The sequence below is a fragment of the Molothrus aeneus genome, chromosome 3 (assembly GCF_037042795.1).
Source record: "Molothrus aeneus isolate 106 chromosome 3, BPBGC_Maene_1.0, whole genome shotgun sequence".
Classification (NCBI taxonomy): domain Eukaryota; kingdom Metazoa; phylum Chordata; class Aves; order Passeriformes; family Icteridae; genus Molothrus; species Molothrus aeneus.
Window position 1 is genome coordinate 18945913 of NC_089648.1, and position 576716 is coordinate 19522628.

At 38.6% G+C, this 576716-nt stretch overlaps 2 protein-coding genes and 1 long non-coding RNA gene across 12 annotated transcripts in view; 2 read left to right on the forward strand and 1 right to left on the reverse strand.

The window, feature by feature from the left end:
* Nucleotides 1–8290: 8290 nt before the first annotated feature.
* Nucleotides 8291–13200, reverse strand: LOC136554452 (uncharacterized). 2 transcript variants are annotated; one of them, XR_010783334.1, is made up of 2 exons: nt 13098–13200; nt 8291–8517 (listed from the first exon to the last, which is right to left on the reverse strand). It is a non-coding gene; the product is annotated as an uncharacterized lncRNA (long non-coding RNA). The 2 variants fall into 2 exon arrangements; XR_010783333.1 differs by lacking the exon at nt 13098–13200 and adding an exon at nt 11721–12768.
* On the forward strand, nt 12847–384066 carry ESRRG (estrogen related receptor gamma). 9 transcript variants are annotated; one of them, XM_066546420.1, is made up of 9 exons: nt 13486–13562; nt 46694–46739; nt 46985–47019; nt 260875–261290; nt 273065–273181; nt 331184–331294; nt 335994–336155; nt 368943–369212; nt 380336–384066. In XM_066546420.1, exons 4-9 carry the CDS (start codon nt 260888–260890, stop codon nt 380578–380580), a joined length of 1308 nt encoding a protein of 435 aa, XP_066402517.1. In that variant the 5' UTR covers nt 13486–13562; nt 46694–46739; nt 46985–47019; nt 260875–260887; the 3' UTR covers nt 380581–384066. The 9 variants fall into 9 exon arrangements, with proteins under 9 accessions (XP_066402518.1, XP_066402514.1, XP_066402517.1 ...); XM_066546419.1 differs by lacking the exon at nt 46985–47019 and adding an exon at nt 157406–157464; XM_066546418.1 differs by lacking the exons at nt 46694–46739; nt 46985–47019 and adding an exon at nt 157406–157464 and having other exon boundaries at nt 13506–13562.
* Nucleotides 384067–410794: 26728 nt separating this feature from the next.
* USH2A (usherin) overlaps nt 410795–576716 on the forward strand; it is a 375341-nt gene continuing 209419 nt past the window's right edge. Inside the window, exons 1-32 of the mRNA XM_066546427.1 lie at nt 410795–410849; nt 411339–412018; nt 417197–417362; nt 442058–442193; nt 443381–443444; nt 445729–446023; nt 447282–447466; nt 450569–450790; nt 452083–452176; nt 459138–459333; nt 460104–460234; nt 469845–470040; nt 473293–473934; nt 479326–479509; nt 484613–484776; nt 488722–488880; nt 492728–493222; nt 494650–494922; nt 497167–497324; nt 498577–498721; nt 508605–508835; nt 539606–539736; nt 545496–545622; nt 546003–546104; nt 547402–547590; nt 548103–548233; nt 554141–554414; nt 557395–557598; nt 557723–557803; nt 560126–560311; nt 571969–572082; nt 574386–574547. Coding sequence (XP_066402524.1) covers nt 411534–412018; nt 417197–417362; nt 442058–442193; nt 443381–443444; nt 445729–446023; nt 447282–447466; nt 450569–450790; nt 452083–452176; nt 459138–459333; nt 460104–460234; nt 469845–470040; nt 473293–473934; nt 479326–479509; nt 484613–484776; nt 488722–488880; nt 492728–493222; nt 494650–494922; nt 497167–497324; nt 498577–498721; nt 508605–508835; nt 539606–539736; nt 545496–545622; nt 546003–546104; nt 547402–547590; nt 548103–548233; nt 554141–554414; nt 557395–557598; nt 557723–557803; nt 560126–560311; nt 571969–572082; nt 574386–574547 — 6322 coding nt within the window. The 5' untranslated portion in view covers nt 410795–410849; nt 411339–411533. The remainder of the gene's footprint in view (nt 410850–411338; nt 412019–417196; nt 417363–442057; nt 442194–443380; nt 443445–445728; nt 446024–447281; nt 447467–450568; nt 450791–452082; nt 452177–459137; nt 459334–460103; nt 460235–469844; nt 470041–473292; nt 473935–479325; nt 479510–484612; nt 484777–488721; nt 488881–492727; nt 493223–494649; nt 494923–497166; nt 497325–498576; nt 498722–508604; nt 508836–539605; nt 539737–545495; nt 545623–546002; nt 546105–547401; nt 547591–548102; nt 548234–554140; nt 554415–557394; nt 557599–557722; nt 557804–560125; nt 560312–571968; nt 572083–574385; nt 574548–576716) is intronic.

Here is a 576716-nt window from a genome sequence, read left to right on the forward strand (position 1 = left end):
AAATGAGGGGAACATCACCATTATTTTTGGTTTTACTTTCCTTGCATTTGTTAATATATGTAGGGCAATTCCAAACAGCACCAGTGCAAAGGAATGTGGCATAAAATCAGAATAAGGAGGAGATTAAAAATGAGCACTCTCTGCTTTGTAATGGATACTTCTAGGCATAGGTGTGAATGAATACTGATTCATTTATACAGTTCTTAAATGGAAAAGCCTCAAGTTTACAAGAAAGGTAAACAGCATGTCATGCTGCATTTAGCAGATGTTGGCTTGCTAGGAAAATTGAGAGAATGGTCCCCTTGACATCCCTGCAGAGAATTACATATTTCTAGAAAGGAAAGGAGAGCACATTACTGTAAGAATTTTGTTGAGAATAGATCATTAGGAACTTTAACATTGTATTTATTTTCTTTTATTTGCTTATCTCAGCCTTAGCAAAACTAAATTTTTTTTCCTGTAAATGCCTGTGTTTAATTCTGTTGATATATACCTAAAAAAATTAGAAGAGCTTACCGGATAATGCAAATCTCAGGTTTTCAAATGTTACAAGTGCCTTATGTGCTTACTATATATGTAAAATTACCTCTAACCATAGTAAATATTAGTTCATTTTGGCTAAGATTCAGTTGCTGAATAAATAGCATTTAGATTTTTTCTTTTTTCTTACTGCTATGTCATGCATGGAGAGAGCTGGAGCTCATTTCATCATATAGGACAGGAGTACAATTAGGATGTTGACTGAACATTTGCAGAAAATACTGGAGATAATGGCATGTTTCCATCTAAGTATTTCAACTGTTTCAAAGTTTGTCATTCTTAATAAATAGAGTAGTAATAATAAACTTAGAAACTACTCCCCCACTTTTATATTCTGTCACAAAAGACTTCTTATTCAAAGCACAAAAATAAATATTTCTCCATATTTTCTTACTGACTCATGACCCTGAAGTACAGCACTGGCAAAATACAGACAATCCCTTCCCTCAAAATATTTGCAAGAATTGTGTGTTATTGTTCATGTGTGGGACTTTGAAAACACAGCAGTAATGTGTGACTCTGGCTCTAAACACAGAGGGAGAAAAGATGATAAATCAGTATCAGTTCATTCTAAGTAACTGATTAAGATAAAGACTTTGATCTGTTTTCACTGCAGTTAACACTGAAACTCTTGACTTTGAATCGCTTCCTCTTACTGTTTGGGTTGTGGAAATGCTCAGAAATCCCAGCCAGCACTTTGGTTTTCTTGTACAGGAATACACAGAACTGACATAATCTTCTTTGTTGAAAGCTGTTGTTCCAGGCCTTAATTTCTTGAACTATTTCTACTTAGTACTTTCCTATTTTTCATCATGCAGTGGGAAGTTTGCTCTCCTTCCTATCCCCTGAAATAGTTACCATGTCTGTGAGTGGCATCTTTTGTGTATTGTGTTTAACTATTTCAAACCTTCATTCAAATAAGCACTAAAAATAATTTTTTTCCCATTCATATCAAATACAAATTCTTACATTGATGCCAGTCTTGGGAAGCTGCCAATGAACTGTTGCTGCTAAGTTTAACATCCATTTATGATGGCTGTTAAAATGGGTGAGGATCTTGCATGTTTTCTTCCAGTTAGGAGAATTTTCAAGTAGAACTGAGCTATGTAATTCCATGCAGATGCTTATCACTCAGTGCTTTCTGAACAAATTAAATCACTATTTAATATATTTTTTACCGTATTCTTTCATATTTTTGTATTCACACAAGAAGAGCAAGATATCTGCAATAGGCTTGCAATTTATAATTTAAAATAGTTCTTTAAATGAGGAATTAAAATAGCACAGATCTCTGAACTATAAATCAGAATTTTTTTTTCTCTTTCTAACTTGAATTTTCTCTGAATAATTTTCTTCCCTCCTCCCTCCATATTCATCTCGCCTACTTGAAAAATGTTGGAAGTAGTATGCATTAGAGTAGGATACAGGGTAGCAACTCCTCCTTTTTCAAAAGACACTTGGAGTTCTTTATAACATGTCTTTGTAGAAAGTGTTTAATACTTTTAGGCTGATTGAATCTTTTACATATGTCAGAAAAAAATACTGTAGTCCAGTGATGGTTTCCAGTGGCACCTGGATATCAAAAGATTTTGCAGCTGCACACATACATGAACTGCTGCTGACATCAGGTGCTGCTTGGGCAGGTGGTGTATTCAGGTGCAAAAAAAAAAAGGAATTCACACTTCTAAATTCAGTGATACCAACTACTCTTAAACACTGAGTAGAGAAATTTGTCCTTTTTGTTTTTCTTTTTCCAATCTGTAATAACATCTTGCAGTGGAGTAAGTGTGATATATAAATGTAGATATCTATGACAGATACAGATGTGTGTGTGTATATATGTCACATTACAGCCACGGAAAAATTTACTCAAGGGGACAAACTTGCTTTAAAGGAAGTGCCACATAAAAGAGGAACTTTATGTATCCAACGTTATCTGTCTTGGTAGAAGAAAGAAATTACTGAAAATGTAGCATCTAACCTTCCTTAAGCATAAGTGCATTTATGTAAGAAAGGATCACCTGTAGTAGACCCATGTAAGTGAGAGTGACTATAATGACTGGATTATATCTCAGTTCCTTTACTGATTACCTGGCAAATAATTTTTCATCAATATTTAAAAATAAAAATTCTTTAAGAGGGAAAACACAATAAATTCAACCATAGAATGAGTGCTGGGGTCTGAAGTTTTTTTGATAGTTTGTTAGGCAGCAAGTAGCATTCATAGGAAAATATTCAAAGTGGAGGGGAACAACAGACACTATGTTGAGACTGGCACAGATCTTTCCTGATCTAACACAAAATGCAGAACAAATCATTTGTCCCTGGAGTTCTGGGATCTTTCAAATCACATTGAAGCTAATTCTTATCTCTGAGGCTGGCATCACATCCATTCATCACACTGAAATCACTGAGATTCATGTTCCACAGTCTGGGACTTCTGCAATCTTTAATAATTTTTGAGCGGCTTATTTTGATATTATTAGTTTTAAATGGTTAGGCAGAAAAAGACATGGTAAACCTGTGATTCATTGTACACTTGACATTTAAGAGGTGAACTTGTTCTGTTCATCCAAGGGGCACCAAAGACATAATCCTGACTTTCATATAAGGGAACTGAGGCACAGAGAGAGAAATTACTCTCAGAAGCCCAAGTTCCCAATGATATGTTGGTGATCATTTTAGGAATACAGAGCAGGTTGCATATACCTTCTACACACATGCTGTAGCCTCATAAAGTGTGTTCATTTCACGGTGCCTTCACAAACTCCCAAAATCTTGTTGCAATGATTTCCTCTAGAGCTTTCATTTAGTGTCAACCCTTCATTCATCAAATGTCTATAAAGCCTGTACCTTGTGGTCACCTGTATGAGGATTGAAAGACATGTTAATCTTTCCAGTACCCAAAGAACTTCTTGACTGTTAACTCCTGTATTTCTAAGTGCAAGAGCAGAAATATGTGAAATCAGATGGAATTACTCTTGCATAGCACTTCTTGGACTGAGGGCAGGGGGATGAAAACTAGCATCCCATTTTGTACATGCTCACAGCAGCACAAAAGATGAGGCAGAAAACCTGAGCTGTAGTGGAAAATAGTGAAGGGCCATTTCTATTAAACTTGTACCTAAAGAGTTGTTCTGAGCAATGGCAACTACTGCTGGAATAGAGGAAACTGTTTATGGATGTTAACTCTGAGTGGTCTTGTAACTTAGACAGAAATGTGATATCCCATCTGCACAGGTAGAAGTGTGAAGCAGCAGTCTCATAACAACTGAACATTACTACACCAATCTCTCAAAAATCATTGCTCATACAAAAAAGTTAAAAAGAAAAAATAAATTGGTTCATGAAAAACTATGTTTCCTACCATATATCTGGCTAGTAGTAAGTAAGGTTAGGAATATGTTTTTACATTAACAGCCATTAAAATGGCTGTTGATCGTGGCCATGTTTTTCCTTTTTCTGTAGTCTTAACTGAGCACCCGTGTCCCAAGTGTTCAGAGCAGGGGCACAGAGACTTAGCTGTGCATGCAAGACTGGTAAGTGTAACACAGGTTCTTGGGAAGGCTCCATAAGGACTTGGAAGGCGTGTTTGTGAGCCAGTGCCTCTACTTCTCAGCAGCAATCTAGTGGCAAAACATTATGGCGGAGTTTCTAAACCAGTGAAATTGTTCTAGAGCAATGAACTGTACCATAGTATCCAATAGTACAGTCCAGAAATTTGATCTTAGGAAAATCACCTTTGGAGAAATAAGTGAGTAGAAGGAAATAATGGACACAGCTAAACTCTGGGTACAGTATATAAAAAATGGTGTTAGGAAAAAATGGTTTGGTATCAGTCAGTAATGTGAGTCTCCCTAATGCTTCTTTTAATTCTCCTGTAACTGAATCATGTTTTCTGTACTCTGTGTAGCAGACTGGTGGACACAGTAACATATTCAATACCAGGCTGAACACTTTCTGCCAAATAAGAGGCACGTTTGGCCATCTCATGGGAGAGGGTAAATGGGGACACAGGATCTTTGCAAGGGAAGCAGTTCCCCAATGTTACCTTCTCTGTGCCTCCCCCTGCAGAATCCCATTCAGAGGATGAGCTCCAGCTTGGCAGCCTGGCTTCTAAGTGCTGCCACACCTGGCTGGGTACCAGGTCCCTCCTCCCCTGCCTGCTTTTTGCTGTGCAAAAAGGCACTGCCAGGTGGCTATAGCTGTCCTCTTTTCTTCTTTCCTTTTGGCTGGAGCTGAGATCTGACCAGGGGGGTAACATGGGGAAGGCTGAACCCTTCCATGACCTGTTTGGGGCTATAATTGCATAGCCCAAAATTGAAAAGACAGTTGTCTGTCGTGGCTCACCAATGCTTTTGGTGAAAATGCTTGACATTCTATCATCCAACTACAGAGCAGATTAAATGACTGGCACTATTTTGAAGCATCTTTTATTTTCTAGTTTGCTATCAACAATTAGATACATACAGATTTTGGGACTACCCATTATATTCCTTTCTGAATCTTCTAAGAAGACAAAAACAAGACCAAAATTATCCCTTCTTTATTAAAGGCATTAAAAAACCCCATCCTGACAATCACAACCCCAAAACCTATTGGATTATGTATTTTTATAGAAATTGATAAATTGGTACGTATTGCCTTAGGTATGACAAAGTTCCTAAAGCTTTTTAAACTTAATGTTTGTAAGCTATTAACAAACCATGATTCAGTAATGCAGTGGAAATAGCATAGCTAAAAAGGAAGTAACTTTCCTCCTTGGCAGAATTATTGTTACCTTGTGTGTAGGAAAAGCCTTCATAGCTGGCTGCCTTTACTGCAATCACTGGTGCACTTTTTTTCTCCAGGATATCCCATTGTTTGCCACTCTCCTTCCTCAATCATTTTTGTCATGCTTTTGGATGCAGGAACTTTTTCCGGTTAAATGTTTTGTGCAGCACCTAACAAATTTACCATTCCACCCTGGATAATGCTGTAAATACCTAATGAGAACACATCTCTGGCAGTGTAAATCTGGTGCAGTTACCCTGTTTTTTGAAGCCATTGCTCTGCACTGACACTTGGTTGGGTCTGACAGCCGCAGGTCTCTTGCTCTCCCTTTTGAGAGAAGGACCTACTATTTTGGGAGTTATTTCTGCCAAAATCTGAGACCTGTAATCCTACTAACATCAGAAGGAGAGGAGAACATGCAGCTCTTGGCAGCAGCAAGCCCCACTAATTTCTGCACTGCCCAGAAATTAACTTCAAGAGTCTCAAAATTGTCATTAAAATTCAATTGTTTCCTTCACATTTAGACATCCGCCCATGGAAAAACACCCATTGTGTAACTTCTCTCCCTCTCCCTGGAGGATGGGAAGGGAGCCCTAATGGTGGCTGAAAAGACAGAGGCAAGCAAATGAGCTTACCTTGCTGCCCTAAAGTTAAGCAGTAATCCAAATGGCACCAACACTGAAATACCCAATAATTTGGATGTAGAATTTCATTGCTAAAGATTTCACACTGGTTGTGCTGCTGTCCTGGTTATATAAACAGCTACAACTTTCTTTTTTATTTTCTTGGTTTTTTCCCCCCCTCTGTATAATATGACTAAAATGCCATGGAAAAATGCAACTTCTCAATTTTTTAATTTGAAATTGAAGATTGGATTCTCAGCTGGTGTAAATTGGTATGCCTCCACCGGGCTTTCACTGGTTGCATATCTTGTTTCTTGTCTGTGGCTCTGACCAGGTAATTACCAAATAAGACCATACCATAACATTCACGTAATGAAATTCAGGGATCTGACTGAGGTTAGGCAGCTAAATATAAGTAAATGCCTTGGTCTGTGGAATAAGATCTTTTCACTTTTCTCATAGTTTTCCATCATGAACAACTGGATTAAAACTGGTGTTCCCTCCTTCTCATCGGCCTCTTGGCCATCTGCTGAGGCCTGCTGGTGTAAGAGGAAGAATGAGTTCAGTATCACATTTCACTCAGGGGTCTAGAAATGAGCATCCTTAATGCACACCAAATGAGCTAAATTACAGGGGAGTGTTTCCAGCAGGCATTCCAGGGCTGTGAATACAGCCTGGGAACCCATGGGCCAGCATGCTTTGTCACCCCAGCTGATGCTTAGAGAGGCCTCCCTATATGCTCCTGTACACCATTTTCTACCTGTATCTATCCCATCTTTGCAAGCACAGCTCTTTGTGTGTGCCTGGGGATGTACTGACGCATTCTGAAAAGTCAGAAGACTCACTGAACTCTTAAAGCTGGATAATGTCAATGGGCTTCAAGCAGGGTCTAGAGGCAGTTGAGGTCCTTCCATCCAAAATTATTTAAGACCCAATATTGACCTATCCATCTTTTAACTTAACGTGCCAGGTGAAGCCGTGCAACCTCAGGGAAGATAATGAATACAAACAGTGTTGGGGTTCCATAATGGAGTGTCTTGGATGCTTTCTTCTCTACTGCAATAATATCAGTTCCTCTGTCATTATATAAAAAAGAGCACTTGGAGAATTCAAGTTCAGGGATGAAGGGTTTTGTGTTTGCTCTTCTTCAGTCTATAAACTATTCTATGCATAGGCTGCTTCCACTCTCCTTTTGAAGATGTACCATCAGTATTTAAGGTTATTCAGACAAGAGAAGGGAAGCAGCAGAGAGCATGACTGTAGCCTCCTGTGAAAACATTGAATTATGTGGGGTAATCCTGGATTTCTGGCTTCCAGGACTCCTTTAGCACTTACACATTAAGAATAAAATACATTAATGGGCTTTTGAGAATTCCTGAGATATGGCCTTAATCATAGATAGAACTTATCTGCCATTAAACATAATACCTTCCTGACAGCCACTTCCTGCAACCTTTGGCATTGAGATCTGTTTGGAAAAGCAAGAGGCATTCTGGAAATCTTGTAGTGAGTACCTGCAGCCCCAGGAGTGGGGCCCATCACGTACACTTTCCCCAGTGTGCTGCCTGTCCCTTGCACATGCAGCATGGCTGCTTTAGTGCAGACTGTTAATCGCTTGTTGGTTTAATATTTGTGCAGTGTGTCAAAGGGGAAAGGGCTTAAATTCTGTTTGCATTTTAAATAACTGTCTTGGCAGTTGCACAATCCACAGTGTTTATGTTTTTATGGAATGCACCATTTGTGACTGTTGTTTTAAGAAGTGCAGATATTAAACATGGCCAAGCAGGTTCTACAGTGGGCCTGGCCTGCACTGGCTGTCAAGGGCATTTGGAGAGGTGCCACTTAGCACTGCACAGTTTGCCTGCCATGGATTGGCATATTATAACTTGGTGATGGCAGTTTGGCAACTTTTATCTCTATCAAGCAAGCCAAATTCTGATCTTTTTACTTAGAGCTAGTTCAAATTCCTCTGATACTAGACTCAACTCTTTTAAGAAGCCAGATGGGAGAAACTAAGAGGTGACCTTATTCTGAGTAGACTTGGATCTCACATTAGTTGAGGGCCCCACCCTGAATCCTGATCTCTGATAAATTAACTTTTTAATGTTTCATTTAATGTTTCATTACTGACTTTGGCACAAGCCAAATGTCTACGCAGATATTTATGTTCCAACAGACAAATGCAAGCTCATTTTTTTCTTCTAAGTATGTTATGTTTTACAGACATGAGTAACTCATGTGGGATCTTTCCCACAGAGTAAAACCAATGTAAATTCGCATGACTCAGGGATTTGTTTCAATGCTCATGTATAAGCTCTCATTAGAAATGATTATGCTTGAAGATCAAAAGAAAGTACACTCACTTGTATTAATGTTTAATGCATAATTCACATTGTTAGAACAAAAAACAAAACAGTCGGTGGTTGTTACGACAAATATCAAACATTGGCACTACTAACCAACTCCCAGAGAGGATCCTTCATTGCCTGGCATTGGCTGAGCGCTGAGATTTCCTCTTGCGTGTGCTGTGCCAATCGTCTTGGGGATTTAGGACACCTTCCCCTCTGGATGAGTAATGCCCCTGTAATGACAGGAGTGGGGGAGAGCCTGGATACCCCAGCACTGCAGATGGATCTAACACTCAGAGGTCTCTCAGTGGGAGCAGAGTGCACAATAATCCAATTCATTTTTTTATTCAAGCATTTCAGATCAGGCATACTCCTATAAAACTCTCATTGCCTTCAACCTGAGTTTAATACCAGGCTTAATATTTGAGCCTTAATATCAAGACCTATGGTCCAAGTCATTCAGCACCACAGAATTTAAGCACTTGATTTCTTGTTTATGTTTGTCCATGTTTACCTTCTTCAGTCAATGCTTATTTTGTTACCAGAATTATTCTTAATTAAATAAACAGGTTTGGCATAAGGGAGTTGTAGATGAAATCCATTCCCTATATCCTTAACCAAGACAAGCACGGGAGGGCAAAGCCATGCTTGTAATCACAAAATGAGAATCCTGTGGGCATCCTTGCCTGTTACACAGAGTAGCTGGGACTACTTTATCTGTGTAAGGGAAGACTCCAGGTTACCCTCTGTAATGTGTGACACATTGCAGTCCTTGACACAAAGTAGAAGTTGGATTTTTTCATCTTCATAGCTTTTAATGGCTATTCCTATGTCAATGTTTAAAGGGTCAGCAGTTTGTATCATTTGGCTTTTATATTTATGCTTCTTTTAAAAAATTGGCTTGTTTACTACCAGAGTTTACATAATTTCTACCTCATCTAGTTTTTTTTTTGGTTCCATCCCCTCCCCCCTGCCTTCTCCTTTGACAAAAGCAAACCAACAAACAGTCTTAAGTTTAAAGTTTAGGAGGCTTCATTCACATTAGAGAGTCACCTCCCTTCCATGGATGTCTGTGGCATGGAATGACGCTGAATGACATTTGACAAACTTTGCACTTGGCACAAGGTCACAAAACACCTTATACATTCTCATTATCAGTTCAGTCACTTTCCTGTATTGCCAGTGATGCAATACACCGGATTCAGAGCAGAGGCAGAGAGCCTGCCTGGGTTTTAGGTAGTTGCTCCCTGATTCAGACCTCTGTAAGCAAACTATAAATTAGCTCTCCATTCTTAAGGTGCCTCCTGAAGGCCCTCTTGTTCTGCAAACCCTTCTGTGTGAGTCTGTGAGGTTCCTCATTCAGGAACTAATATTGCTGAGTCAGACTGGGTGCTATTGCTATGAATGGAATGCAGTCAAATGGATCGTGGATGTCTCAGAGGGCAGAGTAGAGCTTTGGTGTTTGTTTACCTTTTGTTTGGAACAACCCATTCAAAATATTTATGATTGAGAAGCTGGTATTTCTTCCAGTAAAGAACCTTTTCTCCTCTTTAGGGCAGTTGAGAACGTATTTAGAGTATATACTGGTTAAATTGTTTATTTTTAGTGGAGTGCACAAGGCATTGCTATCTTGAAACTGATCATAAATACATTTCTGTTGTGGGGATTTCGTTGAAGAAGAAAAACCTGTAATGAATTAAATATGCTTCATGAGAGAAGAAGTAGGTCAAATGTTTGGCTAAATTAACCTCATGTTATACAAAATGACTAAATTCTGTTGTTTTCACCTGTGGGACTCTGGACTCGTCTACACACAAAGTTATTTCAAGACACTTATTAGGTACACTGCAGTAATTATGTTCGACTAAACCCATGTGTAGACAACTCCTGCGCCAGCATAAGAATTCAGTTTCTTGAATTACCTTAATCCACTTTGAAAGTGGATTAAGTGAAACCAGGAAACAACTCGGTCATTCCAGAATGAATAAACTGAACACAGTTCTGCTTTACATTCACATCCAACCTTATTCCAGCATAATTTTCCTGGGCTGAGAGGTTCTTAGGATATATCTACATGGCAAATTAATATGTGATTACAGACACACCAACTCCTCCTTTACTCTCACTGGCATGAGTAACAGCAGTAATGAAAGATGGTAGCACAGACTCCAGTACAGCCTATTAACTGGAGCATATATATGCAGCTGGTTGTGAACAGCCTCTGCTGAAATCCACCTGAGTGCACCTTCACTTCAGACTCAACTCACACCCCTTAGACTGACACAGGGGCTGGGAATACCTCTCTGCATCTCAGGTGTGTAGGCACACCAAAAACTGCATGTGTGATAGCACTGCACATCAGAGCTAAATGGGAACCAGGTGAATTTCACTTCAGTGGTTAATCATGCTGGAGAAGCAGCATGGCTCGCACATTTTTAATATACACACCTCTGAAAACCAAATAAAGCGTCAGCTGTGTGACTGCAGAAGCCAAATTAAATGTGCTGTAGACAAGCACAACTCAGATGATTTCACTAGGGCTGGATTTGGCTTCATAGTTGAGATCTTGCTTATTTGGCTGATACTTGTTTTGTTACCTATCTGCTCATTTATTTTAATGAAATTAATGCATTTTAATGTTCCTTTAAGTGCATTCCAAAAATAGCAATTTGATTAACTCATGTGCTTTTAAAAGTGTGACAATCACAATGAAAAATCTCTGTAAGCTGAGGTAGGGTGCAATTTTAAGTAGCATCTTGGGTAGCTATGCCATACCCTTCACCCCTTCAAACAAATTCCTAACATCAATCAAAAGAGCTTCACTTAAAAATGAATGGCGAAACACAGACAAAAATCAAGCTGTACACACTGCTTTTCAAGTCTACCAAAAACATGTATCAGTAATATGCTCTGCTGAGACAGTAAAGACAGGTAAGAATTTAGACTAAAAGCAGTTCAAAATGATTCCAGAACAGAAACGTGTAGCAAACTTGTCTTTCTAGCCAAGCCAGAAAGCATCCTGAGTAGCTTGGGTTTAAAAAGAAAAAAACCTACAACCCAGTGCTTTCAATTTCAGGCTTCTGAAAATGACACTTGGACTGTAGGATATTCCAAGAATGATTTCTTTCTTCCCCAACTCTTTTCCCAGCTGCAGTAGGTGATCCCACCATAGCTGCTGCTGAGGGCACTGAGCCCAGCAGCAGGAAAGGTTTACACTAACTTCTCCCCAACTTTATCGCCTTATAAAAACTGTAATTGCAAAACCTGAGTAGTAACAATATTAAGCAAAGGCAATTTTCCCTTTTGTTTGTATTTAAATGAGGAAAATTAAAGTATTAATGCTAATATTAAGGCTGAACAGAGGCAGTTGCAAAAAAATAATTTAGTTTCAGCCCTGCTACATGATTCCCTTCACAGACTCTGCTGCGCTAGTTACCTGTGCATTGATGATGTTGTAACTTGCTGTCATTATAATAGATGGTGTGAAAAGCAACACAGAAGAGGGAAACTTGTCTCAGGGCTCTGCTGGGACGCTCTGCGGTCACAGAGTAGGTGGTGTGGTGGTGCTGCAGCAGTTTGGGATGCAATGTGTGGGTAACAACTGGTTTTTAGATGAGGAGGCAGTTAAACTCAGGCTGCCACGGATAGTTCAAACGAGGCCTAGTTCTAGGAATACTTTTACAGGCTAGTTAAGTCTCACACGTGAAAATGCCCTCGGAATTTAGTGGGAGCGTTCATGGAGATTTGCAGGATCGGGCTTTGCGAAGCACACGAAGCCAGGGCAGCGGATGCGTGTGGCCGCTGCCATGGCCGGGCACAGCGCTGCCAGCCTGCTCGGCGCTCACAGCGGCCCCGGGGCTGCCGCAGGCCCGGCTGGCCCTGATCTTAACGCGAATCCTCCCGCTTTGGGGAGCAGCTGCTCGGCTGCCCCAGCAGCGGAGGTGGGGAGCGATGGCTCGGGCTCCCCTCACCGAGCCGCGCCAGGCTCTGCGCCAGCCCTTGGGTCTCCTCGGCGGCGACGCCATTGCGCAGCCGGCTGCCCCGGTGAGGCCCGGGCTGCCCTGCCCGCAGCCCCCCCGGGCACCCCGGCTCCCGGCGGGGCCGTGGGGCGCTGTGCGCCGGGGGCTCCCGCACCTTCCCCTGCAGAGCCTTGCAGGGGATTGGGGGGAGCGCGGCGCCGGGCCTGCACGGCAGCTGCGGTGCGGCATCCTCGCTCCTCGCCCGGCCTCCTCTGGCATTCCTTTTCTTTCTTTTTTCCTTTTTTTTAATTTACTGATTTTGTGTGTGTGCGGTGCCCGTTGCCCCGCCCCCGCCGGCCCTCGGCACATGGCCTGCTGGCGGCCGGTGGCGCGTGTGTCCCCGCGTCCCCTGGGCGAGGTGTCCCGTCCGCCGCCCGCATCCCAGCCGTGGGCGGCCGGCACCTTCTCTCTCTCCCCATCCCCCCTTTTCGGCAGTCGCCTTTTTTTTTTTTTTTTTTTTTTGTTGTTCTTGTTGGGTGGGTGTTTTTTTTTTTTTTTTTTTTTTTTTTGTGGTTTTGTTTGTGTTTTTTCCAGGTGGGACGTGGCGGTGACCGGCGAGGCTCGCCCGGCACTGAATGTCACCCTGAAGGTAAAATGAAAGACACGGAGATGAACGCATGCCTGCGCCCCGCGCCGCCGCTCCCCCGCGCCCGCCGGCGAGCGGCCGCCACCATCGCGGGGCGGCAGCCCCCGCCGCGCCCCGGATTTCCTGTCCCGGCTTTTCGTTACTGCGCCTTAAAAAACCAAAAAAATTAAAAAAAAAAAATCCGCATGCGAAAGAAACGTGCACGTACCCGGTAACGAGCCCAGGAAAAACCCGGCCGCTTCCCCCTGCTCCTGCCAAGTTATCATTGGGAACACAGGCAGGCGCCGTGACGTCCCGGGTCAGGCCGAGTGCGGACCGGCGCTACCAAGGCGGCAGGGAGGCGCGGGGACGCTGCCGGGGCCGGGGCCGCGGGGACCGGGGCCGCCGCCGCCCGCCCGCCGCCGCTGTCCGCCCGCCGGGCCGTGCCCGCCGCCGCCGCTGCCCCCCGCGCCCCCCGCGCCGCCGCCGCGGCGCCGCTCGGCCTCCCGCCCGCCGCTGGCTCCCCCCTCGCCGGCGGAGGTCGCGGGAGCCCAGTTAAAGGAGGCGTGTGTAAAGATTTTGCAATGTCCCTGCATGGTGTTGTAGACTTTCCTAGCAAAGAAACCGGCTTCGGCTTCTTTAAAATCCCCGACGACTCACCTGATTAACCTGCCTGCGGTTCTGAGCTGACCAGGTAAAGCGAGTCCCCGCACCCCGCACCCCCCCGCACCCCCGCCAGCTGACATTGCATGGGGGGCATGTTTGTGCTTGGAGATGAGCCGCTGCCAGGAGCGCTCTGCCCCCCCACCCCCCCGCCCCATTCCACCTTCAGCCCTTGCCAATTGCACTTGCTCAGAGTCATTCACCCCCAAAAAATCCTGCTTTGGAAAAAGCGGCACGGCAGCACCGGCCACCCGGGGTTCAGTGGCTCTCGCCTCTCGGACAATTATTTAGAATTACTGGCCCTGGTGAATATGGGGGGGGGGGAGGTGGGGGGGGGGAAGGGAAGGAGAATGATTTTTTGGCTGCTGACAGATCTGCCCTGCAGGTTTTGTGTGTGTGTGTGTGTGTGTCCCCTCCCGCCCAGGGTCAGGAGTGCCGGGAAAGTGACGAGGCTTTAGCCGAGCAAGAGTTTAGGGCCGGGGTCCCGGGGTGGCTGCGAGCGGAGCCGGGGCACCGGACTCTGCCAGCCGGTGCCGGGGCGCGCTGCTGGGTGGCTGTGGCGCGGCTGCCCATGCCGCCCTGCCCCCCGGCCGTGCCCTCACGGCAGCCCCGAAGTGTCCCGGCCGCGGCGCGGGGCGAGGCCGGCGGGGGGGCCCCTCCTCGTCCCCGTCCCCTTCCCTCCCCCGCCGCTCGCTCCTTCCTGGAACACTTGTGCGGGAGCGGAGCAGGCCCGGGGGAGCCGTGCCCGCCGGGCGGGGGTCAGGGCGCTGCGCTGCCGGGCGGGAGCGGCGGCGTGGCCGCCCCACGCGGGACGCGCTCCGTGCCGGGTGTCGGGACCCGCGGGCGGACGCGCGCACACAAAGGCGGCGGGGCCGCGCCGTGCCGGGATCAGGAGGGGCGAAGGAAAGTGTGCAAAGTCCACGGACTGCCCGCTCCTCCTGGCACTTGGCTCTCCCAACGCCGGCCGTGGGGGAGAGGGGGCATTTGGGGGGGCGGCTGCCTGTGGGGTCTGAGTGTGACCTGGCGGTGAAGAATTTTTTTCACTTTTGTGGTTTTTTTGAAAATGAATTTTATTTTTATTTTCCCCTGGTCATTAATGCCATGAAGGCATGACTGGTCTGGAGGTACATTTTGAAGTGCTGCAGGGGATGCACTCCGTCTACTCGTTCTAGTTAATATGTTTTTCGTGATCCCGGAAAAGAGAGGACTGCATTTAAGAGATGACTAAATAATGGGGGAGGCAAGTAAAAATGAGTAGAATATAAAGGAGACTAAAATGAAGGTGAATAGTAGTGTGGGAAGGCAGGCACTGAGCAGCTTGGGTTTCTCTCCTGTAATTCTCTCCTTCCCTTGTATTGTCCCACTGCACCCCTATCCCTGGAATCCTGTCTTTTGATACTATTAAGGGTATTCTAACAGTAAGCATAGCACAACAGAAAAGCAGATTACAACCCCCCCTGTCTCCCCCCCGCCCCCCTGCACTTCAACCTATCAGTGTCTGTGAATGGGAGGGAAATCCAAGTGCCCTTTGTAAAAACCCACCAAAGTTTTAGGCATTTATTAGCTACCCTGTTTAAAATACAACATACAAAACTTGCTTGATACATTTCATTGTTACTCCCCTGTTTTATTTCAGAGGACAAAATGTTCTGGTGTAGCATGCCTACCCTCACTTTGAGAATGGGAGTAGTTTACAATATAACCTACATTAGATTATACATGGTGCGTGCATTGCATTTCCACTGAAAATAGTCAAAGACTTAAAATGACAAAGCGACTCATATGGTTATGATCTTCCTTGTCTTGGGAGCATCAGGGTAGCTGGGGTTCAGCGTGCTGGAAAGGGGGGCTCCGTGGTGTGAGGTGTTTCATGTCAGTACAGGAATATGGCAAGTCTCCTTTTAGAGGACTTTAAAAATGTGCCAGGGGCAGGAGAAGGTAAGCACGACATTCAGTGTGCTCATTATCAAAATAAGGAAAACAAATCAATTGCATTAACTGTCTGTGCAGTATCACAGTTATTCCACAGTATTTTGTCAGAAATTAAAAGGTTACCACTAGAGTACTATATCCATATCTCCAGCCTGGCACCACTTATTACTGCAATGGTATTTCAATATTAAGTGATCTTAGAGATATTTCGTCTTTCATTTTGAATCCCGAATTTGAATCGGCATTAGGATGTCAGGGCTGTGAGATAAGGTATAACAAACTAAGTAGACAGCTGAAGGGCTCCTGGTGAAGGTGTTGCTGAGAAGGATATCTTGGGCCGTTCGCAGTAACCTTGTTTACAGGGACATTTCAATTGCAACCTGAATTTCAGCGAGAGGCTGCCTGGACTAATGCCTGCGTGTCTGAAGCCCATCACGAGTGTCTTTTGCACTCTAAACCTTCTCTCTGCCTTCCTTGCGTAATCGTAAAAACTTTTTTGGAAGGTTAGGATGATTTTCTGATATGAAAATTAAGATGTTTTCCTAAGAGGAACACTGCTCTTTGAACTCATTTACTTTAGCAACAAAGTATTCATGAGGTTTGATTTTTTTTTTTTTTTTTGGTTCTCTGATGTGGCAGGATCAGTAGTTGCACCAGTCTTTTTAACTTCACGAATATGGCTTTGATTTATTATATTTTAGCCTCGGTGGTTTCAAACGTATTTTGCAGCACATGAAGTCGGTTCAAGTCAGAATGTGAAAAAGAGGCATATAGTAGCAAGGAACATTTTTGTAGTGATCTGCTAATTTTTTGTTTTCTTTTCCTAAAGCTGTTCCAGGAAAATCACGTGAATTTAGCGAGTGGGTGCTAAATGCCAGCAGCCACACTGATGAAGAAAAATGCTGTTGAAATACTTTGGAATAATAAATAGGATATGTAATGGTCAACCACAAGATAAACATTTTACACGGTGTTTTTATGGCTCTAAATTGGCTGCATTGTAAACCAAGCTCGCTACTCTATTAAGTCATCAGAGTTTTCAATTATTTAAGATTTTCAGTCAGGCCATCTAATACAGTCTTCATCATCCCCATCAGAAAATTATGCATACGGTTTTAATTCCTTGTTGTTGCTATGTGAAGGCTTTGTTGTGGATGGGGGTTTAATTTTGTCTTACAAGGACAAATATTACAAAGCCCGCATACAGGAAAAAAAAGATATGGAAATAGCTCCAGTCCTACGAAATGGGGATAGTTATGGCACTGAAATGTACCTAATACAATTTGAGATCCACTCACTAAGAAACCTTGACAGTATCTGCCTTGCAGGTACCGTGCATTTGGAAATACTATATCTCCATTTAAATGCAGATCTTCAGTTTTCTCCAGGGGGCAGTTGGCGAATCTTTCGATTGAACCACTGGTACTAGAAAAACTAACTGAAGATTTACCCATGAACAAGATACCCTTTCAAGTCTGCTTTTTTGAAATAATGATTATAAAATTTCCTAATATTGCAATTTTATATTGATTTTGAATGCCTTTTCAGAAGTCACAAAGAAGGAATAGTGCCTTTTACTCAAGGTAGGCCAATGTCTGCATGCTTGTTTAGCAATCCTAACAGAAATAACTGCTACAAATAACTTCTTTGTTTTTACATGGATATTGTGTTTGCATGTGAGTTTTGTGAAATGGACAGAGCAGTCTCACTTTGATTTTGACCTAGATTCCTCCTGATTATTCCAATACAGCTAGTACCTGCTTATTTCCCACTGTGAAAATAGGAGAACAACTGTTGATGCTATCTCGCTGGGACTGCATGTGTGGTAGGCGCGCATGTCCAGTCCTCTCCCCCCCTCCTCCTCCTTGGCTTCCTTAGTAATGGATAAAATAGCACTGGGGGCCAAAGAGGGTGCAAGCCTGTATTTCCCCTCCTGTGAATTTTCATTCTTTGAGGGTTTGAGTCAAAGAAAATAGGAGAAGAAATAAAGAGTAGAATTTCCATCTCCCTATTTGGCATGCAAATTTTGCACACTTACAGGGATGAACAGGGCCATAAAATAAGTCACACATCCACCTTATACCATAATTGCTGGAAATTCAGTGTTAGCAGGTGCCAATCCTCCTTAGAGGGGCTTGTACCATCTAGTTTCTAGTCCAGTTTTCTATATTAGTTGTCAGCTCTTTAGTTTGAACAGTGTAACCCGAGGATTGAATTAAATGCCCAGGACACAGGGAGTGGCAGCTCGCTGTTTGGGATGCAGGCAGCACAAACTACCTGAAGCAGGGCAGGCAGTAGGTCCTGATCTTTTCTGTGCTGGGGGTGGTCTATGTGCTCTATGCATTCCTGGCTGCTCCTGTCTTCCCACCGCGGGCAAGAGTGCTGCCTGGGGATGCTGCTCTTGTCCCTCTGCCAGAGCCATGAGACTGTGGAAATACCATCCATATTACGCTTACCTGGTAATGGCATATAACCCACTGGCCTCAATACCCCAGAGAAAATGTGCACTTCAGCCACTGTGTGGAGTTCAGGCAGATCTGCACAGTGCAATCTTACATGCACCAGCATTAATGGTGGAGCTCCCATTCAGCTTAATTGATATTCCTATAAACATCCGCAGGTTTCTGTTTCTAGTGGAGGCTACAGCTGGGTGGACTTCTTAAAGGAATGTTTTGCATATTGAGATTGAAAGGGAAGTTGAGCCTGATACATTAACTTATCATCTGTGTCATTCTCTTGACATCATTTGGATTACTACAAGCATAAATGACAAGCAGATTAGGTGCAAGATCTTCACACACACATCCGTTTTTAGCATGTTGATCAGTGGAGATGTTACTTCTCTGAAAACCTTGTTCTAAGTCAAGTCCAGACAAGCACAAACCTGTGCATGCATATACAAGTGGAGCAAGGCCTATCCTTTACAATACATTTTTTTCCTTTAATATCTAGGCAAGATCTCTTACTATAACTTGACCATTAGGGGAAAGAAAATGGAACTTTTCTCAAACAGCTTTTCTGTTGGGGAATCTAGTGGCAGTTGCTTTGAAGCATGTGTAATTGATTATCATACATTTATTTTAAAAAGAAGACATAACAAGGAATCTAACATGATGTTTTGGAATATATCTTCTCCCCACAATGTTCTTGAGGGAAATGTAAGGTTGCAGGCATCATTTCATGCCCTGTATGTTTTTGAACATAAATCAAAGAAATTGTTGGAGAGTTATAGATGTTCATAGCAACTGTAGCTATAATAAACACATGCAGTATATGTTTTCCAAGCTATTTTGTATGGGTGAAAAGCTGAAACTGGCGTTTTGTATGAACAATTCAACTTAATCACTGAAAATTTATTTCCTAGTTAGGGTGGTTTACCAGTGTAGCATGAAGTTTTACACCTTCGTTTAAGTTCATCTGGTTATGAAGGCTCAGTTAAGATTGGAAAAGAATTTAAATTGGATCTAGATACCTTGAATGAATTATTCCCAACATCAAATTTATTGTGATGCCTCCATGGTGATATTTATGTCTATATTATCACTTACACTAGTTTCAATGCATGCTGGATATTTTAGAGAGCAAATAAAAGATAAGAACAGTGTGAAAACCCAAACAATTTTAATTATACTCATAACAAAAAAAAATGAGCATATTTAATGCAATGGGACAGAGAATCCTGAATGACTGAGTAGTGCAGAGCATCTAATGAGAAGAGCAAGTAGCTTAGGCATACACAATTCCCAGTGTTTGTATTAGTTTTGGTTTAAAGTCTTGATGATGAAAAGGAAAAAGTGACTATTATGGAGGAGTTTCAATGAGAAGAATTTAGCCACTCATTTTGTGATGAATGCAGAAGGTGTTCCATATGTTGATTAGGATCCATGTGCATTTAAAAGTTAAAAAGAAAATCCTGTAGTCACAGTTATTATGCATAGATAGACGGAGGAAAGGACACATTCGGGACCTGTGCAGGAATCAGACAGGTCTAGATGAACAGTGTCAGACTTAATATTTAAGCAAAGTCCTAAGTGTCTGAATAAAATAGGTAGGATATGTTTCTTGGAGTGTCTGTGTACTGTTGGAGTCTGAGACTGATAATTAAAACTGATACTGCTTATTGAAAATCTTGAGACTAGCTGAAAGGTGTGACTTGAGAAGTGTCATTATGCTTCTACTGGACTTCTGTTTTATCACAGTTACCTTCAGTTGTTCCTCTTTAATTACAAGAGCCAGAAATCTCTTTTTAAATGAGAAAGCTTGTCTCTTATTACTTGACTGCTGGAAACAAGGTTTTAAAATCTAAAACAAATATGCGTATGAAAACTGAGAATTTGCTCAGGTTTAGTCATTTGTAGTATTATCTGTAAGTGTCTTCTTGATGATATGTTTGAATTTTAAGGCTGTCATGAATTAAAGAAGCTTTCTAAATTGTTACAAGTGACAGACGTCAGGAAGACAGGGCATGGCCCATCTTGGACACCTGTATGTTGGACACCTTTAGAGGACCAGGCAGTGGGGTTGGCTTCCAAGGGCCACCCTTTCTACTGGGGATGGGAGGGATGGAGACCTAGAGCTTCTGACATCACATAAGCTCAGGGTCAGCCTCCCCTTCAGCTCCCCATCCTCCTTGAACATATTTTACGGTCCTGCCTTAGTAGCCAGACTACTTTACCTTGCCCTCTGAAGGTTGGAAAATAGGCTTTGAATTGTTACTGTTCTCCTTGCTGGATACAATGCTGTGAAAACAAAATTCAATGAGAAAAATCAGAAGTGAGAAAAAAGGGAAGTCAGGGTGCTGCAGGTTGAGGTGTATCTGGGAAGGCTGGGAGGAGAAGGATTTTGCAATTCCAGTTTGTCCCATGTTCAGGACCTGTGTATACTTTTCCAAAAGAAGGTAGCTGAAGGAGCTGTGTCCCTGGATCTGTATTGACCCAGCTGTGGCAAGGGGGCACAGTTATAAGGAGAGGTAAAGAGGAGTGGAGTCAAACCCGGAGTGGATGTCCTCCAGCCTTGGCAAGTGGGTCTGTGTTGATATGGTCATATTACTGCTCATGCAGCATTCAGAAGTCTCAGCTCTTCTTTGCTGACGGTTGGGTATTTAGAGGCTGTTGAGGAGGAAACTTCATTCACTGAAATTCCTGTTTCCACTGGGATTTTAATTTTTTTTACTTATCTTAAATTAGTTCCTTGAGTTTCACCTGGCAAAAAGAACTTGTTTTACTCTGCGCCGAATTTCCAATAGGAAAAAAACCCCCTTTTGCTATGCTAGAGTCGAAAGAGACCAGGTGGACAAGTGCTGTGAGTGAGTTTTGTGCAGTGTGGGCAGCAGGCTGGGCACTGGAGCACAGAGAGCAAGTGGTTCAAGGTCACTCGTGGCCCTTCCTATGGCACATCTGGGAGCAGGATGCACAGCTGTGAGCTTTAGTCCTTACTCTTCTCAAGCATGCAATCCCTTTCTCACAGCTTGAGCAAGAGAGGGACAGGAGCTGTGCTTTTGCAACATGCATTAAATGTGGTGGTGTCAGTTTAGGCAGGGAAAGGTGAGGTTACGTGTCGGAGGTGACGCAGGCAGACAGTGAGCCCTGCCTCATAGCCAAGATTTTGAGTTGCTGCCTTGCAGTGTCCCTTGAGGGAAAAGAGCAAAATTAAACCTGCTGATGCCACCACACACTTTCATTTCTCTGGTGTGACACAGACCAGGGGTGGACAGGATTCTTCTCCCAAAGGAGAGAGACAAATCTGGGAGAAATGCATGTTGAATCAATATGGTACCCTCCTGTAAATGGTGCCTACTTTTAACAAAAATTATTTTGGATGTTTCACTGATCAGATTTTGCTTCTTCTTACCTTTTTTTTAATTTGTATGGAGGTGAGGACATGATCTATGAATGTCTCATAAAATTGATCCACAAGCCCTTACACTTGTTTGTGCTTGTGAATGAGTGTGTGCACACGTGTGCAACGTGCATACACAGACTTGGATGTTGTGTATGCACAGGATCTCAATTATTTTGCTGTTTGAATCACAGAGCATGTTGTCTTGATGTACTGTCACTTTTGGTTTCTGCCCTTTGGAATAAAGTTCAAAATATTAAAGAAATAACACGCAATACACTAGTAGCTAGAATAGTCATAGTGCCTGAGGGGAAAAAAGGGTGGTGATTAATCAGTTTCACAAATGCCCAGCAAAAAACCTCAACTCCTCCTAACCAAACCCTGCAATGGTGCACTTTTAAAAGAGATTCTTCTAAATTTTGTTTCTGAGATTTTTCTGGTATCCTGGAGAGAGAAATGGGTCCTGTTTGGGAAGCAGCATGCAAGCTCTACGATCATGCTCTGACTGAGTGCCGGGGGAATGTGTGGTCCCAGTTGCTCTTTGGAGAATCACCCTGGGCTAAATGGTGAAACAGCTACATCTGAATTAATTATTGATAATTCTTTAACATCGAATGTGAGGATGTGTTTGGAGTATTGCCTCCCAGTTAAGAGTTGAAATAGTTGTAGTAGATGTATTCTTTTTAAGTGTTGCTTTTCTGGTCTTACCAGTTTGCTTGGACAGCAGTAAGAGCTGCAGAAGCTGGTGCAGGTTCTGCCCATCCCTGGTTTGGTTCTGGAGGGCCAATTCAGGAGCTAAGGGTCCACTAACAGATATTTGAAGCCACACTGAAGCTTTGGTCAGGATACCAAATTTTGCAGAATTTGGGATATTGTGCTCCATGATTTTAGTCCAACAGGGACCAGGCTAGATCTGACCCTAGATAAAATACTAAATGAAAAGAACAAGCCACCTTCCACTCCCCAAATCTTTTGCTTTGTCCTCTGAATCAGGAAAAAAAAACACTGAGCAGTGCGTGACTGATACAGGACAGGCTCAGGATTAATTTAGGATAAACAGGATGCCTGTTGCACTTAATTTAGAAATTCTAAGGCAGAAAATGCTTTTGAGTGCAGCTAACCGCTTCTCATCTGCAAATGCCACAATCAAGACAAAGCAAAAGATACTGTGGCGAATTCTGCAGTTCACAGTCCTGACACAGTCAGAACCTCCTATTACAGTGAGGGAGACTTCTGCTTGTATCACGGCTGCCTGGGATGCAGGATTTCAGAGTGCATTGTTAAAAATAATGCAGCAAATATTCCATTTCAAAAGTCCTGCAGGACATGCAGCAAATGCCGGTGGTTTGAACTGGGTGAAGTTGTCAAGGGTTGCTTTGCTCTCCAGAGCCTGGCAGTAGCTCCACTGAAATGTGATGCCATTGGTTTTCAGCAAAGGTTTCTTTCTGCAGGGCTGCAAACAGAGATCAGCTGCTACTGTGTATACACAACTAGGGAGCAAATCAAGCCGCACATTTAAGCAGCCTTTTTAACCCCGAGACTTTCCAAGATTTCTTCTTCACGCAGGAAGTTTCCTTTATATTGTCAGCAGTAGCACTTTGCTCATGTAATGAGATCAGAGCTAGGATCACTGCTGCACAGTAGAAAGACTTCCTTAAGACATTTGTCCTTGAAACTGCACCAAACTCTTGGAAGAACCCAGAACCTGTAAGTATGTATGATATAGGCAACAATAGCACGGTGCAAAGCTGCAATCAACCATTATACAATATCCGATTAGCAGAGCAGGAGGGATTTCTTTTTTCGGATGTTATGTTACATTCATTTTCAATTTGTTCTAAGGAAACAAATCAATTCGGGCTTCTGATACAGTGACTTTGCAGTAGATGAGCTGGTAGTAATATGTTTGATTTAACTATTTGTTGCTGTCATGTAGCTTGTGGGACAGATATTGTAGCCATCAAACTGTAAAGAACTTTTTTTATGTTTTTAGGCATTTTTAAAGGATTTGGGGGTCCATCTTGCAAATAAGTTTCTGCTTTGCTCTTTGATTTTGGCAACCCCACCCTACGCCAAACTATAAATAACAAGGCAAACAGAATTAGTCCGTATTGTTTTTAGGTAGCAATAAAATATATTTGTTTGCAGGCTTAATTTAGTCGTTAGCAATGTTGCTCTGTTTGGGGTGTTTTTCGTCTTAATTGGATTCTACTCAAGGCTGTCTATTTTGTGTTTTACTATCTTGTCTGTGTCTGTTTAAGTTACTTTGACGGGACTGCAGTCTGGTTAAACCTGTATTTAAGCACTATTTATATTCTGAGCACATTTCTGGTGAAATAAGTGTTTGAGATTTTTATTTTTTTTAAACCCTTGAACAGTATAGTTGTATTAGCAGTGAGCGCCAGAGGAGGCACAACATGGATGAATGTCAGACATAGACCTCATAATCCAAGTCTTCCCTGTACTAAGTCTGACCCAAACGTGTCCACTTTGGCAACTGCAACTAATAAATGCCTTGAGCTCCCTTTCAATAAATTTTTCATACACAGCAATACTTCTGCTTATCAGATTAATTTCTCCCAGGTTAGCCTGATTGATAGCTGGACTGTGATTTCTTAAGAGCTTTCTCCATGAAACCCCACTGAAGAGCTGCATTCCATTTAACCAGTGAATGTAAAAACTGGTAACCATGGATTCAGCCACCACTAACTGTCGAGAGCAATGACTTGTTGTAAACAATACAAATGAGCCAGGATAGCAGAAGCAACCAGACATGAAATTATTTTAATAGAAATTACGGTAAAGGTCATGTGATACTGTATTGGCTTGAATTCAGTGTTAAAGGGAAAGTATTTTGGTTTTTCAGGTTTGATTTAAATGCACATCTCCACTGGCTTCACCTTTGTGTAAGACCTCCAGAAGGGCAAATGAAACAGTTCTTTGGAAAATCCTCTGCTTAATTGTACATTGTGACTTAGGCCCTGATCCTGAAAGTGTAGGAATAGCTACAGTATGTGAATAATCAGTGGGATTATTCCATATTAAAAATTAAGTATGTTTGTAGAATTCTGACCTTTTAAGATAAGTTATTAAGAAAGAAATATATTCTAAGGAAATAATAACCTGTCACTAAAGGTAAATAATGGAAATGCAGGTTTTACTGATGGTGTGTGGTTTGACTGGAGATCTTGGTTTGCTTGTTTCAATAATATGAAAATAAGTTATATTTATCCCTTTGTTTTTAAGTGTTATGACTTTAATTTCTCATCCAATGTGCCTCAAATCCTTTTCCTAATTTATAGCCTCTCTTATGGAAAACTGGTAAACCATGGTGTCAGCTATTATAATATAGCATGACAATAGGCACATGCAGATCGCATGAGCAGTCGTGTGTCTTGTCTCAGGAATTTCCATCCCTACAAAATCTTTGCTGACTCCCAGCTGTCACATGGCTGTCACTCACAAATTCTGACCATAACCAAATCCTCCTTGCCTGGGCATGCGCTCACCAAACCTCTACCCATAGACACAGGCACCAATGTCCCTGCTTAAGCACTTTCTCTGCATAAATGTCTCTCCTCCAAACCTGCTGCATTCCACTATTGTTTTTCCCTTAATTTTTTTCCTGGGTGCTGCTTCCTTGATCTGCCTGTCCTTTGTAAGGAGGAACCTGGAATAGGAATAATAGTCAATAAGAAATGCAAGCAAAATTAACTTTGTGCGTTATTTAATATCACATTTCGAATTGGTGTGAATTTAAATTCACAACTTTCATGGCCCCCTAAACTTCTTCAAGAAAATTAACCCTTACTGGTCTCTAGGCAGAATGCTGTCCCCTTGCAGTGTACTGGCTTACTGTTTTGTGCATTTGTGTTTTGGGACATTTATATTATTTGGAAAACTTATATTGTGAGAGTCCTAGGCTGGAACTTTGGTTATTGTTATTTTTCTAGGTTATTTCTATATTTCATAGGTGTCACATACATCTCTGTTGTTTTACCAGTAATTTTGATTTATATATTTTTCAACCAGAAGTATTTCAGACAATTCTCATCAGTCTCTTACAGCTGACCAGTCTCAGCCAAGCACGAGTTGCCACTAAAATGCATAGATAGATGCAGGAGAAATCCTGCTCTCCCTATTTTTCTGAGCTGCCTTGCCAGACCAAGGGGGCAATTGCTTCTGTGAGTTGGGAGGGTGAGATTTAGTTTACACATAGATTAACAGCAGGCAAAAATAGACTGACTTCTATTGAAAAGACATACTTTTGAGAATTAAAGGGAAACCATTTACACAGGAATATTTGGGGGGGAAGAATGCCAAATTGCAACATATTTTCTGTTGTTTGACTTTGTCCATCTTAAGGGTATTGGTGTCCTCCTGTATAGCAGACTTGTCAGTATATTAACGTTTTACTCAAAGGGAGGAGGTGGCTGGACAGGAAAGATACCACCTTGACTTTGCGTCTTTATCCTGGAAAGAATCGAGAACTGAAAGTAAAATGCAGGTGAAAGCACAGTGAGGCTCCAGACCAATATCCAAGTAAATCAGGGAAACCACACTGACCTCCTTACCATGAGCTGATTACAAAGCATCAAAAATTCCTTCAGCTCTTGAAAACCAGGTGGGGCTTTATCAGTCTTTGAGCCTTCCAGAGGAAACCATGTTTCAGGGGAGGGGGTAATGCAGTGTTCAGGAAGGAAGGAGTGCACTATGACTCCATGGACTTCAGTGGCATGGGAGAATGGGCAGTTTTCCTCTGATTAAAGTATCTTTGGCACCTTTACAATCTGTGACATACGTGCTTATTCTACTCTCCTGTATTTTGCATTGAATACTGATTTTGTAATGCAAAATTTGCAGGATTTAGCGAGTGAGCTGCCAGAACTCTTTGCCCATCTGCAGATGATAGGAAGAACTGGGAAGCATGTCTCTTTCTTTCTCCCATGGTTTATAAAGGTCAGGTGCTGGTTGATGGGCAGCTGCAGGAGAATTTTCATTTGAAGCAGAGCTCTGGGAAGATGTATTTGAATCCCCAAAATGGAGACCTCAGTGTTTTAGCCATAGAGGAATCTTAGTGATTGAAATCAGTTAAATGTTGCAGTGCATACCTGGAATCAAAAATATTTACCATGAAAATAATTAGTAATAATTAATGATATCTATTTTGTAATAACAGTAATATAGAATAGTGACATTAAGTTGTATTTTATTGTTGTTATTCTATTTACTTTTATGCCAAGATTACTTTTATCAATAAGATATTTTGTGTATGAAAATATCACATTTGCAGTCCTTTCAACTAAATTCAAGGGGGATTAAGTACAGGCACCTTTAAAAAAATTAAAAATGGATTTGTGATATAGAGATACAAGATGTAGGGAGTGTGGGGTAAACTGTTATCCATATCCACTCACACTTTACTTCATAGTCGAGCCAACCAACAGCACTGCAGGTAAGTGAGAAATAAATTGGTAACTTTTGCCAGATGGATTCCTGGCTATTAGAAACTGGACTGAAACTACTTAATTCCATGGAGCATGGTAAACTAGTTGGTCACTGAATAACAGAATGATGTTCTTTGAATTATTAACCCTTTGTAAACATTACAGTGTTTTATAAATTTCTGCTCCTTTCTGGTTGTGCCTCTTAGCTTGTGTGAGTAAGAGAGGTGTTTTTTTGAGGACTTCTGTAGTCATTTTGTCTTTTGAACATTTCCAAATGTGCTTCCTCCCACAAGCTATTGAAGACCCATGATTTATGGGTTGTAATGTTTTCCAGGTCAGCATAACTGTCATAGGGTCTAAAGGCAGGACTGTGATCTCTATCAGCTGCATTAACTTTCCATTAACTTTACGTGACTAGAACGTGTCTTTGATTATTCTGCATTATTCCTTTGTACAAAATAAGGTCATTCTCTGTGTAGTTTAGTTTTAACAGAACCAGACTGTCACTGACCATCAGCTTTTGCATGCATAGACTCTCTTCTTCCTGGCAAGGCTTTAGGCCCAGATCCACAAAAGGATTAGATGCCTTAAGTGGGACTTAAGTGGGATTTAGGCATTGAAAGCCCAAACTGAGATCCTCAATATCCCCACTGAACTGCCACCTAACCTTAGAAGTTGCCTAACCTGTGTGAGTGCCTATGTTTTCAATATCCAGCTTTCCCAGGTGGCCAGAGATCTTCTTTGGATGTTCTCAAGCACTTCCATCCTGACAAGGTTGAGCCTCTCTGCTCCCATTTTTCCCCTCCCATCCCAGCGGACTTGAGAAAGTGCAAACTCTTGTTGCAAAATGGTGGATTTCTGTGTGTGATATCTCTCACTTTATCCAGCTGTGTCCTTGAAGGAAAGGACCTTCCAGTAGGTTTCTTTTAGGAGAGCCTGGGAACCTTGAAAAAGGTACCCAAACGAAAAAATTTGACTATCACTGCTTAAAAATGGAGCTCCTAGAGATGAAGCAGGGCTGCAGATGAGTGTGGCCTTGGCCTTCTGCTGGCAGCATTGGATTGTGCTTGCTCAGCAATGGCTGGTTCTGAGTTGGGTGGCACAGGAGGCACAGGAGGCACAGGAGTGACTAGCAGGGCTGAGGGCTCCATGGCACAGGAACAGCACCTGAAAAGTGGGTACTGGGATGTGGACTTAGCATTGTTTCCAGAGGTTTTCTTGGAGAATCCAGGCCCTGGTGTTTTGTAACAGCAGTATTTGGAGGAAGAGCTCTTTTCTGCAAGAAGTCACTTAGGGTTTCACCTGAGTATGATACATGGTGGATATTTTGTTTTTTGAAAGCTGGGCTTATTGGGGTGTTCCATGTGCACACCCAGATATAATAACCACTTTTTGTAGGGCTTCAGTCTGAAGCATTTCTGGAGCTGTGGCAGGATTGATAGCTGTCTCGCTCTGCAGAGGCCAAAGCAAATGTCTTGTTAGTAGCAGAGTAAGTGGTCCTGTGCCATCACTTATTTCTCAGCTGTACTCGTGACATTTCATGTGTTCTCAGCCATGTCTGTTGTTTGTTTAAATCCTGCTAGTTCCTTGATTTATCAGTTTTCTGTAGACTTTTGTTCGACTAGTCCCAAATGCTATCCTATTTCAAATAGATGCATCCTTATCAGCAAATAGTCTTTCATCAATGGCTTTAACTCTTTCACATAACTCTGCATATGTCCACTTTGACCTTCTCTTCTTTAAAATACTGATTTTTTTTTTTAAATGGGTACGGTATTTATGAAATCTCTTAGATTTTCTCCCAAATCATTCTGTCTTTTTGTGACAAAGTATCTTTTATCCACATAATTAGATAGAAATATTTTTCTTTTTCTCTTATCTTATTTTTTTTTCCCTCAGAGGGAGAATTCTTCTCAGGAAATCCCTAGTTTATTAGTTTGTTAAAGATAGCCAGACTGTGTGCAATCTTAATATTATTTCTTGCTGCCTTTGATTTATGGACCTGTGTACAGTGCTGAAAACAGAAATACAGAATGTAGAACATATTTGTATAGAAGTATAGCCTAGAAATTATAAAAGCACAAAAAAAGATATAGTTTTTGTGCTAAAAGTAAATTTAGAAACTGCAATCATGAAAAGCCTATATACAGTGAATAAACTTAACATGTAATGACAAGTGCAGTGTATGTTCCTTAAAATCCTAGAAGTGTTTATATACAGATAGGTAAGATTTGTATGACTGTCTATAATGACACCTTAATAGCTAAGGATATTATTAATGTATTTTTAAAACTGATACAGGGAGCTCTGTTATTTTAATGGAGAGTATATGTTGTAAATTAACCCATAACTTTCAACCTTCTCACTTTGTGTTTTCAGAATGGCATGCTTGAATTATTATACATTTATTTTAGCATTTTAGTGCACCCAAACATTGTGAGCATTAGTTCATCATACATCATGAACGTATGACTATTGTATGGAACCAATTTTAGGTATAGGAAGTTCAGCAAGTATTGTGCCTTGGTGGTTGCCAGATCACTTGCATGCTTGCTAAATCCTATGCACAGTGCTTCCGTTTGCTGGGTTACTCACTGAGCTTTTAATAGTCAACTTAATTTTAGTTAAGGTTCAGTTTAGTAACTCTTGCAATTAGTGGAAAATATTGCCAGCATTCATCTGGTAAAGCATATTACTTATGAAAGGCACACTCGGGGTATGTGCAGAGGTAAAAGATAACAGATCGATTCTGGTGGATCCCATCATGACTGGCCTTTAAGGGTAAATTACAGAACATTTTAATCATTGGGGTAACTTTGCAAAAAATGGAATCTCTGGTTTGCATGTAGGAGGACATTTGGTCTCTCTTGCTCACCGCTGCTTCCCAACACCAACAGTGGTTCCGTGAGTGGGGTCCCTGGCTGCCTGCCCGTGTCAGGCCTCGGGCTTCACATCAGTGCCCCTGAGGTGCTGCTCCTGAGATGGGCTTGGAGCCCTCAGAAGAGTAAGGGTTCCTATTTTATGGCAAGCTTTTGAGCCCCCTCTTGCCTTTTTGCTTTTCCTTTCTGAAAACCACTGAGCTGTCAGAGGCAAGTCTGCTGCTTGACTCTTCTAAGTCAGTTTGATGGGTTGTTTAATGGGTACAGGTAGAGGACTCCGGGTGAGATTTTTCTGCCCTCATATAAAATGAAGATATGATTTCAGCCAGCCTTTTAGTGTCCTGAGAAATGAAATACTGGGGACAATAACCCAAGTAACTAAGAAATAACTTGGAAATAAAGGCAAAGGCGCAACAACCAAATGCAGCAAGAGAGTGTTTTTTCTTTTTTGCCAAATGAATAGGTTAAAACGGATGCATTTGTCTGATGTTACTGGAAAACGAAAGCCATGTGTTCCCACAGGATGGACACTACAAGGACAGTTCCAGCAGTGCCCTGCCCTGTCAATGGTGCTCATGTCTGATCTGGGATTTCTCAGATCCATACATACCCAAAATGCAAGTCTCTGACAGAATAAGTAGAAATTGTATTACAGAGGAGGCACAAGGGCAGATGCTGTCTTTCTCATAATTGTGTCTCTTGCTCAGAAGTTAATGCCTGCTACTTTTGAGTGGAGAGAAATTCAGGAATGCATATCCCGATCCACTCTATTGGGCTCCAGTCACGATCAAGTCACTGTCTTGTGACTTGTATTGTGTGTGCAGGGTCCCATCCCAGTTAGAAATACACTGATTTCAATAAAGGTAATGATTTTTTTTGCCTTAGAAACCTAGGGTAGAAAAGTGGAGACTGCTGATAGGCCCCCTATAGAGTTGGGTGAAGAAGAGACAGCAGAGAACTCTGATTTGTAGAAGGATATAGGTAAGTGAAGATCTTTGCATATGGAATCACCCCCCAGCTGTATGGAAAAGCATACAAGATAATGTCTTGGCTTCACTGAGATCAGTGGGAATCAGTCTGGATATCACTGCAGGTTCTGCACACTCAAGTGCTGCTCTTGCCAGTGACAGAAACCCCAGCAGAATCCTCACCATCGTGTTAGGTTTGATCTTTATAGGAAAGGTATCACTGCTGGTAATATTGTGGAGTAAAAATTACTGCCAAGTACAGGGAGTTTAAAGCTTTCTGTTTTATATTTTGACCCTGTTGTTCTGAGGGATACCAGTATAAGAAATTGAAACATCCTTGGGGCTTTTTGTGAAGGAGGCCAAGAATGTTGCCCCCATTTTTTTCCAGTTACAGGAAACTGGGGATCAAGGGTTTGGATGCTAATCACAAGAGGCCTTGAAAAAGGAAAAAAGAGCAATACCTACCTTAGAAGAATATTTGTTTGTTTGTAAAGTTACGTGAACTTCTTGGCAGAAGAAGTTCCAGGCGGTTATTCCTCGGTGACAGGAGTCTGTATTTAGGCTTCTGTTAGTCTCCTTTATTTATAACAAAACCTTTGAATATCATTTCCAAGATGTTCAGCTATCAGAAATGAAGTGATAATGAGGACAGAGGGTAGGTCATGAGTCTGCAAATAAGTGTGAGATGGTGAGCTTAACCTACCAGGTGAAAGAAAAGTCAGTATATTAACTGCATGAACACTTCAAAGCATGCACCTAGTGCTGCACTAACTTAATTATCCCTGCTATAGATATGTTTAACAAACATATCTATAGCCCAGATCCTGTTACTTCTCAGTGGGAAATATCAGGAGGCTTCTATTTGGTTGCCAGTTGACCGAATCCTTCCTTCTACTTTCTTGCAATAGTCTTTTCAAGGACTTTGCCTACCTCTTTGCTGATCTGATGAACAGAAACTTACTTCTCTTTCTGTTTAATAGTGGAAAATATTGTAAGATAGAGAATGATGCAGACTGATGGGATGGGTGCAAAATTATTTTTAAGCAAGTCTGATGAGTATTTAATCCTACTTTAATCAAATACTGCTTGAACCAACCAAAAATAAGCTTTTATCACCCATGCTGAATCAACCGTATTCTCGTGTCAGCACTATTTCTCAGCAAGCATCTTGCTTCCTCTGTGTAATAGTACAGGGTGTTTTTGAGCATTCTGGTGTTGTCAACTTTCTCCACAAACAGTGTGATGTGAAATGTAAAGAGACAGGAGTACCCCTGATCTTCCATCACACAGAAATGCAAGCCAGTGCCCTGTTCTTTGACACTAAAACATGCCCTGCTGTTGGCAAGCTGTGGGATTTAATAGGCAAAGACCATGGGGAACTTTTCAGCTTTTTAGTCTTTCTGCCTCTGTTAAGTCTGTTACACAGGGAGGTACAGTTTTTAAACGTGGTCATTTTTAATTCCTGTCCCTGGAGTCTGGCTGACAGATTGGGAGTGCGGAGGACGGGAGTGGGCTGAAAAGACAAGCTGGAAACACAGGATGTATACATACATTAAAATGGAGCAAAACAAAAATAAGCTAACTTAGGTGAACACAGATGGGATCTGTTTCAGGGCCACTCTTAACACCTGTTTTAAATGGCCTTGGTGAAAATCATTAGCTTAAAAAGATGCTATTTATGTCTTCCCTGAACTGAGTTTACACAAACACCAATGGTTCTAATCGGAGAGAGTGGGGATCAAATTTTGGTTTTTTTTTTTCTCTTCTTTGGCTTTTTTTTTTTTTTTTTTGATCTGAACAATAGTATTTTCCCTGCAAACCTTAAAAAAACCCAACCAAATAAAAAAATTTTGACAAGTATTTGTTTTGATACACCGTTTATATTAGCTATGGCCCTTGATCAGAAGCCCATAGGCATTGATGTATGCAAAATATAAGTTGATCAACAAATATTTTCAAATCTGACATCAATTCTCAGCCTTTTCAGGTGTTACTGTTGATTCCCACTTTTGTAGCAAAGACCAGAACTTGTTGACAGAAGCTTTCTGATTTGAGAGTGAAGGCTAACATAGGAATGTTTTATCAACTGACTTCACTCTTCATGCTGATTTTGACAGGTCATGCTGAAAGTAAGACTTCCAGCTTTCCAAGTATTTCTGCTCCATGTTGGCATTTGAATTTTGTTATGAAACATTCCTGTGATAATTTCTGCAAGCTTGTCTCTTTTGGAGGAAGGCATTGACTTTTCCCGATTTCTACAAAACTCTTCATGGTTTTATCTTTGTTTCCTCTGTCATAATTTTTTTTTTCTTGATAATTGTTAAGCCTACTTCTTTCTTATTTCAAGGTTTTGAAAATAGAAATTTATAGCTTGGTTATTGACTACATTCCTACTGTAACTGAAAGGAGGACTGCATCTTGCCTGAAGTATTACTTGCCCAGGTAGTAGTAGCTTGAGTAACATTGGTGCATGGCATATTGTTACTTTTATACACAGAATGTCTGTAACAATGTATTAAAAGCAATCAGTGCATAGGGAATTAAGGAAAAATTGTTCCTTTAATGCACACTCGCATCTCTCCATGCCAGCTGCAAGAGAATTGTGCTCATACTTGGAGGTGGTGATGCACTCTAATGGAAAGAGCAAATGCCTAGGACTAGCTTGCTACTGGCTCTTCCCAATCTGCACACCTTTGTAAAGTATTTTGAGATTTCTGGATGATAGAAAGAGCTAAATATTATTTAATCCTGCTTAGTTAGTTAGTAGGCTTTAGTCTGTATTATTTTTGGTTTGTGTATTACATGAATAGAGTGTGAAACTGCTAGGAGAATCTTTTGTTCTTGGATACTGCACTTCCCTTTGGTCTCTCTTTTTCTGGCTTCATTTTATTGGGTGTTAAAGAATACAGAGCAAAAGTAAAGAATACAGAGCAAAGAATATTTGAGCAATGAGGAGGTGCATAAATAGCAAACATATTGAACTGTGAACAAAAACTGGTTTTTTGGATGCCTCTGGAAGAGCAATGACCCTCTTGCTGTGTTACTTGGGGAGGTGACAGGTGCATGCTGTCCCGTGATTGTCCACATAGCTGGTACTTCTTCAGTGTCCAGCAATGTGCTCCCTATCCTGCTTTGCTAAAAGGCCACTTATCTAGCAGTGACAGGAGATCAAAGGGTAGCTTCAGAGCCCCATAGATGACAGATGTGTATTTATGGCTTTAATAGTTTATGTGCAGCTCAAAATCATAACCTATAGGACAGCACTTCCAAACTTCCACCATCATAGTCTGCTGTGCATTGTCATGGCGGCAGCAGACCTCTTTTCTATCTGGACTGTGCACAGAAGACCTGTACAGCAACTCAGGCAGCACGGGCTGCCCAAATACTCAGTTTGCCCTTCCCTCTGGGATGAGGGCAGCAGGCTGGATTTTTCCATATCGACATGTAATAGCTCACTTAGTACAAGAAACATGCAATGTAGCTGGAGAACCTTGCTCTGAGTAATCATCTGTAACTGCAAGTGAAGATTTCTAAAAGCAGATCAGTAATCTGGAAAAATTGTATGTATTTTGTTAAAGGAAGTCTCTGAGCCCCAAATAGATGGATGTTGGGAAGAGTAGTCTGGGGAATTGTTCCTATACCTCTACTCCATGACCTTCACTAAGCATCTGCTGTTTGCCATGGGCCCAGACAAGCCAATCAGCCTAAGTGGCCCTTTGGTTTCACCTGCTGGGGCCATTCTAGGTGCAGCAGGGCACAGATGACCGTGAATATATCTGTGTGTGTATGTGCAGGGATGGCTGAGTGGACATTCACTGGGGAGTATACAGCAGTGGGCACATAACTGCAGCACACCATCATTCCTTTTCTGATACTTAGTCTTATTTTCATGCTTTTTTTGCAATGCTCTTGACTACTTAAAGACCAGCATATTCAACAAGCTTATTTACCCCTTGTTCTTTGTGTGTCTCCTGTAGTGAGAATCACCTAAACTCCTACAATTCTAGCCCTGTGTTTGCAATTCAGTGTGTATGGTTACCAGAACGCCACGGACTTCTTATACTACTATAATTGTTATTGTTCTTATTTTGTTTAATTTACTTATTGGTTAAGAAGCTGTAAAAATAAGGCCAGACAAGACAAAAAGAGATGGTCGAAAACTGATGCTAAATAGTCTCTTACCACATCAGAAATGGAGATGGGACCCTTGCAGAGTAGTTTTTAATGTCTTACAGAGGGGGGTGGGGTGACACTTCCCTTTGGTGTGGAATGTGAACGTTGGCTTTGTGAATGGCAGAGTATGATGTTATCCTGTGGCACAGTGATTTCACCTGCTGATTTTTAAGGGACTGTCCCACCTCTGAAGGCTAGGGGCTTCTGTAAAATATCATTTAGATAATTCAAACCCATGCTTGTCTCCAAAATATCCTTGTCTAGAATTTCTACAAAGTCTATAGAGGCTTGATGCATGAAGAATTATTTTTTTATCAAGCACCTGCTTTCTTTGTCTAGCTCAGTTATGCAGCAAGGTTGTTTTTATAGTACTAAGAAGTGAGCAATATATTCCATATGCCACCAAGCTTTGTAAAGAATCCTGCTGATGACAATTTCACAGCTGCTGAGAAATAGGCCAAGCCTTCCCTATAAAGTGACAGTAAGGAAAAGAATATCTATTCCATTAGTATTGGCCATGCATCCTACCCAACTTTTTCCCTCTTGAAGGAAAATGTTAGCCCTTCCGAACTATGGAACAACAGATGGTGACAGAAACCAATTTCTACTGCAAAGCCGTTTGGTCAGGAAGTATCAAAAAATGTTTTGGAGTTGTAGAAATGAATTCTTGGCTGCAGGGCTACCAGCAGCCTACTAGAAATGAGACATGAAGCAACTGCTTAACAAATGCGAGAGCCTGCTTGTCCCTGAGAGAAATGGCTTTGGTCAAACATTTTGGAAATTAAGAACTTTATATGCGTAGGATCTGGACTTCAGAAGTGTTTGGAGTATTATAGATGTTATACAGATTAGGTTCTTAATTTCTGGTCACTGGTTGCTTGACCAGCTACCAAGAAAGTAGCCTTCAAAATATGCAGAATGACCTCCAGCGGAGACAAGCTTAATATAGCTCCTCCTGGCCTAGTCAGGTGGAACCTTCCCTTTTGGCTCAGCCGATTTGCTGCCCACAGACCATGAAAGTCCCAGGGATCTGGTAACATACAGACACAAAATTAATGCAGAAACAGCACAGGCCACTCTACTCATGGCTTGTGTTTAGTAGGTTGTGTGTGTCTGCAAGTTGCTGGATACAGCAGGTTCCTTTGGCGATTCCTGTACGTGACCAAATGCATCTCCTTGGAGAACAGTTTGAGAAGGAGAATTTGCTTATTTTTTGGAATTGCACCATAGTTGTAAGTCTGTGCCATTAACTCTCTGAAACAATCAGCAACATGTTTTTTCCCTCAGAATTTCCGTAGTGAGTCTTAGCTGCTCCTATAGAAAATGGCTTGAGAGAACTCCCCATACAAATCCCCATATCAGAACATAAATGATAGAAGCTGAGCCATCTTGTTTTATCTGTTCTGTTACAAACATATACCAAATTGTCATAATGTCATGTCACCAGCAACACAGAGCAGATGGAAGTATCGTTCCACATATTGACTCGTGTTACTCTGATAAAAGGAGTTTGTTTCTCTCCTTCTGTCAAGCCTGCTAGCCTCTGGCAAAGGACACAGGCCTCAGCGAGGAGAACTTGACCAATAATGTTCAAGTGACCGTCTGATTAAAATACACTATCATTGGCCAGTGTAGTTAGCCTGCACCAACAACTGTTTGGAGTAGCCACTTCTATTTCTTATATCTGTGTAAGGCAAATTAAACCAGGTAGTGTTGTTCCGGGTTGAGGAGATGTTGGGGAATTAACCCTTGAGTAAGCAGATACTTGGATTTTATAAGGATCCATTCAAGGCCCTAATATTAGGCCCTCTGGAGACCAAGCTCAATAAAGCAAGTGCCAGGTCCCTGAACTGTCCATTATTATAAAAAAGTGACAACTCCCTGAACATGGGTTGCGAATGCTGTGTGTTAGCTACCAAAAATATGATTTGCAAAACGCCAGGAAAATCCTGACAGATAAAATAACTACAGTTGTGCCGTGAGCATCTGAAAAGCAGATATCTTCTGTATTTCTGTTTGTGGTGAGTGGTATTTGACTTGATGAGAGCACTGTTCTCAGATTGAAAATACATGAAGCTGAAGTCAAAAGAGAGTCAGTGTAATCATTAACTGACTCACCTTCTAGATGTGACAAGTAATGAACCATTTTAAACTTGCCTGGAGCTTTCTTTGGGACAATACCCACAGGGGAAACCCTCTTTCGCTCAAGTGAAGCATTATCAAATGGGCCCTCTATTTTCCCCAAATGCCAGCTCTTTTCTGTCTTGTCTCTAACCACCTGAGGACATATAACTGCTGATCTCAGCATCCCAGCCAACATTTGCATCTCGGGGCTTGAGTACAGGATAGTAAAATCCCCAACACAGCCATTTTTACAAAAATTGCATATGCTTTTTGTTTGTTTCTTCTTTTCTCATTAGCCTGCTCCCACAATGGGGAAGTGTTTTAACTGCCCGTGCTGGGATTTCATGTTAGCAAACCTTTAACCAGCATTTGGCTCTTTCCACTTTCTTACTTTGATTTGGATGACTGCCTGAAGCACCTGCTAATGGCCTGAAGCGTTGGAGCCGAAATTTGCAGTTTGTGTCCCACGCTCTCTCTGTTTTGTTACCTGCCTTCTGGAGCACCTGCTCCGTGGTCTGGGCTCAAAAGCCTGCTTTCTGCCTGCTGACAGCAGCACTCCTCACAGCTCTGCCTCCTCTCAGCTTTGTCCAGCACTTTGTCCTGCTCTCTGTAGCCCCTGCTTCAGCTTTGCCCAGGTCTTCAGGGTAACATCAGCATGTCCTGCGTGTTCCAGTGCTTAAGAGAAGAATGGTGTTCCCCTGGTACTTGGGAACAAAGGTGATGCCCAAGTAAATTGATGATTGTGGCCATCCTAAAACATTTACCATGGCATTCACCAGCAGAGTTTTTGAGTTTTTAAAGTAGGTTTTATAGGGAAATTGTGAACTAGGCCAGCTAGCTGAAATCATCTTGTAGGTCAGCAGAGGTCAGAAGCCACCTGGCAATTCAGTGTTCAGGAAACACAGAAAAAAATGTGCCCACTTAATAGAGAGGGACCAAAAGAAACTCAAAATATCTGAGGAACACATCTCTTTTCTCCTGCTCCCACTGCCTTTTGAGGATCTGCATGCTTTTCCATGAGGTTGCTCCTTATGCCTACACATAGGGAAGGCTGTAAGAAGTAGCTCTTTAGGCTGTGTGAGAAAATTCTCCTCCTTGTCAAGGGGCAAAGCTAATGGAGGATTTCAGGGGTAACAACTTCCAGCAGGGAATTTTCTTTCCAGTCTGCCTTGGGAAGCATTCATTTTTTCCCCAAGAGTCTTGGTCTGTGCCAAGGGTATTGTTTACATGGACCTTCCTTTTCCAAAAAGGTGGTTTTGTTTCTGGTGGTGTTAGAAGGATGCTGTTAACAGCTACAGAAGAACTCAAATATTGGCTTCCTGCTGGTCCCCTTGCTGGCAGGGTCATCCTGTTCCCCAGTGAGCTGCATTCCTTAACAAAGCCACACTGTGACCCCACCCACCTTCCACATTGGTGCTGTGTGGGGCTTTCCCCAGGAACCACCTCCCTGAGTGCCTGGGCTGCACACTGAGGCTTGTTCATACCAGAGACATCTGCTCTTGCAGAACTGGGCAGGGCAAGGATTGATTTTTTTTTTTTCCTTCTTGCTTTCCTTCGGTTCCCTCAAAATAACCCTAATTAATTTTGTGGAGAGTTTAGTGTGCTCCCATCATGGGATTGCTCTTTGTGCAGATCTCTTGCATGCTATATTTAGGTATGGTTTTTGGAACACCATGTGACCTGAATCAGATAACTTCTGAACTACTAATCATGTCTTTGACACTGACTCCCTCTGTGGCTTTGGGGCATTTTACGGTTGTTTCCCTACATAGAGAATGAAAACAGATATACTCATCTGCCTCGTAAGAGCATATGCCAGGGTTAACAAGTATTTAAGACATTGGTTTAAAGTAAATTTGATTTTATTATTTCTACTGTAATCTTAGTTTTATTGTTTCTTAGATGTTTACCATTCTAAAATGATCTGTTACCATCTTAATTTCCTTAATGGATGCCCCTATTTCACCATTTTAAATGAAATTAGTTTCTTCTGTGTTGTAGATGAAAATAGGGCAGAAAGAAAAAAGCTAAATGCCCTCATTTCCTGCCCCACACAAATTTTCTTCCTATATTTACTAGTTGGTCGATCCATGGAGATGAAAAGCTCAAAACATTGACCTGAACTATTTCCCCTTGTGCTAGCTACATCCCTTTTTTAACATGGGAAGTTAGTTATCGGCTTGGTTTTTCTACTGATTTTTTGAGTTGTGCAGCCTGACTTGTATCCTGTCCTCTTGCACTCCTCGAGGCCCCTCCAGCCCTAGAGGAAGCGGAGCTCCCTTTAGCTCCACATGCTGCATGGCTGGGGTTTGGAGCCTATGGTCCATGTCAAGGCATCATCTCTTGTTGTTCGTGTCCATAATTGCTGCTTTTTGTGTCTTGGGTGCTTCTGCAGGGAGCTGGAGTACTGGGATTTCTTCTGGCTTCACCTTTTTTTTTGCCATAACCCTTTAAGACCTTTTCATAGGCAAACGGATCAAAAGATCTGTTTGGCCTTTCAGTGATAGGAAAGGAGCTCAGTTTGACCAGGTAGCTAGTCAGATAAAGAAGAGGAGAAATTATGGCAATGCTTCCCATCCTTTAGGAAGTAGTTAACAGAAGGGAAGAGGATTCTTTCTTAAGTAAAATTTATTGTCTAATTATAAATAGTAGCTCCTCCCCCCTTTCTTAATTCCTTCAGAATTAAATCCTTTGCCCAAGTGTTTATTCTTTCCCTCCTACAATGGCAGTAAAAAGGAAAATAATACATAAACTAAAAATTCAGCTTTGAGAAAAAGGCTGATAATGAAATATCTGCCAAAGACTCTGCAATATGTGTCTGTCAGAGAAAAAAAGCAAACATTCTTATATTTGAATCTCTGAAATGTAACTGCACCAGACTAGTTGGGGAAAATTTGTTTGAAGATGTATTACGTTCCACGATCAAATGGAAAAAATGGCACCTGTCATCATATTTAGAAAACAGCTGGGTAACATGGCAAAGTGCCATAGTCTCTTTTCACATGGCCTTTATGCTGAAACCATCCAAGCTCCATTCTCAGCAACTGGAGAAACCCTGTGCCTTTAAATGGTTACAGAAACATCTACTTAGGGGCCAGCTCTTATTGCAGCAAAGCCTGCTTCTGATGCTTCTAATTAGCAGTTAATGGATTATACTTTACTTTTATAACCAACCCAGCAGGCACTCTTCTATAGTATTTTTTGGCTATTTTTGGTAGAAGATATATGCAATTGCGCTGCTCTTCATGCTTTCATTTTGAGCATGCAGAAAATATTATAAATAAAGCACTATCTGAGATTAATTTACCACTCAAATGCTTAAAGTCCGATTATGCATTTACTAAATTCCTTATGCATTTTCTAATTTCCTATTTTCTTTCATCTAATATCTTAGAAAACTGTAATGGGTTAATTGCCCTACCTGATCTAGACTTTGATGCAGAATCTCCTAAATACATACTTATTGTTAATTAAAATATTTATATACCCAGTGAAAAGTGTGGTTTTTTAGACTTGCAAACACAGCTCCAATATGTATTCGTTTAGGAAAAAAGCATTTTTCTAAGTGAGTCCAGTGCGGGTACATTCAGAAGTTTAGATGTGCTTGTAGAAACTAATGATTTTTATCCTTGCTTGGAATTAAAATAGCAATGAGGTTAGTAGCATTAAAGATTTGCAATGCTACATGTGTGTGTGTGCCATACACATGTGGGTATATATGTGTATATATTGCATGTGCACAATATCCATAGTATGTGTACCAACTTGGGCATGTGGATATAAATCTATGTTTAATAAAGAAGTAAATTTCATAGGTTTTGGTTGGAAGTTTATACTCCCTCAGGGAATTATTTTGATGTCAGTTTGTAGCAGGAAACCTAGTTTGCTGAGTCTCTCTTAGAGCCTGCTCTGTTCACTAAGGCCACGCTTCCAGTAGGACAAGGTCTAACATTGGTTAAACTGGAACAGGAGAGGGAGCTCTCACAGCACAGGCCAGGAATGGGGAGGATGAGGTACCCAAGACTAGGAAAAGAGGGGTAGAGGGCACCAACTGCAGGTGAGATGCACCATCACTCTATTCCTAATTACTGTGGTCCCTTCACCAAAGTGGTTTCTCCATCCCTTACTTATGTCAGAAAAAAAAAAAAAAAAAAAAAAGAAAGGAATTGGCTTAAAAAGACAGGGAATGGCTTAAGAGAGAAGCTACAGGTTAGTTGATGAGAAGCTCAATAAAACCCATCAATGTGCCCTTGCATCTGAGAAAGCCAACCATATCCTGGCTACAGCAGGAGCAGCATGGCGAGCAGGTTGAGGGAGGGGATTTTCCCCCTCTTCTTTGCTCTGGTGAGACCCTACCTGGAGTGCTGTGTCCAGCTATGGAGTCCCCAGCATGGGAGGAATGTAGACCCATTGGAATGAGTCTGGAGGAAGCCACAAGGATGCTCAGAGGGCTGGAGCACTTCTCCTCTGCAGAGAGAAGTTGGGGTTGTTCAGCCTGGAGAAGTGAAGGCCCTGAGGAGATTTTATAATCTCCAGTACCTAAAGGTGACATGTAAGAATGAATGGGGACACACTATTTAGCAGGGTGTAATGATAGGACAAGCGAGGATGGCTTTGAACTGACAGAGGGCAGGTTTAGATGAGAAATTAGGGAGAAATTTCTACTGTGAGGATGGTGAGACACTGGAACAGGTTGCCAAGAGAAACTGGGTGCTTCAGCCCTGGCAGTTTTCAGGGCTGGGTTGGATGGTGCTTAGAGCAACCTGGTGTAGTGGAAGCTGTCCCTGCCCATCAGCACTAGATAACCATTAAGGTCCCTTCCAACCCGACCGATTCCATTATTTTATGGTATTATGACTTGCAGCAAAGGAAGTGCCACCTGCAGGACTCCTGCTTTGAAAGCACTGCACGTGCTGGGTACATGATTGTACAGTACTGAACTGGTATGGTCATGTTTGTTGAATGCAGTGAATTTCAAAAGGCTCTCCAGAAAAATATTATTTTTACGCTATTATTTTTACAGAGCAAAGGCTAAAAAGAAAAGGAAGGGAAAGAAAAGGAAAGGTTGGATAGTGGTTATTATGTGAAATAGCTCCCTGACTGTGATGAGACATGGGCAACTTACTTTCCATCCTGGTTCTTGAGGAGGATGGATTTGGGCTTTTCCTCTGTCTTGTAACATTCCCAGAGGAGTAGGAGGAGGAGGCTGGCTGTGCAGGGGACGAAGAGCTGTTGTTTCCCTGCCCCTTGCAGTGTCTGTGTGTGCTGTAGGTGGGGAACAGAGGGATTTCTGCTGGGTAGGGCCAGTCCCACCTTGTTCCTGGAGCAGGTCCTTACTGTTTAATCCACGTTCCTTTCCATTTTCTTCAGGACAGTGCAACAGGAGACTACCCTCTTCTTGAATCAAGGCCATAGTTGAGCCTCTCTGCAATTGTTTCATGTTTGCTCACTTGTATCTTTTTTCACCTTAAAAGAGCTCCCTCTCCCCTTAGCTTGGCTTTCTCCCTAAACCCCTGCAAAGGTAAAGTCCATCTTCGTGCCTGCACTATCTTGTCATAGTGCACTGTAAATGGTGTATGAGAGCTGCAGGATTTGCCTTTTCTCAGCCTCTGTCTGAAGTGTTGGCCAAAGCACGTGGCTCCTTAGAGCTGCATTTCTGACCTCTGTGTCAGAGTAGTGAAGACAGGTCTGAGACACCTCAAGTTCAGTGGCAGCCAAGATCTCCATCATCCAGAGCTCTGGGATTGCCCCTCCGAGTTTCCTCTCTCAGCAGTTTTGTGCCAGGCAAGCCGAGCTTTGCAGTAGTTGAGGTTATTGAGGAGAACTTCATCCAAAAGAGTAAGGCTCCCTCAAGCAGAGTTTGGTTTGAGTTCTCAGAAGGTCAGCGTGGGAAGCTCCCCATAAAAGCTGAACTTTGATGTTGTCAGCCAAGACAGATTCAGAAGATTTGGGAACATTTCTTTTCCCTCTTTATAATTATGTGAAACGCGGGAGACCTGTGAATAGGGTATTTTTAGATTGTACTTTCACATATACAGTATCATAGTATGACAGCAAATTAAAATTCTTATCAAATCCTTTTTTTTTTTAAAGAAATGTAACTCATAGTGGAAAGTTTGATAAAGAGCAGTGTGCTGCTTGGCACAGAAATTCTGCTCTTGTTACTAAATGAAACATCACTGGTTGCTCTCATTTAGATGAACACTTTTGGAAGTTCTTTTTTTTTAAGGCTAGTGGATTGGACTTCTAATTTTAACTCCTATGGTTTATAATTAGAAACATTTCCAAACTTGTTTACAAACACCTGCACTTGACAGTATGTGTCTGCAATTTTAGAAGGACTCACTTGTCACTTCCAGTGGGGGTTGAGAGGGCATCTGAGTTCTTTGTGTTTGTACAGTTAGTTTCAGGACACTGGAACAAAAGTGCATTTTAAAAAATAAGAGTATGAGAATGTGATGTTTTGTGAGGGGGTTGCATGCACCTAATTAGCAAACAGGTGTTATTGAGTAGTTGTGGGTTATTTCAAAGTCAGTGGGATTGATTGTTAGTGGTCATTTGGAGCAAGATCTGAACTGGCACCCAAAGGAGAAATTCCAAGAAGTAATTTTTGCAGTTGAGCCTCCCTATTGGAAAAGATGCTTTACAGGTTTTCTGTTTTTATCTATACTTAAGGCATATTACTTTCTTGCCAGCTGTCCTTAAGAAGTTATTCAGAAAGAGTATTAAATGACTTTTGAAAAAATGATTGCATTGTTATTTCATATGAATTTGGAAGTGAATTGCTGAGTGTACAGTGAATGGTGGAGCATGGCTCCCCTTGCTCCTGAGTGGGATGTGTAAGTTAAACAAGTCTGTATTGAACTTGTTTGCAGTGTGGTGAGTATCGTGCTATGTTACTAACTGGTCAAGTGTATCATCACATTAGAAATGATCAAAATAATTTACCAAAATAAAAAAAAATCCTTTTGGCACCTTACATCTGACTTTTAGCTGCATCACATAGGTTAACAGTGTTGCTTATCAATTTCTAGTGTAATGAGAAAGGTTATTGTTGCTAAAAATTGATGCTGCATGGGAGGGTGTCAGGAAGAACCCTCCAAATATACTTCAAGGGTACATCTGAACCAGAAGTAGTCAAAGCAGACTTAAGCAGTAGTGGCATAAGGTGTCCTATTGATTGCCTAATGCTCATGTTGTTCCTAATTAGTATGAAAAACTCTGGTTAATTAGACCAGCCTGTTTGGCTGTTGTGTCCTCTACCAGGAACCATGGTCTTAGAGAAACTCCAGTACAGAAGAGAATAAAGAAGTCACAAAGCAGAATGATTTTCACTTTTTGCTGTTTTGGTGTCCATAAAAGCATGGACCTGGATCCATTTGAGGAATCCACATTGATGTCAAAGGATCATGTCCTCAGAGGCACTTACTCTATCAATTTCACTGAGAGTGGCTGTAAGTGGAGTTAGGCACTGGAATACCTTCGTGTATGCTTGTTCTTTGAAAGCAAACCTGCAGTGTGCAGCCTGTATGTTGTGCTTGACCCCTTTGCAGGGCACACAGCATCACTCACTGGGGGGCTCTTCCAAAGCAATTGCTCAAAAGTAAACAAACAGATAATTATATAAAGCTTTTGGAGTATGATGCACAGGTCTGACGAATTAGCTTTTGCCTTTTGTGAACCACTGTACCTCATATCTGTGTTTTTGAATTCCTTTGAGAAGTACAGTTTTAACAAGCATTCACTTTCTGTAGCAAACAGGCTTTAAAAATTTTTTTACTTTTGAAACAAGTAGGCTAGCTAAAATTATGATGTTACTTAGATACTGCACAGCATAATTTCTTAGCTGCAATTAATAAATTGTGTTGTAACCATATTAGGCTGTTACCATGTTTGAAAATAACTTCAAACACAGCTTTCAAGCTCTGGTGTTGTCAGGGTCCCAGTTCATCAGAGTTAGAAATATGCGACATTTTAGAAATGGCTCATGATTCAAATATGACCAGAGAAATTAGACTTAAGTGGAATTTAATGCAACTTCTTGCTTAACTAGAAATTTCTCTTTTTACAGTGAATTCTATCTGGAAATAGCACTTTCATAACTGATGTACTGAGAGAAATGCCAGTGTTTTCAGTTTTCCTCTATTTCAGTTTGCTCATGTCTGTTCTATGCCCACTTTCTTAAGTGTTAATATGTTTCCAAAAAGTTACAGAGGGCTTGAAGGAAAGATCTATGCAAGTGTATAAGGATCCAATGATCCAGCAATGCCTTGAAAATGGGCAAAAGCCTCTTTGATATTAGATGTCTTGACAGACCATGAAGTTAGTGAGAAGATTTCTCAGATGTACCGATAAGTAAAAAAAGACCTCTATGGAATATTTGTAGAGTTATCTAACCTTCATGGGCCTGACCAGTTCTTCAGTGTGAATGTTTGGTGTACATGTGAAGTGATTTGTTCTCAGGATAACCTGCCTGATTCCTATAGGGAAACTGCACAGAAAAGTCTTTCTTTGAGTGCATTTAAAATTATACAATCTTCTTCAGGAAATGGTAATTAAAGTAAATACAGGAGTCATGAATGGAAAGAAAATGGGCTTCAGAGTTCTGCTTGATTCTTCTTGTAAAAAATAATTCTTACTTCAGGTAAAATTATTGCTCCTCACTAAGGATCCCATGGTATGACTGAGTACTTTGAGCCATAGCATGCACGGTATACCAGAATGATCTAAGAATTGAATTAATATCCTGGTAACTGGGCTTATGAAGGTATGTCAAATACAATCACAGACCACAGGAGAGGACTGTTGAGAAGGCAGTATCTGGTTATGGTTAGAAATCAGCTGTGGATATAAGGGGACAGCTTGTGAATTGCCAGAGGGAGTTAATGTAGGTTCCCAGCTCATGAAGTCCCAGCATTGCAGTTATGCTTGCATCCCCAGGGCTGGAACACATTGCAAATCCCTGAGATGCAAATTCTTTGCCTGCATCTCCCATGGTACATAGCTGTAAACCGGTCTTTGAAAGTCCATAAATAGGTATAAAACATGCATTTTCCATAGAAGTAATGACCTTAAAGAGGGACTGTGAGTATTGCAATGGCCTATTGCAAATTATCTGTAACTTAAATTTTTGCTTTTATTTTTTATTCCTGGTACGCATGTTTTATGTGAGCAGCTTTTTCATGTTTCTTCAGTAATTCAGTGCCATAAAAGTATGTGGGTTTTCTTCTTAAAGAAACTGTTATGTGCCAGTTGTACCTGAGCTGAAGGGTTACCCAAGAGCAAATGTGTATGAAGTGAAACTGCTCCAGGATAACCTGTCTTGGTTTAGGGGAGAGTTAATGATAAATTTATTTTCGTGACCTGTCCACCAAATATTTGTACACTAATTAGGTCCTATTTTGAGGGCAGAGCATGTGAGCTTGTAAGGAACCCCTTGTACAGGGTGGGAAGGGCAAGAGGATTTTTGTCCCTAGTACATGTCCCCCACCTTTTTTATGTGGCATCACCTAAATATGTGCACTATTTCTAAGTAGCATGTGAATCCTGGGGCTCCTATGGAGGCATTTCTTAAATTGGCTCACGGGAATAGCTGTAGCCAGCTCAGGTGTTCAAGTGTAGAGCGTTGGGGTAGAAACTGAACTGAGTCAAGGCATAATCATGGTTTTAACTTTATATAATGTCTTTTGCAATATAGTAGAAAATGACCCTTATGACTCGTGGCAGGACCTGTTGTATAAGTAACCCAGCCATGGTGCTGGTTGGTATCTTGCTTTTCACTTGAACCTCTCTGCGATGCAGGTCTTGGAGGAGTGAGTGCCTGGTGCAGTCTCTGCCTGACTCCTTGGTAAGTCATTTAAGTTCATCTTTCTGTACAGTCACTTTCCAAACTGCTCAGCAAAAATAAGGAAATTTTTCATAGAGTGCTTTAAAAGAGAGCTGCTAATCAATTTTTCTTATTATTTTATGCCCTGTGATTTTTACACCACCCCCACCAGCTGGTTAATCATGCAAAAGCTGAACACTTCATTAGCCAGAACATGTTTGCCCATGGGCATTTCTGTAGTAAATTAGTTCTTTCTATTTATACAGGTAAGTCATGGCCAAAAGTCTTTAAGGTGCCAAAGGTAAGGGTTCGAATTAATTCTTTTTCTGAGGTTTCAAAAGAACTAGGTTTAACTTTGTGTGCTATTGATTTGAAATTACTTCTGAAGTAAAGATAGTGTGGGAAAAAGAGCATTGTCAGGCTGTTTAGAGATGCATTGTGCCTTTCTGGATCTCAAATTTGGGCTTTGTAGTACAGGGTGCCTTAAAAAAAAACCTAAAAAAGCCAAAAGCACATACATGCACTCACACACACACAAATATATAAATATATATATATATATATACACACACATGCATACATATTTATGTATATGCATAGTATCTTCATGCAGAGACTCTGCTTCTTTGAGTGGCATGTGGCATATTGACCTGTGTTTTTCATTTCTTACTCTGTGCCTTTTACACTATTAATTGAAAATATGTGGTTTGCAGATGCTTTTTTGCCTCAAATCAAATAGTGCCCTCTGAAAGCCTAGTTTAGCTTGACAATGAATTTAGCTTTCAGGCTTTGGCCATTGCAATATTGTTTGAATGCCACCATTTCCTGCAATCAATGTAATTTTATATCTACTTGGAATAGAAAGTCAAGATGGTGATTGCCTTAATTTAACTCAGTGTTGTATTCATTAAGGAGCTGATCCCAAATTCCTTTCAGATCAAAGTCTGTCTTGATTTCAGTGGAACCTTTCGGCGCACAAGGTGTGCGGTAGCCTTCTGAAATATTGTCATTGTGACTAGTGAATAAAAACTAAATGTGTTGCTAAATTTAGGCTATTGCTCATGTCAGCTTCCTTTTCTAAATGACGGTAAGTGCATTCCATAAATAGTATGCCTCTTATGTTGTCATATCTCTTTGGCTTGCTTTGCAGTATTTTACAGGATATTTGCAAATGAATTTTGTATTCAGTAGGCAGGGGATGAAAATAACACTACTCATTGGGACTCCATTAACCCGCAGCTAATGAGGAACCATTTGGAGGGCTGGATGAGTGTAATTCAGATTAGCCTGCATGCCAGGCTGCTCTGCTCCTGCTCAGGCTCTGCCTGTGCCACGCTCCCTGTGCTGCGCTCCGGATGGACGGAGTGCGGAGCAGCGTGGCTCTGACACTGCTTTTGGCCAGTTAAGTTTTCTGTTCTTCGGTTCCCCTTTTGGAAGGTAGGAGAGGAGTGTGTGTATGTGTGTGTGTGTGTGTGTGTGTGCGTGCGCGCATAGATAGGTGACAGTGATCTTGACCTCCATGGTCAGGTGTTTTGGGATGTAATGAAATACTCCTCAAACACTCCACTCGTGCTCTCTGGTTGATAGCATTGTTACTTGTAGAAAAGGGTACTACATGGTGACAGTAAAGGTGGTCCAGACTGGCCCTTAATTAATTTTATTTTCGAAATCTATATTAGTGACTGTCATGAGGGCACCTGGGCACTTCACATCAATAAAAGAATCAATTTAAAAATGTGTAGACCAGAACTCTGTGTTCGCTAACAAAACTCCTGTTCCCAGTTGCGACTAAAGGTCAGTCCAAGGCTGGCCAAGCGGGCAGGACTCGCATTCCTGCGCCTTGGCACCTGCCAGACGCGGCTCTGGCCGAACACCAGCAGCAGCAGCAGCTCCCGATGCCCGCGGCCCCTGCGGAGACCAGCTCGCTGGTGACCGGTGACTTGGTATCCTCTGCATGTCTCAAGCTGGTTTCCAGGCTGAAGGAAAAGGTGGGGAAAGACCAAGCCCAGTTAAAAATGTGACTTTGGCAGTTGCTGGCACTCCACTGAAGTGCAGGCAACAGAGACTTGGTGGAGCTGTGCTGCTGGAATAGAGGGTGGAAAAACGAGACCTTCTTCTGGAGAACAGGGTAGAGATCTCTAAACTGAAAAAACTTTATAGACGACATATGTTACATTATGCAAGCTTAGCAAATTCTCTAGGAATATAATGCTTCCCTGTGTTTTCTTAACTTGTGTTAATATTTTATGATACCTGTGCATTAAGGGCCAGTTGCTACAATGTTTAAGTGAGTTTGGGCTGCTAAATTGCTTTTGTGGACTTTTAAAAAAACACTATTGGTTACTGCTAATTAGCTAAATTCCCAATCTCACTTAACAAACTGATGATTTAAAATAAGATTTTTTTCTGTTTTTCATGTATTAAGTGAGCATGTGTAATTAAATTAAATGTTGATGCAAAGCTGCATTTTACTTATTTCTATTAAGACATTTGAAAGAATAATCCCACTTCAATACATATCTAATTGTGCAAGCAGCACTGAAACTAGGAGTTCCTGGACACTGGTGTAATTTTTTTGAATGTGAAATGATAATATATTTTCATGTCTTGAAATCCAATTGAACTTGAGCTGAGCTTAAAAATCCAAGATCTGATTCGGGAGAATTCAGTCCCATCTGGCTGGTGGGTAGCAGGTGTGCAGTGTGTGTTTGAGGGAGGGAGGTGATTGCAGGGAGTGAAACATTTCTCTTTTCCTCTAAAGCTTTAATTCCAGTTTAATGCTGTGGTCTGAAGCTCTCTGCAGTTTAAGTTCTTCTGTAATTACCTACATCTATTGTTGGTCTCCATTTCTAGACAACATAATGGTGATGGTGAATGGCAGAAGCAAGTAAATGTCCAGCATTATGAAGAAATATGGTTTCTAATTCTCAAAGTTTGGATTTATTTTCTGTTACACCCAAGTCCCTTGTATGGGAGAGTGTGTTTTTACAAATTGATACAGACGTGATCTTGAAGACCAAATGAGAAAGGTTTCATTGCAGTGTTCAGGATCAAGGTCTTTTGAGTATTTTTATGTGTTCCCACAGCAGCATAGAGAATGCTTTTGTTGTGTATATTTTTATAAAGAAAAAAACCCCATCTTATGTAATTTTTGTTTTCATCCCATAATAGACAGGTTCTACATTTTTTATTACTGCGGTTGTAATGAAGGAGGCTTTTTTCGTCTTTAAAAGTATTTTAGCAATCTGTTGAATACTTTTTACCTCTTAACCTTAAGAAACTTCTCCCAGCCTTTCTAATTTTCTTCTTTCTCTTTCCCTTTCTTCATCTTTTGATCAGATACTGCCAGTGAACCCCCGCCTCTGCCTGGGAGCTTTTTGCTTGGGAGGTTCAAGAATCTGCTCTTCCTTGATTTTTGTCACTAGCTATCAAGTCAGCTCCCTTTCACACTCCTATCAACTCTCCCTCTTCCAACTTTTAAATATTTCCTCTTCTTTTTATTAGTCTTCACTGCTATAGAACTTTGTGCTGAGGAGTCTTCCAGCACATGAGTTTTTAATGGGAGTTTGGCATGCAAAAGCACTTCTTACTTTGCAAAATAAGTAAGCAAACATACTTCTTTTACAGTTTTTGAGTTCACATTACTACAGTAGATGACACTTTTGCTGCTGTATTTCACAGGTTTTTTTCATGGTGAAGTGACTTAATTTCTAACATAGAGTGGAGCTGGTGCTGTGTTGCCAAGGGAAGTCCATCTGGTTTGACAGACGAAATGATAAACATTTCTCTGGACATCCCTGTAAAGTTCTCCCTTTTGTTTGTTTGCTTTATGAAGTTAAATGGAAGAGGTCACCCCCTTTGACAGAGCAGATTCTTTTTTCGAGCAATCGGGCTTTGCAAGAAAACATTTTTTATTAAGCAAGTCATCCATACCACACCGTAGGCTGTTTGAGTGTAACAGTATGTTACAGTCTGCAAAGTTAATGCAGTTAATATTCAACTGAACTTTTGGGGGGTTGCTAATCCCTTAGGCAGGCTTAGCAGAAAGGGCAAACATATTTATAGCACTTTGAATCAGACTGCAGTGAACAAGTAAGAGTATGTGTTATACCATGCAAATGTTACACAATTTCAGGAAAGCTCAGTGCACTATCATCTTCTAATAGTGTTTAAGTTGATTAAATATCTTGTCTGTAAGCAACAGAGTTGTTGGTTCAGTGGACAATAGGTCTGTTAAAATGAAACTCATTGAAAGGTCTTGAGATTGTTGTTCTGGTTGTAAGTTTTGAAGGTTCTGAAGAGATTTATGGGCTGTCTAATTAGGAGCTAACTGTATTCTTTAAGCTCTGTCATTTGTATTATTCCCTAATAGGATTTAATTGGACTTTGTCACATATCTGGCTATGACTGAGTGTGTGTGGGGTTGTCAGCAGCCTCTTCCATGTAGACCTCGGTCTCTTACTATCTTTGTAGAAGTGAAAAGATCATTCCTGAGAGATCTTTGCTTCAGAAGTGTGACATGGAAGTGTGACACTGGACAGAGCTTGCTTTGGTTAGAGCCGTGGGCACCCCAGGCAAAAAGAACAAGAGTCAAGTCACAAGTTGCAGGCCGTTCATGGAAAAGCTGAAGTGCTCGGTCTGAGAATGTCGAGCAGTGAGGGCCACATCTCTGTGAGACAGAAAATCTCCACATTTATGCCATGGACAAAACTTGAATTGAGTGCAAAGTTACATAGAAAAGCACAAAAAGGGTCCTGTAGTGTTGCCATCCCATCAGGAGCCAGAGAAAGAGGAATTATGATCTTGGATTTTACACACAATTTGATTGTGTAGAGTTTTTAGGCAAGTAAAAGAGATCTGCTGTTTGGCAGTCAACAAAAAATAATTTGTACTTAAAAAAAAATTATTTTATTTTCAAAGAGATGAATGCAGTTGCTAACAGCTTTAATCTATATGATAAATTTTTAAGATCAATTTCTGGTACCCTATCAATGCAGAATACAGGCCTGACAAAGTGTCCATTCTATTCTAATTAAGATTTTTAATATGTTTTACCTTTTGGCTATTTTTCCATTTGGCTCTTTTTCCATTTTTTCTAGATATTAACTATTGGAAAGAGATATTAACTAGATATTAACTATTGGAACATGGAACCTGACTTTAAAGGGGGCTCAGGTGCCTGAATTTATACATGCACTCAATTTACTTATTGATTTGCCACCTTACCCGTACCCATTCCTTTCCTTTTTCTTTGCTCTTTGTGAAGCATACTGGCCAGTCATAGTACTTCAGGAAAATGTCCAACAAAATAATTAATATGTCAGAATTATTGGAAAAATGGCAATATGTTGCTAAAGATTTTCAAATCTATTTGTTATATTTTCAGTTAAAAATAGCATGACTGAGTACCAGAGCAAGTTAGAATTTTGTATTGGAGTTATTTATATCTGAAGTACCTGAAAATAACTAGTTTATTATGTACAAAATTTGAAATTCCAGAATATATTAAAACATTAGCTCAAAGGTCAAAAGCCTCTCCCAAGGAAGGCAGGAAATGAGAAGGGAATTTGGGCTAATCAGGTTTGTTCTGTAATGGTTGCACAGGGCTGATGTGGCTGACACCGTTTGTGGCTTCCTTTGGTTGCCCATCCTGAATGTCCCTAGCTCATCATTGGATGAACTTCCATGCAAATCCTAGCAGCATTCAACCTTAAGCCTTGACCTCTATAACACGATCTTGTAGCGTTTCTGTCATTGTACTGAGCAGTAAGTGCAGGGGTCCATTGCACAGAGTGTCCTGGTGGTGGAGGTCTGCTGAATGTGAGCTGCACATCCTGCAGCCACCTAGGAGCTTAGAAATGGATTAAACAATCTGCAGTTTTATGTGGAAACAGAGTTAACAGTCTGGTGATGTTAACTTTGTTAAAAGGTAGGGGTGTGTGTGTGTGTGTGTTACTGTGCTGAACTCTATACATTTATGAGCTCTTTTTATAGTACCGTTCCCAGCAGCATTCCCAGGAGCAGTCCAGGTCCAATCAGGACTGGTATGCCATTGTGAGAGGTGTTGTTTTAATTCATGTGTGAATGTGGAGTGGTTGCTGCCCTGAGGATATTACAGTGAAATTACAAACAGGATGAAGAATTGGAGGAGGTGTGGAGGAAAAGGAGGGCCACTGCAGCAAGGTGCACTTGTCTGGTCAGGGTTGTGGTATGTACAGCCTGATACCAAGTGATGGGCATTTCATTTATTTATAAGTCTGCTGCCTTCAAAACAATTAGCCTCTTTGTCTTTTGTTTGTATCTTAGTTATTTAAGACAAAATGAAGAGAGTACGAAATCAATCGTTCCCAAGATCCTCCTGCTCTGTCTCTAGCAATGACCAACCCCAGGCACCTCAAGTACAGTTTTAAGAGCCTCACAATGGGCAGACTTGGGATAATCTTCTCTCTACACGTTCTCATCCTAATCTTTCATTATTAGGGATTAATTTAAGCTTTGAAGCATGAGGTTTAAAAAAAAATATTCTGTTTGTTGTTCCCCCTCCTCCACTGTCAACCTTGTTTAAAATATGAAATACCCTCCCAAGCCTGTCATCTGAGCTGTTTTCAGGGTAATCCTACCTGCTCCTTGGTGTGTTAGCCAAACCTGTAGCTTGAGAGCTGCCATGGTGGTTTTGCTTCCTGTGGTGCCAGAAGGCACTGGTAGATCCTTTTCCCCAGGGAGGTGGGTGAAGGCAGAAGCATGTTGAGCCGTTATGGCCTGGGTGTTCCCATGTCACCATATGTCAAAGCTGTGATGCTGCAGCTGGATCTCTCTCCTTTCTTTTAATATTTTAGTGGCTAATTTGCAGTAAAGCAGAATAGGAAATAACCATAAATAAATCTGGGAACCTTTGTATTAATTTCTTTTGCTAGCTGTGTACATATGAGCAGCTTGCTATTTGCATATGTGAATCTTGTCATAACAATTTCGGGAAGTGATTTGTTAATAATCAAGTTCTCAGAACAGCTCTAAATCAGGAATTGATGTAGGTCTGGATAAAGCAAGCCTTCCGCCTGCCTGTTTTGTGGAGCATTTTTGGCAAGTTTCAAGCTAGTGTGAAAACTAGCCATCAGAATAAAATTTAGGACAGCTGGGATGCTTTGCAGTGAAGACTTTTGGCTCCACAGTTCAAATAATCACAATAGCAGCTCAATTTAGCCTTTGGCTGGGTAGGTTTGGCAGGGCACAATGAAAAATAATTATTTCATGGCCTGCTTATTTGTCCCTTAACAAATAAACTCTCTGACCTATGCAGGCTTATGTAAATATGCTGCCGTATGTGGGGTTGTAGAACACTGTCATGTCCCCATTTGGAAATATGTTTTATTTGCCCTCGTGTTACAAACTTTTTTTAGAGTTCTGTTTTGGAAGCAAAGAAAGGGATAGGATATATCAGATACTGAAGCCCAGACAGCCAGGCACAGAGTCGAAAAAGCCATCTAACAGTCTTTTTTTCTGAAAACACATCCATTAGTATGCAGTGTTTTCACTGCTGTAATAATAAGAGCAATCATGATACGAGCAAGTCCGTCTCTTCGCAGCCTTCCCACGCGGGATGGAGAATGACAGCTCCTAAAGCATTTGGATATTTGCCTGAATGTGTGCTGCTTAGCTAACAGCAGTTCAACTTGCTCTCCATCTTATGGCTTCCTGGATATCCTTCTCAATTTTTTTAGTGACAGCTTAAAATGTGAGATGTGGAGGGGGGAGATAAAAGCTTTAGTGAAAGGCTTTTTGTGTGTGTATTTAAGGGGAAGTTTTACTACACTTGATGATGGAGGGATGTGCCACACTATTTTCTGTTCCCACCATTTTAGTATTTGCACTTTCTGTTGTAGTGGCAGCAGCTAATTCATAACAGTGTCTTTTCTGCTTCCCCCTCTGGAGAGGGGAGAATACACAGAAGAGCATGTATCAATGGTTTTGTCTCCTAGCACCACCATTTTGGTTGTGCAGCAGTAAAAGAAAGCCTTTTTTCCAAAGAGCTGAAAGATCTCTCTAGAACATCTGCTGTTGCACACTTGTGCACAGACACGCGCACACTTGCACAGGCTCTTGCCGAGGTGGCTACAATCTGATTTTAATAGTGGCACTCCTTCTCAAAGTGTCATTTAAAAAAACATCAGCAGTCATGTCATGCATCGGGATGAATTTCTAAATGTAAATGAGATTCTCTCAGTAATTTATTTACATTTGTTTTCAGCACAACAAATGAGACATCACGTAGCTTCATAATTTCCCATGACCGAGTCACCAGCATGAGGTGTGTAATTTACTCTGATTTAAGATGCTTATCTAGAGGTTCTTGCAACAATACCTGGTGGGCTTTTTTATACTACTTTTTGCTGGCTTTTAACCCATCTACTTCACCTCCTTCTCTGTATTTTCAATTAAAAAGAAGTATTAATGTGTCTGCTTCTTCCTTTTTCAGTAGAGCTGAGAGGGATGGCTTTGTTGCCTTTGTTTAGGATATTATTTTGCCTACCATCTCCTTCTCATTTGGTAAAATCATTGAGGGTTTCCAGAATGTGTCTCCATTTACATTATGATGATGTGGAAAAAGGAAAGCAGTGCTAATTGTGGACATTTCTAATGGCAGAATGTTTGTCCAGAAATGAAACAGTGCAGTGGGAAGCATCCTGCAGTCGTTTGTTCTCCCCTCTTCTCAGCTGAAATACTAAATCTTAGATGTGTTCATGGCTCTAATACTGACTTTAGGTTTCTGATCTGCCTGTAGCTGAAATGATACTTTACTTGAGATGGGATGTGAATGCCAGTTTTCAAATTATGTGGACACAGTCATGTACTACAAAACTCATTTATTTTAAGCCTGTAGTTGAACCATTTAGATGTCTAACTACTTGCTTAAGTATTTCAGGTAGGTAGATGATTAAAGGTGCAATGTACCATGCATACAATTTTGTACCTCTTATCTTGCAGACCTGGTTACGGCTTGAGTAAAAATCAGGGCAATGGCTTTTGCTGTTTTACAGGTTATCAGCACAGGAGAACTGAGATACTTTGGTGAAAGTTACTGATAAGTCCAAAAGTGGTACAAAATGCTGTAGTTTGGGATGTTACAGTGCAAAAATATTGTACATCTTCATGGAGATCTGCAGGATTAACACTGTGTGGGTGATCTTTTCCTCTCAGGGAAGAAGCATGACATTTCTTTGTGTTAATTCCCAATGCAAAAATCAGTATCTTCCTTTAAAATGAATAAGAATATTCAAAAAAATAATAGATTTGGACTGGTTTTTAATGTGCATTGTACATACTAGGTCCCAGTTGATTTAATTTTGGCCTGCTGGCCATTTCCTTAACATTGCATGGGTCTAGCACCAAATTATGCTGATGGCCTGTCTATCACCAAATTATTTACAGAACTGCAGTTAAATTATAGAAGTCTTCCAGACAAGCAGTGCTCTGGGCAAATTATTTCATCAAAGTTATTTTCCATGGTATACTTAAGCAAAAGCTTACAGGAGCAACATTAATCTTTTTTTGGTATGTGATTATGCAGACGTGGTAACAGCCCTTTTTTAGAAATAGCTTCCTACCTGGGAAAACAGAAGGAAACCATGATATGAAAATTAGTTCTTTCTGTGCTATCCTTGGTTTGAAGCAAACGTTTTATGTCAGGGAAACACAGGACTGGGGCCAGCAGTAGGATGGCCATTTCTGCACACTGTCAGTTGCTTCCAGGTCTTGGGGAATTTTCTTTCTGTAGACTTTTAACTGCACACGTCTCTGAATTTGTAATTCAGATACTGCAGAAGCAGATCAGCTGGGTTTACTAGTTCTCCATCACATTGAGGCCCAGTGGTCATTGCCCAGTTTTCCAGAGAAGAACATTTGTGGATCTGAAGGCAGTATGGGCATTTTCTGCATTACCCCCATCTAGCAAGATCTGAGCTGCTGTATGATTATGAAACATACGAAGAGAATATGAATCCTAAAAGGAGCCCTAACTCCCTATTGTAATTGGCATCCTTTCAGACTCTGTTCCAGAGTTTAGAAATATAGTCGGGGTAGAACATCTATATTTGGGTTTATATGTAATGGTCATGCCTACTGGTTCACTTGGAAAAATGTTGGCATGGATCACTATTTAAGGACCTTGGGTGCAGCACTTATGTTTAGCTCAGTGTTTTTTATCACTGCATATTTTTTTAGTATTCCATGTTGCTGTGTTTGCTCCGTGAGACAAGAATGCCTTCCCAGTCTCTGTGTGGCTGTGCGCTTTTTGGTGAGCAAGTATAGAAATTCAGGTTTTAAACTGACTCCCATGAATAAATTCCTCTGGGAAAACAGGTGCTAAAAATCTGTGTTTTTCAGACCTTTCTCTGCCCACGTACTTAGGGTAAGACTGAGCCATGTGTAGATGGCAGGCTGGAATGGGACCTCCGTGCTCAGGGCCCAGATGTGGAAAACCTTACGTGTGTGAGGATGGCAGACTCAGGAACTTTAGCACGAGAGCTAAAGGTTTTTGCAAGCTGAAGACCTGATTTAACTTGATTTCTCTCTGGTGTTGGGTGGTGGCTGCTGTTATGTGGAGCCACACCTGGGGAGCCCCCCTTGGCTCACCCAGGGGGAGTCAGAGGCAGCTGGGTATAATAACTGGGGTTTCATGGTGTTGTTAGAGGATTTTTTTGGTTTATTGTTTTTTTGATTGGCAGGATGTGAATATATGTGAAAGCTGGATCTCCTTTACTTGTGATCCTCAGCAGATGCAAGTCTGATTAAGGGTCCCCTTAATTTAGAAATGCTTGTAAAGACAGGAAGGTACTTAAAGCCGGCTTTGTCAACAAAATGGAGGAACTGTGCTCTTGGGGCCCATTAACAGCAGTGCCAAGATGGCCACTGCTGCACAAATACTGGGAATTAAGTTTCTACAAAACCCTAGAAGCTCCAAATTGTATATCTCACCAGTTCTTTACTCCCCCAGTTATAATCCATATCTCACTTATTGCTAGAGTCAACAGTCTAATGGTAACAAAAAATACAACCTTTCATCATCTATTGATTTTCAGTCTTTAAAAACTGACAATAAGCTATTTTTTGTCCAATTTCTCAATAAATAGGAACATTTATTGGTTTTTCAGTTTTGTTGTATTACATTAGAATATATTTTACTGCACATAGTGGGTAATGTAGCATCAGGAGAGATGTTTAAATTCAGCAAGTAACTTTTGAAACTGCATAGCTCAACTGAGATATGTAAACAAATTTGTAATACTAGTTTAATTTAGATTACAATGCAGAATACTCATCCTGGAGCTCATTTTTCTATTTATTCCATTATGATCCTCAAACTAATGGAAGAGAATTGTCATAAAAAATAATTACAGTAAAGGTGAACATCTACTTTCTTCTCATTAAAAATAATTACTGTAAAGGTGAACATCTACTTTCTTCTCTATCTGAGGAAGAGGGAGGAATTTTGAGGTATATTAAGCACCATGATATTGGGGTTTATTTCCTAGAAATCCACCAATGACAGTGTTGTATAGGTTGGGCAAGTAATAAATTCTGTCTGTGTGGTACTGTGTCAAACGACACAGCACAAACATCATCTTTCTCAGTGACCTCAGTTACCTTCTCTCCTCTTGAAAAAGGAGACAAATTATGATGTGATTTAGCTGTGGCAGAATTTGGGATATAGATCCTGAGTTGCCTCCCCACTGCCACCTGCCTTCACAGCACAAGATCACCTGGTAGGACTTTTTCCTTTCCAGAACCTCTCAGGAGACGCTGAAGATCAACAGTAGCCTCTTGCTTACTCTTGTGGTGATGAATGGCAATTTGATGTATTTTCATCTCTGCTATAAAACCAGTTTAAGCTTTTTTTTTCTTTCTTTTTTTTTTTTTATTAAGAAGCAGGTATTTTCTCTTCCGGTGACATTCAGTCCTACAGCCACAGGCAGTAAGCTCTTAGATGTTTCCATTCTGGCACCCAAAGCCCTGAGGTGGAGGTTCCTCTGCTGAGGTGAGGATGTACGAAACAATCCTCTACTTTGAACCAGCTGTGCCACCAGTACTGGCCTTTGCTCACCCAAGGGGTTCTCTGGCTTCAAGGCTACCAATGTGAACAGGCAGGCTTCCTTAGCAGGCTTCTCAGGTGAAAACATTCACTTAGATGGTGAAACCTTTTCCTGAAAACTCTGAACAGGGAGACAGTTCTGGCCTATGTTTCATAACCCTTTCCCAGTAAGCAAAGAGGGAACCATTTGGGCAAAACACTTCCTTTTGGGTGTCTTGGGTGTGATTCTGTGAGGCACAGGCCCTTTCTCATAAGCTGCTGTGGATCTTAAGTCATCTCTGTCTTACAGGATCTGATGTACAAGGAGTTAATAGATATCCAGTGACCAAAGCCATTTATATTTCTCTTTATATACAGAAGTGAAGTGGAGCATGTAAAATTGGAAAGCAGAACCAAACCTGAAATTCTCTAACTTTATGACTAGTGTGTGTGTTATTTTCCCATGATCTTTAATTACATTCTGTTCTGGAGGGGGAATGCTAATCTGGTGCACCAACTGGGGGAAAAACAAACTGTTTTACAGCGGGAGTCTAGATGACAGCACACAGCAAATGCAAAATCTGACATTCATATGAAAGTGGGCTAAGCAAGACCATAGAAGAGAGGCAAAATGACTGCAGGAAGAGGAATGCAAGTGGTTTAAGGAAATCATGGTTTCTCTATTTATTGAAATAGCACAGCCGACCTTTGAGGTGGTGCTGATACAATGTAGATTTTGTAGAGCAGCACCAAGAGAGATGGCTGTCATAAAGGGAATGTGTGATTGGATTCAGGTTCATGAGAAGCTAGGTTTAGAAGAGTATTGCCCTTCCCTCTTTGAACTTATAATATAGTGAGGCATGTCTCATTGCACTGAATGGAAAGACACTATTTTCAGGACTGCTGTTGCTGTGCTTGCTAATGAATTTCCAAGGGGTGTTTGAGCCTTGGATATTGACTGTAGAGATGCTTGCAGTCAGTTGGAAGAGATGTGACTGAACATGAAGCTTAGTTCTCTGTGCATACAATCCTGCTCTCTGTGATTTTCCCTCAAGTTGTAAATTCAATATCACTCTGCAATCATAAATAATTTGTAGAAGTCCAGCTGTGACTTAAGGCTTCTCTACAAACAGTATCCAGGGTGAAAAGTCACGTGATACCCTTTTTCTTCTTTCACTGGCTAAAATAGCCTTTAATAAACTATTCCCACTTCCAGTCCAAACATTAAAACCAACAAACTGGTTGGGTGCAGCATAAATGCTCTCTGCCCTATTTCTTGGTCCTGATGTCTTCTTCATCTGCTTGGGATGGGAGCTGGGTCACAGCATGCTGATGTGCTCTCCTGCACTAGGGGGGATGAGCTTCTGTGCAGAAGTAAATGTCTTTGCTAAACAGCTTGGCTTAGCAGCACTGTACACTTAGTATTTATTTGAGTAAGGGATGAACAGGCTGTTTAAAAACAACATTCCCAGGGTTGTTCTAGTGTTGTGTTTGAAAGGCAATGGACAGTCTGGCTTAAAGGTATCCTTTGTAAATAAAGGTTTAGGAACAGGTCTTACCTTGAGTCTTTCCCCTCGTGTTCATTACCCTACTATTCAAATGTCAGTGGATTATTTTGGCTTGTTGGATAGCATGTTCATTATTCTCTGGGAGGAGAACCTGGGGAAGCTATGATGTGTGTCAGTTTAACACCTTTGAGTGGTGTGTGAGGGCATCTCTCCTGCTCCCCAGCACTGATAACCCATGAATAATCATGGAGCCAACAGGGCAGTATGTCTTATACCTCTCAGGATCAGCTGTGACTGGCGTGGATCCCTGGGGTGAGGTCAAGGATGAAATGAACTCTTGTGTGCTTGGATGTGTTGATTATGAGCAGATCATCACTCAACACCCATGTTATCACATTCTGGGCAGTTTACCTCTACCCCCAGGAACAGTTGTAGCAGTGAGCTTTAATCTGCATTCCAATTTTAAATTTAGCTTCTGTGTGAACCCCTAGAAAAAAAAGTTAAATTGTGCTTTGAAATAGAAAAAAGTCAAAGGTGGAATGAGAGGGTATAGAATAATCAAGATGCTTTTTTTTCTCTTTGGTAAATGCTAGGAAGGAACAGGAACATAATGTGACTCCTCTCCTCTTGTTCATTGTTTGTTCAACCAGCCTGTTACATACACAGTGGTCCCAACACCTTCAAGCATTTCCTACCAGCTCTGTCACTCAGAAGCCAAACTTCACTCCTTTACCTTTTAGCAGTGCTGTGGCTCAGGGCATTCCCTTGGGACATCCTCTGCACTTGCTACTTCTTATCACTCTCAGCTGGAGAAAGCACACTGCACTTGCCATCCAAGCCCAATGGCACCCTTAAGCCTTATAAAGGCCACTTGACATCATTTACATTTCTCATTAGCCTTCTAAAGGAGTTTCTCAAAAAGTGCAATGGCTTTCCTAGCTTTTGAACTCCTTTGGAAGACTGTAATAATTTTGTACCACTAGTCTATGAGTAGCCTATAATTGTTATGCAAAACATTGCCCAAACATAACATAACTAATTGCACAATTAAGATTGCTTTCTCCTCATCATCCCATTCATCATACTCCTCATTCACACCTATAGTCAGCATCTGGCATTAACAAAGGCTCTATTTGTCACATTAATACATTCCTTTTGTAGTGAAAATGCCTTTTGTATATCTCTTTGATACTTAAGGGTCCTGCTAGCTTGTTCAGTAAGCCTGAAAACAGTGACTAGAAAGCTTTGTAGGGTACATCCCTTTTTCAGATGTTTAATAGGAATGTAATGCAGTGGTACTCCAGGATACAAACAGCAACTCTGAGAGCTCAGAAAAGGAACCTGATACCACTCTGCAAAAGACCCCCCCCTTTCCTTAACAACATTGAGGTAAGTAATACAGTGTTTTGCTATTTTTAAAAATCTGAGGGAAATAATGCAGAATAGCTTTTCTTCACAGCGGACATTTCAAGGTCATCAGTCCTGTTAGTCTGACGTAAGGCGCATAATCAGTTCTTTCTGAGAGTCCACACCAGAACCAAGCAAACCAAACCAACTTGGAAAGTGCAGGAGGTTGCAGGGTAAAGTCCAAGAATATCTGCGAATCAAAATGCAAGAAATGTCCCGGTACCTTTACCAGTCAGACCTACATGGAAGGCTGTGCTTGAGGGGGGTGAGGGTCTGTTTGCCATTCACATAAGGACAGGGTGGGAGCATCTTTGATTGGAAGCCTAGGAGGTCTGCAGCACCATAATTCTTCTTAGGAAAAGGAAATGATGTAAGTTTCTACTTCTGGAATCTCTCCCCACTACTCTATAAATTTAAAGAAATAAAACACAAACAGAAAATTGATTTTTGAATGACGGTGAATTATTGTCATTAGAGGAACTGCAGTTTTGTGTCAAGGGAAAAAAAGCTCAGTGTACTATATGCTACAGTGTACTATATGCTACTTTCTGAAGCATTACTTAATGTACCAGTCATTGCTGGGAACATGGAGTCCTTTTAATGCTAGTCAGGTAATATGTCATTCTCTCTGTAGAAACTCTGCAGCAGAGACATGAGTTATATACTGATGTAGTTATCAGAAGATCATGTGGTAGCACTAATGTGAGTCACTACAGTGGAGTTTGCCCCGTTTGAAATTTTTACATAATTAAAATGAGTCATTGTCCAAATTCTGCCAAAGTGCAGATGTCTTTAATTTAACATATGCAGTTCAACTTGCATATGCCTTCCATAGGTGAACATCTTTTCATTTGTGCACTACCCTGGGTTAGCTCTGGTCTGGGAGATGCTCTCCTTTGCCATTCAATGTGCAGTGCTCCCACTGCAATCCATAGCAGCTTCAGAAACAGTATCTGGAACACCCAGACCTCAAATAGTCCTCTCCACTTTGTTTTGTATTCTGCTGGTAATTCTTTAAATACACATAGGTAGATCAAAGCAAGTGTGGTTTTGTTTCTGTTATAACGAAGGAGATGGCCCAGATTTTCTGGTGAAATACGTTCCATTGCCTTCTGTGCCTTGTGTCTCTGGAGCAAGGCAAAAAACCAGGGAGAGGATCAAAAAGGTAAGGAAGGTTTCTTTAAGAGAAAGCAAGCTGGACATGCTTTCATAGATATTGAACTTTTAAAATTATGCACTTGAAGATGGTGGATGACTTAGTACTCAGGGGGAGTTAAATCAGGTTGTTTTAGCAGAGAACAAGACTACCCTCCATGCAGCTGGCTGAATCACCAATGTTTCTGAGGATTTCGCAAATAATTTGGGTTCTGTGCTGTGAAGATGACTAGTCTGAGTCATTTGGCTGAAAGGGGAGTACCTTTTCTTTCTTTCCCCCTTTCCCTCTTCTCTTTCTCTCTTTCTTTCTGTCTTATTTTTTTCTTCCCCTCACACTCTTTCTGAGCTGCAAATCTAGTTTTTCTCCATCTAATGCTGAAATACAACAAAAATGTGGTTAACCATCACATCCAGATGAAGTTTGTAGTTTTGCTGGGCAGAGAAGGAAAGAACAGGCTTATTTAGAAATGTTGAGAAATTTTCTGATTAATTAATGAGAGATAGAGAAAATGACTAAGGCTGGTCTGCTAATTTCTGAGTCACTGAGTAAATGCTATTTTTTCTTATTTGCCAATCCCTCAGTAGGGACATTAAATAATGTTTACTACTGTAAATTCTTTCCCAGGAAGGGAAGGAGGTTATGATACAGGAGAAACTTGTATATTTGATTTAAAAAGTCAACTCTTCCCTCTGCAAAAGGACTGCAGCCTTATGCAAGAGGGCATCATGCATACTGGTCCATCCATCCAGAGAGTAGCCAGCCAAAGGGCCATAAGTTGCAAGCACCTTCTGAGAGTCCTGAAAGCTACCCTAGTAATTTATTGATGATGGAGATGAAAAACAAAATCTTCCTGTAGTGTCCCTCCCCACACTGTGAGTTAATACTGCCAGCAAAGCAAGAAAAGTTCCCACACCTTCACCTTCACTTACTGCAGAGAAGGGGTTATGCAGGTAAGCAGTCCTGTGTGCCAGGTAAATAAACAGTCAGACTCAGGAACATGTGATTTTTGACACCCTCAGAGCCTTCTCCCTATTCCTGTTATATTTAAGTGTTCTGTCTTCGGTGGTTTGTGATCCCTAAGTTTGTTCTTAACTTTTTCCCCCCAGTAAAATTTTTTATGGAAAAAAATGAAGCTACATGGATGTGCCAGAATAGTGAAGCACAGTGTCCTAAATGATGTAACTCAGGTTTTGGGAGCAGGATAATTGCAGTAGTGTGATGCTTCTTTTAGAATAATTAGTCTTGCTGAGAACCAGGGTATAAAAGCCTGTGCAGAGCACAGTAATGAGGCAGTTACACCATTTCCAGTATTTGTGTGCCCCTGCATTGCACTGCAGATCAGAGCAGGCGTGCCCACAGTGATGGTCAAGGAATGATTTCATCTTTGTAGCCCTGTGCCAGGACTGTGATACAAAATACGTGGGATTCATTCTAAAGGAAAGCAGCGCTCATCTTCCATACTAAACCAGGGGGCCTTTGAGATCATTAAGAATAATATTCACAAAGGAGAGGTTTATGTTTCTGTTCATGGAGCCAAAGTCTGTTCTCATGCCCTGTTACTGCCTGGCACTTGCCCATCCAGGAATGAAATCTACTTCAGCTGTGTGCACTTGCAGATATTGGGATTTCAATTTCAAAGTACAAACAATTCTAATATTAAAAACACTATTTCCCCAGTGGGAATATGGGTTGTATGAGCTTTTTGACTTTTCTGTTTCATCTTTGGATTGTATATGATATCACCTTTAGATCTCTCTATCAGTTTAGGGGGTTTTTTTATTAGCACCACAGTGGACAAAATGTCAGTAGAAGTTAAAGTGGAAAGAGTCCTCAGAGAGATAAAGGTTGTCTTCCACTTTTTACTATATGGTTGACTCTGCTGCCCTTTTCTGTTGGGGTTTAGTCTGCTGGGACGCTTCTTTGCTTAAGTTAAATTTACTTATCTGTTATATAAATAACGGATAGCCTTGGCCATTAGGTAAATCTACTGATGGAGGGAAAAGGGATTTTCTAGAGTGCCTGTGTGCATTTCTGAGGCATGGAGTTCAAAAACATCTGATAAGGTAACCTTCAGCTGGTTTTCTGCAATGACTTTTGTCAATGAGCCTTAAAAGCATTGATATTTTCAAGCATTATAGCTGAAGAGTACTGCAATGTCCTTGAACTACCCACCAGCCAAGGAATGACATCTCCAAACTCAGCTGGTGAATTCCCATGTACTGTCATATTTATGACTTACTTTTTTCTTTCTGTCTGGGGCATCCAGCTAGAATTACCAGGACCTTGGCTCTACCCAGTATGCAACACTAGACTGGTACCACTCTCAGGTGCTGCCTGGATTTGCTGTTGCCCTCAGAATATTTGCTCCTATATTGTACAGTGAGGATAATCCTTTGTTTAATTTTTTTTTTAACATTTTGAAAGGAAAATAGGGGTCTCATTCAGGTCTTTCCATTTTTGCATGATAGTACAGTTGAACAACGTGTACATGTGTTAATTAAACATCCTGTCTTATCACTGTTTTGGTAAGTGTCCTGTAAATTTAATCACTACGACACCTCTGTACACATTGCAATCCTTTTAAAGATCTAGAGAAAAATCCTGGTGGATTATTCAAAGCACTAAATCACACAGAATTACAGTAGTTATTAGAAGCATTAAAACCTCTGATAAGAAGCTTTATCATGCATTTTTTGGGAAGCTTAATCTTTATCAGAGATGACTGCAAATAGAAGGGAACAGTAAAAAAACTTGATAACAGTTTATTTTACAGTACATCAATCATCAGGTACTGTAATTACAGTATAGTTATATATTTATTGCATAGTAACTACAGTTTATTAGTTTTCTTGCTTTTCTGTTATTGCAATTACCTGCAAGACCTGAGCCAACAAGGGGCTTTATTGTATTTCTATTTCCATTAAATATGTTTACACACACATACAGACATATTTACATATATGTGTGACTACTTCAGAGGAGTTGAACCTGTTTACATGAAGGAAGAACAGGCAGTGGACATGCTAAAGATCTCTTCCACATGTACATTTATTTAGATGTAGAACTATAAATGAAGGGGATCAGATTTTAACTGTGGTTATATTTAGCTATCTATTTTTTCTCCTCTTTTTGGCGCTGGAAAAGTTTTGGTATTCTTAATCACTAAGATAAACCTCTCAGTTGCAGACCTACTCAGTGTGTGGGTGTTTATATTATAGCTGTACATTATTTACCTCTGTACATCCACCTCTGAATATAGATTAGATTAAGTCTCTGTTAATTGTGCTTGGGCTGTGTATGCATGCCCGTGTTTATGTATTTCCAGGAGTAACCCTGAAATGTTCTGTCATTTTGGCGTGTAGACTAAGTGAAGATAGCCAATTAGGTGTGACTTCTAATTTAGTGCTGTTTACAATGTTAAGGGTTCTAGTTAATTTAAGTGTTACTTTGAAGCTGGCAGAAGAAATGTTCAGAACTTTTCTTGGTGAGAAGTGATGAAGGTGTAATACAAAATGCAGCCCCTGGGTGTTATGGAGTGACTTGTGCTCCTCATGCCTTTGGCAGGGGCACAGCCATACCTCTAAGCACAGATTTGGGCAGCACAGCCCAAATAAGCTATAGAGGATTTGGTGAAAGTCCAAAGCAAAAGCAATGAGGGTGATAAGAGAGTGAGGAAATGTGACCTGTCAGGAAATACTGAAGATACTGGGGGTGCTTGGCCAGAAAAAGAGATCTCTGAGGGACAACATGGCAAAGGGTAGTAAGAATACAAAAGGCTGTGGGAAAAGAAGGCCGCTAAAATTCTCCTTGGTGAGAAATGGGAGGGCATGGGATGTAATTGGTTCAACAGGACCAAATAAAATTCACATCAGGTATTAGCAATGACCTTCTAAAGCAGATACAATTTGGGATGTTGTGGAATTTCTTCTGTTGGAAATTTTTCGGAAACAGGCATAAATGGTCCAGCCTGGAGGCACACAGGGGGACAAAAGGCATCAAGACATCTTAACAACACTCCTAGCCCAGTTTTCTGTGCCTTGAACAATCTGTTTAAGAATCATGGTTGTGAAAAGGTGGTGTGTTCCCAGTTTGCTTGCCAGTGGATCAAAAGAAAAACAGGTGAATTGCTCATCTGAAATAAAACTTCTATCCAGTAAAAAGCCTTGGAAAGAATCAGCACCCACATGTGTCTGGTAAACTACTGAAACTTTATTTCTATTAAGATTTGAGGGGAGATACTGCACTGGCTGAAGTTGATGGCTAAAACTTCCCCTGGCAGAAGTGGAACCAATGATAATTTATACCATAAAATCACTGTTTTGCTGATTGTTTTAGACTAGTGATTGCACATGACAGGCATAGTTTATACTGCTTAATAAGAAACTAGACAGTAAGATGGACTTAAAGTCTAGTAGCAAGTGTCAATATATACTTAAACTACTCTTATTTTCCTTTTCCCATCCTTTTGATGGAGCAAAATTTCAGGTAATATATTTACTATACAGTACTTGTTGATTGGGGGACTCTATGTTTACTTTTCATGTGAAATAACACAGAATTTTTTTTCCTAGTGTGGTACAACTCTGAGATAACAGTATAACTTTTATTGTTGTTCTGATTTTTTTCTAGAACAAATTTTGGGTTTATTTCTGTATTGCCTGGCATTGGTGGTAAATAGGGAGAGGCAATGTCCCAGTGTGAGAATGGTTTGCTTGCTCTACCAAAAATTCTTCCTGCAGAAGATGATGGTACTGGTATGTTGGACTGGGTTTGTACAATTAAGTACAGAGGTACAGATAATTGTGTGGGTCTTTTCTCCTTGTTTTTTGAACATATGACTGATGAATAAGTACTGAATTTCCAACTTTCTACGGGTATTACAAGATGTCCATGCCCTTGGCCACATAGAAAGTAAGTACATTGCATTAAGCAATACTGTTAAATTTCCAAATGCTTTCCCTGTAGGAAATGCTTCAAACTGAGATTTTTGAAAATAATCAGAACATCCTTTTATCCACCATCCACGAGGTGATCCTCATGGACCCTAGCCCATCTTGCTTCCAATGGTGTGCAAAATGCTAGGATGAGGAGTTACATGGAAAGGGAGGTGTGATTTGGAGGTTGTTGGTTCCTTTGCAGGTATTTAACAGGAAACATGAGTAGAAAGATGCTGAGGCTGCTGTTTATGGCTGAGGCCGCTTGCATACAGTCCACTGAGTGTGTTTACAGTATTCATAGTACTGCTGAGGGGTTTTGTCTCCATTTCAGAGAGAAAGGGGTCTCCAGTGATTTTCTGAACACAGCGAACAAAGGACTTCCGAAATTTCTTTTTAGACTTGTGCTATTTCTAATGCTAAGAATACAGTGTTTGAAAATTTTGTTTTATTTTAGTAAACAGTCTTTCTACAGAGGCACATTTGAGAGGAAAGAATACGATTATTTAAAGGAGGGGAATTAATTGTGTCACTTCTATAGGCATTAGGCAAATTGCCTCACTTATAGTTAAGAGGTAGCATGGGAGTATTTAAGTATAGGGTACCTGCAATGCACTTTATGATAGTCTTAGCTTATGACCTTATATCATTTTATTTCTCTATTAAAGCAAGACATTCCTCATGGAGACTGTGATTGTGCACAGTGCTGTAGTTAGCACCTCATGTCCTGATGGCTGTGATAAAACAGGGAAGGGGATGTGGAGTACTTGATAAGTTTGTATGGGAATCCAAGAAATAAAAGGTGATATCTGATATGTGGTTGGGTGGGAGATGTGTAAATGAGATGTGAAAATGTCTAACTCATAATTACATGCTATGTGTTTTACCCATAAACCTGTTTTAAATGGGTACAGCAGATGCCACAGTTAAGAGAGTGACTTAAAAAGTCATTATGGGCCACCCAGAAATAGTAGACCGAGTCCCTGACTCCAGAGGTAGTAAAGAGCTCACAGGTCAGTCCAGTGAGGATGCTCAGCATTTATGTGTGAGTTTGGCATTTCACAGAGGGGTGCTCAGATCTTGAGGAACAGACTGTGCTGACTTGGAGCATCCCCCTGCCTTGGAGAGAAGGGAGAGTGACTGATGAAAGATACTGTTTCTGAGTTTTATTTTACATGAAACAAGTTTTCACTTGGAAAAAGTGAAAGGAGGAACAAAAGAATGCCTTTGGATGCAAGCAGCGCTGGGTGTTTTCTGCATGAGAACAAATGCTGACCCTGATGGTGAGTGCTCCCTGTAGCCTGACACTGTGGCTATTGCTGCTCAGGGACTTAGGCAGAGGTAGTTCATGGCTCCTGGTAGGTTTTGGGCACACTGAATGTTACATTGTCCACTCCTTTGCAGAGGGATAAATAGAGTTGTGAGGAGAGATGAAGCTCTAATGTTATGTGGATTTTCAAGTCAGAATTGAAAAACATACTGTGTGTAGACATTTGCAGGGTTGGGGAGCAGCCGGATTCTCAAGCTTACTGCACAGGGCTCTGAATTCAGTAATTAAATTACTGTTGAAAGCTTAGATACTGTAATGCTTACAGTCCAAATGTCTTGCTCTTAAATAAGGAAATGGTACTTCTGGGTTTTTATTGTTTGTTTGTTTTTTGGTGTTTTTTTCCCCAATTGCTTCAGTGGGAAATACTATGAATTTGGAATAATTGCCATAGAAGGTAATAACTTTAATTATGACCCCTAGAACAACATATAATCTGTTGACTGAGAAGTGGGTGATACTTGGTGTGTATCAATTATCAAATCTTAAAGCATCAAGACACACTTGTAAAGTGTTTCCTACCACTCTCTGTATGCCAAACATATTACAGTTGCACTTTGAGCTGAGTGTACAATGTAGCTGGAGAAACATCAGGGAGGATCTTAAAAGGGCCTGTAATGTTCACAAATAAATAGCAAAAAAAAAAAGGAACACAGCTGAAATATTCCTATGTGTGATTAAAAATGTATACCTCCATTTGTTTTTCTTCATGCAGCCAAGTTATATTAAAAGGAATATACCTGCTCAGGCACCCAGAGTTCCTTCCAGGAAGGTCAGCTCCCAGAAATTAAATGGAAAAATAAATGAGGTAAGAGCAATGCTGAGAAAAAAAAAAAAAAGTGAACTTTATAGCAAAAAGACAGAAGTAAGATCTCAACATAGGAGTTTTTTTTGCATTGCGGGACTGAATGAGCAGTAAGTTCTTAAGTTACCACAGCAGAGGAAATCATCTAAATGCATAGATAGATTAAAAAATCTTTCATTTTCTCCTCTCAGTGGTAGCTGTTCTGTGGTTTGTGTCGTTATGACTGTGTACAAGCATTGTTTGCACAAAAATCACATTATTCTCCCACGACTGACGTAGCCAGTGATGTAAATGTGCCTGCTCAGGACCTGTTCCTCAGGGAGGCAGGGCACGCAGGGCTCTCGGAGCACCTCGTGCTGCTCAGCAGCTCCTGGTGCAGGATTTTGGGACAGCTGCCTTCATGTTGAGCTCTCTGAGCTCCTTCAGCAGAAACGAGAGTTGGTACTCAAGCAGAAAGGACCTTGTTTGAGAGCTGCAGTGCAGGGTAAATCTCCCTTTTCCTTTAGCAAAGCATTGTATACTCTCTGTTCTGAAAAGAGGTACACTTCTGTGGGTCGTACTCAGGAGGCTGGCTGGCAGGATGCAGGATACAGGAACAGATTAACCCTATCACTGCATTTAGCAGCAACATTAATATCTTCTCAGGCAGCACTTACAACGTATGAATGTTTGTTTTGGGTTTTTAAAGTGATATTAAACTACCTTCAAGGTATGTCTCTTCCACTCTTCCAAAATCCACTGCAGACAGAGAGAAGGGATGGTCTGACAGGAGCTGGCGGCAGCAGGAAGGGCTGACGGCATGCTCTCCACCAGCAATGAGGGCTGCTCTGAGTTAAGACATCAGGGAAGGATTTTGTCCAGGAAAATAATGAAAGCACTGACAGGGTGAGACCATATGCAGAAAGGGAAAACTTATTTCCTTAAGAGGCACTATCGTGCTTTGTTAAAGGAGCATTGTAAGGAAACAAATAGGATTTTTAAAAACTGCTTCTCACAGAAGCAATAGAAAAGGAACTTCTCATAGGAAAGGATGGTAACTGAATTATTTTTGTGATATAAAAGCATTCCAGTGTTGTGCTTGCAGCCTGTGAAGAAGAAAGAAAGAAAGAAAGAAAGAAAGAAAGAAAGAAAGAAAGAAAGAAAGAAAGAAAGAAAGAAAGAAAGAAAGAAAGAAAGAAAGAAAGAAAGAAAGAAAGAAAGAAAGAAAGAAAGAAAGAAAGAAAGAAAGAAAGAAAGAAAGAAAGAAAGAAAGAAAGAAAGAGAAAGTGAAACTAACTGAGAACACCTGAAAGCGCTTCACTGTATAGGCTGAGAGCAATGAGAGATTAACAAAATAATTAAATCAGTTAACAGTGCATTAGATAACTTCAGAAGTGTTTACTTTAACAAGGGAAATATTTGTTCTTGTGTGGGTGAATGCAGCATTTATTTTCATCAGTTTTAGTCTGCTTTGCTTCTAATGGCAGTGAGTTTTCAGCAGAGGAGACAACAACTGGTTGTTACATGTGTAGCTGGACATTTTTAGCAGATCTAAGTACAAAGGCATTGGAGCAGAATGTATCCTGTAGTTCTGCATTTAATTTCTAACTTTTAATTGTTTTCTGGTTCTGAGCAAAGGTTCTGCATTCAGTCTTCTGCCAAGCATAGATGACATTAAAGCCAGACTGTGCATTATGCCTCTGGACTAGGGGATGCAGATTTGCTACTTAAATATTTGGGGTTTTTTTCTCTGCCAACTGTTTTGTTCTATCTATTGTGCAGCTGTTGTTCCAATGATCTGAATAATCTGAATAATCTTCTTCCTTCAAGCAGCTCTTAAGTATCCATGTTTTCATGAGGAAATGTGTAATTCATTCCATCCCATAGTCCAGTAGTGGAACAGAGCATGGGGAATGGGAGGTGATCTGGGACACTGGGGGAAGACAACAGCATAGCACTCATGCAAGAGGGACAGGGAAAGCCCTGAACCAGGGTTGAGTTTGGCCCATGTGTTGTCTTCTGAGAGACAGTGGGGTCTGGGAAGAGAATCTACCCAGCAGCATGTGCCACAGAGGTGCTGTCCCCAGGATGTCCTTCTATGCCACATGTAGCCATGAGGAGCAGAAGTCACCAGCAGCTTCCCACAGTCGTGGCCATCCCCTCAGTAACCTTTGGTGACTGTCACAGTTTACCATGACACAGGTAAAGATCATATGGCCCTGGGTTTTCATTTGTGTGGTTGAGATTCATTTGACTGAAGGAGATGTGATTTTGAGATGAAATGGCAGAAGTGGAGGTATGTGATATCAAATGGTATAAATTGGATCCCATTTGGGACTCTTGCATTGTGTTAGTGCCCAGGGATGACTTAGGCTGTAACACTCCTTAGCAAAGTGGGAAGAGAAGTGTGTGATTCTCACTTTGGAGGCAAATACTTTCCTCAGTGTCCATGTGCCAGCTGCATCGACTCAGAACACTGTAAGGAGCTCCATTAAGTTCTATTGGGTCCATAATCTGCACATTAAGAAAAATTTACATGATAGATGGAGCTGTTAAAGTCTAATTGGGTAATCAAAAATTAGTTAATGTGCCAAAATATGTATTTAGCTGATAAACTCTAATGGTTCCAAAGGGTTCTAGTATTAATAGAAGGCATGCTTGCACGCTAAGGAGTTGAGAGTAAGATATTGCTCTTGTAACACGCATTTCAAATAAAGATCCCAAAGCACTTGACAGATATTAAATCACTTATTGATTTGATTTTTCCAAAATATGTCCATCCAAGGCTCTGGGGGAATATATGTTAACAATAATGTCAAAATTGCACATAAGTAATAAATTATAATTTCCCCCACTTCCCAACTCTATCAAGTGCAATAATCACTCCTGCCCTTAAACCCAGTTAAAACCTCTCTAGGCTGGGTCTTCCTTAATTGGACCATATTAGGTTCCTGTGATATACTGTATCCACTTGAGTGACAAATGGGTTGAAATGAATGGGTTTGAAAAGAGTTAAAGGTAAAGTGGCAGAGTCAGTAGAAGAACATGTCATTGCTGGTTACTTCTACTTAACTCTGCAGAGTAACCAGCAGAGCATTTGTGTATTCACGGAGCCAGAAGGACGTTCCAGCATTCTGCAAATAGCTTCCTTACCTATTCGTTCAAATTTCATTCTCTTTTACGTGGAGGACATGAATAAGAATTTTAAAATAACTCTTCTGCTTAATCTTTCCAAAGTGTCCTAATGTATTATTAATAGCATGCCACTCCCACATTATAATGGCATGTGGTTCAGTGTTTGTACAGCATCTAGTGTAATAAGAACCTCATCCAAGAGACTTTTGTAGGCTCTTCTACAGTTCAAACAGATAATGACAGCTTTATTTTAATATGGAATAAGGTTATCCTTGTTTTATGAAGGAAATTGAGGCAGAAAGATAACACCTGTCATAGAAATAGAACTAGACTGCAGGCTCAGATGTTTCTTTGCTGCTCTGTCTGCTAGACCACAGCACAGAGGCATTCCTAAAGTTGCACCTGTTAAACACAATTTATGGTTTGTTTGATGTATAATGGGCCTTTATTTCTATATGGGATTTATAACAGTAACTATCTTGAGAGTATCAGACCTATTGTGCTCTAAAAAAGCCTCCAGACACTTAAAAGTGCCAGACAGCCAAAGTCCCTTCTGTTCAACTAGGCACACCTTTGAGGAGGGAAAAAGAACATGTCCAAGAAGATTCAAGCCTTGCGTAACCTAATCCTATCTCCATACCACGTAAATATTTAAAGAGAAAATGCAACAACCACATTGTTGAATTTCCTACTTTGGATGAGTGTCACATTTTTAATGACAGTTGAATAGTTTTGTATTTTATTTATGTGGTATCATTTGTTTGCTGGGGAATATGAATTGAATGGTTTCCTTGCCTCTGAATTTGAAATTGTATTTTCCCCAATATCATTAGTTGAAGGATGTTACCACATAAATAAATAAATAAGCCAAGTGTTGTGATTGTTTGCTGTCTAATATACATAGATCCAAAAGTATACTGAAATGCTGTTTGAAACAGATGAGTCAATGCCACATTTTCTGACATCTGCCTAGAATGAGAGAAAAAAACCCAACCCCTCACAGAGAGGGAAAACCTAGAAACAGTCACTCGGCTTTTTGGGAGAGCTCTGGCCTCAGATAGGAGCTAAAAGGAAAAAAAAAAAAAAAGGTGTGGAATAATGAATTCATCAAGCTGAAAATGCACAGGCCAATGGAGCGCTTAGATTTCAATAGGAGGCAAATGGAAAGAGAGCCCCCATTACTGTTGAGATGCAGCGACACGGCTGCACTAATCGCTTGGTCATGCTTGGGAGACACTAAGTCATCATGGGCCATGACATGAGGAGAACAGGCGCCAGGGTTTGTTGTAAGAAAAAATTGTTTATTTAACATCCACAACCAGCATCATCCCTCTCCTTTACCTTGCATCCCCATGCCCAGATCCATCCCTCTCTGCCAGGGAAGTGCATGCCAGGCAGCACGGCTGGGCTGCCACGGAGCAGGCCTGGGCAGCTGAGAATAAGAAGGGAATGGTTTTCGTAGGGTGTGACCACAGAACTGTCCTGCAGTGGGAATTAATGTCTCACCAAACTTGTCACCCCTTTAAACAGAATTTATAGTATTTCCTAGCTTCAAAATTCATATAAGTGCTGAGATTACTTTTATGTGAGATATGTCCTCTCTCTTAAAAAAACCCCAAAAGCTCCTTGGTTGTTATTTGGACAACTGGCTATTTCTGTTTGAACAAAAGGAAGGATGCTGAACCAAGTGATGTTGGGCTGAGAAAATAATAGTTTCTGGGGAACGGTTGTGTTAATACTGAGGAGAGCCTCCTCAGAGGCCAGTCTTTCAAGGCAGGTAAGCTTTGGCACAGTTGTGCTCCTTGAATAACGCAGTGCTTTAAAGGAACGCAGTGTTGGTGCAGGAGCTTGCGGGTTCTGGGCTCTATTCTTGGCTCTAGCCACAGACTTCCTATGTGCCAAGGAACAAGTCTTTTAGACAGTGCTGCTTTTTTTTCCCTGCTTTTTCCCCCCCTTTTTTAGTAAGAATTTCCTAGCATTTTAAATCTGTGGGGAATTAAATGGAACGGACATCTAGATTCACTTCCCCCCCTCCCTCAGTAATAGATGAAATGGAGAGGATATAGAAACATGTTTAAAAGATCAAATCAATGCACTTATTTTTTAAGCAGAAACTAAAGGGAACAAGCTGTTGGTTTCTTTAAAAAATACACAACTGCTTTTTTTCCCCAGCCTCCCTCTGAGATAAATCAAAATCAGTCTTTGAAAGATTAATTGAGGAGTCCATATCTCACAAAAATGTAGGCAATGACTGCAAAAAAAGAGTACAGTGTTGACTAATAAAACTGTCTAGCTACACAAACCTTTAAAATGAAGAAATTGCCCATCTACATATTTTTCTGCTACATATCTTAATTAGCTCCGCAAAAACCACTGCCTACTTCCACTTTCCCATTAATTAGTCCCATGCTACTGTGAAGTGAGCGCTGAAAAAATGGCCATTCTTACTTCTTTGTGTAACAACACAGGACATTACCTTCATTCAGACCAGAGGGGAAGGGCAGACACTCTATGAGAGCAGAGCTGTCTGGTAACATTCCTGAATTAATTTACAGATTTGCATTATATCTGTAAAAGAGAGAATTTAATGTCCTGAATGCACATCCATACATTTTCACACAAAATTAGTTAATCTAGAGTACTGAACTGTGATCTGCTCTAGGGTGTTTCTCCACGATAAAACTAATATTAGGGAAAGAAAGAGACTAGGAGACCAGAAGTTAATTAAAAATAAAAAAATTAAAAACCACATGTATTTAAGGCAGAAATAAAGACTGAGAATTCTTTGTTTTCTTCCTCTTTTGGTGGTCCTAAAGGAGAAATAATAATGAAGAAAGAAACACTAAGTTGAGCTTAGAGTTGAGCTTCAGCCTATTCTTGAAGAAAACCCCCCAAAATTCCTTGAGTTAAAAATGAATCTGGATAGCTATAACAGATTCATCTACAAAATTACCATTGCTCCTCTGGTCCTTACTCAGAGAAGCTCTATTTTTGATAAGGCATATGTGTGAGTTTGTTAACTGAACCCATAATTAATGGACTTCTAAGACTGAGAGGCCCAAATGGCTTAAAATTGCAATATCTTGAGGGTGATGATCTGTGAAAGCAGTGGTTTACAAAGGGGATCACTCGTGCTCATGGCCTTTCTGAGGGGCCAGGTAACAAATGTAGTTTGGTTATTCTCCAGTCAGGTGAAAACTGTCTAATCTGGTGTCAAAAATTCTGTTATTAGTGGCTTTAGTTTTATTCTTTGCAAACCATCAAATTGTGGGAATTGAGCTGAAACTGATGGACTCATCTACTACCTTAGAGTTTTCCAGGAGACCACAGGCCACCTTGTGAGGCAGTCTGCAGTCAGAACAGAGCACTTTGGAGGGTCTGGAAATGTAGGAATTTATGGCACAGCATGGAAGTGCAGGTAGGTAACCCCGGCAGTACCCGCCCTCCAGAAAAATGTGATCCTGCACAGTTCTGAATTTCCTCAAGTTCAACATTAAGATATTGGTTATTCAGCATCTCTAGTGAATTAAAGTTCAGCCTCAGGATTTATCTGTTGTTTCATCTTGATGAGACAGAAATGATTGAGTTTAGGCCAGGCATAGCTAATTGATCTTAATACAGATGAAGCCTGTATATCATCTTCAAGTAAAGATCATGTTTCTCATCATGGTATCTGAGAGTCTTTAACTCTCTATCATGAGAACTTGCAGTTCCTCACTTAAAAAAGAATAATTAGAGAATTCAATATGCCACTTTTATCTGATTTTAAAGAAGCATGTAAGCTCTTCACCATAGTTTGTTGAACTTATTTTATGTAAGACTAAAGTTGGGTAAAGAGATAGGTCATTCAAAGAAGACTATGTGGCATAGTATGAAGGTTGTTTTTCAGGTTCATAAAGTGATCTGATTTCATTTTGAGTTCCCAATTGATGTTTGTTTTTATTTAAAATGTCTGTAAGGGTAAATGTTCAGAATGTACTATCCAAGATAATAGCATTAACTGGCATGGCTGCAAAATCAATAATAGTAACAAAAATATACCTCTACTGATTAAGAGTGACATAAAATAAATTTGTTAACTGAAATGGATGTAGTCAACAGTTTAAACACGTGTCTTAAATACTGTAATGCAATTCATAGTTCTTATTTTAACTTTTAGTAAATTTTTTAAAAGAACCTTTGAAAATATGTATTGCATTTCTCTCCTTATAAAAAGACAAGCCAATCTGAGATAGAAGAGCATTTCATTTCTTCTAATAGAGCTCCCACCTGAAAAATAAACTTGATAACAAAACTGTAGTGTACTTCATCTAGAGAAAGTAATTTAAGTTGGTAATTCATAAACTGTAGACTAGCTTTGAAGGACAGGTCTTTGTCATCAGGCTTCATGAGAAACAGCAGAGCAGAAATAAAAATAGATCATTGACCAAAAATATCCTTTTCCAGCTGGGTCATTTAAAGAACTGTCCTTTTTTTTTTAGACATAAATACAGCTGATTCCAAAACTACCCCAGAAAGGGGTCTAACTCTAGAGGTCAAATACTCTGGAGGGTTTTGTTGCTGCTTGCTTGCTTTGGATTTTTTTTTTTTTTTTTTTTTTTTTTTTAGAGCAGGAATTGTTATGGGGAGAAAGAAGTGTGATTTGCAAAAATGTAAAACCTGGGGTAGGATCTTTGAGTCAGGTATACAAGCATACATCCACCCTGTGACCAGGGCCCAGGGCCTGTCACTTTCAAACGCAGTAGATGCAGCTTCTTGAAGTCTTCTCTGCACTGACTCATGGGTTTTGGATTTGGCACATAAATCCAGTTGTGTGGGCCACATATGCATTAACTTACTAAAGCTAATTATTAGTGTCTGTCACATGTGAAAGAGCTGAATGGGAACACCTTGGGCACTGAACATAGCATCATCATAAAGACACAGGCCAACAATATGGCAAGCTGATTTTTACCTCATTTTCAGGGGAAAATGAAGAGACTTAGCCATTCATTTAGAAGTTTTCGAGCTGTTTGGAGATACTGAAGTTGGGGTGAGATTCTTATATATCAGGGGGATTTATATCTATACAGTTGAAAGTCATGGAGATGCTCTGTTTTTGTAAATTTATTTTCTATTTTCCATTTAGCTGTGAGGATAAGACAGGTAAGAAGTACAATGACCCCATGTGAGTAGAGAGGGCACTGAGGAAGTGATTTTTGCTGTGCAAGGCCAGGAGGTCGGCTGGAGTTGAGCTCTGAGGGTGCTGTGCAGGCACACATCGCACAATGTCCTTGTGTCTCAGCATGCCAGAAAAAGGCTGAGGAGCAGAAGAATGGGCAGCATGCTCAGTCGCAGACCTGCAGCAGGAGTCCACCAGCCACCCCTTGAATGTGAGTGGCAAAAAGCAGAGGCTGCAGGAGAGGATCCCCATGGATGTGCACGTGACATGTGCAGATGTGAATCTCTGAACAAGGCACCTACGCTTGCCACAGATTCAGGGGGCTTTGCTCCATCCCAGGGAAGCCTAACAAGAGCTGACTAAAGTCATGCACTGCAGCACAAACACTCTGACATTTGGGGAAGTCAATTCTTCAACTTCTGTGAACAGCTTTTGCTCCAGTGGGGGCTATTTTTTTGTGCCAGCTACTTGTTCTGGCTTCCAGATTAAATGAAAGTTTGGCAAAACTTTGCTTTGTGTCCCCTTCATGCATTTCATGAAGTGGCATTTCACAGGAAAGACACATCTGGAAGATTACTACAGATGCTTCAGATGTATGTAAAATATTTAATCATTCTGTCTCTTAAAATTATTTTAACACATAGGCACAGCTTGGAGCACAGATATAAAACTGAGTATTGACAAGAGACAAAAAATTATGAAGATTCTAGTTCAGGACTATCAGAGATAATGATACCTAAACACCTTAACCTCAAACTCATTAGTCTCACATATCTCAATCAATATGGATTCTCTCAGAAATCAATTTTCAGCAGCAAATATGATTGTTAAATAATTCACAAGTTACAGGCCTTCAGGCAAGAAGAGGTTAGAGAAGCAGAAGGAAGTGGTGATCTTGACCTGAGATGTGATTTCAATTAAACGAGGAGAGCATCTGTAAAACACAGTTTTATGTTCAAGGTGTCAAACTGTTTAAAGAAAAGAGGATTACAGATGTAAATTGGAGTCTAAAGTATTTAAAACACATTCTTATTTTTCATGCATTAGCAGAAAGAATTGATCAGCAAGGAATGTACCATTTTTAGGTATCCCAGCCAGTACTACTGGCATAATTCTTTTGTTTATTTGCTTTTGCTTTCCACCAGTCTTTATTTCACAGCTAATTTATTATGCAGTCTCAGTGAAAGGCAGAAGTGGTAAAAAACTTCAGGAGATTCTCTCAGATCTTTGAATATTTCTGACCAAAGGCATAGGAATTTGTGCTTATTATAAATTTTACTTTCCCATGTCTGATTGGTTCCATACCCATGTTTTCATATTTACTATTAGGTGAATGACAATTCTTAACAAAAACATTATTTTAGGGATGGAAAGGTCAGCTTGGTGGGATGGTACTACCACTTCAGCACTTTTCTCAGGGCCTTATCATGACTACTGCAGCCCATGGAAAGATTTGTATTGATCTGCTGAATCTTGGATCTGACTCTAATTATGCTTGTGTAAATTTGGAGTTACATCACTGAAGTTAATGGTATAATAACTATATTAGATTAATTCAAATATTCATATTCAGGCGCTGAATTAGTCTGATTTGTAGTTTAGTTGTGATGTCCATAGAAGCAAGTTGTAGTTTTAACACAATTTAGAAATCATAATTTAATTAAAAATATTTACTAACCTAATTATTTCTAAACCAGACATCTCTTTGAAGTAATTATAATGATACATTTTAATCTGACGTTATCTGTATTCTGCCAGGGATTTTTCAATTGGCATAATTTGGATAAATATCAAGCACTCCAAATGCATTTGAATTCAGCCCAGGTCAATAATGGTATTACTGTCTGAAGGCCCTCGATGGGTTTAGTCAGATGAGCTGGTGAGCTTATTCCAGTTTTGACAGCACTTAGATGCTCTGATGTCAGATACCAGCATCACAATTCAAGTGGGTGGAAGAATTGCTGTAAAAAGGTACCTTTAGGGAGGCACACCTGAGGCTTTTGTATAAAAACCAAAATTCATTCCTAGCCTTTGAAGTGATCTGAGCTAAGGTTGGGGGTTACCATGCATGACACAAAACTTCAATCCCACACATGTTTTTATTTTCTTTCCAAAGCACCCCACCCTTCATGGTTGGCTGTCAGCCTTTCACCTGCACAAAGTTTCAGTTACATCAAAACTAAAGAGAAGGAGAAGGAAAAAAAAAAATCCCAACAATGAACCTTTCCCTCCAGATCTTAGAAATGGTGCATAAGTTCACCATCTCTAAGATTGTTCAAAAATGAAAAAACATTACTTTTTAAATTTGTTCCACGGTCTCTTAATTTTTTTTCAACCCCTTTCTCTGTTAGCAGATGCATGAAAGAGTAAAGGGCTCTGGTTTTCTCTGCTGTGGATAATGAGTGAATTGTGGGCAGAAGTGAAACACAGCTCCTGAGAAGAGGGACAACACTAAGATCATAGAGATAGTTTTGTTATGTAGTGATGGGAGTGAGGCTCGATCCCCTTTTCTGTGTCAGATTACTGTGAAAACAGTAAATTTGTGTTCATGAATAGGGTCATGGTCTGAGCTCTTGTCTAGGAAAGTAAAAGAGGGATCAGGAGGAGTGTTGGTGTTTATTGCTATGGAATTACAGCCAACCACCTAAAAGGGATTTCAGTAAAAAGTGGGCTAAAGTGAAGTGGAAAAGGTAGAACATATCCTAATGTTACTCTTCATTTCTGTGTTGTGGTTTCGTGTTGAATGAACTTTGTTTTTAAAAATATATTTTGCAATGTGATTAGTGGTGAATGTCAGTGAAATTTATTGTCCTGTTAAAATCCTATTGGGTCTTTGTTTATGAAATGTATTTTCCTGCATTTGAGGTTTAGGGAGGCTTGATAATGAGGCTGTGAAGATTCATGGCCCCTTTTCTGCAGCTTAATTTAGGCTCTATATCAAATATGTAAAAGAACATTATATCTTCCTGCAGCCTCTGTGTGTGATACATTTTGTATTATTTCCCTGCCAATGTTATTTCTTTTACAAATGCAGAGATGGAAAATGGTGACAAACTGACAAGCTTTGCTTTCTGTTATTTTCTGGGCTAGGAAGAGTAAATCTGAAAGCTGCTGTGGTTATAAGTTTTATTAAGGTAAGACATGTGCCATGGTCACATGTTCACTGAAGATTGCATTATTCTTGATTTAAAGAGTTAGTGGACAGCCAGCAGTGCAGTTTGGAGGGCAGTTCCAGAGTCCTACTGTCTCTGCTGCCAGCTGAGACCTTCCCCCTTGCAGGGTAGGACACCTGAAGATAAACGTCCCCGTTGGAGAGCGGCATGGTGCCCCCAGCCATATGGCAGTGCCCTGGCAGCGAGCTTTATTTAGCTGTGGAGCTGTAGCTGAGGGATACTCTCGTCCTTGACTGTAATGAGCTTGGGAGGATGGTGATTACAGTGGAAAGGTGTGACTTAGGTTTCTAGAGAGCTGGTCCGATCTCCTCCTCGTTTTGCTGGTTCTCCGTGCTGCCATCTGTCAGTGCAGAGAGGTTTGGGCATAGCAGGGTTGGTCTCCAGGTGGTTTTGATCTGTTGCTCTAATGTAACACATCTCTTCCAGGGAGGTGTTGCTGTACCTGATTTAGGGAAACACCATATATTGATCTGTTCCATAATTTAGGAGGATCTTTGGTGGATGTTTTCCTTGTACAGTGGATCCTGCCCAAGATCCAGGTTCACCAGGGGTGGTACGTAGGTGTCTCTGGACACAATGGCTACCAGTTCTTCAAATAACCTTTTTCCTAACTTGGTCAAATGACTGCCTCTGGCCACACGCAGGAGAAGGAGTTCTGAGGGATGGATATATAAGAAGAGTAGGGCAAGATGTTTCCATCTGTTACAAGTTCATCCTTAAGCACAAGGGAAGGGCATTGTTTCCTGCACATGTCAGTGTAATTGAAATTAGAACCCTGCCCCAGCAGACTGTAAAGAAACTGATAAAGATCAATTCTGTTACCAAAAACTGAAATACCACAAATTGACCTCCTCCTGCTTACACAATAGAAACTCTGAGTAATCCCACTGAAGTGGGGAGTGACATATGTAAAATTCTTGTTCTCTGATCAAGCCTCAGAGCCTTTGCAAGTGAAAGCTTTCATTTGCTGGCATCTTTTGGATTGATAGGAGCAGTTAGGGAATGAATCCATCAACTCCCTCTCTGAGATCTCCAGAAGCAGCATGTCCCTGGTTTGAATTGTTCCGAGTTGTGCTTTGAATCCTGCCTCTGCTATGTTTGAGATCCTGTTTAGCCAGGAAAAAGTCCAAATCTTTAAGGCCAAGCTTTCCTTTTAGCTGTGTCCTGGGATGTCAAGAGAACAAAGCTCTGTTAATTGTTCCTCATTCAGGATGCGTAGCATGGCATTATAATACTCAAACAATATTCATTAGGCAAAACAATTGCAATAATTATCTTACAAAAAGTCAGGCAGGGTAATTTCTTTTAAAATTAGGATAATCTCCAGAGGAGATTCTGCTCCAGTTTTGTTTTTGTTTGTTTATTTTTGGATGAATGGTTTTAAATAGAAATTAGGTGTCAATGACCTCTGGGTTCAATTGAATTAAGACATTTAAATGAAGTCTAAGCAATATTGGTATTTTTCTGGGCGGTAGAAAATGGTGTATAGGAAACATACTGCAAATTTTGTAATGAAGCAATGGCCAAAAATCAGATGGTAGAGTGCTTTTAAGCATTTCAGTAAGGCCGTTGAAATTTGGAAAATGAGATCTTACCATCCTCCAGATTTTGATGATTTCTAACATGACTGGGTTTTTTTCGTTCATCTGTGGGGACTCATACAGGGCATGAAAAGCAGCAAAAGCATAGCTCCTCCTCCTTAATTTCTTTTGCTTCTCACTTCTAATGTCATTCCCAACTATTAGCTAATCATGTACCTGGGTCTTATTATACATGATCAGCACAGAAGAAGGACATGCCAGTGGCTAAGTATTTAAAAAAATCATTTTTACTGGACAGCGTGATAATTATCCTTCAAAAATCAGGAGCATTTCTAGCAAGCCAAGGTTCTCCTTCTTTGGATTCAGTACAGTAGTTTCCAGAAGACACCAATAGTACTATGAGATTAATTCAATACTGGGATGCAGCTCCATTGATCTTTCTGATGTCATTGCCTTAAATTATTATAGGATACAACTGAAAAACAGATCTGGAATGTATATGAACAAGAGCATGATCCAGGAGTATTTCTCCTCATTCTGGCTTATTAGACCAAATCTTTGCTTTGAGAAATCCAACTTTATTTCAGTTTTCAAAAGATGGAATTTCATTTTTTAATTTTAAATGTGAAGGGGGTGGGTTGTAGCAAGAAGATTGATCACTGACAGAGAAGGCTAGGAGCTGATCTGATCATATACTCTTGTATTCAAATTCATGAATAATTTTCACTTGTATGAATTGCCCATTGGAGTCCGTAGCACTTCTTATGTGAGACAGGATCACTCATGCAAATAAAGGTTTACAGAATGAGGATCTAGGTTGTGTTACTACAGGGTCATTTCCTGATACAGTCTTGCCCTTTTTACTTCTTATTCACTAATTTTATGGGTTCTATTCTTCTGGCAGAAGAGGTAGTTGCATCATTAGTAATGGAGCTTATTATTCTGTTTAATATTTGAATTATGTCTGAAAAAGCTTGAAGGTGTATCCATTTCTTTAGGAGCATTAATATTAAAAGATGCTACAGTCTTTGAGTTATACTATGTATAATTTTGAAATAATTTTGGCATTTTTCCCCTCTGGCAACTGAAGCCTTTAACCTTACAGGACTCTAATTTATAGTGGCACCACAGTCTTTTCAAAGGCAACATTATTATGTGACTGATACTGAAATGGTACAGTCAAAAATAAGCAGAAAGTAATTAAGGAAGAAAATTATTACAGTAGGGCAGACCTGACTTTACACATTCTGCCTGCTTTACTTGAACAAGGAGTCCCATTGCATCTCATTCAGATGTCCAGCAGTAGCATAAACCCAGGAAAAAGCTCCCATGAAGTCACCATTGTAACCAAGGCTGGAATCTGAGACAGAATTATGCATGTGTATGTAGAGGGAGGAAGAGATTGTACAAAATATTCATTTAATTTGAATATGTATAGGAAGTGAAAGAAAGTGTTGGGCCAAATCCTGCTCTCATTTACATTAATGCAGCCCCACAACGTCTGCTGAGGCTAGAATTTGATCTGACATTAGCACAAACTAACTTTTACATTTGCCAGATTCTTATTTGCTCACAGCGTGTGGCCAGCCAAAAATAGAAATAAATCAAATGTGTTTCTAGGAAGATTCCAGCAACCCTTTGAAACTTTCCTTCTTTGCATTACAAGAAAAGAAGGGGTAGAAAAAAGGGGAGAGGATGGAGGGTTACATAAATGAGAGCAGGTGCGGTCGTGCAGAAGTAACTATTCAGCATATGTAAGTGCAGTTGGAAAATCATTGTCTTGCAGAGAATACTTGAAATTGGTCCCTAATGGCCTTGGTTTTTGTCATATGGTCTTGATTATCAGGCTAAAATTGCATTGCCGATGCCTTTAGTGTGAACGAGATGGATGAATAATTATTACGTGCGCTGAATACCTCTCTGCGAGGAGGAACCAGGACATCCCCTGGTCACCACAGCTACCATTTCACCCTGCTGTCAAGAAAACTGCAAGTGGCCAATTCATCACTTCCTTATTGTTCTTAAAATATATGTTTATAGTAATAAGTGCTCATACCTGCACAAAGAATGGGCAATGCAAAACCCCAGCGTTGCAAGGAATAGCTGCGAGACCAGTTATATGTGGGACTTGGGGTGTGCAAGCCCTAAGTGCCTTATCCTGCTTGTAAAGACCTTGCTTTATCTTTGTGTTTGTGCAAATCTCTGTCACTATATTAAGGAGCAAAATGAATTTCTAGTAAATAAAACAAGCATGTACAAGATACCCCAAATTAGTTTTGGCATCTGTTCAGAAATTAGTTGACATCTTTTTCCTTTTTAGCTGTTAAAAAATGGGCTCTCGTGCTCCCTTACTTCCCTCTCCCTACCTTTGTCTCCATTACCAGTTACTAACACAATAACAGAAGTGGTCATAATGAGGTTAACAGGAATCTTACTGCTAGCACTGACTCTGTGGTATTGAAAAGATCACTGAACTCCCCACTGGTCCCTTCACAGAAAGGGAGATGTGATGATGATAAGGTTCAGAACAACTCCAAGATCCAAGAGCAGGGCTACATTGCTTGGTCATCACCTGGATATTTGCATTAGCTCATGGCTGGGTGTGACTGCTGCTCACTATCTGTGCAATCCTTTCAATACTGGCATTTAGTTGTGTGATCCACTGGCTCCTAAATGGTGCAGGTTGAGCCACAAATAGAGCACAACAACCTCTGCTTCCTCTTGGCATCTGATCAGAAGGATTGCATGTGTGCAGGGTACAAGTGTTTCAGGACAAGATTTCCGGTGTCTGCAGGTTTTTCTAATTAATTGTGTGTTGCCATTTGCCATTAAAACCCTAATGAAGTGCCTAAAAACAGTTTTGATTAAATAATCAGACAATCACCCCAACTATTCAAATCTACTGATTATCTCCTACCAGTTGTTTCAGCAGTGACTATCTATTATGGACCTAAAAAAAATATGTGCAGGTTACAATTGAAGAAAAGAAAGAAAAAGGTAATAAAAAAATCACATTTAAGAGAATGGATTTTAACCATGGTTTAGTATCTTCTATCAAATTCTCCAAATACTCGTCTTGCATGACTAAATTAATCATTGCGAAACATTTCCCTTGAACTTACATGTTCTTTTATACCTGTACTACAGATGTCTGTACTCAAGTGTGCTGCATCCCTGCACTCACAAAAATGTGTAGTTAACTCAAGATAAATATGATCCAATGATCTGGATGATGACTGATCAAATTAATATCTGAACTAAACCTGAAGAGAAGACTGAAATGAAGCACCAACTGCTAGTCTCAATTTTCAGTTTTCTCTCATTAGCTATCCCTGGTTGTCTAGTCCAAGGTAAGGTGGATTGCTTGTTCCCTAGAGTACTAAAAATACCTGAGGAAAAGTCAAGTGACCTGCCTGAAGTAAGTGCCAGAGCAAAATGTGAGGATTAGGACTTCAGCCAAGCTGCTGTGTGACCCATGCACACTTGCAGCAAACTTTGGGTAGCAGCCTGCCCCCCTTGTCTTTCTAAACCCAAAATAACAGGCATTGCTCAAGTGGAACTGAACCCCTGACTAACCAAATCACTTGAAGGAAAATCTGATGGTGAAAACCAGATGTTCTGATTTTTTTGGAGATGTTGTCTACCCACTTAGGTGGGATGCAAGCAGTCTGAATCTCCTCCATAGCACCTCATTGATTTCTGTTGGTATTGATTTGCTTTGGAGCAGCCTCTGGCTTTTTTGAAGTACCATTTTAAATGGCTTAATCTGTTCAGATAGTAGACATCAGGCTTAATCCGGGACTGTGATGGATTTTTTTTGAGATGGGAGATTTTGGCTCTCACAAAGGTCTCAGACTCCTTCTGTTTCATGCAGTGATGCAAAAGGTCATGCATTCCATAGTGTTGTCCCCTGCAATCACTGAGCTGCTGCAGGGTGTTGCCAGAGGTCACAGCTATGAGGGTGTCAGGAGTTCCTGGCTGTCCACACATGTGACTTCCTGAACAGGCTGTGGTAAATTCAAACTGCGCCTCTTGGTAAAAATTACTGGAGCCATCCTGCTATGAATTCCAACCATAGACATCAAGGGTATTATTATGTCAAAGGATGCTATTGATATTAAAAAAAAAAAAAGAAGACATAACAAACAACATAAAAAACCTAGATGCTAAAATTTGGTAGTTTATCATGTCTCAGGGTTTTCTTTTAACTTTCTTCTCTAATTGAAAAAGCTAAATTGATTGAAGCATTTGAGCCCTGATTTAGCTTTTAAAAAAAGAAGCAGAATCTAAAAATGGCTCAGTGAAGCAACTGAAATGCTATCACAAGCTCTTGAGATCGATAAGCTAGGGGAAAAAAAGGAAGAAAAGTTTTTGAGTGACAGTGTAAAAATGGGAAATTTAAATACATCTATATCATTGCATTTTGCTCCATTGTGGATTGCATAAAATACACTTTGGCAGTGTGTTTTCATGCAATCTAGAAGCTGATCTGTTAGTAACACTGAATTTGTGTTTATGTTCCAAATTGTAAACTACATTTATAGCAATATTTCTGTATTAAGTTATTAATGCCATAAGTGCTACCTAAGCTTAACTTTACCAATATAACTCAAAATGTAGTTTATAGCACTATAAATAGTAACACTGATATTGACACTTACAGCAGCATCTAACTCCCTGGAAAGCTGTTTCTGATGCTAAATGAAAATGCAGGGAGCTGACAGTGTATTTATACATACCAGGCAGTACAAATAGTACTTTGTAGTTCTCATTGTTGAAATTCCTTGTGCTAAAGTGTATTTAAATATTTAGTGGCATTGCCAAATTTTCCCATTTAAAAAAACCCAATGTTTGCATGTATATCAGATACATATTATTACTATTGATAATAATGCTAACCTCATGAATAAAAATATTAAACAACAGGCATAATGGCTGTTACCTGTAGTTGGAGACTGATCATTCATTATGGTCTTTCACTTTGTTCCTTGCCTGGTTTTTTGGAGTCTTTTGGGTTTTTACTAGAGGTCTTCTCGTGTCTCTGAAACATCTGGAAATTACAACCACAGCTGTTGACTTCCCCAAACCCTCCTTTAATTGAAGGGTCTGTGATAGGGAGCCATTCAATGGCTTCACCTCTCCTCCTGAAGCACACATGGCAAGCTGCAGCATGCAGAACTTCCCTTGTTCCCTTGTTTAAAGAAAGAAGGAGCAAGTGGGGGTCATCAATTCATCAAAATTCTGATTTTTGAGTGTTCTGAAAGTAATAAAAATAAATCCATTTTTCCCCATACTTTTAATTTAGAATAACATCTGACAGGTTAGATAATTTAAGAAGTTTTTAGATGACTTTTGCATTTTAGGCATCAGCTCAAAGTTCTCACTCTGGACCTTAGAAACACAAATCCAATTCCTTTTTCTTTCTTGGAGGTCTTGAGTTCTATTCTCAAGAGAAAACCCGATGCACTGTGTGTCTGAAAAGGAAAATTTCTGAAGATGGCATATAACACTCTATCCAACATGCAACTGCTAAAAAAAGTATCTGCTGAAATGCAAAATTAATTATTCTCTGTCTTTTGCGCTGACATTTTTACTTGCAGTTTGTGGCATAAAAGGGTTTATGTAATTTTTGGCTACATTACACATGCTGAATATGACAAGGATGATGTTTTGTGGTTTAGAGTTCTAGGTTTTATTCTCAGCACTCCTAGAGAATCACTGTTCAAGCATGGATGAGTGTATTTACTGTCTTGTTTTCCTCATTTCTAAATTAGCTGTGATTGTTTCCTTTGATGATACCTTACATAAGCATTATGTATTTTGGATTAGTGTGGGCCTCATGAGAGGTGCTTCAAAGTATAAACTATTTTATCTGAGGTGGATATGTTTATTATGTGCATGATGTGAATGTGTACTTATGAATATATTTTGTGTTAGAAGCATTATATGCATTACAAGTTTATCTAGGTTTATAATGCATTTATACTACAGTAAAGAACACCAAATGAAATTCCTTTATTCGGATGTTAAGTACCATGCCATAGTATTCCTTTTTAAAAGGGTATTTTGTCCACTTTAACAGATGTTTAAGGTACTCACTTACGTGAACCAAGTTACACCCTCATAGAATATTTAGTACTTGTGTCAAACTGATGTTAGGATTTTCTCATATGAGTTTTGGTCCTTGGCATATTTATTCACTGGAGATGAGTAAGTATTGATGGGTATGAATGTCCCATGTTGACCTGAGGTGTATAGATCCCCTGAGATTAAGAAATATGAGAGGATTCACTCTCTGTAGACCTCCTGAAGTTCCTGCACTTGACGTTTAAAATCTTCTGCTCTGGTGAGAGCATGTTTTTATCTGGTGAACAACAGGTATAATTCAGAGGGGATGTTTATGTCAATAGGATAGTGAGGGTGAACATGAGTGAACCAGCACAAAGATCTGGAAATATCTATTAAGTCAGGATTGGTTGATTTTGGGTTTTTTATCCAATGCTGTGGTTGTGCCCAAATCCTCAAAACCTCACTCAATCCTAACCAGTTCACTGGCTTATTTTAAAGGAGTGGTAAATGACTGTTCAGTTTCATCAATTGTGATTCCTCTCAATACATCTACTTAAGAGATTGGCAGCTGCTGTTGTAAAGAGAGGTTTGAGCAAATGTTCCCTTTTTTTCAGTCCAGATGAAAATACTAGTGAAGAGCTCAGTTTCATAATTTTTCATAGATTCTAGCTGTTGATATCTGGGGTTCTTCTTCAGATTTTTATATTCTGAAATTAAATTCTCAGTTTGGTCCACCAGAGCCCATTTTTGGTGTCTTATTTCTGATGTGAGCTGTGGCCTTCTCAAGCTTTTCCCTGAGAAGGTGACTGTAGAATGGGTGGAAGAATTTTTTCTATTTTGGACACCAGTCAGTAAATGTTAAGCCTTGTTGGAAGAGTACGTTACAGTAAATGGGAAGATGGTTTGCAGTTTTGTAGTTCTGTGCCTTTGTCTGCTCAAGAAATAAGAGATTAGTGTTTTAAACCACACTCTGAGAATATACCCTGATTTTAGAGTATTGCACTTCTTTGCATTTCATTTAAAATACCTTCTAAAACCATTCATACAGTATTCATGAAACATCCTAACAAATACTCTCACCACAAGAACTTTCAAAAAAGTTAGGAATATGCTGTTCGGATTATCTAGGGTTTCTTTTTAAAATTTCCCCCCCTCCCCCTTTGTTCTTTATTTCTCCATTTAATTAGATGCCTTATCCTCCCTTCCCTCAGAATACTTTGCTTTTATTCTGTCACAATTTGTGACTTACTGGCTAATTTGAACTGTAGTTTTCTTTACAGTTAAAAAACCACCCCCATATATTTAGATTTGTGACTGTGATTAATGTATGGAAGATAAGATGATACAAAACGACCAAAGCAAGAGAAAAGGACTGGTTCCTGTATGTATGGCAATTGTGTCACAGCTCTCTTACTTATTCATCTGAATGATGGATAAATGGCAAAACTCCCATTGATTTCAGGGGGAGCAGAAGTTAACTCAAAATGAACAGCTTTCCTGCACGTCTAATATTCTGAGGACTCAGGTGCTAATTTGCGAAGAAAAATCAACACAGATGGGAAAAGTTATGGCGTGTGGAAGAATAGCTGGTTGAAATGCAGATCCACACAGTAAGGGCCTAATCTGCTTGATGCCACATACTGACTTCTGTAAAAGTCAGGGGCCTTGCAGGAATCCAAGCTAAATGCTAGTAAAAAGTCTAGACAGAGGCTAGAGAGAACCCCTCACTGGTGTGAAATTGTGTGCACATACAACCTTTCACATACAGTTCATACATATGTTTTCCTCAGAATAAAACGTTAATAAAAGGAAAATGGCATCCAGGAAGACAAAGCATCCAAGGCAACCCATCTGCAATCTTGTCATATGATAGACTTGGACAAACCTAAAGCTGCCCATACAACTGCTCAAGAAGTATGCCAAGGGAGCAGATGCTACCTCTGCAAGGATATTTTCCAAAGTTTGGCATTCAGGATCTTGTGGTTACCATCCAGAGAGGAAGAGGTGAGGACGAGAAGTGGAATGATGTTGCCTTGGCACCTCCTGGTGTCAGCTTTCTCATTCACTTGAGTTAGGTCTTTGCAGTTCTTACTTTCTTCTTCTGCCTAAGTAAGGCATCTGAGGTTAAAAAGGAAAGCTGCTATGTATGAAAGCAGAACACTGTGAAACTTGATACTACCCTTAAAATATTTATTCAAAGGCAAATTCATGAATGTATTTAGATTTATGATGCATAATTATGTTTGGGTTAGTGAAAGGCCAACAGAGATCCTGGATGAATCTGTGAGATCAGAAGCCAGTGGGGATTTTATGAACTCAAGTGGTTGGAATAGATTGTTACAGTTTTTAGAGAGCAGCCTGAAAGCAATGCCTTTGGAGAAGAGCAGGTCCTAGAGCACCTTTGTTCCCTCAGAAGGCTGGGGCATCCCCACAGGGGATGGCATCGGTGCTGGGTGAGCCAGTGTCGGTGCAGTGGGTTCCATGTCTGAGGAACAAGGAACTGCTTTTGTGTAGACTCTTGCTCACCAGCAAGACCAGGCCATTCACAGTGAGCCACTGCAGCCTGTGCTGAGGCTGCTGTGGAACACAGTGTGGGAAATGGGGAGAAGCAGGGGCTGCTGTGGTGCCACTGCTAGCACCCAGCGAGACAAGCTGGGCTTAGTGCTCTGCCCAGTGGTTAGCACCACCCCCTGCTAATTGTAGATATTTTCCTTTAAAAAAAAATCCTCTACAGAACTGCTTAAGTATTTCTCATTGTTTTCATTCTCCCTCATTACTAATTGTAAAAGGGTAACGTGACCGCCAGCAGTCCTGTATTCAGGTTCTCAGCCTCTTTGGTGCATTGCTTGCAGCCCAGAATGCCAACTGCATCCTGGGCTGCATCCAGGGCAGCGTGGCTGGCAGGGCAAGGGTGAGGATTCTGCCCCACTTGTAGTACTGCATTCAGCTCTGGGGTCCTCAACATAGGAAAGAGATGGACCTGCTGGAGTGAATCCAGAGAAGAGCCACAAAAATGATCAGGGATCTGGAGCACCTCTCCTGTGAGGACAAGATGAGAGAGTTGTGGTTGTTCAGGCTGGAGAAGAGGAAACTCCAGGGAGATCTTACAGCACATTTCAGTACTAAAGGGGGCCTTTAAGAAAGACAGACAAGCCTTCTGGCAGGGTGTGGTGTGATAGGACAAGGAGTAATGGCTTAAAACTAAAAGAGGGTCCATTTAGATGAGATACAAAGAATAAAGTTTTTGCAATCTGGGCAGTAAAAAACTGGAACGAGTTGCCTAGAGAGGTGGTAGATGCCCCCTCCCTGAAAACATTCAAGGTCAGATTGGATGGGGCTGTGAGCAACTTGATCTGGTTGAAGATGTCCCTGCTCATTGCAGAGGGGTTGGACTTGATGACTTTTAAATGTCCCTTCCAACCCAAACTAATTTATGAGTCTATAATTTGTGATCCACATTATGGTGACATGAAACCATATGTGTGAAAAGGTCCCTCTCTGAGTGGATCTGAGGAAACACAAACATATCTGGCCAGTAATGGTCCCTGTTTCCAAAGGTTTATAGTTTCTCTCGGGCTCATGCTGATAAATAATGTTCCAGTGATTTCTTTGACATGAGAAAATACTCCTTGAGACCATGTTACAGTCCTTATCAAACTTACTTGTCTTTTGGACTAAGCACAGTTTTAAAGCACACCCTACCAGCAGAGGAACTAGTAAGTGACGACCTTTGTTTTGTTTTGGGGTTGGAGCAGGGGGAGAAGGAGCCAGCCTAAAACCTGATTCCCGAGGCTCATCCCTGCCAAACCGTGCCCGCCCTGCACTCTCCCTGTGCTGGGGGGAGTGCCAGAACCTTGGCTCCAGCTCTTCCAAGGGGAAGAGGGGCAAGCAAGGGTGCCTCAGCTGGGGCCCCCAGCTGCTGGTGACCACCCTGGGCCTCGGGGAAGGAGCCCCAGCCCCGAGAGGAGGCTGAGCCTCTCCGTCCCGCTGCGATCACGCGCAAGAGAGCTCCGTGTTTTCCTAAAGCGGCATTTGCCCTTTCCAGCTGCTGGACGCCACAAAAGGTCACCCAGAATGATCTAAATGCATCGTTTCCCTGGTGTGAAGGATGAAGCAGGGAGCCTTTGAATGAAGGCAGTGCTTTTTTGTTTTGTTTTTGTCCTGCAAGTGTTCCCTTTGCTGTTACAGTTCCTGCAGCCGAGTGCTGTCACTTGGGTTGGAATCAGCCTCCGCTCGCTTTCTGTCTGTGCCGCAGCCTCCGGCATGGCCAGACTCCTGCTTGCAGCCCTGGGGGACTCTCTCAGGTGTGAACTCTGAGTCTGACCAGGTGCAGGCCCAGGGACCGAGACCTTGGTCTCCACACGTTCCTGGAGCGTTGCAGAAACCCCAGCCAACATGTGCCAAGGAGGAGGTTTTGTACTGGTTTGGGCAGGGTGTGTTCAACTGGGGGCTAGCAGTGTCCTGAGCAGAAAACCACTGGAACCAAATCTCATTTGCTAGGATTGAAATATAGCAACTAAGGCAGATCATCCTGTCTCATTGTTTTTATGTGTCCCTGAGTCTAAAGTCATTTTTAAAATGTGAGTGATGCAATTTCTTGCATCTTTCATTTAATATGCTGCTTGGTAAACAGTGTTTTAGATTAGTATATTTGTAATTTAAATGAAGACAATACATCAAGTCAAGTCAGAAAAGAAGGAAGAAGTTTAAGGAATGATTGATGCCTCTTTCAGTGTTATGCCCTCTTGAAAAAGAAAAAAGAAAGCATAAGGAGAGGGGAGAGGTGAGATTATTGAGGATCTATTGGGGTAAGGGAGAAAGACAGAAACTGTTGTTCATGGGCAGAAATACACTATTTTTAAAAGCACAGTCAGCTCTGATAGCTGAATCTGTTTTCTTCAAGCGCACTAATAAATTCTGCCTAATTCATTTTTTATTCTCTCTTGGGGTCTGCTTGCAGATTTGCCTCAACAAAGGAAGCATCATGTTACTTCTTTTAAATAATTGATGGCTCTTGGTCCAAACCAGCTTGAAGGAAATTCAAAAATAGGTACTGATTGAGTAAATACCCTGCCTCCCCCTCTGCTCCCCCCGCCCCCATCCCTTATTTATTTTTGCAGCCTGGGTGACTGGCAGTTGCCGATGATGTCATTTGGGTACACCCAGCACTTAGCAGCTCTGATTTCATTTATGTATTTATTTATATTTAAGAAAAGGAGAAGCTGTTAATTGTAAACTGTCTGATGGAGCTAAGAGCTCTTAATAAATCATCAGCAACCTTGTGCCATGACAACCAGGGACGGACCTTAACAATTTGAGGTTGGAATTGGTACCAAGAGAGGCACTGGGGAGACTTGGGTGTATCCCACTCCTCTTCACTAGGGATGTCCTCTTCTCAGGGCACCCCTGGGGCAGTGTTTTCCACAGTGGTGGTTGTTTGCAGGTTTTGGCATGCCATCTCTGAGAGTAGTGTTGTTTCCACGGAATAAGTAGTTTTTCTGGACAGCATGGATTTGCCAAAGCTCTGTGATGTCATCTATAAAGATACACCCTTTATAATTTACCTTTTAAATTATTCAAAAATCATTGTGGTCCAAATTAACAACGAGAAAACTCAGCAATATTTTTCTCCTTTTTTTGTCTTGGCTTTGAGAGGCAGGATGTTCTTACACCAAATATTGCTGCAGTAAAAACATTTTTGGTGTAAAATATTGCACAGGAGAAAACAGTGGCAGAGTTTACATCTACTGAGTTTTGCATTCATATTCTGGTTTGCAGTCCACATGGCTTCATGCCTCCCCAGTTTTGATAGCAGTGAGTTAAAAGACTGAAGAAAAGTTTCAGAAGGTGGCTTCTGTGTGAAATTGTTATCCTTCTTAGGTTTTCTTTGTGAGGTATGTCCATGTTTCATAATGTTAATTATGCAACATTGAATAAGTGATGTTCAACTGTAAAAGGGACTGATAGAAAAAAAAAATAGGGAACTTTAATTTTTTTTTTCCAAGCAGGCAAGTCCTCCTGCAGGTCACATCTCGATAGAATATCTTTGTGCATGAAACCAGCACTCACCTAGTAAATAACATAAGGTCTTCTTGACCTTGCAGCCTTATGTGGGCACGCATGCCATTCAGCTAAACTACTCTAGTGTCCAATACCTTGGAGAAATTGCCAAGTATTTCCTCTATTGCCATGCTTGTCACCCACGCTGGCCCGGCGTTCCTCGCTGCCCGCTCCCGGCGCTCCGGCCGCGGAGCAGTTTGAGCGCCCACAGCCATCACGGGATCAGGCAGGGCCTTCCCAGCTGGAGGAGCAGAGCACCATCAGGGCCATGTCCACATGAGTAGGTGCAGATGGACCAGAGCGGACTGGACGTGGCTCGGCTCTGGTCTGGAAGCCATGGTGCTGCTTAGTGCAATGCTGTCATCAGGCAAATACCCTTATTGTCTCTTATTAGTAGTGTTAGATCTGGAAGCTCCAGTATGAAGATTGATCTGTCAGGAATGTGCCATGTATTTTGCATATTTATTGTTCTCCCTCCTGTAAAGTGAGTAAAGTAAGCATTGTAAAGTAAGCATGGCAGATAATCTGATTTACAGAGAAAGCTCTCTTTGAGAAACAGAGTGATGGAGACAGGTCTGTGTATTTCTCCTCTTCCCCTCCAGAAATGAACCTCTGGGGTGTGTATTTAGGGAAACCAGAGCATATGAGGGGGCAACAAGGAGATGGGAGATCAGTATTTCTGCAGTGTTAAAATCAAGGCAGAAAGAAGGCAATGCAAGAATGAAACTTGAAACAATAGCATCCAAAAATGCCTTCCAGAGTGAGGCATACAATTGCATATTTGGATATCTACAAAGTGCCCTGTTCTCTGAGTAGTTCCTCTGAACAGTGTGGTGCACAATGAGGTGTAGGGTCTTTTTCAAGTGGTCATGAGTGCTTACACATTTTTATCTAAGTGCCTGCAGTATTTGGAAACTTCTGTGTGGTGCAAAGTTTGCAACTAGGATTTAGAGATGTTCCAGTTGTCTCTTTATCTGCCAAAAGAACAGGTTAAGAATTACTTTGGTGATGGGAAAAGCTTAAAACCAGCACTAGCTCACTTTGGGTGTTAATACAATCTTTAGCCATAGAGGGAAATCTAAGCCTTGCTGAAGGCACAGCATACCAAGGTATATCTAACCGTGTGTGCTTGCCTCTGTTGCCTGGGAGCCTTGATTTAATGCAATGGCCAGGAAAATGGACCTCATATTTTGGGTTTTTTTTCTTTTGGATTTGGATCCTGACTCATATCATCTACATGTGTAAAGCTGGCAATTTACTGATTTATCAATGCAAAAACACTTAGTTGGAAAAAATAGGGAAAACTTGTGATAAAAACATTGTGCTTTGAAATATCAGCTGCATCAGAGGATATGAGTGGGTTATTGGTGTAATAGGGACCCTTCTATCTGTGAACATAATGCCATATAAAAAATACCATGAGCCAAATTAGTAGCCAGTTTCTGATAGCTGAACTCTCCAGTTCTAAATGCTACTGCAAGCATTCTGTTTAGGAAGGGAAGCTAAAAGCCTCTCAAGGGTACATTGAAAATGCTGATCCTGAATGTATAAATGGACACATTTTAATCCTTAAGTTATTAATTATTTCTCATTATTAATTGTAATTATTTTATTACTACTCCAGACCCTTGGGTCAAATTGCACACTGAAGTTGGTAAGAAATTTGATGAAGAATCTCTTGATTTGGTATGTTATCATTTTTATATTGGCTATTGGACATTATCAGTTGCATTAAAGAGACCAACAGCTATCATGCCATCAAATTACAGGATATATTTGGGTTGCAGGCATAACTCCATTTCTTTCAGTGTCATCAGATATAACTGTAAATTTAATGCACAAAGGGAAGGGGAAATAATCCCTTCACCCACAAAGACATAAATTAAATGTTACCCCACACTAAAAAATGTAACCTTAAATGAACCTTACGTTATGGAAAATTCAGTGCATATATTCAGTGCATATGCTCTGTGCAAGGGGATGGCAAGTACTTTCAGACTAGTCTGAGTTATTGAGGATTTTCTAGTGGGAAAGCTGGGTACCCACCCCTCCCTCTGGCCAGCTCTACTTCCCAATGCCTCTCTCCCCTCAAGTAACCAGAAGAATCTTTTTCTTCTGAACATACAGCTTGTAATATACATAAAAGCAGAGTTTGCTTTGATCCTGACAGCAAAACGTTTATTTTTAAACTGGAACTGGGCTGTTGTCCAGCAATGCTCTTTCCTTTGCATCATGCCCTGCGTTTCAGCTCTGCAGCCTGCCTGGGTGCAGCTGGACCTGCTGCAAGAGGGACCTGGTGTGATGGGTCCTGCTGAGCTCGCTCCCTCCCTCTCCCCTCATTCCTCCTTCTCCTCTCGTTTTGAAATTCAAATTGAATGCAATTTTCAGCTCATTTGAGCCAGAATATACTCTTGCTGAGCTTCAGTGGCTCTTAAATTCAAACTCGAAGGAGAAAACAGATATCATCTGTCACCGAGGGTGTGAAAGGGTGTCCTCCCCACATTTTATTCATGGGAGACAGGGCTTCACTGACTAATTCCAGTCTTTCTGACTAATCACTCACTGGCAAACTAATCAGCTAATCGATGTGACTGGTTTCTTGTAGTTTGGTCTATTTTTTCAGGGTTTTTTTATTTTTATTTCTCCAACCTATTTAGTATTTATATTTAAAGTCCTAGAAGTGCCCTAGCTAAAATGCCTGTGTCTGCATTGGACTGTACCTGTTTCTGGTCTCATTGTCCCCATCATGGACTAGTCCCTTTGAAGAACTACAGAAGAAAATGCCCCAAATTGGACAAACAGCAAAGCAGAGGTGAGGGATGAAAGACTTTCAAAAGGAGCTTAAAAATTAGGAGCGAAGGGAGCTAAATCAATAGGTGTTGTTATGTCAGCAGGTTTAGGACCATGTATATGTACAGGGTACATACCACAGCTACTTATTCTATAAAACCTGTTTCATATTAACACATGTGGCAATATCTTGTGAGTCACCTGGTAGGAGTCCTGCTTAAAAGTAGAGAAGAAATACAACTCACTGGTTTTTTCCTTACTGCTTTTTTTTTTTCTAGTAATTTTTTTGAAATAGAGAAAGACTTGGAAAGAAGTCCAGCTCCTGCTTTTATTGTACTCCTTTACAAACTTCTCTTTCATTTGGTGAAAATAGCATTGGTTTGGAGATTGGCAACTACCTTCAAAGGGAAATGTTGCAAGAAACAGCAATTTGGTAGGTGTAAGGGTGAAACTAAAGTACAATCTGTGCTAGTAGAGAAAATAGGTTGCTTAATCTAACAGCATGATAGCATTTTAATGCTGCTCTGAGCAACATCAGCTTGCCACTGGCAAAAATCCACAACCTGAATTTTTGTTGTAACAAAATCTACATGCCATAAAGGACGTCATAAATAGATGGGACATCTGCAAATGGCGAGAACATATTAAAGTCAGACTGGAAAGAATATCAAACACCATGCTGGTCCCTTAATTGTTTTATATGTTCTAAAGCCTTGATATATTACTAAACTGGCTTAAGCTTGGAAATTGCTGTTCTGGAGCTTTCTTGGTGCCTGTTCCTTGTTCCTTATGCTGGGCAAGGGTTGGTGTACAGTCAGGGCCCAATCCTGCAAACAGTTTTGTGTTTGGTGTGCTAACATCACCCAAACTGAAATGAAACTCTGGGGCAATATGCAGTTATCCCTCTGGTCACCTTATGAACTTCAGTTTAGTGTGTGGTAATTCCTAAAAAATAAAAAAAGAAACCCTTTTTGCTGTGGGCTGACCAAAGCAGAGACTGTGCCTGTGCAGTCGGCTGGCTGCTTCAGGACAGGTGCCTTGCACCGAGGCCAGTGTGCTGTTATGGCAGAACTTGGGTATTTCATATTGGAGAGGCACTGGCAAAAAGCAGGGCTGAGGAAAGAGGGCACTCTTGGCATGTGATCAGAGAAGCCCAAGCTCACCTTTGGGTCTGGGCCCCTTCACGACACGATCCGGCTCGCAGTGGAGTGAGCTCAGAGAGGTGATAGACACACGGCTGCCAGGGTAGCAGCAATTGATTTCCACTGGTCTTTGTGGTCATAAATGTTAGCCCTGATGCATTTACAGTTACTGAAGCAGGGGATTCTGGAATATTTTTATAATTAGGCAATTAAATTCAGGTTAAGCCCTGTTTCAGGCACCTCAGTGCTTCTCTGAATCTTCCCCTTTGTCTCCAGTGGCTCTGTTAGACATTGACACTGACCTGCAAAGCTGGTACTACAAGTCCTTATAAAGAAATCTGATATTCCTATGGAAGTTATGATGATGTATGTAAATCAGCTGCCATATCCACACTGTCACCTCTTCAGCTGAAAAAGAAGGGCAAATCATTTCGTTGGTAGCTGCTGAAACCGTCAGCTGCACTGTCATTAATACTCTCCCCTCTTTCCTGGAAACTCAATATGTCAGCTACCTGATGTACCCTTCCTCTTCCAAGAATACATCTCTCCATTCCTTCAAATTCTTCTTAAGCTGGGACCTCCCATCTGCCAGTTTATTGTTCTTCTGGCCCATTAGTTTTTCCTCCCGTTCTTTTTCCATAGCCTCATGTGTTTTTTATAGAATTTTATCATGTGCTAATAACCAGAGTATCTGAGCTCTGTCCACGAGTGTATAAAGTGATGTGTTCAACTGCTGTGATGCCTTTTGTTTTATCCCTCCTCTTTCTTTGGGGAAAACAGTGTGGAGCAAGGCATTAGGTTTTGAATGTTTGTATTGCTGTTAAATACACCTACACCATCATGACTCCCATCACCTTCTGCCTTTAAGGCATCCCCTGGACTGTCCTGTTTGGACTTTGGTGCTGCATCTGTTCCTCAGGGAGCTGCCCAGATTTCTTTTGCTGCTCTCTGAGAAGAAAGTGTCCATGTGGTGTTAATTCTCTGAAGCAGGTGTTTCCAGACCCTGTCTCTAGATGCCATTGGTGAACTCCCTTGTTCTACACTCCCTACTCTGTCTTGCTGCTTAACCCCCATGGTCCCAGAGATCTTCTATAATTAATCTTACAGGGGCCACGTGGCAGCTGAAGCATTTACCCACAAACTTCATGTTGGGATTTGTATAATAGAAAGTATTTTGCTTTGCAGAAATACCAGAGCCATAGTAATCCAGGTGATAAAAGAAGTGCCTGCCTCCTTGCTTGGGTAGCTCTCCTGAATCTCACCCCTCCCTGGTCTACCTTCCAGCCCACAGCCATCTCTCTTGGTTTGTTCTTGGGCCATACGAAGTTTTCCACTCCAGAAATAAGCAAAACTGACTGTTGTCAACAGACATTGGCATCAATGGGATTTTTACCTAAGTTTCTGCAGATCACCTTTTTGTTGTAGCAGAGGTTCCCATACAACTGCTTAAAAGTCACAGTTGCACCTGTAAATTTTCCACATGACTAAGCTCTTGTGCACCTCAGGAATGCTATTAGAGATTTCCACATAAGAAATGACTGGATTGCAAGTCACAAAACTAAAATTGTTGTCCCATCCTATAAAAAACTCGTTGGTGTGTCTGTGTGGGTAATGCCTATATAGGTGTGTATCTACAGAAAGAGTTGTGGTTGGTGATATTTCCTCAATAGGAGATTACTTGCTGCTGTTCAGAGGTCATTGAGTGACCTGTAAGTTCTGCTTGATTAAAACATGCTCAGTGGAGATCACAGTTTCAGATTAATAAACAAATGCTAACCAAACCAGGCGTGTTTGTGGTATTGAACCTATAATCAAGTTTTTGCATTTTAATTTTGTATCTACTTTTAAGAATATGTATATTAATCCTTCTGATTGGTTCTTTATCATTCTCTGTACCTTAAAAAAAATTCTTTCTTTATAGTGCTTTAAGAAATTTAGTAGTGTAGGATCAGAACTCTTCTCTTTGAAATTATCTTTAAAACTGCTATTGACTTTAACAGGATTAGTGGTCATGTTAGGGAGCCTGAGAAAGTGGTCTCACAGCTCACACAGTGTCTGATTCCTAAATAACAAACCTCATCAAGTCAACTATTTCCGAGTCACGTTTTGTTCCATCCTGGCACAAGCCAGACTGGGACAACAAATTGTATCACCAAAGAGGCATGACATGAGCCGTGCGTGTATTTTCAGCAGCCTTTGTATTGCCATGGCAACAATAGTTTTAATTATGGAGAGCCAAAACAGTAAGTTGTATATCAGATGGGGCTCAGTTTTCCCTGTGGACAGAACTCTGATTAGCCACTGGAGAAAAGCTTTGTATCTTGGTTTTCCTTCTAGTCTGGATTTTATTCTCCGCTTCAGCAGCCGGCTTGTTGTGTTCAGCATGTGAACTTGGAGAGGCTGCAGGCAGCTGGAGGACAGTGGCACTGAGGGAGATGAAGTGACCCTCCTGTCTCAGGGGCAGCCTGGCACCCTGCTGGTTTGGGTGTTTAGGAATGGCTCTCTCACTAAAGGACTGCTCTCGGCTTCCCTCTAAACCACTGGAGATCTGCGGATTTGGAAAGGGCTGGTGTGAAGTGATGTCTAATAATCAGCCTTGACAATGCTCAAGATTGTGCTTAGGGGGACAAACAAGGACTCCACTTCAGCAGTACACATGAAAATTTGCAAAGCAAATCCACATCTACATCCAGCTGTGGGAAATAAATACGTCTGCATGGTAGGATGCAGTGAGGGTCAGGAGTGGTTTTTTTCACAGTGGCAAGGGTGTTGTTTGAGTCACTTCTCCAAAGGGGGGTTTAAGGGTAAGTGACCAAAAGTGTCTATGTCAGTCAGTAAATTCATAACAAGAGAGGAGAAACTTCATTGATGTAAATCAGTGTATATATATATATATCAATTATGTGGCCTTCTAATGCACTGATTTCCTATTTTGTTTGAATGCTGGCCCTTGGTGGCTATGGTAAGGCTTCTTCTGGGTTTGTGAACTTCCTGGCACCGTTTGAAGAGTAGTGAGGTTGGAGAAGAGATGGAGCCCCGTAACTTTTGTGTGGTTTTATTCTGATCCTCTATGATTCTGAGTGTATGTCTTCATGATCATGGGTCTGAGGCGCTGTCATCAGGAGATCATGGCCAGAGACATGATATCACAAAGAATGAGAATGGCAAGATCACTCTGTTAACTAGAAATTCAGTTATTCAAATGTGGTTCCAGGATGCAGAGGGCTCAGCAAGCATGTAGGCTAATATTTAGACTTGCTGAACCTGTAATCTCACTCCTTACAGTGTTACAACAGCTTTTTTTTTTACAACACACAACCCTGAGCAAGTAATTAACTGATGATTTTATTGTTGATTCACTTGTACTTCTTGAAATGTAAGAAGTCCTGCCTCTAAGATTTTCATTTTGGAATTTGAGATCATAAATTAAGCCCTCTTATGAAAGAAAATAAGAAGTTTGCTGTTGTTTTTAATAAGATTTTACGGTAAGTATGGCAACAGCAAGCCTGTCAGTCCCAGCTTTACTGCACGTGTGTAGCTCTGTGCTTTGAGACCCTTGAAATATCTGGTTTTAGGACATCAGCAGGGGGCTAATGAAAAGGCTTTGTTGATTTTAACGAATTGCAAGCCACTGTAGCCAAAATAAATATAATCTGCTTTTTGGATTAGTTGTCACACATGATTTTACCTACTAACAGTGATTAAAGAACCCTGGTGGACCAGAAGCATAGCTACTCTCTGGTGACTCTTGCTAAAATAGCAATAAACAGAAGTAAATAAAGTGTTAGGGCATTAGTTATCTTTAATAAACACTGACACTGCATATAATGTTTGGGAGGAGGCTTCAAAAACCTCCGTTGAGTACAGACAGCAGTGTCACTCTTTCTAGCATAGAAAGCATTGATCATTTTAGATGTCTGGAAATTATGGCATGGCCAAGCTGTGTTCTTGTACCCCTGGGCTGCTGTCCCTCCTTGAGAGGTGCCAACCCGACTGCACACCTCATGGAGGCCTTCATCACCCAGCCATTTTCATCCAGCAGCAGACACCAGAACCAAAGTTGAAAATATCCCAAACTAGAGGTATTATGACAGGAAGATGAAGGGAGTGTTAATTCCTTGTGTAATTCTGCAACCCCTGAACTGCTGTAATTCCATCCTGTTAATGGACAGAGGGCTGGTGCTGGTCTCTCTCTTACCTTCATCTGTTTAAGCTGATGAACAGAATTACTTGCCCCTGCTGACATCTTTTATCCCTGATATTTTCCCAGTAATCAAGGGTGGGTGTGTTTCCTGATCCCCTTCACATTTGTTGTGAGAGGCAACAATTACACTTGATGGTACTGTACTATTCCTTTGGACTCATTGTTGCTTTTAATCAGTGGAGAGAAGAAACAAAACAAACAAAAATATGTTCCTTCTTCCAAGAGGGAATTATTGCTGCAGTACTGAATGTTGGGAATGATTTTAGGTTCTTTTGTAGGGGGGATAGCACCTTCCTGAGAGTGGCAGAGAATTGAGAAATTTCCCAAAAGCAACAAAGAAATTTAGGGCTTTGGAATTAAAAGATTAATAAAAAAAAAGGGGGGGGGGGATAGCAAAACATTAGATATATTAATTTAAGGAAAATCCTACCAAAATAGGGAAAGGGTGTGAGGTTTCTAATGAGTCTTCAACTTGTATTCATCTGTTCCGAATTGTACACCCCTGGAAGGCACATGGTGCTTTTCTATGAGGATTTTATCTTTTATATGACAGCTACAAAACTTCAAACTCTTCAAGTAAACATCCTCAGGCTTTTTAAGAATTGTATAACTCCTTTTTGATGTATGGAGTTAGATTCTTGTGTGGTGTTTTTGGTGAAGTCATCCAGCAGTTACAACGCACTTCTGGCTTCACAGTCTACGGAAAAAATGCTTTGATACCGTGCTTGGGAAGGGAGTACGACCCACCAAGGACCCATCCTTCTCCTGGCTGGCAGTCATTAGGAGTTTGGAGACTTGCCCGATGGTGTAATTCAAGTCTTGACTGCATCTCTTATTGGTTAAAAATAGGAGCCAACTCCAGCTCATCAGTTTTTGCTAAGAAACTATTGATTGTGATTAGCAAGCTTAAAAATAATTACCTTGTGCGTTCATTGCTATCTTTGGACATACTCTCATATTCCTACTGTTATAGAAAGTATTGAGCAGCACAATAGGACGATTTGATGACTAAGGTGTTACACTGAGTGGGCGGCAGAAGGGTATTGAGCACGTCTTAATTGTTCCATCTCCTGGGCATGGAACAAACACACAACACCTACACAGGGGAGAAAAAACACTGGCCTTGCTGGAAAACACAAAGTGAGCTATCCCTCATGCCCTTGTTCCCATAGGGGAAGGTGTATCCAGTTTTTCCCAGTTGCAGTCATCACTTTCACCACGTCTTTGGCAGAAGCCACAAGCCCACCCAGCAGCACAGGGGTAAAACAGAGGTTTGCTTAGCACCTGGGGAAGGAAGGGATGAATTTCACCTGGGTTTTAACACCTACTTTAAAAGCCTGGTGGTGCTGATTCATAGCTGGCTGCAGCTGACCCTGAATGACTGACTTGGTTAATGATAACTGAAAGCCTGTCTGCCTCTGGAAAGTGTTGTTCTGTAGCAGGGACAGTTTCAGCAAGCAGATGAATTTTAGTTACTTACAGCCCTGTGTACTCAAGTGAACCAGTATCCACTTCAGTCTGCTCAGGCCTGGGCCACCTGCTGAGGTGAGAAGAGCTCCCTATACCTGTCAGACTCCTAATGCAGGTCAGTAGCCACTTCAGGGGGCCACCTTCTCCAGGCTTTAACTCTTGAAAAACTGATTTCTTGCTGTGTTGTTCCTCTCTGCTGAGAGAGTCAAGGAAGAATAGTTTCTCTATTTGAGTTTGGTATCAGAAGTTGGGTGGTCAGACTGCTGTATCTGTGTGTATACATATATGTATGTGTATTTTTTATGCCTATAGGACTGCTTTGCCCTGTTCTTTAGGTTTCATATCACCTATGAATGTCTCAGGAATTTCAAATCCATACCAGTCTGTGATGCCCAGTCTGAGTTTGCATTTTCAATTTCTATTTCTCCTGAAGGTTTTCTGTTGTGTTGTTTGGTGTGTACCAGGTTTGCCCTTAGTGGGCACCTTGCAGGTGCATGGCAGATAATGTGGGTTAGAATGTCAATTATGGGGTCTTTTGCAACCAGGGCTGCTTGCTGCAGGGCTGTGCCTATGAAATGTGGTCTTGTTGCACAACCAGCTAGTGATGTGTGGGGCAGGGTGCAAGCTCTTCAGGCCAGCTGTAAGTCACTGAAACTGAGCGTGTTTGCATGTCCAGGAGAGGGATTTATTCCAGCTTTTTGTGTGTTAGTGACAGCTTTTGAAATTCAGAGCTAGAATTTGCCCACGGGGAGGGAGGAAAAATCACTTGGTGAAGTATTTCCTGGTGCAACGGTCTTCAGGTCAGCACAGGCGGGAGAGGTGAGTGCTGGGTCACACCAGAGTGACTTCCTCATGTGGATTTTTGGGTTTTGTGATTTATGTGGCTTCAAGAACATAAAAAGAATGAATCACAAGGCTTTGGTACAGTAGCAAGGGAAATTGTGGGCATGTTTGCTCTGGTGTGTGTCAGAGGAGGAGATGCAGATGGACTGCAGCTGCAGCTCTGGGAAAGCAGGGCTGGAGCAGGAGCCCTGAGGGCTGGCTGAGGAGCTGGGAACCTGGTGGGGAAGGTGCAGCTCTTTTCCTCTCGCTGCTCTGCCAGGGATGGCACAACAGCCCCGAGGAAGGTCTGGGCTGCATGGACAGAGAACAGGTGATGGTTTGGGGAAAAAGCTTCACTGACAGGAGTTTCTGACAGCAGCTTTATGCACTCAAGGTATTGTCATATGCTTTTTAAGACTTTCTAAGTGACTCTGTGTACTGCAGTAATTTCTCTATAAATATCTGTGTAAGCTCTCAATAGACTCATACATGTAAGCTATGTATTCCAAACAATTTGCTTCAAAAATATTTGGCCTGACTGAGAAAAATATTGTTGGAAGAGCTATTTCTTTCCCCTGCTGTGTTTAAAGGGGCTTAGACTTAGTCCTTAAATTCAGCATCCTTTATTAGCATGATTCCAGGATTCTCAAGGATTTATATAAGAGCTTGAAACATTTAAAATGTTTGTCACATTTGAAACCAAATGCTACAACTTTAAAATGTGATCTCTTGGGCTGTACCAGAGCTAGAAGTGAAGGTTGTATTGCTTTTCTGTGGTTTGAGTACCTTCTCCTTCACCCAGGAGACTGCAACGTATTTTTTAGTGTCTGGCTGTCTCAGATACTTACGTGGCTGCAGCTACTGCAGTTTCTGAATGTTTCACAACACTTTGGGGAGAATATTATTACCTTACACATATCACTGGCTCATGAATACTGAGTGCCACAGATGAACTTTGACAAGGTGTTTGGTACCTTCTTTTTGGAAAGAAGGGCATGGTTTTAGAGCAAGTTTACTAACGTATAATGAGCAACTGCAGATTTTACACATCAGCAGGGGATGCTGGGCTGAAGCCCATAAGGTCTGGGCCCTGGAGAAGCTGAGCTGGTCACAAGTCCCCCATTTACTTATTTGCCACGTGAATATAACTGTTATACAGCCTATTGGCTATACAAGCAACTTGTGATCTTACACAGTTATATTTAACACTTTTCTTGTCAGAAGCAGTGAGAAACTTCTGCTTGTATGTAAGCTGATGGCTTCGAGTCAACTACAGCTGCTAGCCTGGCAATAATTTGAATTGTTGCAAACACATGGAAAGAGTAAAATAGAAGATACAGGGAAAAGAAAATAATCATCACCAGGGACGTTTCTTTAGAATAATTTTATTAAAAGTTCATGTTTAAAGTGATGTAATCCTTTTCATTCTCTGTATTTAATTGTCCTTCTGAAGCTTGGCATAGCTATTCTGATGTGCAGCAAAAATATTACATCAAAGGTGAAGATTTGAATCCTGGCTGAAAAATAAAACAGAGCAGGGGGGAGAACCCCCAAATGACTAAGAGTTCTTGAAAGTAAAATATGAAAGAAAATAATAATTTCTCTCCCCTGACAAATAGTTCAAAAAGTAGCCAACAGTTTGGATCTGGTATGTCACATTGCATACAAATGAAGAAACTGTCACCATCAGTTTCCTTTGAAACCTTTTGATCTTATCTTCTGTAGTAAAGGGCATGTGACTTGATCAGGGCTTCTCTTCTCTGATACATAGTCAGAGTCCTGATCTACTGAAATATCTGTGACAGGCTTCTTCACTCAGCTGATATTTCTTTTTTTCCCTTTCCCTTCAGTCTTTGTCTGGAGCAGATGTGATTTACCCTTCCCTCTCCATCCAGGAAAGCATGTTTCCTAATTTGGCAATTTCCAGTTAATCCTGTATATTATGTCTTAGTCAGAAGTAGTCTTACACCTTTCTTTCCACTTGCCAGGCTGGCTTGTTTTTCTAGTAAGAACAGGAAAGTGGAATTATGATCTTTTGTAAGGACACATTAGATACTCAGTTCTTCTGAAAAGTCATGGGATATGTGTTCTGGCAATTAATAAAGGATTGGTTCATTGCAGAATACCTTTGAATGGAGGACTTGAATATGCATAGTCAGTAGTGTCAGGGGACAGCAGTGAAAGGAAAAGCTTTCTAAAGACCTTTAAAACTTAACAAGCACAGTTTTTGTAAGGTATTTGTATTTTTAATGCAAGCTATAATAGCTAATGTGCTTTTCTTGATAAATGTTTTGGTCCAGAACTAGTGAAGTCAAGGAAAATTTTTCCAAAGGACTAAACTTTGCTACTCTGGCAATTGATGGCAAAGCTATTTTTTACTTCTCTGTGGTGACACTGCTCTATGAGGGAGAGTTGAAATAAGAACTAAGCCCCAAGAGGTCTTGCTGGGCTCCTCTTTGCAGGGTAAAGGCCAGAACAAAACATCCTTGGGTCCACGTGTTGTCACTGCTGGGCCTTGCTGCCCAGTTCCTGGTGTAGGGCACCCTTCTTGGTGGTGGTCACAGGGTGGTTTCTGCCCATGCTGGGACCCCAGGAACAAGTTTGCAAAATTTGCAGCAGAGACAGAAAATTTGGGTGTTTTATTTTTCTTTTTTTTTCTTTTTCCCCCTGTGGAAAATAAGCAGTGATTGAGATGTCCAGGAATTCTTTCTACCCAAACTTGCTCATTAGAAAAAATGCTGGAGCTGCTGAGTTGAAAGCAGTGTTTAAGTGGGTGAAGGTTACTGGGCAGTGTTTGCACAGGAGGTCAGGCTGGGTGATCTGGCTAAGCCTGCAGCCAGCTCCACCCTGGAGCATGAGGTGCAGCCTTGCAAATGGGGAGTTCTCAAAGAGAAACCAAAAGATTTCCAAGCTCGTAGGAGCAACTGTGGGCTGCTTGCTGGCTGGAGCAGGCTCTGCTTCATTTGGTTTTCTGCTCAGCTTCTTTTGTCGGCGTGTCCCTGTTAGGAGTGAGGAGCTGAGAGAGACTGGAAGCAAGGCTGCAGCGTGCCAGCTCGTCTGGGAGGTGCAGCTGGGTAAAGTGCAGCAGGAAATCCTTTGCAGGGCTGGTACTGAGAGCTCTTTCAGAGGGCGATTTTGCTCCCCGGTGGTTTTAATGCCACACAGAGATGTGTTTGCATGGTGAGTGTCCCCCTGCCTGCTGAGGTGGCTTGTGTCACTGTCCCTCAGAGCTGGGAAAAGCTGACTATTGGGCTGCTTGTACAGAAAGGTCCCTTTTGGAGTGTTTGTGTAAAAATCTGGGAGAACCAAAATATGTGGGACTGGTCCAGCAGCATGTTCTCTTGTTGCTGAAGTCCTTAGTCAGATCTTAGTTCCTGGTTTAGCAGAGTAGGAGAGCATGTCAGGACATCTTGCTGGGCCCCAAATATGTGCTAAGGAGGGTTTGCTTCTGGGCTAGCAGGGAAAGCTAGCAAAGCTAACTTGACTTTTTCATCTGAAGAATTTGGCTCTTCTCATGTCTGGGCTTTTTCCTCTTCTGTTCTGTTGTCTGTTGTGTGATGAGTAAGACCTGGTATTCAGGAGTGGTGCCTGAAGAGCAATGGGTTTAGTTGCTGAGTGGAGCTGAAGGTCCTAACAGTTGGGGTCTTGGAATGCAAATAGCATCCAAAAATGGTTTTGCCTTTTATCCATTAACACAAACACAGGTTAGATGTTTTAACTATCAACATGGGTGAAAAATCAGTCTTCCTGATGTTCCACAGGACTACCAGTTCAGTATATTCTGGATGCTTCAGCTCTGGATTGTGAAAGGCCAGGGACAGAAGCACCAGGACGTTGCTTCCCTCTGTAGATTTTTGCAGCCTCTCCAGCATCCTTTATCTGGGATAGGCAGCACCTCATTGGCCAGCTGCCAAGCAGGGGGACCTGCTGGTGGTGATGAGGGCTGGAAGGAAACCTCAGATGTGGCTGGAGGTAAACAGGCTGCCACTGAGACCCTTGCTGGTAAGAGAAGGATGGTGGGGACCTGACAGACTCCCTGTTTCCCCATCAAGGAGTGAGGATGTGTGGGAGTGTGATGCTTAGCACTCAGCACAGGGCTTAAGAGATCCAGAAAACCACCCATTTGCTTTCACGGCTTATTCTGCAATCAGCATTATTTCTCAGGAGGAGAGGATTTTACTATGGAACAGAAGGTTGGGGAATGGAGTGTTTGTAAAGGGAAAAGTCATTCTGTTTATGGGCTGGGAGTCAAAGACCTTTTTGGACGTGATCACCTCTATCTGTCTGCTTTGCATACAGGAGGCAAGTTGTTGGACAGTTTAAAACGTTGGCTATTTTATAATAATACTAATAACAATTTAAATATTTTCCCAGCTGTTGGAAGATGCAGTTTTTCTTTGATAGACCATTATGTATGCAAGACCAATTGGTAAACTGCAAAGTACTGTTCTGTAATTATTCTCCCCTGTAGCTTTAATGAGGAGATCTGTGTGCAGTTTGATGGGAGAATATACTCTGCCGACAGCTACATCGAAAATCAAGACAGGTGTAATCTGCTTACTGTAGTCTGTGAATCCTCACCATGTGGCTATGTTATCTCTAGTGCATGTTTATAGAAAGATGCTTGTAAAAGGATTTAATTTAATGGAATAATGGTAACTGACACTATGAAAATGAAGGGGCTCAAATAATATGGTGAGCGGAGTGGTATAAACACTAAAGTAGATGATTAAAGAATCGGTGTACTATGTCATTTAGTTATGTGAAAGGAAATGCAAATCAAGCCATGGTATGGACTAAAAGAAAGCATTCTCTGTTACTAACCCAGTCTTAGAACAGACTTGGGGGTGCATGTGGCAATATCTGGTCAGTTTTGCAGATGTGCATGGCTGTCACTAAAGCTCTGCACAGCCCCATTTCCAGGACCCAAGTCTGAAGAGCAGGATATCTTTTAGAAGGCAGATACTCTGCTGAGCTGTAGCCAAGAGCTGAGGCTTTCTCTCAGATGGAAGAGTAGTTGTGTGATGAAAGGACAAGTTCAAGCTTTATTGAGGAATCTACTCTGTGGTGGGGAAGCTTTGAGACTCTCACATGTGCTGGGTCTCTGTTTCCTTACCTGCACAGTAACGATAACAATAAACTATTACTAGAAAAGCAGCCCAAATAGTAACTTACTATTTTGAAGCCCATTGCAAACAAAAGCAAAAAGGAACATCTCCTTGCTAGCAGCAGTTACACAGGGTGGTTCATTTGGAAAGATGAAATTACTTAGGCAGAACTGTGAATCTAGCTCTTCTTTTCAGAGGCTGAAAGCAATGATACCCGGTCACTCTCTGTGGGTGTGATTTATTAGTTATCAGTCATTCTTAATCACTGGATACTGACACATATCTAACACACTGGAGAGTTTAATATCAGAAAGAATACTTACTATGATTTTTCTCAGCAGTCCATTTTCAAGTGCTGGGGGAGATAATGTGGTGCCAGCACTTTCGTATTGTGTTTCAGATCCTGTGTGACTGTCCTTGAACATGGAGGGTGAGTGCACAGAGGGTGACAAAAAGTTGTTAGTAAGAGCTGTGCTAAGTGTGGCCATCCTCCCATCCTCCTCACAGAATTGTTTGAAAGCCTTTGGCTTGTAGAATTCACATGTGTCATGACACATAGGGTGGTTTTTTTATTGTTTAATCTTTTTTGTGGTAAGGCAAATGAATCTGATGTGTTATTCATACTGAGGATAGTCAAAGTGCATGATTGGACATACTATGCACATTCTGCATCAAGCAGAATGTGTTTAAAAATACTGAGAAGCTCTTCTGCTGGAGAAGGATGGGGATTGGATGGAGTTGGGCATTGCTGTTCATTATTCTTATTATGCTAATCTTGCTCAGATTTTTGAGTCTGGTGATTGCACTGATAAAGGAGCAGCCTTGATTTCTGCACATATGTTATAGTTACTTGCAAAACTGGGCTCACAGATTGCTCTGAAGCTTTTACTGTTCCTGCAGAACATTTTGGTAGTTCCAGCAGTTTGATCACAAATGCAGCATCTCTCTCCTAATGCTGTGCAGGTTGATAAAACAGTTGCCGAGCTGGAGTCCCTAAAGAAATTATTAATTATCTGGTTAATGTGCATCAGGCTGTGGGAGTGTGAGATTAATCACCAGTGCTGGGATGAGTTGCTGAAGTGGATTTTGGTTTTTCGTCTCCTGTCACTCGGTAATGGCTTTTCCTTCCTTCATCATCAGGTGAACAGGTGCAGAGGTGCTGTATTTTCATTTTCCTGTAGTCGGGAACAGCCGGTGACCAGGAAATGCCTCTTCCTCAGTCCTGCTGCATGAGCAGTTTACAACATGGAGAGCTACCTGCTTTGGGTGTTCCAGCTGCAGGAGATGCTCCTACAGCACAGGACTGACCTGAGCCTTTGCAGATAAACGCATTCAAACACATGTGCCTGGGGAGGAATGCCAGGGAGGAGTGTTGGGCTGAGCTGGGTCTGGCTCTCCCCAGGCCTCAAAGGGGTTGACTTTTATATTTGGAAGTGGAATTGCAACTTGACTCCTATTTTGAGTGTATTTATATTACCTGGAATTTTTCAGTAAATGAACATTGAGCATGTCTCCTTTGTTTAATGTAAGAAAAGAAAAATGTGCTCATTTATTGCAAAGATACAGAAGAAGGTGGTTGTAACTCAGTCTTTAGTTGTACTGTCCTTAAAGCCAGTGGGTCGCATTAATATTCAGATACAGGAGAAGGAGTTGGAGTCCTTTCCAGTGGTGGTGGATCAGGGCATTGAGGTGTGACACTGCAAGCACTTGTCCTGCCCAGTTAACCATCAGCAGCTGCCTCAGAAATGGTTCGGTGGGGTCCTAATGTTCTTCCAAAGCTCCCTACTGCTTTACACACACTTGCACCACACACTGTACTGGTGGGTAAAAAAAAAAAAAGAAAGAAATAATTTGTCTTTTAAATCTGACAGTTGTGTTGCCGTGTTAGTCTTGTACACAAAGACATTAACAGCTCTGCCCCAAGGTGTTTCATTTTAGTGACTACTCATGGGGAGAGAATGGAAGGTGAGATGGAAGGAGCTATACACCTAAAGCAGAGTTTGTCTAGACTATGAAATGTCTCCAGTTAAGAAAAGAAGAAGCTGTAGACAGCACTACAACAATCATTCTGCTAATATGTGCTGAGGAACAGAAATGGAGTTTGAACCTCTCTCTATTTATAATATCTAGGCATTTGGATTGCTTCCACTTCTAACCACGAGTATTGCTTCTCCCTGAGGAAGTCCTGTGAATAACCACAGCCAATGAAACTGAGTTGCCCAGCACTTGAGATTGAAGACCTGTTTTGAACCTTCTGCTTAACTATGTTATAACAAGTGTTTGGGTTTCTTTTTTTGTTGGTTGGTTGTTTTTTTGTGTGTGTGAATATGTAGGTATTGGCCCTAATCAGCTTATGGGGTTTGTTTCGTCTTGGCTAAACCAGTGGTGGTTTTTGTCCCTGGTGAAGTGAAAAGTTTAGATTACAAGTGCATCTCTGCCTGCTTGAAGTGGTAAGGTATTTGAGATTGCATTGCACTCATCCATTCTTGAGTTTTGCTCTCCTTATTGTACTCTCCCAATTCCCTCTTCAGCTAAAGATGTTGTTACCTTGGGAGGGGAAGAGATAGGTGTGCAGTTTTCAGAGAATTTGCCTTTTATAATAGCTGTGTGCTCCACTCTGGAGTCCCTGAACAGCCCATGATGGCATAAACATCCATTTGTTTGATAAGCTATGGTATGACTTCACATTAAACGTAGATGACCCATTTGTGTTTGAAACCCCCTAACCAGCAAGTCAGCATGGCAGCAATGGGGCTTTAAATGTTCAGCAGTCTTCAGGGCTTCAGGCTGAGTATTTGCACTGGAGTTGTTTGGGTTTCTGCTCCTTGCAGAGCTTCCTGAGCGTGTTGTGATAACTAAAATCAAGTTTACTTTGTTAAGCTCAGCAGTTCCCAGAACTGAAGAGATAACAGGGGGAAAATAAGACCTTTAGGAGACAAGAAGTAAATTTCTGTCTGTATGGGGATGCAGGTCCCTGTCTTTGTATGACTTTTTGATTATGATGTGCCCATTTATTTAGGCATGGTTGTGTGCCCATGCGTGCAGGGTTACTTGCCCACAATGATGTACAAATGCAAAAGGAATGTAAAACTTGGGAAATGTATCAAGCATAAAGGCAGTAACTTGTCAGCATCTTCTGTAGCTCTGGATCTCTGGTGCTTAGAAGTAAGTGAAATAGCAGATTTTCAGATGAGTAAATTGTGCAAATTCATGCCTAATTTACACGTATGATCACCTTGACTGCTTGTACAAATCAGGTAATTGTGCATGCAAATAGCTAATTAACAAAACTAGCTGATCTGCTGATGCAGTCTCAGGATCTGTAAGTGTATACTAGCCATGCAGTTATCATATATCTACAAACCAGTTGTATGAAGAAAATCTAAGCCCTCATTATTTAGCAGCTGTGACGAGTTGCTTATTTTTTAGTATCAATGGTTTTGGGGTGGAAGTGTCTGATGGGGATCACAACAGTTATTGAATTTGGGATCTAAAGTCACTGAGGTTTAGTAGAAAAATTTCACTTCAAAGTAGAAAGTCAGTGTTGCTGCTGATGCATATTCCCAGTGCTGCAGCCCATGGCAGACTAGCTGGTCTGATGGCATGAAGTGCCCTTCCCGTATAAGTTGTTCCATTGTTTGGCCCTATGGCTTCATAAAAATACCTGTGAACCAAGCTTGCTAAATGCCTACTAATTATTATTCTTAAATACATAAAGTATTATTCATTTTAAAGCTGCCTGCCTCCTTCCACCTTGGTAGAAAAGAATTTACTCAAAAAAGGTTTAAAGGGCAAGTCTCCTGGTTTTATTTGTCTTAGTCTCTTCCTTAGCATATTTGTCTGCTAGGGGAAAATACCCAGGCAAGTTTAAACATGCAAATTGTCCAAGTTTTGCAACTGCATCTGTGGACACCAAATATGAGTGCAGGGAATTCAGAAGTGTTTCTCCCATCTCTGTTTCTGTTACTATTATAGCTGTTATGGGGTGGACAGACAGCCTTTGTCATAGTAATTATTTATAATTTCAAACCAAACATAAGTCAGTTCCTACAAATAATTTAACATTCCTACAAATAATTTAACATCAAGATTTGAGGCTTTACATTGAGCGTGCACAAAAGTAACAGCAAAATCTTCTGAAGGCAGGTATTTCTTGAACTATCTCTTTAAAAATGTCTCCTAGTTATAAAATAGAAAAATAAAAACCTGTGCATTATATTTGTGACCTATGCAGGACCTCATTTGCTCTCTGAATTTCCTTTCTTAGAGGTGTGGTTTTGTTTAAAACAAAGATGAAATATGCCATTGGCACATAATGGACCAGGATTCAAATCCTAGCAAAAGTTTTGTGTCCAAGACCACAGCACTGTATATCTTTCACAGTTCTCTCATGGATGTTTGTGGTCTGTAGCATTTTCCTTAGTGGGGGACTTCAAAAGGAGCACCTTGTTATGTTCTCAAGAGTAACACTAATTTTCTTAAAACCTGCTCTGTGAAGGGAATTAATGTGGCTGGAATATGTCTTTAGAAAAACTGCTATGAAATATTTTACTGTCATCTAGATGGGCTCCAGACAAAGAACCAGGGGACTTCAGAGTAAAACACAGTGTGCAAAAAACCAGCCTGTTTCTGGTAGAGCCACATCCATCTAGTGGTAGTTGGGTGCAGAGTCAGAAGAGTGCCAGCCCTGGTGTGGTCACCATGTCTCTCCTCTGAGGGTCAGTCTGCTTCTAAGCTTGTACAGAGGAAACTGTCAAACACAGGCAGAAAGTCTACTTCAAAGATAATTTTTTTTGAAAAGCAAAGTAGTGGAGACTTCCACGTTTTTTGTCTGCAAACAACACTGAAGAAGTTTAAAACCCATAGATGATAGCCTCCTTTATCAAGCTGTGTACTGGTGGGAATTAACACAGACCCCCTTTCAAAAAAAAAGTCAAAGCAAAGCCAAAAAACACTAAATCCCAAGCAAATATCACCACCACCCCACCCCAAGAAAAATACCAAAATCCAGAGAAAAAGTTTCCAAACCACCCAACCAAATGAAGTTAAGATTTGAATACTAGTTAGCGTTCTGATACCTGAGAGCACACGCAGCCCACGGCTTGCTCTTATCAGCTTGTGTGTCCCAGCCCTGGGAACAGGAGACAAGGCCTTGCTGGAGTGTGCATAGCCTCCTTCCCCCCTTCCCGTGCGTGCTTTGCAACTTAAAGATGCAAAATTCCTTGACTGACAAATGATGATTAGTGAGGAGCTGAGGCCTATCTGCTGTGAAAGGGAGCTGGGGAGGATGACTTTATTCCTGGTGGTGTCAAGTCTCTCACCTTGCTGCCCTTTAAAGGAACAGTGGCAACTGTTCCTTTAATTTTATTTACAAATTTGTTTCAACAAAAGCAATAGGTTTTATGACTTTTATAACTTATTATTTCTCAATTAATCCTAAAATGTAAAAAAATAGCTGGCTGTAAAAATATTTTCTCTCATCTATCAGCCAAGTTTTCCTATTGACTGTACTGGTGACCTGGAATTGAAAACTAATGGGAAATGAGAAGAAAGGAACAATAACAATAAGCAGGGTGGTTTTAAATGCCAAGCATAATGAGACTTAGGGAGTAACAGAACTGAAATAAACTGAAAATAAGAAGAGCTATGTTGGGAGAGTGTAAATCCTCCTTTATGTTGGGAGAGTGTAAATCCTTCTTTCTCTAGGAAGCAGAACTGCTTGCAGAACTTGGGCTGAGGGCTGTAACATCTCAAGTGTCCCACAGATCTGTGGTGTTTTTCCTTCTTGGATCTGGCTGTGAGCTGGCTGTACAGTGCCAGACAGAAAATGAAGAAGCCATTTACTGAACTGTTTAGAATTGAGAAGGGCAGAAGAGATACTTGACTATGGTGATGATGTTTATGCTTTTGGTTGGTTGAAATCCTGTTAACATCCATTAATACAGGCTTAAAGCCTTCTCCGAAACTTTTGGAATTACCTGTCTTTCTGTTATTTTAAGAGACAGTTGTTTTTCTTTGGATCATTGATACCCTATTGAATTCAGTGGGAGAACTTGTACGTGTGATGGGATAAAGTTTCCAATCCCTGTTTTACTTCTTTAGGGACTAAAGGAGAAGGCAGGCTTTAGGTGATCTTTTTAAAGATCCTTTTAAAGAAAGGATGCATGTGCCAAGTGGTGAGGTGGCATTGTACAAGTTCATATTATTTTTTCTCCAGTTACTCATAGGCACTAAAAAAATGGCACTGAAAATGCAGTGCGGATGCAAGTGCCAAATTGCTGCCATATGCAGATGAATTATCTCCTTGCCCTTTCCTGTCAAAGGCCTTAGTGCCAGCCAGTGACAGGGCTGATTGCCTTTGCCTGATCAAGGGACATTTGAGGGAACAGCTGATGGCTGAACTTCTCTAAAATGGAATTGATGTGTGTAGTGGAGGAACCTGTACTAAGAGTTGGTACCTACATTTTATCTAGAAATATGTGCCCACGGTCCTCGTTCCCTCTAGCCTTCATTTCACCAGCCTGCTTGGAATCTCTCACGTTGCAAGGTCTGCAAAGCATCATCACCATTATCTCCAGGTGATCAGAAAAATTATATTCCCTTCAGGCAAAAGATGGCCTCTCCCTGGATAGTTGCACCTTTGTTTTGCAGCCCAGAGCCATTTGGTGTCCCTGGATCTGCAGACAGTAGCACCTAGGCTAATCTCTATTGTACTGTGTGTAGGAGTGTTGGCTCCAGCAGAGCAAGTCTCTGTGAGCATGATTGTGCTGGCTTCCAGGCAGTTTGTAATCCTAGGTGTTTATCTTTCAACTTCTTTGTGGCTAGGCCTTGCTTGGGTATTTTTATTGAAGTCCCGTGACAAAAGTATGACAAGTGGTTTTGTGCCTCTAGCACAATGGAGCTCTGCAATAACAGTGCCAACACTTTACCCCCAAAAGGATCTTCAAGTGGAGTCACAGACAGTTATTCAATGAATTTAAGTGACTGTTCCTCTCGGTCATTTCAGGGGTTTTTGGTTCTATCAATTGAAATCTGTCAAAATGCAGTGCTCTACAGCCAGTGCAGAGCAAGTCTGTGTTCCAGGCAGGATTTTCTTGTGGGATAGTCTGAAATGGTTGGGTGGACTTTTCCCCAACTTCCCAGTCACATGTCTGGGATAAATGTGACTTTCCAAAGGTTAGCTCTCATGCCAGTGGCACAAACAAGGACCTGTGCATCTGTTTCCTGAGCCCTTACTCTTTTGTCCCACATTTTCTTTAATGAGGTGGGAGGAAACCCATTTCTACACAGGGCCTAGCACAACTTAGGTAAGCAAGGATCATGTGAATTGTCAAGTGAGAGCTTCTGCTGGTGCTGCACAGAGGGATAAATTGGTTGAGAACTTTGTGGGCTGCTTCACTAAAGACAAATAACCGTGTGAAATTTGATTTGCAGAGAAATTTTCTTCCTAGGAGAATGCAGAACCTCAGCATAAGTAAATCTGCAAGCTAATGATGTAAAAATAGCTTGGATAATAAAAATCTGGTAAATAGAGGTATGGTAGCAATTGGGATGTATGGGAGAGACAGGCTAAACTGATCTGACTTTATTATGAGGAATTTATTCTTTCACAGAGCTCCCCTGGTTTAACTCAGTCAGTGCTGTGTCACTTTTAGCTGAAGCAGAATACTTTTTGTAGAATTCTAAAGTCATCTTCCTGAAAAACAACGCAAAAAACTGTTCAGCTGCAAACTTGAGCTCACTCAGAATAATCCAAATTTGTTTTGAAGGACTTCAGGGATGTATTTCCTTCTGAAGATTCCCATTCTTCTGTATTTTCTTTGCCAAGTGAGTAATTAGTTGCTCCTTGATTATTGCTTATCACTTTATACTTTCTCATGGAGACAGCAAGGGACTGTGAGGCTGTTAATAGCTATGCTCAGATCACCTTTCCTTCTCAAGCATGGTTTTATTAGCTTAAAAATAACAGTGGGAGTGAAATGCTTTTAAGTTCTTGTATTTATTGGGTTTTTTTACTGGAATCCTGAGTGCTTTCCAGTGACCACCAGAAGTGCACAGTCTCATTTTTCTTCCCTTGAGTCACTACACCCCAACACCGTTGATCAACAGCATCGGGCACAAGAGCTTGACCTAGGCAGTCTTAATGTGGGATGAAGAAGAGACTTGAAAATTTTCTTTCATCCTTTCACATGTTCCTAAACATGGCAACAAGCGTGGCTCTGCAACAGATGCAATTCTTTCTAGGTCTCTAGGTAACATTTGAACCTGTGTAATGTTCGCAGCACAGCACCGTAAGTAATATTCCAGGAAATGCGCTGCCGCTTGTTAAAAAGGATAGGACTCCAGAGATGCCTTTAAATATGCCTGTAAAGTGAGAGGTGCCAAGAGAAAGATAATATGGCTGATTATAGTTATTTACCTTACATTTTCATTCGCCCTTAACTGGGTGTAATTTAGGGGCATGAAATCTCTTATTGGAAGTGTATTTGCATTAAACAGCTCTAAGCAACCATGAAAGTGCAGAAGCTGAAAAATTGACAGACTGGGTTTCTAGAATCCCAAAGTAGCATTTTTTTAATAGGCATACAAACAAATCAAATAAACATGTTTTGCTTCAACGATTTAAAGAATATGGTCTTTGGAGTAATTTGTCTCCCCCCTTTTTTTTTTTTATCCTATAATTTCTAACCTCTTCACTGCCTATCTCTAGTTTGCAGCTCCTCCTAACAATCTGCAGCAATTTCCAACCCAGCTGTTGTGGTTGCTGTGCATTGTGCCTTTGTTGAGCTTTCCCTGAGCTATCAAATCATGCTATAAAGGGGATTACCTGGCTAGTGATGTTGTTTTTGAGGTCTGCACTTTTTAACAAATAATTGCTTCACAGTGGCTCTTCCTTACGTCCTGCTGCCAAAAAAAAAATGAAGAAAAAAAAAAGAGCCCTCTGGAAATCAAACTTTACAGTTGGATGGAATCAAGTCTTGCTAGTAAGCACCTTTGGTTGGCTTTGTAAAAACCCCTTTGCTTCCTTTGCAAGTAATCATAACCAAGTTGAAATCAATCAAAGAGTAGCTGATCTTTTCAATCAGTTGGTGTATTTGTAGCAAGACTTGGATGTTCGTGCGTGCTTTTAGAAAAAGACAAACATGTTTTTGCTCTACTGTGTTGGCATGTGCTAAGCTTGAGAAATTTATAATCCAGCTGTGTGCTGTTAAACAGGTATGATCTTTCACCTCTACCCCCAGCAGCAGGTCAGTCTTTTTATGGCCACTGCCTCTCCCACAAGGCAGTTTATTTAACTGATGTTTGTGAAATGTTGTGATCTTCACATGAATGGAGTTATTGAAGTGAAAAGCATTAGCAATATTTATTTCAGCAGGTTGCGGAATTAATGACTGAGGAAGGAAAACTGGTAAAACTTGCTTTTTATATGCACAATAGAGTCTTTAAGAAATGTAATTAGTGTGTAAGAATGCAGATGTGTCTGAATTTATGTTACAGTACATATGCTCTGTCAGAAGTTTTCTAACAAATATATATGCTATTGAAATATATCTATAGCATTCATTTTTTAGTATCTTTTGAGTGTTAAGTAAAAGCTAGTGTCTGTCTTGCTGTGCTCAATGCAAAAGATATATTTACTGTACTTGAGTGTCTTCAATTTTGGTTCTTGTTTTGCAAACACAGTACATTTTAATTAAGGCTTGTCACTTGAGATCTAATGAATACATTTACTGTAATGTCTCCATTTTCAGGAGGTGAATTTGACTTAGAAATTGTCTCTGTCACAGAAGGCCTGATAGTATCAGTTTAAAGATTTCTTTCTTTCCTGGGGAAGAGCAGTTTGTGTCATTCACCCAGCTCTCACTTAGGCTGTGCTTGCCTAAAAGGTTGCAGAATGATGTTTATTGCAACATACAGACAAGGAAAGTCTCTAAAGACAAGCATGGACATTTACCCCAGACAAGCTTATGTACCTACATAAGATTGTCCTATTTTTTTCCACTCCCCCCCGCCTTTTTTCTTTGACACAGTTTCAGAGGTGGTTTATTGATTATATTTGGAAAGATTAAGAAACTTCTCTCTGCAGTCATGCTTCCGTTGGCATATGAGAGGACTTTGATCAAACAAACAATGAATTGTCCAATACACACAGTAAAAAAAAGGGAAAAAAACTCCTACAAGAGCTGGTTTCAACTGCCCTTTTACCTGTGCCTGTTTCTACACTGGTGGGTGAGGACCATGCAGGAGGTGGGTTGTTGTCCTTATGTGTCTCCAACTCATGTTATGGTTGATGTTAAAATTCCTGCTCTTAATGTCAAGTCTAAACCATAAGTACTTTTACTGTCATGCAAATGCCATTTTATGTTCTGCTTTTATACATGAATGTATCAAAAAGTGAATTTGGAATCTTCAAGAGAAAGAGAAATGAAGTAAAGCCCCATATTTTTTTTGTTTTCACTGTTACTGTTTTTAAAAGAGAACAGTTTTTTCAGCTAGGTAAGTCAAAATTGTGTTACTGTCTCCTGGTGTAGTGTTCTGGAGAAAAGGCTGTATCTCCCAACCTTCTTCAGCCTCTTCTATGTCACCATGTCCAAAGTGTGTTACACCAACTTTGTTAGAAAAGGCTGAGGTTTGCATGAAGGAAGAGCCCAGTGCAGTGCTGAGTTAAAAGGGAGATGCTTGGGGGACCCCACAAGACACAGGGGTGCCCAAAAGAGCAGCCACATCATCATCCTTGGATGTCCTGGTTAGTGACTTATTTGGCAGATAATGTGTGATTCACCTGTGGTGATCCAAGGCAAACATTTGGGAGGTGCTGTTGCATGCATCTCCTCGGCGTGTGAGGAATTGCATCACGGTGAGGGCAAAGCCCAGATTTTCAAACAGACCTAGGCACTGTGCACTGGGGTCCTCATCCAGGGTCCTGCTGGAGCTCTGAGACAGCAAGAGGACCGAGGCTGCCTCACCCAAATCATGCCACAGGACTCATACATCCTTCCCTCTGGCAGCCTATCCCTGCCACAGGGATGGCATGAGCAGGCTGGTGACCAGGATGCTCTGCCCTCTGGCTGCCTCTGCAGAGGGGCAGGGAGTTAGGTGCTGCAAAGGGCCCTGAATGGGCCACCTGTGAGGTGGCAGGTTATGCTGGTGACAAATGCATGCCACTGATGGGTATGTGCTTTTCTGACCTGCTTTAATTTTCTAGCTGGACCTTTAATTGCCAGGGAGAGGTATAGACAAATGCAATAAAAAATCCAAACAAATCAGAGCTATAGCAAGGCTCTACAAGGAAATACGTTTTAGAAAGACTTTTTTTTCCCTAATTAATCGGGATTTTGTTGTCAGGCTAAAACAGACTAAAAATAAACAGCTGTATAGTACTTCATTAAGCTGCCTGCTTGGAGTGATTTTCCCATTGATTAGTCTCAGGGCTAATGCTGGTTCATTCCTCATTTCATTGCTAATTAACATCAGCTCTGCTCCTGACCACTTGACCGCACTTTCTCTATGAACATGTGCTGGTTTGGCAAGTAATAACTGCTCCCTCCCTCTTAAAAGGGAGAGTTAAGGTACAAAATAGCTATCAAGAGTAGATCTGTGCCTCTACTGTAAGGAGAGCAAACTGTAAAACCGTGTCGGCCCGTACGAAGGGTAATAAACGGAGTTTACAGAGCGCAGGAGTTTGATTGAGGAACTATGTAAATACAGATGATGAGCTCAGGCTGCTGTATGAATTGACAGGCTTGGCTCATCTCCTGTCAGTTGAGTTGATTCAGGCTCTTCTGGGATGCTCGTGGTGTAGATTACCTGACCCAGGGGCTTAGGGCTGCTGGGTGGGAGCAGGAGGGCAGCTTTGGATGGGCAGCACTTACTTTGCCCAGTTTCCTTAATGTTCTCAGAGGTTGAATAATGAAGTACATTGGCAGTGGATACAGAAGGAGCAGGAAACAACACCATGGTTATAGCTTTGTCAGGCTGCTTCCATGCAAGAGGAATATAGATGAAAACAGGGGAAGTGAAATACTAGAATTGGCATGGATGCCCTCTGAGGAAATATCTAACAACTTTAATGAAATTAGCAGCCTCTGTTCTGGGTGAAAAGGTCAATTTTTCCATAAAATCCAAGTAAACTGGCATTTTGGAAAACATCTACTAAACTTGGCACAGAATAAATAATGTTATCCCAAAGTCTTGGTTCAATTCCAGATAATAGCTTTTTCTTTTAATTGAATTGGATATTGCATTTCATTTTCAGAAAGTCTTTTTTTTTTATTCCTTCATTTTGAAGCTTTCATATCTCAGAACTAATCAGAAACTCAGCCTTATACAAATCTATCAATCAGAAACAGTCAGTGAAGAGAGAGCTTGCCTGAGTGATAATCCTTTTCTACCTACTTTTGAGCAGAATCCTAATTCACTTGTTCATCAATTATATATTTTATATATTTCCACCATTAATTTAATGGATTTAGGGGCTCAGTCTTGCAAACACGTGTGCATGTGAGTAACTTTATTCATACAAGCAGGTGCTCATGTGAGTAAAATTAACCATGTGAGATATTTGTAGGATCAAGCTTTGCAGTAGATATATATCCAGACACATAGTAGGTATATATCCATTGGATTCCTAACTTCCCTTCATTGATCTATAGTAACAAGAAGCATTTCTTGTTTAAATGAGTCAAAAACCCTCAAAATATTAGTAACTTCACTAGATATGGTAAAAAAGAAGTTATTCCTATGTTTAAGAACATAACCACTTTGGGCCAGGAAGCACTGCCTCCTAATTAAGTGCTGCATGGTTGGTTACATCAGATAACCTTCATGGGTAGTTCTGGAATTGACTGGAGCAGAGGCAGAAGTATAGGAAGTCCCATGTTATTGTCAGCTGACTATATATAGAGCTAAAACATATTGTGCTGCAGATCTTGTTGGGTTGGAAAATGCAAATGGAATTTTGATTCCTGTTCCTGATACATGCAGCACCTCTTCTTTCTAAAATGATGCCTCTGTTTTTAACTTTTCTCATGTTACTTTCATTTCCGGTCCTGGTCAGATGCAAAGAAAAATCTCAGCAAACAAATATTTGTATTAATAATAAATAAGCCCAAGAAAAATATTTCCTTGAATGTTCTTTAACTGTAAGGAGTCTGGTTTGAAGGAGTGACTTGGTTGGTAGCTTCCTTGTGGTAGGTTGGGACTTAGCTTCTTTTGCTTACCTTAATTTTTTGCTCTCCCGTGGAGAGGTATTGAGAAATGGTAAAACACTTAATTCATTGCTGGCATAAAAGTGACCCCAAAGTTGTTTTCTTTCCTCACACTTCTGTAGTGAAATAAGCATATCCATATACTTTGGCATCCATGCATTAGGAGCAAGCAGAGTTCTTCTGCCGGCAGTGTCCAAGACGCTTGCTGGTGGTCCTGTGTCAGGGGGAGCATTCTGGGCAGCCTCACTGGCTGCATTTTGGGGTAACACAGCCCCTAGGCCACAGGGACAAGCTCTGGAGCCCTTTTCCAGGCTTGGAGGGGACACCAGCAGTGATGGAGAGAAAAGCAGGCAGGTGAGCCAAGCAGCATGGGCAGGACTGGCTTGGAGGCTGTGCAGGGTGCCCTGGGGTATTGCGGGTTTAGCTAAAGCAGTACATCTGTGGATGGCTCCTTACCCCTTAACAGAGACTTAAATAATGAAGGTTGGGTGTTTTCTGTTTTTGTACTTTGCCTTTTTATTCAAAGAATGCAAAAGGAGGGAACTAAGCTTTAAAAACCATTACGAGAGTGACATGCTTGAAATAAGATCTTAGAGAAGGCTAACTTGGATGACAGACTTTGTGATCCTCAGCAGTGGGACTATTTAAGATGTAAACCTTTTGATAAAGTTACCCTTTCTGGCAACTTGTTACCCTCACTATTTAAAAAGAAAATTAATCTTTGAGTTTTCAGAGTTAAAAGATACTGTGAGGGCCTCCAGTCATATGAGCTGTAAGTTGGCGTAATGTATTAAATAAGATTCAGTAGCTTCTTGTGTCACTACAGGCTAGAATTTGGTGAATAAAGTACGATTAATAGCTCTTACAAACCTCTGGATGGACACCCAAAGGAGAGGAATAATACAGTTGCAGTATTACAAGTCAGCAACATATTAAACATTTTTTTTTTCCTTAGGAAAGGATTTCCTGTAGAGGTCCTGAAGAAAAATAAGTTTCATTAGTTGAGCATTGAGCAGAGATAGAGCAACAGGATTGATTGTAATAAGCCTCTCCTTTTTACTGAAATCCATTACTTTCTGAGCTATTAAGTGATGAAAGGGATTAAGAGAATAAAAAAAAATAAGCAGGACTGTATTCGTAAATCTAATAAAGTTGATAACGGTAGAGCATTTTGTGAAATTTGCATGTGAATTTATAACATCCTAATCCATCGGCAGGCAGCGTTGCGCTGCAGAGGGAAGGGGGTGCACTGTGCATACAGGATAAAAATGCAAGCACAGAATTTCTGGCCAAGAAGCTTTTTTTTTTTTCCCTTGCTTTTTTTTTCCCCCCCATATGGATATCCATATGTTTTTATCACAGATTCCATACTTTCAGTGCCAGGATCCATATGTTTAGCTTTTTCTCAAATAAAAGACTATAAAATCATTCTTCATTATCTCTTTCTTCCTAGCTGGTGTTTTTGTAGACATAACCAAATGTGATGCTAGATGGTTGAGGCATACCCAGATAGGCTGCAGTTGGATCTCATCAGAGGTATTTAAAACCACTACCTAGGGAGTTCAAGGGCTGGATTATCTTCTGAGTGTAATGCCCCTTGACAGTACTTGAACATTGTAGGGGGTGCTATCATCTGATTGCAAAGTCCTGGCAGGGCTCTTCCCCTATAAAAGAGAAGCTCCTTTGGGACCAGCAATGAGAATTTTCCTCCTTTTTATTTTATTTAATTCTCAACCTGCACCTCTGCCTCTGTGCTTCTGCTGAGGGGTGTGTGGTACAGGGAGATGACATGACAGGGCTTTATTTCACTTCTGCCTTTTCTGCTTGCCCAAGGCCTGCAGTTGTAGAATAGCAGCAGAATTTAGAAGTGCTGATATAGGGAATTTGGGGTTGGCGTAAGGATGGTGTGTATCACCATCTCCTTGACACGACCCAGTCTGCTCTGTGCCAAGCAGATATCACTCACTGAGAATTGTGCCTAATAAGGTTTTATTTCTCCTTTTCTTTTTTTTTTTTCCCCCTTTTGATGGAAATGTTAATAGAATGCTTTGTAAATATGTAAAACACAATTCAGTGTCCATGGTTAGACCTTGGAATAGGTATCAAGTAACCTTCAGGGGTAAAATCTGCATGTTGGCTTTGCAGTCAGATCCCATCTTCACTTGGACTTTCAGTCCTTCTTTGCTGGGACAGCATGTGGCAGAAAAGCAGCTGTGGTGTGTGCATTTCCATCTCTTGGGAGTTTGATTGCCTGCCAGCAGGTTCTGACTGTCCTATGGCTGTGGTATTTAATGTGCAGAAGGGGTAAGGAATACCCTGTAATTTTGAAAAGGAGAAAATTAGGGTAGTCATAATTACAAGCATTACAGTGCAGTTTCAAAATAAAGCCATCAGTGTGGGTATTTTATTAGTTCCTGCCTCTAGCCCCTGAAACATAACCCTGAGGTAGGCTTAGAGTTATGCTTTATCCTCTGCATTCCTGACAATAATAGAAATTATTGTGAAAGGTTAATAACCATTGTGCATTGGAGTTGTGGAAGAAGGTGATAGAAAGAAGAGGTGACTTCCTTCTCCAAATAAACCAAGCAGTAGCATCCTGGCTTTAGAGAGGAGGCAATCAGTGCCCTAAGAACTCTACAGCAGCTGCAATTTGGCTGGAATCATTATATTAATTTTCAGGCCAACCTGACTCTCATCAGAGACAAAAGTGAAACTTACTGCTGATATCATTCAAAGCAGACATGACTCCTGATAGGATCTTTAGAGAAACTGTAGAAAAATTTAACCTTTCTTCTGAGATTTTCTTGTGAAAATATTTAAGCTTGACTTTGGCTTGCATTTCTATAGAACTAACCCATCATTTTTCAATGGTGCCTTTCCTTCCCAGAATTGTGGTGGCTCTGGTGAGACTGGTGGCTGGTTTGTAGGGAGTTGCCTCGTGGGTCTTGATTGGCAGTGCAGAGAGCCACTGTTCTCCTTTCAGAAACTATTCTCTTGTAAAATTGCTGTGCTTTTTTTTTTTTCCTTTTCACTTCACTCAGCATTTGAATGCCAGATTGAGCTTATTTTAAGATTCCTCGGGGCAGTGGCACTGCATTCCTTCCACTCCGCTATTCCTTACCACATTACCTCACTGCATCAGCACTCGTATCTCCTGCTGATGGCATCCAGTTTCCATTCCATTCACAGCAGCCAAGGATCATATCTCTGATCCACTTAGAAACACAATGATCTCTACCCCTGAGAATGCAAACGCTTTCTCAGTCAAATCTATTGATCTTCAGGACTCTATTTCTGGCTTTCCATTCACTCACTCCACGATTGGGATGCTGCATATTCATTCTGGGCAAAGAGTTAACTTGGCTACTAGGAACTCAGTGAAAAACACTTCTGCAGAATCCAAAGATAGACATGATCTCTTATATATTATTATGTCTGTACAAATACTGCACTTCTTAACTGGGCAAAACAAAAAACCTCCCAGCTGGCACAGTGACAATGACAGACCTGCTCGTGCCATCATATTCTTATCCCAAGCCAGCTCACTGAACGTGCTAATGTTGAGATGGGCAAGCACATGCTGAGTTCTGCAAGGGAGGAGGTAATCACAAAGGGTCTCCAGGCTAGAGAGGGATTTGCAGTCTAAAAGGAAAAGATGAGACCAACAAGCAAGGACATTGAGTATGAAGAGGGACCTAGTTTGACAAACAAGCAAAATGAGTGAAAGCACTTTAAAGAAAAATATTTTTATGAAGAGCATTGCTGTCAGGGAACTTGGCCCTTCAGGGTTTGACTCTGGCCTCTCTCAGAAGTATGGTTATGAAGAAAAGCACAGATATGTGGGGTGAGTATTCAGCATCTCCTTACAGATTATGTACTGAAACAGGCCTCTCCTGGAGGTGAGCGCAGTGTGTGCTTCAGATGGGCCTCAGGAAGCCCACTTCTTCCATCACCAACAGCACAGGCTAGAGAACAAATATATCTGCAAATAGACCTAACTTTGACTTTGTTGGTGTTCAGGTGTTCACTATCACCCCTGAATAGGATTTTGCTTCTTAAAAGATGGTATTTTTAAGGATTTTCAGGTATTGCTCACCATTGACCTTCAACCCATATTTAAAAGAAATCTAGGCACCATGATGTTGAGTGAGCTATGCCTGAGTTAATTTAATTATCTAGACTTTAGGACTTTAGGACTTTAGACAATCTTGAAAATATTACCTGTAATTGGTATCTTCTGGGTTCCAGCTGAGTGCCCTGTTTTCTCTACTTGTACATGACAAATGAATCCACTTTTTCTGTGTGGGATTTTTTGGGGTTTTGTTTTGTTTTTTTTTTTTTTTTGGTGATTTGGTTTTTTGGGGGTTTTTTTGGCTGTTGGGTTTTTTTTTTGGTTTTTTTTTTTTTGGGTTTTTTTTGGTTTTTTTTGGTTTTTTTTTGTTTTTTGTTTTTTTGTTTTTTTGGTTTTTTGGGTTTTTTTAATACAGATATTAGGTTACTGCTTAGTCTAAGAGAAGACTTTCATTATTCAACACTTTTACTGCCGGGGGCACAGCAGCTAACCTGGTTTGGTCTTGATTGTGTCACTCTAGCTAAAGCTGTTTCCCACAACTCATGGTGCTCAGACTAAAAACTGACAATATATAGCTAAGTCAGGCAGGAATGGAAAGGGTCCCAGGTGAAATAATTATGGGGTTGATTATTGTGATTATGTATGATTATAACCCTTCTTAGTATATCACTAAGAGTACTGAGATGTGAGAGAATTTGACTTGTGAAGGAGTAATAAAATTTAACACAGAAACTTACTCTGAACCTAGATATTGGCTCCTGATGTGCAGGAACTGATTCACCATTGTTGGTAGTGAACTGCTTTACTTCACTTTTTCCTCTACCCACCAGAGTTTTCTCCTCTTCTTTTGTGAGCTTTGCCTACAAAGCTGGGTAATAACTAGTGCACTTCCTTGTAGCTTGCCCATTTCTTCTCACTGTTCAGCTTGTTTGTCAGTATATCTAAATTTCAGCTGAGGGAGGGGTAGGATATTTTTATTTCTCATAATCAAAAAACACAGGAATAATAGTATAAAAATATGAACACTGAAATTAATATGTAATGTGAAATAATATCCTTGTCTGGACATTTCATTGCCTTTACAGGAAGATTTTTATTTAATATTCTAAAACTCCAGTGACATAACAGTACATGGATGATCTGTCCCTGCTTACAGACATGAAATAGGTCTGCATGCATACATATTTGCAAGGGAGACCTTCCTCTCTCTTCATCTTTCCAGCAGGTACAAACCATTGATTGTCTTTGATTCCTCCAGAAACTGGGGGAGTAAGCAGGCATTTAGTAGGAAAAGCTGAGAGCTGCTTGCCCAAGGCTTTGATGAATCCAGTCCTCTTGACCCTAAATCCTGTACCTTAGCTGCCTTCTTCTAGAAAATGATACAGATTGTAATTCTTTGGCATGAAATAAGAAAGACCAATTGCTTTGGACATTTTTTTACTTTGTTTTTCAGTTCTTTCTCCTAGTACACTGTTTGCTAAATACTTTTCCCTCTGGAAGAAAAGAATGTTGAACTTGTTTCCATCTCCATCCCTTATCTCCACCTACATGTCTGTGCACGAGGCACCCCTAGGTCTTGCTAGAAAAGAGTGTCTTCACTAGACGGTTATCATGATGTGCTCACCAACAAAAACACTTCTGTACCACTTTGGGCAGTAGATTTAGAAGATTTCAAGTCTCCCTCTTCTTGCCCTTTCCCAGTTCCAAATAAGGAACTTCAGAGGGCAAATGTGCCACTGCTGGTAGACATGAAGCTACTGTTGTATTGTGGGGTTTTGGTTTGTTTTTTTGCCAGCTACTTGACATTGTTTTACAGCTGGACTGTGCAGCTATTTCTAAAAGGCTAAGCTAATTCTGTTGTCCTTTTTTATCAAGGAAATTCTTGAGAAACCACAATAAAGCAGCTGTAACCCTGGCGATGCTTACAACTGTGGCCAAAAATAGAAATCAGTGCTTCATGCGTTTTCTTAATGAGGGTATAGGGGATTTTTTTCAGTGTGGTCCTTGACATCTCGCCAAGTTAGGGCTGGCTTTAAATGTTTACTGCAAGCTTTATAAATAGCCCTGGATAGAGGGGGCATTTCTTTTCCCAGTATCTTGCTCCCTCTCAGGGCTGGGGCTGCTGGGGGCAGCTGTGCTCTTGGGGCACGGCTGAGTGTCTGCAGTGAGCCCTTTAGGCCACAGTTGCCAAATACTTTGCAGGAGGTGCCGATCACCTTGGGTTCCTCTTTGCTCAGAGGGGGAAGCTCAGCATCTTGCAGAATTAGGTCTGTAAGCTGTTGTTATTAATAACTGCCTTCATGGTCGTTTTGCTTACAGACAGGATTTATTTGGCTTTTGACTATCAGTGAAAGTGTCCCTATAACTGGATTTTTATGCTCTCTCTGTGCAAATAGAAAACCATGGTTTGTTTGCCAACCCAAATAAGAATTTACAAATGTGGGGGTTTTTTTCCTGTGGTGCATAACATGGCTAGTAAATGGGTATGAAATGGCTGGATGCAGGGATTTTGTAATGTTCTCACAGGCAGAAGAGAGAAAGATGAGAAAAGATGAATTAAAACTTGGGGAAAGTTCAGTCAACAAACTAAGAAGTGCAGACATACTGATTTATAAAGAGACTATAACTTTTAAACATGTACTTTCAATCTGAAGGACCGCAGTAGGGATTTAAAATATGACTATTTAATTTTTTAAAATTACATAAATTAAGTGAACAGCCCATTAATGGGATGCCATCAGGATCACATGGCCAATTCAGTTCAAGTTATATTATCTTGCTGGCCGGATTTGAATAAGAATTAAGAAATTACTATTCAAAGTAGTATGGGACATTGATCCTCATTCACAATGAAATTTGTCACCATAACTACCTGGAATTCCACTGCTTTCACAGAGGTATTCCACTGAATCTTCTTTATGGAGCAACTAGAAGGGAATTGTATTAGTCCGTGGAAAAAAGCCGCTAATTAGTTGTTCGGCCTTCAGTAAGTCCTGTCTTGCAGAGGGTTTGGGGATAAGCAGCAGGATGTGTCTAATGAATGGGAAGCGAGATCCAACAGACACCGAGCTCCTCCAGCTGGTCCATCCCTTGGCTGAAGGTCCATCTCATGGATTATTTACCTGCCCCAGTTGAGAGCACCTTGCCTCTTATTCGCAACTGGTGCTTCATATTTGAACTTGGCAAATCGAAGCGTGTGGTTGAGTTAACCACGCTGAGGGATGTCCTCTGTGGATGAATTGTTCCAAGTGCAGTATCTTCCAGAGTCTCTGTTAACAACAAAATTCACCATTTCATGCAGCCGTCTAGTTCCTTTTCACGATTTTGGAACCCCATTTGAAAACAACTAAAATACTATCTTAGTTCAGTGCTACACTGTGTTAAGAATAGGTAAAGAGTAAAACAAAAAGCTGCTACAAATGGTCAAGCAACTTGTGCTACACTTTAAACAAACAAAGTCAGCATTATTAATGTCAACTGCACTGTTTAATTTATAAATATTAATTTTGCTTTTTTTTTCTTGACTTCACTGCAGTGCATTTCAAGTCTAATTTCTGTGATAATTAAAATGGGAAGATGAGAATCTTTGCACTACTTTTTTTCTTGCTCCAGTTTAATTCCATTGACTTGTTGCTAATTTACACTGGCATAAATGTGAGACTACTGGGCTCAGCAATTCAGCATGTTGAGATCAAAACCTTTTAAAACCTTTCACTGACAGAGAACACTTGAAATGGCAGATGCTGAGTATTTGCATTGTTAATGGCTTTAAAAATGTGATAGTTGTATATAAATACTAGAAGAGAAGTTATACATCCACACATCAACTGAAATTAGCATTCTGAAATTTGCAGTCCACCAAAACAATGGCAGTAGATGGTCATGAATATTTGTGTTGCTCACTGTTACCTGAAGATTCGTAGTCTGGAACCTGCATCTGATGCAGCACAGATGTGTTTCCTTGCAAGTACTTCAAGTCTTTTCTGTACCTGGGATCTCCTAAGGTCACAAATTACAATCATAGGCACTTTTCCCCCATTTTGCTTATAATGAGTTTGTACAACAGTCCATTTTAAATCATCACAAACAAAACATGAAGAGTATCTGTGTAGTGAAGTTAAGCAATCTACCACTCACTGATGGTTACCTATATTGGTAGGTGAGAAATAAAACTGCACTTTTTTTTCTGTTTTTTTACCATTCTGTAGCATTCTCGTATACCTCTTCACTTGCCAGCATCTTACTAGAAACATAACGGGAAAGGGACTTCTCATAGGTTTTACAGCTGTGGCTAAAAGCAGAAGAGCCCAATAGGAAAGATTAGGCTAGTAAGATTTGAAGTCACATTTGCAGTCCCAGTTGAATCAGAGACACTTGTGGAGAGGCAGCTGGTGATGATCTGAATTTGACCAAAATTCTAAACATTTGATTTAGCTCATGTACTGATATTGGTTTTGATGACCCTTTTTTTTTCAAAACACAATATTGAACTTAATTTTAGAATATTACTTGGTATCAGTTTAATTTTTTGACATTACATTTCAAGCCAGCAGCAGGTAGTAGATGAGGATGCCAGTGGGGCTGTGCTCTGCTTTCTTCAGACGAGAGGGAGAAAGGAAATTTGTATACTGAAAATTCAGAGTTTCCTGGTGTAGCATAAACAGCCAAAGATTTAAAAAAACAAACTTACATTACTCATCTCTTTTAAAATCACTTAAGCTGTAAACATGAGGTTGAATGTTACTCAATGAGGGTCTGCAGTACAGTGAATTTCCAAATCTCATGTTTGCCATACACTGGTGTTGTTATATGACTTCAGTGATGGGATGCTGGTTTGGGAAACCAGGTGAAAATTCTCAGGAAAGAAGCAAATCAAGGATGATAATGGCCACAAGATACAAGTATTTTTTGTGTGACTGTAAACGTTAACTGAAAAAACTTAAATGCCTCCTGAGCTGGTCATCTGAAAGCAGCCCAAGTTGTTTCGGAGGTTTTGGGGTTTTTTTTAAGGTTTTACTTAAGGATGTCCAAGTATTATAGTGTGCAGTGGGGTAGTAACTAGAAACTTCTGTCCCTTTTGTTCTAAGCAAAAAGTTGGTATGTATCAAAATGAGTTTCTGCCAAATACCAAAGGAGTTTCTACCAAGTAGTGACTTAGCTGAGACTGATTTTTCAAAGGAGTTTTTTTTTTAAATCCCTATAGTTTGCTCCTCTGTTGTTTCTTTAAAGATTTCAGTTTTCACTGGAATTTGAGTGGTCTCAACCTGTCTGTGGAGTTTTGCTCATCTGGCCAAAGAAAAGAAACTCAGGGTTTTGTGTGTCTAATGGCAATAAACCAGCAAAATTTGGAGCTGTTTGTTACAGGGTCAACAAAATCCATTTTACTTTAAAAATAGAAACACCTAAAACTAAAGTAGTAAAAAAAAAACCAGCCAAAAAGAGGACAAATTACTTGAGGCAGATGTGTGTTGAGAGATTATACAAACAAGTTATTTAAAAGATGGCTGGCAAGCCATCTACCTATGGGTCAGACCATTTGTTAATGGTATTCTCTTTACCGGCCTCTCATTTTAGCTTTGCCTGTCTAAGGGAAATGAGGCTATATGACACCAGGATGGAAAACTTGCATAGTCCCCCAGTTTACAAGTTTTCTGTTGCTTATGGGTCAAGGGAATATTTGCCCTCAAAATGAGTACTTAAGCAAGTTGTGTGGTTTTGGGTATTTTTGTTTTGCTTTTGTGGTTTTGGGGTTTTTAAAATTCCTTTGAAAACACAGAGGCACAATTTGTGTGTAAGACTCATGTTCATACAATGGCCATTTGATCAGAGACCCTGTTGCAGTGCTGTTCTTTGAAAATGTGTTGTAAGTGGCTCTAGTTTTTTTATTTTCCATTTACTGCCAACCTGTGTTGGATCACATAGCTCTAGAGAAAAAAAAAAACAAACACAACCTATATTTTAATTCAGACTTTGCTTGGCATTTAAACCTCTTCTGTTTTGACTTTCAGTTTGAGGCAGTCCTTAGACATGTGCTTAGACTGAGCTTGGTCAGGTGGATGCACAAGGCTGTGCTCATCTTCAAAGCTCAGCACAAGCTGAGGCAAGTGTTGCCTGAACTCATCTGAACTCATAGGGCTCTCTTGCAATGGTTTTGGCTGGGAGGGAATCTGTGCCACAGGGATCCTTGACCCTCCTTCCCAACTTGGGTCTCATTTGCTTAGTTGTGGAAGATTTGCTGCTGGGCCCCACTTTGCTGCCCAGTGAAGCTGTGGCAGGGCTCACTGGTGGTGGGTGGGGTGTCACTGCAGGGGGAAGGAAGGGCCTGTAATGAAAGAGAGACGGTGCCTTTCCTCTGCTGGGGCCGCATTAATGCGGCAGTGTGGCCCCAGCTGTTCTTTTTAAACAGCTTTATTTGTATTTTTTTTCCTCCCGTGGAGCAAGCTGCCCAGATTTGCAGTTTATAAAACTGGGACAGCCTAGCAGGGGATAGGGCTGTCTATGCACCATCTTCAGGGGATAATAATATCTGTCAGGGAATGGCTGTGATGACAATTGCAGAGAAAGGTGAATTGCTGTGTGCATGTGCCCACGCAGTAAACAGTTCCCTTAAAGAGAGAAGGAAGGGGAAGCCTCCCAAACTGGGTGCTGCCTTGTGCTGAGCTCTGGACAATGTGCTCCTGTAAACTCTTCACCTCAGTATTGTTTACAGAGAAGGAGAGCTGCAAGAATTGGTTTAAATAAATAAACAGCACTCACAAGGATCCTTTCAAGCTCCAGGTTTGCAGCTAGAAGTAAAATATTGTGGATAACAAAAAGAAATTGCTCTCCTGTGAGCTGTGTTTTTCTTCTTGCGCTGTGGCTCTCTCTTTGTACCAGGCACCCAAGCGTGACTCCTCCCATTTCTTCATTTCTTCTGTCCCTGCTGGTCCCACAGAGCTGGGGTTAGTTGATGCTGGGGGCACACTTCAGGGGCTGCCTGTTTGGATGTGGCTCTTCCCAAGGGAGTGGATTAATGGGGTGAAGTGAGAGAGGGCAGAGCTGTGGTACTGTGGGTGTTTGAGGGTTTGTTAATGTAGCTGTTGGATGGGCAGTGACTGCTGTACAAAGCCTTCTGCTGGTTTGTACCCTCACCAGGGGTTTTCAGAGGGAAAGACTTTTTTTCCCCTGGATATTTTTAAGTGATGTATAGGAAAATTTAAAAACAAAAAAAAACCAACCACAATTTGAAACAATCTTTGTTCCTTGTGTTCTGTTGAGGCCTTGGGGGCAAAGGAGAGCAAACAGCACCGAGCCTGTTCAGCTGTGTGAGTGCAAGTGTGTTTAGAAACCCACAGGTTCAACATAACCCTATTTACTTGTTGCTCACAGGATGGCTGATGCTCTGTTCCCCTACCTGCTTTGCAGTGTTCCCACGGGCATTCAAAGTAAGAATTGCAAACTTGTGCAGATAGAAAGGAAGACTGGATTGCCTGGGGAAGACTATAACAGCATGGCTGTCAGTTTTTCACATTTCCCCAGTCTTTAAAATTGTGAGTTTGGCCCTGTGTCTTTCTTCTGCAGAAGTGGTGTATGCACGTGTGCATCATACATATGTGTGTGTACATGTATACTTCTCTGGCAGCCACCCAGACCTGAATACTTGGCTTTCAAAGTGCTTTCCAGTCTCTGAACTGAAGCAGAGATACCTAATATTATTATTGTATTTGGTCACTATTACTGGGTACTACCACATATCCCTGGTGCTCTTACAAACCAAGCCATTTGGATTTTTCCATCACAATTGATGTTTTAAATAGTCAATACAGAAAAATTTCAGCTGTGGTATAGCTTGGAGAGTGTCACTAGGAGTTAGATGATGTTAATCAGTATGTTTAAACAAATCTTTGAAAGAAAATGGGAGAGGCACAAGAAATTAGAGAGTCAGAAATACATTTTTCTTTTAATATAGTGCTAGGACCAAATTTAAATGAGGAAAAACTGGGACTGTAAGTCATGTTTTACAGAAGACACTGAACTGATAAAAGCAGGAGGAAGATTGTATTTGTTAAAAGCCTTTGGTATCTTGAAAGTGATATTACATCATTCCATTTCTCAGCTTTCACTCTTGTCTAAACAATTTAAAGACAAAAACGAGACCATCTATTTTGTGTATACATGTGATTATCTATTTAGCCATACACATCAGAGTGTGCACATCTGTATATACTCCATAGGGCTGCTTCTAGAATGCTTCTCAGTGATTTTTTTTTCCCCCTCAACTCCTGGATTTCAGTGTTTTACCCCCTACTTTAAAAAAACCAAGAGATTAAGCAGGACCCATTATTTTGACATCAAATGCAAGCCCTAAACCGTTGCTAGGATACAGGATGTGGCACTACAATATTGCTGTGGTGTAGGGTTATATTGTCTTAAGTGTGGGGAGCAGGCCATATTATAAATCTCAGTGAGTTGATAGAAGAGATAAAAATTGCTGCTCTTACTCTGTAATTAAAAGGAAGGGAATGTGTACAGAACAATTTGGTCATATACTCCTTTTTTATTTGGACAGTAAGTGAAGCACTATCAATAAGCAATTTCATTACAGTCTGTATGGGTTTTGTCTACTTTCATTTTCTATCTGCATTAATTTAGAGTAACTCTTTGGGTTTGTTATTGATTGACACCAGTGTAGGCAATGCTAAAATTCATTCTTGATGTCAGACCTGTTAATTTTCTGCCTTTATTTTTCTTTTGTGAACAAAGTAATAGAAACTTAGCTTCTGATTTCAGCAGTATTAATTCAGGTCTGGTTTCTTACACTTTCTGTGGGACTCAAATTAGCTGCAAAGTTGGAATGTTGTGGGCAAAATAAAGTGTTTTTGTTGTAGACTTGAGGGGATCATATAATTGTTTAGGATGTCACATCTAAACTGGCTCAGACATCGTGTCTAAGTGAGCCAAATCTAGTGCCTGTGTGACCATGCAAAAGAGAAGCGGATGTTTTTATTACTTGTGATTTGTTTTGTCTTTTTAGGATGGGAAAAAAACCAAAGACAAACCACAAATATACAAAAAGCCCCCCATGCCTCTCCAAATGCAGCAAAACAAGGATTCCTTTCTTTTTTCTTTTAAGTGCAAGTGAGTTGTGTTGAGGAATGGCAGTGGTTGATATGCAGCCCCTGCATGCAGTTAGCACTCACAGAGCAGCTGGCTGATGCAGAGTGAAAGCCTGCACTCTGCTGTAGAGCTGGAGTCTCTATCACTGAGGAGAAATAAAGACCTCCACCTGCACGGGTGGCACTCGGGGGCAGCTGCAGGTGGAATGTGAACACAGCCACCTCCTGGACAGGTTGTCCACTAAGTGCACGGGGTGCCAGATAAGCACAGCAGCCTCCTCACCCATGAAAATTAGGGATTTTTGTAGGTGAGGATGCTGCCAGTGACTTGTGGCTTCCTCACTACTGGAGACAGATCATAGGCTGTGCTCCATGGGTCTCAACCCAGATACAAGAAGACCTTTCAATGCACTTAATGCAAGTCTGTTTTTCCTTATCACAAATGCCAAGCTAGGGGACGTGACAGCTGATACCTCAGAAAAGTTAAGTTGGGGGTGGACGAATTGTAAATGTGTTTGTTGGGGCCAAAATAACATATTTGAATAGAGCACAGGTGTGGGCCAAACTAATGCTAGGAAAGAGGTTATTGCCTTCTCAGAGGTTACTGCCTTCTAGAGAGGTAATGTGAGCTTTCCCACTCTTGAAATGGGTGCAGTGAGTGAAGCTGCTGGGGGTGGTGAGACTGTGATGAGACCAGTGGTCAAAGCAGAGGGCAGGACTAGCTCAGAGCAGCAGAGCTGCTTCCATCAGGTTTCACTGTCCTTGTTCCTGCAGCCACTGAGGTGCATCCTCTTTGTGAAGCACAACAGGCGTAAGAGGCAAGGACCACGTGCTCCATGCTTCTGTAGCCCAACCTGCCTGTTAATGGCTGATGCTATTCCATAGCCAGCAAATATCCAACCCCTGACTGATAGAGAGCAGATTAGCAATTATTTTGGGGTCATTTTAGTCGAACAATTAAATACCTCCATACTTATTTAATCACACCTGTGTAAATATCAAATTAATTCTTGTGAAATCTCTTTTAAGATGTTAGCTTTGTCTTCCCAATTTTATGCATAAAGACACGTAGGTTCACACCTTGGCTAACAGACATCTGAAAAATCAGATTTTGGTGTCAGGGGCCTACTAATTCTCTGTTTTCAGGACACTGATTTTGAAGTCCAATTGTGAACTTAACCAAAATGAAGTTAGAGGTGCAATAATAGAAGTGGAAAACAGTCCACATGTTTTGGCTAAAAAGCCTTCTCCAAGGTCAAAAAGAGAACCAGTAGCAGAGCCAGGAATAGAACTGTTATCTCCCAGGCCTTTTTCTTTTGCTTCTGTCCCAAAAGACACTATGAAGGGTACAATATCCATTTGACAAATTGCACAGTTATGTGATGAATTGCATTTTTAATGCTCATTTTATGGCCTCTTTTGGCCACTTTCTACTAATCTGTCTTTCCTGGGGTATGTTCTTAACACTCCACAGCTCTCAGTGGCTATTAGACAACAACACAAAAATGTTCTTCTCTCCCAAAAGTGGAATTTACCGCAACTTCTCTGGTCTGAAGCAGAGGCCTTGAAATATCCCACCCTGCTCAGGTGACAGGTTTAAGGCCTGATTGCCTTCAGCCTAAGGGGGTAGGAATTAAGATATGTGCGGCAAAAGGGAGATGGGAATTGCTAGTTTCTCCTCAAAAATATAAATTCCTTCTCCTTCGGCATGCTTATAAGGTCTGGTATTGTTTATACATAGATTTTTTTTCGTAAGATTTGTATCTTTCAGCCAAAGTGTTGCCTCTCATTACTCCTGTCAAATCTGTAGCAATCAGCGGGTTACCAATTGCTTCTTAACTTCATGTATATAACGTTCCTACATATATGCATGCACACACTGAGCTACCAGGAACATGAATATTCAGAATATAAAATGGCTATTTACTGTGATTTTAGCTTCTTGGATTTCTTGAGGTAAATATGAATGTACTGTGTAGCAGAATAAAGTGACCAGACTGGGGCCCAACTTGCTGGGCCATGTATGGGCTTATGCAAAGGAAGAGCCTCAATCAGGACAGCTGGTGAACAAAAACCAAGTGGTTACCTTTATTCTAAATTAACACTGTGAATGCACCTAATTTGCAGTAAACCTGATGACCCTTTTTGCTCTCCATCTTTCTCCCTAGAAGATTGGGAGAAATAAACTTGTTACCACATCAGCTTTATCCTCTTGCCTTTGGCATTTTATATTGTGTTTCAGAAAACATGAACCATGAAAAAAAAATCATGTTGATTTTTAAATATGAAACTATGTGGACAATATTATTGCATTTCTTGAAATGTGTCCAGAATTCAAACCTGGAGGCAGTAGACGTTTGAGAGTGAAATTGGCCCCAGCCAGTTAATAAATTCTGAGCAGAGATGCATAAATCAGTGAGAGTATTTCAAACTTTTTTTTTTTTTCCAAAGGGTGGGCATGGGAGAGGGAAATGTCTTTGGAGAATTGTTTTCTATCAGTTCAGAAAATAGAGAAAAGAATTCAGCAATACCCAGTGCTGGTTAGCAGATTGTCATTTTTGGGTTTGATGTTCCTGGGTTTAATTGTCTTTCATGTGAACAATGGCAGGAGCTCTCTAGTGTGCCATGCGAGCATGATAAAAGGGGGCCGTTCTTGCATAGCAATGCCTTTTTTTTATTATTAGCGTAAAAAATTAGCAAGCTGGAAGTCGTTAGAAGGAGTTCCATTGGCATTAATTGTAATGCAGCCTGAATTTGTTTGCAGACCAGTGCGGCAAGACAATAGCAGCAGGGGAAAAAAGCAATATTAATAGCCTTTTACTTATTGTATCATTTTAGTGAGCCTTAATAAGGTGTCTGCTGTCAACTGGAATTTATTAAAATAAAAAAAAGACATGGTAGTTGATGTATTGCAGTAAGTATGGATGAGAGCTCAACTTGATTAATGTATGAGTTGGCTTTTTAAGGCATTTTAAAAAGGCTTCTTAACTGGGTCTTAAGAGACTGGCACAAGCCCACTGTAAACTACCTCATTGCAGTTGGAAAACAGCCTGACAGCTGCTGATGTCTCCTGTGGCTTTGCTTTTTTTTCTGATCAGAGAAAACTGAAGTAATATAGTCCTCGTCAATAATTGCAGTGCTTAAAAATCTTATAAAGGGATTTCTATTCTTCCCTCTGGAGATAACTTTTCAAAGGTTAAATTAGTTTTACTTGTGTGTACTTCAAATATCTCGGCTCCCAATAAGGATCAAGTTTTGTTTTAAATAAACTGCTCGTTTGTGTGCTGCATTGGATTAGCACCTTGCTGAATACCCTCTCTTTCAGCATGAGATGGACACTACAAAGCATTTGTTTTAAGTCGAGCTGGAGTCTCCCAAAAACCATCAAAATATTGACTCACTTGGGCTAGTTCAGTTCAGAGAGGGGCCCTGTCTTTTGTTATTCTTAGTGGTGAACACCTGAATTTATCAGCTTTGCTGTGCAATCTCACTACTCAACTTTTAGTGGAGGGAAATGGGAATTAGAGACCCAGCTATCTTTTTGACTTCGGTGTGATTTCAAGAACGTGTCAGCCTAAAATATTCCGTGTAGGTGGTTCTCACCCTGCCAAAATGCCAAAGCATGTGTGATAACGGGAAGACCCTAACATATGAGGAGGCTGGTTTATTTGGATTATGAGGAAACAGTTTTGTGGAAGTATGGCTTGTAAAACAATAGTATTTCTGTAACTAGACGTTGTCTTTTTCCTTCACCTACCTGTCCTGTCCTGGATCAAAACCCCAAGTGTTTGACAGGCTGCATAGACTGGTCACTTGTGCTTGCCTTGTGTTGCATTTGTATTTGCCAGGTAGTCTGTGGACATGCAGACAAATGCCTTGTGAAGAGCAGATGGAGGTGTCCCCTAAAGAAATTGTTCAGTTAGTCTGAATTAATATGTTTCATACTTTCAGCTGGGGTCACCATGAGCATAAGGTGAAGTGACCGTGTCTAGTTCTGTTAAACATTTCCAGATTTGTGTCCTAAGATAAACTGGCTAGATTAATCAAGGTTCTTCTTTCCATACCGTTGTCTCCATAAGTGCTGCAAATGTCATCCAAGTAGATATCAAAGTCAAAGGGAGGGAAACAGACTCTTAATTTGTTACAGTTCCATGTTGTCCTTCCTGATAGTTCTGGGCCTTTCCCAGAGGAAGTGCTCATGGTTCATTAAGGATGTAAGCTTTATTAGGATAGACGTCATCAGGTTCAAGTGTTAGGAAAAGTCGCTGCTTGTTAACAAAGGCCGTGGCCTTGGATAATGCAACTGTTCTCCTTACTGAGGGCTGTAAGCCAGTGTGGGTGATACTGTTCTCCTTGTATTTTTTTTTTATTTTTAAAAACATCCCGATCCTGCTTGGAGATCTTGTGTGATGCAATTCTCCTTTTCCAAAGGCTAAAAAGGAGAGCTCAAGTCCTCTATTTTCAGTAAATTCAATCACTCACCAGAGAAAAAATCTACCTGAAATTATTTCAGAAATCTGTGTGTAACTTACAGTCAATTAACCCACAGTCTACCATATTATAACAAATATTATTTACTTTAAGATTTCTTCTTTGGGTTTCAAATAGAAGAAGTGCAGCAGCACAACATATGCACTGGCAAGATTTTTTTGCCTTTTCCTTTCTGGCAGGATTGCTATTAAATGAAATTATTATATGGCTCATATAAATATGAGTTTCAGTTTCTTTTTACATTAGAAGTGTGAACTTCTACTTCTGTCTGTGCAGGCTCTCTTCTGTATGGGAGATGGAACTGTGGTGTGATATTTCCTGATGCTTTTTCCTGTCACCTTTATTTTATCCAACAGCACTTCCTTCTCCAGTAGCTGTTAGGTAAAACTTTTCTTTCTTCTGTTCTGTGTCAGCAGCTGAGAAGAAACTTGAATGAATTGATAATGATGCAGCATTGCATTAATTGCAATTCTCACTCCTCCTTTAGCCCATTGGCCACTCATGCTTTCTTGTTCAAAGCAACATTCCAGTAGCTCTAATATGGCATTGAGGATAATATTTAAATATAGGCATCTTAGATATTTACTCTTCTGTTTACACCTGTGGCAGATACTGCAGTGGTCCAACATATCTGCGATTTGTGGAAAAACCCCCTGCTGTCCCAATGATTTCCTTATTTAGCCTAACTCACAGTTTACATAATAATTCACTCCAAGGTATGATTCACCTCAAGTCATTTTCTCCTCATCTCCTCCTCACCTTCATTTTTAGGCATGGACTGTTTGAAATCTGTTCCTGAATATACCCAAAGGTTGCAAGCACTTGAAAGCTAAGTGTGGATTCTGATCAAAATTTTACAAATGGTTTCCATTTTATTAAGGAGTCAGATTGAAGACCATTAATAAAATGGAAACTCTGCAGCTTAATCTAACCTTGATATATTTTCAGCCTAATGCATCTGCTTATAGCCCTGTCACTGCTGGATCTGAGCACTGAGAGCATTGTTGAATACATTTTCATACCTTTGCATTTTTTCCCCCCCATCCCAAGATAGGCCAATTCTCCACTGTTCAGGCATCTTTCTCTCTCCCCCTGACTCTGGCTGTGATTAGAAGAGCAGTGCCAGCCTTTATTTGATACTCTGCTGCTAGGTGTATAGTTTGTTTAGTGGAAGAGGAGTGCTGCAGAAGGGACATTGAGCTTGTGGCAGATGTTGGAGGTGTGCAAGACCAGGTGCCACACTCCTTAGCTACCTGCACAGAAACTTGTGCTACTGAGCAACTCCACAGGGCAGCCCCTGTCCAAACAGCCAGCAGTGGTGGGGTGACCAAGCAGGATTCTGCAGACCTGACATTCATTTCACAGAATTCATGTTGCCCACCACCTTTTGCCTCTGCTGAAGCTTCTGCTTTACCATGATATTGATGTGGGGCCTTGTGTGTGCTGGTGGCTTTGCTTCCTCCCACCCAAAAATTCAGCGTTCTCAGTTGATGAACAGAGGTGACCTCAACTTCTTGGGCTTCAGGTCAGCTGCAAATCTGAATGAATGGAATTATCACTGAATTGTGAGTCATCCCTGAGTGATAATTACCACACAACTACAAGATATTGATTCAGTGTTTGGGGGTGATGGCAAACTTGCTTGCACTTGCAGTTTTTGAGATGTATGCCTGAAAATGCCCCATTTCCTCTTTTGCTTAGGTACCCTTTCAAAGCCTGGTGCAAAGTCCTTTCAGTGGCACTGAAAGAGGACTCGTCTCTCACCGCATCAGAGCACAAATCTCAGATTCCCTCTCCTGAAAGTGGCCTCTAGTTATTACACGAGTAAAATAGAGACACTCTCTGCCAGACGTACACGGAGACTAGGTGTCTGTGCTGACACATCAATACAAAGAACTGTTATCAGAGGAAAATTTCTCCTTCTAAACCAGGGCTTAAACTAATATGAATGGACATATAAAGGCCCCAGTGGGTGACCTTTCTTCACATGAGAATATGTCTGCTCAGGGATTTCTTAGTTCATGTTAATTGATTGCCTGATGGGATTGATTAACTAATTGATTCACTGTGGTTTGTGATTTAGCACAAAGATTGGCCTAGGGTAATCTTCAAAAGTTTTCAATATGGAAAAGATATTTGGAAAAATCTGGCAGCGGCAATGAATCTGAGCTCAGCTCTGGTATCCTGTGTTGGGTGAACCCCATCACTGAGGGTGTAATACTTGGCATGAGGGATGCTGTATAGGCTGGGTTTGGAGCAAAGCAAGCAGAGGAGAGGAGCAAATTTACAGCATCTTTGTTAATCTGTTTTCATTTCATATACTCCTGCTTCAAGTGCTTGTTAATAATTGCAGTAGGTGAAGTACCCATCCTCTCTCTTATGCTGCTGCAGGCAGAGGGCATACTGACAGGGTGTGTGCTTAAAACCATTGTTCTTTCCCGTTTTTCTGCAAGAATGGGCTCCTAAGCATTATTCTCTGTGTGCTTCTTCTCCCCCCTCACTACCTTGTGTGGATACTCACAGAGTTTTTACCATGGAGGTGCAGGGAGAAGCAGGAAAATCCTCTCAGGAGAGCAGCCTTGCAGCAGAGAGTACCCCCCGTGCTGTGGTTCACACGTGCCTCTGCCTCCTGGTGAAAAGTGCCCTTTTCTGTGAGGCACCAGAACCTAAATTCAGGTCTGTTGGATAATTTTAAGAGCACGGTCCCAAGCACCTGGTGGCTGCAGTTGGAATGGTGTTCCTCTTGCTTATATAAACTTGTTTCAAAGAAATCGTGCTGTAGACACACAGTGAGGGCGCAACAGACTTTCTGTTCGTGCTCTGGGTATTTCTTGGTGCTTGGGAGACTTGGGAAAAAAATAAATATATATATTTCCTATTAACCTGTTTTGAAAATAGTCTTCCCATATCAAAGTGTGTTTAAAAAGCAGATTGCATTTGATAGCAGTAGCTAAAATGCAGTAAGAAGCAGCCTTTTGATCTGTTGCAAATAAACTCTTCTGCAGATAAATACGTTACAAGTGTATTTTTGTTCATTTGCTATCAAATTCAATAACAACCAGTGGAATTGAGTTCAGCCAAAATGGGTTCATATCAGACTTTGAATACATACTTTTAAATATTAAAAGATAATGATTTGTATGGCATTGTTATATAATGCATTTCTTGTCTTCTCTTGTGTGCATGTGACAAATTCCAGTCGATAAGCCCAGGACTCTGGAGTCAGTTGTCTGGCTAGTTATTAAGATTAAGATAAGTGCTGAGAAGGGAAAGATACAGCACATTGTACTGCCCTGCTGGGACGGGGCCACCTCGGATTCCAAGTGTAAGCAATGCATTAATTCTCCCTGGCTTATTTCAAACCCGAGGTGTACACTGTAAATATTTGGGAAATATGATGGAAAGAGTGAGGAAAGACTTTTCTTTTTTTTATCCATTAAATGTTATTACTAAAAAGTGAACCTTACCTCCCCCTTGGGTCCTAATTATTATGCATCTGTAAAAACCCAAGACCAATTTTTGTTAATTGCTTATGAAAAGGAACTTTTTTCTCCTTACCCAAGCCGTAAAAATGCAGACAGACATTTGGACAGCGTTATCACAAGTCACTTCATGCTGGATATGCCACAGCAATAACAACATAATTAATGCTCGCACAGCAGAGCTCAATTAGGGTCTGGGGAGGAGACGGGGGTGGGGGGGGCAATAGGACTGGAAGGTCTGAACTGAAGAATGCTGAAGCTAATGTAAAGTTTCCTTATTGCTTCAGTAAACTTTGAATCGGCTCCAGGATGAGTGCTGGTGAGATCAGGGCTTTCTGAGCGTGTTGGAGCTGTTTTTGCTGGTGTCTCTGCAGGGGAGCCCTCAGGATATCACTGTGCCTCTGCCAAAGGGGGAGAGGGAGAAAGTTTTCTGTTATTCCAAAATATTAATGAGATAGTAAAAACAAGACAAATTTCCTGAAGTTCTGTTGTTATTTCTCACTAACTTAAACACAAGCTTTGCTACAAATTGGTCGTCAATGCCTTCAAGGCAGTAAAGTTTAACTTGTCTGTAAGATGGCTGGGAGGAGTGACAGAAAGCAGTAATTTAGAAAGTGTATTGAAGCTGTGTGCAGTGTAATGTAGACCACCGGGTAGCAATTAATTTTTGTTAATGAATTTAAAACTAGATGTATGGAAGTGGTTATATGAAATGTATATGCTGCTAAACAGCTAACTAGTCCTTGGGGTCTGCATTGTCATTATCTGTATGTAAATCATTTCAGCCAGCACCATCTAATGAGTCAAAAGCTGCTCTGAAACTGTAGCTGAGATTTGCAAGACACTTTTTGAAAAACCTTATGCCCTGCTTCAACGTGTGGCCCTTACAATGAAACCATGCCTGCCCTCTGATTAAGTGTGTCTTATGTGGAGACAGTTTATAGGTTTTATTGTGTTTCAGAGGGATTATTTCTAAACTCTTGAAATATCCCATGTTAATGGAGATGGGAAATTAAGGAACATTCAAAACCATTTAAGAGAAAGAAGGAGCGCAACTGAAAGGTCCCCAGTGACTCCTCCTAAATCTTATGGTTCTTATGTGGTGAGAAATAGATTTAAAAATAAAATAAAATAGTTAACTGCAAAAGACTATCTGACTAAACCATACAAACTGCTTTTTCTTGGGCATCAGAAACTTCTGTTATTGAATTAGAAGCTGTCTTTTTCCCTCATATGCCTGTTAAATCATTGTGCTTCCTTAGCTCCCCTAAGGTATATGCTACGATTTCCTCTTAACCAGCAATGAAGATAAATAGCTCCTGTATCTTTGCTGTTTACAGTTATCTTAAGCAAAACCAAAATTAAAGCAGAATCACTGCAGCATCACAGTTTCTTTACAGAGTCTTGAGTATAAAACAAAAAGTTGGAATACCTCAGAAAGGATATATAATACATGAGAATTAAATAAGCATGTGTATGTAGATTTACAACTACTCACTAATAAGACCTCAAAAAAGTAATTAAACCAATATCTGAGCCTGATGTGCTGTAACCAGATAAATGAAATGTACAGAGCAGACTGGAATATTTGGAATTCCATGCTCTGTGTCTCACCTCTTTTTTCACAGCATGGGCATTATATCATGGTTGTGTACATTCCAGTTAGCTGCGAGTGAGAAATCACCGCCGAGGTCGCTGAAATGTCAGTGCCACAGTGCTGAGGACAGAAATGAATGGAGTTCCCCGTTAAAGCTCTAATTATCAAAACCCAGATGATCCAATAGAAAAATGCTTGTGTCCTATATACTCTGTACTGTGGTCTAACAGAGACACTGCCTGGCTGAAAAGTCATACAAACAAACCTGTGCCATAACCTATTTCAGATTTTTAAACACTGACTGAATTTAGTCTCTGGCACACAAATACAGCTTTATGCTGTGTATTCTCTCAATACTCTTGAAAGCAGCTACGTGGTTTTTAAGCTCTTTAACTGAACCCTGTATGGTCTGAAATACCCAGGTAGTTAGCATTCCTGCCAGTTTGATATGATGGAGACCTTTACTTGAACTGACCTCAGAAGGAATAGAAGACTAATTGAGGCAGCCTTAGTTCTAGCTCTCTAGAGGTGCAAAACTGCAAATGGTATCTGGTGCATGCATAAGAAGGTTTACATAGTGGAAGAGGGATATAGGAAGGAAAAAACAGACTTTTCTTTCTCCATGTCTCAGCAGCCTATTTCCCCTTACCCCTGAAGCTTCAAGAAAAAAATTTCCCATCTTAATGTCATAGTATGGTAAAATAATAAACAAAATAAAAGATTTAAAAAAAAAAGAAAGTGCAACCAAACAATCCAGAAGGTGAAATTAGGACAGTATTTGGGTGCTTCAGGTCTGTAATTAAAACTATCTAGATAAAAAACAGATATTCTGCCTCAGATTTATGCTCTGAGAATAAGAAGAAAAAGGCTGAAAGTGAAACACAGCAAAAGAAATCAGTAATTCTGATGTATTCAACTCGCCCATCAGAAGAAATGGCATTAATTCAGGTACCCAATTACTGTAATGTGGTTCAGAGCACCTCAATAGGTGTTTCAATCTCAAGCCAGGACTAACATTTGTAATCCTTTAAATGCACTTAAGAAATTGATGTTACAGCCCCACAATCTGTTAGGGGCCTTGCTTCCTGGCTGATTGCAAAGTATCCCACCATTAATTGGATCATCAGAATGTGATCCGCGTTCTGGTCCCCGGATTATGTAAGACTGACTTTGCTCTGACGCGCTGAACCAGAGGCTTCTTTTGCTGGATATTTTGACCCTTAATGTAGATAAGTGGTATTTTTCATCAATCTTAGCTTGCATTAAAAAAGGGAAATGTCAGTTCAATGTGGGGCGTTTAACTTAATTCAACATCTTTTAATTTAATACCTTGGAAAAGTTAGTCCGTCTCCGACCTGCTGGAGACTCTGCTGATGGAATGGTTTGTGGAGCAGGGCTGGAGGCACGTCATTCCTGCTCCATAACACAGTCAGGTCCCAAAACTGTGTGTACTTCATCCCTATATGAAAGGGAAAAGTAGAAAAAACCCAAAACCCAAAAAGCCCCAAACCAGAACAACAACAACACCCTCCCTCAAAATGGTAACCTGGCCATGCTTTCTTAGTAATGCGTTTCCTCAGCTCCTTTGGACTGTTCCCTAATGACTGCTCTACATGCCTGAGGGAAAGAGGCAAGAAAAATTTAATTCAGTGTTTACTACCCTGGGTTTTTTTTCTTGATTATTTTTTAAACTTTTTTTATTTTTTGAATCAGAGTGCTTTGATTAATTGGCTCAATATTCTTAATGTGCTTTTGTGCTGCAATAAAGGCTGGTCTGAAAATCCTCTACATAGACTAAACCTAAAATCCTGTTGAAAATAATGGGACATTTTTTTCTAATAAAAGGAGGCTTTATGTAAAAAGAAAAATATTAGCAGCATAGGAACAGGACATGTCATAACACTTTTTTTCCTCTTTCTTTTTTTTCATGTTCTGCATCATAAAAGCCCTCCTAGTGCTTCTTTCCCTGATATTGAGTGCATTTATCCCAGTGGTACAGACAGAAGTTCAAAGGCGACTGCAAGGTTGCCTTTTTTTTTTCCCCCCAATGAAAATAGTAAGTATTGCAGTTTTCTGAGCATTGCAGCAGGCATCAGACTGATCTGAGTCTTACCATGGCTTTGGGGAAGCCATTATGGTTATGGTGTCTCCTGGGCTTGTGATTGTTAGGAGTGAAAATGTTGAGGTGAAGAGAATAACATCAGGTATCATGACCACGGCTTGATGTTTCTCATGGAATTAATGTTTAATATTCTTGGGTATGTCAACGATTTCAGTAAAATTCGTATTCAGTATTCACTACCTACATAATTATATGTATAGATATGTGTGTGTCTGTTAAAAATCACAGGTGGAATCTGACATTTTTGGTGTCTCAGAGAAAGAGCAACCTCTTTTCCTCTGTGTCACATGAGGCAGAAGCTCATGGGCATGGTTTGCAGCCAAAGCTGTCTGACTCAGGTCTCCATTCTTTTGTTTTCTGTCAAGATCTCAGTCTCATTTTTCCAGCTCTCTCCTGTCCCACTTCTTTTGCAAGGCCTTCAAATTTAGTGCTATACTGTGGGCACATAGTTCTGAGGCGCAGCAGTGATGAGGAGGTGGTTGGGCTTCATGTTTCATTGTCATCTTCTAGTAGGCTGTGGAGACATTTTCTGAGAGGTCTTTAGAACTTTACAGGTTGAGGGGAAAAAAAAAGCTTTTGAGGCAACACATTTGTTTTGTGAGAAATATTTGATCCCAAGGAAAAGCAGATGTAAGAATGTGGCTCATGAATTTCCTCCACTGTCCTGTTGGCTAGGACCAGTTCAAAGTCTGCCATGTAGGGAAAAAAAAGGTAAAAATTTTGAGGCAGAGTTTAAATGTGAGATTTGGGACACTCTTGTTAGACATCTCATCCATATGGTTTCTGGAGTTTAGGATGACACCCTGTGAGTTTCCTTAGCATGGCAGAGAACACATCTCTCCATCCACACTACTTAGGTTTTGTAAATTGGCAGAATACCTAGATTAGCCTTCTCACTGGCTTCAGAGACAGTAAATACAGATATGTGAAAAGCCTTTTGGTGGGAGATGCTTTTGTGATTTTAAACACAGGAAGAGAACTGGTCTGGCATTTGGAGTGAGATGAGTTGTAAACATTAATTGTGAATTGGGCAGGAGGAGGCAGTTTCTGGTGCTGCTTTGGGGATTTGGATACCTGTTGCTGTTACTCATACAAGGTATGTGGCTCATACATAAGTGCCTGACCTTGCTTGCTTTTTCCCCCCTCATTTTTTTTCTCACTCCTTTTTTCCTGATATGAACTGAATAGGAAGGCAGATAGATCCAGTTCTGGTCAGCCTAGTTGGCGCTGGAGGTGATATGGTGCTACACCAGGACAGGGTCACCTTTAGGTTTAGGCTCCTGGCTGGAGCACAAGAAATAAGTGTGTTCCCAGCAGCTCTCTGGCTGGTCCCTTTGAGCTGCAGTGTGTCTTGGTCATGGTGGTCTTCTCTCATTCACTTGGTGCATTGTTCCTGATGCAGGAGGATCTCACCTGGAACAATAGATACCCCTGAACTGTAAATAAGAGCCCTGGATAGAGATTCCTATAAGCAGGTAACCAGCTTTCAAAAACATAATATTCTTCTGTCAAGCATGTTTCATGCTACAGTGTTTGGATCTGTGTTCTCCTTTAGAACTGCCCCCATGGAAGAAGTATGGGAGTTCCTCCTGCAATATCATTGCTACACTAACATGTGAAGAGAAGTATGAGGATATATACTTTAATATATTATCCATGAGGGAATTCCACTGTTTAAGCTTAAATATTTTAGTGGGCAATATTGAATATTTGGCCATGTTCAGTCTTGGCATACATAGAATCACCTTTCCTGAAGTGAGTGAAGCTCTTTCTACTTCTGCCAGACCTAAGGTTGGAGACTTCCAGTCTCATAACTCAGCTTGTTCAACACCAATACAAAGCTCTTTTATGAGGAGAGAAATATAAAGCAATATACGCAAGTCTGTAATTACTTTGGCCACAGAACAAACATATTGTTTCTTCCTGCTTGGACGGGCCTAACCTTCTGCAGGGAGAGTAGGATCTGTGATACCTCTGGTATTGATAGCATTCCTACAGCAACTGCATTTTCCAGCAAGCTTTGTACTAGCATAAGACACTTCTGGTTTATTCCATTGTGTGGAGGGGAAGGGAAACTGTTTGTAGCTCGTGGCAATGCCTTCCTGGGCAATTGATTTTAAACAGTGTATCTCAGGGTGTTTTCCTGTATGGAGTTGCACTGGAAGTGCATCACTTCCAGTCTGTTTAATTGGCGTCTTGGGTGACACTTCTTTGCTGCCTTATCCATGGATAGAAAGATGATATACATTTTAGCTTTAAGTACACAACAAGGTTGGAAAGTAAAGTTGAGTTTGCTCTGAAGCAGATATATTGGCTTCCCATGCTTTGAAGACAAATGGAGGCTCATCCATCGCTGCTACACAACTATGCTGGTGCTGTTTCAGGCTGCTTTGGGTTAGGATTTCAGTTTGCCCTTCCTTCCTAATGGGGTCCCTTGGTGGAGTATGCCATCCAAGTGCAGGATGGATGAGATGCCCTAAGGACCTGTATCATGCTTGCCTTTTAAGCAGTTCCTTGCTGAACTGTGAACTGAACTTGTCTTGGAGTGCTGTTTGAGGATGTGAATTCAACTTTGAGAAGAAAAAACTAAACAACCACCACATACACTAGCATATGTCAGCCTGAAAGCACACAGTGTTTGGTGACAGTATTCATATGAATCTAAAATTATTTTCTTGTAATGCCTTCAGTATTTCCCCAGAGCTCCTTTCTTTGTTCCAACTCCCTGTGGAAGAGGCTGAGAAAAATGGCTGGTGTGTTCACTCTGGCCACTGTCAGCACCAGGCTTGCAGCAGAATTAATTCTGTCCTCCCTAATGACCATCAGATACCTCATTGCCAGGGAAGGGGCCCCTCTGTCTGCAGGATCACAGGAAAGGAAGTTTGGTTACGCAGGAAAACACGCTGCAAAGGCTGGAGGGTTCTGCTTGCTTGTGTAGCTGGGTGACAAAGGTTTCTCTCCTGGGTGACACTTACCTGTCCCAGGGTGGGCTGTCTAGGAGCAGTGGCATGCCTGATGCTTGGCGTGTTACTGGTTTTGGTTTTTCTTTGAAAACTTAGCCACATGTTTCCTTCATGTTATGGGGGAAAAGATTTAAAAGAAGGGAGCAGGATGAAACAAACCCATGTCCTGTATCCTTTGTGATTGTTTCCTCCTCCAGGGGTTCTCAGTTCCCTGAATAGACCAAGTGGGTTTCTATACATACAGAATGTTTCTTTGCATTGGGATGCATGCTTTTGTGAGGTTGGACTGCTCTTTAAATTCAGAGTCCACCTTTCACACAGGTCCACCTGCATGCAATGCAAATATCTTTCAAGGCAGTGTTGCTTGATTTCAGCAAATTCAGACCATCTTACACAGTGGTGCAAAATTCATTCCCTGTTTCTATTTCCCAGACTGACACATGCTCTGAACTTTACCTGTGCAGTTAGTTGGATGCTGTTGGCAAAAATGTAGGAGAAAAGTATCCTAGAAGGGAGCACTAATCAGCAGATTCTACTGTGTTGTGAGCAGTAGCTCACATGTACTAGGGTGTGAAGCTGAGCACATCCCTTTTAAATGGTTGGTTTTGGTTTTAGTGTTGAGCCCAGCTGTTCCTTGAAACACTCTGTACAGTACAGTAATTTAGAGTGTAATGATCTCGTATAAGGAGGCAGATGTGAATCACAGGTGAACTACTTCTGAATGATGGCAAGGGTGTGAGCACTCCCCCTGCCCTTGTCTTTCCCCTCCCAGTCTCCTAGATTTATTTTCTCGTCTCCCAGATTTATTTTCTCATCTCCCACTGCTTTTTTGCAACACAGGTGGATGCATTCCAGTATGAGTCTGATGAGCCTGCTGTGTGCTGGTTGATCTGGTTCTCATGGTTGATTTTGTCTTTTTTCACTTTGTGTACCCTAAGAAACATATACTGCCTCAAGTAGCTTTGAATATACCAATAATTGTATGTCATAGTGAGAAGCAAAACAGAGAACATGTCTTCACCCAAGATTTGGAAGTGGTAGGAAATGACCTCTTACCCCTCTTTTGCTTTTTAGATCTTTAAGCCCTAAGCCACCCTAAATCTACAGTCCCCCTATAAAAAGCTGCATTTTAAAAGGCTTTTGGAGGCTTGCTGACCTTGCAACCTACTTTGTAAGGAGTCTGCACCCACAGCTATTAAACAAAATTAATTTCAGCACTTTTAAATTGTTAATCTTGCAAAAGACAACTTGCTTGCTCTCCAGTGATCCCACAGGTCATCATTCTGTGAGCTGCAAGCCATCACCAGGGTTCATGGCTCTCAACATCGTGAGAATGCTTGTGGTCTCCCAATTGCCTTACAAAATTAATTCCTCTGTCCTCCACATTTCCTCCCCAGCAGCTCTTTGAGATCTGGGCTCTTTGTGAGCTGGTTGTGTGTAGCAGCTATTCATGAGTAGCCACACCACAGATTATTCCCATACTGAAGTTATTCTCTCCTATCTCAGTTGCTTCTCAACTCATGGGAATGAACTTGGGGCAGCAGGACATGAATTCAGGTAGGAAATGACAGGTCTTGTCTTCAGGGTGTTAGCGTTCCTATTGAAAGGGAACTTAAGAGCTGCCTTTCAGTAGGAACGCTAACACCCTGAAGTCTCTTAAGTTACATTTCCCCATATCCATGGGGCAGATGCTTTACCAGGTGTTAATTTATTTTGAATCTTCTTAAGTGTATTTGTTCTTCCTGGCCATGAAACTTGGAAATGTTGCCTTTTTTCCTCCAGGTGGGATGCGTGTGAATGCACTGGGGGTGGGGGAGAAAGTGCATGCTGTATCTGCTATTATCATGCCTGGTTGTCCCTGCTCCTTCCACCTCTTTTGTCTCTGCCACTCAAGCCAATTTCAGCCATCCGCCGACTCTCATTTGGGATAATAGCCTCTCTTTTTACTGTTGTCTTGTCATGTTTGATTCGGCAGCACAAGGGTTTTAAATTAGCCAAAACGTTTGCATGCTGGGCTTACTCCGCTGCCACTACCAGTTGTAGAGCCACTAAACCACTTGATGCTGAAATTGATGATTGCTCGGAAGGAGTAAGAAATTGTTGGTGGCTACCGGGAAGATTCATTCACGCCGAGCCCCTTTTAAGAAACCTGGGGGGGAGGGAGAGAGAGAGATTTCCTTCAGTTTCCTGCTGCCTGGCTGGTGGTTGCATTGTGCTTGTGCCAGGTTCCCGCTGAGTGATTACAGCCTTGCTAGGTTGCGTAGTTCCTGTGATTTCAACATAAAAACAGAAGAAGAAAAATATAGAGGGAAGGGAAAGGGGGAGGGATGAAGCTCCAAAGACTTGTAGTTCAATTCAGAAACATAGAATTGTGGTGTTTTAACTCACTGCCCGCCTTGTTGTTGTTGTTATTGTCTAATTTATTTCCCCTGGCTGAAAGCTGTTAGAAGTTACTTGTTAGAAGTTTTATTCTGTAGAAAAACTACTGCATTGGCCTGCCTTTGTTGGTGATACTAAACCACAGCTGGGCTGTAAGCAGTTTTTAATATTCTCTGGATTAAAAATGATCCATCAACAATGGGATCAGGGATCACCAAGAAAACTATACAAACCGCCTAATAATACCTCCACATGCCTCCCTAATGCCTTTTACTTGTTTACGTTCATGTTTAAAGACATGAGGGGACAGAAGTTATAAGGGAAAAGAAGATGCGAGTGCTTGAGAAGCCATAAAGAGAAAATAAATGTCAGATTAAATGTGGACAACTAGAGTGGTATGATGGATATAATTTTATTTCAGAACTACATACAATCACGCATGCAATGTGAAAGAATCTTTTATTTCTGTTGAGTGGATTTCTGTTTGAAGGAGTATTTTGTTAATTTAGTTTATTTTTCATATTCCACCACTAACTCCAGTGATGACAGGTAGTTAAATGGTCAGAAAGGTCAGTAAGAGATTCATGTATAATGACTCAGGGTTTCCAAGTCCAAAGACAAACACTATCTATCAGAAAATAGTAACAATTGTTAATTTAAAACAAAACAACCATCCAGACCCTCTATTAGCCATATATGCAAGTTCCCAGACAGTTAGAAACATGGCTTCAGATATATAATTCATTATACAGTGCCACAAGTAAGACCCTAAATAAACACCTGGGAATATGATTGCATAGCATCCAAGCCAAGAAAGATGTTCTCATTGTATCTAATGTTGCCAACATTATTGTTACTAATATTCTAGCACTTTTTTCCTGATTACTAAGCCACATGTTCTCTTGCAAAATAAAACCTTTTTCTGCCAAAAGGAAGAAAAAGAATCTTGTAGATTTGAAGGTGTTGGCATCCAACTTTATTTCTCTTGCATGTAATAAATCATGAAGAAATCATATAAATTACTCAAGCTCTAAAAATACAAATCTAACTAAGAGGCCAAATCTCTGGGGCCCAGCAGTGGTGTGCTGTTGTGCAAGCCCAGCTCTAAGGGCTTCTGTCCATGCCAATTAGCAGTAGATTGGAAAGCCAGGCGACCATGATGGGTTTAGTCCTGTTATCTAACTGCTGCACTGTTCAGAATTGCTGATTTTCCTGCAAAATCATGACAGATGTATTACAGGAAAATATATTGGCTGAGTAGCTAGTGAGAGAGTTAATGCAAGGGATAATAAGTAGCTAAGGCTACGTCCTCCAGCAGACTTTGATGTGGTTTGATAATATATGGGATGGGTCAATCTGCCCTATTAGCAAATGTAGCCAGTTTATGCTCTACATACAAACTAGAGATTTGATAAAGCACTAAATTAGTTTTCACAAGGTATTAGATGTTAGATACTTAATGGGATCATCATGCTTTTGCTACACTTGGTTAGGATGTGTTCTGTAGCAGAAGCATGCGGCAGCATGACATTTCACCAGGAAAGGAAGCATGTCTTGTGACTGAATCACGAGTCTGGGAATTGGAACGTCCAGGCATTGCTTGGCTTCTGAATTACTGTCTCCCTGACTTGCAGGAAGGTTTCTCTTTTCACATCTGTAGAATGGAACTGCATTCTTCCCTTTCCTCTTTGCCTCTTTGCAAAGCCAGCACTGCTTTTAAAATGTTTTGGTTTTTTTTCATCCTTGGGAGCAAGTAATCATAAATCTGTGATGCTTCAGTTATATGAGACTAATCCTGTCCCACTCAGTAGGTGCTGGGAAAGTCCCTAGACTCGATATCAGTGAATTTACAGGTTCAAGCAAATCTGGATAAGAAACTTTAGCAGATTGTGAAAGGAGAAGCTGAGGGTTTAGGTGTACTTCTGCATTTCCTCTGTGCCAGTGGTCAACTAGTAATTTAAAATGTAGCTAAGACCAATAGTTTAGTGAAGCCAATAGCATTGTTATAGTCTAAAATCTGTTGGCAAGATAGGTCATGTGGGTACGAATCTGCATACCTGTACCCATTCTAGCAGCGGGAAATGTGGGTGAAGAGGTCAGCCATCCTGGAACAGAACCTTCAGAAAACTGTGCTTTAAAACCCATTAAGTGCTTTGTGTTTCTTACATGGATCTAATTTTTTGCTAACGTTATTTTACCCTCTGTTTACAGACAATGTTCTTAAATACATTTGGAATGCATCATTTTACTTTCTCTAACATCTCACTGCATATGCCAGTAACTGATCCTGGATGACCGCTGCCAGGCTTTGCACTTTGAGCACTAGGGAGACATTCCTGCCTTTTTGTGAAATGCGGCAAGAGTGTCATGTATAAAATGATCCTGTTTGAAAGGATAGAAGCTGTATCCCAATATAGATCACAGTGGAAAATGACTCAAAATTACATGACAGCTTCTCCCCATTTACCTTCCTCCCCTCCCTTTCCCTTTCTCAGCCTGTTTCCCAGTTGGGCTGTGGTAAGAAACACATCGTGTATTGTGACATTTTAGTTTACTGTTACTAATAATGCCTTTGCATCTTTCATTAGTGGGTTATTTATAGGATTGCAAAAGGGCATTGGTACCGCTTGGCCTCTGAGGTGGTACTGCCACTGTCCCAAGGACTGAGATGATTTTAAAGGGGGCTGGGTTGCACCCCGGCCTTGGCAGTGGGCTTACCTAGCTCCAGAAGAAGCCTTGGGTTAAAATCCTATGGTTTAAACCTGCTGAGGCCAGTCTGGACTTTAGATGCTTTTATAAACAAGAAGACTTTGCCTCATAACTCCTGCTAAGCCTGCACCTGATGAGCTGCTCAGAGCTGGAGGGCTGTGTTTTCCCTAATAAATTCCTTTTTTTGAACCCACTTGTTAGTCAAGCATTGTGCACACTAACTACAGCGAGGGCCCTGGGCATAAATTACTCTCACGTGACACCGTCTCCGAGCAGCCCCCCAGTTATGGATTACTTTGTTCTCGACTTGACAGGAACATAATTAGAACTGTTGATGAAATCTACCAAATTGTTCCTCCGTGGCCTCAATGGTCAGGAAATTTGGCTGAGTCGTATTTGTCACCGACGTAAAGGCTCTAAACACTTCATATTAACTATGTTATTAATGTGCCCTCTAATCTGTCCGTGAATTGGTAACACTTGGAGGGAGCTTGTGCTCTAATAGCACCTTATGATGAATTCATTGTAATGCTGTTCAAAAGTTTCTGGAGGGTGGGGGAAAAAAAAAAAGAAGAAACCTTAATAAAAAGTGCATATTTCTAGGTTGTTTCTTTTTTCTGTATGTGCTTTTTTATGTTATACAGTTTTGTTTTGTTTTGCTTAACTGGATATTCATTTAGGCTTTACATTGACAGACCCTTTTCTGTTCTATAGGATTTGCTGACATTTGGGCTGTTTCATTGCCAGAGGAGGCTTTGTGTGTCCCAAAGGAAGTGAGTGATCTGGCCATAACAAATCCTGCCAAAATATTTTAACACCGTTACGATTTTCTAATGCAATGCGTAGTGAATGTGACTAGAAAAGGATGGTGAGTCCATGAAGGGGGTTCGCTCCCTCTCCTCCCATTTGTCTGGTGGAACGAGCACGCCGCAGCTGCCGGGGGGTGGGAGGCCACAGCCAGCAGTGGGAGGGGAGTTTGCCTCCTGAAGTGTGTCCCTTCAGGTGCACCAAGGGCTCAGGCTTAATCTTTAAACCAACCTTTCAAATTTTGCTCCTGCTCTTGAACTTTGTAGAGTCCCAGGTCATCAGAGACAGCGTTTTAGTGGTGTTAAAAAATGTATTTTGACTGCTGTAAGTGTTCAGTGAGTTTAAAAGGGGAACGTGTTAGACACTTATGGATGAGAGAAGGGTTAGTGGCTGAAGGCCCTATAAGTTGACAGACTCTTACCTTCAAAATGAAGGGCTATCTTGTACTTCAGAATTGTTCTGAGGAGCTTTAAGGTGGCTCTTAACTATATAAGCAACTCTACTTAAAATGTTAGAACACAAAATTAAGTTCTCACATGTAGTGTTCAGGGGATGAAGACAATTCAGACAACCTAATGTTTAGCTTAGAGCTGTAGGTATGGGAAAGCTAAAATTTATATTCCCAAGCTATTCTCTAGAGCAGCAGGTAAATTAACTGTTGTTTTTATAATACCTTGGTGATTTGTTTCTATTAAATTTAATAACATCCACTCCCCTCTCTCCCCCCATCCCCCCAAAAACCTAACCCAAATATAACTAAAGTTAGTCTTTGGTGAGCAATTTAAAACCCAAAACCAGTAAGCAATTTGAAATGTGCTGACTGCAGAATATCAACCATCATCATGTGTCCAACATGCACCCTATTGGATTACTCTGGCAATTGGCTTCTGCAGCAGGGTAAACTCGTGTCTTTAGTCAATTTTACATTTATATACTTAAAAATAAAGTAGTGTGCACCAGCAAGTTTTACTGAAGGAGTAAAAGCTACAGAGAAATAGAAGAGTTGAGCATGTCCATGGCTTTTGCTCAGGTGGCATAAGTAAAGTCTGGCCTTTTGCTGTTGATGGTGTTTCCCACTTGGACGTTTCTCTGTTTGTTTGTCTTTGAATACCAGATAGGATTGCAAGTTGTCGCACTCATCTCCTGAGCCCTTGTTCAGGTTTTCAGGGCTCACACAAACATTCTGTTCCCTGTGGCCACCATATATAGCATTTCCCAGATCCCAGGGGCAATGATGCTGTCACCAACAGGAGGGAAGTGTTAGCCTGGGAGTTAGGACTTACTTTCAGACTTTATTTTAGGATCTTAATATTCGTAAATGAAATTGGAATCTTAACTCGGCATTTTTCTCATGCAAATCAATCTATTTCTAGTAATGGGCAATTTAAGTATTTTTTTAATATTGTAGTTGCCATCTCGGGAAATCAGGACCAGAACTCAGGATGCTCAAATTAGGTGTTAGTGCATACAGATATTCTGTTGATGAATCTATTATTAGAATGGAATAGTACTTTCCCTGGGTCTGTTTCTTTTCACTGTTTTTGTCTCTTTTTCTCTCTCAGGTCATCTTGCCTAAGTTTATTCTTCCATTCTTTAATTTCACCTCACCATTTGATTATTTTCTACCAAAGCCATGGGCTCTTTAAGGACTTTCTAAATTATTAGATCTTGTTACTTATTTGCAGTGAGTTCAAAACTGAATTGCATCTTCTTTTGTCATAGTCTTGTTTTATTACTGTTCTAAAATGGGACATTATTTGGGGCATTCTTCCCCAAAAGAATTCTTTATGCCATCCTGGCTGTACTTCATCTGTTTTTCTAATATGCATTCGCTACTAAAAATTTTCTATGAGTGAATGAGTATTGTATTATCCTTGAATGTCATTCATTTTCTGGATTTGGGGTTATTTTTGGGGGTTTTTTAAAAGTTTCTGATACAATGATACATTTGTATCTATGTATGTACATCCTGTATGTACAAATCTAATTTGTCACTCAGTAGAACCAAATGCATGAGGGGCAGACCTTAATCCTGATTTCACGTGTTTGAGAATAGGAAGTAAAACTACTTCTGTAGAAACCAAGGCACTTACTCAAGGCAGGGAGGTGAGGAATGGGATTCTAATATCAGAATTGGAATATTAATTTGGTAAAACTGTATGCTCTCACGGTGTCAGCTGTGGGGAGCATATGCTAGGACATGCTTGTGTTCAAAATCAGGTTGCATAGTTAATCATTCCAAGAAATAGACTTATCACTTCATAAACTCTAGCAAAGACTGTTTTCTTTTCCAAACATTTAAATTACTGAGCCGTTTGATGCATTAAAACCCAATTATGACTTGCATGGTATTTCAAAGAGTTTTCAAAACTGTTTCTTTTAGGAACTATGCATAGTCTGAGGTTTTAGCACTGAGTATTTCATATTTTCAGCTGTATCAACTGTAGGGTTTTTTCCTACCAAAACACTGTTTCGAGACTTTTCATAACCAGACTAACTAGCACAAATCCCAAGCAGCCAGTTCCAGAACATGCTGCATGTCCCCTAAAACTGGCAAACTAATATCCCAATGTGGCTATTGAGCTAGAGAATAAAGCTTAAAAATTCTTTATTTCCTTTTTCTAAGAGGGTGAAGACCAGGTTAAAATAAAGGGGTTTTTCTGCCACCTCTTTTCTGTCACATTATGAGAGGAATAAAAATCAAGATATGTTGCAGGATTTTAGGGAATGAGATTTACCTGTTACGGATCAGAAGTACTTATTTTAAACACCACCCTCTTGTTTATAGGGGACAGTTTAGTACTTGAGCTAGACATCAGTTTAAAAAAACACCAAACCATCCAAAACTCCAGAATAATCTTTTGTCTTACTCACTTGGGTGCTGGTTTGTCAGCAGAGAAGTGTATGTGAATCAGATCACACTGATTTGGCCAGGAAATGAGCACTGTGGTTATGTATAATGCAGTAGCTAGGAAGAGCTGTGCTAGAAATATGAAGATATAAAGAATGCGCGTGACAGTGGCACCATGATGAGGCCACTTACCAAAGGCACCCTAGTCCTGAGTATAGAAAGCTATCCCCAGACCTTTTGGGAATTAGTAGGATGGTGTTTGGTAAATGTTATATTCCCAAATTAAGGCTTAGGTACCATGGATATCAGGGAAAACAAAGTTCATAAAATGAAGTAATCCTACTTTAAGGGTCAAACAAGAGAGAGAATGGTTTTCAAAATCAGGAAGCTGCTTTATAAAGACTATTATGGACCCAGGATCCCTGTATAGGATGAAGCAAAGCTGTTGGCTTTAACAAAAAGAATTAAAAGGGGACTAGGCTGTTCCTCACCCCACTCATTCTGTATCTTAGAGCGGAGCTGGAGTTGAGATGGGAGCCTGGTGCTTCTCTTCATGAAGAGATTGTATGAATGAAAGGTTGCAAAGATATTAGAATTTACTAAGTCAAGTCATACTTGTCAGTGACTTTTCTTGCTAGATATTTAAAGTTCAAGTGCTTGTTTGCTTTAGTTAAGTGCTCTGAAGTGCTTTTAAAAGTGTTGGCCCATTTATATAAACAAATTGAGAAACTCTATTGACAGTCTTCCCAGTCAGAGTATGTTACCCAATATTTGAATATCCTTCCATGAGTCCCAAAAAGATTTGCACTAGCAACTTCTAAAACACGTGAGGCTTTGTTAATGGAGCATTGTGTTATTTTATCATAGACATTGCCAGAAATGCAGTTTCTTGGTTGCGCACAGCCATGAGGAGGAAATACAGGGCAGTCAGTAGCTCAGAAACTTATTTATCCAGAACTTAAGTGTGACTTGAGAGGAAGAATGAGCTGGAGGCCTGATTTCCTCTTGGAACAGTTGCAGTAGGGAATTAATACTTATATCTCTCCCACAGTTTTTCCCCCTCCTGCTTAGCTGTGCTAACTCGGGAATCTCTTTTAGTGCTCAGAGTCAGGCAACCAAATTTAAACACATTCTCAAACCATGAGAAAATCCTGTTTGCACACATATGGCCACTCACAGAAAGAAAGGAAACTACCAACACTCTTGGTGAAGGTGAAGGCTGGGATGGTGTTTATGTGCTTCCCCACAATGATCCCTACCTGCAGTGCTGTAGTGCTTCCTTACTCATTGTTCTCCTCAAAACATTGCTCTTCTGGAGTGATGTCCTTTAACCTAATGATACTGTTTGATACTGAAAGCCAAAGCATGTCATAAAATTGTATATTAAAATTTAGCCTCTTTCTGTGGATAAAGAAATGAGCATTATTTGGAGGGATCACTGGGGAGACCTTGTGCAGTAAGATCAGGGCAGTTATCTCCAGAAAAAGTAAACTGAATGCCATCAGCAACTATCCCCCAAAATGCAATGTAATGTGAGCAATAGAGAGTGCAATCTTAAAACTAAACTGCATCCTTCTTAAAAAAAAAAGGAACAACCAGCTTGTCCTAATAATTTTAATCTGCATGTGCAGTCTTTTTGCCTACCTTACATCCTCTTGGCGAGATTAAGGTGGTGTCATAAGCTGGTGAATTTAGAGCTGTTGCTAATTTAAACTGCATTTAATAAAACACAAGTTTGAGATATCTTACAAATCAGTGAATGTGGCATAGTTTGAAGATTGCTTTTGTCAAGTTTGATTAGCTCAAAGAGAAACCTTTTCTAAATATTGGTTGAGAGATTAATCAGACAATGTAAGACCTTGAATTATTCCTCATCACAGGAAAACAACATAATGTATTATCTCATTTGAAGACTGGAAAAATGTAACTTCTGAGGATTTAAAATTTGTGTTTTAAAGATTCTACTCAAGGCAAAACTTCCAGGCTGTTCTTTTTTTAAATTGACTTGTAATTTTTCCATATTATGTTTCACATTCTACAGCATATTCCCATATTTCCCATATTACAAGCTGATAGTACCAACATCATTACATTGAAGGATGTTCTCATTATTGACTTCATTCTCAATTAATTATAAGTTTGTCATGTTTTAATGAGTAGGATTAAACTTTCATATTCCAAATATATGTCCTGCATTGCTTGCTTAGAAGCTTTCTAAAGAATGTGGCTGATCGACTTCTCTGAATCTATACAAGGAAGAAAAATATTCTTTGTCCACATTAAAAAGTGTTTACTGTATTTACAAACACTTGCAGAAAAGGTTTAATAGCTCTCTGCTTTGGAACAAAGTATACAATTTGGGCAAAAGCTGTACTGCTCTTTTCTAGCCTTCCCTGTCACACAAACTGTTGTCTTCACTAAAATAGAAACTCATATAGAGCTCTGTTTTGTCCTGTAAAATAAAGGATGGCAACAGGGAGAGTAGCCCTCATGTATTTCAGACATACCCTAATTTTCACTGGGTGATCTGTATTCTTCTTCAATAAATGCCAGCTTCTTTCTGTGGCCTTTTTTTACTCTCCCCCCAAAATGAGAAGGTACTTTGTACTTTTACTTAATTGCCCTGTCTTACAGAAACGTGGCACATTTGCATCGGAGCTGCTGCCACCTGTGCTTTTCAGATTCGGTCCAGTGCAGCTCTGCAGGGCGTCCGTCAGGCTTTCTCTCCTAACTTCACTGTGCACTATTAGATCCTGCTTGCTAACATAGATCTTGCTTATATTTTCTAGGAGAAGTTTTATGTTCATTTGTCTCTTATTTCCTTGTACAACTTCACACTTTTCTCATTAGTACAGATCAAATAATTTCTTAAGACTGGTTCTTCTTTTGCTTACGTTCCTGCAAAACATACACACAGGATGGGTGTATTCTAGCCCTGTTGTAGTTTCACTTCTGCTGATTTCAGTATGCTTAGGGGTTTTTTTTCCCCCTGTATATCAGTAGTAATTAGATACTTGTAAGCAATAAGCACCAGCAAGTTTGGAGTCTGTGTCAATGTAGATAGGTGTCATAGTAAGGGCAGGTAAGCAGATTCCTCAGCAAAAAGAAAATCTTACATTAAATATGTTTCTACATTGCTTGTTTAGCCTTTGTTGAATTAAAAGTAACCTTGCAATGCGAATAGCAATGTCAACTGATATCACAATCTGGCTAATAACACACGAGCATGATTTCAAGAGGGTTGGACCAGCATGGCCCACACCAGGTAGGAACCCAAAGTCCTGGAAAATGCTGGGCAGCAATCTCCACCCCAGGCCATTTCCCATGAGACCTGTTACTACAAATAGCCTGTGGCTACATTTGGGTATTCAGATTTCTACAGGATGTGGCTGCTCTTTCTCACTTAGCAGATGGCTTTTCATGTACCATCACCTGTCCTCCTTCGCCTCACTAACAGAGTTGTGACAAGAGCTGTCCTGGTGGTTGTGAAAGCTGCTTTCTGCATGTGGCCATCATAATTATCACATGTGAGCACCTTTATTTAGCAAGTCCACACATACATTACTGGTGCAAATGTCTTATGTTTGGGTACATTCATTTTATATCTTTATATCATTCATTTATATCTTCATTTTATGTCACTTAGACTGTGAGTGTGGGGTGGGGATATTTCGCAGCCTAATCAGGGAGTTAAACTGATGCAAAACCTGCTTGGTCTAAGGATCAGACTTGGCATTTCTGTATGACAAGGGATGGATTTCTTCATACTCTCCTGTTTGGAGGAACATCTGTGGATCAGTTGTGCCTTTGCACTGGTTGAAAGTAATTTGGTAATCCCAAGCATGGCAATGGAAGTTTTATACTCCACTTCCACTTCTCCTGTCCTCAAGCACGTTTTGTGCATGGACCATCCTTATCATCAGCATCTGTCTTTTGAGTGATGCTTTACTTGTCTCTAGGTCTCTGTCCCTTTATACAATACCAGATCTAAAATTGCATCTGTCTGGAGGGAAAGGCATGATCTCAAAGAATTAATACTGATTTCAAAATTTTATTGCCAGGAACTAAATGTAATATTGCTTTAAATTAACCAGTAATTATTCAGAGTCATGTAGGAAAGAGTTAAAAATACTAAACAAAAAAAAATCCCTTTTCCAGGCAACTGGACTCCTTCCTTTCAACACAGCTGTTACAGGAGGTTTCAATGGTATGAATAAATGTATTTCTTTTAACACTTTTGTTGTTTAAAATGCTATTGTTTCATCTGAGGTGTGAGGAGATGTGCTAACCTTGTCAATGTGGGTGCAGTAGAGCAGAAATGATAACTGTATATACTTTTTTTTTATCAATATACAGAGTGTGTGTGTGTGTGAGAGAGAGAGAGACAACTTATTTAAATCCTGAATACAGTCAGACCTCATATGCATTGTTAAAAAAAAGCCCTAAAGAATTGCATATGGATTAGGGGGATGAATATTCTATTATTTCAGTCTGTTCTGCTGATCTTCTTATTGTGACTTTGTGCTTCAGAAATCTGCCAGGAATTTGGCTTTGCTGTACTAGACAGTAATTTTAAATGTGTATCAAGCACTTGATAGTGTATGATTTGCGTGCTGTTGCATTCCTATTCCCTAAATTTTCCACCAATTTATTACTTTTTTCATACTGTTTTAATATTTCAGGATGATGAATATATACAGCATCATTAAAAGTAAATAAAAAATGCATGAAATTAAAAAATGGAATATTAGATGTTTCTTTGCTGTAATCCCTAGGTCCAATAGGAATGAAATGTCTCTATTCTGTCAAGTAATCCCTAAACATGATTAGGGACCTTGTAGTTTCCACATAGCCCACATAATATTTGTATCATATAAGCCTATTTATGTAAGGTTTGAGTAAAAGTTGTTATTAGAAGACCTATAAACCTATTCTACAATTCAAAAAGATATGCTTGCCTCTTAATCTCTGTACTTTTATTATTTTGCTGGAGATGGCAATACGCCCTTAATTCATATTTCAGAATTCTGTTGCATCTTTTGGGTACTTATATCATGCATTAACAATCCCAATGAAATGTATTTTTAAGACAGAGGACTGAGTTCAACAGTTCATCTACTCATGCAGCTTCTCCGTAAATCCTTATTGGAAGGGATGTGCACCTCTTTCTAGGTCTCTTCTTTGACATCAGGGTTTAATCTGACCTGGGGGTCTGGAAATGGAGAGATGGTTTTTCTCATTTTGGGGAAGGGAAAGTGGAAAGAGGGAGGGGATTAATTTTCTCTGCTTAAATCCTGTGATAATATATTTTCAGTGATGGAGGTGCTTCTGGCAGCTCCATAGAAAGTTTTAGACATCAGCTTTTGATTTCATGAGCCTATAGCAGAGTTTTCAGGAGAAGTAGCTAGGAAGAAGGAAAATGGGGAAAAGCCTTGAATGACAAAACAATAAGACAGGAGAGACAATGGGCATTCCCAGCTGTTTCTTGTGACACAGTTGTGTTGCAGGTACAATAATCCAACACTTCCTATTCCCTGGCTCAGCTTCTTTCCTGGGCAGCAGAAATACTCATAGTCCCATTTTATGTGTTGTTAGGCTGAATTCATGAATGTGCAGAAGTATTCCAGTTCCATGGTGGCACAAGGAAGATCAATAAATAAATAAGAATAGTAACTTATATACTTCTATGGTTTGAGTAGGCTTTCACAAAGAAAATATTTTTAAATGATACCAGAGGTCAGTTGTGGCAATTCGGTATTTCCCATAAGAAAATTTGAGATTATATTAACCTTGGGCTATCTACTCAGAAAAATCCTGTGGAAATACACCTGTATTACTTTCCACACTGCACTGAAATTTACTTTTATTTCATTTTCGGCAGTTAGGGTGGCATTTGAGCAATAGCCCTATTCTTGTATTTATGAACTAAGAGAAGCAAAACTGTTCACTGCTGAGCCCAGGGATCCTCTTCCAGGAAAACTGAGATCAATAATGGTTATCAAGTCTTCATTTATAGGGAGTGTTAAATGACCACAAAGTCCTGACATTCTTCAGTTAATAGGTTATGCTTAAAACCAGGCTACCTACCCTCTGTCCCCAAGCCCAAGCTACCACAGTCAGAAATTTTGATCTTTGATATGATTTTAAAACGTCACTTTGAGTTGTTACAATTCCCTTTTAGCTGGAGAGACTGTATTACAGCAGTGTCAATAAGTTAGAGGTGAATGATGGTTTCCCTCACCAACCTCCTCCTTCCTGCAAGTAGTAGAAGGTGGGAATGAGATGATGATGCTTGAGGCTCATTTTATCATCCAAATCAGGGATTTACAATTGTTATTGCAATTACGTTTGGATTTTGGTAATCAGCAAAAAGGGAAGTGCCCACCCCAACCAGAACAGAACAGCCCCTGAAAACTGAAAAGCTTTGCACGCTGATGTGTTTTTAGTTGCCTTTATTCCCTCAGTATAAGTGGAAAAGAGGGATTTGGAAAGCAAGAGCTTAATTTAACAAAATAATATTATAATATATCCTTAAAATGAATGAATTATTTGGATACTTAGCAGTATAATGTCTTTGAATAATGCTGGTACTTAAGTTGGAAAAAATTATATTGTCAATGTGCTGTGTTTTCCTCTTATGATATTTTTACCAATTTGGCATTTATGGGAAGCAATATCATTGTTGAGAAGTTTCCAAATTGCTTTTTATAGAAATCCGCAGAAATTAAATCTCGTCCTTGTTATGAAAATGAAGTGATGTCTTGAGACACTGGTATATTAGCACAAATCTGTGGAGACAATAAGCCAAATTCTGCTTGCAGTTATTGTGTGTCCACTTTTAATAGCTTCAGGAAGCTGTGTTAGGTATAGGCTGTTGCACTGTAAATAAGCATCTGCTTAACTACAGTGTTTGAGCAGCACTAAGAGGCAGAGTAACATCCCTGCCCTTTTGCCTGTCCCCTCACACTGTGTGGCTCGGGACATATTGGAAAGAAACACAAAAATGGGTTGGAAGTGAGACCAGTTAATGGAGAGTCCAAGCAAGCCACTCTTTAGAGGGGTGCAGTGCAGAATTATTTAAACTCAGCACCATAATGGGTCTTCGTAGCTGAATTTAAACCACATAATAGTAATAGTGCTGTATGTGGTGTGTTTAAATTCATTGGCAGAATTAAGGCAGGACTAAGGCAAGTGCATGATTGATTTTCACAAATACAATCAAGTCTAAGAGATGGAGATGCAAGATGGATCAAATTTTAAGAGCTGATTTACCTACATCAGATATTTAATGGGATGCTTAATTTGATTGCTTCACCAAAAACTACTCACAGTAGTAAAGCCACTGACTAAATGTCTGTGTAATCAAGGGATCTGTGTGCATCTACATCTTGATTTCCATGTACAAATAACCAGCAATTAATGGTTCAGAATGACTGCAGGGAAAGGTTTAAGGTTCAAAATGGTAACCCTAGGGTTTTGGGGGATCCTTTAGCATTATTCATGATGTTTTTTAGGGGTATAGACAGGCTTGTGCAAGTCCATGTAAACAGAAGATTTTTAACTTGGGTTGCAGAAGGCTCTTCATGGCTACAGCTAGAAGCCATCTCTCTTCAGCAAGGTTGGATGCTTTTAAGAGTGAGATTTAGGCTCTTAATATTAACCCCAGCATATTAGCCTACTCCTGTGTAGCCTAAGTGTCCCATTACCTGGGTTTGTAAATGAAAAATAGTAAAGATCTTTGAACAGAGGGATGACAGCTGTTGCATGTATTTTGTAGCAATCACAAGGCACTGTATACTTTCTTCTTGGGATTTAACACATTTCTGAGTGAAAAGTCAGCAGTCAGTATTAGCACCCTTTTTATTTTTTCTTTTTTAATTTTCATTGTACTGTGTATGCAGTCCATTAGACTATCAGACCAAGAGTCTTGAAAATACTGATACATCCTCATTATTTTTACTGTAGTATTTCTATAGTACTGAGTCATCAATTACGTTTAGTATTTTTATTTCCCATGGCACAGCTACAACAATTGAAATTAAGGATGTTATGCTCACAGTCCTTTTCAGCACTCATTTGAGTTCAGGCAAACTTTGACTGTTTTCTCACAGTAACCTTTACAATGCAACCGATAAACATTATTTTTGTTTTAATGACTCCCAAATAATGTCATATTTAAATGAAATGCAGTTTGCCTCAGCAGGGTTCTTTGAATTTATGAGCATTTTTGTCCCATATCCTACAATAATGTGACAAATATTTGCATTTTTACTGTTTCCTTGAACACTTTTAAACACCCATTTTTAGGAGACTTCAGATTGCTTTTGAACATATTTGAATGCATTTTTAGCTATCACCAAGCTTAAAATAGGAACCCCTTTTTCAGCTTATCTTTATTAAACACCTGTAAAAATCAGTGATATTTCTTTTTTCTTATAAAGCTTTCTCCCTTTAACAAATGCCAGAAATGCTGCACTGTTTGTTCCAGTATGGGCTTCTTTTCTTGGTGGTAATGGGCAATAAATGGCCTGGTAATGTCTCTTCCATACACACAGGCATTTACCTGCCTGAATATCATAAACAGAAACTTTAAATTGTAGTGAAATGCATCTGATCTTTAACTACAATCAATTAATATTAGAAATGCTAGGCAGCTTTTAGAAGATAGCCAGAATTAAGTCTTAGAAATTGATCATTCTGCACAAGTGATCATGCTTACAATAAAACTCTGATTTAAAGAGTAGGTGGCCAGGCATGGCAGTGGCCAATTATTTATATTTTCTTATTGAATATTCACTATCATTTTTTTAAAACCATGGGTTTATTTGTCAGGGGAGGGATTTTTGTGGCATTTGGGGTGTGTCTGTTGTTTGGGGTTTGCTCAGACAGGTGCTTTAGAATACTTTCAGCATCTTTATAATGTAAGTGTGGAGTTAGCAGGTTAATCTTGCTGTACTTGGAGGTAGTTTCACAGAGTTTTTCATGTCTTGGCTGGGTTAAGTTTTCTGGTTTCATGTGCTTTTTTTTTTAAGCATGTATATTGGCTGCTTATTTTTAAAGTAATGTTTTCATGTGTCAGATCAAATTAAAAAGAAATCAATCACATTAATTCATGTATCTTTATACAATCATACCAATAACTCTCTAATGGGAAGGTTTCTGTATTGTTATTCTCCTGCAAAAATAACTTCTGTGTATGGTTTTTAGTCAAAAACCCCAGCCAAATACCCTATAGAGAATTTTGTAAGTGAAAGCAAATAATTTAAATTAAGATTGTGGTTACTCACCAGTCTGCATTTGAGCACTGTGTTAGATGTTGGTTAAAACTAGACTTCCTTAATGGACTACTGAGGGAAGGTGGGAGTGAAAACAAGAAAAAGATGACAGAAGTAAATATGCTCATAAATACAGCAAGGCCGTGTTTGCTTTTGTGTCCTTTGATCAAGCCCAGGAGTTTACTTTCAAAGGACGTCGCGGGATGCTTGGGAAAGGAGCAGCCACCCGGCGTAATTGGAAAGGGGGAAGGTCTGCAGCACGGCGGCTGCTGCTGCTCCTGCCTCTCTGATAAGATTGTAAGAGTTGCCAATATCAGTATTCAGCCTTGTAGCGTGTCAGGGCGCTTTCATGTGAACTGAAGTGAACTGTCTGTACGCGCTCCCTCCCGCGCTCCTTCCCAGCGCTCGGCGCCGCATTGAAGTCAGGGGAGAGGAAAAAAAGATTTGAGGATTGCCCAATTTGTTCTGACATAAAGAGATGTTTAGCTCTGTGAAAGGTGGTGGAGGCAGAGTGCCTGACTGACATTTCAACAGGCTGTCTGCTGGGATTGCTCACTTCATGTCCCTTCATATTCCTGCTGTGTCCTGCGCGAGTGCTCTTGTCTAATCTTCACAGCGAGAGTACCAAGAGTCCCCTGGGCTTCGGTGCTCAATACCTTGTTAGACGGGGCGTACGATGCCACAGCTCCTTCTTTCATGCTTGCTTTTGCTCTAGTGTTTCAGGCTTCTTTCAAGTCCAGTTTTTTTTTTTTTTTAAGTGATTTGCTAAAATAACTGTGTGTATCTCCTAATCGCCTTGGTCTTCTCTCAGCAATGCTAGATTTAGGTGATAAAAATACGTGGAGGGGAAGAGAATAAACAATCCCAGTAAGTTAAAGCTTTAAGCGTCTTTCTGTGCTTTTGTTTTTAAATAAGGGTGCATTGACCTCCTTTGGCCTGTTTAGAAAACAGATGAGAGAAAATACTCGTTGAACAAGCAGTAGGAGGTATAAGATATTGATAATAAAGCTGAGACAGTGCCTGATCTGGAGTGCTGAACTCCATACCAGGGGCTGCAGGGAAGTTTAGTTGTTGAGGGTCTGTGTGCTTTTACAATTCCAAACATGTTGTGATGCATTCTGGCATGCCACATCCTGTTAGATCTCATCGGGGCAACCCATGGAGCCAAATAACACTAAGAACATGACTTAATGAGAGCTAATGCTCACCTCTTATTCCAGGAGCATTATCAGGTACCTTGTTAGCCACAGTTCCTATCTGGATTCAATCCTCCCAAAGCAGAGATGACATTAAAGATACATGTATTATGTTTTGGACAGATAGATACATTCTTTTTCGTTAACTTTCTCAAAATACATTCATTAATGGATGTAGTTTAATCCTTGTTAAGTCATTAAAATTATTCACATACTACACTCATGGTCGTCCTTACATCTTTTCAAAGACACTTCTCTTCCTCAAGTGTATTATTGCTGGTGACAAAAAGCAGATTGGTAGCATACTCATTGCTTCCTGCAGATCTGAGATCCCCATCCTGTGAACCCAAAAACACATTGCATGGATTCCATGGTGCACATGGTTGCCACTGCTCAAGTTTCCCCTCAGTTTCAAGCTCTGATAAACATCTCTTCATCCTCTCTTATCTGGAGGTGCAGTCATGTGTCTCACCAGGCTAGACATTTCCAATGCAAATGCCTATTCCCAGATATACCTTCCAAACTTTTGTGTGTAAAGCTGCACCCTTGTTCCTTCCACGGTGCAAGGACAGAAGCCAGTGGCCGTGGGTAGCTGCATGGTTTCCCTCAGCCAGAGGCATATCTAGTCTCACATTCTCTTTGCTAGGAACGAGCAACAACTTCTTTTCCTGCAACAGACTGAACAGGTGGATATTAAAACTAACTCCTTATCCTTTCTGTAGCACCTACAGCCCAGAAGAGCTGAACTTATATCAGTCCACTGTCACAAACTGAGGGTGTTGTATATGTGCTATGGTGGTCTTGGCAGGCTATTCAGAAGACAAAATTCCAGATCTCTGAAATTAAAATTGCCAGGGAATTACCCAGTGAGGTTTCTGCTGTAGGTGTGGTCCAGGTGATATCAGGAGGTTTTAGAAAAGGTTTGATGGATCTCAGACACACCAGAAAAGGCTTTCACATACACAAGGATCATTTAGAAAAGGGGATACCAAGAAGATAATGCCAGTTGTGCCTATTTTAGTTGGTGGGGTATCCCAAACTCCTGTAGATATTTCAGGGCAGAGAAGCATACTGGCAAAATGTCTTCATCCTTCAGGTTGTGGTCCAACAGTTTGTGGTATGAGTCTAATTTAAACATGTGAGAAATTCAGGAGATGTGTGGGGCCAGGTCGTGTGTAGTGTTACATACATTTAGTGGTTTACTGCGCTGAATGCTGAGCAAGGGCTGTGTGCTCCCAGTAGGAAGGAAGCCAGGGCACGTGAGATGTGCACAGGTACAGACAGACAAATGCCTGTTGGTGTGTGTGCTTACAGGCTTGTTTCCTTCCTATTTGCTTTTGTGTGCATGTATCATTATGTAATATTTCACCTATATCTCATTAATTTAATTGTTTTATGAAATTTGTACTTGCCTGTGCAAGCATAGCAGGGAAGCCCATGCATAACTGAGGTTGATTGTTTTCAAACAACTGATTATAGAATTTACCATCAATTTAACAGAAGTTGTGTTTATTTAAAAATTGACTTAAAAGACAGTAAATGACTTGATGACTCATTAAATCAATTTAAAAATTGACTTAAAGTGCTGTAAGTGACTCATTATGTTAAGCTATAGAAAGACACCCAATAAAAATAAGAAAAAAAAGAAACCTGGCAGGAAGTTGTACTTTCATATCCTGATTTATTTTTGTTCGGAATAAAATGGTCTGATTACCAAAAGTGGTTGCAAGGACATCTACATAACTATTATGAAATACTCAGGTAGTAAAAAGCACTGACATTAAGCAAGGGCCAAGTGTCACTGAAATACTTCCCTGATTTTTGTATCAATAAATGAAGTTTAGAATAATGCTTTGGCTGGGAGATACTGAGTTGCATACCAGGATGCTATTAAGTTCCTAATATTGAGTAACTGTTCTATATGTCTCAGATTTGTTGAACATAATGTCTATATGTTAAACAGTTTTCTATGGTATTTAAAAATTGACATTTCAAAGAGTGTAATAGCATAATGAAATGTAAACTGAAAACAGGAATGAGTTAATTAGACTAATGATCCCTTGACTCCTTTATTAGCCAGCTCTTTAGAATTTGGGATTAGCTTTGTTTTCTCTGCTGAATAAAGACAGGAAGGATGATGTTGATTCTAGTAAATGACAGCACCAGAAGAAATTAGTGTTTTCCTGTGCGTTATAGGTTTCATCATCTGAGATAAAAATTTAGCCTTCCTGCATGCATACCTTATTTCATTGCACTTGGAGTTTCACTCCCATTGAAAGAGAAATCAGGAAAATAATTTAGGAATGCCTACTGATTTCATATCACAGTTTTAAGGGTGATCCACTCTATATGATTTCAGGACTTGAAACTTTAACACTCCTTGTGCAAACCTGGAGTAGACTGGGTTTGAATTTAAATGAAGTCTTCAGAAGAGGCCAGCTTGACAACTTTTTGATCTAGGTTTTGAACATTTAATTTCTCCTCTCTATATGAGAGTGATTTGCACGTCTCTATTGCTTTTAAGGGCTATCAAAAAGCATGAGAATTATCTCTATAGTGGTTCAAACCAAGCATGCACAGAGAAACAAAATCGTTTTTACGACAAATAGGAGGATTCGTAAGTCAGCAGCTGCTAGTGAAACAACATCATTAAAACTTCCAGCAATTCCAGACCTTGCTCTCGGGACTCGCTCAGGCCAAGCAAAACCTTAAATAAAGTGCTGAATTATAGGCAGGAAAAAGAAAAGCAGAATTTAAATTGGTAGGAATTAGCGATGATTCACTAAGCTAATTTCTGCCCTCCGTTTCCCTTGTGTGATGGCGCATGGAGCAGCGCTGGGATGAGGGAGGGCAGAGTGGGAGCTGCTGACAGCCAGCTTTTAAGTTTGGATTCTTTCTGGTAGATCTTTATCCTGAAAAGTAATGAGCTCCTCAGCTCCCCACTGAAACCTATAGGTATAGAGGGCACCCAGCACCTTGCAGGATCAGATCTGTAACGAATGCCTGAGGAATACAAAATTTATCACACAAATGAGGCGACAGAGAGGAGGTGGCAACAGCTGAGTTATGAAGCCTTTTACTTACAGGCAGGGCTCGTTTGCTATCCTGCATGCCGTTGTTAAGCGTTCTGGGAGCACCACACTGAAGCAGAAGTAATAATGCCACTTGTTTATAGTTCAGTGTTTCCAGCTTTCTGGAGGGCGCTTTTGGAGGAGTGTGGTGGGATGGCAATCAGCACACTCGGGTATCACTGCTCCTCTTCTCCTTTATGGAAAGGAGCATCTGGAACCCATCTCATGCCTATTAGTTGTCCCCTAGGTGCTGCTCGGTGGCTCTTTGGTGTGAGGCTCCCTGGGTGCTCGATTTTGGCCTGTCCTGTGCAGGGTTTGCAGAGCCGAGCGCTGCTCGCAGTCCATCACTGCATCTGACCTTGCGGCTCGCTATTAATTTGAAGTAGTGGAATTAAAATTTTCCATTCTTTTGCATTGTCATGCCTCACTTTGATAAGCACAAAGAAATGTAAATAAAAAAGACCTATTTCACAACCCTAGCTACAACCTTTTTGTTTTATGACAAAAGACAGTTAATTAGCATACTAGCAGTAAGCAGCCTTCCCAAACTTGTGCTAATTATGTATTCTGTTGACCGTGACTCCAGTCATAAGGTAATTGGCTTGCAGCAACATGACATTTCAAATCATCTCTTGAAATTACATCAAAAAGCCAGCCTGTTTTGTTTTGATAGGGGAACAATCAATTTGATAAGTGGTAACACAGCTCATTGTTTCACATTAATTAGACTAATTGCAGCATGTTAGCCTCTGAAATAGACAGAACTTGGAGAAGACAAAGGCTGTGGCCTTTAGCATGCAGTGCATGTGGTGGTTCCACTTGCTTGCACATACTGTAGGCAGAAAACAGAGTTGTTAGGATTCAGCCTTGCGGGAGGCTGGGTGTTAACAGTGGTTTGATGTGTTATGCCTAATCCACTGGCTTTCAATTATAAGATCCACGTTCAAAAAGTCCCAGAGAGAGGAAAGGGGGAAGAAAAAAAAAAAAAAGCCATTTCAATACTAATGGTGACAAAAAGTTTTTGGTGATCTTTTATTTTGTGTCTCCTGAAAGACAGAGCAGAGATCTGGCCACAAAATCTCTTCTATGTTGTGGCATTGAGGGACATGATTTAGTAGTGAACTTGGTACTGCTGGGTTTATGTTGGACTTGATCTTCCAGTCTAAATGATGCTATGATTCTATGTTTATGGACTAAAAGACCTTTCTTTGAGGAGCCTTTACTTTTGTTCTTGTCTTTGCTGCCTGTTCCCACTAATGTTTTATTTCTTAGGATACCTCAGTTGGGCTATTTTTATTTTCACTTTTATATTTACTTAAGAATAATGTATGGGGGGAAAAATAATGCATAGTGGATGGATTACTGAAAACAGATAGTAGAGATGCATAACCCACCCACGCATTCTAATTTAGAGCATCTTTGCCTGCTGTTGAGATTACCAATTGTACTTAGCTCTGTGATGATTTTTATGATCAAGCTATGTCATCTGTAGATTGACATGACCAAATGAATTTTGCTTGTGACCTAATTGAAATGTAAACCAAAGTTTTAAGAGATGAAAAGTTTAAGGGGTTATCTCAGTCCACAGGCTAAGCTAACTTCATTGCTGCCCACAGCTTGGTACAGTGGTTCTTGCATGTCAAGCCCAACATCAGGCCACTGGATATGTTAAGATGTTTTCTTTGACCAGTACATTGCTAGTATGTTTGGTAAACAGGGTAATAGTCAGGAACTTTTCAAAGACTGAAAAGCATCAGAGACTGGATTCCAAAACAGTGTGCATACTGATGAAACCATATGCCTGAGACCAACTCTGCCTTTTTCTTCTATAGTTCTGTAGTCCACCTGTACCATCAGAGTGTTTTGCCTTTTGTAATTACCTCCATTACACAAAATCTTCCATCACTTGAAAAAAAAGGTAGATTAAAACCAAACAAAAACAAAAAAAGTGAGAGATTGGGGGACAATTCCTAATCATTGAATTGCTTACATGAAAGCTGTAGTTCTTCAATTACTCTCTATGGAAGACATTATTTTATTTTTTTTGAAGTGAGGTGAGGAAATTTAGGTAAGTCTGGATATACAGACTTCGTTTACACATCTTTGTTTCTGTTACTTCCTCTCACACACATGCCCCAGTAATTGACTGGTTAGACAGTAAAACCTCTGGGGCAGAGATTTTGATAAAGTTGCCTGTAATCTGTGTTCAGAGAAGTGTAATTTAATTTAAATCAAAGACTGTTCTAACAGCTGAACATTCTATTTGCTCATGGAAGCTCTATTTTTATTAGTTTTGCTTATGCTTTATGTTGGCCCCTGAACAAGTGGTCATAAACTCTGTTTTAGGTCCAGCTACCAGTGACTTCATACTACTGATTTATTTCAATCATTTACCGGCAAGAATATATTTTTTAAAATATATTCTAAGCAAATCATGCCTCTCCTTCTCTCTCCTGTGCCTCCCTTTACTTTGCTACTGCTTCAACATTTAAACCATCTTTCACTGAGTTTAAAATTATGCCCAGATTAGTGATGTAACTACCTTAATGTGCTGCACTTACTAAAAAGTCCTGGGCTTGTACAGGAGGTGAATTGGAAAGAAGCAGAAGATTGGAGCCTTTTAGCATTCAGCTTAAGTGCTGGTTCCACTTGCCTGAGCACAAGCTGGAGCTGGTGCTGTTAGGATGCAAGCCTGCACCCTCGCTGTCACTGCTGGTCCCTCTGTAGTCAGGTTCCTGCTTGGAGCAGAGCAAATCTTTGCTCAGTTAAGCGAGCGTCAGTCACTGGCGAGCTTGGCTGCCAGCCCAGGTTTGTTAGACTTTTCTGTGCTGCACCTGAATGAGATATTGCAAAGACATGGCTACCTAAACAGAGCCTAGAAACTGCAGATGTATTAAAAAAAAAAAAAATTAAATTGTCAAGGGGATGACAGAATAATTTTGAGAATATAACTTACACTTCCAGCGCTCGCCTGGGAGGTTTGCAGTAAGGAACCTGCACTGCCTGCTCAGTGACACGTCCTGTGTGATCTTGTTTAAATACCTTTCTCTGTTTTCTTGAAATCCAAGACTAGAAGGTATTGCTGACTTCTGACAGAGAAACAGGGGTATGGGCAAAATGTAGCTTAGCAAGCTAAAACACATTGATACCATCCTGTAAAGGTGCTGAGTTCATTCAAGGGTGCCAAATGACTACTTTTGGCTTATATCAACAGTGGGCATTTAACTGCGTGTAGGATTGTGCTTTTGAATTGCTTGGCTACTATCCAGTCAAACTCAACAGGACCATCTTCAAATGGAAAAGGAATGGTGAGAAATAAAGTTGCAAAGTTTTTGGGTTGCATGAAGGCACAGGCAGTGGGTATTCTGCACAGCAAGTTGAGGAAAATCAGGGACAGGGTAAAAAGAGATAAAATAGGAATAGTTTTTAAATAGGAATTGCTGGCAGAGCTATTAATCACACAAGTCTTTGAGCTGTAAGGATTGCATGAGCGGAGCTAATACGAAAGAAGAGAGATACTTTGCCGATATCCTGAAATAGACTATTAAAAGCAACAAGGAAAATTAAAGGGAGATAATGTCTGAACAGATTAATGACATGTAATGATAATTTTAAAAACCCCAAATATACAGAAAATCCCCAAATCTCTTCAAATATCCAAATCCCCACGTGCGACTGTTTTTTGTATGGGACAGCCTTGTAATAATCAATTTTGCAAGTTGCTGGCCTTGTTATACAGTCTCAGCTCTGAGCTTTGACTCTGATCTCATTTGCACTAGTCAAATAAATCAAACTTTCTGCTGTTTCTCTGGCTGTACACTGCAACAGGGACCAGAATGTGGACTCTGATAGAGTCTGCATGGTTTTAGCAGGAGATTTCGCAGCTCTTCTGAAGCAGGTTTGAAAAGGAAGAGAAAAAAGCATTTGTCATTGGTGTCTAAGGTAGGCTACCACCTGCTTTTTGCAGACTGCCAGACTAAATGGGGACTTGATGCAGGTAGGGGCCTTTTGTCTGAAAAGAGGAATCAAGAATCTGTGAATTTAAGACAGAAACTTGGGACATAACTTGTATTATTCTATTTCTCGTCAAAATCTACATCATCATCTTTGAAACAATGGCACCATTGCAGTCGATTCAGGACAAATTGAACACAGGTTGAGGACTTCGCACAAGGGATTAATCTTTCCCTTACATGGGATGATTTTTTTTTAAAAAGTCCTCTTCTTGCTATTTCTATGACCTTCCACTCCTAATGTCCAATCGTAGCTTAAATTCTGCACTGACCCAGACTTGTGATACAAGCAGGGTTTTCAGTGAAGCTTTCATAAGCTATAAATCAGTGTAAAATTTAGCTCATATTACATTCTCATTGAAAATGGGTTATATGATAATTTATGTTGAGCTGATCATAACTAAGCACCTCATAGTAGTGTCCTTCAAAAAATTTTAATCAAGATTGTCTTTCTCTCTCCACCTCTCTTGGTGCAATTTCAAGAGGTTTATTTGCATGTCAATCCGCACGTGTCACTGGAGTTATTCCACTGAAGCAAGCACAACATCCCGGCTGCGTACGTGTTTTACAGCAGCATAACGTCAGGTGACTCTCTGCATTTATTTCTGATTTGTGCTAGTGGAAGAGTCAGGCCCTTAATTCTGTTAAGCCCTGAAAACAGGGGTATTTCCAAGTGCCTCTCAGATCTGTTTTCCAAGTCTTTTTGTGCTCTGCAGTGACTGTGCAATGAACAGTGTAGGGGGAGAAACTGTGGATCCTATGAAAATCACTGAGCTGGTCCAACCTTTTATTTTAGAATCAGTGTCAAAAGGTGCTTCTAAGTATGTTTGACATTTGCTTTTAGAGGCCTGTTTTCTCTTGAGGTTTTTCCCCTGTTTGTTGTATGGTGAACAGGAAAGGGATTCCAGAGAGGTGTCTTGGGCAGCAAATACCTGGAGAGTCCTCTCCAGAAGCGAATTGCCAAAAGCTCTTTACATCAAGGACCATCTCATTTTACCTATTTATGCAATCTTTAATATGGTGGGGTTGTACAGCAGGGACAATTGCTCCATAATTAGTGGTAATTGACAGTTTCCCACCTAAGTATGTGTAATCAAGACAAACAGGGTGGGGAGAGGTGTGTTGGTAAGAGAGGGTGTGTTGATTTCTCATGCAGGCTTTTTTCTTTTTCATAATTAAAGGCTTATGGTATGAAGTTACAAATGGGTGGACTCCTAGTAGGATCCTAGAAAGGATAAACAAGTTTTAAACAGATTTTGAATGGATGTTGAAGACAAAGACTACGAGCTATGACCAGGGATGTTTGGCTTGAGTAACACAGCAGAACAGAATTTTAGTTAGATAAAGCATTATGCTCACTGCGTGTCAAGTTTGACAGCCAAGTTCTAAGTAGTTTTCATGCCACGGTGAAGCTTTGGATTTGAAGGTAGGAGACTTGGGATTTGTTGAGCAGTGACTGAAGTGAAGGAGCAGGAAAACCGAGGTACAGGAAAACAGTTGGAGAATGGTAGTTGTAGCCACAGCAGGTGAAGTGACTGGGGGAGGCTGGGACAGTGGAAGTAGAGACACTGGTTCTTTGTCAGACATTTTGCAGCTTGCTCTGTATGGAAAAGTGAGGAGATGCTCAGTATATTTGCCCCTAGAGCCTACAAAATCAGTAGTTACTACCAGGCTTCAGATATTTTACGTCTCATAAAATTGATGGAGATATTGCTGCAAACCCCTCCTCCCCTCTCCCAAGCTTTTGCTGTATTTTGTGGTTTTTTGGGGGTTTTTTTGGGGTTTTTTTAGCTTTTCCTTCCTGCCAGTAAACATTAAAAGCTCAGGCTGAGGTATTTTCAAATTTCTTTTCCTTCCCACCAGTTGTTTCTGGCTAAATTCCAGAGAGGGAGAGAAGATGACAGGTTTTCATTGGTCACTTAATTGTGTGTGTCCATTGGTTTTTATGACTTTCAAATTTATATTTTTGTGTGCTTAGGGGCTTTTGTGACAAGGTGCTAATGGGTTCCTGGCTGGGCAAGCACCTGTGTCAGAAAGTGTTTCATTGTGTCCCTTGTTTTTCCACCTCTGACTGCTTTTATTAACTTGCATATATACCTTTATTGCAACCCCCAATGTGTTTTTGGTTTTGGTGGGGGTGGGTGGAGGGATGGTGGTGGGCATATAATCTGCATGTACACAAAGGAAACTATTAATCTCATGTGGAAAAGAACCCTTTAATATAGAGAGAAAATGGGAGTTGGAAAATGAGTTTGTAGATGTGCTTGAGAGACCAGAAGGCTGGAAGATACAGAGACAACTTGAACCACTGACTTGTCCAGGAGTTTTTCTCATATGATCTGAGAAGTTCTGCAGGGTGGGCTGAGGGTAGCTTGTAGGTATCCTGCTGCTGGAAGAGCTCATTTCCCACTGCTAAGCTGCATGAAATGGTTGATAACAGTATCCTACATGGTTTCCTAATAAAGTGCTTCCAAATGAGCACTTGCTGTAGCTGCTCCAGCCTAATGATTGTGAAAGCGAGGAGAAATGGCATCTGTGGCTTTAAAAGAGAAGCAAAGCACCCACAAGGTGATCTCTGCATTAGACTGTAATCTACATTAGGAAGAAGACCTTAAGTCCCCTCAGGATATTGTATTTAAACCTGTGCTTCTGTTGCAGTAATGCAAATTCTGCTTCTGTAAAGAAGATAAGGGCGAGCTTTTTTTTTTTTTTTTTTTGCTTATTTTGCTGATATTTCCTCTAAGATGTTTTATATTGATGACCTGATGCATTTAGGGAGATAAGGTTTGTTCCCCATCTTATTTCTATGCAATAATTCAGCATTTTATTCCAGCTCAAATGTGGAAAAAAATTGTTGCAGAATTTGGCCATTTTAGCACTACAGCTAAATAAATGACTGTTACAGAGTATTCTGGCCCTTGTTCTAAAGAGCTGTCATCACCTCTTTAATGGAAAATTATTAGCCTTTTTTATGCTTCCTGGTTTGCTCTTGCACATGGTTTTGCCCTCTGCTCTTCTCCAAAGGTAAAGACCTGCTGATCAACTTCTAGGTGAGAGCAAAAAAACCAAGGTTTAGCGAGCTTGGGGTTCCCTTAAAATAGATGTAGAGTAGCTTTAGCAATGTATTTAATCAGCAGACCTTCTGAATAGAACAAAGACCTTAACTTGCAAATCTATTGGAGGAGCCATGAACAATAAAGGATCTCTTGAGACCCATAGAGTGTATCCTGGCATGGGTCTTACAGATGGGTATTGTATATTAGTTTATACAGTCATGTTATAACGGAGAGATGGCCAAGAATAGGGGAACAGGATATATGAATGAGATTTTTATGACCCACATGTACATATGAAATGTAGGACAGACTGGATTCAAAAATCAGTTCTGTATTGTGGGACCTGCCTTTAACACTGGAATTGCAGTTTTTTTCTGTTGCATTCCAAAGACAAAAGATTATATGATGCTACAAAAAAATCATTATGTCCAAGCCTCTACAAATTTAAATACATCTGTTGTTTTTCACTCCCTTTCCAGACAGATTAGCAGAAACTATATTGCATGTGTTTGTCCTTTCCAACTGATAGACATCTTTCATAATTTTAACTGATCTATAAACATCTCTCTTAAAAGAAAAATGTCTATTAAAAAACAAATGTGTCTGATTACTGCTGGTCTGGTGATGATGTATGGATGGTTTTGTTTTCTCTGTACAAGGAGGGAGAGAGATGATTTTTCTTGAAATTTTCTGTCTCTATGGTTTTTTGCAGATGATACTTTAGTGGTGGTTGGTTTTTAATTCAGCAGTGTATTATAAAAGCTTGTCTCCTTAGAAGCCTTCCATCTACCCCTGACTAATAACAATGACAGTGCACTGGGAGCTCATTTAACACATGGGCTGGACTGCAAGCTGTGCCCTGCTCCTTTTGCTGGGAAAGCAGCTGCTGAGATGCCTTTTGAGACTCTTTGGGCTGACTGCTCCTCCATCCCAGCACTGCTGTACCTTGCAGCAACTTCAGGGCTACTCTCTGTTTGTAGATGGATATTTATACCTGATACCAACAAATTACAGAAAGAAATCTGTTCTGGTGGTCTCTGTCCAAACCCCAGCACAGTGCTGAGGAAGCAAGGCAGCACTTCTAAGTGAGATGGATATTTGCACTCTTAGTCCTCATTCTCATTGTCCCCACAACCAAATTCACCTTCCAGATATGCTGCTGAGAGAATTTGAGTAATTCAATGTCATTAATTAAGTTATTCTAGCATTACTCCAGTGTAGCTGTGAACAAAATTAAGCCTCCAGTCTGTTCTGGGAAATTAGACAGATCTGGTTTTTTTCTAGGTGGTTTCTAATACATTTCATTGGGAAATTTTTTGATGAATGTCATCTAGTCTTTGGACATTGGGTTAGGATTTGGGGCTTAAACACCCTGACAATTTGTTGTTGGCCAAAAGGAATAAAAGGCTAATTTCTGCACAGAACACTTCAATATTTTTTTTTCCCTGAAGTGTAGAATGCTTTGAAAGTGTCATAAATACATGGATGGAATAGGAGAGTCATTCCTAAGGACCTCAGAGTGCTCCAGCTTATTTACCTAAATGATCTTGGCTTGTTTAGCTCAGTTGTTTGGAGCATGGTGCTAACACCCAGGTTGTGGGTTCCCCCTATGGGCCAGTCACTTTTGAGTTGGGCTAGATGATCCTTGTGGGTCCCTTCTAACTCAGAATATTCTGTGACCTGTGATCTTAAAGCTTAGCCTTGTCATGGTATTTGTTTGTGTTGTAATTGTTGTTGTAATTAGTGTTGTAATTCTCACCGGTAAGCAGTCTGCAAATGAGAGGCAGAGATTCAATTATACTTTTCTTAAACTACATAAAAAAAGAAGTCACCTAGGTGTTGTTCTGCCATGACTTCACAGTTTCTAAGGTTTCAGAAAAACTTTATGGTAAGGCTGATGCAATATTCTTGGCCAAAGAACAGCTTATCTAAGTTCACTGGAAACCTGAAGGGAGGTGAATCCACCAAGGTCAGTGGCACAATTATATAATTTTTGCCTTGCGAATAAACAGATGTTCTATTTCACAAGTATTCACACCTATAGTATTGGACATTAGGTGAAGTATCCCAGCCTGCTGATGCATCTAAAAAAGCTCTGTTGCTGCCAAAGCCAGGGAAAACTTCTAAATTCTGTTGGATGCAGTCATAAATGCTGAATATATGTGACTTTTGTTGATTTTCAATCCTATTTCACTCATGTTGGGAATAGAGGAGTAGACCAGGCTCTTGATTAAAATTGCAGACTTGTCAGTTTTATTTTGGGGATTTTTAAAGGTTTTTGGGTTTTTGTTTTGAATATTAGTGGGGTACTCTGAAATTTTTCTAACACAAGTGAAATTTTAACCACTGGACTTCTGTTGCTTCCTCAAATTAGGACATTAAATGATGTTAAAAATTAAAAATTCCTTCTGTATACAGGAAACAAAACAACTAGTCAGCCAAGCAGCGGGCCTTGAATTGTGCTTGGGACCATTTTTTCGGATACTATTACTGCATATTAATTCATTTTTTCTGCATCAAATTGATATGTCAGATTTTTCTGGTTTCTCCAGGTATTCTACGTGACACTGATGATACAGAAAAAAACTCTATCCCTGTTTTGGTTAGTTATGTGCCCATGTTTGTTTCTCTTACACTGTCAAAACAATGCTGAGTTATTGAAGTTTACCTGGAACTTCAGCATAATGAATTCTTACTGCTTTGAACACCTGAGCTGTTTCCTTGTCTTGCCTATTTCCCTTATTGCCTTTAAATCCTCTCCTCTGCCACTCTCTTCTCAGGTCTGTTTCTCTTTTCTTACATGCCTGTCAGATAAAAAATTCTTCTTCCTTCACAAATACATACCTGACATTAAGTGTGTTAATATTTGCCTGCCAGAGAAATGAGTGGAAGGGTGGAAGAGGATCAGGATAGACAAGAAAGTTTGTGAATGAGCACATTTACCAGTGTGTCTGTCCAGTGTGTCTGTCTTCTAGACTGAACTGTATTGACTGTAATGTTGATCATAACTTGTTGGCAGCACAAAGCATCATTTCAGAGTGCACCTGCCTGGCCTCTTTGGCTGCTGCCTTCCAGTGACAGGGACAGGGTAACAGTAAGAGAATAACAAGAGGTAAGTAAGTGGAGGATCCTTTGCCATGTATGAATGTTTGCTTTTTTTTTATTTCTTTCTCTCAAGATGCAAATGTTAGCTTGACAGTGGTCAAAGAGAAATGTCAAGAAAGGAAATGGAAAAGTTGAGTGTATTTGTTGTGCTGGTATTTCAATCTCTTATACGCCCTGTATTAAAGCCAAAAGAGTTCAAGCCTATTACCTGAAGCCTTTAAGTTGTATAAATAAATGTGAGTATAATCCAGCTCAGAGCCTAACCACACCTGTATGAATATCTTCAGCTATGGTTAAACCACTTCTTACAAGTAAAGCCCCACCCTTTGCATTTTTTGTGGAGGCACTTTGCCTTCCTTTGTGCCTTTGGTCTCCAGTCTCTGTGGTTTTATCTGTAATCACCAACAGCACCTGGACAGTTGTGTGTAAGACCTTCAACTTAATGTTCACAGTGAGCTTCACCAGGCTAAGTGGACACACTATGGTTAATGAAAAGGTTTTCTTAAACCTTAATAAGGCTTAACAACAAATGCAAACTGGGGAATGACCTTTTTTCTTTGCCTTCCTTTGAAAAAATAGGAAAAGCAAGAAGACAGTTTGTTGCACTAGAACTTTTTAGGAAGTATGTCAGGGAGCAGCAGAAGGAAAAAGAAAGTTAGAAGAAAAAATATTAATATCTGATATTCTAGATTCCTTGGTGCAAGGATTATGATAATTTAAAAGATATGTAATTGTCGAAGTCCCAATGAAGTCTGTCTGCTTTTACTAAGGGACTGCTGGAGAGACAGGCAGATTAAGGGACTGTGAATGGTACCCAAGAGTCACTCACTTGTAAAATCAAGAACAAAGAGGAAAATTCCTCACATTCATCTTCTGTTCTGACCCACTTACTGTGTTGTTGCAAACAGATAGAGTGAAATAACCTGAAATGTGGTGTTTAAACCAATTTTCCTAAGGAGAAATGAACCCAACTTAAAGCTGTCCATAGCTAAGTGAATTATTTCCTTTTTTTGACTATGACAGTTATCTTGAAATAGCTCTTTGATGAAATCCCCTCCTCTTTCAAGTCCTTGGAAAAACTCCTACGATGAGATTCATTTCATCTAAGTTTAGACATCTCTAGAGTAAACTTCTATATCTGAGCTCCACAGCTTGGACTCTCTTTATAGCTGGTGGAGAGAAACAGGGCCTTCTAGGGTGCCATTCATCTCCTTTGTTTCACAGGGCTACTTTAGAAGGGAGAAATTCAACACTTCCAGTACCTGCCTCTCTCTCTCTCTCAGCTTTAAAGGGATACTAAACTTTGGCGGCATCACACTCATCTAGTCAGAGGAAACCCACCTGTTGTGACTTAGGAGGGGAATTGGATAGCCACTTTTTTCACTGGCTATATGTAGGAAAGGCTGAGGATTGCAGAATGGCAATATATTTTGGTTATGGTCTCAGCTGCTTTCACACCTCTACCTGTAATCTCAGCATTCTGTTGTGTGAAAATACATTAAACTGTAGAAAATCTGCTGGAGTTACATGCAGGGTGTTTAAGCTTACTCTTAAAGGTATTGCTCTTGTGTACCTACATCATCTTCATTCATTTTCCTAAAACCACAAGTAAATGCTGTGAAACAGACAACTCAGTTATTCACCTCAAAACATTCTGGGAACTCTTTAAGAATCTGTTCAGAGGAATGCTAAAAAATAGTAAGTTAGCCTGGTATCTCTTTACTCCTTGGACAAGTAGTGTTTCCATTCCTAGCTTAAGGTAACAATGAACCTAATGAGAAATAGGCACAGACCATAATGCAGAATGGAAGATTTAGGAAATCATCCATGTGCAATTGCTACATGGAGATCAAGGGTAGTACTGAGAGCTTGTCAAACAGCAGTCAGGATGTAGCAGCTCATCTGTTGAGCTTTATCACAGCATCTTGTGAAACAGGTTTGATCACTTAAAGGTGGGAAATAGTAGTTGGACTTCTTGGGGGGTTTTAAGTGAATAAAAGAGATATGCTGGGTTAATACTGAAAGTGTAGTTTAAGCGCTTTCACTCTTGTGGTGAGGATATCCTTTTTTAGGATACTGTTGCTTAGCAAAGGCTGTCTGTGCAGGGATAGGATGAAATCAAGGCAAAAGCTCTTGTGATTTAAAATGGTCTGGTATGTTCTGACTTGCTATTACAGATGGTGAGGGAATTGGTGACATAACTGCTTAATTCACTGGAATTTCTCCTCTGGGGAGTGGGTATGTAGCAGAGCCCTTTGTTTCCTTGCAGCCCTTGCTGGTCAGGTGTATGAGTTAGAGGCTGATGTTGATCTCTCTGCCCTGGTGGTCACCTGGGCACTGAAGAGCTGAGATCAGAGCTGAAAATGACTGCTTTGGTCAATGGGCCATCTCCTTGCTTTGGTTTCTGTAATTCAGCATAGCTTTGTGTGGCAGTTCTTGTGTGATGACTGACACTCTGGCCTGCTGGTTTCTTAGTTTATTTTTCTGGGCATTAAGAAGTGGAGGTGTGGACTTAAAGGAGCAGTTGTTGTATCTGTTGTATCTGAAAGGTGTGTGTGGAACATTTCATGTCTGTAAGGACCCGATGTGTGGGTGAGAAAGGAAATCGGAGCCTTGAAAAAGTCTTAACAAGACTGAGACTGTGGGAGGAAAGCAGGGGAGAAGTTGGCAAATCGTGAAGGGAGAAAGTATGTTTAAGTTGTCTATAACTCCTTGGAACCTCAGTGGTGGAGAGTTGTTCTGTCCATTTAAATCCAGACTAACATAACCACACCACTGCTACCACTCTTTCCTCACCCCCAAAAACAAAATAAATGGAAAAAAACCCTCAACAAATGATAAACATCCAAAAAAGCTTCATATCTTCCATATGTTTTCAAGGGAGTAAAACTATAATAAAGTAGCTTTTTTTTTTTTCAGATTTGCATAATGAGTTGCCTTTTTGGGGGGTACTTAACTGTAAAATATTTCAGTCTTGTTAAAATCTAAAATTGTGCTTAGCTTTTCTATATGAATGTTTTAGGATTTTCTTAAGGTGAATTGTGTTAGAGCAGTGGAAGACACTAGGTTGGCAGTATCCTGTGTGATACCATTGTGTCCCTTCAGTTCTGTCAGTCTCCCTCTTGCTTTGCCCCCTTTTTCTCCTGGTGAAAACTTCTACTTGATGTTTTGCTTCAGTGGTGTTACTTGGCAGCTTATTTCCTATAATTAACACATCTGTACGTACCTGATCTAAAGGCAAGTGAAGATGAGGGAATGTTTTCCCTTCAGATCAGTGGATTTCAGATATGACCCTCAACAGATGATTTTCAAATGCTGAAATTCACATCTGAATAAAGGGCGTTGTGTGTGTCTGTTTGTAGAAATGCTTTCTTTAGCCTAAGGGATAGCAGTCAATACTGAAAGAGAGATGAAAACTGAATTTTTGTAGAACAGAGATTTCATTTTAACTAAGTATTTTTTCCCTTTATTCTTCTCCTCTCTGTTTGAAAAATATGCTAAATGCCTTGAGTCAGGGAGACATTCTGTGCTGCATTAGAATAGCCCATCAATGTCAGTCGAGACCATTTGGATCATGTCACTTGTCCTAAAGTGTGTAGCTGTTTTTAAAGAAAGAACATGTCATGTTCTGTACAGGGATCTTTAATGCATGAAACTTGTTTGAAGCAATAATAAATCAAGTCCTTGCTGCTAAAACCAGTGTCTGATTTTTCCCTCATGACAATCTCTATCCTTCCATGTGTAAAAACTGAGACAATAGAAAGAATAATTCTGCACCCACAGGTATTGCAAATAACTATGATCACAACTAACTAAATACATAAATCTAGCAAAATAAGGAACTGAGATATAATTGTCCTATGCATTTGCCACAATGTTTAATAATGTACTCTTTTCCTACAGCCATCGTTATAGGAGGTTGCAAGCTGTGTAGAGATATTTTCATTATTCATGCTCTATTGAGTAGGCAGTTCTGAAGACATTTTTCTCACCTCTCCTAAAAAAGTGGAATAATTAAGAGCACGCAGAGTGTTTGAGCCGTATTTGCCTATCATTTTCCACTCTTTTACACAAGTATTAGTTCTATTAGATTCAAGTAGTTACCAGGGATGTAAAGAAAAATTGGTCTTTTGCATTTTTTCTCTTTATTAATTACTGTTTTTGACTGTGCATAGCCATAACTAATACAAGTAAAGGAAATGTAAATGCAAATCCATTTAAATTAATCTGGAGTAGTTAAGAATTGCAGGCTATTTTAGCAGCATAACTTAGTTTCAAAAGCCCTGTGAGAAGATGACAGCAATCTTAGGCCTGGCAAATGTTATTACTGTCTAGAATGAATAGTAGTGTAATCATAATTATGAATGGGTGATGTGAGATCCCCACTTGGACTTCAGCTGGGGTTGAAGTTTAATCAGAGAAAGGATTCAAGGGTTTGATTCTTCTTCACCTTCTAAAATTATTTGCTCTTTCCTCCTCTACAGATTCACTGCCTTTGTAATTGGGCAATAAATTATGAGCATGAAAATGTGGATTTTTTTCCTTTTATGGATAAACAACAAAATCCCCAAAATTCAGTGCAAAGTGATGGGGAGTATCCAAGTGGCAGCACTAAGGGCTGGAGCCCCTGTACTGCTGTAAGGGTGGACTGAGTCCAGAAGCAGATCCTGGCCAGGCACGTCCCAAACTGGATGATGTGTACTGGGATGCTCAGGAAGCCTCATGTCAGTGCCCACTCACTCTTCCATGAGGATATCAACAAAGGTGCCAAGCAGTGCCAGCTGAAATGGTTTGGTTTTTAAATATTCCTGGGCTGCAGTCCACTGGGAACTGCAGAGGGACCAGAAGTGCATTTTTGATAGAACAGGATTTGAACAGGAGGTTGTAATGACTTTGAGTTACATCAAGAAATAACTTGACTTCAGCCAGTGACCTTGAGCTGAAGAACATTAGCCCTTTATCAGCACCTTGAACCGTCATGGCGCTTTGTATGGTTTTGCTTATGTAGATTGGTTTATTTATTTTTTTAATCTGGTGCAACATACTAGAGGTAACCATCAGTTTGTTATAAACCTGAATGCTCTGCTGACCTTTCTCCTTCCAGCCCGAGTGCAGTAGAAACCTGAGGCAGCAATGGCTTGTTTGTTGTTCCACTCACGGGGCTGCTGAGAACTCCCAGTCTCCGGCAGCTCGGCTCCGGAAAGCAGGAGAAGCAGCGTGGAGGCACAACACCCAAACTGTTGTGATTTGTTGCCATGATGACAGTGTCAACTTAACTACAGCTGACAAACAGTTTTTAAATAGAACATTTCAATTCATTATAGTACTCTCCATCTGGTTTTTTTCACCGTCTGCATACATGCAAAACATCTGAGAAATGCTACCACAATGGTTTAGTTTACTTATCTAGCCACTAACATTAATTAGCTGTTGAGAGTGGTAGTTTAGGGAGCAAGTAAAATGATGGAATTCTCCCCTCAGTAAAGGAAACTTTTATTTATTCAACGAAAGATGCCCAGTAGAGTTGTTTCCACATTTAGAGAGCAATTTTCCAATTGATTCGTTTTGAGCGTACGTTCTACATTGTTGGGGATTTCTTTTGCTACTTTGTTACCTCTTGCTTTTCCCACATTTTGCTTCCTTCTCAAAAGCATCTGCCACCTCTATTTCCAGTGTGGAACTGGTAACAGAAGGCGAACACCATTTCATAATTAAATCAGACTGCTGGGGTCAAATTTTAGGGAGTTTTATTCATGGCTTTGCCACTGGCCCACTCTGTGACCTTGAGCAAGTTGCTCATTGCTGTATCTCAGTTTACCTATAGGTAAACTAATATTGACTTCCCTTGAGGGGATATCATGAGGCTTAATTAAGCATCTGCAAAGATCTGTAAGATAGAGGACTAAAAGCTGCCATAGACATTCAAATGATGATGGTGATGATGATTTGTGCCCAATTGCACCACTTCCCACAGACCCACCACCGTAGCTGCTGTGGGGATTAGCTGTCAGGTGAACTACGCATCCATCAATTCATCCATCATTCTACTCCTTGTAGATTGAGCCCAGCTGGCTGGCTTTGCTTATTAGGAGGTTTTAATAAATCAAATCATATTTGCTCTTTTAATTGTATCTTAAAGGGTAGCCTGGCTCTTTGCTTTTAAATTAAAAACTGTGACAATGTGGACATTAGAAGCTGTGCTGCTGCTCTTGTTGATGTAAAACTAGGTTGGAAATATATGTTGAAGGAACCTCATAAATTCTGGCAGAGGGCTTTCTATGGATGCTGAATGTCTCTTTTGCTAAGTTTGGGCACCCTGGTTTGTAAACCCTCTCAGAGCATTGTCCTAGTAATCACAAATTTAAAATTATAACCTAGACATCCACAGGAATCCAGGTGAAAATAGTTGAGAATTGCTGTTTGTTGACAGTAACAGCCATGCCCATTTGGGGGCAGGAAAGAAAAAGGCCCAAATTATGTAAAAGCAGATTAATTAATTATTCAAGGTATACTTTATTGGGATTTTAAATTTTAAATTACACTGGCCAAAAATGCAATGGGAATAACAAGTTGACATGTTTTATTTTTAATCTAGGGCCAAACCTGTATCTTACAAATCTTATTAAAAAGGAGTATATCCACTAAAATATGATGACATGATTTCCTTTAAGTTTCTAAGTCACGTGAAAAGCAAAGGGCCTACATGGAAGTGGCTATTCTTAAGAGATGCCTACACATTGAAATCAGTGTATGTAGCCCAGTTGCCTACGTTGGCCCATTACTAATTTAAAGTAAATTGATCAATATTTCCTTTATTAACGTAACCTGGATGCCAAGTCATATACAAAGTCCTCACTAAGTACTGAAAAGGGTGAGGGTTAAAAACAGCAGGAGTTTCCCATTGATTTTTGGCAAGCTTTTGCCCAGTGTCTTATTACATTTTTGATCATCAGCCTTGGAGTTTTGGAATTTACCTTTCCATCATGTGCAAAACCTGATTCAAGCGTAGATAAAATCAAAAAGGGTCGTTGGCCTCTTTAGCTGTACAGACAAGCTTCACCCTCAAACTTGACTGTTTCTAGAGGAATTGCATAATGATGACAATTTGTTCAAATGGCAAGCAGGAAAATCAACACAGCGTGCGTGGTCAATAATTTCTAACTTCTGAGAGCAGATCAAAGAGGAAGGCAGCAGGGAGGAGGAGTAGCCTTATATAAAAGTGAATAAAAGTGTAAAGGAAAAAGTCTCAGTAACTGAGATAGCGCTACAAAGAGATAACAGAATTCAAAAAGATTTATTTAAAAAAGCAAACAAAGTAGTTAACTGGAGAATTCAACTCCTGGAACATAAACTGAGCACACTAAATGGAGCAGTAATCTGAAGCAATATTTTTGGACATGTTGCTCCCATGTTTGACCTGAAGGCCCCCTTTTACACTGTAAAAGTGTGTGAAAAGCACAGGCAGATTTGAAATCTTTACCACCAAACACTAGTGATAGGAGGAATATGTACTGAAGCTAGGCTTCCCAGCAGAGCATAGCACAGAACCCTGTGGTTCTCAGGGCCAGGAAAAAATGGGAAACACCCAGGGGTGTGAAGGTGTCCTCACTGGTGGCTACTGGGCATGTATCCTGATGAGTGTTGTGGAGGAAGGGCAATATAATGGTATTAGAGCCCCTGTTCTGCTTGTGGTGTGGGGTGCATGGCTGAGCAATGCAGGTTTCTTTAGAAGTAGTAGGGTTTACTATTTTTCTCACCTAGTTATTTAAATTTAAAAATCCCTACAACAACAAAGGAAAAAGGGATATTGCAAATAAGTAGAGCATCTCACATGAAACAGCAATGTATACAGAGCACACAGCCACAAACAGCATCAGTCAAGAGCATTCAAGAAACTGAAAATCAGTGAGAAAGTGTCCCTAAGAGTTTAAGGCAGGTATTGAGGTGGATTGGCAAAGGAGGCAGTGGTTTGGCTGAAGACACTCTGTCAGGAATGGAACAGGCAGAGCACTGAAGGCTATGTGGGCAATGATATACAAGCATAGGAAAGCACAACTATAGTTACAGCCAGGACCCTGCAGTCAAAGAATTTAGGAGGAATTTTGTAACAGTGAAATAAATGACAAAGGTTAGGAATCAAAGCAAAAGAACAGTATAGGGAAAATAATTTTGTGTGTGTGTTAATGTTGGTTTTATAAGCCCCCCCCCCCCCCCCCGCCCAAGACTAATCATAAAATGATATTAATAGTGGGTCTTGAAATATGTGGTTTTTCTGTCATCTGCCTAAATTGGAGGGGACTATTTTGTGTTGAAGTAGCTTGACTTTTCTACTTGAAGAAAATTTTCCTTTTGCTCTCTCCCCCACCTCTTTCTTCTGTTATTTATTTTTTGCTAAACTTCAGCAGTTGTCTGAAGTGACTGTACTCCAGGATCCCACAGCTGGATAAAAAGAACAAAATACAGAAAGATAAGTTCTTAAAATCACTCTGGGCTTTCTTTAATGGTAATCATTAGCCCTGTTCTGAACTCTATTGACAAAATGCTGGGGTAGTCTTGAAAGCTGAGCAAGTGCTCTCTTAAAGGAAGAACTGGTTAATTAGAAGATCTAATACAAGTGACCTAATTCTGCAGCTCAGCGCTAACTTTTCCAGCACACAATAACCTGAAGATTGGAAATGATACCTATTGATTCGTTTAAGTCAACAAGTTGAAATCTTGAGTGGAAAGTTAATTTCTCCTTAGCTATTTAAAATCACCATCTTTACAGGCCACTACTAGGTATTTTTTGCCTGCAATTTGATCAGCAGCTTGGAACTCACGTATTAATATGTACAGGGAGGCACAGACACACGGAGAAGGTATTTAATGGTCAAAGAATGAGGGCACCATGCCTTTATTCATGAGAGGCAGAGCTCAGTGTTACTAAGCCATCTAGTAGCAAGTGCAAATGTCCCTGGCTTTTAAAAAAAAATAAATAGAAATTTACTTTTAATCACTTAAACAGCTGTTGTTGCTCGCTGTTGAGCTGTTGTTGTTATTGCTAAGGGTATGTGAATGGTTTCACCATAAATCAGAGCCTACAAAATGTCACTGCATTTTGGAATCCAAGTATAGTAGGCTCTTTTAAAGGCAATAGTGTTTTCTGTCCCCTCCCCTCAGCTTTAAGTAGCAAAAGTGTGTAAAATATTTTTTTCTGGATTCAGATGAATATTTTAGGCATTTCTTAAGAGGATCCTATAAATTATTCTTCACAAGGATTGGTAAGATTTATGTGTAACATACCAGCATTGTTCTAGTTTCCTTTTTCTGTAGATGAGATGCTGGTAAACTGTGGTTCCTTACAACCTCTAGCTGTAGTATTCCACCTGAATTTCAGGAACAGTTGCAACTGTGTATCTTTAGAAAGGTGTGCTCCAAAGAAGGGTTTTCACATCCCACTTTGGGTGTTCAGTTAGGGCATGTGAATATCCTTCTGGAGGACCTCTCCTCCATGCACTGACTGTGTTTGGATGCCTGCAGGATCTCTGAAACAGAGCTAACCCAGACATCTGTGATATGGCTCCAGAGGGCTTCTCTATCCATAACATCCTGTGGGGTGCAGAGCGCGTACACATCCCGCTCTGGTGCTGGAGAACTCATGCCCTTAACTTCACTGGGTTTCCTGAAAGGGGCTTTGGAGGCAACAGGCCAAAGCTACTTCTTAGTTTCTTGCAGTAATTAGGAATTAAGATTTTGGGGTCTTTTCAAGAGAGGTGTTGGGAATTTGGCTGTAGATCAGATGTTTTCTTCTTTTAGGCTGACTTAACAGTTCCATAGTGCAAAGACTGAGCTATGAAGATCATGGCCAAGGAATAAACTGGTTGTCCTAAAAAACTCAATTATTTTTTCTTTTTTTTCTTTTTCCCTTTTTTAAAATTTTTAATTAGAGTCTTTGATGCTGTTAAATAAGTTAAGTGAGCCTGTTTGAAAGAGATAATTTGTGGGGATCATATATATCAAAGAGAAGAGTTAGCTGAGAAAAGAAGCATTGAAAATGTCCTCAAAATAATTGGCAAAAACTATTTGATACAGGTTTTTAGTCTTGAGGAATTACAGTTATATGAATACAATGTAACTAATGCTCAGTATTGCTATTTCACTACTACTTCATAAGTCGGACATGAATATAACATAGTTTGAATCTTATCTGTGGCGTATGCTGGTGGTGCAGTGTGGGTTCAGGTTGTTCTATCGACTTGATCCCTGGATTGCTGGCTGTATTTTATCCTTGTTCTGTAATGCATGAATTAACAGCCTAGCCTTTTGACTGGAACTGGAATAAGCTGGGGAACAGTGCACTGACTTGTGATGAGAGATGGGATGAAGCTCATCTATGTGGATGTTCCTTCAGTGGGAGGGATTCAGACTACTCTTATTTTCAAGAATTTCCAGTGTGCTGAGTTATAATAACAAAAGGAATTGAAGTAAAAATCCAGTATGCTGATTTGAGTAGAGTGTAGTCACTTGCACAATATGGCAACATTTACCTCTAATCATTTGTAATTCAGCTCCAGTTTGAAGTAACTGAATATGATTTCAGTTGATGGAGTTTTAGGTGTAGGGTTCAGTTCTGTGTAGATAATTCTTCCCTGTGTAATAAATTTCTTCACATCTAGTTGGTAGTATCACAAGAGAAACTGGCAAGAGCATTCTTACACCTTCTCACCTTTGTAAGGCTTTATTTCCTTCCAGGCATGAGTTAAGCCATGTTGATAACCTAATGAAGCTGTTGCATGTCTGTTTTTTTGTTTGGTTTGGTTTTTTGGGTTTTTTTAAATCTGTAAGAATGGGAAAATTGTCAGATGTCAAATCTAGATCAGAGACTGTAGGAAACTTCTAAAGTACTTAATGCATAATAATACATGAAATTCATTGAAGATGAATGCATAGTAATAACAACTGGAATGGAAAAGTTTTGCCACTCTTCTGCCTAAAAATTTTGTTTGCCTAACTGTGCTATAAAATAACTGTATGAACTCATGAAAGAAACCCAGCCATCAATACCAGTGGTTACTTGACAACATCTGCTTACTGCACATCTTCAGTCAAAAGACAGGCTTAGGTACATGAGGAGAGAATAAAGAATAATATGGGAAATACAGTAATGCCATTATGTAAATGATGCTGGTTCATCAAGTGGGTGACACCATCTCAAATAGGGTATTACAGATTTACCAGGAGCTCAGAGTGAGGCAAGAAGAATGATCAGGCACATGAGAAAACTGTCATATGAGGAGAGATTGAAAAGACTGGGATTGCTACCTTCGAGAAGAGATGAATAAAAAAGAACATGATAAGACTCTAAAATTCATTATTTTGCATAGAGAAGGCAGTTTGGGAAGAGTTTTTCTCTCTTTCTCGTGATACAGGGGAACATTACAGAAAGATGGCTGATAAATAATAATTTTTCACCTGATGTGCAATTAGGTAATGGACTTCTTTGCTCTGGGAAGTTGCTAAGGGATTTAATGAGTTTTAGGAAAAGGTCTGGTGATTTATATGAATGAGAATATTCTGTGTTGTTATGATCTATTGAAAAAAAGACTACTAAAAGAGATCTGAAATTATATGCTTTAAATTTGCACTCTTAATTGCTAGGAGACATTGCAAGGACGCTTTCCTGGGGGATGGGTTATCCCAGATCTGCCTAGTGCAGAGGGGTTTTTTTTTCATTTTCTGCTGACACATCACATTCTGCTTATAGTTCTAGATGGAACTAGATTTGAGCCCATGTGGCAATTTCTGTGTTCCTGGTTGTTTCATTGTCAGGCTGGTGATGCCAGCTCAAATTTACAGCCATATCATGTTGTGTATGCTACTTGTGGCATGAACTGTCCTTTTGTTTGGAACTTCTTCAGCATTTACAAGACAGTAGGTCATGGTCTATGAGCACAGTGGTAATACAAACAAGGAATAGTAATTGTCCATGTGATCATTTAGAAAACATTCCCCAACTACAGGAATAAATTACTACTGGTAGTCGCAGTAATGCATCTTCTATAGAATTGTTTATTATTGCAGTTGTCACACTTATATCTCTGTGCAGGAAAGAGCTTGTGGCAGGAGAGAAAACATTTCCCCTTGAAAAACCAGTGTCCAAGTCCACTTTGAAGTCTTCACTCAAATAATGCTTGTTACTTCTGCCTAATCCCAAACTAGCAGCACTTCACACCACAAGACCCGCTTTACAAATCTCGACTCAGCATTTGAGTTAGTCAAGAAAAATGCAGTACCTTTGGCCTTTGGAGACTGTCAGGGACATATCCTTCCTGTGATACTTGTGTAGCAGTTAACCACACTTCTACAGAGTGCCCTAGAGAGAATACCCTCTGTGCCATAGCTGTCCATTCACTGTTCCTCCAGTGATTGCTTGCTGGTTGAAAAGCCGCCTGTAGACTGCATGCACGCACAACTCTGTGCACAACTAACTTTGTGTGTATATACCCACAGATATATGTACCTGAATATATAATTAAGTGCATACACATCTTAAAACTTTTCAGAGGAGATGACCACCTCCTGCTGTTGGAAATTCCTCTAGGGAGCTCAGCACACCTGTGTGCAGTCCCAAAAGGAAGTGCTGAAAAACTTGGCAATCCCACAAGGTTAATAAAGTTCACTGTTGCTTAAATTAGATCAGTGTAATTCACTGCATCTCTAGCGGAAATTAAATTTGTGCTTAAAACTAAAGAGCAAGCTAGCCAGGTTCAGGAGCACATTTGGGATGCAAAATACCTTAGGCCTGTTGCAAGTTGGTTATTATTTCCAGTGCCTTGAACTCTTTAGATGAAAGTACTCTCTGATACAAGAAGTTACTTGTGGTATTATGCATACCATTTGTGATCTGAACTCCTTGTATTTTTATTATTTTGTTTTTATTATTTCTTCTCAACTCTTCCAAGAAAAAAGGAGGAGAAAATCTGGAGAAATCTGTTAAATCCTTATGGCAGACTAATGAGATACTAACCATCAAGCTGCCTCCTTTGTGCAGATATTTATCTGCATTGACAAGCCAGTTTGCTGTACTGCTTTGATTCTCACGAGTACACAAGAGAGAATCAAATGGGGTTGTTAACACAGCCTGTAAGAAGCCATCAAACTTTCCATCTCTCTGACATAAACCTGTGTTTTTGTTGTTTTTCTGCAAACAGTGTATGAGGTTTCTGCTGCATTCAGAAATGGATGTGCAACATGGCTGAAGGATTATTGTTTTTCCCCCTCCCTTGGAAATGACTATGTGGAGCTTTCCATAGATACTTAACATGGAAGAGCAGCTGTGGTTTGTCATCAGATGTCATTATTAAAAAAATAAGAACATTATAGGTTCTAAGTATGGGCAGATTTTTTTGTTAGGGTGCTACTCCCTAGTAGATTGCTCTAGGAAGCTGGAGATGAAGCTACTGTATGCAGACAAATCCATATTGTTGCTGTCTGCATGCTCACTGTGAAACTGCTCTACAGCTATACAGTTTGAAAGCAGAATCTCATGAAAGTAAAATCAGCATAAAAGTCAGGTTTAGACTTCTATATTCATATTTATGAATTTGAAAAACCTCCGCCATGATCTTATCTGGAGCTGTGGTAGCAGTTGACAACAAATGTGCCCTTGAGGAAACTATGTACAGTAATGCAATGGAATTGTGGATATTCCCCCCTAGTACTAGTTGCTTGCATTGATGTTGTTATTAATAACAACAGTGATAATTATTTTTAGAAGCTTGGGTGCCACAGAAGGTTTCTGCTGGCCTGCAACTATTGCTCAGCCAACTGGCTTTGTGTTTGTAATAACTACCATGTGATGGGTTTACCTTTATACTCTGTTAACAATGCAGGGTGACTCTGTTCTCCCACACTGTTAGGTTTATGGGCTGATGAAAATTCAAGGGAATTAAATTTGTTCTTCTGAAGCACTCAGCTTATTTCACTACTGCTGTACAAGCCACATTAGTTTGCATTCATTTCTCAAACAGAGAATCCCCAGTTTTCCCCATTAAGTTTTTCTATAGACTCGTGAGCATTCAGTCTTTTTTAACAAACTAGAAGTAAAATTTCCTCTTGTCCCTTTTCATTATCATGATGAAAAAGTTCAGTTTTTTTGCCATTACAATTACTCTGTTCAGGCTTTTGAGGTGGTCAGGTAGAGATGCCTTGGAGCATACTGTGATGTTTGACAAGATTAGGTAAAAGAATTAGGTTTTTTTATTTTCTCAGATAGCAATCTTTACTGTTACCTGAAAAATGTCTTAATAGAAAACTTGACACAGAAGGCTAACTGAGGACTAACAGGCTGAATATGCCACAAAGAAGATGCTTCATAGCAAGTGTAAATGTAGCAGTATAAAAATAAGAAAATATGATAAATCTAATTTTGATTCAACTTATATGTATAAAATTTTAATACCATTTATACACAGCATTTAGGTTTATGAGGTGAATTCTCCAGTCTTTGGACAAAAACTCATTAAATTCAGAGCCTGAAGACTGGACAGTTTAGAATATGCCAAGACTAAGCAGAGAAAGTTTCAGGGGTGTTATAGAGACAAGATTGCAGTCAGGAAGGAGGAACATTTCTATAATACTTATAACAGTATTTCTTATACTAATAACTGGGACTCCTACTGAATAGATTATGGAACTTTCTTTCCTATGGGAATTTCATTCATCGAAGGTGTTTAACTGATTAGGTAAATCAGTTGATTTGCCCAGAGTGCCAATTAAAAGGGTAGACTTAAATTTTCCATGTTTGCAGTACGTGGAAATCAAAGCCAGCCTGATCTTTATGGCAACCCCTTTTACACAGTCCAAGTGTCTACGTTGTTTAAAGGGCTGGTATCTCATTGTTTAAATAGCCTTTTGATAAGTAAAAATATAATAGTGTTGATGATTGCCTTCAGATTTGCCTATCAGGATGGGCTTTCAGGGCTGTAGTCCTGAGTGTTTCTTTCTGCTTTGTACCCATATTGTTAATAAACGAAGCACAGAGGTCTTTGAATTTCCAAAGGGCACAAATGCCCGTGTCTCTGTAAGCCTGAGGTCACATGTTCATGTCTGTGTGGCATTTTGGTCTGGGTCTGTGTTTCTTTTTCAATAGAAGTGGTTGCTGAATGGAACATTTGATCAAGTGTCTTCAAATTAGACTTCTGTAATTCAGATATAATTAAAGTTACTGGTCAGGCAGAGAGGAAGTTGTACAAGTAGAGGGGGAAAAACAGAGGAATGAAATTAGTAAAGTGGGGGGAAGATTTAATATATGGACAAGATAGTAAGAAAAGTAACTAAGAGGAGGAGGAGCAGCAACTGAGAAAATGAAGATGAGAGAAACTGGGAGGTGATTATTTGCAGAGATTATTTTATTTGAAGCTACTAATCCCAGTGCTCTGAGATGTTACTTGTTTGGCAACATAGTGACATTTTTGTTGAGAAGGAAGAGCATGGCATAAGTTTTCCAGGATGGACGCAAGGATTTGTTTTGTTATCCAAATACAAATAAATCTGAAGCTTATGAGGATCATGGAATATTTTATGTTGCTTCTGCTGGGAATTGCCCCTCGGTTCCTTGTTGTAGTTCCCACCTGAACAAGGTCTTCATGGATGTCTTTGCATTGCTGAGAGGGGAGCAACAGCATCACCCTGTTGTTGCCTGCTCAGGTTTTGCTTCCAGCTTCAGCAGCTGGAAACCTGCTGCCCTCCTTTTATGCCTGCTGGGGAAGATGGTTCAGCCTGTGGTGGGAAAGGGACCTGACAGGTGTGTGGGGTTACTCTGCGTGACAGCATTTGACATCTCAAAAACAAGAGGATAGACCTTGTTTCAGATTGGGCTCTAAATAAACTCTGACTTTGGGATCAGGCCTGCAGGATCTGCAGAGAGTTGTTGGTTCAGTTTACTCTTACCAGAACATACTTGTCTTAACCTGCACTGGCCCTTGAAAGTGGAAAATCTGCACTTGATAATTATGACTTTATTTTCACTTGCTCTTTCAATAATTGGGCTTTAAAACTGGGTACAATTTCTTGATTATTAAGTAGGAAATATTAACCTAATACACTGATGCATTAGGAGGTGCATGCACCTTCAAACAGTGACCTTTGCTTTTTTTATAATCTGTAAAGTATGGGGCACACCTGTATCATGGAGAGCAAAAAGTGCCACTGCAACAGGACTCACTCCCCTTGGCTTGTTCACCTATGGGGCAATACAGGACACACACTGCAATATATTTCTGTGAAAATATGGCTTGTGATGTTATATGACTTATAATCAGGAAATACTCAGCATTATGGAGTATTTAGTATTTGTCTTTGAATTGCTATAGACCTGATTCCTTCTGCTGCTCAGAAATAAATCTAATGAAGAGAAGAAGGAAAAATGCTGGGATCAGTGTTGGTGGCTGTTACTAAGAGTAAATAAAAGTACAAGCATTCTTTCAAATGATTCTTATAAACCAAAGATATTTTATCAGCCACCTACTTGTGAACATGCTTCTTTCTCTTTGATAAAAGTACTTTTTTTAAAAGGGATCCATTGATTGACCAGTAAAATATATATTAGAGATTAGGTTTTGTAACTCCACAGAGTTACAAACATTTTTGCCCAAAATTTTGCTGCAGAGAGTTGTTAGCATTTATTTTAATTTCTCAGCAGAGAACAATTGTTTTTCAGAAGAATGTTATTTGGCATTCAAGATTATTTTTGAACACAAGAGGGGATGTATACCTGCCAACATTTCTCCTCTTTGATGAGAGATGTGTAGGAAAGACATAAAGATACCATTTCTACCTCACACTGGAGAGCTTTCTGGAAAGGTGACAGGCTGGAAACACAGTAGCTAGTTTTTCTCCAGAAAAGGGAGGATTTGGAATTGACTGGCTTGCATGTGATGCTGATTTTTTCCTCCCCCTTGTTTTTTTCTTTTTAATTTTCTTTGTGGCCTCTTCCAACCCTCACCCCTCCCAACACGAGATGGCTCTGTGGGATAATAAGCCTGGCCAGTTTGGGATCTGAACACAATCTTACTCGCTCTCATGTTGTTGGCACTTGAACAGGAGTGACAGGCTTTGGTTCCTTTATCAAATAACTCAGTATATCTATTTTTGTAAGCCGTGTCATTGGCTGAAAAATGCAGCTCCCTCTACAATTATGGGGCATGACCGGGAGCAACAGAGGCAGCCGGGCTTCTCTTGGACTCCTACCAGTTAATTGAAATTCTACTCCAGCCAGTTGAGATGGGAAGTGATACGAAGATGTGGAAAAACCTGAGTTGAATTGATTTTCCTTCTCCCTCTTTCCCCCACGTTTGTTTTTTTTTTGTTGTTTTTTTTTTTTTTTTGTTTAATGAGAAAAGAAAAAGACAATTATTTGTGTTTATTAAGGGAACTTAATACAAGTCCTGAGGGACAGACCACAAAAGAGTGGGGGCTTACAGGTATTGCTGGTTTTGGTTTCTTTTGCATTTTTGAAATGAAGAGAGAGAAAAAATTTGCATACTTTCATCATGTTGACAAGTATCTGTAGCTTAGTGTGCTAAATATAACCAAGGAATATCTATATAAACTATATAAGCATTAGTACTGTGCCATTATAGAGGATGTTTTTGGTATACCTGCCCACCAGTGTTTGCCTTACATGACTTTTCCTTACCTCTAAGAATGACGATAGGTAAGCATCAATTCTACTTAGTTTTAATTCTTTCTTGGTGAACAAATACTCAGGATTATTTTGCTGTTGAAGCTTTCGTCTATAGGGCCCAGGGCATCATACACTGGTAACAGCAAGGCCAAAAAATTATTTCAGGCTTACCTTGAGCAGCAAAACTTTTTTTCCGTTGCCCCCATCAGACAAGCACTTGCTATAGGAGATGTCTGTCCTCTTATTCAGCCCAGTCACTTGGATTACATTTTGGTCAAAAGAAACTTTTTTCTTCTTACTTTGCAAGAACACATGTATGTATTTGTTTCAAATTCAGGACTTTGTAATTCATGCCAGACTCAACAGATTTAAGAGAAGTGAGAAGAGAGTTAAAATCTATTGTATACAAGCGCATTAGAGATATTACTTCTTTATTTTCATAAATACCCTTGTAAATGTGTTATAATTTGCCAAAATATGTGAGCTGCCAAAATATGCCCACCCTTGTGTATCAGATAAAGGTGTGGTAGCACTAGAAGGCATATGGGATAAATTTTGTTTTTTTCATGAAGGAATATGATAAGAGGCATTTGGCAGAAACTATTGTGCATTTTTCTTTAGCACTAGGATTGTTTATTGGTTCTTTTTGTGTTGTTGGGTTCTATTGGCTGCTGCTACTATAAATTTGAACCCATGAAGTGATGGCAACCTTTGCTTCTACAAACAGTAATGAAAGTTTAAGGTGATTAATACTCCTTTGACTTGAGCCTTTGTATAAAAACCCGCAATTGTTATAAACACATGTGCCATTATAGGCTTAATCCAGAATGAATGATTTTTCAGCACAATTAGGTAAATCTCCAAGTTATCAGTTCACCTGGCTGATTAAGCTCATTGAAATACCCTTGTGCACTAACTTGGAAATAGTTTGACTTTGCTAATATTGAAAAATAAGCATGAAATGGTATAAGCAATAAATAAATATGCCTTAGGCTTTGGCCACAATTTAAGGAGGAAAAATCTTTGGGAAAAGGCTGGAAGCATGATATTAACTGGGTTTGGTTTGATATTTGGACAAAGAAATCACTGCTCTGAGCTGAGCAGAGAGATAAGCACCCTGACTTGCAGTAGATTAAGAGCCCTGCATTGGTTAGAACAAACCATGTTTGAGACTCTCCCCAAGTGCCGCCACGTTTAGATTTAAGATTAACTGCAGCAGAATGGTGGAGCGGCTGTTTGTTTTATGAAACAATCACTAATGACATTAAACAGACGGTGCCCCTTCCAACACGATTGTTCATTTGCGATAAACTGAGAGAAGCCCACAAGAGATTGGAAAAGAAAACTCTTAAGTGCTTCATTTTCAGGCTCTTACAATGTCCTATTGGAGGTGACAATTAGTGAAAGAGAAGAAGAATCTAGCTCCTAACGCATTTAGAAATTTTCTTTTTTTTTTCATTTTTGGAGGGGAGGGGATTGATGACAACAAAACAAATAATTTGTAAATATTAGCTTTTCTCTATCTTTATACCAAGGAACTGCATGGTAATAATATAATGGCAAGGTTTTCTATGTGGATTTTTTCTAATTCTCTCCCTCCCCTTGCTTCTGTCAGTGTGAAGCCCACACTAAGCATTAACAGTATTAAAAAGAGTGTTATCTATTAGTTCAATTAGACATCAGACATTTACTTTCCAATGTATTTGAAGACTGATTTGATTTGGGTCCAATCATTTAAAAATAAGAGAGCAGAGCTGTGTACAGAGCTGTGTACAGATATCTGTAGCTCTGAAGTCTTAATTGCAAATTCAGATAAGGATTAGAAGGGGCTGTATCTCTGTAGACCAAAGGTATTTGCTAATACCTGAGATATAAAAGTGGTTAAATTCAATATTTACTAATTTAGGATTTCCACTTTGGATTTTGATTAAGCTTTTTGGTTGAAAACCCCATGTTATTAAGCTGTGATGAGGGGAAAAAGCAACTCTTTCATAAGCCTCGCTTTAACGCTTTATTTCAAATAATTTATTTTGGACCTTCTAAAAGCTGCTGCAGTACTTCATGTAGAGGAAGAAAAAAAAACCAACACAGCAAAACAAACAAAAACATTGTCCAAGGCTTGTTGTAGCATTAAGCTTTTGTTTTGTACACAAAGAAATATATTAATAAAAAGTGGTTTTAAATGCTTATTACCGAGATGGTTTGTTTTGAAACACAGGCTTTTTCACAGCAGTTTTTACACTTCATTGTGTACTATGAAAGACACGCTAAGTAGAGGTTGTCAGGTTCCCATCTGAAGTAGACTACTGCTGGGGAATGGAGCCATTTATGATGCCACTCAAGCAGGACTAATCTAGAGTAGATCTCTTATAAATAACCAGCCAACAAAAATACCAAATCATTCTCTCTTTCTGATTGAAGCGGGCAGAATTGCTGTTTTAAAGAGCAGGAGATGCTCCTTATGAAGACATATTGCAAGAATTGGTGAATCCCCTGAATGTAGTTGCCCAGCAAACCTCAGCCTTCTGGAGGAACCAAGGCATCATGTAGACAAGGTTTTTGAGAGTTATGCTTTGTTTTTCAGACTATCATTTGATAGACAGGTGCTCTCTGGTTATGTTTTTGCGTTACTGACTGTTGTAAATCTCTTGTTGTAAAACATCACACTGTATGTATGTTCCAACCTGCTGTAAGTGGTCTCCCTACATGGTGTAAATGCAGATTTATGAACCCTCTCTTCCCCAGGGTTCCTGAGATCCCATCTTCCTAGCAAGGGATGGGCTAAGACTGCCTTTTATGTTTCGGACGTGTTTTGGCAATATGGTGCTCAGCCTTCCAGTCCTTATTTACATGGCTAGTCCTTCTTATGAATAATTGAACTTCTGTATATTGCTTATGAAAAGGAAAAAAGACAAACCATTTCAAATTCATGTCCTCCCATTAAATAGGTTCCTGCTTAAAAGGAAGGATATTTGTAAATTTTGGAGGCTAGAGTGACTTTTCTGTGTTTATGCTTAGGCATCAGAAGTACATAATTAATTTTAAAATAATAATTCTGCATTATTGACATGAAGGACTGGGAGGGTAAGTAGGAGAATACTTCTGGCTCCAAGGATATGCGCAGCAATTCGTTGATTAACTTGCCTCTTGTTTTGAAAACTACCTAATGCTTTAGGGACTCATAAAATCCAGAAGGCACCGATTCAGTACAGTCTGGTAGAGAGTGCAGCCAGCACTGGTGCTGGTGTCACTCACAGTGCACCTTTGCCATGCCAGTATCTACACTCTTGGCTCTTTTGGAGGAAAAACGCTTGATGGGAAGTAATCTCTGAATGAATAACCACCCCTCATGCTGTTAAGTCATAAGTGAGGTTCAGTGTTCACCTGGTTTTAAGACTAGAGCAGTTTTGTCAAGTTTGCTTTGTTTCCATCATCTTGCATTTAGTTTCTTGCAAATTTCAGATGACTGTTAACATAGTTCCTTTTATTAAAAAAAAGACAGAGATCAAATAAGAAGCTGTAGAAAAACTTGAAAGGTGATTGCTAAGAAAATGCAAGGAATGGCATCTAGAATTTTGTACAATAATATTTATAGATAAACCTTTGTTCTGGCTTTGTACTAGATTAAGTATATTAACTCATTCCACAAAGATGACTTAAAGGTCCTGTAAAATCAATATGTGGGTGACATATTAATGTTTTCTAGGACTTTGGATGTTTTCTGGAAGTTGCTAATGTCTAAACAGTTGTGCATATAATTGCAATTTAGATATTTCCTAATGCATCTTCAAGCCATGTTGGTTAGTGTTCCTGGCAGGTCAATAATAAAAAATACCTTTCTGTAATTGTTGTTTGATAAAGGTATTTTCATATTTCATCTGTCTCTAAATTAGTTTTGTGCTGGTATGAGTCCATTGTGACTCTATTGAAGCAAATCTCTTCAAGTCCAAAGTTGGTGATGTAACTAGCAATAACAGTGTAGTCATAAGCATCCATCAAGTAAAACCTGTGGACTAAGAACCAGTAAATTCTCATACCTGTATTGAGGTGCACACACTACTGTCTGATGTGAGGAACAACAGGAAAATAATGCTGATACTGTTACTGAGAAGGCAGACAGGACAATCAGTATTTTGATACAGTGGACAACACCTCGGAGAAAACATAGGGGTGGGATCAAGTAGCAGAGACAAGTTATACCATGTGTCCTTCAAAATATTTGAATCTATGGTTTTGGGATCTAGCAGATTTGTAATAAACTTTCCTTTAAATAACACTTATGACTTAGGGGAAAGAGGTATGCTAGAGCAGGATAGTTTCTGCCCTAGGTAAAGACTCTGAGCAATGACTGCGAGACAGCCAAGTGTGACATCCAGGGTGATGGTAGGGGTAGTGCTCATTGCTGAGCTGCTGAAGGCTGGTCAAGGAAAATAGACAAGTAGCAGTAACTTGAATATTTATGTAATTTTTTTTGGTCTGAGTTTAACATTTGAATAGAACTTCTCTGGTAAAATGGCAACGAGTTGCTCAAAGTGGTTCCTTAAAATAGAGTTCATCAAAGTTCTTGTCTTTATCCTACTTTTCAAGATTTCTCCTTTTTCAGGTACTTTACATATGTATTATCTGTCTGTGTATTTTTATGACTTTTGGCCTACTGCAGTTTTGTTGTATACAAAATGTCTTGGGGTCCATAGCTCTGTCTCTTGTTTATATTTTTAGCATAGAAATAAGCAAGAATTAGTCTGTCTCCAACACCAGAATATGTTCTCTTTTGTGTTGGGCAGCATCACAGATCGTCTTTGTGTCTGGCTGTTACTTGTGTCTGAAGACAGTCAGTAAGATACAATTGAGTGTCGTCAGTATGATAGCACTTAATATAAAATGTTGAATTGGAATGATAATCCCTTATAGCAAGGCTTGTACTTTACCTGTTTGTTTGCAATGTCTCTTATGACTGCCTGAAATAGATGGAGAAATATGCAAAGGCCAGTCTCTTCATTGGCACAAAAAATAAAGATACAAAAGGCAGAATGCTTGTGTTAAGGTCATATTTAAAAAGAAAAAACGAAGAAAAAACAAACAAACCAAACAACACAACCCCCTTTGAAGTTAGGGAATAATCTTTTGACGTCAGAAAACTCCAAGGAGGTTTGCTTGAATAGTGTGTAGGCTTTTGACCTTTGCAGTATAGTCAAATAAAGGACATCTTGTACTTGCATTGACTATTCAGATCTGTGGCTAAAAAGTCTTTAAACGTTCCAGATTGGAAGGTGGCAACTCATTATATTTCAGGCTGTCTTGGGACAGAAATTTGAGTTATTTTCCCTAATCGTAGATGTTTTGCCTTTGTGGTGAAAGTAACTTGAGTCCAGCTTTCAGATTTGAGCCTAGCTATTAACACAGTCTTAATGGTATCTTATTTGACTTGGACAAGATGCTAATATCTGAAGATCTCCTAGAGATCTTGGTAGCTTTGAAAAGCCGATCCCCCTCTTCTAAAATTTAGGAGTCAGAAATGAAGCCACGGAGATTTTGCTGTCTGCAGTGTGAACTTATTTCATTTTTCATTAACAATAAGTGCTGAAATATATCAGAATATTAGTATTTCTTACATTTCTCCATATAAGTTACTCTGAACTAATCACAGTGCATTTACCAATTTTTCACAATATTAGCAACAATCTGTTAGTTGGTATTTAAGTCTCTCTTGCCCAAGTTTCAATCTCCAAGGCTGAGAAATAAATCTGTTTCTTTAAATAGCAATGAGAGACACTAGTAAGCATTTAAAAAAGGTAGACAATGTTCAGCTATTAGTATTACTAACAAAGTATTTATCTTCTTGAGATTTATTCTGAGGGAAAAGGCTGAATTATTTTCTAAGTGGGTGTTCTTAGTGCTTGTAGAGAAAAGGTAGTTTAAGGTGCAGAACCCTTCTAATATATTTGCTCTGCATCTTTTATTGAAAGTACCACTTTCAGCAGCTGCATCTTTCCAGAGCTAAGTGAAACTGCTTAAAATACTTCAGTGGTGTAAGATTGCCTGATAAGCCCTTCTAACCCAGAGCTTTCAGGTGGTGTCCCAGGATCTCCCAGTTACTGATGTCACTCGCCAATATATCTGCATTAGATTGCTGGGAATGCAGGTAACACACGCTAAGCATCCTTCAGCTTCAGCATTTATCAGTGGAATTGCTTTACCTTGAACTATTGTACACAGCTACAGGTAAACAGAGAAGAATGTGGTGAGAAGGCACACAGGAGAAGGATTTATACCAGGAAAAGTTGTGTCTGCTTTGTTCAATGAACAAAAGAAAATAACGCTTTGAAACGCTGTGAGTATTAGCGCGTTATTATCACATCCTACTTTCTGCAGGCAAAAAAAAAAATAAATAGGAAGTTTAAAGGACAAAAAGAACTTTTCTGAGAGACAGAAATCCTCTCTCTACTACCTACGTATTTAGCATAGATGATGTGGTTTGTGTGCTACAAGTACCACGGCTATTTTGTCTGTCTGGCGCGTGATGCGTTTGCCAGATTAGAAACATTAGTGCCCTCTATTGTTCATCAGAGAACTGCAAATATTTTTACAGATTATGATCCTTATTATCGTTCTTGGTATCAAACAGATTTTAACAAAACCCACGCACAGTATAAAGGCATACTTCCTTGATGCTAAGGCATACTTTCTTCAGCTAAACTGCTTCATCAAGAAGAGTGCATTTATTTTTTTTCACTCTATCAACATTCTGCTACAACTTTTTCTGCTTTATGAAATGCAGTAAAATAAATTATAACCCCTACGAGGGGAGAATATCTTGAAATACCTGTAGAAATAGATTTGCTGACAAATTCACTTTTTTCTGTGTGTATTTTTTTAGTAGCAAAGGTATTTTTAATCAAGCCATTCTCAAGTGTCTGAAAGGAAAGTGTTTTGAAATAAATATTGCCTATTTTTCCCTCAAAATTATGTTTTATTTCAAAAAATTGGACTTCTATTATTTTTACAGGCTATCAGAAACATGAGAGTGCAACTTTTCATAAGAACAATAGAAAAATAATATGGCCAAGCTGTGGTTTGTTTTCTTGGGTTTTTCTTTTACTACACTAAAGTGAACTGCAAGAATGACAACTTCATTCAAGCAGATCATTTGGAATTACATTAAACAGCTGCTATTAAACAGCTGACAACAAAGGAGACCATTTTGATCTCGACAGCAGAGAGATTCGAGCAGCATGCTCCCTCAGTGATGCTATGAAGAACACATTGTGCTCTTGTATACCAACACGCAGTGTACTCCCCACTGTGCTTGTTGCCAAACACCGTTTTTTCAAATCACTTTGTATTCAGTCAGGGATCCGGGAAGTCCAAATCCAGCCAGACAAATGCAGAACAGCTTAGTTGAAGCAGCTTTAACAGGTGCCATCAGCACAGACTTGTCGAACCAGAGAGACAAGGCAAACAGCTATGGAGTGGTGGTCAATAGGGTGTGGATTTGCCCCACTGCACATGATGGCACAGGGTACTAAATAGCTTTGTTGGCACAGAGGCTGGTTTGTGGCACTTGGGTAGAGGGGAGGGAATGTGACAAGAAAAATACGTGGTCACTCCTTACGGACAGAGCCTGCTAGACTTTTATGCTCACATTAATTTGTTCTTCTCAGTCGTGCCAGTCTCCGAGTGGACCAGAATAAAATGAGCGTACCTGTAAAGGGATAAATGCAGTGAACGTAGGATTGATTTAAGAGGGTGCTTCCCATGCTTGAGATAGTTGACTGAAGGATGAGGAATAAAATAAGAGTGGAGATAATTGGATGGGTTCTTGTGTTATGCTGTCCTTGTCTGTCAGGGTACAAGAGGCATCCCTTCATTATATCATTGTAATCTGCCATTACTCGTAATATGCCACGTGTGTTGCCCACAGAGCTGTGTTACCCCTTCCCAGTGTGGAGCTGTCCTGCACTTTCAGTGCCTTTTCAGCCATAACCCTGACCCACTCCTGCTGACCTTCTTCTGGAGGTGTGGATTTTTTCTCAGGTGGTGTAACAGTGACAGGAAATAAGTTACAGTACTTAAAGCAATTGGTCATTTTACCATTTTCTTTAAGTAAGGATATTGTATAGTGGTCTCTGAATACAAAGGGACGTAGTTGATCAGTGAACTAGAGTATGTTTTACTGCCTTCTAGCAAAGGAGGGAAAATCCAGCAAATGACTTAGCAAATGTTCAGATTTGAATTTCAGTTTGAAATTTAATATTTACAGTATTGAAGAAATATGAATCTTTAGCCCCCTGAGAAATTTTGCAATGCATTAAACTCAGTTTTTATGTTAGGCCCTTAGTTGTAGTTTTATATCTGTATTTACATCAATAGCTCTTGTCACTTTACAGAAATTATGTGAAAGATGACGTGAAAAGTTGTCAGATGTGGCTCTGCCAGTAACAGAACCATTTTGCAGGCTTGTTTTAAAGAACGCATAAAGTATCAGTAAGGGTGGAAATTATAAGCTTTGTATCAGAAGATGCTTAGCTGGGCCATAAACTGGACACTTTGTCTGTTTTACTGTAAGAAAAATTCTACTTTTACTGTTGCTGTCATACTTATGATGGGTAAAACCAGGAAGGTGGCCTGTACAGAAGTGTTTGGAAATAAATGATTATGAGGAGTGTCTGTCCTCTGTTCTTTGTCACACAGAATAGAAAGCAGTGAATTGTGCTCATGTTGGATATGTGTGCTTCCACTGCAGAAGAAATAGAGTTTAAATCGGACTGTAGTCATGATGAACGGTGTATCTTGAGTTAAAAAATCCTCGTATGGAAACTTTTGTACTGCACTTTATGCAAAATAATTCAAGCTACGTCACATAGGAGTTATCTCAATGGTTAATTCTTCACCTTTGTTTCATGATGTCTCTCAGCTGCATTTGTCTGAAGAACTGTCTTACCTGAAAACCATTGTCATATGTATAATTTGTGATTTCTCATCAAATTAACTCTCTCCTTGCTAAGTTAGATTTTTATGGTGTTTGCATGTTTGTGGAATTGAGTATTGTCTTTAAAAGCAGTGGTTCTTGGCTGGTAACAGGTGAACCCATCCTCTTGGGGCAAGGCTGTGCCTCTTCCCTGCTCAAGGCAGCAGAGGAGGTGGGTGGAGTTTTGCTCTCAGTCTTTGCAGAAAGCCAGCTAGGTACTTCTCATTTACCTTTGACTTCTATTCTGCTGGGCCCGAGATGTCTCTCTTTCTGAGTTGGATTGCATTTAGTGAAACACAAGTCTGTATTGACTTGAAAAGAAAGCATTTACTGAAGTCAAGCATTATTATATGACATTATTAAGTCAAGTATTCACATTTACAGAGGTCTGCCCACATGTTATGTCTGGCCCCATTCAATGTCTTTTACGTTTATTTTTAGCCAATAAGGAAAAAAATATTGTTGAAATGACATAAAAAATCAAGTAGTAAGCAAATAAAAATCTTAAAGAGATCAGGCTGAAAATGTCTAAAGCAGCTTTGTTTCTTCATGTGCTTTTGTATTGGCTTAAAGTAATTTGTCTTTAACTGATACATATTCTTCTCAACATACAGCTCAGTGTTAAGGAGCTGACATTCAATGGCAAGCCACAAGAAGGCTGAAAAGGCAGCATCATGAATAGTGAACTCTCTCTTGGTTTCCTTGACACCTGCATAGTGCATACTGCCAACTATGATAAATGGAGCAGAAATATAGACACTTACTAAAAAGATGGAGCAGAAGTTAAAGGCTGGAGTGAGAGACATAGAAAGATGTATGCTTGATCTCACTTGGAAAGAGAAACAAATGGGTAGGGGAGCAAGTGAAGTTGAATGACATCTTGAAGACAGGAAAGGACTGAGGCTGAAGTGGCAGGAGGCCAGCAAGAAGAGCAGATGGGAGGTGGGACAAGTTTATTACCAAAGAGGCCATTGGATGGTAACAGTGCACATACTGCTAGAGAAACAGATGAGGTGAGCTGATCATTTTTCTGAATTCTATCTGAACGATTTTCCTATTCAAATTCCTCATTTCTTGAACTTGGTATACTTTTTGGGAAACTTCCCTGGCAGATGGAAGAAAACTGTGCCATGTGACGCTCAGAAAAGCAATCATCAGAAAGACAGAGAGCAGGAGGGGGGAGTTGAGCTGTGTTCCAGAATATTTGAACTTGTGATCCAGAATATTTTTGTAAATGGGAAGTATTGTGTTTGTAATTCTAAACGATTGCCCCTGGAAGAGAAAAGTAACGTTAGAGAAGCATATTTTAATAAAGCTGAATTGGCCAGAACAGTTTTTCCCTTACTGCAGGGATTAGAGAAAATGTTGTTAGGCTTGATAGTGGCCACTATTGTCTTACAAATCTTGTGTAAATTGACAGATGAGTGAGTCTGACCTGATGCTGGGAAAAAAAACCCAACAAACCAGCTGACCTTGTAAAAGCCCCAAAGAGCAGAAGAAATGATGTTTTGCCTGCAGGGCTCATTAATTAGTTGAATTTCTCATCTAATCCTTCTGGGTCAGCTGTGTTGCTTAGTCTACTCCAGAAGGGACAGGCTTGTAGAAACCATCCTGACAGGTATCTTCAAGATGCAATACATAGGCATAAACTGTGTATGCATTCAGCAAGGTAAATGCTCCAACTTCTGTCCTTGCATGTTAATGAAGGGGTAGAAGTAAGGGCTTAATTTCATTTGGATAGTTACAGCAAGCCTTTTAGATCATCTTATTTGAGATTAAAATAAACTTTGGACCAATCTGTGGAAAAATGTTTCACTTGGTTTCTGCTCTTTACTCAGCTTCCACCTCTTGCTCCCATCTGTACTAATTGTCGTTTTAATGAATTGACAAAAACAAGTAGTTCCAACAATATAGTAGTGTGTGATAGCTCATAGTATCTCTGACATCACAGTCTAGAAAGGTGTTTTAAAATACTGACATATTAGTAGCAGCTATTTAATTCTGTCCTATGTTTTTTTTTGATCACAGCAAGTATAAGGACTGAATTTTGCTCTGCACTACACCCTATTCCCATGCCTTGTGTGAAGTTTGCTTGTATGCCTGTGCAGTTTAAGGTAAAAGTGATCTGTCACCTTGACAGAGCTTGAGGGATCTGCAGTGCTTTAGGAGGTATGATTCCAGGACAATGCCAGTTTCATGCCTTCTCGGCAATAAAGCCATTCTTGGTGCTAAGGACAATAAAAGTTGGCTGTTCCCTTATGAGCATTTGAAGAGGCAGAATGCAGCACTCCAACCTCTTGCTCCAACTCATGCAAAGGCAACAATCACAGAAGCTTTTGGTGCATCAGTGTTAGTAAAATATAAAACAATGGTCTGCTTTAAGGAACTTTGGGTTTCCTTTGAATCCAAGTAAGTGTTCTGCCTTCCTCACTGTCTCTGTGCTTAACTGCCTTGTTTTTTGGCAATAGTAATATCATTTTGTGCTAACGTGATGATATTCATACCTGTAACTCTTCAAAACTGTGTGAGTGAGAAAAAAATAGAGGATCACTACTCATTGCAACCACTTCTAGGGAGAAATTCAGCATTTGTTCATCAGCAAAGAATAAACTTACCTGGAAGTTCAGGACAATTAAAGTAAAAGGCAGGAGTTTAAAATTCGGTGTGCTATGTAAAATATATACTATTATATACCATAGGATACACTATTTGGGACAAAAGGAGGGACACTCTACCACTTCCCCTTCCATGCTTGCTACCCCGGATTACTTCTGTGTATACAAATAAACATGTGGATAACCCCCTTCACTATGAAGCTTCTTGTACTTGAGATTGAGGCCTTTTTTGTTACCTACACTAAGTATTTGAGAGCAAGAGAGGGACAAGAAGACAGAAACAATGTGTAAGTGCATATATATATATGCTTTACATTTTATATATATATATATATATATATAAAATGTAAAGCCAGACTAAAGCCAAAGTGTCTACAGTACCGTGTGACTGTAATTTTTTTCCTTGCTGTTTAAAGCCCTAGCCTGTATTATAGCTGGCTTAACACAAGTTTGATCTGGAGGTTTTCAGCTTGTCCGGGTTTTTTCGTATCATTTCTAACTTTTAGATCAGACGATATTAATTTTGAAGGAATTAGCCGGAAATTTCCTCGTAGTGCAATGAAATGGCAATGAAATAGCCAGCCTAGCTGCTAAAGATTTTCTAATGAAAACTGGGGTGAGATGAAATTTCCCTGATAAAAGGCTCTATAGGTTTCATCTGTTGTATTAAATACCAGCCTAAAAGGGACGGCGGGAGTCACAAATGGTTGACTAGATATTATCTACTTTTACATTCCAGGGACACTCCTTTGCGCTCCAAACAAAGCCTGAAAATCTAGAGGGTTCGGGCTGTTTTCTTCCTTGAGGCTGGCGAGCTCCTTCAAAGTCTCGATCGCTTTTTCTTGTAATTTATTGTCATTCTCTTAGCCGGCTCCTTTTGGGATGCCGTGCGAGGGTGTCAGGCTGTGGCGTGGCCAGGTGTTCGTGTGACCGCCATCCCCCCCGGGGCCGGGGGATGGGGGGACGCCAGGAGGTGCTGAGTGCTGAATGTTAAGCTCGTTCCTTTGTATGGCTCAGAAAATCTCTGTTGTCCGGAATTGTACAGATAAGGCCAGGCCCATTTGCTTCATTGTCAGGCAATGTAGCTGAATAGAAATGCAAATGTGACATAAGGGGACTGCGCTGGGAAGGCGTTTGCTGTTACCTCCTCTAACAGTGCTCCTGGCTGTTGGAAAATTCCTGCAGAATCCAAGGGGTATGGGGGGGCAGGTGTTTTTCCTTTTTTTTTTTTTTTTTTTTTTGTTTTCTTGGGTTTTTTTTCTTTGGTTGGTTGGGTTTTTTTGGGTTTTTTTTGTTTTGTTTTGTTTTTTTTTTTAGTAATTACCTATAGGTTCTAGGGAAGAGTCTCCTAAAGAAAATGCCTCTCCCTTGTAGATGCTTTTATTTTTATGCAGTGGAACGGCTCGGTTTTAACTCCCTTATCAAGAACTGCATGCACTGCCCAGACTAAATTGGGAGCATCTCCACACTGTTTGACAAATAGATTTTTTGTAAACTGATTTAGCCTTTTCATTGTTTGCATTTCATTATATAGCAGACTTCATGTCACAAAATCGGTATTCATTCAAAATAGAGAATTTAGAGATAGGACTGTAGCCAGATAAAAAAATATTGCACAGCTCAGGTCTATTAACCATAGAATAATAGCAAGTCAGTGATCCAAGGGGTAGTTCTTCTGCAGGGAAGGGCTAACATAACTGAGGTCAGGAGTCAGACCTCAGGACTTCAAATGTGGCTGTCACCAGATTCACAAGTAAATCTACTGGGAAAATGGGGAGAATGAAGGGACCTTGCAGGATAAGGAGAGAGAAAAGCAGCCCAGCTCTTTCATCTGAAATCTGAGGCCTCTCAGTGGATGAAGAATAAAAGTGTGATTTGCTTAAGTGCTTCACTTTATTCAAAAACTCCAAGTTACATCTTCCAAAGCATGATTCAAGGATCTAACTCAATCAGGTTTAGAGAATTTATTTAGAAAAATAACATTAAAAGAGAGCCTATTCTTGTTTTTCTGCCAAATTCATTATTGAATAAAAGACTGTTAGCATTCTGAAAATATGTGTGCTAAATGCAAACAGTGCTAAAGAATGCAGATACGGCCTTTAATAGCACTGGAGAAGTTTATGCTAATACCTTGGGAGCAGATAATCTGAAGTTGGAGTAAACGGGTCAGTAGGAAGACTGAGTTGTAACTTTTCCTTTTGATATTTTGTGTTTTAAAGCCTTTCCAAATTTTTAAGCTTATTGTCTCCTTGACAATAATAGAGAAATTCTTATCTGTCTCTTAACAGTCACATTGTAATGGTTGTATGCAGAAATTGCTTTAGATTTTCTTGCTGTTACAGCTCCCTGGCATTATCCTCCAGCTTATAAACTGCAGCTGCTTTGGACATAGTCCTGGAAGGGTTCAAGGCAGGTAACAGCAAGGGTGTTCCCCAGGATATCTGTATTTCATTGGGTAGTGTTGTTTGAACTCAAGCTCAGATAAATTGTAACCATATTATTCTGGGTTATCTGGTCAGTAAAGATACTGCATTATGGCACTAGTGTTAGATCTGTTTTCTAGATGCACAAAAATGGATGTACTTTCAGGAATTAGGTAATCAGGAACCTGTTATACTCTCTTAAAGCATTGCAGGTAATCAGGAATCTGTTCTGCAGTGCTAACGTATTGAGTGGGGGGTGTGTGCTCCTCAAGCCAACATGCATTTGTTTGAGAAAAGAAAGTAAAATCGGACTGTCAACTGGAAGCTCTGTAAGCTTGGATGGACAAAATTAATAAAGCGGCTTTTAACTAGAATGAAGGATGGAGGCACTCACTTCTGTATGCATGTGTTGGTTCAGTTTACTTTCTTGCCACCTCTTTTTTGTGTGTGAAGATACATAGGTAACCAAGAGCCCATAATATAATACATTTCCATGTTGTTTGTTTAGGTATAGGCACACACACGGACACATACCTGCATTAATTGAACCAAATTGTTTGTGATACAAGTGTCAGAAGTGCAGCAAGTCTAAAGGCTGTATTTTCTGGATCAATTCACACCTTGAGTGACTGCTTTAGCAACGAAATATTGACTGGATCTGCTTAAAAGTCATACTGCTATTTTATTGCTTTATTCAGCATAATCAGGATCAAATAATTATCATTCTTACTTTTCCTTTTTTATCTGTGAAAGAAAGACATTTACGTCATAGGCAAGTTAAACTTGATTTCTGGAAACAGGGGCAGAGCTGGTGGGAGGAATAAACTGCCTAATATGAAAACTGAAGTTTGCATGTTTCTTAAAAAATAAGCTATAAATTCAAATTTGCAAGTAAATTAATAAAGCTGAAAGAGCACGTGCATATTGTTTACACCTTAACTATTATATGTGGAGCTAAAATCTATTGATTTGAGATTGAATAATTGAACAGGGCTAACTGTCTGGTCAATAGAAGTGAAGCTGCTATAGGACAGAAATAGAGTTGATAATAGAAGGCTTCAGCTGCAGGAGGATGTCATTATGATTATATGCTGTCATTTGAACATACATACTAATAGAGCCAGAAAAAAAGGTTTTCATTGTATTAATGTAATGTAACACAGGTATTTTTGTTAAAAGTGTGACTCTTCAGTATTGTATTAATGACATTAATGCTCCCTTAAATGTTAGTGTACAAGTCTACTGGAGATAGCAGGATGCTGCACTTGTGTTGGTGTGCGCTGCCATCTTCTCAGTGGGCATTCTAAACCTCCCACCCACCACTAAGGGGAAAGGAATATAGCAGTGCTCAACAGCATCTCAGTGCACTCCGACACATCAGGCTTGGGCTTTCAGGGGGCTGGAGCTGAAGGGCCTGGGAAAAAAGCAATTGGTGGTGAATTCCACTTTTCTTTCAACTCCTGGAACCACACAGGTTCCAGGAAGGAAGGTTTACCATCTGGAAGCTGTATATCCATGATAACCTGTCTTTTAAGTCTCTTCATCTTATTGGCTGGGAGAAGTACAAGGAGTTCTTAATGTCTTCCTGTGCCCAAAAGTATGTGTTCAAGAAATCATGTAACCTGGAGTCTATATATGCCTCTAGACAACGTGTACATTTTTGAGTGCTCAGTCATTCAGCTGATAGAGGCTTTTAAAAAGGCATGTATACTGAAACAAGAATCAGTGTTCTGTTACTACAGGGAAAGGACAGGGTTCAGTGGCCTTCACGGAAGCCTCTACCTATTTTAGATCTGGGTGTCTAGAGATAAGGGTAGCTATTACTTTATGGGGAGCAAGGATTTGTTTACTCTTGAGCATCTGAACTCAGCCTTTGTTACCAGTGGTTTCAGAGCAGTTAATTTCCCATGGTGAAAGCTCTTTTCACCAGCACAATCAGGTTATCCTGAGCTGAGGACGTTTCACTAGTCTCGTTTGTCTTCAGTATTAATTCTGTGCCAAATTCTTGCTTCCTAGGTCAGTGAAATGTTAGAAGAGAGAGAATCTCACCTCGATCTTGGAGAGAACAATTATAGGCTGCTTTATTATATTGAATTGTTCCTTAACAGTTATGGATAACAGGACAACCATGTTGAAAGTCCCTACTTGACAAACAGACTGGGGGTTTGTGATTTGCAGTACTTAAAATAGATGCTTTCCTGAGGTTGGTTTTTATTGTAGCTAATGTGTGCTTAATTTAGCATTCCTTGCACCTTTAAAAAGTGCAACCCTTTTAATCCATTGTTTTAAAAAGAATGCATTAGATGTCAGAGAACATAAAGACAGCAAGTAGAGATAACCCTGATGTGATAGTTCCAGTCGTCTAGTGTATGGATAAAAGATTTCCAAGGTTTATGTTACTTGGCAGTTCAACATGATCTAGCTGTTTGTTAATCAGAGAACACATGAAGAACAAAGGATGGAGAACAAAAATGTTGAAAAAAAGTTTTGTATAGCTAGAAGATGTACAGTGGGACAAGTAATGGGGGGGTAGGATTGGATAAAGCAGTCATGGAAACAATGAGCCATAAGAGGGCAAAAATTGTTTCACTTTGTTTCTTGTGACTTGAGCTTGTTGGTAAAGGGGATAACATTTTGTATTCAGGCAGAGAGCATGTTCTGTAAATCTCTTCAGTTACCCGTTCCCTGGGTGTCGCAATAGATTAAGTCGCTGTGTGATGATATGACACCGCCATCACTCGTCTTCCTGGGATATTGCTGGAGGCAACAACAAACCTGTGTCTTTGGCACATGTGAAGGAATTTAGTGCTTGAGGGGTTAAATTACACAGGCTCCCCTGTGGATCAGCTTATGCTTGGACAGTAATAATAGCAATAACATTAATAATAAAAATGCCAGAACGAAGGGAGTGGAGGGGGGAGCAGGGGGAGAAAAAGGCAGAAGAGTGATGGAAGAGGGGCTGGGAGTGCCGGGGGTAGGGGCAGGCAGGCTGGAGGGAGCGTTCTGTACCGCAGGTGTCCCGGCTCCACGTCAGATGTCGTAGGAGCCTCTGCGACATGGACATGCACAAATAGACGGCACAAAACCTTTGAGGGTGGTTGGTGGCTCTGTGCGTGTCTGCGCGCTCGCTTCGAGCCATGATATCCTAGGGCAGTGTAACAAGCAATTCATGTCAGCTCAGTAAAGATTATTGGTGTTTTCACTGGGGAAATATTTACGCTCCGTCTTCTTCTTCTATTTTTAGCGTTTTGAGCTTGCAGCCAGGTAGGAGGGCAGGTGGGGGAGTGGGGAGAGACCCATTGAGGGACGTGTCTCATCCCTCAATTAGATGGAGCTAAACCCCTAATCTTGCTTAGGAATAGCTGCTGATACTAAGTTTTCTTCTTTCCCTCTGGTTTAGTGGGATATTACATTTCACTGCAGTATAGGTGATAGAATGGGATGTCAACTGGTATGTTTTGATTCTAATAGAAAGCATAATGCATTTTAAAGAAGGCACTTATACATAGGTGAGGCCTCCAAAAAAAAAAAAAACCAAAAACCACCACCAAAAGGTAATATAAGTGCAGAATAAAGTGTTGGGTTTTTAGGTTTGCCTTTTTCTTTTTTAAATTCCTGGACAGAAAAGCCATCGCAGTAAAAGACAGCAATTTATTGCATTGCTGGGGGGGGGGGGGGAAACCAAAACAAAACAGAAAGCAACAAACAAAAAGAGAAATCTGAATTTGTTCTCTTTCAGATTTGTTGTTTATCATAATAATCCTTCTAGTGAAAGGGGCTAATTTACTCTTTCTATAGGAATATTTTAAGTATGATTATCATAATATCACAGCTGCTGAAAAGGTCTAAAATAGGGCATTGACCTTGAACGTGTTCCTGCGTTTAGTATGTGGTGCTTAACATTCAAGAAACAATACAACTGCAACTCATTTATTAATGTATAATCTCAAAATGTTAACTCTTGCTCTGTAAAAACATGCCACAAGGATTGTAGAAAGCTTGCAGTATCCCATGAAGTACATGTGGTATTTTATCAGTGTAAATATGTATAAGATTTTCAAGATTTCTGCTGGGAATACTCCATAACTAAAGTAAGTTTTCCCTTTGGTACTGCACTAGTTTATGATTTAATTTTTACTGACATTCCACCAGTCATATTATTAGCTTCACAAAATGAAAGTGAAATAATCCTGTATTAATTAAACAGAGCAACTGAATTCCCTCAGTCATCTTATCCTTGGCTGTCTGAGACAGTAATGTACTTCAGTTTCTCTGAAGAAACTTCCACTAAAAAAAGAGCTTGGGGTAATAGTGAGATATCCATATTGAAGTGTGTGCCTGAATTATCTTTAGGGAGGAGACCTTTTTTGGTGGGTGACAGGCAATGTGCATGTAGCTTCCTTCTTCTGGTGTTTTTTTTTTCTTTTTTCTTTTTTTTTCTTTTTTTCCTTTCATTTTGTCAGAAGCTTTGGAAAAGGTGTTTCGTCAAGAGAATATTTATTTATAGCAGTGTGAACAGATTCTATTCTGTACCAGTGAAAGCAGTCATTTCAATACCCATGCCCTTGAAAATAAAACAAGGAGAAAATATGGAGTATTTATTTGAGACCAGATAAATTGAATGTAGTTCAGTAACATGGTAAGGCAATTGCTGTTATTTCACAAAGACATTTTTTAATGTGCTGGGACTGAATGTAGCAACTAAAGCTAAAAGCCTTGCTCCGTGTATTTGTGAACACACTGTGGAAAAGTTCTAAGGAGCATCAGAGATTGTGTTGTGTGAGCTTTTTCCCCTAAGATCAAAACAAAGAGTAATTAATGGTAAATACAGACTGAAGAGGCAGATGGCTTTCAAGTAATAACTTGATAGCATTTGTCCAACTATGTACAAACAGGTGAGCAGAATTTGGAACTTTTGAGGCATTAGTTTTTTTAATTCATTAGCAGCATATCCAGGGGTGCATCGAGTGCCTTCCAATGAGAAGCACAAAAGAGCAGTTGTCAGTGTCAATACTAACATTAATCTCACTGTAGCACTGAGTGAGATCACATCTGAGTTGTGTTTCTTTAAGGAGTGGTTGTGAAAAAAGAGAAGATCACATATTTGTTGACACTTCAGTATTTATTTCAAACTCTTAACAATATGGTATTTTCCAGCTGGACTTGGAATAAGCCTCCATGGTGTATTGCAAATCTTTATCTAAAGTATGCTTATTCCCAAATAAATCCTCGCCAGCTACCAGACTTTCATATTCTTGCAGCTTCCCTGCTGGCTTGAGCTTGTTGCTCCTTTTGGTAAATACACATTTGACACAGTGCACTGTGAGGTTTCTGTGAAGTGCCACTGAACCTCACTTCAGTGGCCTTGAGGTGGGTGTGCTTTAAGAATCTGGCTCGTCTGATGCCTTGAAATGTCTGTAGTATTTAGATGTGAAGATGCTTAAAGATGTACTGTTTGGCACACAGGAAAAATTAGATGCACAGAGAGACATGGAAATGTAGGTGCTGCTCAGCAATGCCCCTTTCCTGGTACAGGTACTCCTGACGATTTTTTCCTTCTCCTCTCTTGATTCCATTACCACTGTTTTGTATAGACTCCTTGTGGTAAGATTTTGCACTGTACATTTTGATAAGTTATTGCAGATGTGTTTGCATGCATGTTCTTATTGTGTATTCCCTGATAAAATACAGTAAACTGGTATCTGGACTGCCTTCTCACCCTCCATCCCCCCCCCCCCCCCACTTCTGGCTACTGCTTTTATTTATTTCTACAGAAGAGCTTAAAATGAAGCTACAGTTAGCCCCAGTTTATTTGCTGCAGTAATCTCTTTGTTATCTTTTTTTTTCCCCACTCTCCCCAAACTGATCTGTAACTGTGAAACCCAAGTTCAAGAATGTAGCTGGAATTCCAGGCCCCAGTCTGGTGGAGGTGACACTTTCAGTCCCTGGGGGAAGAAGCCAACTGCTTTGTTTATCAACATGCAAAGTACAGCACAGTCTTTCTGGTTCTCCAAGAGGCAGCACTGGCAGGGCAGAGAGCTGCTTGCTTGGATGAAAGATGCTTGATAGAAAACTGGTGACGGCTCACAGGGGGAGAGGAAAACTGCGTTATTTGGGGAAGTAGAGGAGGGTGGGGGACAGCAAGCTCACAAGGTAGTGGAAACTATGGGAATGTGAAAACAAGGGCTTACAGGAAGACAGACCATGACAGAAGGAGAGACCATCGTGTTTCAGCCCCTGAATATAAAATCTTGGGAGATAATGAACAAAAGTAGGAATGAAGCTAACCTGTGCTTCCGTAAGTTTCAGAATGGATTAGCTGTCAGATTTTCAGGAGGGTGTATTCCAATGAATGTAATACAGAAAAGTGACCATATCAAATCACACATGTACAGGGAATAATTTATGGCTGATATTTATATAAGAAAAAGACATGTACATGCAAAGATTTAAAAGCATTTTGGAATAAAAAATACTGACAAAATAGATATTTTGGGTATAAATCTATAAACAGACATACTCTTATATACTTATATATCTATACACTGAGATACTTGGTACAAACAATATATTTGTATTTGTATGTTTTGCCCATGTGCACATGTAAATCAGTTTGTAGGAACTGCATTTTGAGTTTATATAGTCATACAGATAACTATACATAAAGACATCCTATTCCAGTTCTGATTTGATTCCAAAATCTACATTATCAAATTGTTACTTAAAGAGGATATTCTTACAGAGTAACACTTAATGCCTCCTGTTTTAAAATTTGGTAAAAATTGATTTTTTTTTTTGTCCCTGATGTTTCTACAGAGTACTTAAATTTTACTCTACATTTCAGAGCTTTTTAATTCACTGCTCACAAGCAAATTTACATCTTAATTACAGAGTTCACATTTAACAATATAGACAGCATAATGCTACTGGTAATTAAGCTTTTACTACCTGCTTTTATACAGTAGTTTGAGCTGTAGTTTTGCTGTCTGAGTTATGATTCCTAAAATTGCAAGTATTTATACCAGGTTTGTAGGAAGCAGGCCCAGTCTTCACATAAGGTAAAATATGGAATGCTGGAATCTCTTTGCTGTAAACATACACAAGCATGTCTATTGAACCTACATATGTTGGGATTTGGTTCTGTTGCTGTATATATTTTTGTAAAATGCTGTGAGAGAGATCTGGAGAGGGCATTTCTGTGAATAGTATTACTGCATTCTGAGGGTTCACACTGATTTGTTTTGATCTAAAAGACTGCCATTTGCATCATGTTAGGGCTCCAGTCACAAAAGATTTTGCACGAGGGTAGCTGCATTCTAAGAAATTATTGTCTTTCCAGTGTCGGTTTGGCTTTTTTCTGAACAGAAACAGCCTGCATCTGTTTTCATTAGTAGGGACAGAAACACTTTGAACCTGGAAAATATGTATGGTGCCTCAGTTGTAAAGGTGGGAGCTTTTGACAAAAAAAATTAATCTCATATTCATTACTGATACTTTCAAAACAGGATATGTGCATGTGTTTCAGGGCAAACAGTGTCTCTAATGTCCCTAAATCTGAGTACATTCTTTTGTGTTGGAACAAGTTTAATCAGGAATCTTTCATATGCCAGAGAACAACTCTAAGCTGGCTATAAGCAGTATTTTGCTGGAACCGGGCTTGGTGATGTTTATGCAGGCATGCCTACAGGGATATGTGTTTATCGCCCCTTTAGTTCAGCAAAACTTACTTTACAAAAAACCCAAGCCCTCAAACACTATAGAGGTCTAGGGACCCTCCCAGATTTACTACTGCAGAGCTGCTCCAGCGCAGCCCTTATCTCATTAAAATGAGGCAGGCTGAGTTGGTCCACTCTAATCCCTGCACACTAACAGAGGAAATTGATCAGTTCTGGATCTTTTCTTTTTCATTTCTAAATATACACATCTAAACATATAAATACTCGTATAGGGGCAGATGCTTTATACATTTATATTTAAATAAACACACGCCCCCCTGTTGTTTAGGAACACGCGTACCTGTATTCGCTCCCAGTTGCATCCATAATGCTAAGGACTGGATTTGTGCTCGTTTTGTTAGGAATGTATTTTTTTTCAACTAAATAGAAAAGGAAACTTTTAATTTTTAAATAGGAAATTATATATCTCTATATTAGATAGTTGTGGAATTTTTAGAAGTTTTTATGTAGAATATCACATATACATAGTCAAATTCCAGCCCGCTCCCCCTCCCCTTTCCCCCCGAAAAGCAACTCGCACGACAATGAAAAGTTGAGTTACCCAGAGGCTTCGGCAGGCCGCGCTTGGCGTTATAATTATTTGTTTTTCCCCGGCGCCGAGCAGTTCCAAAGGTTAGGGAAGCGGCGTTCGGGAGAGCGCGCCGGGAGCCGAGCCCGGCTGCCGCCACAGCCAAACGCCACGGCCGGCAGCGGCGGCGGCGCAAACTTCATCCTCTACCTTTGCGCGCGATCCTTAACCGGGAGCCTGCCAAGGTACCTGCCGAAGTTGGGGCCGGGCGGGAAGGGAAGGAAGGGAAGGCGGGAAGCGGAGCGGGCAGCCTCGGTCGGTCCGGCGGCGCGGGCACGTCCGCGGGCTCTGCCCCGGCCGCCGCCGCCGCCTCAGGCCGCTCCCCCGTCCCCACCCTCTACCTGCCGCGCGCCCCGCGCGCCGGGCCGCCCCGGCGCCCCTGGCGCCTGATTGGCCGCGGCCCCACCAATCGGCCGTCCCCCCAGGCCGGGGGGATGCATATGTACAGCCCTGCTGCATATTCATGAGCTCCGCGCGGGGCTTTAAGTCCTTGATTAGGCGCGCGGGCGAGCTTTTGGTCCCCGCCCGCCGCCGCCGCCGCGCCCGGAGCGCGCCCGTGCCAAGTGCGCGGCGCTCGGCCACGGAAACTTTGCTTTCACCGCGGGGGCGCACGGAGGATGGTCGCCGGGCGCACATGGATTCGGTAGAACTTTGCCTGCCGGAGCCGCTCTCCCTGCACTACGAGGAAGAGTAGGTACCGCTCCCCGCCCCCACCCCACCGCCGCACGCCGCCTGCCCCAAACATGACAGGCGCCTAAGACGCCGCTGCAGGTAACGCTGCGCCGCGGCCGCGGGCGGGAGCCGGCCCGGGGCACTGCGCGGCCGCTGCGCGCCGTGGGGGGGGCCGGGCGGGATGCGCCCGGCGGGAGAGGCGCTGGCGGCGGGCGAGCGCCCGGCCCCGCGGCCGCCCCGGCGCTCGCCGTCTGACAGGTGCGCCGGCGGAGAGGCGGCGGCGGGCGGGAGGGCGCCGGCCGGGAGCGGCCGCCGGCGCGGTGCCCGAAGCAGTGGCGGCCGCCGGTCCGGTGCGGTGCGAGCGCCCTGCCGGGGGGCGCCGCTCCGTACCCGCGGCGGCAGCGGCCGGGGAGGCGGCGTGGGGCACTTGGCGGGGTCCGCGTCGCACGGCGTGTCCCTCCCCGCGGCTGCTGCTCCCTACAAAGGCGGCCGAACACACTTTTTGAGGAGCCGCAGTTCTTGGCTGGCACTTCTCAGATACCTGGCGGAGTGACTCCGGCGGAAAGCCTGGCGCCCAAACAGAACCGGGCGGTCTGGGGCTGAGGAGCGGCTCCTGAACTTGATTTCAGCCCGCAGCCGGGATTAAATATTAGTATATCACGGGAGCTGTCACCGGTTCATTTTTCTTCTTGTCGAGCCACTTACGTCTCTGCCCCGGTGTTAGGCCGGCAGTGACAGACGGGAGCGCCGAGGAGAAGCCCCGGCCGGCAGCCAGCATCGCCCCCGCCGCGGCCGCGGAGAGGCTGCTCCGGAGGTGACAGTGTACTATAGGTGGATGCCCACTAGCTGTCCTTACTGCCTGCACACTGCATGGCTGGTGGTAATTAAGCCAGGCATGAAAAGTGAATTGCCGTGATCGCATGTTAGGGAAATAAGATGGGAAGTAACAAATAGCCTGGCTCGCAGGAATGCAGTTTGGGAAGGGGACGCGGGGAAAACCCACTGTAGTGTTTTGGGGGTAAAGAAAAGCAAATAAACAGACGGTAGGGTGCCCTTTCAGCTATGCCTTACAGGTCAGCGCACTGTATGTATATAGTGTAAGATAGCTTCGTAATGTAAGAATGCAGTTTCCACAGCTTTTACTAACAGTTACAAGTTTTTCATAAAATAGATAAAAAGATGATAAGTTGAGTATTTTATGGTTGTGGGTTATTTTTTTTTTGTGGGTTTTTGGTTTTTTTTTTTTGGTGGATGTTTCAAGGCCCCCACCCCCCCAAAGCAGCTTTCTTGAATTTACCTTCTTACAGCTAATTTGAATGATTAGTTTAGATAAGCCTCTTAGAGTAGATGCATTTAAATGAAATCGGGGCACATGTCTTTTTGGCTGCGGTGCAAGATTCAAACTAATTTTTTTCTTCCTCTGACTCAATCAAAAGTCATCTCAAAACACTCTTAATATATTGTCTGAGTGCAGGGCTGGAGGTATGTGGGATTGAGTGGACACAGAGAAAGAATTAACATTCAGAAACATATCTGCTTCTCCATCTCAATTAATAAACACCAGAGTTTTGCATGTTATTAATATCTGTAATAACTGGGATTTAACTACATACTGTAACATGCATGTGCACATGTAAGCATAAGGACATACATGTAGGAGTTTCTGCAGTTCTTATGGATGAGGGTAGAGAGGATTCGAGCTAGAAATTGTCCGAACATTTTGGGAGTGCGCAGATATCTGTCTGACCATCACTAGGTATGCTTTGATTTTAAGGCAGAGCTTGTTAAAGAATGCAATAACTTAAAGCCAGCTGCAGTCTTAGCTTTTTGCTCTTTCAGCAATAACAATAGCACTAATAATTACTAATAGTTAATAAGCTAACAGATGCAATAAATATATCTGCTCATTTTGACGTATGTGTCAGTTTAATAATTTTAAATGAATCACTGCGTTCATAACGGGAAATCTCCTTCAACCTCTGATTAAAATGTAACATTGACTAAAGGATTATAGAGCGGACTTAATTTTACCGACTGTTTTAACAGTTGTCACAGCTGTTGGAAGAAGGAAAGGCAATTGAAACACTCAAAAAAAGCAGGGGGGGTAGGAAGGGGAGAGAACAGAAGTAGTTTGGTAAATTTAAACACGGCCTCTGAATGCCAAACATAGAAAATTGAGGAAATTTGTAACTCCAGAAAGCTTCTGTGCGCTGCGTATGTTTTGTGGCTCACTGTGTTTCATTCATTTGAGCATGTAGCTGCTTTCCCAGTTTCTCCATTTAAAAGTGTGCAATAATGTTTATATGTGAAACAAATTCATCTGTTCCCGTGCATAGATTTTCATTTTACAACAGAACGGATACAATACTCTGATGACAAGAAATAAAGGTTGCATAGAAGGCCTGTAACATTTAAAAAGTGGACGTAGGTGTCACAGCATGTGAGTACTTCAGTGCAGTGATGGCTGGTGTACATATTTTATATTTTTCTAACCATTTTCATGTTGCAATGTGGGAATGATCTGTGGAGTCACCCTGTGAGTCTGGCCGGGTTGTGTTTGTGTATGGATGAATGTGAGTGTGTGTGTTACTTACATGTACATATATTCGTGTGTTTGCATGTGCACTAGGTGATTATGTGCTAAACATAAAAGAGTTTATGTCAATTTCACTCTTTAAAATATTTTGGCATAGCCTCAAATTGCTGAAGAATTTTTTTAGAAGTGTCTTTCATTCGTAAAGGCAGGAAAGGGGCAGACTGAAGAATGCTTCTTTGTGATGTGGGAAGCAGCACTTGATTCCGCTCTACGGTTTCTCCAGGCTCTGAAGGTCTTTAACCTCGCCCATTTGTCTTATTCGATAGCTTGGTCCAGTTGTTCCTGAGAAATAAAGCCCCAGGCTGGTGTTCTGGTGGGTGCCCCTTGTGTGGGGTGGCACTGAGCCCCTGCCTGGGCTCTCCCAGGGCTCTCCCCTTGGGCAGCAGGCAGGCCTTGGTCCCTTCTTCCTTACCGGTTTCCGGTCATAGGGCTTTGCTTTTTTGGTTCTGCTACACTGCTGGCAAGTTTTTGAATCCTGCAGGAAGTATAAAGGGTTTGTGCTGAAATGCCTACCTGGCAGATTTTCCTTTACTGGGGCTTACCCCTCTTTCAGTGATGGGTGCTCATTTTAATGTGTTTATGGTTGTGCTCTTTTATTTACTGAGCCTGGTGCGTTGCAGCGGTAATTAACCCATGTTATTAGCAAAGCCCTTGTGGATATCCATTAATTCTCTCGAATGGCTGATCATTTTTTCCATACTTTTTTCCCCTGTTTTTTCCTAAGAATCGCTGTCCTTTTTCTGCCAGACCTTAAGCTTTAACATTTCCTACAAATTTCTTTTTAAACTGAGGCAGGTAGAAGGGCATCATCCCCATGGTTCCATAATAAAGAATAACTATTGTCTTAACAAACTGTTTTCAGAGATGCTAATGGGAAGCAAAACAAGTGTGAGAATCTGTAGGGAACAATTTATTTAATTATTATTTTTCAAAACACATGCTTAATGATAAGAAAAGAGATAAGAATTTTCTTAGTCCTTTTTTTTGTGTAGCTGCATTAGCTGTTGTGAATATTTTAATGTTCATATTTTAATCAGATTTCAACTTAGTTAATAGCACTTTGGGCATTTAAAAATATTGAGCCAGCAGAAAAATACTTGGGCTTGCACTGCTGAGAAAAGATAAGGGCCACCTCATTAGCCAACTCTACTTTTGCAATTAATTTCAAATACATGGTGCTATTCATCAAATAGAGAAGGTAACTTGTCTATGATAATATTTAACAATACTTGAAGCCCACTTTGCTTAGAGTAGCTAAAAAGTATGATATGTCTATTCTCACAGATATGTCAGTCCACATGCTATGCTGCTATTTCTGTATGTTACAAAGTTATGATAAAAAAATTGTGGTATAAAAGTATAATATATTCATGAATAAGTGACAAGATTATTCGTTTTACAGAACTGTTTTTGAAGGACTGACCCTGGGCCTGCACGGAGGTTGCTTGCACCTCTGTGGAAGTATAAGTAGAAATTAAAAAAATGCTTATTTAACCTTTCAAGGAAGTATATAAAATAATTACTTTTTTGCTTAGAATAAGTAAAATGTATAAGAGAAGTAGGAAAAAAATATGAAATAAATTCTTGCTCCTATTGAAGCCTGAAGTAGCCTCTGTCTATAAAATAAGCTTTGCTATGAATTCTTTTTCACAGCAAATTCATGGAGGGAAGAAATAATAAAATGTTGATCTGTTACAAGTGCATATAAGCCTCATGCTACCGAGCTCTCTAGAGGAAATCTGTGATTATGCTGGGCCAGTTTGTTCAGTTTTTATCTCTTTTACATCCACTGGCCTTGTATTAAATTGTCATTGTCCTAAAGCACATGAGAGAGAAATGAATTGCATTTCTCGACATGCTCTGACAGTGAAATATTTAGCCTCTCTGTCTCCAATCATACTCATATGTATGTTTGATAGTGCAGGGATGACACCAGCAGTCGCTGCAGCTTGACACTCCACTTATTACCCGTTCTTTTACATTTCGTGTATCGTCTTTTAGGCTCGACTTAGGGACTCATACGTGCACAGCCCTGTCTGTAGCAGCATGTACGTATGTGGTTTTGTTTTGTATATTTGCATTTTGTGTGAAATCTTCTGCCTGTGCACAGCAAGTTTTGTGTTCAAACACGTTTATATCCATGCCTCTGTGTGTGTTCCAGGTGTATAGCGTATTCCTTATGCAGTTTTGGCAATGTACATCTATTGTTGTGTGTTAGCCACAGACATATACACAGTAAGTATATATATATATATATGCAGAGCTATATAACTTCCCTCTGTGCAGTTGCTTGTCAAAAAGCAGCTGCCTTTATGTGGTTTTATGTGGGTTTTTTCTTATCCATGAGAAAAGAGCTGGCCAGCAATGAAAAGTATTTACACCTCATTTTGTAGTAGGTTCTCCATGTAATCTAGCAGGTTTTGTATTGTACTCACAGATTTGCTTTTAAAAGATGCTGTATGTTTGTATAGAATTTTTCTCTTACGAGTAAATGAGAAATCTAATATTTATTCACATTTCTGAAAGTTTTGGCCGTCAAACAGATTTATTTTTTCAGCTAAATATGTCCTTGGACACATAGTTATATTTACATCTAAAGAGTATAATTATTTTTAGGGAGGTAAGCCTCCTGCATGTGGTTGTTGATATACACCATGATGTCCTCAGACAAAAATATAAAATACATATGCGGTTTTAATGCTCCTTAGTCCTCTCCAGAAGTCCTATAGTTGTGGGGTTTTTGTTTTCTTCTTTTGTTATTGTTCTGTTGTCCAGAAGTAAAAATACTATTTTTTACTATTTTAACATTAAAGAAAAATGTTTAACTGAATTTGTATACTGCCATTTCAGATGGTACTGCTTAATTATTCTTTAAAGGACTTGGTATTGCTTTTTCAGTAGCACTTTGGAGAGTAGCTTCTATAGGATATTGCCTTTTGACTTCTGTGTCTTATGAAACAATTTATGTATTTTCGGTGTTACAAAAGCTTTAAATCTCTTGGGTTTGTTTACATAATGCTGGTAATGTTTTCCAATTAATTTGTATTTCCCTCAAATGAAGAAGAGGTTTTCTCTTTGCTGTTCCTTAAGATAACAGGTTTGCATCAAAGGGAATCTTATCTAATTTCCAATTATTTTCCTCTTTTAAGTAGCATAGCTTTTAAATCAGAACATCATTACCCATTTCTTCTAAAATAGAAATAAAATTCATTTTTTCACTTCAGCTTCTTATACTTCCTAGAAAAACGTCTATTAGCAGCCTAATGGAAGTTAGAGCAATAGAAGTACTTTTACAATGTAAAAGACAAGCATATGCTGTTTTTCTGTACCGCTGAATGTCTTATTCTTACCATGGGGTACCAGCCTGAATTCTTATGACATCTAGGTGAAATTTTCTTACTTGGGTCAAAATTATTTACAAGGCAAGGCAAAACAAACAAAAAAAACAGCCACAAAACTTAATATTTTGTGACGCTAATACAGAACCTTAAGTATGAAATTGGAGGCGGATCATCATGCACTGTGGTAAGTTAGTATCGTGGGGTGTATGAAATAGAAGGCCTTTTCCTCAGTGTAATCAAGCCATTTATAATAGCCTTGTACAGAATTGTGCACATTTATTTATATGATAGCCTGCTGCAATATGATTCGTTACCCCTATGCACACAAGAACAGTCGAAATATATCCTTTCGTCATACAATGAAAATTATATTCTCTTATCCTGAGTAAAAACTCTTTGCAGCTTTGAGCTACTGTTTTTATATGGGAGGGCAGATTCTCTTAAAGGGTTGTATTCTGAAACCAAACTTTAAGATACAGTGATTAGAGGTTTTTCAAGTTATTACTCTGTAGCTTCGTGTAGATGTCTCTTAGCACTCTGTGTGTCTTCATGTTGCTGTAAGTGGAAAAAAAAACCCCGCACATCTCCTTTTCATCATTTTGATTGGAACTACATACCATATGTAATGTGTTTTGGCAGCACTTACCTAGCCAAAGAAAACAAATTAATATTAGCCATGCTGAGGGGTGTCAGAAGTATCACAGATGTGTCGATTTAGCTTTGCTCCATCACACACTCTTCCCTTAAACAACTGGTCAAGCTGTCGCAAAATGTAGTGCTGGCTACAGTGAGATTCTAATAGGTGTGATCAGAGATTGATGGCTTTGGCAAGTTAGAATGAGAAGATGATGTGGAGTTGCTGTTGCTTGTTTTGAATGGCCTCGGAAAAAAACCCTAACTCTAAACAAACAAAACAAGAAACAAAAATCTAAAACCGCTAAAAATCTAATTAATAAATTTAAAGCCAGCCATATGTGCCTATACACCCCCTGCCTCCCCAGAGCCAGCTAGATAGGAAACAATTTAAAGTTCTGTAGATGTAGAGATGCTGGTGAGTGAAATGAAAAAGTCATATCTAAAATGAGCTGCTACCTTGTTCCTAAGCATTTCTGAAATTCCTTCCCATATAAAGGTGCCAGGATGGGTGGGGAGGAGGTGACTTGTTTTAAGTCTGTTCTTACCTATGATATTGCTACTCTTTCCCCCTTCTCCTCTGTTTCTGGGTTTACTTCTAGAGCTGTTTTTGGAAGAAACACTTTTTTCAATCTCACACATGAATATTTTTAAAGAAATACAAAACAGAAACATCTAGTAAAGACAGTAGTTAACTAGAAACATGAAATTATACTCTTTTATGTATGCCTTGCAGAGTAATACTGGCAGTTTGTGTAGTTTTCCATATATTGAAAATGTAAGAGAAAGAATCAAGCTGTTTTCTATATATTCTTTATTTACTTTATTTTTTTTTCTATTTTTAAGTTGACCCTAGGATTTGGTTCCTGTCTTTGTGAAGGATGAATGCCAGTGTCATTTTGTGTTTAAGTTGGTATTTTATTACTTATTAGGTGGACTGTGATATAGTCGATTGGCAAGTATTAATGCTAAAATAGTTTTCAGAGGGATTAATTTCAGCAAGTCTGTGAGGATTTCTCCTGCACAATTATTTTTTCACTTCTAAGGGGAAAAAAGGGGAAAAGCATCAAGTTAAAAAAAGGTGCTAAAACTCACCTGCCATCTAAAGTAGATTTAGAGTGCATTCCCAAAGCAAATGCTCATATATTGCTAGCAAAATTATCTTTGAAGAATGGTAAAATTCTTACATCAAAAAGTGGATTTTTTTTTTTTCACCCCTTACCATGGTAGTTTAATGCCCTGTGAATGCAAGTTTTTCTCTACGGAATTATATTCACTTTGCCAGGGAATACTTTCACTGATGGGAATGTTCTCATAGCAGCCACCACCATGGTGGGACAGATGAGATGTTCCCAAGTGGCCACGTCTGCCACCAGCTGCTCCCCTCAGCATTAAAGGGGTGACACTGGGGTTCCCTGTTGCCGAGTGACATCCAGGGACACCCCATCACTCTCCTGGCAGGAGCCGCTCGGGCCCAGTTGGTGCTGGGGAATATGAAGGGCGCAGAGCGGCCCCGGCAGGTGGCTGCCATCGGTGTGAGTGACACCTGTCCCATCAATCACGGGCCTGGTGTCACAGATGGAGAAACAACCATCGGCCGCATTAGCCGGCGCTGCACACTTGGCTTAATTCGGCTCATTGTTCTCCCACACATCTCCAGGATGGCTGTTCTGCACCGGGAGTCCGGGCAGAGGCGCGGGATGGGCTCAGGTGGTGGCACGGGGCTGCCTTTGCTGCTCCATCAGAGGTTCTGGGACAGGCTGTCACTGTGAGGACAGGAGCCTCCACGCAGGGGCTGGAGCTCCAGCTCCCAAGGAAGGCTGTAATTAATCAAAGAGCCAAAACTCAGGATTTCTCCTGGTGTTCCAGAAGTTTTCATTTAGCATTTAGCGAGCTGAGAGCACACTGCTAGGTTAAAGTTTAACTCTTCAAATGCTGCGCTCACCCTGAGGTGAGTACACTGTCACCCTGAGGAGAATGAAGGGGATCCTATGCCTATTTCCTGTGGCAGGTGAAATCTTCAAAGCCATGGATGGCTCTCCTGAAGTAGTCGGTCTGCTATTATTCTTCAGGAGTTAGCACTGAAAATTCAGTCTAAGACACTGAATGAAAAGGAGAGTTACCGAGAGGCTTGTTTGGGGGAGAGTGGGGAAATTTTATTTAATTTTGTTTTGTTTTGTGGTGGTTCTTTGTGCCAGGTGAAAGCTGGATCATGAGAAATCACTGTCTTATTCTGGATAAAACCAGTACTTAAATGCCTTCAGACACTGTAACCATTTTCCTTTCTTTTACTTTTTCACCCTTTGCAAATCAGACGCAGTTCTTGGAGGACAGGAGAACAGAATAAACAAAAAAGCAAATAAATTTTTTTTTTTTCCACTGGTAAGGCCTGTGTCAGATCTGTTTTGAATGCATTTGAAACCTATTGCTTCCATGCTCCTTTCCAAGTAGTACCAGATAAATGCCTGTGAAATATTGAGATAGAAGTGATCATTCTTCACAAAATTTTTCTCATTTTTTCCCTCCCTATGTCCTTTTTGCGTTAAGCATTATGGAGTGACTGTTTTTGTTGTAAGCTAATTCACTGCTGCTGGTTTAGTTATGACTAATGTCAAGCAGAAAACATGTGACGTGCCAGAAACAGGCTACAGTGTGCTGAAGACACAGCTTATGTTTGATTGTGTGTAAATACAGTTAGTTAGTTAGGTTTATCTGATAGCCTGGCAGAAAGAGAGAGGAGCAGTACAAACTGTTTTCAGTAACTGTGCTGTTCATACACCTGATAAGATTGAGAGTGCTTTTGAACTACTGATATGCTTTGAATAAGAAAAGAATAATCACATCCATTGGCACCGGCTTATCAGGAATGAAGTAAAATGCCAGCACTTTTACATTAGCAAAAGTAAATGTTTTAGACACTTTGGGCCTTTTTTCCATTTAAATTAAATAGCAGGGTGCTTTTGAGTGTGCTGTAATGAATGGAAGGATTTATTACCTTGACAAAATTACAGGTGAATGTGTTGAGAGGGGAGTCCTCCGCAACAATAACAGCTCTTTTGATAAGTGGCTACATCTATTCATGCTTTTGGTACAGAAATGCAGCAATTTTATCCTTTCTTGCTTTGTGAAGTGCAGTGGCTAACTTACAATATGCAGTTCTTCATAGTGTAACATACTTGTGCTGTTTATAATGTACTGGCAACACATTTAATATTTGACACGTAACATGGCTGCTCATAAAATCATGCTTGATCATTGAGTCGTGTGTCCGCTGCCTTCAGTTGCTGTGTATTTTCATGTTTGAAAAAGAATGTATTTCAGAGTATTTGCTGGGAAGGCAAGGTATGATTCATCGTTAACTTACCCCAGCAGGCACGAAGCATGCTCAGATGCACTATTATTTTCTCAAAGTTTGCTGATTTGTATTTTTGTACCCTTTTGGTTTTTTTTTAATTCTAGATTCTTTTTCTTTCACATGCCTACAATTAATTCTGGGATATTCAGATTTGACGAATGATAGTGCAAGAGCATATTTGATTGATTTTGGATTATTATTGATTACTGTCAATGAGATCACTGTGACACTTTGAAATCAATGATATGTGATTAAACCAAAGCTCCACTGTTCTATACATTAGGTAGCAGTCGGGAATTTAGGAACCGAATGTTCACAAGCTATAAATTGAGACAATGTTCGGATTTAAATAGCCCTTTGTTTGGCATTTATTCACCAAAATATGTTTCTTAGGAAAGTTAGTTTTCCTGAGTGCAAGCTTTCAGTAAAAGAAAGGTCATTGATTTAAGGTTTATTAAATTTTAGCTAAAAACAACTGGCTCCATTTGGGTGTAAAATAATTTAAGTACTTACTGCAGGCAACCTTCATGCTTTAGAGCTGTTGCTCAAAGGTTTCATTCTTCTATGAAGATGTCAACTGTAAATATAAAAATGCATCACTGAAAATGTAATGGTTTAAAGATTCTAACTGAAATAAAAATTCCTGCCTGGGGAAAGCACTATAATCAAAATAAAGTAGTCTTAACTTTTTTTTTTTTCTCCTGCGGAGGCTGCACTTGAAAAGAGTGCTTCAAGGCAGCAGGTAGCAAGGTTGGTAGGGAATGCCAATTTTTATTTATTTATTTATATTCTCCCCCACAGATGATGATAGTCTATCTTTGGAATCAGCAATACACTTCAGCCACTAATACAGGCGATTTTGTAAGCTGCTGCCACTGCCTCTGAAATGCAGAGGCATTTCAGTATCCTGGCATTTAAGTCAACTTTATAATCTGGCAAAAACCCTACTTGGCAATATTAAAATAGCTTCTGAAGCACTTTTATTTCTGAAAGCTTTTTATGTCTTTTTGTGTCTCTTTAGCATATATTAGATTTCTCAGGAGCAGTGGCCTGGATGTACACTTGATGGATGACGGGGGTGGGGATTCTTCCCCCCTGACTCCCCGCCTTCCCTCCTCCCCCCCATCCTAATTTTAAAAAAAGGTGTAATACTTGTGCATTAGGTAATGCTGGAAGAGGAATACTGCAGATGCAGCTGTTTGACAAAATTAATGTGGGGCTTTTGTACCATTGTTAGGTAAGTTAGGAGAGATTTTCCAAGGGAAGAAGGACAGTCTGCTGCAGAGGTCTTGCTTGCATCTGTTTGAAGAAATCTAGCTTCTACTTATAGTGGACTGTTCAAGACTAAATGGAAAGAATGCCATTCATTTTAGCAGGTTTTGGATCAGTCTCTATAATGGATTTTTAAAAATGAATGATTTGGTAGTATTTTAAAATCAATCAATCAAGAAGTGGAGCCTGTGTCCAAGGACTCACTGCCAGGATGTGACATTTGCACCAGTACAGAGTTGCCTAAGGGAGTGTGACCAGGAAATACTAAGATTACCCCATAATATTTTCTGTGTGAGCTTAAAAGCAGTGTTGGCATTATGCCATATCTTCAGCCTTGGGCTGCCTAAAGAGGAGGTAGAAATCCTTCAGATGGAGATGGTAAGACAAAGTGAGACTGACCCCTTTTTTTTTTTTTTTGGTTTTACATCTGAATTGCAAGAGAGGTTGAAGTGCTGGATTTACATAAAGATTGATTTATCTTGGTTTGTTTCTGGTGATGAATTTTGGGATGTAAAGCTGCAATGTGGAATACATATGTCTGCTTGATACATGTCACCTTTTTATATATATGCTGAAACACCCTGGTGTTCCTATGCAGAATTCAGAAATCACCAAGGGTCATTCAGCATGTCTTTGCCTATGGGATATAAAATAAATTTTAATGGATGGAGAATTACCTTGTCTGGCCTCCAACCAACATTTTATTTATGAAAAGGTTTGTGTAGTGTTTAAGAGATCCAGGAACTTGGCTTTTGGACAGAAAGCATTTTTCTCTTTGTAGAAAGAAATAGGCCAAGGTGGCATAACAGGATAAAGGAGACAGTTTGCTCTCCAAACAATATCTCCAATATTGTTTATGCTTTTTGAGTTGTATAAAGAGTACCATGAAGTGGGTGTGAAAATACCATGTACTGCCCTCCATTTTAGAGACTTTTCTAGTGCAAAACTTTGTTGTAGATAACAGAGCCTTCATCTCAGTCTCTTAGTTGGTAAATATGCACATGATTTCTTGTCCGTGATCTCAATGCACCTTTTGCTTCCACGTGTTCACCAAACAAAAGATTTCTGTTTTCATTTTGCTTCTCTTGAGTTTCTTATTCTCCTTGGCTATAAATGCTTTGTAATTTCAGACCTCTTCCTTAATCCATTTTTGTCTTGGATAAAGCATTCCATTTTCTGTACAAAAGAAGTCATAGGTATGACTTTATGGCCTTTTTTCTTTTTTAATGCTTGTGTGTAGATTAGTGTTGTGATTAAGAAACAAAACCTGATTTCTACAACAGTAACTTCTTGAATTTCATGTGAAAATATGTTGAAGGAAGTTTTGGTTTTGGTTTTTTTTTTTTCGAATCTGCAAAAGCCTGTTCCTGTAAAGGTTCACAAAAGGATGCATTATCAGCATTCAGTACTTCTGTTAGAGCAAAACCTATTATTTCATTAGACACAAAGGAAAAGGTGAATTACACCTACACAGCATATATTTATAAAGGTTGTGTCCATGACATTTGTCTCTAAGATTTGCTGTCTGGAGAAGAACTCCTAGAAAAGCTAGGCATGAGGACTAAATGTAAGCTTGCGCACTTGAACGCTGGTTTTAAATTTGAACAGTTGGGATTAGTGGAGTAAGGAAAAGGAAGCAGGAATGTCAGGTCTTTCTTGCCTTTTACAGTTTTTTCACAGCAGTTGGGTTTTTGTTTCTACATTAGTGATAAGTTTTTTGTTGGAGCTGGTGAGGATTGTCTGGGAGCGGCACAAACCACAACCCATCAGCAGGCTGCTAGTCAGCAGCAGGTGTGAACAACATAAAACAGGATAAATGCTGAACCAGAGTGTGCACTAAAAACAGAACCCCTGTCTTGGTTTTACAAGGGCAGTAAGATTAGAAGCACTCTTGTCGTGTTTACTAAACAGTGTTTAGTGGACTATGTAAATGGCTCTGCTCAGCTGCAAAGAAATAAGTACAAGAATTATTATGCTTTTGAGATTTTTAAAGACACTTTTTCCTCCTTTAAGAGTGCACCTCTGTTACTGTTAAAGGAAAGGGAGAGAGGTAAATGTCAAGGTGTTCAAAGTTAGTGCTTCAAAACTGAAGCGGAGGAATGGGAGGATGGAATGTCAGCCTGCACTGTTTAAACTTTCTTAGTCATTGACATAGAGGAGGAGGTATAGATTTTACTGTCTTTTGGAAATTACACCTTTGCAATTTAGGGTTTAATGTCTGCTTCTTTCTTCTGTACACCTTCCCTTTTAAAAGGCAGCTTTTCCATTCCTTTGTGTTTGCATATTTGGGAGCTGTTAAAACCATGTATTTATTATATCCATTACATTCAACATCAACATCTGCCTTCATTTATGCTCTGTATTATAAGTATTTTTCTCTTTCCCATTATTCTTGGAACAGATTTGAGAAGAGATTGGAATCTATCAAGCTGCATTTACACTATATACATAGTTTCATTTGAAAAATAAGACAACAAAAGACAAGCAAAACAAAAGAAAATTACCAAATCCAAATCCAAAAAACCCTCAGCAAAAAAACTCATAACAAAATTAAAAAATCTCCAGACTCTCAATTCCAAACCCCTCCAGAACCAAAACACTAACCCACAAAAACCACAACTCATTTTTCCTGAACTCGTAAGCATTTTTGTAAGTTTGCAAACTCAGCCTTAGGGAAAATCATCAGATCTGTTTGCAGAGCTCTGAGGAAAATCTGATCCTTTTGAAAATGAACTTCATGGTATTTATATCAAGTCCAGTTTAAGTACAATTATGTCTTCTTTCTTATGATGTACTTATGGGATTGAGATTGACAATTACTTTTCTCATAGAACAGAATAAAGTTTTCTTAATCATTCAGTCTCCTTTCATCACCTTAATTGCTTGCAAGTTGCCAGGTTACAGAGATATATTTACCCATGTGGGATTTTGTTGGGTTTTTTTGGGGTTGTTTTTTTGTTGGCGGTATTTTTTGGTTTTTTTTTGTTTGCTTTGGTTGTTTTTATTCTGAAATGCTTTTATGAACCATAGCTGCTCTTGTAGGGTCCAGCTCATGTCTTCACAGACACCTCTGCAAGTCAGCTCCTTTTGCTTCAGGACATGCCTGTACACCCCTTTAGAGAGGTACAGGTCTGGTTTTTGAGAGGAAACGTTGGGATAGGATGAGAGCTTTGCTTGTGCATGTTGACCACAAGGCAATGGCAAGCATTACCCAAGCAGGAGTTTTGCATTCAGAGCTTAAATCTGAAGAGAATTGAGTAGGTTTGTTTGAGAGCAGAAAATAGCCAAGAATGAATCTATTTTCTAAAATACCTGAAGTAGTTGCTTTACCTTATTAATTAGTGGATTTAAATTCATCATTAAAACCAATTGCTTTAATACCTACTCCATGAAAATATACTGAAAACCTTATGAAAAAAAAGATTTCATTCTTTCTTATTGCATTTCCCTCATACACAGAGTTAAGTACACAGTTTCAGTGCTGAGAATATACATGATTATTTCAACAATGAGTTTTGATAATGAAAATAGAAGGCTTGGGAAATCCTAATTTTCCAATGTATTAATTCATTATCAGTAGTGAAACAAGCTTACCAACATAACATACATTTTGAATCCAAGTGTGGTTCTGGGATTGCTGCTCCAGTAATGTGCGTGTTACTGTTGTGGCAACCTGCTGGTGGCTCAGAGGTTTATTTTTAAGGAGGGTGTTGCTGCATGTTCAGAGTTCTGTTCATCTGTTGTTGTAGAGAAAACAGCTTATATCATTGGGTTGAAATCACGACTTGTGTGATAGCATTTGTAAAGTGCACTGCTTTTACTGGCTCTCTATGATGTTGTAAACTGGTTACTATAGCTCAAAATGCTTTTCTGTACTAGTAGTACATAGTTCACCATTTCCAGAATTTGCTGGTCCCAAAATCTGTTGCATAGTTTTATGAGTTTGCATGTATGATCCCTAGGTTTTTTTATCTTTTAATTTTTTTTTCTGCTCTCCCTTTTTTTTCCCTTTTTTTTTCTCAGAGGTGGTAATATAAAAACTTGAAGTTCTGGATTTTCAGTTAGGACGTATAAGCATACAGAAGTTGTGCTGCTTATCCAAAGTTTATCCTAAGTGCTTAACCTCTTTGGCCTTAGAATCAGTCTGGGTATCCCATGAAAGCAGTCTGTCCCTTGAGGTTTTCTGTAATTCCTGCTTCTGCCAGGTCAGAAATAAATAAGAATAGACTTTTCATAGTGCTGCTATGTCTTCTCCCTGGACCAGATGAAACTAGATGCTGTATTATTATGTTTATTATTATTTGAGTCCCTAATGAGTGTGTTTAAATCCCTGAAGAGATAAGTTCTTGTTTGTTTCAGGTTTCCTTTGCCAGTTTGGACCAGTTCTCATTTACCCATGCAGGTTTATTTACAGTCAGTTTCTTTTTCCAGTTATACCAGCATGCTCAGGGGAAGCAGAATATCACACAGGACATGTCTCAACTTAAACTTTTTCTTTTGCCTTCAACATCATGGAATTGCTTATTCTGATTAAAAGAAAAAAAAAAAAAAAAAACCAAAAAAAACCCCTCCAAAATGATTTTTTGACTCAGTAGTTGAGTGTAATTGCAATTCCATACAATGCACCTGGCTAATACTTAATATCTATATTAAGGAATGTAGAGGCCCCTGTCATGCTACTGTGTTGGGTGTACAGTGTGTAAATACGTTGGTAATTCCTATTCAAGGACTTTGCTGACTATAAATAAAAGAAATTCATGAAAGCTGCAGAAAGGGCATGACATACTTTTCTAATGTGGCAAGTGCACCTATACTCTGAATGTGTGCATATGTAGTTGCATAAAATCTCTGTGTGTGATGTTGTATCTTCAGTTTAAGCATACCAAGAAAGGCTAACAAGGAAGTATGGGCTATTTTATTGTAGATCAGCCGAAATCTCCTGGGTGTTTGAGGGAGAGATGGGTGGTTTCATCTATGTCAGCTCAGGGAAGGTGAAGTTAATGAGGAGGAGGTAGAGGGAAAAGCACTGTGGAAGGAAGACAGACCAAGGAAGAGCACAGGCTGCTGGTGTTTACATAGCACAAGGGGTGGGTAAAGAGGTTGGAGAGACAAATCTGGATAGTACAGGATTGCACAGAGCATCTGACTGACTGCTTACATTTAATGCTTTTTTTGCCATACGTTTTTTTAAAATGGTCCTTTTAATATGCTGTATTAGTTGCCTGCTGACTTGAAAAAGAAAATGAAATTAATTGCTTCTGCTTATTTGGACAGCATACATTTTGTATAAAAAGGGCAACTTCTGTGGTACAATGATACTGGTGCCAGTCAAACTCTGCCAGATGTGTCACCAGATTTCTTTCTTTTTAATTTATATTCTTGCTTAAAGCATGTATTATAATTTTGGGTGTTTTCTTCAGTATGTTTTGCCCAGTGTTCCATAGAGGAAAGCATCAAGTGAAATTGTTAAGTTTGCAGTCAAAGACAGACTTCCTGCCTCAGGTTTTGTTTGCATTTTCCCTAGCAGTGTCAAATATTTTTAATAAACTTAGTAGTTCTATATATTTCTTAAGATAGGTTGAAGACATTCAGTCAAGAAACATGATAGAAACTGAGGCTTTTCACTGTAGATATACTAGGTATTAAGACTTCATCTAAAAACTGTGACCATGTACTAGAAAATATATAGATTTATATATAAAAAAATGAGACCAGTTACATGTGAAATAGTAGATGTATTTGGAAACAGAAGGAGACTCAAAATTTGTTGTGAAGTTGTGAGTTTAAGATCTTGTTAAGATTTTAGGCCTGTTTTGTTTTATATAGAGCACTCAGGGGCTTGCTGGAGACCAGAGATGGACTTTTCTCCTTTAAGGGGAGAGAGAGGGGAAATGTGCCTTACACACTCTTAAGTAAATTACATTTTGGTTAAGAAAGCAAGTAAGCATCTGGTCATTTATTTAACTAGTTCCCACAGTATTGTATGTAAAGGGTTTTTTCCCTGAGCGTGCTGCTTTCTGCTGCACTGATGATAATGTACCTGGAAGGGAGAGGCAGCGCAGGCTGAGGCAGGCAGCGTCAGACAGGGCGGGCTGCCATCTGTCCCACCTGCTGCATTCGTGTGTCCATCTGCTTCCTGCAATAGCTCATTGCGGGCTCCAGCACGGCAACATTCAGCCTGAAAGGGAGGCAGCGTGAATTATTTAGGTAGCTAGTGTAAATAAAGAGAGGGGGAGAGCAGCAAAGGAGGGGAGTTGTGAGGGGGAGAAAGCGCTCTCTTACTCCTAGATGCTTTGGAATGTGTTAATGCATGAGAGCATTTGATTTGCATATAGATTTAGATGTATAGATCATTGTGAAGATTACAAGCCAATGAGTTTTATCTAGATTTAGATAGCTCTCAGCCCGGTTTGCACATAAAATATAGCCAGTTTCAGGAGGAGAATCTTTGGGGACTTTAAACCTAAGTGAGGCTGATGAAATGTAATGCTTTTAGGTATTAATTTAGCAGAAATAAAATATTTCCTTTAAGGGCTTTCTGTGCCCTTTGTTAACCAAGAATTTATAACTGCTTTGCACAGTCAGTGCTTTATACACACTGTGTGGTTTTGATTTGGTTATAGTTACATTTGTAGTCATCTGTACTTTATTCTAAGAGGAAAAGCAGTTGACAAATGCTTTTCCTTTTTCTTATTCTCTCATGTTTATCAGGTGAAGATTAAATCCGGTCATCAAACAAATAATTTTCCAGCTGTCAGTGTATATATATTGTTACTCAGACAAATATATATCTGCTTTTCTGCCTACATAAATATACATAGAACACTTAAATATTTGAAAATAATTTAAATGGAAATTAAAAGAAATGTAAGGAATTATGTAAGAAAGCATAATTTTATAGTCAGTGCGGCCGTAAAAAATAAATAGGTTTATTTTCAAGTTGCTTGCTTGAATTTCAAAATGACCACCAGAAGATGTAGACTATGGTGGATAATTTATTTCTTAAATTGAATTATCTTTATAAAAGAAAAATCACTAGTGCATTGAGCATAAAAGTTCATCTCCATCCTTCTGGTCTAAGCATTTTAATGATAGTCATGCCATGTCAGATTTTTTTTTTTTTTAATGTGTGAAACATTAGTCCAGTGCTGTGTTTTAAAAAAAAGGTTTGGCTTCCTACTTCAGTGTGTTTCCTGATGTCAGATTCTTCTTGCTTTCAAATTTTAAATGTCACACTTCCCTGGGCTAAAGAACAAAACCAGGATCATCTTACGAGGAATCCTTGAAATTGTGGGAGGGTTTTGTGTCATTGTTTTGCCTGGGTTTAGATCTGCAGAAGAAAGGGACACAGCATCTTGAAATCCCAGCAGCCTGGCTACTTCTCTAAGATTTGCATGAAATTCAGCTGCAGCCTTCAAAGGGATTTGAGTGGATTGGATTCTTTAAGGTTAGTCCATGTCAAACCTATTAAGTTCAATTCACATGCAAAACCCTTTTTACGTTTTTTTTTTAAGCCAATAAGGCTCTAACTACTATTAAGGAGACATGGTGTACTCGCAGTAGAGCGTCCATGGTAATGGATCACCCTACTGGCACGTGTAACTAACCAGTAATCCACTTTGTCATCTTCCAAATTAAAAGATCCGGTGTCCTGTATCTTCCTCAGATTGAAGAGGTGTTGTTTGCAAAAGTGGACATCCTGGAGATGGTTTTAAAGTATCTGAGTCAGTTTGCATATCCATCTTATATCTAAAATGTGATTTCCTTCCCCCTGCCATTAAATGAAGATTCATTTAGGCTTTGAAAGCAACATCAACTATGATTCTTAGCTTTCTGGGTCTTTGAGTTCTTACTCTTTCTGTAGAGTTCTTCCACTGTTAAATAATTTTAGGAGTACAGTATATGTGCTGTGGTGAAGGGAGAAAAAATTATGGAAATACTTTATGGCGTATAAAAGGATTAGTGGCTACTTCAGAACTGCAAGGACACAATTTTAAAAAGAACAGGTAAATTTTAAATTTGAAAGCCAATTAAAGAAATTCTGTATATCTCATGGACATTTAGGCTGAAGCATCTAAATGCCTTGCCCACCAGCCAGCTGTGAAAGAAGTACCAAATGAACACGCTGCCTCAGTTAGATATTACCAGAATAAATGGATGTTTGTAGGAATTTTGGTTAAATAAGCAGCACCCAGCATTCTCTGAGGTTGCCTCTCATCCTGGAGCTTTCTACCCTCTGTGAGGTCTGTGAGATTTGCCCTTCATTCTGCAAATGGCTGTGTGTTGTTATGCTTTGGTTTGAACAAAGCAGTTTTTCTAAAATGCTGGCCAGATTCTGTGACCAGGTGAGCTGAATCTTGAAATCAATTGTGTCTTTACAGCATGGAGTCAAATTCATTTGCTTCCACAGTGCCTGCACTGCCAGCTGGATTGTCAGTGATCTGGCAGGATGCTGGATTCAAAGTCCTGATAACCACTCTGCCTGAATTTTGTTCTGTTTAAAAGGTTTAAGTGAGGGGAAAGTAGTGTCTTCTCCCTGTACTTTCTCTTGGCACAGTTTGAATGTCACATTGCGTGCTCAAAGAAAGCACTGCTTTCAGTTTAGAGCAAAATTAGCTGATTGTATGTACTGGTTGAGAACAGGATATCTTCCATTGACTTAGGGTTCCTGGTGCTCCAAGCCTTTTAAAAATATAGTTCTGTTAAACACTGCAAATAAACATTTTTTTCCTGTTCTATGTACATTTCCTGGCAAGGTACTTGAAGGAAGGGGTTAAAGGATAATAAACTCTTTCCAGCTGGCCAGGTTCTTGTGAAACAAATATTTAGATTTTTCCAGTTTAGAAAAGAATAAAATTTAACAAGTACTATAATTAATTGTCTTGTGTTGGCTTTTTTTTTTCCCCCATTTTTGCTGGGTTTTGTTTGCTTGGAGTTTTCATCTGTTTGAAGACCTAAAGTCATTCTGACCTATGTTCAGAATTCTTTCTTGTGTTTCGTGACCTTTGAGAGTAATTTTTTAAAAAAGTACCTAAACCAGGAATGTTTCAGCAGGTAAAAGATTACATACAAGATATGGAATTCTGTATTTGCCTGTAAGTTCATAATTTTTCCTCTAAACATTCTTTACTGACAGCTCACAAGTCATTCAGAGTTGTATAGAGCTTGCATCTTTTAATATTGAGGCCTTGTAATACTAATATGCCTATTTACAGCATTATTAATTATGTAGCAATTCCTAGCATTTATGTTGCTATTTGATTGCATTCCAAAATGCTGCTGTTACCCTGCTTGTGAGTGAGTCATGTTGTTATATGCATTTTTCACATGTTGTTATTTGGGGAGGTGAAGTCAGTATTTTGCTGAGGGAATAAAGGGGGTGAGAAGCCTGTCTTGATGCCTGAATTCCCTTGTCTTTGGCACTCAGAACTTTGTTGCAGAGGATATTGTAGAGATCTCATTGGAGAGTATAATCATGTTGTAAGGATTACGTATCTGTTGTCTTGGTGGAGTGGTTCTTTCAGCAAAAGGATGATTTACTATCATACTGCTTCAGAGTAATGGAATAATGACAAAAATCCTATATTGATTCTACTAACTCCTGCTAAAAAGTAACACATCTGGCTAAATTAAATTTAAATTTTTAACAACTTTAGGTTCTATTAATATAAAGAGAGGTTGTCATCCTTGTTCTTGTTTATACTTGTTGGCAGTCTCTGAATGAAGGTAGATCTGGGAGAGCAGGGCAAAGGGAGAAAGGTTAAATGGCAGAGGAGTTGAATTGCTTTAGTGACAGATTGTCTCCAGAAAGGCATTGAGTTGTTTTAAGGATTAGTTTGGGAAAACTTGAGTTGAATGCACTTCTCTTGTGTGCATATATTGCATTCCTAATGCTGCCAGTCACTTATTTTTCACAAAAAGCAAAATTTACTTTCCAGAATGAGTTTAGAGAGCACAGGGGAAATGTTAAAAAGCCAAGTGAAGAATCATGTCATCAGCTGCAACACTGGTTGGAGTTTTACCTGTGCTATTTTATTGTGAGATTCTTAAAACACTGGAGCAGATTATTAAAACAGTATATATTTTTCTCTTACATTATGATAATAATAACACCAGAGAAATGTTGTAGAAGTTATTATCAGTGATCTAAGGGGAAAAATGTCATTTCTCAGTCAAACCCTTACCAAGTTCTTTATGAATTTCTATGTGTTCCCAGAGGAGATCTCTCATTGCTGGAAGGTAGTTCTTACAGGGAGAATCTTGCATCCTATCAGCGGGTCTGAAGCGTTTTCTGCTGGAAAAGCTGCGCCATATGAGCTGGGAGTGCGGGAGGCTGTGCGCGCAGTCCCTCTTCGGAAAAAACACGCTCAATCTGTTTCAGACGAGTTCCCTGAAAGATGGGTTAAATCAACTGATTGAGCTGATTTTCTCTCTTGAGGTGATATTTTATTTATATGATAAAATGCTTGGAAAGTGATTAATTTGTCAGGGGAACATCTTGTTACTGTAAATTTGCCGAATGTGTAATAAAATTGCCATAACACAGATGGGAAAATGAAGATCTTTTTAAAATGAAATAACTGAGCAGTCTGCCTACATTTTCAGCACTTAAAATTAACTTGGTTAAATTTCTTTGTCATTTTTACCCCTGGAAAAATGTAGGCTGGGGAAGATAAGTGGCAAATGAGTGGTGTGTTTGTGTGTGTTGCAGGTGGAGGATACAGGAACAGGCTCTGTAGTTTTCCTTCTGCATTGGAAGGATCTGATAGATTTGTGGAACTTCTGCCACAGATTGAGTGAATTTTAAAAAATTACAATATACAGGATACTCCTTCCCAGCAGCAGAGAGTTTAAGAATAGGGGACCTTTGTGGGCACAAACCTGAAGTCATTAAGATGTATATAAAATACTGCTTTTGTGCCACTTTGTGCAGGATTGCTTTCGAATGAGAGCTAAATAGTGTAATACCCTTCTTAAGTCTTTTTATTGCAGTCTCATATTGTAGGGAATATAACTCAGATTATCTAGGGGTATACCTGAAAAGGAAGGAATACATTCCCTGGGCCTGCACTGCAGTGTCTAACAAGTGAAAATAGCATTAGTGAAGGAACAGTGCCTTTTATTCATACATTTTACTACTGCCTGTCCATTTGTCCACCAGAATGAGACACTTATCATGCTTCCATGTTTTTCCCTTACAACTTAAAGAATTATGAAAGAAAAATTCAATTTTTTGTGTCCTTGTGTGACAGCTGGAGTGGATACTGTGGTCATTTGGATTAAAAACATATCCATCACCACAAGTTGACAGGTTATTATTATGTCTTCTTTGAATATATGAATTTTATCCCTACATGTTGGAACTGTAAGAATGGGAACTTTTTATATAAATAATTATCCTGGTAGTGATGTACTGCATATGGTTGCCATATTTTTTCACTTTTACAGCATTCTTGGCCTTATCACCCATAACATAAATCTCAGGCTCTCATATTTAATGCAACCTGTAGGATAACCATGCCTGTATAATGTACAGTCAGCCAATCCCACATCATCATTTGGCTATCATTATTTGTTGTCCTATGATGGATGTTTCAGTTGATGTCCCGTTTTGGATTTTACAGAATGATGCAGCCGTCCAGGGATAGATGAGAGTGGCCTCTTTTAGGTGTTTATGCTGATCTCCACAAGCACCCTCAGTTTATTTAGCTTCCAACTATAGGCAGTTAAAGTCTTGAGTATATTGGTGTTATCTTGGTTGCTCATAATTTATTTTTCAGAACACCAGGCTATTCATTCCATAAAGTGATACTAATACAGAGATTTACTGTCAGAGCCTCTACTGTGTTAAGAGCTGGGGAAGAAGTGCAGCAGATTTGGTGGATATTCTAAGCAGATGCTTAGTGAAATGGTTCTTATTCCAGATCTCGGTTCCATCATGGGAAAAAAATCTGATTCCCAATCTGGTAAAATCATCATTTAATGCCATCCTGTTAACTGATCAAGGCTGATCCTTGGTTTGGTGAGAATCCTGAACCTGAGCTGAAACTGGTGAGGCACAAAACTTCTCTGGATGAGATGCATTCTACTTACTTGAATTTGCTGGTGGAATGTCACACTAAATTTGTGGCACAGGCCACAGGCCTTTCTTCAGGCCAATCTTCCTTTCACTGCTTACCCAAGGACAGTCAGCTTAAACAGAACTTCCAGCTGTACTAGAAATAAATATTTGATCTAGACTTAATACTGGTAAAATAAATGAAGCAAATATGTCATTAAAATACAGCTGAAGTTTGCAGCATGCAATGTGGAGTAATTAATGCTGATCTCTTCATGTAAAGCTTTTCTTGGACAAGCCTCTTGCAGACATTTTCCAGAAGAGATGGCCACAGGTGAAGCATGTAATGATTGCAGTGTATTGATACAGGTGCTTTATAATTGCAAGTAGCAACATTCCTGTTGTACATGTTATAATTGAGCAGGTACATATTTATTACTTTAGATGATTTTTCTGGAATATGCTGAATTTCTTTCTTCTTCTCCTTGTGACTCCCACCAAAGAAAAGGCAAAAGTTAAGAGAGTAAAAACAGTGTCAGGACTTTGTGAGAAGCTTATCCTGGCAACTTCTGGAGTCATGCAAACATTTTTAAAGTGAAAGCCTTTGCTTCCTGACCTTTGCTGCAGATACCAGAGGCAAATCTCTGACATGTAAACCAGTGGCATAGATAGATTTGAATTGCACATAGTAATATGTGAAGAACAGGGAACTGTGAAAAGCCAAAGGTTTATTTATTTGTTTGTAAAAATCTGTAATCACACATAAAAATCCAAGATAGACTAGAAAAGACTTAAACTGTATAGGTTTTACTTCTATAAATTCTCTGATTTATCTCAATATGTGATGAATTTGGTCATCAGTACCACACCCAAGTAACATACTAAACCATTTGTTGAGTCTGTTTCTATTTCCAGTGCTTCCAGAATCAAGATATTTCAACAAAGAAAAAGTAGAGTTCAATGGAAGAGATTTTTTTTTCTTACAGTTTTCACTTAAAACTGTTACAGGGCTTCATGGTGTAGAAATAGAAAAGTTGTGTGTTAACAGACAGGGTTCATATCACTCCAATGCTTTAGTTCAAGTAAATAAATAGACTGCTGTGCTCTCCAAGTCCTTGCATGTCAGTGTGGTTTTCTTTGAGTGCAGTAGGTTATGGTAATCCACTTGCATCTTGTGTATCAAGAGTATCAGGACCTTAGACCCTCTGAAATCACAGGCTGGGTTAGGGAATAACACCATTAGCTGGTATAAATTTGCAGAGCTTCAGAATTGCTGGGTCTATTCCCCTGTACCCAAGGTTTTGACCCACAATGAATGGCAGATGTGCTGTATTTGGAACAAATTTGATTTTGTTTTTCTAGCTACTATACCCATTAAAATAACAAACCCAGCACTGTTTATAAGATTACCGAGACAATTTAAACACTTTGAGAATTGAGCAGTGATATGGAGCAGAGAGGAGGAGTCTTCTTCAGAATTCATGCTCATCTTTAGAACTGACATCTCTGTTCATGGCTGTTTCACAGCAGTTAAAAATTTGTTTAGGCAAAGAATAGTACATTTTTTTATGTATTCCTCTTTCATGTAATGAAAACTAGCACTCCCTTTCACATTTTGTAGAAAACAAGATATTCTGATAAATTGTATTTGTGAAGAATTTGGTAAATAGTTTATCAAAGTATTTATTTTCCTGGTATTGTCTGCCTGTTTCATTGCAAATCCTTAAAAAACTCCCCACCCCAATCATAAAACCTTGGGCTATTCACAACTACGCATTGCTCACACATTACCCTGTGTGCTGGCTAGTTCTGTTCTTGCCATAGGCTTTATATTTGGAAAGGCTTCACACAAAGAAATTTAGATTAATTCAACAGAAAAATAAACATTTTAAATTAGGAGTAAGAGGAAATTTAATTAAGATTTCCATTTAGGAAAAAAACCCCTTATATATTTCAAAACAACAAAGGTCCCATTTTGCAGGTGGAAGGCAAGTTCCCTTCTCAGACATAAATATTCAAACTTCCAAAGCATGTTTTAATCAAAGCTTTAGAAAATAAACAAAATGGACTGGATTGGAACTCTCCCAAACCATGACAGGGTTCCTGTGCCCTGATGTTGTTCTGTTGAGCAGTTTTTGCCAACTCTTCACCTTTCTGTGTTCTGTTTTGTGCATCTGTAGGAGTGAGATAGGGGCACTCTCTGGAAATGTATTAAAAATTAGTAAGTTACAGATCATTATTAATAAATAGTACCATAACATTATGATTAACAATATTTGCCTAGGTCCTTTTCCTTGCTTGTGTATTGATTTCAAGTGATCTGGTCAGAGAGCTCTGTGTGGGAACCAGGAAAGCTGAGTCAACCCTGAGGGACTCCCTGTCTGAGGGCACTTAGCCACAGAAAAGGCCTGGTCCCCTATTTCATTTTCAAGTCCTGCAAAAGTGATTGGGATTTTTGTCATCCTAACATAGCTAAAGGTAAGACTGTGGCACTCTAGAAACTGTTTTAAAGTTCTTTCAATTTTTTACCTTTTAGGTTTCCTACAGATATTTTCATCTCATAATTTGAAAGGAATGTTTTCTCCCTCGTAGAATCTTACATCTCACTCCTTTAGTTTCTTTATCAAAAATACAGTTTCAGGCTTTCAATATGAGACCGTGACAAAGTGATTTTATAGCCAGTACTGAAAGTGACTAAACTTGACAACAATTGTATTTTATGACAACCACTGCTTTCATGTCCACAGCCTACTTTCCCATCATCAGCCGTGATTTTTTTTCCTCCTTTTTTTCTCTCCCCTCCTCCCCCCATGACTTTTTTCAAATCTGAGCAATTCTGTATCTCTGCACTGACTGAAAACAAATCCTTTTACCAGGAGTGCATTTTAATGGGCAGCATGCTTTGCTTAAGTCACCAGAACCTAAACTGTATAATATTCAATTTTTTATCAACCCGGGACCAAAGCTTTTTCTTGAGAGCGATGTTCATAAGAGTAGTGGAAGAATTAGTATTACAGAACTAAACCAGATTAGGAGGCAATGTGAATTAGATTTGGTAACAGATGGTGCCGTGGAAATTAAAGGTGCTTTGCGAATGGAAGCGACAGCAGCTTGCCTCTTTTCCTCTCCTGTCTCTCTCTTTCATGCGCTTGATAGACGGGTATAAATCACAACAATCCCGTCTTGACAGCCAATTTCGAGAATTTGATCTGGTTAAAGACATGGCTTTCCTGCTCCACTCACTGAAACTGGCTGCTATTTTATTTTTATACAGCGCCTTGTCATATTTAGGAAAGTGGAATCACCTGCCTCTCTTTAATGAAATTTTCTTTAATTACAGTTTTAGCTCTTTAGTGTTAATTACTTTTCCATTCAGCCTGAGTTCTCGGGCTGTCTCTTAGGGATGTATGTCTCTCCCCCACCCTACCTCCTTGCACTATTCACGCATATGCTTTCATTTTTCTAAAGATGCTTTTCATTGTTGGAAGTTGTTGTCAGATCCATTGTAATTAGATCCTAATTATCAAAATCATCATTATTGTGTAGGAAGAGGAAGCATTGTAAACAACTGTTAAAGTTATAGGATCTTGTTTGACAGTGCAGGAACCTTTCAGGATATACTTGAATAATAAACAAGCATACAAAAAGCCCTGCTGAAAACTCTGGGAAACAAAGATCTGGAGAGCAAACCCTCTCCTTGGAAGGAAAATGTACCCAGGTTCTCTCTCCGTATCTATTCCTCAGAGTCTAATCCCATATTTTTTCAGAAAAGATCAGAATAAAATTACCCTGTTTCAGTTTGCTTATGTAAATTTTCAGCTTTGTTCCTCTCATTCAGGTTCCAGATACAAAAATCACTTTCTTGATGTGTGTCAGGATTGACTTATGGTTGCCTTAATACAATTACTTTTTTGTGTATAAGGCAGCAAGTGTAAGTGAAGGGACTGCTGCTGTGATGCATGGAGATGTGGAGATGCTACTGCCATACACTAAAAGTCCTCAGAGTGAAAGAGAAAAATAATGGACTGTATCTAAAAGAAAAAAAAAAAAAATAAAACCCTCAAACTAGGAGAAGATTCGTAGAGCTGGCAACTAACAGTTGGTAGAAATAAAGCTTCCTACTGGCAGTCAAATCAAATGTAGTAACAACTCAACGACTCCCTGCTGCTTGCTGACAGCATGGTGTAACACACTGGGACAAACATTCACTTAAACACTGATTGCACGAAAACGTCATCTCCCCACGCCTCAAGTGGCTTTTTGGTTGCGTGTGCGAGCGCACATGCGTGTGCAGGGGGTGTTTAAGTCCAGTGGCATGTGTCTGGAGGGCAGCACACCTTGGGAGCCAGCTGAGTGAGGGGGTGGGACAAGGATCTCTTGCTTTATAAGTTCTAGTCCTGAGTCTTCTAAGACGCTCACTCTCTGATACTATTTCTGGTGTGTTCTCTTTAATCGGTTCTCCAATTTAACAGAGCCTGGCGTGCAAATTATAATTCTTGGGCTATAAATCTGCAGAAAATCAGTGAGGGAGCTGGGTGGGGAGACAGGTACACGGTGTGCTCACACCTACACTCTGCCTTTCAGCCATGGAACGAAACTGCTGCCAGAAATTGTAAAAAATGCCATGATGCAAACTTTGACTCTCTCTTGAGACTGAAGGCATTTTTTTGTCTTCTTTTTTCTTTTGGAAAGTGATGAATGACAGCTATGTTTCTCTGATCTGTAGTACTGGCTTTCTGACTGGTGCAAGTAAGTGCTTTTGATGCTGTAATCATTTCAAAATAATCCCTCTTTAGAAAGCCTGTTATGTTCTTGAATGAATCTTTACTTACTTTTGTAGTTTTTTATTTTTATCTCTTGAAGTAGCTGAATGTAGCATTTAATTTTCTTTTGCTCATTCAGCTGATTTCCCTTAATAAAAAGAATCCTCACAATTAATAGCTGACTCCTTCACACTTTACCATGTCCTCTGGGGGCTGGAGACATCAGGTGGATTCCACCTGATACCGCTGAAATACAACCACAAGTAGAATGATGCTCCATCACAGAAAAACACTTCTTAACCAGAGTTTTTGCTGTCTAACAGCATGTGACATGAATTGTTAGTCTGCACTTGGACTAATAAAATCTTACTCTTCCTTATCAGTTTACTGATTTACATATGATGAGGCTTGGCCATCATTCTGATTGTCACATGACAGTCTTTTTTATTGGAACTTTTTGGGCATGGGAATTCTCCTTGTGTGAGTTGGTACAGATCTCAGCTCTCCTCGTGCAACAGAGCTGTCTCTTTTCAGGGATGTTAAGCACTGTAACAACAAAAAAAAGGTATATATAAAATATTAGGCTAAAAGTCAGTAAATGAGAGAAGGTGAGTCTGAGGTATTACAGTGGTAGGATTGTAGCTTTAAACAGCAGCCATGTTCTAGCTGTAAAAATGTTAAAGACACGGGAGAAGAATGTTAAAGACACACTAAAAATGAAGTAGGTATATGAAGTATTCCCCAAGGTTTCAGTTCTGTCAGGACCTTAATATATACACAAAACCCAATAGATTTCCTCTGTGTTTAACCTTTAGGCATTATAGAATGATTTTGATTTGAAGTGCAATCTCCCTGTGTTGCTTTCTCTTCAATATTTGTGTCTTTTTGTTTTAAAGTATTTGAAAACTATATCAATGGGGCATATTGAAAAAGTAACTTTTCCTACTTGAAAAAGACGTGACATCCATGTGTGTAGGCAAGTCTTTTCTGCAGGAAACTTTTTGGTGATGGCCTGCCTAGTAGTAGTACATAACAGCTAATAGGATATTTTCTTCATAAAACACATGCAAAAATTAAGGTCTGTAGTGCAGTTTCTATATGCGCTTTTATTTTTTGCCTTTCAGTTATAGGTTTTGTTTGTTTGTGTCAGTGTGTTGCAGTGACATGTATTGGGTACAGTGGACAACTGTGCCACTGAGGGCTGGCACCTTTTCAGATGTCTGGTGTTTTGGTTCTTGGCTCAAAGGTGTGAGATCTTTGAGTATTATTCCTCATTTTTGTTCTTAAAAGAGTACCTGATGTAAAGAATAATAATTTTTCAGTTTGAAAAGATTTAAATTATGTTGCCTCTAAGTGCTTCAGCTTATAAATTCAGAAGAGTTATGTTATAGTCTGTCAAACCATAGGATCTGTATGCTGCAGAGCCTGTGCATGTCTAAGGATACATTTAATTAAACCAGCATTAGTGCATCTATACAGACTTATTAAAACACTTAGTTTGTCTCAATAATATTGATTAAATAGCAGTAGTTTGTTTAATCTAAGTGTATTTTTGCTATTACTACATTACTTCCAAGTAATCAGGGTAATAGTCATCATCAGTGAAATATCACGTTAGTTATGAAGTAATGTCATAAGAATTGATTTAGACTTGGCAGGAAAGGAAGGCTTTCTGTCATATAGTGCCAAAGCCTGATTTGGACTATTAGAATGAGAGTTTTACACATAATTTCTGTTCGTATAAACAGGGTGTGTTTTATAGGCTTATAGGTTATTCCATACTCCGAGTATCCATTATATCAAGGAACACCTCAGACAGTTAATTATGCAAAACATCATGTAAGTAATTACACAGTATTATTATGCATTTAACAGTTTTATTGATTTGCCAGTTGCTCACTTACAGTATTTAGAGCTATAAACAAGAGATGCTCACCCTCAGTTGAAATAGATCCAAGGAAATGAGCTAAAGATAAATGACACTAGTATGCATTGTTGCATCAGATGTAATCCTTAAAAGTAGGAGCTGTCAACAGTGATAATTTGCAACACATTGGGGTATCTCAGGATCATTTCCCTCTTGTTAACAAAGTTTATCAACCAGGAAGCATGGGGAATCAACTTGAAATAGAATGGGAAGCAATAATAAATATTTATATATGGTGGGTGAGTAGGTTTAAATAATTCCTCCTCATTTTTGGGAGGTCTGTAGTAGTTGCAAGTCAGCCACTTGAACATTTTTCTTTTTTAAAAGCACCACAGAAAACAAAGTGCAGCCTCTCAGATGAGGTGCAGATCTGAAGGGTGTGAGATAATGGTTTGTTTGGCGTATTTTGTTGAGCTAAAAATGAGCACACAGTAATGCAGTCTCGCACTGCTTCGTGTGCAGGAAGTGCTTCAGCAGAGCTTGGATGGATGGCATACAGAGCAATAGCAACTGTTTGGGAAGCTGGATCCTCTGTCAGCAGTCATCCGCTAACCCAGGCCACTGCGGGTAACAACATGATGGCTTCAAGCATTGCTCCTTCTCTTCCGGCTGCTACTGGCTTTGACAGCTGCTCTGGAAGGAGTCACTGGCTTGCTTTGCTTTTCCTTACCAAGGTGAAGTGGGCAAGTTTCAAGACAGCATAAAAGAAAGAAGAAATTGCAAAAAGCAATGAAACATTCAGCATTTCTTAACAACCTCCCACCCCCCAAAAAAACCCCACCAAACCACCACAGCTCTTCTGTTTTGCATTGGGTAGTCCTTACTACATGGTTGTACATGTGTGTTGATTATTAAGGACTTGAGCCTAATTACAGTTTTGTTTGTGCATGCATAGGACAAGATTAGCAATACTTTGTGATTAATAATCTCATCCACTAGGTTAACCAAGCAGGCCTTACCATATTTCTTATTAAAAGAAGAAATCCTTTCTTTTCCTTCCTCCAACTAAGCCTGTGCACCTTAATGCAATGATGATATGTTAGACCCAGCAGTTGTCAAAGCATCGTATTACTGTGATGCCATAATGACACCCTGTCTCTGTAAAGTAGTCATGTTTTCTCAAATCACACGTTGCACCGTTGATTTCTGACATGACACTTCATTCAGTCACTTTCCTTTTCTTTGGCGTCTCCATTCTCTGACAATAGCAGCTGGTGCCCATTTTCCTACTAAGTGATTCACATTTTACCACTTTACTAGAGTGCAATTAGCTGAAGCAGAAAAAAATGCTCAGTGTAAAGCAGCTCGGATGAAATTGTTACTCAGCTCTTTAACAGGACCTGGTGAATGTCTTGAGGTGTTGTCGTGGGTGTCAGTGCGAGAAGCAATGTTTTGGTTTCTTTGCACACAAATGTGGTTTTTCTCTCTGTTACAGTCAGGGAAACCGATTGTGGGAATTCACTGGAACATGCTGACTTTTTTTGTCTGCTGATTTTAGTATAGACCTTAAAAATGATACTGAAAGTAAGCACAGTATTTAGAAGGAAATGTGGTATTTATAGTCAAAGCGAGGATCTGGCTTCCATTCCTGACTGCTGCAGACTTACTGTGTCACTTAGACAAAGAGATTCTTTAATGCATTGGCTGTCACAGTTAAAGTCTGAGGATAGCAAGACCTTTTTGGTAGACATCCATGTGAGAGGAAGGTATTGGAGGAAAATCAGATGGGTGGTACTGTTAGCATGAAAAGTACCTAGGTGTGCATAATAACACCTACCCTGCTGATGCTCCCACATTGTAGCTGTCATTACAAATGTCAACTGCTAACAACCTATTCTGATATTTATGAATGTAGGGCAGTTCTCTCCCCAAGAAAAGAAAATACTTCATGTGCAGGTAGAAGTGGACTTTAGTGTTGGTCTGCAGTAGAAGTGGTCACTTTAATTATTGTAGTTAATTATTACTGCCACAGATACCACCAGTGCAGCTCTGAAGTAGCGAATGATGCTATAAGCAGAACTTTTCCTTCTTGAAAAAAACGTGAAATGTGTTCATGGATTGTGAGGTATTGGCATGTTGTTTTGGCCTCCTTTGGGTATTGGTAATAAGGGAGATAAGGGAAAAGTAAATTTGTGAACTGGTTATATATATAGATGGAATATGAAGAGCTCCTAGTAGCTGGAATGAGGCTTTCTTTCTTAAGGCTATATACTGTAATCAGATGCAGTTAATTTTTGCATTCCACTTGTATATTGATACTGATTTAGCCAGTGTCAGCACTGTCAATATCATTAGTAATGTGGCAGGTAGATGGAAATATGAATGTGATTGCATTAATAAATTCTTAATATATTCAGGCTTTCATAAGCACATAGCATTACAATTTATTCACTATTGTTTAAGGCCATTTTAAAGAAGAAGTTGCCTATTGCAGTGCTCTGTCATTGTATCTTTCTGCCAGCAGATCCTGGCTTCAGGTCTTTCTTAAATGAAGAAGTTTTGAAGTAAATTTAGTGTAGACATGAAGAGTTAATGCTGTATATTGCATATTAGCCATGGCTTGCAGCACCCTATGTATTTTCTCTTGTATTTGACCATGGAAATGCTTCTGGAGTCTGTTGTTGCTTTTCCTGAGGGTACTAAAAGGAAAGTTTACCTGAGATTTCCCACTTGTTAGAAAACTTACTTCAGAACTTACTTCCCACCACAAATGGAACTGCCATTTATTTGACTTAAAATCTAGTAAAGAAAAAAAACAACCCCACCAAGGCTTTAAAACAAATACTGTACGTTTTTATATGACACATGTTATTTCTATTCATAAACCTTAACTAAATTTAGATTTTTATTAATCCAATGTGACCTAAAAATTTTGCATTAACAGCACAATGTGGAATTGGGCTTATTCTCTTTGAATGCAGATAAAGCCATCATCTTGAAAATAGCTCTTTCTGACAAAAAGGTGTTCTTTTGAAATAAAGTCTTATTCACTACATTCCTCTTAGAGTTAATGTGAATTTTAGTGCCTCTAATTTTAGATTGAAGTGAGGTCTAGAATAAAACCCACTGGCTGACAATTGAATTTATAGATAGTTGTGAATATTTCAGGCTTGAATAATAGAGCTGTAGAATTTCAGACACAGAGAGGAAGAGAGAATTAAACTCCAACTGTAGTTTTACACTATAATGCAATGGTGTCTAGGAATTCTTCAGTGTAACGAGCTAAGTAGTAATTAGGAGGGAACTGAGGGAGGGATTTTACAGAGATCTAGCTTAGGCATTATTCCAAATGTTCAGCATGATAATTTGATGGTGGTCACACCTGCCATCCGTTTTAGATGGCTCTTGAATTACTTTTGTTCAGAAGTGGTGCAGGAAGGAAGGAGTGAAAGCCGTAGGTGTCTGTTGCCCACCCACAGCCAGTACCCAGCCTTGTCTGTGTTTCACCTCCTGGGGATTGAGAAAGTTTCTGTTCTCAGAGTCAGGCGCTGTTGTTTTTGCTTTTCCCTGGAATCGTTAATGTTTTAACCGTGTTTATGCTTTGCCAGCGCGCACCGGTCCGCTCTGTACTTGTGAAGCTGGAGCCAAAAGCAGCTCTGCCTTGGTTAGTACCAGAACCTGCTACTTCAGAGCCATCAGCAGGCTGGCTTTAACACAGGCAGCACTGTGATCAGATTTTAGTGCTTGTTAGAACTGAGATGGTATTTTGGTTTAGGCTGCTTGGAGTGGGAGATAGCTGCTCCTGTACTGGCCAAAACAACGTGCAGTTGAGCAGCTAATTAATTACAAATGGGGCTTTTTTTTCAGGAATGGGAAGGGTGACATTTGGGCTCATTTTTGCACAAATTAGATTAAAAAAATTGTCAATGTAAGTTTCATACAAGAATGTGTCATCAAGCTGGTTATGACAGACTATAGGCAGTGACTCCTAGTGCTGTATTTTGAGACTTTACATGTGGAGTCTTGGCAGAAGGGAGGTGAAAAAAGAACAGAGTACATGTTTAGTCAATAAAAAGATCTTAGTGTGTAGAAAAATAATATAAAAAAATCAGTTGGTAAAATGTGGAAGTTAATTGATAATCTTAATTACAGCTGTATAAAATTCAGTGTCAATGCAAGGGGAGAGAGAGACAGAGAGACACCATGTTTTAGTACCCTAATAACTTCTTACTCTAGTCTAAGATTGTAATGTATGTGAGAGCGGTCCAGTAATTATAAGGTAATAAGTGGAGTGGTGGTGTAAGTGCTCTAAATTAAAAGGAATTCGCAGAGCTGCTGTAAGTCAGAGCCGACCCGCTTTCTTTCAAACGTTGACTTGAGAAAAGTGCTTAGCCCAGAGTGCAAGTAGAAAGACAAGAGAGAGCTATCTATTAATTACAGCACTCATTAACAGTGACGGCTACAAGGCAGCAGATGCAGAAGAAAAGGCACACGCTACTGCAGGCTGGCAAGGGGATTTCCCCCCCTCCAGTTCTTGAGGAAAGGACAACACAAGCAGGTGGTCCACTGTAATAAGATATTTTCACGGCTTTAACCTTCCCATTTCCTTGGTTTATTTGCTGACACCAAATAGCTTGCTCCTTCCACCTCCCCAAATAAGCCCTGATTTTATGTTTAGATGGTAACATTTCTGTACATCAATCTGGCTGTTTTCCGAATATGCACATTTGTTATTTTCAATAGAATTTTACAGTAAAAATCACAACAATTGAGAAGTCTAAATGAAATCCTTGGGCACTGATTTTAAGGTGAATCTCATCTTAAACACTTCTCTTTAATGACGGGTCAGGCTCTTATTTCCATTACCCCCATTGGGAAGGAAGCCAACTCTTGATTTATGTCTTTTTTCCATTGGTGAATTTGATTCCAGATATTAAAGTAGAAATTGATGAAAAATTTTTGTTCTTAAATAAAAAGAAGTGGAAAAATGAAGACAAGATCTCAAAAATTACTTCAGAAAATTATGTCAGTCAAATTGTCTGGACTTAACATATTTGCTTTGAAAACACAAATCCATAGCTCCAGGTGGTCCTATAGGATAGTTGATTTTCTGCAGTTAGTGTTTCTAAAGAAATGTTCATAGCTATGATCTGACTTCGACAGCTTGTGAGAGTACTGTCAGGAAAATGCTGGATAGGCCATTTACTACTGTGGTCTCATAATCACAGCTGGAGAAAACGAAGATAATATCTGAATCAGAGCTTTCTAATTATTATTTTTGTCCTTTGTTCATCCCAAAATATGTTAATAGTAAAAAACTTGGGGATGGAAATAGATGAAGTTTTCTCCCCCCAGTCCTCCCTGTAGAAAGCAAAAATTTGTTAGATCAGATACTGTGTAGTTTTATTTCAGATGCTTAGTTCTGAAACTATGAGAACTGAGAAGAAAAAAATTTCACTTTCTGAAAGACAAAACCTATATGTAAAATTTCCTCTAATACATGTTTTAAATCCAAGAATGGAGCACATAAAATGTCAGATCCTATAGAGCTGTAGATATATGGGATAGTGCTGTAGTTATTACTGGTTAGTCTGAGGATAATGGCTGGAAAGTAATTGCAGCCACAGCTGATGAATCATTTCACTTAGATTTTGTGAAAATGGAGTTCAGCTGTAATTATTTGTTAGAGTACCCCGTTGATGTGCTACTTCGTTACTAAATAGCTGTATCTATAATAAAGCAGTATTAATGAAGAAAAAAAGATTGCAAGGGACCTGCTCTTCAGTTCTTGAATCAGATCAATAGATAATGGATATGTGTTTTAGTTAAGTGTCTTGACAAATATTAATTACAGAGCAGAGCATTTATGTGATCAAACTTGAAACTATTTGTTTCTGATAATGGTGGAATTTACAGAAAGAAAGTAGAGATGGAAAAATGAAGACGTTTAATAGCCAGGCCATCTAATAGTAATTATAAAATTTTTTTACTTGGTTGATGACAAAATCAGAATTTAGAGTTGATGTGAAGTTGACACGTAGCCTAGAGGGCAGGTGGAGGGGACAACAGAAGGATTTGGTCTCTTTAAAGTTTTTGTTTACTGCCTGTCTGGAGCTTTGACAAAGCTCTGTCATGCCCTTATGCTGATTACCTTCATGTAGAACAAGAAGTATTGACTAATGAATGAATGATGTGCAGCCCCTAACCCTTCCAGAGCAGCCTTAAAGAGCACTGTCTTTAATACACACATTCTTCTTTCTCTCTCTCCCCTCTGCAGGCTTCTCTGCAGAATGTCAAGCAAAGATCGACACATTGATTCCAGCTGTTCGTCGTACATCAAGACGGAACCGTCGAGCCCCGCCTCTCTGACGGACAGCATCAACCACCACAGCCCCGGTGGCTCCTCCGACGCCAGCGGGAGCTACAGTTCCACCATGAATGGCCATCAGAACGGGCTGGACTCGCCTCCCCTCTACCCCTCGGCCACAGGGCTGGGGGGCAACGGGCCGGTCAGGAAACGGTACGACGACTGCTCCAGTACCATTGCTGAAGACTCACAGACCAAGTGTGAATACATGCTGAACTCGATGCCCAAAAGACTGTGTTTGGTGTGCGGTGACATTGCGTCAGGGTACCACTACGGAGTGGCCTCCTGCGAGGCCTGCAAGGCTTTCTTCAAGAGGACGATTCAAGGTTGGTTATTTGTTAATCTTGCTTTCTTTTGCTCAGAATGAACATGTATGGTCTTGGGCTGAAGCCTGTTAGCACTTCAGACCGTGCCTTTTCATTCTTCGTACTGCTTGGTCCTACAGATGTTGCTCGTGAAGAAGCCCCTTTGGGCTTCTTTGGGAGCTCTGCCTGTCACATGCCATGTTTATTTTGATTCCAAAAAATGGAAAAGCGCTGGAGCTAACCAGTGGATGTTCAGATTTGTTTTCTCTGAGAGTTTGTCTGGATTCCCGTAAATGATTGTTGCAAAGAAAGTGGAGCATTTTCTGAAGGTTGTCATGGACGCCTCTTGAATACGCCCTGTGGCTGGCACACAGGATTGTGCTAGTGTGTTGCTCCTAGATAGACCGCTACTGTACTTAAATTGTCACAGAAATCTAGTTTATATTTGTGAAAGAACCAGTGCATGTGAAATTGGAACAAAAATGCAGTGGTGTAGTGCTTTGTGCATATCAGTGTATTGATAACTGGTCTTTCACCCACTATATACAGTGACCTTAAATGAATTTGTCAAATAACTGTAAGATCACGTTCTAAGGAGAGTAAGTTGGCAGCTTTTGGTCTCTGCTCAGTATTTTTTACTAATCTGCTCTTGATACCTATTACAAATATGCCACATATTTTGGCATAAATTAGTACAAATGGGAAAATTTGCATGACTGCTTTTTCTAGCTTCAGAACCTATGGAGACAAAATAACCTTCTACTTTGATTTAGATATCATCCGTTCAAGTAAAATTGAAGGTGCTTTATTTAAAGAACATGAGGCCAAGCTTGGCCTGTGCAGGAATATAGTGTCACATTAAATTAAACTCAGACTTCAGAGACTAAAATTAGGTTGCTAAGTCCAAATTTAAGCTTCTCAATAAAACCTGCTTGATTTTCATACATGTTGAGCACCTGAAATTCTCAGGAAAGGCAATGCAGTCTGGTTATATAGTTTTCTTTTTAAGAATGAACATAAAGTGAGCTTCAGTTTGTAATTTTATATATCCCAAATTAAAAAAATGTTTGGTCTTAAGTATAGTGCTTCCATATTTAATGTAAAATTAGTAAGGAAATTGATTTATATATTGCTGAGGCAGTGGCCATTTTATTCTTCTCTCTTCCACTTTGCTGCTGGGGAGATTTGAGGCTTTTACCAGCATGAAGACCCCATTTTATGAGGGAAATCCAGACACTCAAAAGAAAGATTATACTTCAGTTGTTCTAATGGAGCTGAGTGTTACACTGTTGGCAACCAGTAAACAAAGATTCTTAATGGTGGCCGGGGTTTATATGTAAAATAAGCACACATACAGAGACAATTTGCTCATTTCAATTCTCTGTATTGGAAAAAGTAAAAAGAGGTAGGTGATTTCACTTGACCTTCAAGAACATTTTCAGAAAAGCTCAGAAAATGTTTCTACTGAAGCAATTTTTATTTTTTGGTTGCTAAACTTCAAGCACCAATTTCAACTAGCAACTCTGTTTTTATAAATGGTCTTTAATTGCTGTGTAATAGCTGTCCTACAGGACTGAATTGATGCGCGATTATTTTAGTTGCATTTTGAGCACCAAAAAAACTGCTACAGAAACAAAACCTGATTGAAGTGTTGACTTCTGGCAGTAATAGGTAACCTGCAATTTTACACCACACCACAGACAGAAAGTTTCTGGGCATGGGAGCACAAGGCAGAGACGTCATCCTCCAGATTAGCAACCTGGACTTGGCCACGCAGCTCAAGTTAGAACTGGCAGCTGTGCAAAAAGTCTCAGTGCGGTTGGAGCACGAGCTGCATCAGCAGGTGACAGTGCTGTGAAGACAAAAAAAAATGCAGCAGGGCAAAACCAAGCATTGAAAAGAAAAGCCATAATGAAGAAACTAAGAATAGGAAGTACATTACCCATCATAATGTCATGGCAGCATCTTTAGCAATGGTCCTGACTAAACTGGCACAAATACTGAGAATTTTCAGGTACCATCCAAAATAATGGAAGCTACTTGGGTGAATCAAACCATGGGTTTTGGTAGGTGACAAAATGTATAAAAGAAAAAAGGTGCTTCCTCATGATTTGAATGGGAAAATTCTACCTTTAGGCTTGCATGAGGAGTAATTCCCCTGAGGTTTTTTGTTCTAATTGATAAAATTTAGTTCCAGTGCTTTGGAGGTCATTCCTCCCTGTACTGTTTCATTTCCTTGTTCATATAATGTTCCTTCTCTCTCTCTCTCTCTGCTTATTTTTAAAATGAGTTTGCTGCTGCATTACTGCAACTAAGAAAACAGGAGAACAGAAACAACAGGCAACAGGCTTTGAAAGACAGAATAGAAAACCAGGTGTCAAATATTGTACCTGTGCATATGTAGGGATATCATGTTTCCGCTCAAAGAATTTCTTACTTTAAATGCTAATAGCTTAATTGTGATGAGTACTTTATTATAGATTCAATGAAAAAGAACATAGGACTTCCCAAACCCTTGTTGATCATTCATCAGTTTACTAAATTAGCTCAGACTTGTAGATCCTCAGTGCTATTCCTTTTGAAATCATGGGCACAACTGCCCTGACTTCAGGGAGAGGAAGGCTGAGCTGATAAAGTCAGATTATGAAGCACATCCTGTGTTCGTGTAAGGCCTGATGTCCTTTCCACTGAGTCAATGGGAATCTTTCCATTCCAGAGGAGTCTCTTGAGGTCTCAGCAGGTGGAGGCCACAGGCAGCTGCCCAGAGAGCCAGCACAGTTATTTGTGCACCACCAGCATCTCACACAAGATAGAAGCCTCACAGGGCACCTAGCAGCTCCTACACAAGGCAAATATCACTCTAATGTAGAGTATACACCCGTTTTTAAGGGTAATGGAGATTGTCATTCCCTTTCCAACTTAGCAGTTTAGTCTAAATAACATCCAGCCTCCTGGAATCAATTCCTGCTTATTTCCTTAAACATTAAGAAATTAAATTAACCCTGTTTTGATGTATAAGAAGGAGTAATTTTGTCATTTTAGAATATATATTTGTTATCATAGCCCAAAAATAGGTTTGCAGTTTTGGTAAAGTGTGCATAATTATGATAAAAATCAATAATATTAGAAAAAATTAGAAACAAGCAATTTCCTCGCTAAAAAAAATGAAAGAGAACGAACACACCAAAAAAGAGCTCAATATATAAAATTGGTGTCTTCTTAGGTCATAGTAGAATGCAGTGATGTTCTGCCCCTTTTGTGAGATATAAGGTATGGAAGAACTGGATGTTCTCTCTGCTCAGCCTAGCACTCACTCAGCTGCAGCTCTCAGTTTGCTTCTGTGATAATTTACATGGTGGCTGATTGCAAGTGTCTCACAGAAATACACACACAGCCAAATCTTCCCAAAATTGGCTTAACATCAGGGATGGTAGAAAATAGCAACAACTAAAAATAGTTACAGGTCTATTGATTTTTAGGGTCTCTTCACAGTTTTTGCTGTGCACTGTATTATCTTGAAAACTCTGAGCTTTCATTAAAAGAAAGAGGAGAAAAAAAAGAATTTTCAGTTGTCAGCTGGGTTCAAAGTCTTGTGTTCAACACAGAGGTCTTGTACTTGCTAGATATTTTGTAGTGAATATTTAATGTAAATATATTTATCATAATTTTGGTCAGTTTTGGTCAGTTATCATATATACTAGTAAGTATACATTTTCATTAATCATATGTAATTACTCAGTGTTCATAACTTAAACATTTCAGCAGGTGGATTGAACTGGTATTCTTGCTTTCAGGAGAGGGCTGAGATGATATGACTTTCAGGTTCAAGACAGATTATTATCCTGTTTTATGTTAGCTTTTATCTCTCTAAACTAATGGCCTGCATCTAGAAGACTTTCATCCTCCCTCGTTCCAAATTGTCCAGACTGCTGTCTTTGGACTCTTTAAACTAGCCTGAAAAGACAATGTGTAAAGCCTGCACATTCCTCATAAGGCTTCTCACAAAAGTCTCAGATCTTACTTATCATTTCCTTCGATATTGTTTGAATTTTCCCCACAAAAGCTAAATATTTTGCATTCAGTAGTCTTTGTTCTTGAATTATTACTTTTTTGGGGTTTTTTGTTTATATGTTTATTTTTTGAGGAAAAACTGTTGCATGAACAGCAGTGAGGCATCAATGTTCTGTGTATACACAGGGTGAGTAAAGCAGTAGTTGGTAAGAAGCCCTGCAGTCAAACCCTCACTGTTTTATCATTTCATCCCTGAGAGTTGCTGCCTGTCCATGTCTCCTAACACAAACAGGGAATACTCTATCCTTGAAATGCTGTTGTCTTCTGCCATCTCATTCTATGCTGCTCAGCTAAGAGCCTTCAGCTCTACAGTTCTGCAGGGATGTTCCCGTTGTCTTCAAAGCCTGCCCAAACTCTCTGTACTTTGTTCAGCTCTCTGGTTACTCAGAGTTGTTTTTAATCCCTCCAATGTTCAGGTTTTTCAGTCCTGTTTAGAGTGTTGACCCATTATTGAGCCAGTTTGAACTGTAAATATGCAAACACTTTACAGTAAATACATTTTTATTTTTCAATCAGGAAGTTTTAATCAAGAAAGGTAGAACTAGGTATGTACATTCAGATAAGGCAACATAAAGTTTGATTTGAAGTTGCATGTGACTGAAGTGGCTTCCAAAGGGTATTTTGCATTTCTGAAAGCTGTCTTCTGTAATACATTTTTGAGGAGGAAATGAAAGAAAATCAAACAAGATTTTATGGCTTTTCAGCTTCTATGCTGATAGCTAAGATTATTGTTGTTTTATAGAAGGGTAGGGTGGAGGCTCCCATCTTGGTGCACTGGCCTGTGGACCTTGGCTCTGGTGCAAAGATGGCAGCCCTCCAGTGAGCTGAGCACTAAATGTCACCTGAATCCATCATTACCTGATCTAATCATTCACCTTCCTTATATAAGTGGAAGTCTGTGCATCAGCACTTCTTTCAAAGAATATTTTAAGCAAGCAGTGATAGATATCTTGCATTTTCCCCAGTTTCTCTGTGCCTGTGGGCCAGCCAGACTAGCAAGCGAGCATTTTTAATTCCTTCCAACACATCTCTTTATCCTGTCATAATGTCATTGTGTAGCTGTAGCAGCTAAACAAGATGAGACAATAAAATATAAACATGGTGAAATCTCAGAACCAGCTTCTCAGAGAGAAGCTTAAAAGTATACAGATTGTTCTATCTTTTTTTACTATCTCTGCTTTCCTTACAACCTTGAAAATTGTAATAAGCATTTAGATGATTTGGGAGTAAGAATGAGCATCCTGATTGGTGCATGGCTATTTTGAACCCCTCAGAAATAATGCAAAAGAGATGTGATTTACAAATAATGCTGGTACACTAGTATGTATCAATGCCATTATAATTAGGTCTGCATCTTGTTTTGTTATAAACATCTCTGAAAGCCTCCAGCCCACTTACAAAGCTCTGTCTTGTTTGAAACCGGAGACATGAGAAATCTCAGCTAGCAAGTGATTTATGTTAATGTTTGTATAACTTTTTAATGACCTTTTTTTTCTGGTGTGAAAATGATTCAGTTTGCAGCTTTACAGACTGAGATACTCTGTGTGCTTATAAACAAACAAAGACAATCCTCCATGCTATCCTAGTAGAATGGATCAAAATTGACCTAGATAAAATACCAGTTGGGACCAAACAGAGATAGTTCAGTCTTTCTGACTTGAACAGCTCTTAAGTGACTACCAGGTAGCAGGGGATCAGTTCCCTCTGTGCCTTCAAAGCATTTGTTCACTTTAAAGGTGACCTAAATGCCCTTCATTTCTTGTGAATAAGTTGAGTACAGGGGGATTCAAAGGTAGTTGGACCGTTACAGATTCAACACCCGCTAATACCAGTCTGATACTGAAAATTATGGTGACTTTTTATGATGCTGGAAACCAATCTACCTAAAGTTAGAGGCTGATATAAGACTGTCATGTAATCAGAGTAGCCAGCATCACCTTTACATTTTTGCTTTAAATCATCATGTTGCTTTCTAAGAATTAAAAAAAAAAAGGCAAGTTCTAAATATGTTTTAGTTCTCTAACACAGTACACTGATTTCTTCAAAGCAATTCAACATAATGACTTCACTAAAAATGTACTTTTAAGCTGTTCATGTCCCTCTGTCAAGCACCATGTTTAAAAACTAGCTGCTATTCCTTAGTTACTTACTCTAACAGAAAAGGCAACATAAGCAAGAGATCAAACATAACCCTTCATACACAGTCCTGTCATCTTGAAAAGATACTTGAGACATTTGGGAGCCAAATTTTTAAATGTTCTGTAACTCTGTGTGTACACTATTGTGTCTGAAGTCACCTGGGTGAAAAGCTGTGAATACAGTCAACTTTATGCTTAATCATCTCCAGATGACCTGTAGCAGAATTCATGGTAGGTCTATAATTCATAGAGCTTTCTTGCAGTATCAGGTGAATCTGTCTGAGGATTTGTCAGGCAAAACTAGATTCGGTTATTTATGTTCAAATCTGGCCTCATTCCAGCCTGACCCTACTCTGAAACCTTACCGATGAGGGTACTTTTACATGTGAAAATATTTACTCAAATTCAGCTAAGTTTTGACTGCAAAATAGAGAGCAGAGTCTGGAAGAACTGAAACTTTAGCCTGAGAGAAAATATTTTTACTTTCCTCAGTTCAGCTTCATTAAGACCTATAAACATGGAAAAGATTTTCAAGTCTGGGACTTGTTTCTCTGTCCTTCTATTCAGTTAGCCTGTTACTCTTGATTTCCAAGAGCTCCTCATTCTCAGATTCTCAAGAGCTATTCTTTTCTGTTCTGGTTGGATTATGTATAAAGGTGTAACCTAACATAGTGAAATTCACTCTCTGTGTTAGCTTAGATTCTCCTGTGTCTCTCTCTCTCTCTCTCTCTCTCTCTCTGAGTTCTCTTTATTAAGTCCCAGAAGCCCTATGGATGTAATCCTGGCTCCTTTCCATTTCTGGAGTTTTGATGCATAGCAATGCACAGGCGAGCAGATGTATTCCTTTGGGTCTGTCACCCAGGAAAAGAGAGCATGAAGGGGTACCTGAGATAAACTTCACTGCAGAAAGACTTAAATCCAGTTAAGCAGTAGTCTCTATGAAGAATGAGAACACTTCAGTTTTGAAATAAAAGCTTTTGAAAGAAAGGTAGTAAGTTAGAAAATGTGAAAGAGAAACTTTGGGAGAAAAATGGAACTTTATTGAACTGAAATGCAGCTTCATGAACAGATTATAGCAGAAAATTATTACATTGAAGGAATGTTGGTTCATTTGGTTTTTTCCTTCTTTTTTCCTTCTGAGCCTACATTCCCACACAGCAAAAGTTTTGGTACTGATATCTTCAGTATTCCTCTTGCTTTTTTAAGTGGCTCATGCCTATTTTTTCCAAACACCTTTTCACCCTGCACTTAAGTCTTCCTCATAGCTTTTACTTGTCCAAAAATTTCCTGAGCATACTTCAATAGCTTGTAGAAATCCTTTTACATCTTGGTGTAATATTGCAGTATGAAAAAGGAAATAAAGCTTCTGCTAGGACTTGATGTCTGTTCTATTTTTGTCAGTATTGGTAGAAGAGAGACCCCTGTTCCAGCCTGTTTCTAGAGCCAGCTTCTCACTTTTAATATCTGGGATGTTCTGAAGATGTGTTGATGACAATAACTTCTACCAAGGCAGGAGGCCCAGTGCTTTCAGTGACCTCCTCTTTGCCGTGGCTCTTGCTTGACCTGCCACTTTTAATGTCACTGTCAATTCTGTGCAAGAAATGGCCAAAATGGTTTTGAGAATCTTGGCTAAATCCACTCAGTTGCCTGACTTGTATAGCCATTGAGTAAGTCCCTGTACCACAAAAATTGTTCCTTCTTCACTGCTCACAGTTCAAGTAACATCCAAACGTCATCTGTGAGGTAAAAAAGAAATGGTACCTTGACGCATTTATCCTGAGCTGTGTGTGATGTGACTGTCTAAAGCATGTAAAATTGGAGAGCTGCGTATCCAGGGTAAGTTTTAGCAGCTCACCTGCTATCTCAGGATCAAATGGCGTCATGTTTTCAGTTTTTCAGCTGCTATTGGTAAGCACAGTGTTTTAGAAGTATTTTCTCATCTTTCGGCTGGGATACTAAAATTTAACAGACCAGTAGAAAAGGAACTAGTTTTAAATAAACATTCCTCAGCACATGAAAAAAGAAAAGGGGCTTAGACTGGTATAAATCCCATTATATTATTCTAGCACAGGGAAATGTGTTTGGGGAGTGAAGATTTGACATATATTTTTATTTTCAAGCGTCACACTAATTTATATTACTCAGCCCTTTAACTGCCAAACTGTAAAAGTCCATTACGCTACTGAAAGGAATAAAAATTATCCCCTGGCACTTTAGGCAGGAGTTTTACATATATGCTGTTATTCTATCAGCCAGCTAGCTGCACGATTCTATTAAGGAGTAAGTGAGAAAATTATATTGCCTGCAAACTAATTCTACAAAAGACTCTGAAATAAGTAATCAGAGCCCAGTTCTTTCTGAAAAGCAGCCAGGAGATATTATAAATCGCTCAATCGCTCTTGTCAGCCCAGTTTAAAGACCCGGAGCTGCCATGTTGATTTTGTTCACTGTGTAACACAACTTCCTCTCCAGCTGTTGACAGGACTGGGGAAACTCAGCTTTTACTATTCCTAGCTGCTCAATTTCAGCCTCTAGCATCTTGAAGTAAGTAAAGAATTGATAGAGATTCCTTCTGGATCTTCCTCTGAAATAAAATGCAGATCTGAGTATCTTGAATGGAAATTCATATCTAGAAGTGAATAAGAAATTATGAAAGCTCTAATGACCTGGAATGTGCAGTAAATTCAGGTTTTTAATGAAAGTAAATCCACAAATACTTGGAGTGCTAGGTAAAATCCCATTTAGTATGATATAGATATCCACTGCATCTACATGTGCTCTGGAGGCAAAGTGTTTGTTCCTTGAACCCTTACTGCAGTGCAGCCCCGTTCTAAAATGCTGGAACCACTTTATGAGGTCAGCTGTGGTCATTGCTAAGATGTGGATCTTTGTTTCTATTCCTGTAATTCTGCTGAGCTCGTTGGAGGAATTCTTTGTAGCATCTTCATCTTCCAAGTTCATTTTACAACACCAAAAATTGAGTGTCCGCTATAAAATACAAGTCATTAAAGAAAAGCAGTTTAAATTGAAAGGAGATTCCCCCTGTAAGCTAAAGTATTGGAATCCAAGTGACTAGAATAATAGCTCCTTATAGCATTCTTTAGGTGTCAAGAATTTGCAGGAAAAGTAAGTTACACTGTGCCTGCTGCAGACTGTTGCATAGTTTGCAAAAATGTGAAATGTCAGGGTATGGATTAGAAGTGTCTGCATAATGAAATGAGCAATCTTGCGTTTATCTTTCTGGTTCTGAATGCTGCTTCTTGGTGTTGGCACCTGTACCTTTGTATCTTGGGATGGGATCTCTTGATACAATGAGACTATTCCACCTGCCCTGGTAGAGAGCTTTGCTTCCTGAAGTTCTCTGTTATAATCTTGATCTTGTTTTTGATCAAGATCGTTTCTGACCTTGTGCAAAGGTATGTTTGTCTTTGATCTTGTGCAAAGCATTTCTGATTCCCTGTTTCTCCTTTTTTTTTTTTAAGATAGGAATGGTAATACATTTATAACTGTAGTGTAATGAAATTCATTAGATACAAATTGTGAAAGATTTGAAGGTCTTCCTGTGTAGTGGTTGTGCCTTTCTAAGAATGCCTTGTTAGAAGGAGAGGATAATGTGAATCCTTTTTTAAGCTTGCCCTTACCATCATTTTCTACCTATCCTTCCAAAAGTGTTATTTCCTAACTTTTCTAATGTGTATTGGAAAGACCTTTTGCAGGAACTGTTGTGCTGAATTCCCTACCCACCATTTCCTTCAGTTTCTGAAATAGCTTTCTCCACAGCAGCTAAGAAAGGGGAAAAGGACTAAACTGCTTTGACTTTTGTCATTAGCATTCAGGCATACCAAGATCAGTTTCACTCACCAGCATTGCTAACTCACTCATGCAGCAATGTCCAGGGGGAAGAAAGCCTGCAAAGGCTTGAAAAGGTTGTGCCAGATGTGCTGGTTGTGTTGGCAGAGTGCACATTTTGCTATGCAGACCTCCTTTATCATAAGTACTTAAGCAATTTTCAATAGATGTAAGTGGTTTAAGTATTACTTCCTGTTGAATTAGCAGTTGCTGAGCATTTGAGTCTTTGTGCAATCCTGCAATCCACTAATGTGATATTTAATGAGGAGACATCAGTCTGGAGAAAGGTAGTCAATATAAATCAGTGTTTACGAAGTGTGATTAACTCTGAAATATTTCATCAATGCTGTGGTCCCAGACAGACTCTATGCTAATTATTAGAACCTGTGCATGTTTCAGGGGACTTTGATGGACCCCAAGTGCAGCAAACATGGAGCAGCAAAATTGCGATTATGCTCGGACTGTCTCTGATGACAATTTATGCATTTGGTGTGATGACCTCTTGCTTCCCAAGAGGGCAATAAACAGAATGCATTTTCATTAAGATACTAATGCACTTTATCACAGGGCGAAGAGGTTAGAAAATAAAGAAATACCTTTAAAGCAAGATGTGACAGACTGATTGGGAAGATACTTTATTTGAAAGTCAGTTTCCCAGTGTAACTTCCAGCTGTTGCCAAGTCTGTCATACTGGATGTAATGTTGGGCTATGGGATGCATGGCTGGGCAGATGAATAAGCTGAGCTGAGCTGTTTTATGAAAAGTGCAGTGGTACCAGGGCAAAAGAGAACAGATGTTCTCGCATTTGGACTTGGATACCCAAAGATGTGATTTAAAAAAAGTAAACTGCTCTTGTATTTTACTCGTTCATTTGCGAGTTCTTATTTTCTGATTTTTGAGGAGAAATAATATGAATTAAGCAGTAGCAACAAAGAAGAAAAGAGGCTGCTTTGCCCATGATGAAAAGGGCTCACATTTAAGGATGGAGCTTGTTGTAGGCCTTAAGAGGGGACCTGGGAGAAGCAGGGGCAAAGGCAAGCATCTCTTTTAGTTTTTGCTATTCTGGCAGCTTGGCAGGAATGATCCTATTCCTGATGCCTCTCAGTACAAGAACTTGGTCAAAAGTATAGAGAGAAGAGATGTCCTGGAGCAGAGATCTGGCCTGGTAGTTGCAGAACATGCAAGATGTGGTGGTAACAGTCCCAATAAGTCCTGCCTTATGCTCTTTGCCAGCTGTAGTGGAAGAAGGGTGAATTCTGTGGTACCTGTTATAGTTGATTATGCAGTAAAGCAGTCCTCCTTCTGAATTCTAGGCAAAGAGAGACTAATGAAATTGGCTAAAAAGGAAAATAAAGAGTGCTCAGAGAAGGAGCCTAAGCCTGTGGCTTGGTACAGAAAATAAATGACAAAATGTCTTTCTTCTCTCAGCAGGAATAACATACATGAAGGATTTTCCTAGGGACCATATTTGGAGTGAGGCACAGACTCACATTACTTATAGTTTTGTATATATTTCTTTCATGTAGATGTCTAGATTTTAAAAAAAGGGTGAAAAACTTCATCTTTTAACTCAGCTATTTATTTTTACTTGAGAGCCGTTTCCTTTCTGTAGCTCTGCTTACTCTTGATATGTTCTAAAATTAAATACAAAGGCAATTGTATGAGTACTTTTGTATATCTGTTGTGTTGGTCAGTCAGTGAATCTGAGCACCTCTTCCCCTGTCTGTTCCACCACAGGTAACATAGAGTACAGCTGCCCAGCAACGAATGAATGTGAAATCACAAAGCGCAGACGCAAGTCCTGCCAAGCCTGCCGCTTCATGAAGTGTCTAAAAGTTGGCATGCTGAAAGAAGGTAAGACTGACCACTTCAATCTGTATCTCTCTGCAAACACTTGCTACAACTGTAGGGCAATCAGGAAAGAAGAGAGACTGGTGAGTGTTCTAATCAGTTATTGCAAAGGCAATTTTCATATATACTTGCTCTTTCTGACATCTGCTTCTAAGCTATCGAATCATGCTTTATCCACACAGAGTTCATCATCTTGTGTAGTACAGCAAAATGTACCTCAGCATTCAATCTCCTTCAGTAAGTAACTGATAGAATAACCATCAGAATTCCCAAAGATTTCTTTCCCCCATGCCTTATCCACTCTGTCCCAGTTCTGGCAGAAAATCAGAACACACACTGTGCCTTCCTTTTATTCAGTTTTCATTCCATCAGGACAAATGGAAAGGGTTACTTCCAATTTAAACAAGTATCGTGTGTGTGTGTGTGTGTGTGTGTGTGTGTGTGTGTGTGTGTGTGTGCGCGCGCACTGAAGTTACTGTAACTACACTGAAGCAAATTTTGGCACACAGAAGAGGAGAATCCACCCTCCTCCCCTTTTTTTTCCTAAAAGTGTCTGAGAACCCTGCCCCTCACTGTAAGTATATATTGAATGTTTTAATTCATCAATTACATTTTGAAGCTATTGAATGCAAGAAAATATACTCAAGAAATGATGCTGTCTTACCTGGAACCTGCTTCATCTATGTGACACAAAGAGGTGATTCCTCAAATCTTGGTTGCCTGCTATGCACTTACATTGTTGTTAATGTATATGCAAGAATACACTTGTAAGTGCATGTATTACACACGTTATTATTTTAGGGCACTGTCACCACCAAGAAAGATGCCATGCACTTCTGAACTAGATAAACATTTGAAATAAAATCAGCATAGTGTTCTCTAAGTATTGTATCCAATAGAGAGTACTTTGTGTTAAGCAACCACTTCAAAACAATCCTGTTCAATTTTGCTTTGTCAGTGCTTGAAAACTCAGCTTTAATAACTGGCTGATTTTTGTAAATGGGTTGGTGGTAATGCAAAACAGGGTAAGTATGCAGCTGTTGGGGTAAAAATCCAAGAAACAACATAAACCAGTGGTGAGATGATGGACAAATTAGGTCTATCACGCACCTACAGACATATTCTTATTGGATTATACTTACTAAGAATAAACCTTGTTCTGTGCAACTGCTTTGGCAGATGCTATGATCCTGTGAGCCAAATCCTGCTGTCCTTAGTCTTACTTGAGCAAAACTCCTGTCAGATTCGATGGAGATTTTGCCTCAGTAAGAGCGGCAGGATTTGACCCTCTCTTCAGTGGTTATGGGAGAGTTCTTACATGCCAAAATCCTCCTATAACTGACCACTAGGAGCAGTCTCTTGAAGGTGAAATTATGATGCTTAGATAAACTGTAATAAGAAAGGGATGACTGGATATGGCACCTTTTGAAAAGGACTGTGCTTCTTAGCATCTTTTCTTAGTAAGTTAAGACCCTGTATCACCAGTTACCTAATATACAGATATATTGAGCAACTTCTTTGAAAATGAAACAGTGCTACCAAGAGCACGTGCAGGTGAATTGATTTAATCCTTTTCCTCTGAATTTTGAGGGCACTATTGTACATGCATTAACATGCATACGTTTTAAAAAATCTAGGCTGTGTGCAGCTTCTGGGACTGCAAGAGGAAGTTGTCTCCTCTGCAAATGAGTAATTATCTCAGCAGATTTGTGTGCAGATTTACTGTTTCTGCATACAATTTTGTTAACTGAGATAATTTAGTTGGATAATATAGATGTACATTGCGAGTAATATTTTTTTGTTTGAATGTTCATCGTCCATGGATTCAAATAATTCACACAAGTTTTCTTAATAAGAATTGCATGAATTTCCTACTCTAAACAAACATGCCTTTTTCTAAATCGCAAAATAACTAATCACTTTGAAAAGACAGTGTTGTTTATCTACCACCTATTTTAACAACCTGCAAGAACATATAAGGGCATTTTATTTTTCCCCCCTTTAGTGGCCACTTTTTAAATCATACTGATTCACAGTACATTTGTAAGACTGTATTTGTAGTAAAGATTTTTTTTTTCTTGTTGGAAGGTAGTTTTGGAGCTGGATGTTGTTATTCTAACCTACAGGAAAGTCTGGAGATGACTTCTTGACTTGGACCACATCCTCTATGTACAAAATTAAGAAAAATAATGTACTGACTTCTTGCATGTGTAAAGTGGTATAAATTTATTGATTAGCATGGACTTAAAATAAGCTGAAATTATTCTTGCTGCATCTCAAGTGTTTCTTTATGTACAGACAAGGATTTCAGTCTCATGCAGCATATCAGAGATCATGCTGCAGTAAATCTATTCAAATGTAAACCTGTTCAATTCAATTACCAGTTTATAATAAAATTTGCTGCTGCAGCCTCCACGTTTGTCACAGCAGTCTCTACATGCTGATGGCACAGCATGCCTGGAAATTGACAGCCTAAATCTATTTACAAAAAAAATTTAGTTGCAGACCTGAAATAAAATCAAGTTTAAGCAGCTTTGAGAGGAGCATCACATTCCTTACAAGAACAGCACATCTGCCAGGGTGCATCTTCTCCAGAAATCTTACCTTGTTTGTGGGGAGTTTTCTTGTGGAAATTTATCCTTAACAAATGGTTTTAAAGTGTAATCCAAAGTGAAACAATTATCAGATATTGTGCTTCCCTTCACATTGGAAAGGACTTTAGTACATTGTCATTTTGTGAATTGTCATATGAATTTCATGGTAGTAATCACAGTGCCTGGAAAAAGATTTTGATTTTAGCTTTGCTTCTAGGGCAGGGTCCAAACACCACTTATAACAAATGTATAGGATAGCTTCCCTTATGACATCTGCATGTTGAATCATTTATGTGACAAGATAATGGTGTTTTTCATCAAGCATCCAGTGTTTCTGTGGGAGACCCAGTGTTAGGGTGGTGGGGCTGTGTTTTGGGGTCAAATCCTGGGAGGTTTCTGGTCACATGAAGTACAAGGTGGATTTCTGGTCACATGAAGTACAAGGTGGAGTAGGCATTTTCGGTACATTTTCTCATGGATCTTGGTGGGGCTTAACCAGCAGCACCTAAATTAAGATTCTTAATAATTTTTAGGATGTGGGCCAGGAGCCAGAGAAGGAATGCTACAGCAATGTCAGGCTGGGCTGGACTGGGATTGAGGCCCTGGCTGCATCTCCTGTTCAGTATCATAAGAAAGTTTGTACAGACTGATCTGGAGGAACACATCATTTTGGTTTAGCCCATAGAGTTTTACTTAAAAAACGCATGTTTGGGTCTGTGGATAGGTTTTGAGGATGTTGTACTTCATACTGTAGCATTCAGCAGAGGCTGATGAGCTTTTAGGCACAGGACAAATACGAGAATGTGGTGTTTTCATTTACTTTTCTAGGTAAGGGTTATTAGCAACAAAGCAGAATACATTGCACTCAAAGAACAAAATTTACCTTTTTCTATATTTAATTTTGTGTCAGTGTTACAAAAAATCAGGTTTTCAAGTATCCCAATTGATTCTTCCACAGAAATGCAGTTTCTTTGACTGTACTTTTATTTTGGTGCATTGTCTCAGATTTATGAGAACAGCTGAAACAACATTAAAGATTCTTGCATAGTCTAAGGAGAAACTTTTCAAATGTAGAGATTTCTTGAAATAATATTGAAATTGCTAAAGGGTGCAGGGAGACATGTACAGCAATTTGCCCTTTTTAAAAATGAACATTTTTAAGACATTCAGTAGTTTTCAGTTCTGTTGGTTTATAATTCAGTTCTGTCTTTAAAGTTTGGCCTTTCAAACTCTTTGGAAGCCAGTGATTATTTTGCTTCAGATGGTAGAATTAAATCTGTGCTCATGTGCAAGGTTGGGTATTTTGGCCATTTCCCTTTTTATACAGCTAGTTGGATGAGAAAAAGGGGTTGATTTTTTTTCTTTTCTAAGAAGAAAAATTGGATGTAAAACTACATAAGATGGTATGGGGAGTCTTGAGTAGCTATTTGATTTTTTTTTCTATTGCTAGGTGATCTGAGTAGAATTCAATATCTAATCTTTAATTAGTACTATTTGCCTATTAATAATATTTGTGGGACTATTTACTAGCATATGCTTGTGGTAGAAGATATTATTCCAAGTTTATTATAGTTTATTATATATAGCTCCAAAGAGCTTCCCATGTGAAATCATTCCAATGGAGGAATTATTCCAAAATAAAATCACTTTTTGTTTCAGATGCAGCATTTGTATAACTGTTTTTACAAGAGGTTATTCCATATGTTTCAGTTTTCTCCATAGAGGCAAAGCCTTATCCTCAGTTTTACCTGCCCCTGTATTGTAGGAAGGTTAAAAACTACAGTTCAGAGGGGAATCTGTTGAGTGGCACTAATGCAGCTTTTAGACCATCTGGAATGCTGTATCCTGTTCTAGCTCTCACAGTTCTGTCCAGTACTAGTTTGTATTTCTTACAGGATTGTTGATACCAAAACATCTCCCATGTATCTCTCATTCTGGTATTTGGGTGTTTTCAGAACGTGTTATGGACTGTGTGCAGTGGCTGATCTGCATTGCTTGTTATTTCAGAAAGTCTAGTTACTAAATGAGTGATACATGGAAAAAAAATGAAAGTTTATATAAACAGTAAAGTATACCAAAATGAAATGGCATGGGTCACTTCATGTAAGTATATTTGTATTTTCCTTAGGAATGGATGGCCTTTACAAATTATCATCAGTCACTTGGTACCCAGTTAGAATAGGCAGAGTAACAAAATTCCAGTTTAATTAGTCCTGCTATTACAAATGAGAAGCCAGATCCTCACCAAGTATTAACAGAGGCTCTTCGAGCTTTGTTAGATTGCTGCTCGTTTGGCAGGTTTGGCAATCTGTGCAATGGGGAAATCAGCAATATACCTTTTTGTGTCTGTGAATCTTCACAGTTGCTTGTACATGAGCCATCATTAAGGCTCTAAAAATGTTCAGAAACTCTCTGAGCTTTTCATCTGGCAGTGCTGACTTGATGTGTAACCCTTCCCATCACAGCAGAGTGGTTTGCAGGTTGTACTTGCCCTGCTCGATGAGTAGCCCTCAACACTTCTCATTCATTACTTTGCTTGGATTTTTTGAGAATTCATCCAGCCCTCAGAGAGACTTCAGCATCCCTAGGGAAATGGTAAGGCAGTAGTTAGAATCTCCTTTGTAAAGAAATCGTGGACTTTAAAGTGTTTTTCTTTAGCTGTGATCTAAATAAAAGCAATTCCTGACAGTTTTAAAAATGCTTGAACATTTTAGATGCTCATGTAATGAACCAGAAGATTATTACACAAGTTGCACTTTTTCTGAACATGCTAAAATTGGCAGTCTCTAAAATATTTTTGCTTCACACTTTGAGAGATTTCATTCATTCAAATATAAGAATACATTTTTAGAAAGAGGTATGTGTATTTTAAAGCATAAATTACTGAGTTTATTATGGAAAGATTACCATATGAACATCTTTGGCTTGTGTTAAGCAGCAGATCGGATTAAATTATCATATTGATCCTTTCTGGCTTTGACAGTCTATGAAAATGAATCCAGTAGAGCAAGGAGAACGGGCAGCTTGAGTTTGGTCTTACGTAAAGAGATGCGTGATATGCAGAGGAGCAGATTAATGGATTCGCTCTCAAAATAATAAATAAAACTAAGCAATCTTCTTTATGACTAAAATTGTGTTATCACCTATGATTTGAGGGTAGTGAAAAAGCCTGCTTAATAGGATTCCTTCTAACAACATCTCTTTTGAAAAGACCTGTGCATCAGACATTGCCAAGGTAAATTTCTCTTACAAGTCTAATACCATTAGTCTGCCAAGACGAAAGCAGAAATTATTGCGGATGAAGTTTTAGTTTCTGCTGCCTTTAGAAATCAGAACAAAGGAAAGGAGAAAGCATTAATGGTATTCAAAGAAAATATTTCTGTACAGGATGACAGTTAATAGAGCAGCAGTGACCTCAGTGATATTTCTTATGCTCTCTATCGTAATATTACACTTAAGGAGCTTCTCCATTAATGCAGCATATTAAACAAACCTCCTGTGTTATAACATCAAGAGATAACATAGCGTGTCTTCTGTTGATGTCTCAGCTCTCTTCTGTGTTTCAATGTATTATGAAGGAGTTTGGTTTCTAGTGCAGATTTTTTTTTAATTGTTTCTTTTCCTCTCCTATTCCTTCCTTTCCTCCTTTCTTCTCTTCCTTCCCCATTCACCCATTCCCCCCCTTTTCTTCCTCCCTTTTATTTCTCCCTTTCCTTCACTTTTATTTCTTCCTTTCCCTTTTCTCTTTCCCCCCTTTCTCTTTGCACTCCCTTTCTTTCTTTCATTCAGTGTGTGCTTGGATTAATATATACTGGGACCTGTTAAATCTCCTTGGAAACAATAGAAGCTAATCTCTAAGTGCTGTTGGTGTTCATAAGTAGGCTTCTTTGCTCCTAACCAAAATGTGACCTGATAGCCCAGTTCACACATTAGAACTGACAGCCCAATTTGTCTGCCCTAAAATGCAGCTCATGACTATCCACTCTCTGTAACTGATGAAGAAGGACAAACTATTCAACTTCAGGTTAGTGTTTATAGTCAGCTCAAGCAACTAGCATTTCTATTCATCCACTAGAAAAATACCCCAGAAAAAGCAAATACTGGGGATGTGGATATTCTTCTCAACACATGAAAACACCTACAGCTCCTACCAAGTGTTGGCCTCCTGAGAAGTTTTCATGGTGCTTGTGTTCCAGTGTTGTGCCATTCTGGTTTGTGTTCTGTCTCTGAGTATTTTGGGGAACAGAACAGATATCCCAGCAGTTCACTGGACTTGCTTTTTAAATAAAATTTCTCTCTTTCTAGATAAAATTTTGTATTACTGTTGTCCCTTTATACAAATGCTTGCCTTCCACAAAAGAGAAGGTATGAAGTGGATGTGGAGAAAGCAGTATTGTTTGTAAGTCTGAGTTTGGGAACTATTTACACTTCGTGGCTTTATGCAGATCTATAAATGGGGAGGTTATTGTGTTAGCATTTGCAAATCTGAGGTCAGAGCTGTTTGCTGGCTCACTCACCAGCAGCTTCCTTGAGATTAGTTGTTAGGTTGGGTCTGTGCACACAATCGTTGCTGCTGAGAATCCCAGTGGCAGCAGTTGTTTGCAGGGTCAGACAGGCAAAGAATACTTTCAACCTAAAGTTACTTTGTACTTCTGTTAATGAGTTTGAACGATTCTGAATAGGATTAAATGTTACTGCAATTTTCTTAGTGCACATACCTCACCTATTACTTACTCAGAACTGGAAGGAGTGGGTTCTGCAGTTTCATGCGTCTACTTAAATTACTATTAAAAATTAATCACTTTGTACTAATATTTTCTCATCATAATCTGTGGTGATTAACTGCATGTCTTCATTTGTCATATTTCTTCTTTTGATCCTAAAAAAAGGAAGCAGCACTTTACTTATTTTCTAGAAAGTATTCCATTGTTTGCAAAATATGTTTGTTGGATTTAGCCCCTGTGAACATTTGCTTATGCACTGGAAGCATAGTGACAGCAATGTAAGTGATTAGGGTAGGTAGAGACAAGTCTGAAGGATGCAGGACTTTTCCCACGTTCTCACAGACAAATAGTTGCCTTTCATTTTTAGTCTCTGCCACCCATAAACACACACATCAAATGTGGCACTGCCCTTTATTGCAGAGTTCTTGAATTCTTGCACATGGGTCCTGCCTTATGTTAAGTAAGTCTCATTTTGCAAAGAGTAACGTTAATGTAATTTGTATTCTTCACTTTTTACTGTTTCTGCTGTGTGGATACTTGCATATCCCCTGCTTGAATGGAATAGGTTTAGAATCTCTGGTAGAGGTGCATTTAAGGGTAGTGCATGTCCTTATCTCTAAAGTGCCACTCTGGAGCCAAACTTTCTGTATTTTACTCCACCTTTGCCTGGGCAATACCCACAGCTCCTCAACAAGACTGTTGCTGTGTAAAATCTTTGTTGAAACAAGAGACTGTATGGTCTCTGTACGGTATGGTAGGATTATTTGGGGTGAAGGGCTGGAATGATGCAGGTGCTGGTAGCTAGAACCCATGTGGCAGATGTACAGGCAGACATCCTGCTGCTGCTTGGGATGGATTGGCACTTAAAAGCTGAGTGGCTGAGGAACTCTCTTGGCCTCTTCACTCAGTCAAAGCCATGAATGTGTTGAGAAGCAAGAAAATTTCCACTTGCAGTTGTTACATCTGATCTCATATAGTGCTATCCCTCAAATATTTCACACTTCTAAATCTCAGCTGTCTTAAAAAAAAAAGGTTAGAATCAACGTGAGTTTTGAGACATAAATGTAACTAAGCCACAGTCTTCTCTCTGAGCAGTCATTGCCCTTTTTTAAGCTGAGGAGTTATTGCAAGTGGTGAGCCTTTGCCAGTTCTACTCACTGAGTCACTGGAATATGAAGTTGGAATATTATTTCATTTGGTGTTTGTAATGTGGCTTTGGTGGTTGAAAGTCAGCAGCCTGAATTCTGAAATAAATGTGATCATCTGCAATGAATTGTCACTTTGTCAGATTTTGCCATGCTTACTAGCTATTCTAATAATAGTTCTCATCTTACCAGCTTTTTCTTTTTTCCCTTTTCTTTCTTTTTTGTTTTCTTTTCTTCAGGTATTTATATGACAGAAAAGGGAAATTATGAGGGGAGTCTGTTGTGCTCACAGTAGTTGCTTAATATAGCTATTAATCTTTATAAATGAAAAAACATAGCTTTATTTTAAACCTCAGTAGGCTTTTATTAGATAAATTATTCTGTAGAAAGTCAAACACAGCTATGTTAAATATCTACACTTACTGAATGATATCAATATTTTCCTTTTGGCTCTTTATTTTTCCAGCAAATTTAATATGTGTATCTATTTTTCTCTTAAGCATCTGGTTTACATCTCAGGATCATCGGGTATAAGATGAGAAGTCAATTTGATTTACAGTTTTAGCGTAGCAGATCCAAAATCAACATTCCATACAACTTGTTTGCATGGTGTCTTACTGCACTCCATGTTAAAACAGTTAATTATTAAAATACTTAATTAAGAAAAATTTAAATACTTTCTAAAAGAAAGTCTGCATGATACTGTCCCTTAATCAGCTTAACTCCAGTCTGTGCCCTTAGTGGCAGAATTGTTGGTGTGCTGTTTACCAGCAAAACTGCTTGACCAGCAAGAGAGAATCTTGGTAACCTGCTGCATGCTGAGCACATACGGATCCTAGGAAAAAACAAGTAGTACAAGATCATCATCATCTTTTGTCTCCTGTTCTTTCCCTCTTCAGCCAAGCATTAGTCCATTAGTACAGTGCTGTTCTTGTCATTTTTATTCAGCAATGTTAAAATCACTTCACCAATGCCCTGTCTCTTTCTAATACTCCTTTCAGTTCTGTGGCTGGGTGACTGAAGATGAGCCACATCTTTTGTTGTGATCTGAATCAATTGACAGATCAGTCTTATTTGTTCAACACTTTATAGCCACATTTTGCTTTCATGACAGTCTGCCAGATAGTGTTTACAGTGGTCTCCAGCATCTGAAGTTCCTGTGCTCTGTCTCATTTTCTTATTTTCTGTAGTTCAATCCAAGCTTTAGAAATGGGCACCTGAGATTTCATTGCATGGTCAGTCTCAGTGGATAACATTTGGGAAGAGTATCTTGTTCTAAGTCACCAGAACTGCATTTCTGGATAGGAAGTGGTATCAGTTATGGTAGGATTACTTGAGAGATGTAAATATACACTAAATACACTTTGGATCCAGACTAAGGCTACCAGCATGTTACTATTGAAGTGTTAAGAGAAGTCTTCCTCTGTACTGACTTCTCAGGTCACAAGCCACTTGCTGGTTTTCCCTGTCAAGCTCTTAATGAAAGCTCTTAAGTTTCCAATTTGAAGACAGAATAGACTGCTAAATGTCAAAATAAAGGAAAATTAATATTTCCCTTAAAAAGCAGCAGTCTGTTTTATAATACCAGTTTAAATGGATTCTTGCTCAAAGATGTATTAGAAAGTTTCTGTTGAGTTATAACTCAGGTGAAGAATTAGGCTGAGATAATAAGGGACTGAATAGAGTCTTCCTTCTCTACAACCCTCAAGAACATCATCCAAAGTCTCTGACTGTATTCAGACAAAAAGAAGTTGGAACAACAGTCTTTGCTGGTCTTCCAGCTGCTGGATGTGCCACATGGCATATTGCTTGAATCCTGCATGAGATGCAGAGGGATGCAGTAATTGGAGAACAAAGCCACAGAGTAGCTAAGATCCTTCTCTTTTCTCTTTTTATCTTCTGTAATTTTCATGACTTTCTATTCATTTTCCTCTTCTAAACCATGATTGTATCAGAAGAATGCTGATGAGAAAATAGTTGCTGTGAGCACATATCCTCCAGGCAGGTTTTTTTCTGGCCAGGTGGGAGAGAAAATAATGAATTTCTTGAGGTTTTTGTTCGTTGACTCACTGTTTCGTGAGGACTAGTCAGGCTGAATGACTGTATTTCCTTCTGGGCATCCTGGTATTGCTGGAGATATCCATCCTGGCAGGATGCATCAGCTCATCTCCAATTAAAATACTTGTTATAGAAGTATTCTTAAACACAGCTGATTAATGAAGTTAAGAAAAACATTTGAATGTAGAGTGTTAAGGCTTCCAACATTGGTGTTCCTCTCTAGGGAGGTGTGTGCAATGAGAAGGCTTTTGAAATGTTAGCAGTCCATCCCATTTTGTTTCCATTTGTTTTCTCTTATTTCCTTTTTTAATGCTGGTTTGCTGAACTAAGTCCTTTCTCCCTCTTCACTGTTTCCTCCCCCTTTATGGAATAGCCCATGACACGTGCCTGTAAAGTGGCTTCTTGGGAATTTGCAAGTCTTTGAATGTGTTATCTGATTAAAGGGATGTATGTGTCTTTAATTCTCGTCTGCAGTTTCACCTCTGACCCCATCTGTTAAAGTGGAAAGGAGCTGAGAGTCAGCAAAGTCCCAGATTCAACCCAGATAACCTACAGTGTGCACATTTGAATGCTTTAACGCCTTGGCTGCCCCTGAAAATTACATACTTAATTAAGGGACAGGTTTCACTGGAAAATGTGGAGGGTCTGATATGAGACAGGTGAATTGTTTATTTTGTTGATATGCTTAGAGGTAGGATAATTAGGTCCTGGCTTTGCCTTTTCTGTTAAAGAAGAAAAAAACATATAGAGGTGTGGTGTAAACGTGTATAAGGTCTTGTTTACACATGTGTATTTTCATTTCTGTATTATTTTAATACACTAATTTCTTGCTTACAGGAGTGAAAAGTAAACCCGCATTTCTACTTCCTTTTTGAAAAGGAAGCTGAATTACCTGGTTGGAAATGATGCTGCAGTTTTGGGTGGGATTTTTAAATATCCCCAAATAAAGCAGTAAAAATAATGTCATTGAAAGATTGAAGTAGATGACATGAGGGCCATTTACATTATATTTTGCTAATATTGTGCTTTTTTGCAGCAACAGTGTAATTGTGGCATTTCCTGTGCTTTACTAATAAATATCATAAGTGATGAGAGTATTCCCACTATGTTTAGACCTGTGGGTGTTTTGATTTTTCCTCTGGTCATTTTCTAGCTTTCAAACACTCTTAAAACTGAACGGATTTTCAGTATCCCAGATCCATCCCTGTTCTCTGAAAGCTAGAGCCAAATTCTTCCCCCACTTACATCTGTTCAACTTCGGTGGTTTCACTTATGCTATGTGGCTGTAACAATGCAGAATTTGTCCTAATCTGCCCTTTCTTTTTCAGTGGAGAGTATGCACATGCAAAGTGAACGTGAACACAGCAAGTTGAAATGCAAATAGAAAAAATGTATGTATTTTGTGTGTGTGTGTGTACACATAGATAAATAGCACACGGATAGGTTTGATAGTATATCTACTGTACATAATATTGTAAATGGTATCTTGCTGTGCTGGAATCCAGGCAATATGAGTTCAGTACTAAAGTGTTCAAGTTGCACCTGAGCTAGCTGGAGCCTGCCAGCCTCTGCAAGCCCACTGAGAGCATCTGTCTCGCCACCACCTTGCTCACGCTGTGTCCTCTGCAGGCTCTCCGATTCTTCCGACTACGAGCATAAATCATCCACCTGTCAGGAGCTCGAGCTGCCTGGATTATGCAATGCCTGCCTTCTTTTGGAGATGGTGTGAGCAGAAGATTGCGGCAAATGCTTTGCATTCATTTTAATTCCGCTCCCGCATCTCTTCAGCTTTAATGAGGGTTCAGGGTGGTGACGAGTCCCTGAGACAATGAAAGTCCTAGAGATCCAAGCGTTCTTTGTACATTTGTATGGCCTAGTTTAGATTTTCTTTTTTTTTTGGCTTTTTTCCCCCCTCCCTTCCCCCCCCACAAGAAATGAATGGCTTGAAAATTGAGGCAGAGAACTGGTACTGCACAAAGCCAGCTGTCCATAGCTCTGCTTTTTGGCCTTGTAATACTTCCCTCCAGCTGAGCAATGAAGAATTTAAAAATCAGTCATGTTTAATGTTGATTGTCCATTTGTGCTGTCTAAAGCTGCATAGTGGCTAGTTGGCTTCACTTTAAAAAAATTGTAATAATCCTTCCTTTGCATTTTATTCAGTTACAGGTGTATTGAATTACATGATCAAGGGTGGCATACCATATTGTATATTCCACATTTAAAACACAGATCCTCTATATTAAGATCTCCTTGTATATAGACTTATACTAATATAGACTTTCAGTAAAATTGTCTTATTTCAGCTTGGTAGACCTGAATTAATCAAATTCCTTATTCACTCATAATTTTCATCGTGAATTATAGACAGAATAAATATTTGTATTTATTCATCTGTGTAAGCAGAAGAAAAGAAAAGAAGGTTGGGAGACAAAAGCAGAGAAGTCCTTTCAAAGACAAATGTTGAAGATAATTTGTAAAGATAATTTGTGCCTTCACACCTGTAGTATCTGTATGCCCTTAACCTCATACAAATCCCACCAGATTCCTGCAGGTATAGCCTTTAGACTGTAGCCTTATGTGATTGTCAACCTTACGTTCTTAGTGGCCTGAAAAACACATGGTGTTAATAGTAAAATACTTAATTTTTATACTATTCAGTAGTTAGCAGGGGAAGTCCCTGTTTAACATCCTAATGCTACAGGTTTGCTGTTTTTCACCCATATTTAAGAAAACAAGCTTCTTCAATACTTTTGAAACACCTTGGGCTTGTGCAGCATGATTTTTCTGCAGCAAGTGTGTCATGAGCTTGTCAACAATTTTTTCAGGGAATATTTTTTATACATTTTGGAGAACACCTGTGATATGTAGACAGTAATAGCCCAATTTTACAATATTAAACCTCAGAGAAAGAGAACAAGAGTTGCTTAGTAAAAGTCACATGTGGTGTTGGTAGCACAGATAGAAGTGAAACTTCTGCTCTGAGGTTAATGTATCTTTCAGCCTGAGACTTCAAAGTCCAGCTGTGTCCACTCCTTTCTCACCCAGTGACTGAAAGAGAGAAAGGTTTATTGCTTGTTCATTTGGGGTTTTACATTTCTCTTTTTAACACTTCCCTTTACATGTGAGCTCCTCAATCAGCTACTGGTGAAAAGAGTCCTAAAAGGCGCAGTGAAATTAAGGGCAGCTTTTGTCAACAGGGAAAGTAAAGTGCTGTGTTTCAGTGTTCCTCTATATTTCCCATTGATATTAACAGAGGATGCTTAGACACATGGAGAGGAATCTGTGTTGCCAAAATATTCGAATTTTTCTCTCGGTGAAAATTTCCCCAGCTGACAGGTAGCAGGAGTGGCAGCTGAATGTGGAATACACAGTGTGTGGAACATGCACTCCTGAGTTGCAGCAGTGCTTGGAAGCTCTGCCTGTGTCTCCATTCTGCTGCCTTGCTCTGAAAGCCAGGGAATTTCATGCAACCTGGTCGTGCTTAACTAGGACCACACAGAGCAAGAGAGGTTTTTTAATAGGCTGTTTGGGGAAGAGTGGAGACCCTAGCGTGTGTAGACTTTGAGATCTTTACTGGGATCCTTATTTGCTTTTGGTTGTAAGCTACCCTTCCATGCCATTCCCTCCCCCCTCCAGTTTTAATTTGATGGAAAGCCAGCAGTACTGCAGTTTTATGCAAGACCTCCAGTGAACTCAAAAAATATTATTTCTCACTTTGTCTTTACAGATAACTTTAAAATTTTACGCGTCAGAACGCAGAATTATCTGAAGACGCAAATGCAGCACAACACTGACAAAATCAGATGAAAAATCTCACTCTTTTAGCTATGAAGAAATTAGATTTATCATCAGAAAAGCATTCTCTTTTCATTTTCTGAAAGGTGCTTTTTGACAGACCCTTTGCAGTGGACGTCATGCTCACAAAACATGCTGTCACAGGGCTATTTGAATATGGTGACAGGCTCATTATCATGTTGAAGACAACTGACAACACTGCAGACTAGAAATGGACAGGCTTGCCAATCAGCTGTTGAAAAGATTGCAGTTGAAATAGAGGTTTTTTTTGTTCTGAGAACAGTAGTACAAATTGACTACATTAATTCTTTTTATTATGGTTGCATACACTGTAGTTAAGGGTCCGTCACTGTTTCCATTATAAATCCCTGTTTTCAGGGGTTTATTAGTAGACCATAAAAATGGTTCCTGATGAAATTTTGCATTAAAAATATATATTACCCTAACAGAACAAAATTTCTGTGGTAACTCTGTGGAGGTGGGAGGGCAGAGAAAGAGGGATTGACTGAGTTTTAGCTGAAAATTGCATAAAGCTGAATGCATTATTATTTTTATAGAATCTTAGATGTCCAAGAGTTTTATAGACAGGTTTGTGCCTCAGGAGTTTACAATTTCAGGATGTGGTGCTGCCAACACTTATTATGGGGTGGGATTTTCCTGGTAGCTTCACTGGAATCAGTAAAGCACCAAACCTGATCTGCTGAAGTAGATATTTGCAGATTCAGCTTGAGTAATCAAACAATCTTGAAAAGTTGTTTTTCCTTTTCTTGGACCTCAAAAATAGTCAGGTTGAGGTTTTTTGTTTTGTTTTAATATTAATCTGGGATGCTAAATGATTAGTTGAGGTTCAGGGACTTTTGCATATATAGTGACAATCCAAGCAAAAGTGATCCCACCAGTATACCCCAGTTATGTGAAGTGAAAAGATTGGTGAATTTAACTGCTTTAATCCAAAGTGGTGGTCCTGGGGTATCTTTTAATAGTGGAATTTCCTAGGTGTTGGAGTTCATGCTGTAGTTTCTGGAGTGCCCTTAACATTTCTGTAGCCATCTGCAGCATCATACTTCTTTGCAAATGCAGGAGTGTCTGTTTTGACAGGTCTGAACAGCTCACAAGGTATCTGCTGTTTAGCTCTGGAAGCAGGGATGTTCCTCTGAGTCCCCTGAGGGCCTGATCTGGCAGGCATTCCCAGAGCACCCCGTCACACCTCAGCACACAGACACCACACACAGCGTCTGCAGTCGCTTTCTCCTGTGCCATCCTGGTGACCCCACTGCGGTGCCTCAGCAGCAGCCAGCTTGTGGAAAGGGAGAGGTGGTGTTTCTGCAGCCAGGATGGTTGCTTTAGTTTTTCCGCACCTTCACTATAACAGTTAGAGAGAATTGTTTCCCAGGAACTGGAATACCTTTTCATTCCTTATACAGAGGAGGGTGTTAAATCTGTGTAAAGGCTCTAAACTTGAAGGAACTGAGGTTTTATTTTTTAAGAGAAGCAATCCCAAGTTTGCTGGAGAAAAGGCATGTTGACCTACCTTCCTGCAGAAATGGAATAGGAAGCTAATAGTCCTGAAAGGAGCAAGGCATTTCCAGGAAGCCTGATGGAAGCACAGGGCTGAAAGTTAGTCATAAATTGTACACATAAACTAGGTGTAGGTGGCAGCAGTATGTGTGTGTTTGCTCATTTATATTCTGCCCTGAGAGCCTGCCCTCCTCCATGCTTTGTACAGGAAGCCTGGATCTCTCTCCAGGTTCCAGCTCCATTTGGTGGGTCAGATGGAAGAAGCTAGGCACTGTGGTGCATAGGAGGTACATATCTTTTTGTGGGAGTTGGTTAAGTATAGCAAGAAATATTGAAATAGAAAAAGTCTACATGTAAACCCCTCAATTATTATTATCCCCCCAAATGAATCTTAAATATATTCACTAAATATTTGGTGTGGGGCTGATCCAGAAAGAAGACAGAGTTTTGCTTAGTGTATTTTGCTGGAAGCTTACAACGAAAAATAATTTTGCTTTGTAGTTCTGTGGCTTCAAACATTTGCAGCCTTAATTGATGCTCATTTGATTACTTGATTCCAAAGCACAATCAATTACCTTAATGCATATCACTGTTCTCACAACTACGGTGATTGCAAAATTGTGAATGTAAAAATGGAAGTCACTTCTGAAAATTAAGTCTGCAATTCTATTTGCGAAGTCAGAACTCTGACTCTCATGAATTACAGCAGCACAGAGCAAAGGTGTGTATTGTCATATTGCCTGAGCTATTATAATATATCAGGTCAATTGTGTGCATACTTAAAATATTTAAAATATTTATGCTTCTCTGTTGAAGTCAGTCATCTGTTTATAGGAGGAAACTTCATGAAGATATAGTAACTAATGCAGGACATTGAACCTAAAAAGTAGTGTTTAGTTGCAAATTTTGTCTTTTCATGAAATCATGGCTCAACAGAAATCAGTGACAAAGTTGCTTTTGATCTGGGGGCAGATGGGTTTTCATGGAGTGAGTAATTCTAGTGATAAATCAGGCGATTGGAATCAAGACTTAATTTCTATTCCAGAACAAGACACTTCTACTTAGTGTGCCTCCAGCAAAAATATAATAGATACAATAATATGGAGCTCACCTCCATGTTGTGAGGCTTATTGAATTAATATTTATGGAACACTTCGAGATTCTTTGATAGAAAGTGCTATATGGCTGCATACTATTACAATAAAGTCCTGAACAGCAAATCAATTTGGAGTTAGTCTTATCTCATCCAGTTATAACTGACTACTGGAGCTGCCTATCTTGTTAGAGAGAAGAAAGAAAAGAAAACTAGAAACAATTATTTGGAAATCCTTAGGCTTAATATTCCAATTAACTTTTGGGTTTTGTGGTTATAGACCCTTTTTTAATGCTTTGCCAGGAGATTCATGACTGAAACCAAGCATAACGTAACTTTTTATGGTTTGGGAGAGTAAATTAATATTTCCTTCCTCCTGTAAATTGCTTCAGAGAGCATACATCCTACACCTTGCCTACCAGACATGTAAACAGCATTATCTTTGAATCACTGGTTCCAGTGCTTCCATGTATGAACAAACACTGTTGATTCATTGATGCAGGGGTTTTTGTTGGCTAAGTATTTTTATATTTGCTTTTGAAAAGAAAACAAATATTCTTACCATTAAAAGCTGCATTGATTTGAAATGAACTATACATAAGGGTGGACTAATTACCTAATTTTTCTTCTCATCAATCAAACTCTCATTACCTTAAACACCCCTTTGAAAAGTTAGCAGAAGACCTGCTCAGCAGTCTTTAAAGAGAGTATTACAAACAGTACTGCACTGATAAAAGCCCACCACAATTTTAAGTGTACTGAAGGGAAATTGGTTGAATAAAACTATTCCTATCATGCAAACAAAGCAGCTTATCAAGTGTGTAACTTCATTTTGCCTATCACCAAGTGCAGGAAGAAAACTCTGAAATCTAGGCTATGAAGCCTGGAGGATATCGATGTTTTAGCAAAACAACACAGGCATGGAATATTCTTTTTCCCCAGGACTGACCTAGTAAATTGTGCAAGCACCAGGAGAAATTTTGCCACCTGTCCCTTATAATCAAGGCCTGTCCCTTACTCAGTCTCATTTCAGTGATATAATTAAATGACACCATTTTCTCATTTATGTTGCTTGAACACGCTGCCAGAATCCTATAGTCTTATCCAGGTACCCAGGAATGTGACTTAATTTCTTTCATCTAAAGCCAAAAAAATAATCATTTGAACATGCTCCCTTGTCCTAATGGCTAGCCCAGAATGGTTTATTAGACTACTATTGTTGCAGCATTCATTGCAAAAATCAATAATCCACTAGATGGAGCAGAATAGAAGTGTAAAAACTGAGTTAAGGTTGGTATTTTAAGAAACAGAATTGAGTATCAAAGGGCCAGAACTCGGACAAAACAGCAGAAAAAACACAACAGTACTATTTTTACTGTGTGTAGTTCTAGTAAATCAACCAGCTTTACAGTCATTCATGGATTAATATTGCAGTTCTCCTTTGTGGTTCTCCGTTCTTCTTTAAAGGATAAAATGAAGATTCATCTCTGCTCTAAAAAAGGTAATGATGAGAAAATTTTTGGGAAAAAACATGTTTCTAGGAAAGAGAAATTATTTTTTTCCTTTCCTAAAGCAGAAGCAGTTTTTTCATTGGTGAAGCAATAAGAAGACAATCATAGAAAGGAATCATAAGATTTTTTTTCCAGAAGTTGGTACTCATTATTTTCTGGATAAACTGAGTTATTAGGCTATTTTGAGTGTGGACTTGGGGTGTTAAATCACATCCTTCTTAAATATAAATGATCCTTACATTAATACTCCCTTCAAAGATCTGCAGGAACATGATGAGAATCATACTAGCAAGTAGATTGATGAAGATGGCAGGCAAGGCTCCAGTTGCAGAGTTCATCCAGTTTCTGTTGCAGGTGTACATTAGGCATGACTTACAGCTTGTTTGTTCTGTCCTGGGCCTCCTGTGAAAAGGGGTGGCCAATTATGCCAATGTGAAGTGGTTGTTTGATGAAAATACATATGGGTATGATGGGTCTTAGTGCTGAAGTTATATATTTTGCAAACAAAAGGAAAGATACAGTCAGTATTTCAGGGAAACAGCTATTGAATTTGGCTTGTGAAATCTGTAAATAGGCTTCATTGTGGCCTAAGCAAGGCTTTGAACCCAAGGTCTCTGGAGATGAAAGCCCCGGGCATTTGCAATGTCTCACCTTCTGCTTTGTGTTTAATAAAAAGCTTTAGATAGGTGCAGATGAGCTTTGTTTGCTTAATACTGATTGCTTTGCCTTCTTCAAAGGAAGATTTGTAGAACTTTGATAAAGTAATTTAAAAGTTGTCCATTTCCATGTTCCTGAATATTTCTGTGTATCTGAAGCTGCACTCTTCAAATTTCAACAGACAGACTTCCCATATAATAAATGTGGAGATAGTACTTTCTTCTTTCTGTTTTTTTGTCTAAATAGGAAGTTGTAACAGTTAAAACCTTCTGATTCTCATCTCTAACTGCCCCCATTGTTTTGGTGTATTATAGCATTGCAATCTGAAGTTTTTGCTTTCTCTAGAGAGGACTCTCACCTGAAATTCTAATTCAAATGATGTAAAGTATTCATGTTACTTCCCATCTTGTACTACTGCACATCACTATGAGCTATTTGCTGGATATCTCCCCATGCTTATTCTCTTTTTGCAATATATTCTTGATTTGTAAAATACTTTGGGATTTGCTGTTGCTTCAAAAATAGCAGGTATTAACATTCATAGTTATGCATACATTTTGGGAAAATATTAGCCCAAACTTCTTGCATTACAGGATATCTTTTCTCTTTCCTCTTCCTTTTCCTCTTAAAACACAAGTTGGTGTTTTGTCCATCCACAGATTATTTTTTTCCTTTATTTCTACCAAGTGTTCACATGCATCTACTTTAAATCAGAACAATATGTATAGAATTAATACCAGTTTTAGTCACAATGGCTGATAATCATTACTTTTTCTTACATCTGTAAGGCTGTTCTGTTTCAGTTTCTTTGAACCGATGCATCATCATGATGGCCCCATGGATTACAGGCCACGAAGGTCTTCATTGACTACATCTTTAGTCAATGCTTCTGTCCTTCTTGTTTCAGTGTTGGCCAGACACTGAGAACCTTGTGAGGTCATGTTGGGAAAGGACCTCCAGATGAGCCAGGAACTGTGCTGGAGAGTTGTCCAAGTACTTTTTAAAAAAAAGTGTCATCTTGGTGCGCACTGGTTGGCGTAGTCTATAAGTAATCTATCTTGATTCAACTACCATTTTCCCTTTTTCTTCCTTTTACCAATATTAGTGCATGAGCCTGAACTCTTCTCTTTAAACTATTCCTCCTTCCCTTTTCTCTCTTCCCAAGGACATCTGTGCCAAAACACTGTTGTTCAGAATGCCCATGGTCTGCTCTCGTGTTACTGCAGTATAGAAAGTGTCCATGCTCAGTGTATCTGAAGAAAAGTAATTTTAATCTTGGTTTTATACCTTCTCTGTTCATCAGTTTTGAAACACACAGAGAGCTAAGACCCACAAGTCTTTCTGGGCGTCACTGGGGAGATGTTTAAGATAGCAATGAAGATCATGGACTGTAGCAGGCTTGGGCCCTAAATAAACCACTGGTTTTGTGAAGGGTGTGGACAGGGCATAAAGCCCTCTCATCCTTCTTTTTCCTATGTTGGGCACAAAGAAAAGATTTTGTCTGTATTGAGAGAAGAGAAAGAGGGAGTCCTTTGTCTAAAGAACAACAAGGCAATAACCAGTCAGTCACTTTTATGCTATTAGTGTGAAATGTTTATTGCTGAACCGTGGTGTCCTACCCATTGTCTGGTGTGTGATAAAGTAGACTGCAGATGGCTTTGTCACATCCAGGCTTGGGAAAGGGCAAGTGAATCTCAGTGAAATTAAGTTGTGTCTTCTCCTGAGTCTGCAGGACAAAGTTGCAAACTGAGTCATAATTGATTATGTAGGGTGAGTTCAGCTCTTTGCAGTGGATGTTTGGTACAATATGTGAAGGATGACATGGAAACTTCAGCACATAGTTGTACATTAGTAGCAGCAGCAGCAAGGAATTCACTGCAGTACAGAAAAGAATCATTCTGGCGTCCTTTGTGTACAAGTGCTCACCAAACAACTTCTGTTGAAGTTAGCCAGATAGGAGGGGGAAGTGGGATCATTTTCCTTGCACAGAGCATCAGGAATGAACAAAAGCAGTCATAGCCAATTAAAAAAAAAAAAAAAAAGCTGTGTGTTAAGCAGTTTTGATTTGTAAGAATACAGACTGGGAACTTGTTTAGGATGTTTCCTTGCAACTAATTGAAGAAATATTTCTTAAATGTTTCTGTTCAGTTCTCAGGAGAGATGTATTTTTTTTCAACAGTTCAAAATTTTGTGAAAGCACAGTTGTAGCCAGTAGTTTAAAAAAAAACAGGGATAGGGATAAGACCCAATAGGAACAATATTAAAAAGATGAAAATAAAAACTTGAGAAGATGGTGAAGCTGAAAGTTCTGATGGGATTGTCCTAATGAAGTGGATACTGTCCTGTTTGGAAAGGTTTTTTGTAAAACTTTGCCATCACACACTGAGTGCTGTAGTGCTGTTCTGTAGGTGTTATGTGTGTGGTTGTGTGAGGTTTATTAGCTCTGCAGCACTTGAAAGTCCTGCTCAGTATTACCTTGTTAGAAGAGAGAAGTTAGTTTTAAATTGCAAAATTTAAGAATAAAAAGTCTTGAATAGAAGCCAGCTTGCTCTCAAAGGGATAGTCTGTTGTAAAAGAGAAGTGTTCAAAAGAAGCATTTCCAGGTAAATATTTGTTTGCATATTAATAGTTATGTGCAAGCAATGAAAGAGGAATTAAAAACCAAATATAGGTGGCAAATAAGCTACCCTGTGCAACACAATTGAGTGTCCTGTGCTCAGAAGAGTGTTTTGCAGAAGTCAGTCTCTGTGAGTGTGTCTAAAAATGGTAATGTTTTCGTAAGCAAGAGTACTTTACCTATTGTATTGTCAATGTATATTGATAAAGCAAACCCTGAGGCTTGATTTCAGTGATGTTTAATGTTAGTCTCACATTAAAAATAATTCTTCTATACTAGAATGTTATGTGATGGCCTAAATAGCATGAAAATGGCAGTAGGTCATCTGCTTTTTCATTTATTGTTCTAATACCCTGACTTGTCCATCAAATGTTAATGGCTATTGTCTTGTGTACAACAAGAACTGTATGCTTGAATTATTTTGGGATGCAATACAATATGTACATTAATTTTTGTATCATGTTTTAACAATATGAGTTTTAGTATTAAAATCACAATAGTAAACTATCAATGTCATTAACCAGCAATATTGATTTACTCTGGAAATTTAGTTATAAATTAGGCCTGATCCATAATCCATTGAACACTTGCTAAAATCTTGAGACTTCTGTGACTGCACCTGATAAATGAGAGAAATTTTCCCACAGTTCTCTTTTGATTAATTTAAATTGCTATGCAATTTTGTTCAAATATGAGTAGTGGCACTTCCACACAAGACTGTCTTTGGATTTTTGTTTTTCTTTTTGTTGAGTTTAATGTCTGGAAGCATAGGCTACTCCAGGAATGTAAGAACTGGAAGTGGAATAGATGTTTCTCTGTTCATTCCACAGCCAGAAGGAATGAGCAGTAAGCTAGCAGTACACTTCACAAAGTAAGTGACAAATATAGGTTCTTCAGGAGGAATTGAAAATACTAGTAACACAACTCAGCACTGAAATAGCATTGATGGTGTTTAAAAAAAGTAAGAGCAAAACCCCTATATTCTAATCGGATGTCATCTCCATGAATTCAATTTCCCCCTTTCACTCGTCCATGTAATGTTTGATAGTAAGGCTTCACCATCCCCACTAGAAGTAAAGGAACTGACTTATGCTTTCCTGAAGTATTTCTGCAGTGATGCACAAGGTGCTGATGGTGCCACTGCTCATGGAAAGCATCATTAGACTGCACAGAATGGGCAGCATTCCCTTCGGTTGCCCACAGTGTGTGTTTGCCCTAGAAGTGTGTTTGTAGAATGCTGCTAAAAACAATTTCACTCCCAGACCATTGGACCTCTCACAGTCTAATTTTGGCCATATATGAGGGTTACTTAAATGCAGAGATAACATTAATCTTTCAGTAGCAACAAGTGCTGGCTGGGGTTAAGACCAGGAGCTTAGCATTCCTGCAATCAAAATGTTGTTGCTGGACATGAGTAATACAGTATGTGATCATTTCTGAACATTAAATCTAACCTGAATTGGCTTCAGCTCTGCTACGTGATACCATGTTGCCTCACATGGCACTGTTCTGCCCCTTTGGTCCTTGAAGATATGGGACAGCAATTAGCAAGTACCTCATTTAATTGGCAGGAGTTCATAGAGTATCAGCCCCCGTGCCCTCATGATGCTTGCGTACATAAGTGTTTCTATTTCAGTAGACAGTAGGCATTTGGATTTTTTTTAAACAATATAACTGCCTGGGCTTAGTGTTACAAATCATGAAACATTTTGTTTATGCATTATAAATAGTGATATCTATTTATAAATCAAAGGCACTGTGTTCTCACTGTATTCCTAGGAGGCCTTTGGTTGTGTTAGCATTACCCACACACGTGCTTCCATTTTGTTGCCCAGGAAGCTAAATAGAAATATATGACTCTTAGCTGGCCTCATTAATGAAACAATAGATACAAGTTGGGTGCAGAATCTGAAGGAGCCACTGAAAAACATAATAAGCAGCGAGGGGAAAAAAGAAACCCCAACAAACTGAACATATTTTAAATTATTAAAAAGTGTTATTCATGGGAAGCAATGCAAGGGAGGTAGAAGGAAAACCCTGAGGTGGTAGAGGATTCCTAAAGGTTGGAGAGCAGTTTATCTTTATACCACATAGTCATATGGGGACAATTTATTCTCATCTTTAAGGAACAGGAAATATTTTAAAGTTAATAATGTTTCTGCCACCTTTCTCTCCCCTCCTATCATGCTTACAGTCAAAGGTGAAAGCCTACCCTGCATCCCCTGTGACTGGTACAGAATCTACATCAGAAGCAAAGAGATGAGGGAAAGAAGAAGAGTGGAATGAGATCAGCTCTGTGGTTTGTGACAGCCTGTAAAACTAGAACAGCCTTTACAAAAACTGGGGCTGAGTAAAAGGCATAAAAAGGCAGTAATCACCTCTAAACATGGACCAGTTGTCAATCCCATGCTATGGTTGCCATTACAATAGAATATCTTGCTGCAAATCAACAGATCATGTTCTAATAGTCGTATGTACTAACAGGACAGAAACATTTGTTGCTGTTTCTTTCAAGCCCCGTGCATGGGATTTATCACTGTGTGACAATCTCTGGACCACTGATCTTGCAGTTTGAAAGAAAGTGCAGATTCCAGTGCAAAGAAGTTGCTGGAATAACTGGTACTGGTGGGTGTTTTGCTGTGCTCCCCCCTTGTTGAAGTCTGGGAAACATCTCTTCAGCTCAGCTGGTACTTTGCTCCTCTGGGTAATGTATTAGCCCTAATACTGAATTTGGAGCAAGTACATCCCCATAGTAGTTAATAGCAAGAAAAATGATGTAGTAAGGTTACTGCTCTGGCTTTCTTGTGTTCTGGCCCTGTTTGTGAGCCCACTGTTTTGGAGGGGTTTTCTGCACAGCCTCTCCCTGCTGGCATGGTAAAGGCAGTGCATGCTCAGCAAGGGCGTGTGCAATTCCCAGCACAGCTGTAGGGATAAGCTACTGCAGACACCTTGGAGGTACTCCTGCCACAGCCGAGCTGCTGACCCAGGGCTCTGCTGTGCTCTCAGTGCTCTGGTTGGGCTGAAGTGCTGTTTGCTGCCCATGTAAATGTGTACATGCCCACTTCCCCCTCCCCGTGTCAGACGCCGCCGAGACCCTGCCTTTAATAGGCAAGGTTAGAAGGATAGAGGTGGCACATGGGCCCAGTCTTCCTTTTTAGAAATCAGTAACAATGGGGTGTTGACAGGCCTTGAAGCCTAGACAGGCTTCAGGGGTCATCACGATAAGGAAGGATTAGTGTATATAATTTGCCAAATATGGCACCAGCCACCAGCTGGGTTTTTCTGCACATTGCAGATTATCTACAGGAGCTTCATGGCTTTCACCTTAGCTGCTGCCTGTGTTTATTAGCAAATGTATTGCTCTTTCCAGTTTAAGGACTATGTGCTAAATAGGGAATGCATGCAAATGAGATGAAAGAAGTTGTGGTTTAAATTTTGACTGAGGACAAAAAAATAGTGTGTGCTGTAGAGTCTTTAAGTATAAATACTTTTCAGTGTACCGTATCTGTTTTTCCCCTAAGATTTTCACTTGAGGGATTTTGTATGCATCTTCATTCTTTGTAAATAAAGCTGTTTCTAACTTAATTCCCTGGAGGATATAGTTATCCTGCCCTAAGATCAATGGTCAACAGAAAATATAAAGAGGCCCTAGATCAGATCTTTGACTGCTTTGTGGTAGATAGCTAAACTGCCCACCTTAAAACGTTAAGAGAACGATAAATGCTGTAAATTCTTGGCTGTGGTGAAGAACTTGTTAACCCCAGAGTTACTGGAATAAGATATGGTCACATTCTAACAGCATTGCTGTGTTGTAAACTGTATTTAGTCCTTAAAAGAAAAGCAAGAACAGAGAGATTTAGTCAATGCTTGCAAGTATTCTCCAAATTAGATTTTTGCTGACTCTGTTAATTTGCAGTTTCAGGTAGAGTTCATACTTTTGATCTTCCAGATTATAGTATGTCAGTTTATGGTAATTTTCCCAAATGCTTAAAAATTAATACACATGCAATGACTTTTTTATTTTTGTTTACTTGAAGGTTTTATTTATTAGTATGCCAGTTTCTTTAAGATGCTGCAGTCCCTTTGTGTCTCCTTCCTCAGTACCTGGATAAACTTGCCCGTAAAACAAAAGACCCAGTGTAAATAAAATTTTGCAAGTCATTCAAGGATGCAACAAAAGACATAATTGACTTTTTGGACCATTTTTAGAACAAACTCTCTCAAGGCCTTTTTTCCCCCTCACAGCAACGCTTCCCACTGCACTAGATCTGACAAGACTGTATGCATTACTTTATTTTGATACTGACATTTAAACAATAAAATAAAGCTATTTAAAACAAATAGTGGTGCTTCAAGTGTCTGAGCTGTCAAGATATCAAATTATATAACTTGGAAAAATCAGAATTCATTGTTAATGGTATGCACTTAACACAAAGAGTTGCTGGAGTACTAACCAGATATATATTCAGCTACCGTGTTGAAGCTAACAGGCTGTATTCCTTTAGATAGAATTGACTATATTCACTTAAATGGACTTGACTCCAGTACAATCACTGTATTCAAATGTCAAAAAAAAGAGAAAGAGGATGTCACGTAGGGTCACAAATTATGTTGGATTTTGACAGATTGTAGCCTTGCTTTACAAGAGCAGTAACATCTCATTTGTCACCGTTTGATCTGTAAGTGCGGGAATGAGAGCGGAAGGCCCTCCATCTCCAGCGCAATTTAATCGCTCTGAGGCCGGGGTGGCAGCTAAAGCCACCTGCCCATGCACTGTACTGCTGATCTGTTTTAATTTAATCGTCCGTCAGCTGGGATGAAAGCATAAATCGTCTCCCTTTGATCTGCAAACGGTGTGGCTCTTTTGTAAAGCCTGGTGCAGAATCAGGGAGACAGTTTGCACATTTAGTACAACATAGACAACATGGACTTGAAAAGCTTGTAATTGATATTTCACTGTAGTAGTAAGGCAAGAAGTTGTTCTTTTTCTAAATTTGTACAAAACAGCACAGGGTTTGTTTGTTGGGTTTTTTTTAAGAAAAGAAGATCATAGAGGAGGTTATTAATTTAATAATGTGTTAATTATTCAAGTTTGAAAAGCCAGCTTTACTCTTAAATAACTTAAAGATCTTTAAAACACTGAAGACCCTTAAGTCACCTAATTTACAAAACATGGGATAGGAAAAATTATTTGGTGATAGCACAATAATTTTGTGAACTGTCAGCTATATACTGGGCATGTTATTTAGTTACATTATTGCATGTAAATGGATAAGGGAAGATCTTTAAATAACAAACAAACAAAAAATCTGCCTTCTCCAGTGGAAAATCTTGCCTTTTGCTGGAATTGTTGGAAGTTTTGTTGAAGGCCAGAATGTAATGTGCACATCAAATATGTTTGGTAGGCCAAATCTTGTTTTGGGACATACACCCTTTCATAGAAATAGCCAACGTGAACACAGCTGAAAGTAAAATGGTAAAATTTGTACAAAATCTTTCTTTGTTGTTTTTTTCAGAGTAGTTACTGAGGGTTAAAAAAGGATTTGTACATTTTTCTTCTCCCTCTCATCCCCTTCTCCCAACCCTTTACAGCTTCCTTTTCCAGGCTTGTGTCTTTCTTAGTTTTTGCACTTGGCCTCTCATATGAGGTACAGTATTCCTGATGTTGATGCTGTACATTTGTACAGCACCTCCCTGAACTCCTTGTCAATCCAAGGTGGTCCTTCCATTTGAAGACTGAAGGTCTTTAAATCTGAAGCAGGACAGCAGTAGAAAGTTCACCACTCAACTGTGAGAATTTAGACTGACCCCTTAAGCTTTGAAATGCACCATCTTTTCTCCCTTTCTTATGAAAGCTTCAGGGACTGTACTTCCGGGTCAAATTCCCATTTGCCAAAATCAAAATTAAAATCTCAAACCCTCCCCAAAATTCATACAAGCATGAAGAGTTGCATATATTCTCTGCACTGACATTTTTCTGATTGGGATTGAAGGTGTGAACTGCCCAGTGAGGTTTATGAATATCTTTCCATTAGTGCTGATACTATACTGTGATTGGGAGAAGGGCTTTTTTTGTCATCATCCATCAAAACTGGGAAGTTCCTTTCCTAATAAAAAACACAGTGTATTTTCTTGACCTCTCAGACAGCAAAGAACACAAACCAAAGTTTGTAAGAATTCCTCCTCTTTGAGTGATTAAACACATTTTATTTACCAATCTTAGCAACGTTTTACCTGAGAAAGATTTCTGTCTCCATTATTTGTTGCAGGATTTTATTATTTGGCAAAAGACTCTGTCTTGGGATAAAGATATATTTTTGCTTTCTCTTGTCAAATTCCAGTCAGCATATGCTGGAATACAAATAGTGAAAAATTGTCTTTGTTCTTCTTTTGCTTTCATTCCTCATGAAAATTTTGTCAGGCTGACAATATAATAAATAATTATGGAGTTGCTGTGGCCCTGGAGTGGGGAAGGACAGAGAACCATGCAGCTGTCTCCCAGTACAGATTCAGCTTATGGAGCAACCAGGCCCTGACTGCTTGAGAGCCCTGGTTTGGTCAAAAACAAATGAACACATTTTCTTGGGGAAAGAAGAAAAAGAACACAGGAAAACCTTATTCTTGTCCTCAAAGTTGATCTCTGAGATTGACCCAGATGCCTGGGTCATAAGCTCACTCAGCAGGGGACCGGGGGGAAGACAAATGGGTCAGACTATTCCTAGCCGTGCTAAGTGACCCCTTCTCATCCTGAGTTTTCTGTTACAACTTGAGGTGGGCAGGAATCCTCCAGTAACACTCAGTGCAGTTCCAAAATTTAAGTGTTAAGAGATTGCTGACAAAGCACACAAAACAGAAAGACTTTTGTGCTTGCAAATACTGCAAATTGTTGTGTCTTCCTCAGTTTCAAAAATATAGCTGGAATGTTGTATGTGTTCAGGCTAGTAACAACATACAGCAAAAGGATATTAATTCGCAAGGTTCAGCATTATTTGCCTAATTTTCTTTATAAAGTCTGTTGGAAAAGAAAGCAGAAATTAAGGCTGGATGAACTATTGTCAGTCCTGATGTTTTGTACCTTCTGACTTCTTTCCTTTGTGGACCAAACCTGGGGATGGCTGTGCAGTGTTTGTAACTGCAAGGGGTTTTAGATAGATAGAATAATGAAGTACATGGATGTGTGCACCCTGCGTAGTGTAAATTATGGTGATAGTTATCTTAAGTCGTGTGTAGGTAATGATAACACAAATAGCAGTAAATGTCATATAGCCTTATACTGAACTATCATCTAATCAGTCCTAGGAAGGTTTATTTAAATGTATTTAAATAAAAGCAATCTAAAGTAGCAAAAGAGGACAAATTAATTTTCATGCTAAATTTTTATCTGAGATAAAATTACTTTGCAAGTCTGAACAGCTTGTTTTCCCTAAAGAGAAAAGATTTATACCAAAATTTAGTCCTCACAATGATGCTTCATGTGCATGGGGCATTGCTCCACTGAATTTTTAATTGAGATGATAAATTAGCTCTTCATTTTTGACTACTGATTAACAAAAGACCTGTTTTCTAATCTCATTGCAGTAACTGGCATAACTGTCACTGAGCTACTGGATACAGGGTGGACTTCATAGTACTTAATCATAACATCCTGAAGGATATTTCCAGCAAGACTGTCTTTTTATTCCAGCTTTGCAAAAGATGATGTCAGTCTAGTTTTGTATCCCCTTCACATGTCCAGTCCTTTCCCCTCTTACTATTTTGGGTGTTTTTTATTAGCTTTTCTATTGGAATTCTGAACTCCATTACGCTGCAGTCAGATAAGTGCAAATACAAACCACACCATGCTGCTATCAATACAGTCCTCTCTTAAAACTCCAGCGCACACAACAAATACAGATAACTCCCTCCTGATAAAGTCCTTGTATCTACTTAGACTAAGTAGTGTAATGAAAGTGAAGGCAAAGACAGTTATGTTTCACAACATATGATAGGTTTTTGGAAAGTACAGTAACAACTAATGAGTTGGGAGAAAATAATTCAAGAGTATTGCAGTTATTTATGGGTTCTCAAGAGTCCATTCATCTGCTTTGCATTTGTGTTATTTGTATTGGTTTTGCCAGAGTATGTCCTTGTGTTCATTCATGCTCTCCATTCTTCTGTGTTGATGTCACTTTTGACAGCAGTCACCAGGAATACCCTCTTGTTGCAAAAAGCAGAAGCAATAGTAGGAGGATGTGGCCGTGATCCCCTGGTAGCAATATGGTGCTAAGGTATAATTAGCACTTCTGCCTTTAGTTATCTTCATGTATTTTGATGTTCTGTTCACAGTTTGAGGTGTATTGCTTATATCCATTTCCATAGTCTTCCTCCCAGTGTGTGTGGCCCAGTGTGTACATGGTGGGGGGTGGTGGCACCATTGTATGCTGAGTTCTGTCTATACACCTGCACACCTAAGTGGGAACACCTGCTCTCTCCTCGTGACACACTTACAGATGTAGCTCTTTGTCTTATTTTATGTAGTATTTGGAAACCTGTTTGGTTCCTCCAGACAGGTATTTATGATTTCTTACCATTAAGGGGAACAGGATTCAATGCCTGCAGTAACTCAATTCTACATATAAAAGGCCAATTGTTTTATAACTGGAAAATGGAGAAACTCTTAACTTCTTTACTCCTTTTTTCACTGGTTTGTAAAGTTGACAGAGACACATTTGCCTGTTCTGTCAGAGATTGTTGTGAATTACACATTCAGGAGGTCTCCATGATCTAAATGGCATTATTAAATATTCACCTTAACTGTACCGACCATGGCAGCCAGAAATTGGTTGTGGGTACAAATAATTTTTCAGCCTGTCTGTTCTTAAGACAAAAGCAATAAAGCAAGCTATTATTTAAATTGATAAAAGATGCAAACACAGCTTCCCTGGGTTTCTAGATTTATAGTAAAAGAATAAATATTTCATTGGTGAGACTAATTAAAGATTGGTCAGAGATTTATCCATGTCTTTTACTTCCAATATCCATCAGACCTGATTAGAGAAAGTAACATTTGTAGTACTGTCTACTAGCTGAAAGAAAAAAAAAAGTTCCATGAAGCCCACTTTACCAGATAATTATTGTTTTATTAGCCTTTGTTTAGTGAGGTGTTAGCAAAGAATTGAAGAAACTGTTTCTGATAAGAAAAAAATGAGTAAGAATTAATTTTTTAAAAACTCAGATCTTTACTGCGGCAAATATTGTATCAGGGGAAAACTGTTAGAAAACTACCATTTTCCTAATTAATTTCCATGTGGGTAATGGATATACACTGAGGAATGGAGATAGATAAAGATCTCAACAATGTAGGCAAAAATAAAGTTAAGACTAATGGTAACATCCTACACCCTTTTTTATAACATCCAATTAAAAAAAAGGACCTAGAAATATATTTTTATAGTGACACCTTCTAAATTAGAAACTTGGAGTTTCCCTTATTTGATCAGAGTTAAAATCTGTCATTCTGATACATTGTCTCCATTGGAGATTGAACTGTTTCTTTCAAGACAAAGCATACAAGTAATTAACATCCTTATGCAGTTAATGTTTGGAGAGTGAGGGAATATTTTTTCCAAATATCCTTTAATTGTCTGTCAAATTGATAAGGCATATTCTGCTGGTTTACCTAACTAGTCTTAATTCTGGTCCTTTCTTTGGCAAATGCTAAATCTGTCAGTCCACTTGACTGCAGGATTTGGCCCAAAAAGTATTGAGGTCAGATAGCTTGGAAAAAAAGCTTCCAGTGGTTTTCTGCCTTGTGTTATGTATCTGGGAACCTTTTGTAGGTCTTTTTCTGTCTCCAATGTAAGGTTTTTTTAATATGAGCTTTAATTGGATTTTTTATTTCAGAATTAATAAAATAAATGCAATGACTGAAGGTATTTGTAGATGTGAGAATGTGTTTTGTTTACAATTTTTTTCTTTTTTCCATATTTGTAAAAATTCTTTAGATTTAATAAGTTCAATACAGTCACAATCTGGTTGATATATTAGAACTTAGTTCTGGAGATTTTTTTCAAAAGACCCGAATAGATAAACGGATCAGTCCTGGAATTTATTTAAAAAGCAATTACTCCTCTCTGTTCCAGGGAAGACAGTTCAGAAGTTATATAAATCCTCTTCTTCTACAAATGGTTTATTCAGAATATAGTTACTTTATACTGTTTTCAATAATGAAAATACTAACTGTTAGTTTAAACCATGTCTTTAGTGACCTCCACAAACTGGGTTCCTGCATGTGTTCACCATAAATTCATATTTAAATTTCAAATGAGCTAAATAAACAGTTTCATTCAGATAAACAGCTGATTTTATTCCTCTCATGTTATATTAATATTAGTATTATGGAGTCTTCTGTACCCTTGCTTTACTTCCTGACTAGCTGATAATTGGGTTGGCAGAGTATACCTGGGGTCATCTTGTTTGGCTTATCTGCACAAGAGAAAGAGTGGCGAATACTAAGGGAAAGCAGCAATAAAATAGTGGAAAAAATGAAAGGAAGATTTAATCTTTGACCAATTTGAAACATATCCTGGAGAATCCATGGAGAAAAAGATAAAGTGTGACTATGAGTAAGTTAACTAAACACATTACAGTGTGTGAGAGCAAATGGAGTTAGTCCATTGTACACGTTTAATTTCCTATTAGTCTCTGGCGTTTACTACTCCAGTCTGAGTTGGGGCATCTGTAAATTCAGTTAAATACAGTGCATTGTCTAAACATATCACAGCTCCAATCAGTCACCCGGGCTGCTGATAAGAAGCCTCTTGTATTATTGAATCTACAATAGGGAGGCTCTGCAGGCACAAAGATAACAGCTAGGTATTTCACTTTAAGTATGAGAAAAAGCCGTGACTCGCCTTTGCTGCTGCAGCTCTGACATTTATTACTACTGCCTGATTTGTTTTATACTACTGATGTGAATTTGGTTTCAAGTGCTTTGTATCTCCTCTTATTCCTAACTTAAGACCTCTATCTGGAAACAGTGAGGAAAAACAAGCAAACCAAAATCAACTTTCAAGATATTGCATAGACAGCAACAACTTGAGCACTTCCTAGTACTTTAAGAATGTCTTGCTGCTTTCATGCCTAAAAGAAGAAACAGAGGCTTCTGCTTGTTCTTGAACCATTTTGTTCCTTTGAATTAAAGGAATTTCAGTGATGTTGCAGGGGAAAGTGCTACTAAAGATTGCTCCTAGCAGAGTTCCTGTTGCTTTAGAAATGAAGCTGCTGAAGAGGAAATGTGAATCTGGCTGTCTTGGTTGGGGATTTAGACTTTTCAAGTGTTTCAGTAGTTCTTTCCTTAGAGTCCTTGAGTTGGAAATAAAATAATAAACAAGTCCTATCAGTAGATGTTGATGCAGATAGAAGTACTCTAGTGACATGCACAGACTGTGTTCGATGCAGAAGGAAACTGTGGGTAAATATGGGATTGATGGTCCAAAGATGACCATCTTTCAGGGTCCTTTATGTTCCTCTCTTTAACAATGTCTTTTTAGTCACAAATTTTTGGCAGACTTCAGGTGTTTATCATAAAGTTTCTTCTGCCCAAATATACACTTGTATGCCTTATTTTCTGTAACATAGGTATGTATTAACAATTGTATATTATTACTGTTAATATATCACTATTAATGCACCAAGGATGTATGTACACACAGCAGGGCTGTGTATAAACTAGAGTATTGGTATGCATCGTATCATAGATAATGGAATATTTATATTCTATTTATTTATCCATAAGCTACATTATATTTAAAAATCAGGAATTCTAATCCTGAAATGTCATGCCAGATCGTTTCCAATTGTTTCTGCCCTCTAGAAAGATGCCTATTTTATACTATTGTTAATATATTTAACTTTTTTAACTAATTGATGCTTTTGTAGGCTTTCTTTCTGGCTTGATAAATTTATATGGAGCCAGACGTAGTTTATTCAGTGACTTTGCAATAGAAAGCTTGTAGCTTCTCAAATATTAATTATTCATTTTCTAAGGCTTTTGTTGTACATAGATGTTGAATTACAGCTGTATTTCTTGATGTAGTTTACATGAGTTTGTTTTGCCTAAGCCTTCAGTTATATCTGTTTTCCTATAGTAAGTTTTATTTCTTCTGCCATCTGAGAGATAACTGCATAGAGTTCAGTTTACTAGTTGATGCTATGGAAGTAAAATTTCTAAAGGATATGCCCCAAAGATAAAATAACCTCATCAAACCCCCCTGCAAGATCCCTAGTAAGCACAAAATCAAAACAAACAAGGGAAACGCGACGATTTGCTTCCATCCTTTGAACCAAGACATTGGAGAATGTTATATAGATGCAGGTTCTGAAGCAAGTTAATGCCCTTGCACTCCTGGGTAAAAAACAGGTCTGATGAAGCATCCAACATCTTGTCTCTTTGGTTGCTCCTAGCAGAGTTCCTGGTAGCAAATACATTCTGGCTCTCTATGGAGCTAAGATTCAGCAAAAATTCAGCCAATTTACGGCTGGTTTTAACTTTTTGTGTGAGCTTACATCCTTTCTGTGGTCCACCAAACACAATCAAAAGGCATTCTTGAGTTGGTCTATATGTTCAGAAATGTCCACTGAAGGGCTTCTGAGGGAATTCCTTGTGGTCAGCCCCTGTAGAGGGGCAGTCACAGTAATACACGTTCTGGAGGACAGAAGGGATGTGCAGGACTTAGTTGTAATGGGAAACAAAAATGATGAAAAGCCTTTTCTTGGGCATTTAAAACATAGTATTTAGTATTGCAGCATTTTCCCCCCTTTGCTTTTAAATTAAACACTTGAAATTATTACAAGATTTTTGTTTTGTACCACGGATTATTTGCAAAGCTGGTGTTCATTCGTGTTTGTAAGCTCACAGAGCTGGGCTTTATTGTTTCTGATACAGTGAGCATCCAAGGTATGGCTAACGTGGCAGGCCAGCACATTGCTCACAGCCTTAAATGTGAGAGTGAGGCTTCGTGCAGCCAAACATAGACACAAGAAGAAGAAAGCAGCTAAAGGAGGTGGCAGGTAGGAAAATTGCAAAGGGGAAAGTGCTACCAGTTGATGATAAAAGCAAAGTCAAGGGTTGCAATTAGGCTGCAAAAAACAGTAAGTGCATTCATGCTAGAATATAAAATTGCTCCCAGGAGACAAAAAAATCGAGCTGTTGCCATGCCTTTAGAAAAACCTCTTAATTTTGTAGAATAAAATGTCAATCACTTCTATCCATGGATACAGCCCCAAGTGCACACCAGGAGTGATAGGCAGGGATCTCTCTAGTGAGATCTGTGGGGAGCAAGGAAAGATTGCACTTACTTTGGTCAAAGGTTGAAATTACCAGGATAAGCTATAGAGGATATTCATTTGGTAAGAATTCACCAAAGCCAAAATTCTGAATGGCCAGAAGAAGAGGGTAGGAGGAATCATGAGTTGAGAGTGATCAGATATGAAATACTCTGATCCAGCAAAGCCAAAGTTGATTAGAACACAGTTTTATGCAAAAGCATAATCATTTCCAACTTCTCAGTGACAATTAGAAGTATTAAAATATATGTTTCCTCACGGTTTTCTTAAATTTAGAAAAGAGAGCTACCAGGACAATTGTAGAGATTGTAGGAGAAATATTTCAGCAAAATGTCATCAGTGTAAATACTCAGTTTTGTAATGGCAGTGCTTGTTTTGGTGTGTTCTCAGCTTAACTGTTGTTATTCATTTAACCTCAGTCTTTGTGTTGGAAGAGACTAGTTGCACTCCAGGTTAATTTGGTGTTGTGTTAAGTGGAAAACTAGGATCAGCAGAGGTTTACCTAATGGAAATGAGCTATTGCAGTTGTTGCCCAGTCCATTTGGAGTCTGTCAACATTGCCAAACCAGCATCCAGATTGGCATACCTCAAAACACTGGCATCATCTGTGCCAGGATTTCATTATCCAACGTGTTACAGGTTGGTTACAAACGTATGAAAGGCTTGTTTGGAAAGCTTGTGAAATATCTGTCTGGAGTGGTCTCCAGTTTCTCCCATCAGGTAACTCCTAAATTTTCACAAACATCTATGTATTTGGCCTTGCTGCTGGACTTGTCCTTGGCTCAGAGCAATAGAATGGGACAGTCTGTTTCCTGAGAGTCAGAAATCCAAGCGACATCTGTGTCACACAGATACTGAGGCTTGATCCACAAAAAGCCCCCTTGTTGCTCTACCACTCCCTTCTGTCTGGTTGCTCCATACAGTTACAAAGGTGACTGTGAAACAACCTCAGTGCGAGTGCCAGACCTCCATTAAAGTCAGCCTGGGAAGCAGAAGGTTTTCCAGTGTCTTCCTTGTCATGGTGAAGTGGAATAGTGTCAGTCTCCATTCTTTGGCCCAGCTCCAGGATGAATGTTATGTGTTGCAATTTTTCATTGAAGATTGCATATGACATCAGTAAATTTGTAATTAAAAGTTAATGTTACTCATTTATCAGTATAAGTGGTGAATACTCTTTACTAGTTGATAAATACCACAACCTGAAAAATACAAGGAATAATCACAATCTTTAAAATAGGCTTTTGTGAGAGCAAAGTTAATTGTAGGGGATACAAGAAAGAAGGAGAAATAAAATGTTGTGTTTCCTTTGGTAAGCAGATCAAGGGCCAAATAGATTGGATCTCTCCTCTGTTAAAAGACAGCATATAGGATCTGAATAGCTGATGTTTCTTCAGGTAATTCAGCTGATTTTTAAAAATTCTTTTTAAAAAGAAGTCCCAAGATCTTTCTCTTCCCTAGTAGAGAACCTCTACCTAGGTATTAGCAGTTTGAGGAAGGTTAAATTGCTGTTTCATAGATTAAGATTTGTTAACAGATGTGGTTATTGGTAACTGTGTGCTTTCCTAATCCCTCTTCAGTATTGGTGCATCTCCAACCCTACCAGTTTAATTAACATTGAAATTCTCATATTATTTTGGTGTACTGATTACATGCAAAGACTAAGTGGAAGTCAGTTTGGTATCCCAAGAGACTTCAGCGTTAACAATGCAGAAAGATTTTTTTTTTTCCATTTCTCCCCCTTCCTGAACTCCAGATAAGCAGTAGGCCCCAGTAAGATTTCATTACTATCACGCACTCTTCATGGTCATCTTTTAATATTTGAAAGGATCATTTGTTAACTGGAAATGGTCAATTTTTTTTTCTTTGGCTTTTGAAATATAATTTTCAATTTTTAATTTGATTCATTTAGATGAAATCATTAATCAGGGTTGAAACTGAGTTAATTTTCTGGAAAATAAATGAGGTTGTTAGAGTGAATGTTATTAAGTGGGCTCTTTGCTCGAAAGGGATAATAGCTGAAAATATGGAAGACTTTGAGAACTATAGCAGTTGAGCGATGAAAAACAGAAAGGGTTTTTTTTCTAGCTTAGTGCAGTAATTTTTTAAAGGAAACTAGGCATATGAGGAAGATTTCAGAACTATCATCATTAAAGTATGCATTACAGAGTAAATAACCTATATATATATATGAATTAAAATCCTACAGAGCCAGGGTATAGATGGTGATTTTAAAAAAATGTTCTTTTTTTACAGAACATTGTGTTCTTTCTAAATCTTAGTATTTACTATTCCAAGCCCTCTTGATTTTTGAGACAGAGAAACATTATTATCAGTAGTTCAGCAGAGTAACAGCCATCCAGGTAGAAAGCAAGCTTTGGTAGACAGGGAGTACAGGCCACTAAAACATTTTTTTCAGTCTGACCCAAATTCAGCTCCTGGCTTTGAGAGGGTTCTGTTTGCTTATTCTCTGGAGTTTGCTGCATGATACAAAGTGATTAAGATAGCCAGCAAAATCTCTTATAAACACAAACCAAAGAACAAGGGATTGGACTAGACAGGCAACATCCTAGAGTTACCATTCCAGCTTACTTCAGGTAACTACAACATTTGTTTTGCATTGTTTCCTAGTGCCATCTACTTTCTGCTAATCTTCTAGTTAAAACCATAGTTTGTTGGTTTGGGTTTTTTTTCTCCCTTAGAAGATAGGGCTGCCTCCTCTGTTCTGATAGGAAAGAACTTCTTCCCTTCAAGTGCTCCAGTCTTTGCTTAAGAGCTATCATAACACTAAGCACTTAGTGGTCCTAGGTCAAAATTTTTTGATGGAATATTACAAGTCTGTTTAGGTCTTTTCCTTAATGCCTATGTGCTCGTTAAGGACCATTGCAAAGTCTCTTACTGCTGGTGATGAGTGATAAAATCTGTATGTGCCTTAGTCAACAAGGTGTTCCCTTGTAGGTGTTTTTTAACTGCCCTGTTCAACAGGATATTAAATGCTGCAGAGGGAAAAAGTAGTACATGCTGCATCAAAAAGAAACTTCTCAAATAGAGAAGGGTGGAAAAGTTTCTGCAGTAGAGCAGAAAGTCACATGGAAGTGAAAATTATTCTGGAATGCTGTTATTTTACTTTTGTGACGTTCCTTTCCCTGATAAGAGAGACAGTAATAATAATCTAACTTGGTTTAAGCTTGAAATAGTCTTCTTTTAAAAATGTAAATAGTCTTCTTTTAAAAATGTAAATGTATGAGTTCACTTTTCCTTTCCCTTTAAAATGGGACAAACACCAGCAAACAAATCTGAATCCTGGAAGAAAGAGAAGTTGAGTTTGTATATCCCCTCTGCTAACAAAGTTGACTACAGAGAGGATAACTGCAGGCTTCTAAATGTCTAAGATAGTATTTGAAAGACAGTTATTTTAAGACTGAGCAGAACAAATGCTGATTTACCATTTCATTTTAGGTTACATCATTGTGATGTAATGAATCACAGTGATGTAACAACTTCAAGTGAACAGAGTATAGCATGTTAAGGTAAGAGAGCATTTGTGTGCTATAAATATTCTTGGGCAGTGCTAACTGGTTTTGAGCTACAGGAAGGAAGTACCTCTCTTCTGGAATAAGAGAAGGTCCTGAAGTCCCTACACATGATTAAGATCAGTCACTTAGCATCAATTAGTCAATTGCAATTAGTTACTACTAATGGGTTTTGTATCTAGCCTTCATTGTATACCCTACCTGCTAATAAGAACAGATTAGTGGCTTCAGCCAGGGAGGCCAGAGGCCCCAGTTCATAAGAATATAATTTATTATTAAGAATAGTAGGTTTATGGTAGTATTATGTAGATGCTGCAAGAGTATGGAGGGGGCTGGCTAAATCTCAGTAACTTAGTTCTTACCTTCAAAGTCAATAAACTGCTGTAAGTTACAGAAGCAAGATCATGCCTATGCTGTGCCAAGAACTTGCTTTTAAATCCATCATGCAAAAGCACCTTCAGGCTTAATTGTCTTGTTTTCAATATGTCGTGTATTTTGGGATGCAGAGGCTATTTCTCTAGGATATATTGACAGAACTTCCTAAAGTCATTCCAGTTTTAAGTTAGGTTTTGAGATGTTCATGTTGAGAATACGTTTGTTGTTTCTGCATGACTTGTAGTGTTGCTTCTTGGTTTGGTTATAATACTGGCTGCTTATCTCACAATTCTGCAAAATGTCCAAAGTCTGTTATGAGCCATGTCAGACACTCAAACTCATAAGTGAGTAAGGCTGGCATAAAAATGTCCCAGCACAGTAACCAAGGCTGTGACTTCTGCAGGACTTTGCTGCATTTGGTACTCATGAATATAAAATAGCTTGTGGTGGGGAAGGCACGAGGGAGCATGAAGCTGGGATGGGCAGGAAGCTGGCAGGCAGTGTCACAGGGCTGGTGTGTAGAGCAGGACCCTCTGGTCAGGCTGAGCATGGAGGGATGCCATGGGTACTAAACAGTGCTCTGCAGCTTGCTTGGAGGCAGCTTCTGACAGGTGGCTTTGCTACTGCCTGTGATTTCAGAAGCGGAGTCTGTGAAGCCAAATCAGACCATTTCCCAACTCCCCTTTTTTTCTTCTATTATGTAGTCCAGCTTTCTGTTTGTTTTCTTTGGTGTTCAGTCCCAGACAGCTTTGTATTTTCTTGTATTGTTTGGTGGTATCTTTGGACACAGCCATTTCTAATCCTTTCTTTCATCAAGAAGTTTCTTAAAGGGAAAGTTACACTGCATTTCTTATTTAGAAATATAATAACAGAGAATCACTTTTATTTTGAATATTCTGCCCTCCAATGATCATTTGCAGTTTCTGGATAACCTTTAGTATTTATCTTAGGATGGTGTTAAAAGAGGCAATTTCATTACATGCTTACTTACCTTGGAAGTCATTCCAGTCGGGAAAGGCTGCTTTGCTTCCCTCTGCTTTGGTATTGACTCTGTTTTCAAACTGTGCCATTACCTCTCTTTAACAATGAGAAACTTGCTATCTAAAACTGCCCCAAACTTAGGAGGGACAGCAGTGAATGGCAGTGTTGACCCTCTGAACGTGAATCTGGAAACAGTAATAGCAGTGGTAATAAGGTTACCACCAGGGTAAACATTGGAAATTGTCTGAAAGAATTACACCATTCAGAGAGCACCCTGAGGGAAATCTCCATATCTAAAACTCTTCAAGAATTTTTGCAAAATGATCTCTCCTTGCTCCCACATATCTTCCTTTTCTGATAAGTTTTAGCTGCAGACACTATATTAGTTGGGTCTTCATCTTGAGCTAAACAAGATGTTGTGCTTCTTCAGTACATTCCTGATGTGGACACACTAGGAATATAAGACCAGCAAATAATTTTTGATCGAATGGATTTTGAGCCAGATGTTAGATGGAAGGAATACCTGTGCCCTGAGCCATTGCTTACTTGGTTCTCCACCTGGCCAGCTACACCTGATACAGAAGCACAGCATTTTAAGAGATGGACAGTTAATCGCTTTTTTCCTAAGGATATATTTTGCATAAGCTTTAAAAAATATAACAGATTTTTGTATCCACTACATAGTAGTAGCTATCTGTTGAAATTAATTTCATCTATTAAATCCAACAACAGAGGAAGTATTTGTTAAAATTTGTTTTTCTTTCATGTCTCTTTATTGTGCATCAAGCAGTGCCAGGAATTGGACATTCACAAAATAGTTAGGATGTCACTGAATGAAACATGTCAATTCAGGTTTGGCCCAAGTCATTCTGTGCACAGATGCAAACATATGCCACTGATTGCAAAGAAAGTTTTAATTTATTTGCTGTTTGGATAAGGAAGCTGAAGCTGTGATTCACATGTTTCTGAACTGAGTGCACTGGGTTGGGATAACCATCTGTCCTGAAAGGGAGATGCTTGGCTCTATGTGCCTACTGATGATAACGTGGGGTTCTGGCTAGCAGTCTTATCGAAGCAGTTGCCAGAGGTTTAATAGTACACAAATAAAAATGAGTTAAAGTGACCATTTTTAAGGGGCTTCTGAAGTTTTTAAAGAAAAAGCAGTGTTTGTGAGTGCAATAGTCCTGCTTCAAGTTCCTCATTTCAAGCTAAGCTTACCAATTTAATTTTAATCCCTTTCAAACGCCTTGGTCATGCTTTGAAGATAGCAAACCGCCCCCTCAAGCTCTGAAGCTGAGCACTGGCCCTTTTTGTTTCCACAAGCCGAAAATAAAGTGTTCACATGAGCTCATTTACAGAGAGTAGAGTTGGCAGCCTTATCAGGAGAGGAGAAAAGAGCTCTGAAGATGAAAAGCTATCGCTGTGACAGAAGTCTTTATTAGGTTGGGCAGTAACGGAGCGTAGTGTACACGGGATAAAGTGGTGGCTACCTAGAGCATTTAGGGAAAGCCAGAAGAGTAATAATGTTCGATGGTGTTCTTAGACTAGCTTCTTTGGTGATCCCTGTGGCCTAGGGATGTTTGGAGTGAAAAAGGGGACTATGTAAACAGAATACTGTCTGTGCAATCTGCAGCCTCTGCTGGTCACAAAAAAGAGCGAGTCAGAAAAAGGAAAAGTAAAGATGAGCCATTATGTACTTTCATAATTAGTCAGCATTCCCTGTTGGGGCAACCCTCTGCTGTAGAGTTTGCTAGGAGACAGATTTTGATTGAAAAGCCCCTTATCCAATTTCACACATATGTCAAATCCCATTTACAACAAATATTTCTGTGTTGAAATTCACGTATTTTAGGACAATATTTTATATGAGACAGATAATATGCAAGTTCAGCTCTATACTGATAATAAAGTTTAAATCCAGTAATCTTCCTCCAGTCATTGACAGCCTATTTGGCTTGTTGTTGTTTTTACTTCAGAATTTTTCTTGTTCATTTGTTAGATTTTCTTCTTCATTAAAGATTGTGTCCTCTTGCTAACCCAGGATTAAAGCCATGGTGACATTTTGTAGGTAGCATTTTCACAGCCTAAACCCATTAGAATCAGTGGAATGTTAGCTAAAAGAAAAAAAGGAATAAGTACTTGATTCTGTGACTCTGATAAATTTCACTGCTGCTGTGAAATTCAAATAAAGACCTGTATTGCTTTTATGGGTATCTCTGTTTCCCAGTAAAAGCAAAAAACCCCTTTACTTGAAGTTTAGAATTGTCTTCTTTAATACCTTTTAACAATAGACCCATTTCTTCATTTAATTAAACCAGTAAAAGTTGTGGCTCAACCATACAGATTGACCGAGGACTGTAATTGATTTGGCTAATTTCTTTTTTTTTAATCACAATTAACAATAAAACACAGTGCATTTTGATGGAGAAGTAACTGAGTAAAAAACAAGGAAAAGAAAGATAAATGGCACTAATACTGCTTGCATTAATTGGGTGGGTATGCTGGATATTATGCTGGAAAAAGTCTGCAATGGGGCTTTTAGTGGCATGGGAGTTGGAGTTGCAGTTTTCTCTGAGTAAGGACTGCAGGCATTTGTTGATCAAGAAAACTGTGTAAAATTGCCAGATCCTAATAACAGATCTTTGAGCAGTGGAACATGGCACTGATCTCTAAGTGTGTCCTCAGGTAAACTGTTCCATAATAAAGAATAAAGTGTGATGGAAAACCTTTCCTTGAATGACAGACTTACCAATTTTTTCCTGGATTGTGTCAAGTTCTCATATTTGAGTGGAAAAAAAGCATCCATATTTATTGGTCCTACCTCCAAATTAAAATTTTAAAGTTTTCAACAGTTGTACATCAAAACTAAAATGGGAGGGAGAACATATCCACAATCCAACTGCCTTTTTATATTGGGTTCTTGCACCTTTACAATAGTTTTGATCCTTCACTGTGCTTACTTTGTTGCTAATCAGTATTTAGTCTGCTTCCTCACATTAATAATGTAAGTTGAAACTAGCACTAAATAACCCACTTTTTTTTTTCATGGTATCTATTGATGAATCAAAAGGACATGAAGGAATTCTTTGTCTCGCCCTAGCTATTCTCAGTGGAGGAATTACTAGTCTAGCCATTGATCTTTGCCATTGGCAGGATTGACTGTGTTGCAGTTGCATGTAATAAGATACATTTTCTGTCTTCATTTCCAAACTGATTTTACACTTAAGAAGTTTTACACTTCTTAAAATCAAATAATATGCATTAACCAATTTTGCCATTGTCCTTTTGTGAATCACCCTCCATTTCAGGATTCATGACATGTGAGAAGTATCTAGAAAGTGTTTGATTATGGCCCAGTTCAGCAGCAATAGTCTGAGATGAGCAGGTAAATCTCTCTCACTGTGAGTAGCTTTGGTTCATGAAACTGCCAGCACAGGCAAAATTCTCCACTGATGCTTCAGACCTCACGTGCATAACAGTTAACCTGCTTGTTTGTTTATTTGTTACTGTTGTGAACTATGTTCATGGTAGAAACTTTTATTTTCAATTCCCTTTTAAAGCTCAGCACGTTGAGCCTCCCTTTCTTATGCACATGCTGCCAAGGAGGATTGTCTCCAGATAAATTATGCCCTCTCTTTCTTAAACAAGATTAAAGAGCTTCTCCGGCTGTTAAGTATCCAGCACTTGAAATCCCACTCTGTTTAGTTCACTGTGGCATTTGCCAACTGTGTGGAGTTTTGATGAGGTTTGGATACCTTAGTGGTACAATGTACAACATGGTTTAAGAAATTTAAATTGTAGGGAGCATTTTTTCATGTTTAGCACAAAGATGAAAATCCATTCCTCAGAACAGAATTGATAGATTGGGACAAATAAAAACAAGCCTATGAAAAGCTTTTTTACTCTGTCTACATATTTATGTAACTATAAGGAGAATTTCCTCATCTTTTAATTAGATTGGTTTGAAAATGAAAAAACCCATGCAGAGGATTTAAAACTTATTTTGATGCTGTTTTGTGGAAATTATTTTGAATAAATAATGGGCTACACTGTTTCAGATGTAGGGAAGATGCCAATCAAAATCACAGAATTCTGGCTCTGAATTTATTTTGAGGTTTAGGATTTTTTTTAAATGGGGAATTAGTTGTCTTTGTTCATCTTTGGAAGTTATACAAAAAATTTACTCTGAATGTAAATAGATTGTCAATATAAATTTTGCAGTGCATTCTCTCCTTAATTTAAAAGTCCGGTTAAAACTGAAATTCTGCTGGGTTGATGGATTTAGGATATATGGCCAAGTTTCCTATTGCTCTAACTGCAAGTTCACCTATTTTCAAGAAATATGTAAATATCGTCACTGAGAGAGCAGTAGTCCCCACAAAAACTGGGCACAAAGTAGAGATGTTTATTACACTTCCACTCTTTGTGGATAGCTGAAAAGAAGATCGCAGCGCAATCTAAAAGGAAAGCCACAGGCTGGAGAGAATAATAAAGAGGTATCAATCCACCACACCACACCATCTCTGACACAATGGCATGACAAGTAGAAAATAACTTAACTCTATAAAATAGGGAAAAGGCAGTAAAAAATGAATTGTGTTACAGTTTCTAAAACCTGCCTCAATTCAAGAAACAAATGCTCCTGAGCAGTGCCAAGGTGTACTATTTTCACATAAATCTCGCATGTCAGCAAATGGGAAACATGTAAAACCCCAAGAAACAGTGTCAGAAAATATCAGATTTGTTAAGACCATTGTGATCACTGATTTAAGAAGGTCCCATCCCAAAGGCCTTCCTCATAGGATCCATCCTCGGTGCCATGTGTTTTGATTTTCTCCAATAAACAATATTCCCAGAAAACGCAGTGATATTTCCTATAAGTGATGCACCATTTTGCTGCATTTAAATATAATTAGAGGTATTTTCTTCAGTGGTCACTTCCTTTCTTTTCTCCAGGTTTAACTAAGTTAAGGCTTCAAGGAGGAACATTTGAATGAGTTCCCTTTGAAAATACAGGCAAGATCTTATTCCTGTTATGTCACTTTAGAGTAATGCACAGAGAAATGTGGTTTCTTGTTCAGATTTATCTGCATGTTTTTGTACCATTCTTCTGAATATATCTAGTGCAGATTAAAATTAGTAGGGAAAAAACTTGAATATCTGAAAATTGATCCAAATTTGACCTCAGGATCAAAATACTTTTTGGAACAAATGAACACATTGCAGAAGGAGGTTCTGATCCAAAGTAAAGGTTCTAAGGTCAAGAAGAGGGAAAGAAGAAAGGAAGAAACAGGTTTGTTTTGTTTAAATTACAGTCATAGGTACAATTTTGGATCCTGAGTAATGTGGAGATGCAGTTATGGGCAGAATCTAAAGGTGGAAAACTGAACCACATAGAGATTTTATTTGCTAACAGCTCTCCAGACCTTCACTTATTATGTATTTATATTCATGGATTTCCCATGTAGGGCAGGATAAGAGAGTAAGAAATTTTGACTCTTAGCTTGTATTAGCCATTAAGCAATGCAATGTCATTGATTTGAGTTACACTGTGCTGTGCAAAGCACACACAGCGTTTAGTGATCATTCTCTGAAGAGTTCCTGCTGGAGAAAGAAAAGTGTACTTACTGTAGGCCATCATGGATCTTGTCATCTCCTTTTCCTTTAAACCTGTGTCTGTCTTCCTGATCACAGAGTGACAACAATGACATTGTTTTCATAAGCAATTCCCAGAACCCAGGGACTGAATTGTACGAATTGTAAACACACTTCCTGGTCAAGTTGCTCAAAACCTGTCCTAGGAAGAGTATTATCTACCTTTGTTCATTTTGAGGGTGCTAGTTATAAATATCTTGAAATACTCCTCTAGGTTTCTGGCCTTGTTTCATTAAGTTATTTTATACATAACCCGTCACCTTTTTACTCAGCAAATTCTGCTCTTGACTCTTAGTGTCTTTTAAATTGGGTGTCACATTCTCTAGGAATGTATAGTGATATGTTTAAAAGAGTGAATGAGTTCAATGTATGTGTTTTAATGGAAGGAAGAGAACTTTGGGACATAAAGCAGAAAACTTTGAAAGGAACACAGCATTTGGTAAAAAATACAAAGTCAACAAAACTCTTTGCTCTTGTCACCCTTAGAAGTAGCTCTGAAGAAATGTGCAGGCTTCAGTAGAGCTGTAATAGATTTGCAATGCATTGAGTGAGAAGGCCTTGGTCTCCTGTTTGGTAAATATTCTTTTCATGGCTCCTAGGAAAACAAAATATGTGTGTGTTTAGCATTGCTTGTGGTGAATATTCCCATTGACATCTGCATTCAGAAGAAGGGTAGGTATGTTTCAATTTAAATAGCCTGTACTTGTCAGGAATTACTGACTTAGAACTATTTTAATTTTTTTTTTCAATTCTGCATCTGTTAAAATTCTATGTAAAAATAATTTATGAGGAAATTTTATGCTTTATTTCCTCTTTTAAATAATACTCATGTAATTATGTCGCCCAATTACTTGTATTAACATACCCTTGTACACTGTATGGGTTTTCTTCATAGCAGTTGCCATTACAATTTAAAGAAAAATATTCTCCTTAGACAAGCTTCTTTTATATAAAGGCATTTTTAACAGGGACAAATTGTTTTTTGTATAAAAGAATATTTTTGTATAAAAGAATTTTATTCTATTTGTATTCTTTTTGTATAAAAGAATAATTCTTGTGACAAAAATTTTTGACCTTTTTTCTCTTTCTTTTTGTTTTGTTCATTTAGGCTGGCTAAAATTACATACATATTCATGTATTTTAATAAGAACAAAGCATTACTCTTGGATATTTTCCATAAATTTGTTCTCATAAGCAATTTGATAGACATCTACTATAAGTGTAATGGGGGAAGTTTACAGTAAATCAGTCTGCCTGGTTTAGAAAACTAGAATTTATTAACCCATTTCCCAAAGGCCCAGTGTTACCTATGAGATTAGAAGAAAATTGTCACTGTTTCTGTTTTAGAGCAGGGGCACTTTATAATAAGACTATATTGTCTAATTGTTTAAAAATTTATTGTGTTTTATTGAAGTGAAATCAATTTACCTCGTACTATTAATTGTTTGTAAGATTAGAGGCAGTCAAAAAGTCTGGGGAATGCTGAGCACATTTGCAGTTCTGTTTTTCAGCTGGGATTTTCTGCATAGGCTCTGATCCATTCCTGTTGCTAACCACGAAAGAGCTGTCAATATGCTGGTTAACCAGTATGCTTCTGCATTGAAAGCTTCCAGCAGTGGTATCAGTGAAGTGGTGCCACTAATAAACCCTCCATTAATTGCTCAAGTAGTACCTGAACAAGGCTCAGAGGCCAGAAGCAGGGTAACCTGTCACTCCAGGGTGTCAGGCAGAATGTCAGGTTGTGAGGCTGGCAGGGTGTGTGAGCTGAGGTATAAATCACTCACACTCAGGGCATGAATGAAGGGCTAAGCATGTTTGGGAGAATACTTAAAATTCTACATGAAGAGTTAGATGATTTTTTTTTCTCATTTATGGCCAGAGAACCTTGTACCTGTTAACTCCCCGTGTGTCGTTTTCTTTTCCATTGCTTTATGAAGAAGAAACACAAATATATACCCTTGTTATAGGAATTGCAAAATAATTATTCTTGTGTTCTTTTCACACTTTAGCTGATAACACCAGTTATTATCTTAATATTTTTGTATATATGTATATACAGTAATATCTCAGTCCCTTTTGTGTTAAGGGAAAAAAGTGAACATTAGAAGATGAACAAAATACTATGCATCTTTTAATCTTGCCATGTTCCCCCACATCTGATATTTTTATATATTTTATATACCTACTCATGTAATTCAGTTGAAGGACTGGAGCCTTCTCTTGTAAAATTTAATAAATTAAAAAATTTATTCCCGGTTTTTCTCCTCGCTTAACCTTAGCATCAGAACTTGATAAATTAATTTTGGTGGTTTTCTGCTCCGTTTCACTTTCAGATTCTCATGTATGCACAATTCTTTGATAGTAGTATTCATGGAAGAGCAGGGGAAATGTTATATACAAAGAAAGGAAAAGGCATAGCTTCCATACTCTGGAACATGTTGGGGCACATCTTTGTACTGTGGATGGGATCATGGTCCTCCACTAAAGGCCATTTGTAAAATCCCTTCCTGGCAAGGCCATTTGGAATGCTTTAATGTGCCATCTACAGAAACCATAATATATGCAGAAGACATATCTCCATTTTTGTTTCCATCTTTAAAAGCAATGCTACAATACTAATAGGAAACAATTCCACCACATTGACATTTTACGTCATTTTCTTTATTTTACTCTGCAGTGTCTCAATTTGATGCCCCTCTAGCCACTACATTTTGAAGTTTTTATTGCTGAACAGTCATTACTTTAACACACTGCAAATAATGAAACAAAAAAACCTTAAATTTTTTGTTCCATGTGAAGATTTTCAGGCAGAAGGAACACTGAACAAGAAGGTGCTGTGATGTGCTATGTCAGTGCCTTCCAGTCCAAACATATTAACCCAGATCATTGGTTTTTTCCCCTACCTAAATAACAGACAAACACTGTACTTTTAAAAATAAGCAGCTGCTCAGACAAATCAGAAAGGAAGTAGAAACCAGGAATTTCAGATATGCCCATCTGAACTATGTACCCATATAAGCCACTGTTGAACTTCACTCTTGTAGCAGCCAGAATTGTAAGAAACAAAGTTGTAGTACATGGACAGGAAGTGCGAAGTACAGAAAAGCCCTATCATTTGCCAAAGACATGTGAAGCTAGTAATATAAAATCTTTATCTTGAGTTAGAATTATCTTGTAGTTGTACTGGAAGATTACTCTGGGAGTCCAAATGAAACCCTGCTGTGTAACTCCTATCTAGTCTTGAAAAACATGTGCAAACAGAATAACAATGCAGAAGGCAAAATGCTCATATTATGGCTGCAGAAAGCCAACAAGTGAGAATATCTGCCACATTTTCCAAGTCAAACCCATATTTTCATATAAAGTGTGTGCATAGGTTTAAAGTACCCCCTTTTTAGCATCAGACTGGTGTATGTACTCATTAAATTACTTAAGATATTTTACATTTCCATTGCAGTCTTCCATATAAGTCAAATTGATATATACTTTAAAACTTACACTTATAAATCATGATAAGATATGATGAATACTCCTAAAAATCTGCTAGCTGCAGACAGAAGCTGAGACATGTTGTAAGGTTCTTGGGCTGTTCTCCCAGTGTGCCCCCTGCTCCAGATCCTGTGGAGCCATAAAATAGCATGCAGAAAGAAGACAGAGAGAAGTTCAGAATTCTGCTGTACCTTTTGAGGAAGCTTGAAGGATCAAGTCTGAAATGGATGCAGTTCCACATACATTACTCTTTAGAAGAATGAAGAAAAAGTAGGGGAGAATTGCACAGTTTCACCAAAACATACAGCTCATAATTACTTAATACAGAAATATGAGAGAGATTGAGGAGATAGGGTTGTAATGGGTGTACTAAGAGAAAAGACAATGTCAGAATGATGCTTTCATGAATAAGCCTCGGAGAAATCCAGAATTCTGTGAGAAAAATACATATTTGCACTGAGGCCAATTTAGGCTCAAGTGGCATTATAAAAGCCATCTGAACTGGAAAGGTAAGTCTCAGTTAATTTACCAGATGAGTGCAATTTGGAAAGTAAATTCTGCTTGTCTTACTCCTGTACAGGTCATCACAGAATGGCTGCTCCTTGAGGAAGACAAGAAAGATTTTGTTCCTAGGAAGGAAAAAAAAAAGTCTAATAATACAGAAAATAACCCCAGAGTTAGGGATCATATTTGTTAGGGTAAAAAACTTAATATTTCAGTGAATTTTACATCTGTTTTAAAGCTCTAGTGTGATGAGCCATCCTTTAGTTTTCTCTGATTCTGTTCCAGCAGAATGAAATCACTTCCTGTAGGTAGAAACCCAAATTCTAAGTGGAATATTTCCTGGTCCCAGTAGAACTGATATTATTTTGTATAACTGTTTCAGCTCATGCTATTAAGAACTTTCTTGTGATTTCTGGATCACAGATTAATTCCAGAATCCCACATACTCTTGAGTCACTAACTGAAATTTTGTGAAACTGCACATTTTTTATCTGAAAAGGGTATTGAGATCTGGTTCATGCTGCTGGTACTTCACAGTCCAATTATTGTAATGCATTTCATTTCAATCTTCCCTTCTGTCTTGAGAGTTGCCAGCAAATGGTCCAGAACTTCAGTTAGACTTCTTTTCTATTAGAGTTGTCACCAGTATAGCTCCTGAATTCTTTATAAGCTCTAGTGATGTGATCTAGAATAAAGGCCTGCTTTTGACCTTCAGGCGTTGGCATGGCCTTACTCAAACTTACTTTTTGACCTTTCTGTCTCCTGATGTTCTGTGCCCTCTCCTTGGATCACCAGCCAAGCTGCCTTTCCCAGGCTGGGCTTGTCACCTTTAAAGTAATGGTTGCAAGTGTATTGATGCAGTAATGACTTTACAGCCCAGCAAGCTCCACTTCATTAAATTGGTTGTAATTTGAACTCTGAAACAAGATAGCATCTTCTGTAATTATATTTAAATAAATTAAGGTTAGAACTGTGGTATTTAGTTAGTGATAGATTGCCTTTATTTATTCTTATACCTTGTCCCAGGACATTGTATGCATAATTTAAAAAATAAGGCATATACTCTCATATAGTATGGTTATGATATATAAGCACATTGACATGAAATTTAATGGTCCAATTAGCAACAGTATTTTCTGTGTTATTCATAAAAGCTGTTGCAGTATTTTACACTGCTTCCTAGTAATTAGTATATTAGTAATCCAGGTGATGGGGAGAGAAGTATTATGTAATGGTAACTGCTTCATTTCAGAAACACCAGGGCTTTATGTATATTCAGCCAAAGTTCTGCATTCCTTTTCCTTTGCAGTTTACAAATATGCACATTTTGCTGCAACGCAGGCTCTTCCTCACTTTGGAAATGGAAAGGAAAAGAAGTGGAAGCTGTATAACCTGTGTTTACTAGCCTAATTTCAGTCTCTTTTAAAAATCATCCTGAGTCTAGCATAATTATACTGAAAATCTGGTAGTACAAAACTTGGAAAAGATCAATTTAGGCACTAGTAATGAAGTGCACAGAGTGTATCTCTTCCAAAAGAGAGACAGATTTTTTTTTTCTAAGTTCTTAAGTGAAGTGTAAGAGATATTCTTTTGTAATATTTGAGAGCTAATCATTGGATAATGGGTGTTGCATGTTTAATGCAACAGTGTAGCTGTCATGTTTTTCTCTTTTTTTATTTGCTTCTTTCTTTCTGCACATTCACCTCTTCTTGAACAGAAATAAAAGGTTCAAGGCTTGTCAGCATCAGTTTATAGATAGCTGTTTAAAAATAATGAGGTATTGGGTATTGTAAGGCTCAGGGCTGTCTTGCCAGACTCATTTATTTCCATTCACCTTTTGTCAGAATTGCAGACAGAAGACATTCAATTAAAACTTGTCACCTGTTGCATGTGACCTAATTTGTATTTGTGACTGTCATAGATTAGGATACATATGGAGCCATTTTAAAATGTAAAGGAACAATAGGATTCTTAAACATTTTATGTCACATTTTCTTCATGTGAACATCTTTGTTTATGGACCATTCTTCAAGGGAAATCACTTGGGCTGAGAAATAATAGAATTTATTTACACAAAGTCTCATTTACATGGGAAAACGAAGGGGATTTTATTAACGTTCTTTTGTGGTTTAGTGCATAAATGGCAGTGCACAAAATTTCAGCGTGTAGATGATTAATGCAAAGTTTGTTCATTAACTTTGTTCATGCAAAGTTAATGTTCCTTTCAAGAGAGGTTGAGTACTGAGCTGTGTAAGTAGTGCATTTATCAGTTCTTTTGTCAAACTGAAAAAAACAAACCATTGGGCTTTAGCCTAAGAGATGTGTTTATCAGTTCCTTTGCAAAAATCCAGCCTATCTCATCCCCTCCTCCCAGGACAAAAATGAAATTTCCAAAATACTGCTTACATTTGGTTGCCTTGAAACTTTGTTTAGTATTAAACATAAGCAAAATCTGAAATATTAGTTTGAAGCATTTGTTTTGCAAAAGCAGTATTATTCTCTTTTTTTTTTCAACCTGAAACAATTCACTAAATATTTTAATTAGCCTGATTATTTGGGGTTTTTTAATAATAAACTGTTTTTTACAAATCGTTGCAGAGGAACAGATAAATTAAACAACTTCTAGTCATAGATGAAGTTAAATATTAAAGTAATAAACATTGTTTTGCTTTTCAGTCAATTATATGGGTCAGTTAATGAACTAATTGTTTTACAGGCACGTCTTGAGAATAGCCAATTTTATCCCACATTAACAAATACTTTTTGGTACCAAATACTTTTTGGTACTAGCTGAATGTAAAGTAGGAGGATGAGTTTTAGACTTCCTATGCTACTCTAAATAATGTGTTTAATTGTGGAGATGGCTATAGGAAGTCAAAACACTGAAGCCTTCCCCTGGTAATTGTTAATTCAGCCATAGATCAGGAAAACTTTAATGTGAGTCATAGCTTCTATCTTCTTTGATGACACACACTTTACATCTCTAGCTGAATTTTTACCTGCATAAGGTATTATCCAAATACTTGTAAAGTGATTGTAGAAGCTCTTTGGCATCTTCGTAATTCAGCACATAAGTGTGCAGATCCAGAAAAAATGATAGCTGATATTATCTTATTTCTTCAGCTGTGTTACTTTTCTGCATGTTTCTACTGTATTGAGAGACGTCTTTCATGGTTTAAAGTATTTTTTCCACTGCAAATCTCTCAGACTGCAGGGTTTATGCACTGGACTCTAACCCCAAATTATAGAGGTTGCTGAAGTGTCTAAAGAGTATCTAGATGATTGTGCATTCTTAAATCTCAATACATTCTGTCTCTGTTTATGGTGGAAAAATCAACTAGTATTTCTGCCTTATGTAAATAAAAGCAAAATGGAGTTTATAATATTCACTGAAGTTTATTCAGCGATCTTAGAAATAATCACAGTAAGCTCAAGTGAACTGGAACACTCTATTAAGGCATTGTCCCAAAGGAGAACCACACTGGAACCTGCCATTAAAATTATATTTGTGCTTTCCAGTTTTGCTGTTAATCTGGGGGTTTTTACCTCTGCTACCGATGTTCCTCTAGAGCTTGGTAAGATGCAGTTACGTGGGTATTCATTTTTACCTGTCTCACTGTTGAAGACAATGCTGGGAATCTTGCAGACATCTGTAGAAAATGGATTGTTAGCCAGTTACATATGTCAAAAAATGAGATAGGAATATTTTTCATACATATCGAATGCTGTGTTAGAGGTGGAGTTTGCCAGGGTGGTGTTGATGTAGAACATACCAGCCTGCCATGAGACTGTTATGTAGGGGAAACAGGAAGGGAGCAGAATGTGAAATTCCTGAGGGAAGTAAAAATGGCACATTTCAGTCTGATTTCAAACCTATTGTTTACTAATTAAGTATTTTTTTTCCTCAAACAAAAAGCTCTGCAATTAAAGGGAGTGAACAATTTCTTACAGGCAAACCTGGTGTTGGTAGGGCTTGATTTGAAGGATTGGGCTAATGCCTTCCAATGTAACTTGTGGGTATAGAGCTCTGTGGAAAGGACAAGAATGTTTGTGGGTCAGGTGAACAAATGAACACTGGCTGCTTGTAGCCAAGGTGAGGAGGAGGAGATGGAGAAGGAAAATAGAGATGGATGATAGAGGAGTAAATAGTGGTGAATGATAAAAGGAGTAAATAATATGCTTTTAATATGGCTTGGATCTCTGTGGGAAATGAGATGACATGGTTATATAGTATTTTCATAGTGAGGACCTGAATTGCAAAGTCAGTAATATACCGAGGTATGGGCAATCCTTTTGGTTATGTAGCATCATCACAGTGGGTGTCTGTCCTGCATGAGGTCTTCAAGGCAGTATGAGGAAAGAACCACAGAATAGGAATAATAATTTACATTTTTTGGCAAGGTAGAAACAGATGAGGAAATGCAAAGAAAATAAGTTCAGGTTTACCTGTGTTGTTTAGATTTAGTAACCTGGTGTGTAGCTCATGTGGCACATCTGCTCTGGCCTTCAGTTGTTTCTGTGCAAGGCTGTGTAGACACGTTTAGTGTAGAGTAAGTGCCCAATGTGATTTTGTTGTGTGTTGTGTAGCATTTGATAGAAATCATGCAAAGATTATTTAAGGAACCAGGAGGCAGACTTTTTTTTAGAAGCTTATATAGTGACTATATAAAAGCATTTATTCCCTGAAGAATAGGTGAATTTCTTATGTTGTATCAGGACATGTAATTTCTTTGTTTTAAAAAGTAGCTATTGCACTGAGTTACACAGTTTCCATCTCTCCCTATATTATAGCTCTACAGCCCAACCCTCAGCTTCTGAGATTTGTAAGTCATGTCTAAATCTCTGACCACCCATCACTCCTGAACTAATGAGTTCATGAGTTGTGCTTGTCCTGAGATATAAAGTGAACTTGTTACACTTTAACATTGAAAGTAACTGCTCTCTTAACTGGTGGCAAGCCTGTTCTTCCTGTTTCTACCCTGTGGTCATCCCTATTTTTCCCATTAGGGCTCTTGGTGTTGTTTCTCTGTTGAAGGCTTTTCAAATGAGCATTAGGAAATGTGAAGAATCACATTGTCTTGTCTGTGGTGGAGCTGTGTTCAGTGACATGAATGTTTTGACCCTGAAGAACTGTAATTGTAATACATATAGTACAGTTCATTGGGAGATATTACATGATTTTTTATGGGTGGAGTGGGTGTCTTTCTTTTTACTTCATGGTTGAGGACTGATTGGGTGAGTGAACTGAGATGTTGAAGATTTTGTGAAGCCACAATGCACAGCAGAGCTGAAGCAGAGGTCTACTTAATTTCTCCAGATATCACAATATCCTCCTTAATAGTCTGAATACAGACTGTGTGGAATTCCAACAGTTATATCTGTGACTGATGTAAAGCTTCTCCTGCCCCAAATGAGGATCTTTGTGGACAAAATTACTTTCATTTCTTCCCTTTGTTATTCTAACAAAGGAGGCATCAGTTGCTACTGTCTTGATAAATAAAACTTCATGTAATAAATTCTCTCATACAAGTTATAGGAGTTACAGAGAAATATGCACGGATATACTTTGGAACCTCTGGATTTCAGTTTGCTACCTGCTAAACTCCAAAGTTTTTGTGGAATATCAGATGGGTATAGCTTGTTAAGCAGTGTCTTGCACTGTGTTTGCTTCTATAAAGACCCTTGGGAAGTAAAATACCACGTAGGGTGTGTTAGATTATCAGAAATTAAATCCAAAGTATCTACTTTCTTAGAGATACAGAAAAATATAGATATAGGATATCTTACAGATAAAGGAAATATTAGGAGCCAAAATGATGATAAACTCTATCAATTTTAATGGATGGGTTATAAAGCTCTAATTTATTGGTGTTACATTATCAAAACTATTTTCACATTAAAATTTGAATTAGTTCCATTATAGACTTAGGTAATTTTAAATTGTGCAATACAATTGCCCTCCAGTTATCTAGAAGTTAGGGTTTTTTAAAAGAAAGCTTTATTTACAGATAAAGCAATGTATATTAGGTGAAGGCATGGATCTAATTAAAATTTTGCTATAGTGACATTTTTCTGTATTTCCTTCCATTGAGTATGTGAATGGCTTGAGTGTGTATCTCATCTAATGCAAAGGAGGTAAAAAAAATTGTTCATCTTGGTAGATTTATATTATTTTAATTTAAGCTTCAGTTCCATTACTTTTTGATTAAACGTACTTATGTCTGATGCTATCCATCTTTTATCACTATGAAATCTGTTCCCAAGCAGAAAGAAGGATGGCATCTGAATTATGCAGAAATCATTTTCTATCTATTTTTCTTCAAATGCTGGGCAGTCTTTTTCATAATCCCACCAATATTGCATGTGGCTTGTTCTAATCCTCTGCCTATTTCTGGATATTCAACTATCAAACCTTGGTCTTCTGCTGTTTGTTTTTAGGGCAATGTATTGTCATGGATGTCATTTGCTTCAGCTGTAGCTCAGACTCCCAATTCAAGTGTGAAGAACACTGAGTTATCATTAGTTCTGAAAGGTTTGAGCTACGAGTTTTTAAAGTGGTGGTCTTGTAGTTCGTGCATTTCTAAGTATAACTTTGAAAAATAAAACCAGAAATAACTATACTCTGTTGATTGAATTAGCAAAAATTTTATCAAACAGCATAGATCACAAATCAGTCACAAGTTACATAGTTAACTACCATAAATAAGATTTCATTCATAGTTATGCACTGACCTCTTGGGGTACGTGGTTCATTTGTGTTACTGTTTAAATCTTGTGATCCCCATAAATGCAACTGGACACACTCAATGAGAAATGTACTTCTTGGGTTTGATGGACTGACATACACAGTCTTCTGCAGTAAGCCAGGTGAAATTTCACTGTTAAGTAGGGGTGATCATTACCTGCTTTCCTGATGAGCAAAAGCTATTGACCACTGTTGGATACAACTCACTGAATTATAGTTGCAGGTGTTTCTTGTGTCCTTAAAGCAAGCATCTCCTTTCTGTGTAAGTAACCCAGGAAATATAAGGGAAAAAAAAGGCAATACGACCTCAACAATAGTTGGAATAGTTGGCCTTTGATTTCTGGCTAGTTGGCAAAACAGTTTTCCTTTACAAAACCCAGTCAATCCTTTTTGGTTTCTGAGAAGGAAAGAGAATTGACAGATGTTTTCTGGGTACTAGTCTGTACTACCTGTGTAGGTTCAGACGCAGCACAAACTCTGTGCTGTGTTCTTCTTGCTGTGCACCTGAACTGTAATTTCCTTGGTGGTAGCTTCCCTTGCTGTCCAGAAGCCAGTTCTTGTGGTATTTTGTGTGGAAGGGAGAGATCAGAGGGATGGGACATAGAAGAGTGGGCCAGAATAATAGCAATAGAAAGTAGACATAGAGGGAGGAGAGCTAAAATAGACAATGAAAAGAAAAGTGAGAATGTGAGTTGCACTTTATTACATCGCTCACAGGAGCCATTGGTACTTAATGTGTCCTTCCATTCTTGTGTCGTTAAATCCGTGTCATCATGGACAGATTTTGCACTTGGTATTACTTGTCCTGTTGTCCTGCATGTGTGCCAAGTTCTTCAACTTCCGTGTTATGTTACTGCTTGGTTTTTGTCACATTCCTCTGGGCTGTCCTGAAATCTGCCTCGGTGACTCAGAAAGAAATAAAAATATTTCCTTGTTTTGTAAGACCTACTGTCTTTGCGCCCTTTCACCTTGTTTCATTTTGTCTATGAAAGCAGCTATAGCTTGTTTCAGGACAGTAAATTTCTATATATCCATACAAACCAGGCAGCAGAACGCTGTATTGAAGGAATGAACAGTATAGAGGTAGAACACAAATGTTAATTCATCATTGATGACATCTGAATGCACAACTGTACAATTTCTTTCAAATCCTCATGAACAATTTCAGTCATTAAGCCACATGTATATTCTTATTTTTCTAGGGACACTTACTTTGTATCCTCTGGCCATGTTAATCCATCTTAATTTGGTTTTGACTATCTAGACTGTATGCAGGGCTCATTGTTTCTAAAGTTCAAATTCTCTGTACTTCTCTGCTCATAATGTTATGCTTCTATATCCATGGTGTTTATTAGAGCCTTGAAATTCTGCTTCTGGCAAAGATGACTTAAGATTAGGCTCTTTCAAATGGAAACTAAACTTGCTAGCTGTTTTTAATAATATGTAAAAATGAATGAATGGTTTTAAATGAACAGGAAATTATGTTGTATACTTAGTCTTGCATGTGTGGAACTCTAAACTGCTTGCAAATACTTGTAATGCTGATTTCCCATACTTTCTAAAATTAATCTTTTGAAATAAACATGCTTTTAATATAAATATTGGAAGGCAGGAAATAGAAGATTGCTACCTGAAAGGCATGCTCATAATGTATTTAATTACATGTTTGCTTGTGTTTCCAAACATAGGTGTGCGCCTAGACCGAGTACGTGGGGGTCGCCAGAAGTACAAGCGCAGAATAGATGCAGAGAACAGCCCATACCTGAACCCTCAGCTAGTTCAGCCAGCAAAAAAGCCATGTGAGTACACCACATGCACAGCATTTCTCTCTCAGTACAGGCTATTGACTCCTAGCCCTGTTTGCTAAGCTCCTTCTGGGTTGAACAAGGGTTTGGTCAGAAAATATTACCATGAAGACTATATTGATTTGGCTGCTAACAGGTTTTGTTTTAAATATGCTCATCTTTCTCAAGTGGAGTTGAACAAAGAGTGTTTTTACAGGTGGAAGTGTATAAAAGCATGGTTTATGCAGTGCAAATTTTACATTTACAGGTTATCTTTATTTTCAGTGGTACATAAAATGGTTCATACTGTGATCATTAGCTCATTGAAGCTTCTACTTTCAGATTTCACAAGAAAGTGATTTTTGTAGTTTTCACTAACTAAATGAGTTTGACTGCTCAACCTCCCAATGAAAATACATTAAGAGCCTCATTAATTTATACCTATAGATTAATACACTACCTAGCATTAGATTAAAACAGCAATATGCCACACTAATAACAAAGCAGAAAGTGGTAGTTTGGGCTCTAGTACTCTCATGGATTTTTTTTTTTTTTTTTGCTTTGTTTTGTTATGTTTTAATAATGTCCTTGATTGTATCTCTCCAGGCTGAAATTAAGAGAGAAAGAGATGATCATCTCACTGCTAAAATACAAGTTCCATCCTCTTTGCGATTAACTAAAAATAGTTAGGGGTTTTGCTTTGCAGCTTATATAAACTCAAGCAGTGACTGTACTAATTCCATGAAGTAAATTTAATAGCATTATAGCTGTAGTGCAAGAGGCTGATGTATTACCCTGCAAAGACACACAGGCTCTGTATCAGGTGTTGTAAACTCTTCCAAATTCAAATGGGAATACGCACATCCAGTTGCTCCTGCTGAGGAGGTTAATTTGCTCCTAACATGGATAAATAAGCCAGTGAAATAAGGAGGGCAAATTCCTTCTTGTCTCCCATTTGCCTCTGCCTCTAAGCCTCTGACAACACACATGTCAGGTATTAGCCCCTCGAAAATACCTGGCTGGATGGAAAATGGAATCTGTTTCTGATGGTGTTCCCCAGTAGGGGACAGTGCTGTGTACAATACGTTTGAGCATATGGGGATCTGGAGAGCAAATAAACAGTCTTTGAACTGTAAGTGAAAGGGCATTTTAGCTGTGTCAAAGAAAAAACAGCCAGTTTTACATAAAATTAAGGCTTAAGTGAACATATGGCATAGTTTCCTTTTGCCTTTCCAAAAAACATTATGCTGATTATATTCCTTCAATTGTCCAATCTGGCATCTTCTACTCAGCCTCCATAAGCTGTCCCACTGTTCTGTAAATACAATCTAGGGCTGTGCTAAGCAGATTTTGCACATTATAATAAAAACTTTCTGATAATACAATAAAATTTAATAAACTCTAATGCTTAATTTCATTAGAGGTTTAGTTTTCCTGGGTGCACAGATTGTCAGTTTTTCATTTACTTGATATTGTCATTGAGTAGAAATGTTGATAGCCTAACATACCAAAAAAAGCCAAGACCAAACAGACAAAAAAACCAATCCAACCCAAAAGCCCCAAGCCCTTAAGATATGAGCAGAGGTTAATGCAGTTGTACTGAAATACAAGAATCTCTGTGTAAACCCAAGATTATTGCAACGTGTGCATTATTACATTACCTATAAGGCTATAACTGCACCAATTTCTGTAAGCTCCAGTTGTCTGAGATAAACTAACCTCCTCATAAATCATTACTCATTATCTGAGTGCCTCCCTCCATTTTTCTTAGCTTGTCCAACTATAAATAATTTTGTCATAAACATTTTTAAAACTTAATTTTCAAATCCTGGCATAAGTGTCCAGACTTGAAACAGTTGAATTGGTTTTGTGTGGAAGTAGCCTGGGAGATTTTCTGGACCCTGACTGATAGTTTGTGTGTAACAAAGGCACAGGAATGAAAATTGGGTTCTATTGATTCTAATTAGGGAAACATTAAATAAGATTTACCTTGAAACAGTGCTCATGGCTATTCAATTTCCTGAGTGATGGAGTTTTCTGAGTACATTCAGAATTTTTCTATGTTCTGTGCTAATGCATGTGCCAATACATGTAGCTTTTTTCCCCTGTAAGGAAAGAGCAGGTGTTTGGAGGATCTTTTCTACATCTACTTCTGATCTCTGTTGTATTTTCTAGCTTCACCATAGAATTTAATGGCATAGATTTCATTGACTGCAGAAATAAAAAGGATTTGAGATTTTGCAAATCCTGAGTCAAAATAGTCAATATTCCTAAATCATCTATGGAATTCCATTGGTGAGGAGCCTCATATGTGAATGAAAGTTTTTCTTTGGCCATTTCTTCTGTTGCAGGGGAAAAAAAACCCAGAACTTGGGGATGAGAGTGCTTCTTCATTCATTTATCATGGTTTAAAAAGCCAAAAAGTAGAAGTCCTCAGCTGCATATTTTTGGATGTTAAGAAACTCTTTATTAATTTATTCTATTTTCCTAATCCATTAAAAATACTGGAATTTGGAAAGAAGTAATGCTGTCTTTTCTGACTTACATGTTTTCTGTGTGAAAGTGAACAGGTTATAAAGAGACTGTTAAAAAAACAAAAACTGCAAAGGCTGTTTGCCAATATAAGTTTAAACTACCATCTGTCATTTGTAAATAAGAATAGAATTCCTCATTAATCAGTTTGATAATCAGTCAACTGTTGAGATCAAAAATTGCATCAGTTGGCATAGTTCCTACAGTTCATATAAAGCATGAATATGTCCCCTTGTAATAAAACAAGCTTGATGTGATGGTTTCCAGTTGGCTCTTGCACTTACTATATGAAGGACTAACATATATCACAACTTCTGACACACAAATTTGGAATAAGGTAAAAATTGTAGAGACAGTAGATCAGAGTCAAGGAGTCTCTGTCACTAAAGAGCAGTAAAGTATCAAGAATCTGAATCAAGTGAGCATTTTATGGAAAAATGTCATGGACTAGTAGGGATCCTTTCTGACACTGATGCCTTAGGTTTTAGCTTTTATATTTCTCAGATTCTTTACTGCTTTAGTGTGTAGTTCTGAGCTTCATATTAAAGGAGAGTGAGCTCTCTTCACAGACTAGGTAGACAAAACAATTCCTTTTCTAGCTTGGGACCAAGGTCAACTGATCCAAATTTCAGGCCCAAGAGCATTAAAAAGAGAGAAAAACAAGGATGAGACTTCATAACCTAAAGCTATAATTGGACAATTAACTCCAATATACTTATGGACCAGAGCTTATAAAAGTGTGAGACCTCAGGACAGGTCAACCATTTCGGGTCTGTCTGGGGTGTAGCCCTGGCTGGGCTCTTATGCTGGCCAAGATCTATCCATTGAGGCCTTCTAATAAATGCCTACTTTATTCTTTAACTCTGCCTAGCCTGTGTTCTAGGTCAGCTTTGACAAGGCATCAGTGCTGCTGGGCAAGTCACATCCCAGTCAGCTTCCATTGCAGGAGAACAGAACCGTGTGGTCTGTCCTGTGACATACATGCACATGGGGAAAATTATACTCATTCTGGCAGCATTCTCTGCACTCAGAAAATACTTGGTGTCTTCTCACAGTGGAATCCCATTTATATCAAGCCTTATAATGTTTTATCTCTCTGAAGGGAACAGATTCATGTAAAATCACTAAAGGGTGTCATTTGGGCTTTAAATTCTGATGGTGCATTTGAGGTCAAAAGATGTACCTACCAGGAAAAGTAAAATGTAAATATATTGGGAAGTATAGTAATGTACCCTGTATTAGGAGGCTTAATGAATTAGTCCTTTTCCCATTTTTCAGTTCTGCCTTCTCATAGTAATAAATCAGGCCCCTGTATAGAGATAAAATATTTCTATTGTGCCTTCACATGGATATAGTACTCATATTATGTTTATCCTACTTACAGAATAGCAACACTGTATTGTAAATCTTGTGGGCTCTTCTCTTTTTTTCTTCTCTGCATTTTCCTATATAACTTAATTGATTATTCCAAATAGATGTCACAAGTCAACTGAATAAAAAAGTAAATATTTAACATGTGAATAAAAATGCTATATAGATAAAAATAAGCAATGTGTGACTATGATAAAGTATCATTCCATGCACAAAACCAGTTTTCTGAGGTAAAGTTTGCATACTTTCATACTTTGCTTAGTTTTACACTCTTTTTTCTCTTTGATTTTAGTGTTTTTTTCCTGTTTAGAAGTAAGAAGGAGATGATTGGTCTGGGTTTGTAGGTAAAGAATGGTAGTTCAGGTCACTGACAGAAGTTACAGGTTTCAGTGATTGACTAATTGCATGTGGTATTTACTCACTCAAAAATACGCTGCCTTTAAGGGGTAGGGTGAGTTGCAGGTAAAAAAATGAAGGCAAAATTTTTCTATTTGAACAGTAGAAAATGTTCTATAATGCATTAATCTTTTCCTATAAAGTTTGTACTCCAGTAATTAACAGGGATCATGTATTTCTATGTTCTATTGAATTTATTATTTAAGAACATACATGTCTGGCTTGGTAAACACTGTTAATGGATCAGATTTGTTTGTGCTGTAACCACTTGTAGGGGGTCATGAAGTTACAGTAAGGTGTAATTAAGTTCAGTGTCTCAAGACAAATTTTTGTGCACTTTGAAATCTGAGCCGTCTGTTTGAAGTGTAGAATGATGCTGCTGGTGATCTTGTAATGTTCTGGACCATTTTTACAGATAACAAGATTGTCTCCCATTTGCTGGTGGCTGAACCAGAGAAGATCTATGCTATGCCTGACCCCACTGTTCCAGACAGTGACATCAAAGCACTTACCACTCTTTGTGACCTGGCAGACAGAGAACTGGTGGTGATCATTGGATGGGCTAAGCATATTCCAGGTACGTACAGGGTTTGTTGCAAATACATAATGTACAGAAATCATCACGTGGCTTATTCTGTGCTGGTAAAAAATACTACTTTTTTCTCTCCTTACAATGCATTAAGTTTTCCTAAGGGTCCAGAATATTCTCACAGAACACAGTTTAGATGGTCATGTGTTTTACCTTGGAAGTAGTAGTGTTGTTGCTATGAGTGTTACTAATGTTAGTAAGTTTCACATGCTACTTAGAGAATTTTTTTTCATGTATTGTTATTATTAAGATAAACTCCCTTTGCTATCCAGAGCATTAGCCTGGCATCAAGGGTCATACAAGTCCTCTCCTCTGTAGTCATCTGATTCAGCAGTATTTGAATATAAGGCTGGCTCCTCTGTTAGGTAAATGCAGCACTACTGACCACAGAAGGTGAAAAAATTCAGTTATATTTTGGCAAGGCACAGAGGAATTGTTCTTTCCATTGACTGATCTAGTGTGAGAACTGAACTGTACCAGCAATTCAGTACAAAGAACTGAATTGTCCCAGAAAATCTCCCCTTACAACTTAGTAAGAGTTGGTCTGCATGGAATGGACTGCAGTCTGCATCACATAAATGCACTGATATTAGAAAAGCTGACTGGCAATCTTATTAGCAAGAAAAATGGGGATCATCAAAAGCAGTTTCTCAGAAGATTAGCAGTTCCTTCAGATAACATTTCAGGTGTATTTTTGCCCCTCCCCAGTGCAGAGATGTTTGTTCTTGCTCGTGAGCTAGCAGACAAACTTACAGAAGTCTCCTGGGTTCTCAGTCTATCACCTTTCACAAAAGTCACACAAAAAAGGTCAGCTTTTTCTCTTGTTTCTTAAGGTATTTTTCTTGTCCAGCTGATGAGTGAGCATGTTGGTGTGTTTTCATCAGCTCATTAGTTTTCTAATTTTGATAGTGGAGCCTTATTAAGCATGAGAGTGGATAACCTTTCATTCCTCAGAGTAATAAGTCATTCTCATTTTAGATGCAATTTTGGGACAACTTAATAGTAGAATAAATAATCCAGTCAGTTGTTTGTTTATCAGAGTTAAAGGTATTTTATTTGTAGTGTCAAAAGAAATTGCAAAGAAATATTCTTGCTGTTTGTTTCTTTTTCTCTTGTTCTTACCAGTTCTTCTGGGTCATCTTGGATAAATATAAACATAATATATACACAAACACAATCAAATAATAATAATAATTTGTACCTTTATGAAGTGCTGTTTTTTTTTTACTTCAGAGGAAGGACAACAGCCTAGAGATTCTAAAATAGTCAGTTGAAATTTAGTCATTCTCTGTGCCACAAACGGTGTATAAACAAGCTCTTGTATCACAAGCAATGTTTTTCTGGTACAGTTAACTTATTTCTGTCTCCTTAAACTAGTTTGTCTTTATGCTTTGAATGCTACAGTAATTTCTTTAATCAAATTGATGGAAGTCCCTTTCCCAGCCCACACTGAAACCAATTTATTGGTCATGATACGCCGGCTATGTTGCTAACAGTCGTAACGAACTGTCAGGCAATATCGCAGTGCAGCTAATTTGAAGTCATTAGGTGTGCAGCGTTCAGGCAACAATTTGTTACAGTGGTTAGGAACACAGCTGACATTTCTGAATGGCTTTGTTCAGAGCAGTTCTAGATGAGCCCAAGCAAATTGTAAACTAATTTAAACATCACTCTATATTATAGGAGCTACTTTGTCTTACACTGGTTGCTAATAAAGCACCCCAAATTAAGTCAGAATGAGTTAAGCAGGTGAGTTTGAGTTTCATCTTTGGAAGATACCTAGATCACCTTAACCAAAATAGAGTAGCTCTCAAAGAAGTCAGTCATGCTCCATAGCAGTTGCAGGGGAACTTTTGTCAGTCTGATTTGTGAATATGCTGTGTAGCTTGGATTTGGCTGGAGCGATGGGAAGAGCAGAGGGATGAGACTGAGCAGCCTTTTAAATCATGGCTTTGGTTAGTGTGGAAAAGTGTGGATGCCATAAACTGGCCCTGAAATTTTAAAATCTGAGCCACTTGAGGAACTTACCTGCCACAAAACAGCATTTTAGTACAAGGTAAGCTCAAGCCACACCTACAGTGGTTAAGCCACCTTAGGTAAGTGCACTTACCTCATTTCATTTACAAATGAGAGTTTAAAAAAAAACTCCAGGCAATAATAACAATCCTTTTATAAGCTGTCAGGTAACAGAGGACAGTGATAAAATCTGTGCTTGTTGCCTGGCATTTGGTCACAAAAATCAAAATGCTAAAGGACAAATACAATGAGCTTTTGTAGCTTGATTTTGAATGTTGGACGGATGAACTTGGACTGGCTATGCTCAGCTGATATCTGGCACGAAACAGTATCTGGAAGAGCCTGCATTGGTGCTGCCTGTTTGCAAAACTAACAAATGTTACTGTAGTCAGAAGCATAACAGGATGGGGAAAAGGATGAATTAGGAAAGGGGTGCAAATTGCATAAAAGTTCACTGTAGCTTGGCAGACTAAGTAAACCCTTGGTGTAAATCTTGTAGAGTCGATTAATTACACCAGTAGTGAATTTGTGCCTAGCACAGCAAAGCAGCAATCAGCAAATCTTTCTTTACTATAGTGATTTCTTAAGGTTCAGTGTAATTAAAGGCCCTTATATATCAGGTGCTTAATAACTAATAAAGATCTCAACTCTAAAGCATTGCAATGTAAAATTTGTCTTCGTGGAGGAAGCCAAAGCAATGTTTTTGCTCTTGTGAAAAAAAGCCTTTTAATAGGATTATCTACAAAAATGTAACAATGCAATATTCATTCTGCCCCAGCCAACCGTTTCCCATTTCAGTCACAGACTAAAAAATGTTTTCAAATTATACAAAGTTCAAGTCCTTTCATAAAATCATTAGTATTTCTGTTGTATTGGAAATATTTCAATAGTTGCTTTTATTGAACAAAAAGTCTATACCATATACAAAAGGAAATATTGAAAGAAAAATATATATGGAAAGCCTTTATCAGTAAATAGAATTAGTCTCTGTGCATTTATAAATCAAATAAATGGAAAGTGTGTTGTTATGAAACATGACCATGTCTTATCTGAAGAAGAAAAAGATCACAATGGCATTAGGAAATGCTTGACTTTAGTTAGAGAGGCGTAAGGGCACAAGAACAGATGATGGTGCCCTAATAGCCCTTTTTAAGAATGACAGGGCCCCGCCATTAGCATCCTTTTATATCCTTGGAAATTGCTCATGCCTCGCTTTTATGGTTCCTATCTGCCTGACTCTTTTTTATTTCTCTTTCAATTTCATCCGCGCTCGGATAAGCGCATGCTAACACAATATGATTGAGCTGTAAAATGGAACGCTGTCGCCTCTAATCTCTTTTATGTAGATATGGAGGTACTTCCACACTCCACTTCATTCTCTCTCCATTGTTGGCCTTTTTAGAATGTGTTGCCGAGTAATGGAGGCTCAGTCAAATATTAGAGCTAGGTTTCACAGGGTGTGATAAGAAGATTATCAGGCCAGCAGTCAGATCTATTGTTGTTCTTTGTGTCAGATTAAAATATTCTGATGTACTGTAACTTCGTTAGTAAAATACTGAAGGTGCTTAGGGAGGGAGGCTGATGCTGCTTCATCTCCTGCCTGATGAGACAAAACTCTTATTAACTGACCCAAATAAACTGTAAATATATTAGGAAGCCTCTGCAAGACATTTTATTTTATTTTAATTTAATTTAATTTTATTTTATTTTATTTTATATATCTATTTTTAAACTTTTATTTTAGCTATCTTTTTAAATAAGGAAACCTTTCTTAATTCAGTATTTTCTGGTAGTTGAGTTTCCCACCCTTCACATTGTATTTTGGGGAATTTCCATTTCATTGGTTGCATTATATTAATTAGGCTTTTGCTGTATAGGGTAGTTTTCTGCTGATACCTACTCACAGTACCAGTATGGTTTAGGCTGGAATTTTGTAACTCTCTCATTGACATTCACCAAAATGTGCAACATTTTTTGTATTAAGTGGAGGCAGCAAACATTAAGCTCTTAAAAATGTGCATAACAGGAAGCTAAAGAAAAAATGTTGTCTACAAAATTTGCATGCATGAAAAAACATCAACCAGACCATAGAAATCAACTTTTTGCACTTAAGATGAAAAATTTGTTTGGAAACAGTAAATCAGACTAATACATCAAAAATAACTAGTTACATTATTTAGTAAAATAAGCCTGCTTGTCTTCAGCTGTTGTCCCTGTTTTCTTAGCAGGAACAGTGTTCAAGGAAGGGAATAGTTAGAAATTGATACTGCCACTGGTGCTAGTATTAAAAAAAAAAAAGGCATGATTTTGATGTAACAAATACAAGGATGTTTTGAATATTTTAGTGTTAATGTTTTATGAAACATTTTTGTTCCAGCATACTCTTTGTGGAGGACAATATTTAAGCTTTCCTTTCCAAAGCAGCTCTCAGGGGTGTAGTTTGACATTATAATATTGAACAAGAACATGATTTGCTGCAGTGTTGTTGTTTCTAAAATACCCTTTTCTCACCATGTGTTTCAGAAATACCACCCCTTGTGTAGGTAAAAGCTGACCACAGTCACTTGTGTGGATTGTTGTTGGGGCAGCCCATAGAGAATCTCAGCTCTGCACGGGGGACAGGTCTTGCCTGTGCTTTATGTCTGAGCTGTGCTGCCTGCCGCTGTAAAATTTGTTTTTTGTGCTCAGCCTTCCCTAGTCCCTTGTGCTGCTAGCTGGATTTAGGGCCATTTCAGACACAGCCCTGCAGCTTCTGAGAGCACCCCATCACAGGGTGCCTGTCCTTCCACAGGCAGCTGGGCATGTAAATGTGGTGCTCGCTGTTCATGTGACATGGAATGGAGGATGAGTTGTGAGGTGCTAAGAGGTTGGCAGGAATAATAACTTGAGCCTCCCGGGGAATCAGGACATCCTGCCCTTTCTCAAAGTGCTAACTGGGACACTTTATCAAAAGCCTTGTATCTGCCCTTCTTTTAACTCCTTCTACAAACATGCTTTAAGTACAGAAACCAGACCTGCTCTTCCTGCGAGGGAGATGTTCTTGAACTCACAACTAGTGTGACATGTGATCTAAGGCAGGCCATTCCCTGGGCCTTGAGGGTAGAGATTTCAGCCAAGAGGTTTCTCAAAAACGAATTACTTCCTTGACCTCTGGCACTGAATTGTACAATATGGGAAATCAGGAATTGGCTGCCAGTTTTATTTTTGAGCATTAGTGTGGATGGACCACCCAGAACTGCCAGGGTTTAGATCACCATGTTGATTCCGGTTTCTCTAAGCAGAATGGGACAGCAGCGTGCCTAAAATGCTAGCAGTTCATCCATCCTGGTATTTGAAGTGCTGGGAATGGTGGCAGTTTTTTAGTTTTTCATATTTTGAAAACAATATCACAGAGAAGGGTTAAGTGATCTTGCAAGGTAGGGAGGAGGAGGAAGGATGATGCATGAATAAACATGTCCACAAGTCTCCCAGCATTTTCAAAACAAAACAAGGGTCTGTGTTGTGGCAAAAGGTGGTAACCAAAGGATCTGTTCAGGTTTTTAAAAATTTCCAACATACCCAGCTGAGATACAGTGTTGGGCTATTCTTGATGAATCTGTTGCTGAAGTCAGCAGGAAAATTTCAGCAGATTTCAGTACAAAAGAATAGGAGGCTTTGTGTGCAACTAGAGATGCACACTCTAAGTGTGTCTGCTAGTTCCAGTTCAGAACTGAGAGAGACAGCACTAGAGAGGTGAGAAGGTTTCTAATAATGCTAGACATAGATGTCCTGGGGTAAAAAAAGCACTTTAGTTTCCAGGTTAGTCACTTCTGGCATTTTTTTACTTGCATTAAATTAACTGAGGGGGGAAAAAATAATCTCAAACATATAAACATCTCATCACCTGCAAATTATACGTAAATATAAAATAAATGTGCAGTAAAACTTAAAAAGGCACTTGAAATTCTTGCTAGTTATGACTTCAAAATCTGTACCTATTCTTGGAAAAGCTTATTTAAGAGTAATCATCACCAAAAGCATAATAAAGTCAAAAAATGGAATTAACACGTAACAGAAGAACTTGGCTTAATTATTATCTTTTAACATTGTGGGGGGTTTTAGGGAAAAAAATCCCTTATTTAAAATGCTCTTCTCTCAAGATCAGAATTAAATAGTGACTTTGTGTCTCTATTAAGTTCACCTTTTATTCCTTTACAAGTACTTGCTTTTTCCTTCTGAGTGACTGTCTCCTTTTCTTGTTTTGTTGTTTTTTTTGTTTTTTTTTTTTTTTTTAAATCAGTCCTCTCCCTCCACCCATGCCCCCAACATTCACACTACACTGTCTGGCTGTTGCACTTTTTTTTTTCCCAGTGTCCCCCTTTATCTGCCTCAACCAATCTCCAAATGAATGCATGTCTATCATGGCCTTAGCTTTGACACTCTGGATATATTGATTAATAGTTGCCCTAAGCTCCTTTTAGCAAATCAAATTTTCACTTTTAGCAAGGATTTCGCCTCTGATTTATTCAGCAAAGTGAAATGCACTAAATTGACTTTGACATTCAGGGAAAATGGCTGAAAAACAAAGAGGGGAGGAAAGAGATATAAATTGTGTGGCAGCTGGAGACTTCAAGCATAAAAGAGGCCGTTTTCTACAGAATATCACTGGTTAATTTGGAAACATGCATTTAAACAGGAGTATAAATTATTTTCTTAAAATTAGATGGTTTTTTAGACTGAGGGTTTGGGATATAGTAAGGTTTACTTAGCAAAATGCAATATATTCAACTCAAATTCATCACTTGCTAATCATGGTGCAAGTGTGGGACCCACTTTTGTTGCCACTAATAATTATTATGTTAAACGAGAGACAAAGAGGTTTCTGAGTAGTTTTATAATGAGGTGCTAAATTGGTAAATATCTTCCTACCATTGCATTATGTTGTTCACTCCTGTGGCCCTTTAAAAATAAGAAATGATTAATAAAAAGAGAGCAAATCAACAGTAATGAATGCCAGTGCTTTTCATTTTCTTTCTGTAAACAAAAATGGCTAGTTTCTGAGTCTTAAATGCAAAAGTACAAAATGATATAGCAGCCATTTGCTATTATTCTTCCAGCAAAATCAAGAGTGTTGTATTACCCTGGGTGTCTTGTAGACTGAGTTAGAGATGTTGCATGACTGAAGTACCAGGAGGCTGAAAATGCCCCCTTTCATACTTGCAAGTGTTTGACTGCACTACTAAATGGAATAAAGGAGAGGGGAAAAGATGGAGAAAAATTATTATTCTCTTCCATGAGCAGATCTGGATGTTTTTGAGAGGGGTGTACAAATATGCAAATTAAAACTGGTTTGGGCTTGTTCTGTGATCAGATTCTACAGCAAAAATTAGAAAGAAATCCAGATGGTAGTTTGCTCAGTTAATCTGTAGAGACAGAGCAGGAGCCTTCGGTGGGATCAGTTGTCATGGGTGTACAAGTCAAATGTGCTGTGCCAGCCTCTGTTGTTCAAGGATCTGGCCCTGAAGGGATAAATCCCCATCAGTAGTCAGTGTACCAGTGGGAGCTGAGAGTTTCCTTTGTCCCCTGTGTGTACTCAGCACCTCAGGACTCGGCAGCACTGTGCAGAATCAAGGTTTAAGCAAGTATTTCCACTCAGGGGACAACAATGCTCACCTTTGTACCCACTTCTTGTGTGACAAACGGGTTTACTAGATTAGGTCTGTGTAAATTGCAGATGACTCAGTAGCAGTTTTCCTTCTTCTAAGCCAACAAGGAATTAATCTTATTACCAGAGGGTAAGAGGTCTAAACGTATCTTAACCTTTTTAATTTTACTGTAATCTCCGCTCTTCTTCTTTTTTTTTTTTTTTTTTGGAAGCAAGCTGGATGTGAGGCTTCAATAATTGCCTTTTGCAAGTGGAACACATCCAGAATACCCATACCCAAGATAGCTGGGGGGCACATTAGATTTTCAGGCATGTGACTATTTCATTGCCACCCCCCATAATTTAGCTTAAGTTTGTTAAAAGACCACTGGTTAAGAGTACACTGTATGAAAGACTGAAACTTCTGAAATAGTCTTTGAGGGGGTGTCATTTCCCAAACTTCCCCAAACTGTACAGTTCATACCTCAAGGGTGGGGTGGCCAGCTTCTTACAAGTACTGCATGGCTGCAAGGCAGGAAGATGCCTTGCTCAGAAATACAGGAAGAAAGTTGGAACAAATCTTGGCATTATTCCTTAAGTGAGGAATTTGCAGAAGAGGCAAATGCAGCAGAACTGAGCCTGTCATTCATGTTCACTAAGTATCACTTCTGTATTTACAGGACTTTTCTCCTCTAGAAAAATAGTTTTTTTTTCAACCAGATCCACTGTTTAAAGAACATCCAAACAAAGAGTGTTTTTTTCAGTTTTAAAATTCTTGAAGGCTTTGTTGGAGATAGGATGATCAATTTTATATTTCATTTAAATTGTCCTCTGAAAGGATCATAGCAGACACTGGGAATGCAGAAGTAAACTTAGAGCAACATAGCCCTCTTATGGTAACTATTTAGGCTCTTTTAAACTAAATATTTGACTTAGTCATCTAACTAAGCCTCCAACAAAAATACATTTACTTTGTTCTGGGTGGGGAAGAAAAGAGCACCTTCTCAGGCCTACATGTTGACACTGTAAATCCAGGATGGGAGGAGGGAGAGGGGAAAGAGCCAGTTGCTTAGATTGGATTTAGAGCAGACAGGTCTCCACCTGTATGACTGGGTCAGAGACACAGGATGGTCTAGTTTCCCAAAGTCGGCTGAGACCAGTTAAATACTGTAATTCTAAGAATGCCTCTACTTTCTCTCTGGATAAGTTCAGCTTCACACCTGCTTAACCTACATTAGAATAGGATTAATTACCTGAATTGCAACACCCCCTTAGCCAGTCAGCACGTTTCTGGCAGGGCACATGGTGACCTGGGTCTGGTTATATATAGTGTATGGATAACAGGGGAGCACCTGGGTTGTAATGGCAGGGCTCAGTCCAACCTGATACAAGAATCAGCAGTTTTTAAAAAATGAGTCTGCAGTAATCACCTTCTGCAGCAGCTGGATCATACAAGGACTTTATGAACTCACGTCTTCCTTGGTAGTAAGCTTTTTTGTTGGGCAATGCTCAATTTATGCACCCACATATAAATATATAGGTGTGTATGTGTGTGCAGAAAGAATCCCAAGAAGCACAGAATCCAAAGAGTGCAGGTACTGAATGCCCCCTTATTTAATTACTTAGATGGAGCAGTTACTTGACTGTAACTTTTGACTTGGTGTTCAGTTTTACTTAAATTCATCATGTCCAAAATTAATATTGCATAGCAGGCAGTATTAAAATATTTTGATGACTCTTCATACAAGAAAACACACAGCCTTCCTTTCATTTGAAAACATGTTCTGGAAAGTTCTCTGAGAATATGTTGGTCTGGCCAAGGTATTTTCCTCACCAAACTCTTGATGCACATATTATAGACAAGTGGAAATTTCACAGCATTTGACCCTTCTCCCCAGTATGTTTTCATCTGCCATGTTGTGCACCATCAGTTTCAATCAGCTGCATTAACAGCTGAGGTGAAATCAAATACTGAAATGAGACACAACTACACTTGCAGAAGGCTCCAAGTTCAGTGGAAGTGGTGCTTGCAGAGTCGAGTCAGCTCTCTTAGCAAGTCCTGACATGTTATGCATGAGAACACTGGAGCAAAGAGTTGTGGTGGGGGTGGAGAAGAGGCGGGGGCAAATCTGCAGTTTTCGTGCATCCAGCTGTTGGAGAGATTAAGGGGGAGCAGTTTAGCAGATAATGACTGCTGCTCATACATTTGTTCAAAGAAGTTGCACTTCTGGCATAAATATATCATGGCACTGGCAGGCTGCAGGGTGTATTTTTAGCCAGAGATTTCTTCTGGCTATGTTTTAGCATCATGCCTGCCCTGCTGAACAGGCATTAGACTCCAAACTTGGTACGATTCAAGCTATATCTGGTAACATATAAAACTTTCTGTGACCCTTGTGTCTCTCATTAATTAACTCTGCTTGCAGTGAGAAGAATTTAAGAGTCCTTCCCCATATCAGTCTCTTGTAGAAAGCCATTCTGCTCTGTGATCCGTCCTTCACTTTACTACTTTGAAGTTTCCCAGAGATAAAGTTAACTGTTGGGTGGATTCAGGAGCAGGTTGCTTAATGTCAGTGAATCTTCAGCTACAGATATAGCATGCAAAATGCATTGTGAATGCCAGATGATCTTCATTCAGTGAGATTATAGGAGTAAATTTTGAAAAGTTTCTTTGTGTTTTGAGTTACTTGAATGTTTTCTGGACTCCATCAATGCTTTGCTGAGTATCTTCAACACAAATTTGGAGTTTGCAGGATTGTGCCTTGCACATCAGTGGTGATGAGTAATTTGCTGTGTTCTGTAATCCTCATACATGAAGCACACCATGGGCTCTGTAATCAAGAGATCACTGGGAGATCACAGGGTGCCCCAGACAGGCAGTGCAGGTAGCACTGGGGACAAGCTGGGCACTGCTGTGCAGGGTTATTCCTGCTTCCTCTGTACCATAAACCTACAGAGGGCAGTGTCTGACAAGAGGCTTAGGTGGGCATTTCAGGAGATAAAGTGAAGGAAACAGGCTGTTGACAAGGAACATTTGCATCTTCATAACCAGCAGCATCATAATCAGCCAGCATCAGTGACAATCATAAAATCTTTCAGAGAGCCTGCTAGGAGGGAGAAAAACTACAGCTAAAACCAGCTTGCAACAGGGTGATGGGAGCACGGGCTGCCATGGGTCTCCTGAGTTCCAGTGCTGCAGCCAACACAGATGAACTCCCATTTGCCATTGATGGCTGCACGGACAAGTGTACTGTCTCCGTGGTAGAAAGTGGTAGCTATTAATATACTGAATGGCAATACTAAACAATTTAGGAGAAGCAGTGAAGTGTGTCCTTTCCAATTAAAAATGCAGTGAGAATTTTAGGTAGGCAAAATGTAATTATTTAATTGGAATTTGACCAGGATGCTTTTCCACTGTTAAAATAAGTATAAATTACATGAGCTATAAAACTTTAAATTATGAAAATATTTTGAGGTCTTTGAGCATGGTAATTGGGGCTATATATTCAACTTTGTTTTTAGCCTGACACTTCATAATGGCTGTTCCCTAAAGCAAGTTTTTTTTACATTATCGAATATCCCTTAGTGAAACAAATTAGCAATCAGTCTGGAAAATATTTAAGTAGTACAATCACATTATTTACACAGGCACTTCCATTGTGCAGCGTTCTCTGTGTTCCCAAATATATGTAGGATCACTTCCTCAGCTGTCAACATTCACGCTCGAACCTCCTTCTTTAGTAAAGCTTTATATGAAAATCCATTTAGGCCAATAGAAAGACTTGCCTTGATTTCACTGCTTTGGATCAATCCCTAAATACGCAGGTCACAATCTGTAACCTGTACGGAGTTCAGAGCTTTATTATTTGCCTTCTGCTTGAATTACCACTTTTGTGTAAATGGTGGGGGACTTTGTGCAATTCCTTGCACAAAGCTTTTTTTTCTTTTAATACTTCTTTTTATTATTATTAACGAGAAAGAGAATCCTACTGTGGAGAATTAGGGTCATTTACTTCAAGCTCAATAAGAGTCTGCTCTTATCTAGAACCATATTTCAGTGCTTACAGGAACATCAGCATCTGGCCAGAGTGATAGAATGTTTGCTGTGACAGAAACCCTGCATTTAGTATTTGGAAAAATTTTAAAACAGCATCCACATACCCCTGGAAATAGGTTCTCTGATGCTGTGGCCACAGTCAGTGATTCCAGTTGCTTGAATCATGTTGTCCAAAATACATTCTCCAATTAGCTTCCTATCAGGTTGAGGAATTTCAGGTATTTATTCCGTAAATTTTTTGCTTGTGACGACTGTTCTCCTGGGGTTCCCTGAATTAGAACCACCTTTTTTTTTTTTTAAATGCAGTTTTTTTCCCCCCTCATTTAGTAAAGGGGATTTTCACAATAGAGTTTTGCTGTTTGGGTTTTTGCTTGCTGCTTTTTAAGAACTGAAGGCACCATGAGTCCTCTCCTGGTACTCCCGTTGACACATTTGTGCAGTGCTGAGGTACAGGCTCCATGTTACATCCATACTTGGCTCGTTATCCTCTTATCAAGCTTTTTGCATCCCTTTGTTTATTTGAGGAGACAGGAAGACTGTGTGAAGGCTGCTTAGTCAGGGATATCAGCGTTGTTGGCAGGGGAGTGATTGCCAGTTGAAAAACAAGGCATTATTGCTCATTTTTTCCCTCTTATTAGTTTGATTACATTTGCAAATCAAATCAATCCATCAGACATGATCAGGCCTCGTCCGCATTTTAAGGAATAGTAATCTCCGTCTAATAAGATGCAAATGTGTCACATCGGTAAGTAACCAATAAATCATCGTCTTGTCTTTGGCAATCATTAAATATCAGAACCAACAGTCAATTTTTAGTATTTTCAATTTGCGATATGCCGCTGGAATATAAAGATAGATGGACGTAATTACACAAACCAAACACTATTTCAGTTCATTCCAGACAGCAAATTTAGTGGAAGGTATAACTGGCTTGTCATCACACTACATTATTCCTGGCGGTTCATGCAAAGTTCACAGACAAGCTTCAAATGGACATTGCTTTCTTTACTCTCCTTAACAACATTCCCACTACCACCACCAAACTTCAATAAATGACTTGAAATGCTGTAGGACATCACTTCCATCAGTGCACAAAAAGACACAGGAAGAGAAACATTGCCCCTTTTCTTAGTTGCAGGCACCTTGTGCACATGTAAGACTGAAGGCCAGAAGTTCCCTAATACCTGCTGCATTCTTTCTCTCTCTTTCTCTTCCTTTGTTTTTAGATGTTTTAATCTGAAATTTCAGTATTTCCTCAGAGTAACTTTTCACAATTTTTTCAAGTTTCCTCAGGTTTAGTAAATACAAAACAAGCAAAGACAGACAGGGAGAAGGATTGGTACACCAGCTTCCCTCCCTCTCTCTTCTCATCCCCATCTTTTAGACGAGTGAAAATTCAAACTGTTTTTCTTTATCCTTTTTTTTAAATTGATTTGGGATTTGGGAAAATTGATTGCCTCATGTGCATCCCAGGCATTAATTGATACATTTATTGTCTGATTTGCAATGTCTTCCTTTCCATTAATGACTCTATTTGTGTACAACAATTTACATGCTTTTCAAGAAAGAAAGAGGCATAAGATTGCACCCTGGCAGCAGGAGTGGCAAAATAAACCAAAGCCTCATCTTAAGCAGCACAGCTTTTATTGACTGATATATTTTTGACTGATTTATTATTGTAGGGTACAGGCCCTAAAATTGCATACCTGCAAGGACACTGCTAATTTCAACAGGAATTTGGGCCTGTTGGAAATGATATTATTGGTCCTTCTTACAGTGATGAGTGACATGAGAGAGAGAGAGAGAGAGAGTGCAAAATACTGTCTCTCTGCTCCGACACAAGCGGCTGTGCGGAAATAAGAAAAGAGGATTTTGTAGGCTTGTGCTGACTTAATGTAGGTCTCAAGCACACCAAAGCCAGACAGTGGGCTTACTGTGCTTGACCTTAAGAAACTTCTTGCCATGAGCTGTGTGCCCTGGGTGGACCTGCTGCTGCAGCATCCTGTTAGTTGTGTTTGTTTCAGCTAACTTGCTTTGGGAAGCTGAACTTCAGGTGCTTTGGAGTGATTTGTGGAGAGATCCTTTAGTCCCCTCTGTGAGAAGATAGTTTTCACAGTAGCAGTTTGATTTGATTTGGTAAATGAATTAAATGGAAATTAGTGAAGAGGCTTTCTAGTGAGCACACCTACTTGCTTTGGGTTCCCCATCATGTTGAGCAAAGGGGTGGGGAGAGTGGTTGTAAAAATATGAACATGTAAATCCTGGGTAGACACTGTGTGTTACTTATTGTTGGTATCAAAACTCATGTTCTTTAATGAGAGGAAATTGCAAAGAAATAGTTGTAAGCTGTAAACAGTGTTGATTCCACATGCCAGAGATCTAAACTTAAACGTACCATCAATTAACAAAAATCTCTTGTTATTTTGAAAAGAAAGATGTTATTACCTATGTATATATATTTTTTTATCCTCAAACTGGTGTCAGTCTCTAGCAGCTTTGTGAATATAAGAGGTTTATGCCAGATCTTAATGAAGCAACTAAGTAATTGTAGCTCTGGTCTCAGCAAAGTTTGAGCTTCCTGGCATTTTACATGAATGTGTTCCTGGATGTTCTGTACCTAAGTTGCTAGACTGGTGCTGCCAAATTGTCTTGCAAGTCTCTCATTTTTGTAGTCTCCAGAGACCAGTGAGGAAAAGCTGCACACAGAGGTAATGTGCCTAAGAAGCTCAGCACCAGAACCTTATGTTCTGTCTAACCATTTTACATACTACCATGGTATGTTTAATTTGCTTCTTCATCAAATCAATAATGGGTCTAATTGAAAAAACTGGCAGAACTACAGTTCTACAGTTCAGCCTGACTACCAGTGTGAGTGTTTTCAGGAAATCAGAGATGTTGCACAACTACACAAGTGACACCTGTGTTAGTGCTGCACCTTTGCTACCAATGTGTACAGAAACAAACATTACTCAGGTGCAGCACCTGTACCAATTGATCACCATGCTATCAGAATTAATCACCTGGTGTTCAGCTCAGAGAATAAAATTTACATCTTAATGTGTGACACTTATTCCACACACATGCACTGCTAAAAATGATACTATTCATTCCTGTTGGAAAGTGTGCATCAATTTTTTGTAGGCCTGGCAGGTCTTGTTCTTAATATTAATTCCCAAATATTTGGGGTTGGTGCTACATCCTTTTGTATACAAACTTATACAGGACTGTGTAATAAAATACATTGTAGTCCTGGAGTTGCATGTCTCATATCCTGGCCTCACTCTCACAAGAAAAAGGGATTTCTGAGGATATTTAGTGCTTTGCAGAAAATAACCCATGTGAGGAAAAATAAATAAGTTTGGCAGAGTACAAGATTGGATGGCCCAGCAATGATGTAGGTGCATTGGCTGACAGTGTGGAGGAGCCTGTGTGAGAACAGAACAAACTCCTACTGACAGGAGTGTTCAGTTATGCAAAGTCTGGTCAGCATCCGTGGGGCTGGCAGAAAGATCCAGGCCAGGTGCACCAACTGCAAGATGAGGATTCCAAAACACTAATTTTAAAAGGAAGAAATGTGGATTTCAAGTTTACATTTTGTATAATTGCAGAGCTAGTGGGGGTTTGAAATATGGCAAAGCCTTAGTCATTAGCATAGGGTAATCACCTTTGCTGTTTAAAGAAAAAGAATAACAATAGAAAAGGTACTGTACATTGACACATGGAAATATAACGGTTTTCAGAGAAATTTTGTGTGGATTTTTTATTATGTGGCTAATTACATATTTACATGTAATGGCACTAGCAGAGCCATTACAGTCCATTGGGTAAATAATATGCATTTTAAAAACCATTTATAAATATGTATTTATTTGATGGACCAGAACGGGTTTTTGAAGTCATTCTCATCCACTGAGTAAATAATATATGGATTGCTTTTAAAAATAAATATGTATTTCTTCAATAGACATTTCAGGCAATTGGGTAAATAATATACATTTTTCATATATTAAAAGAAATACATACAAATGTATAGAAATCTGGCCTTAAATATGTATCTTACTGAGCAAAATGACTCAAAAGGTGTCAGGCTTAGCTTTGAAATTTCTGTTGAGAATTGTCAGTTTGTATCACAGCCCAGAGTTAATTAAATGTATTTTGTGCATTTTCATACAAACAGTATAATATCAATGTCTGTGTACAGTTTTACTTGGTGTTCTTCCTAATGCAATGCCAGACACATTTGTGGGCATTCATTTTGTGGGCATAGTCCTGCATCCACAGAAATACATGGGGAAGAGTGGTCACCTTACTAGGAGCCATTTCAAACTCTCTTGTATTGCTCAGTTTTAGCCAAGAAAAGGTCTACAAAGTATATTCAGCATTTCTTAATGTTGAATATACTTTGTAGTATATGTAGTATATGAAGTATATGAAGTGGATATGAAGGGGATAAAGGGATAAGCTGGCTAAACTACTTAGAAAAGGGGCTTCATGTCTTCTCATACTTTACCCATTAGCAAACAGTGAGCAATAGACCAAAAGATCATGAAGAGGAAGTGTTGAAGTTGAGTTCCATCATTTTCTAAATATTTTAGCCAGTTTATTTCTTCATATATTTCACATATTTTATAGAAGCGTTGAATATACTTTGTAGATCTTTTTGGTTAAAATATTTGTTGTTGTTTTCAGACATTAAATGAATGAAACAGCATAACAGTCCTGTTAATTTATTTATATGTATTGTATCTTTAGTTGACACAGAAAGATTGTGAGAAAGAGAAGGACTTTGTGACTCCAGCAGAATTACAGAGACAGTGGAAGATTTGGGAGGCCAGATTCTTCCTCATATTTTTCCTGTATAAATATACCTCATTCTATACACCTATGCTTCTGACATCACCTATAATACAGTCCTGAAAAGTGCTGATGTTAGTAAGTTAGTTAGCTCTTTGACAGGGGTGTATTTGGCAAGTGCCAGGTATAAATGACTTGTGCCCTGTGCAGTCAGGATAGCTAAGCGGGATTTTGACAGAATAGATGAGAGAATTCTCACCCCTTTCCTTCTCAGATCACTGATAGGGCACTTGACATCCATAAGGGAAGCTACAGTAAATGTCTGGTGACCATAAAGAACGATCAGCAGACATTTGAAAGCAGATGTCTGGGTCAAGGAGAAAGCCAAAGAAACAAGAGATGATCCAGCAGTGTTGGCATGTGAAAATTTTGATTTAGACCTCTGAAATGGTGCATCCTCACAAAACACAACTGTGCTTTCTGTGTAATCTCTAAAATTACTGATGAATGTATCCAAACACCTGGTAGTAGAGCCAGTTTGAGGTATTTGGGCCCATCAGAACACTTGGTGGGTGCAAGAATGTAGAAATAGGGTAAGGATTGCAAAATGAAACCCAACTCTTAAGCTTTTGAGAGCACTGAGAGCTGCATAGTAAAAAAAAAAAAAGTGTAGGTAAATTAGTGTGGACCAATTAAGGACAGGGCATTGCTGGTGGCACTATAAATTGACATACTGGTGCCCAGAAGGAGTAAGAGGGTCTGATAGCAGAAGAATGCAAAGAAAAGGAGGAAGGCTGAAAGCAGCAGTGAGGGAAATGTGGTTACGTGAAGTATCTCTGGGCATACCTAACACTTCTCTGTGAAGCACAAGAGTAGCTGAGATACTCTGGAGTGCTTGCCTGGTCATCATCAGTCATCGCTGTGCTCAGACACAGCTGCTGGAGTATGTCACCATGCTGATCATGAAGGGAGAGAAGGGAGGTGGTGATACCAAGGATCATCTAGGGAAGGGAGTGTGTGCCTTAAAAGATGGGAGACATGGAATAAAATGTGAAGGAGCAGAGGGATAAGATGGCACAACTGCACAAGAAAGAGTTTGTATCTCAGTCACTCTGCAGCCATATTGAATATAATTGTTAAATTCTTTGTATAATTAAAAGAGATAGGAGCATTCATACATTTTGTTGCAAATTGATACGATCTTTTTTGCCAGTGATCTGAATAAGATTGTACTATAGTTTTTAATTTAGCAGATTAAGAAGCACAATTAAAATATCATGAAAAAGATCGTAATCTAAACCTCTGGGGTTTTTTTGCTTATCCCTGCCAAGTTGATAACAAGAGCCGGTGTATGTAACAATTACCTCCACTACTGTGAATTTACTCTAGTTTGTGGGCTGAAGTGTTAATAAATACCTTGCAGTATTCCAGAGGGAGAAGCTTTCCATCTAATTAATAAAACTGGGAAGAATACCCAGGACACTGAACCATATCTTTCTTATTAGTGTTGGCTTCTACAAAGGAGAATCCCTCAATCTCAACACATTAGTAAATGTCATACTCCTGGGCTGCACAGAGACCTCTTCAAAAACTGCTGATTCGCTGTGGAAAAAAAATCGCCACAGACTTCAGAAACAATTCAGCAAGGGAGTACCAAGTGTAGAAAATCAGTGTAAAGCATGGCATGCATTATAGCAGCTACGATTTGTGCCCCATTTGGTGAATATTCAAAGAGGAAACATACAATTATTCCCCCATATCCCTTCCTTTTCTGGTCTGTCCTAATGCTGATACCTTTTTCTGTGTCTGAATGTGGCCTTACTGCAGTGAGGGCTTTTTTGAGACTTTGTTCATGTCTTCTCTAAAGCAGGTTTCCTAAAAACACTCCCTACTCATATGTAAGATACATGCAGCTGAGCTGTTCAATAAAAAACCCAACCCCAAAAATCACTTGAAGAAGGAAAATGTTTTATACCCAATACTGAAAAGAAAGTATTTCCCAAAATATGTAAAGCTAATTACCTTTTCCTTTACAGTAATTTGTATTTGGCAAAAATTACTTACACCTCAGCTAGTTCTGTTTCAAGGTAGTTTGCAACTAAACTGCAAATTGACTTTCTGACATGCAAAAAATTCCTTGTGCTTTATTAAAATCTTACAGTAATCTTAAATTACGGAATATTTATAGGCATTGTCTAACAGACTAGACATTTACCATAGAGGTTAAAACTTCATGCATTTCATTTGTAAAATAAAAAATTGTAAGATGGCATTTATGCATTTTCTCACATTATCATCATTATTTTTATTAGATCAGTGTAGTAAACTGGTATTACTGCCTCAGATAGAAATAGAAATAACTTCTTTGTATTTACTTCCTACTTGAAGTTCTTGCTTTTAAAAATTTGTCCTGCTGTGTATATTTGTAGCTGCTTTTTACTCTACTGATATGAATGATGGGGAGGATAAAAAAAGGTAAAGCCACAGAGTTTATCTGTGAGGTTGATGCTAATTTGGCTAAATGAGTCCACCTGATGGAAAGCAGAGAAGGTAAAAGATCTGCCAGTTTCTTTGTCTACATCCATTCTTCTCAGTTTTCCTACTGCATTTTTAAACACAGGTCTTCACCAAATTCTGGTAAATTTTAAAAGTATTAGAAGGCAATTTAAAGTCCTGTCCAGGAATTATGGCCTGGTGGTGTTTGTATAGTCTAGTATGTAAATGCTGGGTTATTTTCCCCATTAAGAATGTTTATGATGCTTCCACGTGCACTGCAGGAGCCAGATCTGTTCACACCATGTACAGTGGATACTCACCATACGTGCAGTTTCAGTAAAGCATGTTAAAAACAGATACTGGTCCTTAAAGACCATATATCAAGCATCCTCAGCATTATGCCAGAGGAACCTGAATCATGCATTCCCTTGCCTGTCTTCAGGTGCAGCTTTGTTGACCAGTGACCCTTTGTGACTCTGTTCCCTGTTTCAGAAAATACTTCTTTGATCTGACCTGGGTGATGACATTATTATTTTGTCCTTCAGCAAAGACAGTTTTTTATATTAGAAGAAAGAGCGTATTTAATAAGCAAAGAGTACAAGTTAATGAGCAGGTGATCTTTATTCATTTCGGTAGCTTTCGGAATACCCTGGGTTTGCTCAGTACAAATGCATGCGTACACAGGCTTATGCAAACACACACTAATGCATGCACCTGCCTGCTTTTGTGGCTATGATAACACCATGGATCTTCCTTATCCATTATTTTCTTCTTTCCACAGTAGCAGTACAGTAAGAGCTCAGTTGCTGTGATTTTGAAATTCTTACCCTGGGGCACATCTCTTCTGTTCTGAGCTTCACTTCTTAGGAGTAGGTTTGAAACACCTCAAAGAAAGGCAGCCCAAATTCTGAGGCTTCAGTTTTTAGGAAACTGTGAACTGAATGCTATAGGTCATGGACACATAGTCTGCTGCCTTCAGCAGTGATCAGTCTCAGGGGATGGGACATGAACCCCATAGTAGGCAGAAGCCTCAGGAAAACTATTTTGAATTCCTTATGCTTAGAGATTAGATGAAATAAGGAGGAAAAATATCCTTGTCCTCTTAATTTGGATTTGAGTATTAATACCTAGAGCTATTCTGGCTGTCCATGTAAGCATCAGTTCCCTCTCTGAGTTCTTGGCTTCAGTGACATCCTTTGGCAAGAAGTTCTCCAGTCCAGGTACTCTGTGAATGAAGAATTTCCCTTTGTCTTCCATTTTGAATTTCCTGCATTTTACTGTAGTGATGCTTGGTCTGTGTTTTGGAGACAGACAGAATAAGAGCTTTAGAACTACTTTTTATTTCATTATTTTATGTACACTTCTACTGCGTTCTCTTGTACATCACTGTTTTGAGGAAGACAGTTCCTGCTTTCTGAGTCTCTTTTCATAAGAGTTTTTTTAGGTACTGCTTTACTTTCTCTGAACCTCCTCTAAATCTGTCATGTTTTCTTTAGAAAGGGCCAAGCCATTCTGTTAATCTATTTAAAATGAGAGAGTACAGATGGTATTTTTATTTTAACTTTTCTTGCCTTCTGAAGTGCTTTTAGCCTCAACCACGAGCATGGCATCAGCTTCACAACTGACTGTGGGCTACTGGAATGGGTACTAATAGATGCAGTTTCCAAGCTAAAGTTTTCACACTCTTCCCTGGATTCTTTCAGAATTGGTCAGGAGCTGCAGCTCTCCATTTCTTTTCCTCACCTAGAGATCATTTAGTCAGCCTTGTCTCACTCTGGTGGGACTAACACTGCATACTCAGAAGGCCTCTTGTCTTAAATTAAAGAGGACATTGATGGAGGTCAACTCCATAACTAGGACATAAACTGCATTCTGGTGTTGCAGGTACCAAGAGCATGTATAAGCCCCTTGTTTCTTTAACTTGCTCTGAATTTTAGAAGTATTTTCATTTTCAGACTGAAAATAAAATAATGTCGGACAATGTTGCATGAAATTGCATCTCTGGTGCTGCCTCCAGTGAAAGCCTATCATCTAACTTCACCTCTGTGCATCTGCTCATGATAATGCATTTAGAAATCAGGGATGGTTGCTTTTTTCAGTCTCAGAAGCAAGTGACCTGGATTCACTTTTAAAAATACGGTTTGCAAACTTGTTGGCTGGGATTCTTCTTTTTGAGGATAACTTGATTTGTCCACTAAGTCCCCTTTGTCAAATTTAATAGATGGATCAAGTGACCCCTTGACTTCCATATAAAAATTCACAGTTCTTAAAAAATATGTAATTTTGTGGGGGAAGTGTTAAGGGGTTTTGCATCTTTAAGAAACCAAACAAATTCCAAACTGAATAACAGAGTCAGAGAGAGAAGGTTGCCTTTCTGCAAGCCGCCAGCTTTCCCAAGTGTCTCATCCTCTCCCCTCTGTCATCCTGAGGCAATGTGCCTGCATTTGTGTGTAGATTTATAGTTTATCTTTATCTATGGCTTCATCTGTAGGTAGCTATTATAGCCGCCTTGCCTGGATATTGTTTGGGCCTGATAGATCTGTCTGTAGTTCATCAAAGGGGAGCTGAGTGGCTAAAAGCCATTGGGTCCAGCTGAGGATGAAATACGAGCCATCAGCCTTGGTAATGGCTGTAAAATTTCATAATTACACGGCCTTTATTACATTGCATAATGATCCTGAAGCAGTATGGAACAATTAATTAAGATTTTCAACCGTGGCTCTTTCAGAAATTAAAAGGTGCTAGTGGCTGAGAAATGGGGAAGTGTCTTGTCCTAAAAGCATTAGGGATGCTTAAGAAGTACTTCCTGGGTACTTAAAAAAAAAGGAGGGGGGGGGTGGGGAGGAAGAAAAAGAAGTGAAGAAAAAAGACAAGAGAAAGAAGATAACTAGTTAAGCAGCTAATGTCAGAGTAAAATTTTTTGTACTTGACTGCTAATTCTTAATGTCAAAGCTGGATCTAAAATTCCTGCAATAGTCACTGCCATAAAGTTGTTCCTTTTTTTGTTCTGTAAAAATCTTCATGCCTTTTTTCCCCCCCGTTCTGTTCTAGCCATTTGTCACATTTATAGAAGTTGAGCTCTGCACATTATTAAATAAATGCATGCCATGACTCAGGAGGAGGGTCACTTAGCTGTGTATTGGGTGTACTGACCAAGGATTTACTCTTACCCACTTCCTCATGTCTGAGGCCATTGAAATTCTTTTAAGATCTCTGCAGTTTGACAGACATCCCCAATGAAGAGATTTTTTTTCTTTACTGTTTTGATATTTTTCTTCTTTCCTTTTCATCTTGTAAATGCAGCATGTCAGATGTAATATAATATTTTCCATGAGATTGACCTCAGACCTGATCAGAAGTAATTAGATTCCTAAGGTGCTGCAAAGGTGTCTCACGGATTTCTGATGTACATACTGAAAGAAGAAGTGTTTATATATGTGCAGAGAATAGGCAGGGGGAAACAAGAGGCCTGAAGCTGCACGTGTGCACATTACCTGTTGTGATCACCTGCTGGGTACAATTCTGAACACCAGCAAATTGTGACCCAGGTGGGATGTGGAGTACTCACTGTGCCAATGGCAGTAAAAGTGGTGAAGACAGCAAAAATAACACTGGTGATCTCCATGCTCCAAGGCTTTCAGGTGCCTTTCAGAGGAAGGAATCTCCTTTTCACTGTCTTCCTGTCTCCCTCAAAACTATTTTGATTCATGCAAACTCTCAGTGTAACTCCTAGCATTGAATGTTACTGTTTTTAAATTGACCAGTCATCATGTAAGGTCCTATCATTCTAAATATTTGATGAGAAGCTAAGGTCTCTCCAAGGCACCTCTAATCATAAACTTCCTACAGGAAATTTAGAAAGGATTATGTGTTTCAAGGAGGAGCCGGCTGCTTAAAGTAAATTCTCTTGTTGAGTCATTTATTCCCTTAATAGGAATTTTCTGATCTGCTGTCATTCTTGTTCACACACTGGGTGTCACTGCCTCTAAAACACTTGTCATTCTTTAATGGAAACAAAATAGTCATTGCAGTCAGAGCCGCAATGTCATTCCACTACCCCTTGCTGCGTCGGCAATAGTGAAAATGACAGAGCGGCTCTCAGTAGGGGTAATTAAAATGTAAATATTGATATTTTATTATTTGAAATTACTTTCCAGTGCGGCATTTAATATCTCTCCATCTGTGCGGCTCTGTTTAGCGGTCACTTTAGTGCAGCTCTGGGATGCCAAGCGGCGGCTTGATCCCCGTTATGTCAAAATGCTTGTTGCTGCTTAATTTTGATATCTAATTAAGTGGAAAAGTACAGTCCACACTGTAATCCATGGCATCTTAACCAGCTGCTTGGGTATATTTAGAATTAATCTCCACTATGGAATCATCCTAATGTATGCAATTAAGAGTCTGCCGATGGCTAATTAGGTGTATTAGAATCAGGCAGCTTCCTTTTTTTTTTCTTTTCTTTTTTCTGTCTTTTTTTTTTCCCTGTGTGTGGACTGTTGCAGACTTAAGACACATCCTCCAGAGATGATCTTAATGGTACATGCACACTCAACTAAGTAAACTAGAAATTTCACATTCATGTAGGAGAATATGTCTCTCTTCCCCAAACCAGGGAGACTGTAAACATCATTTGAATTTTTTGGCATCTGCAGCACATTAAGAAAATCAACTAACCAGCAGAAAAGTTTTAAAAATTAGGAAGAGGATGGAAGATGTGTAGGACAGTGGTCTGAGATGTTATTTTCCTGCCACAGGGTGAGAGTGGATATTTACCCAAAATTTTGCAACCTGGTGATTTTGCTTTGGCAATGGAAAGAGATTTTAGGTAGCTCAGCACACACAGGGTTAACAGAGATCTGTTGATTGGATCGCAAGCATGGTTGTCTCCGTATGCTAATACATTCCTATATTGGATTCATATTATTCACATGATTGGGGAATTCCTGGAAACCTGACTTTGCCTGATGGAAAGATGGAGGAGCAGGGCTTGCCACAGCTCTCAGGGAGGAAATGACTGGTGGCTTCCCCAGGGGAGCAAAAGGCAAACAGCAGTGACACCCAGCACTCCTGGAGGAAAAGTACTCTCAAAGCAGACCCGGAGAGGTTACAAATAAAAGGCAACACGTATTAAATGCACAAGAAATCCCTCCTTTCTGTGGAAAAAAACCCCAGAAGTGATACTTTACAATCCAGCAAACTTGACTTTGAAGACTAATGTGCTGAAGAAACCTGAGCTCTAAATTTCTTGATATCCCCAGTCAGTATATGCAATTGTTGGGAGGCTGATGCGTACAAAGGTTGAAGCAAGCAGAACCTGAACTAACACTGGTTGTTGTTACTAGTTTAGCAAGCTTCCTCTATCAAGGTTGTACCTTTTTTTCCCTTTTTTTCTTTTTAGTTTTGTTTAGCTGAGTAAAAATTAAAAAGGAGGCAAAAGGGTCAATGTTTTTTGTTTAATTATGTGTGATTGTAGTTTCTTTTCTGCTAGCTGACCTCATTGAAGGATCTAAGTAAGCCATACCACGCACAGGATATGAAGATATTATGCTGGCTATTTTAAGCTGAACTGTATTACTGTTCTCTAGAATGGATTTTGGAAGAAATTCAGCCCTGTTCATTGTACTCTTTATTTTTCATCTATGTTCACTTTACTAATGACTAAGTGTAGTTTTTATTTTTCCACCTGCAAAACTGGCTTTTATTGTACTCATAGTCAAATATATATATCCACAACAGATTGAAAAAGAATTTGGGTGAAATCAATATTTTTATGTTGAAAATATGATTGATGATTTTTTTTTATAAAGGCTCAGTGAAAGAAAAAATCAGGGCTGTAAATACAATCCTGCTCCATTTTCCCCTGTGATTTCAGGAGCACACCATGTCATGACATCCGCCTCTGCTACCTTCAAAAAGGGGACCAAAAAATTTCCATAGTCTAGCCAAACCATAGTTGAAGGTTAAATTTTAAAGAACTAGAAGAATTATCTTTTAAGAAGCAGATCAGATCACATATGTAGTGCATTAAAAAGATCAGCCTCAGGAATCTGCAAGTTCATACTGCTGACCGGGAGGAGACTTACAGTTTCATTGGGCTGTATTGCACTGCTAGCCTGAATTTTAAAACTTTTTCATTGTCCATGTCTTAGAATTGAGAACCTCACTGCAGAGAGGTAATGAACCACGAGTCCTAACTGTCTTACATAGAGGGGAAAAAAAAGGGGTAAAAAAAAGGCAGTTTCCTGGAACACACTTCAGAGCACCTGGTGATAAAACGAAATACAAGTGTTTCATCTTACATCTTTTTAATGTAAGATTGGTGTGAGTTTGTTGTAAAGCTGTTTGAAATTGGGGAAGTTCCAGTGGTAAAATCAGCCCAAAGGGAAAATCAAGTATTCATCTGTTTAACTCTCTTGTCTTATATTTTCCTTTTTCTTGGTGAATACTGAGATAACAAGGTGTGAAATTAAAATTAATGGAAATAAAGAGTACAGTACTTTCAACAATACGTTTCAAAAATGCCATTGTAAAGTACTCCATACATGGAGGTCTTACCAACTCTGTTCTGAAGCAAGGGCAACTTGCTAGGTTTTTTTATCTCTAGTGGTTCACTTCATAATGTTAGCAACTGGTTATATGAAGTCAGGGAGACATCCTCCATCAGTCCCATTTTCCAGCTCCTTTCCATTACTAATACTAAAGAAGCAGCTCATGAGAGCTTGCACTTGAACTAGAAATAAGAAATTTTAAAGTAGCTGCCTGGAAATATTTGGGTGCTTAGAGTGGGATGTCTCTGATTCCAGTACTGAAATCAGTTTGAGCTGTAGTGGGTTACATCTCACTATGTGCATCTGACCCTGGGAAGAAATGACAGCCTCAAATTGCTCCTGTTTAGTGTTATCATGTAAGGTTTCACAGGGTAAAAGACAAACCAGAAATATTCCTAACTGGTATTTAAATTACATTAACACCTTTTTGTACAGCTTGAGTGAAAGGTCACGCTAGACAAGGAGCATCTTCACTGTTTGTAAATGTCTAATTTGCTGCTTTTAAATTGCTGTGAACTTCACTTACTTAGTCCGGCTGAATGAATCCAGTGTTGCAAATACTTCTGACTAGCGAATATTTGCTTAGTGAGAATCCATTGTTCATAATGGATTGAGAGGGACATGCAGTGTGAATGCATTTTTATTGCCATGCCATCTCTCTGCTGTTGTTTCAGTGAGATGAAAGTAGCGTTGTGATAACAGCCCCGGGTTTCTTAGTGCTCTGTGTGGCATTTCCCGTCCTCCTGGTAGGTGTTAGTGAAAAAGTGCTTATCACAGGCATTTTTCCATGTTATAAAATATAAAAAAAAATATGTATATTTTATAAGAACTTGGACAGCAAGAGTTAGGAATGCAAACACACTTTAAGAAAACCCGATGAAAGTGCACAGGCTTTGCTGACAACATCCCAGCGTTGTCCAAATGTATTTTTTTGCTCCCCCCCCTTTTTTTTTTTCTTTTTTTTTTCTTTTCTTTTCTTTTTTTTTTCTTTTTTTTTTTTTTTTAATTGAGGCAGAGTGACTCCTGGGCACCTCTGTGAGTGCAGCCCGAGCTGCCCTCTCCCAGGGCTGCACAGATAACAGATGGCAGTCGCCACTCATCGCGCCGCTCGCGACAGAGCCCTGGTGCTGCCTTTGCAGTGCTCTGCTCTGGTGGCAGGAGGAGAGGGGAGGCTGCACAGCACAGCATCGCCCAGGAAAGGCAGTGCTCTCACTGTGCAAAAGTTACTGGGTGGAATCCATTTCTGAGCTTACCTTTAATTGCAGAACCTCAGTTCCAAGGAATGTGGAAGCTGAACTCAGCAAACAGCATAAATAGAGCCTTTGGTTGTATTTCTGGTCACTTAGAGTCTGTGCTTTTGGAACTTGATTTTTCATTTTCAAGTCTGGGCAAATACCTGTGTTTTTTATTTTGTGCGATGATACCTTTCACGTGAAAATTCTGAGTCAGACTTGAATTTCAGCTGGTTATGGCATCGTGTGCAATTACTAGCCTTTGACCAGGGGCTCCATAAGCAAAGGGGTATGAAAATAAACCCAAACCAAACCTGAAATAATGGATTCACCCTGGCATAATGAGTTGTATCTGTTTCTGTTCCAGCTTTCATGAAATTTCATCCATAATCTGGGAAATATGTTTGGTGATTAGTGAGAGCACTCTCCTTCTGTCTAATGGTTTTCAAAACCACTGAAATGTTTGTGGGTCTTGATACCTATTTTTAGATTACACAGTATTTGAAATGTAATTAAATCAATTTTTTCTTGAATTACTATAATAAAAATGATCTTTTAATTCAGCTCTGTGTGTGAGATTCAGCCCTACATATAGCCTAAAAAAATGAATTAATGCCATCCTCTTGGATTTTTGAGAGAATAATAGCAAAGGGCAGTCAGGCTGTGAAGGTTTCCTTCAGCAAATTCTATGATCATGTCTAGGAAACATTACATTGCCCTAGCAGAAATTTCACTGGTGAAATTTCCCTGGCCTTTGTTTACATCCCTGGAAGGCAGCTGAAGTTGCTGGATGGATCCAAGCGCTTGGCTGAGTATGTGCCAGGGAGGGAGTGGAGGGCAGGCTGACAGCTGTACATCTGAGAGTGCACTGGACACAAATCTGATCTTGGAATGGAGGTTCTTCACATTCTCCTCTGTGCAGGCAGGATAAGCCTGTTGGTTATTTGACCATGAGGCCACACACTCTCTAAATAAAGTAATCCAAGCTAAAATGTGTTTTTTAAAGTGTTTAAAATATCAGTTTGTTCTTTTGACAATGGTGACTATGCATCATTTTTGAAATTAAAAAAAAAAAAAACCTATGCTGGAAACATCAGTACCTATAAAACATTTAGAAGAAGTTAATCTATCAAAATTAAGTGTAAATAATTTAAAAATCCTACTCTTGATATTTCAACTGTGTAAATGTATTGCATCTGTAACACACGAGTGAACATGTCATGAGCAAGTGCAGCTTTGATTATAAAAAATGTAAATGAAGATATTTGAAGTACAAACCTGGGCAAGCAAGAGGAATATTTTAGTCATAAAGTTAACAATCACACAAACAACCGGTAAAATAAATGGGAGGCAATTACCAGAAAAGGCAAGCAACTCCCAGATTTGCCAGCAATTTCATACCTGGTTTGATCAAATGTTCAGATTTCTAAACACATATCAGAGGGGAAGGGAAACTCAGTCCCTGCAAAGTGAAATAAACTCTAGGATTTAAGTCTGAATAGCCTGATTGAGGCATTGCATCAAATGTTTACAGATGAAAAAAATGGTAAGTCCAGCCACTGCCTTTTGTTTTTTTGGCCAGTAGTTCTCGAAGTGCTGTGTGTAAGGCACAGATCTTAGTTCAGCACTTGACCATCTGCAGCTGCTTCACTCTGGCCCCTAGTGAGTTACTGTCCACGAAGTCCATCTTAATGAAGTAGAGGAAAGGGTCTTCAGGAATATAAAAGATTTACCCTGCTTAGCATGGAGCTGTGTGCAATGTGAAATAGAGAGCAAGTGGTGCATGTGCTGTTATTTGAAAAGATCTGTGGTTTAAACAGCCCTGTTGAAAAGGCTGTGAACTGTGCTTGGAGCTGGCTTGGAGTGCTGAGCACTGCAGAGTGCAGTTAGCTCAGTGCCCCTTGTTCCTATAATAAAAATGCTAAGGCCTTTTTACCTATTTATGTCTGTTTCCTTTGAGCTTTGGGTTTACTGGTATGTAAAAGGAAAAAAAAAAACAAGCATATGTTCAGTTGCTCAATCAACCTTTTTTCTCAATCCACACTCAGTGATCTCAGTGACTCATTCCGGCATAATTACAATTTGAGTGTGATACACTGTAGAAAAGTATCTATTTTTAGCAGAAGAAACATTTTAGTCCCTGAAAGGAGGAGAAAGAAAGGAGAGAAAAGGAAGGAAATCTGTAACCAGCAAATCAAGGCTATTGTTAACTGATATTAGGAGACACCCCATAGATTTACAATGCTTGCACTCAGCCACATAAAAACCACAGTGAACAGAATGCCTACCAGGGGTTAAATTCATATGCCTGCGCTGCAGCCTATTTCTGTCAACACTCAGCTCAGGAAATAAACATTTATGCTTTCTGAAATGAAAGTGTATTTTTGAAGACTAGCCGTCAGATATTTTTTGCCCTTCACACTTTCAAATGCTTAGCCTTTTTTGTAAGTTGACTGCAAAGTGCATCAGTTTGCTAGGCAAAAAGAAAAAAAAAATCTTGACAAGTGCCCATGGCATCATTGTCAAGCACACGAGTGTCTAGTGGAAGATGGCAGGAGGGTTGGCACGAAACATGCTTCCTTCAAGCTTCTTACCTCAGGGGTACCTGACTCTTGAGAAGCCTTTCAATCCTTCCAAATGACGTTGTTGCAGACTGTCATCTGGTTTATTTGGAGTGTGCTGTATCGCAGATAAACACGCTGTTTAACTGCAGGTCAAGGTACGGAGTCATCCTGCCAGCAAACGCCTCAGATACATCAGATGGCTCTGACTTGGGCAGAGAGATGGAGAGAGATCAAAGTTGTCACCAGTATGGTGCATGATAAAGGGGGAGAAAGGGGCACAACATTGTATTTTAAAATGTCATTACACAGTTCTGTGTTGAAAGCAGTGACCTGCAAGGCTCTGAAGGATTAAGGACCCACACAATGCATGACAAAGTTCCAGCCCACACCATCATGCAGCATCTGAGGGCGGTTTGGACACAGCTTGGAGATGGGACTGGAGAGATTAAGACTGGTCAGAATGCTGGAAGGGTCCAAGCTGGAGACTTCTTAAAAAATAGTTACAATTTAATATCGAAAATATCCCCTTGTCAGAGAACATGGTTGATCTGGGGGATTCACATAGCAAAACCTCACAGACTCAGGTTTGGCATGAAATAGGTATAACCTTCTCCAAAGAATTAAAAATAAATCTCTGTATATAAATATATAAGCTTGTGTTATCTGTTATTTTAACTGTGACTTGTTGAACATATTAAAGGGCATTGCTGTGGTACAAGAGACATGCTGGATGCTTTCACATTTTATGAAAAAACAAAACAAACCCAGATTAATTACAACTTGATTCAGCTTTACATTCCCATGAGGGATACCTTTAAAAGTTAAAACATGCTTTCACTGAACAGGCTTTCAAGGGAAAGTTACTTCGATCAGGAACAAAATAGTCATGTTGATTTGATTTATTATTGAAGGGTGGAACAGCATGCTTTATATTTGCCAGTTTTCCTATAATGTAAAAAATTTCTTTTGATTTTTTATGTGTCATATAAAAACAACTGGTATATTTACTGCTCCAGAATGCAGATTTTTCAAGAGTGCAGTACAATAAATAATATCAACATCCCATTTTCCCCCCTCACAGGGCATATGTAATTTTCTTTGACTGTGGCACACAATAAATGTTACTGAAACATACTATTTTTTATTTTTTTAAAAAATAAAACCAATGCCAAAGAACCTGTTTGAAAATAGATAAGTGAATAAAAGAAGGAAGTTGGGGGGTTTTCAGGAAAACAAAAGAATACAGAGAGAAATTGTGGGTTAAACTTTTTTAAATCAAAACGGATTTTATTGCTATTTGCTTAATTAAAACTCTCAGAAGTGTGTGAAACATTGTTATACTCGAAAAATTGTTAATTTGTAAATCACAGGGACAAAAGGGCTCCACTGCAACTTTAAAGTTTCTATGCACGTAAATGTCAATAGAGTGCCTTCTCCATCATCAGCACTAAATTCACATTGATGCCTCTTTTCTTCTCTGTATTGATCCTTCCATGAGAACGTAGATTTGTATCTGTTAATTAATGCGTCCTGAAACAGCGTTTGTATTAATCAGGCAGATAAGAAAAATTGGATGCCTGCACCCTCATGACAACCGTAAAAGTGCTGGCCCTGATAAAATCGTGGATGGACCTCAATAAAAAAGTTCCTCCTTCCACTCAATAAACTAATCATCCTGCTTTTAATTATTCGGCAGAAAGATGTGTGGAGATTGGAGAATGTGTAAATCTATTTACTAACAGCAGTGTCTGGGAGGGAGAATGGGGCTGTCACAGGACGGTGCTGCAGGCTACATTCTCTGTCCATCTGCTGCTGCAGAAAAACTGGTTCTTGAAAGCCGGCAAGGAACAGAAATGTTGCAGCTAATTGAAATCCTGAATTCCTCCCTACAACCTTTGAAATTATTATTTCTTCTCCATCTTATTTATTTTAATCACAGATGTGTTATTTTCCACTGTCACATCTTTAAGGCTTTTCTGTTGTCATTGGATCAGGTTTTGTTGTTTTGGTTTTTGTTTGGGTTTTTTTTATTGTTTTTTTTTTTGTTGTTGTTGTTTTTTTTTGTTTTTTAAGGCAGAGAGCTACAGTTCTATCACAGGACTCAAAAGACAGTAAGAGAAAATGAAAACAAATAAGGAGGGAGAGAAAAATGAGAGAGCACATGCAGCCAGTTTTATGTTTCATTTTTTATGGATGCCTGGTGGTTTGGATGTGGGCTTTTCTTTTTTATTGTATTAGTTTTGCTGCTTAGTGCTTATGGAGAAAATCTTGTTTGGAGTAGATGCCTTGCAGATTTGCTAGTTTATGATATATTCTTGCATGACTGTAACTCTTGACTTTAAAAACAGAAAAATGCATTTAAGTGTAATTGAACGCCAAAAAGAATGTTCTTACAGCAGGAACCCTGTCAAAGGACATGTAAGCAACTCCATAAACAACTAAATGAAAGCCTCAGACATGTCTTAAGACCCTTTAAGAAAAGCTTGACTAATCCCCTTTGATGATTTTATTAAGTACTTGTGGTTGATAGTGCCAACTGGAAAACTGCTGCATTTCACCAACAGGCCAGGAAAATCACTTCCTCTCCCATATTGTTTTCTAGCACCTAATGTGATTGAGATTTTAGCAGTTTGATATAATAAATTAACAGGTACTGTAAACAAGAGTCTAAAAGGTAAAGCAGCAAAGATGTTTGCCCTTAGTGATCCTATTAGGAGAGACAGCAGGGAGATGGGGGAAAAAAAACAAGCAAAAGTTAAAGTCATTAAGAGGCATTTAATAAATGTTTGGTTGCCCTCAGAAAAAAGATGGTGTGATTGCTATTCAGTTGGCACTTTGGTGTGCCACCCTGTTATTTCAACAAGTGTAGCAGTGCCAGGAGCCAGAACAGAAGTGATTAGGGTCTTTTCTGAGAAGGGTGGGTGTTCTCTTTTCCCTGAAGTTAAAGTTCAAGAATAATTTTTTTATTTTCAATCCCTACCTTAATTCTATTAAAACATCAAATTTCCCCTTTTAATAAAGCTTTCTATTTTTTCTCATAAATTATCCTTCTTGGATTATGGTAGTTGGTAGTGGTGGATAGAGTAGGGAGATCCCTGTGTCACAGCGTTAGGTTTTTACAACTAAGCACAAGTGTTTCACAACAAAGAAGATATCATACAAATCACAGATTGCCAGTGCAGTACCCCACAAATTAATATGATTTTTACAGAAAGAGCCTGCAAGTTCTTGCTTATTTAAAACTTTTCTTTTGATTAGAAAATGTTGGATTTTATATTGATTTACTTTCCTGTAGTAGGATGGGGAGGAGAACACAAAAGCTGAAGGGAGAATAATAGAATGTGTGCATGCTTTGTCACAATGTGTATAAAAATAAATCAAAAAGAGGATTAGATTTCCAAATGTGCTTAATATTTTTCCTGTATTTTTATTTTTTCATATTCAGGATTCTCCACTTTGTCTCTAGCTGACCAGATGAGCCTTCTGCAGAGTGCTTGGATGGAGATCTTGATTCTCGGTGTTGTATACCGGTCACTTTCTTTTGAGGATGAGCTTGTATATGCTGAAGATTATATTATGGATGAAGACCAGTCCAAACTGGCAGGCCTTCTTGACCTTAACAATGCCATACTGCAGCTGGTAAAGAAATACAAGAGCATGAAGCTGGAGAAAGAAGAGTTTGTCACCCTCAAAGCTATAGCACTTGCTAATTCAGGTTGGCAGAGTGGCATGACAATTGCTACATTTTAAATTTCTTTCTTTCTTTCTCTTTCTTTCTTTCTTTCTTTCTTTCTTTCTTTCTTTCTTTCTTTCTTTCTTTCTTTCTTTCTTTCTTTCTTTCTTTCTTTCTTTCTTTTTCTCTTTCTTTTCTTTCTTTCTTTCTTTCTTTCTTTCTTTCTTTCTTTCTTTCTTTCTTTCTTTCTTTCTTTCTTTCTTTCTTTCTTTCTTTCATTCATTTTCTGTGGGCTGGTTTCAAACAGGATTTTAGAATAAGAAATTGCTAATCAGACTTTAAATCCAAAAGGCAACAAATAAAGCAGTTCAAGCTAAGAACAACTTGCTGGTTCAAAGTAATTGTGCAATATGTTCCTAAGGGAGTGGAGAATATTCCACTGTATTATTTGGAGAGTGTTTTACAGGCAGAGATCCCTTCAAATGAAAATAAGTGTTATTCTCCTAAATCCATTTCATAATGCCGACAAGTCTAATCATTGCAATTAAAGCAAAAGAAAGGATGCTGGAGAATATACTATATATTTTCTCTTTAAAGGGAGGTACTGATTAATTTGATAGACTAAATTCAGAATATGGGAGGAGGGAGGAAATCCATATTGAATCTCACAAGGACCACACCTTACATTACGCATCCTTTGCATTTACGAGAATGCTTCTGCAAAAAATTATTACCTGTGCAGCAAGAGTTAAAAAATTTTAGAAAGAATTTTTTTTTCCTGCATTTGAATTTAAAAGTGCTGAACCAGTGAATACTGTCAGATAAGTAAAAATCGTTTGTGCTTTGTTGTTTTTCTTTTTGTGTCTCCCTAATGCTTTATTGTGGTCTTAAGTTCCTTTTAGCATTTGCATAAAGTTCACGATAGATCCCTCTTTAATGACGTGCCGATCATTAGATACCTGTGTGTCAATAACATGCTCTGATGCTATGTTCCATTGACAGTCACACCGTGCCCCTCCATCTGCTTTTGTTTTGACCCTATCTTTGAACTTTATCTTGGTTGCTGGCCAGTAGTTTTCCCTTTAATTACAAGAAGGAAACTGTCAATAAAATCTGTTAAATGGGATGCAATGAGTGGCTTGAATGGGCGGACGGCTATTTGTTCAAATTCTGCAGCATTCAAGGTATTGACAGTTTGTTTTCTGGGGCCATATGTGACGATCAATCTCAGGCTGGGCTCAGCCGCGCTGAAAAATGAAAAACCAGATTGCTTTTGCTTACTTGTGGATGACGACTTGTGATTTGGCGCGGTCCTAGTGAGATGAGACCTTCTGCCCAAATTGCCCCCCTGAGAGCCGGGACGCGTGACTGTTTTTAGAAATAATTTTTTAATTGATTTTGTAATTAACAGTTCATCTACAATATTGATGCATGAATCCTCAGATTGATAGGAGGGAAATTGTTTTCAACAATGAAGTTGTACTTTCCTATTTATCTTTGTAATGTGATTTAGCACTCTGCATTTTTAATTGGAAATATAATTCAAAAACATGCAAAGCCAAAATGCTTATTAGTTTCTTTGTAAAATATTCTCCACCCCACTAACTCTGCCCTTAATTTTAGAATATTATCTTATTCCAGATTTAACAAAATACTGAAAGGCCTCTCAAAGATCAAAATTATTCCTAATTGAAGATCTATTTATAATTTTTGACCATTGTAAATAGACACTTGAGGATGCTTAGCAGCTCGAGGAAGGTTATTTCTCAAAATTGGTCATGCTTAATGATCAGAGCAAGAAAGTTATCTGCAATTAGGAGTCTAAATGGAGAAGGGCATTTGTATTTATTTAAATTCTGTAATTCAAAGACTGAATTAGAAATACTTCTGCAATTTACTTGACGAAAAGGATGAGGGCTAGCATAGACAGATATGATGTTAAATACCACTCCCACTTCCCCCCCCACCCAAAAAAAAAAAAAAGGAAATATATGCAGTGTTTAAGTAATAATAAAAAATAACTGCTGCCAAAAAAAAGTTTAGTCATACACTGTGCATAGAGTGTATCAAAATCATCTGTAGCTTCATTAACTTCACTGGAAATTACAACCAGGATAATGTCAGAGATAAATACAGTTCAGCATACTAAAATTCAGGGCACATTGAAGTGAAAACCTTTCCTTCCCTCATCTTCAAAGAAATAAAATTGCTGTCTTAAAATGAAGCTGTTGCAAGGAGGAGTTAAAAAGTAGCCCAGACATTCCACTTCCCCTTCAACAGTGTTTCAGATGCTGACATTCCGCATTTCAGCTTCAGGTTGTGCATACAGCAGATACCAAACTTCTACCAGCTGCAGCTACAGTAATTTGTAGGTGTAAAATAGCACCTGCAGAATTACAGCCCATCAGTGGATATCAGGCCCTTAGTGTTTCAGTTTACAAAATTGTTAAAATTTAAATAAAATTTAAGTGGAATTAAATATTTTTTTTTAATAGACAAAAGCAGAATAGCTTATTTTCATGTAATAGGAACTTGGTTAATGAAAATGTAGCTCTATAAAAAAACGAAAATGCCATTAGAAAATCAACCAGTAGCAATTCACATTTTAATATATTTTTATTGCTACTTCTGCTTTCTTCCATTGTTTATTTTTTCAGTTTAAAATTTATTAGCCTTTTTATAGCTGTGGAGAGTATAATAAGAAATCTTGGGTGTTTCAGACATTTTTGCCATATCCACACTGTCTAGAAAGATTCCCAGGTTGGCTCTACTGTAAACAGTTGACAAAGATGGTTTTATAGCTCCGTATCTGTGTTAGTGATTTATGATACAATGTCATACATAGTACTTTCCCTGCTGCTGTTTGGAGGCAGGAAAAAGAAATTGTAGATTGTCTTCATATCGATTGTATTTTGTTTGAATAAATACCACAAGCTTTGTTTTGGCCAAAAAATCTCAGTAGCGTGAGCATTGAAACACACACTTTTCTTTAGGTCTACAGAGCCCATTTGTGCAGTGCTGGATGTGAGATAATCCTGCCATTTGGTCCCTAAAAGGTGGGGAGGAGTAGCAGTTTTTCAGGGAGATTCTCTGACAGCCACTATCAAATATTCCCCATGCAGGGCTGGCAATGCTGCACCAGCTTCCATAAATTTCCAGAAATGCAAGATGTGGCTACATTGTAGATTGTCACTGATTCCAAACTGAGTGCATATAGACTCTGAGAAGTTTAAATACACATATAGGAGCACAGCACTGAAATGTGTAGACATTTCAGTCGTGCGTACGTTAAGTCTGTACAGGCATGACTTCAACAGTTTCATTTAATATGTAAATATGGAATTTATCAGGTTAGATTTGAGCATCTGCATTGATTTGATAGTAATTAACACAGCCTTTACACTTCAGAGAAGTCACTCTTTCCTTGGCATTGTCCTTGTCCTGCCAGTATCACGAGTTCCTCCCTTCTTTCCCTGCCTTCTGTACACAGCAGCCAGGAGGTACCTGGGAGCCGCGGGACGCGCTGCCCCGCGTTCTGCCTCGAACCACCCAAACGAGGCGAGCTGGCACCAATGAGCACTTTGTTTACCCACGCAGAAAATCAACTTTGAATGGTTTCCAAAACATGCATGTACCAATTACTTCCTCATGTGTAAGGGAAGGTGAAATATTTACAAAATATGCTTGAAGTGTAGACAAGTGCAGGCATGCACACGGGAACACTCCAGCATGGAAAAGATGGGCTGCTCATCTCTTCTCTGCTAAGACGTGTTCCCGTGTATTGATTGGGGTAATACTAAGCAGGGAGTCACAGGTGAGCAGCTTTTTGAAATTGCCTAATCAGTAAGGACTAAATTGGGCCTCCAGGCCAAATGTTGCAGATGAGTTTAGGAGTCACAACTGAGACCAGAGTTATAAGAGAAGCTCAGTTCCCATCTAAGACCTAACGCAAGGAACTAGAGTGTCAGAATATGTCAGCACATTTGAAAATCTGATCTCTGTGCATCTGCTTAGTAGGCTGCTGGCATCTTGAAAAACCTGACCCAAATGTGGATGCTAGGCACTTAGAGGTACACTGTTGAAAATTTAATCTTAAATGCTAATACTGGCTGTGTTGCATGTACCACAAGAAGGAGAAGAGGACTTCTGCTCACCCTTACATTTCTGGTCTTTATATTAACTCTCATAAAAAAAAAAAAAATTAAGAGAAAAATCACCCTTTCAGTACAGAAGGCGTGTGAACCAAAAAGTAGCTTGTGCATTTTAGCATAATGAAGTGCAGATCAATACTGGTGCCAGTAAAGTTCCATTATCATCTCATCCTGTTAAAAAATTACTAAGTTCTTATAAGTTTTTTAGCTTTCCAGACACAGTATACTCAGAGTACTAGGCTATCACCATTATATGATATTATCATAATAGAAATTAATTGGTAGAGCCCAGTAAATCACTTACTCCACAGGACATCATCTTTATTCCCAGTGCATTTCATAACATGCTGTATTTCATTTCTAATAATGTGTTTCATGTTGTTTTATATAGTCATCTTGTTAGTGTTTGAATTCATGATTAAGACCTATCTATCTTGACTGGACATAGATATGGATGTATATATACACAGACACACATAGCGGTGTGTTAAGGGTTTGTTACCAGTCTTTATTTTGACAAATATAAATAGCAAGGTCTTAACTCTTTTATGTCGTTTTGTATAGAGAATAGTACACCATAGAAACAAATTTTTAGAAAAGGAAGTCACCACCATAGTCAAAGTTTTCATGTTCCTTGCAAGCAGTTTATTCGTCATATTCCATTTTCTTGTAATCCAATAGATGATACCCACAATTCTTAGGGAAAATAAATAATTCTGTTACCAGTTGCTTAATGCTGGCATTAGGAAATGGCAGCTGAGTTGATCAGTGGTTAATTAATGTTTAATCAGTGGTTAATCACATTTTTTTTCTTTCTTTTTCTCTGGAAGCTGCTCATAGTAACTGAGTAACTTGAACCTATTCCTCACTTTGTTAGGGAATAAGCAGATTGTATTTACATGTTAGAAGCGTGAGAGTCGCAAAGGGCAAGAAACAAGGCCAGACTTAGTTGCCCTCAATGGTAATTGTGGTAATTTCTTATAGTGAATAAAAAGTACTTGGAAGTCTTCATTCAACATTTTCTTTTAGTTGGTGTTTCACCCCCAGCTCTCTCATTTGAGTTCCCTTTTTTCCAGGTTTTGTTAGCCTTATAGTGTAGGATCTTGAGCCAGTTCATAGTGTGCTGTTTGTTCTGCTTTGTGGCAAATACTCCTGTGTTTATTGCCCTCACTACCTCTCCTAGTGGAAAGTAGGTCATTTCAAGAATAAAACAGAAAATGCTGGTTTACTATGTATTAACTTCCTTGTGCCAGTGGTTTTAGTTCACTGCTAATCCAGTTAGCCCCTGAAATAAAGTCCCCATTCTATGAAGTAATTCCTTTTCTTACTATGCCTTCATTTTCTAGTGTGTTTTAAAAACTAATTTGAGGCTTCAGTTTTTATCTCTTCTGAAAAGTAGACCAAACCAGGGCAATCCAGACTAAGGCCTCAGTCACTAAAATCAATCACACAAGCCTTTGTTTTCAGTTTTCACTGCCTGTAATTCCTATGGACAAGGAATTCTTAATTTATTCCTCTTTCATTTTCAGCATCTATTCTGATTGAATTGTCCATTTCCAATAGAATATTCCAGATGTCAGACCATTTTTGCCATATTCTTTTGTCAGGGAAAATACTCTGTTTGCCTCTGTGTTTGTCTCTTAGCCTAACCATGCAGATCCCAGCAAACAGTTCTGCTCAGGAAAAACAGGCAGGTCAAAATGAAGTATACATGTTTAGTCAATACAGGGAAGACCAAAGTAAGTGTCTGGGGTAATTTCAGCTCTGGATGGAAAAAGGACAGGAATTCTTGCTGGATGAGGGAACCAAGAACCTGGTTTGATTTGTAATTGGCCATTTCCATGGGTTGCTTCTATCTTAAGCAGTATGCTTTTTAAAATGTCACTATGTTGTGTTTCTCATAAAAATACACAGAAACACAACGTGGGCAAGCACTTTGTGTCCTCATGCAAATCTGGCACTTGTTTCAGGGGGAGAGGAAGGGATTCTGTAGTTCTGAGAACAATTCACCCATTAATAAACACTGGAGTGGGTTTTGTGGGTTTTTTGGATTAGCAGTACAATCTAGATTAAAAAATCTCTTTTATTTGAGACATAACACAGATTAGGATTTTTTTCATCCTTACAGAAAGCAAAACCATTTTGCTTTTTGTTCTTAATCTTGATACTATCCAGTTCTTCCAGGATCCTACTGCTTTCTAAAGGGATTTCTCCAGAATGAGTTTATGAACTGCTCAGCTGTATGGAATCAGAAACATCACAGCAGTTGCTGTATTTCAAGTATTTACTGGGATCTACCTCTCCAATGTGGTTTACCAGTATCTTAATGTGTGTATTCAGTGCTGCATGCTCCCCGCTGCTTGATTCACTGTCCTATTTTCTTTTTGCTGTCTGAATTTTCTGACATGAAGAAACACTTCACACAAGACCTCTGGTTTTCTTCCACTTCTGAGTGATGTTATATACAAAATATATAGATACCAGCCTTTAACTTTCCTCAAAGCAGGGTTTTGAGAGGTTTGCTTGCTCTTAGGTCAGGTGCTTTCCAATTTTTAGCTAGTTGTCGCCCTTTGTGATGTGTTCTAATTGATTCCTGGGTGGCTGGATGTTTGTTTGCTGCATTTGAGATGATGCTTGAATTTTAAATGAGGTAGATTGTAATCTGAGTTTCTGTCTGGACCTTAAGGTGTTTTTCTTGAATGAGGACTCCAGTTTTCTCCTATTTCTGTGCAATGATCTGATCAATCAACTGCACAGAAGAGGTACAATTCTATTTTCCCAAATTGTAATGGTGAAAGAAGGCATTTGCAAGGATAGAATGAGATTCTCCAAGCAGAGCTCAATGAGTCCATGTCCTCATTTGTTGATCTCACTCTCTCCCATGGCAGCTTTGATGAGGAACAACTTCTTCCTGCCAGGGAAATCCCATGTACTCAGCAGTTGTATCAACAAGTCTTCTGTTTGTCTGTCTTCAGTTTCACCAGCCGGGGATCATGATTTTTGCAGGACATTTGCCATCAAATTCTGCTGTCTTTCAAATGACACTTTGAAATTACTCTGTTTAATTTCATTGTTTACACAGGCACTGGTTTTTAAGTGTATTGCATCTGGCTATAGGTTTCCTCTGGATATTACCTGTGTGGGATGTAATTGTAAATTATTCAGACTGGCTGCAAAGCCACTTAACAAAACCCCCAAACCAGCCCATAAACAAAAAGGTTTTTCATGGCATAGGAAGAACTTTCAAACTCACTTATAGTTAAATTTCATATTTGCTTTGGAGTTCTTTCTTTATTTCTAGACTGTCACGCAAATTGTCTGTGTTTCCTTAAATTATAGTGGTTCTTGATGACATCGCTGAGGATTGGGTTTATTCCAATACATGAGCAGTATTTAGCAATGAGTTAGTCTGCTCTGAATTCATTTCTACTTCTGCCAGTCTGTAGTTACTGAAGAGATTTCTCTCTTTTATTTTTCCTCCTCTTTTCCCCTTGGCTAGTTCAGCATTTTCAACCATTTTCCTTATTTTCAAAGGCTTACACCTGAGGGATTAAGATCTACATTCGTTTAATATCAGGAATAAAGTGGAAGTTCCAGACTGCAAGGCTAAAACTTGAAGAAGGATTTTTTTGTAGAGATTAATATTTTCCTGAGCAATCTGCAAGCTGAATCATGGTCTAATTAAATAGCACAGATTTATTGAGTTTGCATTTAAACATTGGCAGACCCTAGAATGAGTACAGCTGAAATGAGTTTGAATCTTTTCTGTAAATGTGGAGTTAAATTATCATAGTAATTTGATTACATAATTTTTAAATCTTTCAAGCTAAATCACCATTTTAAAAGAACAGTTTGAAGTCTTAATCGCCACTGGAAGTGCCCCTCTCTGTGCTGTTTTTTCTTACCCCATTCCTTGTGACCAAATCTGTTCCCCAGGGCACAGCTTCCTGAACTGCTCCATGAACCACATTTATTTGGGGGAGGCAAGCTGGCTGGGCATGTTCTTTCCAGCTATTAAATTAATTTCAAAGACAGCAACAAATACATTACATGCTTTATTACTATTTCTTCTCCATGTAAATAATTGCCCTGTTTACCAGAGGGATGGTACACAATCACCCCTGCAAGGAGGAGGTAAGAGCCCTAGTGTTTTGATGTTTTCCACACAGTGGAAGAGTTTCAAAGCATCAAATGTAGTAGCTGTGTCAGAGGGCAGGTTTTGATTCCTTTCTGGGGGGTGTTCTCTTATTTTCCCTCCTCACTCATTTTCATTATAAGGAGTATGTAGGGTGTAGATATTCCTAATGCTGCAGGCCAAATTGCTCTCCAAACTGCAGAGTTAAACATCTTAGGCAAGTTTCACCTCTGTGTGAAAAATACATTTAGTCTGGACTCCATCCATCTATTTGCAAACTTAAAATCACTGTTACAAATACTGATTCTGGGCAAAACCAGACCAGTTTTGTAAAAGGTTGAAAACTAATCCTTTATAGTCACATTCTCAAGAAAGACCTGTCCCTTTATGCAACATGGTGTAAAAAAACCCTAAAATGTAATGAGAACAGTCAGTCTTTGACTCATCAAGGATTGGTTGCAGATAAAATGCTCCTATTTGGTTCCCCAGCAAATTGGCCTTGGCACTGTGGATCTGGGGAGAGGAGGAGAAGGTGTGTGTTTTCTGCACAAACAGAAAACACACATGGTTTATGGAAAAATTACTTGGAGTAGCAGATTGTGTGTTCTGTAGCACAGCAGTGAATATCCAAGGATTTGGTAAAGAGTTAGGGAGTAAAGACAAGAGTGTTTTTGGAGATTGCATTCCAAATTAAGCCTGGTGGCTGGGCCCTGTGCTTAAGACATCAGTCACGTCTGTATGTGTGTGTTAGCATGTCTGTATCGATTACATCTGTTTGTAGGACACAGAATTCAGGGCTTTTCTCTTATTGACACAGAATTACTGAATAGAATTACCATATTAGAAAACTATCAAAAATGTATGGATTCAGGGAATGGTCTCACATTAATTAGAACTAAATTTTGCTAGAAGTAATATTTGCCTGTCATCCTTTTCAAAATGTTGTGGCCTTTTTCTATCCCTAAGAGAGAAATTTCTGTGTCTGTGCTTTCAGCACAGTGCACCTTGATGTGCAGCATCACATCCCAGCAGCGTATGTTTTAGCTGCATGCTTCTTAGAGCATGTATTCACTAAGACTCAGAATTATTAAACATGTAAAATTCCCATAGGACTCCATTATGTGTAATTAACAGATAAACTGTCATCAGAATCAATAAAACGTGCTAAATGATCCAAACTTGTATATAATTAAGTGTCTGTTTTAGAGCGGGAGCTGTAACTTTATTTTTTTTTTCCTTTTCAATTTGCACATTTGTTGTGACAATAAGAGCTGGAACATTTTTGTTAACCTGTTACTTACTGGTTTGTGTTTCAGTTTACATGTTTGTATTTGAAAGGAGACAGGTATTTACTATCTGGCCTAATTATCTGAGGAAACAGTTGCATGTCAGCTTTTAGGAAATGAATCTTAGATGCATCTTAATTTTCTGAGTGGAATTCAGATATTTGAAGCACGTGCAAAAGTTGACGCTTAATCATCAACAGGGTAAAACATGAGGCTCTGTCAAATATTGATCCAGAGCATCAGACTGCTGGTTACAGGTCATGGAAACAGTAAGGGAAGTGGATTCTTCACCATCCAGCTCCTCAGTTGTTATGTCTGTGAACAGGGGCTTCATTCCAAACCCAAAAATTAGGATGCAAAGCAGTGTTACACTAAGTAGAGTTTTCAAGGATGAACTTTAATTGTGCTGTGTCCCAGTTTCACCCTGAGCAAAGCTTGCACAGTGTGGCCTGTCCCTGGGGCTTGTACCCCTTTGCAGCAGTTGTATTTTCATGTGGTGCTTTATTGGCTCTGTAAGTCTGTTGACCATCCCAATTTTGGTGGCTGATAGGGGGTGTTTGGTGGCCTCTTTCACCTACAGCTGTTTTTCCTTACTTGCATTCACCTCACTTTGGACCACATCAGGGTTTCTTTGGCATTTATGGGTACATAAAAGTCAGAGAATTAGGGCTGCTCATCCAAAGTAATCTCAACATGGTCCAGTAACTGCATGTTCTCAGGGACATCTTCACTTTCTGTATCTATCCAGTTGAGGGGTTTACAGTTATTTCAGTTAGATATTTTCTCTTTATTTCACACTTCCATTGCTTTAATCTTTTCAGGTCATGTAGCAGTTTAGTTTAGTTCCTGGTGTGTGTTGCGTCTGGACTGTCACTCAATACTTACACCACCAAGGCATCTCACCTGCAAAGGTGCAGGGCAAGGTGTTTGCTTTGAGTCTTTTATAAAAAATGCAAAACCCCAACACTAACAAGATAAACCTCTGTCTGTGGGGGTGGGAGGGAAGGATTATACCTTGTAGGAGATGTTAGCTTCACCAAACAAAAGCTGTTCAGGAACAGGCTAAGTGTAGCCTGTATGTCTGAGTATGCCTGAAGGAGAAAAAATTTGCTAAATCTATCAGGGAATCTCTCCAGACCAGCATTTCCTTTGTTTTGGTGCAGTGGTCCTAATCCCACAGTCAGGATTTCTGAGTACTGATGATGTCCATGGCTTCCAAGTGGGCAGCCTGACACAGAATTTTGCTGCGCTTTTCCACAGTAGGGCATCCTTGCTTTATCCTTGTTTCCACTCCTTCAGCCCCTTGGCACTGTCATTCCTTCAAAGCAGTAACCCTACTGATGGTTTGGGGAGCACCCAGGGTGACTGTTTCATTGTTTGAGGAGGATGAGGAGAAGAATTACTTACCCAAGAGTTAATTGTACGTTTGTAGTTCCTCAGCATTTTAATACACTTTCCTAGAGGTCAATACAGAAATTAATGGGTAATTATCTTCCCTCTTTGTGAAAGAGGATGGGCAGAACCAGTGAAAGTGTTGTTATCAAACTCCTGGCACACCAGACTGAAACCTCCTGTTGCTGCTTTGTTTTGCAGACTCAATGCACATAGAGGATGTTGAGGCAGTGCAGAAACTTCAGGACGTCTTACATGAGGCTCTGCAGGATTACGAGGCCGGGCAGCACATGGAAGATCCTCGGCGTGCAGGCAAGATGTTGATGACTCTCCCGCTTCTGAGGCAAACCTCCACCAAGGCTGTGCAGCATTTCTACAACATCAAACTGGAAGGCAAAGTCCCCATGCACAAACTTTTTTTGGAAATGCTGGAGGCCAAGGTCTGACTAAAGCATCATGGGCTTCCCCATCATGCACGTTTTAAAAAAAAAAAAAAAAAGAAAAAAAAAGGGAAAATAAACAGGATAATAATGGCAAAGAAACTTAGTGTTTAATTAAGGAAAAAATGACTAAATGACTGCACTGATATTTAGCAGCAAGACTGTGAAGCAGCTTTCAACTTTTTCTTCTGTGTCTTTCTGATGCAGTTTTTTCTTTTCCTTTTTCTTTTCTCCCTTTTCCTTTCTGTTCTTTTCCTTTCCTTTTTTCCTTTTCCTCTTTTTTTTTCCTTTGCTGCTGAACTTTTTAAAAGAGGTCTCTAATTGAAGAGAGATGGAAGCCAGGCCTGCCAAAGGATGGAAATCCATAATATGGATGCCAGTGAACTTATTATGAACCATAATGTCCCCAATGACAAAGGAATCAAAGAGAGAAGCACCGTACCTAGCAGTGCAGTACAACACGATGAACTGACTGAATGCAGTATTAGATTTCATAGGAGCAGTCTCTAATTAGACGACTAAAGCGACGATGCATCGGCTGCTTCTTATCATTGCATTTTCCATCTAGATCAGTTACAGCCATTTGATTCCTTAATTGTTTTTTCAAGTCTTCCAGATATTTCTTAGGTTAGCTACGATGTAACTTTTTCAGGGAATAGTTTAAGCTTTATTCATTCATGCAATACTAAAGAGAAAGAAATACTGCATTTTTGTGCTGGCTTGAACAATGATGAACAATAATGAAGGACAAATGAATCCTGAAGGAAGATTTTTTTAAATGTTTTGTTTCTTCTTACTAATGGAGATTTTTTTGTACCAGCTTTACCAGTTTTCAGCCATTTATTAATGTGGGAATTTATCTTACTAAAGCAATAGTTGAAGGGAAGGTGCATATTATCACGGATGCAATTTATGTTGTGTGCCAGTCTGGTCCAAAACATCCAGTTTCTTAACATGAGCTCCAGTTTATAACTAAATGTTCACTGACTCAAAGGATTAGATTACACCTGCAGTATATCCGAGTAGTCTGCCATACAAGTACTCCACGTGGAATACCAATCCGTAACGGTGTTAGGAGACAGCGGCTGCGCAGGGGCGCGGTCCCGCGTGATTTCTAACTGCTTCAGTTGCAAATGAACGAGACACTACTGCCTGTTTGCAAAATTGTAACCTCACACGCAGGAAAACCCTACCAACCAATAGTAGCTTAGAGGCGATGAGGCGAATGCCACCGTTTGCAAAATTAAGAAATCAGAGTAGTAGACTTCTGACCAAATTGAAGAATTTAACACTTCTATACCTTATTTATTGATTTAGATTTTCGTTTGTAAATGGCGATCCTTAACAAGTAGCTAAACCAGTATATGTGCTTTTCAACCAGTATTGTCACAGCATGAAAGTCAGTCAGTTTCAAGACTGTTACGAGGTGTAATCTAATGTGTAAACCGATTAGATGCCCCCAGAAAACTACAGTCGCTAAATAACCAATAAACAATAACCTCCATCAAACGCTATACCAATGTACCAGTGTTAGTAGCTGCTCCCTGTACTATGTGAACATCCTTATTCTATGTACACAGATGTAATTAAAATTGTAATCCTAACAAACAAAAGAAATGTAGTTCAGCTTTTCAATGTTTCATGTTTGCTGTGCTTTTCTGAATTTTTATGTTGCATTCAAAGACTGTTGTCTTGTTCTTCTTGTGGTGTTTGGATTCTTGTGGTGTGTGCTTATAGACACAGGGTAGAATTAGAGACAATATTGGATGTACAATTCCTCAGGAGATTACAGTAGTATATTCTATTCCTTACCGGTAATAAAGTTCTTCCTAGTAATAATTAAGAGATCGAAACTCCAAACAAATACTCGTTATGAACAGATACACACTGAAATCATAATATTTTCAAAACAAGGGATAATTTCTGTAACAGTTTATTATAGAATACCAATGTATAGCTTAGAAATAAAACTTTGAATATTTCAAGATTATAGATAAGTCTAATTTTTAAATGCTGTAAATATAGCTTTTATTCAATCATCTCTCAGATGTTGTTATTAACTCGCTCTGTGTTGTTGCAAAACTTTTTTGGTGCGGACAAGTTTCCAAAACTATTGCTACGTTGTGTGCTTTAAACAAAATAACAATGGGCCAATGCTCTCTCGGCCCTCATGCTAGGAAAAAGAAAAAAAAACTGTGTATCTATCATTAGCTATATGGGACTATATTGTAGATTGTGTTTTCTCAGTAGAGAAGTGACTGTAGTGTGATTCTAGGTAAATCATCATTAGCAATTCATTCAGATGGTCAATAACTTGAAATTTATAGCTGTGATAGGAGTTCAGAAATTGGCACATCCCTTTTGAAAAAATGTCAAAAAAAATAATACAACTCCTGGGAAAAAGGTGCTGATTCTATAAGATTATTTATATATGTAAGAGTGCAAAAAAAAAAAAAAGTTTATTTTCCAGAAAGTTTGTGCAGGGTTTAAGTTGCTACTGTTCAAGTACACTATATATATATAAATATATAATATAAATATTGTTTTTGCTGTATCACATTAAAGAACTTGGGCTTCAGGGTCAAAAGCCAATCAACTAGAAGTATACAAAAAACACACAAAAAATGGAGATGTGTTAAAGGCACACGGTGCAAACTTTAGTTTTCATTTTCCGTAATTTTTTGGAGCTGCAAAAGAACAAGTATCTCAAGACTGTAAAACCATTACCTGAAACTTAGCTAAAAAAACTGCACGGGCTTTATAATATTGTTCATCTTAAACCTTGCTGGAGAAGAGTTCTTTCAAGACCACTTACTTAATGTGAAGTGTTGGGAAAATTTCAAAGGGTGTATGTTTTAGCCATAACAATTTAATTTCTATTTTTGCTTCATTTTTTAATTTTTTCTTATTTAAAGCAATATGATTGTGTAACTCCCAGAAGTTACACATTTGTTTCAATCAGATCAGATTGTTGTATTTATTCCACTATTTTGCATTTAAATGATTACATAAAAAGATATAAAAAATTAAAACTGCTATTTTTCTTATAGAAGAGAAAATGGGTGTTGGTGATTGTATTTTAATTATTTAAGCGTCTCTGTTTACCTGCCTAGGAAAACATTTTACGGCAGTCTTATCGTGCAAAGATCGCAAAAGGACAAAAAAAATTAAACTGCTTATAATAATCCAGGAGTTGCATAATAGCCAGTAGTTAAAAACTGAAAGAAAACAACAAATGAAAACAAACATGTCTATAGCTGTAGATGGGCTTCACATCTGTATAGCAATCAACTGTATATTTTTGTGATGTGTATCATACCGTGTGCTCCAACCAATGTCCATTTGTGTAAATGTATTTATTTTATATTGTATATATTGTTAAATGCAAAAAGGAGATATGATTCTGTAACTCCAATCAGTTCAGATGTGTAACTCAAATTATTATGCCTTTCAGGATGATGGTAGAGCAATATTAAACAAGCTTCCACTTTTGATTGCTTTTATTTTATTTTTTGTGTTGTGGGGTTTTTTTGGTTTTGTTTTCTTTTTTGGAGGAGGAAAACAGAACAATTAGTGTTGCCTTTTGTTACTTCCATTCAAAACGGAGCCAGCGTTTGCACTTCTCCCTTAAAGTATGATATGACTGTAAATAAATGCTATATAAAGCCTTGTCAGAATGAATTCCAGTGTGGTACAAGACATTTTGCATACTCTTAAATATGCAAAATGTCTCATAGCACATTAGAATTCAGGTTGGCAGGCCTTTATATAGCACTTATTTAATCTTAAAGCATCTACACATCAACCTGCATTACTCAAAACTATTGCCTCTCTGTCAATGTCGTAAAAGAAAACTTTCCCACTATTTTAAGATCACATTAATATCATATAGAAGTCGTTTTTTGCTTTCTCCATCAAGAACTGAGTCTATCATAACTGCAGGAGACTCCTTTAATGTGCTCTGAGTAAAAATAAAAAATAAATTAAGAAAAAAACCCTGTATTATTTGATCCAGTGTTGCTGAATGGAAGTGAACAGCCCCCAGAGCAGTGATACAGACTGGTGTGGATGAAGGTCCCCGAAAGCTGTCAGGATCCAGGGGGCAAAGTGGCCATAAATGGGCTCTGGGCCCCATCCCTGTAAGGGGCCGCAGCCCCCTCGCTCAGGCTCAGCCCCTCTGTCCTGTGGACCCTTCTGGAGCCATCACAGAAGTGCTAATGTGTGCTTTTCTTGCTTTTTAGCCTATCTCGGTAGTGTTTTGTCGTGTTCACCAGCGTGTTTCTCACCTTCGCTCCTGCCGTCCTCGGGAGGCTCTGGTTGATGGCACCGGGGCTGCTCGGGGACAGGAGCTGTGTCAGCCTCGGCACCGGGGCAGCACCAGGGGCTCTTTGTGCCTCACAGCCTGCAAGTGCCAGCACACGAGAGGCACCCCTGCCCTGCTGCCAGTGCTCTCTGTGCTTTAGCTCTCTTGGGAGATAGGGGAACTTTTTGTGAGTGAAAGCTGCTGCTTTCGGGGCAATAGGAAGATGAATTCTGCCTGGACTCTGCAAAGATGATCAGAATTGGGCTTTAGTGTTGACACTGCTGTGTACACAGGCATACATCCATATACACAGTGTGCTTGGACAGAGCTGGCTTTCCCCATTTTCTAGTGTTTTCCCCCCTTTTTATTAGTTTCCTGATTTTTAATTATTGCAAAGTTCCCCTTCAAAAGAAAACCTAGTACTGCATCTTGAAACGTGAAAAAAGCAGTGTTACAGATTTTTACATAGGAGGAAAGGAAAGGATTCAAAGGAAAATAATCTGTAAGTGGCACTCCTAGACTTCCTCGACATGTGTTTGACCCTAATCATTGACTAAAGTTTTCATATGCAGTTAAAAATCATGATTTCTGTACCATTTTTCATGAGAGGATCATGAAGCACCATACAAGAGGAATTGAGCATCACAGAAGAAAAAATACAACTCTCAGATGAAGCCTCTTCTAGGTCTCTGTCTCTGCAGAGTTTTTCTGGTTTGTCTTTTCTTTCTTCTGCGTATGCTCTCTCTGCTGTAAAGCCAGGATGGGCACAGAAATCCATTGGAAATGTTTCAGTAGGAATCTGTGGGGAGTTGGCTACGAGCACAAACCTTTCTAAACTACGGAAATAGCTACTTAGTATTTAACGAAATTAAAAGAAGGGCCTGGGGTACTGGCATTCATAGCTCAGACAACACACCCTGCTGTAGCTCTCAACTGCTGCAGCCCCAGCTTGTGGCTACCACAACACCACTTGGCTAAAATAAGATGGCAAATCAAGAGTCTTCCCATTGGGGGTATGGCTCAGTGAAATCAGGTTTTGACTGATGTGCTTTATGTCCTCCTTCCCCTCCCCTACTCCACCTGCCCCCCAGGTAAAAGAAGCCATCCCAGTCCAAGAGTGGGGTTTTGCCTCTGGAGGTGTTTGTTTGACAGCTCCACTGCCCCTCACTGCCTCACTGGCACCCATGCCGTCAGCCAGAGCCATTGGTGTTGATCTGAAAGGAAAACTCCACTCCCTGAGCTGGCAACCTACGTGCTGTGGGGTTTGTGAGGGGCTATAAATTTTCTCTGGAGCTGTGCAGTCAAGTAATGGCCTAACTTGATGTCATTTGGGCTCTTTGGTTGGCTGGAGGGGATGTTTTGACCTTGTGAGTTCACAGAGTGAGAAGGTCTGGCAAACACCAACTAAAAGTGTCCTTGTGTGGTCCCTGCAGCTGATCCTTTTTCAGGAAATGGCAGGAAAATCCTATGCCAGTCAGTGCTATTGCACGTGCAGTTATGTGTGTTTCTTAACAACACCACTGTTGAAATACTAAATGCAGATAAAAAATCAGACCACTAAAACCAAAAGGAAGATTATGAAGGAGAACAGACATGGGAATACTGTCCTTAGACAAGCCCTCATGTTGTACATTTTTAAGTGACCTCTTGCAGCATTGCCCAGTCATACCCTAGTGGGAAAAAAACCCTACCCTAAGCATGAAAACACATGAAATTTTTGTGTGTACAGGCTTCTGCAGGACAAAATGCCTCTTTAAAAAATTTTTAACATTAGCTATCCTGGATCTTGCACCAAACTCAAGAATGGGGCGGCTTCCATCTGTTCTCTACATTTTCTTCTATGGCCTTTGTTAGTTCTCCTTAACAGCTTTCTTCACTCGCACCTTTCCTTCCCTTTGCATTTCATCTCTCTTGTGTAATGTAGGTCTCTGATTTCACATGGCACTTTGCTAATTACTCTATCCCTTGCTATCCAGCCGTAGCTGCCTCACAAGGCAGAATGTGTTTTCTCTTGCAAGGAAAAGCTGATTCCATGTGTCCATACGTTGCCTTTAACATACAGATCACAAACTTCCTCCTTGTGGTTGCTATTGGAGAAGGGGGGTAAAAAACCCCAAGTAACTGTGGAAAAGAATATGGATGCATTTATTTGCTTTTGCCAGTTTTATCCCAAAGTGTTTGTGCTGCCACATCCCGGCCATGCTAATCGTTAGTGTTTCGTTAAGATTAAGGGTCCCTGACTCCTGGTGTTCACATTCCCAAGCTGGCTCCTTACAATCTCCGCTAATATAAAGGAGCAAGTGGCGGTAGATTGATTACATGCAGGCTCTTATTATTAAGCAGAACAGAAAAGAAAGGAATTTCAAAATATAATCCTCCGCTCCCAGGAGTATTTGTCTTGTTCTCCATGAAGTTAAAGGTCTGAAATAATGTGCCCATCAGGAGCTCAATGTTGCATGTCCATGCCAGTTGGTCCAAGGGCTTGTTATGATGGTAATGACCTGCTGAAACGTGAGCTTTGATGGCAACAATACAATTGCTACCAGCTCACCCGCTGGGAGAAATATTTTATTATTGTCAAATGCCCTCCGCAGAGATTTGTTTTGCCTGTTCCTGTTTAAATTAAATTCAGAGCAGAACTGCATTATTATTTCTCTAGAGTATATTTGAAATAAACAACTAGTCTCCAAATTTAGGATTCCTGGTTAGTTTAAATTTTCTTATTAGCAGAAAAATTACAATAGGTGACAACATAGCTGCAGGAATATTATTATGGCAGCCATATGAGAGATTTACACACTGAGAGCATGGCCTAAAAGCACAAAAACTCCCTTCTACTTTACAAATTCCAGCCAAATTAATAATTAACTGAGCCATAAATTCTGCAGCCTTCAAGAATGATGTCAGTGCTCTTCTGTGTCACACTAGAGGAATTTTGTCATAAGACTAAGTGGTGTTCTTTATGAAGAGCATTACTTATATGTAGAAAGTGGCCCAGGAAAACAGCCCTTGCCACTCCATATTACAACAGCTTGGTGAACAAGTGACAGCAGGACTTCAGAGTCATTTACTGCTGCTTTCTCAAGGCAAAACTATCTCCTTACGCCTGTGTGAAACAGAGCAAATTTTGTTCCACATTAAATGGGCCAGATTATCTCTTCCACAAGCTAAAGAGACAACACTAAATCCCAGCTCATGTAATTTCCTTCAAAATTGTTCTGCTCGGGCTGGGTGTTCCCAGGAGCGCCACCAGCAGAATTATCTGGCAATTCAGCTGTACTTAAATTGGCAGATGTTGGAGATTTAAGACAGTCCTGGAGCCTTAGCACAAATCCTCCACTTCTGTGCTGCCTCGTGGCCTCCCCTCCCTCTCCAGCCCATGCCACAGTGGCTGCCCGCTGCCAGCACTGATCCCATGGACTGCCAGGCTGCCAGGCTGTGCCATCCCTGCCTTGTCCAATCCAGCACCCAGAGCTGAGAGGGCAGCAGGAGATGTGCTGTGGGTTTGCATCTCTGCCTGCTTGCAAACAGGCTCTGTAAACTGCCTGTGTTTGGCATTCTAGGGGATCAGTTGTGCACCTGTTGTTTGCCTTTTCCCTGTCTCCCAAGTGCTCATCCTGGTGAAAAGCTGCTCCATCTAAAGGCTGGGTGATTTTTGTGCCCTGCTTTGCTGAGAGAGCATTTCCCAGAGAGGCACTTGAGCAGTGCAGCACAGACATCTGAGCAAGAGCAGGGTGACAGCGGTGAGACAGGGAATGGTGGGAGGGCAGGTTATCTGCCCCACCTCAGGGCATCGATTAGAGGAGCTGGCACACACCTGCAGAGGGAGGAACACTGGCAGGGGAGGGGAGGGCTGCTAGGTACACGTCCCCTGCAGCAGTGCCCCATCACCTGCCCTTCCCAGCTCCCTGACAAGCTGCCAGCCACCCACACCGGCTGTGGGCTGACTGGCACAGAGCAGGGGCTGCTGGAGCCAGACCCACGAGCTGGTGTGGCTGAGGATAGATGTGTTTTGCAAACTTTGCCCAGCTGGGAGTGCGGGGAGCCTGCTGCAGCAGCCCCTCAAAAGGCTTTTTAGAGAGAGAGTTAAAGGGTAAACAGCAAGTGAAAAGGGTTAAAAGAAAAAATATTTTTAAATCACAAGTGCCTTATGAATCGCACTCCTAACACTCTCCAGTTCAATCTACCATGCTCTATCTAATTTCACAGCTTCATTGGGAATGGCCACAAGGTGAGGGACTGGCAGTATGAGGAAGTCAATAAGGGCAGAATTCTCATACCAGGCTGTGAAGGAGTCACAGAAGTGCCAGTGTTACTTGCCAGAGGTTAACTTGGGGTCTACAGGGCCCCTGGGTAGTACTGAATGGAAAACCTCCATATCATCCTCAGTAGTTTCCTTCTTCATTGCAACCCTAATTTAAATTAAAAAAGAAATACCTGGGTCTGAATCTCTATATTCTGACACAGAAGTGTTTCAGTCTTCCCTGGGGTCTGCAAGCCTCCCACCCCTCACATTCTCCAAGTGCACAGGTCTCTCTCTCTAACCACAGCTGACCCTTCACTGAATGTTCTGCCTGTTCCTGTGTAACACAAACACCTTAAAGAATGAGGTGTCTATAGCAGATCGAGGCTGAGCTGTACAGATTAGTCACAGGCATGGAATAACCTCCTCTAGCAGAGGCTGAATCCCAGGTCATGCCTGTGATTTCCACCTCACTTAACTCCCGGCAGGTCGTTCAGCTCTGCTGTGATGAAACCTCAGCATAATCACACAGCCACTTTCTATCATCACAAAATGATAAGAACCCCCTCCCCCAGACCAGCCTTTTCACTCCTTCTTCCCCTCCAGTCTCCTTGTTCTCTCTCTCTCTGCAGGACCATCTCTGTGTTACCAATGCTGGCCCAAAAGATTTAATGTGGAGTGGAGGCAGGGAATGATATTTTCCTTCCAGAAAGGGTGCTTCCCCCATCCTGTGGCTCCCAGCCCTGGGCTCAGGGCTCCAGCCCACATTGTTATTTGTGTTAGGAAGAAATAGCAGCATGAGTAACTTCTATTCCATGGCCCTGCGGATGCCATGGAATAGAAGTTACTCATGTCCCTAAGGTCCCTGTGAGTGGTCCTCAGAGGATACTGCAGATGCTCAAGTTTAGGCTTGAGCCCAGGCCTTGAAAGAATATTGTAGCCTAGTCTCAGCAGATAGATGTTTTTTTCTGTCTGGTTGTCCATGCAGCCTCCAGGAGGCTTCCTTGCAATCAGCTTTCTCTGAAAGTGTTCTTTCTCAAAATGAGTGACACTCTCCCCTCTCCCCACACTGTGCTGTTGTGGTTTAAAGACACTTTTGATTCTCCCCCATTCCCTAGCTGGCTCAGGGTGACTGGCTCAGGGTCAGCCTACCCTAGCAGTCAAATATGAGAGTGAGATCAGCCATATTCTAGAACATCTGGGGCTGATTCCTTTTCTCTGCTCAAGGTACCCTAAAAACCACAGCCTGATCCTTGTCCAAGAGGGGCTGCTTCTGCTGAGTTTAAATGTGCACAGTGCAACACACAGAACTTACAGCAGTGCCAGTGACATGGTCACCCGTGTTTTCCAAGGTGCAGCAATGGGGAGAAGGAATACAAATCTCTATTAGTAAGTTTCTCTCTTGCCCTGGTTTGTGTGAACTTGGGCATCCATTTACTGGCTCTTTTCCATCTGTAGGGTGGAGATATGATCCCATGTCCCACTAAGACTGTGGGAAATTATGAATCAGTCCATGTATATAAACAAAGACTGATTCTGTCCATGTATTCTGCTCCTTACAGATGGATACAAACAAACTGTGATGGGAGGGAATAAGTCATTTCTTGAGCTCAATTCCAGATGTTGTAAGGCAGCAACAAGTGATGCAGACAATTACAGGGATGTACTAGTTTGGCTTTGCATCTCAGAATGGATTGAAATGAGCTAGTTATTCAATTTCTTTCTATGCCTCTTTGTCCTCTCTCATTATTATATCTTATCCTCTGACTACAGCAACAACAAAAAATGTCTTTGATATATTTGCGATTGTGGTATGTTGATGGATTTCGGGCAAATTGCTAAGATGGGCCTTGATAATGCTGTAAGATGTAAACGTGCCTATACTTGCAATATATGAGGTTTTACATGGTTCCTACATTGATTCCCTTGCTCCTTTGTCACCTCGACAGAGACCCACTCACAAGGTGACCATGACAAAAGTCAACAATGGAGAGGGGCACCCCTTCCCCCTCCTTCTCCATACTCCTTTACATTGACCAAATGTCTTTCTAAATGACTTGCTGAGCCAGGCTATTCTTATATCTTACATATAAATGGACTCTGTCTTACAACCAGAAGATTCAGGGGAAAAAAAATTTCAGCTCCCAATGTGAAAAGATTAAGGTCAGTCACTTTACACTGCAAAACCCTTTCACCAGAGCAGCATAACAAAAGGATCCACAAGCCTATCCACATGGTTTATAGCTCCAAGAAAAACAAGAGAGTCTACTACATCCTTTTAGGGCTGTACCACTTCTTTATAAACTCACAACAGAAACAGCTGGGCAGACGAAGGTGATATTGAATAGGAAGCAAAGCTGACTTCTCTCCTTGCTTCCATTAACTTACTGGTATTTGTTTAATGGGAAGAGCACATGTAATCTTGTTCAGTGTGAGAGATTCACAGAAAATGTATCACATTTTGGATCCCATTGGGTCACCCTGCAGCAAATGCAGTGCTACTTGGGATCCAAATCCCCACAATGGGTGGCTCTGAGCCTTTATGCCTCTTTGTTTCATGCATCAGTGTCTAAAAGCAGGCAACAGAAGCTGTGTGGCTCAATACCTGTGCAGCACAACACGCTCCTTGGACTGTGCAGTTTGGAAATGCCATTCATGAAGTCAAATGCTCTTAACAGATGTTTCAGCTTAAAGATAAATTAATTTTATTTGGCACTGTGGCCCAGCCAAATTGCACTTCTTTCAGTAGACTTCACTTTGGCAAAGCGACGAGTATCAGAAAGGACTTACCTAATGCATAAAAAAATCTATTTAAATTTATAGACCATGCCAACAGCAATGGGGATCTGGAGCAGAGTTTGGTTAATATAGATAAACTAATGTTGGCCAGAAGGGGTAGCATACAGCAGTCATCAAGCATGCCCATGGATTTGGAAGAATCTGAAGATGAGAAGGTCGTGTCCATGTTAGAAGAGGGAGGAAAATCTGCAGAAAGGAAAAGAGACCTAAATACAAAAGAAAATGCAGCTGTGGTGGGAGGGAGAGAGAAATATTGACAGAAGAGAGAAACATATGTAGGAATGGAGTATGTACGAGGGAATAAATGCTCAAGTTTGCTTTTTTGTTATGTTCATAACAGCCTACCACTCTTGGAGGGAATTGGAGTCAATGCAGTTATGTTCTAGTGTTATTATCATTAGTAGTAGTATTAAGTCAGTGCAGAATATTAATTGGACTAACAAGGCTAAGCAGGTAGGAGGCAGATACTGGGATACAGAGGTATCTTAACAAAAAATCAGAACACTGCTCTTTGATTTTGTGATACAAACCCTAACCCTAACCCTAACCTAACCAACCCAAACCCTAACCCTAACCCTAGCCCTGCATTTTGTGATACAAAAGCAAAGAACAAAGGGTGGCCTGAGCTGGGCTCCCCTCTGTAAATGATGGGGCTGTCAGGATCTTTGTCACACCTGTGACAGCAGGAGGCCTCCAGGCGCTTTAGCCTAATTTGCCCTCATCTGGTATCGTTTTTAGTGATGCCCCGGGGCAATGCAGTCTGAGGAACAGGAGGTCCCCACTCCTCTGCATTTAAGGGAGAAAGAGAGAAATTGGCTTTTTTTGTTAGGTTGAGTCAGGTACAGTTTAGCCCTTGGGTAGAAGATGTGGGGTGAAACAATGTTTTCTCTGACAGCATCAGAGAGGGATGCTGATGCTATTCAGGAGCTGCTTAAAATCCAGCAGGTTGGTGGTTTGTTTTAACTACAGTTACAAGCCTGGGCAGGTTACCACTGTTTGGACTGAGTGGGCAATGGAGCACTTTATCAGCATGTTCAGTGGAGGTACTTCTGAACTGAAGGGCTTAGAAGGATTGAAAAATCCATGAAAAAAAATGGTGGGTGGGCACAAACAACAGGGATCAGGTTACAAGGTAGCAACTGCTTAATTAAATACATGGGCTGTCCCATAAAGCCAAGAGAGTAAAGCCCTGTCCTGGTCAGTGTGCAAAATGTTTTGTGCATTTGGCAGCTGCTGCTGAAAGGAGTGAAGGCAAGATGTGTGTGTCCATGTTCCACCTTCCATATAGGCAGCTATTTTTGGAAGCTAATTAGCCCTGTTTAGGAGTGGTGTTAATGTATATTTGTGGGACACAGGATTAGCAAGCAGAAGGCCTCAGCTTGTTGGAAATCAATTTTAATATCCCTATGGCTCTGGTAGTGCATCAATATACCATATACATGTCTTCAAGAGGCTTCTCTTTTGCAATTAAATCCCCCTGATTTACTGCAGACATGACACTCAGATTTAAAGAGCTGGGGAGGGGTTTTATTCTCAAGGAAAAAGAGGAAACCAACAACTGTGTTCAGAAATTCCTAATCATAACTGCTTAATTCTCTTACCTTAACAGTTATTATCAGATTGTAAGTATATATTTGTTGCTGAGAAATTGACATTTGGCAGTATTTTTTATTATATTTGACAGTATTTTTGCTGCTTGGACTTTTCTCTGCATTTTACACATGCAGTGTTACTTCAGCTTCTTGGCTTCTCTTCTGAACTCCAGCCCTCAAACTGAAGGGATGAATCTGTGCACTGGGATGAGGCATGGATATTGAGATGGGCACTGAAACCTTTAAAGTAATAATAAAAAAATTACTTCTATATCTGCCTTTTACATAAAGCTTCCTCCTGTTTGCCAAATACATGGAAAGAATAAAACTGCTCTGCTTTATCCAGTGGCCCACAATTTGTCCTGAATTATGGCTGCAGCCCAAGAGAGAGGAGGAAGAGAAACCCGTGTATGGGCAGGGTGGCTTTGGCAGCAGCTGGCAGGAATTCTGCCATTGTTAGGGATTGATTTGTGGGGACAGTGTTTCACTCTAGGTCTCCTAAGACTTGTGTTCACTCTCCTTTCTCCTTTCTTTCAGCCTCCAGCTTCTCTAGAGACTGCAGCATGGGTATTTGCTCCTTTCTGGTGTTGGGTTTTTTTTTTAAATTTCTTCCAAAATGATTTGCAGTAGCTTCTAGCCAGAATACAGGATTTTCTTTGAAAGCACATGACATTTTTACACTGGTTAAATAAAGAAAAATCTTGTGTAAAACATGTTCTACCTAGTGCACATTTAATGTTTTTGTAAGTATTTTAAACTGAAGTAATTTTGCAGCAGTCTTGGGAAACACACCAAACCAGGTACAACTAATCTGCACAGATTAATTTTGTTCTCCAGCCCATGTCTGTGGGTTGGCAATCTTGCCATGCTTATTGATTATCAGACAAGACTACTAATCCCCTTAAGGTCATTAAGTGTACTTAATTAAAGAGCAGTTAGCAAGCTTCTCTTTACCAAGTTAATAGTGGCTGTTAAAAGTGATTTGTACATTACCAATATGGTAGCCATTAATCTAAAAGTCAATTTGTCAGTTATATTTTCCCAAACAAATACATTCAGCCAGTTTTGAAGGTGGCTAGAAAGTGTTCGGCATCTGTTCTTGCAGTTTGTGTAAGGAACAAACTCTGCTTTCTTAAACTCTAAGGCTTAGGCTGCAGCAATTTCCACCTAATCTTGTCTATATCTCACTGTCTTGTTCCGCCTTGAATTGGCAGGGGGAGGAGAGGCTAAAAATCTTGGGAATATGCAGTTCTGGCAAGTTCGACCAAAGGTAGGCAAGATGGAAAAGCTCAAAGTCTTCTCTGACAGAAACCCTGAAGCTCTTTGTCTTTTTGACTGGTAGTTGGCACAGAAGTTTCAGAGAAGCTTGTCATAAAAGAAGGGGCAGGCACTGATATCTTTTCTGTGGTGACCAGTGACAGGACCTGAGGGAACGGATTGAAACTGTTAGGAGGTTTAGGGTGGATATTAGGAAAAGGTTTTTCATCCAGAGAGCAGCTGGGCACTGGAACAGGCTCCCCAGGGCAGTGGTCACAGCACCAAGGCTGACAGAGTGCAAGGAGCCTTTGGTCAATGCTCTCAGGCATGTGGTGTGGCTCTTAGGGTGTCCTGTGCAGGGCCAGGAGTTGGACATAATGGTCTTTGTGGGTCCCTTCCAATTCAGGATACTCTCTGATGCTGTGAAAGTCAAGGAAGAAGGCTGAGGGATCAGTAAGGGTGAGTTAACAGATAAGGAAGACTAATTAGAGACATTGATGATATAGGAGGGAAAGCAAATACAATGCCATAGGAATTTGAATTTCATTGGTCTGTGAATATCAAACTCAATTTTTTCACTACTGTATGGAAACAGAAATACATAAAAGTTTCAATATGATACCTTTCAAGATTAAATGTATAATGAAATACATATTTTCTGGCTCTTAATGCAGTTTGTTTTGAGAGGCATATACAGACCAAACCTTCAATATGGATCTTGCTTCACTACCAGAAACCTCTTGCTACAATGAAAGCAAGCATTCTTTACCAAACCTTAACACATCTGTCATTTTCTCTCTCCTACAAATTTAAATATGTAAATTAAGACTGAAAGCAAATGTATCTTAAAAATTATGACTCCTCATCTGAGCTCCTTTTAGGGTGCAGGGTAGGATGAGCATTGTTCTGGGGCTGGTGATGTAGAGGTGTGGTCATTTACAACAGATAGTGGCTTCTGAGCACACCCATCCCTGCCTCAGGTACCCCTGAACAGTGCTTGGTGGGGCTCTTCTGGAGAATGGTCAGGCAGTAAGGAAAGCAGCTGCTTTCCCTGTTTGACCTGAACAGGCCACTTGGCAAGAGCAGAAAGTTAAGTTCATGGGACTGGAGGAAATCCCAGGGTAGAGAACTCACCTGTAGAGTATTTTAGACTTCAGAAACTTGCAAGGATAAAATGTCAGTCAGAGAAGTATTGTTTTAACCTGTATTAAGGCTCATTTATTTGCCTACAATATTTTATTTTTCTGCTGTATCTGAGATATATATGTATATAAGTCTTTTACAAAGATAGACCCCATGTTGTAACCTTCTTTTCCCATTAAAAATTGGATTCTATACTTGCCAATGGGATAAAATTCTCATTTTGATCTCTATGATGCAAATATATCCATAAGCCAGGATAAAACATTATCTGTCCTGATCACACAGACAGTGTCATTCTGTGATAACACCTGCATTTGAGAATTTCTTTATAATATTTTTTTTTGCTTTACTAATCAAGCCTGTTTAGAAAGTTATCAGGCACCTTGACTTATGGTGAAGGTCTGTCTTTGGCAGAAGTACTGATGTACATATTTTGCCTGTTCCAGTCTATCAGAGGGCTTTTTGTGATGATGTTGGAAATCGGACCTTGTTTAAAAAAAGAAAACAAACAAACCAAAACAACAAAACAAGTGAAACACGCAACAAAACAAAAACAAAAACAAACCCAAACAAAACAACCCCAAACCCACCAAAAAACCTCATCAAATGTACCAAAACAATTTTGCTCTAAGTGAATCAATTCTCCAATTAAATTGAAGGTTTGGCAGCACAAAAAGGTAAGAAAACAAGGGTTGGGCAAAAAATTAAAGAGGGGAGAAAATTGTAGTGGAAGGGAGGAACTGTGATTTTATTATTAGGTTTTTTATTATTTCATGTTGCTACTGGTGCTGAGAAAATGTATATGGGTCTGTTCAGGCAAGGTGGAACAAATTGTGTGAAGCAGTGCAGTGCCCACCTGGGAACAGAAGTTTATTTTCTGTGCTTAACACAAACTTGAGTGCAATCTATATTTTACACTTTGATTAATTCTTTAGGTCAATCAAATTAGAAAACCGCAATAATTATTATTTGTGTGTAACAAAGGAGAGAGGATGCTTTTTAGTTGTGTGGCTGTCTTTTCTTTCTTGCTGCTTTTTTTTTTTTTTTGGCCAAACCAGCATCTTTCCTGAAAAATCGTTTGGTTCCCACTAGGGTGCCAAGGAGAGGTTTTTCACGGCAATGGGCAGGGACAGCAACAGACCTGAGGCTCAGCTGGAGCACCTGTGCAGTCATCTTAATTTTGAAAATGTATATACTGGTAAATGACAGAGCTCCCTCCCCCAAATACATTTAATCTGGAAATTTCCAAGCAGCTTATCTGCTAACAATCTTTTAATATTCTATTTATTTATTTAATATTGTTGCTTGGGCTGCTCATATAATCAGATAAAGGTCATTAAGCCAAATTTATGATTAAATAGGATAAAACTATTTATTCTCTTTACTCAGCCTATTAATGTTATAGCTTATGCTGACTAGATATTTCGATATTTCAAATGAAGTTACTACATTTTTCAAATATCATAATTATATGAAAAAGCTATATTATCCCATTGTGAGGATTACTTTCCACTACCTTATCTGCCATAATGTCAGCACATATTGGCCTTCAGATTTCCTTGTGCTGCTAACTGCAGACATTCCTCTAAGTCTCCCATCTGGTATCTGCGTTAACCTCCACATAGTTTCATTTTGTTATTTTATTCCTTAAGTCATTGTTAAAGATTTAAGGGACTCTGTCAGGCTTTTTCATGTTCACTAGCAAAACAGAGTATCGAGTGTTTTCTCTTTTAATTGCAGCCAAATTGTTTGTGATATGAGACTGTCAGAGTGTAAAGCAATTGCTCCATGATTTCAGAATAAATTAAGGGAAGAGTATTCTTTCAAAACTGTTCACTAAAATGTAATTGACTGCAGCACCTATCTCAAAACTGTGGATCCTTGCAGGCTTCCTGGTTTGGGAAAAACAGATCTTAAGGCCACCCTAAGGCAGTGCCCCTCACATCTCCTTCCCTTGTAAGAGCTCTGTGGTATTTGAGTGGTTTTGAGAGCAAAGCTCCTGTAGTTCAGGCTGCTACTTTTTTTTGCCAACCTTTTTTCTCCTTTCAATTTTCTATGACCTTGTCTTGAGAGAGGTCTAATTAGAAGCTTGTAACAGCCACAGCTAATTTGCTGGGGTTTGTGTAAATGCAGACTGCAAAAGGAAAGCTGAGTTCCTCAGCCAGTCCCTATTGTCACAGGTAGCTGGCCAGTGAACTCCAGTTTCTAAGGCGCTGACAAAAATCTGAACCCATCCATGTGTGGTAGAGTCCTAGAGAAGAAATGATGATGTGACCAGCCCAACACAAATGACACCATCCTAGGCTGGATGCTGAGGCTGAGCCTCATTATGACAGACTAGTGACCACATGGTAGCAGAAAATTTAAAAACGTGGCAGAAAAAGAGAAATTTTACCCATAAAATATTTTATGGTAGTCTATTTGAAAGGTTCCCAAGTAGCTACAAAGCAAGAGCATAGCCTAAATTTCAAAAAAATAATTTATTCACCCTTTTTATCCTGAAATTTTTATAACTAAATTTCCAATTCTTTGTAAGAATTGCTATCTTAGTTCACCTCCAGATTGTCTGCTGTCTTGACTCCCTTCCTATAGAAATTGGACAGTTTTCTCCTCAACGCTGACTCCTGCCTTCCCCTTCATTCCCCAGGTTGTTTAGTTTCCTGTTCTCTCAACAGCTGGTCTCAATTTCATCATCCAAAACTTCATTTCTGTAGGCAATCAGGCAAATGAATTGTCTTCATCCATGTTTAAAACAAATTTATTCTGAATTAGTCTGTGCCCCTTCAGTGTTAATTTTCCATGACTATTATAGTCACTGAGCTTTATGGCATGAACACAAGCAAATATTAAGTTTGAGGGCTTAAATGTTTTTCAGTGAATTTTAAATTGTGAGCTACATCTTCAGCAGTGATCTGAGTCTGTAGGAGTCTTCAAAGCTGAGTGCTAGGGTTTATATGATATGGTGACAACTGTAGCATTGTGTCCTCGTGCCAGTTGAAGAGCTGGCCTGTAACTAGTCAAAATAAGTTGCTTCAAATTATTAATATGAACAACTTGTTAAAAAAAAATTACTTAAATTACTCAGCTATGGAACCAAGGATATTAAATGTAGCTAAGTATCACTTCAGTGTAGCCTGAGATTGGCATAAATGAGATGTTTGCTATTTTCTTCTGGGATAGGGTTTGAAAATTATTTAATACTCATTACGGCAGTAAACATTTAAATGTGAGATGCACTGAAGAATTTTGTAGTTGATTTGGAGAACCTGGGAATCTCATGCATCCATAAAGCTTGAGAACACTTCTGAGATACAAGTGAGATGTACCTCTGACATAGACATTTCATCTGAGGAAGTCAAGATATCAATCTTAGGGAGTCAGTCAGCACCTCAAGGGGTGTCTTGGTTCCTCCTCTGAACTATTCTCCAAAGGAACCTAATTTAAGCAGACCAAATTATTCATCAGAAAAGCCTCACTATCTGCACTCAATACAAAAAAGCATAAAAGCCTATTCATCATGTATTTAAAACTCTTATAACCTTACTCTACCTGCAATCGCTTAGCTGAAGCTTATTTCACAGTTCTTAACATTCTCTCCTGAACAATTAGGGTACTGGTAAATACTGTCAATCTTTTGCTTAATCTTTGAAGCAAAATGGAAAAGGAATGTATGAAGTATTACTTCAGTCTTATGTGTATATTTTAAGAATGTATTATTAGATGATGGAAGTATTTAATTCCTTGTCAACTTGATCTAGTTTGATTTTGTGATGAGGAAATTATCATTGTGTGGTGCTTCTATGAAGGTAAATTCAGCTCAGGATATGTGAGGAGACAGTGTAAGTGTCCAAATAAAACAGTTCCACTGAACAGTTGTCTTTGTCACAGAACTTGTTGGTTTTTTAGAGAGAAGTAAAATGCTAAGAAAACATGGAGTGAGCTACTTTTATAGAGATCAGTACTCCACATCCAGCCTAAAGTATGTTTGCAACCTGTCCATGGATATTTTATTTCTATTTTCATCTGCAATACAGTCAAATAAGTACTCAGTATTTCTGTGGGGTGGGGGGAGGGGGGAGTTTCTATAATAAAAAGCTGGTGTTAAGTCTGACAGCTTCAAGAGGAAGGCTTTCAGCATCTTTCAAGTTCCCTGTCACTGGCTATCCAGCTGCTACTGTGGACCAACATACCAAACCGGTTTCAGATGGTTTTAGTGATGCTCAGTGTTTCATTTGAATTTGTAAAACCATGTCCTATTTATCAGACCAGGAGTGTTCTGCATATACTTTTTATAGCCAGGAGTATTTGGCTTCATGGCTTCATGCGAAACAAACACCCTCGAGTCCCTGCTCCTTGCACTATTTCAGCTCTCTTCTTATGTGCTGCTGTTGGTGCTTTAGTCCAGGCTTCCCTGATGTATCAGTGGATCCACCCTCAGGAGCTTTTCATAGCAGGGAGAAGGATCCCAGCTCTTGATTACAAGAGACTGACAGATTGGTCACGAATGCTGAAAACTAGCAGGCACTTTCTACACTCAGCCTTTACAGAAAATGCTCAAAATAAAAAAGACTTGGAGTTGGGGCATGGAGCAGGGGAAAGGCAAGACACTGTATCTTGTCAACTCCTTTTTTATTCTATTTGCCTACAAGCAGTTTTCATCTCATTTGAATAGGAAAGAGCACTGGCAAGTGGAGGAGACCAAGCCTGCTACTGGAAGAAGATGTGCGTGACAATGCATGGGTTATGTGGAGCAAACATTTCATCCCAGTTCAGTTGTAGTTATCTTCCTTTAAACAGATGCTCAGGAAAGATTACAAATCAACTTTATGGAAGCAAGCTCCACTTTCACATTGCAGAACAGGAATAAGTTTCAAATTGCAGATGTCTGTTTTCTTCCTCTTGTTAATTTCTGGACTTATTTGTGGTTAATATCTTCCTGGAAGTAAAGCCTTGGAAGGCTTTCATTGTTCCACAAATTGAATATGATTCTTGCATAGGGTAAATCATCACAAAACCAACTTAGAAGAAAGGAAGAGAAAAACTATCTAAAATGTCCTAAGAGGGGACCATCTAAAATATCCTAAGAGGGACACTGTCTCCTATAAGTCAGCACACCGTAGGTGGAAAGCATTCTACATCTTGACTCTGGTTTTTGTCATCTGTCATTTGGCCTGGAGCTGAGTCACACTAATTTGAGAAACTGTCAAAAGAGAAAGAATTCATCTCCCAGTTAGACACAGGACTTTACTTTGACACTGAACATTTCAGTTCAACAGTTGAAATGGTAAAACAGTACAGAGAAACAAATCTTAAGCTGGGTAACCTGAGCTATCTTGTTTTGAGTCATGCTGGAGGTCCTGAGTCAATACCCTGGGCTACCTCCAAGCCCCTCAAAAGTTTGAATTAGCTTCAGGGCTTTTCAGACTCCACTTCCATTGTAAGACTGCTCAGCATTTAAACATGTCTTTCTGGATCATGGCTTCCAAATGAACATTTCTTCAGAGCTGTTCTCCTGCAGATACTTATGACAAATTTATGCTCCCCAGCCCTTCTGAGTAAATTTTCTTGCAGATCTTGGTCAGGCTATTCATGTGAGGCTGAAAGATGGGAGATAGTTCTGTAATATTGAATTGTGGAGAGGAAACAAAGAAAAAGGACAGGACTGTTTGTCTCAAATTTTGTTGTTCTTGATACCTAGGCAAAAAATGCCTTATACTGTATATACTGTATATAAGTTGAGAAGGATGGATTTGAACCATGAACTTTCCTTCAATATGCTAAACTATGACATATTGACAAGATATCTCCTTCAGCCTCTGCAGCAGGTTAAGTGCACCTTTCATGAGGCTAAATGCCATTAGAAGTGAAGCTGATGTTCTTTTCATGATGATAGTAAAGTCCCAGGTTTGCTGGGCCTCAGAAATACTACTGCTGTTTCCCATACTTTTATTAATGTGACTAAATATTGATATTTTTGTAGTTCCAAAATACGTTTGTCCTTAAAAAAAAAGAAAAAAAAAGAGAGATAAATATAATGAAATAACTTCAGTTGACTTTACACACTGATTTTAGGTAAAATCAAGTTAGGAAATTGTGCATAGACCCAAGTGGCACAAAGGAATTAAAAGCTGGTGACGAATTTTGATGGTGAGCACTAGATTACTATGGAGATAACTGGACAAATGAGTTAAAAATTAAATAATTCTAAAAATGAATGTAATTTCAACTGTTGAAAGATTTAAAAGTAGATAACAAGTGCCAAAAGGCTGGGTGTACAGTGAAATGCTTGGAAAACAAACTGTGAATTACATATCAGTGATTTGTATTACTCAGTGTATTTTGAGTAAGTTTCAAAAAAGCTTAAGGAAAATCTTTCAGGGTTTGGTTATTTTTTTTGTAAACAACTACTTTGAGGATAATTAGTAGAGATTAATGGAAAAATAATTGCACTCTTTTGGAAATTAATTTCAAGAAAACCAGTGTGTATTCAAAGACTTTCTGGAATCTATTTTAAAGACTGGGAAGTAAATTGCACTTTTAGAATATGCAAATAAGGTGTTTCATTAATAGTCATCTTGGCCCTGAAAACTGGACTGTAATATGAGCCCACTTTCTCATTTACACTGTTATCCTCATGTTATGCTGATATGCTGGTATCTTTAGTGTTACCTGGTAAAATTTGTATTAAAAATTAACATCAAGTGTGTGGATGAATCAGTAATTACTTGTCTCTATCCCAAACATCCAAATGCTGGGAAGGCATAAATACAGATGTTTGCGTGATTTCTGTCAAGGTGTCCTTGAATGAGAGGATTTAAACCTCGACAGTGTTGCTTGGGCCCAAGCCAAGTCATGTGTCCTCATTGGTCTTGAGGCTTTTCCTGTGAATGCAGCTGTCACTCTCCTCTGCAGAGTATCCTAATGGAATGAGACTTCTCTGTCCAGTCCCTGTCTAAGCCTGTGGATGTGTGGCTGAGGCTATAGGAACCCCCAGCTATTTAGCACCCCTCACTTGGGCCTGATAGTTTTTCATTGCTCCAAGACCAACCCTGCAAAAAAAAACCCCAAAACCCCAACCCTCTAAATTATGAGATTTACAAAATTATGTATTAAGCTAAATACCTTGATTAAAAATATATACATATACTTTAAATTATGTGCAAGGGGATCATTGCTTACTACATTTGAGCCTTCTCTATATGCACAGGCTTCATTGTTGTGGCAATATTGAAAAAGCTACATTCTCCAGTCTTCAGCTGTATCAGTAGAAGCATATTGGTGCACATACAGTTTGCTTCCCTTCCCTTAGGAGAACTGGGATATTAGGATTTACGTTTCCTCAGAGATTTTACAATTGGACTATGGCTGTACCAAATTGCTTGCATTTTTTGCATACTCCTGATGAAAATTGCACTGACATTTGAGTATATTCATTAGGAGGGTCATGAAAATGCAATAGTAATGGCACAAAGAAGTTCTGCTTCTCACAGAACAAATGAAACACATTTTCCCATGGTTTTGTCTATTTATTGCTATCCTATTTATCTTACACACACATTCAGTCCCTTTTGTTTTGATTTCTGATGTAGCTGTTAAGATTCTGGTCATCATGTCCAGTGCTTTGTCAAGGCAAGATGTGTAATTACAGGTGGACTGAGTACAGCCAAGAAGAATGTATCATGGCTGAATTCTGCCTCCTTTTCCATCAATTGTATAACTAATTTAGGTATCTTCCTTTGCTTGTAGTTTTTGAATTCTCTGTCTCTTCCCCTTTAAAATTCTGGGAAGGAGAAAGACACCAGGAAGCATGATATCCTAGAAAGTCATGCCTCACTCTACATGGTGGTTCAAAAACTGCCATAAGTCCTGGCCTTAGAAGGAGACTTCAAAGATCAAATAAATACACAACTTGGGATGTGTTTCCTCAAAGCAAATTGAGACCATCTAAAAGCATTTAGAATGGATGACCCTGTTCTTGCCAATATCTTTGTACCCGATTTTGGCACTTGCTTGACTCCTTGGTGAGTGGATTCAATCTGCTAAATCCTCTGGGCGGAGTGGGACTGCCCATTTGGGCAGCAGTCAGCTCTTAGATTCGTTCTGCTGCATCCTCTACCAGCACCCTTTCCCTCTGATTATCCTGACATGCTTCCTATTCTGTGTCCTTGTCTCCCACTGGCATTGCTTATCAAACCTTCTGGATCTACCTTTATTCAACTGGAATGCAGTTAAATCAACCTTTCCTCACAGAGGTGCTCCACTGGCAGTTTTGTGGACAAAAACAAAAGGTCTGTTTCTTCTGCAGTCACTTTTTTTACTGTGGGAGGCTTCTCTGCTTCCTTGTGCTGTCACCCAGCACTTGGAAGGAATTTCTAGTCTTACTTTTTAGAGCATCTTCACCAGCAAAAGATGTAAATCCATAATTCCTTGCTGCAACTATTAGCATGTATTTTCATGCTGTTAATCCAATTTCTATTTTAGTTGATCATATAGGAGACTTACAAAGTGCAGGATCCTACTATCAATTTTCTTTTGCCATGGGATATTAATTACTGACTGCCCTCTCACATTTCACAGGACCGGTCCGTTGGAGCATTTGGCCATCATAGAATACTTCCAATTTTTGGCTTTTAATAGTAGACCTTTTTGCTCATAGCTGAAACTAGATTTACTGCTAAGTTAAGCAGTTTCTTGAACTTCAGAAAAAAGGGTTGGTTTTGACATTTGACAGTTAAACTCAGAAATTTTACTGCACTTGATAATTCTTTGGCAATTTGTTCCTTTCTGCACATGTCATGATACTTCACTAAATTCAGTATCAACCATCTCAATCTGTAGTTAAGGAAACTATGATACAGACATACAGTTATTTATTTCTTAGCTCTGATTAGAACTTGGATTTTCTGACTGCTTTGTTTCTTCTTTGAATAACTTCCCTTAACCTAGCATCTGAATTTTATTGTTTTGTCTTTTTTTTTTTTTTAACTAGCCTAAACTTATCCTGCAATTCTAAAAACCTATGAAATCCCACAACAGTGCATGCCAATGCTCCTCAGAATTTATGGTATTAATTAAGGTTGCACAAAATATCTTAAAGCAATAATGTGCATGCAGTTACAGGAGATGGACTTTTTAAAGATAAGTGGGAATAACGAACACCTCAAAGTTAGGGTGGTGACCGCTGTTAATGTGTTTCACAGGCAGAAGTTTAACAAGCTCAACTCAGTGGTTCTGGGAAACATCTGTCTCTTTGAATGCAACACAGTTTTAAAATTATTCTTGGAAGAAGAAGGGGCCAGGAGCAGAGGACTCACTACTTTAAAGAAAAGAATTAGGCTTCTAAAGGCACAGCATGCCTTTGAAAAATGGCACATAATACAGCAGGGGAAACTTTGGAGGGAAACAGTGAGGATAGAACAGATCTTGCTCTGTATCAGTCTGAAGTGGAGAGAGGACCTGATTTCAGCTGCATGATGTTCCCCAGGGAGCCATGTCCTTCCAGAGATGAGTGAGTAAATGGGTCCTGGTGGCTGGAAATGATTTGAAGAGCTGTTCCTTGAGAAGGCAATCTCACCGTGATGGCACAGGGGAGCTGAAAAGGGTGGGAGAAAGGGAAGGAAACAGGCCATCACCCAACTTGCTTAAGCAGATGGGGAGACAGCAGCAGCTCCTCCTCCCCTGTGTTGCTGCTCATCAAGGATCTCTGGTGAAGCAGGAAGGGTTTAATTGTTCCTCCTGGCATGGGGAGACCTTCAGTGTATCTTTGGTGTAGAGGAAAGGAGGGGACTCTGATTCTGCTCTGGAGATGATGAAGCTCTTGGTTCATCATTCCTGGGTCTGCTAATCCAGCAGCTAAGCAAAGCAGAGCAATAACCAGTTTTTGGCTCTGGAGTGCTTCCTTCAAGTCTCTCCCTCATAGCACACAGAAGAAAGAGAGCCTGTGAGAAGAAAAAGGATTTACCACAAACTTTGGAGAAGTTTAGACTGAGGTAAGTTCAGGTGGAAGCTTTCAGAGGAAAGGGAAAGTGATTAAGAAGAGAGAGGGAAAACCAAAGGTTAGAGTACTTATGAGATGTCTGTACTGTGAAGGAGAGGGAAACATTGAAAAACAGAAGAAATGGGAGGAAAATAAGTATTCTGAGGGCAGAGGATGATAAAAGTTTGAGGGACCTGATGCTTGTTGAAGAGTAAGTCTGAATAGAAAGTGATCAGATCCTTACAGGGGCAAACAGCAGGAGATTTTTGGAGAAGGAGCATGTCCTTGGGAATGATAAATATGACTTACTTTGCTGTAGTGATTTGCAAGAAGCAACAAGTGGTGCTCTGAAATAGATGTGAATTTAGAAGCTGAAGGAGAAGGACATAATTGCAAAGATTTTGACAAAAATACATTATAAAGATAGGTATTTTAAGAATTGTGAAATAGTAGTTTTCAAGAAAAAAACCCCAGAAGCTGAACGTTTATAGGAGGAAATGATTATGCTCATGATGTATGATGCAGCCCTCAACTGAAAGCCAGACTCATTTGTCTTCAGAAAACTGCCTAACTGTTTGATATTTGGACAAATACTAATTTAACTTTCTAACATGTGGAGGAGATTTGGGGTAATTGTTTTGTTTGTTTGGGAATTTTTGATTTGTTTTTTTTTTGTTTGTTTGTTTGTTGAGTTTTTTACAAAGCACAAGACATCTTTGAAAATAAGGAAAAGATCTTTAGAAGAAATGTTACCTTTGGTGAATCTGTCTGCAATATCTCAGGTGTAAGCCTCTTCACAGAAATTTTGGTTGCTGACTTCTAGCATCCATGAAATAGGGGAGTGTAACAGAAGATCTAAAGGAAAAAGAAGAGTAGAGGCAGGGATTTGATTAAGACTCTGGAGAAGGTGTTGATGAAAACAGAGAACTCATTAATTAGGTACAGATAATATATCTAAAGGGTTGCAGAGGATAGATGGAAGAATGAGGGGTTTTTTGTTTTTTTTTTTTTTTAAGAATGGGCTAATCAAAAAGAAATTGTTTCTTGGACATGTCCTGTGCTGGTAACTACCAGGAAAGCATATGATGGCTTGGGGTGTGAGAAGGTGTGGAGGAAATAAAAGATGCTGTGAGGAGAGAAAATGTCAATTATCAGAACCCAAGTGCTCCAGCTGTATGGGATGGCCTTTCCTGCTTGGACAGGTCATTATTACAGCCTATGATGGTCATTAAAAAGAAACTCTGTGGAAAGAAGTCCTTGCAGAGGTTTCCTTCCTATGGATTTACCATGGGGAGATGTACACTGTGGTGCTGTATTTTCATGTGAAGGAAGCCTGTGAAGCTTGTTGCCTAAAAGAGTCTTTTGTTTCTGCCTTTCTAGAAACAAAGAAAGTTTTTGGTGCTAAAATAAGTGGTGTGATGTACTGTACTTCTAAAGCTGTTAAAAGGCTCTTAACAGCTCTATAAAATACTTGCTGCCTCCTCCTGTGCTTTCAGAAAATTTTACTCCAATATTTATTTCACTGGCTTATACAAAATTTCCTCCCCTTTAAAATGTAAGTTGTTAATTATTTCTGGGTTGTCATGATCAACTCCCCTCCAGCTATTAAAATGTACTTGCATTGTAGTTTTATTATTGCTTGCAAAATATTGGAAAAAATAGTTTTGCTAGACAGTTGAATTTGAAATATACATATTGACTCAGCAATGCAAATGGATCTTTTATGTTAATTTCCTGCAAATATTCAAATGGTGAAGTTTTACAAGAAAAAGCACTCATAAAAGCAAGTCGTTATGAATATTCACTGAAAGTGAATCACTTGAGCCTAATCTTTGAAAGTCATGCTGTGTGGGCTGGTTTACATAGGTCACTTCAGACTATAGCAAAAATTGCAGCATTCAACTAGTCAGCACTGCACAAATTGGAGCTAATATCGGTTTTAAGGGGTTTGCAGAACATGATACAAAAGCAAGCTTAGAATACACTGCAAAATTCTGCATTTTTTCAGAACTCTTTATGAACAGAAGACAAGGCAAAATTGATGAATAAACTAAGTGTCAAGACTTTTCCCACCACTAATGAAAATATTTAAAAGCAATTGTGAAGGTGCAGAACACCCATGGTGTTTTAGGAGAGAAATAGATTTCCTGAAATTCTACCTCAGTCATCCCAAGAATTATGATTCTAGGAAATTATTTTAAATTGTAAATTGTCATTGCATTGTGTAAGTATAAAACACACACATACAACTTTGCATTGTTTGTGCACACTAGCTTTGTACAATTGTAGTTTTGAGTAAGTGTATTCCTGTATTCCCTTCATTCTCTTACTTTTCATCCTACCAGAGGATCACTGTTCCAAAGTTAAACACGTTGAAATTTGGCAATGGTTGTATTAAGCTTGCCTTTTATGCAAAGTTAATTAGCCCCTGGAGTTTTACCATCTTCAATAAGATGTTCCACTGAGCATGTGCAAATAGGTAAGTTTGAGGGCTTATACTTGATTTTAGGAAGATGATTTCTCATATAAAAGTTTGCTTCAGAGCATTCAAAATTTAGACATGTGGCCTTCAAATTTTCTAGTCAAGGCACAGGCTGCTGTGTAACAAACCAGGCTGTATGGTTTCTTTTCCTCAGCAACCTGCCCTGACCTCCTAGAGCCTCTGTGTGCCCTGAGACTCTCTGCTATCAGTGGGTTAAGAAAACAACTACTATGGAAAGGTTTTTTTTGGAAAATGCTGTCTGCCATGGACAGGGTGTTGAATCATTAGGATCAGGAGGCCAGTTATGTCATGATTTTCTGGTGCAGGTCAGATTCTCCAATGACACTGAGGTTGCTTAAGGCACCCCAGGGGCTAATGAAAGCTTTCCTTCCTGATGAAATGAACAATGGTAACTAAAAGCTTGAAGCACTCAAATTATGTCACTTTCCTTGTTCCAAAATTCTAATTCTGTTAAATGGGCATAATGTATCTTTCATGAGAATTCATTGCATCATTAATAACAGCATTTTTTTTTTTTGCCTGGTAGGATTCCCTGTTTTTATAAATGTATGTTAAACAACCTTTAAAACGCTCCTGTGAATAGGGTCTGTATTTCCTGCAAAATCACTCTCAGGTTTTTTTGGTTTGTGGTACAGTTTACATTGCATGTCTGTTCTTGGTTGCAAAGGTCTTTCTCATAGTTTAGCCTCCTGCAGGTAGTGTATTGATTATACTCCTGATGAACAGCAATGTAGTGATTCTTCACCTGGGAAATTGTTGGCCTGCAATGTGGTTTTGCAAGGTTTGTATTGCTGTCTTGTGTATTTGGATGAAATATGCAAAAAGAAAAATGGTCATTTCTGCCTGGTATTTTGCAGAATAGAGGGTGTAATATCAGTCAGGGCCACTCTCCCAAACTGAGCACTATTGAAAGATGCTATAGTCTGTCTGGGAGGTGGTGAGGCTGTCAAGTATTAGCAGAATGTAACAGAAAGTGCATTTTGTGATGAATGTATCCTGACTTTCCTTTTGGACATCTGTTAGACCAGCAAGGATTCTTGGAGCAAGCCTGCTGGCTGCTAGAAAGGGATGGGAGTAAGCAAAACTTGATTTTACTTATTGATTTATTTCTTGATTAATATTTCACAACTGCCAAGAAGTACACACAAGCTGGTCTGGTGTCTTTGACTGCTTGGTAAGCTCCTACCTTTGTTAGGTGCATGTTCCATACTCATACCTGTTCCCGTTCTTTGATGTCCTGAGATGGTAGCTAATATCTAGAATTTCATTACCATATTTTCTGCCCTCCCTCCTGTGTGTTCTCTAAGACCTGATTTGTTCTTGATGTTGAAAAACTCTGGTTGTCGCACTGTCAATGGTCCTGTGGTAGCACGTGGTCTGACTGTATTTATCTAGAAATGCTTTATGGGCTGAGCTCTTGCACTGTGCCTCAGACAAATGTTTTCCCCCCGGCCCTTCTGTGGTAAACAAAGTTCTTTACATTTGAATACTTTAGGGCATGTAATTCTGACAACAGAGCTACGATGCTGAATGACTACCAGAACATGAAAACACTGCAAAATGACTGATAACACTTCAGCAGGAATTACTATTTATCTTTTATGACCTTAGGAAAAGGATCTGTATTAAAGCAGAGATGTTCCAGGAATGGTCAAGGAGCTTGTTTGATATGGGATGAAGGGCTTGTTAAAATGCATTAAGAGTTATGACAGAGGATGATTTCTTAGCAGTTGTATATGCTGCCAAAGAATTTTGTCGTTATGTAGCCAGTAAAAGTCCAAATATGCTAAGGTGACAAGTTACTGGAGGCAATAGCAACAAAACTGTAGGGAAATATACCAGCCAGGTTGCAGCTCATGCAACTTCCACAGTACAGATAAAATTTATAGATGCTTCCTATATCCTCAGGGGACGTATTAATTAGTGCTTCTCTGTCCAGAAACACGCGTAAACAACCCTCTGCAGCTCATGCCCAGCTCACCGACGACACCTTTGCAGCTCTTTTGTGCCCGCTGCGCAGAGCGCTACCAAAGGGAGAAACGGGATGCGGGGAAAACGCGCCTGAGGACGCTCCTCCGCTGCACAGTGTGCCTGCGGAAAACGAGCCCAGCGCGGCGGCCCGGTGCTGTGCAGCGGATCGCCGCTGTCCCGGCGCCGCGCTGCCTCCGGCCCGGGCGCGGCGCTGCCGCTTTAACGCGCGGCGGGGCCCGGGGCGGGGAAGGCCGCGGCGTTGCCGGGCGACGGCGGCGTCGCCGCGGGGAGCGCCGGGCTCCGCTGGCCCCGCTGGCTGCGCGCCGCTCCCGGCCGGGCAATAGCGCTAAATCAGCCCTGCCACCGCTGCCCCGGCCCGGGGCGCTCCGGCGCTGGCGCTCGCTGTTAGAAAAAGCTCCACACGGGACAGATGGGGAACGTGGTTTTAATCAGCTTTGCCGAGCGCTGAGAGGAGCAGCCGGCGTGAGGTGGGCGGCGGGGTAAGCACGGGGGGACGGTAGGAACAGCGCTCCTGGCTCCCCGGGGTGTCCCTCGGGAATGGCGCGGTGCGGGGGTGGCAGCTGCCAGGGAGCCGTGCGAGGCCCAGGTAAGCGCCGGGGGGCTGTAGGCGTGAGGTCCGGCCAACTCGCCCGAAACCCTCAGCAGAGACTTTTAGAGGCCCAAGTTGCGTGTCCCGGTTTGCTGCCGTGTCCCGTATTCCTTGCTGTGACACACAAAGCCAGATAACGCGACAGTTCCGGGATAAACTCCGCTCGGCCATGAGCCTGCGCGCCCTCGAACCGGCCTAATCCCATGGCTTGGCTCGGCCCTAGCCGGCAAGGGTGTGCAGGTGGGCCTGCTGGCTGGAGTCTGGACGAAACATTCAAACCCTTGAAATCACTAGCCGGGCATCACCTCTGTTGCTGCAAAAGAGCAGGTTTCTCCTACGGACTGTGTCTGTTTTCTGTGGTTTGCAGATCCCGGCTGTCACCCACGTGTGGTTCGCTGGCCAGAAGACGTAGATGCCCCTTGTGACTGAGTCCTTGCATGGGCGTTTTGAGGATGAAACGCTACATAAACTCTTAAAGCACAGCACCTGAGGACATTGCTACCGACATGGACATCATTATTTATTTACGTTTGCTTTAATCAGGAGGAGCTTTTTTGTAAACATGAATTGCCGGGCTCTTTCCTTGACATGTCGTTTCTTGTTTCATGCTATTGAAACATTAATCTTAACTTATTATGACTCCTTTGTGTTGGTCAGCTCTCAGGGACATTTCCCTAGGCTTGAAAATGTGGGAGCTTTCAAGAATGTGTCAATCGTGCCAACTCAAGCCACTTGTGGGCTGCCAGACCGAAGTACTTTTTGTCATAGCTCAGTAGCTGTTCAAAGTATTATATCCTGCACTCAGAAGTTTTGTGTTCAGGAATGCCCATATAGGTCGTCACCTTCGTCCTACAAACCACTTCTTTCAGAAGGCCTTGGTACCTGTATCACAGAGGACAAGAGGGACTTGCATCCAGGGTTCTCCAGCAATGCTTCCAGTTTTATTTTTCATAATCACAAGGATTGCTTCTCTACTCCCCGTCTTCCAAGGCTTGGAGCTTCATTTACGTTAACTGTATGGTTGAAACCTGAGCAAGAAGGTGTAATGTAAGTAGTATTGAAGGTGTTTACTTTCCTGGTGCTCTTAAAAAAATTGATCATTGTAGTCACAGTCATTATTAGCAAGCTCTTTAAACTTTTAAAAGGTGTGGTGGGAAACTGTGACGTTTACAGAGCCGTATTTAGGTTGGGGTCTTCCCAGATGTCAAGACAATTGGCTTCAGTTTCATGGCATTGACTCAGATGATAGTCCAATGGCTTTCAGTGTTTGGAACTATTCATACATAATGTGCATGTATTTCTCAAAAAGAGAAATTTGTGTTTCCAATTCACATTCCTTCTAAAAACTGCTAGAAAATTACGTGTTCACAGAGTTGTGCTGTCGCTGCTTTCATGATGGAAAAAAAATTATCTAAGATGTTAGGACTTCTCCAACATAAGTTTGTCTTACAAACAAACACGGAAAGCCACCAAAATGTAGGTTTTGGACATATAAAAAAGAGGTCAGAGTGTTCCTGAAGGATCTGGGGAATGTTGCCTGACTGGCAGACTGCGTTGCTGCTTTAACAAATGATTCCACTGTTTAAACTGCCAGTGAAATTTCACTAGGTGCTCACAAAATAGAAGTGGCTAAACATGTTCCCTCTCCTGTTTGCCTACATGTTGCATTTTCAGGAAATACTGCTGTTAGAAGTGACCTTTCAGCTTGACTGGGCCTTACTATAATGAAAAACCTGCTTTTTGAAAAATGTATCCCAGATCCTGCAAAAACAGTTCAGTCATCTATCACAAAATGCAGAGCCTCCTACTCTTTCATACCTTCATTGTGTAGGTCTCTTTAACATAAAGCACAAAGAGTATAGTTTTTTCCTTTGGACAACATGCCACAAGTGATTTTAGAATGTATTCTTAGAAGGTAGCTAATGATCTGCTTTGTTGAGGTGTTCTTGATACTTATTTTGCATGCTGATGTGAAATTGTCACTTTTCTAAGGGTAACAAAGTAATCAGAAAAAAATAGAAATATGTAAAATCATAATCTAAAATTATAGTATGTTTTATGCAGTGGTAATTACCTTAAAAAACTTGACCTAATAGTAGAATTTGTGGTTATGGAGTGGAAATAAATGATATCTGCAGAGCAAAAGGGACTTCTGTGCTGAAGTTAAATAATTTCAGCTGGTGGTATGTGTAAAGGCATCCCTGGAGCTTTGGCCTGTAGTTTTCTATATAATGGTTGAATCTTGAATGTCAGAGAGTCCATTTCTGGTGTGTTCCCATGCCATGAATTCCTGTCCACACACGTGTGGGCTCATTGGAGTCTCCTTCATCAAAGCACATGCCTAACTTGAAGCAGAAGCATCCTGCTAATTTCCAAGCAAGCTGTTGCAGCAATGTGTTGAGTGAGATCTGTGAAAGTCTTTTGTCAGTGGGATAGGCTTTGATGCGTGGAGCCTAAAACAATGAAATGTTATGTCCTTAGTTTCAAATGATTAAGTGCTGTGAAGAAACCAGACTCTATTGATGACTGATAAGCCATGGACTAGTGCAAAAGATTAGCTTCCAATTGCTGCTGTGTTAATAACTACACAGTGTACATATTCCTGTTCAGCGGGTTTTATAGATCACTTTAAAATTTAAATGTTTTTATTCAATTTTTGTAATAGATCACTTCATTCTTATGCTGTGTGAGATTTGCTGCTATTCAACATGTAGGAAAGACAATGGTAAAGCCCAGTCCTGAAAACTGAAGATGGACAGCAGTTATTCCAGTGGTCAGGATGATATGCCACTGTCCAGGTGCTTTTGTTTCACTGGCACAGAAAGAATTGTGTTAATTTTTCTTTTTTCATAAAAGGAATACTGAACTCCAGTTGTGGTGGAACAGTTGTTGCACATGAATAGCCATTGAAGCTTGACTCAGAAGGCGTCTTACAAAAGAGAATAATTACCAGCAGACTAAGATGCTTTCTCTTTTCTTATATTGCTTTAGTGAGTCCTTCAGGTTGGCAGATGAAGTTTGACTTACTGGATGTCCTACATTTTGAAGTCCCTGGTGGGGAATTGTCCCTGTTACATGTCATTTGTGAGACCTTTTAAACCCCATTATCACAGCAGAGGAGCCTCACAGAAGTGGGATGCATTCTAACAAAATCTCTATTTTCCCACAAAGCATTAGGAAGATCAGCCAGAATGAGCTGCTCATTTTGCCAGAAGAATGATTGAAAGTTTAACAAGGTGTTTTTTTTTACTGGCAAAGTGCTCTTACGTCAAGTACAGCATACGCCTGTGTTTTGGACATGCCATACTAATGTGTTTTTGTGCTGAATTTTATATGGTCTGTCTGTGAGAGTGTGTGCTTAGGAAAGAAGCTTGGAGAGTTGCTGTACAGTATCCCATTACATCCTGTGACATTCAGTTAGGCATGTACCCCATGTAAGAGAATAGCAGGATTTTTGTTAGAAGTTACTGTGCTGGCTGAAATGAGAGAGTGATGTGAGGATCCAAGTCTGAAAGCCCTTTAAAGATTGTACATAAGCAGAGACACCAAGAATTTTCTTCATCAGTTTCATATACCAAGTTTTCTATGTGAATCTAGGAGACAGTACACTTTGACACAGAGAGAAGAGTCAGGTCATGTTACAGATTTATTTGAAGCCCTGATGTTCTTCTAAAATGTTTAGTAGAGATATTTGTAGGCATGCTTTTAAGTCACTGCATATTGGAAATATTGAAGAAAAACAAGAGTGAGAAAGCACTGACATTTGTACTCCAGTCTTTAAATTTTCTTTCCCTTTAGGCAGTAAGTGGGCAGAGTTCTTGCCTCTGAGTTGCATTCTAGCCTCATGCTTCCTCTCTTGCTGTGTGTACTCATCAGTTAATATAATTGCCTTCAGTAAGCCTGTGTGTAGCCTGTATGTAAGCATTAGCTCAATGTAGGAAACTGTATGGTGATAGCCCTTCACAATGGAATAGGATAAGAATATGGGTACAAGCTTTGCATATGTGAGTAACCATTACAGACAGCTTATATCAATGTAGTGTGAACTGGAACAAGTTCAGATGCCCAGAAGATACTGGTGGTGTCAAGAAGTGAACTGAGATCTTTTACAAGCAAAAGGATCAGTAGGAATGGCCTGATTGTGAAGTGGGTAGCACATTGATTTTTTTAAACTTTATTTATCTAAGGGACTAAAACCATATGGTACTACTTATTATCTATTCAGATGTTTTATGTTAGGAATTAGACTGAAAGGGGTATCTGGTTTTGAACCAGTGCAGGTGTTCCCATTTGCTCCAGTTATTGTGTGGGCAGCACCAGTGCAGCCATGTTAGATTCTCTAGAATATTTTTCTCTTTGAAAGCTGACTGAGTGGATTTGTGTATTGGCTTTTTTTTCCCTCCAACCCCACCACTGAGATGTATGTAGTCAGGTATTGGCTCTGTGGGACTGCAGGTTACCAGAAGTTGAAGACTTCACAAAGAATAGTGGCTTCTCTCTGTAATCATGGCTGGAATGGAAAATCAAGCTCAGAGTCAGAAGTAATGCCTCTTACTATTTCACCTATGATAGGACTAGTTTGGATTTTTTCTTTTTTCTTTTTCCTTCCCTATCTTCTCTTTTCCCTCTTGATTTTCCTCTTTTACTAGTAAGTCACAATTCACATTTGTTCTTTCAGTTTTCAAAGTGATGCACATCAAGGTCGCTTCCCTTCTTAAAGTCATGACACCTTTGGGGATAAAAACAATGTGGGGATGTTTGTTTTAGATAAGTAAAATAAACAAAACCCTGGATTATCCAATTATTGTTTATCCAGGAACTGGGTAAATCCAGTTCCTAAATATTTTGCTACTTAGCTGAGCCTTCCTTCACATTTATTATCTAACAAAACTAGCATGTTTACAAGCAAACAAAATATTGAAAAGACCAGTGGACAATTTATTAAGAAATGTGGTTTTAGTAAGGTTGGGAAAACAGAAGTCTTCATTTTGCAAGGTGTTTCATTGACAACATTCCAGCAGGCTAGAATAGTAACAGCAGGAATTAATTTTTCCTTGGAATTAGAGGTGAATTAGTGACTAGTGGCAGTATCAAAGAACAGCCTTTTTGATAGTTTTCTTTTATAAATGCAGAGTAGATGAAGACAACAGTAGGTAAGGGTTTTCTGGTTTCGTTTTTTTTTCTCTGAAATATGGGTAAGTAAATACTAATCTCATACAAATTTTATATGCTTCCGTCTTATGACTTAATGCACTAATTTAGTCTGATGTAACTGTTAAAATATTAGATTTTTCATGGGTCAGTACACTGAGAAATGTGTTTTTCAATCAGCTCAAATGGGAAGCATAGAACTTTATAATTTTTTCTTGTATTTATGATTGCTTTAATAAAATATAAACTTTTTACACAAGTATATGGAGCCTGTGCTTTCTCAGGACTCTTGACATCATGGTTATTGGATTGGCAAAAACATTTCAGCAGTTTGAAATGCAAAATAATTTGCTATGCATGGTATTCTCTGTACCTTATATGACATTATTGTATTTGCTATTGATGTGACTTCTTTGTGGGGAAAAATTTCCTAGTAAGTGTCTGGATATCCTCATTGCCTTGCTCTAGTTTCTTAGGTTAAAGAAAGACACTGCAAAGGGGAGAGTGCAGAGTAAGCTGGTGTTATGGCTGCCTTACCTGTGCAGATTGGGTGGAAAGATGGAAGACTTATTAACAAAGCATGTAATTTGTACTGCTTTTTGTGGTTATATTGCATTTGCCTTGTTAGACTAAGGAAAATTAAAGTGCCTCCACGGGATGTACTAAGTTGCACAGCTTTGTATGAAAAGTGTGGCAGAGACTTGCACACTCACTGTGGTTTCTGTCATGGAACCTTCAAGAGAGGAGGCAAACTGGACTTCTCTTTCACCCCCAAATGAGCTGGGGTTGCCAGCACTGAATAAACAAAGCAAAACACAAAAAACAACCAACCAAAACCCCAACACAACCCAAAACCTTCACAGATTGAGACAGAAAATATCTTTGCTAAAGTTCTTTTACACTTAGTACATCTTGTGACTTTCACTGTCACTGAGCATCTTCTCAAGAGCTGTATTTTTAATGTTTATTTTAATACATCCTGGTTAGCATCACTTTACAGGATAGCACCTTGGCAAGGATGTGTATATGTGTGTGCCTCTGACCTTATGTTGTTTTTCTTGGTTATTTCCAAAGGTGTGTGATAGAAAAGGCTGTTGATGGGCAGACTGTGTTCAAACTCACAATCTCTGAGAAAGAGACCATGTTTTATTATCGCACAGTAAATGGTTTGCAGCCACCAATAAAAGTAATGACACTGGGGAGAATTCTTGTGAAGAAATGGATTCATGTTAGTGTGCAGGTAAGTAAAATAAAAACGATTTAATATTTGTTGAAATACAACGTTTGTGTGAGAGTAATATAACTGTATAATTATAAAAGAATAAATTGGGGGATGTAAATGATAACCCTTGAGTCTCATAGGTAAAGATCTTAATTTGAAAGTGCATTTTGCTAATTTAGGACTGGAAAGAAATGCTGTGCCTGTTCTTCTGAACAAGCAGGCTGTACAAAACCGAAAAATCTCACCTTTAAAAACATGAATGTGTGAGGTGAAGAAAACCTTGTATTAATGTTTTAGATACTTATATGTAACATTACTGATTAGTCTTGGGTCTCAGATTATTTCCTATAGAAGGGAATGCCATTCTCATCTATACACGCTAATGTACTTAAGTTATGGAGTTCTGTTCCATTTAATTTTAAAAACTTCCTGCATAAGTAAAAGTGCACATAAGTAAATGTGTGAGTTTGTGCAAGATCAGTCAAGCTAGTAAGTTACAGAGCTATTACCTCTTATTATAGAAATATGATTCAGAATAGTCAGAGCACAATCCCTGTGTTCTAAAAGTCTTCTGTTGACATAACTTTTTAATAAGTGTACAAATATCCACTGAGGATAAAGCAAAATTGAGTTTGTTAAAATTTAAACTGTATGTACAAAAATCAGTAAACAAACACAGAAGAAATTAAAATTCAGTTATTTGCATGTCTTGTAATTCCCAACAGACACCCTAGTAAATTCTATTTGTGAGCCAAGTTCAACTAATAATTATAGAGCACAATTATCAGGTATTGAAATGTTTATCTTTTCCTTCCTTCATTTTCTTTATCCGTTCTATTAAATTTCATTTGGTCTACAGCACAATCAAGAATAGTTTTGCTGCTTTCTTGAAACTTGCTAAAAGGTATTGACTGTGATTTGGATTTTTAGTGCTGATCTTGTCACTTGTAAGAAGTATCTAAGCTGACGTCTTGATTTTTTTGCAGTTTTCTTTTTTCCAGGATAACAGCATGGTAGTGTGAATAAGATTTTGGCTGTTGGATTAAAAGAGTGACCTTAAGGTAGAACTAATGAACTTTACACTTCAAGCACTCCAAGGGTGCTATATTACTGCTGTTGCTGTCAGCCACATTTTGTACCTCAGGAACTGCTAAAGCCTGGCACAGCCAAGTGAAAGTGAAAGGGCTGGTTAAATACACACACAGATCTTGAACTGCATTACAAAGGAATGTGAAGCACCCTGTGGAATTTGGTCCTTTGTTTCTCTGTAGAAAGACGTTCAATTCATAGCAGGAGTAAAGAAATATAGCTTCTGGACCCTTAAAGAAACTGCAGGCTTAATGCCTTTTCAGAGTTTCTGAGCTCGGGTAGAGCCTTCCTGTGCTTGGTGCTATTGTAGGATGCAACTTGCCATTAAAGATGATAGTGGCTGCAGCCTGATCTGGCTGATCTGGCCAGCTCTTGGCCTGGCCATCAAACTTTAGGCAAAGGTTGGTTGGTTGATTTGTTTGTTTGTTTTTTAGCAGGGGGCCAAAAGCATTTTTTCATTTTTTTTTTCCCATAATGGACAATGACAACATGAGCAAGACCATACAAAAGTATGCAAAGTAACTTCCATCTGGAAGTGTCTGTGTCTCATACACCCAGATGCTAGGCAACAGACACCATGACAAAGGAGTGTGAAGTATTGGTTACAGATGTGAAACTGAATTTAGAAAGAGAAAAAACATGGTGGGATGGCAGATATGTTTGGAATTCAGGTGTAAGAGCATATGCCTATTCAGGAATGATAAAAATGAAAGCTAAATGGTGGAATAGCACCAAATAGTAATTAAATGATAAGAGGGAAGGAAAGAAGAAAGGATAGCACAGACTGAAAATAATTTCTTTGGAATAAAATAATTCTAGGGGAAGAGAAGGCTAGTAAATTAATTCTGCTGAGGTAATCTAGGAATTGAAATCCTTGGGTTTGTATTTAGATATGTAATTTGTTAGAGGGAACTACTGCTAAGAACTGTGTCATTGCAGAGACTTATTTTCCAGGCTGGGAAATTTAAGTTCTGCTAACAGGAGCAAGGCCCGAACATTCCTGTGTGTTCTGCTTGAAGAGTTTCTTCATTGAGCAGTTGCTGAAGCAGAAAGTCTGGGGATACCAGCTTTGTTAAGTAATGAGGGCGTTACAGAGGTGTAGGTCTCAAGAATAATGTTGAGCATTCATAACTAGAGTCAGATGAAACAGAAGAAACAGATGAAACAGTTCTTTGGTTCTCTAGGAACACTTTTGGGTTTCAAAGAGAACAAACACATGCAACTACTTTTATGAAACAAGGTAAACTTTGGGGTCCAGACATGGAATGGAAAAAAAGCCTGGAAGTTTTTTAAAATTGATAAAATAGAATTAAGAGAAATTTTTGTCCTTAAAGGAAAAAAAATATGGTTATGTACTGCCCAGGCTTGTCTGTGTGAATAAGTACCCCTGCAGTTAGAGAGGGCAAAGTGTGTGAGAACTGGGGAATGGGGATGCGGATTCACAGAGAATGCTGTATAGGATAGAAATAAAACTAGAAAGTGGTTGATATTAATTAGACTGTCAAATGGTAAAAAATTCTTACAATTTTTTTTTGTGTAAGAAGGCATGACCTGAGTGCAGTCAGAGTGTGCTTGAGATTAAGGATGATTTGAGTAAGACCCTCAGAATAAAAAAATACCTTGGTTCTGTTTTCAGGAGTCACAGAGCAAAACCAATCAGGGTAGCAGAAATTAATGTATGGAAACAAAAGTGATCATAAAGAGTAGAAACATGAATATGCAAGCTGATTGTGTACATGCTGCTGCAGACAGATGGTCTTTGTCCAAAAATTCTGGAAGAACTGGCACACAAAATCCTTTGTCAAAGAGACATTCTATGCAAATGTCAGTCAGAGATGGAGCTATAATGCTTCTGTTTGGGGAAGGTGTCATGTAGATGCCAGCCAGCAGCCAAGCACCTGGGCCCTCCTCACCCCTACTAGTGGAACAGGGGAGACAACAGAAATAGCAAAAGTGAGAAAAACTCATTAAAGAAAGGGACTGGGAGAGGAGCAAATGATATAAAGGCAATCACTCCCCGCCTCCCACAAGCAGACCACTGCCCAACCAATTTCTTAGCAGCAGGCCATCTTGGAAGTAAAATTCCTATCACCTCACATTTCTTCTTCTACCCTAGTTTTTATTGCTGAGCATGAGGCTATAGAGTAAGGAATATCTTTTTGTCCTAGCTGTCCCCCTGCCCAGTTTCTTGGTCCAGCCCTGGCTTACTGCTGAGGTGGGGTGAGAAGTTCAACTGGGAAAAGAGAAGGGCTTGACATTGGGCAAGCTGTCTTTGGCAACAACTAAAATACTGATGTGTTCTGAATGCTGCTTTACCCCTAGATTTGAAACACCGCATTGGGATGTTGTGAAAAAAAAATTACCTCCACCCCAGCCACAGAGGAAGGAAAAAGGATCTTGGTAATGCAGACCTATGTCTTGACGCAGTGGCGTATGAGGATTTAGAAATGATCTTTGAAAAAATAGATAAAGATGTGGAGCTAAATGAAAAAGGGGATAAAATGCAATGTGGATTTCCTATAGATAGCTCATCACTGTCTAGCCTCTTAGCTTTTTTTTTTTTGATGAGAAAGCTGATTTTCAGGCAAAGTAAATGTGTCAGATTTTGTCTATCTGGAGTTGAGTTTAGCATTGATGTGACAACCTATGAGAAGTTGTAGGGTCAAAGGGAATGCTCATGGGAAGGATTGCAATAGATACTGCTCAGAGGAACTTGCTTATAATCCTGGGGAGGGGGCAGGCACAAAACCAATTGAATTATTTGAGAATTAGTCCTTGGACCAGCCTTGTGTTTTATTTTTGTTAATGATCTTGGCAGAAATATTAAGAATTCCTATCATAGCAGCTGGTAATAGACATAATCAGAAAGGGAACAGAAAGATGTTTTACAGGAAGAATGGCATGACCAAAAAGACTGAGGGAAGTGGCTTGAAATAAAATTGCTATTACAAAATGCAAAGTAGTGAACTTGAAACTCCTCTACAAAATTTTCTACTGTTCTAGTTGTTTTCAGTTGATGAGGATCAAGTCTTTCAGGCTTCTGAAAGTTTTAGGTTCCTACTGTGTGTTTGATCTTGATTTAATGATATTTTTTAAGGATATAGTTTTTGGTATATGTTAGCAAAAACTCTGAAGGTACACACTGGAGTAAAAGATATATATAGCCTTAACTTAAAAGAATCTGATATGAACTGAAGTGAAACCTCAGAAAAATTGGCTTCTTAAAATCTTAACTTCTAAAGAATTAAAAAATTGAGCATAATTAAGGTCAATTGTGTACCATATATCTCTGCAAAGTGAAACCAATATCAGATTTATTACACTTACTAACAGCAGCACCATTGTGTATTTTCTTTTTCAGTTTCACTGTTAAAAGTATTTCACTTTCTGTTTGATACTTTAGAATTTATTTAACCAATTAAGAAGAGTGGAGTTAAAACATGAATTTGCAGATACAGATGAGGCTGCTGAAACAGGAGATTCTTTGAGAACATGTCAGATTGATGTTTTTGTTTCATATTTAGTGTCTGAAATTATAAAAATACTCTTTTTGCTAGCCTTTATTTTGCCTGATCATATCTATGTAACTCTGCCATGTTTTGGCAGACTCTAGCACATTAAAAGCTTTGGAAAGTAAGTTTAAAATCTAAATGCAGAGAGGTAACCGTGACTGAATTACTCTCCTGGGAGGAAAATGCTCTTAGAGTGCCTATTGAAATCAGCATTATCATTTCAATACATGTCAAATATGAGTCATTTCCTAGTTTAGGCAAAATTTCTTTATAAATCTTTAAATCTTCCAGTTCTTTCAAGAAAAGGTTAAAGTACTTATGATTTAATGAGACCGCTTTACATCATAACTGTTTGACTATCAAGAGAAAACTTGTCCTTTCCAATTTGTGAAATCCTTTTATTTTCTGCACAAGTTTTTGAATACTTTACAGTTTATTTTATAAGCAAAGAACCTGAGACTTAAAAGCAGGGAGGCAAACATTTATTCTATACACTCCCTATGTATGTCTCACTAAATACAGGGTGTTCTAAACTGTATGGTCCCTAATTTTAATAAGGACATGAGAAAGCAAGAAAGCATTTTGATTTAACAAACTGCTTTGATCTCCTCTTTGAAGTCATCACTTACTATCTATTAAGAGTAGTTTGTCAGGTCCAAGAAGGGAGTGGAGAGTTTGCATTAATTCTGCATTTTGGAGCTTCTTGTCTATTAATTGCAATTGTGTGTTGAAAATATTTGTGAGGATGCAGTCTATCCATATGGCTGGTGCTCTGCTCCTGCCAGACAGTGGAAATAAAACATGCATTACAGTCTGTCATGTATTTGAGTGTGTGTTTAAAGAACTGTTCACAGACACAATGAGCATGGAGCTGCTTCAGCTACTGTTCTGCTACTCTTGTAGGCCATTCAGGTACTGCTGCTGGACATGCAGCCTCTGTGTTCTTTGATATCAGTAAAACTTCTTTGTTTTTTCCTGCATCCAGAGGTCCTACTATGGTTCTTGCCTTTTCTCCTCGTGTTCTGTGGGTATTAGGATGCTGACTGTGTACATTTGAAAGCTCTGCTGTACCTTCAGCTTCTTGAGAAAGCAGCGTATTTCCAAGATGATTGATTCTACTCACACTGTCTCTTAAACTACTTATTTTCTTGCCTGAGTATGAGTTTGAATATATTTGCAGATTTAAATTTGCAGTCTAACAGCTGCCTCGGAACACAAGGCAAGGAACTTTGCCTGGGCTAAGATTTTAATTTCAGAGAACGCCAAAAATACAGGTTTTGTCAATGCCATCTTGATTCCACTTCTGGAAATTGCAAATGTATTCTGTAATTGCAGTTGCAAATACCACTGAAATCTGCCCAGACTGTTATATATGGTAGGAATGGAATTAAATCTTTGTGTGGCCAGTACTGAGAGGAGGTGGTATTGAATGTTTTACAGAAGCTATGCCTTATTTGTCTATAGAGTTTCAAGATTTGAAAAGCATCAATCTTCAATTTGCTTTGCAAGAAGTTTCTTTCCTTATACAAAAATAAATTGCAGCCAATTAAATTGTATTTTTAATAATGAAAACACTCCATTAAGAATGATTTGCCTTCTTATTTTCCCCCCAGTCTCAGAACTTTCTGTCCTGCAGGTCTCAGGTACTTTTGTGTGCCCTTGAATTGCATGGGGAGAAACTATGAGTTTGGAAGTGTCTCCTTGTGTTTTTTATAGTTGTTGATACACTGAACTAAGAGGAGACTTGCTGGGTGCATCCACATTGTCACTTTTGTGTACAGGAAGAGTTCTTGTTGATCCAGGTTTGCCTTCTGTCTATTTTGAGTCTTGTTTTACTATTGAGATGCTTCCATTTGATTCCTTTTTGGAGAGACCAAGCTTGAAGTTGTACCGTGGATTATCACCATTTAGAGCACACTATTTGCAATGTGGGCAGAAGGTCCTCCAGCAGGTAGTTCTTGGCTGCACAGTGTGTGAGCAGAAAACAGGCAACTGATTGCAGCATCTTTGCTGGTAAAGATGGATTGCAAATACTGAACAATTGTCCTTTCTGCTTTATGCTGTGCAAGTTTTTTTATAAATGTTTTCACAAGGTACTTGAAACTTTTTTTGACGAGTCTAAAAACTTCATGAGTACAGCCAAATAGAAGAGCTTTTGTTTTTGTGGGTTTGTGTTTGTTTTTGGGTTTGGTTGTCTGTTTTGGGTGTTTTATTAATTTATTTTTAGAACTAATTTCTACCTTTGGTTTAGGTTTTTGTAGGTTAAAGACAGACTTAAATCAGTAGTATGATCAAGAAATGGAAGGTGAAACTTTCAGGTTGTTCTTTGTGCAACCTCCATTATTTATGTGTGAACTCTGTCTTACATCTTGCATTAACATCTGTGTGTGCAACAAATGGAGGGTGACATAAATTACATGTATAGATCTTGTACAACACAAAATCCATGTGTGCTGGTGGCAGTTCAGAGGGGGAATCTTGTAAGACTTCACATGTATCATTTTCTCCTGGAAGCAAAGAATATTTCCTGGCTCTGAACAACTGATCGGGTTGTGTAGAAATTAGAAGGATCTGGGATGGGAGAGGGAAAGGAACTCCTCTTGTCCATGTGTTTCATTCTAGTGCCTTGGCTCAGTAATGCTCTAATTTTTGCATCATTTAAGGACTCTGTTTGATAGCTGTCTAGAAAGCCTGTCTTGGAGTATAAAAGAAGAGTACATTAATAGGAATAACTTTGTTTTAGATGTATCATTGACTTATTTTCTGAAAATCAGTGGGTTTTGAAGCTTCTTAAGCTGGACTGTCTTGAATAGTCACTAATTGACCTGTTTTTAGTTTAATAGTCTAATTATTTTTCTTTTAATTTACAAATTGGAATATGTATAATTATAGATAAATATAATTATGAATATATATTATATATAAAAATAGATATAATTTATATCTTGGCAATGGACTCTTGTGGCAATGAGTTCCTCATATGGCATTATGGCTGTATGAAATCGTTCTTTATTTTAAATCTGCTGTCTGCCAACTTCTTTTTTTGCTGATTTTTTTTCCCAGTTTCTTTTCATTTATCATTCTTATGCTTTTTGATATTTTGATTATAGAACTTTATCACATGTTAAAATCATTCATAAGTGAGATTTCTCCTTATATTGAAGCCATTGTGCATTTTGTTCATCCTCAGTGATATTTTCAGAAACTTTTGGGGTTAATGGAGAATGCAAGGGATAAAACTCCACTTGTTATCCCAGACACTTTGCACCACAAATTTCTAAACAATAAATTTCTGTGGGCTTTTAAAAAATTTCTTTCCCAATAAAGAATGTTTCTTTCTTGTTCATTAGTGAGGGACACTCTATAGTAACTCTAAGACCACTTGGAGCAGTGACTGTTCAGAATTTAGTGTTATGTTTACATGGACAAGAATATTTTTCTTGTCTGCTACCTTGTGGTCAACAAGACATTTAGTCTGCTACTTTGCTGCCTGTTCCTTAACAATTTTGAGATCCTTTGTACCTTTGAAGTAAGCTTTGATTTCCATTATCTGCATGTATTCACTCCATCTTTTTTTCACCTCACTAACCACTTTTCAAGCTTGTACAAAAAGTTAGGGAGCAGAGATTGTTGGAGTTAGTGATAAACTACTGTCTGTGTGAAATGTGACCATTTAATCTCTTCCAAGTTTTAAAGTTTGAAACCTTTTTGGAAAGCCATTATGTTATATTGGTCAGTTCTTCTTATCCACATGCATCTTTTCTTCAAAGAATTCAAATTGGATCTTGATTTCCTTCCACAAAAGTCATGTTGCCTTTTCTAGTGTACAGTATTAACCCATGTGCTTTTCCAACCAATTCATCCAGTACAGAAGTACAGACTTGATTTCATGGATTCTCAGAAGAAAGAAGAAATGATCCAAGACTTCTTCATGCATCATGTCTATAACTTTAATTTCTGCATTGTTCTTTTCTTTGTGTAGGGTTAATTGAAAATAGGTCAGAGGGGTTTTTTTTGTTTCTGCTTCTTTTCTGATCTTCCATTGAATTTGAAGGTACTTTTTTTTTTTTTTTTTCCACTGAAAAGGGCTGGAATACCAGGTTCTGTAGTATGTTTTAAGACAGCCACCTCAGCTTCTTGATCAAAATTTGAGCTTTCTTTAAGGCATAGCAACACTTTTTAAGTGATATGGTCTGTGTAATTCCTGACATTCAGGTTGAAACATCTTGGGCTTTAGATTTTAAAGACAGATGTGTTTTGTTTTATATATTTTGTCATAATTTACAGTCTATGTGCATGCTTAGTTAGGACAGTTCTAGTTTAGATACTTGATTTTTCTCCCCCAACTTTTCATTTCTTTCTCACCTTGATACTCAAATAAACTGCCTTTATTTGGATATAGGAGCAGCTGACCCTCCTTTGATTCTATCTGTTCTAGAAAAGGGTTTCGATTTGGAATTGACCTAAATCCCTTCTTCCAAGCTCTGTTTGTGTGCAGAGTCATGCAGCCTTGCTTGTCTGACCCTTTGTGATACTGGCAGCATTTCAAAGATTGGCACTGGCTTTTTATCTTCTGCCTCCTGAATAAAAGCCAAAATATTTTCGTCTCAAACCTCTCTTCTCTCCTTTCAGGTGGTGTTTAGGTGTATCCTTGCTATTGACTGATTGTAGATGGCCCATCTATCTTGTGAGGGTCATCCTTGTTGCACTTCTAAGCAAATCATGATGTGGTACTCAGTGGCAGCATACAATAAACCATCAACATTGCTCCAAATCTGACATTTCAGAACTTTAAACTTCTGTTTCTTTACATTGAAATTCTTACCCTTGAAGATTTATCGTCAGTACTCAGAGGTATGTGCCTTTTTCTTTCCAGCTTGATGACCATGTCTCATGTGACTTGAGTGGTTCTTTAAATCAAGGCTGGTCAAAAGAAAAAGTCTGTTGTCTTTCTGAGCTTCTCTGGTTACTGCTTGCTTGTGCCTTATGTATGTACCTCTTGTCTGTAAGTCATGCACATAACAGGTTGCATTGCCACTCTTCTGCTGGACTTCTGAGTGCATTTAATTATGTTTGAAGGGCCTTTATCCTTTTTCTAAAACTGTGTTTATTGACATCCTTCTCTGTGCTGTTCAGTAATCTTTGTGGCTTTTCTTTGCCTTAACTTGAGGCCTGTGCTCTAAAGTGCTCAAGAGATCACTATGAACTTTATAAGTAGTCTCCCCTGGTCATCTCCTGGCCCATCTCTAGCAAAATGTAGTTGAGGGAGCTGATGCATAAACGATTTCATTTAACTTTTTCCAAAAATAAACTACTGACAATAAGCTACCAAAACACTGTCCTCCAAAGTCCCTTTTGGTCTGAGTGGAATTAACAGCACAGTTTGGATCTCTGCAAAGCTTGGCTGCTAAGATGCTTAGTAACTGTGGAAAAAAGCAGTTATTATAAAAAATGAAAATTGAAGCTTACAGTGAATTGCCATCAAAAAGAGTGTTGGAGAGTTAGAGTACAAAGGAGTGGTTGAATGACCATTTCTAAAGGACTTTGTGATGGATGGAAGAAAGCAGGGCACAGAGGAGGAGGGAAAGGCCTGAAGTAAGGTTGTGGGGAAGAATATTAAAAGAATCAAAGACAGACTTTTGTGGCTCCTTGACCATGAAAAGAAGCTAAGCCCTGAAAGAAGAGATGAGACTTTATTTGCAAAAATCCCTTAACTGGATACATGGAACTTTTTGTGGCAAGGCATTCAGAGGGCAGAAATAATTGCTTTCTTCTTATGTAAATCATCCCCCCAAAAAGACAGAGGAATGGATTTTCAACTTTTCAGTCCCAGCAGACCTGTTCAGTTCTGTTTTGTAGAACCAGTGTATTCTTGCATTAAATTTGGGAATTACTGAGGAGTCATAGTACTGAGAGGTGTAAAATGGTGCAAAATCTTCAGATATAATCAGTTTAAAAGACTAGAATTTAATATGCAGCTGATAGTGTCATAAAAGGTTAATAATTGTACATTAGTAACAGTGCCCCTCATTTGTGCGGGTATCTGCTTATTCTTTGACTAGTGAAGCAGAAGACTTTATTCAGAAGGGACATTTCATTTGACATCCACATCTCATCCCTAATTTACATGATTACAAGTAGTTCGTGAAAATTCTGAATCAGTGGTTTTACTATATTTTAAATGGAGGGGGCAGAGAGAAAATATGCATTGTTAGGAGATTATCTAAAATGTACTTTCTGACCTTTTGCTTCAGTTAATTGTGGCAAGTCTGTGTAACTGTTTTAGCTACTAAAAAGCAGCTTGTTGAATCCTTAATACTTGTCTCCTTTCATGTTACTGTAGTGATCATCGAATGTTGGATCTGATTTCTTCTGTGATTTGGGGAAAATAGAATCATTATGCAGCAAGAAAGCAATTGTTCTTCATGCATTTTCAGATCTGGCGACTAGGATCCTCTCTTTTTTTTTTTTTTCTTTGGAACTCATTTACAGCATAGGTGTCACTTGTTAAAGCTTCCCATGTAAAAAGAATAGAGTTTGGTCAATGGTTAAAATAGTAGTTGTAGCAAAGCTTTTTTCTAATTTCCTTCAGTTTCTAACAGAATCTCTATTTGCAGTTTTGCTCTCTTGGCTTCTCTCTGACACTCCCCTGGCCCGATGTGTTCTGTCCTGAGGAATCAGTAACAGATTGATACAGCTCTACTGACCCTGGCAATAAAGGATATTGGTGCAGTGCTGGTTGGGGTAGAAAGTGGAATAGCTGTAATTAACCATTTTAATACTTCTTCATACTAATTAAATGCTTTCAAACTATGGGTCAACAAAAGATTAGGCGAAAATTGCCAATCTATACTTGGAATGATTACTCTGTGCAAAAGAATTGCTAATCTCCGATTCAATGTTGATTCTAAAGCAGTGTCTACTTTTTAAAATACTGATTCTTTAAAAATATAGTCCATTTCAAAAGCTGTCTCTTTTCACATGGATCTTTCTTTGTCTCCAGCCTTGTTTATTAGATAATTGAATGTGGGTTACACCACTCAGTTTTTAATACAGTACTAAAATTACCCCATATGAAAAATGAACAATTTGTATGTTTCTTATGTTGGATCCTTCTGCTTGCTGTCACTTGCATTTTTGCATCTTGAAGTTTTTGTTAATGAAATAGCTCTTAGTTTTTCTTAAGCTTGTAAACTGCCTTATGGATCAGTCTGTGTTCCAGTTGCTTTTTGATTTTGCTGTTTAGGGTCAAATTTATATTAATAAATGACTTAAACTTGAACAGAGTTAATTGTTTCAGGAGCATTTCAGGGTTCCTTTCCCCTTACACCCTCCCCCCCCTTTTTTTAATTTTAAATTTATGTTGTTCTTCAGGGAATTCAAGCTGAACTAGTGGATCTATGCACGACAAGAAAGACTTGGATTGAAGGAAAACCATTTCCCACTGAGAAGGGATTAACATTGTAGGAGATAGTGAAAAAGAAAAGTAAAGGAGGGCAAAGAGAAAAGCTAAATATCTTTTATACAAATGCTAGGAGCATATGTAATAAGACTGCTGAATGGGAGTGACATGTTTTCAAGGATAAGAAAGATATTATTGGAATAAGACAGACAACCAGGAAAATGAAGGGGGATTTAAAATGCCAAGATACACAGTTTCAGTGAAGGGAGAGCTAATATTAAGCTGAAAGAGATGTAACAATATTGCTGAGGGATAATACTCTATCAGCAGTAGGAAACACTCCTGTTCTCACCCCCTCAATTTTAATTTTTTTTGTTTAACTACATTTTTTAAAAACTAAGTTTAGAGGTTTGCATGCAAGCTAAGGACAGTTTAGTGTAGTTGTGATTCTTGGCTGTTGTACCAGACTTGCTGGTGGTCAGAAAAAAAGCCCTGGCCATAAAAGTATTTAAGACAGGCAATGGTCCCTAAGAAAACCAGAACTTTGATTTGAAGAGTGCTGGTGTACTGAAGAGAGGACAGTAAGGAGAGAGATTGTTAGAGATCAGTTATGATATGAACTGTATTAAAACTACAAATGAGAGCATGTTTCTGCTGTTGCTGTAAGATTGCTCTTTATGCTGTTAATGAAGCAGTGGAGAATACTGTCACAGTTATGGAAAAGTTTTAACTGTCAATCTGTATGTGGAGACAAGAAGCAAAATCAAATGATCAAAAATCATGAAATTTGAAATGGTTGTGGGGTGGGGGTTTGGGCTAGATGGAGAAGCAGCCCTAAAGTTATTGATTTTAGCAAAGCGAACTTTGAAGGAAAGTAAAATGCTCCTGGGGTTTTTGCCTGCAATCCTGTGATGAATGGGAAATCCACTCCACACAAGTAGAGAGTACATAGTGTATAAAACACGTAGAGAGGTTGCAATTAAAATTCATCCCAGTTAAGTCAAGAAAAGGAAAGGCCGATATGGGCCTGAGGCAAAAGAAGGAAAGGCAAAGAGACAACTTGCCCCTCCCGACCTTATGCTTTTTCCTTCCCCTTCGCTGTTCTTTACCATTTCTTCTGCTGTCCCTTTATCTTCTCCAGCCCTTCTGTTTTAAGATAGTTCTGTCACTGTAGTCCCCTGATGAGGTTTCTTCCTCAAGTCTCTTGTTTTTTTTCACACTGCATTTCTCAGAGTGTGGGCATAACTGTTCAGAGTGCTCATAACGTGGGCAGGAGTCTTTCTCCCCTCTTCTCCACAAAATCACACTATGCATCCCCTTAAACATGATTGCAAGCTGCATATAGTAGACATTTTTTTTCTTTCCTAACTTCTTTTATCTGTTTGTGAATCTGGGATGATTTCAATTCACTGTGTAGCAAGGGAAGCCCGAGCTGGGAAGGGCAAGCATGGGAGAATATAACAACTGGTATAGATGGTGTGGAAATATGAAAATCTTTAGAAAAAGACACTGTGTTGTGCTGGCAGGATTTCTCTGAGAGACGAGAGTGAAACAAACACAAACGTAGTTGCAAGTGGTATTCCTTTCTTTTGTGTAAAGTTAGGACACAAATTATGTCTGCTTTTGGGATCCTCTGTGCGAGTTGCTTTATTGTTCAATCTCCCACATACATGCATTATCAGACATTTGTTTCAAAGAACAAATGTGAGGAAGAAAGTATATTTAACTTATTCGAGGTCTGAATCTGGGCAGGTGTAAAAGGACATTGCTGAAGCTGAAGGCAATTTGTAGTAGCTGAAGATCTGCCCCTTAACTAATGCAAACAGTTTGAACAAATTTTGATCTCGCATTTTATTTTTAAAAGGTGAACAAAGATTATAATGGCAGAAGCACATTTTGGGGAGAGATTTAATGGGACATTAGTGGGAGATTAAATGGTCTATTTCTGTCAATCTGTACTCTCTCTCTTTTCTTTTTTAAGTTGCAGTGATTTGTTAACTGTAGGAATTGGCAACAGGCAGAGAGGATGACCATGTGGTCTTATAGCATTCAGCTGACGCCCTGTTTCTGAACATGGTATGAGGGATCATAAAGTTTACTTCCATGTGTATTGTGATGATAGTTGCATCTATATTTAAAGCTTTCTGTCACTGAAGCACTCTTGGTGTTGTCAGATGTCTATTGGACTGGATGAGCAGCAACTTCTTGCAATTGAATGTCAATAAGACCAAAGCAATTTTGGTTGATTCATAGCACCAGCTTAAGCATATTCACTTGCACAGATTACATTTGACAGATAGTTACCTTCAGCTGAACTCTGTGGTTAGAATCCTTGGTATATTCTTGACAGTGAGCTTAGAGCTGATGCCTTATGTTTATTTCATATCCTGTTTTTGCCTTCCTAATACTGCATGTGTATGTCTACATTTAAATAAACTTACAGCTGAAGTACTAGTCACTCCACTTGTTATCTCTGGACAGAATGTTGTGATGAGTCAATTTTGGTATTTAAGAAATGGTGTTTTTTTCCCATTTAGACAGTTTTAATTTCAAAAGCTATCTAATGAAAGATTTTATTTTATCGGGAACTTCTGGAAAAGTGTCTGTCAAAGTCTAACAAGAAGAGGATAAGAAAAAGAAGAGGTAGAGGATATGTGAAAAGATGAAAAAGCATTATTCTCTTTGGAATGTTTTTCTGGTATTCTATCAGTTTTCTGGCTGCAGGGAAATATAGTCAGCACAGGTGTTCTTACCCTATTATGTTAGTGAAACTTAAAATTGTCTGGATTCTGCAACAAAATTGTGCACACTGTCATCAAATACTGATGTGTGTTAGCATTCCCTATAAATTTTCCAAAGAAAGGCATCTTTCCTTGTAATTTCTCATAACAGTTCTAAAATAGTCTGGGTTAAAATAGTTTCAATCCTTGATTCAGTTAGTTGATCCTGTTTATGGTGAACTTGCTTGCATTGAAACTTCATTTGGAACATACTGAAGAATCAAAGTTTTGAATTATTTCAAACCATTTCTCTGTGTGGGTTCTTAGTCAGCTTAAGGCACCATCCTGATTTTGAAGTAAAAATCAGTGATTTAACACCAAATGCCTTGTACATATATTGTTTCCACTCACAAATTCAGTTTCTGTTCTTAAAAGCAAGGGTGATTTTCCTATAGAGCTTAAGGAGGTTCTGAATGGGAGATTTTTTAAATTCCGCCTTTCAGTGAATAATAGGATTGCAGCATCCTTGAGTTTTGATATGAATCAACCCAAAATAAAATACTTAAAATAAAATGTTTCTAGTTGCATATTTCAGGTAGACTGATGTGTTCTGGTGAGAGGACAGAATTGACTCTGTAGTTTTGGCAAGAGTTAGATAATGAATCACGTCCTAGAACTATATTGGCAGGTCTTCCTTCTAAAAATGACAGAGTGGTTAGAAGTGAAGGAATTTCCCCTAACCATGGATGGTAACTTAAGCACCTTCTTTTTGAAAATCATCATAATAAAGTCCCAGGCCATGTTGTTACTTATGTTAGTGGTGGCAATGAAAAGCTTTGAGCCCTCTTTGTTTCCTTCCTGTAAAATGCTGTTTGTCCTGAGAACTAAATATGTGCGAAAAACATCACATTGAAACCTCCATAGTAGCCAGGGTTGCACCTTGCCTCTGTCACCTTCTGTTCTTTTCCTTCAGACTTGCAGCTAAGTTGCTTCCAAGGTCTGAAGTACAGAGGCGTGAATTTGGGTTTGCCTGGGGACATGGAGTTCTTACAGCTCAAAAACTATGTTTTTGCCATGTGAAGCTAGTATAGTATTTGAATGTGGAAGGAGAGGAATTTAGAAATGTGAGTAAATAATTTAATAAGAGCAGATAAAATTGATTTTATTTTGTTTATAGCTTTTGCATTTGCTATTGGGCGAACCAACTAAAAATGGACTGAAGATTTGAAATTGTGACAGGATTGTAGCTGGAGCAGCACAAGCTTCACTGGCAAACTCATCAGGCAGTTCTTTTGCTGGTGCAGAAGGTGCCATTTGTCTGTCAAGTGTTATGCAGATAAATTGTCTGAGCTGGGTTGTCCTCTTGGATATTATTCTTTAGTTTCCACAGCCCTCCCTCCCCCAAACCCCTTGTCCCTATTAACATGGTTATTAGTGTCTTTGCTGGTCTGTTTGAGAACAAGTTCATAGACAAATTCCTCCTGACATATCCTTGTTCTCATATGTTTGCTACATAAATTCATTATCTCTTGCCAAGCTTTAGATCTGCCAAGTTCCCTCTGTTGTCTCAATTTTCATTCCAGATAAAAAAAAAAATTAAATGCAAAGCACAAAACACTAAAAATGAACTATTTTTATTGTAAAGGTTGTAAGCTTTATCTCTGAGAGAGGGAAAAATAAAAAAAAAGACCACAGGAGACTTTGACGTATGTAAAACATCTGCCCAAACATCTCTAGCAATAACGCCATCACAGTGATAGTTCTTATTCTTGACTTATCCATTCAGCTAAGGTTTTAAATTTGGGTTAGGCTTCATTTTGTACTTTGTAAGGATGGCTAAGCCATATGGGACTGTAGAAGCAGGCTCTGTACTAGTGCTGGTGAGTAATGTGTGGAGTAGAAGATGGCTAAGAGTGATGTGGTATCCTGACTCATCTGCAGAGGTTAAACTGTGGGAACCTCTTTAGTTTTTGAAGCAGTCATAAGGTGGGTGATAGATTACCTGCAGGGTTGGGAAGAGTAGAGGAGTTTTGGGGTCTTGGGGTCATAGAACCATAGAATATCCTGAGTTGGACCAGACCCACACAGATCATAGAAGTCCAACTCTTGGCCCTGCATAGCACCAGCCCCAAGAGTGCCTGCGAGCATTGCCCAAACACTTCTTGAGCTCTGTCAGGCTTGGCCTGTGACCACTTCCCTGGGCATCCTGTTCCAGAGCCCACCCACCCTCTGGGTGATGAACCTTGTCTGTGTCTGGCCTTCGTCTCCCCTGACACAGCTTCATGCCATTCTCTTGGGCCCTATCTCTGATCACCAGAGAAGAGATCAGTGCCTGCCCCTCTCCTTTCCAGGTTAACCTGATTTGTTCCCTGTTTGTATTAGTGTTTGAGAAAAATAATACTTGGGGGCAAGAATCTGGTCCCACCTGTATTCACTGCATTTATCACATTGTTTGGGGTTTTTGTTGCTGTTGTTTTTTTCTTTTTTGTTTGGTTATTCTTTTTAAAGCTAAATGTAAATATAGTAGACAAAAAAGAGGAAGTAAAAATTAGTCGAATAATGCAAAATGAGAATAAGACAAAAATGAGGGCTAGGGAAGGTTCCTTTAAAATGAATGTTCAAGGTATGTAAATTCTGCAATTTATTCAGTGAGGAAAGGTGTTGAATTGTGGCAGAAAGTTGTCTGCTGTTTCTGATTCATCAATTTAGGGATGCATAGGTGCTCAGATTAATAAAAAAATATATGAAATGCTACAATAAGGTTTTTGGTCACTAGCTCTGCTTAAATGACAGCTGAAAGTAAGCCTGGATTCATGCTAGTGGTTTCATCCTGGTTTTTCCCCCAAAATTCTTTTGCTTAGTCCATATCACTGATCTTTCCTCTTTACAGAAAAATCATTTATGAAATATTAAAGCTGTGTGGAAGCCTTTGTAATTGCAGCTTCAGCAGGATTTGCAATTATGCAAGAAAATACTGAAATACATACCTGTGTGCATCTCCTCTCTTTGATATGCAAAAGCCCTTTACTCTTGCTTTATTAGCTGTTACATTTCTGTTTCTCACCTGCTTTTGCAGAGGAAATACATGAACCCACATGTCCCCCAGTGGTAAATATGCTGTAGATCTTTATATGGGCAGGCAAAAGGAGCATATTGAGACAGGTTGAAGGTGAAAAAGATTTTTATGCTCAAGTTTCTGATTACACCATTATAGTAGCATCACTAATTCCCCTCCTTCCACCTATTGTCTTCTTTCCTCTGTTGTCATCAGTGGCCACTGTTGATTTGTTGACTCTATTAAAGTATTCAAGGAAGCCACAGGCCTGTCATTTTGGTCATAACCTTAATCTGTTTTCTCACCTTGGGAGAAAATGTGTTAATACACTGTCTGTTTCTATAGAATGGACTCATTGAGAAAGTTCCTGACACAAATCTGCAATACATTCAGAAGGAAAAAAAGGTTTTCTGAATCTTGATTAGTTTAACAGATAGCAAGCCATATTTAGCTGGAAATTTTTATAAGAACCACACCAAATTAAGTAACAGTAAGCGATTGTAATGGTACGTTGTGTAGTAATTTTTGAGCTGGGTGAGTTGCAGCTCCTCCTCATTTCTCATAATCTCTGATTCCTTGTTATTTCTGAATGATTAAGCAAATCATTTATGCTAACTTCTGCTTTAATGTACATCTCTGTAAAGCCTGTGTAACTTTATTGATTCTGGAGTTGCTTTAGTTTTTAATACAAGTAAAGGGAGGGGTCATTCCTGCTAGCTTGCTGATTTGGAAAATAAATTGAGCTTCCCCCCCACCTCCCCATTTTTTTCTGCCTTACAGATAAATGGTATAGCTACCTAACTGCTTCTCATAAAACATTTTTAAATTCTTCATATTGTGTATCATCTTCTTTATAATAGTTGTTTCTAGTTCTGAGTAACTGCCTGCTGTGCAAATAGGGCGTATTTTAAGGAAAATGAAAACAGACTTGCGTTTTCTTACAGCTTATTTTCTGTTCTCTTATTTGGGGAGTATTTGGGTATTTTTCTTGTATTTGAGAAACTGACATTGCGTTTTAGTTTGTATTAAGTTTTTAAATTCAACTTGCATTTGCAAACTAGCTAAATTTGCATCTTTAACTTAAAAATTTGCTTTAAAAATTTTTAGTATACAGATAAATGGTTTTTTGAATAATCTTGTTCATGTCAGTTATATATTGTATATCCCTGAACTGCTCCTTTTTAATCTTATTTGAAAACAGTGGTGTCCATTACATGTACTGGAATGTAGTAATTTCCTAGTATTGAGAGATGTGTTTTTGGTCCTTGTTTTATCTGTGTCGGTCAGTCCTGCCCCTCCATCTGAGACTTTGTGTGATGGTCTGAATAGCTGTAAGAGCTGAAGTTGCAGTTGAAGTGGTTGCCATCACTAAGTTGGCTGGAAAACTAAGTAGGCCAAGGTTGGTATCATTTGGCTTAAATGACTGGAAAAGATTTTTTTTTCTATTCCTTTCATTTTTGGTGCCAGAGTTCCCTCTGTTGTGGAACTCCTCATTTATGGCCTGCAAATCTGGGAAGCAATCCTTCTGTTCTAATAATCTGTCTTGCCAGACATTTTGATCTAGTTATTAAAACAAAAGATGATGAAAGGAAATGTTAGGATTAAAATGTATTTTATGGTTGCTAGAAGCTCTTATTAGTAAGGGTAAAAAGAATGTATATTCAACCAGTGGAGAAGATTAATGTTGTCTTGAAATAACTCCCTATAATTTATCTGTAATATTTTAATAAATCTTTCCCATGCCAATAAATATTGGAATAGGAAAGATAACATAAAGGATAAGGTTGTACTAACTGGAAAACAGGTGTCTTTGAAGCCTATACTAATTACAAATGAAAATATTTGGGAATGAGGCTACTGCCTCTGTTGGTTGTGTGTCATTTAGTGCTGTAAAGGCTTTGATCTCTGGTTAGTGATCTTTAGCTCTGCTGTGATACATTTAAGGATTCTTAGGGATTTTTTTTTAATCAACTATAAAGAATTCTTTTCTATGTCTCTCCTTCCTATCTTATTTATTAGAAATCATTTTCCATGAGGTATTTGGGTGGTATTAATATTAGGACCAAGTTGTGATGGAAAAATCTTACTAATGCAAAAAGATCATAGTGTTCACTGAAAAAAGGTTCCATTAACTTCATTTATTTTGGCTGAAATGGTGCAATTCAATTCGACAAGGAAGAAACTAAAATTGTCTCAGTTGCCTTTATATATATGTAAGAGGACATTTTGATGACAGGATGATTAATGCGTGTGAAGAAAAAGCATATGTTGCTTAAGTGGGCCAGCTATCACACATGTACATTGCAAGGTAATAAATGTGGGTGTTATTATGTGACAGCCAAAACTTTGTAGATTGTAGTCTCAGAACTCCCCCAAACTGGCTTTGGCTTCAAAAGGGTCATTGTAGTTCAAAAAAGTGGAGTCAGTATAACTGTGTCTTCTACTTGGTATCAAAATGTCTTCTGCCTCTGTTTTGATAATGAGGAATATTAAGCTTTTTTCTGTTTTTTGAAAAAAACATACTGTTAATTTTTATTGTACTAATACATATTTTTACTCTACCTGTTATACTCTTTACTTGTAACTGTTGGACTGTTTTTTTATTTATATGTTGGTATACCAATATGCATTATACCTATAAATATCAGTACAATACAAGGCTTATATAAAAAAAGAGAAAGAAAGAACCCATGGTATTCTTCAGTCAAGGAGCTTCTGCTTTTTGCCATAGTCCCTTAACCAGTGCAACTGCTCTGGAGTATTTGGTTGTGATGTTTCTTTTTTGCCACACAGATTACTGCAACGTAGTGGAAGTTAGGAGTTCTGTTAGCACTTTATATGTGAAAATACTGGCTTTTGTTTGAATGACAGTTCTGCCTGATCCAAGTGGCAAAATTGATGTTAAAGTTCATTGTTGTGTTTTTGTGGGTAGGATCTGAAGAGCACAGATCTTTAGGTAAGAAAATAAAATTATAATAAATTTCCTGTACCTGTCTCATTAGCAATAACATGGGCACAATCCTGTGCTACATGTTATCTGGAATGACCCTTTCTTGAACAGGGAGGTTGTACCACATGATCCACTGTGGTCCCTTCCAACCTTACCCAATCTGTGATTTTGTGATTCTGCAGTACTGTGACCCATATGGCAGGGAAGCTTTCCTTGCTAGGAAGTGGTTTTATTTGGTATTGCTGTCTCTGATGCACAATTTGTTTGTGCTAGAGAACTATAAGCTTAACTTGGGATGCACTGAAGGAATTTGCCTGTCAGCTCTTTTGGCCCTGTACCTCTCATCTTTGAAACTCTTCCAGGTCATACCAAGAGTGCTATTAGAGGAAAGAGTATTGATATCTTTCACCACCTCAGTTCACCATCAAATGGATTTTCCATTGCTTGGAGTTGGTATTAGGTTCTATGTTGGCAGATGCTGATGTAGTTTCAGAGCAAATGGATCTTAGTAACTAATCCTTGCCACCTCCTTGAGAGGTGATTTGCTGTATCTGACAGATGGGAAAGCACAGGACTGAGAGGTGGTTGCAGAGCTGGGATTAGAGTGCTGATGTCCCAGGCTTCTGGTCCTGTGCTCTGCACAACCACAAAGCCAACCTTTCCTACCCATCTCTTGTTACTCTCTTGGGAAAATTCATATTGAACGTTATTAGTAAGGACAACAATAATCCTGTTGTCCTAGTCTGGAGAGAAAGTCTTCTTTTAGTTCTGTGCTATTGTATGGAATTTAATGCTAATGGTCAGGAGACCTTAAATAACTACATCAAACAGCCCAATTGGTGCCAGCCTTTTCTTATTTAGCGTAGTCTAAACTGACACCAAACTTTGAGACCTCCTCTCCTCCCACTGTGGAGAGCCACTGGGATTTTTTATACCACACATGGTTTCCCTCCTACATTTTCCTCCCATGTCAGATATTCATACCCCCTTTAATAACCAGCAGGGGGATCATTACATTGAGCTACTGCCAAATGCATAATGACTGCTGCCTTTGCCTTACACAGTCACTGCACTACTGATATCCAATTCAGCATTGTAAAGTGCTTAGGGCTACCTTGGGGATGTGCTATATTAAACCCAACTATTCTAAATCCTATTTAATACAAAGAGATTGGTGGTGGGGGAGGGGGGAGGGAGATTTAAAATTGTCATTAGTCACCTATTTTCAACAAGTAAAAATACCTGGTCACTTAGGGCCCAATTCTGTCACTCTTAAGTCATGAATGAACCCCGTGATTTTAGTATGGGGTGCATGGAGGTGAACACTGTGCTTGCCACAGGGGGAGGCAGAATTAGGTCCTATAAAGCTGTGCCCGAGACAGTAAGTTTTCAAGAAGCTGATGGGGGTGAGCGTGCCCATTTCTGAACTCCCCTCAGAAATGTTTTACAGCGGAAACAGGAAAGCGGAAACATGCTTCATATCTGACTAAAAATAAAGGTACTCTTAAACTTGTAAAAGGCAACATTTTTATTTGAATGATATGACAGAGCTGCCACAGGAGTGTTACCTGCTATAAAGAAAGCTTAAGAATTATTACCTTTATTAGACCAGTGACACTGAGCTTTAGCCATACATTTCTAACTTCTGTCCCTCTACAGAGACAATTTTCTTTTCTTAAATAAACTGTCATGCTAGTGTTAATATATTGTTGGCTCCCTCATACTCTGAGAATACTGCTGATATAAAACATGTATATGTTAGATTGGTAATAGTATCTTTAGTGTAGCTGACTAGAACAAATGTGTTTCCCTCATGGCTGTGCTAATGTGATAAAGGAAAATTGGCTGTTCATCAGCTTTTGGCTGGGTAAAGACAGTAGAGATGGAACCACATTCTTTTTTATGCATTAATACCACTGAGAACTTTTCACTAGTTATATTTCATGTGCAGGCATGTTGTGCAAAGATGTTGTAAAACATGAGATAATGCTACAAATAACAAAGTAGAAAAGCCTGTATCTTTTATGATGATAACAGTCAAACACCAAATGACAGTAACAGGCTGTAAAAAATGTGATGCAGAAAAAAATGCAATGTAACCACAATATATACGTATGCTTAGGCCCTTGCAAATAGGGCATCAAATGTTTAGAGGGCTTTGTATTAAAATTAAATAAAGAAATTGTTGTATTTAGGTCATTGATATGTCAACACAAAAGATAATTTAAAATGGAGAGATGTATTTTGAGCGGTGAAACTCATAAGCAATAACTTTTTGAACAAATCTCAAGGCTTAGTAATTATGATAATAGCCTTCAAATTTCCATCAGTGGAAGGGCAATAAATATTCCTGTCTAAATTTGGGAAATATTGACTGAATCTGGAAATGGCAATAAAGCTCAGCATACATGTTTATGTTTGAAAGTACAGTTTAAGGAGGAAAAATTCATTTGTACAATCTCCTGTGAAGCCAAAAGAAAAAAGGCCAAACAAACCCTTCCATCTTATTTCATGTTTTCTTTCTTAAAATGCTGATAGGCTCATGTTGCTCAAGGCACAGATGCTGATCATCTGAGCTCAGATTTATAGATAATTGTGTCCATTTATCTTGGTCTGAAATTTGAAAGATTTTATTGTCAGAGTAGTATTGTGTGTGCTTATATTGTGGTTTTCAAGCTGGTATTTTGTTAACTGGTAAATAAGTTCTGTCTTTCCTTTTTTTGTAACAAATTATTCTGGCTTGTAAACCTTCTGTGTCCTCACATAGGTATTGTTCTTATGGAAGCAGTAATTCCAGGTTTATTTTCTTTTGATTGGCGTGAGTGCTAAAGCACTCTAGTTTTATTTGCCTTGATAGACATGATTCACCAGGCATCTGTACCTGCAAAGTTAAAATAATGCTCTGTTAATTGGCAGCAGCAAAATGGTGTTTCAAAAGTTTAAAGCTATCAAGTTGTCATGTGAAAAATACTTTATGCAAGCTAAACATTGCTAAAACCCAAGTAATTTAAATTTTTTTTGAAAATAAACTTTCTGAAATAAAAATTTTCAATAAGTCCAACTTAGTTTCTATAATTAATTTCATTAATGGGAACCTGACTATAGCCATAATACTTCTGGTTTTCATTTTGTGTGAGCCTGGTTTTTTAAATGAGAGTACTGAATTTCATATAATGTAAGGCTGAAAGGCACTCCCATATTATTAAACTTTTTCTAATTTTGGGTAACCTAAATCTAAGCATTGCTAATGCAAAAAAAACCCCAACTTTGTCAAAGCTCAGCATCTTGTGACTTTGTGGAGCTGGGAGAATGCCATAAAGGATTTCTATGAACGTTAGCTCAGATTTAAAATGAATTGGCAGGAAAGGGAGGACTTGCAGAAAACAGTACCCTGGGGTGCTGGCTGAGTGCATATTCCTAGCCAAGGGTTCCCTGGATGAAAGGGAATTACCCGGTGGGTGTAAAGCAGATGTAGGCAGTTCCTATACCGTTCCCTTCAGCCCTTGTAGAAGGAGCATGCTTGGGTTAGGGAGGCATTTTGGGGGCTGTTGGAGGCCTGTGTTTGATTATCCTGAGCATGGTGTGCAGCCCCTTGAGGCCTGTTTGAAGTGATGTATGAGAAGAGCTGTGACAGCTGTAACATGTGCCCATGGCCCAAAGTGGTGATGGAGCTGTAACCAGCCTTGTACCTTGTGAAACACACCCACTCTCCTTTTCCTTTCTTCCCCTCCATCTCCACCAGATCCTTGTGCTGTAGTTCCTTCTTTGATTTTACCCCTGTAGAAATTTTATACTCTCTGCATCTGAGTGGTGATATGTTAATGAAAAAGAGGTAACTGCTTTCAGTAGGCACCAAAAATAAAGACAGGGAACAAATGGCCTGAGGTAATGTTATCAGTTAATCAGTGATAGACAAAAAAATGTAGAGAAATCAAAATGATTGCATGATAAAGCATGTGTTTGCCCCTTTACGTTGATTCTATAGGTGCATCACAGCCGAATTAGTTTCTTCTTGAATGGTTGGGAAGATGATAACACAGCTTTTGATTCAAGGACTCTTATGGGAACAGTTGCAGATACTGATGCTGATGGTACTCTGCAAATTGGACAAAGCTTCACAGGTAAACCTTGTAGTACTTTAGTGGAATGCACTGGAATAGTCAAAATATACATGATGTGGTTAAAAGAAGTGTGAGTAATTTAAGTTATCTATATGGTGAGAAGTAATACATTACTGCAGAAGAAAATTCCTATTTTTCAATTATCTTTCTCAAAAGATTGGCTTGAAGATAGAATAAATTTTGGTCATCTCCCAACATCTATGGATAGGAATAGATTGATGTTTGGTAGATGATCATAATTTATATGATAGATTTTCCTGAATTCTCTAAAACATGTATGTAAAGTGACTTATTCCACTAATTTCTGCCTGTAGTTTTTCAGGGTAAATATAGGGAATATATATTCTGTTTCAGAATGGAAATTTGCATGGCCACTAGACTACTCTCTCTGCAGAGTCAGGAAGAGAGCTGAAGGTTTCTGGCTGTCTGTGTTCTTCAGTTTTATCAATACTCATGTAAACCATGGCAGAATGAGAATCTTTCAGCCTCTAGTAATGCCTGAAAGTTTTACTCTTCATCTACATCTAGAGTTTTATATGTTCTATATCATGACATGATCATTGAAGAACAGTGGGGGACGTTTGGTTACTTTTCACTAATTCTTGGCTCTGCAGGTGTAAGAACACTAACTATTGCTCTCCAGAAACATGCACAATTTGAAGTTAACTTCTAAAAATATGTCACATAAACAGTTTTATTGTGGCTTTGGGCAAGAAAGTAGTCTATGTCCCATTTCTTAAAGCTTGTATTTGGAAATGTATTTTGTTGTGGTTTTGATTCTGAATTCTGGATAGCTAATAATCATGTAAAAGAAAGGAATATTTTAAAATGCTTTTTATCTTTATTGTATAAATTGATAGGTACAGTTGTACTTACTGTATCTCTTCTCTAATTAGAGGTGGCACATGGACTGGCTCATTACTTCTGTCTAATGAGCCGGTCCCTGTGCCACCTCTCTAATCAGAAAAGAGATAGGTACAAAATGTTCTTATAAAGTTATTATAAATCATTCTTTTTTATCAAAAAAATTAAGTCACTGCCCTCTATAGTTTTGTCCAGGCCCAAGATGGTTTCATTCAGGAGGGGTAATTGTGCAAGAGAGATTTCTGAGTGCTGAATTAAAGGTGCTCTCATGCAGTGCAAAGCTGCCTTCTGCTCAATGGATTATTTATAGTATATTTCCTTAGGTTTAGAGCAATTTGTTGGAAGAATGCAAGATTTTCGATTTTACTCAGTGGCGCTTACAAACAGGTAAAGAACTTTTACTTTTGTAGCAAAATAAGAGAGTGGTGAGAAAGAAGTGTAGATAACAATATGCTTATTTCCCAAAGTGTAGTGCTTTTCAGATGTTTCCTTTAGATAATTGCTTGTGACGATGTAGTTCCCTGAGCCTCATTTCAAAGATTACCTTTAATCTAAAAAATCTTGAGTTAAAATAAATTCAACAACTGAGTGCGTTTTGCTTTTGAACTGTTGCTTAAATAGGCTTGATGTATGTAGTGGTGTATGTAGTGTATATGTAGTGAAACAAAACACTGTAATAAATATGTGCTCTCCTTGTTATTGTTGTCCTTGCTACAACCTGACTTAGTATGTATTCTGCAGAGAGTAGATCCAGTTGCTAGATTTCAATGCTTATAAACTGTCTAGGTGTTACCTACTCATCATAATTCTGTCATAATAGTGTGTGCTGATAAGCTTAGTCCTGGTGGATAAGACTTGCTAAGCTTCCTCCGAGCCGTGTGTAAACTGTAGGGCAAGGAAGGGAGCTACAGGGTCAAAACTGGACCACTCAGATACCAGTCTGATGAGGAGGACAGGCATTCCAAGTGATTGGCATGCTGGCTTTGTGGCGGGAAGGTGGGCTCCCCGTGCTTAGCTGTTGCTTTCCTCTGGTTTCACTTCCCCACAGTATCCATGTCAGGTAGTCTTGGTGCTCGCCTGCCCCATGCACACACCCCTGCCCTGAGGTGCCGCTGTCCCTTGCTTTTCAGATGAAGTTGTCACCATAAGCCACCAATGACTTAGCTCCCTCAGCCCACAGAGCCCTGGACAATTGCTTTGACTTCCTGTGTTCCTGAGGCCAAATTACTGTTGCCACTGCAATTTCTGTTGCCCTCCAGCCTCCCTTCCTAGCACATTACAAAGAGATGTTACCTTTGTTATCCAGCTCATGCTGGATTAATCCAGTCATTTCAGGCTGGCCAGAATTAGTCAGGTCCTATTTGTCTGTGTAGTGCTTCCAGGGAGGCTGCACACAATGACACTCAGAACTGCAGACCTTCAGGCTACTTAATGATAGTCTTTCAATAAGATGGAGAGCAGTTTCCTCAGAGCTCAGCTGTCTGCAGGACATTATGATGAACTGAGCTCGTGTGAATTGGAAGCATTAATGTGAATCTGAATTCCAAGTTTTATGAAAATCACAGTGGTTGTATTTCTCAGAGCAATGCTTGTCAAATCTTTTGAACTACAGTTTAGGTCAGTAAAATGAATAAAGCTTAACAATTGAAAATTAAGGTATTTTACAGACTGTTTTCACCTACTGATGTCTTTCTAGATTTGATTTTATATCCACAAATAGCATGGTGCAAAATGTTTCTCTGGGATAAACTGGGAGGGAAAGTCTTGCCTGCATACCAATTAATTTAGGCTATAGATGTGTAAAAAGTCCTGTAACTCTGGTTCTGTGGAAGCTGTAGTGGCAGCTAGCAAGTATTTATTTGCTTATTAAGCACCCAAAATTATGTTCTTACTGATAAAGTAGGAAAATGGGAAAAGTTACAAGGTTTAAATATAAAAATTCGGTCTCTTCTTGACTCACAAAATCCTTCCTTTGTATCAGTGATAAGCAGATAAAGAACTGTCCATGTCATCCATATATCTGCTTGCTTGCCTGCCTACCTACCTTTGTATTTATTGCAGTTGCTGATGTCAGAGTGGACTGAAGTATGTCAATGATTTGGCGTGACTAGGTTGATTGCAGTTAAAAAAGGGGACATCTTGATAAAAATTAGTTAAAAGTGAAAATACTTCTATCCAGATTTCCCTAGGTACAATATGATATTGTTCAAGCTGGTCTTTTGGGAGGGTTTGAACTTCACAGTGGTTACGGGCAGTATATTGGCACTATGGTGTGTTTAAGAACAGGATCCAGACTGCTGATTGGAGTCAGACATAATGCTGCAATAAAATGTAAAGAGTTTTTCTGCTCGCATCTATTTAGCTTTAGACCTCTCACCAAAGAACTCATTCTCTTGGTGCCTGAAGAACTCCATATGTCTGGAGCAATGAAAGGAGCTCCAGAGTGGTTCTTCACAGATATTTTCTGAAGATGCATACTGCTACCATTGATAATGTAGAGACCTTGGGGGGAGCCTTCACTCCTGAGTGCCCCATTCTTGAGTTTACATCAGGAGTTTAGGGCTTCTACTATGATCTAACCTGAATTTTGTTTAATCTATGAGCCTAGGTGCACAAAGTGACATTTGTTCTTGTTGTCATGTATCTAATACTATTCTCTATGCTGTGACAGAGACATTTTGGAAGTATTCTCTGGAAAATTCCCTCATCTTCATACCCAGTCTGAGTGCCGCTGTCCTGGAAGTCATCCGCGAGTACACCCTTTGATACAGAGGTACTGCATCCCTAATGGTGCAGATGATACCACTAATGACAGGGTGCTGAGGCTGGATGCAGAAGCCCACCCTCTCCACTACATCAATGATAATGACATTGGGACCACTTGGATTTCATCTGTGTTTGCTAATACTGCAGGTCTGGATCGTGGTGTTTCAATCACAATAGATTTACAAAATGGACAGTATCAGGTAATGGGAAGATGCCATTTGCCATTTATTAAAACAAAACTAAGAAAAGATTTTTATAGATATCGCATTGCAATTTTGAGGATATTCAAACCTTATGCTTTAAAATGCTTTAGAGGACCAGGAAGAAAGTTTCTTTTATTGGCATATAACAGTGCAAAAGGCAACAAAATGCATTGTGGTTTTCAGCATTCTCTTTTGATGTGCCTGTTTTAACCAGCAGTAATCTAGAGTGGATATACAAGAGTAGATCCTGTGTGAAGGCACCAGTATTTGGAAACTGATTGTTGTCTCTTAACTGCACTTTTGTAAATTTCAACTTTTATTTTAATTTCTATTAAAACGTAAGCTGCTTGTTTTGTACCTGCTGGTAGTAAACTGACTGCAGACGAATGAAATTTAATGTATCAAATGCACACTGACATATTAGAAGGTGTTTCTGTTTGTAGATGTTCTGGAGGTGATAGATTAGCTTCCCAAGGAATATGAAAGGAGAAAATAAGCAGGTATAGTTATTGAAGAGGCCATATTGCTCCTAACCTTCCACTAGGCTCTTGAAGAATGTCAGGATGTCTTGGAAAGAGGGACATACCAGAAGTGGGGCTGCATTCACAATAGGGAATTCACCAAATTTCTGTATAGTCTTTCTGGCCTATTCTTTTTTAATTAATGGTGAGTAGGGAAAGAATATGATGACAGGCTTTGGCTACATATGTAAACATTAGTCGTTTAGTTAAAAGTGATTTTAAATTAATGTGAAATTCTTGACTTTTGCTGATTTGATACACACACTTCTGCTTAAGCAGCATGCTGAGGGAAGTGTTTGAAACAACACAGGTATTTGATGAGATTCTGAGCTAAAAATATGTAGACAAAAAAAAAAATTACCTGCTGTCAGACAAATAACTTGTTGAATATTTGGTACCACAAAGTTACAACTTTAATTTTTACCAAAATGACACGGCTGTAACAAATCGTACACTTGACTTTGCAGTGCATTTTCAAACGTTCTTTGAGAAAAAGTGAAGTTCTGATGCAGTAGTTCAGTAGTTGTCTGATAGTGTCTGAGAAATCAAAGAGCTTGTTCAACAAAAAAGATTCCCTCTGGCTTTAGGTAGGAATATGTGGGGTGAAATATGGCTGCTTCTGTCTATGAGTGGTAAAGCAGACTGTATAGTTACATTAAGAAAAAGGTTTGAATTCTCATTGTTTTACAGCTTAGCCATTAATATCAGTTCATAAATTTGTTATCTTCTTGTAGGTATTCTATATTATACTGCAGTTCTTTAGCCCACACCCTGAAGCAATAAAAATTGAGAGGAAAAAAAGAGATGATCTAGAATGGGAAGACTGGCAATATTTTGCTAGAAATTGCAGTATTTTTGAAATGGAGAACAATGGATCTCTGGAAAACCCAGATTCTGTCAACTGTCTCCAGATGCATAGGTATGAGTGGGTATTATGTGCATAATACAGATGGTTTGAACAGGTAACATCCTGACACGATTCATTGCTATGTCCCAATGAGATAGAATCTTTTAATTTGGTACACTCATTTATTATGGACTGCTGAATATATCAAAGATCCTAAACATGATCTTTCAACTCAAAATTGCCAAAAAGTTTTCTGTAATTTTTATCATATTTTAATAATTTATGAGTCTGAGTCAATTGATTCCTCTTGTTCTTTTTGAGGTAGAATTTCAAAATGTTACGTGTTAGTGTTTTGATGGCTATTGTCAGTAGAATTTCAGAACACTGAGAGGATAAGTGGAGGAAGGTACTAATATAACATTGTTCTAAACAGGCTAGTGAATATGAAAGTCTACCTTCTGATCTCTGGGAGGGCAGCTTGTTCTGAAGCTTAGGAAAGAGGCCAGACTGAAGTACAAAAGCCAGTTATTCAACCCTGCTAGTGTTATGCAACACATGTAAGAAATGAGTTGAAAATGTTGTCTTGAAGTTTTCTCATCTTTCTAAACAAGAAGCGATATAAAACTGTGGGAAGAGGGGCAAGAGGGATTACTGCCATTTAGAAGTATGTTGCAAGCCCTTTTACTGTCAATTAACATGTGAACATTTAAAGCTTTATAATATATAAAATATACATTTAAAAAACATAGCATATAACGTATATAATAGTTAATATGTTACCTTAGTACACACACATATCCATGTATGTACACACACATATATATAATTGAACTTTTGCCACTGCATGCATTCAACTGCATTATCTCTTGCCTGAGTTCAGATGCCAGTCAGTATTAGACTTGTTTAGTACTTGGCTGGAAATCGGTGAGAAAATACTTTTCCAGGTGCTGTAGGTATTTTGCCTTTCCCCCGCCCCACTTTTGCTACCTTTCTAAGACTTTTCAAGTGTCAGCATCTTTGTCTATTCTCCAGGAGTTCAGTATTCTGTGGAGAGGAGCGTAAGGTCATTTGAGTTACACCACTCTTCTGAAAAGGAATCTGAGCTTTATTGCTGATCTTTGAAGCAGAGGGTAGAGGAGAAGGGAAATATCTTAAGTAAGACAAATGTTTTTGGATAAATAAGTGAGGTGCAATACCTTTTTCAGGCCCAAAATATGAATTTGTATAATTTTAAGAAAGAGCCGAGGAGTTAACATTTATGGAAACAGTCCATATTTTTCTAAGCAGCACAGTTTCTCCCCTTCAATTAAAATGTAAATGATGATAGGAAATGATACAAATGAATAATTTTTGGGTACAGCTGATGTACAGAAAGCTTTAAGTGATAAGACCTATATTGGTGAATATTCTGTGTGCTCAAAGAGGAGCTGCTGTTGAAACAAAGCCCCAGATTTATGTCAGCAGTGTAACAGAGTTCCCTGGAGGATTTTATTGTAAAACAAAACTTCTTTCTCTCTCTTTCTTTCATACCCACAAACTTTTACCTGCCAAGACATGTCCAGATTGTCTGTCCAGGATTTAGACACCAGTGTCCTTGTGTCCTAGTGGCCTATCCTGGATTGCCTGGATTTACATGGAAGACAAACCACCTTGGTTTTGAAATCCTTACTGTAACTTGATGGTTCTTGTTTTGGTGATCACATGCTAGTACTGAATGGACTCTCTTTTGTGTCCTTTAGGAAATGAAAGCGATTAAGGTTTTTGTTTCTCCATCCTGTACCACCTATGTAAGTTAGGAGTTGCTCACTGTCCTTTATCCCCCTATCAGAGGCTTGAATCTTTGCTTAGTCTGAATATTGGCTGCCCCTTATTTTAGAATCTCCTTTGTTTTCCTGAGAAACTGCATGTAGATGCCCTAAAATCTTGATGACCTGCTTATCTAGTTGCCATCAGCCTTACAGTCTTTCTGCTGTTCCCTCTGATGTTTCTATACCAACATGGTATTGTTTATCTGCCATTTGTACCTGTCTAAACATTTCCATTACAGTTTTATATGACATGGAAGAAATATACTTTATTTAGTTTTCTGTGGAGGGAAAGAGAAGGCATAATCACCCAGAGAAACAGATATATTCCACTGAGATTTTTGTGAAGCACTGACCTGGATTAGGAACACGGGAAATTCAAAGATCCTTCACGAAGACAGAAGAGCTTGACTCAGCAGACCTAGCCTAACTAGAAATCTCATCTTTCAAAAACTGACATATTTTCAAGTGACATTTTTTGAGTGTTGCATGTCAGGTGCCAGGTGATTACATGATAATGTAATACCTATTTTTAATGATCCCATGTAGGTGTGCAAATAAGCAGACATTCTTTTCTCTTCCAGAGACTAAACTCTGCTTAGTACATAGACCAACATGACATGATTCATACCAAGTTGTGCACTTTGTATCTACTTGTTTACTCAGTTTCATACCAAGTTGTGCACTTTGTATCTGCTTGTTTACTCAGTTTTACTTGAATTCTCAGGATTGTCCTTCCCCTTCCTGGGCTTAAATATGTGGTTTTACTCTCAATCTTACTGCTTTCCATTACATTTGCTTGTACTTCACTTGCTGGAAGGTAGCATGTGTTTCTAACTCTGCTCACTCAGAGGAGCAGATGATATGGTCCTGTGAGTTTGGAATTCAAAATATAACAATTGTTGCTGTATGTTTTTTTTGTGTTTAGCAGGTGTATTACTAACAATGTAAGCCTATTAATTATTGTGTTAGTCATCTGAATGTTTTCCTTATGTGGTTTGAGCCTACTTCGTGTTTCTCAAGGAAAGTGTGTTAAATCTCTTGAAAATGTGTGCAGGTGACACTGTATCAATCACACTTTAATAATATTTTGAAGTTGCCTGGTAAAGGCTTTATTTTTAATTGGAAATTTTGGGTCTGGAGAAGATCATGGTAGTTTAACAGACAAAACAGACATATAGAGGACATTTCTTTTCCCTGTCTTGAATTCTGGTGACTGGGAATCCACTGACATAAGAATTTTTACTCAGAAAGCATGAAACTACCATTTGCAGTTGAGACCCTCTCTGAGAAACAGTATGTTAGGGGCTAGAATCTGTAAAATATGTAATATTTTGAGTTTAATTTGTTTTCCTCTCTATTTAAACAGCTTTACACCGTATTCCCGTGGTAATCTAACTTTCAGTGTTCTTACCCCGGAACCAAACCACCGACCTGGTTACAATGATTTTTATAATACTCCATCTCTTCAAGAATTTGTAAAAGCTACACAAGTGAGGATTCATCTCCGTGGCCAGTATCACACTAGGGAACCTTGGGTAAATTTTAGGCATAGGTACTATGGAGTTAATGAAGTTACAGTCAGTGGAAGGTGAGTGTTATGTGACTCTTCCCACATCCAGCACTGTCTCTGACTGTTACAGCTCTGCATGGCATATAGGGACCTGCCTAAAATTTGATCAACTTGTTTTGCTTTTACATGTATGATTGAAAAAGGAATTTGGTCTGAAGCAGTGTATCAAGTTGGAAATGACTGGTGTACTGTTTTATAAAACTGTTTGCTCACATTTTATTTTACAATTAATTATACTTATTACACAAATCTGTCAAAAGCAATCCTTTCCTTGGAATTACCAATGCCTCTAAGCAAGGGCTTATGACTGAAATAATGGCTTTTGCTTTATTTCAGTAACTCTTCCAAGCTATAGATTCTGAGACATGGCAATTTTAACAGTCAATGCAGAGCTCTTTCTTTGTTTTAGTTGGAGTTTTCCTTTCAAAATAGGGTAGCTGACTGACTGACAACTTTATTGTATATGATAAGTGGGCTGTCTTGTGAAGGGACTAATTATGCCCTGGAAATAATATGCAAATTTGGCAATGAAATAGTTTCCAAGAAGCATATGGTGCAGATTTGTAAGTATTATTATTCCTGAAATTGTATTGGTAGCTCTCATTTTGAGAGAAAGCACCCTGTTAGAAGTCTTGTTTACTTTAAAATTTCCTATCTTATTAATATATTTTGATTATTGATTTAGATGTATTTATGATAATGCATTTACTAAAACAGCTTTACCTTGGTGATGATGTATCAGTAAAATAATTTCAGCTGTAGTTTACAAAGCTGTGTCATGCCTCCAGAAGCGCATCCTTTCAGGTAGAGTGGTATGGTTATTGACTATTAATTAAGACCCTATACAGATTTTATTTTAGTAAGAATTGGAAATTTTAATGGAGATAAAATGGGTTAAAATTCAAAATTACTCCTGTTGTGGTTAAGATTTCTTGAAAAATGAGAGTCACAGTGGAAGTTTTATTATTGATGAATAATTGTAATTTATTTAATAAAAACTTACATATCAATGTTACATACTGAAATACAGTTTTCATCACATATCATATAAGGCAAGAGTAGCTCTACTACATGCTGGTTTTTACTTTCTTGAAAAGAAATTGTTGATGCTTAAAAATATATTGAATGAAGTAATCTTTTGTAGTTTACTGCACCTAAGAACATTCTCTTTGGTGACATTTATTTGTTCTTAATAAAGAACCAGGCTATGTAATACACAAAATTGACTTTGTGACTGTGACTGTGTAATATGTTTTTGCACAGATGTGTTTTCATGTTCTAACTTTTGACTCCACCTATTGTTCTTTCAGGTGTAATTGCCATGGCCATGCTGATGATTGTGACACAGCTGTGAAACCATACAGGTGCCTATGTGTCAAGGAAAGCTATACAGAAGGAAATAATGTGAGTCTCACCTTTGTCTGTCTGTGCCACTTCTGAACAGCCTCAGCACTGGGATTTCAGTCCTGGGAGAGTGTGTATATGTGTGTTAGTGTAGGCCTGTCCTTCAGAGGGAAACTTTCTGTCGCAGATTTGTATCAATTAAGGAAAAAGATGTATTCCACTCTCCACCCTCACCGAAAGCCATTCCACCACAGACCATCAGGAATGTTGTGTTCAGGGATTTGATTTCTTATTAGAAATGATGTCACTTTCAAACATTAGATGCAATCCTGAGATTAGACTGTGAGCATCTGATAAAGATTGTCTCTGCCTGCTGTAGCAACTAGCAAGAGTAGGGTGAAGGTACTACTCCATGGTAATTTTAGTCTGCTCCTGTGGACTCCAGACCCATTCAATAGGTGGAATCCAGTAAGAAAAATCCTGGAGTTCAGCTTCCAATTTAGTTTCATTTGAAAGGAAACAAAGAGTTCAAGTGGTCGATAATGCAATTGAAAGCACCACAAATGCAAAATTATAATTTTCATTTGTGATTCTAACAGTTTCATAATTCTTGGCCGTGGAAGAACCAAAATGGGTTTGATTACTGTAAGTCATAGTATTCTAGAAAAATATGTGGAGGAGAGCTCAATGGTACCACTTTTCACTTATTTCATGCAGCCTTTGCTTTTCTTGGAAGCTGCTTGCATACAACTTAAGAAAAGCAGAAGTGTGATGTATGAGTAAAAAAAAACTTGCTCAAAGAAAAGATTCCCTAAATTAATTATTTATCTCAAAAGAAAAAAAAGGACAAAAAGTTAAGGTTAAGAAAAAATGAGCTACATCAAGGGAATGAATCCCGCAATCTCACTGAGTGTTAGATTTCCATTGTGAGTACATGATGTACTCCTTGCTACATTTATGCCTTTTGGAAGTAGCCTTTCTAAAAATTAAGAAGGGGTTATGTGGAGTAGCAACAGCAGTAGCAACTGGGAGACTAATCACACATCAAAAAAACCCCAAGCCGTCTGTGCTTGCAGGAACAGAGTGAGGAGAGGTAACCCCAGAGCATTTGATACTGTGCTTATGGTTGTGTGAAAGATTCTTGTAAAATTTCATAGGGGTTCTAAGTTTTCCCATTTCTTAAGCAGAAGTGTAGGATATACAGTCTAAATGGGACTTGAACCAAAATTGCAAGTTTTTAGATGGGTCAAATCGGAAAAAAAAATTCAAGCCGACAGTGTCCCTTTAATTAGAACACACATTGTGAAATGTTACTTTGTAAGGATTAATTATAAATATTTAATAAGATATGGAAGTTCACCAAGCACTCTTGCAAGACTTATGCTACTTTGTGAAAACAAACCAAATACATTTTAATGATGTATCTGCCTTATCAGATATTTCCTGTCAATGGTAATGGGTTGTTCCACTGAATGTCACATCTTTGATTTGGCATATGTGCATTGTAACTATAATTGAAGTGCTTGAATTAACTGTATTAATTCAGAGTACAATAAGGATGTTGTTTAATTATTTTTCTCATTCTTTAATAACCATGTCAGTATCTATTAAATATGAAATAAAATAGCAGTAGTAATAAAATAGAATTAGTATTTGGAAATATATCACTAACTACTTTGAATTTTATCAAAGATTTACATGGAATCCAAACAGCCTAAAGATTTTAATTTCTTTTTTTTTTTTTTTTTTGGTAAGGCTAACACTTAAAAGCAAAACAAAAGTCCATCTTGATTTTTGACTATCACTGGCAATGATAAAACTCTGTCTGATAGATTTACACCTGTTTCTTTGGCTCCCACCGCAGTGAATTAGGAACTGTAAAAATTTATTTATTTATTTATTTATTTATTTATTTTGGTTTAAGTAAGCATTTGGTGAAGCAAATTTCCAAATACAACTTTTTTGGTTGAGAAAAAGAAAATATTTTTAAGAAGAAATAGCACTATCAGCAAGCAGGTTTTTTTTTAACTTAAGTTCTGTATTAGCAGAGTAAGTCAGCACAACTGAGGGGCTATAAGAAAATTATTGGTTTTAGGGTGGGTTTTTTTCAATGTCTTTTACTAGAAATCAGAGATCCTTGAAAAGCTTTTTACATATGGCAGAGTATGTCCTTGTCAGATTTACACTTAATACAGCTAAAATTACTGTCTTCAATTTATCTGCCATATGCATCTGGCTAGCTGTTGGGCAGCAAAGCAATACCAGAAATGAAAAATCTGCGTAAGTATTACAAATAGAAATCTTAGTTTAGGTATTTGCATCACTGTGTTATGAAATCTGACATACCAAATGGATTTTTTTTTTCCTGAGTTCCATTTTGGTGAAGAATGATGGTGAAATATGTTCCTATGAAATCTGAGATGATGGGAAGAAAGGGTTGCTTAAGAATGATTTGTGGATGTTGAGGGGCTAGATTATGAAAAAAGAGGAAATTAATCCTTACAAAGCTTGTCTCTCATTTTCTGAAAAAAATGTTTAGCTTCTTCATTTACAAATTGTTCTCTAAACGCCTTGGCTTCAGCTTTGGAAGATAGCTCTTCCTTTTACAAATGGAAACTGAGGGGCCGAGAGTGGAGTCCAGATTTTGGTAACGTTTGTATGCAAAGATTAGCTTTTAGACTTGAGGAAAAGCATGTTCAAAAGCTGTCACATGACAAGCTGGAAACAGCCCCTGAAAGAACAAGAGAGTCAAGCAAGGTTAGCCTTACATTGCAAACTCAGGGCCTCTTTTAAATCAACTGTATAGAACTTAATAGAGAAAGGTAATGGCAAATATGTAGGAAGAAGTGCAGAAATCATAATAGAAAAGAAAATTTAAAATAAATAAAGCCACTCTGAGAAACGCTTAAGAAGATATGAATGGAAGTGAGAGAATGACTGGATTCAGTAAAGGTTTCAGGTCTTCAGAGTTTTCCATAATGGTTTTAAACATCTGAGGTCTGAAAACTGGATATGGCATATGTTGTTTTATCAAGAATTGAATAAGTAAGATGTTTCAGATTGTTACAGAAGAATCTATGTAAACCTTAGTTAAAGGTCAATCTGTATCATGTTAGATGTTGGAATTAATCATAAATAGTACATGAGGAGCTGTAAATATTAACTACAGTACACTCAATAACAGAGTTCTCACTTGCAGAAACAAGTAAGCCAGCAAAAAATGCAATTTTTGATACATGGAGCTTTGGGACGGAGCCCCATAAGACACCTTTCATTTCTATTTTGTCTTCTTTGGTCCCTTGGAGTCACTTAGTGTTCTAATTTTGGTTCTGTGGTTTGTTTTTTTTTTTTTTCCTTCCCCTAGTAAAACCTGGCTTTTAAGTTTAAAATCTCTTCGATCACTGGGGAGTTGACAAGAGACAGATGTAGTTCATGTATAGTCTTGGTAGATATTCAAATGCTGTAGTGAGGGTGCTGGTGAAAGCCAAGAGGAAATCAAAACTGTCTTTAGAGCATGGCAAAGCTATCTGGAATAGATATTCCCTAGAAGCCATATTTATTTGGCTAAGGAAATGAAATGGAGTGAAAGCATAGTGGATGGATACAGAAGAGGATCTCGTAGGAAGGAAAGAATTGTCTATGATTAATTATCCCATTTCAGTCAACACTTAGAGGGCAGCAAAAATAAACATGGGCGGTATACATAATAGAGCTTTTCAAAGACAAGTCAGCATTTCAAAATGCCTGAGAAGGTGCCATTCTAGCCTCAGTGTCACTTTATCAGATTTTAAAATTGTGTACTTTCGATAATGTGCTTTACAGAAGCATGTGTATAAGTACTATAGGTGTGTATGTACACTGTTTATTGCAACTGAGCTTTCAGAGTGGGCTGTAAACTCCTACATAGGTTACAAAAGGAAAAAAAGGAATTAATTCCACATAAAATCATATATATAAAAGAATGCCACTGAGAGGCAAGCAGCAGGATAGTTAAAAAGTGTTGGAATAAAAGGTTCGAGTTAATCATGACTTATTGCAAGTTTAAAAGTATTTTTACTGTTGCTGTCTGAAGTATTTCTTTGGGTATTTGTTAACTGTTTCTTCAGAGGTACTGTCCACAGAATTCTTAGGGCCTGAAAATGGACTTGGTATATAAAGGCTTAGGCTCAAGTCACTGGTGGTACCATAAGTATGCTTCAAGTGATACATTTTTCCATTTTTGACACTAGTTATATACAGGATTCTCTATTGTAAATTTTAGCATAATGGTTGTTTTTCTTCTTCCAGTATAAATATAAAGAGAGAAAAAACAGTGCTTATAGGAGTGTGCTTTTAAAATTTTAATAATAATTTTAGTAAAAAAACCATCTTGAATGCATTGTTGGAATTCGGTTTTTAATCATAGTTTTAGATGAATGAATTGGGCCAAATTAGGCTTGGTATTTTGGCCACTTGGCTCCATGTTATGTTTTCTCAGAAAACTTTTCACAGATGGTGAGAAGTTCAGATCTATATATAAGAAGGCATGTCTGTTATTTTCCATAAGGAAAACCATATAGTTAAGATGTTTTCTGAAGAGCCTAGGTGTAACTGAGAGTAGGGACATCTGCATGTTTCTGTGTGTTACAGTTACAGAGAAATGTTGGTTTTGTTATGCATTAACATCTTTTGTAAATCTACTGCTAGACCTTGCCACGGGCTTTTTGGAAATGTACTTATTCATTTTCCATGTGGTAGCCAAGAACCAATCCCTAAATCTCTTGATTTGCAATTCTCAACTACTATGTTTGGGGTAAATGCAGAGTTTAGATTTGGTGAATGAAGATCTGAAGATGGCAACATGTACATCATAGTGCAACCAAACATGAAAGTTCAGCCCTGGAGGTCTGGAAGTTAAATGCAATTCTTAACCTAATAAAGGTGTGACAAACAGCAGGGTGATGTGGGGGTACAGTGCCCATTTTTATTGCATGCAGGTGTGACAACTGCTAGAAAAACAAACATTTCACACTCATTGCCAGCTTCTGAATGACTGCTTTTTTGCCAAGGAGGTTGTAGACAGGTCAAGTCAATCTCTTCTCCCAAGTAACAAGTGAAGAACAAGAGGAAAGAATCTCAAATTGGGCTAGAGAAGGTTTAGATTGGATATTATGAAAAATTTCTTCAGTTGAAAGGGTTGCCAGGGATTGGAACAGGCTACCCAGGGAAAGTGATGGAATCACTGTCTCTGGAAATCTTTAAAAGTGTGTAGATGTGGCTTTCAGGGACGTGGTTTAGTGGTGAACCTGGCAGTGTTGGGTTAATAGTTGAACTTGATGATGTTTTCCAAAAGATCCTTTCCAAACCTAGTAATTCTATGATTTTTAAAAGTTTTGTCAAAGTTTTAAAAGTCACACAACAAGAGATGTTTCAAAGAGGCTTCTTGCTATGTAATCAGATGCCATCTTTTTCTCATACTCCTTCGTGCCTGTGTGTCATTTAACAATAGGTGCAAGCACAGGTGTGCATAAGTAACTGATCCAAGATTAAATCTGAAATGAGATGATGAATGCTTTCAGCTGCTGTGTGGCTGGCCATGCACAAATGGAAACTCAGGGCTGGCAGGTTGATAGCTATTCCTGCACTGTTTTCCTTTCAAGGAGGACATATTTCCATAGGCATGCTGGGAGGAGGGAGCTGCATGAGCTGGATAGCTTGGCTGGTAGCTCGTTTCTTTGTTGTGCTTCCCAAGTTGTGCCATGCCTGAATGAACCCTCTTGTCTTGTGTTGCTGGGTGCTGTGTAATGCTGATTTTTCTCAATGAGGGGAGAGAGGGGACATGGATGTAAATGAGGGAAGGACTTGAATAGGTTAGAGATGTGTAACTTGTGAAAAGTTATGATCAAGCTGTTGCCCTTAGTGCGCTTAAAGTGAGATAATCACAATTGGGCACCGATTGCTCTGATAAACAAAGCCCTGAGTTCAAGGTCTCAAGTGAAACCCTGCTAATTTTCATCCTGAAAACTCCTTTTTTCTCTCACTGTGGTGATATTGCATGGTTTTGGTTTGTTTTTAACAGATTAGAAAAAGGTGCAGTTATTATTGCTGTCTTATTGCTTACTTTTTATTTAGTGTATTCAAACGAAATTTCAATAGATAAATTCTTGTGGTTTCATTTTCTCTCCGAAGTGTCTTTTGTTATTGTTTGTGACTGGTCTGCAATTGTTAGACTATCTTAATCTTATGGTTTTTAATTCAGATTGTTTTACACACAAATGATGCTTTCCCAGCACCAGCTGTGAGTGAAACACTTTAGATACTTAATGCAGTTTCCTAGTTTTCAGTGTATAGGTGATATAGACATACTAAAAAGTAACAAATAGTTATAATACTACTTGGAATAACAACCCTAAAGAAAGATGAGCATGCTTCTCAAGATTAAGAAGGAAGTTACCCAAAAAAGAAAATAGGTGCCCAAATATGTAACAGAAGCAACTTTTTTGAAGCATTTAAATTCCTTCTGAAAGACAGAAATTATGATTGCAATATATTTTGTTTCTTTTGTTTCACTCTCAAGGTCAAATAGTAGTAATACAAACTACAGTTATTACAATGTTAGAAACTTCAAGAACACTCATTGTTTAAAATGCATCCAAATGTATGGATTAAGTGAATGTCTTCTGTGCCATAAGCATAGCAAGCACTGTTTTGCATCTTTAAAGGTGTAAGTGAATTGGAATCTCAGGACATGAGCCTGTGTTGAGTACCTAAATTCTTAAAATGTTGTTCTTCTGCTCACTTTCCTTGGTACTCTGTTTTTAAAATTACTTCAAAATGTCAAAATAATAATTAAAATGTTGGGTTTGTTATTTCCCTTTGTGCTTTTTCACTTTTTTTTCCAAGCAAAATATTTTTAACATTTAAATTGGGGAAAACACATAGACAAAAATATGAACATAAAGATTATATTAGTAAACTTGTGAGGTGAAGAAATATTCATGTCTAAGAAGCAGAATTTTCTTTTACTTCTGATTCATTTCAGTGTGATCGCTGTTTGCCACTGTACAATGACAAGCCTTTCCGTCCAGGTGACCAAGTCCATGCCTATAATTGCAAACCATGTCAGTGTTATGGCCATGCAGAAAGCTGCCACTATGACTTAGCAATGGATCCTTTTCCTCAGGAGCACCACCGAGGCGGTGGTGGAGTTTGTGATAACTGTCAGCACAACACAGCTGGTAAGTCAAAGAGAATGGACTGTTTATTTTACAGTTCCTTTTTGACTAAATCTTGAGTCAGCTGAAATTAGTAATGCTCTATGGCTCACAGTCCTATAAATTCTCATGTATATGTATTTTTAAACCATTCAGATAGTGCAATAACAACAGTGGTGTCAACTCTTAAGCCATGGGAAAATACTGTAAAATTTAATCCAATCTTGTATAAAAACTTTCATGCAAAACACATTCAAATAAATAATTAAAATATGTGGTTTCAAGGCTATTCCCATTACATGTGCTAGAGCATTTAAATTCAAAATATAATCTTATTGGACCGGTTTAACAGACAATATCTAAAAAGGTTGTCAAATTTCTCTCTAATATCAGTTTCTTGCTTATTGAATAAATCTCTTTATTCAGTGTTGGTAGTACATTTGAATACTTTAAAAATTCTCTTCTATTTCAGTTTTCTTGGCTTTATCTAGTAAAGATAAAGAAGTTTCAGGTTCAATTTAAAAAAAAAGTATAAGCATTTGCATGGCACAGCTTTTATATAAGTGTGGTATTATATAACAGATGGAAGTTTAATGGAGTAAAACATAGTTTGTAACAGGTTCATTGTTTCATATGCTCTGGATCACTAAATTGGCAGGTAGAGATGAAAGGTGCATTAAAATGGACGTCCTGAAAATTATAGAATTCTCTCAAAGGAATAGTCTTTAATTTTGAATTATACAGCTAATTTTAATGAATTGGAAGCCATAATGCATAACCTTTCTTTCATGCAGGAAGGAACTGTGAGCTGTGCAAGGATTTCCATTACAGACAAGCAGGTGCAGATCTTTCAGTCACTGATGTTTGCAAACCCTGCGACTGTAACGCAACAGGCACCAAAAATAAGAGCCTCCTGTGTGATAATGTAAGTAGCCTTAAGAGAGAAAAAGGAGAAAATGTTTTAATCAGCTGGGTATACAGCCATAAGATTTTACAAAGTATATTCAGATGGTAACTAGTCCATATTAAAAAAAAGCTGAAATCCAGCCTTTTTGAAATGATAATTGACTTACACCAGACATTTGAAAGTTGAGAAAACGGAGAGGAATTTGAGATGTACTGCTGAAGACTTACTCATCTAGATCAACAACAGACATAAAAGGTGTTGTATGAATAGTAGTTTTGGGAGGCTACCTCTGCACTCAGTAATGTTAAAACATCTAGGTTTTGAGTGTTTTTGAAGGTCTTGGTACTGTCTTAAAGTTTCTAAAAGGTTTTGAAAATTCAGGCAATAAGCTGAGCCTGAAATGGAACTAAAATTAAGGTACTTTTCCCTATAATAAGACAAGGATTGATCTCCCTTTTAATTTATGAAGTCCATTAAAAATAAAAGAAACCCACAAAGTGATGCTGAGAAGAGAACACTGTCAGCTATGCTTTTAAAGTCAATGGACCTCATTGTCATGCAAGCTGTCTAGTCCAATAATTAATCTATCTGTAACTTTTAAAACATGCATGTTGGAAAAAAACCCAGGAAAAGTGATTAAAATCTTGAATATATACTAAAGGTATAGTGTGGTTTGTGTTCTATTCACTCGGTTCCTGTCCATTGCCAAAATGTAAATTTTGTTAGGAACAGGTAAGAAATAATTGTTTTGAAATTTATTGTAAAGGTAGATCTTATTCTGTGGATAAATGTGATAGAACTTCTTCAGGTTGTTGCCACTTTTCCTATCTCTTCTTTTTTCCACACTTTTATTTGTAAAGTAATCTCTGGCTTTTTTCATCATATGTCTCTTGTCACTGAATTTTATTTAACAATGAACTCTTGTAGATCCTATTGTATTTTTGTCCTCAGTTACCATCATAGATGTACAGATATGTGCCCAGTTTGGCTCAGTGCACCTCACAGGTGCACTGTGAGGACTCATGCATTTGTACATATTCTGTGTGACATGCAATTACAGCAAAATATGTTTTTTAAAATAGTGTGCTGAATTATAAAGAGAAATTATTTTATAATTTTCAGTCTTCTGAAGTAACACACTCTGCCAGTAACACAGAAGTGGGGAAAAAAAAGCTTGCAAAACACAGGTATCATGTTAGGATTATTTTTCAAGACAGAGGAGGAATGAAAAGAAATGTTAATTTATGTATCCAGGGTTTGTGGTGAAATGTTAACCTAAGTCAGCTTTAACTGTGATTAGAGCAACAATAGTTTACAGAAATCAGTGCTTTATACGTACATATACAAGAATGTTGATGATGCCTGACTATGAAAGTATGAGCGGGGAGATAAAATGGGAAAAGTGGGGGAGACTGTATTGCTCAATAAAGCATCAATTGCTGTAGTAGAAGCAGAGCAGGGAGAAATGATTGAGAGGCATTAAAGAATAGATTAGTAAGGCTGGGGACTAAAGGCTGAAATGAATTACATTAAATAGGAAGGCATCATTGAAGGAAGTGTTTCCAAATTTGATCTGTGGAAGATGGAATCATAAGGAATAAGGACCTTACTCATGAAAATTAATTGTCACATCACATTGATAATTTTCAAGGAAATTTGCCAAAAATGGGGCAGAATACACTTTTACTGCATAAATCATCACTTTCTTCAGATCATCAACATTTTTTTCCTTTTGCAAAGTGCCACTTTAGTCACTAAGTTCCCAGAGGTACAGAGTTCCAAAATTAATCCCTTGAATCACAAAACAGTCTCATCTATTGAATCACACAGAAAGAACATTCACTCATCAAATGAAGTATTATTCAGGCGATAGTTTGCAAGATGTGTAGAAGAGCTGACTGCAACACAGTTGCTCCCATCTCAGTTCTTTGGACTGATCATGAAAACTTTATGCCTCTTCTGTTACCTATGCACTCTGCCATTGGTGAGAAATGAAGGTATAGAGAATTTCTCCCTTGCAGCGTTTCTCACTTATCATACCTCCAAAGATCACGTCCACTTACAGACCCGGGTAGACTTTGTATTTTAAAATAGAGGCTTTGTATTTTAAAGTGCAAACTATCATAGTTAAACTTCAAACTTGTAACTTTATGGCTTATGGTAACCGGTGGAATTTTAGGAGTGGTGTAGCAGTGCACCCACAGGCAGTTAGTTAGGTATTGTTGCCGAGTGAGGTTTTCCTTTGAGACTGGTGAGTACAAGTGAGAATTGCTGCAGCCTGATAAAATTTGTCCACTTCTGTGCTGGTTGTTGATGTTAAGTCATTGTAGAAAAGATGGTTACATTGTCTTTGTGAGCATTTTTCATGAAATATTTCAAACAATCAGAAAATCCAGATGAACTGTTAGTGGTGCTTGAGCCTTAGGAGAGTGAAAGAATTGGCTGCCTTCCTCCTTTCTCCCTAACAATTCACACCTGAGGAAGTTCTACCAGAATACTGCTGACGTGATCATTCTTGTTCTAGTTGGAGATTAATGTTTTCTGGCTCTCATACCAAAATCCTTTACTCATTTTCCTGTACTGCTTTTTACCCAGACTGCTCTACAAATGCTTACGTATTCTATCAGGCATGGCAGCTTGTGGTCCTTTTGTGATTCTGTTATGGTATGTCATATATAATGCTAGGGGAAAAAGTACTCTTCTCCTGGTCATTTCTTTTTAGAGAAACCTGAAAGTGCTGCTATTGCCTTTACCTATTCTTTGGAAGTAACATTCTGGTCTCAGTGAATTTAGTTACCTTTAGTTATCTCACTCAGCTTTTGCTGATTTTTAAAAATTTACCCTTAACATCCAAATAAATATGTATCATGTACTTGTTGTTGTGAGGAAATTGTATTTTACTGCAGAGGATATTGTTCAGAGTTGTAAAGACTTGATTTTCTTCTGTCAAGGTGGCAGCTCTATTGTCTCATCTTACAAGAAAACTCAAAGGCAAGAAAATGAACAAAATGTTACTTAGTGTTTTCTCTGAAGAGTCACATGAAAACATATTCCAGTACTTCTGAGTAACTATCTGAACAGACTTCAGGTTTCACCTTGCTGCACACTCACTAAATACTGTTTTTAAAAAATATTATATATATATATATATGCACAAAATGAAAATAGTATTTCTGTTTCTATTTTCACTTCTGAGTTAATTCTTCTATCTAAAATTAGGATGAGCCTTCCCATCTTCATTTATCTATCTAAATGGATTTCAACTTGTTTATTGTGATTGACAGTAAATAAATAAATGGAATATGTGTTGCAAAGGAAAGAACACAGGTTAAAGTAGTTCATTAAGGGGATTTTAGTCAACAGATTTACCAAAGAGAATAAGGCATGTAAAGAATGCAAATGTGTCAATGAAAAATATTGTGCGTAGTGGAGTCCATAAAAAATCAGGTTATCAAACACTGTGTATTCTGAATCTGGGTGTGCCTTAATGGGAGGCCTTTAACCTTATTGCTAAAATGAGGGAAAATTAGCTTTTTTATGTTCAGTAATCCTATGGCTTAATTTTGGATGAATTTTATAAAGTGGAAATGCTGGTTTTCAGCGAGAGTTTATTCGTGGGATTTGGTCCACTCCCACCCCATGGAGTGTTGTGGGCAGAGGGTAAATGCCTCATTTTATGTTTTGAGCAAAAGTAGTAGAAAGCTACTGACTTTTGAAAGTCATCATATGTGATGACAAGAAGAGATACCAGGGGAGTGCAAAGGAACTTCATTATTGCTGCTTATTCAATTTTCAGTTCCCAAAGACGACATCCCGAGAATACTCTCAGGTATTTGGTGTCAGACCATTAACCTATGTGTGTGAGCAGGCACACTGTACTGTTCTCATTTCCTAAACTGGAGGAAAGGAAAAGAAAACCTCAAGCCCCTTGCTTCCCCTTCCTGAGACTGCAGACAACTGGATGCTGGGGTCCTTGCCAGATTTGCCTCAAGTAAGAAGATAGTGAGAAATACATGATTACCATTTATATCAGAAAGGCAGAACATTGAGACTGGTACCAGTCAATTGCAAAATTGGTGATGGCAGAATTTCATGCCAGACCAATATACTGCTGAGTCTTGCAACACCCTGAAACTTGCAGAGGGTCAAGGGAAGGTACTTCTGTTGTGGTAGAGAGTAAATAATTGAAATTAGTAATGACTTGGCTAATTATAAAATGTTATTTTTTTTCAGGAGTTTTTGGGCTTCAAAACCAGAAGTTAACTTTGGAAAAAGAAACTTCAAATGTCAGCTTTTGTTCTTTATTAATATCCAGCCTCATATTGCATTATTGTCCAGAATTGGAGAGACTTTCTGATTATATGTTTTTGACACTATATTGCTTCTGTTACAGACACCAAAGGATAGCAATTTGAAATTACAAGCATATCCAAGACAAAGGAGTTGATTTTAACTTTCAGAAAGGCTTAGGCAAATGATTTTTCCAGCAAATTGCATTTTATTGTATAAGAATATGTATGGCCAACAAGAGTTCAAATAGTCAGAAGTTACATTTCTGATACTATGATATGTACATGTTGAATATCTACTAGGTGAGTGCCATGGTTAAACAGTTTGCTGTAATCTAGTGAACAATTAAGGCAATTCTTTGGAATATGTCACCCTTTGTCCTGGGTCTTTAAATCTCTTTTTAAGTCCGCCTATCAGTCTAGTAGCAGGAGGGTTGCTGAACAGGCTTCACTTTGAATTTGTCATTCTAGATGTAATGTGTTAAAGTGTCCCCCAGTTAAAGAGTGGTATCGTAAGAGTCTAAAGCAGTGAACTGCTCAGTATACATAAAATTTAGAAACATTAAGTAGTTGGATTCCTGATTAAGGACAAGTCTGCAACTGTGGTTTAGGCAGGAGAAGGTTGCTGGCATTCTCTTTGTAACTGTTTACACTCGAGGATATAAGAATAATGTGTATTTTGCACGTAAATTATAAATGACACAAGGGATACATGTGAACTCAGCATCAGTGATTTTCTGTATCAAATAACAATTGTAATTATGAGGTCCCAAGAAACACCACCACTTGGTAGTAATGCTCAGCCAGGTTAATTTCCAGAGTGAACAATCCAGTCAGATATTTTCCATCAGTGATTTAGTACCAAGATGGTCATGTTAATACACAGTCTGTTTGTGTCTGCTGACTATTTGGGTCAGAACCAGACTTCTCAGGCATAAGTAACAGTAGAATAGATTCGTTTCTGCTCTTCTATAACCAGCATTGGTCATAGAAAATTGAAATACTTTTCTTTAAATGGCAGATAACACTTGAATCGGGGAAGGGGGGAAGTTTCAGTAATATTTCCAGTGACCAACTGGTGAAATTCTGGTTAACAAACTCTTTAGATATTCATTGCTACCAATATTTTCAATGATTCCATAGTTTCCGGAGTAAGCTGGATTTACAGAAATAATAATGATACAAAAAAAGCCTTTTTCCTTTGTAATTTACTTGGATTTTTATGTAGCTATTGAAATAGTTTGTTCTCCCCATTTTGATGTAGATTTCCATGTTATAACCTGTGGTACACCTATTTCTGCAGCATTACAAACATTTATCGGCTTGTTCAGCTTCTTTGAAACAGTATTCATTGCCAAGCATTTCACAAATTATTTTGGTACTTCTCTGTACAGAGAAATTAAATATACTGTTTTTCTATATTTCTAATTTTTAAATAAAATTCTTCTCAGATTAAGCCCAAATGCTCTTTTTACAGGGAGATCTGCAAATGGTTTTGTTGGCTGGTTCCTGGAAAAAATTTAAATTTTTTAAGTTGGCCAGATATTTGTCACTCATTTGAAGATTTATAGTTCTTTTTCAAGCATCAGTTTTTCCACCCTGTTATAAAAAGTTTGGGGATGTACATTTTCTGCAAGTGTGTGTGATGAAAATTACTGCTCCTTCTAATAGCTTGACACCCAATTATGCTGAAGATCCTGGTATTCTTTGCTTCTTTTAGCACTTACTAATCTACATGTTTCACTAGTGGCATCTGGAAATACCTAAGCTTTGTCACAATTAGCCCTGGGTTTCCAGGTATTGAGGATCAGGACAGCTCTGCTGTATGATATAAGACTAATCAAGCACAGTATCTTCTCTGATTTCCAGAAGTGTGATCCTGCTGTGATGTGCTTTTTTAGAGTTCAATTATTTATGGGTTTAGGGCTACCTGAGCTAAACTCAGGATTTTCATCTGAGTAGCCACATGTTTGGTGTCCACATATGGTATTAATCTAACTAAATTTTTTAAGCAAGTAACTCCTTTAAGTTTACTTCCTTAGAATTTCCTTGGTGTTCTGTCTTATAACTTGAGGAAAAAAAAGAGTATTCATTCAGTAAGAGACTCATGATTCTGTAGCCACGTATTCCCTCCTTCATTTCGGTCCTTTATTTCCAAATGGTATAGTTTTTAGTCTCTTTTCATTTTTATCTTTGCTTATTCTACTCACTCTGTGACCTCTTTTTATTTTACAGAGGGTAACCAGATACACAAATTATGTAAAATGTTGATACAAAACAGATTTTTATGACAAAATGAGATTTCCTGTGTAATTTTCAGTTCTTTTATTGATAATCACAGTATTCCTATTGCCTTTTTAACTGCTTCAGAGCTTCCAAATGATTTGTAGGGGAAATGGAGCAGCTTTAACAGCTTCTTTCTTGAGTTGTAATAGCTAATTTTGGACATATCACTGTCTACCTGTAGTCAGTGTTGGTTTTTCCCAGGCATTAAGTTTGTACCTCTTGATGTAGAAATTAATTTGAGTTTTTGATCATGCATTTGGTTCAGTGTATGTGATATATTAAGATATTGCTGACTTAAAGAAATGCAGTAGTATCATGTAGCATGATTTCCTTTTGGGAAAAAAGTACCAATCTTTTCCAATATAGAATTTAAATTTCTAATAGAATGTACAGTAATAATAAAAAAAGCCTACTAGAATGTAGATCTCAGAAACTTCCTTACAGCCTTTTAAGGAGAATGACATAATTTTATTCCTCTTTTACTGGTGTTGATTTAAGCAATTATTAGGTATTTCAGTAATGTTATGTTTTGTTTCATCTAGAACTTGAGTCTTATGTGCAGTCACTTTTCAACAGATGAGATTTTGCTAAAATATTTTTCTTCTGACCTCTTGGTTTTTAATCAGTCTTAAAAATCATTCCTGATATAGAAAGGTAGCACCTCTTTCATAGTGAAGAGCTGTGGAAGATTTCCTCTGTGATCTCTGCTGTGGTTCTCTTTCCTGAATGCTACACATAATCATAAAAGCATTAGTTGGTCATCTGCTCTCCTCCAAGCAGAATTGTTGTCAGTGCTATATCCAGTCAGTCATGATTTTGTCTGGATAAATCTTGATACCTCTAGGAATAAAGATTCCACATCCCCTCTGGATAGCCTGTTACTGATGTTGCACTTCTCTTTTTAGTGAAGTGTTCCAATGTGCACTGTGAATCTGCTAATCATACCACTTAATTATTTATTGCCCTGATTCTCAGGTAGTCTTCCTTTGTTTCTGAAATTTTATTTTTTTTCCTTCATGCTTTAGGCATGTTGCTTGTTAAATGCTTATTTTTGTGTTGCCTTATTCTAGTTTGTAACATTTGGTGGTGGCTATCCTCTCTTATTTAGCTATCCTAGTTTCATCTTTCTTTCACTTATTTAAGATGAAATTTCACATGTAATGCTTTCCTTCCTGTAGTAGCTTTTGGAGTAACTTCAAAGTTTTTTTTTGCGTATGAGTTGAGTGCTGTTGTGTAACCTGGGTATGCTGCGATCATGAGCACAAAAATTTTTCTTTTACAGTTAGGCATTAAGTTGGGTATTTTTCTTCATTTAGGATTAAACTCAGAGTTGCTTTTCACATGTGAGTTCTCTGATGAATGGCTGTGATGCATGACTGGGTCTCTTATAATACACTAAATATCTAGATCAAATCTAGTCTAAAAGGGAATTAACTTGAAAATCCTTGTTGCTGTGTTTTCTGCTATTGTGGTCTTTTAACTCTTCTCATACTTGCTGTTGTCCTGCCTTTCTAATATCTACATCTTCCTGAAAAATAAGGCTGATACATCAGTAATAGATCTCTATCAAGAAGTCATATTAAAGAGATTTTATGGACTACAGAATCCTTTTATGAGGAAAGGGTTGTAGTATATACTTCTCTTAACTTTTATTCAATAGTTCCTGCACTGAGAATTTACTTTTAGATGTTGAAATACTCTATTTAGTATTAATAAAGCTTAGAACTTCATTTTAGATTTGAGGGTATGATGATAGTATTTAATTGGAACTTGCCAGTAGCTTTGTCTCTCCTGTTGTTTCAGCTTTGCTTGACTCATGGATTAAAGATGAAAAAGGCAGCTGTTAACAGAAATTTTTGTTTCAGTAGCTAATTAAAAGCAAAGTACATTGAACTACAGTTGTTGATGTCATAGATGAATACTGGTTTTGAATTATTGTGCTTTTATGTAATTTAAATATTTGCACTGAAAAAAGTAAACTGACCCAAAGAAAATTTGGACTGAGCCAAAGAAAATTCCTTATAACACAGTTTCTTTATTTCTGCATTTCCTAGAACACTTCAGTTAGGAAAGTTAGTTTTTGTTCCTTGATCATGAATCCCAAACCTTTTGCCAATTCCCACGTCTGTGTTGCTTTGACTCCCTAGGATTGTTTTTATTTTGTGCATTAACCGATGTCTCTGTTTCTCCATCCCTGTGGTGTTGCCCTTTCCCTGTGGTTGGCTTCCCCACCATATTGGAAAGTGATGAATGTAGAGAGCTTTTCCCTGGCTTTCAGAGGTCTGAAACTGAGGTAGCTTTTCAGGACCCCTTTAATCTTGCACAAGATATGAGTACTCCCAGACTAGGTCCAGGCATAACAAAGGACATGTCAACTCCTTCTGAATAGCAAAGCTACACTTTTAGGGGAGAGGGTGAGGACCTTTACATACCCCCACTGAAGTGGAATGGTTTGGATCCCAGCTGAACCAAGAAAAGAGGGAGAGGGTTTCAGTTGCTGAACTGTTGGATGACATCCTTCACTAAAGGGAGAGGAAATGTACCTTGGATGAGTAATAAAAAAAGAAAACCTTCAATTTTGCTTCATTCTTATTTAACTAACATTTTCACTAAAATAAATAAGCATATGGTCAGAACAAAAAAGGAAGAACTTGAGCTTTGAAAGATGATAGTTCTTTATGGTAACTGTGATGAAAAAATTATTCCTTTTAATAGAAGTCACCATATCTACAATGCAATTTTGTAAATATTTTTTGCAGGTTCTCTGTCCACATTGTAAATACGGCTGCATTGTTTGCTCACTTCTTTTTCCCTTCTGTTTTGAAAGAACAGGGCTTTTAAACTCTATTTAAAAGTCGAATAGTTACACTCTGTTCAATGTTTCTTTTTTCCTCTCTCTTAACAAATAAAAAATGCTCACAGGCCTATTTTTTCTTTCTGTTCCATTTAAAATTTTCTCTCCCCCCAACTCGCACTCCCATTCTTGTTGCTAATGAATGTATCATCTAAAAATAGATATGTTCATCATTCTATAATATTTTGTATCTTTCTAGGTTGGAGGCCAGTGTAATTGTAAGAGACATGTGTCTGGCAGACAATGCAATCAGTGCCAGGAAGGATTCTACAATCTGCAACAGTCAAACCCTGATGGCTGCAGTCCCTGTAACTGTAATACCTCTGGGACAGTCAATGGAGATATTACCTGTCACCAAAATTCAGGACAGTGCAAGTGCAAAGCAAATGTTATTGGTATGTGTAATGCGAGAGTTCAGAGCCATTTTTCTTGTTTTCTCTGGAAATAAAACACACTTGGTTTCTAAATGAAAGGTATAGAAAGCTTCTTTGCTGAAGGCAGATTGCAAAAATGAATGAAATTAACTGTTGAAAAATTATTAATTTAATAATTCTGTCAAACTACAGCTTGAAGCTTAGTTTAATCAACCCTTTAGAAGTTTCTTTATGGCATAGCTATGTTAGCTTACATAGCTCCATACTAATAAGTCACAGAAATAATGTAATTTGCTTACTGTGTAGATGTTTCTTTTAGGAAATTAGCACTTTTTCAACATGTTTTGTACTTAATGAGTTCTAAGCAAACCGCTTCCATGCTAGTTTTCTTAATAGACCAAAATAAATGGATTTTTTTCTCAAAATATTCTGTGCTACAGGGTCCTTTGTGATAAATCTATCAATTCTTTTCTATTATATTTCTTTGAACTGTTCCTATGAAATGCAAAATAAGTCAACATAATTCCACAGATCATGTACATAGCTAGGGTTAGTTATCAAGGGCCACATAATTTTAATTTTGTAATTCAATGCCAAGCTGATTATAATAAACTGCTACCTTCTGTGTTATTTATCATTTTTTTTACAAGACGTGCTTTTTTGTTTGTTACTCCCACAGGTATTTTTCAGAAATTAGATTTGATTATAGCAATTTATTACTTCCAGCATATTTGAGGGGAGCCACAGCCACATAAGGACAAAATTTATCAAGTGCCCAAAATACACAGTATATATAATACACTTTGAAATGTTGATGTATGGGAATATTATGCAAGGAGAATTTCCTGATAAAGTGAGCCTTGCATGGGAACTGTACGTGTCTCAGACTATACATATGTCGCAAAAAGAAAAATTCCTCTTCTGCTTTGTTATTAACAGAATTAGTAATCTATTTTTTCCTCACCCTAACCAGGTTCTGGGTTGCATTAATAATGTTCAAGTACATGTTAATGTATTTGATATTATATATACCCTCACTTGTGAATGTTGACTCATTTGTAATGTTGTCTTTGTTGCTTTTGGAAATTAGAAGAAAATGTAGAATAACAACAAATAATGAAAATAGCTCTAAACAGATTGAAGCCTGAACAGTTTCAGTCTTTTTTCCTGCGGAATGCTGTATTTTTCATACAATGAAAGGATGCCAAGAGTAGAAAACCTCTGTGCATCTTAAACCCTTTTTCTACCTTCAAGAAAAAGGACTTCAGAGCATTCTTAATTATATATTCATTGCCCGCATTTTATGTTTGAACCTGTGAAAACACTTCTTAATTCGGTGGCAGTTTGGCAGACAAGAAATTCACAGTCTGGTTCTCATGTGTTTGGTTATCTACATATTATATTTTCTCCCCTTGATGAAAACATTAAGAACTGTTTTTATTTTCACTGAAATAGTTGTTAAAAAAAAAAAGGCAAGTGTGGATCTATGCTTTCTGTACTTATGTGTAGCTATGATGGGGGGTTGTACTTATGCAAGTGTTTGTTTGCAGGATAAAGATCTAATTCTTTCCAGACTAGATTCTATTTTTTTTTTTGTTTGTTTTCCAAACCAATTGTAAATAAGCTTCTGCATATTGAAACGTGTGCAGCAAACTTTACCAGGGGACTTTCCTCTTTGGATTTCTAAATTGGTTTTTAGAGCAATCTGTCTGTTGCCATTTTCATCTATTTAAACAAACACAATAACAGAAAAATGCAACTATGGACTGCAATGTTATGAAACATGAACTGTTAGAGTTAACACAACTGTTAAATCTTACTAATGATTCTATCACCAGTAAAATACATTAGCACCAATAATTTTATTAAAGTAGGTCATTCATCTAGAATAAAAAGGTAGAAGAATGTGAATTAAATGCCAAGCGTGCTAACTCCCCTGTACTTGTTAACATTGAATGTGATGCCCTGTAGGCCTTCCTCAGTATCGTTAGGAATAGATTACCTGTCAGGAATATGTATGGCATATTCAAATAAGCACTGCGCATATTTTAAAAACTGATATGATATGAATCCATGTAGACCAATTTTAATAGTTCAAAATGAGTCATAATTCTTGTTAACAATACAGTTATTTTTAAAATTTGCAGCAATAGTGGTCCTTTTTTATTTTCCTTATTGAAATTAAATGATATGCCTTAGGTGAGTCATTCATCACTGTTAAAGGAACTCGCCTTCTGTTGGAGATTTTGAGTTTTTATCCATATATATATAATTCATTCCCTACCATTTTTAGTTTTATTTTTCTACATGTAAGTTGCTAGGTGTATTTTTGTATGGTTTTGTATTTTTTTAAGATGATGACAGTATTTTGCTAGAAGATTGTATTTATATTTTCCTATATGAAACAATTAAGTCACAGCTTCATAGTGAAGGATTTTCCCTCTGTAAGGGAAAAATATGTAACTGAATTTGCATTTTTCGTATAATAATCTAGTTTGCTTTCTTGTAATGTACATTATATAAACTAACATATAAATGCCTTCCCTTGGGGCAGGGATAAAGCAAGCATTGACTTTGAAAACAAAGCTAATAAAACTACAGGATGAAGCATGAAGAAAACAGTTTATATTTTAATGTACTGCAGGAGTTAACTAAATCATACATTTAGATAAAAATATTTCATTTTGGATTATGGAAAACATTTTCTGCTTTCTGTAAGGGCTAACAATAAAGACTAACATAAATGCAATCAATGATAAAACTGAAGTATGGTGTTAAGCAAATAATTTGTTATAGTTAGTCTAACTTGTGCTGTCTCAGTGTATATTTAATGTTTTTAATACAATATATAAATCTATTATAAGAACAGATTGTGAGCCTAGTGCAATTCTCTGTGTATTGCATTTCTGCAGTATAGGGTGAAGAGTTCACATAGGCATTGATTGTGCAACAGGTGCTGTTCTGGGGGACAAAGAGATTAATTCTGCTTTGTCTTAGAAATGTTACAAAGCATCTCTTGCAGAACTATCTTAAATTGTAGTAAGAGGCCAGCAGATATGCATTGCTTCTGAAGATTGGAAAAGTAAACAGATTTTTGGGATGCCACAGTTATTCAATTGATCTGTGCAGCCTCATCACTCCTGTTAATTATGCTGGCGAAGAATCAATCCTCCCTTTCTTTTATTTCATTGTAGTATACTTACACTTTTAAAAAATGAAATTAATAGCTTTTAAGATTTGGGGTTTTTTTATTAATTCCTTTTCTCTTTCCAGGCCTGAGGTGTGATAGTTGCAATTTTGGATTTAAAGCTCTCAGATATTCTAATGAAGATGGATGTGAGCCTTGTTGGTGCAACAGCCACGGCTCAGTGAGCCAATTCTGCAACCCTGTCTCCGGACAGTGCAATTGTAAAGAACGAGTGAAAGGGCTTCTCTGTGACACCTGCATGGACAACTTTTATGGGCTGGATGTAACTGGTTGTAAGGCTTGTGAATGTGATGCCGCAGGGTCCATTTCGGGAACCACGTGTGACGCAAGAACGGGGCAATGTGCGTGTAAACCAAATATTGGGGGAAGGCGCTGCGATGAGTGCCTGGATGGGTACCACAGAGTGCAGAAAGGTCACTCCTTCCTTTGTCTGCCATGTAACTGCGAGAAGGCAGGGACAGTAAATGGCTCTCTGCTTTGTGACAAAGCGACAGGACAATGTCCTTGCAAAGCTGGTGTGACTGGCCCTCGGTGCAGTCAGTGCATGCTGCAGACGTACAACCTCAGCATGAGCAACGCCCGCGGCTGCCAGCCCTGCCACTGTGACGCTCTGGGCACGTTGGCAGGAACAGCTTGTGACCACCTTTCTGGGCAGTGTGTCTGTCTGCCTCAGCGCCAGGGGAGGAGGTGTGATGAGTGTAAACCAGGTAAGGGAACAGAAAGACAATCAATTTGATGTAGTAAGTTTTGCTTTGTTTTTTATCATTTTTTACAGTTTTTAGTATGTGTTTGGACAGCTTCATGTCTGACATGTCTTTCACATATATTTATATGTCACATAATATATATATATGTCATATAATTATTTTTCTGTTTCTTCCTAACTGTGTGAGTGAGAAGGAAGCATTATTTTCCTAATCACCACCAAATATTTATTCTATTTTCAGATATAATTTGTATAATTTGTGTTTCAGTTTCAACATGTCCAAAATAAGGTTAGGCTACTTCTAGATATTGAGAAAATATACGAATAATCATGTCCCAGTCCCTGAATAAGAAGTAAATTGGCATAATCTAATGAACAGCAGCTATCCTCATAATGAAAAATGTGGATTTGGAAGGCAGAGTGCATGCTCTTCAGGAAGGGCACTTCATGCATAAAGCTGAGCATGGCAGGGGGCACAGAGATGGTTGCTTAAACTTTGATGAGGCTGGCAAACATGCCACTTAGAAAGCATTCACCTGCCTTGCTGTGTTGGGGTTGTTCTGGCTTGCACAAGGACTGCTTACAGTTTGGCCCTACAAGGTGATACTTGCAGTTTGCTACGTATTTGTTCAAGATTTTGTGCCATATTTTTAAACAGAGTTTAAAAGTTCATGGTAAGTGGGGAGCTCTGTAGTTATATTTCAATGGGGTTTTTTTTTAAAAAGTAGGTGGGTAAAGTGAAACTATAGGTAACGTTAACCTACCCTCCATCATAATATTAAGCAGATAGATTTAGTTCAAATTAAATACATATGCAATTTATTCAAGTTGCAGCTCACATTAAAAGGTACATTATAGCTCCATTGGTTTTAATATGCCATTCAATAATTTGAACAGAGGTTAAAAAAGCTGCTTAACCTCCATTAAGTATTTTTTAAAATGCTTTCATTTAAATTATTTTAGGTACATATACTAATAAATAAGGCAGCATTCTGTTTTTCTTAGTTCCTCCTCCAGTGCTATTTGACCTGCTAACCCTCTGTAGCAGCCACTTAATCAGAGATCGGCAGAGGAGTGATGTCAAGGCTCCCTGAGTCAGTGACCGCCCTTGTCCTTGGAAAAGAAAGGCCAGGGTTTATGCAGAACTAAATGGTTTAAAAAGGTTTAATTGATAGTGTGAACAGGCTGGTTTGTAGAAAAGCTTACATGGCACTCAGAGGAATAGTCCCACAATAGTTCCTGGTAAAAAGAGAAATAATTAAAAAAAGTATTTGTGTAAGTATTATTTTTAAATTTTCTAACTAATAGCTTTAAGCATGTATGTGCTGAGCACTGAGCTCTCTGCTGCAGGTGAAAGTGTAAATTCCTATTTTTGTAGAAGTACTGTATTGCTCTTAGTAGAGCACAGTGAGCTGTGATATTTTTGCTGTTTTAGTCAGAGCTTATTTAGATGTTTAATATTTCTAACTTTTATGTAAATATTCTTTGTTAGTATGTGCCAAAAGAGATTTTTCTCCTGAACAGGGAAGACAATAAAAAGTCTTCTATATAGAAATATAGAAGATTTTAATTGGTTTCAAGTATTTAGACATGTCATATGGCTTTTTTTTTCCTTATCTTTGGGACAAAGATAAGAAAAGGTACTCCAGATGTATAAGAAAATGTACTCCAAGTGTATATGTAGCCAACACAGCCTAATTAAAGCACACACAAATTAGTTAATATTGGCAGCCCTGAAAACATACTGAGGATTTCTGCATCTGTTGGGACATTTCAAATTTATGACAGAAGGTAAGTGGCATTTAAAATAATGTCCCAGTGCAGCATATCTTTTATGTGCTTTGATAAAATCCGAGAAGTTTTCAGCAGTTACTAAAATCTTAATGCAGAAAGAGTTGCCAATTGAGAAAAGATCAAACTGGTTGTAGCTTTTGGAAATTGTTTTATAAGGAGATTGTTTTTCTTAAAGCACTTTTTGGCACATTCAGCCATATGTTTCATCTGTTAGGCTGTATCCATGACCTCCTGTTTTCTGTTTTGTTTTCATACAAGTAACATTTTGGTAGATTGGTGTACATTTATTTTTTCTTTAAACTTATAGTGTATGCAAAGAAAGGAATACTTGATTCTAGCTTGAAACAAAATGAAAGAGCAGTTTTACCTTGTACAGAAATTTGCTTTTGAGATGTCCTAGGCTGCAGTGGTCAAAACACAGGTTCTCTTCAACCCCCAAACTGTTGTGAGCATTTTGTCCATGCCTCATTCTGGAACAGTGTGGCTGAGTAGGATTTGTGTCATACAAATCCTGCTCAACATAGGTCTTGCATTTTGTTACAAGAGCAGCAAAGCTGTAAAAAGACATTTCGTTTTGTAAGTTCTTTACTCCATAGCCACAGGTTTGCATAGAATGCTACATAGTAGGGAAAAGATGTAATGGAACATGTAGAATGTGTGTCTGTGCACCAGTACTGAGCCTTTGTGCACATACTGCCTCTCATGGCCAGAAGAATGTGAATTGTCTTGTGACAGCATTGCTGCTGTGGGTAACTGCATTTTGAAGCCCAGCCTGTGGTTAAGAAATGAGTATTACTGCCATAGATGGTAAGGGTGTAAAAGTGCTAAGGAATTGGTCATGTGTTCCTTCTCTATACAGCGGGAGAAATGCTAAGAGGATGATTAAAAAAGAGAAGTGGAATACTTTGCTATGACTTTCATTCTTCCTTTTGAAAAGTGTGTTTGATTGACAAATGTGATCAATTATGGTTGAATTGGAAAAAAATCTGCAAAAGAATAAGCATAATACTAGTTACATACATAGATCTCAGAGAGATTTGCGGTGGCTGTCTTAAAATTGGAAATTGGCTCTATTATACAACAGTGGATCCTTCATAAAGCAACTTTTATGAGCCCTTCTAACCTTGCTGTAAATTAAGCTTGCATTAAGTTATTACTCTTTCCTAGGTGGAGTCAAATTCTAGGTGGTGAAAGTAAATAATAATAATTATGACAAACAGTATGAATTTGTAATCTTGTATTTCCTCTTTTTCCTCTACATTTGATCATGGTAATTTACTTACAAATTAGTTGGGGAAAGAAATTTTTCTCATTTTCCTATCCCTCACTTTAAAAAAAAAAAAAATTGCCTTTATCTGCTACTTCTGGGTAAAAGAAAGTAATTGTGGTAGTGTCCAGTAACTTTTAGAGCATTTCTAAAATAGTATAATAAAAAATATCCTACCAAATCCTTCACTGCTCTGCAGTGGTTTAGGCAGTGTGGCTGTAGGAGAGCCATGATGTTTAACACTAAGGTATAGATTATAACTAGTGATTTCACTGCTATGATAAAAGCAGTATATGCTGTAATCCTGCTCAGGGAAAACAAATTTATTATCTAGAGATGTGCTAATTTGTCCATTATAGACTTCTCTTAGATGTTACTATATACAAAGGAATCATGGAATCATAGTTCTATGCAAAATTTCAGATGGACAAGGACCTGGTTTAGCCTGAGTGCTTATCACTTACTGCAACTGTAAAGTGGGTCCTGAAGAAGTGCTTTGACCTTCTGCACGAGTCCAAGGCTTCAACTTGTTTCCATCCTTCCTGTTCAGTTCTTGGAGTGGAGTCGTTCATTGTGCTCAGGAGTGACATTGCTGGGAAATGGTCTCCTGTATTTATGCACAGGATGGGCACTGCAGAGCGCAGAGAAGTGCAGCAGGAGATAATACATGCTGCCTCACTAATAACTTCAGGCTATTTGCTCTCTGTGCTGCCTCAGTTCGGGGCCTCTCTGGAATAAAGTGCCAGCAGCGTGGTTTTTTATGATGCGAATGTATGTTAACTGGAGACTGATATCACTTCACTGTCCACTTGAGATTTATCTCACCGAGGACCAGAGGCTAAACTTGAACAAAGATTTGAGCAGTAAAATTCTAATGTTTTCAATTTGTTTAGTTTCTCTGCTATTTGGATATGAACTCACAGTGCAGCACTGCTGCAAAGACAGAGAATACCACCCTAGGGGTGTATATATAGAGCTATCTCTTGTAAGACAAATAATAAGGCCTTGGGCAATATGACATATTACAGTATAATTTTGGGCTACTTATTATAAAGCAGGACATCGGGAAGTTATTGGACAGCAAAAAATATTCAGTAGCTGAGAACATGGCTAAGAAACTACTGATTGAACTTGATGTGAAGAGAGGGCAAGTGTCTGAGAAGTCTGTGCAAATGCTGCATATCTCAGTAGCAGATGAAATTTTTCTATTGAAGTTGTACAATAATAACTAATAGCAACCAGCTAAGGGAGATAGAAACTCATATCAAGGGCCCTATTTTAGGATTCATGTTCCAAGATAGGTCATTGTTGTTGTCTAGTGTCTCTTAATACTGTGGCACCAGGATCTTTTGCAGAGCTGTCAAGCATTGCTACATTTTAAATAAACTGTACTCCTCCGAGGGGGGAGGGAAAAAAAATAAAGAGAAGACCAACTTGTGTGAACAAAACAGTTAAATATTTCTTAATAATCAGGTAAAAATAGAAAATGTTTTGGAAACTTATGTAATTATATTTTTACTAGTGTGCCATTACTTGAATTGTCTTCTGATCAGAAAGAAATTATTACAGTGAAATAAGTCCATACATTGTGAAATAGATTATGCAAGTGGAACAGCATCATTAAGAGAATGTATGTAAAAGCTCTTTCATTAGGAACTTCAGGTAAGGTTGTGGATAATGGATAAATTCTTGAATGGCCAGATTAGAGGTGTATAAACTGTATCTAACTGTATTTTTCAGTAACAGATAAATATCAGCATAAATAAAGATTGCTTGTAAGTGCAATAGGATGAAATATGGCATAGCAGAATCATACCGAACATACTGTGGGAAATGTGAAATGAATGCTCAAATTCATAATTTGAAATAATACAGGAACAGGACAGGGTTGAGGGTGAAAGCTGTTTAATACCAGATCAGTAACTTTCTTTTATCAGTTTCTTAGTTTCTGTGAAAGTATTTGTGTAGGTTACAAGCTCTATGTTAAAGAGGAGTAAAATATAAATAAGAAATGCTCATCAAATGTTGTTTTTCCAAAGAAACTCTATCTTATTTCAAGGATTAAGTCAAGCACTGGTTGAGAAAAATGAAGAGACATTCTTAAGAAGATACGTGCATTTCTTATGGTTTGCAGCTGGCCATTTTCAGGGCTGAGCTCTCAGACTGGAATGGACGAATGTCTCTTCACTTGTGGCTGCATTCATGAGTATTTCTCATGTCCTTGGGTCTTTCCCCACAGAAATGTTAATGTACTCCCCCTGTTTTGCATTTGCACTGGCTAAGAATATGAAGAGAGAGAACCAACATTCTCAAAATCTCTGTCTTTTGCAGGTTTTTATTTTTCTCCATCCAGCGCCACTGGCTGTCTGCCGTGCCTGTGCCACACAGCTGGTTCTGTGAATCAGATCTGTGATAAACTCACTGGCCAATGTAGTTGCCAAGATGCCTCTGTAACAGGACGGACTTGTGAACGTTGCAAAGACCTTTATTTTGGATTTGACACTGTCACAGGGAGGTGAGTGTTTCTTTTTCTACAGGTCACTTATAACCTCATTGTCACATTTTTTCTCATGGCTCAGTCAAGGGTTTAGTGACAATGGAAAGATGTGTTCTAGGTAGGTTAATCCTTCTACGAGTTCATGTGTGCACTCTGATTTACATGTGATATATTACACAATCCCCCGTGCTCCCATGAGATGAAGGAAATAGAAATTTTGCTACGGATTTAAGTAGTAACAGCATGAAAGGTGTATAAGGCTAAGTTATAGCAATTTTTTAATTGTTTCCCTATGTTTTCTGTGCATCTTCAGTAAGGTGTGTTGTTTTCTGACGTGTTTAACATTGACTATTGAAATGCAGGTAATTTGCCATTCTTACAACTGGTGATTGCTATTGAAGATTTCATGAAGATTTAATGGGGGGTGGCAGAGAGAGAAGGGGAAAACTACAGATATCCCTGACTTCCCAAATTTCTTTTGGTAAAAGCAGTACAAATATTCACTGCACCTTGACTCTTAAAAATTTGTTTTTCTGAAGCAGTGCATTCTTTTTCAACATTTTCTTATATGCCACAAGGTAAATTGTATTTCTAATGCAGCCTGATGTCTTTAGGTACATGGATTCCCTGGATTATAAGGGGAAAACATATATTTAGTGTAGTGCACTGTTATTTCAACAACTGTGCTATCTTTTTTTTTCCAGGATCATCTTTCTTGCTTAGTCCTCACAATCTCAATTTCCTTTTAAAATATTGTCCAGAAAGATTGCACAGCTCTTATGCTATTATATGTTCATGCAGATTGATGGTGTTAAATTGTTTTGTTATATTTGGTATTTTTGCCTTTTAAAAAACCAAACTCACATACCACAGGCAAAAGCAAAATCTGTACAATGTTCCCCTCCCTCTTCTCCTCTCCCCTAACTAGTTTGGGGTAGACAAGCTTTTAGGCAGTGATTAGTAATGTCATCCTGCATATATTTGACATTATTCTGCAGATTTTTCACTTTAACTTTTATGTTACTGTCACTCATTAGGAGATTTTTTTAAATTATTTTTTACTGTTTCGGGTCACAGAGGCATCTGCTAATAGCCATAAAGTAATCTGTAGGAATAAGGACTTCCTATTTTCACTTCCTGTAATTTCTAATGGTGAGAAATAAAGACTGTGTAATATTAAAGTTCCCTTTGAAATATGTTTTCCTTAATATTAATGATACCTTTTTATTTTAGTTACTTGGAATAGATTCTCCCTTCACCCCTCAGTTTTAGCACAATTGTGCTAAGCAGTAGCTTTTCTGAGCTAGATACTGGCTTTCAAATACCTGCATTTTAACCTGTGTTTTGCGATTCAAAATGTGGAAATATAATTATCTAGATCCAGACCTTGTAAGGATAGAAAGTTTTTAGAGTTCTGGGATTTGAATCTGAATTGGCTTTAATTCCTTAATACTAGTTAATCCTCATGGCAGTATTGAAGACTACTTTGGTTGTATATTAACGTGATGAACTTACGTTGCATTTTCTTGGCTCTCTTTTCATTGTTGTTTTCTTGGGCAGTGTACCTCTGTTCCTCAGGCAGAAACTTTTATCCACTGACAATGATAATGCAGGTCTTTATTTGTTAATCTATTTTATTCCATTTCTTTAACTGTTAATATCTTCATAAAAAGAGTAATATGCTTTTTGTTTCTCCATAAAGTTGCCAGATCATTTAAGCCATCCTTGCTCCAAGTGTCTTTTAAGGACAGAAAAGGATGTGAGCTATCTGTAGTGGCAAAGACATATCTGTCTTTGCACAGTAGCACAAAAGAAGCAGAAACTGTGATACACAGAGATTGTGAGGCTTTAAAATTCTCCCACTCTGAATGCATATGTGAGCTGATTTCTTTTGTGCTGTTTTTGAGATAAAACAGGAACTCCATATTCTTTAATGCATTTCAGGTTATGAAGCAGGAAAAATTTCTTGGCTTTTAAGAAATTAGGAATACTGAGTGTTTGCAGCAATCTGAGCAGGTCTGTAATGGTTGTGAGCATCTGTACACATTTGAAATGCTTTACCTCTGTATTGTTTCCTATAATGAACTGGTCAATGAACATCACAAATTGTTTATCTATTTATATCTATATCTTGACAGATTACTGTTTATGAAATCCATTTAGCAAGTGAGGTTTTCCCATAAGGATGAAAAATGAAGATTTTAAACAGATTGCTGGAGAGGCTCTAACTGCACCTAGAGAGTCAATGTAATAAAGGTTTCTCTATATTAATATTACAAAAACCATTTATCCTCAGAAAATCAATATCACAATTCATCTTGGCATGACATTTCTCTTTCCATGTTTTAAAAGTCTGTTTTCCTTGATTATATATAATTCTGTTTTAATAAAACTCAAATATGTTTGACATAGAGTACCTGGAAAAAGTAGCATTTGACAAGAATACTGCAAATATTTTTCATATGATTAAAAGTTACTTATCTTTTAAAAGAATTGGATTTTTTCTTGAAAATCCATAATTGACTGAATCCTTAATTCTGACTGAAAAGCATGAACTATGCCTAACAATAAATCCAGTTCTAGTTTTTTGCAGTTAAAGAACATGATGCTTGTGATTACACAGAAATAATGTGTAATCCCGTGGAGCAGAATATGGTGAAATATCTGCTGTTATTTGCAGAATGAGGAGCCTCATTCAGTATAGGTGAAGGTAGGGAGCCTACACTTTTCCTAGAAGAAAAATGCAACAAGGAGAAAGGAACAGTCCCACCCTGCCAGGCTGAGAACTATCACTGTGACTATATGGGTGTTGAGTGTGATTGTCATGTGTGAATGGTAATCAAAACTAGAATAATCAGGAGACCCTTATTCATAAGAGGTGCAACAATATACAGGAGCAATAGGAGAAGCTTGTCTTTCTCTGTTTATCTATCAAGAAACTTTTGTTAACATCTCCCCCTACTAAATAATCAGTATGTAATGAAATTATGAAATAATAATAAAATACTGTCTTACTGAGAAATTTTTTTTTGTAACTTAACTGGGTTTAGTTAAAGTACTCTAAACAAAACCTCTATTTAAAGGGGGATTTGGTTGCCCTGTCTGTAGATGAAAAGACTTTTGAAAAAATTGCCCTTTTTTCTTGACTGTAAAAGAGAGCAAACTGCAGTATAGTGGCTTCCAAGAGAGAATGTATTTTATTTATTCTCAAAAGGATATTAGTCCATAAAACAAATTTGCAGCTTATTTTGCAGCTTTAGCTTTTATCAGCCTTTTTAAGGGTGTTGAATGATTCCCCAGGAGATCACACAGCACGAGCTGCTGTGGAGTAAAGGAACTCTAATACAGAGAGCTCTGCGATAGGCAGAAAATGTATGTGAAGAGTTTCCTTAAGCTTGTTTAAAAATCTGTCACATTTAATGCCTATTTCACTGATTATTGACCTGAATTTTAGTGTCCTAATGTGAAAACAGTTTCCACCTTCCCCTCCTCTTTCCCTTGCCTTAAAAAGCTGATACCTAAAGCATGATTGAACTCAGTTTTTTTCTGCTTTCATGAAGATAGTAGGAGACACAGACCAAGGTATGATGATGGTGACTGGGAAGATGGCAAAGTAACTTGTGTAAGGGCATCACCACATATTTCCTTAGGTCTGGTGAAATTGGCCAAGGAAAGATCAGCCAAATATAAATTGACTCTTGTTTAGTCTTAGGGTTAGCAGAATAAAGGGGGCAGAGCATGACTGCCTTGGGCTTCTCTGGAGTCTTCTTTTTGCTGCTTCATCACCTTGGGATGAAGGTGGCATCTGGAGTAATTTAAAATTCCCTTGAGGCCGATGTTCACTGGCATCTGGAGTAATTTAAAATTCCCTTGAGGCCGATGTTGCTTATGCCCTGAGGACTGGAGTTTTGCAGCTCAGTACAAGGGAGGGAAGTGCAGACTTCCCAGCATGTTTTAGCTGCAGTGTACCTTCCCACGTGTTTCCCTGACCATGGCTTTTCAGATCTCTTTTAGTCTGCAGCAATTAAAATATAGTGAAATTAGAATCTAAAGTGGGAAGTTTAATTTGCCATTGTTGACTTTGTTATGAGTAATAATGGCAGGCTGTATTGCAAGGGGTAGCATTACAGTATTTGTAGTAATTTGCTTTGCTTAATTTCTGATGTGTTCAAACTCTTTGAATATTTGTACAATCTGACATCGGTATCCATGCTATAAATGAGTGTCAGTGGGGAAATGGTGTATCAGGTGAAGAGTGAATTGATCACAAGAGGTTTCACATGCAAAAGCCAAAGGATAAATTAATCCTGAAAGTATTTTACTGGTGCTAGAGAGATTTACAGAATTGAAGCGTGGCATTTGTGTGATGCCAGTGCTTTTATTTTTTTTTGTTCTTTTTAATTTAAAAATAATTTACTTGTAGATTTAATTAATTATTCAGTGTAATTATTTCAAATTTTGTCCTTCAGGCTCCAAAAACATTGTGCTTTCTGTTAGAATATTAGTATTTTTGCTGTTTTGTTTCCTGTCACTGTTTTAGTCTGAGTTTTTTTCCTCTCAGTTTTGGTCACCATTCATTCTCCTTAATTCACAGCATGTAATTTTTTTCAACCTTAAGTTGCCTTTGGGGGCAAGAAATTATCAGTTGATTTCTTTTTTCCAACTAAAGCATAGTTTTCCCTGAGGTAGAAGGTTGCCTCTTTTGTGCAGGAGCCTCTTCAGCTGGTTACGTATGTATCACTGAACTCTGCAGCTCTCAAGAAAGGCTGTGTGAGTAAGAATGTAAGATTGAGTGCATAATGTGGTTATTACTGAACATTATTGTCCAGTTTGTGTATGGATCAATAAATATAAAAGCTCTTTAATTCTAAGCCATTTTTATATAAATTAGAATATTATTCTGGCAGTGAGATATTTATTTTTATAAACATTTCACTGCCAGAAATACTTTTTTGTAAGTTTTTTTAATCAGACTAATAGATTCTATGCTCTCTTTCAGACTACTTAACTGTTTATGATGCTTTAATTATGTTGCCCAAGAATCTTTTAACAAAACCCTACTGTGCTTAACTGAAGTGTTGATGTGTGTTGATGACTTCCTTGATTTGTTTTTGTTTATAGATGTCAGCACTGTAATTGTCATCCTGCAGGAGCCATTAGTGGGACTTGTCATCTTGTTACTGGACAGTGTGTTTGTAAACAATTTGTAACTGGTTTGAAATGTGACAACTGTGTTCCCGACGCCAGTAATTTGGATGTCCACAACCTCTTTGGCTGCAGTAAAAGTAAGTGGATGTTAGGTCTTAAAAGCATGTCTTTCAAATTAAAGTTTTTAATTGATTTAGTGAGTATTGAATTAGGTCAGCAGTAAATTATTCCCTCCCCACCCCCAAATATAGGGTGACTGAAGTTTGAGTGATTTTTACTGTATTGTAGGATTGTTTTCTAGAGAGATGTGCAGAATCCTTTGTGTCATACACACCTTAGGCTTGTAGTTTAACCCAGGGGATAAGGGTTAAACTACAAGCGACTGCCCATAGTTTCCTTGCACATTTTCTTTGTAGTGACTAATCCAGAGTTCATCTTCTAGTCAAGAATGCAACAGCATTTGTACAACTTACAGCTTAGCCCCCTTTCCTGCCACTGACAGGAGGCAGGACACCTGCCTTCAGAAGGTCTGAAGAACAAAGGTCTTTTGAAAAACTTCCCCATGTGATTAATTCCAAATGTTCTCCTCAGTGCATTGTAGCTTTGCCTTTCTCCTCTTGGGGCACTTTTTCAGTCAGTTTGGGAAAATATGTGATGTGATGTAAACAAAGCATCATAAATTGGCATGTGTGAAGTGGGGTCAATGCTATATTGAGGGTCAAATCATGAATTGTAATGGAACAAATTGCAGTGGAACATCTGGATATCAAGATCACCAGCACACAGTCTCCAAGCTGGCGGAGTTATTAAAGAAAAGGCAAAAGTATATGTCATAAGAAAATTCAGTACTTAAGTTGTCTTTGGGTCAATGTTCAGACATGGGTTTTGAGGGCATCATGCTATGCAATGCCAAACCATGTGGGAAGGAGCTCAGGTCACTCTGGAAAAGCTGTGTGGCACACCTTACTGCCAAACACAGTTAACAGCCCAGCCTTGGAAGTCCTGAAAGCAATGAGTGAGGAACTCTGCAGGGGCTAGCTGGACATTTTTGTCAGCAGGCCTAATTAATAATGGTCACACTGGTCATACTGTGAGAGCTAGCTCAGGTAGCCATGTGTAATGCAACAACAGGGTTAGACATTCCCAAGTTATCTCTGGAATATGCTTCTGGATCTTCTCTCAACAAAATATTTCTTTGTGTGTTCTACATGGATATTTATATGATATTCATAACTGTGATATGTGAAAATCATAGATTTGCAAGCAGAGATGTAAATGCACAAAGTAATTACAGGTAGAGACAGCTATCAGTTTGTATTTTTATTTAATTGTAAATCACTTTAAATTTCAAATAATATGCATTGTAGAATGCATGGCATTAAAAATGGTCATAAATATCCTATAGAGAATGATTTATTTCCAAAGACAATTTTTTTAGCTTTTCTCAAAGTTTGGAAGTATTTAAATAGTTTTGATTCCTTTTTCCCCATACTCTCATGTAAAAAGCACAGTATCTATTCATTGTTCAGGCAGTTGATTAGCTCGTTGTTTCTTTAAAAAATGTAAGATGTTTCAACTGAATGTGTAATAATAATAATACATGGCACTTTTATGATGCTGTTCATCTTCAAAGTGCTTTACAAACATAAGCCACCCTACTTATTTGTGTTGAGATACACATTGGATAAAGGTCAATAGCAATTTAACTATAAAATTGATTAATAATAGTATTACATAGAGAAATAATATAATAGATTTTAGTTAGACAAAAGTACATCAGGCAGTATTCTAAATGACAAGCGGAGTCCTCTTCTGGACATAGAGGATATAGCAATTGGAGTCTTTTGGTTATTCATACCAAAATATTTGAACTTGTTGCACGCATGTGGAGCTTTGCCTGGCTTGGCATTTGTAGTTATTTTCATTGCAGAACAGTATTTTGTTGACACATTCATTACTGGTTATAAGTCTTTGCCAAGGGAAGCAAAAGGAAGTTGCTGTTACTGTCCATTAGTGTTCTTTAAGGAAAAGACTTTTTTCTTCAGCAATTTTTCTACTTAACAGTATCTTAGATGCTGCACAAAAATGTACAATCAAGTACTTTGCTTACTATTTAAAATTTAAACCAGCAAACCTCTGGAAGCAATATGCAATAGTGTGAGACTGCCAGTGGAGAATGAAGGTGATGCTGGTAAATTGCTGTAATTTCTCAGGTCTTGTAAGTATATATTACATGGAGAGAAATTCTTTTAAATGCCAAAGGAATTTAGGAGCACTTGTTTCCTCTGATTCTCAAACTTTACTCCTGTAGAAACTTTAGCATACATTTACTTCCTAAGTGAGATGAACTCAAAAGTTGTAGATTGGCATCAGAACAACCTATGCATTTTAAGGGGAGATGATGATTATGTTCAGTTTAATCCAATGAATTCTAGAAATATTTTGTGCTATTTCTTGGCTGAGAGTCTGCAGTAGAAGCATGGCTTTTCGTTATCTTACTCTAAATAAAAAGCTTCATCTCACTTTCCAGATTTGTATTAAAAACCTGTATATAGTGTGCCCACTGATTTTGGTCTAAATCTCTACATCTATCACTTGTGTGGCTTGAGGTCCTCATGACATTTTCTCTCTGCAGCTTCATTCTTTGCTTCTTGTCTCTTGTTAGCTTGGCTGAACAGATTTTAGTAATTAACTTTTGGTGGTACTAAGCAAATATCCACATAATGAAGAGGATGATAGTTTATAAAAGAAGAGAATAAAATCCATGCTTCAAATCTTGATGTTCTCCTATAATACTTAATGTAGGGGAAGAAAGTTAATTGGGTGGTTCTGAATCTAGCTCCTGGTACCTTACTCCATGCGCTGATTTCTGTGCTGCCCTGGACTATTCTCATTCCTTGAGAAAAATGTTTTCCTCTATATCCACACTCCCTTGGTGAAGAGGTAGGGAAATGGCACAGTCTGCCTTTGATAGCAGTTACTATCTGCCAAAACAGACCTGTCTTGTTCTGTGCTGATGCATGGTGTAAGGGACAGAGAGTAGGGCTTTCCTCAGTGTAACTGGATTACTGGAGGTCCTACAGCAAGCTGTGGACTCATGCTCTGACCTGAATAATAACATAAATATAGAATCATGGAATCATCTAGGTTGGAAGGGACCTTTGAGATAATAGAGTCCATCCATCAAAACATATGTTTATGTTAACATGTGTGTATATATGTATATAAAGTTTAATTTCTGAGTATTAGCTACTATCTTAGGTAGGACCATGATTACACATTTGGATGACAAAAGAGCCATAGGAGAGATTTTGAATGCTCTTCCTTAAAATGTGAGGCACTTGGCTTTTGAACTTCAAGTTTGTTTTTCTCTTTATTGATACTAGTGCAATAAAGTAACACATGTTTCAAAGTCAATAGAGGTAGTAGGAGAGTCAAATTTTGGCAAATTAACATGTCAAGCTGATTTCTTAAACTGTTAGATACCTTAGTCTCATGGATTTGAATTTCACTGGAAACAAATGGAAGCCAATTACCTAAATAAACTTAAAAATTTTGCCCTTTATGTTTTTGTGATTTCATTATATGAAGTAAGCTTATTTTAACACTTCAGTAAAATCTGGACTTAGTTGGACTTTCCATTTGTATTTTACTTGAGGAGTTTATGCCTGGTCTGTGCTAAAATGGAATGAATCCTCTGAAAAAATAAATCCTAATTGAAGTAGAAACTTCAATAAAGCAACCATATAAATAAGTTCTCATTTTATAAAGATCTTGAAATACATTTAAAAGAAACCCCACCTGTTTGGAAAACACTTGCTTTATTTTGGGGTGGAAAGGGAGATTAAGTTTATTCATAATTTGTTTAAATATATACACTTTTTTCATGGATAAAAAGCGTTGTTGAAGAGCATTTGGATGGATTGGTGTAGTCTATTAGTGTCTTGCCCTGGTGACTGTACATTAACTCAAAGTGTTTTTTGGGTGAAGAATGCTCAGCAGTTTCTTTGCATTTTTCTCTAAATTTGTGTGATTATTGATTACCTTGATTTTTATATCCTCAGTTTTTGTGTATGTTTTAGCTCCTTTCCAGCAACCTCCTCCTACAGGAGAAGTTCTCAATTCCTCTGCTATCAATCTTTCATGGAGTTCCCCTGACTCTCCAAATTCTAACCGGCTTATTTACCAGCTGTATAGGGATGAGGAAGAAATTTATACTACTGAAGACTACCATCCTTATAGTAAGTAAGGCTGCATCAAAGATTTTGTATTTGTGTGTATATATCTATGTGTAGTGTTTCTTGGCTATTTCTCATTCCTGTCGTTATCATTCTCAGTTGTTTTGAATATATTATCCTGTTTCCCTTTAATGAGTTATTGTTCTGTGTTACTAGTTTTGCTTGAAAGGAATGAATAACTTAGTCTAAAATCTGGCAAATGGAATCACCCAAAATGGATGATAACTATTTTACTTTTTAATCTGAAAAACTTTAAAATTGACTTACCAAAAGTATTTATTGAAAATATACACAGATGCCAAAACCTATGAGTCAATGTCACATATAAAGAATTAGGGTGAACAGAAGAGACCATAATATGCTTAAACTTCTTTTTTCATCTTCTTGGTTTTAAACTGTTAACAGATAGGAAAGCTTTTTGTGGCCTCTAACTTTTAGCACCTTCTGTTTAGCTATCACTGTAGCTCCTGATTTGTCTTTAGCAGCACCACTTCTCTCATGTTGAGGCTTGCCAAGGGATCCTCAGAAGGCAGTCCTAAAGGATTCGACACTCTGTCCAAGCTGAAAAGGCCATTTTGTGCTAATATTGATCCACTTATCAAAGGAAAGGAGATGGATTTGGATACTGTTTGTATGTATACATGGCACACAAGTGGTTTTTTAAGAGGACGAGTGTGGTTTAATGCCACTAAGGTTTGACCTCTGTTCTAGGAGCCTCTTTAGTTTGTTGCAGTTTCTTACCAATGCAGCATTAATGTTTTGCAGAAGTTGAGTCTCTCTAGTTGTTGGTGTGTACCCTGGAGGGGAGAGAAAAAAAAAAAAAAGCTGTTTTTCAGTGGAAGCCAAGAACCTTTGGAATGCACCTCACATTTCTATGTTATGGTTCATGCTGCAGTATTACAGTTCATTACTATGTGGCTTATGTTTTGACTTTGGGCACTCTGCAGTACATACTGTGAGGAAAGGTATGTGACCCCATGTAAGCACGAGATGAAGTGATTGAGAGAAAGAAATATTAAAAAGTGTAGACAACTAATAGAGAATATTCCAACACCTTAATTTGGTTTAAAGGCCTAAGTTTAGTAAAAAAAATGAATTTTAAAAGAAAAGCTATGATATTTCATTGTTATACATCTATTTAGTAATGTATTTGAAACAGTGCATTGTTGAGGATGTTATTTCATTATTCTACCTACATTTCTTTCCCTCTACTTTGCAGAAAGCAAAAAAATTGTGGACGTAATTAACTGGATAAAGAGACATTAACATGTTTCAATTTAACAAAACATTATCTTCTTAAAAGTTTCAAAAGGCATTTTTGACATTTCCTGGAAATCCCCCTGATTAGTGATATTAAATCATCTACTCATGTTTGGATATTAAAAAAATATATTGGTAATGCTGACAGAATGTTTCCTAATGCTATTTTTTTCTTAGTATAGTTTGGAATTTGTAATGCTCATGAGGTGAGTGTACAACTGGATTAACATTATCTTATGGCTAAATTAGGGCTTTATAAAAAAATTTAACTTCCCAAGGAAAATTAATAATAATCAGCTTGGTGACCTGGATGATAGTATTGCAGAATGCCCAATTAAAACAGTGTTTTCTTAACTGCTCTGGAAAACCTCAGCCTCAGGTTTCCCAGATAGTCTTTGTCTTGAGGATAAAATTAACTACTCGCTCTAAAATGTGAAAAAAACCCCAAAGTTACTAACAATTTTGACTCCAAATTAAGTTTTATTCTAATTACTTATAAATGTAACTAAATACAAAATCATAAACTCATTAAGGATGGAAAAGACCTCTAAGATCATTAAGTCAAGTGATGAATCCAGCACTGCCATGTCACCTCTAAGCCATGTCTTCAAGTACTACATCTTTTTTTTGAATACTTCCAGACATCTTGAGTCTACCAGACTGCTAGACAGCTCATTCCAAAGCCTGACCACCCTTACCATGAATAATTTTTTCCTAATATCTAATCTCCTTATACCAAATACCCAACCTTCTCTATCACAATTTGAGGTCATTTCCTGTCATCCTCTTACTCGAGAGAAGAGCCTTACCCTCAGGCTGCAACCTCCTTTCAGGAAGTTTTAGAGAGGGATAAGATCTCTCCTGAGTCTCCTTTTCTTCATACTGAACAACCCAAACTCCCTCAGCAGCTCCTCACAGGACTTGTGCTCCTGACTCTTCACCAGCTCCACTGCCCTTCTCTGGACATGCTCCAGCACCTCAATGACTTCCTTGTAGTGGGGGCTCAGAACGGGGCACAGGATTTGAGGTGGGGCCTCACCAGTGCCAAGTGCAGGGGAAATCCTGCTGAATCTTCTACTGCTCACTACTAGCACTCAAGGAGGTCTCAGCAGCCCACTGTTGAGCTGGCAGCTGTTCCCCAGTCCTGCCTGAAGTACCATGGTTTGCAAGGTCTGAAGATGACGTAACGTGGTCTCATTATTGCTGGACTCCAGTGATAATGTTGTGATTGCTATAAGGAGTTAAGTACTGTAGGCAATTACTGGGCTGACTCTGCTGCTTTTGTGCTACAATATCAAAGGTTGAATATCTAGCAATACTCAGAGTTTTGTGGTTCTCTTCTTTAAGTTGTAATCAGGGCAGTGCTGGCTTGCCAGTGTGGATGTACAGAGAGAATGCAGAAATAGCTTCGGCCGCCACTTCATTTGCTTTGCAAAAGTTTATGCGTATCTGTGCTCTGACACATAATATATTAGTCAATGTTAACTATTTCTTAGGGCAAAGAATGTAGGGTGTTGTGGTTGTACATAAATTCATACTGTGCTGTGATGACTAAGATGTGTAACTGCTTCTGGGATATGCACAGGAGCAATTAATGGCAATTGGTACTATAAAGATGCTAAAAAAACTACTAACTAAGAATAATGGAAAGTAGGTGTGGCAGCAGCTCTCTGGTCACAGAGAGCAACAGATAACTTTCTCAGGCATAGTGCTGGGAAAAGTCTGTGAGGAGATCAGAGAAAATAATGGAAAACAATTCTTAATCTTCACTTGCTGGTATTGTCAACATGTGGAATGTGTTATGGAGATTTGTTTATCAAAGGGTGGTTTCTTAATTAGCCAATGGTGATGGTGCTTGGATTGGAGGACCAATAAGGTCCAGCTGTATCATAACTGTTTGTAAAAGAGCAATGGGTTTCTAATAAAGATATATATGGTCCACCTTCCGTGAATCATGGAGTCCATGCCAATTATTACCTGGCCAGGGGCCCATTTTCTGGGACAAGCTGGGGGGAGGAAGGTAAATATAAGCTTTGTATATACCTTTTTAATAATTCTTTGCACTTTTGTTTCACTCCTTATCCAAGATCAAATGCTTTTCAAATGAGGTTTTAGGCATTGTTGTAGAAATGAGGAAGTGAAAGCACACAAAGTTGAAATATTTGGTCTTATGCCATCAAATTAATCAAAAAAAGAGGTCTGAAAGTTTGCACAATGGTTTGGGGTTTTTTCCTTAATTATATTCTCTAATATTGATGCTGATTTACATTTGAAATAATTATTTTGAAGAAAAAGAGGAATGAGAAGATAATTGTATTAATTTTCATGATTAAAGCAGGAACTAGAAGTTCAGTGGAAAAATAATTTCTCTAATGATGCTAATGTGCAGGGGAAGATTATAAAGGATAAAGGGGACCTTTTTTCCTGCTAAAAAAACCTGAGAAGTTGCAATGTTTATAATCTCAAGAAGGTCATGTGGACAGGCATAAATATGTATTGGATTAGAGCTGGACAGAATTTAGGTATAGCAATTAAGATTATTTTTAATGTGTTAGATTGATACAATTTTCTTCTCACCTGTTTGTTTCAGGTGTTCAGACCTTCACCGATGTCATTTTAGCTCCATATACCTTCTACTCCTATTATATCCAAGCCAGCAATGTTCATGGTTTTACAAGAAGTGACTCAGTGACATACAGAACAAAATCTGGGACACCTGTGGGAAGCTTGGATTTAAATCCTGTCTTTCCTGTTAGTCACCACTCTGTTTTACTTTACTGGACAAGTGTCTCCAATGACTCTGGGCCCATAGAGAAATACATTTTGACTTGTACTAGCTCGGTTGATCTGCAGCCTTGTGGTCAGTATGAAGGCTTAAAGACTTCAGCAATTATTTGGAATCTCATTCCATTTACAAAATATGTTTTTTCTGTGCAAGCTTGTACTAGTGGAGGCTGCTTAAAGAGCCAGCCAGTAACTGTAGTTACTGCACAGGCTCCTCCAGAAGGGCTACACCCACCGACTGTGGAAACCATCAGCTCAACAGAACTGGCTGTGGAATGGTCACCACCTGAGAAGCCAAATGGTAGGATATTGTCTTTACTTTTGTCAGTCAAAGTCTTTGCAAGGGAAAAGCAACATTTCCTCAAATCTCATTAGAATATCCCTGTCCATGCACCATGCACTGAGAAATGAAGTAAGGCATTTTCCTAATTTGCCTATATGCTATTAAGTGTATCCTCAGAGTCTGTGTTTTATTCTTCCAGAGTCCAGAAATCCACTGACTGTTTGGTCCCAGATTTAGCACTCAGTGGCATCTGCTGCAGCAAAAATCACATTTATAATCAAACATTTACAGTAAAATGAATTTTTTCCTAATTTGCCAGATTGCTTAGTTCAGACAGATGTGGTAGTATTGCCTGACAAAAGATAAATAAGCAGATAACAGTTATGGAAAAAATATAAGAATTAACAGAGAAGTCTGTTTTTGAAACCATCCGTCATGTGCAGTAGCCAATTCTATTACCAGTATAACTTTGTTAGGGATTAGGTGATTGCCAAGAGTTGCTGGTCTAACTTGTGTAATAATATTTTAGGTTTTTGAAACTGAGAACACAGCTGTTGTAGGATACTTCTGTGATACCACTAATTTTGTTGGTAAAACTATCTTTTAATATGTGAGCAATGGAATTTTGTGAACTTGCACTAACGTGCACAAGTATTTATGCATGTGAAAACAAGCATTTTTATCTGTTCACAGAATGGGTGTCTGTCTTTGGGGAGCTTGGCTTTCACTTTGAGCATCTAATTTTCCACCTCTTTCCAGACTGGATAGGAAGAATGCCCACACAAGAATGACTGTGTGTTTAGAGGGGCAGTTTCTACAATGCAGGTCATGATGTTTACTGTTGGCACCTCAACCTGTGTCATACACTCTTCATAGTCCATAGCCATGACATGCATCTAGTGGCCAGCACAAGCAGATTTAAGCAATATTCTCATATTGCCTCGATGTCTGGTCAGATTTCCTGTTCTCTCCAAAGACAAAGAGAAAAGCTCTTTCTCCCAAGCAACCTCTCCAGTTTAGTGCATGAATACAGACCCAAATGCATAAATTTTATGGCAGTTATCTCTTGGCTTTACAAGAAATCTCTGGTAAGATTTCTTAAGATCTTAAAGTTAAACTACTTTCACCATCCAGCCTAAATAATGTATTGCTTCATACCACAACACTGACTGTTTTTTTTACTCCAGAGTGGTGAGGCTTTCCTGTCCATATAATAATTTTGCATTGATATAAAACTGATGTACATGTATCTCGTATCCAGTAGGAGATACATGCACATATCCAGTAATATGTTTTAAAATATTGGCATTAAAATAATTAAAATGTCACTCAAAAGTTCTCTTTATCTTAAAAAAAAAGAAAAGAAAAGTAAAAAGAATTTGGTATTTTAGTAGAACTCCAAATATCATTTAAATTCACTTTTTTTTCCTGGCCTTTTCCTCTAGGTATAATTATAAGATATGAACTTTACATGAGGAAAAAATTAAAATCAGCTTGGAATTTTCTTCCTCCTGAAATTCGTATTTTCCAAAGCAGTGGATGGCTCAGTCCTCAACCAGTTGTGGAATCTCAGAATGAAAATGCCTTGGCTCCACCGCAGACCAGTACCACAGTCATTGATCTGGAGCCATTCACAGAGTATGAATTTTATGTGCTAGCAGTAAACATGGCAGGTAGCATATCTTCAGATTGGATATCAGGACGAACAGGAGAGGCTGGTAAGCACTGGATTGAATTTATTTGACAGAAATGAAAGGAAAATGTAATTAGCATGTATTCTTAATTTTCCATAAAAGTGTTTAATAATGGTTAACTAGGGACAAATTCACATTTTTAACTAATTAAAGATAGGTCAGATGATCTCAGAGCTGAGCATGAAAAGCAAAATCATTTTCTTCACCATAATATCATGTTGCTGAGGAAAATAATCCATGTCAATTAACCCTATATTTAAACTACAAGATTGCAAAATATACCAAGCAGTGTTTTAATTTGAAGACCTTGAGCCAGTTCCCTTTTCAGGAGTATAGTGCTTGAAACTTCTTCTGAGACCCCAGTGAGAGATGCCTCTATCCAAATTAGGGTTCAAATGAGACCATATGCCCAAGTCAATTACATGGATTTTATTTAACAGGAAATGTGAGGTGTAGAGATAGAAACAAAGAGAAAACAGTGGGGAGAGAGAGTGATCAACAGAAGATAGTTACCCCCCATGGATCCAGCAGTGTCCTGTTGGTCCTTCTTCACTCTGGTCTCCTCAGTGGTGATTCTGAGATCATTCAAAAATTTTCACTATTTATACTTTTTAGCAAATAAAAGAACTAATTCTCATTGGCTACAGAGTTCTCTTATTCTATTGGTTAGAGGATTCCCTTGCTTCTAATACTAATTAGTCTCAGTCTTTCTCTTTTTTTTGGTGTCAGTGGGTTTCTTGGGTTGATGGGCTGTGGGTTGGTGGTCACAATCTCTCCTGATGGATTTACCTTTTACCCAGTCTGAGCTGATTTCAGCACAGTTGCCAAGTTGGCATTTGTTGTGGCCCATAAATCTTGCATTCTTTGTGTCCACTATCAGTGATACATTCTTCTTCCCAAGGTTTTTAAACCTCCAGCTGGGTCTGAGATAACATCTGGACAATAGTACCATCTTTATCTTATCTCAAGTTCTTGTGATGGTGGCTTATCTTGCAGTCCAGGTTCCAGGTATCCAGAGAAGCATATTCAGGGGAGCTTCAGTGATTCTTAGTTTTTGCAAAAGCCATCTGTCCCAAGACTTGGGGTGATCTTTGTTTGACTGGTGATATGTGGGCGGGCAGTTGCTTATTCACACAGTTTGCCGAAATGGGAATCCTTATCTGGGTGCTTTTAGCCAGAAGGAGCAAAGCAGATCTCTCATGCCCCAGGCCTGGAGCTAACACCATCATGTCACTGCTTTGGTGCTTATCTCATGGCTAAGTCTTTTGTATTTGAGACAGCCAACTGTGCTCTTTAACTCCTTACAACGCTTCACGGGCTTTTATAGAGGCCAAGTGTCATAATATGGCCCCTTTTTATCAAAGTGTAACCAGTTTGCAGCCTCTTGTATTATGACCCTTCTCTTCAGATTTTCAAAAGGGCTTTGCCACATGACATATTATGTCAAATATCAGCAATTTATTTAAATGCTTTCAGTAGAAATCTATGGTTTTCAGATTGATAAAGCCTATGGTTAACAATTAAACATCTCTCTTATCTTACTTATGCTCTTGTTTGGTGCTCGCTTGAAAATCATGTCCTCAGTCGTTTGCTCCAGCAAAACAGCAGGCTAAACTAATTCCTCCTTCAAAATGAGCCTTTTTGCTTATCTGTTCCTAAATATTATATGTTATAAAAGTGTTAAATTGTATTTGGGAAGAGTTCCATTAGTGCACTTGTTTGTACGTAGCAGAAGTGCTGTGAGTTGGTATCCTATTATTACAGAGGAATCAGGTGGGGATTTAACTGCAGTGCAAACAATCCTTTAACAGATTTACTATGGAAGACAGGGGAACTGTTTTGTAAGAAGTGAGAGACATGTTAATTTCAAACTGGCCTAGCAAACAGAATTGCTTTTAAGATGCTGAAGTATTGAACACTTTTTGCTTTTATCAGTTTTTTCCCATGTTGCATGAAGTTCTTCTTCAAGGCCTTTTCATTTGTATGTACTTTCCTACCTGCTACAAGGGATAGGACTGTAGTGTTGATTAGTATTTCTTTGAAGACACAGGCAGAGTTTTAATCTGCATTCACAGCCAGAGTAGAAAACAGGAGAATGGTGAGTGAAGTACTTACCAAAATAAGGTGAAAATTCCAGCTAGTCTTGAAAATAAGGTTAGAATGGGAAATGATTGTCTGAAATGGTGTTTTGCAAGTACAATGAGGAAGCTTGCATTATACATATTGCTCACTTACTTTATTAGTATTATTAATTTAACTTTATTTCAGCCCCAGTATTCATGCCATCTCCATCAGTATTCCCTCTTTCCCCATATTCCCTTAATGTGTCATGGGAAAAACCTGAAGATGATATATCAAGAGGAGAAGTGATGGGGTACAGCATCAGTTTGATGAATGAACAAAGGTCTTTGCCACCATTTTCCCAGGTATTATTGTTAGTTACATTAAGTCTTTCCTAACTGTTAATAATAATATTGATAAAACCTGATGTCCTCTGAGGTGTTGTGATGAATTTTTTTCTCTGGTTTGTTGTGTGTTCTCTGATCACCTACAGGTTTGATGCAATGCTATGTACTACATCTGCATTTTAAGCTGTCTTTCTCATCTGACTTGTGTTCAGTAGCAGTTCAGAGTCAAAATTAGGACAGATGAGCTTGTGCTGCAAAATTTAAATTCCCTTAATATTTGTATATACTGGTTCTATATTGTTGCTGTACTTGCTAATATGCTTAAAGCCATATTGTAGGTATCTACGTTTTCCTTAAAAAGGTACTTGTCTGGATGAGTTTTTGAAGTGAGGAAACCTAAAATACTGGAAAGAAACAGATTTAAAAAGTCAAAATACGTGAATTTAGCATACTGTTGTAATGTTTGAGTGACTGGGTTTGACAAACATATCATGGCATTAGTCGTAAGCTGAAAGCTGAGGAATGAACAGAAACATGATACATAATCAGAATATGGGAGTGGATCTGGTGCTCTCATATTGTATTTCTCATTCAGAGCTGATTTTGTCTTTTGGTATTACCACAGATGGGCCTCAGTTTATTTGTTTATCAGCTGGGGATGCTACTGTTCTCGGGGCTGTTATAACAATACATAAATGCCAGTTGCTTCTGGTCACTGGCTTGCAAGATTCTTCATGCAAAAAAACATCTGAAAACAAAGCTATCTAAAATGCTACAGTTTATTCAGTTCCCCTCCCATTGATAGCTTATACTGATGGTAAAGTAAAGCAGATGCAAGTGTTTGTAGGTATTTGTTATTCTCCTCCCTCCTAATGCCTCCTAATCATGTCACTCCTTCAATAGTGGTCAGATTTCACAACTTAATAGTGTCATTTTCGTCATCTCAATTGTCGCTGCACTGTTTGTAGTGATAACTGCACCACCACACAGTTTTATGAGGCAATAACTTTGTTTCCTCATTTATCCACTCAGGAACTGGCTTATTACCTCATAAAACAGTGTGATGGGAAGTATTATCACCTAAATCCCAGCTTGTTCAGACTCTCCAAAATAATCCTCTCCCTCAGTTGGTCTATCCAGGCTTTCTCACATCTGAGTGAAGGAACCTGCAAGTTCAGAGACAAGTTTCTTATTAGTGATCATGTCATCAAATGACAGGAATGAAAATATTATTAACCAACTGTTGTCTTCCAATCTGTTTGCTTTGCAGGTTTTGCATATAGCTGAGGCTCACGAGCTCTCCTACGTAGCAACGGGATTAAAACCTTACAGGACGTACAACTTTACTGTTACTCTCTGCAATCAAATTGGTTGTGTAACCAGTGAGCCAGGCATGGGGCAAACCTTGGCAGCTGGTAAGGAAACAATCTGTAGCAAAGTGCAAAGCTGACACATGGTTTACTAATGAATACCATGATGATGGTCCTAGTTTGATGCACAGTGGCAGGGGTAGGTGTTGTATTAATACACAGTAACTTGCTTAATTATTATTTGTTTGTTTTGACAGATTAAACCCAGAATGTTTTCAGTGGAGGTTTAAGGTATTCTACTATGGCAGTAGGATTTGTGTACTGCTCTCTTAGTTGCAAGTTATGATATGTATGGTTTTTATTCATGTTTGTTTTAAAGTGAAGGCATGTAAATGTGTCTGCATCCACTCATTCATTCAGGATGCTAAGAAGTTGTTAATTTGTTGTTGGGGGTTTTTCAGAGTGTGTTTGCATAACAAGAAATATGAAATGCTCCAGCTGTGCCAATGCCTTGCTTTTCACATGCAGGACAAGTTGTATGGCTTTAAGAGTAACATAAGTACATAGTGTCTTGTCAGAAGCAACATACGTGCTTTGGGTCTGCTTTTTTGAAAATGTTTGTTTATTTAGCCCCTGAGATTTGAGATTTTGCTTTGTAGGTATGTATCTACATATATATGGGAACACTGCTAAAGAAACTGCATATACGTTCCTGTGCACCTTAATGCATTTTCAGTCTTCAAGTTAATTTCAGTACCATTGTCATGGATTTCTAAGGTACTGTCTACAAATTTAGGGGAAAATACACATCAGTCCAGAACAGAGATGGAGAAAGCCTGTATTTCCTTTGAAGAAAGGACTGGCCTAAACTCACTTATTGGACAGCAGGGGTTCAAGAGGGTTTTAAGAGAGAAATTTTTAGGATATCAGCTTTACAAGTCTCTTTATTCATGGAATGAGGTAGTCAGTATGGTTCTTTAATACTATAAATACTAGCTGAAACCCATGATATGTGACATACTGAAGAGACCTGACCACTTAACATTGTGGTTTCCTTTAGTATAGGCATTTAAAACACTTTAGTTAATGTCACAATATTAGCTAAAATGCTTAACTAAAGATGTTAAACAATTAGAACTAAAAATGTTAAGCAATTAGTGGTGTTGTCATATGGATGTTGTGATGATGATCTTTGCAATTATCTCTCTCACATAATTTTGTTTCACGTAGGAAAATATCGGAAATTTTCTCCTGTGCTATTTAAGGTGTTGGGATATTGCCTCTAGTCTGTCCTCTGTTCTTCATGTCTATTTATTTCATTGCCTTTCCATTTTTTTTTTCAAGTGGAAGGCTGGCCATATACAGAGCCTCCTACTTGTATGACTTTATCCCATTTCACACAGCCATGAGGAACGGTGTTCCAGTCTCTGCTGATAACCCTGGAAATAAATATTGTCTAAACAGCACACCTTATTACTACAAATGATCCAACTTTGCATTTATACATTTATTAAAAGATTCAGGAACAATAGCTTAGTTATGCTTGACAGCTTGTTTATGACCATCTCCTCCCTGGTTGTGTTAATACTCAGAGACCTATCACATTAGAGAAGACAGGAGAATACAAAATAGCATAGCAGGCATGTCCCCATTTATTAGCTGTTTTGTGGTGAAGCCTTTTCTTACTTATTGTTGAAAGCCTTGAAAGAAAAGAATCAGTGCTGTATTGTGTTCCTTTTATTTTGTATTTAAAGCATGTTATTGCAATGTGTTAAATTGTAGCAAACTGAAAAATGAAAAACTTACATTTTGCATGCAATTTGCATGTCTCCCACAAGTCACATTTTTTGTTTTGCTCCTGGAGATATTTATTTCATCCTATCCATGCAGGGGGTTTTTTTGTGTGTGGTTTTTTTGGTTGTTTGTGTGAGATTTGTTTTTTTCTTTTCTTTTCTTTTTGTGTGTGTGCATGTTTCCTTCCATGAGGTTCTGTAAAACTATGTTTCCAAAGACAATTTAAAAGAAGCACTACTTATGTGATGACAATCAAAGGGAGTTAAAACTTGAAACAAAATTGGGAAAACCAATCCCTGGCATTTGTAAAACTAGATAATCAAGTCTTAGTCCATTTCTATCCTTTCTTTTTTTGTCATTGAGATGTGCAAAATGAAACTAAAATTGTCTTTCTAGGACTGTTGGGGAGTTCTTTTTTATGGAGGAATGTCTCCCTGGCAAAGACACAGCATACCTGGCTGGATGCCAGTGCCCCCTCCATGCCCTGGCAAAGGCAGCCTTTTGGAGGAAGTCTTAACTGAAATGTGTTCCAGCATGATGGTCCCCTTGCATTGTAACAAAATACAGGAGCTTTCAATTGTGTTTCAAGTTAGGCTAGAGGTTATACTAAATTGGACTAATTCTTCTCCTCTGATCCTCAGGAGGAGGAGCAGAAGGACAATGGAAAACCATGTCCACTCACCTTTATGTATGGCATGTCTAGGTTTATCACATGCAACATTTCAATCAATGGGCATCTTGATGGCTGTGATTTTGGCATGTCCAACAGATGTGTATTAGGAAGGGGCTTCTTTTGAAATTGCCAATGGCTTCTAAAATTTGCCACTAGAAGTCTAGAGTAATTTTTAAGCTTTGTTCAGATCCATTAGGGTAATTTGAAGCCTAGTTATAAAAAATATACTCTTTAAAAGATAATATTTTTCTCTGAAGACTTGTGCTTTGGTTTTTTTTTTCTTTTTTTTAGTTTGGTGGGTTTTTTTTTTTCTTAATACATTGTAAGACAGAAAATGAAAACAAAGGTAGAAACATGGCATGAAATAACTGGAAACAAAATTATTGAGGAAGAAAAGTAAGAGATTTTGAGATAAGATTGAAATGATAAAGAAAAGAGACTACTTCACACAGGAGCAGAATTTAAGGATAGCACCCAAGGGGGCAGAAGCATCAGGAAAAGTCTGCTGATTTTTCAGTGAGAAGTGTCTTGAACTATGATTGGGTAAAATCCAGAAGCAAACTTAATGAGTGGATTCATTCTAACTTGGGGTTCAATATAGGCATCTGTACTGGGAATATCTCATGTGTAGCTTTGCAGGAGTAGAGTGAAAGAAAACTCAAATTGGCTGTATGTCCTTGTGTCTGTCAGACTGGCAAAATCGCTCCTCCTCACCAATACACACACCCACAATGTCTGTAAATGGTAATAAGACAAATCAGAAGAATGGGAGGGGAGACTGTGAGAAAACAAAGTAAACTTGCTAAGAATGGAGTTATCTTATAAAAAGGCTGAGTGTTACAAATGCATATGAAGCCAGGAGGGTGAGCTAAATAAAAGAACAGTTATGCCTGATGCTCCAAGAATGGTAAAAATTGTTGGAACATCAATGATAGCATAAATGCAGTATTGGGATGAAAGATCAAAATAAGCGTAGGAAGGTAAAAGAAGAGAATTACCCATTCCTGTTACCTTCAAAGAGAAGGTGACTGGACAGAAAGAGAACCTAAATTTGATCTGTTCAGATACAAATACATAAATAGCAGACTTTTATATATGCAATTAATTAAGAAGTGTTTCATACTTTTTAATCAGTCTTTTAAATCATAAATTAAGCAGCTGCAGCTTCCACAAGCCTTGTGGTATTTGAAACACTTTTATGCACTGCAATATTCTGCTCATGCTACTGAAGTCCTTGGCTGATAGATGAGGAGAAGTTCATTGTTGAAACTTCATTTGAAAATTTGAAATCCAGTTTGAACTTTGCTTTAGTCTCTGCTATCACAAGATCATCAAGTGGATCTGCATGTGTGTAACTGAGAGCAATATTAGACAATAATTATACATTTTTCAACTCAATACATAAGCAAAGTTTTCCTTTATTCTTCTCTCTGGGTTCTGCCATGTTCAAATTCCTATTTATTTTTGAGAATGGCATTCAGTCTGTTGTTTTTACTAGGTCTTAGGCTTTTTTTTATTTTATTTCAAAAGCAGGTTTTGTTGCATGGTTTTCTCTCATGGTAGGATTCTGAAATGGTACCTATAGAACTTTACTAGCTGGTACCAGAGAGACCTGATCCTTTGAAAGTTAATTTTTGTGACAGTGTGTCTGCGTGAAATTTTGAATTACCAACACAAAACATGCATGTTTTCAAAATTTTTAGAGGCAGAGAAATGCCATTTTATTCCTATAATTTTCTGTCATTTCAGCAGGATGAAATTAGCCATGTGAATGCTTGGACCAGTACAATTGCTTACGCTACTGATCTCAAATCATATAGTCAGAGGTTGCCTTAAACAATCTATACAGCTGTGTTTCATGAGCTGCTGTGTGACTAAGCTTACTTCTAGTAATTAAGTTCACCTTTCCTTTGCCCTTAATTAAAAAAAAATCATTTAAAAAGCACTTTTTAAGACATAGCAAAGTATTTGATTTGTGATTGCTGCCATTTACCCAGCACATTGTATTCCTGATCTTTTGCTTTTTGATGGCTATTACAAGGTTCAGAAGCTAATTTGTAGGAGATATTCTTCCAGCACCAGCTGCATCTGGCTTCTTGGCAGACTTCTGAACCAGTTGTATTTTGGGCTTTGGAGTTGCCTCTGGGTTTGCTGGGGTAATTATGGGCTGTGTTACACTCTGTGTTGTTTTATTTTTGATTACCCTTTTAATCTGAGTTATTTGTCCATTTTTTCCCATTTTTTCCATTCATGAATAAGGTCCAGTGCAGACCCTTTTCAAAAGCCTCATTTGTTAATGTCTGTCATAAATGGCTTTTCTACAAAAGGCTATGCCTCAATTTTAAAATCACCAATACCCATTAATCAGGTAGTGAGAAATGTATAGTTTCCTTTGTTACAGAAAAGAAATACAAGGGCCATTTGCTGCTGGCCTGGAAACACAGATTGTTTTGCATGCATGTACATAAGTCTCTTCATTGTGAATAGGACCCAAAGTGATTAAACAAGCACTCTTAATATGTTAATTTATAATTTTAATTACAACAATCTTGTATATATAGTCATTAGTGAATACTAATATAAATATTTTTCTACCTTTTTATTCATAATGCATAAACCAATCATCCAGTTACTTCTCGGCAGTTGCCTGTTTCCGTTTCATAATACAATCTTTGTTCTTAGTTATGAATGCATTTTGTTCATTCCTGTCTTGAATAATCCCTCATTAAGCTAGTCACTTTCTGCTCCATGCTAAAAAGGAAAAATTATCATGCAAATGTGGCATGCCATATTAAAAAGCACATTACCAAACACTTTTGTTGCTGTCCTTCAATTAGTTTCCCTTCTTTGAATTTAATTTCATTTGTTGTTAAACTACTGACTTGATGTATGGACTCATGAATTTGAGGCTGCTGCCAAGAATGTAGCAGGAAAAAAATCAAAGCCTCTTCAGAAAGCTACAGAGGCAAAGCTGAAATGAATTTGCTTCACCTTTGACAAGAACACTTGAGCAGCACTGGAATCCTCTGATGATTCAGCTTGGCTAATTATCCAATTATTTATTCCAAGAATAAAGACGCTGTTTTACAATTAGAAAAGTGTAAAGTAATCTGAGAAATTTCGTAATGACAGATGACTTAAGTAACTTCTGAGATAAATAGAATCTGCTCAAACTTGTCTTGCCAAGTGTTCATGCTGCAGTTAAACTGCTCTTTGAGTTTCAGGGAATCAGTAGGGAATTAAAAGTTATTTGTTTCTTCTCCCCCACCAACCACATATTATGCCATAAAATAGCTCAAAACAGCTCAGTTTGTTCTTTTTCCTCTCTGTCAAATTTGCAACATTTTAAAGCTATGTTTAAGTTGCATTCCTCTTGATTAAAAGCTTTTGGTTCAAAGCAATACTTTTTAATTGCCTAATAATATAAGTCAGTTCTTAGGAAAGAACCGTGCATTTAGGAGTTCATTTGCAATATAACTGAAAAATTCATTGCATGGCAGTAAAACAATTTACTGTTAATTACAAGGAGAAGAATTTGCTGTACCATGCTCACAGATTGCCATGAATCATGCAGCACTCCTAGAGATTTATAACAGATGTGTAAGTGGGATGAATTAGCAGGGTTTAATAACAGAGACACAAATCATGCAGACTTCAAGGAGCTTTAATTGATATACTAGAATGTGACGGGCATGAATCACTCAGCCATTCAACAGCACTGTAACATATGGTCAGCTCAATATGCTGCATCTTAAATCGGTTGGTGAGTCGTTGGTTGTCCCATATGGTGGAAGCAATATATTTTTCATGATTTTCAAAAAATACAGTGGATTACATCTTTTTTAAAAGAAATATTATTGCAACATATCCATGTTACTAAATTTTCTTTTAATGTCTATTGTGGGTGGGTTTTATTCTTTTATTTTGGGAAGGAGTCCAAAATGGACTCTAAAGAATTTCTTATAACTCAAAATATTGTCGGAAGATATTATTGTAGGTATTATTGCTTGACTCATTTGCTGTTGAAATGACTTGATACCATTGTGAAGTGCAGAAAAGGAGAACATACCTGAAATGCAATGGCAAACTCAAGGTCCTCTGGACTAATTACTGGAATCAAAAATGAAATGCATGAGCCATAGTGAGGTGTGCAATTTTACCTGCAAGGTAAACTCCAGTATGAGAAGAAAAAGATATTTTTTGTAACTGTTTTCCTTGAATTTGGCATTTTTTCTCTTTTATTTTGTATGTATGCATTTGGGATTCAACAGTTAAAAATGGTAGACTTTTTATTGCTTTTACCTTCCTGAACAATTCAGTGTCTACTTGAGGATTTTGGTGGAAGAGTACACAGATACCTACCTACAGTAAGCTGAGCAGAAGTTACTCAAACATATGTAAGCCTGTAAAATTTAGCTACAGTGTAAATATGTTATTCCTGGGACAAGAATCTGGCAGAGTATGGAAAAGCTTTAGCAGTTGTATTAGTAAACCTGACAGACTTGAGAAAGGAATATTGTAGCCTTAGAACCATGGCTGCCAGAATTTAATGTCAACAATTAAAATTTATTTTGATCCTTACCTAGTGTTTATTACTGTTTGTATACACAACAGACCTTACTAATACAGAGATGCACTATTAGATGGAATTACCATCTGTTCAGAGCGAAATGCTGGCATCTGTCTTCGAGCCTAAAACTAAAATGATATTATTTCAAACAAAACAAAATTAACTGCTCTTTACTTACCAACTTCATTTTTGTGTACACGTGTGTGCATAAACACATGGGAAAGGCTTGTTTGTAATGACCTGTGTAGCAACATCTATATTTAGATATATGACTTCAACATAAGCTGTATAGACCATCTGTCTTTATTGGTCTTTTCTGTGCCCTCTGCTACACAATGGCATGCAGCAATCATGGGCTTTTAAATACTGTTTTAGCCTTATAATATATTAAATATCTATTATATAGCAAGACATTAAAACTACATATTTAAAATACACAAAAATGTGACTTTGAATCCACTAAAATGCAGTATGCTCATTATTTTGACAGATGTGTCTTAACAGAACGTGACTAAAAAAAATTAAATAGGTAAAATTATACTTGATTCATCTTTCAGAAAGTAGCTACAGGTACCACAGTGACACCTTTAGGAAAATATATACTGAATCTTTTAATACTGAATATTTTTAATTTCAGCATTTAGTATCCTGCTGGGCTAGTGCTACAGATTTATTTCAAGACTTTCTGTTTTTGTGAGCAGTTAGGTTTTCTGTTTGGATTTTTTTGTTATTTTTGTTTTTAAATACTTATGTAACCTATTATGTACAGTTTTGATGTGCTGTCTTGATGCACAAGAATTCTCAAGCATCAAGGAGACTGGAGTTTAAATACTAGTGCTATAGCAAGGATGTTACTTTCTGAAAGAGTAGTCTTGTGTTCCATATATCACAAAATAATAAATTGTGTCATGCCAGTGTTTAATGCGTGTACACAGTGCATTAACTGTAACTGTAGTACATTTATTTGTGCTAGAGGAGACTGGAAAATGATTAAAAAATCAATACTTCCCTGTCAGAGAAGCAAGTGTTACGATGCATTTAAGTAGTTAATTGCATAAGCCCCATAAAAGCTTCAGGTTTGGGTATCAGAGATGCCATAATTATGGTCCAAGTAACTGCCATTTATTAATACTAGACTTTAAAGGATGTAGTTATTGTCATGAATGCTAGTCAGCTGTATGCCTTTTAAAAATAATGAATTTTAGCATTTCTGTTTTGCCATCAGTAATCTGAACTGGAGGGCTCAACATCTTTGGTTCGCATTTAAAACGCTGACGTAGGCTGGTTCCCTCAGAGGTGAAATTTTGATTGTTAAGCCATGTTTTCTATTTAAACTTGTGCATTAATACCACAATTCATTAGTGCTGTGCCCTACTTATGCAGGCAAGCTTATGACCTCACACTGCATTACTTCAATTTTGACATTGTAAATTTCTACCATCGCGTGAGATACTAATTAGATTGTGAAGTCATAAATGATACCTAAGCAGGAATTTACAGCACATAGTGCCTTTGGCAGTTTCCCAGTTCCCCCACTCCCTGCTTTCTCCAAGAAGACTATCTGTCAAGTTATGGGGTGTGGGGGACAAAGAAAAAGAAAAAATAAAGAAATAATATACTACTGGCAAATAGGAAAAATGAAAAATGTGTTAATGATCTTGGAAATGCAGGAATGTTTAAAAAGATGTTATTAATTCATTTTAAATGAAGCAATCTCTCCTTCTCTAAAGAACCCATGCTATGTACAATGCTGGGCTGTGAAGTAATGTGTCAGATTTTGAAGGCCCATATTTTAATTCAGGTTTTATTGTTCTTGAAAGGCGTTTATTGCTCTTTACTGTGTCATTATGGGAACAAGTAATTTTTACAAGTTGTCATTGTATTTCGCTTCCTGGGCACAAATGAAGTTTCTGTTGTTAAATCCTTCTCTTTATCGGGGAAAGAAGGGTGAGAAAAAAGCAGGATAAGATGTATATAGATTCTGTACATAGCAAAGTGTTCTCATACTTCTCCAGATGACGTCTTCTGTTGTATCAGTGATGGTCCATTTCTTTCCACCTATAGGACCATTGTGTCATTATCCAAACAGGTCATGCTGCCCTCCTGTGGCTTACTGTACATCCTTTTATTAAAAAATGGAATAATTGTAGTTAATAACTCAGCTATAGAGTAGCTAATGCTATCAGAGTGTTTAAAAGAATATCAAAGTATTGGTTTTAACAGTAGGAGGATCATCCTATAACGTAAAACTATCTTGTGCTGCTACCTTTGTGGAAGCAGTCTTGTTTGGAGTCCTGGTGTGCACCAGAATTGGTGGAGAAAAATTAGAGAGAGTTGTTTTCTTGAAGTGAGCAATTATCTGAACACAAGCTGCTGTCTGGTGTGCACATCGTGAGAACAACCTGAAGGGTCTGCCAGGCTGTGGAGAGAGAGCTGTTCTGCTCCTCTTGGTGAGGATGAGTCCAGTGACAAGAGACCCCTGTTGTCATGTACCACACTGAGATGTAACAAGAGTTATAACTGCTCAAATTTTCCTCTGTTTTTTTGCTTACATCCCCTTGTGAAAGTCATACAGATGCACATTTACAGAGAGTTTGGCATGTGAGACCCATCATGGAAGGAAGGAATCCAAATATACTTTTTATGAAGATGTTGATTAATATTCTCAAAGATTACGAACAAAAATATTTTAGATATAATTACAGAGACATATGTCTAAAGCCTGAATAAACAAAGTATTTCTTGTGCAACTGAAAGTAAGTGTCTCATAAAGATTAGGAATGTTTTTTGAGTTTTTTTTTTTCCTCTCCTAATTAAGCTTCTATGGATATCTGTGTTTATTCTTAAAATCAGAAAATCAAACAGAATGTTTTGCAAAGATTGTTATGTGCAACAAATAATTCCCCAAGTGTTATGGATGATGATACCTAGATAACTTTTTTTATCCACAGCTCCAAGAAAACTTAGTGCCCCTCGTGTTGAAGGCATAAACAGCACAACAGTAAAGATAATTTGGGATGAACCTGAAGAGCTTAATGGGCCTTCTCCCATCTACCAGGTGGAAAGGATGGATTCATCTTTAGCTGCAATGAATATAGAAGTAACAAAAGGGATCCGTTTCCCAGGAAATGGATATTACAGATTTGCGAGTTCCACTCTCCCCACCAATACTTACTTTACAGGTAAATGCATTTAAATTACTTTAAAAATGTACTAATTGAACTCTGCATTCATTTTACCATTTAGTATCATGTTATGTAAAACTTGTATGTTAAAGTAGGTAGGTTCTAATTTATTAAAGTAATGTAATGATTAGTGATGTATGGGCTATTTTGATTCTCACTTAAAAAGGGTGTGGAAATCACTGGACACGTGGGATTTTTATTACTTCATGTTTGGACAGAGAGATGTACATGACAGTGGTGTTGCTGCATATTCGTGCAGCAACAAAAATCTTATATTTACAACTCAAAGCCAAGTTATTCTTGGCTTTGAGTTGTAAATATAAGATTTTATTTATTCTTCTGGGATAAAAACTTGGTAAATTATTGGCTGTGAGTGCTAAGATGTGTTTTGTTTAGTACATTTTTGAGGATTCCTGGGGCTGCATAAGCACTCAAAAAGCTCTGTCTTCCAGTTTCAGAGCATTTGTGTTGTGATCCTGTTTGTTTTGTTAAGGAAAGAGAAAAGCCTGCTACTCTGATAGAATTCTGCTGTTTCTGGGCCTTTGAGTGTTCCCTCTTTTTCCTTGATTAGTTATTTTACTTTAGAATTATGAGATTTTCAGATTGAAGCAGACCTATGTCCTGTTTCTGTATTCTCATAATTTGCTGATATATCTTGAATTCTGGGATAAAGCAAAGATACAGACAGTATATTTTTTGCAGAAATGAACCTGATTGCACATCTGAGATGATGTAGTGGTCTGTAAGTGAAATCATGCATTTGTCTGCATGAAGTTCGAGTGTAAAAGAAGAAACAACAGAGCTGAAGACTTAAAAAAAAAGTATGAAAGACGTGTGTGCGTGTATATTTATCTCAGGCCATGAGAATGACAGCAGGAACGGGAAATCCAAAAGGAATCTGGGTGACTGTAAGAGCAAGCATTAGCTAGCACACTGATGGCGCTGGGGCCACACCAGTGGCAGTGACACAACTTAATGTAGTTCTTGTTTGTTAAGAGAGAGAAGGGCTGCAAAAACCGTGCAGCACTGTTGGCACAAAAAAGAATGCTGGAGCTTTGAAGAGCACTCAGCTGTCTCTTCAAAGAAGACATTCCTTGTCTTCACCACAGGTAATTCTGGCAAGAATGTTTGAGCACTCAGTACTTGCAAGTGTGTATGTGCAATTTCAGGTTTTGTCTAAAACAGAAATCAGCTTCTTCCTTCTCTATGATCACTTGGTGAATCTGACTTAAAAAAAGGTTGAAGATGGCTTCACATTTTTTTTTAGCTAGGTGATTACTTGACTGATAAATAATAATAAAAAGTGATAATGTGTTAGTTAAATATTGACACTGTGTTGACTGGCACAACCTGTCTCTGTGTGGGAATCTGTAGGAACAGCTGTTGGACTCCTTTCCTCATCCAAATTGCCCAGTGGTTTTTCTGACATCAGTTTGCACCCTTTACTGTATATTTAGAAAAAAACCCCTTTGATATGTTTCTTTTGTTGTCAGTTGTGACTATTTTTAACCAAGCAACCCCAACACCAATCTACCCAAGTTTTGATTCACTCTGGGGTTTAGTTCTACTCCATAAGCTGAGACTGATGCCTTGAGTAAAGTTTATTGTGATGGCTGAGATGATTTGAGAGAGTTTGGACAGGAAGGTTAGAAGATCTTAAAATAAAGCTCCCTTCATATTGGCAGCTGATGGCTGATAATGCTGTATGGATAAATATAATTCATCATAGCTTTGGATTGTGTTCTCTTCTACCAGCTATTAGTCAGAGTGTCTGGAGACAACCTAGAACTAAAACACACTAAGAAATTTGCCCAGACATCTGCTAGTAATGACTGACAATCAGATTAAATCAGTGTACACTTGGTACCTAAAAATGTGTAGTTCAGGTTTGGTAACTCAATAAAGACTTTAAGAAATATATATCTGGGTTTTTCTTAGTAGGTCATCTATCCTTCTTCCAAAACATGATGGAGGGGAAAATGATGGCAAATCCAGGAGAGTTTAGAAAGACACTTAAGGGAATGAAAAATATTCTTTAGCTGTACTCTGCAGTTGTTTCGTTGTTGAGACCCTCTCTTCTTACCCATTTCTGAAGACAAGCAGCTGGCAATTGTGCTTTATGGATGGAACAGCTTTAGTGTGCGTGGAGCTGTGTACATTTTTGACACAAAATTGTGCCAGCTTGTATGTGTCAGTCAGCAGACAGATACTTCTTGGTGCGTCTGGGATCTCCCACTGTTAATCCAGAAAAAGATTGATCAGTTGATTCATTGCTAATAAATGCAGTTGTCCTCACTACCTTCCTGGCTGGTCTTACAGTCCATGGTGCAAGTATTAGGGGCAGATGTATTTTCTGGGAAATTTTCCAAAATCATCTTTAAAAAAAAAAAGTTATTCAATAAACACTGGCTACACTAAGCAGTGTCCTGTCTCTAACAAAGCCTCCAGCTGCACAGGAAGGTGTGTTCTGAGTACACATTAGATGAGAGGAAATCAAGTAAAAAGACTTTTTCTGCTCATACTGTCTACACGCAACTTTTCAGCTGTTCAAAATGTCAAGTGTTTTAGCCATGTATAATGTCATTTCCCAAGTGATGCAGACTTGATTTTTAGTAGTTATTTGTGTTCCTTGAAGTTCTTAGATACAACAGCATTTGTTGTATCTTAGTGTTAGTGTTCTTGTTTTAGTGAAGGAACTTACCTATCTCCCATCACTCTGAAAATTGGGGTATTTAGGTATTTATCTTCATATTTTCATGAGACAGCCAAGTGGTGTGATTTAACTAATGGGGAGCTGAAGTTCAGATTCTACTTAATGTGGGACTTTATACTTAAAATGACCTCTAGAATTGGCTAGGAGGTTTTACAAATTATTTATTTTGTGTGGATTGCTTTTATTGGTCCAGCTTGTGTGCTGTGGCTGTGAATCTGGAGTCAGAATCCTGTAGTACCACTGTTGTGTTTGCCTTTCTGATTCTCTTGTCCTCAAGAGAAGTAATATCAATTTTATACAGGGTGTAGAACTAGCAAGCTTGGAGTTCAAATGTCATTCTTCTTTGATGCTACTTGTTTTAAAAGACAATTATTCACATAATATTGATAAAAATGCAGAAAGTTTTGTGTTTGGCCTTGCTTTGATTCCAAGTTTTCTGAAATAGGATAATACACTTAAAAAGAAGTATGACTTGCCTGGACTATGTAATCTTTGCTAACCTCTACATGATGCCTGTTCAGCTCTGTAATAATTAGAAAATAACTGTATGAGGTAAGATGTTAATATATTAAGCATTACAAGGAGAACTTTTCTTTACAATGATATTTTTATTGTTGTAAAGTGGTCTTAAAAATGTGTATTTAAAAAAATATTTATATCTGTGCTAGTGTTTTTATTGCCAGATTCTGGCTCGGATACACAGACATTTCTCAGAGTGGAGAATCTTTCCAGTAACGATGTTTCTTAATGAGTTTGCCATGGAACACTGCACAGGCAGCGTTTACATTTGTTCTGAGCAGAGGAGCTGAGAATGGCTGTGGTCATTCAGTGTTGGATCTCCCCATAGCTCTTCATCACAGTGAACTCTCTTTGCAGTAATGTAAAACAAATTCCACTCCACGGGATCTTGAGCAAACGTTTGATACTTAGTCAAAGGGGCAGATATTTTCATTAGTTTGTGGAGCCAAATAAACAGACCTTTCCCAGCATCCCAACAGAACTTTGGGGGATGCATTATGACTGAACACCAAGAAAATGAACAGGATTAGATATTCTAAAACAATGTAAGAGGAGAGGCCAAAGAAAATGGTGTAGTTTAGAATAATGAAGACTAAAAGGAGAAATGATAATGGTGTTAAAATATATAAAAATGCGTAGTTTAAAAGAAGAGAATGAACTTTTTGTGTTTACTGTGAGTAAAGCAGCAATGCACTCATAATAAGCTTAAAATACAGCAAGGTAGATTGTCTTTTTTTTCTAAAAGATTCAAGCTAGCTGAGCAAAAGAATTCATTGTTGGGAGAAAGAAATGAAAGCCTGACACTGCAGATTTTAAAGAACAGTTGGATGAACATTTGTCAGGAATAACCTGGCTAAAATTGATTCTGCTTTGGAGTAAGTGGATTGTTTCTGTGACCTCTAAGAATGTTTTCCAAACATATATCCTATTATAAACTCAGACTAACCCAATGAAACTGGGAAAGATGTTCATTTCACCAAATAACTTTTAGTAGGAAAGAGATGCCTTTTTTTTTCCTGATTGACAATTTTCTTTGTAGAGAGAAGGTTGCATGAGTTGAACAAGTATTGCTTCTATTTTTTTTTCTTCTTTAGGTATTTTCTAGCATTTCTTTATACAACTAATGATTTGAGATCGTTAGAAATTAATTTTAATCACTAATTCAGAATAAGGTAATAAGTGAGTGTTGAAGAGAAATAATCTAGTCTTCCTGCTCATATTGAGTCCAGCTAGACCTGTTTAGGGCTTTGTCTGCTTCTTTACTCCATATGTAGCTAAGTATGTTTCCAAATATTGTTCCAGTTTCCAGTTTGACCTGTCTTTTAATTTATTTTTCTCCCTTATATCTATGCAAAATGTTCTGCATATGAACTCATGTCCATTGCCTCTTATTCTGTCACTGTAGAGGTCCAGAAAAGTGTAGCTTCATCTTCTTTATATCCTTTGGGGAGGTAATTGAAGAAGGCAGTAATTGGCTCCATTCTTCCATGCTTAAGACTAAACAAACCCTATTGTCTCAGCCTCTTGTTCAATGTCATTTGGCCCCCTGAATGTCTTGGTGCCTGGAACAACCTGGATTTGTTCCAGGCTGCAAGTACCTTTGTATTTTTTTTTTTTGTATTTTATTTTATTTTTAATTTATTTTATTTTTATTTTTTATTTTTTGTTTTCTTTATTTTTAAAAAATTATTTATTTATTATTTTTTATTTTAATGCCAGCTTACCCAAAACCGCACTGTAAGATTTGCATTTGCCTCTGCTGGATTTCACAAGGTTTCTGTCAGCCCATTTCTCCAGCCTGCTAAGGTTTCTCTGTGTTGCAGTGTATCCACTGCAACCCTTAATTTTATTTTTTTAATTGCCTCCAAACTTTTTGACAGCACACTTCATCCGATCACCTGGGATCCATTTTAATGAATAGAAATGTTAAACAGAATTGGTCCCAGTACCAGTTTCTTGTAAATGCTGCCCACTGGGCTTTGTGCCACTTGTCACAAACCTTTGAGTCCTGCTGTTTAGCCATTTTTTTTACTCACTTTTATAGTCCACTTGTGGTCCATCTATTTCTCCAGATTGATGGCAAGGATTCCCTAATCTATAGACACAACTTTACAGCAAATGCAGTTAAATTTGTTTGCTTCAGTCTTATACCAAAATGATGGAGAGAAAGGAAGAGGAGGAGAGAAACCTGACCTTTTTGCTTAGTTTGGCTTTATGTATTCTTTGTCACTCTGCTGGCATTTTTTCCTTTCATAGCTTTTGAAGAATCAGCCTTTTTATTTCATTACATTGAACTGAAGAAAGTAAACAAGATTTTCTGAGGGAGAAACTATTGCAAAAGAAATTCTTACTCCAAGCTTTTGAATACTCTAAGAGAAAGAAAGAGACCACATTTGTTTTGCGGACTTGAAGAACATACTTTTTGTCAGGGAACCTTTAATATTGCCAATCATTTTTCAGAGTTTTATATTAAATCATACACTAAAAAGCTCTTGGAGAACTCGCATTTTGTTGTGTCCTTTCTGTCTAGGTTGTTGCCACAGGACTTGTCCTTAGAAATGCTTTTAATTTTTATGCCAGCTTCTTATATTTTCTCCTCTTGTCTTCACAAAAGAATGATTTGAACCCGCATCTTCATCTGTGGAAGAAAGATAAAGATCTATATCACCGTCAAGTGGCTGGCTTCAGTAAGAAAGGGAACCATCCTTTTTTCTGCCTGAGAACTGTTTGCACAGAGATTTTAGGTAGAATTTTATCTTAGTACTTAAAATGAATTCAGAGTTTCATCTTGAAAAACACATTCCTTCCTTTCTTCCTTTTGAATCCCAAGAAGCCTAAAGATAGGGAGGGAGAGAGGAGCTGCATATAGAGAAAAAGGAGTGATCTGGCACAACAAAGTGAACTCTGCTGCTTTATGAACAAAACAACTTAAAACATTTTTGAACATGCACAACAGGGACTTAGGCAACAAATAAGCCAAGCTGATGCTGACCTTGCCAGTGTTACAGGGGTAATATTTTCACTAAGATGAACTGGTTTTTTAGGCACAGACATACTTTCTGTCGGTATGAAGTCGCTGCTTTCTCTTCCTTTTTCTTTTCTTTCCAATTGTAGCCACCACAGAAAAGAAGAAGAAAAAAGAATCTCACCTTGTGTATTATTTTTCATATTTACCTCTTGTACTTTAACAGATCAACTATGCAGCATGTACTTTGGGCTTACAAGGGCAGTATGTTGGGGTTTTTTTCTGCATTTTTGTGCCTTTAGTGCCAAAGTAGATTTTTGCCAGTGTTGTGCATTCTGCACTGCATGGTTAAAACCAGTTTTTTCTGCTTGAGCATGGCAACTTTTAGAGAACACAGTAGAGTTGTACAAGGGAAGTTGTAAAAGCAGGACCTTTCCCATTGTTACATCAACCTGCCAGTGGAAAGACCCTTTCGTAGACTAGATCATGGTTTTATCTGTCTGTGAAAAAACCAGTTACAGAATTGGATCTTTTGATTGTCATGAACACACAAGATGACTGTACTTTTTAAAAGAGCAATTCTTCCCTTTTGTCACAACTCTAGTTGGACTTTTGCTAATTTTGTGCAAACATGATTCACTGCTTTTGGAATGTGGTAGGCATTTTCTCTGCAAGTGTCAAACCTAAGAATTAGCAGAAGAAACAGTTATGGAAGTGCTGTTTTGCTTCAGGCATGACATCTTCTGGGATTCCTTTTGTGCTTGTGCCCCGCTAAGAAAGGGTGCAGAATGGAGGGACTTGTTAAGGGAGATTTGGCGAAATGAAAGTTGCTGAAAACAGCAAGCAAAATGAAACAGCTATAAGATAGAAACTGCACAAAGGCATGATGTTTATTTAATTTAAAAAATAAAGGAGAGAGTGGAAGGTATGAAGACTCTGTTGAAAGCTTAGCATGCTAGAGATCCATGTACTCTGTGTTAAATGGAGACTGATTTCACTTCAGTTAAAGCAAATTGTACAGATCAAATAAAGAATTTGTAGCAGGTTTGAATATAGAAAAGAGTAGTTGAATGGATTGTCACCTTTTGGAGCGAATATATGAATGCTTGTGGAAATTCTCAAATTCAAATACCTGATGATGCAGAGATATGTGAAAGAAAAGTGACTATTTCTAACAGTTTTTGTGTGCTAGAACAATTGTCGGTGTTCCATACTAGTACTTCAGTGCTTTTTAAGATTTTTGTGAGATTCTCATGTGCTGGTATAACAAACTTCTAACCCAAAGTACTTTTTCAAAAAAGGATTTAATGAGAAATAATAGCCAAAAAGAAAAATATAATTTGGCCCAACCTTTCTTGGTAAAGCATAATCTAGACAAGATCATCTAGCTTCCAGCTGAATCTGGAAGCATCAGCTGAAGCTGATGGCCTAGATTACAGCTGAATCTTAAGTGTTCAGAGCTAGGGAACCACTTCTTGGAAACATTATTCAAATGGCTGGCTCATTGTGAAATTGTTCATCTCATGTCCAGTTGGATTCTCCACAGGAGTAACTTGTACCCATTACTCCTTGTCTTTTCCAGGTAAAAGACTCTTTGTAAAAAGAGACTCTCCATTTTCCTTGTAGCCACTCTTTAAATACTGGAACAAGGTGATAAGGTCTCTCTTGATCCTTCTTTTCTCAAGGCTGAGTTTTCTGAGTCTTTCCTTATTTGACAGGCTACCCAATCCGTTGATCATCTTTGTCACCCTTCTCTGGTCTCTCTCCAGCCTGTCCACATCTTTTTCACACAGCAGGGACTGAAACTGAACACAGTGTTCCAGGTGTGACCTGACAAGCACTGAGTAGAGGGGAATAATGATGACTTTATCTCTGCTGGAGATGTCCTCGTAGATGCAATCCAGCGTCCTGTTGGCTTTGTTTGCCACAGCAGCATACTCTCCACTCATATTGAGCTGCTTGTCCCCAAGATGTCCAGATCCTTTTCCACAGAACTGCTTCCCAGCTGGGTAGATGCCAGCCTGTGCTACATTCCTGGTTTATGTTTTCCCAGGTACAAGATGTTGTATTTGTCTTCATTGAACTTTGTAAGGTTCTTGTTAGCCCATTCTTTCAGTCTATCCATGCCTTCCTGCAGGGTGGCTCTCCCTTTCCAACGTGTCCAGTTCAGTTTGGTGTTATCATCACATCTCATGAGGGTACACTTGATCCCATCATCCAGATCACTTATGAAGACGCTGAACAGCTTTAGGCTTGGTATTGGTATCTGAGAGTGACTCCTCTTGTGACAGGTTGCCAGTTTGAAAAGAAGCTATTTACCACCCTCCTCTGGGTGCTGCCTGACAGCCAGTTCCCACCCACCCCACCGACCGCTTGTCCGGACCAGCACATGTCAGGTTCTCTAGGAGTAGGCAGTGGCAAAGCCTATAGAGAGGATATATAGAAAACCTATATAGAAAGCCATGGTGAAATTGAGCAAGTCCACTGCTTGTGCCACATCCACTGAGGAAGTTACTTTGTTGTAGACTGCAGTCACGTTGGTCATGCACAATTTCCCTTGGTGAATCCATGCTGAGTTTTCACAATTGGGCTTCATTTGAATTGTGGCAGCTCCCCGGAAAGTTCATTCCATAACTTTGCCAGGGACTAAAGTAAGAGTTATGGGCCTGTAATTTCCTGCATCATCCTTTAAGCCCTTCTCATAGATAGGAGTGACATTAGCCTTCCTCCAGTCTTCTGGGATTTCCCTTGATCTCCACAGATTCTGAAAGATTGTGGAGGCTGACCTCACAGCCATGTCAACAAGCTCTTGGAACATCCTCAAGTGGATATTATCAGGACCATCAATTTGTAGAGACCAAGCTCCTGTAGTAGTTCACATGCAAATTCTCCCTTTACTGATGGTGAGCCTAAGTTGGCATCAACCTTGATTTTTGTGCTGGTGAAGATGAGGGTGAAGAAAGTGTTTCACCATTGTTGCTTACTAATTCACCTCTCCTACTTAACAGCAGGCCAAAATTTTCCTTCTGATTCTATGGAGAGTTCCTTCAACAAGGTTGCAGGAAAGAGACAATTACCATTGTATTAGCTGGAGAGATGCTTGAAGTGAAATTAATGCTTTCTGGTACATGCCTGGCCCTTATTTAGATTATTTCTATAGTGGGTTGTTTAGTCCAATGACTTCAGGCATTGTGTTTGACTAATACTGAGCCTTTAAATTATTTCTGCTTTTGAGATACAAATTCTTTCCCATATTATTTTTAAAGGGTGAAGATGTAACTACTGAATTATGTATTGACTAAAGTGTGTGAGGTGTCATGCATTGATTATGATTGCATTGTGAATTTGATCAGGAAATTTTCATAATAATAATATAAGGAAGCTTTTCACCTTCTAATTGATTTTCAGGGTGATTAAATTAAGACCTTGTCTAAGTATGACTGTCCTTATCAATTACTGGCAGAATAGAGAAATTAAAGGATTAAAAATTTACGTGTGTTAAGATTCAGTATTTAAGGTCTAAAATCAATCAGATCATAGACTGAATAATTCCATTATGGCAAAACTATCATTCAGGATTAGACTGTGGTAATTTGGAGGAAAAAAAAGCTGTCTGCATCAGTACATATGGGAAAAATTAGTTTGCAAAATTAAGCACCTAGAGCTTAAGAAATTGAGTTAAATAAGTGGCACGAACTTCATTCAGCTGTGTTATATTTATATGTTATGATGGCATATAACCAGTTGATTAGAAACTGTCTTTCTATAGGTTCTATGTATGGTATGGACAAGCTGTTGCCTTTTGAAAATCCTTTCTCTGTTTTGTATATGGCTTTCTGTCTGTTTTACTATACATGCCTATTCTTAAGTGTATGCAGATTTAATTTTTTTCCTGTGCTATTTTCACTGGAGTACCAGAGTACTTTGTAATCGTTGATACACATTTTTACAACACTTACATTACCAGTTTTGTCTTATGAATAGGGACTTGGTGTAAAAAAAAAGAAAAAAAAGAGGAATTAGTGCTATTTTTGAGTTTTACATATGTAGGACCTGAGTATACAGATTAGTTCATATATTTTAAGTAGTGTTTTCATCAATCCCTTTTCAATTAGGAGCACTTAACACTTCTACAGATCTTGATAGAGTGTTTGAATGCAAGCACTCAAGAAAATGAAGAGTGCATAACAAGCAAATAACTCTGAAAACTTTGACTTAAGTGGTTTACCTCACATTGCATAAGAGCTTCATGGCAGAGGTGGGGACAGATTTCTCCACAGTGACATTGTACTGTGCTAGCTGTGAAACTGTCCATTCACTTTTCATACTCCCCTTCCTCTTTCATTAAATATCCACAGAGCACTACATCAAAAAAGACAGGCTTCTGTGCACAAAATCCTTATTTGCTACATGAATTCTGTTTTAGTTACTGAACATCATAAAATCCTTGAGGCAGATATCTTATGGGAAATGTGTGTTTGTATAATTGTAGACTGTATCATTACTCATCCTCTATTTTGGTATGCATTAATTTCTTGCAGACAGTTTTGGTTTTGCATTACCTAATTTTGGAGTGTTTACTTTTATCTATGTAATCTGGCACAAATAGTTATTCTGAATAGAAATTAAAAAAATTGCAATGTGATAGGAGAGTCCTACACATATCCATCATTTGGAACATTGCTGATACATATGTCAGTGGGAAGAAATCTTTTATATTTGTAAAATCTCTGATCTGGACTATTAGGGTCATTGCTGCACTAGATGCCCATCTGCATGTGAAGGATAGAGTGAATGCTTTTCTAATGCATTGTGTTTACTACAACAGGTATTGCAATTGGATTTATACAGAGAGGTCTTATTAGTGGTTATAGGCTCTCCTCTGTTTCTATTTACTCTTCCCTCCCCCTTTTTTTTTTTATTTCTTTTGCTTTTCAATTATTTTCCCATGGTTTTTGCACTAACCATGATTTGTTTCTTGCTTCTCCCTCTTCCACTCTTTATTTTTCCCTCCTGGTTTTACCACTGTAATCTCCTTGATTGTCTTCTTTCTGTGTTCTTCAAAATGTTCTCTTCCTTTTTTTTTTTTTTTTTTTTTTTTTTTTTTTTTTATCGCCTGTTATAAAGTGGCAGAAAATTAAGAGGACAAGCAAAAGACTCTTTCCCATCCTTTCTACTGTTTAGTGAACCATCAGGATTTGGTGTCCAGGGTGAATTTCATGGAAGAGTCTTTTTAGCCCCTAAATTTCTAAGATGCAAAATCTCCACACAAACGTAATTTTTCTTTGAGAATTTTATCATCATCCTCTAGATAAGCATCCTGCAAAGAGCAGTTTCCTGACATTGATGAATTTAGACTTCTACTTTTTTTTTTATTTTGGGTTACCCACTCTCTAAAAAATTCTTATGTCTGATCCATAGAAAGAAGGAATAAAAAAATCTTACCACCTTTTTTTAAATTACAAAAGTGATGTAAATTAATTCTTCCAAGTAATTGTGAAAAAGTAGATGGTATGAAGAAATATGGTTAGAAAAGATTCCTTTTTCTTACTTTTAGAAACAAATTAAAAAACCCAGAATTGTCCATTGACAATTATATTGACAGAGCATCATCAAAGTTATTGTGCACTATAATAACTGAGAATCCAGAAAGTAACTTTTAGCATAACCAAAAGAATGAAAACACAAACTTGCCAAGTAGTACTGTTCTGATCTAAGGACTTTTTAATATAGTGACAGAAGTGTCATAAAATAAATTTCTGTAGAATTCACAATCTTGATAGCAAATTGTTGCATGTTTTTTTTTTTAATTAAAAGTTATTCTAGAGAATTATATACTGATATTTGTTGTAGAAAGATCGCAAAAAGTAACTGTAATCTATCTCTGTATATACCCAAAATGAAGTTTGATCTAAAGTAGTTAGATCTGTGCTTACTGACTTAAGATCTATAATACCTTAAGATTAATTGGGAGCATAAATGGAGAAGCTGACAACCTGGAACCTTGACTGCTTAAAATTGCTGACCCAATTACTGCTAAGCCCTTTGCTGACATGTTAATATGTCTATTTAAACTGGTAAATCACCACCATTCCGGTGTGTGCTAGAGTTGGTCCATCAGACGAAGGAAGATGTAAGTTTAATTTAAATAATTATTGACCTATTATGACCTTTTCATTTCATTTGCACTGCTTCTCTCAAGGTAAGCAATTATATTTTTATAGTGTTGGATGGTAATCAATGTACAGGAGCTATCTTTATTGATTTAAGTAAGGCCTTTGATCTGGTAATCACTAACTATTGCTATCTAGACTGGCCTTAACTATATTAGATATTACTACAGTTATTTGGTTTTAAAATATGCTGAATTTAGAATTCTATAAAGATATTGCATCCAAAGTTAAAAAAAAATGGAAATCCAAAAGATTTGACTTCAAATATCTTCCTCAGAAATTGGAAATAGCTTGTTTTATACAACCCATGCAATTTTTTCAAGTTATAACTAAGTTTAGGTCAGCAACCTGATTTTATTTTTTTTTTTTTTAATATCAAGTTGATAGTCATTTTGGAATAGTTTTACTTGGAAAAGTCTGGAATTTAAGTTTTTTTTTTAAATTTGCTACCCCTATTGAACATTTCTGGGAGAAAGATTTAGTTGATTGGTTGTTTATTTAGTTCTGCCTTACACTGTGAATTCAGAGTCACAAACTTCTGTTCTGTTTGTGGATTGAAAACAATCTGAAATTCTTTCTTTTCTTTTTTTGGAAAGTGATATGCACATTCTATGAAATTTTTTAACCAATATTTGTGTCAATGTATTAGGTAAAAAATAATTGAGATATTGTACCTTAATCATACTTTGCAAGTGGTACCTGAGTATCTTCCAAAACATTAACAGCTAACTTTTTCTCTTTTTTTTTTCTTCATTCCTCATCTACCCCCTTCTTTTTTACCTCTGGCTTAACATTCTTCTCTAGATGGGTTTACTTTTTTTTGTCTCCTCTCTTTTGTTTTAATGTATGGCTTGGGAAAGCCTGACTAGGTCTGGGTTCAAACTATCTTCAGAAATATGTGAAATTTGTGATAATTTTTGATCTGCTCCTCTAACGAGTTCCAGGGCGTCTATCCTTCCTGCAGAGGCAGTTCAGTCTTGCTGTGGTGAGCCTTGAAACTAACAGCAGTTGTTCAGAGAGGTCACCAACATAATGAAAAGGGCACTCTTGAGATATCTTGAACCACTTCCATAGATGGCCATGAAGATTAATATTGGGACCTTACATTTGACCTAATATTCTATGGAGAGTCCATGTAGTGAGCAGAGCAAATGGGGATGATGTGCTTGTGGCAGAGAGTGTAAATAAAACTGCTGCATTCTCAATTTTTTCTTTTTTCCCCCTTTTTTCGCCCCATTTTTTATTTTTGATGTGTAAGCTAAAAAACTTCAACTTGTTCTTGCTTGAGCTTATGAAGGTGAGAGTTGTGCCCAGGTGCATTCCTGGGAAGCAGTGGCCCAGTCTCCTTGCTGGTCACAGGTGGGAGGAGGCAGGCTCTTGCAAGCTGCAGCCTCTGCCAGCCTGTGCTGAAACAGCTGGAAATTGGTGTTTTCAACTCTGCTCACAAAGAAGTTGATGATACAGTAGGACTGATAATTAAGCACAGCAATGTTCTCCCCAGTCACCACATTTTGTGATTTCATTATCTGTAAATCCTGTAAAATTGTTATTTTTAAATAATTTTTCCTGGTTATTTTTCCTGGTTTGTGTACTGAAAGAGCACTTTATTCTTTCCTGCTTGCTCTATTTTGGTTTTAGGAACCATTCATTGCTTTTAATTTCAAAATTCTTCTGTCTGCATTCTATATTTTTATATTTTTTCATATTACTACTACTTTTAATGGTGCAAGCAGGCAGTACTACAGTTGGTTTATCCCAGCATTGTTCAGTCACATCAACTGTTCTCTTCAATCTGTTGGTCAAAGGCTAAATAAGATGGTGAGTGAAGATTGGGACTGATCAGCAGGCTTGAAAATTCTACCTTAAGTGTATCATGATCCTGTTTTAGGACTGCAGGTGTTCACAGTGGAGTGACAGATAATCATGTGTGAATCTTTTATCTCTAAATTAGTAACAGCATACTCCAAGAGAGCATTTGATTTTAAAAGAATGTACTAAAATAAATACAGGTACTAAAATAAATAGAATCCCTGTCTGCTAGCATGGCTGAGAACTAAAAATAAAAATGACTCAATAGTGGGACAGCTAATTTTATGTTGGGTAAAATTATGGGGATTTTTTCTCCTCTGTGGAAAAAAAAAAAGTTGAATTCTGTGGTACTGTGATAAACCTTGAAGTCATAAAGGATATTTACTTATCTTTTGTTCTTTTGTTATCTTTTGTGCTGCTACTGGGGTTCTTTTTTTTTTTTTTTTTTTTTTTTTTTTTTACCTGGGGACCCTGCCAGAAAGAGGTCTCTCCACATCAGGAGAATTTTTTGTCCTACTCAACATTGTCTCTCTATGCTGCTCCACCTTCTTTGGAAGTACTCTGCCAAAGCTAAAAGAATATGAAAGCTTTAAATATTTCTTGTATAGCAATGACTTCACACTTGGTGTTTCACAGAGCTGTAAATCTCATCTCAGATTATTTTAAAAAACTTTTTAAAATTAAATAGCTGTAAATGAACAAAATAATATTTCATTCTGCCCAGTTATGCTATAGATATATACCAATATGATACAGCATGTTCTTCTAAACAACCCTAACCCCATAGGTGCTCCCTTGGTCCCTCAGTTTACTACCTGGTATTCTGCAGATTTCAGGAGGGGTTGAGATGAAAGATGAAAGATGTCACCTGCTTGTGGTACAGCACTAGTTATATGATTGGTATTTAACATGGATGATGAAAAAAGAGATTGCCGTGTTTCAAATTAAAAATACTGAACCAAGTCATATCGTGGATCTATGCAATCTTAGGGCTATACTTGCTAGTCTGCATTTCTGTCTTGCAAAAAAAGTTCACCTAGCTTTCACAGAGTGCCAGATCATTCAGCATTCTCTAATATGCATTGTAGGTGGCAGGTGCCAGAGTCTTTGTCATTGTGCCCCAAGGATAAGGCACTCTGCCCGAAAATATTAGATCATTCCATTTTATCTGTGTGCATAAAGCTAGAATTTTTATTTTCTCAAGTTTTCCAGGTAGCCAGAGTGAGGTCTGTAGTTTTTTTTTTTGACTCATGGGATATGAATAATATGAAGTTATTTTAGATGTTGTACTATGTTGCACTATGTTGCAGTATATTTTTAAACTGATCATATACAGTCTGCAGGAAAAAGGGGAAGCATAAGCAAAGAAAAAAGATCTCTTGGTCCATCGGGTAAATTTTCAGAACAATATATGAGCATTTAGTCACGCAAGTCCCATTAATGTTAATGGTCCCAAGCTTTCTTTTATTCATCACGGTGCTGATTGCACTTGGTCAGCTCTTTATCAGTTTGAAATATTGACAGTAGGAGGAGGCGTTCCCTTAGCCAGGCCTGACTGTTGCAGTGCTCTTTTAACTTAGTCATCCTGCAAATGCTCCTATAAATGGATTTATTTCAGCAGATCCAAAATATATCAACCGGATCACCTTACCCTGGTGTTAGCCCCTTTGCATTGGCTTCAATTTGCAAGAGCATTGATTTTAAACATTGATCATTACTCATATAGTGCTCTATGGTTTTGCACCGTCCTATTTATTAAACTAACCTGTTACATGTGCTGCTATTTAAGTCCTATCTTTATCTTGCTAAGAAATGATTGTTTGCTCTCTCTCTCTGATTATGATTTAGTTTATAAAACAAGGCTATTCTCTGAAAAGTGTGTTGGCTGCACTAACTCAAGATTTCTGCATTTTCTGCTGTGCAGCTCCACTTTTCCTTACTGGTCTATATAGGACAATGGGTAATGTTTTTTAACTAAAAGAGGGTAGATTTAGACTATTTTTAAGGAAGTTGTTTACAATGAGGCTGGGGAAACACTGGCACAGATTGCCCAGAGATGCTATGTTTGCCCCATCCCTGGAAACATTGAGGATCAGTTTGGATGTGGCTTTGAGCAACCTGATCTAGTTGAAGATGTCCCTGCTCATTGCAGGCAGGGTTTGACAAGGTGACCTTAAAGGGTCCCTTCCAACCCAAGCCATTATATAATTCAAAATTCTTCCAGTGCTTTCTGCAACTGATAATGTACTTATTATAGTTATTGCAAAAGAGTTTTTTCTTTTGTTTGCCATATTTTTATAGAGTGCTTTGGGTGTTTTATTATTAGGATAACAGACTTCTCCTCTGTTGTCCTATGAAATCTATGCAATGCTGGTCAAGAAAGTAAATGTAGCACAAAATATTTTCCAATACTGAACAAGATGGTGAACTACAAAAATATCTTGCTGTTCTATTCTTTAATTTTCAGAGTCATGGTTATTATACTGATGGCATTCTTTGGTGCTATACAGAATGATATTCTTGCAGAGTTCAGAAAAGAACGTGCTATCTACCTCAGGGAGGAAAAAAAAAAGAAAAAAAGAAGAAATAATCTGGTTTTGCCTGATACTTTATATCTAAGCCTATCTGCTTTAAATTATTTGTTCTGATCATGTTTACATGCCTAAATTTTAATTAGTGTAATTCTAGGGTGGTTAGAGTTATAAAAACTGATACTTGGAGTGGAATATGTCCTCAGGTATTCTCCTGAATAAAGGAAAAAACAAGCTCAATAATAAATAGTATCACATTTTAAGATAGAATTTTTGTCTTTTATTCATTTTTGTTTTCAGGCTTGGTGAGCATTAATAATAATTAAGAGCATTAATAATGCTCTTTTATTCTGGTTTACTTCAAAAGTTTCTTGATTTACTAAAAACAAAACTTCACCGGTAGATGGGTTATCACGAACAGAATGCATTCCCTTCAGTAGTAAATAATGGGAATTTTGGTGTAGTGGAGTTTTAGCCCTTAGGGGATTTTACTTTATTCATTTTCAAGTTGTTCAGTGACTTGCTACAGAGACAAGGAGGGAGGAGGGGGAATCTATTTACACAAATTACAGTCTCTGTTCCTATCAGCCCTCATAATGGGATGAACAAAATGAAGGCTAGACTGAGAGGTGCAACCATCCCAGGTAATATTTTTTTATCCAGAAACAAGTTATGAAGCGAATTGTAGAACCAGGGTGAAACCTTGTTGGGAAGATTCAAGGAGCATGTGAGCAATAAGTCTTTTTGAGAATGTCTACCACTGAGAGGACTTGTAGAAGGAAGAGAAAGTTTTGTCTTGGGATGAAAGTAATCCTTCCCACAGAAGTTTTGGCCCTGCTCAGAGTGAGTTCCTTTACAAAAGATTTCTGCATTTATTTATTACTTTTTGAAAGTTTTGTTCATTATTTTTAAAATATTAAGTTTGTTATAAAAGCACCGCCTCTGCACTCAGCTTTCAAAATTAGTTGTTTCTCCTATTTGATTTCCTCCTTTAGTAGTCTTTAATATTTCTTTCATTTGTTTTGTATTTTTTCTCTTCCAAATTGTTCCTGTTCAGAGATTGAAATATGGCAATTCAAGCTGCTTATTCCAAACTCATGTTAAATTGTCACGTTAGCTTCATTAATTTTCAAAAAAAAATTGAGTTTTCCTGTGTAAACTTTGTTATGCTACCGAACTGCATGCACTAAGGGGAAAAATGAGTTGAATGGGAATCCTGGGTGAAGCAAAGACTGCATAATTGGTTTTATGCCAGACCTTCTGCCTTTCACATAGGCGGGAAAGGGCCAGGGAAATGTCAGAGGTGGAAATCAGGGCAGCACAGTACTCCTGCAGAATTGCAAAGTGACCACCAGCCACAGCCAGCCTGAGAAATGGCCAGGCTCAAGGCTGCTTTAAGATGGAAATGCCCAGTTCTCCTGAAATCCTCCTACCCCTAAGAGCCTCGGGGTTGCTACTGCATGTTTTGGGAGGAAATGCATTAAGAGGTCCCAAGCAGCCTCTCCCCAGAGCTCTGACTGTGGGACAGGGCTGAGCTGGCTGTAAGGTTGCAGCCTTGCCAGTCCACTGCAGCCTTTCCCAGCAGTTTGGGGTGTGGATTACCCAAGGTCCTGTTGGTGGAAGCCCTACTCTGACACAGCTGAGGCACACATGCTCTTTGGGAGCCTTTGCCTCTTCTGTGGCTCTGCCATTCTGTGCTGGGCATTCCTTGCTACTGCAGTTGCAGAATTCAGCCTTTTAGCCTTTCTTTTTATGTAGTCCTTTAAAGAGCATCTATAAATCAGGGATTTTGCATTGCTAACGATGCCATATTTTTTCCCATATCCCTTACACTGCTCTAGGATCACAAGCAAAACTTTAAAATAATCAGTGAGTTAATCAAGCTGGTGTCATCTGAATCCTCAGGCAACACAAGGGATAGGAAAAAAGGTGGCTTTTTACAGCACATGAGAAAAGATTGCTCCTCTTTTTTTATGTGTATCTTCCTGTGAGACATTGCAAGTGGCAAAGTGATCACACTGGAAACAAAATAATATAAACTCTCATACTTCCTAATAATGTTATATGCCCAATCACCCACTTTTTAATTTAATCTATTACAGTGTTGTAATCAATAATGATTTTTTCTGTTGCAGTAAGCCTTATATTTTGAGAAAAAGGGAGAGAAAGAAAAAATTACAGTGAGTTTTGCAGAAGAGGAGAAATTTCCTTATTGCCATAATTCTGAATTAGTTATTGGTTCCGTAATCACTCAAGTTTTAAGTAATAATGTAAAAGCCAACTCAAAGGCAGTCTATAGCAATGAGGTCTTTAATTCAAGAATCCCTTAAGGAATTAAAAATTCTGAAAAGATGACATAGACTCAATCAATACCTGCCTGAAAATATCATAATATATGGAGGTTAAATGACATCATGCTATGTGAAGAAATTAAAAGAAAGGATTTTCAGTATTGGCCTTATCTCTTTTTATTTAGATTAATAAAATCAGTTGAATGTTAAATCTTTACATGTCTGTTTTGTATTAGGAAAAAAGTTGACAGTAGTCTGCCCTGTGGTATGTACCAACAGGTGTAGTTCAGTATTTAGTAATAAACCTAATTTCCTTTGAGTATTGATTATATCCATGAGAAAATCATGAACTCCTTACCATACAGGGAAAAGCACTGAAACACCAAACCAATTGGCTCTTACTTGCATCTGGACATGTGGTGAAAATCTCAGTTCTAATCCTCCTCTGCGGAGCGTCTCCACCACCTGGGTAGGAGGAGGGTTTTACCTCTGTATTCCATTACTGCCAGCATTATTGTGTACCACCCTGCTTTTCCAGGTTGGTGACTGCACACAGGACAGAGCACCTGGTTATATCTGTCCCCTGCAATGTGTATTGATCACATTAGCTGGTTTGCTGGATGCAGCATAGGAGCTTTTCCATGTCCACTGCATACCACCAGAGTGCTTTCATAAAAACCAGGGCAGAGGGAGGGTTTGGGTTGTATTTATCACTCTGAAATATTTCATACTGTGTGAATATTCAGCTGAAGATAAATGTGATTTCATTGCCATGCTAATTCTGTTTCATGCTTCTGTATGTGTTTAATGCTTACTATGAGTACAGGGGTTTGGTTCTTGGGAATATGCCAGACTACAAATTGGTGACACAACCTCCACAGCTGGCTTACTGCACTGGGTCATATTTTCTATGGCACACTCTGTATAGAAGCTTGGCAGAGCAGAGTATGTTGGTGAATTTGGTGGATATGATCTTAACATATGATAAATAATATAAAATCCCCTGTTCAATTACTGGGGCTGTATATTGGGCCATGGCTTTCCAACAAATGAAAAGGAAGTGGAAACAGCAGCCAATGCTGCAGAACTACTTACAGGTGGTTCCTCCCTCCCTCCCTCCCTCCCTCCCCAGTTCTATTTTCAAATCCAGTTCAGGGATTGTGAGTGCTGTATCTATGACAAAATCTTCCTTCTGTGCACTGAGAAACATTAGGGAGAGTAAACAGGGATCACACATATGCTGAAGTAGTTTCTAACAGAAGATGACTAGATTTCTTAGCTTCTCAATGCAGCACTTTCCTCTGTTTATATTCTGGATAGTGCATAGTAGTTAACTTTTGCAGTAACAGCCCCATATGTTGGCTTTATCCTGTTGGCTTTCTTGCCTTCACATGTTCATTTAAAGACAGCAGGGCCAAGGCTATCTTTCAGGATTACAAATAATGGAGGAGGTCAGGGAAGGATGGAGAAGGTCTAAGAAAGGCAGATGGAGCTGGGCAGACAGAACAGCAGAAAATATGGGGGGAGGTGAATGGGGAAGAAGGAGAAACAAACAGTGCAAAAGGAAAGGACAGAGAATAGAGCAGAAGGGCAGAAATGGACATAAAGTAGGGTAGGTAAGGTCAAAGAAGAGAGGAGATGGGCAGAGGAGAGGGGCAAAAAATTGCACAAATAGTTGGACCAAGGTGAGGGCGGAAGTGGACTAGAGGTGAGCAGAACTGTGTTAGTACAAGTTGCAAATCATAACCAGGTAATGAAATATACATAAATCATTCAAGGCAAAGATAAAAATAATAGCCTAAAACCAGTTCAAAGTACAACTACAAATACTACAAAATCAGCTATGAAGTCACACTTCCCAAAGTGGTGCTAACTTAAATGGTCCACAAGAAATGTTCTGTGAAAGGAAAGGTAAATTGCATACCTTTGGCTTTTTCTTTTCTCACGTACTTCAGCTGCAGCTTCCCTTGCATATCCTGCATATTACCCTTGTTCAGCAGAATTTCCTGCTTTTGAGACTTGAATTTGGTAACAACTTTCCAACTTGCATCTCTTATTTTTTGTGTAGATTATATTTTAGCAGTCTTCTGGTTTAGAATTTATTTTGCATTCCTCTCATGAATTTAAACAATTCAAAGCAAATGTAAAATAAACTCTGCCTCAGGTAGGTTTCTCACTGAAGTCAGTAGATCTTTTTCCTGGTTAAGTAGATACAGACTCTGGTCTATTCTGAAATTCATATTAAGGACATAATTAAACCTTGATAGAGACCAGTAATCTAGGCAAGGCCCTAACACTAGAATGAAAAGGAGTTTACACTGAAAAGGACCAGATGTACTTTGTTCTGATGTTCCAGAACTACATCATGAATTAACTGACTTCACCTAGTATCTGAATCCAAGAGTGAAAAATGCCATCATCTACGTGTTCAGCACAGGAGAGGTTGGGCTGAAGTTTTCTATTTCTGTTCTGTCCTAATCTATAAGGCCTGTGCTTTCCACTGAAACTAAGGTATTGCAGACAGTGGTTGGGTAGCTCCAGATCATATTTTAAGTAAAATGTTCTGCATAATTGCTACAAAGTGTTTGGATATGTTTTCAGTGAGCATTTCATGCCAAACCCCATAAAACACTTAATTCACGGGGTGTGCAGTTCCTGTGTACAGAGGCACAGGTGTAACAGAACAAAATGTAAGGCAATATTATTAACACTTCCAAAGCAGGACTTGCTGCACGCTCAAGGTGTACTTCCATTAGATGGTAAATAGCTTAGAAGGCAATGAGAGAACCCTCACAGCTACCTATATATCCATACATAAAGCTTGCACCTGATCATTCCATTGAAATCCTTTTCTGAGCTTAGTCCCTACAAAGAAAACCACTTTTAAGCTTCCTCTGGAAAAGGGTATTGTGTGAAGAATACTCAAGGGAAATACTGCTGCAAATACAACTAGATGAAAATATTATATATTCCTTGCAGTTAATTCTTAATTTGGTAGTTTTGTTGCAGTTTGCTGCTTTACCTTAAATTGCTGCATTAACTTGAATATGTTAGCTTTTTTATTCTCAGTTCTACCATGAGTAGCATTTGTTGCTGAGTTTGTAACTTTAATCTATACTTTTTGCTGAGTGTTTGCTCTGTGGTGTTGTATTTCTGTCTGTAAGTTTTTCTGGTTTTTTTCCTCCTTGTTACATTTCCATTTTAGTCCTCTAGTATTCCTCAGACACTCATCAGCTTATTTTAGTTATTATTCTGTTCCTTATATACACTGTCTAATCAATAATGCTCCTCACTTGCTGCAGAATTTCCACATTATTGTGCTTTCAGCTTCTGAGATGCTGTGATGGATTCTGCCTTGGCTAGTGCATGGTTGTCTGCATTTGCTGTGTTTCAGATCATTACACTGACTTTAATTTTGATGTATTTACATTTTACTCAGTTGTAATCTAACTCTTCCCTTGATCAGTTAAGTTACTATCTGTGCAGTGTTACATTTGTACTACTGCTGGAAATACTAACTAAAGACTTATAATTGAAGTGCTATTTACAACTACTGACCTCCAGCTCATTTCTGATTTCACTGTGATGTTGACCTTTTATAGATTGCACTGTTGTAAATCTTTGAAGTGATTCTTCTTGTCATCATATTTCTAGTAATTATGATTTGCATTGCATTAACACCTAGAAGCCTCTGCCACCTTACCCTTGTTGCATAAGATGACCTTTTTTATGCACTAATTCACATATGGGTAACAGAATACAGTTCTTTCTCTAAAGAATTTATGTTAAAATGAAGATGAATGCTTTCCTCTGTTTCCATTCTTTAAATATCAACCTTTGAATTAATGAAATTGCTCATAAAGGATTCGTACTCCTAGAAACTATTTTCTTCCATTTCTAACAAAATCAGTGTCTTTTGAACTTTTCTAGGCTTCAAAAAGTGAATAAATAAAAATAAATAATTTAAAATGTTTGAGAGAGTTCATGTTTGAGTAAAATTTTCTCAGATTCTGCTTGGTGGGCATCAACATCAAAGAGAGCATTAAGTGAAATTTGGACTGATGTTTCCTCTTTGTTCATATTTCACTGCAGTATTGAGCAACACAGAAACAAACTTGCAGCTGATCCTCACACCAAGCAGCATTTGATTCTGTGAGTTTCAAAATTAGAGTTTTATTTCTACTCTGGTATCTGTGCTTTGAGAAGGTGGTGCTGGTTGGAAGGCATGCTCATTGTATGCTTTCCCAGTGTACATAGTGGAGAACAGTTATGAATTCTGTACGTAGACTGGCTTAATAAATGAATTCGAGGCAGGTCACTAATTTCTTTAATGATAGTATTGCTTAAAAGACTGTGTAAAGAGCTGGCTGTTGACTCTAATGACAGAGGATGCTCACAGATAATGGCATCACCTGCATCTTCCTATCTGGTTTCACCCTGATCGCTCATATGTTTTTGTGAGGCCTTCATTTTTTTGTTTAGATAAATCCAGGTAGGCAGACTAACCAGTTGCTTTCGGGTCTTGCCAAATTCTTAGATAACATGTGCCAATATGTTATCTAAAGTTGTCTGAATTAAGTTTCTATTTTCACTGAGAAAGTTGTAAAGTACCTGTGAAAAGCCACGTTTTCTTTAAATTTTCTTTTTACTTCCCTTAAGTGCTCTTTTTACTTCCCTTAAATGGTCTTGTTTATGTGTTGAGTGTATGTTGGACAGCTTCTCTGCTTCCTAACTGCCTTCCCTAAGCAATCTCAAATGTTTGTATTACATCCTCTTCCTTGTTCACTAATTCTAGTAAACCAGTCTTTTTCAATTCATATGAAAATATTCTCATTCCATGATCAATCTTGCCCTGAGCAGATTAGTTTTTTCTTAAAGAATTACTTTGTATAAATATAAATCCTTTAATGTATAAAGTAGAGTTTATTTATTTTTTCATGGTATAAAAAAGTGATAGAACAGGCCTGGAAAAGCCAGTTAATTCTGAACTGCACCTACTGATGTGCAGCATAATATTACTACAGATTGAGAATTTGCTCTTTCCAGAAGTCTTGTGATGTTCTGCATAGTGTGCAGTGTTTGGAGGAAGCTGAACTAATCCCCTCTTTTGGAAGTATTAGTGTCTCTCAAATGTCAGTAAATGCCTAGTCTCTAGGTAACTTTTCTGAATACATGTGGGCGTTTTGCTGATTTTATCTGTGTGTTAGGATGTGGAGGACAAAACAGTAATGAATTTTTCAAGCATTATAGAACCTTACACAAGCTATATTGGCCACTGTTCTTCAGGAAGGAGGAATATGGAAGGAAGGTGTTTTAAATGATGGCTCTCAGGTGACATGCCCCAGTCATTGGCTGAGTACAGACCCAAGGTCTCCTAATTCTGAATCTCTTGATTTAACCACTAGGTATTGCACTATTCCTGACAAAGCATCACTCTGTTAGTGAGGGGATAAAGTGCTACTAATACATCAAATCTTATCAAATGACTTTAAACTTATCTTGGCTTTCTTTTCACCAAGGTTTGCTGTAAATCTTTTCTACTGGGGAGTAGCAGGACTTGTGTCCTTGCTAAAAGGAGAAGATTGATTTACTGTATTCATATGGAACCAGCAGATTCCTATGAGTATGGAGTAATGAATTGGAGTATCCATAAGTTTTTTCCCCATGCAACACTTTGGGAGACCTTAAAGCCTGGAATATGCTACAGAAATGCATTTGATGGAGACTTACAAATGTGTATCTTCTGCATAGAATAACAGCATAACATATCTTTTAGTATGAACAGTATTCTTATTCTTCAAATAATCTAATTGATTGTTCATTGGGCTCAGTCAGCCAAAAGTGGAGGGAAACTTTGTACAGACATCATTAGTTTTTCTCCATTTAAAGATTAATCATGAAGAGCTCTGGCTCTTTAATTCTGTAATTTGTATATTTAATGGGCTGCTGCAGAATCTATGACAGTAATTAGCATAGCCCGAAAACTCATTAATACGCAACAACATGATTAATGCAGCATTAATGCAAACATGACTGAAGTTATTTGGGTTATGTAGTAAGAAGATTAAAGCTAAAATGTCCTGTTTGTTTTACCAGTAGTGGGTATAATGGGGTAGCAAGCAAAATAAGAAAAAACAGGTATCAAATTAGTCATTTTAGTGTAAAAGAAACACTCAGATCTTTTCAAGAGGATTTGGAGTTTTGCTTGAGAATTGGTTTCCACAAAGAGTGTTGCATGTTTTCTCCTTTCATTCACTCACCATACTCTGTGTTTATGCTTGCTCAACATTTTAGTTTGATTTAGCTTTTTGGCAGTTTGATGTATTAAGAATACCTAAAAAAAATTCTTCATGTTGAGTCATTCTGAATAAAGTTACACTTTTTCAAATACAGGGCTTTTGTACAGTCTAATTTAGAAACCATGGATTTTTAGATTCTCTTGGTTTTACTGTGATCAAAAAAGACAAGGGGCTCCAGTTACAGTTTAGGAAAAAGTTTAGGAACTTTATGTATGTGAGTTTATACAAATATATACATGTGTGTACATATGATATCTACATATGTATGTGGGTTTTAAATATATATTTTATATTTCTAATAAAAAACTAAAGCAGCTTAAAAATGAAGTGGATTTACTTCATCAATGGAATGACTAACTTAGTGTAATGTTAGTGATGATGCGCTTTGAAAACGTTTTTGGACACATTAGGTAACAGTAAAAAATGAAGCCCGATCCTGTATGAAAAACAGCAACAGGTCTTGCACAGCTTTGGGAAGAAGACCTCCTGTCTTCTTCTCTCAATAAAATCCAGGAAGCTATAGGCCAACACAAAGTGTGGAGAAGTCCTTGTATTCAGCAGAGGATCTTCATAAGTATGTCCAGGGAAGTCTCTTCTGAGTTTCTTCTTTTCTTCCAATTCCACTATCTATTAAGTGAAGCTGCTTTGAAAACTGATCAGTTTTTGTTAAGTCTTCCTTTTAATTTTTTTCCCTACAGGTGTGTTTTCTTATATATAAAAAAATAATTGTCTCTTTTAGCTATTGTGATGACATGAGGTATCACTCTCACAGAGAGAATAGCAACAAAATGCTATTGAGGTGCATAGCAACTGAGATTTTTTACTCTCCATCTCTCCCCTTCCCAGTTAAAAACAAATTTTGGTTCATAATATCTATGGAAAAATGTATTTTGATTAGGCAAGAGCATTTGTATACAGTCTTAATAGTAAATAAACACTTAAGGTTTGTCATCCTGAAGGGACTACTGAGAGCCTAATGCTGTCGTCAAAATTTTATATACAATTTCTATTCATTTTCGCTGTCATTATGCACAAATAAGGCTCTCAGTGAGCATAAAGTGATCACTTTCTTTGCCAACAATTTTCTGTTCATTAGAATGTGCAATTATATAATTATTGAAACCATTTCCTATAACAATATAAGTAAAATGGAAATGCAAATTATGTTCCTACAATTGTACAATTTTGGGAAAAATTCACTGGAAATGGATGTGCTTCATAGATTATGCAAAACTTATTTTTGAAATTGCTTTTTGATTTTCAAGGTATTTGGCAGATTTCTTCCTTTTTATTTTTCCAATTGTAATGTATGCTCTTTTCCATTTATTTTCTTCCTAAGTTTGCAAGGAAATTATCCATAATATGCTGAGGTATTATTCCTGCTATTATCTATCTTGCTCATATGGGTTGGGATTTGATGTATTTATGAAAATTAAGCTAAAACTGATCACTGACAAGGTTGGAAATCTATTTATTTGACTATTCTTAGTACTTTTGAATAGAGTTGTTCATGTGGTTATATGTAAGTTTTGGTGAAGGGTCTTGAGACTTTTGTAGATAATTTCTTTGTATTTAATGACTATAATAACTTCTACTTTTTAGCTATTTTCAACTCTGAATATCTAGTTTTAGAGAAAGGTACTTTACAGGTATTTTTTGCTGAATGGTTGGGACAAGATTAATTTTTAAGTAGGTTACTTTGCTGAAATCTCTCAAGTGGTTTTGCAAAAGATGATTTCAATTGTCTTGGCTCTCTGCCTACATTCTCCCCTCTACTCTTCACCAAAAAGTCAAAACACAATTTTTGAGGACTCTAAAATGTTTTTGTATTTTGAAATGTTTTTGACTTTTTAAAAACCTTTTTTTTTAGGAAAACTAAACTCAGTTCAGTTCATTTGGAAAGATATGTTACAGCAAGTTGTTACCCTTATATTCTGGGTGAATGATTTCTTGTTCAAATGAAACCTATTTTAAACTTTTTATTTTGCAAGAAAAAAGGGTTTTTGCATTAGTCAGAAATGAATTTTATTGCTGTAATAATTATAAATTATTAGTATATGTTATGCTAATCTAGGAGCTGTTCTAATTTATTATTTTCCTGCTGACTGCCAACTGTTTCTTCTAAACTCAAAATAATCCCATGTGCTCTGTAAACTTGCCAGAAATGCAGTCAGCATCTCAAGAGCACATTTCTGCCTCTTAAATACTTTTGTGCTGGTCTTGTAAATCATACTGAAATGTGCTAGAAGAATCTGAATCCAGGTAGTCTGAATGTGAAATGCTGCTGAAATTCTGAGCCTTGCTAAACTTGCATAAGGGAAGCAAAAAGGGGGAAGAAAAATCCCACCATATGCATTTTCTTTATTGGACAAAAAAAGAAATTTTTGTGTTCTGGCACATCAAAAATTAGAGTAATATTATATAATTTTACTTGTAATGTCAGCCTGTTCCTGAAAGGGACTCTTAGAGCTGTGTCCCTTGCAGGGTAATGTGCTGATGTTGCATCTCATTTGGATGCCTTTGAAAATGCCTGCATTGGTCATGTTTCACAGTCTCATTCCCATTCTAACCTGGGTGTGCCATCTTTGAAACTAGGACAGAATTCCAGTCCCAATCTACTGCTGCATAAATTGAAAGTATGTAGATCCTGACAGAAGGTTAGTCTGCCCTAATACAATTTGGGATATTTGAAAACACTAATGCTAATAATTGCTAATTTATTTTACTTGTCCTTTTTATTACTCTGTAGTCTTCTTTTCATCTTTTATGTTCACTATACACAATGCTGGTATTATTTTTTGTACAATGCCATTATAATTAAAGAAATTCAATTACGGAAATTAAATAAGTTTCTTTATTTATAATTAAAGGAATTCTGACAGCTTCTCCAATTGCAACTATAATTTGAAATGGAATGAAAGAATTTATTTGAATGACATACATAAATGTTTAATTTGTAGTAGAGTTTCCTGTTGGTTTTTATCCCAGAAATAATAAGTTCTTGTGGAACAATGATTTGTGTCACACAAGCAAGCATGTTAGGTGAATTCTTGAGTTTCAGTTCAAGTTTCAGTTGGTTAAAAGTACCTTCCTACTATGCCCCACAGATGGTCATGTTTTCCATCCAAGATTTAGTAGCATGAGTAGTGTGGCTGAGATGCAGTTTCTGTATATGACAAATTACAGAAGTAATCGTAATGTCACTGCTTTATTTATGTTTCTATTTATATGTTATATTTAACATTGAAATTAAGATTTTAGACATGCATTTTGAAATAAAAGACACGAGTCTTTGAGAAACTTGAAAAATGTCTCACCCTCCCCCTAGGTATGAAAAAAAAAAGAAAATTTATTTGGTAATACAATGTGTTTTTCAAGTTCTGTGAAACTTCTCAGATGTTGGAAGGAAAGATTTCTCTGTCCAAATGAAGTAAATCCATTTCCAGTGTTCTGTGCCACTAAAAGAGAAAAATGGCATGCATGTAGTTGCTACAAGTCTGAATGGGCTTTTGGGTATGCTTTGTATTGACCTGGAGGTCCAGCATTAATTACTGTGTTCTTGTGAAAAATATTAATTTCACAAGTTTTTTATCGTGCAGTGAAAATATTGTCTGTGGGGCAGAAGTTTTCTTACTATTTGGTTTCTCTCTTGTAGTCACTTCTAGAAACATGAGAAATTATTAATATTGAACTTCCTTATCTCATGAGAAATTCTAAGGACTCTTGAGCTTAAAGGGATGAAGTCCTTTTCTTAATTCTTTAATAGTTGGCAAATTAATTTAGAAGAAAATAACGGCTCCTGACTCATCAATAATTTCTATAAAGCTGTAGCCTCTCTACAAGCAGGATTCTTCAATATCCAAAGAAAAAGAAGGCTTCTGCATAACAGTTGAAAACTTCTGTAATTACTGCAATTTTGCTGCTTTGAGCCATTTAATTTATATTTTCTAACACAATATTACAAGAATGTATGTGTACAATATATAACACAAGAATGTATATGTACAATATAACACAATACTATAAATAACACGATATCAATAACACAAGAATGTATATGTACAATATAGCACCATTCTATAAAAGAATGTATGTTGTTTTAGCAGAAACTAAATTATTTTGTTTGTGTTAGTCCTTCTGCATCAGGTGTGAGGAGGGAACCTCTGGTCTTCAGAAATGTCTTTTGGCAGCTTCATAAAAATACTGGCAGCTTGTTAAATTAACTGTGCTCCCCATTGCTGGGATTAGAGGCCATCAGTCTCAGCCTCTCCAGCAGATACCGCAGCTGGAAGTACCTGGAAGCTCACAGTATTGCAAGAGCTCATTTCTGAGCCGGGCAAAGCTGTGCTTTTCTTTAACTAGAGACACTGTTGGCTGAGTTTTTTCATGTGCAGGAGCTACTTGTGTGCAACTGCTTTTTGCAGGTTTTTCAATAGCAGCACTGATTCTCATTGCTTTGTGTCTGTGACTGCATCATGTTATTTACATGAAAACATTGGAGGCAATTAGGTAGAGAGGCCAAAGGATATTCCTTTCAGGTACAAGCATAATCTAATATGAATGTGTGTCAGAATTATGAGTTTTATTTTTTTTAAATATAGGTGCTGTCTGCAATAAAATCTTTAGTAATTTATTGTTTTCTGCCTGTCATAAAGTAAGGAAAATACTAGATAGTTTGATAAAGTTGGGTAAAACCCAGTTACTTACCTTGTTCTGTAAAGCACCTTATACAGAAATGTCATGGAAGTGTATAGAATAGGTGGGTGTTGCTATTACTGCCTTTTCAGTTCCCTTTGCAAAAAATTGGTACAGGAAAAGCATGGCTCTACCACACACTCAGGGATTTTATCAGAAACTAAATGGAGGACTATTGATAATGATCTGGAAAGCCCTTAATGAAGCATAGTTCATCCATTACTCCTTTGGATATTTCCAATTTTTGTTGGAAAACTATTTTCTTTTCCATGTGTTCTTTGTGCACTTAGATATGATGTTTATAAAATAATATATGTAAAATTTACATGTAACCACATACATATATCTTTTGGAACCAAAACCCTACTATTCTTTGTTCAAATCCTTGCATGCAGAAACCTCATTTCTGTTTTACCTACAGAAATGTTAAGTGACAAATGAAAATCCACATCAACTTTTAAAATAGTATGCTAATATCTGAATTATGTTTTCCTAAGAAAGAAGTTACTAAACAACATTAGTCACAATTGCATATCTTTTTTTTTTAGAGATGAATAAGTGCTCACAAAAATTTCTCTCAAGCGCTGCCTCAGTCTGGATTAGTAAAATTTCTCCTGCAATGTGTAGCAAGGGTTTTAGGTGAACAGAACTTCCATGATTTTGCTTTGTAATGTTGCTGCTGTTTTTAAAATGATATTTTATTTGTAAATTTTGTTGTAACTTACAAGAACCACTTTTGGCATTAACCATCTATTTGCTTTTTTCTAACCAGGTATTAAAGTGAAATTTAGAACCCAGGAGCCTGATGGTTTGATTTTTTTCTCTGCATCACCTGGCAACCAGGAGGAGTACATTGCACTGCAGCTGAAGAGTGGGCGTCCTTACTTTCTTTTTGATCCACAGGTACAACAAAAGACAGGATCCTATAAAAGTAGCTTATATCATTTACCTTTGTACTTTTTACATGCTTATCCTTGGGGATTTTTTGTTTTGTTTTGTTTTTGGGTTGGTTTTTGTTTGTTTGTTTTTTAAATTTAATTGATACAAGCTAACTTGCTTCTCAGAACCCATAGGTAACTAGAGATTTTGAGGGGAGAAAAACTGAAATACTAAATCTTTGCTGATTTTTTGTGGGGTATGCCACAATATAAGATGGGTTTTTCTGCATTTTTATGAGTGAAGTTTTTTGTCAGTGCCACTAAACACCACTACAGCTTAAACTAACAAGATTTCAAAGTTGTGCAGAACGAAGTTTTGAACTAGTTAGTAAGTTTATATAATGTTAGTCAATTATTTTTAAGCCTCTCGTCTTGAGACTGTTCCCCTATAGAGATCAGCATGACACCATTATGCAAAAATATAAATGAGAGAAATAGCAACAAAATAAAAAGTAAGGCCACAGTGCCTTGCATTTCTGTTTGGATATTTTGTGTTTTCTGGGCACCCCAAAACTGAATCTCCTTATGGAATTAAAAAACATTATGGCCTCAATTATATTTCATAAATATGCAAGAAACTGTAAATAATTATCAGATTTTTCTCACCTAGTCTTAACCTTTGCCTCCTGAGCTCTGCCACAGTCACTCTGTGACCATGTGGAGGTGTTGTGCAGTAGTGAAAATCCCCTTAAGCTTTGGAACACCTATAGAAGAAGCAAGGTGCTGCACAGAAGCAGGCTTGTATGTGATCCCAATGCTAGAAAATGTTAAATCTGCTTCTAAGCCCAAGATACACACTTCTATTAATTCTGCAGCATTTACACGCAGGCTTTATCTTATTGTGTACTTCAGATTTGGGGCCCAGCTTAATGTTGTTAATATTGTCCTCATAAACATTTTAATAGAGACTAGTTCTATTTTTGCTCTCTTACACCTATGCCTTCTTTAAACTGAAAGGAAAGTTTTATTTCTTTTGGAAGGTCTTCTGAGGTTTATTTAGATTTTTCTGTTGTTGTTTGATGGTTAATTGGAGTGGCTATCTTTCAATTGACGTTTTAATGCTTCAAATAGTATTCCTAGTCCTTCTTTCAGATTTGCTTCTTTTAAAGTAGCTTTATGTCAAGTTGTTGAAATCATTCCCTAGAAGATATTTTATTTGTTTGGATCCACAGTATCGGGGGAATGGGAAGGGGGAGAGATGGAAGAGTGGCTGCATTGGGGCTTTAATTTTTCCCCCTTTTTCACCTGTCTCTTAACTGCAAAATCCCCAGCAGGTCTTATATTCAGTCCTTAGAGCTTCTCAGTTCATGTAATATTTTCAACAGGTACTGTCTTGAATTTTAACAGATTACTTCTTTATGAATGTATCTTTCTTTATCTTTTTATTTCATTTGAATCAGGCAACTCTTCCATGCTGATTTTTAGGCTCATCACTTCAATAGTTTCCTCTTATGAAATAGCCTATGGTGCTGCTTCAGTGCTTCAATTGCTGTTTAGAGAAAAAAAAAAAAAAGCTGTCATTCAAGGCATCCAGGAGCAGTGTAGGTCTTAATAGTTGATTTACTTCCTTGAAAGCTAATACTTTCTAATTTCTCATTAATAATGTGGAAGAGATTCCTGTACATTCTCATGTTCAAAAGTAGGGTACAGTGGCCTACATCAAAGTGTTTTGTGTGGAAACCTTTTCTTTTACCTCTAAAAATTCAGTTATCAAAAAATTTCAGTCTTCTGTATCCCTAATATGCTGTGCTACCTTACTGTCATTACATTTGTTTCTTTGTTTTTGTCAGTTTGTTTCTTTTTTTCTGTAGCCATGATTTGCTATTCCTTTCCTACAGTGTCAGATATCCTGTACTGTAGAAGCATTTCTTCATCTTTCATTTGTGCATCACAGTCTGCATTAGTGTGCAAATGCTTTAATTACTTCTTATTGACATGAAGTGGTGTCTTAGCCAGGTTATAGGTATTCTTGTCTTTAATTATAGTCATGACATATGCAGTAAACATTTATGGCCCTTCCTTTATGCTCTTCTCTGAGAAATTGCCAACACTCTTTTTGATGACAATTGTGTCTCTGCAGCTTTTTATCTGCAGCAGTGTGGTGTAATATTCTGTGCTCCCTTCCAGCTGTGACCTGTGGCAGGTTAATTATTTGTACCCTCAGTCCCTTTCGGGATGCTGGGCCGTATCTTCGCTCGTGATCAGCCACGCGTTCTCTCTTTGTTGTGTCTGCTCTGGGGATGGTCCTGCCAAGCCTCCTGGTGGGGAGCCTTCAGCAGCCTTGCTTCTTCCTTCGCTAAGTGTTAATTTCAAATCCTTTTCTTCGTGTCCATTCATACTTCTCTGAGCTCCATGTACACCACCATTCATCTGGCTGTTGTCTGACTGTTCCTTTTTGTCTCCCTTTTGTGCTGTGCAACTGCTCTTTTTTCCTTCTTAACTGTTTTACTGCCATTCTTTGTGGGTTACTATCCATGGTCCAGGAAGCACAAGGTTTTTTTGCAAACAGATATTTCCCTTAGTCTTTTTGGAACAATCAAATTTTTCTATAGAGCTTCCTCTGAACTCAGTCTCTGTAAAGCTTCAGCTGTCTGTGGATTTTTCTTCTTATCGTGATGTCTGTACATCTACACCTAAATTATACAATCAACTCCAGCTAAATTTATGGTTTTCTTTCAGTGGCTACAGGTAATTTCTTCTTTTCCCAGGGAAGTACTAAACATCTTATACCAAGTGAAATCAGTGGAAATATAAGCCCAACATGGAGCACCTTTTTTCCTAAGTGATTAGGACAGCCTGAGGATAGACTGAGATTCTTCTCACAGGGTGGAGGGAATTGTATCTAGCTCTTCCATTTTAGAAGATGATTCATTTACTAAATTTTACAGCAAAAAGGAGGAACACTAAATACTTTCCTTGTGTGCGTTGCCTTGTTTGTTGTTCTTGTCATGGAGAGGCCAAAGTATTAGGCACGCTCTGAGGGTGAGGTTTTTATTCCACAAAATAAAAGGAAGGAAGATAGATAATACCTGGCTATATGTCCCAGCTAGACCTTCCTCCTTGGCACTGGCAAAACATCAGTACTTGTTCACATTCTTAGTAGTAGGAGTTCAAGCATTGAAAGAACTTGATTGGGACAAGTGTTGTTGCATTCAGACTTTGGCACCTGAGACAGTATCTCTGAAGATTCATATTTGTGATGATTTTCAATGTAAACATCAGTATGACAGAATCGTTTATATTTACTCAGTTATTACTGACAGCAACCAAACATTAAGACTTATTGTATGGCATAGCAAAATAATGCAGATTTCAAAATATGTGATTTCCAAAATCCATGACAAGCGATCTTACAGCAGGCTGTTTGAATGTGATCCCAGAGTGACTCTGGTAGTTATGGAAAAAGTGTAAAAAGGCCTCTCCAGTGCAGCACATGCTGAACTCTGAACACTTTTTTTTGTCTTCTACATTCCTTCCCTCCAAAATTAAGTACAGGTTAGCACGTGTGCTTGTGTGGTCCCAGATTGAATTGGTTACAAATAAATGTGGTTTCTGATGTATAAAACTGTTAATACTCTAGAATGTTGCCAAACATAACATGAAGAACCACTTATTCAGGCACCTGATCTTTAGAATGCAGCATCGTTTGTACCAATTTTAACGCTAACTAAGTACACTTTGATGAGACAGCATTTAATAAAATGCTCATTAATTTCATCATTAGCAAGGGTATGCTAAGAAGTAAGCCAGTTTCTTATGTCACGCCCAATTAGCATCCCATGCTAGTAATCCCATTAGTATTGTTGAATTCACTAATGGAAAAACTAATGGGCATGCTACCAGGGCACATTAATTGGGCATGACACCAGTTCTGGTTTTAATTATTAAACTACGATAATGAAATGTGTGTGTTTGTAAAATATTAAAATGTTGAAATAGGAGAGAAGACAATAAAAAATAGTATATGAAAAAGTGCCATTAGTATGTAAGGATATATAGCTTTGTGTTCTTATTATGGGACAGAGGGACTGCTCTCCAAACCTCCTCAGTACCAGGATGTTGGCTGAATGGAGCTGGAAACGTGCTGTAAATATTCACAGGAAATCATTTTTTCTTTAACTGTGTACAGATGTGCATATCGCATATATATTTTCATGCATAGGACACACAGTAACAGTCCCCGATGCTAAATGTTGAATGCGTTCTGGGTTCATAAGTCTGTGTGCCAAAATGCAATTTCTAATGGATGAACATCACTTAAGACAGAATACTAAATTTTAATAAGAGGGTTTTAGTATTAATCGAAATAGGTGGTTGTTTCTATCAACAGCTTTTCTCCATGTGTGTAATTCTAAGATCCTTGGACCAAAAGTAATACTAGAAGATCTGGAAAAAAAATTGTTGAACTGTCTGGCTTGCTGCTGCAAAGTTATAAGCTGGGCCCCCAAATTATAAGGAACCAAATTTTTCATTTATGTACTTTTTGGAAATTGTTTTTTGAAGCCATAAAGTAACTCCAGTGGTTGAGATTGTAGCACAGTACCTATATAAAGAAACATTTTTCTATCAGTTGTTGCCTGCTGTACAAGACAATTCTCTTTTGTGAATTCAGCAGAATAATGTTGAGTTCCCAGATAGTTTAAGAATGATATAAAGTCCTAAGGCAATCTTATAGGAATTATTAACAAGTTAGATGATTGTTTGGATATAAATATCAAGAAAATTCATTAAATATATTAATTCTATTTTTATTATATGATTATATTAATTTATGTGATATTTTGTTTGGTTCTTTGCATTCTTGAGCTTTAGTTTGGTAACTGCATATATTACACTCCCCTTACTCAGCAATTTAGAAAAGATTTCTCTGCATATGTAATAGATGTCCTTAAATTCACCCCTTCGTGTTGTATTTTTATTTGTTTATTAAAATCAGTAAAAATTCTCCTTAAATCTAAATACATTTTTACAAGCATCCCTTGTACCATAAAAGCAACCTCAATAATTACCTTTTGGGGCTTTTTTTGTTTAGTTTGGTTTGATATTTGGTTGGGGTCTTTTGTTTGAGATTTTGTTTTGAGGGTGTTTTTGCTTTGTTATGTTTTCCTGAATCTCTTGGTATGAGCTTTTACCCCCTAAAATGGATGGTACCTTCTCATCTAGAGATTTCAGTGCTTTTGATACGAGGTTAACATAGAGAGAAAGTGCATCTACTGTGCTACACATGCACCCCTCTTTTGGATCCCTTCATGTGGACAGGTGCTGCAATTAACAATCCTGATATGCAGCTGCTCTCCATGGATGACACATTGAACCATGGCCATCAAACTTCACAGCCACAGCAATCCTTGAAGTAGTTAAATAGAGACATAATTAAAAAAAAAGGCATAAAACATATAAAATCTGAGTGACATGACCCTCAATAATTTGTGCCTCATCCTTGTCTTTATCGGGGGCACTACACAGGATTTTCTGTTTTTAATAGACACTGAACTGGATGCTTGATCCTTTATTTATTATTTGAGAAGGTTAAATTTAGTGTTTAAATTTAGAAGGTTAAATAAGTCCTAAACATCATTCAGCAGTCCAAAGGAAGTTAAACATAGGACTGCTGTCTTTATTTTTAGATGTAATATGCTATAAATTGTCATAAATGAGTAAAATATTATTCTAAATATTGCCTTCAAAATATTCTAAATCAGATTCTTCTGTTATAATAAAAAGGGATCTGCAGTAGCAGTCACTCCAACTAATGATGGTGGAAAAGTGTATAATGATAACAGTTGGCATCAACTAATTGCTACAAGAATTCAAGCTCTGGGAAACATCACAGTGGATGGGCAGTACACAGGTAATCAATTCATTTAAATAACTTTGGTATTACTAAGGATATTGTTCGCTTGCTTTTTCACTACCTATGTTCACTCATACAGAAAAAAAATTCACTCAATTTTCTGACTGTTTTGTCATTACTGGTTTGACTGTTCATCTGAGGGATCTCTCCACTGTGAGTCTTTGATAATTCAGTACTAAGTCTTTTTGTGTTTGTGAATTTATAATTGTGTTGATCTCCTGTTGTTAAATAGAGCTGTAAACATTCCTGGGTATGTATTATGAAACTCTTAGACTATTTTGTCACATTAGCCTCTTTATAAAATACCAATATTTTTTTATTGACTTGAAAATCTGTTGAAAGCACTGAATATGTGAATAATAAATTATTTTGTTCAGGTTCTTCCTTAGCAACTAGTGGCAGTACCATTATTGGAGAGAGCACGGGAGTTTTTGTGGGAGGACTTCCACAGGGGTATACTATTGTAAGAAAGGATGAAGGTAAGTATGATAAATAAGTCTGTACAGTTTCTAAAATTTTATCTTTTGGGATAGACTGAAATCTCTATATAGTTGATTTCATCAGCATTAAAGCACTTTTGGGGGTCTGTGTACATTTTAGTGGATTTTGTACACAGAACTGGTATGAGTGTGAAACTTATGGGTATGTTTTACATACAGTTTCACAAATTCATTCCAAAATACCAATTTGAATTGTTTGTATTAGCTGAAGCACATGGTTGTATATCCCAGTTTGATGCAGGGGTACAACATGCTGGCCTTTTTGGTGTGAGTTTGTATCCTTCAGAAGTTGTTGCATTGATCTCAGAGGTGTATGAATATACCTGTATTTTACAGATATAGAATTTATGAGGAGCTGGGTCATATCTGGCTTCTCAAACAATCAATAAGTTTTCATACATAAATTTAGTATATATGCCAAATGTGTAAACTGCCATCAAATGGCAGAGGTGACTTTCTATGTAAGTATACAAGCAGCTGTTTTCAGTGAATTCATATCCAGAATTCTGTTTTTTTCATATTAATCTGAAAGTCAGATTCTTTATTAAGTTTGTGTTTCCGCCTCTGACGTGAAATCTAGTTGACTTGATGTGGGGTACACTGGAGTTCAACTTCCTCTTTCCTTCTTTATTTCACTGCACTAAAACCAGAAATACATGCATCTGTTCTTCTAAAGCATTGGTTCACAAAGTAATCCAGGATGCTTCTCTCAAAAACCCCAGCTATATATTCAAAATGAGACTGAATATCAATACCATTTAAGAGTAGGGCACCTATAAAAACAGATGTGAATTTTTGCCCCCAGTAATAAAGAAGAGATAGCAGCTATGTGTAGTTGATTTTGGGTTTTTGTTTTAGACAAGAAAGGAAGGAAAAACTTCCCGATTAAGCCTCTAAACCTGTATTTCTCTGCCTCACCTATTGCTTCCTACTCAGCACATGCGTGCCTTTCTTCAGAATTCTTGTTTTGTTTAAAGAAAGCTTTTTTGGATTTTCATAGAGTAGATTTATGTTGTTGATTTGAAAGTAGCTGTACGCAAAAATCTCAAGAAGTTTGGTATTTTTCAGCTACGCAGCAATAGGTGCTGTCTTTAGTGATTAGACCCATTCAGAAATCTGGATTTAGCTTGGAGGCCAGCTTTATGATCTGATTGATGGCTGGTTTTCTATGCACACATGGACTTATATGATAGGGACAGCATGTAGAAAACATATAAATTAATTCCTATGTTTAGTTGCAGGTGTTTGACTTAAAAAAATAATTTCCTTTTTGCAGGGATGAAGAGAATAGTCCAAAAAGGATTTGTGGGCTGTCTCAGTGACATATTTTTGAAAAAAGTGCATACTCCCTATGAGAACTGGGAATCTTTGAACTGGCAGGACGCTGAAGAACAAAACAATGTCTACCATGTTTGGGAAGGATGCCCCATTGGACTCTCAAAAGGAGCACATTTTCTTGGCAGAGGTAGTTTGCTGTGCTATTGCTCTATCCAAATTTGTTATTGAGGTAATTGAGAAGGTGGTTGTGTCAAAAGTGTTGCAGTGATCTTCTTTTCAAGGCAGCTTTAGCTATATAGCATTATTTCTGTTGGTTTAAAATTGTGTCTCTTGGCTGACAGAAGGTTGCTGAATGTAAGAGGAATTGCAGATAGTGCTGCTGTAACTATATGCAGATTGGATGTGTGTCTGAAAGGTGGATTTTAACTTTTGTAGGGACATAAAGATGCCTATAAACAAAAAAAAAAAAAAGCAGAAAAAAGCCAGGTAAAAAAAATTTAGGATACTTTACTGGTTTGGTTTCTTGCAGTACATTATTGATAACTGTCCTCAAAGCTAAATGATAAAGTTGTGAACTGTAATTTTGAAGCCTGAGTTCTTCCTGTCAGAGTATAAAGTAGCACCTAGATTTTTACTTTTGATTTCTTGAACCAATTTACTTATTTGATAAACTTATTTATGCATTCATCTTCTTTCAAGGGTTCCTGGAGCTGCATTCGGGTGTTTTCAGTGGTGGACTGGAATTTGAGATCTCATTCAAATTCAGAACAGATCAACTGAATGGGTTGCTTTTGTTTGTTTACAATAAAGATGGCCCAGATTATCTTGCAGTAAGTTCAAAAATATGATTAACTCTATTCAAACATGACCTGTAAGTTTTCTCCACAAAAGCAAAACTAGCACTGAAAGAAATTTCAAACCATAAGTTATTTTCATGTCTTACTAGTTTTGAAATGCTTTGCACAGCACACTATAATGGAGCCAAAATTCTTTAAGAGATGCTTAGTGTTAAGTTACTGTTGTAAGTTATGTCATAAATAAGAAAGCTATCAATGTATGAAAAGCAGAGTTATTGTCTTAACTGGATTAGAAGTGATCAGAAAAGAGAATAAAATACATGTATTAAAAGCTTTCACTTAATTTCTTGGAAAGCATAAAGTTTACCTATTTTCCTAGTGCTCATACTAAAACAAAATGAATTAAATTATAAATCAAAATGGCCGTGATAGAAATTGTCTGGTCTCCTCATAAAACTTTCTCTTTAAGATATATGTTTATTTTTATAATCCATATTTTTTTGTTCCTTTAGACTTGAAACAGGCAGAAATTAGTTAGTTCTAGCTTAATTCCATCTCATCTTTGTCACCATTTTCCCACACTGTAGAGGAAGTTTCACAAATCCTGTATCAGGCAAATTTGTGAGGTAGTGCCTATGAACCTTCTTTTTGGTGTCTGTGAAATAAAACTGTTTATGCTCAGAATTATTTGTGCTTCTATCATTTCCAATATGTTGTTTAAGTTTTAATATGTTTGGTTTAATTTTTCAAATTCTTTTATTAGCTGTGTGACTCTGGATTTTCATACTTTTCTTTCCCAAGGATTTCGAGTATAATTAGACTGTGGTTACCACTGCTTAGTGGGTCAAATATACTTGCACCAACTAGTAGGTATTACAGAGGATGACATGGAAAAAAAATACATTTTTTCAGTTGTTCCAAGAAGCAGTAATTTATTTTTAGAAATTTTTGAGAGCATTGTTATTCTTTATGACCCAATCTGCTCTTTCTGCACTTTTATTGAATTTAATTTATTTATTTATTTCTTATTATGCAGCTGTTTTGCTAATGGCTGTCATGTCACAACCTGTTTTATTGTGTGGCATTATGTCTAATGGGCCTTCTCTTTTAAACTTCTGACCTAAACCATATAAATATATTTTCCTCCTTTTCAGGTCAATTATAACTTACTCCATATTTACTTTTTATACTACTGACTTTTCCAGCAGATAATTTTTTCCTGGGTTTTGAATTCTGCTAGAACCTATTGCTTCTTCTTTTTAAAGCAGCCTTAGTTAAAAAATTATCATGACTACCTATAGCAAGTCTTGCTAATTACAGTTATTACTTTAATTTTGCCTTGAAGTAATGGCCAGGATCATGTGCCAATAGCATAAGATGTTACATGTATGCTACTGTCCCACCCTAAAAAAGGGTTGTATGTGTGTAATTCACAGCACAGGGGCACTATTTATGTGAAGAGTATTCACAGGGTTCTTCTGAAGGTTCTGGTAGTAGGTGAGTCTTGTTCCCTCTCGCTTGCTCTGTGAAATATGAGAAAATAGACTCTGACTACAAAGGAAACAGGGGACTTAATAAATTAAAAGTGGAATCAAAAGCACAAAATAGTTAGTCAAAACAATTTCCTTTTCTTTTCAAACTTCCAGATTTTTGGCAGTTTTATATTTACAGTATTTTTAACTCTGAAAATTGGATCATTTTCTTAGCATTTGTCCTAAGTCAAGTAAATTTCTTTTATCTAAATTTAATCGTGACCTCAACATCTCCATAGCCTTAAGATGAGGAATTTTAGAGAGGATGAGTATATGCATGCTTTTCCAAGTCTCTCAGCTTTGTGTTTTGCTCATAGATAATGATGACAGAAGGCTTCTCTGTACACTTGATCTCACAAGAGGAGGTTAATAGAAAGTGAAAATGAGGGGTGTAGCTTGTTGCGCATGAACTACGATGTCTTTGTTAGGAGCTTTGGTCAGGAGACACTTGCACAGCAAAACAGATTATGAGCTATACCACTTAGCCTGAGTGCCAGGTATTCCCTGACCCTTCCCTTTGCATAGGTCACAGCTCTCTTATTAGCTTTATAGTTTGGGAATGACTACAGCTACACACACAGCTGGACTGCTACCAAACAGCCAAAGACTCTTTCTCCTCTTCTGCCCAAGAACAAAATGATGTCTTGGAAAGGTGCTGTGCATAAAGGTCACTTCTTCCATGACTTCCATGCCCTGAGAATTAACTCAAGCCAGCGAGGTCAATCTGATTATCTTTGGATCCAGGCATAATAATTACAAGCTAACTGTGACCAGCTATACTAGTATGAATCACTAGCTCTTACTCTGGCATATGATTCCTCATGAGTTTATTTGACAAAAAGATTTTGCAACTGCTGATAAAGTTTGCATGACTGATTTTTGATGCTGACCACTTCACCGGCAACAAAAGCACTGTCAGATTTCTATGTAATACCAGTAACTGGCTCCTGAGACATTGTCACTGATGATTTGGTTCTGCAAAGCTTCAACTAAGAAAAAAGTCTTGCAAGAACTTTTTCCAAAGAGTTGCACTTTTCAATAGCTGCATGAAGTAAAATAACAAGTGTGCAAGATGAAAGTGTTACCTGTGATGGAGCTAAGGAGGAACGTGAAATTTTGAGAACTCAAATTGGAAAATCTAGCAAAGAAGTGACTGATACTCACATGAGAGTGAGGGTGATATTCCTGTTGGTTAGCAGTAATTTCTCTCTGTTAGGTGTCAGGAAAACATTCTCGTTTCCTTTCCATTAGAGTGACTGACTGAGAAGGCTATTGAGGGGTCTGTGTTTGGGCCTCTGCTCTCTGGCTGGCAGGTCTGAACTGAGCTAGATTTTGAACTGGAGTGATTGGCTGCATATCAGCAGAAGTGCCATGTACTTTTTCTTTCAAAGGACTCAAAGACTGCCTGTCCTTGATAGGTTTTTTGAAGTCCATTGCTTGTCTCTGCTGATATTTCTGAATCTCAGGAAGACTTTGCAATTCAAAGGAGCAAAAGCCATGACCACTCTTCTAGTTCTACATTGGTTGAGACTGTTCTGTATCGCAGGTTTAGCAAAGTGTCATTCAGCCTCTAATGCAGCCCCTATTGTACCTGTTTTGTTTCTCAGAGCTATGTCTGGATATTCCTTTCATCTTCAAAATCATGTTTATAAGCAGATTGAGTAAGGCAGGGACTGGCTCCTGCAGAGAAGTGCAATACAGAACCACAGTTGAAAGGACCTTTTGGAGTAATTTATTCCAAATGTCTGCTAAAAGCAGGACCAACTTATGTTTGATAAGGTTCCTCCAGGCATTTTCTGTTTGAGTAGTGTACATCTCTCTACAGGTGGACAGTCCACAGCTTTCCAAATTCTACAATCTTTGACCATCCTCATTATAGGAAAAAAAGTAAAAACACCCGAAGAAGCCTGCCCTGATCTCTTATTGTTTCTTGTTAAAACTTGTCTTTTGCCTCTCATCCTTTCACAATGAGCCTCTGAGAAAAGTCTTGGGCCTGTCTTCTCTGTATCCTTTCATAAGGCAGAGGAACAGTTAAGTTCTCTTCCCACTCACTCTTAGACTGGATAAACCTTGTCCTTTCAGCTTCAGCTCATGTGCAAGGTACTCCAACCACTGACCAGCTTGGTGTTCCTCCACTGGATTCACTCTCGCGTGCTGCGGTATCTTTCATTTACCAAAGTGTCCACAACTGGATACAGTGGTCCAGATGTGTTCTTACACATGGTTACTGGAGGGGAAGAATCATCTCCTTGGAACCCCTGCCCACCTTTTTTCTAACCTAGCCCAATGCTAGTTTGTCCTTATTATTTTGAGGGTGCATTGGTGGCCAGTGTTCAGTTTGTGATCCACCTCACTCAGTACTGTTCTTCAAAGCTGATTTATATGTCTAGGATACCGATGGCAGCTCTCTTTGCTACCAGCTGCAGACTTGCTGGGATTATACCCCATCCTACTCCCCAGGTCATTAATAACATTATTAATCAGAGTTGGTCCCTGTATCAGTCTCAGAGATATACCACAATGTGCTAGTGGGACTGTGGAATAATCTTTCTTGCTGTTCTTATCTTCCAGATTCAGGCTAAGCTTTGGCTTTCCTAGTTCCAACCTTACATGCTTAGGTAGATGAAAATGAGAATTGTGTGCATAGGGAAGAGCACTAATGAAATTCTGTAACCCAATTTCTGAAAAGCAAGCATGCTTTTAACAAGTAAAGTGAAACTTGCTTAGGTTTAGAGCTGTGATAAAAGATCTGGTTCTGTTGAGAGGTGGCTGCTGAGGTACCTGGCAGAATAATATGATCTTGATGCATTTTTGGTTTAGGTTATAATATATTTTCCAAGGACAGATTAAAAATCATAATGATTAAAAATAACTTTTTGAAAGTGGTCCCAGAATTCTGTGTAAAGCAAACTATTTATCTGTTGCTTTTATAAACCTGTACTCAGTACCTGTGCTCAGATCTATGCAGGACTTAGGGTTTTTTTCTATTTCCACCATGCAGAAGAGTTAAAACTGAGCAGTGGTCCCCTATCTTTAGCTGCACTCGGGCATTTAAAATGTCAGTGCAGGTCAACACAAAAAACACAAGCATCATTCACTGCCTGCTTTAAAACTATGCCAAGATGAGTAAATTGGAGGAGGGTTGTGCTGAGTAGTGACCCTGGGTCAAGGACCATGCCCTCTCTCTGGCTCCCAGGTCTGGCAGGTTTGCTGCTGTGCTAATGCCTCTGGAATGCTTTCTTCACACCAGCACAGTGTGCTCCATATTAATTCTCACCAGTGAAGAAAAGCAGAGACTTGTCCAATGGGCTGCCTTTTCCAGCTGTTCTCATCAGCATTGGTGCCATTATCAGTCCTTCACCTGTATTGTGGTGTCCTTAGCTGTAAATGTGTCTGAACTTACGGAAATAGGAAAAGTTGTGGTCCCAAAGAAACAAATAAAGGAAATCCCTCTGTTTCAGGGGCAAGAAGTCAGTGTGCAATGGGAAGTAGGACCCACATTCCCCATAGTGTTCAAGCACAGTTCTTTGATCAGTTGGGGTGTTTGCTGTACTTCCTGTTGAGGAAATATGATCCAATTGCAAACACTGTAATATTAATATTATCAGTAAAGTAAATATGTTAGTTTGTCAATAATAGAGATAAGGATTTATATTAAATCTGCATTTTTTCTTTCACTTAATAAGGTTTCTGCATAGAAGCAGAAATGTCTTTTTGTGAAATATTCATATTTTTCAACCTCCAATTCATCCCCAAAGTGTTTAGTGTTCTGTATGTGCCAATTTACAATCTCAGCCTACTTGTGTTTGAGTCAGTTAGGATAAAGAGTCTTGCAGAAAAGCGTTTGGAAACTTCTGCAGTGAAAAATTTAAGTAAAATGTATTTCTATTAGAGAATTGGCACATTAATCTCAAAGAGCACATACAAAACCAATTATTTTCTTACAAGATTTAGAAGAATAAGGATGAAATGTATGAATGTAAGAATCAATGTCTGCTGGAAAAATTTGAAATTGAGTTCACCAGCCAATTAAAAAGACCTTAATCAGGTCTGACATTTCATTTCCTTATTATCTTGTTACATTCCTCTGAAAATGAATCGATAGATAAAGTACTGTTTTCTTATTCTCAAAAAAAGCTAAACAGTCTTGTTCATTGTCTTTTCTTTTTAGATACATTACTGCCAAAGTCAGTTGTCAAAAAAATCAAAATCTATTTTCCTACGTTCTGAATTAACTGATGCACTGTATTTAGCATGTTGTATGTAAACAGTATTAACCTGAAGGTAAAAAATTCCTTTTTTGCATCTTATTCAGAACTCCCTTAATGTTTTTTAAAATAGCTTTCTTTCATTGTTGTGTATTTGATGTCTCCTTCAAAATGTTCTTTTTCTGTTTTAAAATGTATAGATTGAGCTGAAAAGTGGAATATTAAACATATTCTTAAGAACTGGCATTGTCTTTACCCAAGTGGATCTCTGGCTGGGACTGTCTTACTGTGATGGAAAGTGGAATGAAGTCACCGTGAGCAAGGAGGGCTCTGTGATTTCTGCCACTATGAATGAGCTGAGAGAGCAGGCACTTGAACCCCGTGTTCAGCAGCTGAAAGTAAACTCACCTGTCTACGTAGGAGGAATCCCACCTGAGATTCAGAGTTTTTATAGAGAACTGGGGTTAGAACAAGGTAAGATGACACCAAGAAGAACATGCGTTTTCAAAAACTGGTGTCATGCACCAGGTGGACATTCTGCTGCTGATAGTCTAAATTCATGGATGTGTAACATGAATTTTTCCTCCCACCCCTTTTGACTCTACTAGTTATCCCTACCCATCTAGCTTTACTTAGACCTGATCCTTTTGTGAGGCTATAAAAATTCTTCCAGTGATACCTGAAGCAATCTGACTGATGAGAGAGGACCTTGGAGTGTAGGAAATGGTGAAGTGAGAGGCCCAACCAGATGATCTCAGATCTTCATCTGAGAATGCCAGTTCACAGAAATCTGTTTTACTTGATCAATTTGTGTCACTTGCAGATCTGGAATACAAAACCAGTGGGAGACAGTAAACATAGCTTAAATCACTGTAATGAATCTGGATGCAGTCCCATGGAAAAGCAGCTCAGAGTTTCTTAGTCGTTTTTGGGCAATACTAATTATTATCCAAAAAATAAAGCAAGTATTAACACCTGAACAAAACTGCATTTTGGCTACAATTGCCATGATGTTTTCCTCATTATCAGAAGGAAGGAAGATGATCATATATTTAGCCATCACTGTGACTCTTCTATACTGGAACAGGTCAAATTTGTAGGGAAAAGAGGGAAGCATTAATTGCATTCTGATACTAATGGCCTCCACAAAAGGATCTACTGTAGGAAGCCTAGGCAAAAAGTGTCTACTAAACTGGCTCTGTTTGGGTGTCTTTTTTCATTACTTGTGAAACTGTTCATCAGTCATGGGGTATTTTTCAGCTACTGTGGACAAATGTGTATCAGTCAGTAAGTGATTAGTGGGGAATCCACTAAGTGTCTTCGAACGCATGAGCTCACACTGAATGTGCACATTCAAGTGAGCTGTATTGGAGCCTTTTAATTTCATGGCTACAGAATAGTCCAGGAATATATTTTTAGGTGCTCTTCCAACTCTAGGTATCACATATAATATAATCTTCTTTCAGGTTCTTTGTGCATAATATTTATGGCCCAAAAGAGCTGGCCAGTCATACCCTGTCAGTGTTGCCATGTAGCAGATGGTGTAGCCTCGTGAGTGGATGCATTCACAGCTCCTACAGCAAAGAGATATGTGAACAAAGAATCTAGGGAAATTACATATAAAGTGAATGTCTGAAGTGCATATCAAGGCACATCAATAAATATTTCTTTCCCACCAAACCTCCTCAGCATGCCATAAAATAAGATGGTAGCCGTGAATTTATATTTAGAGTGTCTGAAGATGGTTATTATCTTATGTGCTCCTAAATGTAGGTTCAGGTGAGCATGATTAGATATTATAGCTTAAAACATACTTTTGTTTAGGACTACAGTGATGTAGTGGTAAGATGATAGAATATAGAGACTTTTCCATTTAATAAATATTTAGAAAAGGTTTTCTCCATCTATGGCTGCTTGATAGTTAATTTTTCAATAAAGGAATGTTGTTTTGCCCACATCAAATAAGTGATAAATATTATTCTCCTCCTGCCTCATCTCTATGCGAGTTACAACTTTAAGGAATTTTAGCTGGATCTGTGAGCCTTTGCATGACCCATCACATGCCATCCTGGGAGGTTCAAAAGGAAGCTACCTGGCAGGAATGTTTGTGAAAATTTGTACTATCTTTACTTATTCTACAGCTACTTGAGAATAGACAGTATTGCTTTGCTGATGTCAGTGAGGAGTCTTTAAATAGTGATAAATGTAGCTAAATGATGCTAAAAATGATGTATTAAATAGATTGTAGAGAATGCATCTCACTGCAAATCAAACAACTTCGTTTTATCTTATGATTAGGATGCCTGGGTGGTCTGGGACTAATTCTTTCTTCTGTGACAGACTAAGAAACTGAGCCAGTCACTGTGGACTAGGAGTTGAAATTAAATTAGGATATATTCATTTTAAGGAGCAGTTAGGCCAAATTCTCTGTATTGTGGAGAGAGAAGGTGTTTTAGAGGATGATTCAAAATGGATGTCCACCTTCATTACCCCTTTTTGCATAAACTGTGTATAGACATTAGATTCTCAGTTCAGGTGGCTAAGGATAAATACTACTCTGAACTGTCATCTTTCAGTGATAAAGACAATAAAAGCACATAAGATATAAATAAAATATAAATACTTTAGCTTTTACAGAGCTAAGGAAAAGCCCTGATCTGTGAGCGGGGGATTTTTAATTCACAGAGTTAATTCTTAAATGAATTGACGTCTTCAGTTTGGTTACTGTTCACTCAGGTTTTGTGTTAAGAACCAACCACAACTCAGATTTGAGACCCATTTTATATATAAATTTATTATTTTTTAGTAAATATAAAAGTTTTAACAACTGCATCCTGAATTTTTAGTTGTGTTGTAAGTGCAAGTAACTGATTTAACATATTTGAAAATTTGATCGAAATGTCACACATGCAGAGAAATATATGGCTATATAGAAATAAATATATAATTAAGCTTCTTAATTTTTTTATCATAAACAAATAGTTTGGGGTTATGTTTCTGGAGTATGTTTATAAACAGCATATGCGTTATGTCCCTGTTAGACAAAACTGATATCCCTCCATCTGATCTCCTGAAGTTAATTGTAATTTTAATCTAGATATTCTTTTCATTTGAGAGAGTATGTATATTTAACAAAGTAGTAGCAAGCAGCAGAAAGCTGATTTTAAAAGTCAGAGAATCACTTTTATAGTAATAATTTCGAAGTGACAAGTGGTGAAAGAGAAAATGGAAAGGTATATCCTTGTGGGATGGAATTGCTAACAGTGAAAGTGTTGATCAGTAAGGCAGGAATTTACCAGCTTAGTGTCTTGAAAGTGGAGATAGAATGTCATGTTGGAAGTCAACATATTCACATTACAGTCTTTAATGTTGAAAATATAGAATTGAAAGGAACAGAAGTGTTTCTTAATGACTGAAGCTCTTTTTGTGGTACTAATCCCTTACTGTTTGCTAGGTTTCGGTGGTTGCATGAAGGATGTTAAATTTACACGAGGTGCTGTCGTTAACTTGGCATCTGTGTCCAGCAGTGCTGTCAGAGTCAATCTGGACGGATGCCTATCAACTGACAGTGCTGTTAACTGCAGGGGAAATGACTCCATCCTTGTGTACCGAGGAAAAGAGAAGAGTGTTTATGAGAGTGCTCTACAACCATTTACAGGTAGTGCATTGGTTCCTTACATAAAATGCATAATTTTCATTCCCTTCTTTACTAATGTATTATTGTGTTCAGTATTTTTTTTTTAATCTTTTACCTCCTCTGTCCTTCTTTATGTCCTGTGAAGAATACCTCTATAGGGTGGTTGCCTTAAATGAAGGAGGATCAGTATCTAGTGCATGGACCCATGCTCGAACAAGAGAATCAGGTAAATAAAATTTCAAGGTTTACTCATTCTTATTTTTCATAAGATATTTAATGTCAGGTTGAAGGTGTTCAAGAGCTGCCTGGACACAATCCCGTGCCCTGTGCTCTAGGATGAGCCTGCTTGAGTGAGGAGGTTGGACCAGATGACCCACTGTGGTCCCTTCCAATCTGACTCGTTCTGTGATTCTGTGGAGATAATCCAACCAAAACAATTTTGATTAGTGAACCTTAATAGTGTTTCTGAGAGGGTGAAACTGCTTAATTCTTTGAACAGGTACCAGATTACAGTCATCAGCTGTAAAGTGTTCAGGCAAATATTTTTTTCTCATAACTCAAGGTATTTTCCAAATATTTATTAGATTATTTAATTAAGCACACTAAAGGATTGAGCTGCATTAACTGAGTAAGAGCAACAATTTGTTTGTGTTCATACATGCACATCTAATGTCACATTACATGAGTGGGCTGGAGTAAATAAATTTATATTTTCCTACATATAATTTAATGCTACAAAATCAGTTGTAGAGGAGGGTGATACTGGGAGAGCAGGCACAAGGTGTGCCTTGGAGACCTGCTCATGGGTGTGCTACTCAATGCTGCTGAATGAGGATTCTTTTAATGAGTAGTCCATAGATTGTGTGTGAAAATGTGGCAATATTTACTGGAACAGAAGCACATGGCTTGTGGAGGGTAGGAAGATGATGCATTAAAGATCAAATTTTTCATATATCTTATGAAGAAAATTTTAAAAACTTTTCTGGTCAGTGCTTTTGCAGACTTTTATCAAGCCAGTAAGATTTTGAAGATTTGCAGTTCTGTGTATTTTACTTAGCTAACTTTCCCTTTTCTTGAAATTGAAGCCCAGTTGCATTCCATCTGTGCAGAGCATTCTTTTCATATGCCATCCAATGTATCACCTTAAAAATATATGTGATACATGCATAAATATTTGACTTGCAGATGCATTCTAATGCAACCTATACTTTGTGTGCCACCCAGAAGGGACAAAATAGGTGCATATTTTCATGTCAACCATCTGACAACTGTAAGGTTTGCCACAAATTTATGTTTGCAAGCTGACCACAGCACTGAGCAGTCCATGTTCCCTGGGGTTGGACAATAATTGCGGTATTTAATTATTTTTGAGTTGGTTTTGTTATATCCCTTATGAGAAGACCATCTGCTGTACAGTACCTTACCTCACCCTGTGATACACTTCATAACTAATGAAATCAATATATTGCTGTAGTAATAGGCACTTTCTCAGAGTATCACATTCTTTACAGAAGAATCAAAACTTCCAGGTATTTTTGTGCTTTCGTTGCTGGTAGTCTTCTTATAAAAAAAAGGCTGCATTCATATTTAGTGAAATTAAACAGGAAAATTACCAAAAAATAGACCATTTGATGGTAAGAAAAGCGAGTGATCATCAGCAGGGCGAGGGAGTCCACATGCATCTACAGCAAACTCATCATCCATCATCCTGCCATAGGGTTCCTTGGATCTTTCCTCTGTATCCCTTGTGCAGTCATCTGTGATGAAGCTGTTACTGACCAGACCTTTACTTGGCATAGTAATATCCAAGAAATAGTTAATGGTTATAGGAAATGGAATGATTTCTTTTTATTAGGAACTCTATGCATATATGATCTTGGTTTTCCAGTTCTTTAAAACATTTAAATTTTCCTTTTTTTTTTTTTGTTGTTGTTTTTTCTTTTGTAATATGGAATGATCAGAAGCAAAGGATTTTTCAAAAAGGCCTTAAAAATCTCTATTTTGCCCCAAGAAAGGTGCATGATATTGTGGAAATAAAATATGCATGTGGAAAATAAATGAAAGCGCTTTAATTTTTTGAAGGGCTTCTCTAAAATAGATTGGAAATTTTTAGAAACATTTCGTTGTGGCATTCTGTGGCTTAGATACCCAACTGATAATATCAAACTCCTCTCTGTTGCAGAACTGCCTTGTTTCATTCAGTTGTATTATTATAATGCCTGTGCTTGTTAGCTACATACAATCCACCTCCTCTCTTTGTAAGTGATGCTTAAATATGTTTGATACATGAAATGTTTTTGGAAAATTGCAACTAGACAAGAAGGAATGTTATGTAGATGGAGTTCTGATGGTTTTGAAATATAGCTTAAACTGAATAGCTCAAGATGTGCAGTCATATTAAATCAATGTTGAAAAGTTACAACTCTAATAAATTGTATTTATGCTAATGGTTGAGTCTGATTTACTGCGGCCATTAAAAGTGAAGAATAGGGGCAATAGTCTCCTTAGAACTGCCATTTTCTCTATTTTCTATTTTATCCTTCTACAGTTCCACAAAATGTGCCAACTCCCTCAAGAGCTCACAGTATAAATGGTTACAGCATTGAGGTCACCTGGGACAAACCAGCTGGGGTCATAGGTGTAATTGAGAAGTACATTTTGAAAGCATATGAAGCGGATGGTCCCACTGTACCCATCACCAGCACTGAGCTTGCTGACGCTGGTATGCTCACAGGTAAATGTTGTTAAGTACCATTTTTTAGGCATATCTAATAACACAGGATGCTTATCCCTCCTTTTGTTGATCTATAAAATACTACTTGTCTGTTTTTGTGTATACACAGCATAGATAACATTTGGAAAGGTAATTATTTGTGTCAGCATCCCTGTGGCGATTTACTGATTTCAAAGAACAATAGAAATTAAGATACAGCACAAATATTAAAAAGCTATTTGCAAACTATTTATGATCTGGGGGAAAAATGCTTTTTTTGTTTGCTTATATTTGCTTACTATATGTGACTTTTTAAACCCCTTTCCTATTGTTCCATCCAGTTCACCTAAATTATTCTGTGGGTCCCATATGGTACTGTTTGACCTGATGTATGAAAACACTTGATATAGCTGTCTAAATCTGATAATATAAACCTAACTGATTTCAGTAGGAACTAGCATACATTTGTGTTAATCAGATGCTGTGGTTGATGCCACTGGGATGTGAAGGTAGGTTATTATGGAATTAAGAAATTCATGGCTTTGTGTTTATGGGGTGAGAATGTTGTTGAGAAAATTTTGGGGCATTTCGTCCTGCCAGGATAGCATGGATCTGGCTTTCCGTTCTCTGTGAACAAACTGCCTTTTTCTGGCTGCTACAATGTTCCCTGGGAAGGAAGCACGTTACAGACAAGAATCTGGATTATGTTATGTGATGACTCAATGGGGCAATAGTACAGACCAATAGATTCATTTTTATGATCTCTAACATCAATTCTGTAATTTATTACAATTCAAAAAGCGGTAATGACGCAATGCTCTGAGTTAGCGCTTTGGTTTGGCTCAGGACAACAGTCTTGGAAAGTGTTTTAACCCTCAGGCAGTGTGTTATTTCCTGAAATCCAGGTAATAGTTTTTACATAAGTGTATATGGTTTGTCTTGTTTCTCTGCCATAACCTATGGATACATTTTCAAGGGATAATTTGCACATATTTTATTTTCTTTGGTTTGAAATATCTTAATTATTTCTGAGTAGTGACCTTACCAGAACTGCATGGGCTTTCTATCCTTACTGTGATTTCTTTAATGACCTTGTTGATTTCGACATTCTTTATCTATGCTACAAGACAGTATAGATTATACTGGTAGAAATTAAAGACTGAGACATATGGATTAGGTAACTTGCTAATAGCTGATGGCCAGAATCAAAATGTTGTTTAATTATTTTGGCATTGTGCCATCATTATCTGTCAGGGTTATGAAAATGTCTGCACCAGGCTGGATAGGTAAGAGGTTATCTGCCTGCAGCTTACAGGAGATAGTAGAAGCAACTTACCTTCACATTAAATGAAGACAGTAAATGGATCCTGGTTCTTTAGCCTATTACAGCAGGTATCATCAAGGTTGAAAGAGACCTGTAATATCATCAAGGCCCATCATGAACCCAACACCACCACAGTAACCACTAAACCACATCACCTATCACCAGATCCAGACATCTCTTAAACATCTCCAGTGATAGTGATTCCACTACCTCCCTGGGCAGCCCATTTCAATGCCTGTCCACCCAAACAATGAAACTTGTTTCTAATATCTAATCTGAATCTCCCTTTTCTCAGTTTGAGGCCATTTCCTCTTGTCCTCTCACTGTAGGCACAGAAGAAGAGACCATTCCCCCACCTCACTACAACCTCCTGTCAGGGAGTTGTACAGAGCTGTCAAATAATGCAAAATAAAATTATGGAATTGTCGAATACCATGTTGAAAGGGAGCTCAAGGATCATCTGATCCAATCTTTCTTGGCAAAAGCACAGTCTAGACAAGATGGTCCAGAAGTCTTTCCAGCTGAATCTTAAAGTGTCCGGAGCTGGGGAATCCACCACTTCCTGGGAATGTTATTCCAGTGGCTGATTGTGCTCATTGTGAATTTTTTTGTCTTGTGTCCAGTTGGATTCTCCCCAGGAGTAACTTGTGCCCATTACCCCATGTCTTTTCCATATGACTCCTTGTAAAAAGGGAGACTCCATCTTCCTTGTAGCCACCCTTTTAATACTGGAACATGGTGATAAGATCTCTACTGATCTTTCTTTTCTCAAGGCTGAACAAACCCAGTTTTCTCAGTCTTTCCTTCTTTGACAGGCTACCTAACCCTTTGATCTTCTTTGTCTCCCTTCTCTGGACTCTCTCCAGCCTGTTCACATCTTTTTCACACAGTAGGGATCAAAACTGAACACAGTGTTCTGGGTGTGGCCTGACAAGAACTAAGTAGAGGGGAATAATGACTTCTTTATCTCTGCTGGAGATGTCCTTGTGGATGCAATCCAGCATCCTGTTGGCTTTGTTTGCCACAGCAGCACACTGACTGCTCATATGACCCAAAGAAGGTAAGAATGTCTGTATTCAAATACTGATCTATGTGTCAGAATATGACCCTTAGATGAGCTCAGTTGGTTGGAGCACGGTGCTAATAACACCAGTGCTGTGGGATCAATCTCTGTTCAGGCCGTTCACCTAAGAGCTGGACTCCATGAGTCTTGTGGGTCTCCTCCAAATCAGAATATTCTGTGATTCTCTAGATGCTCAGGAAGAAAGTGTAAGAAATGTGCTAAGCATAGAATGAGTCTTCCTGTAAGTACAAATTCAGCTGATTGGTCGTGGAGTTCTTCAGCTGAAAACTGCATCTGGACCATCCTGTTTAATGGTCTGTGGTAGAATTGTCTTTATTTTTCAATACATTTATTCTTTCTGTTTCTGTAACTGCTGTGAGAATAATTGTTCCAGTTCAGTTTTGTGTGTGTAAGATGTGCTTCCTCTTGTTATTTATAACTCCTGCCCAATAGTATAGTTATGTATTTTCCAGTTTTGACATTGTATGAAATATATAATTCATGTCCTCATGGTGAGGTCAGAGCTGAGACAGGTGTAAATTAAATCCCCAATCCAAAGTCATTTTACTTCAGTCTGTTGATTTCAGTGAAGACTACACAGGTGAGCAAGTCAGTGGATATTGAGAACTAGTTACCCACAAATACAAAACTCGCAGGAGACGTTGTATCTTTCCCTAATGAATTATCTTTCCTGGTTAATCAAAAGTTAACATAAACATAGAACCCCACAGATGGTGCTGTCTTTGCTTACTTTTCAGTTTGCCCTGAATGAATATTTCTGCTTGTTCTCTCCCTAGTTTCAGGGACATTTCTTTAGAAATTCTTTTGTTGCATTCCATGAGAAAGTGCTGCAGTAACCCAAACAGCCAGGCTTGCTAATGCAACAGCAGAAAGGCACCACAGCTCTCTATGGGATCATTAATGAAGAATCTATGGTTTTTTTCCATGCCCTCCTTGAAATTTTCATTCCCTGTCAAGCCTAGCCACTGCTTATCTGCTGCTTGAAATGTATCTGAGGGCACTGACAACCCTCTTTCTTGTTTTTTTCCTTGCAGCTTTTTAGGCCCATCTGTTGTGTTTTGGTTTATACTTGCACTGTAAATTCTTTTGAACAATTACACTAGGGTCCTGAGTCATAACTGGAGCACAGTAACAAAAAGTTAAGAGCATTACCCATTTCTCAGAAGGCTGTACTGTGTGTGTCACATTCAGAAGAACCTCTTGTACCCTTGTCAAGAAGAAGAAAAGCTGAGCTAAATATTAAAAGTAAAATAGGTCTTTAAATGACCATAATCCCACAGTCTCAGAGGCCTATTTCTGACTCCTCAGAAAGCAAAATCCTTCAAAATCTGACCCTTGTAATCTTCCAAAATGTCAAACTGTTTTTTCATTTTCATCCAAGAAAGGAATATTCATCAGATTTAAATCCTTTAAATGAGGTTCTGACTGTTGAACCAGGAGTTTATTGGATAAGGTGATATATTTCAACATAGTGTTCAGTATCTGTATTCTAGGATGAGACTATAAAGTTCGAGTGTAAGTTCTTGAAAAGCACCATGCTTGCCCATCATACCTTCAGAGAAGCACGTAATAACATGGATGCAAAGTAATAAAGGAAGTACAGAGTCACCACATGTAAGAGTTTTTTTCCTAAAGACTGGATTGCTTATTTCTGCATTCCAGTGCATCCCACATGCTGACATCAAAATTTGGAATATAAGTTAGAATCAATATTTAAACAAATGGAAGAAGCTTTAGAACACACTGTTTCCGTGTGGTCTGTGATCAGCTTTTTCTTCTACTTTCCTTTGGAATCCATAATATCACAGGGTCATGTAGGTTGGAAGGATTATCTAGTCCATTGCCCCAGTTCAAGCAAGGTTGACTGGAGCAGGTTTCCCAGAACTACAGCCAGCTGAGTTTTAAATATCTCTCTAGATGGAGATACTTCTCTAGGAGAAGTCTGTTCCAGGTTTGGTCACCCTTGCAGTAAAAAGTGATTTCCTGTGTCCAGTTGGAATTTAATTTTCTCCCTAGGGAAGCGGTCACAACACCAAACCTGCCAGAGTTGAAGAAGCATTTGGGCTCTCAGACACGTAGTGTTATTCTTGGGGTTGTCCTGTGCAGAGGCAGGAGCAGGACTCAGTGATCACAGAATCATTTAGGCTGGAAAAGACCTCTAAGATCATTGTGACCCATGACCCTTGTGGGTCCCTTCCAACTCAGGATATTCTCTGATACTGTGATTCGTGTATTTCAATTTGTGTCCATTGACTCTTGTCCTGTTGCTTGGCACTACTTAGAATAGTCTGGCTGCTGCTTTGTTCCCTCCCATAAGGTATTTATACATTTTGATAGATCACCCTGAGCCTTGTCTTTCCTGAGATGATCAGCTCTCTCACTCTCTCTCAGAAGAGATGTGCTCCAGTCTTTTTACCATCTTAGTGGCCCTTTTTGTATCATCCTGAATTGCTGAGGGTGCAAACTTACCCCATCATCCAAGTCATTGATAAAGGTGTTGAACGGTATCCCAGAACCCTGGGATACAGCCCAGCTGTCTTGCCTCTGTGTTTTGTGCCACTCATCACAGTCTTCTGACACTTCTTTTGTCAAGCACATGCAAAATCCCCATTTTAGAATTCAGATTTCTCTCACTGTAGAATTCAAGGGATTGACCAGCCTCTAAACTGTGGGCTCTAATGATACCTACAAATAATAATTAAATAAAATGTGCTGCAAAAGAATTCACACACAATTGGTATTTACTCCTCTTAAAGATTTGTCTTTCAAGTTTGTATGATTTTGCAGTTCATTCCACCTGTCATTGCTGCAATAGCCAAGGACTGATGTTGTGGCTGCACACGTGGTAATGAGAAAATTGTGGCTGACAGCTGCCATTCCCTCCTTCTGTGACACGTGTTTGTAATTACTGTTCACCTTTTAGTCTTTTATATCAGCAGATGAATTTCTCAGGAAAAGTTAATTTAATAATTTAATATGGTTAATCAAAGTCTCTGAGCTGTGCTGTGGTTTTGAAAACTCTCTAGCTGGAGAGTGTCTCAGAAGAGGAGACAGGGCCACCTGCCAGTGACAGATCAGCCAGGGCTGGACAGTGGGGACATAGCACTGGGGGAAGCTCGCTGCCAGCCTGGCAAATGCCCATGCTCTGGTAAATGCTGTCAGTTGAGATTGTCCCTCTCAGAGAAAGCTCTGCCAGTCCCCTCCCTAAGCAGCCTGTGGCTTTGGGACTGGCCCCTGCACCCTGACTGGTCCCTCTGATGGGATTCAGGGGTCTCTGTCTGAGATGGATATTAGAAAATGTTGTTTCTCTCAGGCTTATTTCATCTGTATGGGATGAAATGAGCAGTTTACCACCAATGGAGAGTTTGATGTGTGAAGTTGTTGGTGAATTGCTTGGGCAATACTGTCATGCACTTGAAATGACTTGAAAGCTCTTGGTTTGTACAAATATTTTACACTCAAAGCATTCCTATACTGCAGTTAATGAGATTTTTAAAATTTATAGAAAGGGATTGTTGTAAACCAACTAAGATAAATGTATGTAGGGCCAGAGCACTAGAAGGACTCCCAGATCCCTGTTCCAAGCTGAGACAAATTTCTAAAGTTGTAAAACTTCATATGTAGATCAGAATGTTTGGCTGGAGCAGCTACTGCAACAAGGGGTAGCTGATAGATCTGTCTGTGCCCATTAGGTTTCTGTGAGTTGTCAAGGGGTGCTCGAGCTCCTAGTGACTCTAAGTCAGAGTGGCAGAATGTAGGTTCCCTTCTCCTTTCATTTAGCTGGCTTTAGTAGACTAGTGTCATATTTTTCAATATATGAATTTTAAAACAAATTATATTAATATTCTACAGTATTAAGATTCAAACTTGATTGAGTTTAGACCTAAATGAATCTTGTTTGCAGTCCAATGCTGTTATATAAATTTATTCTTACAAAATGTAAATTGTGTGATTAAATAAGTCTGAGCATTTTATCAAAATTACATCAACTCTTAGATACATACCCATATTTTTAGTAATAAAAAGAAGTTATTTCCTTAATGTTTTTCAGGCTAGAAAGGATTGTTATGCTTTTATAGACAGATTAAAAAATCTGCAAAAAAGTAAACAGTATTTCTTTGTTTCTCTACAAACTTTTAAAGATAATCATGCTGCAGAAAATAAGCAATGATTAAGTTATTTGGAATGATTGAGGGTTAAACAGTGATAGATATTACAAAGCTAGTACTCTCTGTGGTTAATTAACAGTGCAAAATTGCACTGTTCAGTTAAGGTTTCGGGCAAACTGAAACAGCTGGGGAGTTCCCTGTGCTGGGGGGAATGTAGCAGGCTTCCTTGAACCGCTGCAAACTGAGTTGCATCTTCAAAGACAGTGGAGCTTGTACATGGTTTGTTATGAAGTATTTCTGTTGGAAAAAAAGGGTCTTTCAAGCCACCTAAATGCAAAAATTAAAGTGAAACTTTTGGTTGTTCTTATAAGCCAAAGAGTTGGAATAGGTGCCCTCCTGTTGAGTAGTTTTTCATTTTATGACTCATACTATCCTTAGTTAGAAGATGCTTTAAAAATGCAGATGTATGTGACAGATTGATGTGCACAGGCTTTGGGTTCAGAATTGCGTATGTGGAAGACACATGTACTTAAACAGTTTTTGCTACAATCTGTCAAAAACAAAGTCAGTTGAGGACTTCCTTTTCTGATCAGTGGACTGTGATTAAGTGTACTGTGGCAATGATGCATCTCGACACACAAGTGACTTTGTTGGACAGATGCTATTTGACCTCGGGCATTCAAGTTAGTTAAATAATCTAGGTTTGGGGAGAAGAGATTTGGTAATTTTTGTTTTTAAAGCTTACACAAGAATTAAGGTAAATCTAAAGGTCAAGTGTTGTTTCAGTTGCAGTAGGTGTATTTCAAAATAGGTCCTCATGAAATAGAATGTTAGGGAGGAAAGAATGAAAAAATATGGCAAAGAAAAGTCCCATTGGCAAAGTAATTCACTCAGTTTTTATGAACAGAATATTAGCCCCCATACTGTAGTAGTAAACTTTTTTTTTTTTTTTTTTTTTTGATGAGAAGTACTAGTTTTCCACTCAAAATGTGCCACAATGCTGTGGAATATGGCTGTATTATCTAAATGTATGAGAACTCCCTTTGAGAGGTAGTGAACAAAAGAAATATCTGCCTTATGGAGAAGTGAAGGGAAAAAAGCTGCATATGTAAAATTCTCATATACTATATGCATTAGAACATTGAATGGAGTGGACCTAAATATGCAACTACCTTTGACTAGCCCGCACACCCATTTTACCATAAATTCATTGTTGACCCCTTTGCTATTCCCCGTATCCATGTTGTTATCCCTTCACTGATAGAATGAACCTAGCATTTTCTCTCTTGCACAACTCTAAACCTTGACTTTTGATATTGCAAATAATTAAAGACCATTTAAATAAAAGTATAGACAATTAAATACTAGTTTTGCATATAAAGTGGGCTTAATGTTCTAGGTGTGATTCCAGATCACTCTTTTAGACTGTTAACTTTACATTCATATTTAACAAATGACATTATTCAGTTTCATGGGGTCACTGTGTCAAAATGTCTGTGTTAGAACTTTAATTTATTTCCAAAGGTTCTTTGGGCAGATAGGAGTGGTGTGTTAAAATGATTTAGCATCTCCAGTTCCCCATGTGGATTTTAAGGCTTCGAATGTAGTCTATGATGTAAATTTTGAGTTCAGGTGGATTCAGCTCCTCTGTAGTGTCAGACTGAATGCATAGGACCCATATCCCAAATGTGTGAGGCCAAGCCTCTTCTTAAATATTGATGATGTCTCTAATCCTATCTCCTGATCAAAGTGACAATTTATCCACCTCTCTCCTGTTAGCATTAATAGAATGCATGCAGGTGTGGCCAAATTTTGCTTTGTTAGCACCCCATCTTGGAAAGCCTGATGGACTCTTACCAGATCAGCAATTATTGTGTATAGACAAGAGATGTCAGTCTGAGAGTGTGATAATTGAGGAGTTAGGGAAAGTTTTTTTAAAGCTGTCAGCCAACTTCATTGGATCATAGGCTATTTTTTACTTCAAAATTTATTTTGCTGTTCTTTAAATTAATTCTCGTGTATCAGTGATGATCTTTGCTGTGGGACTGCTGACTTTGTATTTCAGCATAGTCAGGTGCTGAGTGTAAATTTCACTGACTGACTGAAAGTGCAGGGGAAATGAGTGGGTAATGAGAGCAGAGCAGCCAGTTCTTTAATTGAATTAAAAGCTGGGTGACACCAATGCAGACACCTGTCCAATTACAGACAGGCCAAGGTGTTTACCATTGCTGTACAAGCGATTTGAAGATGACAGAAATCTTTCCGCCCACAGATTAACATAATGAAGGAGAACAGATTACAGTGGATGCTGGCCAAACAGATAGGATGGCAGCTGAGAAAAAGTAGTTTGCTGAAGTATGTAAATAAAATCTGTGCACTTTCTATTGCCTACCTATGCACATCTGTTTCTTTGTTGAAAAAAAATAGTGCAAAAGTACATGTGAAGGAAAAACATTAATTAGGAAATGAAAAAAAAATTTAAGTTGCTGCCTTCGTTGAATGAATTTTTTAAACAAAAACCTCCTGTAGCAAAAGGGTTTATTTGTTTCCCCTTTTTTTTCCCTATGCAAATTATCTCAGCCTTTCACAAACCTACCTATACAATGGGAAGTCTGTTGTGCTACAGTTGCTTCATATAAAACCTCCCTACTTTGTCAAAAGTAAACCAAACAGTCCAATCCAAACCTTCTACACATCCTGACATCTTTTTGGATGTCTGATATTCTGCAGCTCTCAGTGCTTGAAGCCATTGGTAACCCTACAGGATGTCTTCCATGAGGAAATGCAAGGAGCATTAATTTACTGCTTCATAAGAAACAAATGCTACAAGTGCTAAATGTACAAATCAAACCAAATTGCTTCCTAAAGCATTGCGCAGAGTGAATAGAGAGACGGCGTGTATACGGTGCCACGCTCCTCTTGGCCAGGAACTTGCAAATGTCACAGTTAGAGGATTTGGCTACTACTTGTATTTATTTGTGGAGGTAATTCCCAAAGCACATTTTATAGTTTCCTGGGTTTAACCCTCTATGATCTGGAAATAAGTGGAAATACTGTCTTGTGTAAAATAGATGGTGTTTTGACTAATAGAATTTCTGTGATGCACAATTTCGTGTGGCTTCCAATACTTAACAGGCATAGTAATGCCTAAAGGGGGCCATACAAGAAAGCTGAAAAGGAACTTCTTGCAAGGGAATGTAGTGAGAGGACAAGGGGTAGTGTCTTTAATCTGAAAGAGTTTAGATTTAGATTAGATATTGGGAAGAAATTTGTTACTGTGGGCATGGTGAGGCAGTGGCACAGGTTGCTCAGAGAAGTTGTGGATGTCCCATCCCTGGAAGTGTTCAAGGTCAGGCTGAATGGGACTCTGAGTAACATGGTCTAGTGGGAAGTGTCCCTGCCCATAGCGGGGGGGTGGAACCAGATGATATTTATGGTCCCTTTCAACTCAGAGCAGTCTATGAAAACATTATTTCCTATTTTCTATCTTTTTGATGGTTCTTAAAAATGTTCTCTGTCCCTCACAGGAAGATTACAGAGACATTTCTGTGGTGGTGACCAACAGAGCATTTTTCTCTTCTGTCACACTTAGATTGGATGTCAGCACAGCTCTCCACTGTTCACTGGGGATTTGCAAAATCAAAACTACAATCAGAGCAAGCAGATGCTGGTCAACTGGTTTTATTTTAACAATACTCTGATGTAAAAGTGATTACTTCTGAATATCTCTCTATTTGTATGAATAGAAGTGCACCCCAGAGAATTCAAATAGAAAGATCATTTCTATTCCAACCTTTGAAATTTTTGATTGATTGCAAGAAAAAGCATAAATGTTACTAATTCAGTGAAAGCTAATCTCATATTTTCCATGTGAACACACCTTTTACTAAACACAATCAGAAAATAATAATTTGCTGTAGTAGCTGTTAACATAAAATTCTCTATGGCCTTTTTGTGATTATAAAGGCCTTATGAGGGGAAAAAATATTTTTTTAATGAAACGCAGTTATGTTGCATTCTGTTAGTGTAGTAACCCAGTGAAGAGCAATAAGTAATAAGGATTAATTTTGTTTACCTGTTTGTGTACATGTAGTGCTGAGGGGATTTTCAGACTTCTTCTACCGTAGGACAATTGGCCACAAATTGCAGTTCTTTGATGTGCTATTGTTTTTTAAACTGATTTGCATAATCCAAGTGTTGGGCAGTTTTGAAATATTACAGTTTACTATAAATTTTATTTTTTTAATGAAACCACATTGATTTTACTAGAGCTGTGACAGTCGAGGTGAGAACATGGTTTGAAATAAAACTTGGCATGGATTGGCCTTCTTTTAATTACTTCTGTATTTAGATTTTATGTTACTTTGTTGTTAGACTTTGAAGTGGGAACTGCTGATGTTTCTTGAAAAGACTCTAAACTAAATTTTTTCCCTTGTAATCCTTCTGTATATGATAGTTCAAAATGTTGCAAAACTTCCTGAGGTGGTAAGCAGTGATTATTGTTTGTTATAACATGGAGCTGATTGATATGTGAGAATTTAGTAACTTCTCTTCACTAGCATAAGCAGGACCTGAAATAGAATAAGGCCTCAGATCTTTTATTCTTGTCAACCCTTGGGTGCTATGTCACCTGAATTATGTTACTGCTGTTAGAATAGCAAATGTATGGTTGGTATGCTGCTACTGAATGGAAGAAAAGTGGGATGTTTCATAAAAAATACATTTCAATTTATGGATGAATAGGGACATTGTTGGAGAAGACTCATTAAAAAAACTTGTTCTGGGAGACAATGAAAAATCCTTGGAAAAATAAGATTAATAACTGAAAAAATTTTGAGACATAGATTAAGGAAAAAACTCCTTCATTGTCATGTTAAAATATACACCTCTGTTTTGAAGTAGTATCTGTTTCAGTGAGCATGACTAAAGAAATACAGGTGCATATTTAGTACTGAATATAGAATAAAATATAATTTGCTCTTAAATTATTTTGCAAAATTTAAGTCATGGATAGTAGCAATGAAACCTTTAAATGATTTTTCTTTTCCACCTGTAACAGTGGGAGCCCATAATACAAAAGTTTATTTTCCCTCTGCATGTGTCTGCATGCAATCAGTCTGTACACTGTACATGCATAACACCTTGTTTGCTTGTATTGCAGGCATATTGAGGGGCTTGCATCCCTTCACAAACTATGCTGTAACCCTAACTGCTTGCACTTTGGCTGGCTGTACTGAGAGCTTGCATGCATTGAACATCTCCACTCCACAAGAAGGTAAAGTAATTTCAAAGGTCTTGACTTCCACATTTCAGTCATGAATAATAAAACAGGAGAAGAGCTAAACGCTGCAAAGCCATTTGCTGGAAAACCCCAACCTAATTTGATGACAAAGTGCATTGCCAGACCATAATTGCTCCATTTTTTGGGGGGTGCGAAAATGAATCAAACTCCATACCCTTTAATGACATGCATCTTTAATAGCTGTAATGCAGATTAATGGGCTTTTTAATTGCTGTTACATTGTTCATGCAAGAGCCTTGTCATTAATATGAAGCATCTGAAAGATTAATGAAAGCTTCCTCATTTTACTATGGCTCAGAAGTAAATCTAGAGACAGTCTGACTAAAAAGAATTGATTGTATGGCACAGTATGAAATTGAGAATCAAATGGTTGATTTCCATGGTTTCTTTTAACCACTAAACACCAGCAATAGGCAACAATTATGTCAGTGTGATGAAACTGCCAAATGTCAATTGAGTTATTTATTAATTGCTGTTCAGATTTTCCCTTTTTTTCCTAAACACTTTTACGTGTTGTTGTGCTCAATCTTAAAGGTTGTGAGTGTAAATTAAGGCATCCTATGCTTACATTAAGAGCTAGGGCACAAAGAAAGAAAAAATGCTTTCAGTTCTGACTTTAGAGCCTAGGCTGATATGTATTGCACATCAATTACTAAAACAAATGCCCCAAAAATATCAGTGACATATCTAACTTTATTCTCAATGAAATGTAAAGTTCACATCTCCTGGTTCTGTCATCCTAAAGCCATATTAATCCAGTTAAAATAATCAGTTACTCCAAATCTACACTAGTAGAATAATGAAGATTTTGACGTGTATTTATTGGACAGTAGTTAATCTTCCATGATGCAAAGTAGTTTTCAAAATTCCCTCCCTCTCACAGTTCTTTGTTTTATCTTCTCATGTAAACTGGGTTGTAATACAGTACCAATAAAGAAAGTAAAATTTTGGCATGAAGTCATGTGAATTATAGCCATAATAATTAAAGGATGTTGAAGTGTTTAACTGCTGCCAAGGCAGGTTGTTATGCAAGGTGTTGCTGTGATGAGGAGAGTGCTGAAGATTGCACTAGAACAGAGTTTTTTTGTGACCATGTCAGTAATTGCCAGCAGCACCAATCAAACCAAAATCCAGTTATTGCCTCTTGGATGCTCAAGATAAACTGAGATTGTCTGGTGGCATTGTCCATGAAAGGGTGCAGCCTCTGACAGCCAAATATTTAATGGACCCTGTGATGTAAACATGAAACACATTATTTCAGTATTTGTGTATTTCTTTCTGCTGTGGCATAGCAATTAAAAATAAACTGTTTATATCCTTTTTCTTAGCTTAGTGAATAAAGCAAAAATCCTTACCTGTCATAATGGAATGGTTTAGGCAAGAGTAGATTTTTTTTCCCCCAGAGATTGAATAAAGCCATGGGGAACATGTGTTTTATCCCTCAGAAGAATTGAACAAAAAGTCAATGTGTGGAATTTCTATTTTTGGACTCTCTTGTTGCATGCTCTTAGTAACAATAAATTGGTGATACAAAAGACAGACACCATATCACACCCTCCAGCTATCCCTGTTTCCCTATTGAAACATTCATTACTTTATATTGTTTTCACATTGCCAGGCACTGCTAGTTATTGTTTTAAATTGCTAGTACAGAGCTTGTAAATTACAAGATATTTCTCCCAGACTAAGGCCTCAGCTCTGCTCCCCTTGCGATATTCACTGGGATTCCTTGGGCTTCTAATGTATAACTCACTGGAACAGTGAAATAACTTGACTCTTAAATTATTATCCATTGCCAATTCCAGTATATTATATACATAAAAACTACATTAAACAAACATTATTAAGTGTATTGAAATATAAAAAGTTTGAAACAAGGGGTAGTGCCTAAGAACACATCACCTGCATTGGTGGTTAGAATGATCACTTCATAGTTAGGAATAAAAACCATGAAAGAAGAGAAAATAATTTGTATTAAAAAAAGGACTGCACTAAATCCTGTACCTCTCACCTTGATCAGTGTTACCAAGTTGGAAAGATAAACTTATACAAGCATAATTATTCTCCTTAAAGCAAGGAGTATATTGCTGTCTTTCATAGAGGTTTCTGTTTGGCTAGAAATCCTCACATAATATAGGAGATTTCTCAAAATTCTGGTGTGTTGCAGATATAAAATCTTCTCTGAAATTTCAGCTTTACCAAAAATCATTCTGGTAGTAGCTTCTCATTGAAATTCTTTATTATTTGTAGTATAACTTTATGCATTTTTTCACCAGCCCCTGAAGATGTGCAATCACCCACAGCAATATCCTTTCCCACCTTCCTGCTGATGAGTTGGAGTCCACCCAAAACACCAAATGGTGTTATTACAAAATATACTTTATATATGAATGGGACACCAATTTACTCTGGAAATGGAACTAAGTGTGTTGTAAAAGGTGAGTTCTCTGCTAGCATGTCAGATGGGTGTCATGGTTGCAATGAACAATTGTATGATTGATACCTTATTTCAGAGGAGAGAAAAATAATTCTGAAATTGGCTGGATGCACTTTAAACCCTGATGGGTTTAATATTTTAAAGCATCTTACTCTTTGTTGGTACTTAGAAAAATTAACACTGCCATGGATGGTGTAGCTAAATCTTGTGCTTCTTTCACAGGATCTGAGTCATGTTTTTAATGGTTTTATAACATTTTGATCTCATACCATCCAGCTCTCAAAGCAAGTAAACTGCCAACTGTTGAAGAAATTATATACAGGTTTAATAGTTTTTCTTACTGCCTTCCCTAAATATTCTTAATTAGAGAGATACTTCATTGCTTACCTGAAGAGCCCCTAATTCATTTATTAAAAATATAAACAAATAATCTGTTTTCTTTTGATAATAGTTGTGCCATATAATTTGGCCAATAGCCAAATTATATCAATACTCTTAAACTGTTGCACTGAAGTTAAGTGCCCATTATTTGACAATACAGTGAAGCATGGTAATCTGACTTTCTATTTTAATGTAATTGGTGTAATTTAATGAATTATCCAGATTACTTGTTCAGGCATTATGCAAATAGCAACAACAAAAATAATAATAAAAAACCAAACTGAAACAAGAAAAACTCCCAACAACAACAGTAACAAAAGAAACCAAACAAACAAAAAAAAAAAAACCAACCAAAAAGACAAAAAAGAAAACACGGAGCTAGAAGTGCCATGCCACAGCATAAGCACTATTGTGGACCCATCAGAATTTGTATATCTTGGTAGGTACAACAGAAAATAAAGCATTTCATATTGGACAACTTGGGGGGGAAAAGGGTACCATGGCCCTACTTTCTTTTTAATGTAAGGCCTTAAAATTCAAAGCCATTTCTGCATCTTGAGTCAGTATAAAACATATTTAAAAATTCATATAGTTCAAATTTCTTTGCCTTGCACAGGCCATAAGGTACTGGTGTGGTGGGTCAGATTTGACACTGAAAAATGAATCCAGTTAGAGAACCTCCTGAAGGCTGTTGATGATCGCTATAATAAATAGTGCACACTTTAAGTCAAACTTTTTCATTCTGTATTCAAAGGTAATGGATTTTTCGTAACCATAGTAACCTTAGTGTATTTCTGGATAAATACATGAGGTATATACATTCTGGTTTTATTTTTGAATATAAACTACCACATTATGTATTACTAATAATATGAAAAATAGGATATAGGTTAGCATAATGACAGCTCAAACTAGTGTGCATTTTTCTTCTGCAAAAAATAAATATTTATCAAAAGTGTAGGTTCAATTAATTTCTCCCCCATCTCCCCAGTTTTCTGGTATTCTTGCGGTGCCATTTATCTTTTTTTTGCAAGATTTCCATTAATCTCTCATTGCCATATCATAGCACTGTTCTTAAAATTTTTGACGTGCAAATAGTTGTGCTTCCAATCTTACTAAAATCATTACTGAAATTTCATCATAGGTCCATAATTTAACCAAAATGTTCATCTGCAACCTGATTATAAATGGGCAAGTGATGTAAAACATTTGAGGTAATGTTCACCATGATGTTTGTTGGTTTAGATTCATGTCTGCTTGCAGTCTGAATTATAGCCAAAATGAATGCTTATTGATAGAAATTATGGTCCAGTAACTTTTGTAATACTTTAAAAATATAGAAAGCATAAGGCTTCTACCCTTAAATCTTGAGTCGTATGTTAGAATACATTCAGCTGAAGTAGTCAGACAAAATCTCATTTGGTTCATAGGTTTTCTAGAGAAGCTCTTGTTGCTTTTATGTAGAAATTATTTATTTATATTTTACTAGAAATTTTTATTGATCCTGTTGAGCATTTAATGACTTTGATTTCAATCAACCTAAGACATGGATCTAAAGAAAGCAGAAAGTCCTAACTTATTCAAAGGAGAAGGCTGGATCAGATCGTGTTACTGTAAGCTGTACACCACAAGACCCATTCTTTTCTACATGGTGTGGAGATCAATCTGTTTACTTTGGGTCCATTTTTTGTAGCTGCCAATTTCTCCCTCTGTTTGAGGGAGAAGCAGCAATGTGAGCCAGCAGGCTGGGATTTGGGTCACTAGAAATCCCAGTCCTTGTGAATCGAGC

Coding starts and splice junctions, on each gene's coding strand:
- ESRRG (XM_066546414.1), top strand. CDS start 224,675: ATGGATTCGGTAGAACTTTGCCTGCCGGAGCCGCTCTCCCTGCACTAC. Junction 261,291..273,064: donor CTTCAAGAGGACGATTCAAG/GTTGGTTATTTG, acceptor GTTCCACCACAG/GTAACATAGAGTACAGCTGC. Junction 336,156..368,942: donor ATGGGCTAAGCATATTCCAG/GTACGTACAGGG, acceptor TTTCATATTCAG/GATTCTCCACTTTGTCTCTA.